At 43.0% G+C, this 535,665-nt stretch overlaps 28 protein-coding genes, 2 long non-coding RNA genes and 4 other non-coding genes across 78 annotated transcripts; 13 read left to right on the plus strand and 21 right to left on the minus strand.

Annotated features, from left to right (window-relative positions):
- Window positions 1-1,575: 1,575 nt before the first annotated feature.
- On the plus strand, window positions 1,576-25,428 carry capn10 (calpain 10). 9 transcript variants are annotated; one of them, XM_086042924.1, is made up of 15 exons: window positions 1,576-1,799; window positions 6,082-6,165; window positions 13,329-16,937; window positions 17,262-17,467; window positions 17,706-17,837; window positions 17,928-18,124; window positions 18,853-19,085; window positions 19,159-19,300; window positions 19,652-19,818; window positions 20,555-20,796; window positions 20,866-21,068; window positions 21,738-21,990; window positions 22,065-22,255; window positions 22,701-22,746; window positions 25,062-25,428. In XM_086042924.1, the coding sequence occupies exons 4-15, from the start codon at window positions 17,321-17,323 to the stop codon at window positions 25,320-25,322; spliced, it is 2,214 nt and encodes a 737-aa protein (XP_085899050.1). In that variant the 5' UTR covers window positions 1,576-1,799; window positions 6,082-6,165; window positions 13,329-16,937; window positions 17,262-17,320; the 3' UTR covers window positions 25,323-25,428. The 9 variants fall into 9 exon arrangements, with proteins under 9 accessions (XP_085899050.1, XP_085899054.1, XP_085899055.1 ...); XM_086042929.1 differs by having other exon boundaries at window positions 1,578-1,799; window positions 23,741-25,213; XM_086042931.1 differs by having other exon boundaries at window positions 1,580-1,799; window positions 25,079-25,251.
- Window positions 25,429-26,071: 643 nt separating this feature from the next.
- On the plus strand, window positions 26,072-33,062 carry eif4e2 (eukaryotic translation initiation factor 4E family member 2). Of its 2 annotated transcripts, none has more exons than XM_086043990.1 (8): window positions 26,072-26,226; window positions 27,753-27,864; window positions 28,190-28,324; window positions 29,533-29,637; window positions 29,714-29,866; window positions 30,035-30,171; window positions 31,920-31,996; window positions 32,113-33,062. In XM_086043990.1, exons 1-7 carry the CDS (start codon window positions 26,207-26,209, stop codon window positions 31,966-31,968), a joined length of 711 nt encoding a protein of 236 aa, XP_085900116.1. In that variant the 5' UTR covers window positions 26,072-26,206; the 3' UTR covers window positions 31,969-31,996; window positions 32,113-33,062. The 2 variants fall into 2 exon arrangements, with proteins under 2 accessions (XP_085900116.1, XP_085900115.1); XM_086043989.1 differs by having other exon boundaries at window positions 26,091-26,226; window positions 30,035-30,175.
- On the minus strand, window positions 29,423-39,543 carry LOC147141197 (phospholipid scramblase family member 5). Its single transcript, XM_086043988.1, has 9 exons — window positions 39,409-39,543; window positions 37,912-38,190; window positions 37,763-37,840; window positions 36,604-36,796; window positions 33,862-33,973; window positions 33,687-33,786; window positions 33,480-33,538; window positions 33,259-33,302; window positions 29,423-32,276 (listed from the first exon to the last, which is right to left on the minus strand). Exons 1-8 carry the CDS (start codon window positions 39,440-39,442, stop codon window positions 33,276-33,278), a joined length of 882 nt encoding a protein of 293 aa, XP_085900114.1. The 5' UTR covers window positions 39,443-39,543; the 3' UTR covers window positions 29,423-32,276; window positions 33,259-33,275.
- vwa5b2 (von Willebrand factor A domain containing 5B2) lies at window positions 36,504-76,253 on the plus strand. Of its 5 annotated transcripts, none has more exons than XM_086043972.1 (25): window positions 36,504-36,884; window positions 45,733-45,806; window positions 55,139-55,385; window positions 58,800-58,948; window positions 61,548-61,716; window positions 62,577-62,777; window positions 63,562-63,784; window positions 64,140-64,300; window positions 64,965-65,096; window positions 65,174-65,298; window positions 65,371-65,547; window positions 66,452-66,562; window positions 67,011-67,213; window positions 68,479-68,593; window positions 68,724-68,909; window positions 69,669-69,873; window positions 70,291-70,616; window positions 71,179-71,410; window positions 72,003-72,341; window positions 72,608-72,745; window positions 72,929-73,057; window positions 73,120-73,170; window positions 74,167-74,269; window positions 74,462-74,585; window positions 74,731-76,253. In XM_086043972.1, the coding sequence occupies exons 5-25, from the start codon at window positions 61,578-61,580 to the stop codon at window positions 75,481-75,483; spliced, it is 4,173 nt and encodes a 1,390-aa protein (XP_085900098.1). In that variant the 5' UTR covers window positions 36,504-36,884; window positions 45,733-45,806; window positions 55,139-55,385; window positions 58,800-58,948; window positions 61,548-61,577; the 3' UTR covers window positions 75,484-76,253. The 5 variants fall into 5 exon arrangements, with proteins under 5 accessions (XP_085900098.1, XP_085900102.1, XP_085900101.1 ...); XM_086043976.1 differs by having other exon boundaries at window positions 65,467-65,547; XM_086043975.1 differs by lacking the exon at window positions 58,800-58,948.
- On the minus strand, window positions 40,084-46,806 carry chrng (cholinergic receptor, nicotinic, gamma). The gene is made up of 12 exons (XM_086043187.1): window positions 46,779-46,806; window positions 45,514-45,650; window positions 45,389-45,433; window positions 44,877-45,001; window positions 44,643-44,798; window positions 43,523-43,620; window positions 42,428-42,628; window positions 42,173-42,287; window positions 41,988-42,102; window positions 40,733-40,997; window positions 40,514-40,650; window positions 40,084-40,329 (listed from the first exon to the last, which is right to left on the minus strand). The coding sequence occupies exons 1-12, from the start codon at window positions 46,804-46,806 to the stop codon at window positions 40,108-40,110; spliced, it is 1,644 nt and encodes a 547-aa protein (XP_085899313.1). The 3' UTR covers window positions 40,084-40,107.
- On the minus strand, window positions 47,939-55,670 carry prss56 (serine protease 56). Of its 3 annotated transcripts, none has more exons than XM_086043985.1 (14): window positions 55,160-55,274; window positions 53,362-53,520; window positions 53,038-53,292; window positions 52,736-52,925; window positions 52,342-52,450; window positions 51,454-51,610; window positions 51,224-51,366; window positions 50,918-51,077; window positions 50,594-50,782; window positions 50,296-50,487; window positions 49,962-50,164; window positions 48,779-49,298; window positions 48,598-48,704; window positions 47,939-48,494 (listed from the first exon to the last, which is right to left on the minus strand). In XM_086043985.1, exons 1-14 carry the CDS (start codon window positions 55,257-55,259, stop codon window positions 48,321-48,323), a joined length of 2,658 nt encoding a protein of 885 aa, XP_085900111.1. In that variant the 5' UTR covers window positions 55,260-55,274; the 3' UTR covers window positions 47,939-48,320. The 3 variants fall into 3 exon arrangements, with proteins under 3 accessions (XP_085900111.1, XP_085900112.1, XP_085900113.1); XM_086043986.1 differs by having other exon boundaries at window positions 47,943-48,494; window positions 49,962-50,182; window positions 55,160-55,670; XM_086043987.1 differs by having other exon boundaries at window positions 47,943-48,494; window positions 49,962-50,182; window positions 53,362-53,566; window positions 55,160-55,235.
- On the minus strand, window positions 71,882-75,832 carry LOC147141201 (uncharacterized). Of its 2 annotated transcripts, XR_015088496.1 has the most exons (5): window positions 75,599-75,832; window positions 74,139-75,428; window positions 73,513-73,605; window positions 72,874-73,022; window positions 71,882-72,185 (listed from the first exon to the last, which is right to left on the minus strand). It is a non-coding gene; the product is annotated as an uncharacterized LOC147141201 (long non-coding RNA). The 2 variants fall into 2 exon arrangements; XR_015088495.1 differs by lacking the exons at window positions 72,874-73,022; window positions 73,513-73,605 and having other exon boundaries at window positions 71,882-72,216; window positions 75,599-75,829.
- Window positions 76,254-77,340: 1,087 nt separating the features above from the next.
- On the minus strand, window positions 77,341-96,047 carry zfyve9a (zinc finger, FYVE domain containing 9a). Of its 7 annotated transcripts, none has more exons than XM_086043978.1 (19): window positions 95,847-96,047; window positions 91,024-91,121; window positions 90,838-90,943; window positions 87,831-88,927; window positions 87,610-87,709; window positions 86,680-86,862; window positions 85,924-86,075; window positions 85,190-85,349; window positions 83,806-83,928; window positions 82,769-82,924; window positions 81,294-81,518; window positions 81,134-81,216; window positions 80,949-81,053; window positions 79,864-80,014; window positions 79,701-79,781; window positions 79,355-79,517; window positions 78,828-78,933; window positions 78,542-78,718; window positions 77,341-78,044 (listed from the first exon to the last, which is right to left on the minus strand). In XM_086043978.1, exons 3-19 carry the CDS (start codon window positions 90,905-90,907, stop codon window positions 77,883-77,885), a joined length of 3,294 nt encoding a protein of 1,097 aa, XP_085900104.1. In that variant the 5' UTR covers window positions 90,908-90,943; window positions 91,024-91,121; window positions 95,847-96,047; the 3' UTR covers window positions 77,341-77,882. The 7 variants fall into 7 exon arrangements, with proteins under 7 accessions (XP_085900104.1, XP_085900106.1, XP_085900109.1 ...); XM_086043980.1 differs by having other exon boundaries at window positions 90,838-90,957; XM_086043983.1 differs by having other exon boundaries at window positions 85,211-85,319; window positions 95,844-96,047.
- A 1,615-nt stretch (window positions 96,048-97,662) lies between these two features.
- LOC147141203 (transcription factor BTF3 homolog 4-like) lies at window positions 97,663-102,025 on the minus strand. 4 transcript variants are annotated; one of them, XM_086042799.1, is made up of 6 exons: window positions 101,982-102,025; window positions 101,203-101,265; window positions 99,598-99,711; window positions 99,230-99,431; window positions 98,081-98,140; window positions 97,663-97,982 (listed from the first exon to the last, which is right to left on the minus strand). In XM_086042799.1, exons 2-6 carry the CDS (start codon window positions 101,254-101,256, stop codon window positions 97,936-97,938), a joined length of 477 nt encoding a protein of 158 aa, XP_085898925.1. In that variant the 5' UTR covers window positions 101,257-101,265; window positions 101,982-102,025; the 3' UTR covers window positions 97,663-97,935. The 4 variants fall into 4 exon arrangements, with proteins under 4 accessions (XP_085898925.1, XP_085898924.1, XP_085898923.1 ...); XM_086042798.1 differs by having other exon boundaries at window positions 101,933-102,023; XM_086042797.1 differs by lacking the exon at window positions 101,982-102,025 and adding an exon at window positions 101,651-101,926.
- Window positions 102,026-102,220: 195 nt separating this feature from the next.
- Window positions 102,221-105,187, plus strand: txndc12 (thioredoxin domain containing 12 (endoplasmic reticulum)). Its single transcript, XM_086042795.1, has 7 exons — window positions 102,221-102,395; window positions 103,110-103,170; window positions 103,461-103,513; window positions 103,589-103,662; window positions 103,741-103,810; window positions 103,890-103,973; window positions 104,611-105,187. The coding sequence occupies exons 1-7, from the start codon at window positions 102,296-102,298 to the stop codon at window positions 104,688-104,690; spliced, it is 522 nt and encodes a 173-aa protein (XP_085898921.1). The 5' UTR covers window positions 102,221-102,295; the 3' UTR covers window positions 104,691-105,187.
- Window positions 105,188-105,234: 47 nt separating this feature from the next.
- Window positions 105,235-117,356, minus strand: gipc2 (GIPC PDZ domain containing family, member 2). The gene is made up of 6 exons (XM_086042794.1): window positions 116,747-117,356; window positions 110,636-110,821; window positions 108,475-108,655; window positions 107,811-107,923; window positions 107,639-107,720; window positions 105,235-106,820 (listed from the first exon to the last, which is right to left on the minus strand). The coding sequence occupies exons 1-6, from the start codon at window positions 117,044-117,046 to the stop codon at window positions 106,669-106,671; spliced, it is 1,014 nt and encodes a 337-aa protein (XP_085898920.1). The 5' UTR covers window positions 117,047-117,356; the 3' UTR covers window positions 105,235-106,668.
- Window positions 117,357-119,495: 2,139 nt separating this feature from the next.
- Window positions 119,496-124,331, minus strand: dnajb4 (DnaJ heat shock protein family (Hsp40) member B4). Its single transcript, XM_086043603.1, has 3 exons — window positions 123,826-124,331; window positions 122,038-122,627; window positions 119,496-119,993 (listed from the first exon to the last, which is right to left on the minus strand). The coding sequence occupies exons 1-3, from the start codon at window positions 124,034-124,036 to the stop codon at window positions 119,763-119,765; spliced, it is 1,032 nt and encodes a 343-aa protein (XP_085899729.1). The 5' UTR covers window positions 124,037-124,331; the 3' UTR covers window positions 119,496-119,762.
- A 612-nt stretch (window positions 124,332-124,943) lies between these two features.
- slc25a24l (solute carrier family 25 member 24, like) lies at window positions 124,944-131,261 on the plus strand. 2 transcript variants are annotated; one of them, XM_086043602.1, is made up of 10 exons: window positions 124,944-125,310; window positions 125,397-125,523; window positions 126,846-126,933; window positions 127,556-127,667; window positions 128,731-128,889; window positions 129,206-129,343; window positions 129,421-129,531; window positions 129,750-129,917; window positions 130,004-130,142; window positions 130,276-130,764. In XM_086043602.1, exons 1-10 carry the CDS (start codon window positions 125,188-125,190, stop codon window positions 130,290-130,292), a joined length of 1,182 nt encoding a protein of 393 aa, XP_085899728.1. In that variant the 5' UTR covers window positions 124,944-125,187; the 3' UTR covers window positions 130,293-130,764. The 2 variants fall into 2 exon arrangements, with proteins under 2 accessions (XP_085899728.1, XP_085899727.1); XM_086043601.1 differs by having other exon boundaries at window positions 124,946-125,310; window positions 130,628-131,261.
- A 304-nt stretch (window positions 131,262-131,565) lies between these two features.
- Window positions 131,566-142,368, plus strand: fubp1 (far upstream element (FUSE) binding protein 1). Of its 3 annotated transcripts, none has more exons than XM_086043958.1 (20): window positions 131,566-131,734; window positions 132,165-132,288; window positions 133,289-133,324; window positions 133,396-133,432; window positions 133,502-133,548; window positions 133,621-133,692; window positions 133,766-133,823; window positions 133,910-134,072; window positions 134,147-134,245; window positions 135,283-135,396; window positions 135,470-135,572; window positions 135,774-136,016; window positions 136,094-136,254; window positions 136,919-137,070; window positions 137,147-137,223; window positions 137,307-137,432; window positions 137,681-137,755; window positions 138,197-138,259; window positions 138,897-139,066; window positions 140,785-142,368. In XM_086043958.1, exons 1-20 carry the CDS (start codon window positions 131,648-131,650, stop codon window positions 140,818-140,820), a joined length of 2,043 nt encoding a protein of 680 aa, XP_085900084.1. In that variant the 5' UTR covers window positions 131,566-131,647; the 3' UTR covers window positions 140,821-142,368. The 3 variants fall into 3 exon arrangements, with proteins under 3 accessions (XP_085900084.1, XP_085900085.1, XP_085900086.1); XM_086043959.1 differs by having other exon boundaries at window positions 132,165-132,255; XM_086043960.1 differs by lacking the exon at window positions 137,681-137,755 and having other exon boundaries at window positions 132,165-132,255.
- A 17-nt stretch (window positions 142,369-142,385) lies between these two features.
- On the minus strand, window positions 142,386-151,931 carry miga1 (mitoguardin 1). 2 transcript variants are annotated; one of them, XM_086043963.1, is made up of 14 exons: window positions 151,745-151,931; window positions 150,782-150,910; window positions 149,943-150,111; window positions 149,417-149,626; window positions 149,218-149,348; window positions 148,986-149,112; window positions 148,818-148,906; window positions 147,622-147,731; window positions 147,475-147,547; window positions 147,291-147,377; window positions 146,492-146,725; window positions 146,356-146,409; window positions 145,543-145,659; window positions 142,386-144,713 (listed from the first exon to the last, which is right to left on the minus strand). In XM_086043963.1, the coding sequence occupies exons 2-14, from the start codon at window positions 150,866-150,868 to the stop codon at window positions 144,498-144,500; spliced, it is 1,704 nt and encodes a 567-aa protein (XP_085900089.1). In that variant the 5' UTR covers window positions 150,869-150,910; window positions 151,745-151,931; the 3' UTR covers window positions 142,386-144,497. The 2 variants fall into 2 exon arrangements, with proteins under 2 accessions (XP_085900089.1, XP_085900087.1); XM_086043961.1 differs by having other exon boundaries at window positions 150,776-150,910.
- A 549-nt stretch (window positions 151,932-152,480) lies between these two features.
- On the plus strand, window positions 152,481-173,504 carry usp33 (ubiquitin specific peptidase 33). 4 transcript variants are annotated; one of them, XM_086043957.1, is made up of 24 exons: window positions 152,486-152,803; window positions 154,678-154,778; window positions 154,862-154,915; window positions 155,012-155,074; window positions 157,818-157,958; window positions 158,101-158,212; window positions 158,622-158,691; window positions 159,479-159,592; window positions 159,679-159,757; window positions 160,972-161,404; window positions 161,669-161,803; window positions 165,165-165,280; window positions 165,370-165,542; window positions 165,615-165,685; window positions 166,187-166,220; window positions 166,311-166,356; window positions 166,431-166,611; window positions 166,705-166,831; window positions 167,657-167,826; window positions 167,908-167,989; window positions 168,067-168,175; window positions 169,132-169,234; window positions 170,634-170,702; window positions 171,749-173,504. In XM_086043957.1, the coding sequence occupies exons 2-24, from the start codon at window positions 154,695-154,697 to the stop codon at window positions 171,913-171,915; spliced, it is 2,733 nt and encodes a 910-aa protein (XP_085900083.1). In that variant the 5' UTR covers window positions 152,486-152,803; window positions 154,678-154,694; the 3' UTR covers window positions 171,916-173,504. The 4 variants fall into 4 exon arrangements, with proteins under 4 accessions (XP_085900081.1, XP_085900080.1, XP_085900083.1 ...); XM_086043955.1 differs by having other exon boundaries at window positions 152,481-152,803; window positions 154,681-154,778; window positions 165,370-165,685; XM_086043954.1 differs by having other exon boundaries at window positions 152,482-152,803; window positions 165,370-165,685.
- Window positions 173,505-174,464: 960 nt separating this feature from the next.
- On the plus strand, window positions 174,465-190,422 carry zzz3 (zinc finger, ZZ-type containing 3). Of its 2 annotated transcripts, none has more exons than XM_086042883.1 (12): window positions 174,465-174,772; window positions 180,285-181,962; window positions 183,983-184,121; window positions 184,819-184,966; window positions 185,038-185,150; window positions 185,381-185,452; window positions 185,538-185,639; window positions 186,412-186,507; window positions 186,591-186,749; window positions 188,336-188,470; window positions 188,602-188,702; window positions 189,399-190,422. In XM_086042883.1, the coding sequence occupies exons 2-12, from the start codon at window positions 180,350-180,352 to the stop codon at window positions 189,541-189,543; spliced, it is 2,823 nt and encodes a 940-aa protein (XP_085899009.1). In that variant the 5' UTR covers window positions 174,465-174,772; window positions 180,285-180,349; the 3' UTR covers window positions 189,544-190,422. The 2 variants fall into 2 exon arrangements, with proteins under 2 accessions (XP_085899009.1, XP_085899010.1); XM_086042884.1 differs by lacking the exon at window positions 174,465-174,772 and adding an exon at window positions 174,798-175,080.
- A 549-nt stretch (window positions 190,423-190,971) lies between these two features.
- ak5 (adenylate kinase 5) lies at window positions 190,972-218,163 on the minus strand. The gene is made up of 14 exons (XM_086042885.1): window positions 217,857-218,163; window positions 216,143-216,329; window positions 213,415-213,582; window positions 210,645-210,817; window positions 206,372-206,485; window positions 204,051-204,242; window positions 202,707-202,797; window positions 199,343-199,413; window positions 197,548-197,593; window positions 195,873-195,917; window positions 193,499-193,662; window positions 192,558-192,677; window positions 192,287-192,487; window positions 190,972-191,396 (listed from the first exon to the last, which is right to left on the minus strand). Exons 1-14 carry the CDS (start codon window positions 217,914-217,916, stop codon window positions 191,322-191,324), a joined length of 1,707 nt encoding a protein of 568 aa, XP_085899011.1. The 5' UTR covers window positions 217,917-218,163; the 3' UTR covers window positions 190,972-191,321.
- A 1,528-nt stretch (window positions 218,164-219,691) lies between these two features.
- pigk (phosphatidylinositol glycan anchor biosynthesis, class K) lies at window positions 219,692-285,567 on the plus strand. Of its 3 annotated transcripts, none has more exons than XM_086043918.1 (11): window positions 219,692-219,855; window positions 220,076-220,129; window positions 220,208-220,299; window positions 221,438-221,573; window positions 221,689-221,800; window positions 221,989-222,085; window positions 222,928-223,045; window positions 223,155-223,265; window positions 224,331-224,503; window positions 232,710-232,785; window positions 279,835-285,567. In XM_086043918.1, the coding sequence occupies exons 1-11, from the start codon at window positions 219,790-219,792 to the stop codon at window positions 279,877-279,879; spliced, it is 1,080 nt and encodes a 359-aa protein (XP_085900044.1). In that variant the 5' UTR covers window positions 219,692-219,789; the 3' UTR covers window positions 279,880-285,567. The 3 variants fall into 3 exon arrangements, with proteins under 3 accessions (XP_085900044.1, XP_085900043.1, XP_085900045.1); XM_086043917.1 differs by lacking the exon at window positions 279,835-285,567 and adding an exon at window positions 239,906-242,449; XM_086043919.1 differs by lacking the exon at window positions 279,835-285,567 and adding an exon at window positions 237,450-239,053.
- On the minus strand, window positions 243,311-272,846 carry st6galnac5a (ST6 (alpha-N-acetyl-neuraminyl-2,3-beta-galactosyl-1,3)-N-acetylgalactosaminide alpha-2,6-sialyltransferase 5a). 2 transcript variants are annotated; one of them, XM_086043921.1, is made up of 5 exons: window positions 272,717-272,846; window positions 270,187-270,408; window positions 252,592-253,004; window positions 248,280-248,387; window positions 243,311-247,044 (listed from the first exon to the last, which is right to left on the minus strand). In XM_086043921.1, the coding sequence occupies exons 1-5, from the start codon at window positions 272,729-272,731 to the stop codon at window positions 246,795-246,797; spliced, it is 1,008 nt and encodes a 335-aa protein (XP_085900047.1). In that variant the 5' UTR covers window positions 272,732-272,846; the 3' UTR covers window positions 243,311-246,794. The 2 variants fall into 2 exon arrangements, with proteins under 2 accessions (XP_085900047.1, XP_085900046.1); XM_086043920.1 differs by having other exon boundaries at window positions 272,711-272,845.
- st6galnac3 (ST6 (alpha-N-acetyl-neuraminyl-2,3-beta-galactosyl-1,3)-N-acetylgalactosaminide alpha-2,6-sialyltransferase 3) lies at window positions 283,920-302,435 on the minus strand. 2 transcript variants are annotated; one of them, XM_086043922.1, is made up of 5 exons: window positions 302,249-302,435; window positions 297,882-298,076; window positions 292,666-293,075; window positions 287,910-288,017; window positions 283,920-287,140 (listed from the first exon to the last, which is right to left on the minus strand). In XM_086043922.1, the coding sequence occupies exons 1-5, from the start codon at window positions 302,264-302,266 to the stop codon at window positions 286,951-286,953; spliced, it is 921 nt and encodes a 306-aa protein (XP_085900048.1). In that variant the 5' UTR covers window positions 302,267-302,435; the 3' UTR covers window positions 283,920-286,950. The 2 variants fall into 2 exon arrangements, with proteins under 2 accessions (XP_085900048.1, XP_085900049.1); XM_086043923.1 differs by lacking the exons at window positions 283,920-287,140; window positions 287,910-288,017 and adding an exon at window positions 289,683-290,338.
- A 1,908-nt stretch (window positions 302,436-304,343) lies between these two features.
- On the minus strand, window positions 304,344-310,170 carry rabggtb (Rab geranylgeranyltransferase subunit beta). Of its 4 annotated transcripts, none has more exons than XM_086043126.1 (10): window positions 310,015-310,168; window positions 309,143-309,400; window positions 308,932-309,039; window positions 307,795-307,992; window positions 307,603-307,708; window positions 306,551-306,603; window positions 306,358-306,468; window positions 306,132-306,257; window positions 304,839-304,988; window positions 304,344-304,768 (listed from the first exon to the last, which is right to left on the minus strand). In XM_086043126.1, the coding sequence occupies exons 2-10, from the start codon at window positions 309,155-309,157 to the stop codon at window positions 304,628-304,630; spliced, it is 1,008 nt and encodes a 335-aa protein (XP_085899252.1). In that variant the 5' UTR covers window positions 309,158-309,400; window positions 310,015-310,168; the 3' UTR covers window positions 304,344-304,627. The 4 variants fall into 4 exon arrangements, with proteins under 4 accessions (XP_085899252.1, XP_085899253.1, XP_085899254.1 ...); XM_086043127.1 differs by having other exon boundaries at window positions 309,291-309,400; window positions 310,015-310,166; XM_086043128.1 differs by having other exon boundaries at window positions 309,155-309,400; window positions 310,015-310,166.
- LOC147141217 (uncharacterized) lies at window positions 309,976-312,769 on the plus strand. The gene is made up of 3 exons (XM_086043125.1): window positions 309,976-310,455; window positions 310,746-310,862; window positions 311,274-312,769. The coding sequence occupies exons 1-3, from the start codon at window positions 310,278-310,280 to the stop codon at window positions 312,011-312,013; spliced, it is 1,035 nt and encodes a 344-aa protein (XP_085899251.1). The 5' UTR covers window positions 309,976-310,277; the 3' UTR covers window positions 312,014-312,769.
- acadm (acyl-CoA dehydrogenase medium chain) lies at window positions 312,522-317,850 on the minus strand. The gene is made up of 12 exons (XM_086043123.1): window positions 317,686-317,850; window positions 317,282-317,396; window positions 315,697-315,794; window positions 315,553-315,622; window positions 315,385-315,485; window positions 315,194-315,274; window positions 314,926-315,056; window positions 314,722-314,830; window positions 313,586-313,726; window positions 313,413-313,508; window positions 313,042-313,290; window positions 312,522-312,891 (listed from the first exon to the last, which is right to left on the minus strand). Exons 1-12 carry the CDS (start codon window positions 317,698-317,700, stop codon window positions 312,820-312,822), a joined length of 1,278 nt encoding a protein of 425 aa, XP_085899249.1. The 5' UTR covers window positions 317,701-317,850; the 3' UTR covers window positions 312,522-312,819.
- An 885-nt stretch (window positions 317,851-318,735) lies between these two features.
- rps8a (ribosomal protein S8a) lies at window positions 318,736-321,238 on the minus strand. Its single transcript, XM_086043937.1, has 6 exons — window positions 321,144-321,238; window positions 320,322-320,428; window positions 320,011-320,110; window positions 319,658-319,833; window positions 319,336-319,465; window positions 318,736-318,878 (listed from the first exon to the last, which is right to left on the minus strand). The coding sequence occupies exons 1-6, from the start codon at window positions 321,145-321,147 to the stop codon at window positions 318,769-318,771; spliced, it is 627 nt and encodes a 208-aa protein (XP_085900063.1). The 5' UTR covers window positions 321,148-321,238; the 3' UTR covers window positions 318,736-318,768.
- On the minus strand, window positions 319,552-319,618 carry LOC147141220 (small nucleolar RNA SNORD38). Its single transcript, XR_015088538.1, has one exon. It is a non-coding gene; the product is annotated as a small nucleolar RNA SNORD38 (small nucleolar RNA).
- On the minus strand, window positions 319,903-319,969 carry LOC147141221 (small nucleolar RNA SNORD38). Its single transcript, XR_015088539.1, has one exon. It is a non-coding gene; the product is annotated as a small nucleolar RNA SNORD38 (small nucleolar RNA).
- LOC147141222 (small nucleolar RNA SNORD46) lies at window positions 320,178-320,286 on the minus strand. The gene has a single exon (XR_015088534.1). It is a non-coding gene; the product is annotated as a small nucleolar RNA SNORD46 (small nucleolar RNA).
- Window positions 320,510-320,588, minus strand: LOC147141223 (small nucleolar RNA SNORD55/SNORD39). Its single transcript, XR_015088537.1, has one exon. It is a non-coding gene; the product is annotated as a small nucleolar RNA SNORD55/SNORD39 (small nucleolar RNA).
- Window positions 321,239-322,429: 1,191 nt separating the features above from the next.
- Window positions 322,430-331,367, minus strand: hectd3 (HECT domain containing 3). 3 transcript variants are annotated; one of them, XM_086043951.1, is made up of 19 exons: window positions 331,222-331,367; window positions 330,474-330,902; window positions 329,343-329,596; window positions 328,994-329,129; window positions 327,962-328,083; window positions 327,768-327,881; window positions 327,570-327,652; window positions 326,564-326,729; window positions 326,393-326,474; window positions 325,788-325,970; window positions 325,239-325,460; window positions 324,695-324,808; window positions 324,510-324,599; window positions 323,881-324,087; window positions 323,676-323,805; window positions 323,044-323,118; window positions 322,883-322,958; window positions 322,725-322,793; window positions 322,430-322,631 (listed from the first exon to the last, which is right to left on the minus strand). In XM_086043951.1, exons 2-19 carry the CDS (start codon window positions 330,822-330,824, stop codon window positions 322,547-322,549), a joined length of 2,559 nt encoding a protein of 852 aa, XP_085900077.1. In that variant the 5' UTR covers window positions 330,825-330,902; window positions 331,222-331,367; the 3' UTR covers window positions 322,430-322,546. The 3 variants fall into 3 exon arrangements, with proteins under 3 accessions (XP_085900077.1, XP_085900075.1, XP_085900076.1); XM_086043949.1 differs by having other exon boundaries at window positions 322,871-322,958; XM_086043950.1 differs by lacking the exon at window positions 331,222-331,367 and adding an exon at window positions 330,989-331,169 and having other exon boundaries at window positions 322,871-322,958.
- Window positions 331,368-331,662: 295 nt separating this feature from the next.
- Window positions 331,663-333,895, plus strand: LOC147141225 (uncharacterized). Of its 2 annotated transcripts, none has more exons than XR_015088382.1 (6): window positions 331,663-331,735; window positions 332,013-332,095; window positions 332,583-332,641; window positions 332,976-333,144; window positions 333,262-333,301; window positions 333,686-333,895. It is a non-coding gene; the product is annotated as an uncharacterized LOC147141225 (long non-coding RNA). The 2 variants fall into 2 exon arrangements; XR_015088383.1 differs by having other exon boundaries at window positions 332,976-333,037.
- Window positions 333,896-333,917: 22 nt separating this feature from the next.
- On the minus strand, window positions 333,918-338,664 carry best4 (bestrophin 4). Its single transcript, XM_086043103.1, has 9 exons — window positions 338,511-338,664; window positions 338,281-338,434; window positions 337,283-337,383; window positions 336,437-336,670; window positions 336,195-336,349; window positions 335,492-335,569; window positions 335,196-335,429; window positions 334,973-335,127; window positions 333,918-334,510 (listed from the first exon to the last, which is right to left on the minus strand). The coding sequence occupies exons 2-9, from the start codon at window positions 338,430-338,432 to the stop codon at window positions 334,306-334,308; spliced, it is 1,314 nt and encodes a 437-aa protein (XP_085899229.1). The 5' UTR covers window positions 338,433-338,434; window positions 338,511-338,664; the 3' UTR covers window positions 333,918-334,305.
- Window positions 338,665-386,625: 47,961 nt separating this feature from the next.
- On the plus strand, window positions 386,626-514,696 carry tnr (tenascin R (restrictin, janusin)). Of its 2 annotated transcripts, XM_086043503.1 has the most exons (32): window positions 386,626-386,689; window positions 387,557-388,185; window positions 432,590-432,635; window positions 444,627-444,682; window positions 455,312-455,439; window positions 456,626-456,839; window positions 457,741-457,841; window positions 457,999-458,161; window positions 460,323-460,799; window positions 467,098-467,217; window positions 467,344-467,487; window positions 468,259-468,374; window positions 473,114-473,264; window positions 475,497-475,675; window positions 475,902-475,992; window positions 476,288-476,370; window positions 477,726-477,828; window positions 478,122-478,211; window positions 480,349-480,482; window positions 480,592-480,721; window positions 482,788-483,054; window positions 485,087-485,206; window positions 485,401-485,544; window positions 490,733-490,852; window positions 492,530-492,673; window positions 499,730-499,860; window positions 503,181-503,313; window positions 503,674-503,825; window positions 504,404-504,500; window positions 507,944-508,105; window positions 508,224-508,387; window positions 510,828-514,696. In XM_086043503.1, the coding sequence occupies exons 5-32, from the start codon at window positions 455,356-455,358 to the stop codon at window positions 510,969-510,971; spliced, it is 4,158 nt and encodes a 1,385-aa protein (XP_085899629.1). In that variant the 5' UTR covers window positions 386,626-386,689; window positions 387,557-388,185; window positions 432,590-432,635; window positions 444,627-444,682; window positions 455,312-455,355; the 3' UTR covers window positions 510,972-514,696. The 2 variants fall into 2 exon arrangements, with proteins under 2 accessions (XP_085899629.1, XP_085899630.1); XM_086043504.1 differs by lacking the exon at window positions 482,788-483,054 and having other exon boundaries at window positions 476,270-476,370.
- An 8,526-nt stretch (window positions 514,697-523,222) lies between these two features.
- Window positions 523,223-532,196, plus strand: kiaa0040 (KIAA0040 ortholog). The gene is made up of 3 exons (XM_086044104.1): window positions 523,223-523,505; window positions 523,685-523,760; window positions 528,557-532,196. The coding sequence occupies exon 3, from the start codon at window positions 528,842-528,844 to the stop codon at window positions 529,172-529,174; it is 333 nt and encodes a 110-aa protein (XP_085900230.1). The 5' UTR covers window positions 523,223-523,505; window positions 523,685-523,760; window positions 528,557-528,841; the 3' UTR covers window positions 529,175-532,196.
- Window positions 532,197-535,665: the final 3,469 nt, after the last annotated feature.

Raw genomic sequence — 535,665 nt, forward strand, 5'->3', positions numbered from 1 at the left:
TCTTGAGCAGCTGGAAAAGCAGGGAGGACGGATGACTCTTTGATGACATGTAGGCTGCGGCTGGCTGTTCCTCCAACTCTATGGTTAGATGTGCTCGAAGCCATTCCCACACCATCGGCGTACTTTGAGTGTTTCTTCTTCTTCTCTTCTTACCTTCTTTATCTTGCAGTTCTTTTAGCACACAGGTGACAAACTCTCGTCCTCGAGGGCAGGATCGTTACCAGGCTCCTGCAGAGCTTGCTGATGAGCTGATTATTTGAATTAGGTGTGTTGGAGGAGCGAACCATATAAAACTCGCACGATACCGGCCCTCGAGGACCGGAGTTTGACTCCTGTATTTTAGCAGAAGTGTCACAAAAGGACGAGGACAAAAAATGAAACATACATGCGGAGTTAGTCCTTTGATATTGTTTGAAATCAGTGTGCCGACGTCACACATTGTGACAGGATGCAACCTGTAAATTGAAGGACAACACGAACGTGACCAAATGTGGAATTTGTACACAATGTGATTTTTTTTTTTTTTTTTTTGAGACTGTGTCTAAATTAAGAAGAGCGAGAGAAAAGGATCTTGAAAGGCTTTTCCTCTCTTTTGGATGTTTGAAAATAGACTGCTGTGGGAAAAAAAATCTAGTTGCTGTAGATCTGAGCGCATCATTCCCACCCGTTATGCAAATTTTCTGTCAAACTCACACAATCCTCAAATGATGCGCCCTTTTTTGTTGAGACACTTTAGCAACCTTTTTAGCATCTCCTCCCCCCAAAAAGGCCTCATTGCAGTCCTTGGGGTCAGCTTCCACGTGCTTCCTTGCCCCACAGGTGATGTTTGGATAGATGGGTTCCATCACCATGGATACGCGTCAGAAAAGATGGGACGTCTCCTCACACTTACCCGCTTTGTGCTGCTTCATGAGGCCTGAAGGTTAAAGGTGACAGAACTGTAATCACCCCTCAACAGTGGGTAGATTGAGCTTTTAATTCACGGCATTGCAAATGGGGGAAAAATTCCTTAAATGGGCTGGCCTGGGACTGCATCCACACATACAGCTTCAGCACCGATGTGCGAAGAGGAACATGAAAAAAAGGAGAAAAAAAAAAAAGCTCAGAGCTTTTCTCTCACTAGAGGATCTGAAGAGAGAATTATCCATGCACCATTTCCTCCCTTACTCCTGTGCGGACAATTCTGCACTTCAAGCGTCATAACAGCCACACACACTTTATGTTTGAATGCTTTTAATGCGGCTATTTGATTTATTTATAGACATGTGGAAAGGGGTTAGTCCACCACATTTTTAAAGGGCATTTTGATTTGAAAATGTCCTTTTGTTTTTGTAGTTTTTATGTCTTATATTTGCAGAAAGAAAAACTGAATATTGGATTTACACATTAAATAACAACTATACACATGCTGTGTGTGTGATGCTTCTATTTGTGTAAATGTGTATGAGGCAGGCTATTGTCTGCAGACATACATGGGCACGCTAACCGAGTGTCCTCCTTCTCTCCCCACCCGCTTTTCCCCTGAATAATACAGGAGTTGACCCCGCCCCCCTTGCGCCCGGACATCCAATGGGAATCGCGCGTCTTGTCAAGCTATGTCCCCGCCAGCCTATCGCGTTGCTCCTGGTGATCCGTGCGAACCGGATGCCCTCCCCTTTTTCTTGAGCCACCGAAGTAGACGTCATGCGTGGATTTCGGGCACCAGCGCTCATTCGGTGTGGAGTTGCTCCCGGACGGAGAAGGCTGAGAATCGTCACTCGTGGAACGTGGAGGACATTGTGCTCGTTTGGACGATCGGCGTGAGTATGTGCACATGACTCTAGTGGGATATGGAAAATTAGGTTGTGGTCAAATTGTTGTGGAATGTGGCGCATAAGTGTGGGATTTTTAAAAAAATATTATTATTATTACTTTAGAAAAAACAGCAGAAAAAAAATATCTAAATCTATATCGTTTAATAAGCGCGAACGCGCGACTGTGTGGAAAATATCAGACATTTAATAAGCCACGCTGCAACTTCTCCGATGCTTCCGGAGAAGCGTCCACGCGTGGTGCATGTTGAAGAAGAGATGCATGCGTGTAAAGTTTTTCCGAAGAGTGTTAACTTTGATTAATTTTCACTCCCGTGCTTCCCTTCGAGTGTCCAAGTGCGCGAACGGCTGATAAATGGAGGCTATTATTTTTCATCTTGAACAATGCGCGCCGGCTTTGTGCGGACCATCTGTCATTGTATCGACATTATAGCAGCACCCCACTCTGCTAAGAGGGGGAAAATCTCTCTCTCTCTTTCTCTGTCTCTCTCTCGTTCTCTCTTTTTCTCTCTTGCTCTCTCTCTCTCACACACACACACACACACACACAAACACACACACGTAGAGAGAGAGAGGGAGAGAGACGCACACACACACACACACACACACACCTGAACAGCAGACAGCGATCACTGAGAGCCACCACCCGTCTATGACCACGCCATGACGCATGGTGTGTCTCGCTATAACCGTGCAAGAATACTACTGCTGTGTTAAATGTTCTCAAATATTAACCACGGAATGAATTGTATCCTGCAATAATGCAGCAACGTCTGAGGACAAAAATGGAGCTGAACAAAGTGTCTTTGCGCATCCGAAAACACTGAAAAGGCTCGACTGCCATTTTTTTTTAACAGGGCGTCCACTTTGCAATCATCAGCAACACAGCTTCCTTTTTTTTTAAATGGCCTTGTCTCTCAGCACTAATATGCCTTACAGTTAATGAGGCAGTGTCCATAAATTCTTCTGCCATCTGGAATATAGTAGGTCTAGACACTTAGTGCGGCATTGCATTAGACAGTGCATTGAACACAGCGTGATTTAATGAAACGACACTATGTTGGCGTTGAGTGAGAATAAAACCCTTCCTTTTAAGTTAGCGTGCCGAACGGCACAAGGAAAAAAAAACACAACTGGGTTAATTGCAGTGGAAAGTCCAATGCGCTGGTTGACTTCCATGTTGTTCTCAACATTTTTGTTCACATAGGAAATAATGTAAAGTGAATTATTATATTCTGTCCTCATAAACTTGTATTGACTCCTAACTGTCATAACTCAGCCAAAAGAGAAGTTACCAACTGTGTAATACAACTGAAGTAAAGTACAACGACTCACCCAGTTGAAGACGCATAATGGAAAGAGGAATTTTCTGATTTTATCACCTAGTGGCGTTTTGTAGGTACTGCAGAATTGATAAGGGTAATATAAAAGTACATTTACAGTAGCAATTACTTGGTAAAATTAATTTTATGTTTTACTATGTAGTTTATATGAATTACATTGCTCTTGTATGGAGAAGCTAGATCTATGTTGAAGTTAAATTTCCGATTTGATGGTTGTCATCGCACTTTTCCTCCTCTGGACATTATTGCTACACTCGTTCCAATCATCCAATTTCATTTAATTGGTCCGAAAAATTATTAGCTATTTACTACAAATAATTCATATTTGTTTATCTATCTATGCCAGCAACGTATAGTGACAGGCCGAACAATAAAATGTTCTTCCACTAGATGGCATACAATGAACTTGTATGTACATATATCATGATTTAATCATATACAGTTGTACTGTATATAATTAGTGGCATTTTAGTCATGTGCTGATCCTAATGTAAAATAAACCATGTGCCTTGCCTCAACAAAGGTAGGGAAACACTTCTTGAGATGCCCACCGAGCATGATCATGGTTTGAACGTTAGGAAAATTTGGATGAACAATTTCTTGGCGTTCAATGTTGGAGGTTCCGCTGTAGATAGACATGGCAAAGACCCCTGCTGGAGCACAGCGGATGTTCTAGCGCACATCTGTTTTAATACAGTTTGGGGTCACGGGTGGATGCTGGCGTATCCTGTCCCCACCCGCTGCAGCAATGATGCTAACTCCAATGTAGCCCATTATCACGTGCGAGGAGTTTCATCCAGCTGAGAGGCTCTGAAGCGCAGGCCGCCGCAGTTGTTTCCGCAAACCTTCCTGCCGCTCCGGCTCGTGAAAATCTAATGTTGTTTGCATCAGGGAGTCTCATCGCATGAGTCCCAGCAGATCCACTTCCTGCTGCAATCAACTATTGAACACATGCATGAGAAGGAAGAAAAACATCGTTTCCCCAGCCCCTTCCCTCAGACTTTTCAGGCACTAAAGCTTAAATGAATTATTTCAGAGTCAACTGGACGAGGTGTACTGTGAAACCGCCTTTATTGCGGGGGATATGTTCTAGCCCCACCTACAATAGGTGAAAACCTGCAATAAAGAGGGCATTTTTTTCTTTTTAGTTTTACCCTTTGAAAATTTGAACAGACTGTAAACATACGGTATGTGAGCACGAAATTGCAAGCCCAAGAAAATGATAGAAAATACAATACTAAAGGTTCTTAAAGTGGAAGTCAACCCAACCTTTTTTTTTTTCAAGAATATGTTCTATGCAGTTATTTTGTCAATTCTGTCGACTGAAAATGACATCACAGTTGCTCAGGGCTCAGCTAAGGACCAAGCAACTGTGATGTCATTTTCAGTCGACAGAAGTGACAAAATGGCCGGCCCCTGAGATGGCAAAAAACGGATGGCTTTTGCTGCTTAACTCCTTTTCCACAAACGCAATATTAATCAGAATGCCTTGTTTCAACTAGTTGGCCTGCATAGGACATATTCTTGAAAACAAATGATTGGGTTGACTTCCACTTTAGACTTTCGAGATGCGTGTGGAGCCGGCTCAACCGATCCACGGTGATAACAAAAACAAGACAAGCAAGACAAGGCACTTTAACTCCCGTCAAATGCAAGTTAAAATTCTTTTTTGCGGTTGTTGATAAAAACGTACTAGCAAGAAATGCGCGAGGCAATCGTGTCAGTCAGATATACTCTGTTATGTTTTGGTCTCAGCCATTTGTACCCCTAGTAGTGCCTCCAGCATTTCCACCAAATATTGTGCGATAATGCTATGTAATGCCATTCAATACGCCCAGCGGCGGCGCAAATGCCGTTATTTCACGCTACAATCCAGAGTGCAACCAGCGCGAGAAACAAACACAGTGTGAGGGAGGTCGATCAAAAGTACAGAGCTTACGTTTAACGTAAAATGTCATCTATTGTCTAAAGTGAAAATGGTGAGGAACAGTCCCATGCCAGGGAGGGCATGTGTGGCCCCAGAGACACTTTTTTTTGGTTTTTTGCCGTACTAGAATAACGTGTAATTACACACCCACTCCAGTAGGTGGCGGTCTCATTGTCAGAGTGTGCACAAGGGAGTATTAACTCTAAGGTGTCGGGTTTTCTGGCACCGACCATGTGTACATTAGCACAGAGCAGGCGCTATGAAGCGCAGCCAACACACCCTTAAGCGACACCATGGATAATATTAAACAGGGATGAAAGGAAAGGCAGAGAGAGACTACAAAACAATGTTAGTACAGTTATTATTTGTTTTAAGTTGATCCCGGTTTTGATAGTGGATGGATATATTTCTTTCTTTTTTCTTTTCTTTAATCTCAATAAGGGTACAGTCAATGTAATGCAGAGGCGTACTTTTAACAATTTCAAAGGCAAATCATACTATCTATAGGTAACAGAAAATAATTGAGAAGAACTGGTCTAAAGTAAAACGAAAGGGACTGTTCCAGTTGGGGGCTCTAAAAAAATGATCTGCCCTGAAGATATTTGATTTATTGTTTGCACTTTTATACATAGTATCAGTGTATTATGTGCCTTTAAGAGGTGCGGCATGGTGCAGTAGCATGTGACATCCGCGCGCGAGTGTCGGGGTGTGAGCTGAGATCGACAGCAGCTCCCGCGTGAGTGTGTTTGTGTTCTCATGACGTTCAATAAATGGCTGACAAAAGCACAGACGTCTATGGCTCTCCTTTCCTACATGTGAGGACATTACAGTAAGTAAGCATCCTGTAAAAGCGCAGAAATGATATCGAAGGCACGCAAGCGATGACCCGCAATATAGCAACAGAACACTGCAAAGCAAAGACGCCCGGTGGGATGCATGAACCAAAAGGGGAAATAGACCTCAAACTTGAGTTTTTCTTTTTCTATTTTTCCCATGCCAGACTTCATCCAGGGACCCCAAAAGGCAGGCATGCGTGGGGCGGCCACTAACAAAGACCACTTGGATGGCGCGAGGGCCCTCACAGGTAAATTATGTCAGACGGTCAACGAGTTCACAGGAATCCGTGTCCATATGTGTGTTTAGTGCTTCCCTGTGTAAATGGAAAAGTTAGGTAATGGAGACCTCCCCCCTCCCCCGCGTGCCCCGCCTTAGGCGTCGTGGCATACTGCCCATGTAGATGAGTGGCTGACCTCCGACCTTATGTCTAGCCACAGGCTCAAGTCTGCCAGGGTCAAGCCAGGTGGCTTTCAAGGGCCTAACAGAGTTTGACATTTGAACCGGCGCTCCTTTAGCTTAATTAAGAAACTCTTACGCCGTGGGTTGTGTGATTTCCCCGCGACTCAGGGGCCCGTCGGTCGGGAGGTGAGCGAAAGCCGTTAAACTTGGAACATCTGCTCTCGGTTTTCGGTCCGCGTCCGTGCCCAATAAAAGTCGCCCGACATTCTCAGGTTGTTACGAGACGCCGCGGCAGCTTTAATCACGGCGCGGCGTAGCTCTGTCCGCGCGCAGGCGGGCGCTCTCGGGCCCTGTCGCAACACGCTCGCTATTATGCGGTCACGCAAGAAACTCCCCGTGGAAATTTGGGAATCTTTCACATTGTTCCTCAAGGAAAGGGGGGCTTTCATATGGAAGTGGGGAACGCCAGGAAATGACAGGCATTCTTTGTGGACTGTTTGAAAATAAACGGATGGCTCCTCGTTCTCCTCTTGACAATTAGACACAGACTTGAAATGAGGATACAATTAAAGCCTTAACGCAGGAATTTTTTCATCTTTCTGTGTGCAACGTGGAAGCTTGAACATCTTGTTATTTTCTTCCTTTTTTGTCCATTTTTTTTTTTTTTTGCCTTATCTGCCCCCTGCACCAACAGCCCCTCGGCCAAACTCACGCCCGCCCCCCCTCTGCCCCCCGGGTTCAAACAAGCCTGCTGCTTGAGCTCTGCTTTATGAGGTGTGACAGAGAGGTCTGTCTGCCCACACTGCCTGTGCAGACTGGAAACGTTAAGCTTTACATCGGGGCTCGCTGCGGTCGCTTTGGGGAGGACTTCAACTCACTTCACCCCTGTACGGTCCCTCATGTACAGGAAGTGGCGCTGTACTGCTGAGTTGGCATGAGAGTGTGTGGCGGGTTGGGGAAGGGGGGGGGATGCAGGATCCTAATTACCCGCACGGTTTCTACTTTTCTCAAATAACAGACAAAACTTTAAAAAAAAAAGCAGATGTTGGTGGTGATATATTTTTTTGGGGGGGGGCAAAATCTAAACATGTTGGTTGTAATAGTTGTTTGGTTGCAGGTGCTCTTCGTTCCTCCTTCCTATTGGAGATGTAATAACAGCTTGTATCCCTTTTCGCCGTCCAGTCTCGCACAAACTCGCACCTTACACCCCACCCCCTTCCACGTCTCTTACGGTCCCGCTTCCTCCTCCTCCTACTTGTCCTTTTTTCCCCACTGGGCCGATGGTAGTTCCCAGGTATTTGACCAGTGTGGCATAACGGAGAGCTGGCTTGTTCAGTCCTCCGGGAGACAAAGGCAGCGTGCCTCCAGCAGAGGGATGAAAGGAAAAGGGGGTGTGCAGCCACTCCTTTTTACAATGGGAGCCCTCCTTAGCGAGGCTGGAGAGCAAATAACCACCTTTCTCTTTTTTCTCTCTCTCTTTTTTTTTTTTTTTTTTTTTTTTAGAAACTTCTCTGAGTAGAAAGCGCGCCGGTGTGTATATGAGTTAGTGTGTCCTCGCAGTGGGGTAATTGACATCACTTACAGAGCATTTTCATATAGCCTTTTTCCTTAAACCTGGAGCAAGATTGAGTTGTTGCTATCTTAATGAGACAAAAGCAAATGAATACAAGCGGTAATTGTTGATAGTAATTGTTTCTTTTTAAAGTAATTTAACACAGGGTCTTCGACAAGTCACTTTGCACTTATTTTTTATTGACAGATGTGTTTCAATATAAAATACAGGAGGTACATCTTGTTAGCCTAATAGCAAAATTGCCCATGTCATTTTTGAACTTTTGGGGAAAAAAAGAAAAACATAACAAGAAGAGTCCGAAGCCTCAGTTCAAAGTTTGCCGATTTCCATGACGCAGATGACTGAGAATCTACACAGACAGGAAAAAAACACAATATTTAGCAAGGACATTGTTTTTTTTTTTGTTTTGTTTTTTGTTTTTTTACTGATATTGTGACGGTAAGTTAAGTTAAAAATGGCGCCCGTATAAGGATGATTTAATAAAATGGTCCTTTCATGCAAGTATGTTAATATTGATTACGTGTGAAATTGGCCATTAAAATCTGAGAATTTCAGAAAATATGCTGTATTCCGTCGTATGTTTTGAATAGTAATGCTAGTAAATGGGATGTAAAAAAATATGTTTAAAAGATGAAAGCTTACGTTTTCACCTGCACGATGCAACGACGCAGTCAACTGAATTTGGCAAGAAAATTGTGGGAAATTTGGAGCACGTTCGGTTTGGATCTGAATACGGGCGCAGATCCCAGATTTGTGTGCTTTGAAGGTTTTGCTTTTTGTGTCTCATTGGATAAAGCCTAAAACTTAATTACAGGAATCAGGTGTGGGCATCTATGAAAGCGAAGGCGAAGGATTGCACTACAGACTGTAACTGTAGTTTATTCTGTGATAGATGATAGAAGATTTGAGTGTTAAGAATCCCTATCAATCCTTGCCCTACATTATCACATGCTCCCTGTTGAATTATGCACTCTGCACTGAGCTACTGGCGCTCCGGCGGACTGTTATCATCTCATGTGGTCATCGGGGGGGGGGAGCGGAAACCGCAGGAGTCTTTTTATGGCTCCAGCTCCAGAGACAACCTGTTCTCCGGCACCTCTCTACTGCCACTTTTTTATGACATCATAAATTCTTCCATTTCCTCTGACCAGCCCTAGATGGGTAGACATACCTGGTCGGTAATTGTCTGTCTGCCTCTGTCGTCTGTCAGCCTCCTCTCTCGCACCACTGACTTCCTCTGGCAACACATCACGGCGCCTGAAGGTTTCTCAGCACTTTCATCTGCATTCTGGGTTCCCTTTAAAAAGAAAAAAAAAAAAAAAAAAAAAAAGGTCAGTGACCTTTCTGCATGCATGTGCACACGAAACGCACAACAACAGCCCACTCTCAGACTTGTTGATAACTTTTGTTAGTGCAAATCTGGGGGTGAAGAGCAGAAAAGGAAGGATTACGGCAAAAGAAAGAGATGCTTTTTTTATGGGGCGTTCAAGAAGAAGAAGACGAAGAAGCTCTCAGGAACGGTCTATGTTCACATCCATCTGATGCATGGCCGAGTCTCCTCGGGGAGGCAGGAACAATACGCGCACCAGCACGACAGCATTCCTCACGGGTTAAAAAGGTCGGGGGTCACCCGGTGACCCCACCCTGCCAATCAGTCCCAAGGCACCAGCCTTTGTCGTCGCACTTGTTGAGCACACTCCGCACCTTGTGTTACAATGTGTCTCGCAACGTTCATTTGTCCCCTTTAGCGGGATAAATATTTTTAACACTGTGACAGATTTTTTTTTTTATATAGTGAGAAACTTCACACAGGATGAGAAAAATAGATAAGTGTGTACTTGCTGCTCTTATAGTTTGCGCTGCACTTGAGATAACCAACACTGCATACAATGTCAATCGTAGTACCAAGACTGCCCTTTGAGAGGCAGCGTGGTGATTCGTGAAAAGAGTAATACAAGTAGTAGAAGAAATGGAAGGATTTAAGCTAACCGCTATCTTATCTAAAGTAGCCTAACAACTGTGTAGGCAAAACTTTTCTTTGAGCTTTCTTGTCCCAAGACTGGCCTGTGAGGGACAGCAAAAAGAAGAAATAGAAGAAGCTAGGCTAACTGTTAGCTTGTCTGGTAATTCATACTGTTCATAATGTTACAGTGGTTAACAATATCAAATATTGATATTGTAAATTTTACAAACATAACCTCTGCCTTTTGCCTCTTGTTTTTTTAATGGTAAATTGTACTTAAATCTTTTTTTAGGTGGCACTTGGTGTAAAAAGTACCACTGTTTTAGAGACATCCGACAATCTGACCTTTTCTAACTGATCCGAAGAGAAGAAAAGAAAGTGACGAAACCGGGTCTGATTATTGGTATGTTCGTACCCCACTTCAGCATTTAGGCTTTGTGTTTTTGTACTTTTATCATTTTACAATTTGACTGATGTTCCTTTTTTTCCTGGTCGTTTTTGTACTATGGGTCAGGCTAGGCTAAGTCTTTGTGCAGTTTTGCCTTAGGGTGTGCAGCCAGAGCTACATATGGATGAAAGGAACCGCAGACTGTAATTACTTCACATACTTAGAATATTTAGGTCGTCTTTTATGAAAACTGTGGCTTATGTTCTATTTTCACTGGGAGCAGCAGCTCAGGCGCATTTAGACAACGTCCCGCCTTTAAAATGAAGCATATGCTTGTGTAGGCATTTTGTGAGGGAGGGTGAGGGGGCCGTATGAGGCCCCCTGAGGCAATCTGCAGGTCTGGTAGTCATTAAGTGCAAATGTACAGTATATACTGGACATGGCGCTACATTGAAAACCTCGCCCTCTTCTGCATCAGACCACCCCAGAGACAAACAACGCGCACCCCGGTCCTTCCCACCCCCTTGGCCATGGCCGCACCCTTTGAGGAAGTACATTTTTGGATTTCCGAAAGTCACTCCAGATATTTATCACCTTGACATTGCTTGAAATGAAAATCATTCATTTAAGTAATGCGGTGGAACCTCTGAAGTCAAATGCACCAAAGTGGGACAACGAGCTCAAGCAAAATGATCCGGGGGAAAAGTCGAACAAAAACTTGGAACATTGGTCATCAGAGTTTTAAGAGACTTCAGGATTACTACTTACAGTTACCTGAAACTAAAATAAATAGGAAATTAGGACAAATTGGAAGTAAAGCAGTGCCGCGGTACAGATTGTTTTCCACTCTATGAAGAAGGATTTGCCTACTTGCACACGGTCTCATTCCACTCCCACAGTGCTACAAACGGTTTCTTTTTTGCTAATTCCCACTTGTGTCCCCGTTTCTCGCTGGAAGATGATTCTAATCCCCCTGAATGTTATCATCCACATTAAATCTCCTCCCGGTTGAGGAAAGGAGTAGTTGCGAATGAAAGCCTATCTGGCTGCAGCTGCGGAAGCGCTCCAAAGATCGCTTATTGTTGGGAACAAAAAGAACCTTTTTTATTTTGTCTAGCAGCTGACGCCTCTTCCCGCCCACTTCTTCCCAAACCGCTTTTGTCGCTCGCCTGGAGTGGCTTGCCCGGGGAAGAGAGAAAAGTTTGCTGGTGCCGCACTTGATAGACGAGTATAGCACCGGCAAGCTGCATGGTGGTTTGTCAGTGATGGGCTGTGGCAGGAGTGGCCCGCCTGCTCGCCATATGGTGCAATTATCTGCTATTTCAAAAGATTATCTCCCTCCATCAATATAGCATTTAAGTGTGTGTGTGTGTGTGTACATGTGCGGTCTGTGTGAGTGTGCGATACGAGCTCTGGATTGTAAGGCTGCAGCCCCACAGTTTGGCCTCCCCCATTTATGCTGGGCTAGCTATGATCCCCGCCCTCGAAACACTGTAACCGCTGTCCGTACATACATTCATACATACGTTTATAAAAGCTAAGGTACCGCAGATGAAGCCGCAACAGCGACTTTCAACAAAGTAAGGCGAAGGCGTGATTGTTCATTTACTCTATGCTGGACTGGGACGCAAAAATTGCTCTGCCACCTCTCAACATTGGAATGGAAAAATTGCAGTCAAGTTTTGACACGACACTGCTAATTTTTTGCAGCAATTAACTAACGATGGAAAACAATGCCACTCTCCTTTCTGCCTCCGTGCTCGGCGGAGGTAATGAAAACCTTCTTTCATCCGGCAGGCAGTTAGTGTTTTACACTAATATTTTATTTACCATAAATGCAGCTTCCTATAGGCTAATGTACTTCTCTGTCGTATTAACAGAGGGAGAGTGTGCGCCCAAGCAGTAACTCAAAGAGCCAATTGTCTCTCCTTTATGGCTTTCTGAATTATGGCAGCAATAACGCGATGCATTTCTCATCCGTGGGGCGGAGAGCATGTTGGCGCTGTGGGTTGACATTTGCCTCCCGCCCCAGCAGAGTAATGGATTCACCCCCGCCCCCCTCCCCCCTCTCCCATTGGCATCAGCCACCGAAGCCGATAAAAAGAGGGGTAACAAATGCTCAGAGACGCGCGTTGCATGCACCCTGACGTCAGCGGGGCGGGGTGGGTGACACTGCTGATAGTTGTTGTTCCCCTCGGAGCGAAAGCCCGCTTGTGACAATAGGAGCTCTCACCGGATGAAAAGGCCAGGCTGCGCGGCAGGACATGGCAGCATTGTTCCTGGCTTCATCCGTCCATAAGAACCATGACGCTCTCTAAATATGATTCTGACCGACGTCGCGCCTGATGGTGTTTATTAGGACAGAACATGTATTGGGCGGAGATTTCCGAAGACTCTCCAGTGAAAAGGACATTTATGTTGATTTTGATCATTTCCCGTCTCCAGTCACACAACAAACATTGACTAGTTTCAATTGGTCATACTGTATTATTATTACTTTGCCAAAAGTCGGTATGGAGTTTTAACGTTGTCAATAGAATGTGAGAATTTCTTACTTTCTCTCTGAACGTTCTGGTCGGAATGTTGTTCCGTAGCCTCTCATGGATGTTGACTCACTTCCCAAGACGGTTTTGCTTCAAGACGTTATTAATCACAAAATACAAATTCTTATACAGCAATTCATCGATTGCTATGCCAATCCCAAGTGTGAAGCAATAACAGCATTGCAGCATTAAAACTTTTACACTTACAAGGGATAATTAATTCATGAATATTAAAATGGCAAAAAAAACCGATACATTGGTAATCTATGAGGTAGTTCACAGTAGCTCATTCACTCTTTTCCTTAGCTAATTACCATAAAGTACCACAAATATTTCAGTTATTCAACATTACCAGCGAGTCAAAGTTGGAGTACATCAGTTTCATCATCAAATGATCTGTAAGCATTTTATTTTGATAGGCGGTGCTTTAAAATTGCTTTGAAATGATGTTCACCTGTTTAGGGGTTGTAGTTTATGCTCTCAATTTAACAATTGCTGTAACAATTCATGGTGAAAACAATCTTCTTTGTTGTGTGTTTTTCAGATGTCGACCGGTTTTGCTCCGAAGATGAAATTGAAGACTTCACAGATCTCTGATCCTGGCGGTAACGTGGTGGTAATGCAATACAGTGAAGCCCCGTTTATCACGAGGGATGCGTTCCATACCCACCCGAAATTTGGTGAAAAATCCGCGAGACCCCAGAATTGTTTTCGATGGATCCCTTCCGCATGCGTTCAACACATTTCAACTTACTAAAACACACTTTTTAAAGTAGACCTTTTTTTAAAGCACATTCTCACTCTCCCGCTCACTCGGTTCTCCAAATAAGGTGCCAAGCGTGCTTGCTTCAAGCGGTTTATAACTTGCAGTTGAAATTTATTCTCAAACTGACACATAATACAAAAGCGGATTAAACATTTAATATTTAAACACCAAAATGTTCAACCAAACCCTATCATTTCATCTCACAAAATTCCACTGTACAGTATATTGTAAACCCCCGCCAAAAACGACTGGTTAAAAATCTTCAATATAGCAGGGGAGCACTGTAATGCAATAAAGTGTCTTAGTTTGTATTCCTGTTTAAGCGCGCATGAGTCATAACCCGCTCCTCCTCTGTGGTTTGAGCCACATCCTGTTCAGCGCCGCCGTCCCGCTTGCCTCGGAGAACATTCAACGCTGTCGGTGAGTTTGGTATGGATCGCATAGAAACCATCGACCGTTGACTGTGCCCCGAGGTTTGCCCCGACAACGTCAGCAAAGAGCCAAGAATGCCCCGCGGCCATGACGGGCGGGCGAGTGGGCGCATGCAAATCCTGATGGCACGCACCCCCCCCCCCCCCACCCCCTGCAACACACACACGCACACACAAGAGTCACACTGTGGTTCCGACCCAAAAGGTCACAATCAACATTCATTGCTGTCGCTGGGTTGGACTGTGTAGAAAAGCTCACTGAACAATGAGTGCAACTGTGGCCCAGATCCGTCCAACCGGATGTAAAAGGCTGTGATTTCTTCCTTTATTTCCTTCTTGTTTTTCACTTCTATGTTCTTCGACCGGGAGTCTCGGGGAGCAGGAGAGATAGCGACACAAATAGACTTCTGGCTGCTCCTCATCCACCTCTCGTCTAATTGGCGGTTGTGTGTGCAGCAAGGGGGAAGGAAGCAGAGTGAATGTGTAATCATTTGGAGCCTCTTCTCCTTCAGATGTTGCATCCCTCTCTTTTTTTGTGTGCTAATTACACAGTGCGCTCGCTCAACTCCATGCTAACAGCCTGTCTTACGTTGGCAGTAATGGACCAGAGGAACAAATTAAACGCTAGAATTAGTCGGGTTTGTAACATAGGCTTTCCGGTGTAGCTTTTAACAGGGTCATTTTGGACTTCGCGATTGAGGACGTCCCATTGTGTGTGCTTGACTTCCGTGACATGGTTTCCTGTGTGTGTGCGCGCGTAAACTAGGGTTTCTCAAACTTGTTCAGCTCATTCTCTTAACATGATACATCCTTACCATTAGTTTATGTGGCGCACAATATATGTTAGTGTTATGGTATGACATGGCATACAATACACTACTATTGAAATGTTGGTGGTCAATCATAAAAATGCATATTTTCCATCAAAACAAACCTATTATTATTATTGTTATGTATTCACTATTGTTCAAAGGTTTTTTTTGGGGGGGGGTCTCCTTAATTTTGAAAGAAAAGCACTACTGAATAATATTTATATATTGCAAAGGGCCTTTATACAAAGTTTGAGAAACCCTCCTCCCCCGTCTTCATTTAAACAAGTTATTTTATGTCGTGTCCCTGTTTTGAAATAAAGTCACACCTCCAACACTCCGTTGTGAGTATTTGTATTTGTACATGACTTCTCTAATGGTACGTGCCCTCATCCCGCTGTCATCAAGCGAGCCAAGCCATAACGTCCACCGTCCTCTCTCGCCATGCAGTCGCTCTGTATTATTCATCAAAAAGCACTCTGCGCGCTGGTGCAGAAGAATGGAGGTGATGTAACCGTGGCTATGAGCGTGCCTCCTGAGTCCTGGCTGTCATTTGGGGATGGGTTCATGCGACAGGCGAAAAAACGTTTGTTCAGTTTTGATGGCGGTGCCAGCAGCAAAGTATGGAAGTATGGGGAGGATTTGACATATTTATAACATCACATTCAAAACATCATTAAACATTTCCAGGTTCTCACACCTGTTCGTGGATCGTGAAAGGAAAATGCAGCCAAGTCATACAAAAAAGAATTCACACGCACGTTTTCACAAATGCCAGTAGAAAGATGTCTCTTGTGTGTCTCCACCGCCACCTAGTGTTCACTTTCTTTCTCGAGTGCAAGGACAATCATGAGGTCGGGTCAAATTCAGATTTGTCATGGTACTGTCTCCCATCTTTTATTGAGTCAGTACACAGATTTTATGCTGGAAAAATCTCGCAGCACATCACCGAACATAAATGTCATGAGCAGTATATACACTGAAGTAATTATAATCTCGTCTCAATTTACTTTGTGTCAAAGCTGGGTCTGTTTAGTTGAACTCAGTGCTACGACTGTGCTGTATGAATGGCAAAACAGGTTGATTGTACTTTCTGCCATCTAGTGGAAGAGCATTTAATTGTTCTGCTTGTCATGAAATGTCACTGGCCTCGACAGATGGAGGCTACAGGTAGAAAATCAAATTCAGTGCTGACATTTCCATTTACACAAACTACTGCCAAACATGCATGCATGTATCATAGTAGAATGCCATATAATGTTTAATTTTTTGGGGAGAATTACAGTATACAGTATTATTATTATATGATGTCAACCACACAGAAGCCCATTCATAACACTGTTCACCCTCGAGTTGTTTAATATGAAAGAACGTAACAGACGTGAAGAAGCAAGATATTTCCCATGCATGTCCTTAATAAGGAGTCGGCTGCAAGTATTATGTAGTGATGAATATGTTGTGCCCTGTGCCAGCCTAAAAACCACCGGCTTCGGAAAAAAAGGTGTAAGGTGTATTTTTTTTCAATCATCATCGATTTCCGCATTATTTGTCTTCCCGCGAGAAATATGTAGTAAGGAATGACGGAAATTATTTTTATTAAATACTAACATATTTTTTTATTGTATTTTTTTTTGTATGCAGAGAAGTTGTTTTTCTTTATTCAAAACGAGTATTGCATAATTTCACAATAAAGAAAATAATGAAAAGTTTTTGCTTTTAAAAAAATCAAGTATATATACTGGATACTCAATAGGAATTGTAAAGGACTTTACTTTTACTTCAACTAGACTTAAAACGTAAAACGTCCCTTTCCTTTCGATGCCTTTTGGGGGAAATGTACATGTCATACACCACACCAACAGTAAGTGGCAGCAGTGTTGAACAGCACAGGAAGGATGCACCTTTTGAATGAACTGTCCGACCGGAAGTGATTTTATGTTCATGTATTTTGTTCACACTTAGCGATGTCACACTGTACTCTTTGAGACACATTCACACTACAGTGTACAAATTCCGTGAATGACAACAACTCCTAAATCCTAACAAGATGATTTTGTGCGGACATGGTGTATCATCTCGAGCGTACACGCTAACGCAAGTTAGCCGCTATGATGATATGGCGACGAGGGAGAAGATGCTCGAAGCAGGTGAGAGTGAAAACGCCACGGTTTTCGCGCTTCTTGGGGCAAATATGTTTCACGAGTCGCAAGCTAGTGTGCACACCAGCCTGAATAACATACCAGTACAAACTGACGTGACATCACTCATAGTGTGCGTGTTATCGCTTTACACAAATGGTAAGTCATTCAACGCATAATTTGGCATTTACACACAATAATAAATGTTTGGAAATAATACAAGCAAATGGTGACTTTTAGAAGCTGCAATTGGAGAGAACATAGACACGTTGTAATGACTATATTTGAAAGGCACGAATTGTAATTTGTTGTTTATTTGTTCAATTTTGCAAGTGGAATGGTCTTGAAGGAGGTGATGGTTGAGAGGACTCGCCATACAGCAGGTTGGAGCCATGAAGGCAGGCAAAAGGACAGTGTGTGGTGATAGCGGTGGTCTCTTCGAGGACGTGGACTTCCCCTCTGATGACTCGTCCCTGTTTTGTGACAGCTCCACGCCCATCTCCAGACTGCAGGGCAACATCACTTGGCTGCGTCCACAGGTCAGACCCAGTCCAGGGGTGCAACGCGACTGGGATTTTCCCCTCATTGTCGGTGTTGGTGACATTTTTCAAATTATACTGTTGCATGTGCTGGTACATCTTGATGAATTAGAATATTGTACAAAGGTTTTACAATGAGAAAGAACCCTCGTACTGGTAGTGGTACAGTACCACATTTTGAGAATCACCGCATTATCATTGCAGTTATTATTATTATTTTTCCTTTACCTCTTCTCAGGAGATCTGCCGGTCACCAGTTGTCTTCCCTGACAACATCCACCTGAGCCATGCCAAGCAAGGCTTGCTGGGAGACTGTTGGTTTCTGTGCGCATGCTCTGTGCTGCTCAAGAACAAACATCTTCTGGACAAGGTACAGGAAACAATCTACAATTGTGAGAACAATAAGCCTTTCTGTGTTAGATTCTTATTTAAATGTCTTACTGCGACTTTTTTTTTGTAGGTCTTTCCTCCTCACCAGCCCTTGTGGAGTGACAGCAAGTACAGAGGATCTTTTCACTTTCACTTTTGGGAGAAGGGACACTGGACAAACGTGACCATCGATGACCGCCTGCCTTGTGTTGATTCAGTTCCCTGCTTCTCACACTGCCACGCCGCCTCTGCCTTCTGGGTGGCTCTGCTGGAGAAGGCGTATGCCAAGTAAGTAGCCAGATAATGGCATTATTAAAAAAAAAAAGCATGTCCAGAAATGGTTTGGCCAAATATGGTCAGTTCTTTTTATTACAAAGCAGCCCATCCTGGATTGATCAGTCAGAGCAATGTTTTTTTTGGTCTCAAATATTTGTATAAGCCCATGTTTTGCTCAAATTTCAACTTTGCAAAAAAACCTTGAAAATGAATACTTTTCATTAACTACATTTTTGTCTTATCCGTGTTTTGTTAGCGCCGGAACTAAACATGAAAATAAATAAATGTACAACAGATTTGACTGTTATCATTACAAATCCTTTTGTGATCAAAAATTTGACTTTGGACATCTGCATTTATGTTAGTACAAACCAGATGTTGCAAATCGATTCTTAATTTTTTTTTTTACATCGATGCATATATTAAGCAGTTCAAATCTATTTTAAATCAATTTTCAATGAACCTTTACATCCCAAGTTCTTACAAATAGCTGTGTACAGTATGTCTTGATTAAGGTTGGTCGTAATAGCTTTACTGTATTTAGTAAATTGATGCACGAAGTCGGTTGATTGTGTGGAATTGAGTGTTGATTACCGGTAATTGCATCAGGATGTGTTTGAGGCAAAATGGAGTGCACAAAATGGTGCCATTGATTCCATCATTCGCTTGCTCATCCCTGGCAACAAATGGCTACGACATCAAATTGTACAGCTAGCCCATTTCTACTCTTTGCTTTTCAGACACCACGGCTCCTATGAGCAGCTGTGGGCCGGCCAGGTGTCTGAGGCCTTAGTGGACCTGACCGGGGGTCTTGCAGAGAGCTGGAGCTTGTCTCACTTTGGTTCAGAGGAGGCGGAGCACACACAAGAGGAGAACTGCAATCGGGCCACGCGGAAAAGGCTGAAACTGGACGTCATATATCCAGTGAGAGCCAGTTGTGCGCTCAGTTGCTCCACTCAAAGCATCCCAGGAGGTGTGTGTTGTTTTCTGCACCTTGAACACATGTTCATGGCACCATCTTAATCGGCCGCGTAACCCGCTGTTAGGAGACAGCGAGCTGGGCCAGCACCATGCCATGGCCGTGATGGAGTGGCTGGATGTGAAGACGGCGGCAGGAAGCCCAGTGCGACTGTTCAGGATCAGAAACCCCTGGGGGAGGTGCTGCTGGGGTGGTGCCTGGACAGAGGGGTGAGCCTTTTTATTTTGGCACAAACACCACCGGTACAGCAACAGGGCTAAATGATCATTTGAATTATTTAAGGTGAAAAAAAAAAAAGAGTTGTGCTCTCTATTTGACCTCAATTGCCTCAAGACTCTCAACAGAATTTGGAATTGCCAATGAATCAGCCCGCCCTCACCCTTGCATAATCTGTTTGTTAAATATATGCAGCACTTGTATTGGCTCTCATTAGATGATGCAGTGAGCACACGAAAGATTATCAGTTAATGTTTGTGTCCGACAATCCGATATGTTCAACGGTTTTATACATGGTTTGTTTTAGGTCAGCTCATTTGCTCAGTCTTCCTCTTTCTATGTAGTGGTGCGGGATGGCGTTCGCTGGATTCAGTCGATGCTTTGGACATTCAAGCCAGGGCGGCCCAGGGGGACTTCTGGTTGGATGAGACAGAATTCCTGTCCCAGTTTGATGATGTCACAGTAGGCTATCCCATCAGTGAGGAGGGACATCTGCAAAGTATCTACACTGGTAATTCTCTTGTTCACTACAATGGTCCCTATTTGTACTTTACAGTGATACATTGACGTATAAGTTCCTGAGTTTATAGAGTTATAAGCTGCTGCTTGTTTTTTTTTTTTGTTGTTTTTGGGGGGGGGTTTTTATGTCGCAAGCAAACATTTGAGGTACGAGCAAGCTTCAGCTCAGGTACATCGCTGTTTGAGTGAAGTGACAAACAATTGCGCAGTCAACATACTGTAACGACCATCGAGGCTCACCTGTTTTTTTTTGGGCTTGGTCATGTGACGTTTGCAAGTTGACCCCTGAGCCAATGTGATGTCATTTTCGGTCGACAGCAAGTGACAAAATGGCCGCCCCCTGAGATGGATACAAATGGGTGAAACGCAATATTAATCAGAATGCCGTGTTTAGACTTGTGGGGCCGCATAGAACATATTATTGGAAGCTCACTTGGCCACACCCCTTAAAGGCACACATCCAACAAACAGCTAGTACAGCATCTACTATAATTACACAGATGTTACTCATTATTTTCTGGGGTTTTTTTTGCAATACAATGCTGTTTTGCTTTATAAAAAAAACTTTTTTGGGTGGGCGTTTATAATCCTTTCAATGTGGAAAATGTATTTGCTATTATAATTTCTATAGTAAATTGAGTAAAGAACTTGGTCACGCAACATAATTCAAGAAATAAATCAAGGTACCACAATATTTCACTTGACCTTCCCAATCATTTCTCAAACAGGAAACCCGCTGCCTCACCGCCATCACCTGCCCGGCCGCTGGCGAAAGGGCCTCTCCTCCGGCGGAAGTCGAAACAGCAGCAGCTACGGCACTAACCCAAAGTTCTGGCTCCAGATGTGCGCCAACGGCGAGGTTCTCGTGTGTCTGCTGCAGCACAGGAAGCCAAGACAATTTGCAGACACTGCCCTCGAGGATGACGCGAGGCGCCAGCGCTACCAGGCCATCGCCTTACACATGTGGAAGGTTTGTGCCATCACATGTTTGAAAGTCGCGCGTGTGTGGCTTGGCGTCAACGTTTTGTTCTCCCGCCAGGTGGAGAAGAAACGTTTTAATCTGAGCCGTACTTTGGACCAACCGCCATGTGCTTCTAGTCACTGCCACGCACACCAGAGGGAGGTGGTGCTCCACGGGCTACTGGAGCCCGGACACTACCTTGTGATCCCCAGCACCTACCAGCCAGGAGCAGAGGCCCGCTTCCTCATCAGGGTCTTCTCTTCCTCTACCTCATCCGTCAGGTGATGCCAAGATACATGCGCTGCCGTTCATAAGTTTGAGGTCTACTTTTCAATGTCCTTTTGATTTTTTCCAGAAAAGCACTTTTTGGGGGGGTTACCTCATTAAAGAGGGGGCAACCCCCCAAAAATATTTGTAATGATATGTTCTATGCGCCTTCACTAGTCTAAACATGGCATTTTGATGACTGTTGCGTTTGAGGAATATGAGTTAAGCAGCAAAATCCAGCTGTTTTCAGCCATCTCAGGGGGCGGCCATTTTGCCACTTCTGTCGACTGATCATGACATCACAACTGCTCGGGGCTAAGGTAACGACCAATCGCGGCTCACCTGTTTTCTGAAGCTTAGCCACGATTAGTTGTTACCTGAGCCCTGAGCACCTGTGATTTCACGTTCAGTCGAGAGCAGGTGACAAAATGGCCGCCCCTGAGATGGCTAAAAGCGGGTGGATTTTGCATCTTAATTCATATTCCACAAATGCAATATTAATCAGAATGCCAGGGTTTGACTAGTGGGCCTGCATAGAACATGTATTCTTGTAAAGAATATTTTTGGGTTGACTTCCTTTTAACAATATCTCGAGTTAGTAGGTGGCCTCATTATGGTGAAAATGAGAGATTGTATTGTACTAATAGGAATTTGTTTATGGTCATGAAACCTGCCCTCCTTAGTGCCCTGAAGAGCCCAGCACCTCTGCTGCCGTTAACTACACACGGAGAGTGGGAGAGCAATCACTTCCGGGGCTCGTGGGTGGTAGGAAAATCTGCCGGAGGAAGCAGGAACTTCTCATCCCACGTGCAGAACCCTTGCTTCCCATTTACGGTTTGTGACGAGCCAATTTTGCCGGGCCTCAACGTCAAGGTGAACCTGCGCCAGGATCGTGCCGACGCTGATCTGCTCCCCATCGGCTTCCATATTTATAAGGTGACTGAACACCCGTTCGCTCGTCTCACACTGACATTTCAGTCTGACGTGGATGACTCCCCTGCTTTATGCAGATAGCAGCCGTGGAGCAAAGTCATTCCGTCCCCAGTGAGGACCCCGTCGCCAGTTGCGTTCCCCACTGCTTCACTCAGGATGTCAGCTTGTCCTGCACTCTTCCGCTCGGAGCGTACCTCGTCGTACCGTCCACATACCAGCCGAACTGCGCCGCGGACTTCACCGTCAGCCTCGCTCGGAGAATACACAGGTTAGCTTTGAAACCGTATTTGGCGTTTGTGATCCTGAGTGACCCGCTGTACGAGTCTTTCACGATATGGATGATATTTTGGTCAGAATCGATAGCAACAGATGCGCACGACAGTCGACCGAAATGTGTTTTTTTTTCCAGAATATGTTCTACGCAGGCCCGCTAGTTGGAATACGGCATTTTGATTAATATTGAGCTTGTGGAATATAAATTAAATAGCAAAATGCACCCTCTTTTAGCCATCTCAAGGGGCGGCCATTTTGTCACTTGCTGTCGACTGAAAATGACATCACAGGGCATTCTGGCTGTTTCATTCTTTTCAATATTGAAAGGTGATTTGAGAAATGTGTTTTGAGTTCGGAGCGTGGTCATGGACTAAATTAAACTCACAAGTCAAGGCATCCCTGTATTAATAAGAATGAACCTGTGTGTGCGTCTCCTTCAGGAGAGTTGTGAAAAGCCAAGAGAAGCTGGGAAGAGCCATTCAGGAGGTTAGTAAATGAGAACATCTTTGAAAGGCAAAGCAGGGTATATGCTTACCAATTTTTTACTTAAATACGAAGTCAACCCCAAAATTTTCTTGACAAGAATATGTTCTATGCAGGCCCACCAGTTGAAACACGGCATTCTGATTAATAATGTCTTTCTGGAATATGAGTGAAGGAGTAAAATCCACCCGTTTTTGTCTATTTTATGGCCATTTTGTCACATGCTGTCGCTCAGATAACAACCAATCATGGCTCAGCTTCAGAAAACAGGTGAGCCGTGATTGGTCGTCTCCTGAACCCCGAGCAACTGTGATGTCATTTTACAGTTGCCAGCAAGTGAGAAAATGGCCATAAAATAGACAAAAACGGGTGGATTTTACTCCTTCACTCATATTCCACAAACACATTATTAATCAGAATGCCGTGTTTAGACGAGTGGAGGAGCATAAAACATTATTGTAACAAAAATTTGGGGGTTGACTTCCATTTTAAGATTTGTCAAATCTGAGAAACCTTGAGGAAAAAAAATCACAATGTGAAGCTCACTACTCATATAGTGCGTGCTGTACTCAAGATGACCAACACAGCACACCACACACATAATGTCATCTCCTATGACAATCACAAGCCAGGACAGGGATATAAATGTTTTTTGTTTTTTTTTCAAGCAATAATTTAATAGTACTTCTTGATGAAAGTGAGACTAAATGAAAGTTACGTTTTGAAAAAAGTTTCTAGAAAAAATACTTTTATCCACATGGTCAGCAGATGGCAGCAGTGAGTAACGCACGTGTCCTCGTTGTTGTCCTCGGTGTGCGTGTGTGGGCGGCAGGTGTCTCACATCTCTGTGATGCAAAGCTAGCCGTCTTTGCCGCTTCGCGGACGTGGTCCATATGATGAAAGGACTCCGCCTCCAAGCCTCCCCACCCACCGCTTGTGTGTGTGTGTGTGTGTGTGTGCGCACATGGACGGCTACGCAATGTGCACTGTGCCTTAGTGGGAACGCGTGAGCCGAGGGGGGAGAGCACCCCTCCATTCCCAAATGCTGGGCGATGGGCAGCAAGGCACTCATTGGCCATTAGGACATCAGAGGTTGTCGGTGGGCTGGGCTGCTAATGAACTATGACGGGACTGGCCGGTGTAAACAAACAGCCGCCATTGAAGAAAGCCGCCACCGCTGTTGCTCATTCAGTCACTGATGCGGCCGCCGGACCGGAACAAAGGCTCCTCTCATGAAGGTCCTCACAGAAGCGCTGCGGGCAAGGGGTGAGGGCTTGGTCTGCGAGCGCTGAGCCAACCGAACTGCAGCGCCACACAACCGTGCCACGCCGAGCCGCGGTTGACTACCAATCCCCGGTTGCCGCACACACTCCAAATTCAGCGTCCACTGTGTGTACGTGTGCGGCCGTGCTCACAAATCACTCCCGCGCCGCCAAACCGTGACTTTGTCGTGCTGTCGGAATGTGTTGTGAGCTACGGGTTATCGCCTAAATTGTGCCCTTGATGTGTCCCGTCACATGAAAAGCAATGTATCCCATGATGCATTGCGCCGATACAAAAAAAAAGCAACACCTCATGACTTGGATGGACGTAAACTGCTTTGTTTGTATTCATGTTGCAAATCACACTCAGTTTAGTTTGGATTTATTTTGTTTGTTCGGTATTTGAACCCCGGCTGACGTTGATCCACTACGATGTCATGATGTGCCGCACGATGACGTAATTCACTGTGCGTCATTGGCGTGTCTTATCATGTGGATGACGAGTGAACTTTATAGGTTTGGTTTTATGAAAACGCGCGGCAATCATTTAATAGAATGTTAAACAGTTTATGAGTCGTGATATTTCAGTCGGCATTGTCTTGCTCATTCTCGTCTTTGAGCCTTGTCCACCAGGGAAAGTGTGATTCGTGTAGATAGTCAACCAGGAGAAAGAGTAGACTCTTTCTTTCACCAGAAAAGAAAGTATGTTTCTACTTTTTCCATTATTTATCGATCAGCTTGGAACAAGGTTGGGTTTCACCAAAAACACCGTTTTCTGACCAAAAGGTGGAGAAAACGAGCATTTTGCGAAAAAGAAACACTTCAAGAGAGCGGTGACCTTTGATGCTAATAGCTTTGATGATTTCGAAGCCAAGGTCGTCACCTGAGCAACTGCGATGTCGTTTTTCAGTCGACAGAAGTGACAAAATGGCCGCCCAACGAGGTGGCTGAACACCGGTGGATTTTTTCAGTTTAACTTTATTCATCACAATAGCATTGCAAAGAATGTTTGTGGGGTCGACTTCCCTTAAAGATGTTTTTATACGATTACCGAAGCCATCCACGGCCTCCAGCTCCCTTTTCAGTCCCCCCTCGGACCACCGCTCTGACCCAAACAGAGCCTCCGAAGTGGCGACGAGAGCAGATGACGAGCAGCAGGATGCGAGGGATGAAACAAGGGATGCGGCACATCAGAGGAGGTCGGCCCATGTGAAGAGGGCGCCAATTGGTTTTGTGTTGAGGCTGTGCGCGTTTGGCAGCCGCTTTGCCTCCTGCTCATCCACCATATCTGTCAGTGAAAGGCCTTCTGATGATTGACTCACTGGGAGACAGTGCCAAGCTAAAGGATAAAAGAAGAGTTGTGTTGTGCTGTTTTTTTTATTTATGTTTGAGAGCCACATGAAAAATAAAAAGTTTATGAGAAGTTGTGTGTGATTCTGGTGTTGACTGCACACCTACCTCATGCGGACAGAATTTGATTTGAATTCTGCTTAATTGTCAGAGAAAAAATTGAAAGTTGTGTGGCAGTATAAAGAATTACAAGGACACAAAAGTATACAGTATATGAGTGACAGCACTGTTAAAACTGCAAGGTTAAAAGTCACTGGCGATGCAGCATTAAGGAACCATTACGCCTTCGCATTTGGGCGAGGAGGAGAGCAACAGTTGCTGATGCATTATAAGCCATTTACTGGACACAAAATGAGAACACTCAAGTAGCGACTCAGACTTGCTCTTCCAGTCACTCGCCACGCCCCTTAAAGGCACACATCCAATACATGAATACTACAGTATGTCGAGTAATTACACTTTATAAGTATATAGTATTGATAGTACATGTATTTACATTCTGTTTTTAATGCTATTTTACCTGATCAAAAACGAAAAAAATATGGCTGTTTTGGTGGTGGTGGTGGGGGTGAATCCACTTCAACAGGACATTTCATTTCACGGTCCACGGAAGAAATTAAACTGGGACCGAAAATGACGTACTTCAAAACACTGTAACAATGCAGTAGTCTAAAATGGTAAATATTCAATTTATATGGCATTTAAATCCAACATTGCTCCATCACAACCGGCAAAGCCGGCGACCACACGCCGTGCGTGTCCACGTCCACGCGCCGTGCGCGCCACCCTTCCTGCGGAATTCACTACAGGAGGCTGAGGTCGACCAACGAGAAACTCCCACTAGGAAAATAATGAACAACAAATTTGATGCGTGAGTACATGAACATTTCAGTGTATCGTCTGCGGCCGTGGAGGTTCCCACTCGGGGGTAGGAAGTAACTTTGATAGTGTTGCGTGTTAAAATGAGAGGCGTGTCTGTCGGAAAAGCATGCTTTTGCGTGCATTGGTAACCAATAAAACCACGCGAGTGCGAGGTATAGTTTCACACTACGGTTCGGAAGAATATCGGGACACCGAATGCAAGTATATGTCATATGATCCCGGCGCACTTTATATGTTGTTAGCTTTCGCTTAGCCCAGGAGGAAGCCGTAGGCCGCAAATCCACGGCGTGGTAGTTGTTGAATGGCCGAGGAAAGCGCGCGGAGGCTCGGTTTCATCTGACGCCCACTGCGGCCTGAAACAACGATCGGAACGTTTGCAAAATGACGTGTGCCAAATGGGCGGCTGCACATATGATATTTTCCCTTATGCACCCATAGTCGTAGTCATTTACTGCATAAAAACTACTGTTTTGTGTCATGTAGTTGAAGAGATGGGAGGGGGTATTATTTTTTTCATTCATTCTACAAATGCAGAAGTGGGAAGATGCATTTTAATCTTCCAATGAAAGCCATTATTTACTATCTTAGACCTTTTTAAGTTGGGGGGGGGAACATTTACCACAGTCATTCTAAACATGTGGTATGTGAACGAATTACAACAAAAGTTCAGTTTAGTTGTATTTAACTTTTTTAAGGCCTTTACATTTGCATTTAGCTTTAACAACAAATTCTTTTTTTAAACTTTTATTTAGGTGCTTTCTTTTAATACATTTTTTATTCAATGCATTTTAATTGAATACTTATATACCTAATTTCTTCCCCCATCTATTTTGAACCCTTCTATGGTGTTCCTTTGGTTTTTTTTTTTTTTTAAATGACCCAAGGCATATCAGAAACCTTCTCGTCATTGTGATAAAACACTGTTATGGGATTTTCTTTTTCTTTATTATTAAAAAAAGGAATAGCACATGAGTTCATAAATGTGATCTAACAACGGTAAAGTATTAACAATGTTTGCTGTTCATATGACTTGCAATTGGGATGTAGTAAACATCTGTTGAGTATTTTGACAGAAAATTATTTGATTGTGTTGATGCTGGTCATGGTGGTAATACTTGGACTGCTAAGGAGGTTTTAGGTGATATTAGGTGGTTTAAGAACCACTGGTTTACCGTACTGCTCTCAGCTTGATCATGTAAAATGATGACTGCTTCCTCCTATGCAAAATCAGTCATTTAAATACACCTTCGAGCTGACTATACAAATTCGGGCCTGTAGAACCAGTGAGAAGACTTCTTAAAGAGGTCTGACTTTAGGATCTTTACACAGCACTGTCTGGTGGGTACAAATATTTGAGTGTGCTTAATGTGAGCTGCGTTCAACTGCCACCTGCATGCAAGAAGGTAGACTTCACTGTGTCAAGTTTGGCATGTAGACCTTGAATTCGTTAAGCAAGATAAAGTGACATCAACCTACAAATGAAACAAGTCAAATGTGCGTTTCCTTCAACTCCAGTCTGAAAGATGACGACAGCGGCGACCACGACCAGGACCAAGGCTCACCGAAAGACGGTGAGAAGGAAAAAATTGAAGATGATGACAAGGAGCAGAACGCTACAAGGAAAAAGGTAACCTTGCCGTGTCAGACTGTTGCCTCTCATCTGAAAATAAAAAAAAAAAAATGCTGCATTGGAGCACTAACAGAGGATTTATGAGATCTTACCCAGCTATTGTCACGACGCTAAGCACTTTCACAAAGCGACTCAGCATCCTGCAGCCAGATCATTAAATGTGTGATAATGTCAGCGCTAGCATCTGGTGTGATGTATGAAATACGTTCAGCACAACAGGGCACGGGAACTGATTATCAGCCGTTAAAATTGAACTACGGAATTCCCTTTGGTGCTCGAGTAACATAAGAATACTCCTCCTCTTTTCTTTTTTTTTTTATAGATGGTGATTCCAGGGGCGGGTGAGCACCCTCTTCAGTACAACTACACGTTTTGGTACTCCAGAAGGAACCCAGGGAGGCCGGCCAGCACTCAGAGCTACGAGCAGAACATCAAACAGATCGGCAGCTTCGCTTCGGTACGTCACTTCCTCTGTCTGATGCTTCATGTGTACGGAGCATATTCAAAATGGACTTTCCCCAAATAGATGCCTTTCCTTAAAACGGAAGTCAAAAGCAAACAATTTTTTTTCAAGATTATGTTCTATGCAAGCCCACTAGTTGAAAGAAGGCATTGTGATTAATATTGCGTTTGTGGAATAAGTGTTAATCCGCTCGGTTTTAGCCATTTCTGGGGGCAGCCATTTTGTCTTCTGTCGACTGAAAATGACATCACAACTGCTAACAACGACCAATCACGGCTCAGATTCAGAAAACGGGTCAGCCGCGATTGGTCGTTGTGAGCAGTTGTGATGTCATTTTGAGTCGACAGAAGACAAAATGGCCGAAAACGAGTGTATTTTGCTGCTTAATTTATATTCCACAAATGCAAAATGTATCAGAATGCCGTGTTTCAGCTAGTGGGCCTGCTGGGAATATATTCTTGAAAAAAATATGTTTGGGTTGACTTCCGCTTTAACATTACACAGGAAACTTCTATAGGATGGTTTTAAAAAAACATTTTTTAAAAATCAGATTCATCAATTAATCGAAAAAAATAATTGACAAATTCTTCAAATAATCCTTAGTGAGCAGCTGTAAATTGAAATGTGCAGGTAATCATTGTTATCAGAATAAATATAGGCCGATGCCACTCTTTTCATCAGAATCGGCAGCATAAAATCCTGATCGGAACACCTCTACTAGAAATCAAAAAAATATTAGGAAAAGCCTTGTAGGAGATTTGAACATAACCTGGTTTTAATCAGAGCCATTTACAATGGTGGCAGTTGTGTGCTCGATGCCATTAAATATGAGTTTGAATGTGATTGGTTACTTCTGAACACAGCCACACCCCCTATTATGAGAGCGCGCACACTTGGGCAACCACTTCATCTCGCTGGTTTATTTTGACTTGACCTTTTCGAGGAAAAACAAAACATTTTTTTTTCAAATGTTTTGTACAATTTATAGTCACAATAATGGTGGGAAAAAAGTTTTGAAATGATTTCAATTAGTCTCACTTTAATATAACAGAAAAGTGGCATTCGAACATGGCTGTGTAAACTTTTTATTAAACACTGAAATTGGACGGATAATTTTGGATGATGTAAAAACGGCTTTGACTTTTCTGCCCATTGTCCACCCTTTATTTCCATTGTCTGCCCGTGTCCTGATTTTGCCCAAGGTGGAGCAGTTCTGGCGTTTCTACAGTCACATGATTCGACCGGGCGACCTAACGGGCCACAGCGACTTCCATCTCTTCAAGGAAGGCATCAAACCCATGTGGGAGGTGAGAGCGTCTTTGGCGTTTAAACGCGCGGCCGGACTTGGAACCAATCGAATCGCTCCGCTTGTGTGCGGGGAAGGACGATGCCAACAAGATGGGCGGCAAGTGGATCATCCGTTTGCGGAAAGGCCTGGCGTCCCGCTGCTGGGAGAACCTGATCCTGGCCATGCTGGGCGAGCAGTTCATGGTCGGCGAGGAGATCTGCGGCGCCGTCGTGTCGGTCCGCTTTCAGGTATTCGCACGTTCAAACACGTACATGGCTGAAGGAGTTTGGAAATGTACCGTTACTCCCTGATCACTTAGACTTCATGTAGTTTAAGCACACCATAAAATGATACGGGTTAAAAAAAACAAAAACATTTTTGAGCCGGATGCCTTGTTTGGTCTTATCGCCATCCAGGAGGACATCATCTCCATCTGGAACAAAACAGCCAGCGACCAAGCCACCACGGCCCGCATCAGAGATACACTCCGTCGAGTCCTCAACCTGCCCCCCAACACCATCATGGAGTACAAGACGCACACAGACAGCATTAAGTATGTATGTCTCCCTTCATTTTTTTATTACCTCTATCACACGTACGCTTGCATGTGCACATGGTTGAACTTTTACTGCAGCAGGAATATTACATTTTTAGTCACTGGCTACGTCGATGAAATGTCTTTAATCCGATCAGTGTTTGGATTGAAATTCTGATCGGATGCGTTGTTGCGATGGACACTCAAAATATTGATCCGATTTAAACTTGCATGTTCATGCATCACACTTTGGAATCGGAAACAAATTATTTTGACATAACGTAAATATACCGGGAATAGTAGTAGTAGAAGAAGAAGCCGCAGCGAATTGTTTCGAAATTTCAGATTAAGTGTTTTCATGCGCACCGATCGGATCAATTCGACATAAACCAACCCTCTCGTTCGGAATAAAATCTTGATCGGGTCAGAATATTCTGAATGTGGTGTGTACGTGAAGCTTTTTTTTTTTTTATTCCGATCAGGCTTTTAATCCAAATAAATGTGTCCATGTAAACGTCATTTATCAAACAGCCCACCAATATTGTCAACAACATCAAAGTTCAGTCTTATAGGAGACATGCATGTATACTGTTCTCCCCCACGACTTTACACTTTCCAAGTTACAGGATAATTTAATTGAACCCCCTTTTGACTGTTAACGTCAAAAGTCAGAACAGCTCACTTGCAGGTACATTTTCAGAAATTAAAAAATAACAAAAGATTCAACTTGGTTGTTTAATTTCACCCTTGAGGGGTGTGCAGGCACTCCAGACGCACAAACATTTGTACACAAACAATTCAAAAGATCACATTGCCATGCGATCCCCCCCCACAACATTTACCGGTAAATAAAACATTAAAGAAGGGGAACTGATCTCTTGGGGGAATGTGAGAGGTTGCTGTTTATTGCTAATGATTTGTTTGTTGCTAAAATTGATGACTGATGACTATTTTGACTTAACGTTTATTCAACTTAAAATCTAAAATGTGACTTATACATATTAGAAATGAATCTTGACTGATAATCCTTGGGAAACAAGAAAAAAATTATGTTTATCCCTACTACAAAATTAATTAAAATTTCCATGTTATTCATTCACAATTTCTTGGATTTTTTTTGTTTTTTTTGCTCTTATTGTATTTATATATTTTCCCAGTCATGTTTTGTAGCATGTAGATAGTTGTGTGTTGCGTATATCAGGGTTTCCCAACCGTAGGGAACGGCACATATTTTACATTAAAAAAAGTGTCAGACCACCAAACAAAAATGCTAAAAATGATATAGTAGTACCTTGACTTGCGAGTGCCCCATCCTGTGATTTTTTTTTTTTTCCCTCCTCCTTCTTTTCTTCCAGCCTTTGTGTTGCAAGCCTAAATTTCAGTTGCAAGCTAGTTTCAGATATGCCGCCACTTAAGTGAACTAGGATTTAAAATTAAAAAAAAAATAAAAAAATGCCCCAATTATGCTACTGTAATGCCCGGGCATGTGGGCAAGGAGAGCCTGTTTGATCATGCAAAATCAATTGTTCTCACTTGATAATTTGATTGGATAACCAGTAGAATAATTGATTCTAAAAATATTGGATAGCTGTAGCTCTCAAGTCAAGGTACCACAGAATTTTCACGTTCAAATTTTGAAGAATTTCTCTGACTTAATTTCCCAATTGACACACTGGTTTGAAGAAAGCTGTCAGTGCATTTGTAGTCCGCGGGCGTCTGTTTGTGTTGAGGTCGGGAATCTGGAATGATCTGTTGCTGGTTTGCAGAGCCTGGGAAGACTTCCATGGTCTGGTGAATGCTAGCGGCGGACGTTAGCCCTTCTGCCGCCACAGACCTCTGCAAGGTTAGAAAGTGTTTTGTTTTTTTCCCCCCACCCCGCTCTGCTCTCACCCGCTCATGCGTTTTTTTTTTTTTTTTAATCCAGCATTGTACGCACGCTTGTGGCCTCCTTGTTTGCAGGTGTGTTTTTATATGACGTTGCTGTGGCGGATGGAGCGGGCCTATAACGTGTCCGGGTGGGGAGGAGGATACCCGCTGCGTGGATTGACCGAGCGAAGGCCGGAAACAGGAGACGGGAAAAGAGCATTCCTTCTTTGGGTCCGCTTGGGAGCGACCGGAAAGCCCTTTGAGCAGAAGAGAGAAATTCGCATTATTTTTAGCCAACCACAGAGGATGGAAGTCTCTTATTTTTTTTTATTTTTTATTCTTACTTTTGTAGCAAGTCACGCGATTGAACTCAAGCGGACTGGTGTTCAGCTATTTGGTCAGCAAAAGCTGTTGACAAAATGTCTTCTTGACTAAATTGGTCAACCCTTTTTCCAATTTCAGTGCGCGTTCACGTCACATGACTCGCTCGCCTGCTCTCGGGACTCAAACGGGGTTTGCGGTAGAAGCGATTTTAATACTGTGCTGTATTTTAACGACAGTTCCTCTGTTCGTTTCCACCTCGACTTTCTACTGTTACTGTATAGCTGTAAAGACAGAGATCATTTAAGATGAAATCAGCCACAATTCTCCTTCTCTAACCTGGAAGTGGAATCCCAAAGGGGAAGGAGGGGGTGGATCTGCCCGCCCGGGGCAGATTCACACTCACTCGGCATCTTACGAATGGACTGCTACGCTGTCCAAGGAATGGGCTGTGCTTTTATGTCGTCAACGATTTGCAAAATGGACCTTCTCTGCTTTTACCGTTTTGTAATCCATGAAATGAAGCTGAGAGTGGAAGTCCACTGAAAGTTTTTTTTTTTTTTTTTTTTTTAATTCCTCCATTGGAAAAGTGTACCGCCACCTTTGCTTGGTGGTGCGGTGACGGGCGCGGTTGTGTAACGTTTGGGGAAGGTGAGGTCGGATGTATGCTTGACGGATAAAAAAAAAAAAAAAAAAGCAATAAATGAAAAATATGCAGCTGCTGCTAGGAAGTGTCTGTCTTTAATAATGAAATGCTGGGTTGGGGCTGAGTAGCCTTTTTAAAGTCCCTGTAAAGTGAAAATGAAAGTGTGTGCTAGTACATATTTTTTTTTTTGTCGTTATGAATAAATGTATATGGCCAGGCGCGCGCTAACCTAATCACAAAAAACGGAATTGTTGCGAATTTTGACATTTTACCCATAAATTGTCATCCTTCAGCTCATCTCGAAGAACATGTAATTCTGCAAAAAGGGAAAGATAACGGGAGTGTCAGTCATCCAGTGTGAGACTTGGATAGCATTTTAGCTAGTAGTCTTTTCTTGTAAAACTAGGAATGGTTATAAAAATCAAATTGAGCCAAATGTTTGTCTTCGACATTTCACTTTTTTTTTTTTTTTTAACTCGGAAAGCATCCTTACCAGTAAGAATGTGGCTGCGAGTAGCAACAGTTTGGTTTGTGAATCCATGTCGAGTGGCACTGAAACATTTCAAGAGATGCAAAGGCATATTTATGTCTTTTCACAGTCCTGCCATTCAATCCCAGGATTTTTATTTTTTTTTCAAAAATTTGGGTAAAAGAGTGTCTGAAAATATCTGGTTTCCGAATGAGTTATCTAGAAACTCACCTTCCATCCCAAAATATTCATGGTCCATGTTATGGTCTTGGTGAAACCCAGGCCATTTCTTCCATATGGTACCCGTGTTCTCACCAATGTTGGAGACAATCTATTAAAAAAAAAAAAAAAAACAAGGACAAAAATTGTGTCTCTTCTGCATAAATTTGCAATACGTGAGTGATACCTGGAATTGCTGATTTGACAAGCAGCGAAATGGGCAGCATGGGCCCTGAATTTGGACTGCAGATGTTCCCTGGGAGTTTTTGACATCAAAGAGAGGCGTGAACATGCTCCACCTGGCAACACAAATGCACACACACACACACACGGACAATCAAATCTGATTGGACAAAAAACAAACATCCATGGAAACTGGAAGCAGAGCAGCCAAGAGAAATGCTATAAAACGGAGAGTAAATGAATACATTATCATGAAAGAGATTTTAGAATTTTCGGTTGTAAATGTAGGTCGGCGCTTCTGATAGTGTTAGGCCAGCTGAGGAGGCCTTTCTGGCCCTGACCTCTCACCACTGGAACATAGACCATCTCCTGCAGTGAGCAACCTGGCAACCGCGGAGCCAGCCTTGATGCTTGGTTGCTCCCATTTTCAGCTGTCATGATTCCGCAGCACCAAAAGCGTTTGCTCAGTTCAAACTGGGACAGGCTTTATTGTGGCACAACGGAGGGAATATTTATACCAAGTAGATCATCCAAACCTCCGCCAGCTTAATTAGACATCCGGCGTTGCTTCTGGAAAACTCTAAAACTGACATCCAAAGGCTGAGCGGCCCAGAGCTAGCCAATATCATGCGCCAACTAAGCACCTGCTTAGGGCTCCGTGACCAGTAGGGGGCTCCCAAGAGCAATTGACACTCAACAGAGACTGGAGTATTGAGTAAGAACAGAGTAAAAACAAATGTTGGGAATAGTGTACTTTTTTGTGGGTTTTTTTTTTTTTTTTTGGTTAAAGCTTTTGCACATTTTAACATTGTTCAATTTTTGTACTTGTTTTCCAGCCATTGTTGTCACCTTGTTTCCGGTTCCCCTACTTATTTACATCCTTATTACGTCCTAGCTGTAGCTGTTGTGAAAAAATGCGCTAATTGTATTGTATTGTATTGCAGTTTTATTGGTTAATTTATTTAAAAAGCAACCAAAATAAAATTATTTGCAATAATGTTATATGTGCCTTCAATCTAAACATGGCATTCTGATTAATATTGAGGCTAAAAATCCACCCGTTTTTAGCCATCTGAGGGGGCGGCCATTTTGGCACTTCAATTTACATAAGGGTTGCTCAGGGCTCAGGTAACGACCAATCACGGCTCACCTGTTTTCTGAAGCTCAGCCATGAATGCTCTGTTTAATGAAACAATGTTTAATCATTCTAAAAATAAAAAAAAAATCCAGGAGATCCAGGGATTGCAACCAACGTCTTTGATTTGCTTTTAATCTTTAATAATCGTTTCTTTTTAAACATTTATTTACACGGATCAGTGGACAAAATGAAATATGATAGGTCTAAAATAGAGGGCCCCCAAGTCACAATTTCCTTCGGGCCTCATGGAGGCCCGGAACACAAGTCTGATTTAGGCTCGATGAATTATTTTGGTGTTGCCATCTTCCCATTCGTGAACCTTCCCATTAGAAGGACACCACATTCCTTCCCCCTCATGATGGTTCAGTGTTGTCAATTGTGACTTCAAGCAAACAGCTGCTTAGTGCTTGTTTAGACCTCTGCGGAGCTGTGCGGCTCTCGGTGCTATTTCCTGCTCTGGGAGTGACACGGAAAAAGGCTCACATGACACGTGCAGTCTGGGCAAGTTGAGATAAGTGTCTCAGAATTAGCATAAAAGGCTCAAAATCTTCATGCATATGATAAACGACATCATGAAAGAGTAAGACCACAGGTGTCGGCGTGACAAAAATCCAATTACAGTAGCTGTTCTTAATTAAACATATGCGGTAAGTGAATTTACTCAACACCCATTGCAATGAACAGACGCGCTATGAATCTGTTCCATCCCCCCAAAACACCACCGTTTTTTTGTTGTTGCATCTTTTTAGTAAAGAAAAGTAGCACTAAAATGTGATTTCTCAAGTGTTTACAGCTAACAACGGATGTAACACTGTTGACTGTGATGATTCAAATATTAATATGGAATATTTAATATGTGTCTGTAATGGCCAGGTCCTAAAATGTAGGTGTAACACATGGGTTTTCTGAATAAAGGGCATGGATCGTTTATATATTTTGTTATTTATATCAATTTTACTAAATGTATAAATAGTGGAAATCACTGGAGATGGACCAACAGTGCAGCCTTTCCCTGTGACCAATGTTTCCGACGCTCTCTGCTTTCTCAGACCTTTATCTTTGGGAAGGCTACATATTATGAGAAAGGTTTGCGGCGCAGCTAACAACAATTGCAGAATTTAGTTAAACAAGAAATAATAGCAATATCAATTCTTACAGGCATATATATTCTTCATCCTCTGCCACAAATCAATACTATCACTACAGTTTATTGAGTTTAGAGGAGACCATCTTCTTCATGCATTATGTAAGTATTATTTATACTGCCCACTGGTGGCCACTACGCACACACACGCACAGACCAGCTCAATGTCAATGGGCACTGAAGCATGAAATCATGACGCAAAACCTAATTATTTATTGATAGAATAATTGTTTAAGTATTCTGGTAATTCTATTTAATCACGTTACTAGTGCTGTTTGTTTTTATTAAAATACTTAAATTTTAGAGTACTTTTTAAGTTGTAGTGGTTTTTTTTTTTTTTTTTTTTTTTTTTGGAGGGCAGGAATATTAATTGCATCGCCATTCAATTCAATATTGCGAAAGATGATTTGAGATACAAGTGTTTTTCGTAACTAATTAATCAAGGCAATACCGTTGTGGCCTACCTTTGGTAAACGGTGCCGATGAGCTGCTTCTGGCCCGTGTAGGCGCTCATTTCCATGAGGCAGCAGCCGAGGCAGCAGGCGTCCGTCCTAAGAGGTCTGTCGAAGTAGAAAACTTGGCGGCCTTGTTGGTCGAAGCCCTGCAAGGAGCAAGACCGCGCTGGACCACAACACTGAAGGCACACGCAGGAACTCTCTGACAGCAAAGAGGGAAAGGGGAAAGGGATGCGCTTAGCTGAAAAGCACTTGGACACACAGCCATGAAAAGTTTGGACAATTACAAGGTGAGTTGAATACCGTTTGTGTAAAGTGACGCTGCGCCTATTTGTTTGCTCATGGGTGACGTCACATCAGTTTGTGCTCGCATGTCACAGTGTTTAGGCTAGTCTGCTAGCTAATGCTACTGATGCGCCTCATGTGAAGGTGGTTTGTTTGTATCGAGTAATTTAACTACTACTTATTTGACTTTATGATAGATGCATAGAGTTAGTGCTATTTGATTCTTGGTGGTTGAATGAGAGAAGTCAACCCAAACATTTTTTTTTTTTCCAAGAATATCTTCTATGCAGGCTCACTAGTTGAAACAAGGCATTCTGATTAATATTGTGTTTATGGGATAGGCATATAAGAAATCCACTCGTTTTTAGCTAACTCAGGTGGCGGCCATTTTGTCACTTCTGTCGACTGAAGATGACATCCAAGTTGCTCAAGGCTCAGATAACGACCAATCATGGCTCAGCTTCAGAAAACAGGTGTGCTTATGTTTACACCACACCTGTGTGGCAGACTTATGTTGTCATGGTGAACGCTTACCAAACGGCACATCAAAATATTTAGGAACTATATGACTCTAATTGTAGTAGATAAACTGTCTTTCATATTAATTAATGCTTCATCTGCCTTTCCCTTATTATTATTCTATAATGCAGAACAGATCTGATATTGTTTGTTGTAATAAAGAGTAATTGTTGAAAAATACATTAGAAAGTACCTTGAAAAAAAAAAAAATTGCACCTCATATCGCAATCGCAATTATTTGGAAAAAAAAAATCGCATTTAGATTATTTTCCATAATCGTTTTGCCCTAATATCTATACGCAAGGACATTAATAAGTGACCCCAAACTTTTACACGATAGTGTACTTCAGATGCGTGATGGTACCTTCCACCGCCACAAACAATTGCGACCTGCTGGCGCCTGTGGCAACGCTGTAGATCCTCTGGGGAACGCATTGTGGACCTACAATCAGAAGGCCTTCACTTGAAACCTCATTTGCAAATATACGCCTGCACAACAGAGACGCCACTCACCCTGAAGTTGTGGTCTTGCAGTGATATGAAACTGACTGACTTCATCCAGCACACTCAAAGAGTTGGACGAGCCCGCCGCATCGTCTTCACATCCCAGCAGACCCGGGACGGGCTTGCCGGACGTTTGGAGGGATTTGCATCCGGGTGGGTGAGGGTGGCACTCACACGCAGGACTGCATTTGTTCTGGAAGGCTCGGAATATCATGCGAATGTGATTCTCTCGCTCCAGTCGGCCGTAGGGGAGAGGTTGATTGGTCACGGCGGACATGGTGGCGATACCTACACGCATTAGAACATAGCTTTACATCGCCTACTGAATTAATATTAGTCAAATATGGGTCTTATATTACACAAAGCCTCTAAGTCTGTATGAATGTCAACAGGTGAATTGTACCTGGATCTAGGTTAAAAGCATTTAATCGCGCTGCCTGTCACAATTAATTGCTGGCGTAGATAGATGAGCAAATGTATATTATTCGTAGTAAAAAAAAAAAAACGTTTAGTATCAATTGAGTGAAACAGGATGTCCAGCGGCACAATAGTTGGAAATCACTGAATAAGAATAATTGGAATTGTAGAATTTCAACACAAGAAAATTATTTGTGAGCAATGCATGGCCACTTTGTCAAATTGTTGAGATCATATTGTTATTATTATTATTATTATTATTATTATAAGATGTAATAAGACAAAAAAAAAAAATCAAACATAAAGTCATCATTTTGCATGAAATGTATATAAAGCACTATAGCATTTGTTCCCATAAACTACATTTTTTCATAACTTTCTGATTTTCTAATATTTTTTGTACATTTCACCACCAACTAATAGCACTTCTAGGATCAGAAAGTCAGGTTGAATCACAATGAGTGACTGAAGACATGCTGTAGAAGAAAAATAATCTCACCGTTGACCCGAGGTAAAATGTTGCTTGTATTGTTAATTTATTCATCAATTAAAAAAAATGCTACTACTTTTTACTGGTAATATGAAATTTTCTCATAAAATGACATCTTCATCATCGTAGTATGACACGTTTTTATTACTTGACAGTTTTCTTGTATAATGACTCGCGACATTACATCTTTATCGTCATAACTTTGTCATGTTTTTTTTGTATTTTTCAATAACGTGACACATTTGTCCACAAATCAAAGATAATTTCTTGGAAATGTGCATATTTATTTATGATTTCCAAGAAATGTTCCGATCTTTCATTTCAAATCATTTCAAATCATTTCCTTGCTGTCTGTGGCCGAATTTGCTTGTAAGTGCTGACCGACATCCTTGAGTCGAAAGAATCACAAAAACCCATCAAGCTAATCTCCCGTCATTGTTTTGCTAAGGCCCTAGATCAGTTTGTTGACATTACAACACTCGTTAATAATGTTTATGGCATTGTAAATTCTAGATCCAGACATTGAGCCTCTACATGATCATTAAAACTGAAGTGATGTAGTAAAAAGAGAAAAGAGTTTTTCGAAGTTCCTTACTTACCTTCAACGGTCAGCCCCCATCCTTGTCCAGACATTGAATGTAAGCGCGAGCTGAACCAAACTAACTGCGTGTGGCCATAATGTCAAGAGCAGCTTGGGTTTGTTCAACACCAACCTCCTTGTCCCTCTGTGTGTGACTATTCGCATAGTAATGTTTGGCTTAGTGACTGCGTGTCTCGAGATCTCCTCTCTCGCCTCTGTTGCCATCCCAACCAGCCGGATCTGCCTTTTGTCGGGCCCAAAAGGCACCACTCGGCCGTGTAATTGAATTCCTGCTTTCCGAGGTTGGGGGCACTAAGTCTGTGTTTGTTGACCGTTGGGGCAGTGCCTCACTAGTTGCTAGAACCTGACTTGGGCTGCCAAGGTGGCAGCTTGAAGACCAAGAATGAAGTTGCCGTCTGTTTGCGCCACTGAGGTCCCCTTGAGCGCGCCGCAGATCAGGCTAGCAAGCGTATGCTAGCATGACAAATGATTATTCTTCAAACAACAGCAACAAAGCGAAGACAGTTGGTTCCAAACTCCAAATTGTCACAAACGTAAATCATTTATTAAAACTGTCCAGGCAAAGGAACATTTTATCATATTAGCTAACTTATTATTTATTTGCAGCCAGTGACGTGTCAGTCATCTTTGTTTTTTTGTCAACCAAATCTGCTGCATGGCTTTCCACCTTGAAAGAATGGACGTGAAGTGATCCGCTTCAACCCAGAAGGTCTTCTCCGAGCCTGGTCCCGGGTAGCTCCGTGAGATTTTCCATCACGGGGAGGTACTTCTTGGGATCCCCCAGGAAGGGAGAAGAGGGCGGCTGGTTGAAGTGGCCCAACAGGAAGATGGCGACGGTGCCGACGAAAAAGATCAGAGCCATGACAATGAAGCAAACCCGGTCGATGACCCGGGCGACCCGGATCCACTCTTCATTCTCCTGAGTGGAACAACGACATTATCACTTGCCTCTTTCCCACAAATGCCAAACGGCACGTTGGCTCTTGAACTCGTCACACTGGTAGGAGTCAATGCTCTGCTTCCAACTTTCTGTCCCCGGTGCACAAGGCAAGAAATACAAAGGCACGCTTGCATGGGACAAACTGGGTGAAAAGACGACTTACTTTTTGATAGTTATTCTGCTGCCTTTTCGTCGCGGCGATGTGTTTACACGAAGCGACGCATTGCTTGAGTTCCGGGGCAGCTTTCGCCAAACTTAGACTAAGTCGCTCGGCTGTTCCTCCTTCTTCCAGGCCTTTGTCTAGGTGCAAAGCAAACCTGAAATCAACGGCTACTTGTTTATCCGCCGATGTAAGCAGGAACCAACTCCTCAACATACTTACTCAATGTCTCAAACACAGACTTCATCAGTCCATTTCTGTCTTTGAGTCGGGCAAACATGAGTTCAGTCTGAGCCGTTTTCAGTACATATTCCTCCGCCTTGTTGATTAGCGTCATCGAGCTGCGGCGCCGACACGGGACCAGATGTATTCGGTTCCCGTCGTCCACACCGGCGTCACCTTCATCGGGTTCAGCCCAGGCGTCACGAGCGGGTGTCCAGGGTTGCATTTGCATCCTCAACAGCCGGGGCAGAACGTTCAGAAAGATCTGAAGGGGACGGACATACATCCGTGAATGACTCCATCCTTTATTCGTGACTTACTTCAAGGCGTCCATTTGCCTGCTCAGGGACAGAGGACTGGGCTAGAGTCTGCCTTCGCCGACCTTGGGCACAGGGCAAAGGTGAATGAAGTGGCTATCAAAATGGCTGAGCCCACTACCCTACTGATACTCTACTTACTAATCATGTTGACATACAGTATGTACGGTAATATTGTTGTGTTGACGGAGCAGCTAGGAGGCCGAAGCGCCAAGACCACACATAAACTGAACAGCTGGATGGGGAATGTTAACTATTTATATTTTGGGAGGATTTTGGAAATGATCTGAAATGTGATTCAACGCACAGTGCATTCAGGGGCGTGTGGCCTTGTGGGTCGAGTGCATGGGGCAGACGGATGCAATCAATAGCATTTGCGTTAAATAGGCCTGTTTGAACGAAGCTTTCATCGCTAGATTGATTATGCAGTTGAGCAAATTTCTTCCTGTGAATTGTCCCGTGCCTATGAAATTCTGATCGTCCTATAGTGGCGGCCATTTTGTCACTTCTGTCGACTGAAAATGACATCACGCACACCGTCAGGGCTCAGATAACGACCAATCGTGGCTCAACGTTAGAAAACACGCCAGCCCCGATTGGTCGTTACCTGAGCCCTGGCTAGTTGTGATGTCATTTTCAGTTGACAGAAGACAAAATGGCCGCCCCCTGAGATGGCTAAAAACGGGTGGATTTTGCTGCTTAACTTATATTCCACAAACGCAAAATTAAACAGAATGCCGTGTTTCAACTAATGGGCCTGCTGGTAACATATTCTTGAAAAAAAAGATGTTTGAGTTGATTTCATCTCCAAGGGCAGGGATGGGGCTAAAGGGGGCTACAGCCCCGTTAGAAATCAGTTAAGCATTTTATTTATTTATTTTTTACCCCCCAAAAAAAATCCTGTGGTGAAATCTGAACCCAGTGACGCACTGCCCCACCTTTCTGACTTGGTCTGACATGACGTGAGTGCTTGGTGTTCTCAGCGAAACGTTGAGAACGATCACGCAGTTCATCACTACAATGGTGGTCACGGACATCACAAACATCAGATACCTGCAGCGGAAGATGAACGTCATCATGAAGCAGACGGAAAATCTCTCAACCGAATTGTGTTCAAACTTACTTTCCAATGAGAGGAACCGCCTTGGACGTTTCCGGAACCTTTCTGGCAATGAGGAAGAGGAACACTGTCTGGCCCAGAAGAGTGGCAATGGACATGGTGCACTTCTGACCACCAGCTGCAAAAGACACAATCCCAAACTTGTGTGTGTGTGTGTGTCAACTGCACGATGATCTGAATAGAATCTCCATTTTATACTTTGTGTTTCAACAAACTTCCTGCACATTCTCGTTTTGAAATGAGGAGACAACGAAAGACCTTTGGCGGGCAGGTAGTAAACAAGCAGGCAGAGAGTGGAAAAGAGCACGCAGGGAGCGATGATATTGATGATGTAAAAGAGGGGCTTTCTCTGGATGATGAGGAAAAAGACCATCTCCTGGTATTCCAGGTCATCTTTGGTAAACTGGCTGTTGATCACCTTCTTCGCTGGCCTGTGTTTGATGGCCCATTCTCCATTTTCTAGTCAAGGCAAAAAATAAATAAAAAATAGAACAGCGCAATGGTTGAAATGAAATGGCCCAAATATGATTTGGAGGGTAACTTTAAAAAAAAAAATGTTATAATTAACGCCACAGATGTGTTGCTTTTTCTTGGCTAAGTGCAGTAATTCAATATCAAAAGATTTGATTGATTCCATCGAAATCACTCTAGGCAACAGTATTGCTTTGTAAACATTTTCCCTTTCACCTTCCTTTGAGTGTGTCAAGCGTCCTCAAAAGTTGAGTCTTTTTTTGCTGTATTTTAAGATTTTATTCTATTTTTTAAGTGATTCTACACTGAATACTTTCATCTTCTGTAGCAGTTAGCAATGCGAACATGTTGCTTTAAACACTGACTGTATATGTTGCCACTTTTAACGACACTTGACCAGGACTGAATTAATTCGCTTTATATGACTTCCTATAGAAAATGTTGCTTTGGAATTAGAACAACAATGAGGTGTGTCAGAAAAGTTCCGCCAATGGCGTCACAAAAAGAACTATTTCAAAAGCCAAACTACAAACGACAACTTTTCCGGACGATCAACAGGCAGTGCGTGATTTAAAAAAAAAAAAAAAAAAATCCCCCGTCTTTCTCAAGCTCAAATTGAAGACGTGGATGACATCAAGACGGCCGCGACGCAGAGCTGCGGAGGATCCCAGATTTGAAATATATCTTTTATCTTTTTTTTTTTTTTTCGTCTTTACAGATTGGTTGATTACCATTCATTGAAAGTAACACTGAGCACCCACCAAGATGTGCTTTGCTGGCTGCGTTGCCATGGCAATGACAACTAAATGTGGAATGAAAACTTGAAAATAAGCAAAAACGAAAAATGCGCAAGTGTGGCTCGCACACAGCCGTGCGTTGTACCTGTGAAAGCCTCGGGGTCAATATCAACCCACTCCAGAGTTTGGTTGTCCTCCTTTTTCAGCACAAGTTCAATCTCATTGGCACTGTAGGTCTGGGAGCTGCACACAAAGACAAGAGAGATGGTCTGCCAGCACAATGAAAAACAAACATTTATTTCCTTTCACAAGACAGCAACGTGAAAAGCGACCTTGAATGGTACTTTTGTCTCTGCTTTGGACACGGCAAGGTCTTTTTTCAGCACAAAGACAAGCTGACGTGGGAACATGCAGCCTGGAGCCAGCATTCTAGAAAGACTGGGGTCATAAGTCTCGAAGAGGTTTTTTTTTTTTTTTTTCAGGAGGAACCTAACACTTTTATATTTGACTAACCTCCACAAAGGTCCTTCTTTGTGCTTGGTTTCTTTCTCAGAAGCAGACAAAAATGTCAACGAAATGCCTTGTAAGTGTTCAAAATGGAAAATGTGCGTATTTATCGTGACTGGTGCTTCATCCCGCACTCCAATAACATCAAGTTAGGTTGACTGAAAACACCAAATTGTTCATAGGTGTGAATGAAACACCCTCAGGGCTCAGATAGCGACCAATCATAGCTCAGTTTCAGAAAACAGGTGAGCCATGATTGGTCGTTACCTGAGCAACTGTGATGTCATTTTCAGTTGACAGAAGTGACAAAATGGCCGCCCCCTGAGAGGGCTAAAAACAGGTGGATTAACTCTTATTCCACAAACGCAATATTTATCCGAATGCTTTGTTTCAACTAGCGGGCCTGCATAGAATATATTCTTGGAAAATAAAATGTTTGGGTTGACTTTAAGTCAGTTTTTTCCCCCTTTTTCTTATTTTTACATCACATTTTCGATTCTACGTTACAGACGTCGCATTAATGTGAAAATGACAAAAAATTACAATATTGGACGTACATGTTTTTCACAGGACAGCGACGATGTGTACATTCCTTCCCGTAGATCAATTTGAGTTACCATTATGGTCGGCAAAATATCCTGGCACCACTTCAAAAACTTTTCCCGCCATGAATTTCGCCTCTAAACTGTACACCTCCGTTTGAGAGAGGAACCCAAAATCAATGCCAGTAATCAAACGTCATTCAGATGTCCACTCACCGGAACACCATGGTGCAGTTCTGCCAGTCGAAGGGGAAATAGTTGACAGTGACGGCGCAGGCGCTGCGGTAGATGGCAGGAGGCAACCAGTACACGCAGCCGTCAGGAGACACCAGCGCGTTGCAGTACAGCGCCACTTCAAACTGGCCGTCCACACTGCACGCACGTCAGGAACAATTTTAGCATGGACACCAAACGTGCTTGATTTGCATCATTTGCTGGAATGACTCAGACTTGTTCTCCAGGATGACGTCGGGCAGCCAGATTTTTTGGGAGGGCACGCGTAGCTTTGAGGTGATGTTCTTGTACGCGGTGGAGCGAGGTGGTTGGTCCCATCTCAGCCTGTAGTCGCACCATTGCTACGAGCGCAAACAGCGGGAGTTTCGTAGCGATACCACGGTGCCTTGAGATAGTGCTGCAGTTCAATTCGCCGTGCTGCTCCTTCTGGTGCGCCCGCCTCGGCCACCGGGGGTCAGTATAGTACATGCAGATACGAACGAAGAGTAGTTTTCCCAGCTATTGCGCTGTGACTTACTAAGCTGATGTTATATTTGTCGTTTCTCGCGGAGGATAAATAATATATGCCTGTGAGTATTGTCATATTGTCTGTTTATGCTCAAATATCCGTCGCTTGGCAACACCGGGATTACTGATACGATGAGTTTGAAAAAAAAAAAAACTCGCAAGTCGTATCTCAAGGCACCCAGTGTACAGTTTTAGAAGCCATCAACGTGTCCGTAGATTACCATTTCGATCCAAACACTAGTCATCAGGGCCTCCTCCTTTTCACTCTGCGAAGAGAAGTTCCTCATGATTCCCGGGTCACGTGTAAGTGTGCCCCACCAAGATTGTTGTTGAAAAGCTTTCTCACCAGCGAGATGAGGTTGGTCAGGGTCATCTTGAGTGTCACCCGGGTGACATCCCCGCTGTTCTCCACGGGCCGCACCTTCTTGTTGTAGCCTTTCATCAAGTCCTTGAAAAGTTCCCCTTCGAGATTGAGGGCGCATGCTGCACACAAACGCGCACGCACACACACAGCACGGACCGAGAAAACACGAGACGTGAAGCTGACACGTGATGTCTTTGGCAGGATGACGGAGGAGTTAGGGGTGCTCCAAAGCCTTCCGGAGATTGTGTCACGCGCCATCCTCGCCCGAATGTACAGTAAGTGTAAATCAAAGTACATTTTAATAGTGCCATTGATTTGACAGTACCTTAAAAGTACTTTTATTTCGGTTGCTCTCAAGGATTGTGGTTTGTACTTCATGGTAAATAAGCAAAAAAGTGTTTGTAAGTCTCAATGGAAAAATGTGAACCCTTCAGTGGACAAGAGACAGGACAAGCACTTTATGAGATCATTTGAGATGCAATTTGATAAGAAACTGTGATTTGAGATCTGAGCGTGGTCATGGAACGAATTAAACGTGTATCTCAAGGCACCACTATACGCCTATGGAGTGGGGCATTTATTTGATGATCAGAAACGGGGAATTATTTCATTGAGATTAAAACGGGGAAGACAGTGGACGGTTTGAAGATCTTTTGAAAATATATGTAGTCCAGTAAGACTTGTGTGCTACAATGCAAAAATACAAGCAAAGTGTTTAAATCTATTCTGGTAAACCTCATTCGCCAAAACCAATCAGATTTCTTGCATGGTCGAAATATGCACAGTTGCTAGAAATCATTGAAAATTTGAGCGTGGGGATTAAAGCAGGACTAGTTTTTGTTCCAAAGCTGGACAAGGCCTTTGATAAAAATAAGTTTGGATTTCATTTGTAAAAGTCTGATTTTTTTTTTTTTGTTTTCCTTCTTGGAGACTGCCTAATAAATTGGGGGACAACAATATATAATAAAAGGAATTGTAGAATCATTGATAATGTCCATATTTCAAAGACGACGCCCACACTCAAGTGTTGAACCCATACTTTGCTGGCGTCCGGACAAAGCCTTGTCCCTCCCAAACGGTAACTTTTAAGGAGACCCCAAAAAATCAAGACATTTTCAACACTTTACGCTCTTCAATCATGTGGAAAAGTAGCACCCGTGCGTGGGGACCGACCAATAGTATAGATTTTTGAAAAACAAAAATATGCAATTCACCAAAATGTGTCTTATGAGGACCAGTTGACTTACTAGGCGTTGTTATCCCAGAAAGACCCATGTTCAGTTATGAATAAAAAATAAATCAATAAAAAGTGAGAAAACAGTATCTTTACAGAAAGGAAAATCCCCGACACGTTATGGGTCAATTGCTATTGTTCATTCTTTCCCACAATTGATCTCTTTGAATGTCGCGCCACAACGGCCTCTGCGTTGGAAAGAAACCAAACAAACCTGCTCTTACCTGAGGCAGAAATCATAAATATCTTCAAGAGGAATGACGCGGAGAGAAGAAAATCCATCAGCGTGTGTGTGTGTGTGTGTGTGTGCTGCTCCGTTTGACGAAACTATATCATCACATGCACGCGACCTAATGGACCTGCTGGCATTCTGCCTTTGTGTTTATGCGTGTCTGTGTGTGATTCCCGGCACAAGTTCAACTGTGATTCCAGCGCTGCGTTCTCAGCTGTCACAGCAGTACACACGCTAAACACACACAAACGTGCGCACACACACACACAGACAGACATTGCCAGTCAGGCATCTGTCTTAAGCGAATAAAATAGGTAACGGACAAAATTAGCACAGAAAGCCACCGCAGAGCCTTTAGTGACCAATAAAAAAAGAAAAAGAAACGAGCGGCAGAAGAACGATAGCAACCGTAAAAGCAAAGAACAAAACGCTCCAGTTGACTGATAAGGTGATAAGTCTGGCTCATTTGCAGGCACTGTCAAAGAAGGCTGACCTGGCTCTGTGGAGATTGGGTTATTGTGCGCAACAAACATATTTGCTTGGCACACTTCCCGGACATCTCCAAACCGGAGGCGGGAACGTTTTGGTGGGTGTTGGCAGTGTTGCGTGTGTTTACGCAGCTGTCGTACAACCTCGACATAACCTTTTTCGAGATCTTGAGCTGGGTCAGTTTGATGAGCGGGAAGCCCTCTTGGCCACATATTGCTTCGGTCGATTCGTCAAGTAGCAACAAGGATCCTTTGAAATCGCGGTTTTAGAATTTGCCAGCTCATGAGCGACAATGAGTTGGCATCTTTGTCCGATTCCTCACGCTGGAAGAAGGAGGGAAGAAGCAGCCCTGGCAACTCATTTGAACATCTCCCGTCAAACATTTGCTCTGGGAGGAAAAGCTCTGAGCGCCATGATGTTAATCAAAGTTTTATACACACGTCATTCGTATATGTTTTGCTTTTACAAAAATACAAATGATTTTCTCTATAAAAATAAATACGATTTGGACATTATAGACAGTCTGTGTCCTTCACAAGAGGTTCAACCTTTGCAAAAGACTTTGTGCCAATAAGAAGAATAGAATAACTTATTGTTTGTACAGATTCATAAGTTAGATAAGGTTGTCGTGAAGGCTGGTTGATAGCTGGATGGATACATTCATAGTTTTTCGGTAGAGCCGCAAACCCGGCTCTCAAAACGCTGACTGAATCCTACTGGAGGTTACTCTCTGCGGTAGGAAAACGGCAGTTTGCGTTTGAGTCCCACGACGAGGCACCCAAGGTCCTCTGGCGCTTCAGTCTTTCGATATTTCTTCTTGCGGCTCCGTTGACGTTAAGTCTTCAGGGCCTCCAGCGCCAAGGAGATGACCCTTGGCACGCTGCGGTAGAACGAGTCATTTTCCAGGCCTACAAGACTGTAGAAAGTCAGAGGCCGTCCTCCTACCACAGCTCTGACCCTTGCTTGATAAAGCCCTCGATCGTTCTTGGAGCTCAGATCAACTAAGACCTGAAACAAGAGAGAAGCGCAACAAAACAAGGAGATAATCATCCATCGAGAAGCGCCACTACTTCAACGCCTCTCAACCTTATCATTGTCAGGAAGGAAATACCTCTTGGAAGCTCATACGGAGATTCTTGTTCGGGATACCTAGCACCCAGTGGTAAGAGTCTCTCACTTGACTAACTTGCTGTGAAGTCTCTCGAACGCCAGGACAAACTACGAGGACAAGCCGAACATTTTAGAGGGTCGACTGCCACCATAAGACGACGAGCTCTCCGGAGCAGGCTTACCTTTCCCACCGGGCCCAGGCGTCTGCCTCTTTTGAAGAAGGCTTCTTTGTCTCCTGCGGAGACTTGAAGGATTGCTAGCGCGCAGATCGTTCGGCCGCGATGTCGTCTTTGCGACGTCTCCCTTATCTACCGGGGGAACTGTCGTTGATACCGAAGCTGGTAATTCTCCAAGATCAACCACTTTGTCCCACGTGCCATCAAGTGTCGGGACAAAAGCTTCACTTTGTGCCTCATCACTGGTCAGCGTTTCACTTGGTGTCCTCAATTTGTCAATTTCGGTCATTAGGGCAGTGAGAAGTGACCAAGGCTTCTGGGACTTTGGGGAAGAGGAAGGACCGCTGTCGATTTGCAGCCCTGTGGAAGATGTTGCTGGAAGAGGACGCGTGGAAGAGCCTTCCTGGAGATAGGATGGATCCAAGTGGAGGGTGGGCGGAGCAGCTTTGGAGCCAAGTTTGGAGCGTAACGCTGAGATGATATTTCGGTATTCCTTCTCGAGCTGGAGAACCGAGTCGTCCCCTGCCTGGAAGCGGCAAGTATGAATATGGATTACATGCAAGGTGAGCTCCACATGAATGCTCGACAGTGATCGCGCGTCATTTTTACAGGATCACCCTACGGGTTGACTTATATTGTTTATTGTTCATTTTGGACACGTATTTGCCACAACAGACGACAAAAACGCTCAGCAATTAAGTGCCGGCAAAGCTAGCAAAATGTGCCCGAGTGCCTGCATCAGAATTTGAAAACCACAAATCATCACTTGTAAGCATTTTCTGCTTCCCTTTGCACATCTTGCCTCGTTTAAGGAGTACCGCAGAACAACCGCGGCTGATAAGGGACACATTTTTACTTCATATAAGATGTCCAATGTTTTTAAAGTGTTCTGGCAAGGAAACACAACTGTGATGTGATGTGATGTGAATGTGTGCCAGAATCATGGTTCTCCGTATATCTTTGTCAAGGAACGAAAATGGATGCTTATACTCGATGTTCCTTTCATGTCGCTCTTCTGAAGTCTGGTATTCAGTATCAACATTTAACGTTATATTTTGGAAGAAAAAAAATAAAGTGAAGGATCCCATCATCATTTTTTAAATTTGATCCTTCATCATTGCTCTCCAATGGTTAATATCGTGACTTTTTAATGAAGGCCGAACACACGGTATTAAAGGATTGTTGGTACCTGTAAGAAAAGTTTTTCTTCCCGCCTGGACGATCCAAAGGAGTTATCCGTGGACGTGTCGTCGGGCTGCGTCCGCATGTCCTCAGCGATGGTGACCAGGTACTTTTCCCAGTCTTCTACCGTGGGGCCCAACTCCTGGAACAAAGCCGGAGGAACGGAAGAGGAACCTTGCTCCGTCGGTGTCACAGCGCCGCCTCGCTGCTCTGCGATGAATAACACACCTGTTGCAACAGCAGCCATTCTATTTTTGTAGCGACTGTTACACGTGGAAACAATGGCTGCGCGTTTTTGGGAGCAACGGAAGCACTTTCCGAGGCGCTTGGACTGGGTGTACCTTTAATCTGCGCAAGACCGCGATTCCCACCCACGTCCCTCTTGTCTCTGCTGTGAAGGAAAGCAGTGTTGTAGATGTGCTCCACCAGTTGAGGGAGCGTCTGAGTGAAGAAGGTCAAGTCCACTTTGTCCCTGATGTAGTCTTCAGCGCTCTGGAGCAGGTCCAGCAGAGTCTGCAGGAAGGAACGCAGCTCTGCATGCAAAAGTAACGAGGGAAGAAACATCGCAAATGAACTACAAACTTTTGCATCATCAAAGGCGATGCAGCGTTAGCTCTTTTATTGAAGAATGCTACGTACGACATTTCTTGAATCGGGTGAGGCATTTGTCCTCGGCCGTTCGGCCGCAAGCGCCGCTCGACTGGCCCGGGGGGCAGGTGAGGGTGTAGAAGCGACACAGGGTGCTGAACTCTGACCTTTGCTCCTCCTCTGTCATTTCTGTCGTTTTTAGAAGCTCCAGACATGTCGGTTCCCTGCTTCCAAATGACTCTGAGAAGTAGTCGCAAACAGACATTTTTTAACGATTGTGCACATTTTGCCAAGACAGTGTTTCTTAATTATAAGTCAGTGTCAGTTTGCAAGTATGACCTTTTTGTTGTTGTTTGATTGTTGCCCAAAACTTACTCTGTATTTCGACCTGGATCCAGTCAGAAAAAGCAGACACGCGGGTATAAACTCCAGGCTTGCCCTTCTCCCCGCATCCGTCTCCCCAGGATGTAATCCCATGGAGCTGGAAGCGACCGGAAATTCTGTCCTGGTAGATCAGCGGGCCTCCGGAGTCACCCTACGCAGCAGTCGCGACGACAGAATTGCAACGAATGAGAAACGGAAACATTTGCTAGCTAGCTAGCTTAAGAGAGCACAGATACTCAAGTGCTAAGGTGAATTCACTCAATTCAAATGAGTTTTTGTCCCGGTTGCGGTACCCACCTGACAGGAGTCGACCCCTCCTGAGAGGTAGCCGGCACACAGCATGGTGTTGGTGACCAGCTCTTTGCCCAGTGCGTTCTTACACGTGTTCTGAGGCAGTAGGGGCACTTTGGCCTCCATCACAACGTCAGCCGATGGGCCGTCTGCACACATGACACGCATGATTGCTCTCTGGACGACGCGCGGAAGTCATGACCTGAGCATAAATGCAATCTTCCGCCCGTACTCGCCTTCATAGAGGGAACCCCAGCCTGCCACCAGACAAGGGCTGCCGGTAAGGGGCTCCATCCCGGAGGGCAGACACACAGGGGCCACGCGGTCGGACAGAACCACTGGAGATGTCAACTCCACCAGGGCTATGTCGTTGTTAAACGTCTTTGGGTTGAACTGTAAAGACATTTTAGCGTTGACCGAGGGATGCTTGTGGATATTCTCATTCATCCAGCTCATCTCGCTCTCGAGGCACTGAACAATCGCAATTGGACTCTTCGGCTTGGCTTGGAAGATGCTTCGCCTCGGATCTGAGTTGGCTTCGTCAGATCACGCAAGAAGGCTTGGTTAGCTAATGGATCGGGAATGGGTTGTCACTTAAAGTCAACCCAAACGTTTTTTTTTTTTTTTTTAAAGAATATATTCTATGCAGGCCCACTAGTTGAAACACAGCATTCTGATTAATATTGCATTTGTGGAATATGAGACAAAATCCACCGGTTTTTAAGCCATCTTTGGGGACGGCCATTTTGTCATTTCCGTCCGCTGAAAATGACATCGGAGTTGCTCAGAGCTCTGATAACGACCAATCGTAGCTCAGCTTCAGGAAACAGGTGAGCCGTGATCGGTCGAGCCCCGAGGGTGTGCGATGTCATTGTCAGCCGACAGAAGTGACAAAATGGCCGCCCCCCCCACCCCCCCCCCCCCCCCCCCGAGATGGTGAAAAACGAGTGCATTTCGCTGCTTAACTCATATTTCATATTCCTCATATAGTGGGCCTGCATAGAGCATATTCTTGAAAAAAATATGTTTGGGTTGACTTCCCCCTTTAAGTTCATACTGTACTTGAGTCACGGCAAGTGAGCGAATACTTTTGGCAATATATGGCCCTATGTATGCAAGGCTACCTTAGGATGAGGGATGATGCGGTTGACTTTGAGGACCTGCTCATCGGGGTCAGTCTTGGTGATGTCAAACTCGCCCACCACGGCTGTCCAGTAGCTTTCACTGCGGCTCCTGTTTGCACAAAGAATCGTGGCCGTTATTTCTCATGGCGCTCGATTCTGACCCGCCGCACACGCCGATGACATCTAATGCAAAAAGTGCATCTATCATTATGAACGATTATTCCATGAGATCAGTGATTGCAACAATTGTGCCACGCCGTATTAGTATACTGAAGTAACAGCTGTGAGTTGGGTCAGTAAAGGTTGGGAAACACCTCATGAAATGATGCATTCATGCTAACGCTAGGAGCGTCAGGTGAATGTTTTGTACGTTTTGAGTCCCACGTTGGCTTACCCAGCAAAACAGTGTGCTGCAGTGACCACCCAGGAGCTGTCCACCAGGACTCCTCCGCACATCAGGCCACCATCCAGCTGCAGATTGACTAACCAGGGCCAGCTGCCGGGCGGCGCCGGGGACCCGCCCACGATCCTGGAGCGAGGCTGGGTTACGTTGTGCGCCCGGGATGACCTCTGACCGCACACGGCTGCGCGCGTAGACGCAGACGATAATCGTCAAGAGCGGCGAATTCAAACGTGCCGTCGTCGTTGAGCAAAAACGAGATTTGTTTGAATTAACTCGGAGGTGTGTTCGCTCACCCTGCACGTGCGTCTGAGTGGCGGGTTCCAGGTTCTGCATTGTGTGAAGCAAGCTGCACTGGAGGACTCGGGCGCTGCAGCTCTCGCCCATGATTCTGACGCAACTCTCTTTGTCCAAGTTGCCCGCCTGACAGCGGTGTTGGTAGAAAGCGCAGGCCTGGCTCAGGGCCCAACTCCGCTCGCCTTCGTCCGGAAGCTTCTGGGCCTTGCTGATGACGTCGCAGCTGGGTTGCGCCAAGGCGTCGGCGGGTGAAGCTGTTTGGGCGGAGATCGGGGCGTCAGCGTGAAACGCGTGGCCGCAGGCGGGATGAAGGCGGAGCTTACAGCAGGATCCAGAGGGCTGCCCGCAGTCCTGAAACAGGCAGGGAGCACAGCCGCCGCAGCCCGCCTCCGCCCGGCTCCTCTCGGATGATGCTCGGTCCACAGCGGACAGGGCGCTGGTCAGGGCCGCCTCCAGAACCACCGTGCCGCGATCGGACAGGGCTGCGGTGGACATAAAGACCAAAACGGAACATTAGGAAGACCAATTCTGCAGACAGAGAGAGAGAGAGAGAGACAGAAAGTCTTCATGACTTCACTGCATTCTTAAAGTAGAATTTGTCGATCAAATTTTGTTGCCTCATTTTTTTTTCCCCAACTCAGCAATATTTATCTTTGTCATGCAAAACCTTAGGAAAGGTAATTCTCGACAGAAAATGTTTGTCTGTTTCTTGTTTGAGATTTTCTGAAGAGAATAATGAATTCACTCTTTTGTCATATACACATACATATATATATATATATATATATATATATATATATATATATATATTTAATCATCATAATGTTAGCTCACCCTCAAGTTTTGATGTTTGTTAGTGCACATTTTCAAGGGGAAGTCAATCCGGAAATGTCCTTTGCAATAATGCGCATCCACTAGTCTAAACATGAATTTACATTTGTGGAATATGAGTTAGGTAGTAAAATCCATCCGTTTTTAGCCGACTGAAAATGACGTCACGGTTGCTCAGGTAACGACCAATCACGGCTCAGCTTCAGAAAACAGGTGAGCTCTGAGCAACTGTGATGTCATTTTCAATCGTCATCAACTGACAAAATGGCCGCCCCCTGAGATGGCTAAAAACGGGTGAATTTTACTACCTTGTACAATATCAGTCAGATTGCCGTGTTTAAACTAGTGTTTAAACTGCATAGAACAAAATGTTTGTGTCGACTTTTGTCTGCTGAAATCTTACCAGCCTCTGACAAGCTTGAGTCTAAACTAAAGCAGAGTTGTGAGTGTGCTAGCTAGCCCCCTTTTTTTTTTTTCCTTTCTCATGCTGCTCTTTGAGCTGGTTGGCAGCGTGTCGGGGAGGCTCGCTCACGCTCAGTGCGCCGCGCTCGCTTTCTACAGACACACTTCAATCGGGCCGCCGACCCTGCTGCTCCCCCTCCCCTCTGCAGCCGACAACATCACAGGAAGGACACTAACAACAGACATGTTGATTGAAGTACTTAATTAGAGGGCCGGCGCTGAGCGGGCAGAGGCTGGCAGCCATGGATGGACGGACCCAGGGGGGGCGCGGACAGGCGGCCGCAGGGAGGCTCGGACCTCGCTCGCGGTTTTAGTTTGAAACTTCAAAGATTTTGCTCATCGCTTTGACCAGAGCGCGAGGGCGAAGTGCTGCTTGTATTTTGCTGCAAATGTTGCAAATCACTTTCACTTAATTGGTCAGACTTGAGTTCAAATAATGAATCTTTGTATGCCAGCGATGTATAGTGACAGGCAGAACAATGAAATGTTCTACCGCTAGATGGCAGAATGTACAATTAACCTGTGTATCCACCTGTTGCCATTCATACAACAGAGCAATAGCTTTTTTGTTCAACTAAACAGGCGCAGATTTCACACTGCCTATTTGTGAGTACATTGAGACGAGATCGTCATTATTTCAGTTCTTCTTACATTCCCTATTGTGAAACATGCAAACTTTTGGGTAAAAATGTAACATTTCCCTCACCCCGATCCAGAAAGTCTTTCTATACTTTGCATCACACACGTCGACACGAACAATATCATCAGTGTTTGATAGCGCTGCTCTGTGCTCGTTTGTGTTTGCAGTGCTCAGGGCTGAGTGTTTACCTTTGAGTGCACTTTGGGGCATCCTGTAGACTTCTCTGCCTGCCGGGGCTGCCAGTAAGCAGCCCAAGCCTGTGAACAGCAGCGATACGAGTACGCGCATGGTGTCAGAACATCAGGCGTCCGGCGACGGCGGCCGGGCGACACTTGGCGATACCGCAGGGAATGCCGAGATTGCGGCGCCACGCCACAAGATGATGCTGGCCTGCCGTGGCCTGACCGTGTCCAGGTTGGTGTCTCTGCAAAAGGCTTTCTCCCTCCTCCTGATGGTCTGTGACGCAGGGCATCTGTCTGTAAATTTGGGTGCGGGAATAATAAGTGCCTCCTGATTGCTCCACGGGTATATATAGCGTCTCCCGGGGAACACCAGAATGGGGGAGGCGAGGACAGGGGCAAGGGAGGGCAGGGGAGGGAGAGATGCTCCCATGTAGGGCCAATACACAAACAGACGAATTCATTAAGACTCTGACAGCAAATCGGGCGCAACTTGCCAAGGCCGGGCATCACAAAAGAGGTTTGGTTCTGTGAAAGGAGACGCACGGGGAGGGAAGGGCTTGGCCAAATTAAGGCGGGCCCACCGGCCGGGCGGCAGGCGAGGGGGGTGTTGTTTGAATGAATTAATGGGAGAGGAAGAGGGAGAAAGTTAGAGCGATAAGGATATGGGCTGATGTGAAAATGGAGGGGAGGAAGGGAGCACAAAGTGACGGGACGCGGCGTGAGCTCGGCTATCGGAAGGGAGGGAGGGAGAGAGGGTGCGGGGGCGGGCGGAGGGGGGGGGGGGGGAGGCCGGGCGGTGAGACAGCCAGAGAGGGAAGTGTCTGCCATTCTCCGTGCCTCTCAAAGAGGGCATTGTACCCCGGCGTCCCTCTGAGGACGCCCGCATCAAAGGCGTCACTTGGCCGCCGCCTCCATTGATCACTTACACTCTTTTATCCCGCCCATTAAAATATTGTCAGTTCACATCACTTTTGTCTTTCTCTGCTGAACTCTGCTTTTGTTACGTAAAGATACACGACGCGAGTGCTCAAGAACACCAAGTCGGAGGCGTTCGTTTCCCGTTTGCTCCCGTCGCATGCAACCAACGGCACATTTTGGGAGCTGCAGCGGCGCCTCGACTTGTTTCGCCAGTTTTTCAACAGACGGGCGCGCGGCCACTCCGATTTTTTGTTTGTTTGTTTTCTTGCCTAGACTAGTAAAAGTAAAAGTTCGAAATACAAGCGCTATAGATGGTTGCAGTGAACGCAAGTCAACTCACTTTATAATAAGCAGCAGTTTGGCAGATAGTCAACGACTCTTCACTAAAGACACTTCAAGCTGTTTGTGCTTTTTTGATGTGTACTCTCAAACTAAACATCAAACAAAATGAATTACACGTTGAGCGCTTAAAAGCAGCATGTACATTTGCCTTGGAAAAGTCCACAGAATGCAAAATGCCATAGATATGCTAACAAATAGCATTGGTGTCGTGGGTCGAACTCTTTAAGCATCAAAAACTTGATTTTTTTTTGTCTCTATTTTGGATATTTCTCCATATCCTAAAAGAGAGAAATGTACCAAAAGTGGGAAAGGGGATGTTCCCAACACTATTCTTGTACAGTTTAACATGCAAAATCTTTGTCTTGAGCTCTCAATTTAAAACATTGGCACAAATAATTTCTCATCTTTTTTTATTTTTATTTTGACAAACATTCCAAAGCGCTCTCAGCACAACGCATCCTGACTAATAAAGACGTGCTTGTCGGTGCAATCGAACGTTCGGCAGTCTGCAGCAGCGCGGCTTGCTCAGATCCACCACTGGCTCGCCGGCCGAGGACTGTTTTTGCCACAAAGAGAGAAGAAACAACACAATGCGGCACACTGAGGACCCGGACAACAATCGTGTTGAATAACACCCCGATATTGTCTTTGCTTATGAAACCATTTCCTGCCATTGTCTGAGACGGAAAACAATTGAAATGTAGGTCAGTGGGCTAGGCAAGGGAGAAGACGTGGTTGGCGACATCATGTGAGCGCAGACAGAATTAAGCCACACTTGAAGCGCCCGACAATAGTCAAGCAGCTCGTCTGCACAGGCCTCCGTTGGCTCATTGTTAGCCGTGTTGTTCATCGGATCGATGCTGACCTCAAATTTGACATCGGCTGTCTTAAAAGTCTGCACTAATAATCGCCGGTTAATGGTGAAATGCTTATGCTACCAAAACCGAATCATGATAAATGGATGGACGGATGTTTACAACGTTCTTTGATCATATAACCAAGAAATGTTTTCCTATCCTATCAGACGCGTGTCTTAGTTTTGTAGGATTAGGCTGACTGCTCACCTGACAATAATGCGATTCCATTAGCAGCCAAATATGCAATGTCACGTGATGTGGTATACTTTGCTTGATTAGCAAGAATAATAATGTATGTCAAGATTCATGTGTTAGATTTTTCATGATTAGGCGTGTTAGCTTTATTAGCTTGTGGGTTTAGCTTTAGCTTTTTTCCTCAGTTTTACCTGACAAAAAAAAAGGGGAAAAAAAAAAAGATTCCTGATTTTTCTTGCAGTCTAATCTGGCTCTCCTGCTCCTTTGTGATTGTTTAATAATTGCATGTTTTATTTGCATTAACTGAATTGGCGTCACAATGGTGCATATTTTGTACCCCACAAGCCTCAAAGTGAGAGAAAAAAAAAAAGAAGACTGCAGTTCTGCCAGTGGTGCAGCTGATAAGAGAAGGCTGACATCTAGTGGCACAATATTGGAATGCGTCTTGGCAATGCTATCGTGAGCATATAGAAGGAATTTCCTGTCTTTGTTTTTTTAATACTTTTATATAATAATATTTTAGATGTGTCTATCCTACCAAGCTGGGGTCACAGCTTGCTTTTGATTCACTCTCACCTATACTCCCACACCTGCAGGCTCTCTTCTAAACAATGAAGCTATTCAGGAAACTAACAGGAAGTGTGCTCTGGCTTTACATGACATGACTTTGGAGCTAGCTGATCAACGCAAAATGACTCCATTTCTGGTCAAAATAAATATTTACACCTATATATATATATATTATTTAAATATATGTGTTTGAGACACATATACAAAGTAGATACACCTGCACAGTCATATGAGATCCAGCTGCATCGCACGTATACTATACGTGGCGATGTTACCATTTTGTCTTTGTTTTTACGTTATGAATTTATTGTTGCAACTGTCTTTTTTTTTTTTTTTTTTTTACATGTCTAATGTTCACTTTATATACAGCACTTTGTATGCCGCTGGGGTCGTTTTTAAAGTGCTCTTGACATCAAGCTCAACTTGAGCTGAGCTGTACCCCAACAGGTAACCTCACAAAAATAGAGGCAAGAACTATTTTCCCTTCAAATGTCCCTCTAAAATTCTACCACGGCGACAAGTTGACATTTGACGTTTTCTCAACTTGCCGAGAGACGGGAATACAGTTCAAGCCAGTAGTGTCTTACTTGACTGTTTGTTACGCAGCCTCTTTGCTCACCTGCAGTCGCCTGCGGCGTCTTTCTGCCTGAGTCGTTCTCCAGCTCTCTCTCTCTCTCTCTCTCTCTCTCTCTCTCTCTCTCTCTCTCTCTCTCTCTCTCTCTCTCTCTGTCTCTCTCGCTCGCTCTCTCTCTCTCTCTGTCCAGGCCAGGCCATTAGCTGTGAATGATGCTGCTGCTACCATCACAGCCAATTGCCTGGATGAGAAGCAGGCTGCGCCTCACTTCGCGTTGTCGCGCGTTCGCCTCTGGCCAAGTGCAGCCGCTGATCATCTCTCCAGTGTTGATCGCGGCAGGTAAGCGGAAGGAAATGTCATGCTGTGGGCTGCTCAGTTGTCGTGACATTTTGCTCACATGTCTCAAAGTTTCATGTGCTGCATGCATGTCAGTGTGTTTATTAAAAAAAAAAAAAAAAGTATCTATTTTATACTGTTTTTGTCAAGTTGCATACGCTTGCTTCTATGAGAAAGCTGTAAGCAGATGAATGTCAGGATGAACAGTGGCTGGACACGCTAGCATATTGTCATAGTCAACATTGAACAGCACAGTGAGTATCTCTGGATTATTTATTTGACTTACATACTTTATTTGTTGAATTTATTGTAGCATTGAAACGTGTTTCAACTTTCCCTCCTGTTTGTAGTTGTTTGTGTTACTGTTTGTGTTACTTTTTTTTTCCAGGGAGCAGTAGGAGTGGGGTCAGGTGTCATCATTGAATGTGTTTTTTTTTTTTTTTAATTGCCAACAGCCTTTACAACTATGAAAAATATGTAAATGTGCCTAACTTTATTGTGACCCATATTATAACACAACGTGCATCAACACGTGGACAGACATTATAACAATACTCAAATGCACATATTCTTTATCCTCTGCAAACAATGACTAATATTCTAGCAGATTACTGAATCACTAACAGTACTTGAGTGAAACTGCACAAAACTTTCATGTTTGTCTCTATGACTGCATAATACCTGGTGGCCAAATTGCACGAACCACAAGGAGATTAAATAAATGACTCATGACGCGCAGATTGTTTAATTCTTTACATTCCATTTAATTACACTGGTCAACAGCAAATTTCTCACTTATGTGTCCCTAGACGCATTTTTGATGCTGATTAAAAAAAAAAAAATGTCCTACCTTATTTTTCTACCACATCAGCTTTTGGACATTTTGATTTGTTTTTAAGTTTGACCTATAAAACCTGGTGCTGAACCTAACACTTCATTTGTAAACATCGCTAAATATTATTATGATTATTATTATCGAAAAAACAGGGCAGATTCGGAATCAGTGCAACATAAATCAGATAGAGAAGTTTAATAGTATTATTGATTACAGAACATAAAATGAATTTAGCTCAAACTTTGTTGACCAGTGTTATGCTATTATTAGTCAATGTTTTTATACAGTAACATACTTAAGATTTCCACTTTGTATTTTTCTTATGAAATAGACGGATTCAGATTCATTTCTTACTAAAAAAAACACATGCAAAAATGTTTTTTTGGGGCAGGCTGGAACAGATGAATGGCATTCCCGTTCATTTCGATAGGGGGATGATGATTTTAAATGTCTGTTTTGAGTTGCACAGTGAATGAAACTTGTATTTCAAGGCACCACTGTATTGTTCTTGTTTTTTTTGTCAAGAAGCCATTTGGTGAAAACAAAAAAAGAATTGCAATATCTGTTTGAAGTGAAGAAAAATGGTCATTTTCTGCAAATGAAAAGGAAAAAAAAAAACCTTTAGCAAGACACAAGAAGTCAACACGTTAGCGGATCGCAGAAAGTGATTTGACGCGCGTGCGTGCGCGTCAGTTGGCCTCACTTTAGCAAAGCGGGCATTTATTTGCTTGTTATGAGGTGAGAGAACAGTAGCCAGATGGAGGCTGTTGATCTTGTTTGAAAGCTACATGTGAAAAGGCCATTACTTGGACCACAGCAAACACACACTCGCACCCTAATGTGCACACACCCACACACGCATTCGCCTGAAATTGTGTCGTCGGAACACCCGCTATACCCGATGTACTGTGCTAAAAGTCGGTCGGAAATGATTGCAAGCACTTTCAGGTCGTATGTCGACATGCTTCTGTCGTCATCCAGACGTGCGGGATGAGTGCGTCGGCGGCTGCGCATGTGCACGCGGCTTAGTTACACGCGAGATGCATGGATGCGTAGATTAGCGTTAGTTAGTGTTGACCTGCGGTGTTAATGATTGACAGAGCCTCTCACACAGAACCACTGGTTGCTAAGCGCCTGAGGAAAAGGAGTTGCACGTCCCAAGAGCTGCTATGGACACATAAAGACGTATTTAAGATGCATTTTGGCATTCAATGTCAAAGGCATTGCGGCAAAAAAAAAAATCCAATGTTGGCTCTATTTTCTCTTAAAGTAAAAGTCAACCCAAACATATTTTTCTTCTTTTTTCTTTTGTTCTATGCAGACTAATATTACGTTTGTGGAGTATGAGAAATCCACCCGTTTTGAGCCATCTGCGGGGGCGGCCATTTTGTCACTTCTGTCGACTGAAAATGACATCACAAATGCTCAGGGGCTGTGATAACGACCAATCACGGCTCAGCTTCAGAAAACAGGTGAGCTGTGATTGGTTACCCGAGCCCTGAGCATTTGTGATGTCATTTTCAGTCGACAGAAGTGACAAAATGGCCGCCCCAACCGGGAGAGCTAAAAAGGGGTGGATTAACTGTCCACAAATGCAATATTAATCAGAATGCCGTGTTTCAACTAGTGGGCCTGCATTGAACATATTCTTAAAAAGAATATGTTTGGGTTGACTTCCGCTTTAAGTGTGCTTCACTCACATTGTAACCCGCTGAATGGAAAAAGAGCCACTTGAGGTGAGCTCACACGCCCGTGTGTGCTTTTCAGAGTCGTCGTTGGTTCCCCTGAGCCGAGAAGATGGTGGGACTGAGGAAGCGTTCCACGTGGGACCCTCTGCTGCTCAAGTCGTCTTGCATCAAATCCTGTGCCATCGGCTGCTCCTTGGGCATCACCGCACACCTCACCTATGCCAATGCCGACAAAGAGCCCGTTGAAGGTGAGTGGCTTATTCCACAAACACAATATGAATCAGAATATCTTGTTTCAACTAGTGGGCCCGCCTAGAACATATTCTGGAAAAAAATATGTTTGGGTTGATTTCCCGTCTGCGAAAAAAAACGAATTTTGCTGCAACTTACAGTAGTGGTGAAGCTCTTCTTCGTTTGTCTCTGCATGACTGTCTTATACTGCCCCTGGTGGCCAATTTACACACATCAGGAGGAGCTGCAATGGACTCCTCATGATGCAACTGTTTCATTTTTTTTTTTACCTTCTATTCAATTCTATTGTTACAATATGTTTTTATGAAGTACAATATCATACAGTGCTACTTTTCTTACCACATTACTCAATTTTTTGTTGTTGTGTTTTTGGGGGGGTCTGGAACAAATTACCAGCATTTCAATTTATTTCATTCATGGGGAAAGATGATTTAAGATTCGAAGTGCTTGCAGTTACAAGTCATTATCTATAAAGACTAGAAGGGTAGCAGTGATGATTCTGGTTAGCAGAACCATAACGAAAAAAAAAAAAAATGTGCCGCTTCATTCATCAGGACAACAATATATAATCTAAAATGCTTAAGAAAGCCAGTTAAGATGCAAATTGAGAATCGAACCACTAAAACCGAACATTTATCTGCTGCTTATCGGCGGCGGCGCCCGGTAGCGATCGACGTTACTGTTATCATTGGACGATGACTGTTGTTAATACAGCTGTTGTTGTGCCCGTTGTTCACTGGTTGCTCAACCCCGCTATCCGGTTGTCTCTCGCTCAAACTACCGCCATCTGTCCTGCTGCTGTGTCCAGATAAAGAAAGCGAACTTGACTTGACCGATGTCTTGTATCCTTACGCAGGTGTGTTTGTGTACCCTCTCGGCGAAAAGGAGGTTGTGGTTGGCTTTGAGGCGGCCATCGCGGGCCGTCTGATGGGAGTCCAGATCCAGAACCGAGGCAAGCTGAAGGGCTGCTGCATGGACTGCTGCCCTGGCGCCGCCGCTGAAGGCCGGGAATGGAACTGCTGCGGGAGCTCCAGCTTGGACATGCAATGCGCCAACGGTGAGCGCGCGGCGGCTAAGGCGCACCGAGCAAAAAAAAAAAAAGAGTTTCCGCTGCACACTCGGCGATTGACCCTCACACACATATTCACCTCGTTGCGACAGAAAAACTGCGACCGTGTCCTTATCAGGAAACAATGTGGTGAGGTGTCATACGCTTGAAACTGCTGGGTCAAAAGTTCACCCTAGGGCTGTTCGATTTTGCCTAACAAGAAAATCCCGATTATCTTCTCTCAAACCCGATTTTACGATTACGATTTTTTTTGTAAATTAAAAAATTAATAAAAAAAGTATTTTGAATGTCTTTTATTTAAACTTAATTTTTGATTGAGCCAGTACTGGGTAATTTATACAGACCGTATTGGGTTGAGGATTTCACCCAGCAAACAGTAAACAACCAGGATAGCTCTGCTTGAAAATAACACTAATGTTAGTAGTACCAAGAACTTTTTTTTAAGAAGAAGAAGCAACTTATCCCCGTCAATCCCCTGGATCAATATAATGAACACAACCTTGGGTAAAAGTAACCCATTTTGCTCAAGTCCACAGCTACCCAGCAAATGGGTTAAGAAAACGACCCAGCAATTTTTGTCATCATAAAAACTGAGCCACAGAGGTGACTAATGTTGTAATATTCTGCTCTTAATTGAATACAAACTAGTTTCCAAAAATTGTGGCTGCTGACCAGAAGTGTGTGCCGTTATTTTTCGATTGCAGCATGCCAAATTGAATAGTGGAATGGCTTTTGTTCTGTTAAGTTGTGAATTCCTATTTTTCTTTGCCAGGGCATCTCATACTGGATGAAGACCTGGAAAGAAACACCTTCATCGTAGCCACGGGGGTCATAGGACCCATGGATATCGTGTCCATTATTATGAAAACTTCATTGGAACTGCCGACACTCGAAAATGGAGCCATCCACATCGTCTACCCGACATTACTGACACCCATCGTCACGCACATGATTGCAAGCAAGAGTGAAAACGGAGGCAAATCAGAAGAGACCGGGTAACCCAAAATTGCATTTATTGGAAGGGGGGGAGGGGCGCGGGCGGGGCTCTGACTTTAACATTTGTAGTAATATTAAATATGCATTGCTTTCCATGTGAATCAATTTTAGCTTTAGATTTAGTCATTTATTTCATATAATTGAATTGAAGGTTAAAAAAAAAAAAAAAAAAAAATTCCCGATGTTGTTGCTCCCCCTGGAGGCCACGGCGCCCTTCGCGTTCGCCGATATTATTTGAAGAGCCAGCCGGCTCTGCCAAATTGGATCTCACATTAAATTGTGCAAGTGGAGCTAGCATGAAGTGTCTGATGAGTGTTTATTTGTTTTCTCAAATCGTCCAATCTCCCTCTTCAGACCAACCAGCTGCTTTAGTGCCACCTCAGGAAAACAAGAGCGGGTTCTTGATTCTGAGCAGCAGCACTGTGCGCACGCCATCTTCAACAGTCCAGCTGCCAGTTTGGCCCCTTATGAACTCAACTTCCAACTGCTGGTTCGCGGGGCTTGTCTGCTCGCCGGTGTGTTCCCATATTTTGCTCAAATGATGTACTTTGAGACACGAGGGACTCGACATTTGAGGTTTTTTGTCATATACGAGTCATCGCCCGACCGATTCTTTTGCGGTGACTTCAGAGCGCAGACTTGAGATACTGGCGCAGTATTTTGTTAGTCCACTCACCTCAACAAGCTTTACGATTAGCATCAGGTTGGCAAATGAACAGTTCCCAAAAAAAACCTAGGAAGGCGGCAAGCTGTTTGTTGCCACGTCCAGGTCATGTTTACTGTCAAACAAAACAAAAAAACAAGTGAATTACACCTTGCGTGTTTAGAAAACCTACATTTTTAGGCTTTCAGTCCACTGGCTCGATGCTAATTAACATCTATGTTGCGGTGCTTTGACCTTTTAAGCGACAAAGTGAACAAACTTTCAGTCGTGTATTCTTTATCCTCCGCGTAGGCTAAATATATAGTCTACGCAGAGGATAAAGAATATATACACACATATATATTTATATATAAATATGAAAAGATGATCTGAGAAGCGATTTGACTTACAAGCATGACCACGGAACTGAAACTTTTATCTCAAGTCACCGCTGTAATGTATTCGTCATTACGTTTTCCCCCGGGGTGTTTTTTTCAGCAACTGTTTTTTGTTTTTCACTCCTAAACTTACCTCAGGACTGGAGAGCCCCACTCATGCCCTGAGAGCCGATGCCGACCCCAGCGCCCAAAGTGCCTCCGCCACCTACATCACCCTAGCCCAGGAGCATCCTTACGACAGACACATAGAAATCATCCTGCACCTCAGCGGTGAGTATGTCGACGCTTCATTCATCCACCCGCCCAGTCGCCGTCTTTTGCCAACGCCGAAGATGAATCTGTGACAGAGCCCCACAGCCCGCTGGTTATAATAGAGCAAGGAAGGCTCTCCTTCAGTCAGTACGAACAGCACATCCTCTCTCGACGCGACTTCATCCGCTGCGCCCGCCAAGATCCTGAACCTGAGAGGAAGGTTAGCAGACTCCCGCGTGACGTTTTCTCCATTTCCGTCGCGCGACCCGCTTTTGAATGAACCCACGCGCAGGTGGAGTTTGTGCGGAAGCGCTACCACAAGGACATCCTAAGCAACCCGGTGTTGATGCTCAATTTCTGTCCCGACTTCTTGGGGGAACCTCTGGAGCTGAACAAAGCCACCAGAGAAATAGTGTTCCTCGTTGACTGGAGTGGCGGCATGAGTGGGACCGACGTCCGTCGTGTCAAAGTGAGCTCTGGCCAGTTAGTCAAACCAGTCGGTGTCACTCTAAAAATTGTTGGGTTGAAAATGACACAATTTTGGGTCAAAAATGGACCGATCCAGTGGGTCGAATTGACCCAATTGTCTGGGTTGTCTTCTGCAAAAACAACCCCAAAAATGGCTACTTTTGTACAAAACAACCACAAAAAAAATGGGCTGTTTTGTACAAAACAATACAAGAAGGTGGGTCAAATTGACCCAATTAGTAGATCGGTCCATTTTTGACCCAAAATTGTGTTATTTTTAAACCCAACTGTTTTTAGAGTCTATATATATTAGGGCTGTCAAAGTTCAAGTGTTAACTTTGGGGATTAATTCACATTTTATAAAGCGTTAAAAAAGATTTTGTTTTATTTCCTTCCTGGGGCAGCTGCTCATTTTGCAGCCAAACTTCGAGGCGAGTCACTGGCGCCAAGACAGACAGAGACGGACTTTTCTGTCGTTTTATTTGAAAAAATTGCTCGACAGCTCATTGGAAAAACCCAGAATAATTTGTGCACGTAGCAAAGCCAAATTCAATTAGCATATTTGCCGTACGCCTTTCAACAGTGGTATTTTACGCGGAAAGAATCGCATTGAAGGATCAGAGGAAGCTATTGGAACGGTGTTTGAATCGAAACACTTTCATTTTTTTGAACTACAAGATTTGACTCAAATATCTGTTTCAAGCTTGAGGGAAAATTGTAGTTGAAAAATGCAGTCAATTATGGAAAATGTTTAATTTTCAATTTTCATGTAATCGCTTGACAGCACTAATACATATATATATATATATATATATATATAATTTATGTATTATTAATAGTATGGTCATTCTGATCATATTCTTGCTTTATTGCTTGATTTACTCATGATGCGGTCAATCACACAGGAAGCTTTGGTGGTGGCATTGAAGAGTCTCCCTTCGGGCACCCTGCTCAACGTTGTCGGCTTCAGCGGCCCCCTGAAACCTCTGTTCACAGCCAGCAAACTCTGCACCGACGTTAGTTTGAATTATTGAAAAAGAAGGCAATTGAATTGGTATCGAGTTTCCTTAAGGCAGATGTTTTCCAGCCGTGCAGGAGGCCCCGCTTTGTCAGGCAATAGGTCAATTCTTTGGGTTGCCTCAGCAGCAGCGGATCATGTTCAGTGGAGAAGAGCACAAACAGCTTTTTCACAGTCACCGGAGCATATGGTGACCTTTCATGCATTTTCGGCTTGGCACTAAAGGTGTCCTTTCAAAAGCTCTCATCAAGCCTGTTTGTCCCCATTTTAAGGCTGCTGCCGCCACCGTGTGCGCCTTTGCTTTCACTTGATTACACAAAGTCGGATTCAATTACTTTTTGAGCCTCGCTGTGTAATTGGGGACATCTGATATCAAACATAGTCAGTTCATCTCGGAGATGATGTTTGCCTTGCTTTCGCTTGCTTATATAGCACGTGTGCTCCAGGTGACCCTGATGCAGGCCCAAGAGTACGTGCAGAGGATGAGAGCAAACATGCGAGGCATCAACCTACTGGGGGCGCTGTCTTGGGTGTACCAGCAGCCAATGCAGCGCACCTTCCCTCGCCAGATCTTCATCATCACCGACGGCTCCAAAAACAACGTGGGCAAAGTTTTGGAGCTGGTCCGCAGGAACACATGCGCTGGCAGGTATTCGTTACGATTGCTAGTAACAGAAAACCTAATACAACGCGGTGGAATCGGGGTTATCTCAGAGTATTCTCATATTCCAAAAATAATAATAATAATAATTTGTCAGAAGACAAATTAAACGACAGTCGGGTTTTTTATACGAGCACATCATATTACCACCGCCAGGTTAGCACTTGAGCTAACTTCCTTGCTAAGTGCTAAGTTAGCATGGCTCGTGCAGAGGGAAGACGTCACAAACAAGACAACAAAAAAGGCTAAAAAAGACTACAATAAAAAATATGACAGAAGACTACAAAAGATTAAAAAGACTACAAAAACAAGATTAGAAAAGACAAAAAAAGTACTACAAGATTATTTAAAGAAAAAATGCCAATACAAGACTATAAAAAGACTAAAAGACTACAACAAGACTCCAAAGCCTACGAAAGGCTAAAAATAATACAATAAGCCTTTGGAAGACAACAAAATGACTGAACAAAAAAACTATGAAAGGACTACAAGGACTAATACATGACTAGCCTGTGAATATGACTATGAATGGGTGTTGATTGATTAGATTGTCATTTGCAATGCTGACCCGGCTGCATTGCTGACATGCGCTTCAATCAATCCTGTTTGCACATACTGTCGCACCTTTCATACTGAGCGCAAAGTGCTTCTCACAACAAGTAACGAAAAGCAATCATGGAATCCATGGAAACGCAGCGCAAAATGTGTGCCGGATGAGACGAATACGCCACGAAGGGGAGGAAAGGCAAAGGCAGGAGTCGGTTTCAGCCCCGCCCATTAATCCCGTTAAGTGCTATGCAATAAAAGTCAACCCACCCCCCCCCCATCTCCCTCAGCGATGTACAATAACATTTAACCCTCATTAGTATTCTGCGCTTATACCGACTACCCTCGCAGAATCTGTAGGTATAGCCTCTTTGAAATGGATATACATGACATCATATCTTTGATTTTCAATTCGTGCAGTTCATTACTGTGAGACAAACACAGAATGTTGGTCTCACGTATGAATCGGAAGAACGGGTTGTTCGGGTGCAGCAGGAACAAGCGAAACGTTTTCACGATTTTGTCCCCACATCTGAACATCTAAATGCATCCACCTTTGCAAGCTGCAAACCCAAATTAGGAAGAAAATGTTCAAACAGTTCCTCGCTGGCTGTGCCATTCAAAACTGTGCTTTTTCATACCGTGTACACAAAGCAGATGAAGTGTCCATGAAATATTGCCAAGCATTTTGCGCCCCATCCCTGCAGATGCTTTGGCTTGGGCCTCGGCTCCCGGGCATGCAAGCGACTCCTGCAGGGCGTCGCCAAACTGACGGGAGGAACGACAGACTTTCTGCAAGATGACGAAAGGCTGCAGCCCAAGGTCTGCGCCACTGCCACCTGGTGGCCAAATGTGTTAATTGTTTTTATTTGTATTTTTTATCGGACACGCTGCATTTCTTTGGACTAGCAACGATGACTTGTGGTATTTGAAAACATCAACCCTTCATTAGCTCATCAAGTGTGTGAAGAAAGCCCTGGAGCCTGTGCTGACCGATGTGCGGATCGACTGGTACCTGCCTGAAAACATGGAGGCCCTCCTTTCACCCAATGAAATCCCTGCGCTCTACCCAGGCAATCGCCTGATTGGATATTGCACGCTCTATGACATGACAACTTTTAAAGCCAAAAAGACAGAGGTAAGCTCAAGTCCTAAACGCTTTGTCTTGGCTACGACCGTGTGAAAGCTGAGGCTAAAGTGAAACTCTGCAACGTAATTCCTTGGCCTATGTCACAGGATACAGAAAGCCCCTCAATTGACTTCAACATGGCTCCTTGGTGCCAAGATGTTATAAGTATTGCCACAAATGACCTATTTTGTCTAAAAAAAAAAAGCTCCACAACTCACCTTAACATAACAGTAGTTCCTTGGCACCAAGATGGCTGCAAAGCACTACTTTTGCTTAAATAACACGCAACTCACTTCAACGTAGTTCTTTGAGACAAGATGGCAGCAAGGCAGTACTTTTGTCTAAATGAAGCTCCTCAACTCATTTCATCATCGTTCCTTGGCACCAAGGAGCCAAACCATGGCTGGAAAGCATCCGTGACTTTTATGTAAATGAAGCTCTGCAACCCACTTCAACATAGTTCTTTATATGTCATAAGATGGCCGCCTGAAACAGCGAATAGGTGAATTTAGCTACAAAAAAGGAAAAACTCACCTATTCTCACTTTTTTTTAATGGTCTATATAATAATTCCTGTTTGAGGCGATGTTGTAAAATGAGTTTGAAATTATATACAAGTGTTTTTGGATCATAATTGGTGGCGGTTTGAACTATTAACCTTTGAACCTCTGAATGTTTTCAGTTATAAATGTGACGTGACACACGGGGCTCAATTTTTTTTAATGTTTATTTCTGGCGCCTTTCTAAAATGCTTCCATCTATCTTTCAGTGTGGCTACAAAGGTTTACGCAACACCTCCATGGCTTCTGTTTTTTGCCCGTCAAATGACGACATCTCGCCTGCTGCCTCCGAGCTCATGCCTGCGGTGATTTGTCCGGAAGGTCACGACCTGGAGGAGGCACTCAGGGAAATTTCCAGAGAAATCTCCTCGGAGTTCTCCTGTGCCAAAGACGTGGACCCTGACCCCTGCGCAGGTCCGCCATGATAAATAAATAGCGCTGCTTTGCTTCTAGTCTTCCGAAGCGCTGGACATTTTATGGTTCATTTCTAGGAGGAGATTTGGAATTTGGGAAATATTTCCAAATTTCCACGGCAGTTATGGAAATGACTCGCAATTGACGGGGTTTAAAGGAAAAGACTGAACATATTTGGACATAAGCAGTCGTCCGTGCAAAAGAGAAACCATCATTTAAGAATCATTTTTATAATACGTGCGTCAGGGTAGCACTTTTTTAGCATGAAATCTGGCTGCTTATTTAACATTTAAGTTCCCGCTTAGAAGTTACCCTTCAATTTGTTAAATTTCCTCCCATACAATTCCGATGGAAAGTTTCCATTGAATTATACAACCCTCATCGCGTGTTAACACTCGCCTTGTATGCGCTCCTTAGGTGGGGAGCTGGACTGGTCAAGCGACGTGAGGACGAGGATCCAGGAGAGCTCCTACATCCGGGAGCAGTACGTCCTCACCCGCTGCTCCCTCAGTAGCGAGCAGAGTCTCCCCTCGCGCGTACAAGCCTCGTCAAGTTCCGACGCCGCCAGCCGGGCGCGTCTGCCCGACCCCGTGGCCGCCGCTCCCCTCCTGGACACAGGATCTTTACCTCAAGGCCTTGAGAAGATACCTGGCCCAGAACAGCGGCCGTCTTTGTCCCGATGGGCCGACTCGGCATGGCAGCGGAACCTTTCAGCCGACACTGATGAAAGCGGCAGGAAAAAGGTGAATATTTTCACACTTATAAATGGGATGTGACGTGACACACGGGGTTCTATTTTCTTAGACGGAAGCGTGTGCGCTCAGCGTAAAAACTTGCACATTTGTTGTGCCGGGGCGAGTCTAGTTTAGCGAGTTTGGGAATTTGTCAGACCGCGCGCCTGACAATTTGGTGACAGAAATTAAAGCGCACCTAAGATCAGATAAAAGCTTGTCTAAGTTGCGGCGCAGGTGGCGAACGCGATTCTGGTGGATTTGATTTGACAGATTCTGAGCTCTGCTGATAAGACCGTGGCGGCCATCAGGGATTCTCTGAGGGCGAAATTGGTCGGCAAATATGTTTTGGCACATGTTGGCCACCGTCAGATCCCCCACACCCTGCCCCAAATTATTAGTCTCATCTTGAATATATTTTTAAAAGCAGAGAGAGAGAGAGACCATAAAAGTAGAAGTACATGAATGTATCTTGTATAAAACATTTGATATCATCAAAGTTGCCCCTGGTTTAGGACATCCATACTTCTGCTTTTTTTTTTTAAAACACATGAATTTCCCTTCTTTTGACCAGAATGCACACTTGGGTTGTGGTGACGAATCACATTGGAGACAAAAATCGCTGGCCCGTTCGACCATGGCAGCAAGAAGCTTCTCCTCGCCGCAGGGTGAGTTGGAGATGCATCGCCTCAGGAGAGCTCTGGAAAGGGTCTCCTTTGACCAAACTCTGGGAGGAAGGCTGGATGAAAGTGACGTAGAGACAAAGCCACCCGAGACGCTGTCCCACAGAAGCCTTAATGACTCCAGTGAGTTGACAACAATTCTCTCGTCTTCTTTTTGGCCCTCTCGCCCATTTCGAGCTTCACACGCTCCGCCACTAGATGGCGGCAGCAAATTTCACGACATCCATCCACTGTCAGTTCACGTAGATACTTCGCAGTTAGTCTGTTGCTTTGTATTCACATATTACGTCTTTTTGTGCAGCTCTAATGAGAAATCTTTTTTTTTTTCTACTTATGAATGCTAAGAACGTGAGTGCTGAGAAGAAGAAACCAATGATGATGTCCATTAAGTTCAGGCTTGAAATTATAAGAAAACAAATAGTCAAAGTCCGCAAATGACGGTCATCCCCGCCAACAGGGATTTTGTAATTACACGGAAATGCCACAAGATGGCGGGCAAAGCACTTCAAAGGGAGACGATCATAACGCAGCTGACAACTTGGCTAAATGTCACGTTAGCGCAAACTGACAAGACATCACACATGGACAAACAAATATGCGCACAAGCGCTTTATACAAGTGGAATTAATAATTAAACTCGCCTTTTAGCATTTCCACACAATAAAAGTGACAGAACCAATTCATCTCGTAAGTCACAATTCCTTTCGCCCCACAGGTGGACTCCTTTTCCCCGCCTCTCCTCTGGACTGGGACAACTTCACAGACCCCGAAGACCTATTCTCCGCAGTTCCCGTGGAGGATCCTCAACCGGGCCAATGCCGCTCCCTCATTCACGGCCTTCTGGGCGGCAGACCTGTGTCCTGGGAGGTCACCGTGAACCTGGCCCACCTCTTGATCCCTGAGGACCAGAAGGCAACAGTGGGGGAAGGCTGCACAAGTAAAGGAGGGGGAAGAGAAAGGGAATCTTGGGAGGAGATCATTCACCAGCTGACGGCTCGTTCGGTCATAAGAGACTTTGAGAAAATGGCCGAGAGGGACAACCAAACAGGACATGGTGAAGTTTCAACATTTATTTTTTTGAATACTACGATAACATCCATCGCATGCGCATTAGGTTCATTAAAGACTCGACATTCATGTGACTGGTTGGTTGTCTACCTGTGCCCGACAATTGGCTGGTGAACCAGTCCAGGGTGTATTCGGGCAGCTAGCATAGGCTGTAGCTCACCGGCAAGCCGAATGAGGACAACAACCTCTATGGAAAATCAATGGATAGATACTGTTTAGTTGCTACTCGATACTGACAATGTGTGTCTCTAGGTTCGGCTAAGCGGTACCGTGTGAAGGCCATCCAGACCAGTAAGCATTGTAACATCGTCTGCATGTACACGGCCTTCACCATAATTGACAGCAACCCAAACAAAGGCTTACAGGATGATGTGGAGGTCCAAAATACAGGTGTGCCAACTATAATCTCACAAGTACACCTGCACAATAAAACAATTTCCAATTGAGGATGTGTCAAAAGGGTTATAGAAAAATACTTTCGGACAGTAAACCACCACAAATACCGGTACTATACCTACAGAAATTAGAACTCGCTTCACGAATATGCATATTTCTTCTTTGCTGTGTGTTTAGGGATACTTTTGGGAAGCAGTCGTAGCTCCCACTCAGGCAGTCGCAAGCAGAAAAGCTGTTCTGCGGGTCTGGGCCGAAGACCCGTCAGCGGAGACTGTGAAGAGGGCGAGGACATGTGGAACTCGACAGGTAGACGAAATAAATTCCCACGATGACTTTGTCAAGACATCAACCATGTTTTTGTCTCTCAGACAGGGAAGACACTCCTAACTCACCGTGTAGCCTTACATCCTGGGAATCGAGTAAGTGCTGTCTACTTGCCCCAAAACAGGTCTTCATTTACAAATAACTGTCAAAATTATCTTTCTTCAAGCAGTGGTAAAAATGATGGAAGCCCATTCGCGCCAGTAAAAAGAAAAAAAGGTTGTTACTTTGGAAGAGGCCAATGTTTTTTTATTTTAATGTTTATTTTGTTGTTGTTTTTTTTTTTTTTTTTACTGGCGGGAATGGGCTTCCATAAAATATAGCTTCATTGGTAACTCGACTTGTAATTTTTTTTTTCCCGTTTTTTCCGAGCCGTTGGACGGCATATTTTGGAGTACCGGTAATGCTCGCTAGCTATGGTAGCAACAAACTCAACTCACTTCACGACAAGCAGAGCAGACAGTGGCGGACCGTGAACCATTCTTCAATAAGTAGAGGCTTCATGACACTTCTAGATGAAGTTCACTGTCAAACTGAACGTAAAATTAAGAGAATCACACATGATTGTGTGTTTAACCAAAGCACTTTGTCTCATGAAAGTTTGCGCAGCTAAATGCTAACACACGACGCAAAACACCTTAGAATATGAAAAAAATGCTCATGAAACTAGCATCAATGTAGCGATGATTATAAACCTTTAAACAGCTTAGATTTTAACAAGTGGAAGCAGCGCATGCAGACAGAACATACAAACATATTGACAGCCATCTATTTTTTTATCCACTGCAAAACACGAGTGATATTATTGCATCTTACTTGAGACAGTCTTTTCATGTAGTATTGTGTGACTTTCTCTGTAGTAATGTGCCCCCTGGTGGTCAAGGCACGCACAACACTGAAGGAGCGCAATTGAATTACCGTGATGCACAAAACGTTTCATTTATTGAATCACTTAATTATGTCATTATTGTGTTATTTTGCGGTTACGGAATAAATGAAACGTGTTAAGGCACAACCATACTGTGGTATGTGTCCGTTTGGCTAAAGCACACCTGTCGTATTTCACCTTGTTTTATTCAAATCTGCTGTCTCAGTCTCCGTCAGTGCTGCCGCCTCAGTCACAACGGGCCCGTCGTCGTCCACTCGTTCTCAGCGATCTATAGAGAGCAAGTCAATGGAGAGCTTCTTTGGCACCAGGTAAACTCGCAAAAACCAATGATGGAATAGAAAAGTCATCCCTGCAGTGTGTGCCATATTGACTCCATGTCATTAAAGCGTGTTGGTGGATCTGACGTGACCAATGAGTCCGTACGATGATTTTTGCTGCTTTGACAGCTGGACGTAGTTTAGTCGAGGTACATTCACCTCAACTCATTGCACCTCCTCTAGGTTTCCCCTTGGCAGGCTCAGGTCCTCGATTTCGTCAGGACGACAAGTTCCTCTCAAGTCCCACTGTTTATCTGCAGAGACTGACAAACAACCTGGGAGCGAAGCCCCAGACTACCTGCCACTGGTGAGACTCGAAAAAGACACAAATAAATCTGGAGCGCCAAAGTCTACCAAAAATTCCTAAACATGAACTATCTCTTCCTCTGGTTTGTCTTCAATGAAAATTTCCCCACTGTGGGATCAATAAAGGCATTCTTATCTTATCTTAGGTTCGCCTTCAGATGGCCTCGGGAGCTTTCCTGCTCACTGAGATGTACGCCGACTGTGTTCAGATCCCCTTGGAGCGCCTGAAGAGGGCTTCCCCGTACAGCCTGCATCGCCGCAGCCTCAGCCCGCCTTTCCGCTGCGCCTCTCCCAGCGCTCCATCGTTATCCTCCTCCGCCAAAGCTCCCTGTCATCACCACGTCACCTTTTCCCCCTCCTCCTGCTCCCTGGTCAAAACAAGCGCGCCGCCCTTCCACCACACGCCAGACGACACCCCCTTGATGCTGGAACCCAGGCTCCGCCCAAGACACCTGTCGGACCGAGACCCCGTCACCTTATGCCCAGATCTCCCCAGTTCTGAGGAAGGCTCCCTGGAGCTACCGGGCGGCAACTCTCCAGGCCAGAGTCACGGGCAGGAAGACAGCGGTCGCGGGTCAGAGACAGACGTATGCGAGGGCTCTTCACTGGAGCCCCCCTACCTCCCGGTGAGAAGCCAGTCGGCTCAAGACGACCCGGAGGGCTCGAGCTGGGCAACGGCGGTGGCTCTGGCCTGGCTGGAGCATCGCTGCGCCGGGTATTTCATGGAGTGGGAGCTGGTGGCGGCAAAAGCGGATTTTTGGCTGCGCAGCCAGCAGCTGCCCGAGGGGGTGGACCTGGCCGGGTTGAGGGGCGCCGCCAGGCAGCTCTTCCTGCTCCTGCGCCACTGGGATGAGAACATCAAATTCAACATGCTGTGTTATAACCCCAACAATATGTGAGGCGATCGCCTCCTGATTGAATAAAGGTCAAACTGTCTCTTATTTGTCATTGAAGTCGTTGGTTTGTTTGTCTCGGACAGGGTTTTTTTTTTTTTTTTTTTAGGTTATCATTTACCTGACATGTTTCGGTGGAAGTCTTTCGCCTTCTTCAGAGTGTCACATGATGGTGTGTGTGACTGGTCTTTATCCAAAATGGTAACCTTAAAAAAAAAACAACCTGTCTGAGATAAAAGAACCAACGATTTCAATCTCCGGAGGTGGACTGCCGGAGGCACTAGAGGCGACTCGAGTTACCTGTTGGATGACTCGGCAAACACAAAGATTTGAGATTCGACTTAGTCAGACTTGTTTGTTGTTAAGCAACTGGTATTTGAACGCAGATGGTGGAACAGATTAATGGTTCCTGTTTTTAGTTACGAGCGTGGGTAAAAGAAAGAATTAAACTCAAGGCACCGCTGTAAATATACAGAATAGGCACCTCATAACATTGTCCAGGGTTTTACCTGCATATCAAATTTGGAGGCTGAAACCTCCACATTGAGTCATTTCGAGTGACCTGTTTCAAAAAAACTCATGAAAACTATTATCTGATCAGCACTGTACTAGTTGGGTGTTCATTTGTAACTGCAGTCTCCGTATTCGGCGGTGCTGTACCAGAAACAGTTGGAATTCCACCCTATAACTGGCTAAGAAGAGCTGTATTTTGGTATATGATTTAGGAAAATCAAAACATTAAAGAACAATAAAATACCAGCATCAGAATCATCTCTTTGGGCAATTTGTAAAAAACACACAAGGATTTGTCTCTGAGCCAAAATAGAACTGCAATAACAAGCAAATAAAATATATATATTAGACAGTGAACCCCGGGAAACCTTGAACACACACACACACTTGGTACAAGCCAAAAAAACAAAAAGTAAAAAAAAAAAAAAAGCAGTTTCACAGGGGGGTGATTTTCATCAATTTTGTAAGACATACAGCTTTGTTTTTTCATAAACCACCTGATTTGGACGGACATTTATGTAGTCCATCCAACCACCTCACCAGCGCCTTAAAACTTAAGATGTCAACCATGATGTTTGTACTTCACTGAATCTAACAGCAATTTTTGTAGTCCATCCAACGGCCATTTTTGTAGTCTTTCCTTCCAATTTTTTAAAAGTACCAGTAAGTGATTTTCGGTTCCGATAAGATGGATGGATGGATTTTTTCAATTAGGGTTTTCTTCAACAAGTGTGACACATAACATGAAATATTTTATATGCAGTCATGGTAAAAAAAAAAAAAAAGTTATAAAAAGGACGTTTAAAAAAACCATTTTGAACTAGTTTTACATTTATTTGACAAACTACTCATTTAGGTAGTAGGTAATATATATATATATATATATATATATATATATATATATATATATATATATTTCTTTATATTGTGAAAGGCAGGGAATACAAGAATACTTTTCGAAGATTATGCCAACCTTTTTTTTCCCCTTTATGGTTTCAGTCTGTGTGGGCATGCAAAGAAATAGACAAATTAATGTTACATGCTAATGCTAATTCATGATGATTTGAGTGGACATACTATATGCGAGTTAGTTTGCAACAGCAGACGTGAGTAAACACCTGACTGTATTGGAGGGTGAAGATTCTGTCGACAATTTGGCTTGAATAAAACCCCTCACAGGGACAACTAGCAAGATGGAGACTGTACAAAGAAACATAAAAAAGGGAAGGGATACATTCTCAGGGCGTTTCAACCAGGTCCATGTCGCAGGGCAGACAAACTTGTTGTGAGCTCCTGTACATTCAAGCTTCACCTTAGATCTTCACAAACACTCCCAGAGATGGCTTAGAATCCAGTGCACTGTTTCTGCATTTTATTTCATTTTTATATATAGATATATATATATATATATATGTATAGAATTTTGTAATTTTACATCTTTGTGATTTAACAACACAGAAACAGTGTTTGTCTCGCTTTTTCCCTCCAAACAGCTGATGAGTAATAAAGTTTCGGAAACTGTAGTCTAATCATCAGCATTGTTCTTACTGTTTTTTTTTTGCGTGTGTGTGTGTGTGTAATCTCAGGAGGCTACAAGCTGCTTCTTCTCCCAACACACACACACATAAATGTACATCGAGTGAATGCATGTGGTGATTGAGGAGTAAAGCTTTAGCGATGAAATCAATCCCAAAAAAAAACAAAAAAAAGCAGGCACTGAGCACCAGGTGCAGGAGAGGAAAAAAAAAAAAAGACTTATAAAAAAGGGCATCTTGTGCATCTTTTGCAGTCCATGAGGTCCAAGCGCTTGGCTGTAAGTCTTTGGAGCTACATGACGCCACCTGGTGGCCAAAAGGGACTCAACTCATGTTTGGAAAAGCCACCTTGAGTTTTTAGGAGATGATCTCCAGGATGTAGAAGACCAGCTCCATGACCACAGGGCCCTCGCTGAGCTGGCAGGCGCCGCCGTGGATGACGGGAATAAGCGCGCTGTCCAGGTCGCTCAGGTACGCAGGAGGAAGAGGCTGCCCGTTGCTCCCTGCCAGGTAGCCCACCTGCAATGTGGGTGGTCGAAGGTACAAAGCCCATCGTTGATATACGTTTGTGTATGCTATCAATACAGTATCATGATAAAATGACGCCATATCAATATTTTGTTTTAAACTCATCATTTAATGTGCAACTGCACTGCCTTGAGATAACTCCACCGCTGAAAAAGTTGGAACACCGATGCCGTTCGTTAGCCCGTCGCTAATTTTTGGCATGGTCTGTTAGCATTAAGCTAAACTGCCTTTCTATGTGGTTGTTTTAAATATATACGCAATTCTTTGTTTCATGTTTCGTTTGAACATAAACATCAAGAAGGAGTGACAATAAACAGCGAGAAGCCTTTTTTTTTTTCTTTTCACAGTTGTTCACTATGTGCCAAGCTGCTAATTGTTATGGAGTGAGATGAGTGGAGTTGACTGCCACGTTACAGCTTTTCGGCTCCATTCACCCGCTACCCTAAGGAGGAGAAGCACGATAGGAAACAGACGGATTTCTGTAATACCTGGTCCGAGTCGAGTGTGACGCGCAGGCCCAGCTTGGCCATGCCGTCCTCCTTGAGCAGCTTGAGGTGCGGGCACAGCGCCATGCAGAAGGCCCGCGCCACGTTCTCTGTCAGGCGGCTGTGGTCGGCCGGATCGCTGAGGCCGTTGGGCTGGTCGTCGCTTTGGAGGAAAAACACCTAGCACAGAGGAGTAAGGGTTTGTTTTTGTATTTTTTAGGGGGGGTGTGGGAATACATGTTTTCATTGGCTGCCTTCTGTCATCCATGCAAGAGTGCGTTTGCTCTACCTCCGTCCAGCGGATCACTTTGCCGTTGGCCTTGAACTCAGAGCCGTGGAAGATCTTCACGCTGGCGATGGACTCCATCGACTTGCCGTCGATCGCACTGATAACACTGAAACGCAGCCGTGTTATTGTTTTTGTTATGAAGTCATTTTATGAGGGTATACTCTAGAGGTGCAGTGATTAAATGATAAAATTAATCGATGATGACTTTGATAATCGAGTAATCATTTCGAGACCTTGTTTAATTAAAAATTGTCCGAATCGTCTGAATTTCAGGCTCAACAGTAAATATTGTCAGTTTGTAGTCTTGCATCAAAGCAGACTGCTTATCTTTGTGTCGAATTAAAATAAAATATCAGTTGTTGATTTAAAAAAAAAAAAAAAATCTACATTTCTGCCTATTTTCTGGCATATTAAGGCCCAGACCAGAAACTGAATCATTATGTAATTTGTCAGTCTGAACTCGTCGAGACAAAGAGAAAAAAAAAGAAAAATCAGGTAGTTGTCTTTGACAAGGCCCAAGGTCTGACCCCTTGTTGAAGTCCTGGTCGTCATCCGTCCACTGGACATGCACCAGCTCCTGGTTGTCCTCCTGCTCGGCTTTACCGCACGTGATGGTGAAATCCTTCATGTCCTTCAGCGCTTGCCGTAGAGCGTCCATGGTCTCTGCTGTGATCTGGATCATCACGCCATCTAAGATGGACGCAATGACATCGTCGCGTGAATTGCCGAGGTACAACTTGCACACAGAAAACATTTTAAATCGATTTTCGATAAATGGTTACATCGCTCGTAGTATACACAGCACGTATCGGCCCGAAAAGGGTCTTATGCCTCATTTGCCACATTGCAGCTCCGCAAACAACACCGATGTACCTTCTACAATGCTGGTTTTGGCCAAGAAGCCAGACGAGGCCTTCAAGGCGCCACTGAACACGAAGAAACAAGCGCCCGTCACTGAAAAGCAAGCAGAAGGGATGACGTGAGCGCGCGCGTACGTGTAAAAGTCGGGACGAGGAGGCGTGTGCGTTCAGGGCACCTTTGCGCGGCTGATGATGGATGCTGATGGCCTGCGTCTGGTAGTTGCCGTCGTCGTTCTGCACGCACACCAAATGCGAGTCGGCGCGCTCGTTGAAGCAGGCGCCCATTGCCAGCACGTGCTCGTTGGACTTGTTCATGGCCTTCATCAACTGCAAATGACACGCGCACTCGGACTAATAACTGCGGTGCAAACATCAAAAGGCGTCAAGGCGGCGGATGTCGGCAGCCCAACGCTCGCTCGTTTATCAATCCCGCCGGATTAGCGGAATCCTCGCAGAGCAGACCAAAGGGTGGAAACGTGGAGGGTTTAAGCGTGTCACGTGACTCAAGATGAAAGCCACGCTCTGCAAAATGCTAATGGCACAATCCCCCCGCCCCCGTGAAATAAAAAGAACCCTGCCAAAAAGCTATACGGATACAAAGTGCTTTTTTTTTTTGCTTTTTTTTTTTAAATCTGTGCGAATCTGAATGTGCTGACCTGTCCCTGTCTTCTCTGAAACTCAAAAACAAACAAATGGAAAATAAGTAAATAAATACATAAAATACTATTTTATTAAAATAACTCATAATGAGTCGTAGAGGAAAAATAGATGTAGAAATACTACAAATGTTATATGTTAGAATGAATAAAAAGAAAAACATTTTTTAAAAGGAATCAACATACTAACTGAGCACTAACTATTTGAATTAATGGAAGAAATAGAAAAAAAATAAAGAATTCATGAAAAGCACAAAAATAGTAATGAAAACAGTTCAATAGTGGGGCAAGGGCAATAAATTAATTCTTAAAAATAAAAATGCATGGCAAAATATTTGATTGATAAGGCAAGCAGCAATCAGTTATTGTTTTTGTTCATTTTCATTTTTAAAGCGATACAACAGAAGTGTTCCGACGTTAATTGTCAAACACTTTTTTGGGTCGGTTAGTTTTTTGTACGCAGAGCAAAAAAAAAAAAAGGTTTTTTCTCGCAGTCCTTGACAACCCCTATGGGGTTTGTTTTAATTGCATGATTCAAAAGACTGCATTTTCCAAATTGTGTTCAATTGATTCATTATTTATTATTTGCACGGAATCAGGCTGACCTCGTTGTAGCGGTTGCTGGGGATCTTGATGTTGGTCTTCTTGAGCGCCATGTCCACCACCAAGCCCTTCACCATCGGCAGCGCGTACTGGTAGTTGCGGAAGTCCTGCGGGGCACAAGGCGCCATGCGGTGACGACAAGCGGCATGGCGGCCGTGGCGCTCGACAAACGGACAGAAGGTCCTACCGCCAGCAGATTCATGATGGTGTGACCGGTCTCGCCAAAGAGCGGCTTCCGGAAGCGCACGCTGAAGAGCGGGCACGGGTAAACTGCAAACAAGTTCCGCTGTCGTCACACACGCAGAGACAAAGCGGCGACGGAGCCGACCGATCCAAAGGGCACTCACATCGGTACTCGGCGCCCAGCCGCAGCATGAGGCGAATGGGGAAGACCTTGGCCCAGGGCGTCTCCCACTTCTGGATGAGGACGCCGAAGAGGAAGGGCGGGTTGGGCAGCAGCAGGTCCTGCAGGGACTGGAAGGAGGGGCTGACGTAGAGGAAGCCGCCGTGCTCCCTGCTGCCCAGGAAGCTCTGCGTGAAGAACGAGTGGCTCAGGTGGCCCAGCACGTTGCCTGGAGGAGCAAGTCCACATTGCACACAAAGCCAAAAAATGTCAAATAAACACCACGTTTTTGCAGGTTATTGTCACTCAATCTGGGTCTAGTGCACACACATACAGACACACAAAAAATATTCATGAGGGACTGGGACCTGAGCCCTGCTGCAAATAGCAAAAGCCCAACAAGTAGTTGGCAAAAAATACCAATCACGAATATTTGGGTAAAAATTGAAATCGCGATTATTCACGCCATCAATTACTTTTTTGGTACCAAACGAGAAATTGCTCAACGGTAAAAAATAAAAAGACAATTTCTTTGAACACTATAATTCTGTAAGTTCCTTTTGGACCAAACAAATTGTATCAAATAAATTAAGTTATTATAAAATACATTTTAAATGTAGAAATGTACAAATTCAAGTATGATTTTCTCGTGTAAACAAATGGAAATAAATGACTATTCATAAACGTTTTTACGATTATGTCGATTATGTAATCGTGGAGTGTAGTCATCGTAATTCAAATTGAATTTCAATTCATTGCACAGCCTTAGGCGCCACTCCTCAAAAGGGATTGTAATTGTCTATAGATGCCACAAGAAGGCGGTAAAGGACTACTTTTTTCTCAATGAAGCTCCTCAACGCACTTCAAATAGTTTCCTTGGCACTACGATGCCAACCATACGGCACAAAGCAACTCAAAGACATGGCATTTTGACCTAAGCACAAAATCAGCAAGGCGAAGCAGTTTTTTTTTTAAGCAAATAACAGCAGACAGGTTCCCCAAAAATGTGCAAATGCTGATTGGCGAATACGCAGGCGCTTCCTGCAAAATCTAGCCTGTCTTTGAGGACCCCTTGGAAATGAGAGTTCTTGAGGTTTTTTTTTTTTTTAAATATTTGTCGCTCTACTCAATTTTAGACGTAGCTATTAAATTCCATCTTGCTAAGGGAATCTAGCTGAAGGACCCTTGGAAATCGCAAAATTGACTCTAAAATGGCTGCTCGAATCCAAAATAGCAGATTTCCTCTGCCTTTTCAAGAATTGCTTCTTGAGACTCTTGAGGGTCTACTCATGATACACAGTTTTTAAATTCCTCGCTTGGGGGAAGAGTAAAAAGCGACATTTCTCACAATTTGGTGAAAATTAGACAACATTTCTAGGACGAGTCCACCTTTAAAGACGCCCGGCCAACAAGATCATACAATGGCAGCCTTGAAACAAAAGGGCGTACTTCCTCGGCCTCTTTTATTGTCAGTCTTACCGCCGAGTGCCTCCTGGTAGAGCTGCACAAAATGTTTGAAGATGTCCTTTGGGATGGTCTTCTCGTCGGGTAGACACTGGAGCAGAACCACAACTTCGGCCTGGCCGACGGCATGCATGCCCTTCGTCGTCATGTACCAGCACTTCCTGTTGACATCTGACCCGAGAAGAAAAGCAAGAAGGAACTCAGCAAATTGCAACTGTCCTCAGGGAAAAATCTAATTGTACATGTTGTTAAAGTGATTCTTAAAGATTTTGTGTTATCACAGGCATGTTTTAAGTAATAAGGAAGTATTAATGCTTTGAAGCCGATTCCCGCAGCAAAACCTTCTACTAAAACCTTCACAGATATTTGGAGGAAGAGATAAAAGGGAGCTACATGTCATCATCAAGCTAACTGCTCTGTCCATGGGTAGACAGACCTATGCTAACCGCTCTTCTATTTTGCATTTTTGTTTTAATGTGTGTTATCACTCACACCCTGTTCCCAGAGCTGGGCAGTCGGTCCGTCCTCCGGTAAAAAAAAAGTGTCAAGTGCCCAGTTATGCCTGTTACTCATATTATTATAAAAATATGTACTGAGATCCAAGTTTTTCTTTTCTTCTATAGAGACAGTTTTCCCGTGACGTCACGAACCGCCAGAGGTTGAGGTATTGTTTTGTTCCAGTGCTTTTTTTCCCCCCCTTATTGAGTATTGAAATGGAAAATCCTCGCGGACACACACCGATCACGTGATCGGAAACCATCCCAGTTTTCCTTTGATCAGTTAGCATAGCAACTAATGCAGTTAACTAGCATGTACGCCGACGCAACAATTCTAACATTAGCATGGTTACTTGCAACCCAATCACTGTCATGAGCGTGACGGCAAATAAAATGCAACCTTATTTCATGAATTGAAAAGGACTTTTTCAACCATATTTCCAGTATGGACAGTATCTCTAACAGAATTAGGCCAGTGGACATTTATTCCAAATTGGTGGCGACTAAATTGTTCCGAACCTCCGGAATGACCTATGATGCAAAGCGCCGACTCACAGTTGACGAGCTTGACCATGGCCAGAAGGTTAGCGTTGAGGACAAAGACCAGCGGTTCGGGGCCTCCCTCCTCCAGCTGCTGCATGAGGACCATCGCCGACGGACGCTCCTCCACTGCATAGTCTGCATGCGGTAAAAACAGGCGGACGGGACTCAATGTAAACGTGTGCACTTGTGATGTGTCAAGAGTTCAGGCGGACAAAAGTATAGGGACATACTCCATTTATGGCAGACGTGGGCACATGTACAAGAAGGTCAAAATCCAGCATATCGCCTTCTGCCTTTTCCCACACAAGCCGGCAAAGCAGCAGTGACCCAATTTATGAGTTTTGCGAAGTCCGAGCAGTCCTTCGGCAGATGCCGTGTTAAACTGCACACGATAGCGGCAATATCTAGCCTCGGCTAGGTTCCCTGTGAAAGGCCGAGGCGAACAAATTGCCTGGTCTACTGTTCCATCTTTGATGCATGGATTTTGATGGCCCTTCAAAAAAATTGCTTGGTTGACTCAATGTCCCCAATTTTGATTCACATTACGTTGGATAACGGTGGGAAAATGACGGCTTTCGCAAAGGAGTGAAGGGCTGTAACTAACTCGATTATTTCAATAATCAATTAATCTGTCGATTGTTTTTTACCCCCCCCAAGTAATCGGTGAATCAGATAAAAAAAAAAGGTTTTTAAATTTCTATCCCTTTATTTAAAAAAAAAAAAAAAAAAACAACAAAAAACAAACAGGAAATTATTTCACATTGAACGGGAGGAGAAGTGCACATCCCAGAGGCCTTGAATAATTTATGATTTATAATTTTCTTTTTTTAACTACAACCTTTAAGGCTATGGACCACCACACAAAAAAAAAGAAAACATTCAAACGTATGCCATGCTAAATATGTGTCAAAGAGGTTATAAATAGTGCAATAGAAATATAAGTAAATAGTTGTTTTTAAAATCAAGTAATCGATTAAGTAATAACGCTACTTTTAAAATCAAGTAATCAGTTAAGGAATTAAGTTACTTTTTCCAAGGAAATTGTGGCAACACTGGTAGTGACTTGCTCCATTGTTGGGCTACTGCGCCTCATGGCGTCAGACAAAGCACAACTCACATGCTAAAAGCGCGTAATAATCGTGCGACACAACAAATCGATAAGGAAATTTGTTGCCAACACTTTTTCATATACATTTTTAGGGATATTATTGATTTTTTGCTGCAGCCCTAAAGGAGCCTGCAAGGAACTCTGTCCAAATACATTTGTCCATCCAGTGAGTGAACCCGACATTGTTGACCGCATGGCAACATGAAAGCAAATGGAGGACACGTGCGTCACTGAGGAGACAGCGTGCGGGCGGGCGGGCGGTGGGACGGTGAGGATGAGGGCAAGCACCTGTGATGTGGCCTCCCGTACCTCCTTTGACTCCGGTGGAGATGAGGATGGGAGGGAGCCCGTCCTCCGGGATCAAGCTGAGGGCGCTGCCCACTGGGCTGCCCAGCGCACCCACGGGGGCGGGGACGGCCTGACGAGAGAGAGACAGCGAGAGGGGGGGCTATGCGGCGTGAAGGTTAAAAAAAAAGAAAAAAAACAACAACACTGTGAAGAAGAATCTTTGAAATGGCTCCCATGCTGAGTGAAGGAATGAAGAATACAACATTTCTGCAAATAGAGGCCATATTTACATAAAGACACACAAATCACAAATACACACACTCGTTCGCTTGCTAGGTGGGATTTTAATTGTGAGCTTAACTTCATCCACCGCAGTTTTTACCTCGCTTCTTGCAGGAAAACGCTGATGAACGCAGCCTATAATGAGCAGTTTGGTATTTATTCTACATTTTAAAATCAAGTGGTCAGAAGAGTGGGAACCACGTGGAGTGGTTTGTAATGCCTTAAAAGGGGCATGAATCCCTAAATAAATAAAATCATTTTAAAAAGTCAACCTCTACTTTGTAGAAATTCACCTATTGCAAGGGGGGCTTGGAATGCATCACCAGCGAAAAGTGACACACACACACACACACAGTAGTGTATATATCATTATATATATAAACACACAACTTTTTTGTAGCCCCAGCACCCCCTCCCCCCCTTTAAATCTAAGAGCGTGCGTGTGAGCGTACCTCTCCAGCGTCCGATTCGGAGGTTTTGCTAGCATGCGTCGAGACGACGGTGCGTTGCGAGGGCACAGCAGCTTTGGGGGACTCTGCCTGGTCGCCATTTGGTAGGACGCCGTCCGCAAAGCACACCCTTCTCTGCTCCCGTGTGACAGAACCTGAATCAGACAGTCCTTGACTGCGGGTACATACGGCACCGCATGTACACACGAAAGGCCTCTTTACACTCCCGCGTATGCGCAGGCGACAACGCCGGCCTTGAGTCATGTGACCGATGCTCTGCGCCGCTTCATCTCTGTGATTGGTCCTTTTAGTCACTTGCTGTGATGACGTACTAACGTCATACTACATTTTTTATATTATATATATACATGGTTTTTTTTTCATCAATATGCAAATCTGAAAAATTGTTCAATAAACATAGACTTAAAAACGTTTCAAGAATGTTAAGAGTTAGTCGTAAGAGTAGTCTTCTACTGAAAATTAATATCGGCTACAAATATCGGTTATCAGCATTCTTGACTACTAATAAATCGGTATCGTCTCTGAAAAAATTAACGGTCTAACGTGAATCCATGAGAAGTGAAAATGCAACGGAACAAATTAATCACTCCAATACTTTCCAATTTAGGGCTTTGGCGCCATCTTGTGGCATTTTAGAGCAGTCTGGTGCACCAGGAACATGCTGTGATGACCGTATACATCCCTGCTACGATTGGTGGCATTTAAAAAATTTTAAATAAAAATTTAAAAAGGCCTCACCCTCGTTGGCAGGCGGCTTGAGGACGCCCACCGGCACCATGACGGTGGGCGGGGGCGAGCCGAGCAAGCCCGAGGCCTGGGCCTGCTGCAGGGGGGGGATGGTGGAGCAGTACTCGGCTGGGTTGTTGGGGTTGGGACTCTGGTTGTTGCCGGCCGTGAGCTCAGAATCCAACGACGGCGGCGCTGAGGTTTGCGGGGGGCAAGCACCGCGCGTTATGACTTCAGTGGACAACAATGGACCTCATTCACCATTCACAATCACACATATGTTGCTAAATCCTGCCTTTAAGACGATTAAGGCATTCATGCAGGCTTTCTGACACAGAAGCACTCATTTTCGGTTCAGGCTAAGAGTCGCTTTATCTTTGGCTTTTTACGTGATGCCAGCACAGAAGGGTAGCAGATTTCTATTGAACGGGAAATGGAAATGGTGACTGCTGTGCTGCAAACACTTTCCTACATCCTCTCAATCACTTCTGTCGAGCATCTTCAAAGTCTGAGTAGTTTTTATTGGTTTCTGCAACATTGTTATATTTTACAATTTAAGAGAAAACTTTTGTTTATAGTAATTTGTTAAAACTCTCAGTATAAACCTGACAGTGGTACATTAGTAAATCATCAGCCACCTCTGGCTCCAAGAAACCACCGGGCCAGAGGAAAAACAACCAATCGGGGGAAAAAAACAGATCGTGACAGAGGCGGTGATGATTATTTGCTGTAAAAAGTGACTTCAAACATGGCCTGTAGAAATAAGAAAGGTTTTAGATGTGTACCACTTTCTACATTTTCAATGACAAGAACTTTGAAGTTGACCAGTGTTGCAGAATTGATGCTGTTCTGATTAGCTTGCCTCACATGTTGTTTGAGTGAATTAGGCCCATTGTGTCATAGACTTCGGATTTGAGCCGCAAAAGAACATTGGACACTCACCGCTAGTTAGGGCCGAATGACAGGTGACGCAGACGCGAGCCTCCTTGCCGTCCATGCACGGCAGTTTGCGTCTCAGGCTGCAGCACGTGGCACAGAACACCTGCCGCGACAGAAAGCACAAGCTGGAGAAGCGCTGCGCGACCGCTCAAATGTGTCGAGAGCTTCGCGGGGCCCTGCACAAGACTGTCCTGTCCTGTCCTGTCCTGTCCTGTCGCCTTTACCTTGCCACAGGCCCTGCAGTGGTGCCTCCTCTTGGTGAAAGTGAACTTGGCGTCACAGCGCATGCAGACGGGGGCCTGCGAGTCGGGCACCCACACGGGGGCCACCTCGCCCAGCGAGCTCGGCGACTTGCCGCCGAGGGAGCCGTGCTGTCCCGCCTGAAGGTCGTTGTCCGGACTCTCCGAGGACCACGTGAGGGGAGAAGCGGGGGGGACCGCGCCTCCTCCGTTCACCGCCTCGGTCCCGCCGAGCGTGGTTTCGGGCGGCGTCCCCCTGCGGCTGTCCAGGTTCTTGTTCTTGCCACTCAGCTGGTTCTGCACCTGACCGGCTGGGGGCTGCGGGATTTGGAGTTTGAGGCTGACAGGCTGCTTGGGTCGCGCCCCGCCGTACGGGACGCTGACCGGCTGGAGGCGGCCGTTGTTCAGTTTGGTTCCGCCGCCGGCCGCCGCCGCCGCCGCCCCGTCGCCGCTCTCCTGCTTGCTCTCCTCCATCTCCTTCTCTTCCGTCACAGAGTCTTCCTTGGAGGGCACGGGTGAGGGAGAGAACCTCCCCTCCTCTTCCTCCTCACGGACATTTAGCCGGCTACCATTCTCAGGTTGCAAACCGTTGAGAAGGTGCTGCCCAGACACGGAGTCACTACCCGCTCCTCCATTCACAAGACTTTCTACCTGCTCGCCACTTTGTCTTTCTTGCTCAGAGTCCGGCGACCCGCTTTGTCCATTCAAAGTGTCGCGCTCGGCGTGCGGTTGACCCTTCTGACGGGGAGCCCCTTCTTGCTCTAGTCCCACCTCGAAGGTGAAGCGGGACGGGGCGGAGGCGTCCCCTTGCTGCTCCTCGCAGGCCGTGACGGGCGGCGGCAACCGGCTGTCCGTCCCCACCAGTTTGCCGATGTTGGGCTGCGGCAGGGGCGGGCTGTGGACATCGGCCGGCTCGCCGCCCGGAGGTCGTTTGGGATCGGGGAGGGTCTTCAGCGGCTGCGGACTCTCCTGGGGGCTGAGGTCTGCGTGGGCCAGGGCGGGGTTCAGGGAGAGCAGGTGGGCAGGTGGTGCTAGAATTTGGCTCCACTTGGCATCCGTGAGGAGAGGGGAGTCGGTCTCATCTGGCACAGGAGGAGAATGACATGGTTAGCGTTCAGGGACCATATTACCCCCTCCCCCCAAAACGTTTTTTGTTTGTTTGTTTGTTTGTTTTTAATCACGGTTCTGAACCTAACTTGGACATGGTTGAGTTGGTTACAGTAGGGGAACAAAATGCAAAAACAAAAGAAAACCATCTAATGACATAAATTCAAACTGCTAGCAATACATTTTCCGATTAAATAATAATAATAATACTATTTAAAATTTAAAAATGCCAGCTTAAATCTTTTCTTAAAAAGTGCAGCGCTGAACTTTTCTTTTTAGGAATGTGTACCGTCAAACTACTGACAGGAAATTGCAAATACAAGAAAGATTTTCAAATAAACAAAACAATGCGCAATTGCTAATACTGTATAACACCTTATACTTTTCGTATAAAGAAAACGCAACACCAATAGTTTGTCTTCTTTTTAGGAAATGAAAATTGCTGGAAGTAAATTTGCACGGCACCACTTATTTTTGTCCGTGTTGCACTGCTATTGAAGTTGACGTTTCGAAACAAATTTAAAAAGTGAAAAAGAAAAAAAAAAAAGAGTATGTTGTTACCTCAATTCATCGACGCCGTCCTTCAACACGGACAAAGAGTTAACTGCTGGGCCCGTTTGAACTCGATCACTAACCAAAACAGCAGCGCCTATCGAAGTACGTAAATGTACGTAATGCTTTCAAAGTTGTTATGGAGTTTATTGGAGGCAACGCTCAGTCCAGTCAGCGTGACTGCTGCTCTCCTCACTGAACTGGAATGTGAGCTCGGCTGCTTTTGTTGTTGCTGCGGCAACGCACGCGCGCGCACAGACACAAACGCACCGTCGTATTACAAAATATTGCAGACGTATGAATCAGCAGCTTTCCTGTGACAATTAGCAGAATGAAACTCAGATGTGACTTCCTGATGTGAAAGTGTGTCTATACTCATGAGAAACGCTTAATTAGTTCTTTGTCCCGATTGCCTGACCTCCATCTTGTCAGCCAAGAAGACAGCCATGAAGTTGTTTCATGACATGGACGTTATACTACTCGTATGTTGGTTTAATTGGCCAGGGCCAAAATCAAAGATTTTTTTTTTCCCCAAGAAACGAGACTGTCTAAATGTGAACTGCTTTTTCCATGCCAGCATAATAAAATTTAGTTGTTGTTTTTTTTTTTATTGTATATTTCAAGTGTATTTCTTTAATAATATTCCCGCATTTTACATCTGTTTTTTATTTGTAATATTTTTTTTTCCCTAACATTTGTTTTTTTTCTAGCCTAATATTTTTCCCTAATAGTTTTCCATTTTTTATCTAATACTAGTATTGCCGTTAAGACATTTTTTGTGATCATTCTTCATTTTTGTCCAATTAGTGTATGTTTTGTCTAATATATAATATTTTCCAATATTGTTTTGGGGTTTTCATTTTGAATTTTTATCTATTTATTTTTTTTTAGTACAGTTTAGCAGTATTGTTTTGGCTTGTGTTAAACCAGACATGTCCAAAGTCCGGCCCGGGGGCCAAATGAAGTGAACATTTAACTGCCAGTGATATGTCATGTTTAAAATAGACCAAAATACATGTTTAAGAATCTTGAAATTTAAATAAAAAAGTTAAATATGAAAGGCAGACTGGTTTGCTAAAATGTGCTTGGATTTATTGGCGTTCCAAGTAAAAAAGGGTTGGCCTCCCCGCATTTTCACCCCACCAAAAATGGCCCTCTTTGCAAAAAGTTTGGACACGCCTGTGTTAAGACTGTGCAAGTGTACTTAATCTTTTGACTTGTGACACTCCCATGTGCCAACAAACAAAGACACGCACACGTACAAAAAAACACACAAACAAAGCTGCACTCAACTCCTGTTTCAAGACGCGATGAATTAATTGACTGTGTTCACCTTCGTTCTGCTCAAACTCGTCCAGCACCTTGTCCAGGTTGAAGGCCTCGGCCTGGAAATAATTCTCCATGGATCAGGAAGCTCCTCCTTTGCGGCCAGCGTGAACCTTCAGGAACCCTCCTTCACATCATTGACTGCGATTAAGCATGTGTGTGTGTGTGCGTGCGTGCGTGCGTGTTAACTGACCTGCACAGAGGTCCTCCTCAACAGTCGCAGGCCGTCTTTGATCTGAGCACGTTTCCCCTCTCAGTGAACACTTGAGCCGCTATGGCAGGCTTCCATGCCTTTGTGTGGAGAGAAGAAAAAAAAAAAAAAAAAAAACTGATCAAACAAAGTGTCTACATACATGCTTTTCTCTAATATTGTGGTATTGTTTGTCTACTATGTTATTTGTGTACTTTTTGTCTTAATATTTTGAATTATTGGGGGATATTTGACATTTTTTGTCACGTTTATCCACGATATCTTTTTACTTTAACGTCTATTTTTTCCCCATAAATATTTATGTATTTCTTGTCAAATATTTTGTGTTTTTTGGGTGATTAATTCAGTTTTTTCAGAGATATATTTTTTGTATTATGCGCATAACTGCTTTGGGTCCCTCCTTTAATTGTACAAATTGACCTTAATGTTTTGACTTCCGCTACTCCCATTAACCAATCCCTGACGCAAATTATCCTTTAACAACATCGCCACAATATTGACAAGCAGGGATCATCTATGAATTTAGCTTTTCATCTCACATGAGGCTCTGGGCCTATGCTGGAACATCAACTTTCCAAGAACATTTCTAAGCAGTTCATTTCATCTGTGAGTGGCGTGTGCGACTCAACCGAGCGCACATGCGACATGAGTTTGAGCGGGATTAGCCAGCAAAATGAGCAGAGTCGGCTCCATTTTCCGCTCAGTTAAAGATGCCGTGTAACACTTGTTATCACGCACGCTGCGGCACAAACATGCACACGCGGCTGAATGTCATACATCAAACACAAAGACGCACACATTTGGGTACCGGCGAGGGCACAGCTAACCAAGGAAAAGGAACTACAACTGTGACGATGCTAATTTACAGTAGCATAGCATGTAGTGGAAAGCATAATGGCAAAATAGGATTATATATTATTGTTATACAGTGACTAACTTTTCATTATATTTGTATGACGTAGGCATGTTAGAAAAAAAAGGATCAATTCTAACTGTGCTGTAGCTTAACAAGAGTTTTTGGGACACACACACTGGCAGTCTCTCCCTCTTTCTCTCTCTGGCTATACAAACGCCACACACCACGCGCACATGCAACACACACATATTAAGATTTAATTTGCCCGGAGAGGTGCTGAATAATGCACACTTTTATTTTTAGACGATAAAGCACATATGACATATGCATGTTGTTGACATTCAGGAGTAGCAGCAGCAGCCCCTCTAAAATGACAAGATAGAGTGCACTACTTCACTCTCAGCTACCGGTAGTTTGCTCTCCAAAAAAAAAAAAAAAAAAAGACCAACACGACAAGCATACATCCACACTATGTATGACACAAGTCCGCCAGACAGCATGACTACTCGGCTCACTAAAACACTGACATGAAATCGCTTCACCAGACTCAGAGCCATAAATGAAGACCATGTCACAACTGTGTGTGATGATAATTCAGTGACTTTACTGACAGTATATGTACAAGTATCCCTACTGCTTATCGGATATTAAAGCACTTTGGGAGGATTGATGACAGAAACGGTCATTTATATTTCTTTTAGTATTGACGACTGAACAAAAAAATAAAAAAAACACCCTTTATTTTCCATCCAGCGCAAAAAGGCACCACCATGTGGCTATTTGTGCATGTGCTTGGTGGATAACTTTTTTTTTTTTTTTTTAACACTTGCATGACATCATCATGGCAGTGAAGGAACTCACAAGTTAGAGGATTCGATAGGCCGACAGCTCCAAAACATCTTCCTGACTTTTTCTGGGAGAGTGCGGTCTATTTTTGATTTCTGCTTGGTCAATTATTTACCAGTGCAGCTCTGCATATTGTTGAGTCATGACAACAAAACTTCCTTATGTTGACTTTAGAGAAACGCTTCCGTTTTTTTTTGTTTTTTTCTTTGCTCCAGGAATGCGCAGTGCTGTTGTGTCCACCCCGCGCCGCAAGCCAAATGCTTCGCACATCCTGGCAAAAGTTGAGCGAGCGCTTCCGGTCTCGGAGAATGGACTGACATCACTTTCTAAACGCGCCAGCGCCGCCCGACTGAGTGACACACTATGACGTCATTGTTTTCTCCGCCTTGACTGCAATTATTAATCGTGCATGTGCGACATCCAGACCAACCGTCAAAACAAAAATCAGACGAAAGTACTTCAAATATTTCCCAACCTTCATTTTCAGATTCACCGCACTTGACGAGAAGCGTTGCTGGAAACTACAGATGGGCTTTATGAACTGATGAAAGGCAAAGAGAGGAATCGCTTCGATACAGTATAGTAGAATGTCATCCGCACAGTGACGAGGGTTGAGTTTCATGGCTGCTGAGGCACGAACAGTCACACTGACATTTCTGAGCTAAACAAAGCAGCATATTTTCCATGTGATGAGCAACCTGAAACCATGCAGCACTTGGTTTCATGTACAAAGACTTGCGGTGCTTTCATACTAAAATACGGCCAAATTCCCAAAACATCACACACAAAAAAAAAATCCAGATGGATGAATCTGGGCGTACGCATGAATCCAAGCACATTCCTTTCGTACATCTCAATCAATGTGGAAATGTTGGATTACTGGACACCTTCTCCATGCCCCTATGTAAATATGAACATTTGTTTAAACAGGGTCTGCCGGTGGGAATGATCACTCTGCATGATCAGATCATCACATTATCAAGACTTGAGCCACCAATGAAAAAAGGGTAACTTCACACAATGTGAGCTGGAGATTGTGGTAAATGAAGACGAATCCCGAAAAACTGTTAAAGCCGCATAGGTGATTGCGGGGGGCTTGAACTTGTTAAACAGGAGCGGGAGCAGCAGCCCGGGTTATTAGCTCAGCCGTCAGCCCTCTCAAACCGGAGACGTGGTAGCGGTGTGGGTTTGATTCCGAGTTGGGTGGATACCGCAAGAGTAAACCACACCCATCAAAAACAAAAAAAATTATAAAAAATTTCGAGGCCATCAAAACTGTCCGTTCGCCCCGGGTGGTGCCGGTTCGAGTGTCATCAGGTTGTATGATGTTGCTTAAGTTTTGAAGTATGTGACTTTTTTTTTCCCATATAAAATAACCGCAGTGATTTTAGTACAAACTAAGCTTGCATTGAAGATCTAAAAGCAATGCTTGTTTTTTTAATCCTTTGACAGACTTGCAGAGGTTGAAAAGTTAAATCCTTCAGGATTGGAGGAGGATGAGGATGACAGTTAAGTGCTGTGCTTCACCAGCTATTAGTAGTGTGACTTCCTCCTTGTGTTTAAGCACCGGGAGACAAAAGGAGGTCTCAGCGCACATGACAGGCAACACTTCGGATCAAACAACAGGATGACGATTACCCTGTAAATAAAGTAAAGACACTTTCAATCCAATGCTGCTGCTGGCAATTGGGAATTTTTTTATAGCTACTGTTAATTTAAGTAATTAGCACATCTGCCTCACACTTAAGTCGCCAGGTTTGAATCTCGGCCTTTCTATGTGGTTTGTGTGAATGTGAGTGTGAATTCCTGTTTATCTAAGCACGTCATGCAATTGGCAGGTGACCAGTCCAGGGTACTACGCCTTATCCGAGGAACGCCCTGGTCTGGTCACTAAAGTCAAGTAAGTCAGCTAAGAAAAGGTGTTAGGTCACCTGCCAACCTAATGATGAAAAGTGCTGTAGAAAATGACTAGTCACTCCAGAATGTACAATTTTAGCATCTTCAATGAACCTAACATGAACATTTCTGGAATGTGGGAGGAAGCTTGAGTACTCAGAGGAAATCCATGCAAGTGCATGCAAAAATAAGCCTAGAATTGAACCACTAGCACACCATACTTTCCATTTCATTATACGGTGGTACCTTGAGATACAAGTTCAACTCAAAACACTTGTATGACATCATCTTTCCCGGTTGAAATGAATGGAAATGCTATTAATCCGTTCCATCTTCCCAAAAAACAAATAAAAAATTGTAGCGTATTTTCTAATGAGGAAAAATAGCACTATGTATAACATTACGCTTTGTAAAAATATACAGTAATTACATAATTTAATACATTTAACAAGAATTAAAGGCAGTGTAAAAAGGGGCTTACGGTAAAAACAGACCTCTACTTAACTTGGATTACACCAGCAAAAGCACCTGGGGGCTAAACACAGGTGGTAAACACTACGAATGGTCTAACACTAGTAGGAGTGTGTTTTTAAAACTAAGTCTGACATGTTGAAACCAGTTTTGGAGGCTTTCTTTCTTAATCTTAACTCGTTGAATTAGCTTGAGGTGCTAGCCGCATTTGGACGACCATCCACGACTCAACTTGTCCATGCAGTGCTCCTGTTTTGTTTTGTGCCAAAACATGGCGAAAGACTATCCTCTCGCGGGCTTAGTAGGCAGGCTGCATCAAAAAAGAGGGGAAATTAAACGCTATTTTTAGCCTCTGAGGCTCCAGCGAGCAGCGGAGCCGAGAACGCCGAGTGACCGCGTCGACCCGCGGCTCGGACAGACGGCCACCAAGTCGGTGCGCGTCACCCGGAGCGAACCTAAGAAATTGGTCCAACCATGTATTTTAAACAAAAAAATACCCCCAACTCATGGTATCCCATGTCATTCATAGTGTATATTCGGTGTATATTCTGAGGAGGCTTGGTCGTATGTTGCGTAAATGCTAATAAGCTAGCTAAAACACCGCGACACCGAGACCCGCTCGGACTTCCGCGCCCGTCGGCGCCGCTGCAATGGCGGGGCAAGGTCGGAGCAACGTAGCGTAAAAAAAACCCCACACACACTTCACGAAAACAAATGTAGGGGGCTCACTCACCACCGCCGCCGCCGCCGCCACCACCACCACCACCACCAACACCACGGGAATCCTCATCTCTACATGCAGCCCCGCAGCGGAGGAGGAGAAACGCGAGGAGGAGGTGACCCCTCGTCGTTGTCCGTCATAACTAATCGCCTTCCCGGGCTACTTTTACGCTGATGGTGTCCTCCTCCTCCTCGCGTCAGACTGCAGCGGCTACCGGGCGGTGGGGGTGGGGGTGGGGGTGGGGGTGGGGGTGTGTACCAGAAGGGGATGAAGCTAGTGTGCCCACTGGGAACCCAGCTGGGGTGAGCATCCACAAGCCACAGTCGGCAGGCAGAGTCCCCAACACCACTACCATGATGTTCCACTAAATGTGACATGTTAAGTCACGTTTAAATGGGCGTTTCTAGACCCTGTGCCCATTAAAAAACACAGCTACAATGGATAAGCAAATATATATTTTCTTAAAGTGGTACCTCAACTCACGAGGGACACGGATTTCGTGTTTTTCCAACATACGAGCTCAGACGGGTTGGTTTTTGTCTTGAGTTGCGAGCAAAAATTGAGTTCCGGGATAGACGTGGCAGTGAACTTCACAACGCTAGTCATGTTTTTTGTCAAGCTGTTAATTGCCAATCCCAGTTTTGTTTACTGTAAAACAAAACAACAAAACTGAGAATTTCGCGAAGCGTGTATTTCGAAGCAACCACATAACTTTTCATTACGAAATTCCTCTTGCTCAGGGATCACCAACGAGACGGAATTTTGTTGTTTATTACAGATTAATTTCATTTCCATTCAATTCAATGGGGAACAACAATTTAACATGCAACTGTTTTGAGTTATGAGCAGGGCATGGAACAAATACAAAAACGCATAACACTGTACATTTATTGAACTAAAGTTGCCTGCTCGTAGGGGCCCCATTGGGGAGATTCCCCCAATCCTGGCATGTCATTGCAACAGCTACTGTACAAGGTTACCAGTCGTGTCTGTGAAATGGACAAATATCAGATTATTTTAAAATATAAACAATAAAATGCCACTTTATTCAGGATTTGGTTCATTTAATCAATTTGTCAAATGTGAGAAATCTCGTGAGACTCTAAAGAAATGAACACCTCTAAACAAATGTATTACTTTTTTTAATCGCTTCATCCTCATTACACGTCTGTTTGGAGCCACAAGTGGGGTTTTTTTTGCAGTATTTTACAATGTTACTTATGTTTAAGTGTGCATGACAATTAAGTGTTAACATAATATCGGTACAGCTAAGAGCTTTTATGTGGGTTTACTGTATTTCTTTTCTTATACCGTGGTTAACTTAATGAGGAAGTCATCCCCCAAATTTGTTCTATATGTGTTCTATGCAAGTTCACTAGTCGAAACACGGCATTCAGATTAATATTGCATTTGTGGAATATGAGTTAAGCAGTAATATCCAGACGTTTTTAGCCATCTCAGGGGGTGGCCATTTTGTCACTTCTGTCAACTGAAAATGACATCACAGTTGCTCATGGCTCAGGTAACGACCAATCACAGCAACCCGTTTTCTGACGCTGAGACATGATTTGTCACTGAGCCCTCTAAAATATGACAGTGAATGCTGAATTGTAATTGAAAATATTGTCTGTAATTAAAGTTCTGCTGGTAGTTTTATTCTACAGGGGTAAACCTATTTTCACACTTGGAAGAGTAGAGATCAATAAAACATGAGTTGGAGGAAGTAGTCTACTGATTTCGTTTGCTGCTTCACCCTGGGAAATAAAAAGCAGAAAACAGGAATATTCCAAAAAAAAAAAAAAGTTTTATTAAATCATTTCCAGCCACTATATGTAAAATGAATTCTTTATTGTCATCCTTTCATAAAGCATCTCTTAAATATGAGCCACGTAGAAAGCGCTGATTTAAAGCCGTTTGAGTCCTTTGGGTGCTGACTGGGGCGTCCACAATCAAAGGGTGTTATGTAAAGATCTTTTTTTTTTTTTTTAAATGATGAGGATGCACTGCACCTTGAACAACCGCCTCCCCGCATGAGGAAAGCCTCTGCGCGAGCGAGCGACAGATTAAAAAAAGAAAACGGTTGGCGGCGGCGGCGAGCGAGGGATCAGTTGGCTTCGTTCTTTGAGGCTTCATCAAAGTTCTCCACGAGATCTGCCAAACAAAACAAAACAAAAAAAAAAAGCAAAAAGCGTTCTTGCTCAGAAGCGATTCAAAGACACGCTCAAGAGTCTCCGGGGACGGAAGCTTACCCGGCACGGCGTCGTCGTCGTCCTCTGCGATTTCCTCCTTCACGGCTTTCATGTCCATCGCTGCAACACAGACCAGACGTCACACATCATCATCGATTGGATTTCTTCAAATAAATAGTGGCTCCTCTTTTTGTCTGACCAATCAGGAATACAAAGCAGGGCTGGGCGATTGGATTAAATCCAGATTTTTATTTAGAGAAAAATCGAATTATTGATTTAATCATTTTTTATCGACTTTGATTGACTGATTGAAAAAGAAACTGCTATTTACTACGGTTGCAAAGGGTCCTAAAATTTCAAAGGGAAGTTAAGATTGGATTTTGCAAATATTGTATTCCAAAGTGGAACTGCTCCACTGGAATCTTGGCAATTGAGGCTAATTAAATGCAAAAGACATTCTATCCAAGCATGAATGAACATTTTGTTGTGGCACAAGCAGACCATGCCAATAGCTCTCCTTGCCCACATGCGAGGGCATTACAATTCCATAATTGCCCAATTTTTCCCAATTTCACTCAAGCAGCGTTTTAGCCGAAGCTCACGTGCAACTCTCGCCATTTTGGCTCACAACTCAAAGAATTCATCACGTGGAGTCGACAAACCAGCAAATTTTAACCAGGCATACCCTTATCAGTCCCTCAACGTATTTTTGACACCGCTTTCAGAAATGTTTTCGCTTTTTTTCCCCTGCGAAACATCAAGTCTTCATGATATTTTGGGGGTTTTAAGTTTGACCGATAAAAGCTTGCGCAATACAAATTTTACCAAGTGTTGTAATGTAGCGCTACGGTGTTTCAGAAAAAAAAAATCCACCTGTTGCTGACCCTAACCCTTAATACATAAATATTACATATGTGATTATTTGAAATCCTGATACACTAGAGAAAAAAACTAGGGCAGATTCAGAGTCAGCACAAAAAAAAAAAAAAAAATCTGAGAAAAGCTGACTTGCATTCCTGATTAAATAAATAGTAGTAAAAAAATATTGACCAGTGTTACGTCTATTTTCATTCATTCCTGTGGGAAGAAAATGGAGGAATGTATTCTGGGATGTTTTATGTCAGTTGTGGCTCATATTTCATCCAGAATATTTCTGGCATGACTGTTTGTGTGTAGCTGCATCATGTGCGTGCGCTTGTTTCTACACACTTTGCCGCGGGAACTGCTCGGCCAGCTTGCGCAGGCTGCTGAGGCTGTCGGCGCCCAGCTGGCTGAGGATGCCGGGCAGCATCTCGGTCAGCTGCTTGGTCTCGGCGTGGCCCGTGATGGCGAAGGTGTTGGCCGACAGCGACGCCTGGACCTTGGGGTTGTTGAAGTGGATCACCGTGCCGTCGTCTTTGATCATGTTCACCTGTGGGACACAAGCACGTTTGCACAATTCGATACCTTCGCAAATGGATAACAATCGTTGGCCCCCGAGAGGACCCGAATGCCACCGCGGTGATGCCGGTGTCAAGGATGCCGGTGTCAAGGATGCCGTCGCGTAAAAGATCAAATGTTTCAGATGCCGAATTCACCTCCTCGATGCCGGCAATGTTGTTAACGGAGAGCTTCTTTAGAGAGCCTTGGAGCTTTTTGTCATCGGCCGTGGCCGTTTTGTGGACCACCTTTTTCTTCCTGCGAGCCGTTCCCTGAGGAAAGAACAGAACTTTAATGAGTTACGCACATACATCGGGACAAAGTTGAGCATTTGTCCTCCCTTCAGACAAAAGTCTGCAAAGGCTCCTTTGTTGGCCGTCTCAAGATTATCCTGAACTCTGATCCCATGGTGGATTTTTTTTTTTTTTTTCAACCATAATCTGCTCTGGAAAAGGTGGGGCTGAGATCGTATATGTGACATTTGTTCAATACTAACAACGGCAAATCCTTGTGCATGAGACAAAGACTCTTTCATTGAAAACCCAGACTAAACTAAGATGCTCCTTGACATACAAAGACCATAGCCACTCAGTCAAGAAGTCACTTCAACAATACTTGACAGCAATTAATAACTTAATAGACAGGCTTTGGCACCATCTAGTGGCATCTCGGGGCATTACAAAAAGAGCACACAAATAGTCAGGGCCGCCATGTGCCTAATCTTTAGTCGGAGACGCAGCTAGCGGCGGCAATGGCCAGGACCGGCCCGGAAATAAATTCCCAATGGCCACCCCGTCCCTGGTTGTGACATTCAAGAACATATGGCTTTGAGTATTGTTATTTTGTCTACTTGTGTTGCTGGACTTCCATAAATTCCCAACATTAGCTGGGAATGGCATTTGAGAGCTTGAGGGATGCACTCTTTTTGAAGAATTGTTCACAATCTGCTTGACTGCAGCTTTTAACTAATTTTTTTGCTCGTAACTCAAGACAAAACAAAACCTGAAAAAATGGTCAAGTGACAACTCAGTTCTGTCACTCGCGAGGCACCACACTAGGCAATTAAAATCATTTTGGGAATGGGGGTGTGGTGTGATATTATTCACAACCGGACTTTGTACCAAACCTCCTCCTACAGGCCTCTCTGTACCCCGCTTTAGACACTGTGTCACCATATCTCAATGTATTAGTGTATTAGTTACACAGTGCTACTTCACAAGATCTGGCTTTAAATTTCACATCACAAAGACCACGAAAGTACAAGTCCGCAACATTTTCCATAAATTCAAATCAGCACAACGGGAAAACTCCAGTTACAACTGCCATGCTAACTTGATGGTGTTGTAAGTGTTATTTGATTGTGTTCAACTTCAAAACATGCGTTTATCAGAGCGTAAAGCAAATAGTCAAGGGGTTGCATCGAGGCCAACAGCTGGAGGCCCGGAACTCAATCTCTCTCTCCCCATCCAGCCATAAAGGGAACGCTGATGTCAGGAGGTTCACAACCAGCGGTAGGAAACCTATGTCTCGTGGGCCACACATAGAGCATTTAATGCAGGCCCACATGTGAATCTAAAATAAAACGTCAAAGAAACTGATATTAAAAAGCCTAAGAGACATACAACCCACATTACAGTACTATTAAGCAAGATTTTGTGTAAAATGGCCACCCCGATTCCAAAACAACAGTTCCAAGTTGCGTTTCATCAAACCTGACGTCTAAACTATACGACAAACACAAAATTAGTAACAATTGAGCATACCTTTCCACCTATCCGCACTTGTGCCTGGAGTTTGGCGAGCTTCTCTTGATTCATAGTAATTTTCTGTGTGGGAAGGAAAAAATGAGTAACATTAACCACCTTCCCGAGAACACAAAATGGACATGGACTCATTAATAAGCCAACGTGTTGTTTAAGAATACCCTCCAAACACAAAAACAACAATGCGCCGCGCCGTCGATCGTTTTAAAACAATGGCATTTTAATTAACTTTACACTTTGTTCGGCGAGGTTGTAATTGTGACATTATTAAGCAGGTGCTACATATTTGTTGTACACATTGTTCGAAGGCTACAGGGGCTAATAATAGCCTAGCGCGCGGCTACCTACGAGACATGACAAGCTCGCCATAAAACGACGCGATTTTGGTCATTTGAACTCCACAACGACGTGAGGTCGAATTGAAAACTATACAATTTGACGGTGTTACCTTTGAAAAAAGACGAATCACTTGGTGTTAAGATGCTACCGCCGCTGTTGCTACTCGTGAGGCTAGCAGAAAGCAACGCTGTTCGTTGACGCCAAGGAATAGCACCACACTTCCGCTTGTGCTTTCGAAATAAGCGTCGGCAATGTTTTTAACCGTCGTTTATGACTTGAAAATGCACATACAAAACAACAACCAAGTTTAACACTGTCTCTTAATCGGACCGAAAGTGTGAAAACCCGCAACTGGCTCGTTTTTATTGATTCGCGCGTCGTAAAAATAGACCTTATGTTCACTTCTTGTGTAGCGCCGGCATTTCGTTGTGTAACTTTACCACGTGGAGCAGCGCACCGGAACACGCGGTCGAGTAAAAGTCACGTGACCGCAGCCTGAGCAAATAAAAGTTACCTAAAAAAAGATTTTTGCCTTAGTTGTCTTTATAATGTTCACATATTAAACATTTAATAATTATGTCGGATTTGGATATTACATATATATTTATTCAAAGGTTAATTAAATCACAATGAGCGACGGAAATCCGGTTCATGCTTTTACAGTGAAACTAAAGGGTTGGACATCCTGGTTTACGCACGCCGCCACAGTAGTTACTTGCTTGTCGATCAAGGCCAGTCCGGGAGAAAAAACGAGATGCCGTCTTTTTTATTTCACAGCATTTTGTTTACAGCTTTGTACGCTTTGGTGTCTTTGTCATGTTTTCAACATGTCGTCGAAGCATCGAGCGGCAAAGGTGAGTGTTTAAGTTGACGTTGAGCCTGTTCATTAGCCTGTCCGCCACTTGTACGTTATCTTCCTCCATCCCCTTTCTCGACATATTCTTAAAATTACAATGTGAAAATATCGAACTTCTTCAAGATATCCTGGCGACTGATTCTTTTTTTTTTACATTACAGAAATTTCACATTACCATCAAAATGAATGGAGTATTTTGCAAATTTAACGCGAATCATTTCCGTGTTTACTTTGTGGCGTGTTTGTGTATGACAGAGATCGAACTTTATGATATATGGTATCTGTCTAAATATTTCACGTTCCATAATACAGGTTTTACATGTTTCCCAAAGGACACATCACATAACCATCCATTTTATTTCTGGACTTGTCATAACAAGCGAATGCAAACCATATGTTGTCATATTTGTGAACAGAATTCATAAACGCTATAATGAAACTGGGAACAATGCTCTCAGTTACTTGTGATGTCAAATTGAAGTCACACTCTTCTGTTTGCTTGTCTTTTGTATATTGTTGTTATTATGACTTTCGGCTTGTCCCGCAGGGGTCGCCAGACTCGCCACAGCGAGTCACTTATGATTTGTTTGTCACAGTTTTACGAATGCCCTTGCCGAGCCCCCCATTTTTAACCTGTGCTGGATAATGGTACACCGACCCGGAGTCGAATTGCGTGAAAGCGACCGCCTTTAAATGACTCTCACGTTTGTAGGTTTTGGGGACAACATCCACTGGAGGACGCTTGAAGATGGCAAGAACGAGGCGGCAGCCAGGCGAGTTGGCTTGGCTTTATCTTTTTTGTCAACAATAAAAGCACTCTGTTTAGCGTCAAAATCTACAAAGGGTTAATCACAACAGCCATGTCACATTGCACACAGCCATGCACATAGGATTTACTTGGTTGTTTAATTTCACGATTGATGGCCAGGCAGGCACAGCGCTTTTCCCCCTTACAGTTGCACGTCACATAGATACATTTAAAATGTGTTTAAAAACAGTTTCATGTCCATTATTCTCTATGGGCGACCGAGTTTGATATTGTGGTGCATTTATGTGTTTCCAGCGGTCTGCCCCTCATGGTCATCATCCACAAGACTTGGTGTGGAGCCTGCAAAGGTAAACAGTAAAAGACAGATGCAGCACACGGGCGATGCTACGATAGGCTAACCGTTTCATTTTGGCTCATTCCAGCATTTAAGCCTAAATTTGCAGGATCCAAGGAGATCTCAGAACTCGCCCACAACTTTGTGATGGTCAACCTGGAGGTAAGGAACCCATCAGTAAATATTCCACGGGTGTGAACCTGTCATCGATCTCAAGCTGGTGTCTTTTGTTGCCCAAAGGATGACGAGGAGCCGAAGGACACGGCCTTCAGTCCCGATGGAGGCTACATACCCCGCATCCTTTTCCTCGGTACTCCAATGCCGCCCATAATGTTCCTGCTGTGTTCATTGGCAATTGATCAGTAAATAAGGATTCAATATTCTTGCAGATCCCAGTGGCAAAGTCCACCCAGAAATCACCAACAAAATCGGGAATCGAAACTACAAGTACTTTTACAGCACCGCAGAACAAGGTATTGATAGAAGTTAATTTGGCCGATGCCCAAGCTTCGATTTACAGCATACTGCGGTGTTTCCCACCCTTTGAGGCACATGTTTTACAGTAGAAGGATGTCATGGCACACCACCATACAAAGTGTCACAAGCACTGAAATAACAATCTTGTCCAAATTTCTTCACAACTTACTTGGTGTCAAGTCTGGGACCGTTTACTCAAGTTGGCAGTGTTCCACAAGGATCTTTACTCGGTCCACAGATTTGTAATGCTTACTCTTCATGTCACATTTACTTGTTACTGTAGAGAACTGGTAGCGCTCTTCAAGGCTCGCACCTCAGTCACAGATTTTCATGGCTTTTGGAGAAAAATTTACTTTGTGACTTATTGCATGAGCGTAGGACTGCGATGCCTTCTGACCAACATACAATTTGGGTTGCTGTTGCCGCGGTGATTGCTAGGTGTCCATCATATTGGATAACTCAATGCAGCTCTGCTTACCTGTTGCCTTTGACATGATAGCGGGGGCGTTGCACCCATTTCTGCATGATAGTGTTTCACACAGTGTCGTCCGGCCACCAGACTGTCTCTCGAGGGGAGTTACTCTGTAAATGAGCCTCACTGTTACCTAATAATTTCTCATTTTGTGTTCGAAGTGGTGTCGGGGATGAAGGAGGCACAGGAGAAGCTGACGGGCGACGCCTTCATGAGCAGCCACAGCGGAGATGAGCTGTGAGGAGGCGCGCCTCCGGGCGGCAAGGGCTACGTCGCCTCATACCGACGCCCAAATTGTAATCAACACTACTTGTCACATAAATGTATCCTGTACTGTCATGGATGTGAAGTCAATCAAGTGCCAAATTGATGCACAACTTTCCAGGGGTTCCCACACTGAGGCCCGAAAACGGGTCGGCGGTCAATTTTTCTTAGGTCGCCAATTTTACTAATGTAAGCTTTTTTTAAAACTTTCATGAAGTCGGCACATAATCACATTTGTTGCTGTGAATTTAATCTTTAGCATGAATGCACAGTATATGTTGGGTAAATATATTTTAGAAGACATGCAAAAACCCTAAATGCCACGACTACTTGTACTCGCTAACTTTGAAAACACCTCATGCTTCCAAAGACGGTTCTCGCCAACATGTGAATTTAGTTTGCACATTTTTTTCTCTTGTTATCCCCCTCTCATTTTATACCCAGTATACAAATAAAAGGTTTGTTGTAAGGGAACGTTCTGTGTGTGCTAATTGTGTCGTGAGTCAAATATACAGCCGAAATTTTGAAAATACAATTTTATTGTCCAACAGTGGTGATTCCCTTCGTGTTGTGACGGCAGAAAAAATACATTTTCTATGATGCAGCTCTTGTGATTCATAAATTTTGAGTTAGTTGTATGATCGTTTGTTGGAAGTGACGTACAGTATATAAAATATTTGCTGGTTTCGTTGTTTTTCTTTTAATAAAAAAAAAAAAAAGTTACATGTTCCAAATGAGTCCATCCGTTAGCCTCTCTCTCTCTCTTTGTATTGGATTAAACTGCTCCAGCGAAAAGACAAGTTTAGAAATAAATATCATATGTCTGCATTTATTTAAATGGCCGTCAGAAAATGCAAAACATCCTCTGAATTTCATTTGGTGACGATTACAATGCTGGATCAGTCTTTTCCCACTGTGTCATGTCCAGTAAAAAAATTAAATAAAGCCCATAAAAACAATTTACTTTAGCTCAAAACGTGTCCAGGTAAAGAAATATTTGGGGCTAAACTACACGTACATGACAGGAGGCTTTTGATCGCTCATCACAGGCGCCTTTCATTTCTGTGTCAAAACAAATTGACCACACAAGACGTTGTTGGACATTGTCACATATTTAAAATGAGACACATTAATCATTTTTTTTCCCAATTTCACAATCTAAAACATTTCTGTGCTAATAAAAGGTTTTGTCAAAAAGATGGAAAAAATAACCGCACACTTTTCACCTGGATGAAATCAGCCTGTTTTTGAGGGGATTGTCCTGTGCTTACCCTGCTCCCACGTTGTTACCATGATAACGGGGCTTGTCTTTGTGGAAAAGTGGAAAAAAAAAGTGAGTAGTCATTAAAGACAGGAACGTCTGGTTTGTATCTTCAGTAGCAGAGGCAGCACTGGCGGCCGAATGACCTCTTTTGGCTAATCTGTGCTTCCAAAAACACTCCAGCAATTGGCTTTGACATTATCGCTTAAAAATGGCAGAGTTTCACGCAGTCTAGCCACAGAGTCATGGGCATAGAGTCAGTCAAAGGGCAGGGTTGCATAAATTACGGAAACTGAATTGAATCAATTTGGAAACCAGAAAGCTGACAAAATATTTACTAGGTTGCTTGAGTTCACGCTTGATCACCCAGCTGTTTGTTTGCAGGCGATTCAAAAGTCCACAAAACGTAATATGTCCCCTTGAAACCAACCAAACGGAAATAAACGGTTGCTAAAATTACAGTTGACAAATCAGCATGATCACACTATATGTATATATTTAAAAAAAAAAAAAAAAACTAAAAAAAAAAAGTGGTATTAAAAATGACGCGGCTATCACGTTAAGCGTTCAGGCAGGAGAAGTGTCCCGGTGCACTTCGCCAAAGCATCACCAAGTGACCACAAGACTTGCTTGTGCTTGTGCGTGTGCGTGTGCGTGCGCGTTTCCGGAGGGTGGCTGCAGGGCGGGAGTCAACCTAGAACCTTCCCTGCTTGGCATCCCCGATGGCCCCCCACACGTCGAAGACAAACTCGTCCGGGAAGGCGAAATCGCCGAGGGTCTCGTCCAGCGCCATGGCGAACTCGTCGGGGTTCTTCTTGTCGCGGCCCACCTCCACCATGGTGGCCGCTGGATGGACATTCATTCACATTGAAAATCTTCAGCTCGATTTCACTTTGAAGTACAATCTTTTAGAACTATTTTTTTGATTATTCAATGATTTATGAATCTCATTTTTTTATTGAACCTATGTGCAATACATTTTAATTAAATGATTATTTTAGTCTTCTTTTTCCTCTCTATTTTACCACAGTATCATGTTCAAGCTGTGCCTTTATTGTGACAGTGTCTTACTATGAGCTTACACTGAAAATGAAAGTTTCCGATCAACGTTTGGGCCATCGATGCTACTTTATTTTAATGTTGGTCACAGTGTTGTTTGGAGAGAGTATTTGGTGTAAAAAGTTTGAGAACCACTGCTATAGAACATATAGTGACAATGTATTGTACGTTGATAAATATTAGGGATACCCCGATGACATTTTCATGCACCAGAGTCCAGTTCATGTGGCTTTTTGGACGATGCCATTCGGCCTTCCCCCTCCCTCTCTGACTGTCGGCCGTGTATCAAAATCTGTACAAATTGTTTCTGCATCTCAGCCTGTGCCTCATTTTTCTTAACTTGCGTGAAAGCTTCTTTCTTTGTCTCACTGAAAAACACGTTTTGGGGACAAAGGCGCCAACCACTGATCGCTGAACTGCAGCGTGCAGACGCACAGACTGCATGTGGCTCTGTAAGTCTGGTACTAAAAAAAAAAAACATATTTACCTTGTGTACTGCAAAACTAAGCTATTGCTGTTCCGTTTGGCAGAGTGAATTCCATTGAATGTGATCAGGTGTAGCCAACGTTGTGTCTTGTCGTGTGAGGTGGATGGTGAACACTCACCTAGTTCTGTGTCTCTGATGCCCATGTAGCTCTCCAGCAGGTCATCCACCTTCTTCACCGCTTTCTCTTCGAACTCTGTCGGCTGGACAATGCAAACACAACTCGAGTGTTTAATATGTTCTTTATCAATCTTTTTTTTTTTTTTTTAATATCGATTAGCTCAAGCACTTGCCTCGTCCTCTACTGTCGCCGGGCCCTTGGAGCGAAGTCGAAGCGTTCCCTTGCCGTTGCCGATTTTGTTGTCACTGCTGGGCTTGGCGCCCTTGGACCTCGGCTCCAACATTTCTGCCGGTGAACAAAGAAATGAGATTTTATCTCATCGAGTATTGCCATGGGGGTGAATATGATTAAATTAGGTCCGGACGCAGTGGGGTGAACATCTCTCAGAGTCTCCACAAGTTTCCTACATCACCAAAAAAAACATCACTCGATTTGTTGCTGCTCGCTGTTGAGGAAGTTGCTAAGAAGGAAACACAGAGTTTCATATACGATACGGCTCAACGACTTTGACAAATAATCTAATTGTGTTTTTTTTTTCCCCACAATATTGCGATTTAAAAGGCGATTATTTTTTTTAATGTATTTTCTTTCATCAAACACAAGCAATACATTAATCTGTATTAAAATAACATCTGATTTATTTATAACATCCAAAGCTTGGGCATTTCACACATAAAAGAAGCTAAAGTGCAATGTGCCCATTGCAAAGCACAACTGGCTCGAGTTACACACCTGCACATCTACGCTGAAATAAAAATAGCTAGCCAATTTAAGACAGATCTGTTGTGCCCCCTCGGGTCCCCTTTATTGCATGTGTGCGTGCGCGTGTCACTCACCAAAGGCCTTCATTGGCTCCACCAGCTTGAGGGTGAAGGTCTCGTTCCTCGGCAGCTCCTTGAGCATGCGGGCCACCTCGTAGTGGCGCGTGCCCACGATGTTGCGGCCGTTGATGCGCTCGATGTGGTCGCCCACGCAGATCACCTTCACCTTGTCCACCACGCTGCCCTCTTTGATGCGCTGCCACCGACACACGCATGAAAAGCGCTCATGAGTACAGCACTAATGCAATTAGAGGGAATGTTGGTGCATCAAGATTTAATGCATTCATCGTGTAGCAGCAAACACTGTTCGAGAGCGTAGGCTATTAACACAACTAAACGACTCAGTAAGCTGCGCGGATCGTGTCATGGCTTGCCGCAATCAATGCTAGTTTCGTTAGCCCGTCTATTGCGTTTTACATGTGTTAGCATTAGCACGTTTGTCGAAGTTGCTTGAAAATAGAAAGCATAGTGCGCTGTTAGTTTGACAGTAAATTTCAACAGAGAGTGGCAATAAAAACAGCGGAAGCACGAAGCAGTTGGCCTCTTCTGATGAATTTCTGCCGATCGGCTAAAATGCCGCTTGATGTTGAGAAATTCGCTACTCGCACGGTGCAGTACAGAAGGGTAGTGTAAAATCTGGTCGGTTTGACATGTTTTGGTTGTGAAGGTATTGCTTTCTAATCGAGGCAGAGCCAGTTCTAGTGCGAACCTGGACCACGAGTGGCCATCCCCAACCTAAAGGCGGGTCCGGGTCCCACAATCCTTTTATCGCTCTTTAAGCCCTCATCGGGAAAAGACTGGACTCCCCTGGTATGTGTGGAATGGTCAGGTGTCCCAATATTTTTGTCCATAACGCTCCTGCTAAATATCGCCTGACCTACTTTGTCATCGTTAAATCCATCTAATTCCCTCTTTACTATCAAGTGCTCAGCCATCTGTCTCGAATACTTTCCCTGCTTTAAAAAAAAAAGTACAAAGTAAATACCGTAGTCGCTTTTTCAGGACCGTATTAGCTTGCATTGTGGGCATGCAGTACTGCTTCAGTATCACACGGTGGCAAATGTGAGCAAATGTGCGTGTTCGTGTGCATGCGTGTGGGAGTGCGTGTGCGTGTTAGCGTGTTGGTGTGTGTGTGTGTGTGTGTGTGTGTGTCTGAGACACTGAGACCATGTAAGCTCATTACACAGTGGCAACATAAAACTACACCGGACCTCGGCCAAGGCCAAACCATGCCAATTTGGACCGGCACCAAATTGTAAACAAAATTCCCCACAACCACCCTCGAGAGAGCAAATGTAATAGTTAATCCTTCTCCTTGGCAGAGTGCTAACAAAAGAGCTGCTGTGGTGTCAAAGCAACAGGATCGCAAAGAATCATATCGATTAGGTGAATGTACGAACGTAGGTACACGTCTTACTGCTTAAGTAACATTTGCAAAATGCTGAAATACATTAACCACTGTATACTTTTTAAATCAATTTGATTAATTGCATTTAATTGTCAATTTATTTGAAAGTTTATTTGTTTAATTTAACTTCATTTATATATTATCATTTCAACTTCATGTTATTCGCAGTGTAATTGAAATGTTCATTATTGCATTAAATTAGAGCTCTCCTGCACAATAAAAAGTTCAAGAGTACATATGAAACACCGCATATTCACCATTCGGAACTCACCTATTTGCTGATTTTATTATTTTCTTAAATGTATTATCCATTATGCACTGGAAAAACGCCCTGCGATTGGCTGGCAACCAGTTCAGGGTGTCCCCCGCCTACTGCCCAAAGACAGCTGGGATAGGCTCCAGCACGCCCCGCGACCCTTGTGAGGAGAAGCGGTACAGATAATGGATGGATGGATGCACTGGAAAAACTCACCTATATTATTTGCAGGGGATTATGACTGGGCTGAACCGCAAAAAGTATCATTGATGCTCACTGAAATGTATTCGTGTTCAGTCATCGTTTATCGGGCAATTCATACGGTCCTTCGGTGCTACCTGGTGCCAGCCGGCACAACATTGGTGACCCCTGATTTAGACCATTTCCTATCTCTACTCTTTGTATTTTTGGCAGTCTGGATGCACTGCGGTACCGTGCTGCCTCTCACAGGCCAGTGCTGGTACTACAACAGACCTCCGGACCGGGGCGGAGACTCGCAAGCGCAGGTTTACCTTGATGAAAGCGAAGCCCGCGCCGTTGTCAGTGATGGTGAGGCCCAACGCGTCCTCCGACTTCAACACCTCCACTTCCTTCTTGATGCCCCGCACGTGGGCGAAGATGAAGTCCTCCAGGCCGATCTGGCCGCCCAGCAACTTGTCCATGTCGATCTTGTGTGTGTTGAGGGTGCAGAAGAGGATCTGTGTGATAAAAAACAAAACAAAAAAACAAAACAATAATTAGACAATCCAGTCAGTTTGGATCATCCAGAAGGCATGTTAATCACTGACAGCCCTGAGTGTCATCAGTGTGTGTAGAAAATAAAAAAAGGCAGATGACCTTCACACTTTACAGGGCTCATCAGTGTGATCAGCAGAAGCACTAAGCTGATTTCGCAGCACTTTAAACAGATTGACACCCAGCTAGTGGTCCAATTGCCGCCGTTAGTCGGTTGCACTCCCGTACACACTACACTAATTTGAGCTGTTTTTTATCTCCACTCAGAGGACACAACAACATTACGTCCAACTTTTAGGTACGCCTCTGCGAGCCAATACCAAAGCTTCATGGAGGGGATCTCAATCTCATGAGACGTCAGCTCAGTGAGCATATCAAGGTTCGGTTTGGTTTTTGTTTGCACTAATTAGCAACAGCGAGTACTAACTTTTAATTCTGACTTGAAATTGGCACAAAAAAGGTTTTCCTTTTTCATATTTGTTGTATCATTATTCATTTGATCAATTTAGCTTCTTGAATGGACTTTATAATTAACCTATGCACACATGATTTATCAAATTATTACTAAATTAAAATTATTTTTGTCACCTCAATTTTATATCATTGTACCATTATCGCGAAGAGATGCAATTCATACCATGCTAAGAATTTTGGTCCATAATGCGCAGCCCGATGTCAAGTGAAAGCATGAACTGAGTCCTCGAGTAATTCGAGTACCTCAATTCAAAAAAATGTTCGAAGAATTTTTTTCCTGCCTCGGTTACTGGTCCGTGGGCCACTTTGGACCGGGCCGCACAGATGAAATGTTTGATTAACTCATTCTATCGCAATGACGTATTCATACGTCATTACACAATGACAAATGAAAATGAAAAAGTCTGGTACTGAATGAGTTGAATGATCAATTGCGTGGAATTGAATGTTGATTAATCAAAAGCAAAAAACAGAATGCTTAGCTTGTGCAAGAAGGGAGTGAATCATGTTTATTGACTGTGCGCCTATCAGGCCTTGTTTTCGCTGTGTACCAACGTGCACCGCGCACACACCCATACACACGCGCGCATTAACCAACATGCGTTGCCATGGGCAACAGACCATAATAGAAGAGGGCGATAATGGATAAAGGGGGCCGCAAGAGGAGAAGAGCGAGGCCGAATGTAAGGGTCTACTTTGTTTCGCCATAACCCCAGAGCACCGTCACCCATCCCCCCCTTTCTCAGGCCTCCACCAGGAGGTACACAAGTGCCCGCCTCCAGCCCGTTACCAAGGCTGCTAGCAGCTTTAAGCAGCTTCTCCGCGCCCCAGGCGGCTCTCAGCGCCGCTCCCCTCCCCGCTGTTGGCTGGCGCGAGCGAGCTTCCACCTCCCCATTCCGACTCCTCACACCTCCCACGGCCTCCAGAACCGCATGGATGGAGGGACTCAATGTACGTGTTTTAACTACAGCCGACATGCACAAGGGTGAAAGCCATGCACGTGTGCAGCGGAACCACGATTTTGACATTATCTGCTGTCATAACGTTAGCATAATTGCGATACTATTACACCACAAACAATACAACACCCATGAAGCGTTATAAAACATAAAAAGAGGTCACATGAACAACCACAAGTCACATTGTTTGGCCGTTAGCAGCTAGCATGACAAGCTAACGTCGCAATCTACTGTACAAACAAACGCATTATGCCATTTACAGGAGTTCTAAATCCTTCCAATCCTTTGTTCACAAAAAGTTGGGAGCAAGGGAGCAGAAGTAGAAAGCTACCAAAATAATAGCACTAACAACCCGAGCAAAAACAGGAAGTCGAAACCCACCAAAATAAAATCCGTAAGAGAACAGAAACATCACTGGTTCTCAGTCCTCCACGTGACTGATTGGCTCCATTTTTGCTTCAAAATGAATAAAAAGGCATCCAGGAATAAAGTGTGATTCAACACGAACATGCCGTCTCACACACAAAAAAACAGCCTCCGCCTACAGGCGCTGGCTGCAGTGTGTTTGAAGAGCAGCTACATAAACGCGCCGCACTTGAACGTCTCTCTGGGCCGACACCCTGCACTCGAACCTGACACAAAAGAGCATGGAACCGGCGGCATTTTCCAGCCTCTTCAGCAAGTGTTTTAAATGGGGAAAAAAACAGGATCATGTTCATTAATAAGCATGTCGTACTTGCTCAAATAGTCGCCGTTCCCCAATTAGTTGCCTGGTGAATCATCCACTTTATCAAAATAGAAGTAAATGCCTCCTCCAAATATTCTATTGTTCACTAACTAACATTAATAATTACCTGTTGAGCTCGATCCATTTGAACTATGTTGCTAACAAAAACAGCAGTACCCATCAAAGACGCTGTGACAAATAAACCGCTCTTTATGTACTGTATATGCACCAACTTTCACACAGTGACATTAAATTGTTAACTGTTTCAACTACAAACTCCTTTACGAACATAAACATCCATTGAAGACACTGTGACAAATACATGCCCGACTCACACCCAAATCAACTTTTTGGGGGGGCAAAATCTGTCAGGTTAAACACTGCACTGCATGTGAATTTGGCTTTCTGTCCTCTGATTGGACTAGCAGTGCACTTGACAGTCACTCTGCCACCGCGGGGAATACAAGCGTCTCGTGGAGTTGGAACAGTAGCGTTTGCCAACATCTTTGTATCAGTTTTCAGGTTAGCAATTGATTAGCATAGCATTTGGTTAGTTTGTTTAGCATAGCGTGTCATAGTCTAGAAATTATTTAGGTCGTGGTTTGTCACTGCTGCTGCCAATCACAGCCAGGCCACGCCCAATTCCCCTCCCCCTTCGCAAGCCCATTGGTCCTCCAGGCAATGCCACTTTTTCAAATATTAGTGAGGGGTGGGGCAAGAGTCTGGTTGGGGGGTGAGTACCCTTTAAGTAACTAGTAGTACGTATACAACTGCGTTATTGACTATTTATGTATGTAAGTATGCATGTATGTATGTATACATTTAAGCGCAAATACGGGGTTAAGTTCGTCTCATGTTCCTTCGCCAGCTGCTTTTACAGGCGAACATAGCGTGCCGGGGTCAGCGGTTTCTGCTTCTAAAAAGGAAATCACAGTCATCAGCATCAAGGCGGTGCAATCATTAACCTCGTGAATGCGTGATGTTCCACAGTGATAGCAGAGTGGCATCACATCGGAGCCCGACGAACGCATCGTTAAACCTCATCATAGCACGACACCCCATTAATAACCTGCGCACATAAGTACACTAACAGCGAGCTTTCTCGCCAACCAAAACAAACAACCCCAATCAAGAGGCCGTGACAAATAAATGCCTTGCTCAAACACACACCACCCTATTTCCCCCAACAAAGGCTTCCCCTCTAATAAGATGCCTCTTAATTAAACTTTGTGATTGTGTGATGTTCCACAGCATTGACAGAGCGGCGTCACATCGGCGCACAATGAACCCATCTTTTCAGTGTCCAGCAAAACACAACACGACGGTCTTAAACAGTAAACCTAAAAGTAAAAGGACATTTCTGAGGGCGACTCTACCTCGCTTGGCTTAGCATGACACCCTGAAAAAAACAGCCTGTACAAATAAATACGGTAAATTACACACACAGGCCTTGAGCAAATGAGATAGCGGCACTTAATCTGTTGGATTAGAAAGTCCATCACTGTAAACACGGCTGTGCAAGCCACACATTGTAATGGCAGGCAAACGGCGGCCACACCTCAAACTCCACAGCCGCCCGCATAAACGCAGACTTTGACCCCGAGGAGGACGCGGCTTCTGCCCACATCAGCTAGACTGCGGACCCAGATGGTGTCATAGGTCATGGCTGCCATTTTAGTTGCCCGTTTTATAGATTCATTCGTAAGAATAAACAGTAACATTTGAATTCTCTCTCTGCTCCGTGAACAGCGATGCTCACCGGCTACACAGGCGCGATCCAATGAGAACCAGTGTGATCAAGGGGGCGCATGTTTACGCAGGGAGGAGGCCCAAAGAAGAGCTGCTTCCCTGGGGAGCAGTGTGACGCCTATGACCCGGCACAGGTTATCTGCTCAAATTTGAGGCAGTGCCCGCACAACCGGACGTCGGGGACTTCCTGCCATGGCCAACGCCAACACATGACTGCAATATTCAGTGACCATCACTTAATGTATCAAGAGTGGATGCACAACCTTTGTAAGCGTCTCCAATTTTAGCAGATAATTTGATGTTATTGGATTTTTGTGAACAACATTTTTTTTTTTTTTTTTATAGGTCAAATCGCTCAGCATGGCCAACACCTATCTAGCATAGTTAGTGACGACTATAAGACTATAAGATCAGTCTCTTTTACATTATTGAAGTCGCAAATGATCGTTGAAGCACATGACTTCGTCCTTAGTGTAGCATTCCCGGTCCACAGGCGGTTAAAACTTTAAAGCGGAAGTCAACCCCAACATATTTTTTTTAAGAATATGTTCTATGCAAGCCCACTAGTTGAAACAAGGCATTCTGATAAATATTGCCTTTGTGGAATAAGAGTTAATCCACCTATTTTTAGCCATCTCTGGGTTAACTCATATTCTACAATGGCAATAATAATCAGAATATTTCAACTAGTGGGCCTGCTGGGAACAGTTTGAAATGCAAGCTACATACACAAACACACCCACCCACACACACCATATGTAATACGCACAGTTTCGACTATTCACTTATGTCTCATTTCTTTGCGTTACCAGGTCACAAATGACTGGTGATGCACATGACTTTGTTCTTAGCACTGCGCTTATGAGCATATAGAGTCAGCAATTTGTTTTTGTTTTTTTACAGTTCACAATGTGAAAAGCACACTGCCAACACCTACAGGACTTGCTGTATTTTGATTTATCTGCCTGCATGGCAATATCAGAGTCTATCGCAAGAACATTTTCAACAGGCCAAGGCTAACCACCAAAGTATAAACTGGAGCAAGCCGAGACAAAGATGGGAACATCCTCGTGAGTGTTACAGACAGACGTGATGGCACTCATGGGCTAAAACCTGACTTGTCTGGCTCCATTTGCAAGGCGCCAGACAGATTTTTGCCAAGTTTTTTTTTTTAGGCTTCGCATCTCACCAGCCAGTGTGCAGAGACGCACAAAACCCGCCTGTGAATTTACACTTTGAAAAGACGAGACTATAAAGGGGGGGGGGGGGGGTCTGGACAGAGGGCCAGCTTTTGTTTTGGACGCCATAGCTGTCACATCTCGCTACATACTGTAGTGGAAGACTGAAAGTTACACACCCAAACTCTGACCAGACGAAGCTATGAAACTCATTTTTACACCGATACAAAAAGAGTTGTACAACTGCAACTATCATTACTAACCAGTAGCACGTCAATGGTGTGTTCCATTTATGTTAGCATTAAGTTAGCTAGGTCGGTTCATAAGGTAGTGTATATGTTAAAAATAAGCAAAGCACAATTTCTGTTTAGTTTGACAGTAAACCTCAGCAGGAAGTTGCATTAAACAGCTTGAAACTTCATTTTTCATTAAATGTTCATCTGCCAAACTGCTGCTTATTGTGAAGTGAGTTTAGTTGAATTTACTGCCACCATTCAGTGTTCGTACCTCCACCTTGTGAGTCTAGTCAAAGCACATACTTTAAATGAATGAATGTCAATACTTCATCTTGGTCTCATTTTTAATGGGTTTTTTTCCCAACGGGGATTTGTACACTTTCTGTATCTACTGCAATTAAAGAGTGAATACTTTTGCCACCTCTGACTTTTGATTAACTAACGCAACAGACCCAATTTGACTTGAGTGAACAAAATGGAGCCATTTGGGGCACACGACCCTCAGTTTGTGAAGCCCCTGATTGAAGAGTTGTGAGTGAGTGAGTGAGTGAGTGAGTGTTCTTACTTCGGGTGGGCTGATATTAAAGGCGTCAGCAATCTTGGCGTACAGCTCCTTGACGTTGGAGAAGCCTTCGATCCTGCCGGTGGGGCTGCCGTGGGCCAATTGCGTGTGGAAGACCAGCTTGGGCCGCAGGTTGGCAGGAGGCGGCGGCAGCCCTCCGGCGCCGTTCGCCGCCGACTTGTTGCCACTGCCGGCGAGTAGCGAGCCAGCCGCGCCTGCGTGGTGGCCGCCGCCGACCTCCTCGTTGTCCACCAGGTGCTCCTTGGTCGACCTGTTTTTCTTCCTCCACGGGCCCAGCGGCATTTTTGTGCGTCTCGGTTAGCTCGTCAAACCGCTAAAACATTTGAACTTGCTGAAATCTCGTTTTTACTTCCTTGTTTTCGCCTCGCTCAACTTAGTTTATTTCCCCTTGCTCCGAGGATACTTTGCCGTCGCTCACCTGGCCACGACTCGCTCCGAAACGGCGACTTTTGCGGAGGAAGGACGGCGGCAACCGAGCAACAGGTAGCCGGGGATCAAGTGTGTAACAGAGGCAACCTGCGCGTTCCCCGCCTGGCTAACAATAGCCGCTCTGTGCGGTCCCCGACTGGGCGCAGGCGCACTGGGAGCTGCGGCGACAGCGCCGGTACACCTGTGCACCCAAGCGGTCATTACATTAGGTACACCTGCCAGCTGCCACCACCGGAAACAACACATTTTCCTCAATGCATTTCTGTGCATTTGCACAACTGTAGCAAACAAACAGTCAGATAGATAATACGATTTCAAGAAAAAATGATTTCATAAAAACAATTTTCATCAACATTTTCCGTGGGACTAAAATTGCCCCTAATAAAAACCAAAGTTCCCCACCCCTGCTTTACATAATATGAAAACCATTTGCAAATGCTATTTACAATTATATAGACAGATAATTTGACACCTACCTGCAGTATATTTACACATTTATTGCAAATACATTATCAGAAACTGCACCGTATTTTAAGTACTCCTTTGTGTATCGGAACATTATATCTATAATTGTTTTTTGAATATGCTTTGGTTTAAAGACGAAGTCAGCTCAAAAAACTTTCTTTACAATAACGTGTTCTATGCGTCTCCACTAATGTAAACACGATATTCTGATTCATACTGCGTTTTTACAATATGAATTAAGCAGCAAAATCCATCCGATTTTATCCATCACAGCAGGCGGCCATTTTGCCATTTGCTGTCGACTGAAAATGACATCACTGTTGCTCACTTAACGACCAATCACGGCTAAACTCTGTTTTCTAAGTTTGGTCTTGTGACAATCGCAAGCTGAGCTGTGATTGGGCATTACCTGAGCCCTGAGCAACTGCGAAGTCATTTTCAATCAACAGCTAATGGCAAAATGGCTATCCCCAGAGATGGATAAAAACGGGTGGGTTTTGCTGCTTAATTCGTATTTCACAAACACAATATTAATCAGAACGGCATGTAAAGAATTGTTTTGAGTTGCATTTACTGCATTTTCAATTATTCTTATTAATTTAACACTGCACCGCGTTCATTATTTAGTGTGGTTGTAGTTTGCAGTGACATACTGTGACTGTGATGCATCATACTAGTGCGAGCAGGCAAATCCTCAAAATGACGATGACACTTTGATGCCATACACCACCCACATTAGACGGCGTAGGCAAAAAAGCGTTGCCATTTAAGATTGACTCATTTGTCTCGTCTACATGCTTTGGATTGTGGCTCATTTGGGTGGATTGCGAAATACGACGTGTCAACCCAGTTTAATGTCGATTAGTGAAACTGGTGTTCATTTAGCCACACCAATTATCCTTAGTAAAATGCAACCTTACTACGTTACCTCAATGTATAAGAAAGAGTTTAAATATTGTAAGTAGTATGTTGATGGAAAATGGAGTTGCTGGAGCTAAAAACAAATGAGGCCCCTCAGTCTCATGAACTCAGCCCTTTCAAGACCCACTCCCAAATTACTGTCGCGATGAGTGATGTAGCGTCCCCTGGTGGGCCCAAATGTCATGTAATGTAAAGTGTTGGCAGCTTAAAAGCAGCAGCTGAGAACTGCAAGCTGGCTAGCTCAATTCATTGCCTGAGTTAAACAAAGTCAGCCATTGTGGGACACTGTACCTCCATTTAGGCAATGCTGATACGATATGCCAATAATATGGTGTTAAATTTACATAGGAGCACCAAAGATTGGGACCTGAACCTCAGTTTGAGCCACCCAATTATGGTATATGCTAAAAAAAATAAATAAAGAAAAATTGAGTTAAATTCAAGAAGGTGTGACAAAAACAAGACATTTTGTACCCCAGAACCTCAGTTTTGGCAACCCTAACACATAGACTTTATAAACACAATATTAAATACATGCAGGAGCCCCATAACATTTACCCACAAACCATTTTGTGCGACTGAAATTCAGTTTGCGTAACGTACAGTCTACGCTAATAATACAGTGTCAAATTCACAGAGAAGCCCCAAAAATTATACGTGAGACATTTTGTGCAAACCTGCGTTATATTCACGGCAGAGCACCCAAAAATGTACCCATGAACCATTTTGGGCCCCTCTTAGGTATGGGCAACATTGTTACAGTGTACGCTATTAATACATTGTTAAATTCACAGAGCAGTCCCTAAAAATATTCTGGCAAACTATTTTGGGCCCCCAAACCTCAGTTTGGGCAACACCGATGCCGTATATTCTATTAATGCAGTGTTTAATTCACATAGGACCATTGGCTAAAGGCTTCAGTTAATATGGAAATATTTATTTGAAAATACAAGCACAATGATGTCTAATCTTTTGCCACATGTTAATGAAATGGGGAGATTGTCATTTGGCACATAGCGCGGGCTAAAGCGTGTGATAGCAGGGAAGGAGGTCCATGTACATAAAAGGTCCAGTCTTCCATCCACTTGGCAGCATGCGTGGTATTTACAGAAAAAAAAAACTGCAAAAAGGTCAAAAATAGAGATTGCACATTCATCCGGGCATGTGTGAGCCGTGGGTCATCCTAAGTGGGTAGGTGGCGCTTCAGGACATCTTTGGCGTTGCTTGGCAACGTTTCCGGAAAGTTCACGTCAAACTCCACCACCAGGTCTCCTCTCTGCTCGGGGTTTTTGGGGAAAGGCAGACCCTGGCCCGCCACCGTTTTCCTCATGCCCGGCTTCACCACGTCGGTGATCTTCATGTTGCACGTGTTGCCATCGATGGTGGACACGGTCACCGAGCATCCGCACAACGACTGCAGGGAGACGAAGAGAAACAGTCAGTTGACAAGACACAGAGGCAGGGGAGTGCCTGTGTGTAAGCGTAAAAGTTGGGACACACAAGGCCTTTTCACACTGCCCCTCAAAACCGACTTGGACTCCAAATGGTCCGGATGATCTTTTGCAGTGTATGCCGCTTAAGCTTGTTTCCAACCCCTTCTGAATGAGGATAGTACCGCTGCACTTACTATTCGCAATGTGCCTCATCAGCAGTGACAAATCTCACCTGCACCTGCCCACCTGTGAGCACGATCCCGCCATGAATTTTTACCATTCCTCCTACCCGCTGTACAGATATGAAGCTCTCTGCCACTCTCTCTCTCTCTCTGACTGTGATTCATTCAGAGGAGTCGAAACAAATATTTAAACACCATTTAATCACACTCTGTTTCCCATAGTGATATTTTCCCGCACATGCAGCTATTATTAACTCTGCCGCCCCTCGCTTATGTCAAGTGACAAATATCCACAAGTGCCTTTTACACAGAAGCCAGCAAAGGCGGGATGGTGTTGTAACTGTATGCATTTTCACAGGCATGCCGGCAATTGCGGAATAGCCTTACACATATTCGGCTCTGATAGTGGCGTCAGAGTTGAAAAAATTTGAAGCAAACGTTAAGAATAATGCTGAGGGTAGGAAGTTAGCATTAGCAAACGATACATTATGTACTTGTGGGTAAAGTACAGGGAGGAAAAAAATGTGATCACGATATGTAATATATTGTCAAACTGATCTTTATTATATTGTATATAAAATATTTGATATTAGGATGTGACGTTATTTGACCCTTTTATTTTTTTTTATTATAAATACTGTCCCGTGAGAGAAAATGATACATCCATCCATTATCCAAACCGCTTTATCCTCACAAGGGTCGCAGGCGCGCTGGAGTTTATCCCAGCTGTCTGTGAGCAGTAGGGCGGGGTAGACCAAGAACTTCTTGCCAGCCAATCGCAGGGCACGCAAAGATAAACAACCATTCACACTCACAATCATACCAAGGGACAACTTAAGAGTGTCCAATTAACGTAGAAAATGATACAATAATCAATATTTTTTCGCACACCTAATTAATATTGAGCTGACACACTGCAAAACAAAGATACATTGCGCTCGTCAAATATCAGTCAAGTTGAAGTGACATTTGACGTCAGATATTTGATACTTTGATATTTGACATGTAAATAGATACTATGAAAGAAAATGATACAATGAAGAATGATATCGTTATTATTAGGCTTTACACAAACAGGGTTTTGGAATTAAAAAAAAAAACTATCACCAATCCGATCTGATGGACCAATCTATTTATTTGTTTATTTTATTACAGTCGACTCGTGTTATTCGCAGGGTATTGAAAAATTTGAAATTGAAGGTAAGATTTCAAGCCCAAATTGTTAAAAAAACATTCAGGAAAAATTGAAAAAAAATATCCAACTGTATATGCTGAGAAACCTCATACTATTCACGATGGCAGCACATAACGTCCCTGGAGTGAACAAGACTGTGTTTGCTGTACTGTCTTATTTTGCAGATCCGATCTATGACGTCATTGATCGTGCTGCAAATTACGACATTGCAACCTATCACCGATGTTGCATAAAGAGCAAAACATCTACCCATCCAATCCAGCCGATCAGATCTGTTTAAGGTCTAGTTATTTTGTCCCACTCTTAGTTGCAATCCATGGACAGCTGATGCTGTGTATCGATATTGTACCATGAGAAAAAGGAGATAAGTCATGAGATCAATATTTTCATCGATGTATCGATACTGTATCGTTGGCGAAAATGATTCAGTATGTCACAATATTGCTATTTTGTCCCACACCTAGTTAAAACTGTTTGATAGTTGAGCCTTGTGTATCGATAGTGTACCGTGAAGAGAAATCGCTACAATTCACTTGATGACTACCAGTCCATATCGCGGATGTTTTCCTCCAAAATATCCAGTGTTGATGTATGGTGAGCGATATCACGGACGGCGAGGCATCAGTCTCGGCCAGGTTGGCACCTCACCTGTCGTAAGCTGACCCGGACGGGATACACGATGTTGGAACCCTCCCGCCTGAAGTGTGGATGCGGCTTGTCCTTGATGACAAACACAATGTCCGCCGGTATGGTGTTGGGCGACTCGTCTCCTTCGCGCGGGAACGTGATCTTGGTCCCTTCCTTCCAGCCTCGTTTGATCTCGATGGTGAGGATCTTGTCCTCCGTGCGCATGGTCCTGCTGTCCGGATTCAGCCGCTTGCGAGAGATCTTCATCCGCTTGGTGCAGCCGTGGAAGACCTCCTCCAGGGAGACCCTGAGCTCGTGGACGATGGCCGGGTCCTGCTTGCGCCTCTGCTGCTGCTGCCCGCCTGGGCCGGAGTGCACGTCCCGAGGGAATCCGTTCAGGTTGAAACTGCTAAAAGAGCCGAAGGGGTCGTTTCCGTCCACTTCCATGTCCTCGTCGTCACGCCCGTTTCCCGCCTTGCGTCCGAAGAACATCTCGAAGGGGTTGGAGCCGCCAAAGAAGGTGGCGAAGGTGGCGTGGGGGTCTCCGTGGAAGGTGTATGTAAAGGTGTTGCCTTGGCTGTCTCCGGGGGGGCCGCTTCCTCCCTTGAGACCTTAAGGACACACAAAATAAGACAAACTAGCATTCAATTCTAGTTGTTTTTCCTCCTGGGAACTTTGGGTTTAGTAATGCGAAATGGTAAATTGAAAAAAAAAAAAAATGTTGCATTTTCATTTCTATTCAGTGTATATCTTTAGAGAAAACAATATAATATGACATTGATATTTTGTCTCACTCATACTGTACTGTGACAAAAAAGTAATACAACACATCACACATTGATATTCCGCTTTAGTGACTTTTACCCCAATGTATCGATACTATATTGGTCAAGAAAACGATACGATTACAACAGGACATGTTAAAACCGATTGACATTTGACGTTTGTGTATCAATAGTACAATATGTCAAGATGTCAATATTTTGTACCACCTTAGTTAAAACCTATTGATACATCACTATATTTTGGGGATGGATGGATTTTGCATCTGTGTATTTTGAGCAAGCCAATACGGGATCGTTCTCGGAAACGATACTGTTCTTCACAGTTTCAGTATGTTGCCCCATCCAGAGTTAAAACTGATTGATATTTGTTACTAGTGTATCCAAACAATACACCAGAATGTAGATATTTATAGAATGTATAATATTCTGTTCCACGCCTTGTTAAAACTGATGCATATTAGACGCTTGTGTATCAAAACTATACACCAGAATGTATGTTTATTTCCACATCTTGTTAAAACTGATCCATATTAGACTCTTTGTGTATCAAAACGGTCCCGTGACAGAACAAATATGATACATCACTACAAAATTTTGTTCTTGTATTTTGTCACAGGGTTTTCTTACAGAATATCGCGAGAGAAATTATAAAAATCAAAATATTGATAATTTGCTTCATCCCAAATTAGACCTGATAGTTGACATTTGTGTTTTGTATCACTATTAGCCTAATGCACCATGAAAAAGGACATGATAGATCACATGTCATGTCAGGTAACTGATATTTGACATCATACTTTTGTTTTTTTAAGATACAGATAGATACGTTGCACTATGAGAGAACAATAATTCAGTACATTACGACGCGTCGATATCATTTGTCCCACAGTTAAACCTGATCGATTGCTCGTTATCTACTGAACTGTGAGGGGGGAAGCTATATCGTGATATGACATTTTGACTATCGATACATTATGGCACAATACTGAACGTGACAGGTGATTGAGAGTTTAAATGACGTTACCTTCTTCGCCATGCTGGTCATAGATGTCCCTTTTTTTGGGGTCGCTGAGGACCTCGTAAGCCTCAGCGATCTCCTTGAATTTCTCCTCGGCCGCCGCGGACTTGTTCTTGTCCGGGTGCCATTTCAATGCCTGCTTTTTGTATGCTTTCTTAATATCCTCTTCCGTGGCTCCTTTACTGATGCCGAGCGTTTTGTAGTAATCTTTTCCCATTTTTTGTTCGTTCGTCCGTAGCCCTAGCGGTGATTTTTTAAAAAAAGGAGAAGACGGGGGGAAGGGGGAGAAAAAGATGGTTCTGTTCGCCGGGAGGTCGGTTCGAATTTACTCCGGACTAGCGTTCACCGAGCCGGTGAATCATCTCCCGTGAAAACTGTGTAATTGCTGTTATTCGTATTCCTCTGTGGTTGGTGCCGGGTGACCCTTTAAATAGACTCGCATCTCCCTCCCTCTGCGGCGGCGTCCATGGTGCGTCAAACTCGACGCTTGATAGTCGGCTACTTCCACTTCCGAGTTCTGGAAAATACACCAGTTTTTTGTTACGTGTTTTAATTTTTTTCACCGCTTTTTATTCAATGTATACAAAACACTTTACATGTTTTCATTTTTTTAAATACACCGCTTTTTATGTAAAAACAAATAATTAAAGGGAATGTCAAGAAATAAAGTTTATAAACTACGTTCTCTGATTTCCTGTACAGAACTTCTCTCTGGGGGCTGAGCACCCCCTATTTGTGCAGATCAATTTTGGTAAGAATAAACCCAAATTTACTAAATTAAACGCGTGTGAATTTATACTGAACCTTTTTCCGATACTTCCCGGCCAACGTAAATTTGAACTAAGATGGTCGTTCGAGCATCAACAACTGAAATTGTGTTATTTTGAAACAGCATTTCCTGTTTTATTAAGTCCAGTCTGTTTAATATGACACCAATCTCAGTCAGCCGCTGTTTTAAGCACATCGTTTAATCATTCCTCTGCGCGTTGTCAGTCACTATCCTGGTGCTCCAGTTGGCACGTCATCCAAGTGAGCGGTAATAACAGCTATGGATGTGACGTCATGACAAGTTTCAGCATCTGGCACCCTTCTTTCTTGATAGGAGCGTCATCACCTTATAGTTACTAAATTCAGATGTAAGTTCCATATTATTATAACAATTATATTTGTTCATGTTATTCGTCTTTAGATTATTTAGACGATGACATTCCGAACCTACTGGGCCAATTGGCCTGCATCAGCTGCAACCATACAGCGCCACCTACTGTACCAAGAAGACAGTGTGGTGCATTGGCTTGGTGATCTACTGTCTGTCAGTGAGTCAGCACGTGAGCGAGGGTGCAGCGCAGCGCGGATCATCATCACCAAATGGATCAGTTCCGAGGATTATTTCTCAAATTGGACCGGAACCAGGATGGTTTCATCTCGTTGTCGGAGCTGCACAGTGAAATGAGCACGCACGGCATCTCGGTGGCAGATGCTAAGGTGCAGGTAAATCATATGGCTTGCATGATGCTGACTTCGTTTTCCTCAGCTCAGTGAACATGTGCTTCTCTCACACACACACATACACTTAGAATGTCATTAACTCCTATGATAATGACAACAATGGCCAATTGGATTACGACGAGTTTCTCAGCTACATGATGGACCGAGAAAGGAAATGGAAGATTTGCTTTGACCACCTGGACAAGAACAAGAGTGGTGAGTAACTAAGTGTAAATGAATGAATGAATGAATGAATGAATATGAGGATTATTTTGAAACAAGTTCAACCAAAAATATGATTAATATATCCATTATTTAGAAAATAGAATACAGTCACGGGACACACTATTAGGTACACCTGCACCATCTAATGCAGCGGTCGTCAATTAAAAGACCGTAAATCCCAGAAAATTTGCGCACGTTAAAATAAGATTGTATATTCCCAAAAGATGCTCTGTTAAAATAAGGGGCAGCATGGTTCAGTGCTAGAGTGGTCGTCTCGCAAAGAGGTTGTGGGTTCAATCACCGGCCATTGTGATCATGCCGAAGTATCCTTGAGCAAGATACTGAAGCGCAGTTGCTCCTGATGCTGCGTTATCATCAGTAGGTAAATGAGGCACAGTGAATGTGAAGCGCTTTCAGTACCAAAACGCGCTATACAAGTGACAGCCCTTGTCCAGGTTAGAATAAAACTACAGCAATTCTCTCTGATAAATTGCACTGGTTACAAATAAAACTGTGATGGTTGCAGGTTAAATTTAGACGCTAGTAAATCAATCGCGCAAATTAAAATAAGGTTACCGTAAATCTCCCAAAGTTGTGCAGGCTAAAATAAGACAGCAGGGAATCCCTCAGTATAATTGTACTGCCACGTTTAGCAATCATGAACCCCACAAAATTGCACAGACTACTGTAAATAAAATAAAGGTAGCACAGTTAAAATAAGACTCAACTCACCTCAACATAAAGCACATTAAAAAAAAATGAGTGCCAGTAGCCTACATGATAAGTGGTATTTTGCAAACAAGCTCAGAGTTTCCTTCTTGTATCACAGTCTAAAATGACATTTGGAGATTGTAATCCGACACATTCACAGAGTGCATGACATAACGTTTGTTGGAAAATTAACAAACTTGTATAGTATAGAATTAAATTACCGTAATTCCCCCTAACGTTGTGCATGCTAAACATTTTACACCAGTAAATCGCTCTACCCTAAATCTCATAAAGGTTGTGCAGGGTAAAATTAAACTACCATGAAACCTCCAAAAGTTGAAAACCAAATTAATGTGTAGACCATAATTGTTGTGTGCGCTGCTTACAGTAAGACTACCATAAAACCAAACAGGTGTGCAGGTTAAAACAGGACTACCTTAATTCCTAGGAATGGAAATAAGAATACCATAAATCCCGTAAGAGTTGCAGCCCCGATCCACTGTGCAAGTGTATCTACGTTTGCTGTCAGCACACATGAACCAACAAATATTCATTGTGCTATGTTGCATACCATAATTGCTGTGTGTCTTTTTTCTGATCAGGGCTGATTGACCAGGAGGAGATCATATGTTTGTTTAAGGAGTTAGGAGTGGTCATTTCAACGGCCCACGCCAGTAAAGTCATACAAATGTAAGACTCCTTTTGCCCACTACACAACACTGAACAACAGCAGAACCTCCAAACACAATTGCAGTGGTTTATCAATTCAAACTTAGCTGGACTATCGTAGTCCTATATTTATTGCATAGGTGGAGTTTTAAGTAACATTTGAACATTCTTAACTGTTATAGCACCAATAATACAACTAAAAGTAAAGCTACTCACTATTTGAAGAATGTAACCGAAAGGGAATAGGAAACGGTTGGCAAGCTTCTCGATTTTTATCCTTTTGATACTTATGTTACAGATTCGATTAGTTTGCGTGTGTGATTGATGTTCATTGAATTGCATTGTCTACTGAGCAGCCAGAACCTTTCTCGTGTTGTGGTATTTCCTGCTTCCTGAAATTTTTGGTTACGCTCTGTATGGTACCATTTTCGAGGGGTTGACTTTGGAGGTTCCACGGTAAAGGATAATATTCATTCACAAATTAGTTACTAACCCGGAATTCCTTCAAGAATGTCACAATAACTACTGTTACTAATAACTTCGGGCAGACTAACCAGCACATAGCTTGTATGGCTACAAAGTGCTACTCACACCACGATTATTACTTTGTGCACTTACAAATGTTGTGACATTTATACGACAGGATGGACACGGACGGCTCCATGACAGTGGACTGGGATGAGTTCTTGCAGCACGTCATCCTCAAACCGGTGGACGACATTGGTGAGCTGGTGTCGTCTTGGAAACACAGTCTGGTGAGATTCCAAATATCCATTCATCCATTTTCGATAGCATTTGTCCTCATTAGGGTCACAGGTAAGTCGAACCTTATCTTGCTGACTTTGGCCGGGACAGCCAATTACAGGGTAGACGACATACATACATACAAACACTCGTTTACATCTATGGACAGTTTTGAGTCTTCAATTAGTCTAACAGGGCTGTGTTTGGATTGTGGGTAGAAGCCCGAGTACCTGAAAAAAAGCACAGGGAGATCAAGCAAACTCCAAATAGGAAGGCCCAGATTTGAACCCAGAGCCTCTCAACTGTGAGGAACGCTATGCTAAATTAGCATAGCTGTTACCCTCAAAACAGCTGCTCCTTCATGTGGAAGTCAACCCAAACATATTTTTTTCAAGAATATGCAAGCCCACTAGTTGAAACATTGCATTCTGATTAATTGTGCGTTTGTGTAATATAAGTTAAGCAGCAAAATGCACTTGTTTTTAGCCATCTCTGGGGGCGGCCATTTTGTCTTCTGTCGACTGAAAATGACATCACAACTGCTCACAACGACCAATCACGGCTGACCTGTTTTCTGAATCTGAGCCGTGATTGTGTTATGTTTATGAATATGTTTGGATTGACTTCTGCTTTAAACACACACAGAGCAGCAGCAACACATACAAACAAGGGATACAACAATATTCACAGGAATATGTTCTCTGGGCTCTGTTGGAAAGATTAATATTAAAATGTGGTACTGAAGGGGCGTCCTCTTCTTGCTCTGAATTACAGTATGTTGAATCTCACAGTAGACCTCACCGCTGTTTGGAATGTTGCAGCACAACATGGTACCACACGGCAACTCTAAGTTCTGATTTGCCTGTATACTTTAAACACCGTTTAAAAACAGGCACTTAAAAATCTGCAATCAAACAGGGTTACAAATGATGAACCGTGATGCAGATTGACTTTTCAATAAATGTTGGTTGAGAAAAGGAATATGACTCCTCCCCGAAATGAAAAGGACAATTTGATAGTGTTCCAATTGATGCTCGGTTCTCAGTGTTTTCGCCTGTGCTCGTCATCGGGCAGGTATTCGACGTGGGCGAGAGCCGAGCGCTGGCCATTGAGTTTCCCGAAGAGAGTTCCGGCATTGGCGCGTGGAGGAGGTTTGTTCTCGGTGCCGGTTTGGCTGATGCTGTATCTCGGACGGCAACGGCCCCCATTGACCGCCTCAAGACCCAGCTGCAGGTCAGCACCATTGTGGATTCGTTTAACTTGGCTTCACGCCCTTCACATACTTTGTTACGGCCCCTAAAGGCTCACACAATTAGCTTCTTTCACAAGCGTATCTTGCACAGATGCCCTTTCATACCGCCTGTAAAAGCCACCATTTTCCTGGCTAAATGTGGGTTGAAACACGTCAACCTATTTAGTACCAAGAAAATTCTGTGTGAAACCATGCATGGTATGCTTTAGTGGCTTATGTATAGTTGGCAAAGATGGAGAAATTGTGTGTCTTCAATTAGAGCTCTTCACTGAGTTCATCATTTTGTTGTCTTTGCAGTTTTATGGCTCCAAGGCCTTCTCTCGGGGCTTCCAGGAACTTCGCGTTGGTGGCCTTCGTTCTATGTGGCAGGGCAATGCTGTCAATGTCCTGAAAGGGACGCCGCAGTCCACACTCCAGTGTCTCATCTACGCACAGGTGGGTATGCACCTCAACCCTCAAATTCCATGAAACATCTCCTTGTTTCTGATGAACGTTCCTTTGTCTGGGTTCAGATGAAGGTGTCCATGCAGGGAAGAAGTCAGGCGACTCTGAGCGTGCAGCAGCGCTTTGGCTTGGGTTGCGTGTCCGGTGCTGTGGCTCACGCTGTCTTCTACCCTCTGGAGGTATCACACATTGACAAATTGTTAAAAATGATGCAATGACGAGGCACCAATCAAATGGCGTTGCCAATCAGATAGGCTCTGTTGTCATTGCCTATGACACTAAGGGGTAGCGTTGTAGTCAAGGCCACACCAACCGAGACCAAGACAAGACCGGTCCGTCAGTCTGACGGAATACCCACCTCTGCAGGTGGTGTCCCTCCTCTGTTATATCCCAACAGGTGTTGAAGGTGCGACTCAACCTGCAGCGAATGGGCGCCTACCACGGCGTAGTGGCTTGCGCCCGGTCCATCTACCGGAACGAGTCTTTGTCCTCGTTTTACAGAGGATTTAAGCCCAGCATCCTTTGCATGATCCCATATGCTGGAGTGGAATGTGCGGTCCACCAGGTAATTGGGTACTGTGCCAAATATGACTCGGGGTCCCAGTCTGGGAACCGCTACGCTAACAGAATCTTCATTTGTGACATCACTAGTCTATCATGACCTGGGCCCAGAGCGATCCAGCCTACAGCAGCGACTCCAGACTCTTCTTTTTCAGTTTTGTGGCCTTCGCTTGCGGACAAATGAGCAGCTACCCTCTGGCGGTGATAAGAACGCAGCAGCAGGCGCAAGGTAGAGGCCTCTAACAACAGTGCATATACTCCACCATACCAATTGACTTGGTTAGTTTTCTAAGTCAAATTTGTTCTGTTGAACGCTGCCCACATAAGAAGATTTGGAGTGTTTTTATTTTATCCTAGCGCAGATGAGGATAGCGGGTAAAATCACTACTTCAGCCAAGCGGAGACTATGGAGGCTATATTTTTGAGTTTCACACTGAAGCTCCGATGCTGAATCACCAGTGTGAGTTTGTGCTAGCCATGTTAAGATAACATTAGCATGTTGCCTATTTTAGCCATATCTTAGTGTGTACCCTGAAATGTTACCAAATTGTCTCAACCAGTAAGTGACCAGCACTTGTTTACATCACCCACATGCTGTTGTTTGGTACACTTGGACCAGGTCCTTTGTTTTGCCAATAAGGTACTGTAGAGTGGAAAAAGGGGTTGTTGATGATCATTTATGACAATTTCATCACCTGCTTTCTTGTTTCCCAGCTGTCTGCTCCGACTCACGTGCCGCGTCGTCAGGCGTCCTGCAAGGACTCATCGGGATATATGAAAGACATGGACTGCGGGGGTACTACAACGGAATGGGGGCCAGCTTCATCCGGGCCATTCCATGCGCCCTCATGAACTTCACCTTATGCAGAATGTTTGAAAACCTGTTCTCCTCCACAGGCACATGAAGTTTGGCAGAGGTATTGAGTTGTGTCACACAAAATCAGCAGAAACAAATATGCAAACTTTGCCTCACGTTTGTCAGTGTTCCAAGCAATAAAAAAATAAAACTGTCATTCTTGCTCAGATCCGCCACATTGGATGGTCTGACTCATGCACAACTGAAACACATTTTGTTTTGCTCACAAGCAAATGATTGTTGTTGTTAAATGTGTACAAAGTATATGTAATGTAATGTAAACCAATGTCTCGATGAACAGTCCTCCACTGTGTGGAGCCATTATTTTCATGTCATCACCTCGACTCCATAAATGTACTAATATACCTTCTATTCAGCGATTGACCGACACCCCCTTCTTGGGCTACTGGTCGATCACGAACGACGCAACGGGCGCCCTTGGTTGAACACATCTGGATGTAAATACAAATAAAAGCTGGAATCGAAACTTCAGTCTCATGTTCATCTTTTGATCTGAAACTCAAATGTCTTCAGTATACAACAAAATCAAAAGAACTGATTCCAATGCTTTGGAAAGGGACAGTAGCTCCCTCTCTGCTGAGTGATTCTATCTATCTATCTATCTATCTATCTATCTATCTATCTATCTATCTATCTATCTATCTATCTATCTATCTATCTATCTATCTATCTATCTATCTATCTATCTATCTATCTATCTATCTATCTATCTATCTATCTATCTATCATCGAGTAGCGCGCGCACCAACTATCGCGAGACTAACCCGTTTTCTCGGGAGCTGTTCCGTCATCCTCCCGCGTACGTAACCCGCCATCTTGTCGCGTCGAAGAGAAGAGAGACACAGCTTGCCGAAGATATGGCGGACTACAGCAGCGTGGCTCCCCCGTCCAGCGGCGGCGGAATGAATGACGCTTTTAAAGACGCTCTCCAGCGAGCACGACAGGTGAGCAAAGTCCCGGCGTTCTTTTGAGTCTACCACGGTGTCGTTTTCGGCTCGGGAATGTCAGATTTCGGGTTTTTTTTTATTTCCCCTCCCCCTCCACCGCTCTCCTTCTGGCCTCTCCTCGAGGTATGCTAACATGACGCCACAACGGCGGTTACCGAAAATTTCTGCCACACGACTGGACATGTTGTCATTATGTGGCCGCGCAAATATATAGACAAGATGGATATGCTAAAATATGCGCGCAGAAGTAAGTCTGAACGTGCTACCATATGCGTAAGAAGCATTCCTTTTGTTGGTCCAGACTTCCGAAGGCGAGTGTTGCACAAGGCCGCGTGTGCTTGGACAGACATAACCGCTACTTCAAAGAATGCATGTGACCACAATGTTGTAGTTATTTGTTTGTTTTGATCGACATAATGTGTTTCAGATCGCAGCAAAAATTGGCAGCGATGGCGTTGCGGCACCCCCGACAACCGAGTTTGGCTACGGAGGCCAAAAAAGGCCTCTGGAGGACGCTGGTGGGTATTTTCCCATGCCTAACCTGAATATCGGTCAGTGGCTCAAATCGATTCCATGCCAGTTCAGTGATTCAATGCTTGCCTGCTGTATGTTGTAGTTTATTAACTGTATTAACCAAGCAGATGTGTTTTAACTCATTTCCTTTCACGGATTAATCACAATGCACGTTTTGCTCTGAAAAGGCATGATTAATGTAACTAACACTGCGTTCTAACTCAAGATTTGATGCAATAGCTTTCATAACAATGTTTTTTTTTGGTCTATAAATCAAACGTATGCAATAGGATATGCCAAATGTAACTCAAAGCAAGTTATACAAGCAATGTTTTAATATCTATACCCATTTTCAAAAGTGAGACTACATAGTGTCCTACAGTGTACTCCAGATGACCAACATAAATGGCTTATCACAGCTATAGCGTACCCTTCAACAGCCCGTCTCCTCCCCCAAACCAGATGTCTGTCGTAGTACCTAGACTCCCCTGTGAGAAGTAGCAAGGTGGCACAGGACATCCAGAATACTGGAAAATACAAAGGAGAATAATTGTTCAATTTAGGATCGTCTGCTTCAACTGCTTAAGAGTATATCGGGGAGGAGAAATACCTTTTAACACTCCACCCCACAGGATAACCTTTGAGAACTCTGATAATCGAGCCTTGATTAGAAGAGATGGACATTTTAAAAATGGACTGATTAGCAGTTTGTGTGTATCCTTGGTAATGTCACTTGATAGAAGCCAGCACCACCTGGTTTTAATAGACAATGTAATGCTGAATATCCCTGCAAAAGAGTGAATTGTTGACGGGCTGTAGTATTTTTAAATGTTTCCATATTCATGGTGAATTCTCAGATGCACTTACTGTTATTTGAACTCAAGTTCAGTGAATATTTTCAAGCTGTACTTGGTGTGGTTGTCCCACTTGCCTTAAAACTGCCATCTGGTCAATGCTGACCAATGATTTCCAGTAAGTGAGGGTAAAAGACGGTGTTAGGACAATTGTAATGATGGTTGTTTTATCACATCATCACAGACCAACCAGAGACAAAGAAAGTGGCGACCAATGACGGTGAGTCATCTGCACATTCAAGTGGATTGTTTGTAATGTGGTTGTATTAAATAATTTTGTTTATTTTTTAGCTTTTTCTGCTATGGGAGGAATGGGCGGCCCCCCTAGGTGAGCTCAATAGAATTTCCTTAAACATTGCCTTGTGCTAAATCTGTTTTTCCCCCCTCCCACCTTCAGATCAATATCAGAGGAATTCAAGGTTCCTGACGGCATGGTTGGATTCAGTAAGTTCACTTGCTTGCGACTATCTGTTGTTTCTGCTGTCAAATGCACTGACACTTTGTCCTTTTGTCTAGTTATCGGACGAGGCGGTGAACAAATATCGCGTCTGCAGCAGGAATCGGGATGCAAAATACAGATCGCCCCTGGTGAGTTTAGTGTTGAGTCAGAGGAATTCATATTTTTGCTTGCAATGTTTTAAATACGCTTTCTGTGCTGTAGACAGTGGAGGGATGCCCGATAGGTCAGTGACATTGACGGGAGGACCTGACGCCATTCAGTGAGTGCTTTTTAATTCACAAGAGTCATGTTTTTTGATAATCACGCTGCAATGGTGTGTGACCTTGGTTGTCGTCTTCCCAACAGGACAGCAAAGAGGCTGCTCACGGAGATCGTCGAGAAGGGACGACCGTCCCCAGCGTTCCACCACAACGATGGTCCGGGCATGACGGTTCAGGAGATTATGGTCCCTGCCTCTAAAGCCGGCCTCGTCATTGGCAAGGGAGGTGAGACCATCAAGAGTCTTCAGGTGAGCGTTTTGACTGTCTCATAAGTAAAAATTCATGTGAAGTGTATCTTAACTTGTTGACTGTTACATTGCAGGAAAGAGCTGGAGTGAAGATGGTCATGATTCAAGATGGCCCCCAAAACACAGGCGCGGACAAACCCCTCCGTATTTCGGGAGAACCCTTTAAAGTTCAGGTGGGTTATAATCCTTTTTTTCTTGAGGTGTCAAAATAAATCAATTGGTCAATGATCACATTTATCGACAACTATTTTAATTATGTGATTTTAAATGTTCAAATTCAGTTCAGCCTCACAACTGTAATTCTCTGATTTCTGCATAAGTTTTTGTTTTACCCATTTAGGCCAGGAGTGCATAACCCCGTTTGTACCACTAGAGAGCGCCGGTGTGTCTTTCTACATTTAGAGCCGGGAGAGCGGATTATTTATTTATTTTTTTAACCAATTCTCGGTATCTTAGCCAATTAAATGCATCAGAATATACACATGACGGTGTCGTGAGCCCTCGGAGGATGTCCCAGAATTTTTTCGAACAGTAATGGCGTCCATTGCGGGAGCTCTGAAATAAGTGACGATAGTGATATAGACGACACACTTGTGGACTTTGAACCTATCGAACGTGATGTATGGTTAAGATATGTTTGTAGGCAATGACGAAATCGACGGCTTTGTAACAGAATAGGGGATAGTAATTACCTCTGGATTTAAAAAAAAAAATTAAAAATAGTGCTTCTCTTGCACTGACGCTTTATTTTTACATTTTTGATTGAAGCAGTAAATAATAAACTCAGGCCTGTGTGAAAGCCACATGTCTAAACTCAAATCCTTTTGGAATTATGTTTCTATCTGCTACGGAGATATCAATAAGTTTGTAGGTATTGAATTTCTGTGACAACTTCAGGTTTTCGAGGGTGATTCTAAAGTCGCCCATAAATTTTTGAGAGATGTTTCGCCAGGCGTTTTAGGCCTTGATGGGTCAATCAAAATACTACATTTATAAACATCTGCTTTTACTCGGGAAAACAATGCAAACCAGTAACGAAATAAGTTTCAAAAAGGTTGAGTAGCAGATATTGCTTGATTGTTGTTTCGTATTTTTTTATACACTAAACAATATCAAATTAACAACAAAATGGGTGAATGAACTGGAATCAAGGAAAAAATGTTGTGCAATACACCTGTGACTGGTTTCACATAAAATGAACTTTGTACAGCAAGCCAAAGACATGGTGATGGAGCTGATCAGAGACCAGGGATTCAGAGAGCAGAGGGGCGAGTACGGCTCCAGAATCGGAGGCGGCGGCGGTGGTGGTGGCGAGACATTAGATGTGAGTCAAGTGCCTTTCTGAAAGGACGGGCCTTTTCGAGCTTGACTTCACCATGCGTGTTTTCCTCCTCAAGGTTCCCGTTCCTCGGTTTGCAGTCGGCATTGTCATCGGCAGAAGCGGAGAGATGATCAAAAAGATCCAGAGCGACACGGGGGTCAGAATCCAGTTTAAACCAGGTCAGTTATCATCACCACCACCACCACCACTATGAATGCCTTTTTAGGAATGTTGGTCAATGATTAAAACTCATGCACCACGCTGACACGCTGATGGATCACCTAACCCTATTTTTCTGAGACCAACGCCTAATAAACATGTCAAGAGGAAATATGTGAAAGATAAGAAACGTTTCTAATCTCCTTGTTCTTATCTTCTAGATGACGGCAGCGCACCAGACAGGATAGCACAGATCATGGGTCCTCCTGACCAGGCTCAGCATGCAGCTGAAATCATCTCAGACCTGCTGAGGAGCGTCCAGGCTGGCGGGCCTCCGGGCCACGGCGGTGGCGGCAGAGGCCGAGGGCGTGGGCAGGGCAATTGGAACATGGGGCCCCCTGGTGGCCTCCAAGAGTTCTCCTTCACCGTCCCCACCATGAAGACTGGCCTAATCATCGGAAAAGGCAATCTTGCCCCCTAGTGCTCACCTTTTGGCGGACCACTCTGATTGGATACAAATCATGTATGAATTGCCCTCCAGGCGGTGAGACCATCAAAGGAATCAGCCAGCAGTCGGGGGCCAGGATTGAGCTGCAGAGGAATCCTCCTCCCAACTCTGACCCCAACGTCAAGATGTTCACCGTCAGAGGCTCGCCCCAGCAGATCGACTATGCCAGGCAGCTGGTAGAGGAGAAGATTGGGGTGAGTCAAGGGTGTCAAACTACAGCAGGGTTGGCGAGTTTAGGGTTCCCTCCACAGACTTATGACCAATCCCCACTGCAGGAGTTGCCCCCGAACCTTTGGTGAACCAAATTGTACGGAATGGGACGATTGACGAGATGACTTTTCTGATGATTTATAAGTGCCAAGGAATACACAGCTTGAGGGCAGCACAAATAGTCGTAGATAGTACCAACTGGGCGTGGTGGTGCCCGGAACCTTAGTGACTAGTGGTTTGCAGTGCTGGTCATATCTGGTTGGATAACTACTAGGGTTGGGCATCATTTGAATTCGGACCATTTCCAGTTCCTCGATTCGATTCTGGTTTCTATCTTAATTTGTGCTGCTGCTGCGCGGCTAAGTAGGAATTGAAATGGAGCACCAACATTTTAAAATCTGAACCAGTCTGGGAGAACTGGAACGTTATTCCCGGTTCCTCTATCGGTACCTAAACCTAATAACTACTCGCTGCCATTTTGGAAAGCCTACAGTTGTTTGCATACTCAATATTTTGAGGTCATAATTGCCAATAACTAAAAGTCACTGGAACTTTTGATGAAAATGGACGGAATCACTGGCATGATTTCTGACTGTATCCCTCATTTGAATGGTTTTTTTTCTTTTCTTTGTATTTCTGTCCTTTCAGGGACCCGTCACTCCAATGGGTGGCCCACATGGGCCGCCTGGTCCACATGGAGGTCCGGGCCCACACGGTCCTCCAGGCCCTCCAGGACCACCTGGTGCTCCGATGGGTCCATACAACCCTGGGCCTTACAACCAGGGACCCCCAGGACCACAGTAAGTTACTACTTGTTTTCATGTAAACTTTGAAGTGTAACAATTTTGTTAAATTCACCTGTTGTCCTTTGATTAGTGGTCCCCCGGCACCTTACCAACCTCAGGGGTGGGGCAATGGCTACCCGCACTGGCAGCAAGGACAGCCTGATCCAAGTAAGGATCTGACATCTCTCACATGAGCGTTAATGATGATAATTTTGTCTAAAAGTTTTTGTTCTTCTTCACTATGGGTTCAGACAAAGCAGCAGCTGACGCTAACGCCGCCGCGTGGGCGGCCTACTATGCCCAGTATGGCCAGCAGCCTCAGGCTCCCATGACGCCGTCCAGCGGCGCGCCGGGCACCACTCAATCCAACGGTCAAGGTAATGCTCATCCCTGCGGTGCCAGCGTGAACGCGTAGTGTAGCTAACGAGTAAGTTCACAGGTCATTAGGTTTTAGCTGGTTTTGGTTGACAGGAGACAAGTTTTCCCTTCCCCCCTCTTTTTTTTTTTTATATATATAAATGTTAGGGACAGCTAGAGTCCTCCGCCATCTTTAGGTTGAGCCCCGTGGAGGAGGAAGGCCTGCTCGGAATGATTGACGAATTACAAGTACCGTTTTTTTTAACAGGTGACCCACAGGCTGCAGGTCAGAGTGGACAGGCAGATTACACCAAGGCCTGGGAGGATTATTACAAGAAAATGGGTATATGAACGTAGTCTCAGTGTACACCTATTTTAACATGCGTCAGTCTAAACAGCAACTAGGCTGTCAATACGCTTTTTTTTTTTTTTTTATCAGCAGGTCTGGATAGTCAGTATTTCAGGCCCTCAGTGGAGTGTAATATTTTTTTTTTAGTGCACCTCCACTCAGTTAGACCTTGAGCAGCCTGTGCTGTTTAGACTGCACCACTCTCAATGTCTCCTGGACTGAACCACCTTTTCATGCGCTTAGGAGTAGTCTTTTGTTTCCAAGATGTATTTGTTCTTATGGATTGGACGTGCTATGATTGTCTCATTGCTATACCGACTGTGTTTACTCATTGTTACGTGTGGGATGTTGCCTGAATGCTGCTGCTGCTGCTACTCCTGCCGCCGCCGGACTACTGCGCCACACACTGACAAACCACATGTGTTCTTTGTGCAGGTCAACAAAATCAACAACCGCAGGACTACACTAAAGCCTGGGAGGAGTATTATAAGAAACAAGGTGAGTTGTTTTACATCAAGTTGTAAAAGTTGGGTGGCTGCGCCCCTCATGCAGCACTCTGTAGTAGAGATGTTGCTTCCGCAGCTTCCCTAGACAAAAGGCAAAAGGTTTCTGACCCCCGCTCAGAGACATGGGTGGCGGGTTCGTTCCCCTTCTTACAAATAGAACGCATCCGTATAGACATTCAAACACTTAGTCGTTTAAAGCAAAGACCAAGTATCATATCAGTTTCAAGGTTTTCTTACAATCAGCATGTATTATAAGTTGATTAATTTCTTAGGGACTTTTAGTTTCCAGTTAGACCTGCTTTTCATTCTCTTGTAAGCCACACCCAAGTTGGAACCAGGCACTATTACTATACTATACTAAAAGTAGTTCATCAGGGCATGGAAGTATTACATTTCTTTAAAACATTTTTTTATTCTTCAGCCTTAGACGCTTCATTTTATAGGCGGTTTTCATATTGAAACCTTTTGTATTCAAATGTAGATGTGAAATTATACCTGTCCGCCTCTTTCAATTTTATGCATGTTAGTTTGGGAAACAGAGTTTTAATTATTATTGTAAACATAGCATAGTGCCATTTTATTTTGTTGTGCCTTGCCATCAAGTCTCCCGTCCTGTCCCCTCCTCCTAGGTCAAGCGGCCCCTCAGGCGGCAGCACCAGCGGCCGCTGCGGCCCCCACCACCCAACCCGGCGGACAGCCGGACTACAGCGCCGCCTGGGCTGAATATTACCGGCAGCAGGCAGCGTACTACGGCACAGGCAACCCACAGACCATGGGAGCGGCACCACAAGCCCCTCAGGTACGCACCCCCTTCTCCTTATAGTGAATAACCATCTGCACGGAATAGTCCAATATAGCTTCCTAACCCCCCCTCGCTCCTGCAGGCTTTACAGGGTTCCGGTGTGAGCAGCAGCCAGCAGCGTTCTAACAAAAACTTTCCTCCCTGCACAGGATGTCCGCTGGTTTTTTTCCCGCTGTTAACATGCATTGTATCTTCTATGTATTTCTCCTGCACAGGGCCAGTAATGCGAAGTGGACATAACGTAAATGCTTCATTGTCGAACACAAATCCTTTGTTAAATGTTTGGATGCAGACGCCTCGGTGAAGATCTTAAAATTTCCTTGGTTTGAAAGTGTTTCATTCACATAGATGGCAAATTACCCGGCGAGCATGTCCTCTCCCCTCCATTTAAATATTTTTGTTTTTCTTGTAAATGTTTTGTTTTTAGTGAGACAACTCAACTCATATGGTCATTCCAGCCCTGTATCTACATTAAATGTGGTTAGAAGTCATGTTTGATTGAACTGTAGACATTACCATGTAAATCATCTCAGTTTTAAAAGGAAAAAACAATGCTTATTGCCTGTTGTGTTTTTTGCAATAAAACAAACTGAAACCTTCTGTGTTGGTAAGTTGGGGCTCACCTTAGTGAGAAGAAGAGGGCGGGATGTTATGTTAGCAACTAGCGGGCCACTTGTGGGTTGACACAAGGCGATGCTCTCCTGTTTCTCTCCAACTGTCTACAAGACGCTTGTTGATTGACGCTTGCTGTTTGCTGCCATGCTTTCTCTCTTGATGACTTGAACCAGACGACTCGTGTGCGTTGTTGTTGTTGTTGTTTAAAGTTGTCGAGCTAGTATGCACATGTCATTGTTTTTGCCTTGACGTGTAGACACTTCCTCCTCCACAGGCGAGTGTAGAAAAGTGGTAAGCAAGAATTTTTTTTTTTTTTTTTAATCCCCTCTTGGAAAGTGATTGCAAAGAAATGTTGCCTATTTTCATTAGCGTTACCTTACTTTTCTTCCAGGACAGTCAGGTAAATTGTATGATGCATTTTTTTTTGTCCTGCCCAATGTACTTTTAACATGCACACATTTTTTTAAAATGATAAAAACATGCAAAAAAGTCTATTTTTTGCTGTGCCACTGCTGTTAGTGTCATATCCATTACGAGCATTGAGCTCTGTTGGCTTGGGCAGGGGGCAGCTAACGCAGTCCACGTCCAAGTTCAGCCCTCCTGTCCTGTAAGTACCCCAACTGACCACTGAGCCTAATGTTGCTTGCAAAGTATCGATTATATTTTTTGCCATTTCCCCTCCCTTTTGTCTTTGGGTAAGTATGCGCTGTTGTGAAACCAGGCGTAGACTCGTGACTGTTGCGCTTGCGTCAGACACAATCTTAGTGCCGTTGATTGAATGTCGGTTACGCTCGTTCGGTTGTTGTTGCTGACTGTTCTTTAAATGCCCCACCCTCCCCCTTCTCTCATTTTACAAAATGGCCGCTGATCAAGATGATGTACAGCGTAGCATGCTTATTTAGCCCTCGTCTTACCAATGTTATTTGAGCATGTCATACTGAGTTGTGGACTCGTCACATGAATATTGATTGATTTTTGATTTGAATGAGCACTGTTGTTTATTAAGGCAATTTGATTTGAAATGACCAGATCAGAAATTAGAAATCATATTGACTGCAAATATATATCTATATAGTGCAATATATATCTGATCTTTGCAGTGTTCCCCCCCAACCCCCCCAGACCTTGCACCTTAGGTTCTGCTGCAGTAACCCAGGTAAGCAAAGCCTAAGGAACCAATATTGAAATACAGTGGAACCTCCAAAGATGAAAAAAAAAATCATTATTTTATGGACAAATATGCACTGGCTTGATAATTGTCAAACCATAGAAATGAATTGTCCAGTGAAAGAGTATAAATGTCTCAACTATGCTTTTGCGGGGGAGGGGGAGATGGAAGTGTACTAGTGATACCATGTTTGCACAATGTTCTATCATGATATGTTTCAGTTGTTCCCACATATTGAGTCCCTTCATTTTATGGTATACAAACGATGCCTTTATTTACACTTACATAGCAATTGGAGGACCATACCTAGCTCCAGCTCCTTTTTTTCTTTTTTCTATAAAAATATGCCAGGTCAAAATTACCCCATTTGACCTCTGGAAGAAATACGATAGAAAAGTTATGTAGTGTTTTTTTTTTTCCCGGGTCTGCAAATGATTAGTAATGAACTGAGCAGGATCGTAGTTTTGTTTTTGACACTTGTGGCTACGTGACAGATCCAGGTCAAACTGACAGGAACACGATCCCTGAGAGGACGGTTGCAACTGTCTTGTCATTTTGATGCTGGTGCCTAGTAAATTGCCAAATGTGTCCTGGTTGTTTGGTGAACAACTTCTAAGTGAACCCACAACAATTTGTTCCGCTTTGGAGGTTCCACTGTCGTTGGTCGATTTGGCCAGTTTTCCAAAGAAATGCTCACCCTGTCAATGAATTCATGCTGAATTGAAAAGTGACACCTATGACTTGTACGACTTTGTGGACTTGACTCAAAAGTATAAACTGGTTGGTTTTGAGGAAATATTGCGTTAAGCATAATATGACAGGCCTTTCATGATTTTTAAAAAAAATTTTTATCGTGCATGTCATGTACAGCTGCTGCAGGTATCCATAGGTAGGGCCATTTTCTGAAGAAAAAAGTGATGTTGACCAATGTTTTTCTGGTGGTGTGTATTCTGTTAAAAGCGCAGTGCTGACGTACTCATTGATACGCCTTCACTTCTCGCTCACAGTGTTGGAGGACGCTGCAAGCTTAGGCGCTAGAATCAGAGCCTGTGGTAGTTTCTGCCGAGCGTAGGCCGGGCAAGAGCTCCAGTGCTTAAGGTAAAAAAAAAAAACAAAAAAAACAGACCCAATTAAAAAGTCATGTAATTTTTGTGACTGCAAAAAGTGCAAGCGAGGCATGTTTTCTGATCGGGTTGACTGTTTTAATGCTGCCATGGTGATTTTAAAGTCGTCTGATGGTTGTCATTTATATTAAGTCGTCTGATGGTTGTTGCAATGACTGCTTTAGAAAGTTGGATGAGGACAGGAACTGAACTTTGAACATGTTGTGTTGTGTCATTGAAATGTCCCACTAAGGCTCTGCCTTTTATAAGAGGGTGGGTGGGGGGCGGATATTTAGCCGGGTGGGGGGGGTAGTATTTAGCCAGGACGAAGCCTTCTAGAGGTAAAAGTGTTGTATTATATGCTCACTCCCACTGTAATGTGCATTCATAATAATAAAGGTGTCACAAACGAATCTGATGACTAACTGGCTCATGAGATCAAATGATAGACTGATCAGCATTTATTTGTTTGTAACATGGAAACACAGAATACTTTGAACGTGGATCAAAACATCCAAGATCCAAAACATTTAGCTACAAATCACGAGCGTCACTTGTTCAGGACCTTTTATTTAACTTGGAGAGCATGATGTAACATACTTGTGCAGCAGTGAAGACAACAGGCCCAAAATGGACTCTTGTGGACATTTTGTGACCATTAAAATTTCCCCTTTGCGGTCAACCTATTGCACCACACATCAAAATGCCCTTTAAACAGTTATATCCTGGATGTACAGTACAACAAATATATCTAGTTGTATACAATAAATTCTGGCCACAAATGAAAGACTGTAAAAATATCCTATACATAGTATGTGTACTAAAATAAATATTCTACTTAACGTGCATTTCATAAATGATTTTTTTCAACTTGAACTCAGTTTTAAGTAGGGATAAAATGATTTCAATTAGGCAAAAAGCACCTCATTTAGTATCCAGTGTGTTTGAACTTTAATTGATGATTGGATACCTCCTGGTTGACAAGCATTTTTGTCTTCCTAAAATGTGTAACTGGAGCTCTGGTTTTAAAAAAAAAACAACTTGGTGGATATGGCACAATTTGGAGTTCAAACAAAATGTGACAAAAGACATATTTTTCAGCGCTTTTTCGGATGCAACCACATTGGTACAAGTGATGGCAAAGATGTAGTGCAAGAAATGACTTTTGAAGACATTAAAATCTCAACGACAGTACCCTAGGTGACAGTATCGCTCCGCCTGTGCCTGTCAAGTGTCTTCAAATGGTGAGTAGTTTGACTTTGTAATTGTATAGTGCAGTGTTACACTTTTTAAACAAGTATGGCAGTTAAAGTGTTGCTTAAAACATCATATTGCCTTCACAGTTCAAGTGATTCACATTTCTTATAATAGAAATTGTTTGGAAACAACTTAGAAGTCAGTGTCACAGAACCGTATTCCACTTTGGATGTTTCACTATGTATATGATAAATACACAGGGTTTATTTTTGCATGATAGATATAATTGCAGTGTCACGGCCATATACAATATTCATTTAATAACAATATGGAATCTGGACCTGGGGGTAAAGATTGGAGCGACGTGCAGCGTCATCTTGAACTGGGAGTCCTGCCCCGCTACTTCACTCATTTCTATTGAGACTTGAAACATGAGCACACTTATTTATTTATTTTTTTTTAGCAATAACAACAAATGGTGGTTGTTAATACCATATTGTCTCTTTGATATGCTCCCGGCGCAGAAACATACCTTAAATGACATTATCTCACAATACAACAGGTGATATATTCAAAGGGGAAGTCAACCTCCAAAAAATACTTTACAAAAACATCTATGAACCTCCACAAGTCAAAACACGGCATTCTGATTAATATTGCGTTTGTGGAAAATGAGTTAAACAGCAAAATCAGTTGCTCGGGTGATGACCAATCACGGTCCACCTGTTTTCTGAAGCTGAGCCGTGATTGGTCTTCACCTAAGCAACTGTGATGTCATTTTCAGTTGACAGTAAGTGGCAAAATGGTCAACCCCCCCGAGATGGAACAAAAATGGGTGCATTTTACTGCTTAACTCATTCCATAAACGCAATATTAATCAGAAAGCCGTGTGGAGGCGCCTAGAACATATTGTAAAGAAAATTATGGGGTTGACTTCCAATTTAAGGTGTGTCGATGTCTAACAGTAAGCGACACATACAATATTATGACTTCCTACCTCAGAGGCACTTAAGTAATGTGAAAGCCTCAATTACACAATGTGCCTTGTATCATAACTTCATGTCTGTTTTTAAGCAATCTGTCAAAATCAATAATTTTAATATATAATATTTAATATTACGATTATTGGCGCCAACCAGAATTATCTCTCAATACAAGTGAATGTAAAGAAAAGAGCAGGGACTCCTGGTTCAAGATGGTGGCTTGGTCTGGACTTCCTCAATGAGCAGAGACTCCCTCTAGTGGTTATTTAGGATACAAAAGCTGCACCAATAACCACGTGGAGCATGAATAAAGCCTCAGACAGATGGCATGATGGGAAATACTGTACGCTCTTAACAACGACTCACTGCATGCGGGCCTCCATGAGGGCGGCCGGCAGGAGGTTGAGCATGGCCGCGTTGCAGCCGGTGGGCCGCAGGGAGTCTGCGCCCAGGTAGGCCAGCAGGAGTTCGGAGCGGCGGTGCAGCAGGTGCAACATGTCCTCAGCCAGGCTGTCCACGGACGAGTAGCGAACCTTCTCTAGGTCAAATACGTCCTTGAGGAAGAGCACCACCTGATCCTAGAAAACCACAATGCGTTAAGTCACCAAGCGGGATGGTGGGTCACAAAAGGTGAACAAAAAGAAAAAGTACTGATGAGACACAGCATGGCAAAAAATGTGACACTGCTCAGTGATACCATACACTACATAAAATAGCTTTTAATTTTTTTTTTTTTTTTAAATTTACAATAAACTAATGAAAGAAGAAAAATACATTTTTGTAACCCATTGTAGCAGGGGTCTGCAGGACAAGTAGTTACCGTATTTTTAACCAAGAAAAATCAAAATATTTGGATACTTAATTATTAAATATGATGAGATACATGAGAATATACATCAGCCTCGTATTTAAAAATACTGGTCAACGGCAAATTTTAATCGGATGGCTTCGTGTCCCTTAATGTATTTTTGATGCTGATTTAAAAAGAAAAAAGAAAGTAGTTTATAGCACATGAGGTTTTTGAGATCTTTTCATTTTTGTTTTAAAGTTTGACCTATTGCAAAATATGAATTTTACCATGCGTTGTAATTTATAGCTATGATGTTTTGAGGGGGGAAAAAAATCCACTTGTTGCTGAATCTAACACTTAATTCATAAATATGACATTATTTTTACTATTATGAAAGCCAGATGTGCCGGAGGAAAAAAATGCATATTCCGAATCAGCACAATATATCTAGAAAGGTATACTTGCATCTGATAAAAAAAATAAATGACTGACCAGTGTAACGTTTCTTTGCCATTTAAGTGATAGAAAGTTTGGGTGACGCTTGGCAACGTCTTCCTGGCCAAACGATAATTTTTCATCTTTTCAACAAACACTACGTCATCCATGTTGAGACTGACCTTGAAGAAGCAGCAGAAGTCGTGCAGGGGGCTCTTGGGCCCCAAGAAGCCCCACGCCAAAACAGGACTGATCTGCTCGCACAATGTGTAGAAGCGGGCGATGAAGCCATCTGGAACCTGTTTTAACAAAAGAGTCAGTAAACATGGCTTGATGAGAAGCTCAAGTCATATGTACATTTCTCCATGTAAATGGCAGCATATGCTTGCCCTTTTTCATGATTTGTAAACCAGGGGTTCTCAAACTTGGGTCCAGGGATAAGACAAACATCTAACGCCAATTGAGCATAACTACCAGGTGAACCTCTAAATGCCACAGTAACTACAAAACAATCTTGTCTATTTTTGAGAACAAAGTTGAAAAGTTATGATAAACATTTGTTTTGAGGAAAAAAGTTGTAATGTTATGAGCGTCATATTTTTTCCTGTTGAAAACTAACAAAAAAACTCAATTAAAAAAAAAAAACCCCAAAAAAACCCCAGAAGTTACAGATTAAATTCTACAACATAACACAAAATTAAATTAACAAAAAAATACAATGAATAAAAGTATTTTGAAATAGGGGAGTTGGTTTTGGTCCACGATTTTGTTTTTGGGATAAAAAGTCATAATCGTACAAGAATAAAATGGTATTTGCCCAATGTAGTCATTATGTTCAATTGAAGTGAATTTTATAAGGGAAGAAAGATTTTTAAATCAGTAAATTAAGAAAAAACAAGGTCTCTCTGGATTAGGATTATTCTGTAAAAGTGGGGGGGATACTGGACAGACAAAACGCCGGAGCTCCAGTGATAAAACCAAGAGAATGCGCAAACCTTCATGTGCTGCCTCTTCTGCTTCAGCACCGACCAGCAGCTCGATGCCACTGCCTAACAACGACACAAAACAGAAAAGTCAAGCGGTCAGAATTTCAGGCGGTCTTAGGCGTCTCTGCCATTTTGCTGCCCGCACCGTCTCCTTGAAGGAGCTGTTGAGCCAGCGGTTGTTGACAACGTTCTGGATGGAGACAGGCGGGTTCTCCAGGTCCTCGAAGGAGTCCATCAGGATGAAGTCCAGCACAATGTCGTAAAAGTTGAGGTGCTTAACGCCACGCGTGGCCAACTCCACCGCCGTGTTCTCCCAGTGCTCCGCTTGCTCCAGGAAGCACATCATCTCCTCAAACACCTCCTCGAACCTCTTTGGGCTCTGAAATCCACAGTCCAGGCCGAGTAAACCACTGCTGGTTGCTAATCAGAACAGTCTTTTGTCACATGTAGGAGATAGCGCTAGAAATGCTAACCATATAGCACTCCATTTCGTTGCTCTCACCAGTCTCTTGTCTGATCCTTACTGGTGCCAAATACAGAAGGATCCTGGTTATTTTCCATTATCTGTTAGCGGTACTATTCTGAAGTGGAAAACAAATGCAAGTATAACCGGATGTGCTGATTTTGGGGACCTACTGTACAAAAACCGTCCCTGTCTGGGCTTTCATTACCACAGTTCACATGCAGTCTTCCGCTGCTGTGTGACCTGATCTGTGAGTCCCCAACTTCTTGCGTTGTGCTACGGTACTTTCGCTGGCTATCTTCGGAGTACCCTTTGGGACCCACAGAACACATTCTTCTTTGTGGTTTCATTATTGCAGTTCGCATGCATTTTTTCCCCCCAACATTTCTGTTTAACGTATGTGCTGTGACAACACTTTGACAAACCACACAGCTATCGCGTTATTTCTTGTATAAATGCTCAATTACTACTTCCATTGTACCTTCTGCGCTTTGACAATGATGGAAGACAAAATCTTCTTCCCCGTGTCAGCCAGAAACAACCTGGTGGTTCTTTCACGCAGGATGAGCTGCAGACAAAAAAAAAAAAAAAAACACAACAGAACTTCAATCTTCACCCTTGTGGCTATGCGACAAATGCTCACGGGGAGCATCGGCGCAACCTACCTGACATGCCTGCCGCACGCAATGCAACTTGGCGAGGAAATCCACGTCGCCAAGGCACTCCAACATCTCAGTCCTGACCAATGTGGAGCCAAACTGGTTTCAGTATCTTGACCGACATCTCGTCCTATGTCACACATGTTAATTTACCGCAGCACCCTGCATGAGATCTTGCCCTCCTCCGCCATTTGCAAGGCCTCCTCGTAGAAGGGATGATAAGTCAGCGTGTAGATGCTCCTCAGCTCCCTGTGCTCTGACAACTAGCAGAAACATTCATATTAATACAGACGACCGCTGCCAAAGAAGACAAACGGTTTATAAACATGATGAAAAAAATATGAGAAAAGGCTCGGGATAAAACAGAGGCAGGAATGTTATCTGAGTGTGAGGGAATTTCGCAATGCCGGGACAGAAATGCGATGAAAAATACCAAATTCCCCTGCCCTTTTGTGTTAAGTGCAGTTGCTGCTGAAATGAAATTGCTCATTTCATCAACTTATTGCAGGATAGCACAATTTTTGCAATGTTCCGTGTTTCTGGGCTGTGTATAAAGTGCACATGTAGATAAAAGTGGATCTTCTATTACTGTAAATTTGCGACATCTGTGCGAAAGGCTGATAAATGCTGGATGCAAAATTGGCAGGATCTCTCTATGGTGACGTTTGCACTGCAGGGCGTGATGCCCATTGCTCAATTTGGATTTTTGGTGAAATCCTATCTTTGTATATACGCGTTCACATTACAAAAAAAAAAAAGTGACTTTTAATGTGAACGCTTCGTGTCCATAATGTGACATGCACGCGCACAAAGCACAATGTTGAATGATGTGCAAAAAAAAAAAAAAGTTTTTAAATGACATTACGCTGCAGTGTTTACGGATGTAAATTGGGCTCATCTTTTTATCATCTAATATTGACAGAGTAGTGAGGCGGGAGGAGGTAGAAATATTTTGGGGAAATGAGGCCACGCTCCTCGATCTTCTCATTTTATGAAGACGTCTACTAAAGATTTGTGTGGCTGAATTACTACTAACAAATGTCCACTTTTATGCTTCATGTTTCAAGTGGGATTAAATTCAAGTGATAATATTAAGACAACACTGTTACTCAAAACCACTTTGTAGATTCACAGATGAGTGTCAGTAGTCTCCCGAGCACTCTCGCCCACCCGCATGGAGTGCATTTTGGGCTTTTGAGGTAGGGCAAAAAAAAAAAAAAAAAAAGGGAATTGAGCTGCAGTGTGAACATAGTCTATGTGAATTTGGCAAAATGGCTACCACCCAAAACACCACATGACTGAGTGCCTCCCTGCATGAAATGTTAAAGAGGTGCGCTGAATTTTCTCACCTCGGCTGCAGACACAAAGGAGTCAGTGGAGGCGATGCTGATGCTGTCTCTCAGGCAGGCGTCCTCCTGCTCCTCTTGAGACAAAATGTCTGACAGGCAAAAGACAACACGTCACATCTGCATCCGCAATCGAGTCGTTTTGTCACGTAGGCGGTGGAAGCGACCTACCGTGGCCGCTGGCGTTGGACCAAGGCTCCGATGTGCCTCCCAATACGCCCTCGAACTCGCCCTGCAGGCGGTAAGCCCTCTGCAGCAGCGATTTCAACCTGAGGATAAACTCTGCACTGATAACATCCTGCAGCCAGAAAAAAAAAAAAAAAAAAGAGGAAATACTCAACATTGTTGCAGAACTATTGAAAGTGGAATGACGGAAGACAAATGTAGATGCAGAAGCTCGTACTTCCATATTCTCCTCGGCGACGGCATCCGCGGCTCCCGTCTTCGCAGGGATCAAGTCGCCATCTGCCTCCTTGCTCCTGAACGTCAACGCCTCTTCCCACCGCCTTAGCGCCTCTTCAAACAAATCCATGCCTGCCAGGACATACTTCAAGTCACCGACCGCAAGGCAGTCGGATGAGATGGCATCCAAAAGCGTTTACCCATGAGGTAGAGATTCTCAGGAGTGGCGACCACGCTGCAGATGTCGGCATCGCCCAGTCGGTCCCAGCAGCTGGACTCGAAGGCGCAGGTGCCGCTGCTGGACGTGTCGGCGCTAGACGCTAGACTCTCGGAACGCTCCCTCGGTGCTCCTGCCGAGAATCCCGACTTGGGGTTGAGGGTGACCTTCATGTTCTGATGACTGCCCTTGTCTGCACAGAAGAGTGGGAAGATTTTTTTTTAATACAACAAAATGCTCTAAAAGTTCAACAGTGTGGAAATCAACCAAATGCTGTTGTATCCGTGTGTTGGATGCGGTCCTTTAAGGGGCGTGGCATAGTGAATGAGATCAAGGATTGCCGTATTTGTTCAGTTTGTATTTGTGTGTTTTGACTGTTTGTCCCATTCAGTAAGTGGCTGAAAGTGCATCTGTAACTGTGGCTCTCCTTGCCTACATGCCAAGGCATTACAGTACCATAAATGCTACTTTAACCCACCACCTCTTGTGACAGGTCTATATTGCCTCACCATCCTCCAGTGCTGCCGAGCAGAAGAACAACTGAACAGCGGCTTGATCCCATTGCGGCGATGCGGCCTTCTTGCGACCTCGCCTCCTCTGGAAGTGGCGAGCCAGGAAGAGCAGCGAGACAGCGGCGAAGGCTGCGGCGGCAACCAGCTTCTTGGTGCCCGCGCTCACCTGACAAAATACATTCACACACACACAAGCTAGTGTTAGCACCCAGCACTCACAATCTAAGGAAGGGGGACATATTTAAAATTGACTTTTTAAAGGCTTGTAAATAGTTGGGCCTCTGCACACCCAGGTGAAATGCTTATTACTGAGAATGTGGAGTTTTGAGAAATGCATCACCACAATTCAGCTAATTTACACAATACCACTCCCACACAGGAGTTTCTCCAGCCATGACTCAGTAGCTGGGCTGGGTGAAGATCTGCCATTTTCAAGTGACGCTCAGAGTCGGGCCACCAGACTACACTACAATTCAAAAGTTTGGGGTCACTTATATTCTTCCTTTTTTTTTTTATTTAAAAAAAAAACCGCTGCTTTTACATGTCTGTGAGGGCCTCTTTCAAGAGTGTGTAGTTTTATTAATAATCCAGTAATGTTATTATGCATTTGCCAGGGCCTCTTCGGAGATAGATTAAAATTTGTAGAAGGAAAGTGACACACCAGAAACAAACATAAACCTTCTGGCAGCCATAAATGGACTGACCAAGGTATAACTCTAATCCTACCCTGAACTCTAGCAACTTCCGCTAACAAACATCCAGACTCTGCGGTGACATCACAGCACCGAGATGCTATGGAGAAAAAAAAGTAAATTAACCTCCTGATGTACCTGTACCTGTGCCACGGAGCCGCACACGGCCAGTGGCAGGTGGATGACGCGCAGGGCAGCGGCCTTGGCCGACAGCTGGGAGTAGTGCGTCATTGTGCCACTCTAGCCATGACGCTGCACGGCCGGCCGCCGGAACTGCACAGCGGGACATAACACTTTATTACATAACAGCCATTAGTACTGTATACAAGTTGCTATAAGGTCATTAGTGGACTGTATAACATGTCAGACAAACTGTCAACACATTTGTCATGTGTTGATCAAGAGTCATTTATAAATCCAGATTGATTTATAAACGTTTATTTTCCCTCGTTTTCTGTACTGTTCACCTTCACTAGACTCGCAGGTGAGCTGGAGCATAACCCAGCTGACTTTGGCAAGAGGTGGAAAAGGTTGTCTGTCAGTCATGATTATGAGAATATGTACAATTTTAAGAAAAAAAGAAAACTTTTTAAAAACATTTTACGATAATGAAGTCTATGTTACGAGTTATGTTGTCTATTGTTATGAGCAAATTGAGGGGAAAAGTTGAAATTTGGAGGGGAAAAAACAGGCAAATTAAGAATATATTTTTCTACTGTTTAAACTGAATACAAATCAACATTTAAAATAAAAGTAAAATACCAGTCAATTACTAGTCAATAACCTATATGAACACAATACTTCCTATACAATTTCAAAATAAGGTGCCACAACTAAGAGCCCGCAGAACCTCAAGTTATGAATATCCACTTAAATACGTTCCATGGAGCACATCGCAGTGGAAGTCTGTTTGTGTTTCAAACCATTTTCGTGTGTTTTGGGAAAATTAACGGCCAAAACGAAAATAGCTCTGTCGTCACACCTACATGCTAAGTTGCTAACGTTTAGCCAGCTAATCAGTCCAGCAGTCACATCGTTCGCCCCTCAGAAGACGGGTTTGTCGGTCTGCATTGTGGACGTGACAAAATGAGCGTTAAAAATGATTACCGGTGCATGTGAAGTCTTCTTCTCCGCCTTCGGAGCCAGGCAGACAGGTGGGCAAAAAGAATCCGCCCGGTCGACCGGCTGACCTCTGCAAGTGAAGCCGAGTGAAAAAGTCTGCGGCGTCCGTAACGTCTAGCGCCACTTTCTGTTGTGCTTTACGCGGAGTTTAAGCGCCTCCGCTCGACTAAATTTGGTATTACAAGTCAAAGTGAAGGTCGTTTTAACATGAGGCGCAGCTATTACGTAATTCCAACCATTGTTAGCCTACTTGCCGTAGATTTTAGTACAAAGGTGCTTATCTTTTATTACCTGATTAGAACAGTGACATGTACAGACAGAATAAATATTACTATACTATTTTTACTTGGCTTTTGCCACCCGAAAGTACGCATCACGTCACTGTGAAAACATGCACTACTAAGAATCGTCTGCGTTTTTGGAATTATTTTACTTTATTTGGGAAATTCTTCATACATAAGCAAAAAAATGGTGGTTTCCAATATAAACCATTCCCCACTTTTTGGTTGAATTCATTTCACTTTATACTTTAAATCTCTAGCCTTTAAACAAAAAAGAATAGCAGATCATTATATATGTGTTATATATATTTATTTTCTGGTTAAATAAAGGCTTTGATTTATTGATTGATTGATTGATTGATTGATTGATTGATTGATAAAACAGTAAGTAAAGTACGCTTACATAAAACCCCAGACGGCGGAGTTTATGACGACTCAAGCTGACTACTCTTTAGGTAAAAACAAGGCGAAGCTGCGCCAAGAGAATCGTTTTCTTGTGGCCACCACTTGTTCTTTGGCTGATTAGCTGTGGGCCGAGTCTTTGCGAACGGGCACGGTGAAGCACCACCTAAGACTATTTCTCTCTTGTACCCTGTCCGTGCTCTTTGATTCGCAAGGCTGTAACGTTAGCAACCACGCAGAACGGCCAACGACCGTTTAAATGTTCAAAACGAAAACGTTAACAGTACACCCAACGCGAATAATTCGTCTTTCGAGTGAAATATAACCTACGTTGGCAGCACCATCGACATTTATCGTAAAGGTAAGTGCCGACTCAAGTCGTCACCGGGTGGGGTTTTTAGTTTAGTAGCCTCGGAGGGGGATTGTCGGCTTTCGCTTGGTTCCGCAACACTATCAGGCTAACGTTAGCTCCATGCTAACAGGTAGCTGGTATGCATCATCTCACGTCAATGTCGTTAAGTAAATCCACCACTTTCTTTATTTGTGTGTGTTTTTTAATTACACGTGTGTGTGTGTGCGCGCGTGTGTGTGCGTGTTACCGCTTATTCTCTGTAAAATAGTCAAATGTGTCGGATCGATGCTAAAGCTAAGTGCTAAATGCGCTGTCAAAAAAGCCTCGCCTGATTTTGACAGCTCACCCCCGTCGGCCGACATAACGTACATTTACATTAGATGTGCCATCACTTATATAGATCAAACATGATTTGCTAACATCTTTTGTGTCAACGTGATGGAAGTTAATGCGTACAGGCGGCAGTTGACGTTAACATTTTTACAGCATCTGCTCCATAAACTATCACTTGGGGTCTAAGTGTGATGTACTGTAAACCAATGTGTACGTAAACACACCATCGACGCAACGATTTGATGAATGGAAGCAATAATCATGTGCTGGCGGTTGATTCTTGTGTGCACTACGGGTTTCTTTATCGGGCAGAGTGCCCCGCCCTGGTTTAGCATCTCAGTACTGCTGTATGCCCATTTTGCACACTTTTAGTAGTTTTCAGATTAAATACATAGGTCCCAAAAATACAAATCGGTTTACTGATTTTTACATAAGACAAAAGGCGCCGTAATTAAAATCATAATGACAGTAAATATATGAAAAACAGTAAAAGGATCAGTCAAATGAAAAAACAAAGTACAGTGGTAACTGAACAAAGGTTGGTAGAGTAGCAAAAAATAGTACCGGTGCTCAAGTAAAATTGCTGTTAATTTAAAATAATATGACTCAAGTGGGAAAAAAGGAGTCCTCCTAATAATGACTTGAATATGTATTCAGTTAATAAAATAAATTCAGGCAAATGGTTGTTCCTGCCTGTCTGCCATGCTTAACATTGAATGAGTCACTTTGAAAACTTTGCTTCTCTGTGGGTCCAACGTGAGTGTGTGGTCATGTGACTGCCTGGCTGCATTCAATCGGTGAAACAGTCATCTGACGTACCGGTAAGTGTCTTTGAAAAACCTAAACAAATAGCTTGTGCAAATAAAAATACAGATAGATAAAAATAAAAGTCGTGAGTGGAATGTAGCTCAATGTAAGAGTAAGAGTAGTGTTTATCTCAACAAAAATACTCTGTAAAAGTGAAAGTTCACATGTTGCATTAAAACTGCTCTGTAAAATGTTAAGTGCATTTCATGGGGTAATTGTACTGCAAAGAGCTGGAATAGTTCAAATACAAAACAATTATCTGCCTCGAAGGTTCGCTGAGGTAATTTTTGATGTAATTTTATGAGAATAGAGTCGGAATCACATGACTGATGTTGTAATGTTGCAAGAATGAAATCGGGAAATTTCAAGTAAAAACATGTCATTTTACAAATAAAGTCTTAACGTTTTGAGAGGACAGTCATAGTTACAAGAAGAAAGTTATGATTTCACAAGAAAAAAAAAACCTTATTATAAGAAAAAAAATTAAATCATGACCAATAAATCGTACTTTTACACATGTAAATGTAATCCTACAACTATGACTTGGTCATCTAATCGTTACATGTTTCATGCAACACTGCAGCTTTATTCTTGTAACATTACTAATTTATTCTTGTAACATGATTACTTTATTCTCATAATTAAAAAAAAAAAATCCTTGAAAATTTGACAGTGTTCCCTGTCAAGATTGTTTTATTTGAAAGAGGAACTGACTTTCTATTTCCCCTTTCTATCCCCTTTAGCAGCTGTCGGGTGAGCAATGCCGCCGGCCCCCAGCTGCGACTGCCCCCACCTGGACTGCGTGGGGGAGATCACCAAGGAGGAACTCATCCACAAATCACATGTGAGTGCCTGAACTGTACTGGTTGAAACACAACAGTTAGCGCTGCGCCATACACACTAACATGAGTGTCATCATATCTCCAGGGCCAGTGTCAAGACTGTAAAGTTGGAGGACCAAATTTGTGGGCCTGTTTGGAGGTATAACAAAAAAGGGGGAAAAACAGCAACAACAACAACAAAAGGTGTTGCCTTACATGAAAAATGAAAAAAAAAATTGTATTTGTGTGTTACAAGAATGGCTGTGCATACGTCGGCTGCGGAGAATCCCATGCGGACCACAGCACAGGACACTCGCAGGTGAGACGTCTCTCCTAGAAAGTCAAACTTAACGTGGGTGTACACCAGACTTAAAATGACGCCGGCGCAGCTGTCCGTGTTTAAAAAAAAAAAAAAAAGAGACCAAGAGGGTTTTCTTGACATTTTTGTCATCATGTATTACAGCACAAGCCATGGTCTGCGTGCAGCTTCCACAGCATTGGAGAGATCTTCTTGGTCTTAGATATCAGTTAGAAGTTTTGAGGTGTTAAATAGGCCATGAAAAAGAGTGAGGGCAGTCATCAGCAAGTAGAGAAAATATGGCGCAACAGTGACACTATCAAGGATTGACATTCTTCCAGAATTTCTGAAAAGATGAGAAGACAGCGATAGTAAAAGAGCTGCTGGAATTTATGGTATTGTTGTTGTTTTTTAAAAAAAATTGTATTATTATTATTTTTTTTATGTTACTGGCTGTTTAGTGCAGGTGACCACAGTCTCCCATGTTCTTCACATGTCTGGGTTGGGTACCATTATTGAAGCTTGGTCTTACAATGAATTAAAGCCACACTTGAAGTATCCCAAACACATGTGGGAAAATGTGTTGTAGTTCGAGGAAACCAAGGCAGAAGTTTTTGGCACTTGAAATGGTGATAACTGTGTGCTGGCTGCCATTTAACAGCAGTTTGAATTTCATTGATTCTGAATTTAGCCGCATCCCAGTTAGAAGAGCATGCGCACACTTGTGTTACCACATTATCTTGGTTGTTTATTTTCACTTCCCATCTTGAGAAGATAATCCTGTTTTTTTTCCCCGATTGAGTTGTACTGGTTTTAGGTCACATTAATAGAGGGAAAAGTTTTGAGCTGATTTTTCAAGGCCTTATTTTTTTTTATACTACAAAATCCTGGCATTTCAACCGACACGTACGTGTCCACTGTTTACATCCACTCGTTTTTAAATTGGAATTGACCACTTGGACCCGCAGCGTAAATCCAGCCGAGCCGTCTCCACACCCAGTGCAATTTCACGAGTGGCTCATCTATTATTAATCGCGATTCCTCAGGGAAGTGTGGGGGAGACGAAGCACCACTGCCACGCGCAAGTTTACAGTATCCATTGTTGGCCTGGCCGGTTTTCTTCTTTGGATACATCATTGCTAAAACGATAGGAATGCAAAGTCATCAGTTGCTGTGCCTCCAGAGAGATGCTGCTTGATGAAAGATAGAGTGGATTGTACGCGTGTGTATGTGTGTGTGCTTGCGAAGATGGTTAATGGTGGCGGATTGATTTAAAAGCGCAGTGATGTCCTTCCACCCACCATCCATTGATGGATTAAATAGCAGTTCTTTCCGTACTTTAGTTATAAGGTCACACTTTGGTCCAGTAAGGGAAGGAAATGCTGAACATAAAGTGACTTTCTTTTGTGTAAACAGGAACGAACGTCATAATGTTTGAAATGAACCATAAAAATGCTAGCAGTAAATCGTCCAATAGATGAAATAATCTCAAATAAAGAAAATAGCGTTTGCAATAAAATACACAATTTTGAATAATACATAGCAACTTCAATAATTTCTTGTCAAGAAACTGAAACATCAAACTGCCAGGTGTAATTTGTACTATAAATGAAAGAATACCAAATAAATAAAATGTGTACAATAACAATGGCAGTTTAAACCGGTTCTTTTTATGAAAGGGCAACATGAATAGTTTGTCAGACTGTCACCATAAATAAAATCTTTAATTGCATAGCCTTTAAAAAACGGTTACATTTCAACATTCTATTAAAGGTCATACAAGTGTGAAAACAAATAACCCTGTGCCTTTAAAGTTGTTGTTTTGGTACTTGTATGAAACATTCTGAGTTCATTAGTAAATCACGACTGCACTAGTATGCAGTAAATGTCTTGTAGCCTTCTATTCTTGCCACTATATCAAGTATCGAGTATTAAACTGCCCTATAACACGTCGCACTGACTGATGCAAAGCCCAATAAATCCACATATCAAAGCGCTTCATAATGTTAGCTATATTTCCTCTCATGAATCATTTAGACGGAGTCCTTCTTTGTTGCCTGGGTCTCTTTCCCTGCTGCTGTGTGACCGCTAATGCAGCCTCCATCAATAATGCACACGGGTGGTCGACCCCCCCCCCTTTCACACCCATCTCCGGAATAAGAATGAATGTGGTTTAAAAGAGACATATTCACCCAGCCGTGAATCATAAGCTAATGCTGTTAACTACAAATTTTCACTTTTAACAAAACTTAATACGGCTTTGATATATAGTGCACAGTACATAACAGTTATTTTGTTTTGGAACCTATCATTTGTTATTCACTAAGAACTTGTATCCGTTTTTGTCCTCTGGTCAAAGCCGTGTCTAGTATAGAAGTATATCTTAGTTACATTTTCATGCTAAGGAACAATGATAAATCATGGGAGGAACTTCGTCAGGCCATAGCCCTGTCTAATAGAAAAGTCATACTTTGCTGCCATCTTGTGTCATTTATAGGCAATGCATTTTTTGGGGGGTGGGGGGCTCAATTACAATTATTAGTATATTATGTAACAGTTGTTACTGTTGTCACTGTTACATACCTTCAAAAATGCTTTTTCATGAAGTTTCAGATAACACAAGATTTACTTTTTTTTTTTTTTTTAAATTTCACACTTGAAACAAAAAAAGAACTTACTATGTTTTTCAGCGAAACATAGTAATTAAAAAAAAAAAAAAAAAAACTTTTCATAGGCTTGATTCATTTGTTGTTGTTGGACGCAGGAGACCGGCCACAACCTGACGGTGAACCTGACCACGCTGCGAGTATGGTGTTACGCCTGTGGCAAGGAGGTCTTCCTGGACCGCAAACTCGTCCCTCAGCCCCCGCAGTCCAACAGCAAGCCTCTTGCCTCCTCTCAGCAGGTACATGCCACCATCCGTTCTCTTATCATTTAGAATATGACTCTTGCGTAGTTTCTTGGTAACACAACTCTTGTCTTTGAGCTGTGCCTTTGTCCAGATAACATCTGTGTTTTTTTGCCCGTGCGCATGTACGACACTGAAGGATAACAACAGAGCCTCTCCCGTGAGCCCCACCTCCCTCCGCGTGACCCCCAATGGCATTTGCGAAGACCTGGATATGGAGACAGAGGAAGAGGATGACATGCGTGCTCGAGGTCAGCAGCACTGTAGTTTCACGTGTGCGCATGAGACGCATACACTGGCCGTAAAAGCCAACATTGTGGCCGTAAAAGCCGACATTGTTTTGTGTCAGTGCCGCTGAGGCAGGCAAGGAATGTGTGCTTTTGGACTTTCCTTTACATTTTTGGTAGAAAAGACACAGAACAAGACCTTTGAGAATGTGACAGCTACATTTTTTTTTTCCTAATGTGTTTCCTTGTTCTGCAAAGGGCAGCAGTTGGTTTGACATTTGAACTTCTGACATATTGACAAACAGTTTATTTGAACGTGATGAGATTTGACAGACCTTTTTTTTTTTTTTTTTTTCCCTCACCGCCCACAGTGACTTAGGGCCACTTCTGTTTCTGATTGGTTGCTTAACTGCACTCTCTCCTCCCTTCCCAGGCTTGACCGGACTGAAGAACATCGGCAACACTTGCTACATGAACGCCGCTCTACAGGCCCTGTCCAACTGGTATAATTTTACTTGACGTTTGTTTTGTTTTCCCAACACGCACACGCTCTCGCACACCAGGACGAAGATGCTGCAGTGCGACGCTTATAAAAGAAGCCCTATTGTTGCGCCCCGCGGGCTCCTATTTGTTATTGCTCCCACCATTTGCGATTGGCCACTAAAAGCAACAAAGTTGTGTGGCAAACCGCAATCCTTCTCAGTAGCACTGCTTGGCCGCAGGCTGGTCAAATTTAGCGCGCAATGGGAAAGCCGGGTGTAAATTTCCACAAGGGAGTGGGAATAATACTCTGCACCTTCAACTTCGTCTAGTTTGTCTTTTACTCATAAGTTGCTGAAGCAAGGTACAGACATATTTTTTTCCTACATCTTAGCTATTTTTTTTTAAATTATTATTATTGTGAAAGACCCCATAGATTTGATGAATGTAGCGTTTAAATGGAGGAAGCACAGAATGACTTGCTCACAGACATATGTTTAGAATTACTGTAGGCAAATAGCAAAAGATGTATGTTGTTGTTTCTTTTCATACTTGATGTGTGATCAGTAAATTTGCTTTTTTTTTTTTTTGTATCTTGAATATTTTTTGTTGCTGACAAATTTCTGCTCAGCCCATTTATGAGTAACGTAGTGAAACTGAGTGGATGTGAATATTTACTTCAAAAATCAATTTACAGTGTGTGGGGCCTCTATGCTCCTTAAAAAAATAGTCTTGATCCCTGCTTTTTACTGTTGAACTATCAGGTTTTCCCATAGTGCTCAACAGTAGTAACAGTTCCTTTTGTCACAGCCCGCCCTTGACACAGTTCTTCCTCGAGTGCGGCGGCCTGGTGAGGACGGACAAGAAGCCAGCGCTCTGCAAGAGCTACCAGAAACTTGTGTCTGACCTGTGGCACAAGAACAGGTTGGCAACGCTTTCCTCTTGTTAAAAATCACCCCTGATTGGTTACCCTTTCTTCACATCTGTCGCACTGGTCTGTCACATTGCAGACCCTCCTACGTGGTCCCGACTAATCTGTTCCAGGGAATCAAAGCCATAAACCCAATGTTCAGAGGATACTCGCAGCAGGTATGTGATGCTGCTTTCTTTCATTGGTGCATCATCGGCATAAAAATAGAGTCAGTGTTTGCTTACCTGTGCCTTTGCGTCGATGTGAAAGGGAATAGTGGAAAGCTGGAATCCGAATTCACGGCTCGGCTTCAACCCCTCCCATGCTACATCATTACCTTTTATGCAGGACATTGAGCCAGGGAAAAGCCTTGAAAATCCCGTCTTTGTGAAAGGGACAACCGTTTTGTCGTGACTTGCCAGTAACGTTTTTCAAACTTTCCGTCAAAGCTGTTTTTATTTTTTTTTTTCCCCTGGGACACTGTTCTGTGTGAAAGGTTCTAAAATAGACTAGGGTTTCAAAGTTGATTGGCAAATTTCTTGCTTTCTGAGGTTGTGTATTTTGAAATCAGGAGTCATGAAAAATGGCAGAAAGCAATTAGGGCTGCACGATATTGGAAAAACATGCCATATGGATGTTTACTATAGCGATGTCGATATTATTGCGATATTTAACATGTACACAAAGAAATGACATTTTTATTATCTAATGAAAGAAGTAAAAAAAAATTCATGCAGCAGAATAAGAAAGCGCATTGTGTTCTTAGCAAATTCATTGTAATTCCCATAGGTAATGTCCAACTATATATTGTATGCCACTGGTCAAATTCAGATAAAAGCCATTAGCGCGATATCTATATTTCTTCGATATATTGTGCAGCCCTAGCAAGCATATACCAGTACTTTAATACAATGCGATGCAAATTGTAATTCTCTGCCAAAGTGGAAAAACACTAAATACATTTCGCAAGAAACATTAAGAAGACACACACATAAAATAATGTGGCGGCCTAAATCTGGCCTTGACTTCAACACCTGTGGTTGAAAGTGGAAAAGCCCGGACTGGGCGTGAAGTTTAACACTCAATTCTCCTGCCCTGTTGCATTGAAAGCAATGTATATGTGACACTATTTGACATAATTGATCTAATTTCAGGGTAAAGAGTCACTGCGTGAATGCACAAACATATACGGTATTGTCCCACTTTGCTGGGTGCTGTGATCAATTAGGAATTAGCTGAGGTTTGTTACGCCACTTTGGGTTGTGTTTCAGAATGAGTACTGCTATTGAACATTCTCAGACGTTTTGTTGATTCATTCACACAAGTGTGGTTTTGGTTAGTTAGTGCATCACTTCAGATTTTTGCGCTGTTCCACCCTACTTTTGCCCCGCAGGACTCGCAGGAGTTTCTGCGCTGCTTGATGGACCAGCTGCACGAAGAGCTTAAGGAGACGCTGCCCGAGCCGTACGAGCCGTCCGGTAGCGTCGGGGTGGAAGACAGGCCGCCCAAGGAGGATAACCACAACCAGTCAGACAACGACTTTCAGTCGTGTGAGTCGTGCGGGTGCAGCGATCGGGCCGACAGCGAAGCATTGCACGCCGGCGTGCCCACTGTCGTCGTCGACAACGAGGCGGAGATGCTGATCCCCGAGCAGGACGACGTTCAGGCCAACAGGGAGTGGCAGAAGGAGAAGAACATGATCAATGACATCTATCGCGCCGGGGATAACGCAGCGGCGGACATGGACAAAGATGTAGACACCACCACCGAGACCACGCCCATTATCAGCAGTCAGGGACACATTAAGACGCAAAGCAGGACATCGGGTAAGAAGGAAATACTCTATAGAAGTGGAGGTCCTTGCAAACTTTCATGGATCAAAAACCTGTCTTGAATCTTGCCATTTGGCCCCTTGTTAGAGAACAGCAAGTTGTGCAAAAAGCACTGGAACACTGAGCAGTTGGGCATGTGCATTCAAACGATTCAGGTCACCTGTCAAAGCCTGATATCAATACGTTTTTGTAAATAATCTATGTGGCTCACTGTGATTGGCTGTCATCGGTGTTTGACTTGGTCTCCCCCTCCTCCAGAGTCCTTTCCAGATATTCAGATGTCCAACATCACAAGACCACAAAGTCCGGTCCCTATGGAGGGCCACAAAATGTCCAGCAGTCCGCCCAAAGCTTCCTCTGTGTGGCCCAGCCTCAACCCTGCACACAAGAAAGGTATATATATATATCCATCCATCCATCCATTATCTCCCGCTTATCCGAAGTCGGGTCGCGGAGGCAGCAGCTTCAGCAGGGAAGCCCAGACTTCCCTCTCCCCAGCAACATCCTCCAGCTCTTCCGGAAGGATCCCAAGGCGTTCCCAGGCAAGCCGGGAGACATAGTCTCTCCAGCGTGTTCTGGGTCGTCCTCGGGGTCTCCTGCCGGTGGGACATGCCCGGAACACCTCACCAGGGAGGCGTCCAGGAGGCATCCTAATCAGATGCCCGAGCCACCTCAACTGGCTCCTCTCGACGCGGAGGAGCAGCGGCTCGACTCTGAGTCCCTCCCGGATGGCCGAACTTCTCACCCTATCTCTAAGGGAGAGCCCGGACACCCTGCGAAGGAAACCCATTTCGGCCGCTTGTATCCGAGATCTTGTTCTTTCGGTCATGACCCACAGCTCATGACCATAGGTGAGAGTAGGAACGTAGATCGACCGGTAAATTGAGAGCCTCGCCTTTCGGCTAAGCTCCTTCTTCACCACGACAGACCGATACAGGGTCCGCATCACAGCAGACGCTGCACCGATCCGCCTGTCGATCTCCCGTTCCATCTTACCCTCACTCGTGAACAAGACCCCAAGATACTTGAACTCCTCCACTTGGGGCAGAATCTCATCCCCGACCTGGAGAGGGCACGCCACCCTTTTCCGACTGAGGACCATGGTCTCAGATTTGGAGGTGCTGATCTTCATTCCGACCGTTTCACACTCGGCTGCGAACCGCTCCAGCGAGAGTTGGAGATCGCGGCTTGAAGAAGCCAACAGTACTACATCATCTGCAAAAAGCAGAGATGCAATACTGAGGCCACCAAACCGGACCCCCTCGACACCTCGGCTGCGCCTAGAAATTCTGTCCATAAAGGTTATGAACAGAATCGGTGACAAAGGGCAGCCTTGGCGGAGTCCAACGCCCACAGGAAACGAATCCGACTTACTGCCGGCAATTCGGACCAAACTCTGGCATCGGTGGTACAGGGACCGGACAGCCCTTATCAGGGGGCTCGGTACCCCGTACTCCCGAAGCACCCCCCACAGAACTCCCCGAGGGACACGGTCGAACGCCTTCTCCAAGTCCACAAAACACATGTAGACCGGTTGGGCAAACTCCCATGCACCCTCGAGGACCCTGCTGAGGGTGTAGAGCTGGTCCACTGTTCCACGGCCAGGACGAAAACCACATTGCTCCTCCTGAATCCGGGATTCGACCTTCCGACGGACCCTCCTCTCCAGCACCCCTGAATAGACCTTGCCGGGGAGGCTGAGGAGTGTGATCCCTCTGTAATTGGAGCACACCCTCCGGTCCCCCTTCTTAAAAAGGGGGACCACCACCCCGGTCTGCCAATCCAGAGGCACTGTCCCCGATGTCCACGCGATGTTGAAGAGACGTGTCAACCATGACAGCCCCTCAACATCCAGAGCCTTTATGAACTCCGGGCGGATCTCATCCACCCCCGGGGCTTTGCCACCGAGGAGCTTTTTGACTACCTCGGTGACTTCAACCCCAGAGATAGGAGAGCCCACCTCAGAGTCTCCAGGCTCTGCTTCCTCAGTGGAAGGCGTGTCGGTGGAATTGAGGAGGTCTTCGAAGTACTCTCCCCACCGACCCACAACGTCCCGAGTTGAGGTCAGCAGCACCCCATCTCCACTATAAACAGTGTTAATGGTGCACTGCTTCCCCCTCCTGAGACGCCGGATGGTGGACCAGAATTTCCTCGAAGCCGTCCGGAAGTCATTTTCCATGGCCTCCCCGAACTCCTCCCACACCCGGGTTTTTGCCTCAGCAACCGCCAGAGCCGCATTCCGCTTGGCCTGCCGGTACCCGTCAGCTGCCTCCGGGGTCCCGCAGGCCAAAAAGGCCCGATAGGACTCCTTCTTCAGCTGGACAGCATCCCTTACCGCTGGTGTCCACCAGCGGGTTCGGGGATTGCCGCCGCGACAGGCACCGACCACCTTGCGGCCGCAGCTCCGATCGGCCGCCTCAACAATGGAGGCACGAAACATGGTCCACTCGGACTCGATGTCCCCCGCCTCCCCCGGGACGTGGGAAAAGTTCTGCCGGAGGTGGGAGTTGAAACTCCTTCTGACAGGGGATTCTGCCAGACGTTCCCAGCAAACCCTCACAATACGTTTGGGTCTGCCAGGTCGGACCGGCATCTTCCCCCACCATCGGAGCCAACTCACCACCAGATGGTGATCAGTTGACAGCTCCGCCCCTCTCTTCACCCGAGTGTCCAAAACATGCGGCCGCAAGTCCGATGATACGACTACAAAGTCGATCATCGAACTGCGGCCTAGGGTATCCTGGTGCCAAGTGCACATATGGACACCCTTATGCTTGAACATGGTGTTCGTTATGGACAATCCGTGATGAGCACAGAAGTCCAGTAACCGAACACCGCTCGGGTTCAGATCGGGGGGGCCGTTCCTCCCAATCACACCTCTCCAGGTCTCACTGTCATTGCCCACGTGAGCATTGAAGTCCCCCAGCAGAACGATGGAGTCCCCAGGTGGAGCGCCCTCCAGCACACCCTCCAAGGACTCCAAAAAGGGTGGGTACTCTGCGCTGCCGTTTGGTGCATAAGCACAAACAACAGTCAGGACCCGTCCCCCCACCCTCAGGCGGAGGGAGGCTACCCTCTCGTCCACCGGGGTAAACCCCAATGTACAGGCGCCAAGCCGGGGGGCAATAAGTATGCCCACACCTGCTCGGCGCCTCTCACCCTGGGCAACTCCAGAGTGGAAGAGTGTCCAACCCCTCTCGAGAGGACTGGGACCAGAACCCAAGCTGTGCGTGGAGGTGAGCCCGACTATATCTAATCGGAACCTCTCAGCCTCACACACCAGCTCAGGCTCCTTCCCTGCCAGAGAGGTGACATTCCATGTCCCAAGAGCTAGTTTTTGCTGCCGGGGATCGGACCGCCAAGGTCCCCGTCTTCCGCCGCCGCCCAGCTCACACGGCACCCGACCCCTTTGGCCCCTCCCACCAGTGGTGAGCCCATGGGAAGGGGGACCCACGTATCCTTTTCGGGCTGAGCCCGGCCGGGCCCCATGGGTGCAGGCCCGGCCACCAGGCGCTCGCCGTCGAGCCCCACCTCCAGGGTATATATATATATATATATATATATTTCTAACCCTTTTTTTTTTTTTTTTTTTTTTTTTTTTTCTAAACCTGTTGTCCATGTCGTGGACATCAGTTCTCGTTCTCCTTTGTCATCGGTTGTTAGTGTGCTGCTCGTTTTTCCCCATTTTCCATATTTTCAATTGGTGGACGGGGCTTATTCTTATCGAGTATGTCCTCTTGCTGTCTCTCGACAGCGATGAGCACATTCTCCCCAGCCAAGAGCAAGTATCAGAGGAGGTACCACAGCGTCATCTCGGACGTGTTCGACGGGACTATTGTGAGCTCCGTGCAGTGCCTCACCTGTGATCGGGTAAGTGTGGGGTGGGAGGGGGGGGGGTCACGGTCGTTGTCACCCGAGCGTACATAAACACGCTCAACAGCAACACTGTGTGTTTTCAGGTGTCGGTCACGCTGGAGAACTTCCAGGACATCTCCTTACCCATCCCGGGTAAAGAAGACCTGGCCAAACTGCACTCCGCTACCCACCAGACATCACTGGTGAAAGCCGGCTCCTGCGGGGAAGCGTACGCGCCGCAGGGCTGGATCGCGTTCGTCATGGAATACATCAAGAGGTACAGGACGTACACATTGAAGGCATTGGCAAAAGAGCAGGTGTCATCCATCTTGTCGGCTTCTATTTTCAGCTGGTTCTGGGGTCCGGTGGTCACGCTACAAGATTGTCTCGCGGCCTTCTTTGCCAGGGACGAGCTGAAAGGTGAGCAAGGTGATATTTATTTTAGGGATGGGCGTAGTAATCAATGAATCCATTGTGTCAAATGCCGAACAGAGATGCTGTTGAATTAATCTCCTCTAGTTTGCTGGATAAAGAGAACCAATAGCTACAGCTATTATGAGTTCGGCTGTATCCTGTCAGTTGTCTCCTATGGTATCAAAATCGGGTCATGTTTATGGATATATTTTTGAAACAAGCGCAATTTACGGACACGTCGTGTTATTTAGAGGAAGTTCTGTATAATTAATTGGAAGTATTGCGTGTTTTAGCTGAGTTTTTTTTCCCCCGTTTTAGCTGAAGTTTTGTGCTTCATACTCTTGTGAGGTTTCATGGAGGTCTTGCAAGATTTTATCTCAGTCTATTATGATCCTGCGGCAATCTAATGTGATTCATCCGAAGAATTTCCGAGATTTGACTTGATTTTAGATTTTTGACTTTTTCTTTCTTTTTTTTTTCATTTCAATGTGTGATGTGATTTTCTAGGCGACAACATGTACAGCTGTGAAAAATGCAAGAAGTAAGTATCTTTAAAAAAAATATATAGATATATTTTTGGGGAACGTTCAAGGCATTTTAAATTATGTTTATCATCCTTTTCCCTCTCAAGGTTACGAAATGGAGTCAAGTTTTGCAAAATGCAAAGTTTGCCAGAGGTATAAACTTGACATCACAAAAACTAAGCCTTGGCCTCAGTCGCCTGATTTTAAATGAACGTCTTTTGGTTTAGATTCTGTGTATCCACCTGAAACGCTTCAGGCACGAGTTGATGTTCTCCACCAAGATTGGCACCCACGTCTCCTTCCCTTTGGAGGGCCTGGACCTGCAACCCTTCTTAGCCAAGGACAGCTCAACACAGACTGCCAACTACGACCTGCTGTCAGTCATCTGCCACCATGGCACCGCCAGCAGTGAGTGGCCACCGATAGAAATGCCGCACGGTCTTGTTATGGTCCCCAAATTCTGGTGTTATAACTCGCCGCCTCTTCCCTTGGTTTTCGCAGGTGGCCACTACATTGCTTACTGTAGGAATGACCTAAACAATCTTTGGTATGAGTTTGATGACCAAAGCGTGACCGAGGTGTCAGAATCTTGCGTCCAGAACGCTGAGGCTTATGTGCTCTTCTACAAGTAAGCCACCATGCTAGTAATTGCACACAAAAAAGTCACTGCAGTGGCACCTAGTAGTGTCACCACGATCCCTAACAATATCCCCTAAATCGGATCATCGAAGGCCTGAAACACTCATAAGGACTTTTCAAATATTAAGATATTCTTTTATCTGTGACAGACTCCACACATAAAGTTTGAAATTTTGAAATTTAACAACTTTAGTCGCATGGTGTGTGTGATCTGCTTTGATTGTCTCGCCACAGAGCACCACACAGATAAAGATTCTGTCCCACCATCAGTAACGAAATAACGTCCTCCGAGTCAGTGTGTTTAGTTTCAATTTGTGATATAGCAGGAATCTCACAAGATTTAGAAGTCTCTCTTTATCAGAAGCCTTGCATGATTTAGCGGAGGTCTTGTGATTTTGTGCAAGTCTTCAGAGATTTAGTGGAAGTATTGTGAGAGTTAGTATTTGCATTTTGCACAAATCCCAAGAGATGTAGCCGAAACCTAGCGTGATTCTGCATTAGTCTCACAAGATTTTATTGCAGAATTTTGTGCAAGTTGCTTAGGATTTTGGGGAAATTTTTACCAGATTTTCTCACATGATTTTGGGGAAAGTCTTTGGTGATTTTCTTGCGTTACATCACATGATGAGCCCCCGAGGCATATTTTTCCCCAGAATGTGGCTCAAATTTAGTAATCCATTTGTAATGCATTTGGCTTTTGAAACTTGACGATACCACTGTATTTGTGAATATTTAAAACTTCCATTAGTTGCTTTTCACTTTGCCTAAGTTTCACACCAGATAACGCCACGTTGTGTCTACTCCCACCGCGCAGGAAGAGCAACGAGGACACGCTGAAGGAGCGCAATAGGGTGTCGGGCTTGCTCAACATGATGGAGCCCAGCCTGCTGCAGTTCTACATTTCCCGCCAGTGGCTCAACAAGTTCAAGACCTTCGCTGAGCCGGGGCCCATCTCCAATGACGATTTCCTGTGCTCGCACGGAGGTACTGTGACACATAGATGGATTGACTTTTGCGTATGATATCTGTGGCCATTGGCTTGAATGTCCTTTTTTGTCATGTCAGGAGTTCCACCCAACAAAGCAGCCTACATCGAAGAGCTGGCCATAGTGGTACCGCAGAACGTGTGGGACCACCTGTACAGCAGGTATGTTGACTCACCCCGGCTGCTCTTGTAATCACGCTTGTCACCCGGCAACTTAACGGGTCTGGTTGTCGACTAAGGTATGCGGGAGGACCAGCCGTCAATCACCTGTACGTCTGCAACACGTGCCAGATTGAGGTCGAGAAGCTGGAGAAGCGGCGCAAGTCGGAGCTGGACATGTTTGTCCGGGTAAGTTGCCCCCCCCCCATCTACCGCATTGTAAATCAACTGGATCATTATCTGAGATATTATTGGTGCCATTAACATTGTATTGGTGTTAATGTGCAATTTTTGGGCTACGTTTTGTGCTCATCACCCCAGAGGGAGATGAGAGGTATAAAGGTGATGAAATCCTCATTATTAATGCATCGAGACAGATGCAGCTGCCTTAGCGTCCGTGAGATGGGCCCACACCCGTCCCTCTAACCGGCATTTGACCGCCTTCAGAGATTGTGTCAGAGCCGGAACAGAAGTGGGTACCGGTGTAAGGCTATTATTCTGCGGTGTCGGGACTGAATGTGAATGTGAATGTGAAGGTTAACACGCAACATTCATTCTTCTGTGCTAAAAGCAGTTATCAACACTTACATTGTTGTGTGAAAGTGCGCCATCAATGCAATATATTGTTTTTTAATTAAGAAAATAGCACTCTGTTATAATGTAATTTATAAAAACATACAGTAATAAATAGAATAAAAAGAATCAAACAGTTTGTGCATCGTGACTAATTTATTTTAGCTTCTTCTGCTGCGTGCGACTCGTGATTTGTCCTGAAAACGTTCAACATCTCAGTGAGAAAGAGGCACGAATGCGTATAAAAGGCATAGGTGGATGAATTCGTATCTATTGATGTTTGAGATATCGTTATAAAATACCGCGTGCGCGTATCAAGAACAGCAAGTGTTTCAATTCCCAGAAAGACAACACAGGCACAGTGTGTTCAGAATGTCATGTAATTACAGCGAAGGACCAGAGAGAATTGATTTAGTTTTCCATCTCCTCACACAGTCCTTTCATCCTCACTTCATTTATTCTTGGCAAAATCCTCCCCCGCTTGCCTCCCCCGCCACCTTCTCTTCTTCCCTCTCGCCACTCTCCTCCAGCGACACTCACTCCTCCTACCTCCTTATTTGCTCTCTCTGCAGCTGAACAAGGCCTTCCAGGATGAGGAGTCTCCAGTGGTCATATACTGCATCAGCATGCAGTGGTTCCGCGAGTGGGAAGGTTTTGTCAAAGGGAAAGACAACGGTAAGTGGAAGTACACACACGTCGAATTAGAATGTGAAATAAATGTGTCATCACCTCTCAAAGAAGATGTGAAGTTGCCCCTCCTTGTCCCAATTAGTCGCTGGATGTGCCAGCCGAAAAAAAGAAGTAAACACCTCCCTCAAATATACACTGCCCTTTTGACAGCAATATAATGGTGGCAAAAAAGGGATACCGTTACTTCATAATTATGCAATTATTGCGCAAATAAGATAAGAATGCCTTTATTGATCCCACAGTGGGGAAATTTTCAAATGTTAACCATCCCTCCATCCCTCACCATGCGTGACTTAGCCGGGGGTGAGAAAAACGTAAAAGAGAAAAATGCCGATGATCTTTATCACTGGCGTAGGGCGGAATCCCCGTATGTCAAAAATCATTTTTCTCGAGACCCCAAAAAACAGCACGTTCGTTCAACCATTAATATTGCATCAAAGATGAACTACACTTTAGATTGGTCAATCATTTGTAAAAATAATACCCACATCTGTGGATGGACAAATAGTGTAAATTTGTGAAAAAAAAAAAAAAAAAAGAATTCACCAAATTTTGAAATGGAACGTTTCAGCCCGATGTCAACGATATACTATTGTTCACACAGGGGCATTAAATAGTTAACAGTTGAACCCATAATAACTAGATTGCTAACCAAAATAGCAGTACTTATCTAAGACACCGTGACAAATAAACGCCACCCTCAAACAGATGTAAGGCAGTACCGGTATATATCTTTGCAGCACCTATCGAACATGCAGTTAAAAACTTAACATCTCTGTCAAATAGAGAGAGATGCTACATATACTGTGTGTTATTATTCACACACGAACATGAAAAAGCTATCCATTGAGCCCATTCGAACTATGTTGGTAACTTGATTGCTAACCAAAACAGCAGCACCTATCAAAGACGCTGTGACAAATACACGCCTGCCTTAACTAAATGTCTCCCTTTTACATTTGGTCAGTGTTCTCAGTTCATAGCTCGTGGAAATAAGGCAAATGTTTTTTTGTTTTTTTTTTTGCACAGGGTTCAAATACTCTTGCATCCCCCAAAAAAAGCATGAAATGGATTCTTCTTTTAAGTTATCGTCAAGGTTCTTCAAATCCCCTGAGTCATCAAAAATGATATTTCACATTTCCACAGCTTACTCTCGTTTGACTTTCTCCAGCACCTCTCCCTTTTGTACTGCCACATCTATGTATAATAGCTGACAGTCCCCCCCGCCCCCCACCACCATTTCCGATGCTGTATGCACTGTTGCTACAAAAAAATTCCCGTGCATGTCAACATTTGACACTGAAATTAATAAGCAAGATATCAAAGAAAGATTGTGTGTATGTATGTAAGAGAATAACTAATTGAGATATTTCTCTTTTTCAAGATCCACCAGGACCCATTGATAATTCCAAGATAGCAGTGAACAAGATTGGCCATTTAACGCTCAAACAAGGTACAAGAAGTCATTTTGAAATGTTTTTAGAATGCATCATCTCTTCACTCCTGAAAATTTAGTGGAAGCTGGTTGACTTGCAAGTTGTTCTCATTTCATTTTCAATTCTCTATCGCCATAAAATATTGAACTTATCAGGCAATGTTTTAAGTCACATTTGAACATTCTTAACCGTTATACAAGTCTAAAAATGTAGTTGCTGTTAAATCAAATAATAATAATAATAATAATGATAACTCTGTTAAAATTAGAATACAGTTAACATTGTAAAATTAGCCTTTTTTAAACCTTGTATTAGTTGTATTCTTAAAAGTAAAAGTGTTAAAATAAGGTAACCCCGTGCTAAATAATTAAAACGCGGAAAGTCAAACCGTGAAAAATGTCTGGCTGAGAGCCAGAAGGTGCTCTAAAGAGGAAACCAACCCAAAGATTTTCTTTACAAGAATATGATCTATGAAGGCCCTTTAGTTGAAACACGACATTTGGATTAATATTGCGTTTGTCGAATATGAATTAAGCAGTAAAATTCGCCCGTTTTTAGCCATCTCAGGGGGCGGCCATTTTGTCACTTCTGTCGACTGAAATTGACATCACAGTTGCTCAGGGCTCTGCTGACGACCAATCATGGCTCAGCTTGAGAAAACAGGTGAGCTGTGATTGGTACCTGAGCCCTGAGCACTTGTGATGTCATTTTCAGTCGACAGCAAGTGGACACCTATAGCGATCCACCCGACAAAAACTGGTGGATTTTGCTGCTTCATTCATCTTCCACAAAAGCAATATTAATCCGAATGCTGCGTTTAGACTAGTGGGGGCAACATAGAACTTATGGTAAAGAACATTTTTGGCTTGACTTCCACTTTAATCACCAGGCCTATCTGTCCATTTTAAAAATAAAATGTGGCCCATGAGCACATCAGTTTGCCAACTCCAGCTTTTGAAGTTCACTTAGCTGAAGTCTCGCGTGAAAGCATGACGATGCTTTCAACTCACGAATCTTGTTGACCTTCGAGGTGGTAAACGTTGCCTCCCCCCCGTCTCTGCAGGCGCCGACTCGGGCCAGATCTCCGAGGAGACGTGGAACTTCCTGCATGCCATCTACGGCGGCGGACCGCTGGTGACTGTGCGGCCCAGCGTGGTCGCCGGCCACCAGGACGCGGACTCCTCACACCAGTCGGAGGAAAAGATCGAGGTGGAGACGCGCTCGCTTTAAAAACAAACGACTAAAACAAAAGCAAACAAAGAACGAGCGAACAGGCCTTTTTAATTTTTTGCACTTTGGTTTGAAATGCATTCACGCAAAAAAAAAAAAAAGAAGAAAGGCAACATATAACTGCTTACGCGACAGCTCGCTCCGAAAAGGGAATCAAAACTTTGTCGTGTTGTACAAATGTGCATATGTTTCTATTAGCACTGCAGTTGTCTTGTGTCACTATTTTAAATGTGTGCAGCTAGATAACAACCACAACAACAACTATCCATGGAATGCCATTTTATTTTGACCAAATGAGCACATGTACCACGTGTTTTGTCATGACACTTAGCACTTCCACCGACGGACATCTTAAGGCTATGAAGAAGGGACTAATTTCCGACGAGTCTCAGGAATCCATTGTGTACTGTCGTGTAGAGCAGCACTTCTCAACTGGTCTGGTAACCCTTTTCGCACAACAAATCCTTTTTATAAAACTTTGATGGCACTTGTTGCCTCATTTTGCTCCACTCACATTAGATGAGGTAGACAAAAGAGCTCCGTCCATCTGTCTTGGATACTTGCTTCTGATTTGGGTGAATTGCCTCATGAGGTTTTGGCAAGTGCTGGCCCCGGAATTCACCCAAAATGGCAAGAGTTGCTGTTCAACACCAGCCAGGTATGTGTCCTTATGACTTTTTCTTGAGTCCGAATTATATCAACATGTCCACCCAGTTTCCAAGTGAAACTAGCTTCGAGGCTGAATTTTCTAATCATTCACCTCCTTTTTCATGGCATCTGTTAAGTATACCAGTTTCCTGGTGGAACTCAATTTGGTCAATTCCCTAGTAGGAGTTAAAGTACTTCAGAGCTATGGAATCTGCCTATAATGGCTGCGTCAAACCAAAATGGTTGACTTCCTATTCAATTCCAGGCATGTGTCTTACGAGACTTTCACCTGCGCATCAGATGGCAGAGCCTCAAAAAAACCTTTGCTATTTGGTGTTACCCATTTGTTTATGATACCTACCGTACTTCAGATTTGGGCAAATTTCCGAATAGAGGTTCGTTCAAGTACTTGAGAGCCCTAGCATCTAGTCAAAATGGCTGCACATCCATTTTGGCATCTCGGCTCTTATTGTAAACAAGTTGCATGGCTTTTTGTCGACTTTTGGGTCCACCGGTTGAGAATCGCTGCTGTTTCGACACACAAACGGGCATGCAGATATTTGAATGTAACAATGGTGTATGTTGGTTAAGATTCAGCACTTGCTTATTTATCACAGACAGGGAGTTTAAAAAAAGGATGTGAATAGTTGACTGTTTTTTTTTTGTTTTGTACATATATCCAAAAGTACCTGAAATAGGAATGCATGCTTTTAACATTGCAAATCTCATAACTCCTAACTGTGCACGACCAAGCCTAGCTAGACACTACACCGCAGTATAGTAAGTAGTAATCGGCAACATTGTCAGTCTTAATTGAGGGTATTATTTTGCATATTGGATGCCGTATGTGTTAGCCTATGGACCATTAGTCAGTAACAGCTATCCCGATATTTTTTTTTGGATGCCTTGCACAATAAAAGAAAAACAAACATGGAGCAAAACCTGATAAACGTGTGCTCATCTTGATTGACCCACAACATAAATGAATCTTGATCACAAGTGAGGAGTGGCTACACCATTCGAGAAGCTAACGTAGCATCTTCACTCTCTGTGCTCCTTGTCAAACAGCACAGACTCAAAAGCACAACACCAGATCCAAATCAAAGTGCTCTGTTTGCAAAAAGGTGGCCAAAACCATCTCTGGCTGAGAATCCTATCAAGGGAACAGAAACGTGAATTAGAAACAGAGCAAAAAAAAAAAAAATGCTGGAGCAGCACAAATACATTGATTCAAATGCTGAAAACCAGTCGCAGCAGATCCATATCCAAATCCTTTTTGTTTTTGAAAAGTTGGCCAGGCTGAGTCCAAATCAGTGTTTGCAAAAACCTGGTCAAAATCAAGGGAACATAACAGGAAGTAAAGTAAAAGCACAAACAGATATACTCAAATGTACTACGACAGCTTTGGAAGCTCCAAATCAAATTCCTTTGTTTGCAAAAGCTTAGAATGTTACCAAGTGAAAACGAAGTAGAAACATACCAAAATAAAATCAGTAACCTGACGAATAACCAGAGTCAAACATAGTCACAGAAGATCCAAATCAAAATGTAAAGTCCTAACAAGGGAATAGAAACAGGAAGGAGAAACCTACCAAAATAAATTCAGTATCCGCACAAACAAATGGACTCAAACACACTAACAGAGTGACTCAAATGAGCACCACCAATTAAAAAAAAAGATCTAAATTAATAAACAGGAAGTAAATATCTGCCAAAATAAAAGCTGTAACAGCACAAACTGATACTCAAATGCACTTGACCAAGCACAGAAGATCAAATCCAAATTGCTGACAAAAAAGTCAGGCTCTAGCTCAAGGGAACTACAATGGGAAGTAGAAACCTATCAAAATAAAAGCAAGGGCTCATGCACAGTGCCTGAAGATCCAAATCAAAGTCCTTTGTTCACAAAAAGTTGCTCAAAACCAGCTCCTGCTGAGAGTCACACCAAAGGAAAGCAAACAGTCAGAATATGAATGTCTTTTCCTCCAAATTAATCCACTAATCACCACAAAGTCAACATAACGCTCGTGGTCCACATTTTCTGTGGATTCGAAGGCATTTCCAGGCCATGAGAAGACAAACATGTCGCCGAGTGCGGCACACGAATGTCGCCCTCGCCTCAATGTGCTCGCACACCCGACCCGGAGCACTCGGCTGCACTGTGAAAACATGGCTGCGAGCGAGCGTGCAGCGACCGTACGGAAGTGAGGTACGTGCTACATTCTTTTGGGGGCTCCGCAAACGCTTAGCCGGGCCATGGAGCGTTTCGATTGTCTGGCGCTGGAGGGGAAACGACACAATTGCCGGGACTGTTTGTGGAGGACCGGCACCGTTTGCGAATTAAACGGCAAAGTTTGAGAGCGGAACAATCGGCTAAGCTAGACTGGCTAACGCTTAGCTACAGGCAGACTGCCACGATTCTCCCTACCGGTTTTATCAACTCGACTAGCCTAGCGGAGACGCCTCTCGAGCCGAATGGATTAACGTGGAACCCCCGCCACACCGGAGTCTCCCTAGGTAGCTTCTCTACTTATTTCGGCCGTTTATGGCTCGCTAACGCACCGTGTTTAGCCACAAGTCTAACGGGGAGTTTGCCCGATTAAAGGGCTAACCAAGCGGCGTTTTGCAGTCAAGTTGCCGCTAACGTTTAGCTCGCCTACCGTCCCCGGTTGGGTTGTTAATATAAAACCACACCTGTGTGTATTACATGTACATATTTTATTTAACTCGAGGAACTGCGTCCCCGTCTTGAACTGTTGCTGTTAAGTCGAGTAGCAACCGGTCCTGCGCGGCACATGCCAAGCGAGGATGCGGGCATCCGAGCCCCTCTATACGGGACGCACGCCACGCTACCCCGTGGATGTCACCTTGCCTTTAGGCCTCGGTGGAAGTGTGCCCACTACAACGTGGATACGAAAGTGGTCACAAAAGTAACAAGTACACTAGGCTTTAAATTTAGGACAAAAATCCTCTAAAATTGCTAGCTAGTTGTCCTTAGCCAACGCTCTTGGCTCGCTTGGCAGGTGTATATGTATGCTCATGTATAATTGTGCACATTGTCGCCTTTAAAACTGCCCTAAATGACATGTTTTTATATTTTTTGGACGATTGTGAATGCTAGCACGTTACTGCCACTTCCAAGCCTGGCGAGTGTGCTTTTAGAGAGGATATAATGGAAGTATGGAGCCTCTTATCTCTTCAATTGCGCCAAATTCCTAAATAATCACTGACCCCCCCCACCCCCCCAAGTTAGTTTTGCTCTATTTCATGAGGCGCTAACATACTCTGTTTAGACTTTGTCAACATTTATTTGTATATACAATGGTAGAAATTATATGCAAGAACCAGCAAGCTCAATGCAGCTCAATTCAGAGTTTGCTGAGATTTAACAATTAAAAAAAAAGAAAGACGTCAAAAGTCTTAAAATCGTTGGTGTGTGACAGGATTAGCTCTGCGCTTTGCTTTTTCTGTGGCTTTTGCATCAAACAGCTGACAAATTGGTGGCTAAGGTTGCGATTCCAGACAGCTCTCAAGTCAGACGTTTCCGTTTCCTTGGGCTTTTAAGAAAGACAAACGTAAACAAGCACAATTGCTGCTGATGTCAAATTATGTTATCGTTATTTTCCTATGGATGCGATGTAAACCAAATTCTTGTGGAAGTTGGAATGTGCCATACAGTATTGCAACAGTAAAGTCAAAATTACAGTGAATAGTGTTCCCTCACCATACCACAGTCCATTTATTGCAAGTTCAGTGCATCCTGGAATTTTCAAAATTTTAGACAACAGTACAGTTACTCAACAGATCGCCTCTGGTAAAGTAAACATTGTTAGATAATTGAATCTAGCCTACCACCACTAGTTAGAATGAAGTGTAATCCGCAACAATTGGTATCGATAGAAACAGCCGCTGGTGCTCCTTCAATTTCCTCAAAATTAAACAAACACCAAACAAAATACAGTCATCAAATCCACATCCTCAGGACACCTGGCGGTAGCCTCGTTTATCACCATCAACTTCAATGGTAAATGGACTGCACTAATTGCATTTAGCGCTTTATTTATAACATATGGTGCTCAAAGCACTTTACAAAGCCTCACATTCACCCACTCTCTCACACGCACACACACACACGCACGCGCACCCCCACACACATGCACACACACACACACACATTCATCCACCAGTGGGGGCAAATAACACCCTCATCCGTTCATTTCCACCCTTGTGGAACATCGCAGGTATCTTACATGAAGGAGGTCCTCTGTTTACATTGGAGTTCTGTTCCGATGTCGGCCACGTTACCCATATTTGTACAAAAGTTATAGAGTGTCACAATGCAGCAGTAAAGTCATAACTATTTAAGTATGGAAAAAAGACTTTATTCCAAGAGGAATGTCAATAAATCGGCACCACCCCTAAAAGCTGGCATTTGTCTTGCTTTTGTCACTGTCTGTCACTAATTTGAATAAACGGCACCATCACGGAATTTGGGTGAAGTTGCCCTTGCAACTTTCCGCCCTCCAAAGTAGCCTAGAAGCTCTGAGAAGCAGTACGGTACCTGTGTGTAAGAGTGTTCTGCAATGACAGGCCTTTGAGTATTTTTCTCGGCCTTTTGTGTTGAAAGCAATTGTCGATGTCCGCTAAGTATTTTATCCATCGCGCAATTAAGTAGGGATGGGCGAGTACCTGTATTGGGCTGATGCCATCCTTATTTCGAAGTAATGGCTACTTCTGAAGGATGCCGATACCAACCACCAATACTTAAGGCAAAAAAAAAAAAAAAATCAAGTTCTTCTCGCCAGAAGTTGGTGCCACATTGTGGCCGTTTGACACATTGATAAATCATTATATGCATGACAAAGATGTTTTAATGCAAATTTGATGTATCATAAGTAAAAGTGTTTTCAGTACTTGGTATCGGTATCAGTGAATACTCGTACTGGTATTGGCCTAAAAAAAAGTTATGTTGAACGTCCTTACAGTTAAATATGGGCGAGGTTAGCGTGACGGCAACACTTGCATTCAACACGGACTCGTAGAATGAGTCGTTTGTGATCAGGTGTTAAACTTCAAACTTTTTGAAATGGAATTAATCGAGTTATTCAATTAATCGTTTCAGCCCTAATGAGATTCTGTGGCGCCAATGTCAGGTCATTTCTGGGTATGCCAGGTCGCTGTATGCCAGGTTGCTTGATCTCTGTGTGGAAGAGGCTGATGATAATAAACTGAGGACAACGTTGTGACTTGAGGCAACCTCCTTTCTGCCCTTATTGCACTTGGATGTCCTGTACAGCTTTTATGAAGCTGACAATTTAACCCTCAAACAGGTTACTGCCATGGTTTCTCTGTGTGAGTAATTTAATCTCAGGACGTTGCTCTTTACTTCCACGGTAGCCAGTGTGTGTGTATTGTATGGACAGTGTGTGTGGAAGGATGCTAGTTCACAATCATGCTCAGCTTCCATGTCATCTAATTGGGTTACGGTTTAGCGTGAAATATGTCAAAACTAAATATCGGCGTAACTACTGCGTCTTGTACCACACTCCACTCCTTGCACATCTTCAGCACGACGTTATTTAGACTGTGCACCTGAAGACAGCGTTTGTTAGCCTTTTAGCTAATTACCCTTGCTGCTATGAGCTAAGCTGTAACGATATGTTAGCAGTTGTTCAACCGAGCTGATGGGTGTTGTTGTTGTTTTTTTTTTTTTTCCGCTTTATTCCTCCAGAGAGGAGCTAACGAGCGCGCCTCATTAATTTGTTGTGTTGCGTTGAATGCAGAGCGCTCGCTCCAGTCCTTTCGCCTTCTTCCTGCTTTATGCATGGATGCGTCAAGTTAGCCGTCTCAGCAGCCGGCGTCAGCCGAGTGAGAGTAATGCGTGCACGTTAAATCTTTATTGACTCTGCAGGTTGTGTTTTTATCGACACTAACGTTCTGAACTGTCATGTTACAAAACAAGTCTAATGTTAATATGTTAGGAACACTCATAAACAACTTTTGTGTTGAGGGTTAATAAATGTCTCGAAAGGTTAATGTGTGCGCACAAAAAGAACACAACACTTTGATTACAAGTAGCTCGCAAACCCAAGATTACGTAGCAGTCTACATTTCTCCCCAGAAGTTATGAAGCGCAAGCAAATGCACACTACCGGTCACAGACTGTTCGCAAAAAGTTGGCGAACAGAAACAAGTAGAAGAAACGTACCAAAATAAAAGCTGAATCGGCACAAACAGCAGTACTCAAATGCACAAAACCAGTTACCAAAGATCCGAGTCAGTGTGCTTTACTTACAGAAAGTTGTTCAAAAACGGTAAGTAGGAAGCTACCAAAAATAAAAGTACTAACACTTGGGCTCTAATGCAAGCCACCAGTTGCAAAAGCCCCAAATCAAAATATTTTGTTCACAAAAAAATTGTGAAAATCGGCTGAAAGTCCTATTAAGGGAAGTAGAAAAAAACCCTATCAGAAAAAAACAGGAGCACCACAGACTGACTTAAATGCTTGACACTGGCTGCAGAAAGACCCAAACCAAAATGTTTTTTTTTTTTTTTTTTCTGCCACAAATTTAGTCAACATCGACTTCAACAGAGTCTTATTAAGGGGAACAAAAACAGGAAGTAAAAACTACAAGATAATCTACAGCTATCATGACTGACTGACACAGTCACTTAACGCTGTACAAAAGCAATGGAACAGTGGTTTTGTCTTCTCGGCTTGAATGTGTCCGCCTACTTCTTCACGGTCATTTCAGCACGTTTTGACCGGCCGCTGCACATTTAAAGGACCTTTCTGTCTCCGCGGTGCTAATTGATGCGCTCCTTTTAAACTCCTTTTACGACCGCAGTGGACACCACTTTAGTGTCCGAATGTGACTTTAGAATGACCTGCACCCTTTTATTTTTTTATTGCGCTCTTTAGATTCATTAGCAGCATTAGCATGACACCCCCTTCTCACACCGTTTTTGTTGAAGGCAGTCAGCGCTGTGCGTCAACTTTTGTTAGAAGCTAAACCGGACGTCCTCGAAATATCTGATTGTGGGAAGGCTGAACGCGTTAACATCATTGCTTGATCTGATTCCGGCTGAAAGACGCGCGCTGCCTTCCTGGTAAGTGGGCGCAAATTGGTCTGCTGCGTTTTTCAGATGGTACTCGCGGAATTTCTCATTCACGCGGCCACTGTGGATTTTGCCATTGTGATAACGATAAGCCAATTACACACTGCGGTCATTGGCGCGTCACCAGTGTAGCAGTGATTACGTTTACATGCAGTTAATAGCCCTTTCAAAGCCTGAGTATTGGCAGTGTTCGGGTTTAGAAAGGCCATGTAAACGTGCAAATACATGCTTATATTCAGGTTTTTCAAAACACAAAAGGGACATGAACAGTGAGTCTTGGGTGTTCAACTTTACACCGCGGCAGGAAAATATCGGCTTCGATTGCCAGTGAAAGAAGCTACATTCAAATGTACGCGGGCTCCGTTGTTATGCCTCCGAACTAACCTTTGAAGCTCCAATTTTGCGGGAAACTGCACGAAAGGTCAATTGACCTGTAAAGGTTTAAGTGCATGCCAGCTGAATCCTGAAATTTTACCCGACAGCCGAATATCCCTTTTTCTGAGTAGCGTGTGTTTCTGCGTGAAAGGCACTGGCGGATACAATGGCATCCTACCCTATGTGTACAATTCTACATTCACTGGAGTGTTGTGTTTTCTTCGCAGGTGCCCACGTTCCGCCACAGTGGAGAGCGCACCAGGATGAGGAGATTGTAGGCACCCGCCGTAGTATGGCCGCGTCCCGGTCCTCGCGCGTCACAAGGTCATCGGTGGGGCTCAATGGATTGGACGAGAACTTTTGTGGCCGCACCCTCAGGAACCGCAGCATCGCTCAGCCGGAGGAGACGGCTGTGTCTCCGCTGCCTAGGGCCCGCTCGCCCAAGAAGAGGCAGGAGTCCCGGCAGGACTCCAGGCAGGTGTCCAAACAGGACGTCAAGCAGGGGTCCAAGAAGGAGGACAAGCAGGAGTCCAAACCGGACCCCAAGCCGGACCCTAAGAAGGAAAAGACCAAGCAGGAAACTAAAGGGGAAGCTGACGTCCAGTCGCTCCAGGACTCTGAGCGGCAGATCTTGTTGCAGGGACGCTTAAATGACTCAAAGGACTGTAATAGTTCTCCGGCAGCCGAGCAGGAGCTGCTGGCGGGCCCACGTAAGCGGAGCGGCTCGTGTCTGGGAAAAGACAATAGCCCTGAGAAGTCTGAACGTTGCGATAAAGGGAACGGGGTGCCGGATGCTCCTCCTTTAATCAAAAGGGCCAAGCGGTGTTCCCGAGTTGGGGAATCTCAGGAATGCGAGGAGGACACGGGGAGCCCCGAGAGTCCTGTCTCTGTTCCTGAACCTTGCGAGGGCAACACTTGTGTAGACATTCCTGCTCGGAACTCGAACTTAGCTCCCGACTCGCCTGTCCTCGAGGAAGAGGAAGGAGAGCTGGCCAAAGATGGCCGGGTGGAGTGTGAAGGGGCGCCGCAGCCCCCCGCCGCTCATAAGGCCTCAAACGGGCTCCGGGACGACGCAGTGGAGAACCACGGCGCCCTCGCTGAAGAGTCTTCGAGTCCTGCCTCGGCCACCAGCTGCCCGCCGCTGCTCAACGGCGGCCAGGCCGGGGCGCCCCCCTCGCCCCAGCCCACGGTGCCTTGTACGAACTCTAGCCCGGCGCGCGCGGAGGTTGCCGCCTCAGGGCAGCCGCCTACGCCGTCCTCCCCAGCCCCTCCGGAGGACCCGCTCCCTGAGCTGGTGGTGGCCAGGGAGCAGGAAGTGGAGGACGTGGAGGTGGACGTGGTGGGCGACCCCCTTTGTCTGGCCGGCGAGGAGCAGGTGATGGACAGCGAGTGCGACGGCGACGGTCGCCCGCTCACGCCGGTGCCGGACGCCGCCTCCTCGCCTTCCCCCGCCGCCTGCAACAGCAACTCAGGAGAAACAACGCCCCAGCTGGCGGCGACCCCTCCGCCCACCGAGAGCGGGCGCACGCCGCCGTCTTTTGCCGAGCTCTACGAACACAGGTACACCCTGCGAACTTCGCCCCGCAAGGCGTCCTCCGCCAAGGCCTGCTCTCCGCCTCGAGACAACGGCCCGCTGAAGGAGGACGGGGAGGCGGCGGAGGGCACGGAAGAGGACTTTGCCGCTCCTTCGGACTCTTTGTGTTCCCCTGACGACAACGAGATCACCTGCGCAGAGCCCGGCGATGAGACGGGCTGCAACGACGGCGGCCCCGTGGCGGCCGGGGATGTCGACGGCGTCAAGGAAGCGGTGTGCAGCCACACCACGGAGGAGGAGGAAGAGGAAGAAGAGGAGCCGGACGTGTACTACTTTGAATCCGACCACCTGGCTCTGAAACATAACAAAGAGTATGTGCTAGGAGCTTTGGCGGGATTTTATTGCCCCACCAACCTCGCTTTGCCGCCTTACTCGTGTAGCTCAGCCTAATCTTTTCACTGTTGCCTTTATGCTCGTCTGTGCTGTCAAATAATCCCGCTACGCTCTTGATTTTAATGGGATTTTGTAGCTGGTAAAAATTGAAATAAGGCGTCGTACCGCCGTGGAACCTCTAAAGTGGAATGCAGTCTGCTTTGTGACAATTTCCCCCCCCCACCCCATGTGAAAATCTGTTTCAGGCTACGTTTAACTGACACTATTTTAAAGCAGTGGTCCCCACCAACTGGTGGGGCCATTTGCTACCAGGCTGCAGAGAGATAAAGAATCATATGCACCTTATGTGTCAGCAAACCCTCAAATATTTGTTTGTAGTTGTACCAAATATCCCAAAGGTGTTTTGGAAACGAAAAGTCTTGAAATGTGTTGACTTTTATTCACGTAGGAACAATAGCACAGCGTTAATGTCAGCTTAGGGTTTAGTTATCCAGAGTAGTACTGTCCCTTTTATAGCTATTGCTGTACTTGATTCATGTTGCTTTATTGTAAACTAACACTAGTTGCCTTAAAGTACTCACAACTTGCCTTTTCACTAGTTGCCTTAAAGTACTCACAACTTGCCTTTTGTAGAGAGCAATGGAGAGGGAACAGGTTTTAAGAGCCTTTACTGACAGTGAGTGGCGTTTTACAGCGATTCTATTCTCTTCTGGAGTGTTAAGATATATCTTAAAAGTTAAACTTCTTGTCCTATGAGAAGGCCAGACGGCAACAGAGGGGGAATGCGTTTGTAGAGGGATACTGTCACCTTGAGGCGTTTAATATAATTATTCCTGGAGTAAATGGCTAAAAAGCGAAATTCCACCTTGAGCAACCAAGTTTTGTTTGACTGTTTTAGTTCAGTTTTACGTCATGGGGGACATATGTGGCGCACCTTTAAAGCGGATTCCCGATGCGTCCTCACCACAGCAGGAGGAAGCGCAGACTACTGAAACGCGATCGCCCCGACGACTTGCTGTGGTATCGGTGAATGTTTCAAATTCAGCGTTGGCGCACGCGGCAAAGTAATTGGATCGAGTTTCCGCGACTAGGTTCAATCGAGCCCACAGAGATGGATCGATACAAGCCAGAAGTCATTTAATGGAAGCATGACTCTGCGTTTTTTTTGGGCTTTTGACACTGGAAACGCTTGTACGTGCCAGTTGTGTTTAGGTTGTTTTTGTTTAACATTAGTTCTGTTCCTGCGGTGGCAATGAAACATGATAAGTCATAATTACATTGCCAGTAAGTATTTGCTTGAATAACTGTTGCGCAAGTTACTATATTACAAATATAAATATTCCTGTCTCTGACTTCTAATTTGTGAGACAAACAATATTCGTGGGTTCCTCGTTTTATGATGGTCCCACCATGCCAGATTTTCAGGTTTTGGTGAACTTTAGAATACGTGGTCACATGGCACAATAAGGAGCGCCGTTTCCGCTCTACTTTCTGGTTTTTCATTTGATTGTTTCTATTCATGACCTAAAAGTGTTTTCCATGACATATTTACCAATTATGACTTTATTACTGCCTGGTAATAGACAACATTGCCTTCTGACCTGTGACAAAGTCAATGTCTATGTTGATCTGAATGTTCAATGTCATAATGCTTTTGTCTTTTCGGCATTTTCATGTAGTTTAATGTAGTTGACCCTGTAAGCTAATAGCTAGCCTCGCTGCCGCTGTTTGGTGTGTTCTGCGGCACTGCACCGCCTCTCACCGGCCAGTGCGGGTAATATGTGGAGACCCTGCCATGTCCTGTTAAAGGAGATGGATGCGTAGTCATGCTGATGGGCCTCTGAGTCACTCCCGCGCAGTTCGCCTTTCTCTCCCCCACAAAATGTCAAAAGTCTCTACGCCGCCGCGGGCCGTTGTGTTTGACATGCCACGGTTCTGATAACTTGAGACACATTAGCAGGAATTGAGTCATTCAAATGATGGCTTCCCCCGTGTCAGTTACCAGAGGTTGCTGCAGACCATTGGCGTTCTCGAGGCCCAGCGCACGCAGGCCATCCTGGACTTGGAGACGTTGGCGCGGCACCAAAGAGAGGCCCTGGCTGACCCCATCAGATTTGTGGAGCAGCTGCAGAAGAGGGTAACCGAAATATACGGCTTGATGTTATTATTATACTGGCTCGCCAATACAGTTTAGAATAGGGCAATTAAGTCGTTTTGATTTGTTTTCAGCTTTGGGTGGCCTTAATTAAAAAAAAATAATAATAAAATGTAAGCGGCTTTCTATTGTTCAAAGCACGCCCCTGCTCAAGTGCGCTTACGATATGGCTGTGAACACAGAGGTGGTTTACAAAAGCACAGTCACTGTTGCCAAGTTACTTTTCCCACCCATGTCGTGACTATTTTGGTCTTTACGTTGTTACTCTTTGACGACAGACATGGACCAGCCAAGCCGCGCAAGGAGCACGTGCGAAGCATTTGCTCTCTTTATAAAATGGCATTTTGTCCAAGAGCAATCACTTGGAGTATTATCTTTTTTTTTTTTTTTTTAATCCTGCATCTGTGTTTCTGTAGAAATTAATGCAAATCAATGCATGGAACAAAAATATGCCGAAAACCAGTTTCAAGGCTTGTTTGGTAACAGGAGAAATCAAGCCAATCCCAGAAGGGGACAACAAAACTTTTTTTGTTTTGAATAATGTAATATTCATTAGCTTTTTCCTAAAACCAAATGGGCTCAAAATTTGAGGAATATAATTGGTGATAGCCTCAAAATAAGGCAGTGTCGCACAGCCTTCCTTTGAATGCTAATATTTCTTTTCGGTGGCCTTCGTCAGGTGAATCTGGGCCTGCCGTGCCCCCAGCGTGTCGTTCAGCTTCCGGACCTGGCGTGGGAGCAGTACACCTCCGGCCTCGGGGATTTCCAGAGGGAGTTCTGCGACAAGAAACGTAAAACCAGGCGGCTCAAGCTCATCTTTGACAAAGGTGCGGCGGCGGGTCCAAAATGGCAGCTGTTTCACCTGCTTTAAATTATTTCTCCGCCTCGCCCTATTTAGGTTTGCCTGTCCGACCAAAAAGTCCTGTAGATCCCAAGAGGGAGTGCGAAACCTCTACCTTGTACTCCTCACTGCCCACTAGTGACGCCCCAGAGAATGGCAGGCAGACGCAGGTACGCCTGAACTTGCATCACACCGCAGGGTTTAATATCCTGCCTGCTTGTGATATGTGCCTACTTTCTCAACATTACGGTTACTGGTTATGTTCCCGCCATTTTAGCATCCTGGTTGCCGCTACTAGTTTGCGGTTGAACATCTTAGTTAGTAGTGCCACTTATCTGCCTTCATTGGCGCTATGTGTGCGACCTTTAACATCCCGGTAACTGTTGCTATGCATCTCCAGATGATCCGGGGTAGGCTTTGTCACTCCAGCAAGCCCGACACGTTTAACCAGCTGTGGACGGCAGAGGAGCAGGTACTAAAAAGCACGTCTGAATGGACAGTATGAACACAGTGGTGTGTCAGACATGTTGTGTGTGTGTTGCGTTTGGACCCGTTAGAAGAAACTGGAACAGCTCCTTCTCAAGTTCCCCCCAGAGGAAGTGGAGTCCAAAAGGTGGCAGAAGATCGCAGACGAGTTGGGCAACCGGACGGCCAAACAGGTCATATAAATATTAAGAAACGATTTTACGTGTTCATGGCATCGGGCGGAATCCTCCATTTTCAAGCCGTTTTTAGTACGACAATTCATTTCGGTGATTCATTAAAAAGGAATATATTTCTAAACCGTATACGTTTAACATTTGAAAAGATTTAACGCCATCTTCTTTGTGGTTTCTGAAACATATTTTGACTGAACGTACATTTGATTGATTAACGTTAAATTTTAACTAATAAAAATAATAGCATATTTGATGAATCAAATGTACAAAATCCATGTGTACCTGATTACGAAACTAATCTAAATACTTTTATGAATTTTATGAATATAACATAAGCATTTTTGTATGGCTTGCGATGCATATTTTGACCATAACATGGTTAACCGATGAATGAAAACGGAATTATAACAGATAATAATAATTGTTATAATAAAATATTATTAAAGAATTTTACATATTACATTCGCCTTTAAAAATGTAAGACTTTGTGGATGTTTTTATAGCCTGAAAATGTGGTTCATTCATGAATTGAAATTTGATTAGCTATAAATAATTTTTATTGGTTTTATATAAATATGCAGTACATTATGCAAGTTTAACAAAGGAAGAAGATTTCGCAGTGAGTTTTGTGCTGCCACTGATCCACGTTAAGACTGAAAATGCGTCTTTGGCGCGTCATCTCCCCTGCCGAAGACGTTTTTTGCTGCACGCGGCTCCCCGCGTGTTTCCCGGGTGTGACCTCTGTTGTCTTTTCCCTGTGAAATGGTTGCAGGTTGCCAGCAGGGTGCAGAAGTACTTCATCAAACTGACAAAAGCTGGAATCCCCGTGCCTGGAAGAACCCCCAACCTGTACATGTACACTAAGAAGGTACACAAACCCCTTGGCCACACCCGCTGTTCAAAGAAACCGCAAAATAATGCCTGCTTGTTTTTTTTTTTTTTGTTTATCAGGCGACCGGCAAGCGGCAGCATCACCTCAACAAGCACCTCTCCCGGCCCTCCACCTTCCTCACCTCCTACGAGCCTCCCGTCTTCATGGACGACGACGATGACGACGACGAGCGGGTGGCGTTCTACGGCGCCATGCACGAGCCCGCCGACGACGATTCGGTCCGTGCGCGCTCTTTCTCCTTTTTCTTCTTCCTATTGGGTGCGCATGTGCATGTGTCCCAGTTCCCACAAAGGCCACGGATTCAGTTATTTAATGCACAGTCAAAGCTGTGCCGGCTATCAGCAGTTAATGCTGTTCGGGATAATCTGTGCATCCAACACGACAGCATTAGGCTTTGACCCGACACTGCTTCAGGCTGAATGTCATTTCTTTGTACCCACTTTGCTCCTCTGGTTACATGTTAGCTCCTCCCACCAGAGAGCCTGTTGAGGAGCGATGACGGAATGAGGGACAAATGTTTGGAGAAGTTAGACTCCGGTTTCTCGAGGTCATCATTTTTGGAGAGGTCGATAAAAGCTGATGTCACATCATTGTTGACGTGTGTGGCACAAATCAGTCGCCTCCGTGGCTGAATTTTTGAATTATTATTCACACACACACACGCCCCCTCAGATGGCCAAAAAACGGGTGGATTTTAGCACTTAACTCATATTCCACAAACACAATATCAATCGGAATGCCGTGTTTAGACTAGTGGAGGCGCATAGAGCATATTCTTGTCAAGAACTCTTTATGGTGGCATAAAAAGCGTTGAGGCGCAGGGAGCTAGAAAGTCAAAATGAGATCCACGCTTTGAGTAGTTTGGAAAAATAGCACGGCTGACCTTTACCCACTCAGCTGTGAAGTCAAGGAAGAGAAACTCAATGTGGGGGTTGTGAAGCCATACCAAGGAAAACAAACCGAGTTAAGTGCTTTCTGATACTTCACACAATGACCAATATTAACATGCAGCAGCGTAGTAGCTAATGTTCATCAAAAACGAGGCAGGTTTTATTCCTAAAAAGCATATTTAATATTATTGTAAGCCACTGAAACTTAATGCGCAGTTTTGATATTAATATTGGGCTTAGATATTGGAAAATGTACTTAAATAATGATTCAATTCAAATGTATTGGACAAAAACCTAATAATTAGAGCAAAAAGTGTGCAAATGACCTTAAAGACTATGATTACAAAATGCAAAGGAACGACATTTAAAAGTTAAATGGAAACAACGTAGAGGTGAGAAATGTTCTCTACTGCATTTAAAAAAAAAAATAAAAAAAAAGAGTGAAGAACATTACACACAGTTTGAACATGTCATTTAGTGATTCTTTGGCGTACCACTAAGAGGGAGCCCACATACATACGCTAGTGGTACTAGAAACCAGCATTTGAGAATCGCTGACTCATAATTGAACGTTTTTGGAGAACAGCGAAAAATTCCACTAGAAAAATCCAGTTTCCTCGATACAACAATTTTGGACTACCGTGACCTGCATGACTGAGAATCTGCACGGACCGCAAGAAAAAAAACAAAAAACACTATTTTTAGCAAGCACTTTTGTGTTACTTTGATGTGAGCCAAACATTCATGTATAACAAATAAATGATGAAATCGCAATTAGATTATTTTTCAAATTGGTTCAGCCCTACTAGAAACCCAATCCGCATTTAACGCGTGTTTGCCAGTGCGCATCGTTGGTCTTGCTTCCTTTCAAGCATCTCTTTTTATTCGTGGTTTGTTCGTGTGTGTGTTCCCAGGACGACGACAACGTCCCCGTGGAGCTGCGTAACCTTCCCGAGTACAAAGAGCTGGTGGAGCTCAAGCGTCTGAAGAAACAAAAGCTTCAGGAGCTCCGCCAGGACAAAGCCGGCGCGCAACACCTGGGATACAAGGTGATGCACGTTAACACCATTAGCCGCATTCCACCGGAAAAGTGTGTCGCAGACATTCTATATTTAAATATTTATATATATATATATATATATATATATATATACATATATATATATATATGTGTGTGTAGTGCGACGTGTGTGGCATGGAACCCATCCAGGGCGTGCGCTGGCACTGTCAAGATTGTCCGCAGGACAGCGCCGTGGATTTCTGCACCAACTGCGCAGACTGGTCAGTCACGAGACACGATTAGACGTACACACACACACACAGCAGATGCGCCTGGTTAGGTCTTACGCTGACACTTCCAAGTACGTACCTTTGACTATTTTTGTACTGTAGAGCACTTTCCACAGAGAGGATTCAGAAAGGTCTTGACGTCGTTAAAATCCAGTCATATGTAAAATCTGAACATGTTAGAATTTTTTTTTTTCCCCCTTTCTTTAAATCAGTCGTTCTGATTAATGTTGCGTTTTGTGGAATATAAGTTAAGGAGAAAAATCTCGCCATCTCAGGGGGGCGGCCGTTTTGTCACTTCTGCCGACTGAAAATGACATCACAGTTGCTCTGGGCTCGGATAACGACCGATCATGGCTGAGCTTCAGAAAATAGCTGTGATTGGTCCGTTACCAGAGCCCTGAGCTGTGATGGCATTTTCATTCGACTGAAGTGACAAAATGGCCGCCCCCTCAGCTAGCTAATAACGAGTGGATTTCTTATAGTCCATAAACGCAAAATAATAATCAGAATGCCTTAATAGTTTCAACTATTGGGCCTGCACAGAACATATTATTGAAAAAATATGTTTGGATTGACTTCCTTTTTAAGGCAATTTCTTTGATTATGCCACTAATCGTCTGCAATTTAGAACGCAAGATGAGCGCTCACTTGTCCCTCTTTCTTTTCTTTGACTTTTCCCCGGTGCAGCTTGTTCAAGACGGAGACCCACAAGGCCAACCACCACTTGGACCCCGTGTACCAGCCCGAGACTTTACTAGACCGCGATTACCGCCTACCACAGAGCACCAGCTACAACTACCTGGACCCCAACTACTTCCCGGCCAACAGATGACAGACGAGCGGCAGGCGCCCGTAGCTCCACCACACGCACTCGTTCTCTCTTCCTTTGTCCTTCCCTCCCTTCTCTCCAGTGTGCATGGCTCCATCGCCCGGCCGTTATCCCGCCGCTGTGTCGGAACGCCGGCAGGCGGGCGGTGGGGCGAGCAGCGCCGCCGCTGCTGCTGGGGGCGGACAAGTCGCTGGGCCACCACCTAAAGCAAGGTTAATCCACGGCTCTTTTAAAGAAAAACAAAGACAAGTGAAGGCAACATTCCCACGCGTTGAGTGGCGGTCTGTCGCGCCGCCGCATTTCATATGCAGACACGGCGATGGTTTTTTTTTTTTTTTCGTTTTTTTTGTTGTTTTTTTTCTCCCCTCCCATTCTCTCACCCATCAGTGTTTGCCGCCATGGATCACGTGAAGTGTTTATGGTGACCAGTAGTTGGCGCTAGTTGTTGTGTGTGTGTGTGTGTGTGAGCCATTTAAAACAATACAAAACAAAAAAAACATTGTTTTGTCGGTCATCTTTCGGTTGAAGTCCATGGAAAAAGATTGTATTTTTATTAATCTATTTAAAAAAACAAAACAAAAAACTTAAAAAAAAAACTTAAAAAAAAAGATTTGAGGTGGTGCTCGGTGCCTCCACACTTTTATACACACAGACACACACACAAAAATACACAGACACACACGCCCATAGATCTCGTTTGTGCAGACTAGACACCATTCTCACCTCCCCCCCACCCCTCCGGAAACCCTCCCTCCCCTCCTGCTTCCAATATCTGTGTATGACAAGTCTGTTATGTGAAAGAAAAAATGAAATAAATAAAAATAATAATGTACAAAAAATGCTAGCGGAGAAGTGTGGAAATAAAAAGTATGTGAAAATAAATTTTCCATTCATTGTTCTTAATGACAGATGACTTTATTTTGATAAGTAGATACTGCGGAACCGCCGTAGTCCGGTGAATCTCAGGAGTTGTCTGCAATGGGTGAGTACAGTAGTTTTACTTTGTTTTAGTTTTATGAAACTGGTGTTAAACTTGTAGGATGCTTCTGAATTTCTAAACGTGTCTGCAAATGTTGCAATGAGCTTAGCCATTAAATAAATTTGTCGTGAAATAGTAGTTGAAGTCTTTTAGTTGATGTCACAACTCAAATCGGTGTAATTGCAATAATTGTAACATTTACATTTCGTTCAAAAATGGATTTAAATATATTTAATTTGAGCACAATTTAATAATGTACACCTTGAATACATGTAACGAAATTAAACATTTGCAATTGTATGCATACAATTGCCCTAAAATATATTACATTTTTGGTACCAAAAAAAAATAATTAAGTGCTCGTTTGTACAGGGAATCATTTCTTTGACGTTGTCATTGCGCTTTTTGGTCGGCAGAGGGCGCTGTTAAATCACTCTTAAAAAGTCCAGCCGTCAAAATGCACAACTTTATTGAAATGTAAATAGCAGACTCACATAAGCAAGCTTGCAAACGTACAAATTTTTTTTTTGGTCCTCAAATGATCCTCATGCTTGACAGTGAATGCATGCTTCTTGTTAGCCATACAAAACATGAGGATGGGATGTGCGTGCGTGACGGGACCAGTCTTGATGCTCTGCTGCAGTGGCGCCCTTGTATCGGCTGTCACTCACAACGCCATATAGTCAAACCCCGCCCACAAACCCACTGACGGTTAATGGGGAGAATCAAAGAATGCACGTGACAACCAGGTGAACAGCAGGTGGGTGGGTGTGTACACATGTGTGCCCACGTATGCGTTAAGTCAGATAGCGGGAGAGGACTCCATCACCTGGCAGATTTGAGCGAACACTTGGTCAGGTGACCTCTCGGCATCAATCTGAAAAAAAAAAAAAAGTCAAGATCAAGAGTACTCTAACATCTGGTGCATTAATTTGGCATTTTTTCCCTCTGAATATTGGTTCATTAAAATTGTTAGATATATTTTTAAAATTTATTTTCTTTATCGCAATAAATAATTTAATTGATTTTTTTTTTTTTTAAACAGTAAAATTATAACGGGATATAATTTGACTTTATTAAATGATTGGTTGATACATTGAATTAATCCCCCAAAATATATTTAAAGAGGATATTTTTGCATCTAGCCAGCCTCCCTTCTAAAATTGATTGGTTAAAATATTTTCATTATTAATGTATCATTCAAAATTAGTTGTTCCAAATATAAAAGAATATCAGTAAAGTATTTTACATAGATTTAATTTTAAAAGTTTATTTGGTCCTTTGTTAATTAGTAATAAGTTAATAATAAATACAATAAAATGAGCCTGAATTATTTTATTAAAATGAATCTGCATATAGCAGTCTTTTCCCTAAAACTGTTTAGTGTAAATAAACTTATCTCATTCTTGTAAATAATAAAATGAAAGAATAGTAGTAAAATAAAATAAGGAATTTGCATGAATTATTTAATTTCATTAGTTCAGAATTAACCAATCACATTCAAAGTCCTTTTGAAATGGTGGTCAGCCACCATTTCACATGTACCTCTGACCAACCCCCCTCCCATTGCTTATACAGGTCATAGGTCACATTAATGGTGGCAAAATTATTTGTAATTACCATGGTCTCATTTTCTGAATCCCACAAAAACCGGCCATTTTAAAACAGGGTGTGTAGACTTTTCATCCCAACCGTACATATTTGCCCACCCCCTCCCCCCTTTATGTCTGTCGCTCTGGTGTTGGCTTTCCTCGACGTACTACTGACCGTGCGCAGTAACCTCTTTCCGTCATAGTGTGCCACCACCGGCTCGGCGTCGGCCCAGAAGCTGTCGGCCCTCCAGCAGGGAGCGCCGTCTTTGTCCGGACCCGACACCATGGCCGAAGCGGAACTCCGGCGGCTCTGTCGACGACCGGCGAGGGTTTGGGCCGAGCAGCTGAGCAGGAGCACTGCGGTGGGCTCACCCATCTGACACACACTTAAGTTAACTTCCTGTTTGTCCTCCAACCGCAGAAGAAGACAGGTGTCCCGTCCCCACCTTGGCCTCGTACAGCTGCGCCTGCCTCAGGTCTACGGGGAAGCCGCAGACCACCACGCCCTTGGCCTGACGTCGAGTTGCCGCCGCCACCGCCTCGCACAGCACTTCCATGGTAACCTCCTTTGTGACACACGCATGTCAGCCAATCGCATTCTTGTTTGGTCAGGCCACGAGCTGATTGGTGAACGGAAAGTAGCAGGCTTGACAAGAAGCTGATTGGTTGGCGTCCCCGCCCTGTTGATGTCCACCACTCAACTTACTTTCTCGCCTGCCACGTTTTTGTTGACGTATGAGCTTCTCGTCCAATCTCCAACCAAACAACTTTTAGTCTTGCATTAGGCACACTCCTTTTACGAGCCAATCTCCTTCGACCAATCAGCTTCTTGTGTAGCCTGCTCCTTTTTTTGTTGACCAATCAACTTGTCTTCTGTAGCCAGCGCTTCAACCAATCAGCTTCTTGATTTGCCTGCTTCTTCTGTCAACAAATCAGCTTAACTAATCTTTGACCCCCCCCCCCCCCCCCAAGTTTTCTAAATAGAGGTGATGATGCTCCTATGGCTGTTATGATGGCTTCTCTGTGACATTTCACTTCAAACACACGATTTGAGGCTTTTGAACGTGTGTGTTTGTGCGTGTGGATGTGTGTGTGTGTGGTGGGGTTCAGTCAAAGTAGACCAAAGAGAGGTCACTGCTGTCATTAAAGTGCACAATCACAAACTGCTGAGCTTTGAAATGAAGTGACCCTTATATAGTCAGTGGCGGGTACATTTGGTACCCGGCCTTAACTAGTCCCGGAATTTTCCCTAAATGGCTATTTTCAACCAAAATGGCCGACTTCCTATTCCATTTACGAATGGGTGGCTGAAACTATTCTGCGCGGAATGTGTTTGGCGTTGGCGGTGAAACTGGCGCCGACGGTGGCTTTTGTTGCGTTCACTAACCTCCGGCAGGGGCTCTCCTCTCTGAAGGATGTCCCGCAGGTGGCGCCCCCTGTCGCCGGGAGTCTGCATCTCGCTGCACAGTAGGTCGGCCAAGGAGATGCGACGCAGGCCCAGTTTGTCCTCCATGCGCTCGCACTGTGAGCGCTTGCCCGAGCCGGCGGCGCCTGCAGCCATGCGCAAACACGCTAGAATGTGATTCATTTAAAAATTGACTTTTGTTTATGACCAATTAATTACACCGGTCAACAAATGTTTACTACATTTTTTAAATCAGAAATGCAAGTAAACCTTTCGCGATTTTTTAATTTTTTTATTTGTGCTGGTTCTGAATCTGCCCTCGTTTTTTTCACGATTATGTTTTCATAATAATAATGTAATACCGGTAATGTAATATCCGCTTCAGCCTGTGTGAGTGGAGAAGCGATCGCCACGGTATTTTTGATTTTGTGGAGGTGATCCATGATGAGATCGCGTTTCATGTCGATAAATCCAAACTATTGTGCAGAACACTTTTATACTTTCACGGGTTGAAGTGGACAAGCGTAGTAATGTCCATTTGCATTTTGGTGGCGATCGTTCGCCGTTTTAGACGACAGAACCGACAAAGCGAGCAATCTTACCACGCTCGGCTCCCTCCCGTGACGTAGACAGCTGAAAACATAACACAAGCCACGCCCCAAAAAGGGGCGGGACAATTTGTCGTAAGCCCTTAAATCACGACAAGAGTCTTTTGAGGTGGGCATTTTAGTACTGATGTCATTTTTACATGCAAACCTTTTATACAAGTGCCAATGTCATCCAAGTGTCCCTTTAATGACTTGGATCGATAAAGTAGAAATCGTTCTTAGTGATGCCTATTTTTTTTTTTTTCGGAATGCGTAAAATAAAATCAATATAGAACTTAATTTCAAAACACCGCAGCTTGTTGTGAAAAATAGTTTGTTTTTGAATAACATTTTTCAAATTTGTGAAGCTAGTCTTTTGGCTCACACATGCAGCTAAGGCCTGATTACGAAATAACAAGGGCATGAGATTGTGCAGGTGATCTAATGTGACCCGCGTGTATGCCAATTCATTTCCTTTGCGTGTCAGCATGGAGTTATGGTCTGATCATTATCACGATGCTGCTGATGATGTGAGCTGTTAGTAGTGGCAGATAAACACTGAAGTCATTATAGCCACACTGCTTCCACTGTGTTCAATAAGCCATACACAGGCGGATTGGCTTTTTTTTTTTTTTTTTTTTTTTTTTTTTTTTTTTTTTTTTTTTTTGCCCCCTCTTTCTGTCTCCTAACGAATCACCGGAGAAGGCCGATTCCGTGTGGATGTGATGGGTTGCCATGACGACAACAGTGCTGGCAGACTGGAGCAAAGTCACAGCTTAAAACCTTCTCGCATTCTTCTCATTTGGTGTGCACGCGATGTTTACTTCCAAACTGCAAGTTGGCCGCAAACAAAACATTTGATCATGATTTTTCCAATACGACTCAAATGCTGAGAAGTCCCTCTCTTTTGTCCTGTTTAACTTTGTTTGTATATTTTTGGAGATTCTGTATTTTTGAAATTTTAATGTTACTATTAGCACTTGTTTATTCGGGGGTGTTTATTTAATTATTATTTCAAATGGCAATTTCATTTTTATGTCATTTTTATTTATTTATTTATTATTCAAATTCAAATTTCATTTGAATTTAAATGTGTATTTATGACGATTAATTTACTGCTTCAAAAATTCAAAAATGTAATTGCAATTCATAGATTTCTTCATTTATTTATAGTTTTTTCAAAATTATAATTTCTAAATTGAAATTTCTATTATTATTTGTGTTAAAGCATGCAATGTCGCATGATTTATTTGTTCATTGTATTATGCATGTACTTTTAGTTGTCATTTTCTTTGAACTGTAAAGCCTATTTATTCTTAGTAATGATCTACTCAATCTTGTATTGCCATTCCTAATTACTGAACGTATTTCATTTCATTATAATTGAGTCAAAAATATTTGTATCATAAATGAATTTAATTTTTAAACTGTACTTACCAGTGGATGATTTGCCGTGACAGTATTTTGAATTGTAATTGTATTTTATTCTTTTCCTTTTCATGGACGGTGTTTTGTTTGGAGTTTTAAATGTTTATTCAGGTATTTTCCCTTTTACGTTACTCAAGGTTTGGCTAGTGGGCTGCCTTTGGTGTATTGGATTCGTCTTAACAGTGATCCCTGTCGCACTCGGCACCCTGCCCGTCAATCGTGTAGGCCGAAATATATTTGGACTAACGCAAGCAGCCTTGACTGCCGTCTCCCGTTTGAATTCAGCTCATACTAACGAGCTCCGCTACAGGTGTTGTGTGCATGTGTGTGCGTGCGCGTACCCATCAAAAAGATGACCTTCGGCGTTTTGGGCAGTGTGCAAAAACCTGTCAGAGGAAATGAGAGCAAGGTTCACTTCAGCATGGACACACGTGCATGTGCACACACACACACACACACGCACACACACACACGCGCGCACATGTATATGCAGATGCGGTGTTATTGTGGAAACAGACAGACATCTTTAGAAATTGTCTTTGATGTTTACGTTGACAACCAGAGATGGGTATCGCCTAACGAAGTTCCCGTCTGCATATTTAAACGACCCACGTGGTCACCGTTGGTCCGAGTCGGCCAAACGGCGTCGAGAACGGACTTAACCGGTACCACGTCACACGCAGGCGCCGCACACATGACACTCAGCCAAATAAAGATAAAAAAAGAAAACTGTGTTGTATACCTTGCGGTGCCCCATATTGTTTTTATTTCACTGAGTGTGTCAGTTGTTTTTATCCGATATTTTTTTCCTTTATTTGGCGGCGTGTACGCTTGTGCGGAGCCCGCGTGTGACATGTACATTAAGTTCTCGATGCCGATTGGCTGTTGTTGCCCACGAGGGACGGACTGGGATCCACGTGGGCGGGCTAAATATGCAGACGAGAACCTTGTGACGGTTAGGCGATGCCCAGCTCTGCTGACAACAAAATCAAAAATTCTTTTACCTAAGTTGATTTGGTTTGCGAAAACGAACACTGAATTTGCTGAAGATTCTAAATTGCCCTCAATGTTCACAAAAACATACGTTTCAAGTTTGTAAATCATCTTTGTTGTTGACAAAAATATAGACTAGGTTTGCTGAAAACTAGTGTTTGATGTTTGTATAAATTGTCTTTGATGATTACGTTGTGCCGGATGTTGATAGTGCACATTCACTTTTAATTTAATTGAGGATTCATTTTTAAAAATTTTTATTTTAATTTTAATTTAATTTATTTGATTTTTTAACGGTTACGTTCATTGAAGACTAGATTTTTTCATGTCTATACAAAACATGCTGGATCATTGAAGACTACATTTTTCATGATTTTACAAAAACATTATTCTCATTGAAGTCTAAATTCAAAAACATGCTTGATTTATTGAAGATTCAAAACCATCTGTCATTTTTACCGAATTATGCACATGAGGTCCATCGAAAACTCAAAATGGTCTTTGATGTTTACAAAAACATTGAGGTTTTGTTAATAAAAACATGCACCTTAAGTCAATCAAACGTTCAACGTTTTTGAGTTTGACATTCACTGAAGATTAAAAACGTGTCGGGATCATTAGACTGCATCGTTTTTGATCTTTACGTCAACTGTCCTTAAAGACTAAAACATTGTCCTCATGTGGTCGATTGTGTCTTGTTTACAAAAGATATGACGTCTTCGACGTTTACACAACTAGGGTGCGATGTTTAGCAAAATGTACCCAGTAGGTTCATTCTAAATAAAACGATTCAGAAACATGTGCGCAACGTCGTCGACGTCCTGCGGCGTCGCGTTAGCGATGCGACGGCGAGCTGGAGACAAATATCATCAAGGACTAATTGGCCAGCCCTCCCCAGACAATTACACAACCGATGTTGATAAGCGCCCCCAACGCGCGCACACACGCAGACTGAGCGCACAATGTCGAGACATGAAGTATCTGAAGGCGGTGAATATTGTAACATCGTCATCATCGACTCACTCTCTTCACTTCCTTCGGCGTACCCGAGCTCTTCTTCCTCTTCTTCCTAAAGTCGCACACAAGTAAATAGACTTCTAGACAGAGATGCATTTTTTTTTTTAAAAAGTTTTATTTAATACATCTTTATTTATATTTTTAATTCAATATATTTTGGCAGAATGCAAACTGAAGAGCATTTAAAGCCTGTAATAATATTTCAAGTGTGTTTTATTCCTTGTTTTGCTTCTCTTCGGTCTTTTAGACAAGCGCGCGTGCATGATATCATCTCACCTCCCACGACCAATGAAGAAAAATATTGAGTGAACGTGTGAAAAGTGAGCACCAAAACGTTTCAGCTAATTGATTATTATTTTTATTTTTTTTAGTTTTTCCCCCTAATGTTGATTTAATTGTTTATTTAACAGATACTGTAAGTTGCCTCCGACTGCACACTGGAGACAAGACTGGATAAAGCTTCACGTGAAGAGTTACAGAAACATGTACGTAAGGTTCATTGAAGATTTGCAATTGTCTTTGACTACATTGTCAAATTGGACGCGAGGTCGATGGAAGACGTAAGTGTCTTTGATGCTGAAGTTTTGGATTGTAATCGTCGATGTTGTTTATCAACACAAACACTAATACGCACAGTTCATTGAAGACCAGATTGTCTCTGATGTTACGTTACGGATGATTCTGAATTTTTCTTTGATGTTGACAAAACGCATTAGTCAACTCGAGACTGAACCGTTTTTGATTGACGTTTTCTCGGTTCGGCATTAGACTCTGAGCTGTTTGATATTTACGATACAGATGCTAGGTTCACTAAAGACGAAATTATCTGGTTCACTGAGTACTCCCAATGGTTTTGTGTAAAGAAACATGTAGAGCAGGTTCACTGATGACTCAAAACAATCTTTGATGTTTACCAAAGCTTACGTTAGGTTCACTGAAGGCTAAATTGGCTTTGACTAGACGAAAAATTGTTTTTGATGTTGCAAAAACACTTGCTTCATCTAAACTCAAATGTCTTTGTTTATGAAAACGTATGTGAGATTTATCCAAGACTCGAAATTGTCTATGTTGGTTATAAAACATATGTTAGGTTCATTGAAAACGAAATTGTCTTTCATGAAAACGTCTTACTCTTTGAAATCAGGTACGCTAGGTCCATCAAGAACTCGTAACATGCATGTTGAGTTCCTTTAAGTATTCAAATCTTTTTTTGGGCATCAAAAAACATCTGCATCTTGTTGATTTTGTTGTCTTTGATGTACAAACTTGTCATTGATGTTTCCCAAAAGCCCCCATTTTCTTAAAGCGGAAGTCAATGCAAACATCATTTTTTTCAAGAATATGTTTTATGCAAGTCCACTAGTTAAAACGGGGCATACTGATAAATATTGCATTTGTGGAATAAGAGTTAATCCATTCGTTTTTAGCCATCTCCGGGGGCGGCCATTTTGTCTTCTGTTGACTGAAAATGACATCACAACTGCTCACAACAACCAATCATAGCTCAGATTCAGAAAACAGGTCAGCCGCGATTTGTCGTCGTGAGCAGTTGTGATGTCATATTTGGTCGACAGAAGACAAAATGGCCGCCCCCAGACATGGCTAAAAACGAGTGCATTTTGCTTAACTTGTATTCCACAAACGCAAAATTAATGTTTCAACTAGTGGGGCCTGCTGGGAACATATTCTTGAAAAAAATATCTTTGGGTTGACTTCCGCTTTAATACACATTCTCAGCCCATTGAAAACTAAGTTGCCTTTTTTTTTTTTTTTTTTTTTTTTGCGAATGAAAACATCTTACCTCATCGTTCTTTCCAGCAAAGTCGCCCATGTTGCATTCGGGCAGCAGACCGAGATCCAGCTCACTCAGGGCTGTGGGGGACAAAGTATAACTTGTATAAAAGTCGCCCTCATCAAGACAAAAAGTTCACAGTCCGCATCAAAGCACCAGGGCAACATTACCGCATGATACACATGTGCAGTGAGGATAAAGTTTCAGTATCGAACGCGGTGGGAACGGGCTGGAAGTAACACTTCCCTTTGGCATTCTTCATCCCCTCATTAAAAAAGTGGGTTCGACTGGAGGGAGGCAGCAGCTTGCATCTCTTAGCGTGTCTTTGCCATGAATGCATTATGCATGTAGCGATGCTTTCCGAAAGCAACGCGTTCTGAGCGGGAAAGAAAGGAAAACACAAGCGCTCTGCTCATCGTGGACGCAAACCAAATGTCCGAAGAAGAACAAAAAAATAAACCGCTTGATACTAAAAAAATGATCATTCATGTTGTTTTTCTAATCGTGACGTATGTTTACAGCCATTGAAGACGCAATGTCTTTGATGTTTACATATTCAAAGTGTTTTTTTTAAGGACTACGCTCAACAAATTCTCGAAATAGTCTGAGGTATATGAAAACATGCACGTTTGGTTCATTGGAGAAACTCGATGTGGACGTTGACGTTCAGTGACGACTTCAATTGTGTCTTTGATGTTTATGAACACCTCCGTTCAGGTTTGATGAAGATTGTACACGGTATTAGATGCGAAATGGACTGTGATGTTTTCATTGAAGACTAAACTGTCTTTGGTGTTTAGAAAACGTAAAAGTACACGATTGAAGATTCTCAATGTTCTTTGACGTCAATATTAATCAAAGACTCAAAATTATAGCGTCGCTTGCATGTGAAAGACACTTATGTCAATTTTTCTTCATTTTTCTTATTTTTACATGAATGGTGTTTCCGCGTTGCAGACATCGCATTGTAAAAATTTAAAACGTTTCCAAAATTGGAGATACGTGTTTTTCACAGGACGATGTGTATCTTAGGTTCACTAATAATTGGGGTGTGTGTGGGGGGGGTGCTAGTCAAGATTTAGTGAAGTCGGAATCACCAATGGACGCCCGTTTAAAATTAGAGGCGGACGGCCTATAGTACATACATATTTCCCCCGGAAAAAAAGGCCAATGACGGACGACGCTGCAGACGGATGACGAATAACCGATTAATAAACGATAATCAATTTGTAATAAAATGCTCTGCACTGAAAATTGTCTCGGATGTTTGTATCAAAAGAAGAATTTTGTCGTTGAGGTTTACAATGCTATGCCGTCATAGCTGTCCCCATGTGTCCAAATGTGCCTCCTATCAGTGCTACGGGGACACTACGCAGGCACGGAATCGGAATCCGTTGACAACTTGTCTGCTAGGACCTGCTGACATTTGCCGTTCCCCACGTCACTACACCCAACATCCAACCCCGTCATCGCCGCTTGGATGATACATCTCCTCCCCCTCATCCTCTTCGCCATCATCGGCACCCAGCTGCTAGTCCAGATCTGATTTGTGGCGGTATTGGAGAATATCGAGGGCAATATTTGGAACACGCGGAGCCAGATTCACAAAGGATAAACTGCAGCGGCTGATAGCGCCTTCAATTGCACCTCAATTTGCGGTTTGAGTCAAGCAAATACAGCAGCTCGTGCGGCTATTAGCGCCGGCGTTAGTGGTGTTGTTTATCAATGAGGCTCATTTGCATACAGGGGGGGCAACTTTTCCAACAAATATACGCATTACACATTCTGCTCGGCCGTTTGCTCCTTTTTTACCGGGTAGCGCCTTGCTAACGCCACAAAATCCTTGAGTGAATTCGGCCCTCAGTCCTTACTTCTCTGTTCATGCAGAGGTTGCAGAGTAAGACTGGTACAAAGAAATTTTGGGAGGGATAATACAAAACAAAGATAGCTCTATATTGGAATTTCTATCCAGTTAAAGTGGAATTTTTAAACAACTAAATAGTGATGATATGGATGGATATACTTTTGTCAACCCAAACATGTTTTTTTCAAGAATATGTTCCGTGCAAGCCCACTAGTTGAAACAAGGCATTCTGATAAATATTGCCTTTGTGGAGTACGAGTTAATCCACTTGTTTTTTAGCCATCCCCGGGGGCGGCCATTTTGTCACTTCTGTCGACTGAAAATGACATCACAACTGCTCAGGTAACGACCAATCGCGGCTGACCTGTTTTCTGAAGTGATTAGTCATAACCTGAGCAGTTGTGATGTCCTTTTCAGTCGACAGAAATGACAAAATGGCCGCCCCCTGAGAAAAAAAACGAATGGATTTTGCTGCTTGATTCAAATTGCACAAACGCCGATGTATCGATTTGATCGAGGCCTTCCTTTCCCTTTTTCCATCACTATTTGCGGGATACATTTGGAGGCAAACATGGCACCCTTCAACGAGAGCACGTGAAACGCGTTCGCCTTACGCAACCAATGGCAAGTTGCCGCCGTCTGACCTTAATGATTGTGCGCTTCTCACAAAGATTAGCTAGCCCCGCAAGGCCGGTTGCTATGCCAACAAGCGCCGTAACCAGAGAGCGCGGGGGAGATTATTTTTCTTCTTACTATTATCTCACCTTGCTTCCTGATAAACTCACAACTCTACAGACGTAAAAAAGAGATAATACAGTCGGTCGATCGATGGATACTTTCTTCATCTCACAAGGGAAATCCACCGTTCCAGTGAGAACGCAACACTAGCCAAAGCAGGCGTGCTGAGTTACTAATACTATGAAAGATGTGAAGACTGTTCAACATATCTAAACAAGTTATTATTATTATTTTTTTTTTTAAAGTCACAATCTAGGGAGCGTGTGCCCTGTACCCCGTGCCCACGTCACAGCCTGCCTTCCCCCGTCACTTTTCTTGACCCCGCCCCCTGTAGCGCACGACTGTTGTGTACTTGTGAGCGCGTAAAAGCGCACGAGGTGTCAGGTGCACGTTGGTCGTCCGATCCAGCCTTTCATCTTCCACTTTGCCAGTGGTCTTGGGAAACCACGGTCACGTTGTCGTGTGACAAATTTCCTTAATTAGTGTCTTGCGCTCCTTCTTTCCACTCCTGCGACAACCCATAATCAGTGTCTTCATCAAACGTCTGCATGTGGCGGACGCGTGGACTTCCGCGACTATCTTGAAGGTGCTGAAGAAGTCAGAAAATGTCAACCTTTTTTGGGATTCCCCAATCTGTGGTCCCATCTCAAGGTTTTTCATTTCTCCCAATATGTTTTTTTGTTGTTGTTTTTTTTCCTAGTTTTTCCTTGCCCTCCCGGGGCTTAAGATCAGGTGATGTCGTTAATAATATGTTGTCAGCTATGGGCTTACCAGCGGCGGACTCTTGCGAGGGGGACAGCTTGTTGTCCAGAGTTGCGCTGATGTCACAGAACACCTCGTCTTCATCACGATCGGCATCCAGCTAAGAGGAGAGAGACTTTTTGTGACTGAAAATCTATGCGCCCAGAAACTATTTGATGCCTCGGTGAACTCTGCTGCTAACCAAAACAGACGATGCGGAGATGGCGTCTTTAACGACGATTAGCGGGGGGGGGGGGGGGGGGCGTGGTGGCCATCGGGAATTTTGCGAGTTTCCAAGAACGGCCGGTCCATTTCAGGACCGGTTGCACCCCTCCCTGTCAACTAATAGGTTTCGCAATAGGGCCGTCAACGAAGAGGAACCGGCGCAAGCCGGCCGTTGACCATTGACAAATCAGAATCGGCGCATATTGGCTGCCGTCTAACCAAATAGGCAGGGAACAAAAGATTTACTTGCTTGTGTTGGGTGTGTCACCGTAGAGCATACATGTCGAAAGTGCGGCCCGGGGGCCAAATGCGGCCCGCGCTCAAATTTAAGGCCCCGTTGCCGCGCGTATAAAATCCACACTAAATGCAATTTCGCATTTACACACAAGAGGGCAGCAGCGCTCTGCCCAACTCCGTAACCCTGTGCGACCCTTTCCAGACAGTTTCTAAAATGGCGACAAAGAATAAAATAGGGAAAGCGAGGGCCGACAATTTAAGGAAAGGTGGAAATTGGACTATTTTTCACTGAAATCCAAAGCAACAACTGTGTCTGCCTCATCTGCAAGGACACTGTTACTTATTTCACAGTTTTTAAATCTAAACTTTTACTCAACATTTATTTTAAAAAATATAAGCAGCACAAGCTAATGAGAGACCATGCAAAAAAAAAAAAAAAGTCTTTACAAAGATCATTTCTCACTGTGGGATATTCGATTAAAGGGGGAGTCAACCCAAACATTTTTTTAAGAATATGTTCCATGCAGGCCCACTAGTTGACAAACGGCATTCTGATGAATATTGCGTTTGTGGAATATAAATTAAGCGGCAAAATGTAGCCACCTCAGGGGGCTAGATTTCGTCGCTTGTCGTGGACTGAAAATGACATCACCTGTTTTCTGAAGCTGAGCCGTGATTGGTCGTTACCTGAGTCCCGAGCAACCGTGATGTCATTTTCAGTTGACAGAAGTGACAAAATGGCCGCCCCCTAAAAACAGCTGGAATTTGCTGCTTGACGCATATTCTATAGGAATCAGAATGTAACTAGTTGGCCTGCATAGAACATATTCTTGTAAATAAAAATTTGGGTTGACTTCCCCTTTAATGATAGTGATTGTCGTAACTGTACGTACGTGTAGTGTGCGTTGTTACCGTGACGATGAGGCCCCGCTCCTGGAAGTACTTGACCAAGGGGATGGTGTTTTGCTTAAAGTTGGTCAGACGCCGGTCGATGGCTTTGGGGTTGTCGTCGGGGCGACCCTGCTGCTCGGCCCGCCGCTGCAGGCGCTCCTTCAAGCGGTGCGTGGTGCACGCCAGGAACACCACCACGTCGGGAGTGCAGATCTGGCGTATATTTAAAAGTGGGATGATTCGATTGGCTTCAGTTCGATGTGGATGATAATCAGTTAGTATCCCTTTTGAACGATAACTTTGTTTGAGACAAGTGTGTGAATTCAGGGACATGGAAAGATATGTCGACACGGGAGGTAGAGGTAGAACGCTTCTCGATGGGGATCTTAAAAGGATCTCTACAGGGAGTTATTGTGGTGGTCCCAATTTAGCGGGGTGGGGGTGGGGGTGTAATGCTCCAAAAGGCCACCGCTGATGCTACAAAGCGCATAGGAGCAGCATGCGCCCAACCAACCAACCGTCTGTCTCGCAATCTCACAAATGCACTTCCTCGGTGTGACATCTGGAAACTGGAATTTGTTTAGTCGAGCACAAAGCTATTATTCTGTTTGATGGACGACAACACAAGACACACAGGTTACTTTAATTGTTCTGCCTGTCACTATATGTCGCTGGCATAGATAGGGGGACAAATGTCCATTATTAGTTGTGCACAAACAGTTGCATTCTCGCCGGGCCGCGTATCAGGAAAGGGACATGGGAGAGTATTGACATTAGAGCGAGATGATTGGACGCAGCGACGGAGCGGCACGCTTGAATAAACGGCGGAGTCCATTGTCACAAAGCAGGTGTCACACTAGCACGTCTCCTAGCAACTGTTTACTTCAGCTGGGAGGCTCCGAAAAAAGTGACACCGATCTCAGAACTCATGCATGCAGAATTGAATGATTTCATGATGCTTTCAGTGCTAACTTACTAACTAACTAACTAACTAACTAACTAAGAACACTTGTGTTCTTGGAGGAGGTAACTAAACTAGCTACACTAACTAATATTGATGCAAATCATACCTTTTGGCCTCAAAGTTTATCAATTGGTGGAGCTAGCTAGCTAGCTAGCTAACTAACTAAATGACAGACCGACTAACTAATCCCACAAGTATGCACTTGGAGGAGATGACTAAATAACAAACTACCTCGTCTCACACTTTTGCTCTTGGAGGAGGTAACTACCGGTAACTAATCAACTGACTGACTGTCAAGTAAAAAATGAAGCAAATAACTTGGATTTGTGGTTTGTAAGCAGCTAATCATTTACTCGTAAAAGTGAGCCACACAAGTCATCCTCTCCTTCACGCCCATAAGCAAATACTGTGACCACATTGTGTGATTATGAAATATGAATATGAATTGTGAAACGTGTCTGTGTCACAGTTACGGTGTGTCCACTGGTCCGGTAGAAATGGAGCTGGCCTGCGGGTCAACGACATCTCATTTAGCCACCCCTAAACGTTAAGAGCCTTTGATTGCAATAAAGCGTCGCTAAAAGCCATGCGAGGCTGTGTCGCACTTATTGTAATCGTTCAGCTGCCAAGTACACACTTCTGCTTCAGTGCTTAGTCTTGCGCCAAAACAATAGCCTCCTCACATTAATGCAGTGTTTCATTAGTGAGCATGAAGAGCTCACCATTAGCTTGTTAGCAGCTAGCATTGTTGCTCTTGTGTACAGAATTACACAATTAAACACATGTAACTGCATTATATTTTAATCTTTGTGTAATATTCATTACTTAGTCTGAAGGCTGTTAGAGATTTAGTACAGTACAAAATGATTGTAAATATATAAAAGCTTGAAACTGTTTGAAAAGTTTATCCATAATTACTTGACCGGTGCTTGGGGGCAGCTGTTTGTGTTCATGAGCCACGAGGTTAGCGTGCTTCCTTTGTTCACATCTATTCCTATTAGACACAGATAAGGCCTTGAACAGTCTACTGTACCGAAAATAGCATGTTTAAGAGCCGTGTAAACGTGCTACATGATGAGAGTTTGCTCTATTAAACAGCAGCCATAGATATGAACCGTTAAGTACGACACGCTCCTTTTGAGCTGTGTGCCTATGGTGATGCTAAGCGAATGTTCATGCTTATCATTTCTTGCTTTTGATGGGAACATCGCCACATCCAACATGGCCGCCACATATGTCCATATCTGTATTTTGTTCCATCCGTGATGAAATCTAAGTAGCATTTAATGATTGTATATTGATTCTGAACCCTGCGGGGGAAAAAAATACGGTACGCCACGATGATCGATATATTTGGCGTGTGATATTTGACACTCACCTGGTCCTCAAAGGACAAGGCCTGTCCGACGTCTCTCGGGAAGCCGTCGATGACGATGCCATTGGCGTCTGGGATTTTCATGATCTTCTGCTTGATCTCGGTGATAGTGGTCTCCTGCAAAACACAAATGGTCACTCCCAGGTGCGCTATTGTCTGTCCACGGTTAGCATGTTAGCTTGCGTAAATGCTACAAGACCTTGTCAGCTCTTGATTTGCGCAATACTTAAGAGTTTGAACCATTGCGCACCGTGTCACAAGAGGCCTCAATTTAGCAAGCGTCATTCTAATATTGTATGTTCATTTTGCGTTTACGTGCTAATTACTACAAAGGAGGAGCAATTGCAACAAGAGACAAAAAAAAGACCAACTCTTTTGCTTCGAACAGCCATTTTTTTTTTTTTTTTAATCAAATTTTTGCTTGCTTGCTTGTTGGCTAGGATAAATCATACGATTCTAATGCATCACAGAAAGTCCGCTTCAGTTACCCCTTCCTGACCGAGTTAAAAGCACATAAATATTAATAATGACCAGCCTTGACTTGAGAGAAACGATGACAGCGGCACACTGCCGGCCGATTTCTTTCTGTCTTTTTAGAGTGCAGCAGCGTGACTGCGGCTGAGCTCACTCGAGGCCACTGAGTGCCAGCATCGTTTAGCGTCACTTACTTCTTCCTGACTGCAGGAGGAGGTCAACAAAAGCAGATACATGAGCAGTGCGCCGCTCTCAAAATAACAACACACACCCGCGACTTCCATCTTATCAAGATTCCATCAGGCGGATGAATGTCGGCGCTTTCCGAGCCTTTACGATGTCCACCGGACTCCATCCAACATAGCATGCAAACAATGCAGGTAACCTTTTGGATGCGACTGACATTTGACCAAATAAATGGAAAACTAAAGCAGACGACCCCGTGTGTATCTGTACAGCGGAGTATTTCCAACATTACATTACCTGCAATCCAATCGAAAGCAAGAGCGGATGCAAAATTCTGTTGATTGATACTCTTGCGCTCCAACAGTTCCATAGATTAGTTTTTCTCACCCATAGTGTGCCAAGGCACATTTTATGCACCTTCTGTCGTCTAGCGGAAGAACACTATGTGGTTGGCATAAATAAATTAACTATTTTTTGTTTTTTAATTACAAATATATTTTCTTTGTCAAAATAATTGACATTGGATAATTTACCGCGCCACACTTGATGATCTCTCACGGCGCACTGGATGACAGTAAAATCCTCATTAAAAACTGGCAAGTATACTTTGATTATAATCAAAACACTGAAATGGCAACATTTAACTTTGTGCATCCGTACCGTATCGTGACAGAAAATGATGAATCAAGATTTGGATGTTTTGTGCCATTCCAAGTTAAAATAGATTGATATTTGACGTGTTGATACCGTACGCTGAGACAGAAAATGATACATCACAATATTGGCGTTTTATCCTACCCCAGTTGTTAAAAACTGATCAATTTCTGACGCCTGTGGTTCAATACTCTACTGTGAGAGGAAAACGATTTGGTGCGTCATGATATCAGTTGTTTTCTTCCATCTCTGGTTAAAAGTTCAATTTGTGATGCTTTTTTATTTACATTGCAGAGTGAGGTAAAAGGATACATCACAATATCAATATTTTGACCCACCTCCAGTTTAAATTCATCCATTGGATGCTTGTGTTTCGATACTGTACTGTGAGAGAAAACGATACATATCGATATTTTGTCCCACGCCTACATAAAAAGGATCAATATTTGACACTTATGGGTCAATAATGTACTGCGAGAGAAAATGATGCAATGCATCATGACACCGATATTGATGTTGGGCCAATAGCTGAAACCGATTGATATTTGATGCTTGCGTACTGATACTGTAATGCAAGAGAAAGCAATACTAGACACCATGATATCGACATCAAGAATTGACACTCGTGTATCGATACTGTATTGAGGGAGAAAACTAAATGATACAGAAATGTGCTCAAAGTTTGAATGTGCTCAGTAGCAAATGTAACGCCCGATGGCCATGAGTGACTTGATCACATCTAATAAGCTGCGAGCTTGACCCACTTTGCTGTTTGTTTGACGGCTTCACGTCAGGCCATCTGGCGAGCGGCCTGAGAGGAAGGGAGCGATGCAAACGCTGCAGTTACGGAGGACGATTCGTGAGAGCGCGCGGCACCGTCAGTCGCGACGTGGGCGGTAGCGCCTCGTGTCGGCATCGCACTTTGCCACATCACTGGTTCATCTGTGTGGACAGCAGCTGCCCCTCCCCCCCCCAACCAACCTCACACAGCAAAAAGATGATTTTTAGCGCTATACCTCACATTCAGGGTCATTATAAAATTATAGTATATATAAATAATAGCGCTTGATGAAGGCGTGTGTGTGTGTGTGGGGGTGGGGGGGTCACTGGTGTTCGGGCGGGTGTGACTGTCTGTGTGCGGGACTGTGAGAGGCAGGGGTATGCTGTCAATCAAACAGCCTGGCGCACATGCAGGCAATAGTTGTTTTTAGAGACACGCCTACCAAAAACAAACAAAAAAACGCATTTTAGCGACCCGTTCCAGAACTTTGTGATGAATTAATGAAAATGGAGGACTCTAAGGAGCGTAAGAAAACTGCAAAGAAAATGAAATGCAGTTACAACAAGGTCTGGGAACTCATTGTCCGTGGGTGAAGCCAGATAAAGTCAGATAAAGCTTTCTGTGAACTTTGTGGCTGCTGTTGCTGTTATGGAGAAAACTGAAAGACTTGAGTTGTGATGGACGTAACCGAAAGTGTTTCATCAGTGCTTTCCTTGCTTCTGGAAGTGCATAGTGCTGCTATGGTGGACACGTTTGTTTACAAGTGAATTGATTGTAGTTACAATATTGTTATCTCATGACTATTTTTCATATACCTCTTGTTTTATTTTCGCTTCATGCTGTGGCTGTGTAATTTGAAAATAATTTGAATTGCAGTAGTTGTAGTAGCCTGTCTTTGTTTGCATTGTCTTTGTTACTGTAGTAAATTGTTACTGCACTTCCTGCTCTACATGTTGACTTGAGATTTGACAAGGTTCTATTGTGTGAGTGTGACTATTGTTATCTTTACCTCAAGATATGAGGTATTTTTGTGAGCCTTAATTGTGAGCTCGATTGCTAGGGCGAAGCTATGGGTGGGCCCAGATGTGCACAGGCCCACCCAGATTGACAGACTGCCCACCCAGTGAGATTCATGAAAAAAATATATACTTTTAAATTTTTTTGTAAATTATTATGAAATTATTATTTTTTTTCATTGTATTGAATCTTAAGAATGGCATCATTGCGGTTGTCTAAGGAGGATCTGAACTTCATATTATTCAGTTTGTCATTTTATTTTGAATATATGATGTGTCTGAACAGGGGGATTGAGCTCAGTGAGAGAAATATTCAGGCCCACCCTGATTTTTCCAGGCCCACCCATTAGCCACCTTCTGGCTCCGCCCCTGTCCGATTGATATTAATGTCTCAGAGATTGACCTTTTCACTAGCTGTTTGTGTTGTATTCTTGTAACTGCAGATAATTTCAACTGCAATTCTGTGTTTTTAATTGTAGATCCATAATTGTTATTTTGTTACAGTTTATTATATTATATGTTACTTAATACCTGTCAAGCTGTGCCATATGCATTTTTGGTGTCCGTCAGCTGCATCCCAAATTGTCCCCCACAAGCATGCACCCTGTCCCACATCTGCTGAGTTTGGATCTGGTCACTCTACTCTCACCGAGCGGGTATACAGTTCGGGGCGTGTTTGTATGAATGTTTTTGACGCAATATTGGATTGCGATCATTCTCTTGTTGGCAGTCGATGAATAAGGACGCGTTTACAGTCAGTCGTTTACGCTCCTTATTACTGCCACAATGTGAGAGAAAACGATACACCGCGATAAGGTCAAACGTTTTCAACAACCTCCGTTTAACTTTTGCAAATTACCACGACGTGGATGACTCTGACTCTACATCGGTTGTGAACTCCTGTTTCATTGTCAGTGTCCTGTTGAGCAAAATAATACTACCCAGGGGGTATACCTATTGAAGCGGCCTGTCGTGTTTGAATAATATTAGACAATTACAGTTAAGTACATAAACCGAGAGCCGTTTCCCTAGCCAGTCTGACTCATTATCTTGACGCTAATGAGACGCGTCCGGCTCCCCGCCCGGTGACACAAACACGGCTAATCAATGTCTCGTTATGTGCGACTGGACGGACGGTGCTCTTCCTGTGCCTTTCTTTGACTACCTGCGGCGCCAGCTCGCCGTTGGTGATGATCTTGGCGATCAGGCTCCACTTCCTGTTGCTAGTGGCGTTGTGGATCATCTTCTTCCGCAGAAGCTCGCCCACCGACACGTACTGGAAGCCGTAACGCTCGGCGATCTTCAGGCATTGTGTTCCCTTGCCGCTGCCAGGACCACCTACAGTCGCGGGGGGGGGGGGGGGGGAGAAATTACAACACCTTCGAGCTTCGCGTACTTGTTCATTTTAAACGACTGGTACAACTAATAATACATTTGTTTGAACAAATATAACGATCCTACGAAAATAGGTAATAAATGTTTAATGTAACCCAAATCAAGTTCTCACTTTTTAGGCATTGCGTGTTTTCTTTTCTGTTAGTCACACGATGCTCGTTAGTGGTACCAGACCAGTCATTAAAATGAACAAGAAATTGAAGAAAACAAGATGGTCTTATAATTTTTTTTTACATGACTGTATATACACACAGGGAATGTTGATGCTCTGCTTTGTGTGTGTGTGTGAGAGAGAGAGAGAGTGAGTGAGTGAGTGAGTGAGTGTGAAACATGGCGTGCGTGGGTGTATTGCAGCCAGACACTGTTTTGTGAGAAGCCTGTTGTGTGTTTTTTGTGGGTATGAGGCTGCTGGTAATTTTTTTTTACTGAGTGTGTGTGTGTCTCTCTCTGTGTGTGTGCGAGCGTGGGGGCTGATGGAACAGGTATGTGTGAACTTGCTACATCTTATGTAAAGCATCTATTTTGACGGCAAAAACAAGCGAGGAGGAAGCTCAAAATTATAGCGCCCCAAAGTCTGATTGATATTTGATGCTTCTCCTTGTAGCTGTGAATATTTTGTCTCACCCCTAGTTGAAGCTGATTGATAGTTGACACTTGTGTGTTGATACTGTACCATAAGAGAAATCGATACACAGCATCATGTCGATATTTTGTCCCTCCGCTAGATAAAACGGATCGATATTTGACCCTGGTGTGTCGATACTGTACCTCGCGATATCCGTAAGACAAAACGATATTTTGCCTGGCGATATCAATATTTTGTGCTAGTTAAAACGGATTGATATTCGACCCTTGTGTGCTGTTAGTGTCTGTACCAATATGACACATCATGATATCGATACGTGATGCTTGTGCGTTGATACTGTTGATTTTGAAATGACAATTGACACTGCAGTGGAGTTACGACCAGATATCCTGGTTTGCATCTTTTTCTTTTCTAGTGGTGTGGCTGCTCTATGACACAAGTCCGTTTTGGGGATTTGTAGGTGGGAAACACAGGCGATCATATTAATAACAACCTCAAATGTCTTTTTGACTCAGCCTAAACGCGTCACCCTCCCCTCAGCGTACAGCTGACCGTCTTCATTTGCGAGATTAATGACAGGTTCATGTGGGAGATCTGATTAGGCCAAACGCAGTGAGTGACATGCAGCCAGGCAGAGCTAAGTAGAAGAAAACCGCGAGGGAAAAACATGCCGCAAGAAGCTATTTTTAGCTTCTACGCGAAGTAAATAAATATTCATTTAGATTCATTTCGATGCCTGGAAGAGCTCTGAAGTAATAAGAAGCAGCTCGTACCGGAAAGAAAACATCAGCTTTCTGCATGCTGAGAAACAAGAATTCACAACAATGGGGTATCTTTAAATACACGTCTTCCAATTCTGCCTTTATTATTGCGATATTGATTATTATTATTAGGGATGTTCGATACCACTTTTTTTCAGATCGATACCGGTACGAGTATCCACTTTTGAGTACTCACCGATACTGATACTAAGGGCCGATACTACTAGGACTTTAACTTCTGAAACATAAAACTTCAATTAACACAACTACAGATAATTGTGAACAAAGACCTTTTCTGTCTTTCTGACGCACATGATGATTCATCGATCTATCAGCAGTGTAGCACCAACTACTGGCAAGGAAGACATATTCGATGTCATATATTTTTTTGCCTTAAAGTGGAAAGCAACCCAAACATATTTTTTTCAAGAATATGTTCTATACAAGCCAACTAGTTGAAACAAGGCATTCTGATAAATTTTGTGGGATAATAATTAATCCACTGGTTTTTAGCCACCTCTGGGGGAGGCCATTTTTTCACTTCTGTCGACTTAAAATGACAATCACAACGACCCAGGGCTCAGGTAACGACCAATCACGGCTCAGCTTTAGCTGTGATTGGTCATTACCTGAGCCCTGGGTAGCTGTGATGTCATTTTCAGTCAACAGAAGTGACAAAGTGACAGAGACGGCTAAAAACGAGTAGATTAACTCTTATTCCAAAACCCAATATTTATCAGAATGCCCTGTTTCAACTAGTGGGCTTGCATAGAACATATTCTTGAAAAAAATATGTTTGGGGTTGATTTCCTCTTTAAGTATTGGTGGCTGGTATCACCATCCTTCATAACTTCACAAGTACGCGATACCCTCAAATAAGGCCGATATCGGCCCGATACCGATACCTGGTATCGGCACTCGCCCATCGCTAAAATTATTATTATCATTATCATCACCATTAAGTCCCGGGAACGAGCATTCACACCAAATCTTTGTGGTTGCAAATATAACTCTCTGTTGTCCTAATGCTGAGAGAAAAGCATCCGCGTTGACGCGGTCCAGTTATAATTACTGACCACATTTTAGGCGCCATTCGCCAATCTGTCATTTTGTCAAGCCGAACCAACCTGCAACCGTCAGTTGGTCAGTCTGTCAGTTCGTCCGTCAGAAGTCAGTGGGTGTTTGTTGTTTACCGATGACGAGGATGACTTTGGGCCGTGGCCTGGATGGATCAAACACTTCGTACTCCTCGATGAGCTCGGCCGTCTCCGACAGGTCCGAGTCGCTCTCGATGGAGAACTGGCTGATGGGAGGGAGGCGCTCGTAGCGTCTGTAGGGGAAATTGGGACTGTCGGGCATCACTGTCGCACGCGCGCGCGCACACACACACACGCACACACACATCCACACATTTGCATAAGTGCGTGTGGGAAAATATCATCATCATGCATGACTCTGCTGTCCGTCAAGCGTCATCGACTGTAGCCCGTGGTGTCGACCTCACAAAAAAAGCAACACGACTGTGCTAATGATCACGTCTGGGAAGACATTATTATCGCGATGAACAGATTTAAAGAGCAAAGGTCTGATTTGATATTGATTTGGAGGGCAGTAGCTCAGTCGGTAACAGGCATCTTTTTTTTTTTTTCGCTATTCCTAATTAATGCCAAGCATAGCATTGGGACTAATCAGTCAGAAACACGCGTTTGTCGTCTTCTGGATATGATCAATTAGTGAATGCTGAGAGATGAGCATTCAAAGCAAGCACGGACATACAAACCTTTATTGAAATTGTTTAATTTCTTCTCTTTATTAGCACCAGTCAACAGTGCGCCTCACGGTACGCGACGCCCAAAAACTAAATACGGATTGAAGCTGCTGAAATAAACAGGTTGTCGGCAGTTTTGGTTCAAAGGTGACTTTTTTAGGGATTTTGGCTCGTTCCAAAATTGACCTGGGCACTGTTAGTTTGTTTTTCGAATCGCATGGCGAGTTGGAGCCAACACCTAGTCACAAAGAAAGGCATGTGAGCGTCATCAAACAAAGGAAAAAAGGGGATTACAGCCACGGCGACAACTGTGTTTGATTTTCAAATTCCGACCACGTTTTTGCATGGGAGCCACCGCTGGAATAAGCAGACTGACGAACGAGGCGTCACTTTTTGTTAATAATTCAACCGTGAGCCAAATGCCTGGTCTTCGCCAGAACTGGCTGACTTATGACGTGAAACCCATTTACGCTCCACCACAACGAAATACAACACAAAATGCTGATCATATAGAAAAAAAAAATGCACGGTTGCATTGGTCCTCGGTGGAGTCGACCGTCAGGACTTGAGTGTGTTGCCGTTTTCCCGTTGCGATTCATGGCCTGGGGGGGGGATAAAGCGCAGCACAGATGGGTCCGGGCCGGAACTCAATAAAATTTGCTTTGGCTCTCTAATCTCAACAAACGTAACACAAATCTTGCGATGCATCCTAAAAAGGGATTTCCAGAAGGAACAGATCAAATATCAACAATGGGAGATGCTCTCGGCATCCTGAGAAAGGACGAGTCAAAAAACAAAAAACACGAGGTGTCGAGTTTTGCATTTTTTTTTTTTGCATCGTCGCCGAGTCTACCAAAAAGATTTGTCTTCTTGTCCTGGTGAATGCTCATCTCTCAGCATTCACACAAACACTTGAAAATGTCTTCTTCCTTAGGCTGGCTTATAAACTGTTCTTCCTATTTAGTGAATGCTGAGACAAGAATCCACACGTCTGATGTTGTCGTGTCCAAAGATTGATTTGTCCTCTGCTAGTTAAGTGACCGCTGAGAGACAAGCATTGACTCTGATGTGTTTTGTGCTTAGAAACGATTCTTCCTGTTTTGCGAATGCTGAGAGTCAAGCATTCAGACTGATGCGTCGAAAATAGATTTGGCTCAGTGATACTGCCTTTGTGTTTAAAATGTTTTCGTTGTCTTCAGTGAAGACTGAGAGACAAGCATTCACAGTGATGTCGCTGCGCCTAAAAAATAATTTGTCTTGTTTGGCCTGGTTGTTATCATGAAGTCAGTGTTGAGAGACCATCCTGCACACTAACGTTTGTTTGCTTAAAATGTCGTCTTCCTCCTTTGTGAATGCTGAGAGACAAGCATTCATGTTGTTTCTCAGAAAAAAAGATTCATCTTGCACTATAAAAACAGTTGGGTTCAAAATAACAATAAACAATTTTGGGTCAAAAATGGAGCGATACACAAATTGGGTCAATTTGACCGACTTTCTTACAGTTTTGTACAAAACAGCCCATTTTTTGGGTTGTTTTGTACAAAACTACTTGGGCTTGTTTTTTGCAAAAGCAACCAAGAAAGTTGGGTCAAATTAAACCAAGTTGTGGATCGGTCAATTTTTGACCCAAAATTGTGTTATTTGTAACTCAAAATTGTGTTATTTTTAACCCAACTGTATTAAAAAAATGAATGCTGAGAAATGGCAAATGAGCGCTCAGGTGCATAATTGCTTGCTGTCTGTAGTTTGTTACGGTATGCTGTGATGTGTTAAAGCGTTGTTGCCCTCATTTCATTACTTTACCTTTATTCCAGCATCTTTTGTTATCGAGACACGTTTGTTGAATCAATTGCAGGATTGACTTTGCAAGTTTGGAACTCGATGCGCCAAGTACTTCCTGCTGTACCACCATTTTAACCAACATGAATATATGATCAAAACTTGAGTAAAAACTATACCGAAACAAAAGTTTGAGTGAAGATTAAATGCACATGCACTAAAAAGTTCAATACGACTGATTGGTACTCTGGCAGTGATTCTTTCACATACCACAAGAGGGAGCCTGTGGTAATAGTAGCACACTGCAAATGACTGATGGCGTGACTCCATAAGTCTTTGTAATTTCATCAGAATGATTGCATGGCAGGCCTCACCGTTTCTGAAGAGCGAGCGGCGCGACTGGCCACCGTTGATGGGCGGCAGCGGCTTCTTCTCCTGGCCCACGAACGTGTCCCACCGCACCTTGTCCGCCCCGCCCAGCTCCCGCACTTTTTTCAGGCAGCCCTCCAGGTAGTCCACGGGGTCATCGGGCCGGTGGTACATCAGACCCGTCAGCAGGCTCTAAAGGTAAATATGGAGGAGTCAGGCTCTGGAAGCACGACTGACTTCCTCCAATTAAAGAAAACATCTATTTTGCGGCGTCGTTATCGGCGCTCTTCAATAACCGTCGGCAGTACGCAATGAAATGCGCGTGATTGCTTGCTTGTAGTAGACGATTGTTCATAAGTGAGGCCTAATTAAGAGCAATGGGCCCATTCACTGCACGCCTACAGATGTATGAATGGAGTTCATTCTTATCATTATGATGGCTTTACAGTACTTCCTCCTTTTGCTTTTCTGCTCAAAACATCCCAAGAAGTGTTAGAACCGCACTGGGAATTCAAATCATCTTGGTTTGTTTTGAGAGTTAAGTCGTACGTCCATGAGAAAAAGTATTTTCATGAGCAGAAATGTGTAAAAATCATGGTTTAGTTTCTCGGAGAAAGAAAAGTGTAAAATTATTACTTTCGTCTAATAATTGTATGATTTTTAAACGATTTTTTTCAAACAATGACTTTGTCACAAAGTGTGGAGGAGGACCCAAAAGCAGGAGGCGAAAATCGAGTGCAGTCTAAAGTATTTCATTTAAAGAAAAACAAAAAGGCCAACAATAATTGAAAAACAACAAGGATTAAAAAGAAACTAAACAAACACTAGGGCGGGACTTGAGTCAACTTGGACCTATGACAGACATTCCCCCTATAAATAAAATGGTAAATATAAAGCCACACAAAAAATAAAAATACAAGTAAGGAAGACAGTTACAAGTCTAAAATGGAAAAATATGTATTTTTACCAATAATAAAAAAAAAACATTTGGATTTTATATGAGGCAATTTTAACATTGTTAGTCGTTATGTGAAAAAGATCTAATTTTACAAAATAGTTGAATAAACGTACAGTGTATATATATATATATATATATATATATATATATATATATATATATATATATATATATATATATATATATATATATATATATATATATATATATATATATATATATATATATTGTGATTTTTTTTTTACAATCAAAATGTTATGAGAGAAAAATGACGTCTGAATTACCTAAGACGAGATCAATTTTACAAGCAAAGCAAGCGTAACTGCCTGATTTTGCAGAACATTATTATTATTGTTATTGGCATTAGTAGTCGTACTGTTATTATTTTAGAATATTCCATGCCAGATAGAATATTACATGCAATTAGCTACATTTATATGCTAAACTAATACATTCTGGTCTAGGTTAATGCAAGGTTCCATTACATAACATGAAACAAAAAATAAATAAAATAATGAATTGTACTGTACTTTTAGTGAGGAACACTTTGTCCAACATGCATCTCACTTAATAGTATTGTCAATTAAACAATTATGGCAACATGCAGGACGACGTCTTGAAGGATGCGTTTGACCTGAAGCATTCCATAAATCATCTCTCCTCTCATTCCATTTTTTTTTTTTTGGGAAACGCAATATATCGCATCGAGAAACGTGCATGTCGTCTCCTGGCATGCATGCATGCATGCCTTCGTGCCTCACCTCAAATAGTTGAGGTATCTCCCGCCGTGCCAGGTACTCCTTGGCATCGTTGGTGTTCATCACCTCTGAGAGTTGCAACGTGTTTGCCTTCGAATCGTCTCGTTTGGGTTTAGTTGAGTTTTTTGTTGTTGTTCTTGTTGTTCTTGTTGTTTTGCTCCTCGGCGACTCTCGACAAGTCACACCGCCTCGAGCTCAGCTCAGCGCATCGCGGCCGTGTGCGTGCGCTCTACTCCAGGATTCCTGCAGGCGAAGCCACAGCGACGCGACACCCTCCTCCTTCTGCTCACTCACTCTCTCTTCTCTCTCTCTCTCTCTCTCTCTCTCGCTCGCTCTCTCTCTCTCTCGCTCTCTCTCTCTCTCTCTCTCTCCCTCTCCCTCCCTCCTCCCTCATCTTCCTTTTTGATGCAAATGCATCAGTCCTCAGCCCCATCCCCTTGACGCTGGCCAACATAAAATATTTTAAAAAATTGCAAGAATACAGTTGCGATTGATTTTGCAAGAAAAGATGCAATTTTACTAGAATAAAATTGGGATTGATAATAAATAACACTGTTGTATTTTTTTCAAGTCGTAATATTACATTTAAAACGATTTCTACCGTAATCCACCGTTTATGACAGGGATTACGTTCCAGACCATCTTCAAGACAGACGAAATACACAAAGTAGCAACCATATATTTATTTTATTTTGTGAGGTGCAAGTATTATTTTTGGCCACTTGGGGTCGCCATTCTCACACTCTACAGTACTGTATCTGTGACTGAATGTGTGATTTTAAAAGGCTTCCTGGTAGAACCTGATCAACGAGTTTCATGGCATCATCACTTTTGAACTGTTAACCTATAGGCAATACTGTTAAAAGCAGAGCTGGGCATTCCGTCCCGGTCTATCCTGGATGGACGTCCATTTTGTGGACGGACGGACGGACGGAGAACGAGAAATCTTTTCAAAAGGACGGATTAAGTTGGATGGAAGTGGGTTTTCGTCCGTCCCTCTATTCGTCCCTAACCGGGTCAAGTACCGACCGAACGTGTTGGGTTGGATTCTTTTAAAACGCAAGACTACTACATATTGTCTTCCACAGAGACGCCTTAATTAATTGCCTACACAACGCTTTTCATGTGCTTCCCAGTAGTCACATTGCACATGCATATTCGCCCTCTAGTGGTTCAACGCATGTAACACCATGGATAATGCCACAGGAGTCAGGACGCCATTTTACTGACTGACAGAAAACACCCCCAGCCTGTCTTGTGTGTGTAATATGGGATAGCAATTTTGTTTTGTTAGAAATATATTTCTATACATTTTCCCAGAACCCGAAACTAGAGGGAAATTAAGATAAAAGATAAATACACTTTCTTGATCGGTTACAGAATGTACATCTACATAATCTTGAGACATAAAAATGATTTGGATATATGCTCTGCAATATCTTCAGCATTTCAATGCATCTTCTTACTTTTATTTGTTACAAACAAACAAACAAACACACAAACAAACAAACAAACAAATAAATACATAAATAAGGAACAAGGCACGTTTGTAGCCAATCTATCTTTATGAAATGAAGAATTAATTCATTGATAGTACTGGTATCTTTTTGGTCAAACGTAGGAAGTAAAAGTATAAAGTCGTGAGAAAAATAAATACTCGAAATTATACTTTTTTACACTCCACAACGACTTAATTTCTTCGACCTTTTTCTCACAAAACATTCACTTTTACAGATATTATGTGGCAGGGAAGCACGGTCGTCATAAAGAAGTAAAAAGGATTTGCTTTACTACATAAATGATATGATAGTCACTCCTGCCTAAACATAGCTCTTATTTTGACACGTACCAACCGGACGTACTCATTTGAACGAGTGGAACGAGCTGGTGTGCTGTTCGCTTCGTCTTTCTGGTTTCTCAGTTTCACGGACACATCATGAAAATTCCTACTCTAGCAGTCTTATTGAGCACCTTTTTCTCAACGGACGGCATTAATGTCGCGGTAAGCGTCAACCCTCGCTGCTAAACCGCGATTGTTTGACACTTGAAGTCGTTTGGGCGACACATTTCACCGGTTAGCCTTCTGTGCCATCATGCTCCCTGTTCATGTTTTGATCTTTCTTCATGTTAGCTTGCCATGCTGTCATCTTCTGTTCATTGCTTTTAATTGACATCTATTTAAAACGCATTTATTTCTTTATTCTTTCTTTATTTTTAACTAGGACTCCGCCGGGCAGTTCTTCAGCAGCGGTCACACCAACAACTGGGCGGTTCTGGTCAGTGCACACAGTGTGATGGAGCGTCGCTGCTCGTCATTCTTTACTCGCATCTCTCTAAATGTGTACTTTCAACAGGCGTGCACGTCCAGATTCTGGTTCAACTACCGTCATGTGACTAACACCCTCTCCGTGTACCGTAGTGTGAAACGTCTTGGCATCCCTGACAGGTGAATACTATCCTGTTGAATACTACAACATTTCAGGTTTCAAGATTTGTCATCAATAGGCGTCCAGGAGCAGATAAGTCAGGCCCGTATACCACTTGACACGTCTAATTATTATGGTCTGCAACAACAGACAAAGAATAACCTAGCAACGTCATCCAATGCATATCCATTTGTTAACAATATGCCTAAACATTACAATTCACTGTATTAAGAAATTAATCAGCCAAACAATACATACAATACACATTCACACGTTTCATCACTAGAATAGTTAGCATATGAGCCAAAATAACTAACTAGTGTTCATCAACGTGACATCATTCACAAGAACATATCTAGGCTATTATGTGCAGCAGTTACCTGACACAAACTTAAATGATTAAACTCACCTTTTAACATTTACACACAACAGCAAACGTGGTGAAACACGGGCAATCTGCAACTACTGAGTTTGCTGGCACGAACAAACTACGAGCTGTGTCGAAGGAGGAAAGAGAAAAAAAAAAAGTCAACACTTGGCGCTCGAATAGCGTTCAATGCCTGCTCACAGTGTGGGACATCCCAGCACTACGTCGAAACTCAATGAATTTATCAAATACCAACAATTACTAATAATAAAATGTGAGATTTCTAACATGAAGTATTTCTAATAAAGTGTGTTTTACTCCAAACAACTTCACCACAATCCGATTCTGAAAGCCACGAAAAGTGACGTGAAGTCTTCAGTCAGCATGAAGAACAGCCAAGGAGTGCCAACTTGCCAAGTTGTTTTGTTTCCGAGGTTAATGAATGCATCGCGCGGCTCGCTGGATGGGAGGGCATGCGAGCAAGAGCAGCGGAGGACGAACTGGAGAGCCGTTGCTCTTTTTTGACTGAACGGTTGTCGTACTGTATTGACGTCGGCTGCGGCCCTTATTTCTTTACTTCAGAAAGTCCTTTTCGACTGGCGCTTTACACAAACTAAAGAGATACAGAATAAGGCTAATGTCATCATTTAAGCCCTTTGCCCTGTTTGCTCACTCGCTCTGCGATTCCAATTCACACATTGTAGATTTTCCCGCGAGCTCAGCTCTTTAGCACGCAGTTTCCAAAGAAACCGCATTTTGTCATTTATTTGACCTTTTGCCTGGTCTACCAGCCAGATTGTGCTGATGCTGGCAGACGACATGGCTTGCAACCACAGGAACCCGAAGCCGGCCACCGTGTTCAGCCACAAGAACATGGAGCTCAATGTGTATGGTGACGATGTGGAGGTGGACTACCGAGGTTACGAGGTGCGTTTGGCAAGACCCGAGTCCAAGCCACCTTTCCACCTCAAGCTCCCGTAACCTTTACATCCAGCTATTCATATGATGGAGCCCCTGTAATGTTGCCATGTCCATGTTCTAGGTGAGCGTAGAGAATTTTCTGCGGGTTCTGACCGGGAGGCTTCCGCCCAGCACGCCGCGCTCCAAACGTCTCCTGTCAGATGATCGGAGCAACATCCTCATTTACTTGACAGGTACAAATACAATAACTTGAAATGTCAAACTGATGAAAAAGCTTTATTCAACATTCTCAACAGTCATACAAGTGTCAAAACGAGGTAACTCCAGTAAAATTAAACAATATAATCGAATCACTGTGTTATGTGTCATTATGTATTGTTATGTATCATTAATAGATGGTTTCCGTGTGTGTGTTGTAAAGGACATGGTGGCAATGGCTTCCTGAAGTTCCAAGACTTCGAGGAGATCAGCAATGTAGAGATGGGGGATGCCTTTGAACAAATGTGGCAAAAAAGAAGGTAAATGATGTCCTTTACTTGTAAATAGCTCACGCAATGTGAAATATTGTGCACACAATGCGTCATACTGGAACACTAATTGTCTCTACATAATGAATCATTTTGACTGCTACGCAGTCAACACATTCACAACGTGCACACGGAGACTGTATGCATCGGTAGGTGCTGCTGTTTTGTATAGCAAATGCAATTAAATTCCAAGAAAGATTCTAATGTTCAACTGCTGTTTACTAGACGTACCTTTTTCCATGATGAAAGAAAAGGGTCAAAGCTTTCTTTTGGTAGGTACCATGTTTATATAGTTAGAGAACTCAATTTTATGTAGGCCTTCAAAAATGAGTCAAAACGGTCAAAAATGGCTGGCATAGAAAAACATGCGGGTATTAAAATTTTAGTAACGGTAAGTTATTACTGTAAAAAGTGTTATTTGCCTGAAACTTGCGCCAAGATAAATTTTGTGTTTTTGAACAATATTTGATTGAAAGGAAATGCATAGAATGACATTATCAAGTATTGGGATTCAGAATCTACAAGTGCTCAAATGTAAATATGTGTACTTGGTCTAAAAAAAAATAAATAAAAAATTGGTATTGGTGGACCTTTACTTATCGCCTACAACCACAATTCTGAGACTTAGTACATTGGATGACGGATGTGGACTGTTAGCTTTGTTGACACTTTTTGAGAAGATGTTATTTATGAAGCGAGACAAGAAGGGGGGGGGGAAACGGAGCCAGACGACTTAGTTTCCATAGCAACAGCTCGATGAAAGATGGTTTTAAGGCTGTGTGCGTGCGTTCTCTCCAACTAGAGCCTTTGACTGAGTTCATGTGTGTTGGCAGGTACAACGAGCTGCTTTTCATCATCGACACCTGTCAGGGAGCCTCCATGTACGAGAAGTTGTACTCGCCAAACATCATGGCTCTGGCCAGCAGTCAAGTCGGAGAGGACTCCTTGTCGGTCCGTTTGCTGCTTGCATGAATATGAGCATATTAAACGCTCACATCATCATCCGCTTTATCATGAAAGTTGGAAGATTGACCATGGTTGAATTTGTCCTGTATTGCAGCACCAACCCGATTTGGCCATCGGCGTCCATCTGATGGATCGTTACACTTTCTACATGCTGGAGTTCCTTGAAGACATCCACCCTGCCAGCAAAACTAATATGAATGATCTGGTGAGCTCATTTCCTTTTCCTCTTGCACGTTGTCACGGTAGTTGCGAAACGCAAAATAGGTGTCTCAATGACTGAATCATACTGCCCCCTGATGGCCAAGTCATGTACACCACAAGGGGCTACATTGTGTTCTTGAAGCACAAACTGTTTAATTCTTTACCTTCTATTTGATTTTTTTCGTGTGTATGTAACATCACAGACGGCTATTTTTCCATATTCCAAAGTAGTATTATTTTTATTTATTTATTTTCTGTTGGGGGGGCACTAGAATGGAGTAATGGCATTTCCATTCATTTCAGTGGAGGAATATGATTTAAAACATGAGTGTTTTGACTTGCAAGCGTGTTCATGGAGCGAATAAAACATGTATCTCAAGGCACCACTGTTAATAGACGCGTGACGCGCTTTGCCAGCATCTGGGACAGTAACAATTGATAACGGGGAGAAGTGCATGACGTTAAAACGTCGACATCCTCATAAAGTGGACCCGTGGATGTGCTTTGGAGGAGTGTCCGCGTGCGCCGAAGCCATGGATCTGCAACACTCAGTGACAAGTGTAATTAGATGGCTTGGTGATGAAATGCTGCATCCAATAGTGAAAACAATCTGTTTTCATCATCTTTGTGGCGCACTGACTTTTTGTCTCAGTCTGGTTTCCCTCCCTTGTAAAAGCTGCTAGCCTCATTGCAACGCACGAGCGCCACCCTTGGTCGTCGTGGTAATCAAAACCATGCTCGATATGAATCTTTAATGAGAAGTGACTTGGCACTTAGAAACCAACACCGAAACAGAATTTTCAAATTTGAGTCAGAACAGGTCACGCCAAAACAATGCTAACCAGTACGTAGCTTACAGAGTCATGATTCACCCGCCCTTCAACGTTGTTGCTCTTGTTACCTTCACAGCCCCCCCAGAGCATAGGAAACCACAGAATTTGTGAAAGTTGCCGCAATATGTATGCGTGAAGCACACGCGTCTTATGCGAACGTGCGCTGCAGTATGACAGAGAACTGACTAACTTGTGATGGAGAGCCAGGCTAACTTGTGTAACGTGTGTCCCCGCAGTTCAAAGTATGCCCCAAGAGCCAGTGCGTGTCCACTCCGGGCCGCCGCACCGACCTGTTCCTGCGGGAACCGAAAAGCGTCCTCATCACCGATTTCTTTGGGAGCGTCCGCAAGGTGGAGCTCACAATGGAAACCCTCAACTTGACCGAGCCCATAACTTTGGTGGAAGACAAGTAAGCCAAACACGCTTTGTGGTTCACACGACAAATGAATGCCTCCCTAAAATGGATATGGATATTGCAGGGGGCCGTTATTGCGACGAGCAAATTTTTTGCGATATATTGCGCAGCCCCAACATGGACATTTTAAGGCGTTTAATTGCCAAGTCCATTTGAACTCTGTTGCTAAATAGAACAGCAGCGCCGAAGTACATAAACAGTCTGCAAAAATGTGAAAGCTTGCCGCATGTGTTTAATGGCGAGGGGCCAGCCGCTTTTTTTTTTCCCCCCGCCCTTCTCTTTCCCGGATGAGCAGAGAGGGGAGGGGTGAACAGTTACACGCCCTACACAGACCGAGGGAGTGAGAGAGATTAGGCCACTGTGCTAACTCCCATCATGCCTTTTCCGTGTTGTTTAATGTGCACTGTCCTAAAATAAATAAATAACATGGTGCCAGCGGGTACTAGTTAGCCCCCAAGGACAACATGAGTAGAACATGGGTCCATTCTTAAAAATAGCTCACAAGTGATGGGACACTGTGACTTGCTACGAATTAAAAGAGAAAAAGATTCACATTTTATATGAACAGGGTACACATTTCTTAAAGTAAGGATAATGGTACAGATACATTTTTGCTCTTGGTTATTATTCCGTCAGAATCTAATTTGTTAATTAACTCTAATCTTTTTGGAGCACCGTTCAGATGAGACTGACTAAATAGAATAAAGTTATCGAGCACATCTGTCCATCCACATAGACTCAACAAAGTTTTAATTCATTTAGTTTTTTTTTAGATTAATTTAAAATGGATTAGGTGTCCACAAATCTATATACACTTCAAAGGGTAATTCAATTTTACGTGTCCTTACACAGTGCTGAGACTCTGCAATAGTGATTTTATTTTTAATTAAAAAGGGTGCAAACTGGGTTTCAACTTTAATGAGAGGCTGTTATCGTTGGCTTTTAATGGAAGGGCAACGGGCCAAATTTGATTTAATTTCTCTCATTAGCGCTTCTTCACTGAGTGTGTAGTCTGTGGCACAATGTTCAGCATACTATTATGTAAGTGACAGTCAGGGTTGCCTTCAGCGTACGCTTACATTTGTAGCAGATATAAACGGCCACACACGATGATCTTTGCACTTTACTGCATTTCTTGCATTTATTTTTGCCACTGGTTATTTAATTTGATATCATTTTCATTTTGTGTGTATGGGGTATATCAATGTTTGTCAACCTTTATTGAGTGAAAGCACATACGTATTTCACATCGGAAAAAACATTCACGGCACACGACTTAGCAAAATGATTCACAAAAAGTGGCTATGCAGGTAAATGATGTACCTTTACAGCATTTAATTGTTTTGTCTGTTGCTTGGCATACATATATAACTTAACAAAAATTGACATTGGCTAATTTTCCACGGCACACTGGATGATATCTCACGGCACAGCGGTTGAGTGTCCCTGGGATATATATTGTGATCGGGATACAAAATTACCTGTATTGTGATACATTTTTGTCCATATCACACATCTCTTAATTCCAGTTTTAAGAGTGTGTGCGCACAAGTTTTGAAATTATTCATCTTTGTCATACTTTTTTTATATCACAAAAAAACTCATTTCTACAGTGGTATGTCAACCTTTTCGATCCACTCTCGTTCTTTACACAGAGCTCTGGATTCACTTTCTAGCCCTATACTGAATAATGCGCACAGAAAGTTGCACCAAAATTTCAGGGTGTAATAAGCCACTAGCCACTAGATGGCCGTAGAGACTCTTCAACATCCAGTTCACAGTTCTGTGAAGGGAGGATTTTTAACATCTAGCACATTTTATATTGAGTGACACCACGCTTGACGAGGAAAAAAAAGAATCGCCGTGTGTTCTTCCTTCTCTCATCTTGCGTGGTCTACTCCGATAACCAACACAGCGCACGGACGGACAGACAGACTACCAACGGCTGGCAATCCGTCAATCGAACTTTATTATAGAGCACTTTTCATACATGACTAAAAGACTAGAGGCTGATCTGAGTCTTCTCGCCCAAACCAGATGTATATTGCAGTACCAAAACGGACCTGTGGGTGGCAGCATGCTGCCATACAATACAAAGAAGGCGGAGTAGTAATTTTCAAAGAAATAAAAGTAGCTAAACTCTTCTCCCTGGTGTTTTCATGATGGCGGATGGCGAGTGAGACATTTTAAGAAATAGAAATGGCGATTGTTCCACTTCACAATCATAACGGAGTCTATGGCTTGACCATACTCGGTATTGACCACACACGCAGGCATTTACAAGCTGAAATTGTGAACTATTTTAACATTTACAATTGTCGTTTGTTTTCCGAGCAGCTGCGGGAGGACAAATCACACTTTTAACAAAACCAACACACAATAATCACACAGAATAATCTGGCATCACATCAGTCTCTCGACAATCTAGCCTTTTGCCGACTGGTGAGGGAGGGAAAATACTCATTTGTTCCGATTGTTAATTACTATTCGGCTTTACACAATTAGGGTTTTTGGTGCCATTCACAGAGTTAAACAAAACCGGTAACCCGATCAGCGATCTGATCACAAGATGACGCAATATGTCTATTTAAAATAACTTGTTTATTTACCGTCTGTTTTTAACAGTTTTCATCTCTTTGTCTGAAATATATTCCCTGCGATAAAAGGTCGTTCATACATGTTCAAGATTGACTCAGCGACACCGATATTGGACTCGATAGACGTCCTGAAGCTAGTAATGATGTTTAGTGTCGCTAATTAGTCATTAGATGCACTTGCCATTCCCATCTTAGTCACGGGCTGTTTTGGTTTCCCAGGCGACACACAACTTCCCATATTACTTTATTATTGATTAGCAGCGAGCAGATCAATAATGCAGACCAGAAACACTCCACCAGCTTTACCGAGTTGCCCCAATTCGATCCTAGAGAGAGATGTTGCAATTCTTGTACTGGCACCAAGTTTTATTCGCAGTTCAACCTAGCAGGCGGTTTATATTTTACGTTCCATTTCTTTCTAGCAGACCCTCTTGATTGCCTACTTGCGTTTGTTGTTGGGCAAAGCAAAGCAGCCAGAAGTGCAAAGTTGAGATGCTAAAAAAAAATTCGGAAAAAAAATAAATAAATAAAAAATGATTAGAATGAATAAAACTGCTTTAATTTAAGGGAAGTCACAAAAAATAAAAGTGGTGCTGCGCACGAATATGAATAGGCCCACAGATGCACAAACAGTTGCTCTGGTTGCAAATGCTTTCTAGCACTAAATTACTTCAATAGTCTTTTAATTAAAAACCCAAACAATAGACGCTAATTAGTTTAGTCACTATTTTTGATTACGCCCCAGTACTCATCACGCAATGCACCTTTTTTTTTTTTTTTTTTTTTCAATTTAAGCTGTGAGTTGTTGGTGTATTTTTAGAAGTAGCACTAATGAGGAACTAATCTGCATTTTAAAGTAATAATGAAAGCCATGTTGGCAGCGAGGCACACTCTCTTAATGAAAGCCACATTCCCTTGGGAACTAGATTTATTTTTTTGTTGGGGGGGGGACAAAAAAAGTTAAATAGGTTCATTCACTCACTACCACCTCTTCACCAGAACATCTTCTCTTTTGTAAAAAAAAAAAAATAATAAGCTATTCTTTCACTGGCGGAGCTAACACAAATGAAAATGCACAAGGCACACACAACCTGTTTAGCATTAGTCCAGTGTTAACGTGTTTTTTTTTTTTAGTTTTTTTTAACATTTAATATTTTTATTTTAATGGGTGCACCTTTTGGAGGATGCAATACCTGATTTAAACCAATGGGTGTTGGGGTGAATCAATCTAGGCCAATTAAATGTTATTGTGCGCCTCAATTTACGAATCCCTGTGTTAAACCAATGGGTTGAAAAGTCAGCCTGGCCAATTAAATGGAATGCAGAGTTAAACACTGTATTCGTATTGTGCCCCCTCTGAAGGCTGCGCCACAGTTTTGAAATACACTATGTGATTCAAACCAGTGGGCGACTTTAAACAATTATCACGCGCATGCTTGGGGTGGCGCACGATAATTTGAGATTTAGGAGTCAGTTCAATAAATCTGTTTCGCTGTCTGGCTGAATCCTCACCTCTCTAAAATGGCTACTTTGCAGGAAAAGGAAAAAAAAAAAAGTGACGAGTGAAGAGTCGAAGTTTTACAGCACTTAGCAGACAGTTTGTCTCTTGAATGCTTGACTAATTTGTTCTACAGCTAATTTCAACACGAGAAACAATGTGGGAACAGAGCAATAGTATTGATTTGTGGAAAAAAAAAAAAAAGAAAGTGGCCACATTTCAACATAAATGGCTTATGCCTGACAGCGATGAGATGCCCAGTATATTTTCATTTTTTTCTTGCGCACCCCTTGGAGATTTGAATCAATGAAACATTTAAAGAGTATTCCAGGTTCCATATTTTGAATTTGATCTCCCTGACCCCCTTGAGGATGCACCGTAATTTGGAATGACTTGATTTAAATCAGTGGGTGTGGGGGTAATTCTGTCCAGCTCATTTAAATGGTGTGCAAGGTGTAATATTTGATCTCGCGCAACCCCCAGGTGGGCGCACCACAGTCGGGGACTCCCCGCTGTCGAGCACAACGAGTCGTGTCAACAGGCTATTATTCGATATTGTACTGAATTAATTGACGCTTTTGGCCACTCCCTTTCACTCCACCTCTCTGATTGCAGCCCTCTCTAAGCGGTCATTTTGACTCGCCGCATGCTGCTCGTCCATTAAGTCAATTACACTTAATTGAGAGGACATTGTGAAGGAGCGTTCAGGTCCCCTCTTCATTATACGTGCGGCCTACCTGTGTGCGCCGTTAGCCAACTCCTGTTGACCAAAACGCGAGCGAGCGAGCATTTCGCCATAATGACCGCCGAGTTCATTTTCCATGTGAATCGCCGATTGATTTATTTGATTCGTGACCCAGTCAGCCAAAGTCTCGCAGTGGAGTTTATATTAAAGGAGAATTAGTTTGACCTGAAGATGGCAGCTGCAGACAGCAAGGCTACGCCCATTTGAGATATATACGCAATAAAGTGGAAAGTGCTCTCAATTGAATTGCCTCAAAGCGTAGTGGCCCCGGGGCAATTTATTTCTGTCTATCTTTTTCAGAGTCATCCTTGTTTGTCACAGACCAAATTGGACTTCCGCGTTTGACTCATCACAATCGCGGACAGAGCAAAAACACACTTAGTGGCGCACACTGGAGCACGGGCATATTTAAGCGCCAGGCGAGCCGTTTGGCGCAATGGTGTCTTGCTCAAGGACACTACAGCTGTGTCCGCAGAGGATGTTGACGATGGATGGTCTTCAAGTGTGGCCCCCCCCATAGTAGCCAACGATGATATTAACAGGGGAAGTCAACCCCAATTTTTTTTCCAGAATGTTCTATGCAGGCCCACTAGTTGAAACATGGCATGCTGATTAATATTGCGTTTGTGGAATATGACTTAAGCAGCAAAATACACCCGTTTTTGTCCATCTCAAGGGGCGGCCATTTTGTCACCTTTGTCGACTGAAAATGACATCAAAGATGTTCAGGGCTCAGGTAACGACCAATCACAGCTCACCTGTTTTCTGAAGCTGAGCCATGATTGGTCGTTATCTGAGCCCTGAGCGACTCTGATGTCATTTTCAGTCGACAGAAGTGACAAAATGGCCGCCCCCAGAGATGGACAAAAACGGGCGGATTAACTCTCATTCCACAAATGCAATATTAATCAGAATGCCATGTTTATACTAGTGAGGACGCATAGAACAAATTATTGCAAATATTGTTTTTAGGTTTTCTTTTCTTTAAGATTTTGGGGGGTTTTAGTGAAAGTGAAGCTTATAAAAACCCAGAAGCGTGCACTTTAGTCTGGGGAAACATTGGATTTTCTGCCGTCATCCCTTAAATTCAGCCTTGCTCAAAGAATATTTGAAGTTGAAAAGACCAAAAACATGTCAGAAAAGCTGAAGAATCTAATACTGGAGACAAACTCTTAGACGCTGTTGAGTTGTACGTGGCCTAATTAGTGCTTCATGCTGATGGGATGTGGCCATGATGGCTGCGACATTGATTCACTTATCTGAGGCTATTTCCATTGTTTGAGCTTGTAAATTGTCACTGGATTTCTTTTTAATCTGCTTTGTCCATCAAAGAACCTCACATTGAAGTTGTCAACCAATAGTATGCAATCATTCTGCTTTTTCAAAACGTAATTGGTATTGTTGTAAAAAATTGATCGCAATTACATTTGAAGGGCAAACTGGGAGGAAAAAACAAGATTAAACCTGATTGTTCAGAAAAGGGCTTCCATTGTAACGCATTGAATGGATGCTTGCTAGCCCCGTACGCGTAAATCGCCATTGCCTGCTTTTGCCTTTTACACCGGACCCGGCGAGGACCGGATATTGCAGACTGCGGTTTCACACTGAGACACAGTGTCACCATTTGTTATGACTCATACGTTTTTGTAGTTTTGGTCGAAGGAAGTGCTGGGTGTCAAACATCACAATCGTAGTTGCCGGGACACGGACAATGGCTTTCAACACAACACTGTGGGAGAAATGAGGGTAAAACATCCCAAACCTCTCCCACCGTTGCGAAATGAAGCAACGAAATTGACGGGCCGACTTTGTACCATTCCATATCGGTATCTTTTTCCGCATTAAAAGGATTGACGGCTTTTACAGGTGACGTTTTTGCCTGCCACGGCTCTGATACTAGCTCAGGAGGCAGATAACTGCCAGGGCATGCCCCTCTGTTTCCGTGCCATTGAACAGACACGGAAATAAATTGGGGAAAAATGACAGCTTTTACAAGCTGTGTGAAAGGGGAGATTTCATACAACTTTGAAAGAATGACCTAAGGCAATGTCCCTATGGAAAGAAAGCCGATCTATTTTTTAAAAAATTTCTTGTAAATACAACAAATTGTTTATAACGTGTGTGTGCCCGCATAAAAATGCAGAATTGCTGCCTTAGGAATCACCCAAAGCAGAGAATAAAATGTGACGCAAGGGCGCTCGCGACAATGGCGAACAACTCAAAATGGTCGACAGGTGCGCTTGTAGTTGTTATCTGTGTTGGATTTAAGAAGGTTTTTTTTCTGTCTGGCGGAATCTTCGCTTCTCATATCACTGGCTTTTTAGGAAATTGGGAAAACCGCACCTCCGTTGCTTGCTTCTGTTTATACAGCACGTTTTATTGCTATCATATACCGTTCCGCACCAACACACCACCACCCCAAAATCATCATGCTCAATTGCCAATTTTTTAACGTAAAATGATAGGACACGTCGCCAGTGCCAGCAGAACCCCTCGGACCAGAAAAAAAAAAGCCTTCAGTACTTCGCAAAGTAAGCAAACGATTGTGGTTACATCATCTTCTCCTAAACTCTTTTCCAAAGGTCTTAGAGCCATGAGTAATGCAATAAACGAAATAATGAAATAATAAAATCGAAACGGCACGCACCCGTCCGTCCGTCTTTGTGGGCCGACCGCTTCCTTCTGCGCCCAAGCGTTACAACAATCCATTTCTAACAAAGCAGGCTGGCTGAATTGTATAACGTAATTATTTTCACTCGTTACTGTCCAAAAAAACTTCAATCTACTCCCGCAGAGCGAGCGCAGTTTCTCAAACGCTTCTCAAGCGTTAAAGAGAGTTAATAGCTTTCTAACTCGAGATATTTTCAGCGCTTTGTATTTGTTAATAATGTGTAAAAATAACATGACGTGGGGAACAAGAGTACGGATTTGTGGGAAAAAAAATAAGAAACGGACCAAATCTGGACAATGGGCTCCGCCTGACAATGATTATATTATTACTACACTTGTTGACGGCGGTTGTGGAGGAGCGGGAAGATTTTGCTGTCGAAGCAACATTTCTCCAACTTGAACCTGACGTGGCATTTCGCCATTGTTTTTGTTGTTGCACAAAAACTGAGACCACCGTGTCATCCTATCAGGAAAATTGCACGTGTTGTAAACACAAAAACGCGAGGGCAAGGTCTCCAGATAACTGATATTCAAAAAAATAAGTTGTGCTCCCAAAATGCTGGTTTCATGTGTATGAAACTGAGAAAACGTTGAGAAAATGTTGACATGCTCTCAAAATCCTTTGTAAAACTTACAAGACCAAGAAGAATATTTTTTAATTGTTTTTTTTTTTTTTTTTTTTGCGTACAGTACCGAAAGCGGAGAGCTGCAAACGGAGTCGCGCTCGTATGTGGATCAGCTGCCGGTGTCTGAGATCATTCATCAGGTGAGAGACGCAGACACACTCACTGTACAGCACGCGCACACGCATAAGCGCCCCGATCATGTCGGCCTCATCTTGATGTCACTTGGTGTACGTCCGCGCATCATTTGGAGATTGCTCAGAAAGTTGCGTAGGACAAGCATCGACAGAGCTCTTTGTGCCGTTTCCATGGCTACGGCGGCAACTGTGAAACGTGAGTCCCCGTCTTCGTCGGAGTGAAGGGGCAACCGTGAAATCCGGCACAATAGACATATATGCGCGCGCATACAGAGTGTTTTTTTTTTGCCTGCTCTGCATTCAAGCAGCCAAACTGTTTTTATGTATTAATTTGCATTACAGACACAAGTGCATGCAGCACATTTGGGCACTGCACATAACACATATCAAAAGTTGTTTGCTCAGTAAAACAATTGGCGAGGAATCCGTGTTATCTTTGACTCACTCGTTTGAGTTGATTGGTCGTAACCTGAGCAACTGTGATGTCATTTTAACTTGACAACAAGTGTCAAAATGGCTGCCCCCTGGGATGGATGAAAACAGGTGGATTTTGTTGCTTAACTTTATATCCCACAAACCATGCTACTGTGTTTAGACTCACGGAGCCGCACAGGACAGATTATTGTAGAGAACGTTTCTTTTTTTTTTTTTTTTTTACTTCCCCTCTAAGCACTTTCTTCATCAGCGCTTTGAGTGCCTATGGAGAAAATCCCAAACGTTGGAACGGTGGTTATAATATTTGCAGCAGTTGAAGTGGGCATAAATAGAGCAGTCCACATACTTTGTGAAAATTGATAGCAGTTTTCTGACATCGGGTGACATTAAGCTTCTAACTGGAGACTGTTTTTCAACTACATTGCCATGGCGCACTGATTTTTTTTTTTTTCTTTTTTTGCCGTAGTCAATATCCAGGTGTTTGAATGCTTGAAAGGTTCGTGGAAAGATCTGCACACTGCTGTTCACAAATTCTCTCCATCTTTGCAAGGAAGAATGGGCAAAAAATGTCAGTCTCTGGATGTGCAAAACTGATGAGAGACAAACCGCAAAAGACTTTTCAGCTGTCATTGCAGCAAAAGGTGGTTCTGCAAAGTATTACCTTAGCGTCGACAGAATAATTTTGCATGCCCCACTTTTCAGTTTTTCAGCCCCCCAAAAAAGTTCAAAATATCGTATGAATTTCGTTCCACTTGACGATTGTGCGCCGCTTGTTACATGTTAATCCCTCACCAAAACTTCCGATTTTATCTCTTTGTGTTTGGAGCCTGAAATGTGGCAAAAGGTCACAGAGTTCAAACGGGCTGAATACTTTCGCAAGCCACTATACCTTTGTACACTGCCCTTTTTTTTTCCAATCTATCTTTCAGTATCATAGTATCTGTTTAACTTCCATCCAGAATTGATTATGTAAAATGCTACTGTCTAGCATAAGTACATCCCCGTTGAATGGTGTCCATTTGCAAAAGTCGGGAATTCCAGGTCCCAGTTTTCCTCAGTGCAGCAAGTGGAATGTGACTGTATTTGCTCGTGAGCTGAGCATTTTACAGGCCCTTTGATTTATTTTCCAATCTTTCTCATTTCTGTAAATGCGTACATATTATGCAACAGTGCTCGGTTACAGCGCTAGCTGTTATGAAAAGCGCAATATGAATTGTATTGTATTGCGGCACCCCAGTGACCCTCGTCATCGCCCCAGGTCCTCCTATTCTGCACTAAAGCTCAGATGACCAGCGTCCCCTGAAGCTTATTGACAGCTCCCCCTCCCCTTCGCTTAGATTTGCCGCCGTGCTGCGAGAATCCCTCGTCGAGACATCTTTGTACTTGAAATTCAGACGCACTCGAGCGCCGAAGTGAGATGTGAGCCAGCAGGGCACCGATTTGATGTCTTGAATATGCCCAAGAGGGTCTGCCGCCCGTGGCGGCAAACGCAAATCCAATCATTGATTGTCTTCTCGGCGCTCAGCAAAGCATTTTCCTATTTGCCACGAGAGCATGCGCCGACTTGTAAATAGGGAAGTCATCTCAATGACTGACAGCCAATATGCATTGATGTGCTTTAAAAAAAAAAAATGTGTGTGTGTGTGAAGATTTGATTAATGTACTGTCACTGGTGGTAGGATGACACCCCCTCCCTTCGCAAGCCCACTCATCCCTTCCTATTCATTACATTTTACCATCGCGGGGAAGAACTCTCCCTCACATCTCTCTTGTGTGTTGTACTTTTTTTTTTCTTTTTTTTCTTCTTCTTCATTATTTGGCATGCCGCTTGTCGGCTTCAGAATTGTTATTTATGCTTACGCCGGCTTGACATTACACCCCCCGAGAATTGAGGGTGTCGAAAATGCGAAGGGTGAAAATGAATTCCTTGCCGCCTTCATCGGCCGCGCTGGGCACGCTGTGACACTCTTTTCAAAGTGGACGTGGGATGGCGCGGCTCAGAGTCCGTTGCCAGCCGCTCTTATTAGATTAGCGCTGACAATGTGCCTCTGCTCAGCAATGACAAATGACGGGAGTTTAGAGCAACAAATAAATGCATCTTGTACGAGGAAAAATGCATTCTCAAATTGGCCGTGTACCCTGGTCATTGTTCGGTTCACATTCGGCACAGTAAAGGAACATAATGCAAAGCATGGAAGTGCTCTGTAAACAGGAACAGATTTCATGAATGAGTGCAGTGCTATAGCAGTACATTATTAAAGAAGTGAAGTGATGGACAATGTCCTGTTGCCTCTGGTATGCGCCATGGCCACCCGGGAGCAGTTTAAAACGGACATTGGGATAGACAGGGCGACATGGAGGCGGCCGCTCCTCAGTAAGCTGCAGTAATATTACTCATTCTTTGCAGGCGATAAAGAATATAAGCCTGTGACTGTTATGTTGTATTGTCTTTTGACATGTGTGCATCGCCGTTTAACATCTGCTGCTGACAGGGTTGTATAACACAGCTACACTGATGCTATTTACTAGCCCGTCTATGGCATTTTGTATTGTTTGTTAGCATTGAGCTAAATGCGAGTTGCGTTACTCGCAACTCGTATCTCCAAAATCCAAATACTCACGCCGTTGCACACCTATCGCTGATTGATGCAACGCAATGCAAATGCACTGTAACGCTCTCCTAGCCGCTTTCGACCTTGGGAGCGTTGGCGTATGTCAAGGTGTTTCGGACGGCCGTCAGCATCTCATGTTAATTATCTCCAATCAATCTGAAGGCGTCGTCTTTAATTGATTTTGCCGGCGGATTGAATATGCAACCCAAAGCCCGTGTAATGGAGGTAGGCTGCTTCAATGAAAGGTTCAATCAGTGAAGGTCACCGAACGCGAAGCCTTCCTCTCCCCTTCAATCGTTTTATCATCTATGCGCTGAATACGTTTTTGAATGTCTGTATTTCACTCACATCTTTCTGAAAATTCTTGTGTTCCTCTTGGAAGAGTGAATGTTTTCATTGAACAACGTAGCCTTGGTTTCGTTGACTTGATCTTTTTTATTAATGGACTTTTCTCGTTGAATAATATATCATGCAGCACCATGCAATATGCGTGTGTATTAAAAAAAAAAAAAGTGTGTTTGTATTAGGGCTGTCAAAGTGAAAGCATTAACTATGGAGATTAATTTAAATTTTATAATGCATTAAAAAAGTGAACTCAACTAACTCAGTTTGGCAGCTGACCTCTGCTTACTTTGCAGCCAAACTTAGAGGAAAGACACTGTCGCAAAGACGAACTTTTACGTAGTTTTACTTTAAAAAGTTGCTCGATGGCTCATTGGGGAAATCCAAAATGATTTGCGCACTTTGCAAGGCCAAATTCAAATGTTCAACAGTTTTATTTTACGGGAAAAGAATCATATTCAAGGATCAAAGAAAGCTATTGAAACAGTCTTTGAGGCAAAATATACTTTTATTTTTTTTCCAGATGAATTCCAAGATTTTACTCGGTAAATATCGGTTACGAGCTTTGTAAAAAAAATTGTAGTTGAAAAATACGATTAATCGCAATCAATTATGGGAAATTTTGCGATTTATATACTTTAATATTAATTTACAAAATATACTTTTATTTTTTTTCCCGATGAATTCCAAGATTTTACTCAAGTAAATATCGGTTCCGAGCTTTGTAAAAAAATATAGTTGAAAAATACGATTAATTGCAATCAAATTTTGCGATTAACGTACTTTAATGTTAATATACAAAATATACTTTGATTTTTTTTCCAGATGAATTCCAAGATTTTACTCAAGTAAATATTGGTTCCGAGCTTTGTAAAAAAATTGTAGTTGAAAAATACGATTAATCGCAATCAATTATGGGAAATTTTGTGATTAATTAGATACATTTTTTAATCGCTTGACAGCACTAGTTTATATATATATATATATATATATATATATATATATATATATATATATATATATATATATCGATAGCACGATATTGGCCCATGCGATATGCATATCGCAAAAACGTACAATGAGTTTCTATCTGAATTAGACCCGTCAGAAGCAAACAATGAACATCATCTAGGTTATAATTACAATGAATTATCTAAGAATACATTGAGCAGCCTGAAAAAACAAGTGAGAATGTGTCTTGTTGTTTTCACATCGTGCTAACTACTTGCTCATTTGGCTCAGCTGAGGCCATCCATATGTTCCTCTCTTTCGTGCTCGCAGCGCTGCTGATGTGGCTTTGGGTCGCTGGCGTGCCGTCTCCCATGTACTCGTCGTCCTCCCCCACTGGAGGCGCACAGGTCAACCGCTCCTGATGGTCACACGCTCCCAGTCGGGTCTCGTCAACATCGACGGGTTTGTTTTTCGTGCAGACTTCAGCTTACCAAAGCTTGCCTGTAGTGGAGTGAGGACATGTGTACCGAGTTCTCACACAGTACATTCTTGTCATCAGGGATTCTCGGCCTCTTAGCCAGTAAAATGCATCAGAATAGACACGTGACAGTGTCGTGAGCCCTCGTAGGATGTCCCGTGACTTTTTTTTTTTTCCTAGCAGTAATTGTGGACGCAGACGATCGTGGGAGCTCTGAAATAAGCGATGGTAGCGATAGTGACGCTAGCGATATCGATGACACGCTTGTGGTTTTTGAACCAGTCGAACTTGATACGTGGTTAACTCATTCACTGCCATTGATGAATTGACCTGTCTTTTCACCAGGAACTTATTTAAATTCTTTTTTTTTTTTTTCAAACGTTAGAGTAAAAAAGGGTCTGAAAATGTCTAACAGTGAATGAGTTAACCCATTAAAGCCTAAAGCGCCTGGCTCAACAGCTCCCCAAAACCAAAGGTCGTCTTTGGAATTACCCTTGAAAACCTGAAGTTTTCCCATGAAATTCAACACCTACAAAATAATTCATCTCAGCCCCTGTAGCAGACAGAAACATAATTCCAAAATTTGAGGTGAAATCCCTCTTTATACCCATCCAAGATGTTGACAAAAGTTTTGCGATATATTCCGAGTGTTATCTCGAAACATCATCTATACACCATCCTTGGATATTGATACTATCGCTGTTTGGCATCAAAACTTTTTGAAGTTGAGCACTCCCTGATGAATGTGACAGTTGTGTATGATGCGACTTGGAGTATTCTACATGTACCCGTCAAACAACAGTGGCAGAGTAAGCCAGCGGTGTTCCTCAGGTATACGTCCTCTGCCCGCTGTACTTGGACAGCGCAGTGATTGGTTTGCGTACCGCTAAAGGGGGCCCGTGTACCACGAGCGGTATTCGCGCCATAGTTTGAGAATTTCATTTAGTCTTTAAATCAATACAGAACCTCCTCAGAAATTATGAACTGACTACTACTTTTCCTTTCAGCTTGTCCCATTAGGAGTCACCACAGTGCATCTGCTGTGTAAATTGGAACTTGTTTTTTCTTTTTTTTCTTTCTGACCTTAAAACTGCCAACCTGACGCTCAACCGTGCCCTGAGCTCCCGTCTCACGCGGCCTTACCACCTAGAAGTCATTTGCATTCAGTGCATGGAGAAAAGCCCCATTGATTCTTCTTGATTGAGCAATTAAATATATTTGCAGTCCAATACTGGTGAGATTTACTGATGGCGTGTGTCTTTTGACAGCGGTAATTGGTAGCATTGTCACGTAACTTGCTGCGAAGACAAGGTTATTGCATACGTATGAAGTCAAATTGAGATTTTTCTTTCCTTGACCAATAATTCCTCCCCCACTTAATTGTCGTATGGTGTCCAGGACCGCAATTTTGCTTTCTTCCGTCATGTTGCGAATCACAATTTTCACAGCAGTCCCCCCCCCCCCCCCCCCCCCCCCCAATAGCTTCCCAGGGAGATGTCAAGGTCAAGCTGACCAAATTTGTTTACGATGACTGGTACGACTGTTATCTTAAGGCGGAATCAAGAATTATTTGTGCTAAAAATAACTACCTTCCGGGACGGGTGACAGGATGCGTTTGGAATCTTGTCTGATAGTCAAAGGCCTAAAAATAGACCCATTTAGTCATCTGTCTTTCGCGCAGAAACAAAAGACGCGAGACTTTGCTTATTTATCAGCCTTAGAAAGAGTTGCCCAAATCGACGTCATGGGTGCGATGAAACGCGAAATGTCGGTGAACTTTTAAGATGTCGTGCTTTACTGGGATCCACCACCTTCTGACTGGATAATGTCAGCTTGTGTGGAGAGGAATAACAGAAATCTCTTAAAGCGCTTGCTTGCTGTGTATGTACAGCGATGCCCACCCCCCCCACGCCCCGCCCCCGCCCCCTCTTTCAATTCCCACCCTTTTTTTTTCAAGAGGTTAACTCATTGGGGTACGGAATATTGCCGTGGCATTAGCATATAAATGTACTCCTTGTGATGCGCGTTTTAATACGAAGCGGAGATTTAAAAGTATAATCATACACAAAACGACGATGTGTCACCGAACGGGACAAACACGAGGCAAGGGAGGTGTACTGATGCGTTGGTGCGCGCGCCCTTGTGTGTGTTCCCGCTTTTGCCAAGCCCCGCCTTTGTGACTGACAGCGCAATCAGCGGTAGCCCCAACGGGAGAAATATGCTCACATATCGCTAAACCGCATTCTCCCTTCTCCTCCTCCTCCATCCCCGAATCACCTCGCATTTTTCATCGCCGCCGCCCCTGCAGAAGCCCAAACAGAAAGACTGGCACCCTCCCGACGGCTTCATCCTTGGCCTCTGGACCCTCATCCTGCTTGTGTTTTTCAAGACGTACGGCATGAAGCACCTCAAACACATCTTCTGAGACGCCCGCATGGAGCCGATATCGAAAGCCGCATTGAAAGGGAACCTTGAACAAATGTACGGCAACGCGACTGCGAGAGCACACGGTTGCCCGTTTTTTGTTTGTGCACGGAGACTTTTGTCAGCGTTGTATGGTTTTTTTTTTTTTTCTATTTAAACTGGATGTATTTAAGTGATAAAGAGGACGCTTTGCATATGCAAGAGCGCCGCTTTGCACAATTTAGGATGGATTTATATTGCTGGTCTGGCGGTCAATTTCCTATTACCGGCTATCTATATGCATTTATTTTCTTACGCGCAGTAATCCCCTGCATGGGGGGGGTGACTTGAGCCCTGCCATGAAAAGCGCTAAAATGCGGGTCATTGACCACCCTCCCGAAAATGTTTAGAATTGCCTCGATTAATAGTTGAATCTGTAACTGAACCGCAATCTATGATCCAAAAACGATATAATTTCAAACTCAGTTTCCAACAGCAGCCTTACAAATGTAAAATAACTTAAACATTGATATACTTATGTGCGGCGATGACTCTCTGTAACTACCTCTAACAACCCAGGCTAAACTTCACGACTGATTTATAAAATGTATTTCAGTCGAGATGTACCACATTGACATAGCGTCGTGAATTGAATGAATCTTAATTGGAACATGTTTTTTTTTTTTTATAAAAAGACAATGAGAAATGTATAAATCACTGTTCACAAAGAAGTAACGAGACGCCGAAGCTTAACGTGCCCTACCCCTATGTGTCAAAATATGCTTATAGCTGAGGGTAGGTTTCACAGGGAAAATTATCAAAAGTTTGAGCAAACCTCTTATCTGGAATTTCAAAGACTAATTTGTCCTCGAGACTTACTCCAATTCATCCCAAATTAGAAACCGCGTACACTAGACATACGGACGGCGCTTGATTGTGAAATCATTTGGTTTCCCTGCTCAGCGGGTCGGCCAAGTGTGACGGTGAAATTTGAAGATGTGAAAGTTAAAACACTCGGGAGCAAAAAATGGGAATTGTGTGACTCGGACCATGTAGTGTAACTCCAGCCTAAGTGCGCACGGAAGTGAGTCCTTGAATGAGAATGTTAATCGTTTATAGCGGATGTTCTGCTCAGCACATTTTGTCTATTTTTGTGTCCAAACGGGCGAGCCAGAGAGGGGGGAAAAAGGCGGGACGGGAGCCGTCGGATTGGTGGCGACTGATGCTGCCGGGAGATGACTTGCGTTACATCTCTGCTGTCAGCGCGCATTACACCCACTGACCGTCATGTGGTGGAGAACAATCCCACATCATGGCGTCTCCCAACTTTGCTATTCACCAAATTGCCCTCCCTGTGGAAACATCCGTTAGCTTCCCGGCTGTGTAGCGCTCTGACTGACGGCTGTTCCTCTGGCCGTTCGCAGTCCGCCGATAAGTGAGTGATGAGCCACTAAGCCTCGCTGGCCGTCCCGAATGGATCCTTTGTGATATAATGGGCTTTCTTTTCATTTCTCCTTTCCCCCTTTCATTCCTGGCGTGACACTGCATCACCGCCTCATTGCCGGGAGGACTGATTGATGTTTTTAAGCACGCCGGCACCTCCCCTCGCCCAAAACCAGACAGCTGCTGCATCAGCCACCCGGATGCCTTTCTTCTTATACATTATTAATTTCCGCGCTTTTCTTTTCCGTCCCTTATTTCCTGCCATCCAATTACCGCAGCTTCCTTCCCCTTTTTTGGGGGAGCTAAATATGTTTTACTTCCTCATTTTGGCAAGACGCCGGTGCCCTGATTATGGATGAATCGCCGAATCAAAAGAGCAGATTTGTCTCCCAACTGCTCGTAACCGACAATATTGAGCTTCCCTAATTAGTAGGAGATCCTCCTTTTTACTGCTGCAATTGCCTCCCCGGAAGGTGATAAGATGACGTACGCTTTTTGGCCATCTCGGCTCGCCGGAACTTTTGTTTGAACTGCTAACTTGTGCTACTTTTGGGGTGTGCGACTGCATCCGAGCGGCGGCGTGTGTTGCGGGGCTGCTGTCGAAACGCCGCAGATCTAATTGGAGATGTGTCGATCGATCATCCGGCTTACATTTAAAGAAAAACGCGTTCGTTTTCAAATATCTTCTTTTTGACTGCGTATGGCATCCTGCGTGACCGCGAAGCTCCCGTGTGGCGGAATGAAACTAAGCTTCTTATTGCTGTCCAAGGAAAATCCCGTCATTTGCAATAGAAAAATTAATTTGATGGCTAGAATCCATTATAAAAAGTCCCAACATTTGGAGATACCAGCTTGTCATCAATTAAAGAAAAAGTCCCACTTGGAGTTTTGAGGCAATACCTGCTTGTTTCCATTCATGCAAAAATGTCTGAACATGTTTTTATCAACACTAAAAATTCACATCTGGAGGTACTTGTTTTTAATAAATACTAAAAAGTGACCACAATTGGAAATGTCATTTCCATTGGACAGCAACATTTGATCATTTTGGTCTGATCTCTCTGCACCAAAGACTTGACTGCTGATTTTTGTGTGTTTTGTATGTCAATGAAGGATCTTAATAAAAAAAAAAATCATTAAAAAAAAAAAAAAGAATTGTTGTCTGTAACTTGGTCGGTTGACTGAAAGCAAATCCCATCAACACGTTACATTTCATTTTGACAGTTGCAACAACAAGCTTGTTGTGAAATGTCACCACTGAGTCCTGTCGAATTAAGTTTTATCTAACTGCCACATAATTTAATATCTTATTGATTTGGGGGGGGGTGAAGGGGGCTTGGAGGCACTCAGCAATGGTGATTAGATTTTGGCAAAGTCAACTCCTGTATAATGGAATTTTTCTTATGCCAAGAATGACTTATTGATTGATTGACTTCAAAATAAATCGGCAAAAAATAATCTGGCAAAGATTTTCAGTAGTTGAAATATCAGTCTGGATTTTTATTTCTGCGTTTGTGGTTACACAAGAAGTCTCCCGTCTTAGGTCTTATCCAATATACAGTATTTATAATGACAGCCTGTCAATCAACAGGACCTTTGCTGGTTGCAGGTAAGACATGCACTCCAATTTGACACATTTATTTAAAGCCCAGTCAAGTGCTAGTTCCATGAATAGAACACGTGGCCACTCAAAAGCAAAAAGCAGTGGTTTCTTTAAAATCTCCAAATTTTTCGACGGTATGTTGGACTGTTTGAGAAACTAAACAGTTGGACTATTTGCTCACGCAGTTCAGAGTAGTGAACCTCGACAAGTGCCCCATGACAACAAATAAGTTTCCATGATTTATAGCAAACAAATACGCACAAACAGAATTAAAATGGATTTTTATTGATGAAAAAGCAGGGCGTCAGACAAATTTTTGCTATGTTTTTTCCTCATTATGTGGGGAAAAAAGGAATGTCAATTGAAGAAAACACTTTTTGTGAAAATCCCAAATGTCATAGTTTGAATGAAAAGAAAAAAAAATTGGCAGTTTAAAAACACGGTGGTCATATATGCAGCATAGAACATAAGTCTCTCACTCCGTTGAATTCACGGAAATGGTTTACCTTTTTTCTTATATTTTAATCTGTATATGTGTATATTTTAATATATATCTGTGCTGTGAAAAACACGTCAAAATTGTAATTTTTAACCTTCACGTTAACGGAAATACCCTATTCACGTAAAAAAAAAATGTAATGGATGTGTCTTTCACAGGACAGTGATGATATAATAAAATTAATTTATATAATACATAAAATATATATATATATATATATATATATAATTTATATTTATTGATTGACAGTTCTTTTTGTCCATGTAGCGTAGGTAGTGGCGAAGCAAGTGGTACAGGACAGGAGGTAGGAGATTTGGTTTTGTTTACTATATTTTGATTGATTCATTTCTAACAGACAATAGTGATTATCGGTCGTTTGATTACATGACATGTTTCGGCGTGTTACTTCCGCCTTCAATCAATCAATCGGAATATAGATAACAAAGAAGACTAAATGAACTTAATACAACTACTACGCGAAGCTTTTGTTTACTGCATCTGTACTGCGTGGGCATCCGCAAAGGGCGAGTATGGTGGCCCTGAAGGGGCAAAACGCATGCAACGCGTCCAGTGATGAAAATGAAACGGTGCCACTGGGTGCATGGTTAGGTTTGTAGGGCACATGCAGGGCAAAAAGACTTTTTAATTACTTGTGTTTAAATAGTTGGGTCCCTGGAGTGTCTGCTCACCCATCATGGATTACATTACACAACCCAGCAAAGTGGGTACCTTGATTTACAAGTTGTAATTCTTTTCATGATTTTGTCATCTGTAACTCCAGTTTGGGATATCTGCAAAGTTATGTTGACTAGAGAGTGACATTATTTGTGCCGGGTGAAATGCCTTACGTGCAGGTATCTGAAATGACAATTGTTGATCATAAGAATGTGCTGTTGTTAAGGACATCTGAAATTTTATTATTGATGAGGCCAAACTGAGTTACTGATATCTGCAACACATATCCAGTCTGTCTGGAAATGCTTGCCATATACGTAACTTTCAAATTAGCACGTACTCTTTGCACGCACAAAACCGTAGTATCTCAAACCCTAAATCTTTCATTTCCCCAAATATTTCTGAACGAGCTCTTGGCAATTTTTCCGGATTGTTACGTGAATTTTTCCCCGCTCCTGTCGCCATGCTAACGAAAAACCGCACTTGCCATCGGCCCGGCAGTAGAAGGGTTTTGGTTTATGCGGTGGCTCATTTGCATGAGACTGGCTCGCCCCCGCACAACACCCCTGAGTTTGAGTTTGTGTTGAAACCTTTTCATCCATTTCGCTGACATTGAATCTTCCCAGAATAAATACAGAGGAAAAAAAAAATAAAATAAAAAACCCTAACCCATTCCCAGTTGAACGTTAATTGGCACATACCTAGAATATTCCAAGTGTGTGATAAATACGCTGCTAGTCAAGCAGCCACCCCATATGAGCAACTGGCGCTTTTCATACAAGAGTACAAAGGACTCCCCCGGCTGCGTCCTCGTCTGAGACCGTGACTCCTCTCATGAGTCACCGCACAAAGACAAGGCCCAAATCAATGGGGACTCAACACAAGGATGTATCGCTACAAAACCTCGTCTCGCTGTTTTCACCCACACTGACACCTGATTCTTTGGCGAAGTGGCGGTGAAAGAGCGCAACAAAGCATCTCAAGCACGCCAGAGGGCCAGTTCTATATGCGGCGCGATCAAAGCGCACCGAGCCATCGCCATGTCACATGGTTCCTCGTCCGAGGAAAGTCTGCGCCGGCGAATGCGGCGGCCGCTCCGTCTTCATCGTCCTCTTGTCTGCTGTGACACGGCGGTGTTTGCATGACTTGTAGCAGCATCAATCACACTATTAGCAGGAGACAGTGCTCATTCGTAGGCAGCTGAGGTATGAAGACGTGCCGCCGTAAAAACATAACGGTAAAATTACGAGGAAGCCAACCTCCTTTGAATGTCAAAATTCCCACACAAACGTTTCGCACTGAAAGCTGCTGGCAGCCATGAAGGGGTCCTCCTACATCCTTCCTCATGGGAAATTCTCAGAATGATTCAGGACGTTAAATGGCGTAGGCAAAAGAGAAAAAAGATTCGCAATGTAGCATTGCCAGCCGTGTCTTGGATAGCATGTTCCAATTGGGGCTCATTTCAAGACCCTAAAGTGAATTCACAGATTTAGTTCTAAAACACATTGCATGTTTGAAGATAATTGCTATAGGCGTGCAAAGACTGAAATATGTGGTGCTCAGATGTAGTGTGTATTCAGCGAATTGTGAAGTGCAGATAGCTAGCTAGCTAGCTAGCTAGCTATGCTGTCTGCTGATATGGCAGCTTCACAGAGCCTTACTGTCAGCCATGAGCGCACGCATGTGGCATGTGGAGGGATTCTGACTTGACGGCCAGCATCTAGACCAGGGCTTCGGGCTAGTGTGGCCGCTTTAGAGCGCCTCATTGTTGGCCATGAGTGAGCGCACCTCACGACAAGATGGAAGAGTTGGGGGAGGGCACGGGGGAAGTCCTTGACATGACGACAAGGAATTCACGCTTTTGTGGCCGCTTTTAGAGCGCCTCGTTGTCATGGTGTGGAAAAGCCACGAGACAACCCGGTGGCGGATATGTTTTCACATCGCAAACTTAAACTTATGTGTAAGCATAAGTAAGATATGAGACAAAGTAGTATCCATTTTTCAGTTCATAGTACTGCACATTCAGCAAACAAATTGGGATGGGCTCCAGCACGCCCCGCGACCCTCGTGAGGATAAGCGGTATCGATAATGGATGGATGGATGGATGGATGGCTTCTGAATTTGTTAAAGTCCGAGCCCTAGTATGCGGTGAAACCAGTGAAGTGATCATTGTCAGGAGGTAATTAGGTCCAACTTTCCACAGGGCACTACTGAGTGTGTTTTGGGGCATCTTGTTGGGACATAACACCTGGTCTCTGGGCCTTTACAATTGGAGTCTGATAGTGAAGTAGAACTACTGCAAATTTACGTGTATGCTAATATTACTACTTTATTCTTGTAAAAAAAAAAAAAAAAGTTTTCTAAATTATTTCTCGTAAAATCCGAGCGAGCATGAGGTGACGATGCTCGATCCTCGTATAACTTCACCTTCGCAGCGCGAAAAAAAAAAAAAAAAAAAAAGAACGCGGGCTTGTGACTTTGAACGCCTTCCGTGCGCTTTTCCCCAACGAGTGTCAGTCCGGATCAACGTCGTCTCGCGTCGAAGTCTAGCCGCGTTCGGGTTCGTCATCCAATCACGTTTGGCATCCCTTGGCGACTTCTCCGTCCACGGTGCGGTTAGCCGTCAGAGGGGCGGGGCTCCAGTCGGGCTGGTAGAAGTGGATGTCAAACGTCCGTGCCCAGTCGGCGAAAACCCGCTTCTCGGTGATGAAGCGGTGGTGGCTTCCCCTGCGGCCGCGCTCGTGCGATATGTACATGGCGCACTCGTCGGGGCCCCGCGGCTCGTAGTAGTGGTAGGGCACCGATGGGTGCTCGGGATCCCTGCTGTGGAGACACGTCAAAGGATGCCTGAGGCACAAAGTCTGACAGACTTAGAATTGCGCAACGTGGCGGTTCATTGTTCCCTGCCATGTTGTATTGTGTCACTTTAAAGCAACCTTTGTTTTGTTTGTTTTTTTGCAGTATACTTGATGTAATCGTGACGTGCAAACTGTTACATTCTTTACATTCTATTTAATTACGTTATTATATTATTGAGAGCTATTTTCTCTCATTGAAATACACAAACGGGCAGAGCTGGGCATTCCGTCTCCGTGAAGGACCGGTCCTTCTATCCGTCGCTGACGGACGTCCGTTTTGCCGACGGTTGACAAATGACGGGAAAAAAATTCAAATAGACGGATTAAGCATAGACGGCAACCCCTTTATTTAGTCCGTCATACGTCTGCGGTCCGTCACTAGTCTATTTTTCGCGGCGAGTGCGGGGAGGAAAATAGTGAGTTGTTGCTTGGGGGACAGATTTGAGTGAGGGACAATCCTGTGAACAGGCTTCCAAAACGCGGTGAGTCACTATATCTGTTCAAATATCATCCAGCAGGGCGAGTGCTTGTGAAGGTTTAGCCGGTCTCGCCGACGGACGGGTGTTTAAAATTAGAGGCAGACCGGCCGATAGACGGACACTATTTTTTTTCACCCCGAAAAAAAAGGCGATTAATGGGACGACGGAAGGGTACGAATGTCAAAGTTGATGTTGACGAATAACGGATGCTCAATTTTGAGTCAAATGCCCCGCTCTGCAAACGGGAGTAAACTTGAACGGAGTAACATCATTATCATTCATTTCAAAGGGGAAAGATGATTTCAAATACCGTATTGACGCCACACATCGCGCACATTGCTGCCATTTCCACGATAGACAAGTAGAGACGCTCCACAAATAAGGTCTGCGATGTTACGGAGCCTCGGTGGATGAATATAGTGGCGGAACGCTGTATTTGAGAGTGCACATACTGTGCTTTGGTCTTTGAAATGCTAGAGGGTGACATGTCGCGGGTTTTCTTTCCCTCTCATGGCCAATTTTATGGTAAGACTAGACCATCTTTATTTTTTGGGCCTTAATCCTTACTCCTTCATTTTACAAGAGCTAATCCTTTTTAAAGATACCCCCGTTCACACTCATCTGTCACTAATACCTCAACTATTGCTGAAATATTAATGATGCTCCTTGAGTAGGAACACCGATCTCAACGTAACATCATGCATCTCGACCACTCTCTCACCTGCAGAAGTCGGGCGAGACCATGCCGTACACATTGATCCTATCGCACAGCTCCAAGGCGATGGTCATCGTGAACCAGCCGGTGCTCAGCCACGAGTTGGATACCTTCCTGCGAGAAAGGAAGCGGGGGACGGTTAGATGGATGTGTAACATGTTTGGTTTTGGCGCGTGATGGAATGAAGACTCGTCTCAATCCGGCTCTCGATCGCTCACGCCGTGGCGCGGCGCCATTAAAATACGCAGCCGTGCCGTCGCGTATCGAGCGATACAAATGAAGCCCGTCAAATGGTCGAAGCCTTCATCGCAAGGACAAAGTGTCCAATGACGGATGACCAGACAGACAATTTTGCGCTACCGTCAAAATGGGCTGCAATTCTCTTGAGGAAAGAAAAAAAAAAAAAAAAAAGGAATCTCTTTACATGTGAAGTTCTTCAGAGCCTCAAGGGTGCTGCCAGATGATAAGATGTCAGATTTGCTGTGGATTTTTCAGGGTTTAGCAGTCAGTAACACCACACTGAAATCCCCCCCCCCCCACCCAAAAAAAGAAAAATTTGCATCGCTAAACGTGCTACATAAAACAGAACAGTTCCGCTCAATATTAAAGTCTGAATATAAAAAGGAGAAATGTATCATTGAAGACTCAAAAATTCATTTTTTGTCCCAAAATGTTGGTGGTTAAACGAAGAACAAAGTGTCTTTGATGTCTATGAAAACAGCTGTCACATTAGGCTGATTGACAATGCTACAAAAAAAAAATGAAAACACTACCGAACCGTTCAGTTTGTTGAAATTTGTCTAAATGTTTACAAAAACAAGGTCCATTGTTGACGCGTCCTTGATGTTTACAAAACACATATGTAAGGTTCATTGAAGTCAATTGTCAGAAGTTTACAAAAACATATGTTTGTTTACGACTGAATTGTGCTGGATGGTTAGGAACACACCATGTTAGGTTTATTTTAGACACAAAACTCTCTTTGGCATTTACAAATTTAGGTTAGGTTTATTGTACATTGAATTGCATTTGTCGTTCAAAAGTATTCGTAAAAGCATTTGTCCACACGATCTTTGATGTTGACAAAAACATTTACGTTAGGTTCACTCAAGACTTTAGTCTTTGTGAAAACATCTTCATGTACTAAATTGTCCGAAAACATGCGTAAGGTTAATTGAAGACTAAATTGTCTTTGTCTACAAAAGCACTGAAGACTGTGTATGAAAAAAAAAAACAAATGTTACATTTATTTGAAGAGTAAATTGTCTTTGCTGTTTATAAAGACATTTGCCATGTTGGTTATGTGAAGATGCTAGCTTGTTTTCACTGTTTTCAAAACATACAGTACATGAGGTTCATTGAAGACTAAAATGTCTTTGATGGTTCATTGAAGACACTAATGTCTCCGAAGTTTTTAAAAACACATATTGGTTTTTGATGTTTTATGACAACACCTACCCTGTTAGATTCATTGAATAAATTATCTTCCGTGTTTACAAACAGAAAGCTGTCACTGTCAGCGAGTGTCAGCATGAGCCGCAGTGCCGACGCATTCATGTGTTTTTTTTTCTTCTTTTTTTCCTTTTGTTTTTTTTTCTTCTCGTCTTTCATCTTCTCGAGGCGACGTCCTCACGAGGAACCCGCGTGTCCTCGTCGTTCCTGTCGTGTTTTCACGGTCGTGTCGAAGAATAACACCGAGGCAAATGTCGCCAAGCCGCGAGTGGGCAAACATCAATATTTATCCCTCTAGCCGATCGTGTTTACTCGCTACTTTTCCCCCGCTGGAATCCAACAATTTAACGAGCTCTTTGATTAGGTGTTGATTTTGCGGCACGTGTTTGAACTTTGAACAAGCTTTCCATGCAGGCTTTTATGGGCAAATTTACATAAAAACGTGATGAACGGGTCCCCCTTTGAGTTGGAAATCAAAACAGAAACCTTTTGACAACCTGCTCAGCCTCCCATAGCTTCACGTTATTGAATAATAATAATAAAAAAAAAAAATTAAAAAAAGGGTGAAGCTCCAGAAGCGCCAAATACTGATCCATTTTAACTAGGAGTGGGACAAAATATTGATATTGCGGGGTCGATCTGTTCATGTATAATACCAATCATCCGTTTTAACTAGTGGTGGTGCAGTATAGGCAGCGATAACTGAGACGGTAACACCAAGTATAAAAGTTCCACTGTTCCACAACAAAGGGTTTGAAGCAAACAACAAAATAACCACATACTGTGATTTTTTTTTTTTTTTCCTAGTGCAAAGGGCTTCTTGCATATCATTCAAGTACGACACAAAACTGCTGAACAGCAAACCAACATTAAGTGCAAGAATTCATTTTATGCATGTTTTTTCCAAATTAGATTTACGGTTTTATCACTATTGTAATAATAATAATTAGAATAATATATATATATATATATATATATATATATTTTTTTTTTAAGACATTTTTATTAATTACTCAACTAACTCCTCAGACCTGCGGGTCACCAGTTGCCCATCCCTGGCTTAATTAATGACTGAGCAACAAAAAAAAAAAGTATAATTTTTTTTTTTTTTAAAAAGCCCCCCTAATCAGTCTCTTGAACTCACGCTGAGAGACATCTGCTAGCTCCTCTGCTGCTGTTATTAAAATTGGATGGATGGCGAAACACTCATCACGCTGTGTTAATTACCCTGACTCCAACAGCAGGGGTAAAACTAAAATCATTATAATAAACACATACATGCAGGGCAGACGTGCCGGGTTTTTGATTGCGTCGTAGGTTGCCCATAGAGGCTCCCTGCGGTTACCCAATGGGAGTATTTTTAAAGTGACACTGCATGCGTAACAACAAGTTAAACACCCCCGCTCTTCACAATCATTAATTCCCAATGTCGCAGCGGCGGTAAAACGGGAAATGAGAACAGCAGCCGCTTAATCACGGCAATTGTTTGCCGTGATTCAAGCCGCCAGGGTGGGATAAATGTCCGAGCTGTTCACCTCGACACACACACACGCACACACACACACACACACACACACACAAGGCAATTTCCCTGCCGACGTCCATCTTAGCCGAAGTGGCGTTCAATCTCCTCGGACACACCGAACAAAAGCTCAGGCGCGGAGGCCGAAACCAATTGAGCTCCCTTGTATTCACTGTTAACCCTCAGCTTGCATTCTAGTTGAAGAAACTTCTTTCTGGAAGCTCGCAGACAGAAGATTGTCTCCTTGAACGGGTAAAACAGTGAAGTGCATTACAACAACAAGGGCACTGAGTCGAATAAATAGCTTCGCCAAGGTTTAAATGGAACTTGGCCAAATTGTAATGGCTTAAAATCAGAACCTTCACGAGCACAACAGCATCCAGAGGATTGTGAACCTTGAATTTTGTTTTATTTTTTTCTTATGTTTACAAAAACAGCTACAGTACATACCCAGTACCCGGGAATTGGACATTAGAATGTGTTGGGTTCGTCGAAGAATTAATTGTCATTGAGTTTCCTCATGCTTGTACATTAGGTTCATTTAAGACACAGAATCGTCTTTGATGTTTAAAAAACACTTTGGTTGGCTTTCCTGAAGATCAAAAGGAGCCTTATCGTTTAGTTTGATTGACGACTAAAATGTCCAAAGGGTCAGTGAAGACTGAATTAGCTTTGCTGTTAATGACAACACAAACCCATTAGGTTAAATGGTTAAATTAGGCAAAATCATTGAAGACTTTTGTCTTTGATGTTTCCCAAAACTTGTACATTAGGTTCATTGAAGACTTTGAACCGTCTTTGAAAACACACGTTGACTTTATTGAACACGAAATTGTCCAGTTACTCATTAAAAACCAAATTGTCTCTGAGGTTTATGAAAACACATACCGCTATTTTTTGTAACTCGTCTTTGATGTTTCCAAAAACACTGAAGGTAAAATGTCGCGTAGACGTTCGAATCGACTTATAGCGTCCTTATAGCGAAAGGAGGTAGTGAGTATGCCGTAAAGCAATTCAGGATGTTTGTATTTCTTTTTGTGTGCCAGGGTTGCGCTCATGAAAATACAGACCCCCCAGGGCATGACTTAAGTCCCATTCAACTACTTATAAGTCAATGTTCCATCAAAAGAGTTGTGAATAAAATTTATGAAGGTCGAATTCTTGCCCAGTGCTGCTTTAAGTGTACAAAACCATGTCAAATTCAATGAAGACTCGTTATATCGCAAAACATGCAGGTTGCATTCACCGAAGACGATAAAGTGTCTCCGATGCTGACCGACAAAATTCTGGTTCATCAAAATTGTCCTGTCATCAAAATTGTCGGCGGTGTCTCTTGGGTGTTACCTGTCCTTGCCCGTTTCCCTCTTGAAGAGGTCGTCAAACTGCAACATCTTCTGCCAGGAGATGATATAGACTTTGAGTGCGGGCAGCACCTGGCTCATGAGCCGCAGGTTGTTGTAGACCAGGCCCTTTCCGTCACGCCGCATGTAGCTGCTGGGCCCCCAGAAGATGAAAACGGCGTCCTGGCTGGCGTTGAGCAGTTGGTTGCGACTCCTCAGCACGCGCTGCATGCTGGAGTGAGCGATGACACGCAGGGACGTGCGGCGGCCCACGTCGGAGGCGTAGCCCCCCGCGGCGGGCGCGTCGTTCATGCGGATGACGCACTCGGCCCGGTCGATCTCTTCGCCCCGGCCGCCCCCGATCAGGTGGCCCGAGCTGGTCACCAGGGCGCACGTCTGGCAGTGCATCTTGAGAGGCTGAGGGAAAGGAATACTCGTGAAGATATCATAGCCAGGCTGGGAGGCAGTATAGTACTTCTACTACTACTACTCAGTAAGATACTGTAATATTAGTTGTTTTTCATAGAGGATAAAGAATACATGCCTGTGAGTATTGTTATATTATCTGTCTACAAGTGTTGTGCTACCATTTGTGTTCAGATATCCGTTGCTCCTCAAACGACCACTATCGACGCTAGCAGTTAGCTTGACAATGGCGTTTTGCATTGTTTGTTAGCATTAAGTTAAGCGGTCTTTCCAAAGGCATAGCTGTGTGGTTGAGTTAAATACGCAATCACTACGTTTATGCGCCGTCCATTTTGGGGTTCATGTGAAAATTCCGGTTTCTCAGACATTCGGAATAACCTGTTTTCATGTGTATACGTGGTAATTGTGACGCGTTGGACTATCGCCCATCTAACCGCGGCGCGCGGACAACAATGTGGCGCAAATCAGCGTCATTTCCGTTTCTGATTTTCTGCCATCAATACAAGACATTGTCTTCAAAAGACCAAGATTCCTTGCAAATAGAGTACGCGCAGAACACAAATGAATGTTCCTGTCAATATGTGTTTATATGACTATGTATTTTGGCTAGAAAAGGAGTAACCCAGGGATCTTATTTGAGTTTTTAATAAGGGAATTTGACCACATTCAGGGTTTTGGGGGTGTTTCCATGGTCTTGCGCAACTGGAATATTGCTAACGTTCCGGTTTTGAAAGCGTTATTAAATTGTCTTAAACGTTTTTAAAAAAACTGCATGGTAGACTCATACAGGTTTTTAAATTTTTTTATTTAATTAAATTTTCAATTTTTTATTTTATATTGACGCAAAAGAGGCATCGTTGGTTCTTTGAAACCCCCAAACTGTCTTCATTTCAGATAAATTGCACATGGGGTTCGTTTAAGACTCTTAATTCCTCTTCACAGTGTGCAAATGTCATTAGATTGAATAAAAGTCCAAACTGTCTTCTTTTCAGTTTCTCAGAAAACGTGTACATTTGGTCAATCCATCAACTCAGGAGTAAAATTGGCTTTCATGTATACAAAACCCGACCCACCGACCCTTCTAAAGTTTGCATCTCGTGGTTGGTTTGTTCGGATGAACGCAAAAGAGGCAGGGATGCTGCACACACCTGGGGCAACTTTGAAAGAAAGAAAGCTTCACGACGCGTTTGAGGTTTTAAAAGTCTTTGTTGACAAATGGGGAGCGACGGCACCTTCTGGGTGTGTGCAGCTTGGCATTGCGTGCTTTGCCATCCTTTCGCAAAGGACGTGAGGAAAGGATAAAGACTCTTACGCCCACACTCATAGGATAGACAGTTAGCAGCAAAAATGAAATGTTGTCAGATACGCACTGGTGATAATTACTTAGCTTGCGCGACTAGCTAGCCTGTATTTTGTTGGAAATAATACCGATGACTAAATTGTCTGAGAGTTCGCAAAACAGGCATCGTTGGTTCTTTGAAACCCCCAAACCGTCTTCATTTCAGATAACTTGTACACGGGGTTCGTTTAAGACTCTTAATCCCTCTTCACAATGTACAAATGTCATCAGATTGAATTAGTCCAAACTGTCTTCTTTTCAGTTTCTCAGAAAACGTGTACATTTGGTCAATCCATCCACCCGTTTTCTGGACCGCCTACATTTGGTCTAATGAAGACTAAATTGTCTTTTACCTTTACAACAACTCAGCCCCTAGCTTAACTGTTGGCTAAATTGTCTTGCGGATGTTAACCGAGCATACACATGCTCCTTTGAAAACGTGGCATTTTCTTCAGTTTATGAAAACGCGTACATTCGGTGTAAAGAAGACTAAATTGTCTGGCTGTTTTTGTCAGTTTTTGAAATCTTCAGGTTCATTGAACGCTAAGTCGTCTTTGATCACGCTAACTTGAACGTTAGCTTTGCTGTAGACTCCAATTTGTCTTTGATGTTTATAAGGCATATTGTATGTTAAGTTAATCGCAGACTCCAAGTTGTCTAATTTTGACAAGCATCTACATTACGTTCATAGAAGACTCTAAATTGTCTCCAATGTTTATAAAACATTCACGTTAGGTTCTTTCTGACAACTTGTACGTCATTATTAGAAAACTCATTTCACCCCGCTTCTCCTTTTTTTTTTTTTTTTTTTTTTTTTTTTTGCATCCTGTTAAACGCTTTCGAAAACATCCATCCACTGTCAATACAAAATCTGGAAAAATGGGTGTCATTTTTTTACAGCGGCGCCACAGCTTAAAAGTAGCACAGAATTGGGGTAATACTTTACAAATCAGTGACTGCAATATTTCAGTGTCACAAAAGAACCGATAATGTGAAATATATGACACAATAGCAAACAGGAATCCCGACATCTCTTGAGTCTAACTACGCCACAAGCTTTATGTATTTTTCTGTGTTTAACAGCGCCGCAAGGCACCGATGTGCAACCCGGAACACTCCTAATGATGCTGTGAAATGTGGCCCCGACACGAGTGGCGTTTATTTACATGCTGCGTAAGCCATTACAAACGCGGGCCGGAATGATCATAGCTGCGCGGTGAATGCTGATCATCTGATTCCTGATCGGAGGACAGCGAAGAGAAGAAGTCGGGGGATGCAAGAAAGTAAAAGGAGATATATGGAAGCAGCGGGAGCCATTTGGTGCTTGATGAAACACGGCGCTAATGAGGTCCTGGCGGTCTTGGCCACCTTAAGGCGGCCCCCTCCCACCTGGCTGCACTCTGACAGCAAATCTTTGCAGCAGCCGAGCTAGGTTGGAAGTTGTATTTGTACCCGGGGGCCCCTAAATGCCTCGCCGAGCTCCTCTGTCTCCAGAAGCGTCGCCTCGCTGGCCACCGATGGCTCTCTTCGGGGAGGTTATTACTGAGAAACAAGGCTCTCCATCTCACCCGGAGTCATTTGACTTATTCCAGGCGGACCGTCCTGACAACTGGATTTATATGACTGATTGCAGATGGCTCGTTCTAAATCCTGCAGTTTTATGACTTATTCCAGGTGGCGCGTCTTTAAAGCTGGAGTCATGTGACTTCAAGCGGCGCATACATCCAAACATCCGGGGTGATTTGAAGCAAGAGCATCTTAAAAAAACAACAACAAAAAAATAGTCACTGGATTCGTCCTAACAACTGGAGTTATTTGACCTATTCCAAAACGGACGCTCCCAATATGACTTATTGTGGCTGGAGAGTTCAAAAACCAGGATCCATTTGACTACTTCATCTAGATGGTGCTTCCTAACAACTGAGGTTGTGAAGTATTCCAAGTGCAGATTCTTAACATCAGGATTCATTTAATGTTTTTTTTCATTTTTTTAAACTTATTCCAAGCAAAGCTTCCTAATGACTAAAGTCATGTGACTCACTCCAGGTGGCGAGTTCTAGCAACAGATTTCATTTGACCCAGTCAAGGCGGCACATCCTAACTACTGGATTCATTGACTTATCCTAAGCAGAGGGTCCTCACAACGAGAGTCCTCTGACTAATTCCAGTTGGAGAGTCCTAACATCTGGATTCGTTTGACTTATTCCAGGCGGAGAGTCCTAACAAGTGGATTCATTTGACTTCATCAAGTTGGCGCATCCTAACCTGACACAATTGAATTCATGAGTTATTCCAGTGGGAGGGTCTGACCATCTGGATTCATTTGACTTATTCCATGCGGCGCATCCTAACAACTGGACCATGTGTCCAGGTGGACCGTCCTAACATCTGAAGCCATCTGAGTTATTCCAGCATACTACCACTTGATCGGCTGACTTTTTCCCAGAGCGAATCGCCTAACAGCTGCAGTCATGAGCTTCATTCCAAGTCTGGAGTCCTGACACCTGGATTCCTTTGATTTATTCCAGGCGGAGCATCCTAATAAGTGGAATCTCATGACTTATTCCGAGTGAGAAACCTAAAAACTGACGTCATGTGACTTATTCCAGGTGGGGAGTCCTGACAACTGGATTTATTCAACTAGTACTAGGCGTCGAGTCCTAACAACAGAAGTCATGTGAATTACTCCACGTTGCGCCTCCTAACAGCCGCAGTTTCTTATCCGCGGCAAATCATCCTATGTGTGGCTGATGCTGAACAAACATTCGCTCTTGCTAATAAATCAGCAGCGGTTCGCATTGTTCACGTCTTCAGCTCGCATGAATCATTGATGCGCTTGAAATTGCTCGTTTTGTACTTCCCGAGTGCTGCGAGCACAACAACCTTCACTGTCTCGTTGATTAGGCAGACGTGGTTATGATCGCCGTCGGGCTATTTTGTCTCATTGGAGAAATGCATCGAGAGAGGCATGAAAACAAGACATGGCGGCCAATGAAACGGTTGCTCAGTAAATGCTTGCAAAAACATTTCATTCCATTGTTTTTTTTTTTTTGTTTGTTTTTTTTGATTGCATCGAACAGCTGCGCCACTTTTGCTTTGTCTCATTTGCCGTGTTTGCTAAGTCTCACATGCAACTGCTATTCTGTCAAATCCTATTTCACCTCAATTGTAGTGAATCGTATCGCACCGGAGAAGCATATATTGTAATTGGAGTGACTCGGAACATTTTGTATCATATGACCGTGTAATTGGAATTTATCGTATCGTATGTAGCGAACTGTACCATGTATATCGAATTCCATTGTAATTTGATCGTATCATTACGGAGTGAGCTTTATATGTATCGCTATTAGAGTGAAATGCATTGTGTCATACAATTCGTACTGCAACTGGAGTCAGTCGGAGGAGCTTTATACGTGGAGAATTGACTTTCGGCTTCACAAGTCACAATTGTCAGATTTGAACATATTACATCATATCATAATTGGATTTTATTGCATTGTGAATCGAGTAAAGCGTGTTGCATAATAATTATAGTAACTCGGATCCAGATTGGAGTCAATCGTATTTAAATTTCACTTAATCGTGTCGCATCATACTTGGAGTCAGTTGTTTCGCTTTCACATGGTGATTCCAGGAACGCCAATCATATATGACATCATATCGTATTTTAATTGGATTCATAAAAAAAACAAGTATTGATTAAAAAAAAATATGCGAAAAGGTGAATCTGTGGGTGCAGAGGCGCAAGTGTGCGGGGGTCCTCTGTACAGTAAAAAATATTTCTTTGGCCCCATTTCGGTGCCCACGAACTATGTTGAAGTGAGTCTAGGAGCCTCATTTAGACAAAAACAGTGCCTTGCTGCCATCTCGTGCAGATGCCAAGAATCTACATTGAAGTGAATGGAAGAGCCTCATTTAGACAAAAGTCGTGCTTTGCCGCCAACCTGTGTCATCTCTATTGTTTTCAACCTTTTCAGGAGGCGTCAATTCCTCGCGTATTTTGGCGGCAGGCTTCGGCATCACGAATGACGGAACGTCGCAAATGTCGACGCGAGTGCGAGACAGGCAGGCGCCGCGCTCCGTCGCTTGTACGGTAGGCGTCTAATAATATCGAGTCGGTAATTAAACAGAGGAAGAAAAGGCCTGGGAGTGTAGCGGACATGATCGCCGGGTTGTTTTTATCCCGATTGGCTTCACGCTCGGCGCTCACATGGCCGTAGCCGCTCACGCGTAACACGGCCGATAATTGCTCCTTTCCCGACGTCCGGATCGGTCCCTGGAGGACTGCGAGGGGGCCATTACGCCTGATGGATGCCATGCCCCCTCAAAGCAGAGAAATAGCATTCCGGTGTTGTTATTGATTATTTGGTGGGGCGGCGAGAAGCGAGATGGGAGGGGAGGGGTGGGGGGGGGCCGGGGTTGGGGGGGAGAGAGCGAAGGCCAGCCAGCGAGCACGGCGGGTGGTGAAGAATTGGCCAATGCTCCAAGATGGCAATCATACCGAGCAGCAGGGCGTCGTCGTCTGCTGCTTCACAAGTGCAATTTTTGCTGCTTCGAGGCGTCAATGTGAGGCAGGCAAACAGAAAGTCTCAGAAAGCTAAACTTGACAACTTTTCTGTGCTATGGTACGTACGCCGCCTTGAAAATTATTCACACCCCTTTGAACTTTTTCACATTTTGCCACCTGACAACCACAAACGTCAGTAGGTTTTTTTTTTGTTTTTTTTCTTTTTTCAATACGATTGTCCAACACAAAGTAGCACATAACTGTTCAAGGAGAAGTCAAGCCCCCGAAATTCTTTGCGATAATATTTTGCAGGCGCCTTCACTAGTCCAAACATGACATTCTGATGAATATTGCGTTTGTGGAATAGGAGTTAAGCAGCAAAATCCACCCGTTTTCAGCCATCTCAGGGGGCGGCCATTTTGTCACTTCTGTCCACTGAAAATGACATCACAACTACTCAGGGCTCAGGTAACGACCAATCGTGTCTCAGCTTCAGAAAACAGGTGAGCTGTGATTGGTCCTTACCTGAGCACTGAGCAACATTTTCAGTCAACAAAAGTGGCAAAATGGCCGCCCCCTGAGCTGGACAAAAACGGGTGTATTTTGCTGCTTGAGTCATATTCCAATCATATGTCGTGATTGGCACTCTGAATAACCAAATGGCACATTTGAACAACGCTCTTGAGTTTCTGAACAGTCCGAGTGATGCTCGGAGCGTATTTCCGAACGCCCACAACACTGCGCATGCGCAAATCACGGAAATTAGACTCGTCAAACAACACCGTTTTATGAACCCATGCAAAATTAATAAATGTTAGGGCATGAATTAATAAATGTTTAAAGCTCACAAATTATACGGCTAAACTTATTTCCTTCAATAATAAATGCCTGTGGCTATTTCATACCACAGGAATTAATATGGCCGTCCCTTAGCGGTCGTGCGGTTTAACAACACCCAGAGAATGGTCACTTTTGCAGGACATTTCAGTGGTTTCCACTCTCAAGAGTAAGCAAAAGTGTCAAAATAAATTGGGAAGGGTTCCAAGATAGCTCGTACGAAGCTGCGAGTGCGAGCCAAAAGGCAACAAGGAGAAGGAGAAGAAGCTGCGGCAGCACCAATTACAGTCGACTCAAACGTCAGCCTCTCAAGAGCGGCATCAAACGATGCGTTCATCGTGCTGCGGGGCCAGCTCGCCGCCGGGACGGACGGACGGACGGACGGACGGCGCCGAGCGAGCTCATTTGGAGCTGCCCGCGGACGTTCGGGGCAGTCGTTAGCGGGAGGCGGGAACTGACTGGGCCGACGGTTAATGAAGGAGAGGTGCGAAGGCAGGAGGGAGGAAATGCAAAGAGCGGCGTGCTTGCCATCTGGTTCGGAAGACGTCCGGCGTTTTCCTTCATGAAGTGGAGGGATACAAGATGAGCTCCTCGCTGAGAGTTCAATGAGGCCTCTTTGTGTGCAGCGCGTCATCAAAAGAAGTCCGAAAAAGAGATTCAATTGCCGTCTGTTTGTGCGGCGCTGTAATCGGTCGCTATTGGCGAGAGCCGCAGGCGCTTATGTCGCAACAGTCTGAAGGCGAGCACGCACACACCAAAAAGCAGGAACGTGGATGAACATCGTCACGCCTTCAAAACGCTTCATCGCAAATGAAAGCGTCACGCCGAGAAGGCTGACGAGTGGAAATCCAAACCTCCTGCTTTTCTTTTGAAATTGTACTCCCATACGCAATGCAACCGCAAGTAGGGACTCAACCATTTACTAATCGATCAACCGTAATAACAATTCAGATGTTCGGTATTGTAGTTTAAAGTTTCAGTTTATTTTCGTACCCATCTTAAAAGTACAAGGTACATTCCGATGAAATGAAACGTGCCCTTGCACTCTCTCAACTCAATGTCTTGACGAAAAAAAAAAAAAAAAGTACAATGCAAATGACCCTAAAACACAATGCGCAGTATATCAAGTTAAAAACTTTGGCCTGCTATTTAACATCCGAACTGCCTGAAGATAAAAACTCTCTCTAAAACGAGAGGTCCGGGCCCGAATACTTTCTAAGCGCCTGCCTGATGGTAAGTACCTCAAGAGATTATGAGCAGGATGGCTGAAATCCTGTAAAATCTTAAGACCTTTCCTCCTGCAACGAGTGTTATAAATGTCCTGAATCTTAGGGAGTGTAGACCCAGTGATATATTTTTTTTCTTCTTTTTTTCAGCTGACCTCACTAAGACGCTTATGATCCTGTGCTATGATGTTCCCAAACCAAACTAGTATCGACCCAGTCAGAATGCTTTCCATCGTTGACCTGCAGAACTTAATTAAGGTCACATTGGACATGCCATATCTCATTGAGACATCTAACGCAATAAAAGCCTCTGCTGTGCTTTTTGGGACGATCTACTCGAGACCAGGGAAGAGAGTCGGAAATGTGATTGCCACAAAATGTAAAACTGGATACAATTTCAACTGGTTGATTTAAAATTGTTTTTTTTCTTGAAGTCAATTATTAGCTCTTTCCATCCGGACAAGTCATTCGCCTCATCCCTGGACGCATCCTCATTGTCCGTAACGGGTGCGATGACAGTCGCGTCATCGGCAAATTCGATCATACTATTGCTATGATGCTTTGCCACGCAATCACGTGTCGACAGAGCATAAAGTAGTGGGCTAAGACAGCAACCTTGTGGGACACCAGTATCCAAAACTGTGGTAGACGAGTAAATATTCCCCAACTCTTGGAGTCTGCTGTCTTCTCGTCAGAAAGTCTCACGGCCAACAAACAGATCAAGGTCCTTCAATTTAGACACAAGTCCGGACGGAGCAGCGAACTTCCTCCTTGTCTCACAGCCTACGCTCCCCCCACCCCCACCCCCCCCCCCCCCGGCCCGTGACTTTCAATTAGTGTACCTTGTTTGGATTCTGGCACAGAGAAAGTGAGCAGACAATGGAGTTGCACCGCGTTGCAACATGCTGTGTGTGTTTTTTTTTTTTTTTTCTCCCCCCCCTCCCTCGCTATAATTGGCTCCCTTTCAGGCCGACGGCCTTCGGTGCACAGCGTAACCTCCCTGCAGCCGGGGAGAAGAGACAAGCTTCTGCCACGCGCACGGGCAATGCAGCAGCAGTTGCTTGGAATACAAAAGACAGGGTGCCATTCAGCAGGGGGTTCAAAATATCTTTCTCTGCTTTCAAACCTACTTTTCGGGTGTTGTTGTTGTTCTTGAGGAATAGATGGGTAGTGACCAGGAAGTGGGGGTGCACGACAGACTGAAGGAGAGGCGGGCAGGGAAATGAAATGCAAGCAGAGGGCTGAAAAGAAGAATAAGAAGAAGGAGGAAGAAACACATTTCTTGCTTTGTATTTTTGGTCCCTCCAAAAGGAAGAAAAAGTAGTGTGTGTCAGAGAAAGAAGCGCTTGGAAAAAAGTAGGACAAGGGCAGCTCGGGGGGATTGGGCAGGGTCCTTTGATGACAGGACCTTACTTTCCTATCATCTACCACCTCTCATATACAAACTGTAAGCTCTCAACTAACAGCCACCCCCAATCGTCTAAAATGAGCAGCTATCATCTGCCAACTATTACGCATCATCGATCACCTGCCATTTACTTCGTCTGCCGTTCCGTGTAGCGACTTTAGAAAAAGGCAATTAAGCATCATCTCAAAATGGCTTGTGCCAAATTAATACAGTCATTGCTGAAAACATGAGAAAAGACAGAACTATGTCCTACTGAATTGTGGAGATAAAGCATGAAATTGCTTTTCCATTTGAGTTTTTCAGATTTTGGGGGGGGGAAAGCACGGCTAGAACGGCACCACGCGACACACTTTTGGTCCCCTCTCGTAACCGTGCATGTTTGTTCACGTCAGGCATTATCCGACGCAAATGCGACGTGCCGTTAGCTAGCTAGCTAGCTATGGCTACACCCTAATCTTCCCTGGATGGCACAATTTACAGAACAGCTCGTGTTGTTATTCAAGTTCCCAAGTGTTATAATTGTGTTATTTAAGCTACAGCAGTGCTTTTCAAATAGTGGGGCGGGCCTCCTGGGGGGGGGGGGGGGGGGGGGGTTGGGGCACGGTGCGATGCTGACCCTGGGGGAAATGCTATTTTTTGCCACCGTACTACAATAAGTGTAGTGTAATTGCACATCCACTCCAGTAGTTGGTAAGTTGAACTATATCTCTTTCTTTTTTTTCCCTTTACGTTAACAAGGATACGATGTTATGCAGAGGTGTACCTATAACTATTTTATAGACAAATGCTATTATTTATAGTGGCGGTGGAGAGTGGGTGGTGGGGCGGGGGCGCGAATTGTTTTCCTTCTTGCTTGGGGGGGGGAGTAACAGAAAATAATTGAGAAGCACCGAGTCTAGTAATATTTTGGAATGTAAAGCATTGTGGTTATGTAACTAGCGGGAAGTATGTGTGCAAATGTCTGTCATGTAGTGTGAGCCACGGGCTAAATAAATGACGTGTGCCGTCGTGTTTAATGACCCGTTAACTTGAAGTGTCTCAGGACCTACACAGCACCAAGCGAGGCGGTGAAGTTGTTGACTAGCCAGCTTTCCTTTCGGTCCTTGGGCTACCGATGAGCACCGGATATGTGTGGGGATGTATTAGCATAAGGAAGATGCTAGCTGTATTGGGATTTGATTGAAAGTGAACAGTTGAACAATGTGGAGAGCGGAAAGAACAGGTTTATTTTTCATAGTTTTGAAGTGTCATTTTGTGTACTTGGGGTTTTTTTTTTTGTAATCATTCAAATCTGGCAGGGTTGTTATCAGCACTCTTATTTACAAGTAATTTACAGTATTTTCATTTTATCGGGACTTTCACGTCTTGTTTGTTGCACAGTGGCTATATTGTGAAAACAGGCTGTGGCTGAGCACGTTTTTAATAGACTGTCCATAAGGCATGTCTTGTTTTGGCCGGCTTGTTTGTTTGTTTGCGGGCATCAAAACGGACTGGTGACGTGCGAGGCAGACGGTCATGAAGTTCACACGTTCGTGTTGATTCGTGTCTGCCACTTCAGGTGAAGCTGTGCCAGCGTCCCGGCCAGCGGCCGTGTATTATTGATGCTAGCCCGTCACGTGTGTTGTTATCGTTGTTGCCTAGCAAGAAGCACTAATTGCCCCCGCGGGACATCAATCCATTGCGTACGCGGCGCTCGTCTCCAGCAGTCTTGCGCCTGAATAAGAACGGCCTGCCTGCCCTCGCCGACGAGACATTTTGCCGGCTGCCGGGCGCCCGCCCGCCGCTGTCACCAGATGCACGCACACAAGTATGATGCGGCGCATTCTATCTTTTGAGACACATTTGTGTCTCGTTGACCGTGCGGGAGCGGATGTGATGTAAAGTGTGGAAGCGCAGAACAACGAGGAAAATTGGCTAATGAGCTATCATCAATCAACTATCACCCAACAATGATCAATTATCATCTACCGGCTCTCATCTGCTACCAACTGTCATTTATCATCTAAGAATTCACAGCAGTCAACTGCCACATATCAGCGATCAGCTATCAACTACCTTCTGTCAATTATTACCGACGATGATCTATGAACAATAGCTGACCAACTTCGTCATCAGTTTTAAAGCGGAAGTCAACCCAAACATATTTTTCTCAAGAATATGTTCCCAGCAGGCCCACTAGTTGAAACATGGCATTCTTAATAATTTTGAGATTTTGGAATATAAATTAAGCAGCAAAATCCACTCGTTTTTAGCCATCTCTGGGGGCGGCCATTTTGTCTTTTGTCGACTGAAAATGACATCACGACTGCTCACAACGACCGATCACGGCTCAGATTCAGAAAATAGGTCAGCCGCGATTGGTCGTTGTGAGCAGTCGTGATGTCATTTTCAGTCGACAAAAGACAAAATGGCCGCCCCCAGGGATAGCTAAAAATGAGTGCATTTTGCTGCTTAATTTATATTCCACAAACGCAAAATTAATCAGAATGCCGTGTTTCAACTAGTGGGCCTGCTGCGAACATATCCTTGGAAAAAATATGTTTGGGTTGACTTCCGCTTTACGCTATCAGCTACCAGCTATTAAACTATCAGCTACCAGTTAACGACAATCAACTGTCAGCTGCCAACTACCGTCAATTTGCTATTTACTAACTGCCACTAGCCGCAAACGTTGATCTTCACAATAAAATATCGACTACCTGCTAGTAAAAATGTCTCTTTTGGAGGTGCAGGTGAGGAGGCTCTCAAACATTATTTTGCTTATCATAAATTTGTGCGGCAAATGCGCTAACAACAATAATCATTTAGTTGAGCAACCATTTTTTTTCGTGTGTTGACGATGACGATGCCATAATAGCGTAGCATGTAGCTGAAACTACAACGGCTAATGAGGAGCGGGCTCCATGCGTCCCGTTGTCTTCAAAGGGTGAGTAGTTTTACTTAAGCTTATTTTCATTTAACCGTGCTTAACGTCTTTTGTACATGGCGATGAATTTGAAAAACTTTTGCCCGTCGACTTAATAACGTTTTTATGATAGTCACAGTTTAGGGCCCGGAATGGATCATATCACTTTGCATGATTAAAACGGACTCTTTTAATCACGTCACAGTGCATAAATGTCAAAATAGGACAGGTTTGCAGCATTATTCATAAAATGCTTGTGGGAGGCGACAAGTTGAATCCCTGCTGGCAAACATTGGAGAAGATGCAGCGGAAGCGCTCTTCCAAGTTTTAAAGTCATTTCATTTTTTTCATTGGACTTGCTTTTTATTTTGTTTGCCTGCCAAATAATGCATTATATTTATTCAATCCCCCACCCACCCTAAAAAAAACCCCCAAAAAACAGTAACCTGCCAAGCGACTGTATTGTCTTTGCATGTGACACAATGAAGACTAAAAAGCAAATAAACCAGAGTGTATGTTGCCTGCAAAGGTATTTTGTGTTTTCTGATTTGTCAGCATATGACACTGATTGGGCGGCACGGTGTGCTAGCGGGTTAGCACGTCTCACAGTTCTGAGTTCGAATCTCAGCTACGGCAAGTTTTCCCTGTGCTTCCTTGTCTTTTTTTTTTTCGGGTACTTTGGGCTCCCTCCCTCCCCTCTCACATGTAGGTTCATGTGAATGGTTGTTTGTCTATATGCGCCCTGTGAGTGGCTGGTGACCAGTCCAGGGTGTACCCCCCCCCACACACCCAAAAGGATAAGCGCTTAAAAAAAATAACACATTTTAAAAAAAGGATGTATTTAAAACCATGCAATATCAGTATTGCATCGGTATCGTTAGATCTCACGGTACACTATTGATACTGATACATACATCTTTGGATAATTGGCATTCTGAAGTTACCTTCGACATTTAAAACCATTAAACAAACGTACGCATGTTATCATTCCAAACTGCGATTCTCAGTCTGATTATTTTTCTATAATCTCACAAGTGCTATCGAACTGAAATGTCTCTGTCCACAAAAATGACGCAGGTGGCGAACTCTTCCACCGACCCATTTATCGTAATCGGCGTCATCGGGTGTACGGCGGACGTCGAAGTGCGGGGCGGCGACGTCAAACACTACGCGCGTTGGACGACGCCACCGTTCCGACGTCGTCGCTAGCAACCTGTCAGTTATGCGGCCCAGTGTGAACAGGGCCAGATCCCATTTGGACAAAAAAGAGCGTGGACGGTCATCCCTCCGAAATCGGATCGGAGGAGGAATTTGATTGGAATCAGGTACGCCTGCAGTCCGAACGCTGCCTTTGACACACAAGAGGCCTGGAATTGCCATTCTGCTCACTCCCTGGCGTTATGGTAAAAATCTATGACTTCACCCGTGATTCCGTAACCGCGGGGTGTGATATTACTCCCGTCATGGGAACGCTTATCGAGATGCTCCTGCCATCTTCCTCCGTAATTGCTTCCCGTAGGCCCTGACGCCGGGGGGTGGGGGGCGGGGGGGGGGGGGGGGGGTTCGGGGGAATGCGTCGCCTTCAACTTCCAAGCAGATCCGCTGCAAGTGAAACATTTTCACTCCTTTAATGAGTTCTCGGTGCTAAAGACGGTCCGTCGCTTTGAGTTTGATGTTTTCTAAATGGCAGACGGACAACCGTGCGTCTGTAATTGGGGAGATTTTCCCCGCCTCGCTCTCCAGCTGGCGGATGGCGCGACCGTGTCCTCAAAAATACGGGAGAAGAATGGCTTAGTGAAATATTAAACATCTCGTGCAGCTGCCACCCGAGCGGTGGTGAGAGCGACTCCTCGTCGGGTCTGGCGGCACAGATGGCGTCGTTCTTCCCTTGGAGCGACAGCGTATCAGCGACCAGTAAATTTGCCCGAAATGTCAGCTGTCGCCATTTATTTTCTCCGAGCAAGAACGTTGCCTAATTAGTGACAGTTGCCGATTACCTCCCTAGCAGTAAGAACAAATGACTAATACCTACTCCAAAATGCATCACATAAAACGAGGGGGCTCCGAATTAGGGCCGCCCGTCCGTTTTTTTTTTTTTTAGTACGCACAGTGGTGCCTTGAGATACAACTTAAATTCATTCTGTGACCACACTCGTAACGCAAATCACTTCTACCTCAAATCATCTTGCCTCATTTATCCTTACAGCAACATCAATGGTCATTTCCGTTAGCCCGCCTATGGCGTTTTGCATCGTATGTTAGCATTAAGCTAGCCGACTTTCATTAATATTCGTTAGGTTGACCATTTTGGCGTTTAAAAAAAAAATACTGTACGATGTTTAATGATTTGGTTTTACACGTCGTGTGACAAATAAACAACTTGAAGCAAGCACGCCGTACCTCTTTTTTGGAGAACTGTGCGAGTATTTTTATTTCCTCAAACTGAGCCTATAGGACAGCAAGAGAGTGAGAGCAGGTACTAAGGAATAGCCCAATTAAAAAAATGTGTTTAGGTGTGTTTTTATATTAATTTATATATATATATTTTTAAACATTTCATGGTCACTCTTTATTGCGGTTTTCACCTATTTTTGGTTTGGAACATATGCTCCGAGAAAAATGAGGGTTCACTGTACATCCTATTTGCCATTTGGAGCCTCCACTTTTTGTCTGCCCTCATCGCATGTTGAAATGAACATGAATGTCATTTGCCTTCATTGTATGATTTTCTTTCGGCGCTGGGTGGCAAAGGCGGGAGAAGAGAAGAATAGCGATTGGTTGCTCCACTTTCTGTTCCGTGTCAAGGTCAGTTCAGTATAGATTGCTCTCTTTTGCTCCTTAACGCATTCACTGCCAGACTTTTCCAGACCGTCTTCTACCCTAATGTTTGAAAAAATGTGAAAAAAATATATAAATACGTTCCTGGGATTGAATGGCTGGACTGTGAAAAGACAAATAAATGTGTCAATGCCAGTGACGCTTCTCATAACAGGGGCTCATTTCTTATAATGGGATACTGGGCTGCTCGCCACCCCAAAATCTGAACAAAAAAAAAAAATTTTTTTTTTTTTAATTTTTTATTATTATTATTTTTTTTATAAGGAATATGTGCCCGCATAACCTTACACACCAACCTGCCTTTTTTTTTTTTTTTTTTTTTTTTTTATACAGTGAAATACCCTGAAATTTCTCCATCAAGGCTCTAACTGAAGACGGAAATTTTATCCAATTTGGCCTTTTCCACAGATCCCAGCAAAGGTGCAACTGTGCGCCCTTTGGCACAGTTCTTTCACTCCTTCCAGCGTCTCCACATGGTGCCAATCATGTCCATGCCAATCAAGCTCATAGCACCTCCGCCAAGCCCCCACCGCCCCCCCCCCCCCCCACCTGTGCATCATTGCGGAATATCAGTCTGGCAGATTCCAGTGTCGAGACAAGCAGCGAAGTACTTCCTGTGAAATTTAACGCGCCATCTTCAGCTCGTCTGCCCTTTTGCAGTCCTTTGCCATGTCCCACTCGTCCCTACCTTTATTTTCCCCCCGTCTGCCTTTACCGGGTTATTTTCTTTTTTTTTTTCCTTCTTTCTCATCCCCAACTTTAATTTTCTTTGCCTTATCAGAGACAAGCGCCGCAGCACAGCCGGCGCCGAATAAATTATACCTCCTGACCTCAATCACATTTGTTGCATTAAAAGAAAAAAGTGCTTGTGAAAAATTGATGATTTACAGAAGATGCACAAATACAATATATATGGAAAACATGTTGCAGGTGTTTGGCCGTTCCGTTTCGCATATACAAAAGACTGGCCTGCTTATTTTTGAGGGATGCAACTGCGTATGTAGAGAAACACTAAAAACAGCCTAGCATGATTTCCCATTCACAGTTTAATTACTCGAGTTTTTCTGTAGATCGTAACTAACAACATACAAATAACATAATAAGTTTAGCGCCAAAAGACCAATTCTGTAATTAAACTGGCCAAACTACATTATATGGTTTTAGTCTTCAGTTTTAGCGGGGTTGTAAACTTCTCAACATGATGTAGAGAGAGGTCCGGATTTCTATTCATGACATTTTTAATGCAGTTTCTTGATATACAACTTTTGGTTTGCTCCTTGACCACGCTCATAACACAAACACATTTGTTCCTCAAATCATCTTTCCGCATTGAAATGAATAGAAATGCCATATATCCATTCCAACCGCCCCCAGAAACACCATAAAAACTTTTGTGATGTGTTTCCTTATGGGCAAACTAGCACTCTATAAAAACATGCAGTAATGACATAATTCAATACAAGTGAAAAGACTCGAACAGTTTTTCTGGAGGCTTCTCAGTACGGCATTAATATCATTCATTCTTCGCAGAGGGTAAACAATGAATATTCGTGGTTCTAATGTGGTCTGTCTACATGTGTTGCAGCACCGATTGTGTTCAGATGTCCGTTGCTGAAAGGGCAGTAACACGGCCATGTATTTTGTTTGTATGCTACTTTTCATTAAAAACACGTCACAAAACATTTGGTTTTTAGGGCATTTCAATTCATTCTAAAAAAATCCATAATAATGTAGGCAGTTAGTTAGTCAAAAATGAGCAGGTGTCTAGTGTGCCTGTTGATTTTTTGAGGTTGATTTAGATTGCAGTGATTACGCGGACGATCGCATCCAGTTATCCGCAGCCTGCATTTACGTGGGTTCCAAACGTTGCCCTTCAGCCTCTCAGGATACCGCACGTCACTATCATTTAACGGCTCACATTGATTTTCTTGCTCCTGGCTAGAGTCAAGATGGCGGCGCGAGTGGCGTCGGCTTTCAATTAGAGTGCGCGGGATGTAATTGTAGCCTCGCTAGTAATGAGCAATGACAGGCGGGAGGAGAATTGTGATAAATGACTCTCTTAAGAGCCACGCCGAGATGGATAGTTTGCGGCGCCTCGGCGGGCACTTACCTTGTGGTCCGCGATGCTGCTGTAGCCCTGCAGGGCCGAGGGGTGAGGCCGGGCCGGGCCGAAGGAGGCGCCGGTGGGCGGCGGCGGCGACGGCGGCTCTTGCTTTCGCCGCCGCGTTCGCGTGTCGTTGGCGTCCCGAGCCGAGCTGTAGAAGCTGCCGTTGTAGACCAGGAAGAGGCTGGCGCACAGGAGCAGCACGAGAAGCACGGCGACGCCATGGCGCTGGGAAAAGACATCTTAGCTTTTAGTAGGTTGTCGCTCTGCGGTGGAAAACATGTACGCTGTATTGCAAAATGTTGCCGGCAGACTGGGTTGGGTCTGAATGTGTAGCATGAAAAAAGGGGTTCCATCTTGACAAAAATCAGTTTACGCAACCCATCTAGTTGATGAAATACGCAGATCTGCTCAAAAGTCTCTTGATGGCAAACACCTGTTTATCATACCCATCTAGTTGATTTAAAAACGGGTGGAGTTTGCCGCTTCATTCATGTTGCACAGATGGAATATGAATCAAAATGCCGTGTTCAGACGTGAGGGTGCATAGAACTTATTGTAAAGAAAATGTTTGACTTGAATTCCACTTTATGGTCATCACGCCGTGCAAAAATCTTGCCATACCCATCTAGTTCATAAAAATGTATCAAAGTCTATCAAATCAAAAACTGTTTTGATGACAAAAATCAATTTATCGTGGCCCGCTTGCTGATGAAAATGCTGGATTTCTACATGATCAAACAAATGATTTATTGACAAAAATCGATCAATCAATTTATCATACCCTTAGCGTTAACAAAAAACGATTGGATTTGACTAATACTACATGATCAAAATACATTGTATTCATCATACCTATCTGTTTGATTTAAAGAAAAAAAAAGTCTGGGCTTGTCAAATTCAACATATTAAAATACATCTTAATGACGATAAAAAATCAATTTAGTACACCCATCTAGCTGATAAATTACCTGGGCTTTATCAAAATCAACATGATATACGTCTCAATGATTTATCCAATTCTGCTGAAGCAAAAAGCGTCTTTATGACAAAAAAGAATTGTATCATACCCATCCAGTTCGTAAAAACACTAGATGGGGGCGGACGGAGGAACAATGCTGCCGATTGAAAAATGGATACGTGCAGGCATCTGACACTGGAAGACATTCTTTTCAGAGTTAAAAGCTACAAAGAGTTTGCCATCAGATGATCAAAACAACAATGACTCTTGAGAGCATGCTTCTATCTACTTCTTTTCTCCTGTGGCTCTCTGACACGTCGGGGTAGGGGGGCGTCACCGTCGATCCAAAGGATTAGACGATTCTTTGAGGAGTATTTCCCCCTTTGGATTGACTGGGCCAAACCAGAGGGAAGGGCTTTTTGACACTGACTTTTAGCACTGGGATTGTGCAAAAACAACTCGAACCGCGCACACGCACGCACACACATGATGTTCACAATGTTCATACATTTTTTGCAAATTGTAAAAAGATACTTGAGCATACATTGTTTTTTGCCATCAGTTGCTTTTTTTGAATTGTTTTTTTTTTTTTTATAAGAAAAGTACTGTTTATATATCTGAGGTGTCATAAAACCAACAAATGTTGTTGTCAAAGTTGAAGTTTTACTTGAAATAAGTCTTTTCACAAAACCCTTGATTTCTCTTTTTTTTTTTTTCCCAGAAACTGGATTTTCAGTGAAACTTGCCTATGTTCTACTGTAGATTACCCAAGAATGGCAAATGCCAGAAATAAACTTTTTTTTCTGATGAAAGAAGAGAGTCTAATCTTTCTTTTGGTAAGTCCCATATCTACATAATCATAAAACAGAATATTCTGTGGGCCTTCAAAGATGGGTCAAAAAGTGCCTGGCACTCAGGGGCTTAGCTGCGCTGCGAATGGCCGGCATTTCATGAGTTAATTAATAAATGCAGTGCCAAAATTAGTCAGTCCGTTATCTCTTTAAGTAAACAACTACCTCAAATAGATGCCTACTTTTTACCCTTCAGCATAAAAACAACAGGTCTAGGTGATATTAGTTTATGCACTCTGAGAGTTAACTACCGTTTTTGTATTCCATTGCTAACTGAAACAGCAGCAACACTCACGGTGTGTTCAGGAATTATTCTGAAGGTAGGAATCCTGATGATTTAAAGTTATTTTTCTAGTCTGTAAACGAAAAAGTACTCCTATGTGATATATGTGTATAGTTGACTTTTATTTTTGCCCGCTTAAGGCACCCTCTCTTCTCGCGCGTAAAATAACCAACCCAAGACACTCGGGGTGGAGTGTGGGGAGTTGGGGGGCTGGGGGGGGGGGGGGGGGTGTAATCAAAGCTTAGTTGCAGGGCACATCTGTTGGCTGCATTGTTGCGAACCTAATCTTTTGATCCGACAGTCAGTGAGCACAGAGACATTATGCTGGTTTTTGGAGCGCACTTCGCCCAACACAGCTGAGATTTGAGCGTGCACGACATGCCTTTAAAATGAATTTCAATGAAAAAAAAAAAAAAAAAGATCATGCAAAACAACCTTTACCAGCGGTGTCTTCATCTTGCGGCGCTCTCGGGAGTCAAGCGGGCTCCGTGCGCCCGCAACCGGCGCCTCTCATGCTCCGCACGCGTCTGTGGTCTAGCTCTGCCCTGGTCGGTCTGGGGAAGCGCTCCGGTTCGGCTCGGGCTCCCTCCACGCAGCCCAGGCGACAGATGTGCACAGTCGGACCTCCGCCGGGTCCTAAAGCCCGCCGCTCCTCTTAGACTACGCATGAGTGGCAAAAGTATCTATCTATCTATCTATCTATCTATCTATCTATCTATCTATCTATCTATCCATCTATCCATCTATCCATCTATCCATCTGTCTATCTATCTATCTATCTATCTATCTATCTATCTATCTATCTATCTATCTATCTATCTATCTATCTATCTATCTATCTATCTATCTATCCATCCATCCATCCATCCATCCATCCATCCATCCATCCATCCATCCATCCATCCATCCATCCATCTAACCTATCCATCTATTAAGCTTCCCATATTCATCTATATATCTGTACGTATTTTGTCTGTATTTAAAATAGCATTTTTGCCATATATCTGTTTAGGAAGTGCGTGGTCCAATGTGGCCCATACCAGTAGCACTGATGAAAAATTCCTGGCCCCCTGCAGCATTAAAGTTGCCCATCCCTAACTTCAGTAGACGTATGTTCAAATATATGCATTCATTTATAAATAAAAACATAACATTAAAAAAGAAGACTATGGTAAAAGTACAAGTACTCTTTCAACTCCTTTATTTGAGTAAAAAAAAGTACAGATTCCAAAATGTACTTAAGTTCAACAGTAAATGTTAAGAATGAAAATGTAAAGTCAATTATACCCGTTTTGTTAACTTTGCTCAACGGGGGGAAACTTCGTTTTTGTTTTTTTTTTTTTTTTTTTATTAAACATGCTTCGTGCTTGTACAGAGAAGGAAAACAATCACAAAAAACAACGTGTTTGCTAATGTTTTGAACAAACGAACAAAAAAACCTCAACATTGCACACTAAGCACATATGACAATGTACTTGTACTCGGTTACTTGCCACCACTGCGACTATAGAAGGTGCACTTCATTAGCAAAAGAGCACCTGCAGCAGGAAGGTAAGGCCTAATGGTGGTTCCCTCACTTGATGGAGATCTTATGTGGGAGAACTACAGCGCCTCGCGGTGCCAAATTATAAGGGTTTGCATGCGTTTTCAACATTAGTATTAAACCCTCCTGCGATTGATTCCTAATGCAAGTAGCGTTTTATGTCTTATTGATGCGTTTTTCGCCGCGCTTCTGCTGCTGCTGAGATGCTTCGATTTCCCTCGTGCAGGATCAATAAAGCTCATCTTGTACCATGCTGGCTTTTCGCAACTAGATTCATACAAACGGAAAATCTTTTCTTTTTAGGATTGTTTGCATTATTTCATTGCAGTGCCTTTTAGCAGTGGTGTGTGATACAGATTTGACACCATTTAAATACACGGAGCATATTTGCAGAGATCAATTCTATGAATCCGCGATCTCTATATATTCTATGTATAATCTATTGTATGAATGCATTTTCGTGATTTTGAAGTGTTTTTCGGATCCGGTACCAATTAGACAGGGACCGCATCGCCGGTGCTGACACTTTTTGATAGTGAAAGTCGATTTATCAAGTTACTGAATCTGCAAACTTTTTTTTGCAGATTTAGTAACTTGATAAATCTTGATCTTTTCGTGATCTTTTTAACTATTTCATTGATCCAATACAAAGTGAATATGACAGTATTGCAGGTACCGACTTTTACCGAGCCTGTTAGGCCAATGTAAATAACATTTGAGAAATAAGAATGAATGGCTATGACCTTTAAGTGGATAACGAAAGAATCAGTATCAAATCCTTTTTTTTTGTTTGTTTTAATACTGGTGGATTTGTCATCAATTGGCTAAATCTGAATACAGTTTTTGTGAGTAAATATGTAAATATATAGTAAATATAAATATAAGTAAATATGGACTAGTAAAGCCAATATATTTTTTTAAATAATGGTGGATGTGTCATCAAAATGCTAAATCTGGATGAAATTTCATGACCTTGGCATGTTTTTATGATCCGAACATGACCAATAGCCACAGACTCACCAACAGTTTTGCAGATAACAATCTTTTTAAAAATAAAGGCGGATGTGTCATCAAATTGCTGACTCTAAATGAAATTTCATGACCTCCAAAGGGGGAATTTGCAGTATGAAACAAATTTGAACGTAGCCAAATGCATCCATCACATGTGCACCTACCTGCACAAATCATACAAGCATCTGCCGTCACTTTTTTGACAAGTGAGGGAAGCTTTCAACAATCACGTCCTCTCCTCTGGTCTTTCAAATAGCAAACTGTCCGTTCATCTCGATGTTAATACCCAACCACCCAACCGTCCGCCTTATGAATTCCTCAAACAATAAAATTCACCCAAAATACTCTTTTACATTGCTAAATAGCACAGATGTCTATAAAGCTCCGGTTATGGCTTGAAGCCGGTGCAGATAAGCTTGATCCATATCTCCTTAAACTCAGTGCTTATCTAATCACTCCTCATCTTACTCACACTCCTTAATGTATCTTTTTAACTGGCATCTTTCCAGCCCCATGGAAAACCACGACTGCGACCCTCCTATATACGCAAAACCGACTACTTCTCTGACTTGAACAATTACCGTCTCATTTCTGAACTTCCTTTTCTAGTAAAGGCCCCGGAATCATTGTTCAATTCTCAACGGTGCTTTTTTATTGACTCCTCAAACATCCTACAGCCACAGCAGTCCGTTTTTTTTTTTTTTTTTTTTTTTGGGGGGGCATAGTTTCACTGTTTGATGAAAACAGTTCTGTGCTGCCCCTCTTCATTAACCTCACTAAAGCATTCGATATGGTCAACCATAAAATTCTACTCCATAAATTAGACCTGTTAGGATTTGACAAAACTTCACTCAAATGGTTTTACCCTCGGACTGTTGTTGCTGATGGTATTCAGTCAAGTCACGGATGCGCATAAATCCTGGACTGCTAATGCCGCCTACTCGCCGTAGCGAGAAGTGAAGCCACCGGTGGCCACTCGCTAAGCTTGCCTAACTTGACTGCATTGATTTCTCGGCGGAGTTTTCATGCTATTTTCTGTTTCTGCGGCAAAAATGTCACAGTAAGTGGAGTACAGTTATAGCGGTGAGTCTGAGAGAAGCTCTGCTCGCACATTTCATCGGCAAGAATGCGATTATCATTTTTCGTGGGGCATAAGGTATGTAGCTCAGCATGCTACTCAAAGATTCATCTGCATCATGTTGTCAGAACCATGAACAATGAAATGAAAGTAAAGCCCATAAGCCCATCATGAAAAAATTCACTGTCAATTGCAGAAGATAATATATTCTGAATGGTCGATGCAAACAGTGAAGTTTGTTTTTTGCGAGGCTCTCATAACTTCGTAGAGGGATCCTGGAATAAATCACGCACCGATAGTAATGTTTTCAGCGAAAACCACACAGACGTTGTCAGTAACAGTGACGACACAAGATGGCTGACCTCTGGCTTCAGCCACAAGAGGCCACTAGCAGTCCAGGGTATTATATACGTCCGTGAGTCAAGTCCACTTACGATCATAAAAACGGGGTGCCGCAGGGATCTATCCTTGGACCGTTGCTATTTTCCCTATACCTAAACAATATTATTATGCCCTCTCTGCAGTCCAGAAGAAATATTCACCTGATGTTATTTATCTACAAGACACTTCTAAATAAACTTCTCGCCTTACCTCTCTACTCTCCAAAATGTAGCAACTGCAGAACATGGTCTAGTAACTATCTAACATTAGACATCCCACCTACTGTTTTTGCCTCAACAATGGTAGATCCAACTTTAGTTAGTATGCTCTGTTGAAATCAAACACTTACAATTCCAGTCTGCCCTCAAATTTGATACAAAAGTTGATACAGGAACAGAATCGCCAATACAGCCAAAGAAATGCTGACCTATGCGTACGGGGCAGAAACCAGAACCTAATGAGGAAATCAACCCAAATATATTTTTTTCAAGAATATGTTCTATGAAGGCCCACTGGTTGAAAGTTGGCATTCGGATTAATAGCGTTAAGCAGCAAAATCCACCCTTTTTTAGCCATCTCAGGGGGCGACCATTTTGTCACTTCTGTCGACTGAAAATGACATCACAACTGCGCATGACTCACGTAACGACCAATCACGGCTCAGCTTGAGAAAACAGGTCAGCCGGGATTGGTTGATACCCGAGCCCTGAGCAGTTGTGATGTCATTTTCAGTCGACAGAAGTGACAAAATGGCCGCCCCCAAAGATGGCTAAAACGAGTGGATTAACTCTTATTCCAAAAACGCAATATTTATCAGAATGCTTTGTTTCAACCAGTGGGCTTGCATAGAACATATTCTTGAGAAAAATATGTTTGAGTTGACTTCCACTTTATTAATTATTGCTGCAATGGTGTCAATGAATACTAATACCAACGTTAGTAAAATACTTTTTTTTTTTTTTAAAAAAAAGATTCACCTACTACTACCACTTCATTTGATCCTATTTGTTTGGGTTGTAGTGATTGTGTCACTTCAGTACTGATTCACTGTCTGTGTTTACACAATACGTAACACACCGGCCTACATTAAATTCGAAGCGTTCATATAAAAAACATCTCATGGCTGAGCTGATACGGCAAATAGACGCTGGCCCAAAGCTTTTAGAGGAACTCTCTCCCCATTGGCGGCCTGCAAATGATTCACTGTGTGTTTGGACTTTAGCATAAATATTAATAGAGATTTCATCATTTTTCTCCAAACAAAGTTCAAAGGCCTTCAAGCAGAGTGCTGCAGCGAGGCCAAAACTGCCAACAGTGGGGCGGGCTGATGGTCAACGTAGTGCTTTTTAGGCTGGTCATCAGTACAGCACGGCTTGCATCAGTAGGCAAAGCAAACACACAGTACAATAAATAAGACAGTCACTTTTGCTGATTTGTTTAGTACATTTGTCCTCATATCGGTTCGGAAATCAAATGGGTCACAGGGTCTAAAACGTCGCAAAACATAATTTCACTGCTGTCAGCGATTTAAGTACAGTGTAACCTCTGGAGTGGAACATGATGGTTGACTTCCATGTTGTTCTCTCTTCAAGGCTGCTAGCGTAATGCTACACATCATGGGAAAAGGCCATAATTGTCTAAGGAATGACAACAGTGTTGCGGAGTTACAGGTTAGCCCTTCAAACGATGGATATAATTATTATTTTATTGTTTATCCTCTGTGAAGATTACTGAGGAGATGAGTTGCTGTATGTCTGTGTTACACTGCTCCTAGGTGGCCAAGGCGCGCACACCAGAAGGAGCAGCATATTGTCCATTGACAGTTGAAACAATTTGACAAAACATTTCTTTAAATTCAAATGAATTATATCCTCATTGTATGTTTTGTAAAGTACAAAAACATAAAGCGCTATTTTGTGTTTTAAAAACCCACATTACAAACATTTTTTTTGGTAATGCTCCTGTGGTCATGTTCATGCTAGTCATCATTAGCTGTTGCGCTTTTCACCACATGCTGTGCTACGTTAGCATCTGCGTTGTAAAACGAATGTGTATGTATGGTAATTGCTGTTCAACTAATTGTATCGCTCATGTCGTACTGAGCAGCCAGACTTTTTCCTACGTCACCGTATGTCCCATTCCTTGTTCCATGGTTATCACCCTTTGCCTCATTACTAGCTTCAAACAGCAGCACGCTCACTGTGGAACTGCTTTATATGTCACCCCCTCTAGTGATGTGTATAATCTACTTATGGAATTAAAAGAAGAAAAAAAGACACACGCACACAAGAGAGACCCCCCGGAGGTAATAATTCGCATCAGAGTCACTGGGGACGGCGTGAAATAACATGGTGGGTGGTTAGAGGCAAACAATGAGAACATAGAAAGGCGACCATGTGGGGCACTGGCTCAGTCTAAAATAATGACAGCTTCATTTAATGCTATGCTAACGCCTGTGTTACGGTTTCAAACTGTAGTTGTGGTTTTAAATCAGGTTGTGAGACAGTGTTACAACCTTGTGTCATGGTTTCAAACTATGGTTCAATTTAGCTTTTAAAGCCTGGTTTAGTGTTTCAAATTAGGGTTTCAAGCCAGGGTTAAGTTTTCCAAGTAGGGTTTGAAGTTAGGGTTTCAAACCTAGGTTAAGGTTTCAAACGAGGGTTTTAAAATAGGGCTGGGCTTTCAAATGTGTGTTATATAATGTGTGTTCAATGTTGCCCACTCGGCATCCATTGCAGCCTGATCAGCTTGGAAGGGGGATTCCCCCATCTGTGGTCCCTTCTCAAGGTTTCTCACTTTTCCCCAGATGTTTTTTTTTTTTAGTTTTTCCTTGCCCTCCTGGGGGTTAAGATCAGGGGATGTCGTGTATATGATCTGGTGCATATGTGAAGCCCTTTGAGACTTTCTTGTGATTAAAGCCTATATAAATACATTTGACTTGACTTGATTTGATTTCAAATCAGGGTATCATCCCAGGGTTAGGGTTTCAAACTAGTGTTTCGATTCAAGATTAGGGTTTCAAACCTGGGTTAGTTCCGAGAGGCTCTACCCCGAGAGGTATTGTAGGTACGGGCATTGATTTATATGCAGTAACGCTTTATATGTATTAAAAATACTTCCCTGAAAGGGTTTCAATCCAACGTGAGGGTTTCAAATTTGAATTTAAAGCCAAGGTTAGGGTTTCAAATTAAGTTTATAGCCTGGGTTAGGATTTCAAACTTGTGTTTAGGTTAACAAATGAGGGTTTCAAGCCGGGGTTGTGGTTTCAAAGTAGGGCTTCTAGCCAAGGTTGGGATTGCAACGTAGGATTTCACATTAGGGTTTACAAAGTAGGGCTTGAAACCATAGTTGGATTTTTAATTGTGGTTAGGGTTTCAAGCTAGAGTTGGGGTATGGATATACAGTAATCCTATCTAGGCTTGACTGCTGATTTATTGGACTTTTTGCAGCTAGAGGAAAGACCTTGACAAGAACGTTGTGTGTGTGTGTGTGCGCGTGTGCGTGTGTGTGTGCATGTGCATGAGTGTGTGTCCTTTCCATAATTAGAGCGTACGTCCTGTTCACCCTGCTGATTACCTCCGGGCACCATGACAAATGACGAGGACGCCCCATTTCATCTTAGCCTTCCCGCTCGGATGGACTAAACAGCAAGGCTGGACCACGTCAGGCGGGAGACGAGACATGCAAGCAAGTCCAGTCACGTTGTCTATCCACTTATTGCGTTCACCTTTTTCGGCGCAACTTCATTTTTTTTTTTATAACCTATGTTGTAGCAATACATTTTAGGTTACTGTTACAAACACAGGTAAGAAAAACAAAATGGAACAAGTACACCATAAGGAATAATTTCACAAACAAAACCTGGGTTGGGGTTTGAAGTTAAGGTTTCAAGTCAGGGTAAGTATTAAAAAGTGGAGCTTGAAGTTAGGGTTTCAAGCCAAGATTAGGGCTTCGTGCCTGCGTTAGGGTTTTAAATGGAAGAGTTTAGTTTCAAGGTAGGCTTTTAAGTTAAGGTTTTAAACCTGGGTTAGGGTTTCAATTTAAAAGCCATTAAAGCCAAGGTTAGGGTTTCAAAGTAGGGTTACAAATTAGGGTGCCATGCCTGGGTTAGGGTTTCCAAATAGGGTTCCAAGTTAGGACTAGGGTTTCAAATTGAGGATTCACGACAGTGTAAGTGTTTAAAAGCAGGGTTTCAGATTAGGGTTTCAAGACAAGGTTGGGGTTTCAAAGTAGGGTTGTAGCCTTATTTAGGGTTTCAAATTAAGGTTTCAAGCCAGAGTTAGTGTTTCAAAGTAGGGTTTCAAGTTAGGGTTTCAACATTGGGTCAGTGTTTCTGAATGGGGTTTCATTCTTAGGTCGCGGTTTCAAAATAGGGTTTCAAGCCAGGGTTAGCTTCAAGTTTGAATTTCAAGCCCGGGTTAAGGTTTCAAGCCAGACAAAAGAGAATTGTGAGCAGCCTGTTGTGGTAGAGTTCCATCAGAGTCAGTCAAAATTGTAAAAATGCAAGCATGTTGAGCTCGTCCCAGGTGGTCTCATTTAAACAAGGCAAGGTTTTCAATGTGATCGACGTGACCTTTAAAAACGTCATAAAAAGTCTTCAATTTGCCTTTGGATTTTGAAAGGCACGTCATGTTCTTTTCTTCACATGAGAAGAAAAAGAAAATGAAGACAATAGCATTACCCACAATGCTTCACTCCACTCGTCACTGTTGCATCCAGCGACTCCTTCTTCTGTGTGCACCTGCCAACATGTTCTTACTTATGACTCACAGTGGAGTCATCTCAATTGCAACACAACACCAGCAGGCTGGCAGACCAATCGGAAGAAGTGTCATCGGATCAATTAGAAAACCCTTTTTTTTTTTTTTTTTTCAAACACGTCAACAATTACAGTATTGAATTTCATGACAGCACACAGTGATTTGCTTCTTATATTTGTTGACGGGTTTCTACAAGGCTTTTTTCGAGGCTGCCTTTAATTAAATGCCTCCCCCGGGGCGTGATGGAAGCGGGCACGGCTGCAGCGGCAGAAGCAACAAGATACGACCGTTGCCAATGTCGTTTTTTTTTTGTTTTTTTTTTTTTTTTCCGGGAGCCAAACAAGCAGGCCACGCTCTCTTCCGCTCCCGACGCCATTATCGTGACGGGCGGCGAATTGCAGGCGTGAAGTTCTAGCAGCAAAATATGAGCCCCTAGCTTCCCCCGTCACCCAGGAAAATATCTGTATCTATAGGGAGGGAACAAAACAGCCATTTTACCGACAAAAGTTGAAACTAGCTTAGCAATCACTGAAAACGTGTTTTATACTGCCATGTTTTTTGGACAGGAAGTCAAGTCAAACATTTTCTTTACAATAACATGTTCGGCGTGCTCCCACTTGTGTAAACACGCATTCAGATTAATATTGCGCTTGTGGAATCTGAATTAAACAGTAAAATCAACTTTTTTAATCCATCTCAGGGGCGGCCATTTTGTCACTTGCTGTTGATCGGAAATGACATCACAGGGCGTAACAAGCACTCACGGACGTACAAACGGACGATCAATAGGCTCCTTACAGCTGAAGCCAGGTGGGCAGCCATCTTACGTTGCCACTTTTACTGACAATTTCTTTTCGTTGAAATCACTGTTATCAGTGCGCAGTTTATGCCTGGATTATGAGAACGAAATTCACAGTTTGCATCGACCATTCAAAGTATATTATCTCAGTATTGTAAGTTGCGACTTACAGAGGGTAGGTTTACATTTCGTGGCAATTTTTTTCCCCTCGATGGGCTTTATCGCCGTTACGCGCTAGAAATGTCCTTTAAAAATACCAACTTCTTCAAACCGCCAGATTATTTTAAAGTGTTCAAAGTAGTGAAACTAGCAATGCAAACATGTTAAACGACTGTTTTGCAGCAAGTCTCTCCACTCCCACATTTATCTTTCTCATCTCCACCTGTGACCATTCTTTTAATTTAAATGATAGCAACCCCAAGAGATGCACGTAAGCCACTTAATGTAGTCTGTCATGTTCAATCCTCCACAGCGCTGTGCCTTTTCTGTTGAGCCTTTTTCAATGCATCTGGCTTCATTTTTCTACTTTAGCACCATTGCGAGGCGCGCTAACTTTTATAGGCCATTTGAGCTGCGGCACAAAATGACTTTTAAGCCTCCTGAAAATGTAAAAAGCTGCATTATTCCTCTTGTGCGCCATCCAATCCCCGTGTAAACCTCCCCAAACGTTGACGTCCTCCATTCCACCTAATGGGAATTCACATTTGGCGTGCCTAAGTGCTGCCTTTAAAAGCGCGGCTCTAATGCGGCCGCCGCCACTCGCGGGCCCCTTCCTTCCATTTATTTTCTTCACAGGCACGCTGATGTGCAGAAAATTCCCCTTGGATGCTTATGTGTGTGCAGGGAGATTTACATTTTGTGTCCAAAGTCATTTCAGTGTTGAGTGATTTCCCCTAATGATGCCGTAACTCGTCCTTTGCGTCACTACGTGCGGGCCTGCGGGCTTTTTCCTCCCGCTTCGGCGGCACAAGTTACAGCTGATTAAATCCTTAAATGTGATTGTTTATCTGACTTTATGATCTAACTGTTTGGCTGCATTTTTTATGGACTTCTCTCAGTCGGTGTCGAATTCAAGCACCTAATAATTCAAGTATGCTAGAGTCACATTTGAATGAGTCTGCTGACCCATGCAGGGAGAGAGGACAGGGAGGAGCTGATACACGCTGACAAAAGTTTATAAGGATAATTTGTCAGGATGAGGAAGTTTACATTGATTAATAACATGGTTGGACCACTGCTCTGTCTTAGATATAAAACATGCATTGAGATGGAACAACAATATGGATGGGAATTATATGTGGGGGTGAGAGGATTTTTTTTTGTTTTACTTTGTTGCCAGGTAGGATTCATATGGCACCATCACTTTCCCCTCATGGTAAAATTTGCAATTTGCATAATATTCTTACTATAATGAAATCCAGCAAAAAAACTGTGAAGTGCGATATCGTTCACCGTTGTTGCAAGGCAGAATTCAATGATAGTCAATTTCCCCCAAAGCAAAATTGTTAATGCCATTTTCATATTCTAACTATGCCGTTCCTTCAGCAAATGTGTCTGTGATGTCATTTTCAGTCGACAGTAATGACAAAATGGCCGGCCCCTGAGATGGCTAAATACGGGTGGATTTTTGCTGCTTAATTCATATTTTATATCAATCATATTGCCTTGTTTCAACTAGTGGGCCTGCATAGAACATATAGTCTTGAAAAAAAAAAAACGTTTTGGTTGACTTCCACTTTAAGGACTTCAGCAATGACCACGACTCATGGGAGACCCTTCCCTAGGATTGCGCAACATGCGGAGGGGTTAATCAGGACGCCACAGTGCCAAGTTTAAGCGCATAGCAATAGCAAGTCTCCGGTCATTGACAAGTCCCGATCACGAGCTGCCACTGCGCGATCCTGCCCCCACTGTCTCAGAACTCTCAGGGCACAGATTGGCTTGATCAGCCGTTTCCACAACCCCACCCCACGGATAATGGATCAAGACGGTCCTCTTCTCCTTGTAAGGATGAACAACAATAACATGACATGCATTTAGAGCAAATAAACACCCACACTGCATTCATGAAATCAAGTGCTTTTAGGTTGTTTTAATGCCAAAAAAACGGCTAATTACATTCATGTTAAAAAAAACACACAAAAAAACCAATCACGATATGCCACTGACAGTTACAAAGCAAATGACAGATAATTGAAGTGGAGCTTTTTTTGCAACAGTAAAAATTCAGTATGTTAATATTTCAGTGATGTGTTACATTCAATATCACACGCACAAACACGCAAAGACGTGTGAACAAGGACACTTGACCTGAAACAAAAAAAGGGTAAAAGTAACAAAAATTGGAGTTATGTTTTTTCCCCCTCAAAAAAATTGACACTCTCAGTCTGTTGCGGTGCAAAACCCACAATATTAATACGAATACTGTTCAATGATTTGCATTTTTGTCAAGGCAGAATTTGTAGCATTGGATTTCATTCCAATGTTGCACAACTGGAGCGGCCTGTCATCAATGAGGCGCAGACAACAGAAAACAAGAAAAGGGTAGCAGCGACATCGCTTAAAATGAAGTCAATCGCATGTAAACTGAGCTGAGAGCTGCCGGTTGACTGCACAATCACAGTGCGTGCGTGTCCCCACCTTTGAGGTAAACATGCATGATGACATCGTCAAATTCCTCCTGTCTCTACTAGAATTGAAAAAAAAAATAGTTAATTAAAAATTAATGGAGTGCAGCCTGTCGGCGTTCACAGGCATTGGCAGGAGAAATGTGTGAGAAAAAAAAAAAAACATGACTCCTGCCAATGTTGCTACTACAGCAATATCTGTGTGAAAGATAAACGCTGATAAGCGCCAGGTCCTTTATGAAATTTCTGCTTGAAAGAATGTTGCTACATGCTAAGAACACGCATGAAGGGTGAAAAGGAGGTTTGGATCTCCTGGACAGATCCACTAGCATGTTCCGGAGCTACAGAATGAACATGGTTATTATACTAGATAGCAGGCTAGCTAGCTAGCTAAACAGCTGCCTGCTACATTTGTTCCTGCTAAATGAGCAAATTAGGACTATTATGGGGGACCCACACAAAATTGTGGAGCAGCCCCATGTTAGAGTCTACTTGAACGCTAAAAAGACGCAAGATCACACTGTATATTACCGGAAAGGGAAAGACCGGGTGGAACAAATAAGTGGCCTCGCAACATAAATTTTGCCGCACACGACATCGTGGCGTGGCCGCAAAATCCGTCAACGCCTGGAACGCTAATTGTCACTAAAGTAGCATCAACTAAAAAATTTTTTAATACTGCAACACATTCATCTGAGAGACGGGTTATGTGCTGCTGTTTTGGTTAGCAACAGAGTTCAAACAGGCTGAGCATTTAACTGCGTGTTTTTATTTGAGGAAGGCGTTTATTCATCTGAAGCGGATGATGCGCCCAGCGACTGAGGGAGACCGCTGTTTGAGGAAACAAAAATACTTGCTATAGAAACAAAAGCATCGGGAGGATGTGATAATGTGCTACGGTAAAGCCGATTGAGGACATGCCTGAAGGACAACGAAGGTGGAGCTTCATGAGTCACCGTCCTCAACACAAGCTGCTGGGGGCACTGGCATGACAACATGGTGGGTGACACGGAGCAAGACTTGAGAAAGAAAAAGAAGAGGCACAACTTTATGAAGGAGTGTGAACACATTGAAGTCCACTAGGCGGATATTTGCTGAATAATTTAAGTAAACACATGGAGCTAACTTGCACTGCGAAAAAAAATAAAAACAGTTGACAGCCTCGAAGGCGTTGTGAAGGGTTTACACAGCAAACATCGGCACATTTGCCTTCGGTTGCAGGTTAAGTCGCAGCAGATATTCAACTGTCACTCCTGCTTTGACTCGTCTTTGTTTAAATTGGCTGTAACGTCTGGAAAAAATGTTAGCTAACTGTCTTAAGGGACAGTTCCTGCCTTCAGTTTTGACTTCAGTGAAAAGAGGCGGCCTTTCAAAAAAACATCGGACAGTTTGACTATAAAATAACATCCTTGAAGGCTTTGTGAGGGTTTACACCTGGTGTGCTACCCAAAACTTCCACATTTGCCTTCAGTTGTGGCTCATTCAGAGCAGACTTGATTCTGTGGCCCCCCAGCACCTTCCTTGATTAGAACTGTACTTGGCTACTGTTGTTGCTCTTTGCCATGGCATCAGCTTATTGTAACCCATCGCCAGCTAATGGGCAATTTTTTTTCCAGACAAAACTTAATTTTGTCTTATTGAAAAAAAAAAAAATCTGTCTTACATCGGAAGATGACAGCATCTGCCTTCGGGGTTGCGTCTCAGTCGTATTAAATACTTAGTTCTGCGCGCCTACGATGACCAGGATTTGCCACGTTTTAAAAAAATTGAAGGCCATAGCCTTTTCTGGACTGTTGCATGACTTGCACTGCAAAATTAAAAACTTCAAAATAAAATAGTATGACCTGCCTTCAAAGGCTTTGTGAGGTTTTACACATGCAATGCGGTGCTAAAGTCTTCTATGCCTGCATTTGGTTGGGACCAGGATTCGGTTAAATTTGCAGTAACATCTGCAAAAGAAGCTAACTGGCTAGTGGACAGTTTCGTCCTTCAGTTAAGTCCTTCTATTAAAACAATGGAAGTGGACTACTGCATGACTTGCACTGCTTAAAAAAAACTAAAAAAACAAGAAAACAACTGCTAACACCCACAAAGGCTTAGTGTGGGTTTGGAGTGGAAACATCTTCTGCCTTTGCCTTGATTTGTGGCTCATCCAGAGTGGACACTCGATTCCGAAGCTGCCAGACCGTACCTACATAAGTGACGTCCACAAAAGTTTGCTAATGGACTTTCTTCAGTTTTGTCCTTGTATTAAAACAATTGAAGTCTTTGCTGGATCGCTGCATGACTTGCACCGCAAAATAAGAAACTGCTAACATCTTTGAACGCGTCGTGAGGGTTTGTAGTGCCGATGTCTTTGCCTTCGGTTGTGGCCCAGTAGGAGCGGACGCTCAATTCTGAGGCCACCAGAACGCCGAAAACTCGCCAAACAAGCAAAAACCCAATGGATGAGGTGTGGAATAAGCGTTTTCGAGCGTCACGACAGCTGCCAGGGTGGGTTGAAGAACTTGATGGCGTGGTTTTTGGCCCACTTGGCAAACACAGTCTTCTCCGTGACGAAGCGGTGCCCTCCGTAGGGGGCGCTCTCGTGCAGCAGGTATTCGGAGCACTCGTCACGGCTCCCGGCCTCGTAGTAGTGGTAGGGGACCTTGCGATAACCTTCGGCCCTGCGGAAGGAAGAAAGAAGCTTACAGTAGGGCTGAACGATATATCATTTTGGAATCGAAATCGCAGACAATGCCATTTCATGATCGTCACGCTACTGTGGAGAGGTCGCACTACCAGAGCCGACCGAGCTGGTTAAAAAAAAAAAAAAAAAAAAAAAGCATCGCGTCTACGTCACGCTGTCGCTCATACTCCCAAAGGTCCTTTCTTTCGCAGCTCCTTGAGAATGCTAGATACTAAGCTAGCTCAGTCCAGAGGCGGAGCCAGAACGTGGCTCATGGGTGGGCCTGGAAAAATCGGGGTGGGCCTAAATATTTGTCTCATACATTCAAATAAAATGACAAACTGAATATGAAGTTCAGACCTTCCTAATACAACCACAATTATGCCATTCTAAATATTCAATAAAAAAAAAACAACATAAAGTTAAAAGATAATTTAATAATAATTGAAAATAATAATAAAAATCATGAATCTCACTAGGTGGGCAGTCTGTCAATCTGGCTCCGCCCCTGGCTCAGTCACTCAAGGCTGACGAGGGATCGCAAAGCACGGAACACGCCGAGCAAGGAGAGAGAACATGAGAAGAAGGAGAAGCTAATGCCAATCACTCATGTGAAATGCAGTCGGGAAAGACCAAAATACTTGAAGTGCTTTGGTGTCCATGTACAGCACGCTTTTTACAGAAGCTAGAACGGCGTAGACCTGTGTAGTTAGCGTAGCGTGGAAAGAGGGTAATCGTTCTGTTGACCCACACAGGTGGAGTCTTACTTGCAGTAGGTGTCGTTGATCATGCCGTAGACGTGGATCTCTTTGCACATGTCCATGGCGAGGATGAGCGTGAACCAGCCCGTGCTGAGGTACGACCCAGACTGGATCCTGTAAACACAAACACGTACACACAAATCCTAAGCGGAGCTGTAGGCTAGCAACGTTTATTTGTTTTTTTATTTTTATTGGAGCCCCTACAAGGACGACACAGCACTGCTTTTCATTTTTAATGATGCGAATGAGCAATGCCGCCGCGTCAGCTCGCTCAAGCGTTTAGACATTCTACCGGAGGGCAATAAGAAGCCATTGTAGACCATGCGAATGCTGCTGTATTTTTACTGCTTCCTTTACAAAGGCCACTAACGAGCTCCTTATAAGAAGGATGGAGAATTTAAAATTGGGGCCTGCAACAGGGGAGAATTTCTTTCAAAACAATTTTTAAAAATGTTTTTCGATTAATATATATATGTATCATATATTTTTCAAATTCATTCAGTCATCAGAATTTTATTCCACCCAAATATGGGAGTCGACGTCGGCTTCAAAAGATCCGTAGCAGTCGTGTGCTAAATACGACGTCACGTGACAAAATAATTACTGCTGTTATCAGGATCTTGAATTTGAAGTATGACTAATTGTGTTTTGTCACACGATGATTGTGGTCTTCGTTACTGGAGAACTCACAAGTGTAGAATTGCGGAGATTGGTGACGTTTTCGTTCATTACGTGATCATATATTGACAAAATAATCACATATCTAAACGCGTACATCGTGACCTTTAGTTTGAGGTATGAAACAGTGTGATTTGTTCCACAATGTTTTTTTGTTTTACCAATACCTGTGGGTATTGGTGACATTTTATGTTTGGGGTTATTGTGGAATCATACAAGGTTATGTTGTCACAACAATTACCTGTCTGAAAGGTAATCACTCAATGCAGTTTGTTCCAAAATGATTTTTTTTTTTTTTTCAAACTTGTGACCTTTAACCATGGGTGATTTCCTTAAGGTCAAGGTGTTTCACCACCAAAAGCAAACCAAGCATTTGTGGGAAATATCAAGAGTTTGGGTGCTCATTTGTGCAGTGTGAAAAAAATCCAAACTGCTCAGAAACACAGCACCGTATACAGCACACGATGTAACGCATAACGCAGCAGCCCACGCGCGCAAAATGTCACCTCCGACGCAGGCTGTCAGCAGCCACTTTTCCCATCACATTGCGATGCAATTTCGTTGACAAACCAGAACAGAACATTCCCACTGTTGTTATACCGCAAAGGTCTGGATGTTCTTTTCCTGAAGGACAAAAAGACGCTCCAAAAGTTTCAAAATGGAGGTCTCATCACAAGGCGGCAGATGCTAATGTGCCGGCTAATGTGCCCAATATCCTTTTCATCTCGCTTTATTAACGTTGATGTCACGCCTGTGTAATCGGGCTTCATAACCGGCTGCGAGCATCCTGTCGGCGCTCGCTCGCTCGCATGGAAATTTGGCCTTTGAAATGAAAAAAAAAAGAGAATCCATTTAAAGGGGCCACTAGTTGAAACATGCATTCTGATGAATATTGCGTTTGTGGAATAAGAGTTAATCCACCCCTTTTTAGCCATCTCTGGGCTCGGCCATTTTGTCACTTCTTTCGACTGAAAATGACATCACAACTGCTCAGGGCTCAGGTAACAACCAATCACGGCTCAGCTTCAGAAAACAGGTCAGCCGTGATTGGTCGTTACCTGAGCCCTGAGCAGTTGTGAGACAAAATGGCCGCCCCCGGAGATGGCTAAAAACTGGTAGATTAACTCTTATTCCACAAACGCAATATTCACCAGAATACCTTGTTTCAACTACTGAGCTTTCATAGAACATATTCTTGAAAAAAAAATATGTTGGGGTTGACTTCAACTTTAACGGCTCAGCTGTGTTGCACTTCGAGATGACATTCATAGTAATTGTATACACTATCAAAATACAAAAGACATGTTCAACGCTCTTCACTCGATTGCTACTGTCTGCCGGGACCGGTGCTGCTACAATTTTTTAAAAAGCGTTTTTTAAATGATATATCTACACGCACACGTCTGATATAATAGTAGTGCTTTGGCGCCATCTTGGTGCCATGGAGCTATGTTGCCATGAAGACAGATCAAAGCCCTGTCTAAAATATAAGTAGAGCTTTGGCATCATCTTGTGGCATCTGGTTGCGTGTGTGTGTGTGTGTGTGTGTGTGTCCTGCCCCACCTCCCCTCTCTTGTGCTCACCTGCTCCTGATTATGCCTCCTCACCTGTGCCTTGTTATCACTGACTTCCTCACGAGACTCTTCAATGGACATAACCTGCCTGCTCTTGGGCTGTCGGACGAACGGGGAGAAAACCCCCGCGAGGAACGTGCAAACTCCACACAGGGAAGGTGGCGCCACCCACGAGCCTCGGAACTGAGAAGCAGATGTTTGAACCACTTGCCCCACCGTGCTGTCATCCAACTAAGCAAAGTCCTAATGATTGTGTTGTGAAACTGGCGACTAGGGAACGCCGGCTAACATGGCGAATGCGCCGCCGCGTATCCATAGATGGCGCCTAATGAACACTCTGGCAGAAAAACGTGCGTGACAGCGTGATTTAAGCGAGGTCGCTTATCTACCGCCGTTGAGCGATAGCATCCGACAGGAGGCCACTGCTCAGCTCGGCGGGTGGCGCCGATAAACCTCGGGCGTGTGGCTCGCAGATTATGGCTAACGGCGACACGTTTTGCTACATGGAAAGTGGAACAGGAGGTCTCCTCAACCAGCAGAGGGCGCCTTTATTTAACCGCCTCGACTCTTTAACAGACAACTGAAATATGAAATGCATATATTGGTACAGGTGCTTTGCCATGCCGCAACAACATTGGCGCTCAAAAGCGGCCACGCCAGCCCAAGGCCTGGTCCACCTGCTGGCTATCAAAGTGGGACTTTTTAAAAAAGAAAAAAAATCTGCCCTGCTCACTCGTATGTCTTTCTCTGTGTGACGTGCGCCCAATCACAGCCGACAATGAGGCGCTCTAAAGCGAGCTTCCCGGCGTAGCTAGCTAGCTAGCTATCTCAACATCGGATAACCACTGATGCCAATGAAGGCGTTGAAGTTGTCATATAAGAGGGCGAAGGGCACATAATCTCTGTGTCCTGTTTTAGTACGTCAGGAAAACAAACGATGAAAAACAGTTTAACGCAATTTTCAGTTGCTTTCAAAACAACACGGCAGGAGATATAAAGTGTTGAGTGTTCCACTTCCCAAGCAGGATCACAGAAGTTGTTTACATACGGGCACCGTCCCGCCTCTGTTGCGCTCCGATACAACCTCACAGGCCGGCATATTGACAGTCGACTTTTCGCCTGCGCCCGCTGACCATCTTACGAGGCACCTCGTAAACGCCTCTCTTTCGGAAATGGCCTCCAGCGCACTGTAAATTACTTTGATGAGGCCCCATGAGGCCACTTGAAAAATCCCCCGCCGTTCCGCCCACTCAGTCGGCACAGCACGTATTATCCTCTCGCAGTATTTTCTAGATTACGCTAATAGTAAGCGCAGGAAAAAAAAAAAACAGTTTTCCTGTTATTTAGTACTTCCAAGAGGAGAAATTGCATAAGCAGATGTGAGAAATGCCGCTTAATACTCAACATTGAGCTGCTTCATGATCACAAACATACAATTATGTTTCAAAGTGGTTTGATTGCGCAATGATTTTTTTTTTTTTTTACCTTGTTATTGGTGAGCTTTTAATAAATAATGACATATATGGAAAGCTCTCACTTGGAGTTTTAATTTGAGGTACGACTCGATGTGCTTTGTTGCACAATGATTTCTGACTTTGTTGCTGGTTAATTTCTTGCAAAGACGTGGATCATCAAGTTGGTCATTACATCATCCTAGAAGAACATATTTACCTAACAATTAAACAAATGAAAAGGTCTTATCAGGACCTTTGATTTGAGGCACAACTTGACGCTTTTTGTGCACAATGATTTCTGATGTTACTAGTGAATTTTTGGGGGGTGAAAAATATAAATATTGGCACTTTTTAGGTTATTATATCATCATATGGGGTCATACTGACCTAATAACTGCATATCTGAAAAGCGCCCATCACCACCTTTAATTTGAGATATGACTCGATACAGTTTGCAGTAGGCTGTACAATTAATCGATATTCAATTACAATCACGATTATTGCACTCCACAATTACAAAATTGGCATAATTGTAAAAAACGATTATTAATCTGCATTTCTATCTAACTCACTAAGTTTGTTTCCACATTGAAATCTACATTTGCACCTTTTCTTATTTTATATAACTAATTTTATCATTTTTGCGGGTCCAAAAGGAACTTACATAATTATAGTGTAAGAAATGTATTTTTGTCTTTATATGTTTTACCTTTAAACATTTTTGTACCCTAAAAATAAATGATCATTTGAATAATCGTGATTTCAATTATTACCAAAATAATCGTGATTCATATTTTTATTTTTTTTTATAATCGAGCAGCCCTAGTTTGCGCGCATTGATTTCTGACCTTGTTACTAGTGAACTTGAATATCGAAACGTGGATCACGGTGACCTTGTCATGCACTTTTTTTTTTTTTTAAATTATTATATCATCTTTAAGGGTCACACTGACCTAATAACTGCATATCCGAAAAGCTCTCAGCACCGCCTTTAATTTGAGATGTGACTCCATGCGGTTTGCGCGCAATGATTTCCCGCCTCCATATTTGACTCACCGGTCCTTGCCCGTCTCCTTCTTGAAGACCATGTCGCAGTAGTTCATCCTGTCGTCAGTGGTGGCGTAGATGCGCGAATGCGGGTAGCTGTCCGCCGCCTGCCGCAACATGTTGTACACCTCTCCCTTGCCGTCGGTGCGCATGTTGCGCAGCGGGCCCCACACCACGTACACCGTGTCGTTGTTTTGGCCAAAGAATTGCTGCGGCCTCTGCAGCAGCAGCGGCACGCTGGTGTGCGACACCACCCGCAGCGTGGTGCGCCCGCCCACGTCGCGCTCAAAGCCCCGCGTGGGCGCGTTGTTCATGCGCCAGATGCACTGCGAGCGGTCGATGAGCGACCCCGCCGCCTGGCCCAGCATCTGGCCCGAGCTGGACACCACGCTGCACAGCTCGCACTTCAGCTTCAGGGGCTGCCGTGGCAAACGAGACGGGAAACAGGACAGGGTTAGCGGCACGCACTTTTTTTTTTCATTGGCTTTTTGTTTTGGTTGGTTTTTAACCGCTTTAGGAGTTCACTTAATACGACACGGCACCGGAGTGACCAACATTTTGTGAACGAAGGACTTTGATTTGGATGTTCTGTGACTAGTGTCAAGTTTGAGTCCAGCAATGTGTGGTCTTGCTGGTTTTGTTTTGTTTCAACTTTCTGTTTGTGGTCACTGTCATCCAGAGTCAATTTTGAACCACTTTTTTTGTGAACGTCAGCATTGATTTGGATCTTGACTGCAATCATGTATGTGTGACCAACACATTGTGCTGCTACCATTTTTGTATTGGTAAGTTGCTGCTTCCTGTTTTTTGTTCCCAACTTACCAACCAACTTTTTGCGAACAAAATACTTTGCTTTCGATTTGGACTGGCATCGTGTGTTTTAGTTCATCCGTTTGCGTTGTTGTGCTTCCTGTGTTTTTAGGACTGTCAGCTGGCTTCGACCAACTTTTTGCACTGTTACCACTTATGTGTTGGTACACTGTAAAAAAAAAAAAAACTTCAATACAATTTTAAGGCGGCGGCAATTCAACAAAATACTTTAGGTTTTGCTAATATGAAAATTTACTTTCCCTGAGAGTTTACACCTTGTATTGCCCCCCCCCCCCCAATTAATAAAAACAACTCAGCAAATTGTTTTGGAGCAAACAACTTGCTGTGTTGTGCTAATTAACATTGTTGCCATAAATGTCAATAATTTATAGTTTACAGCTGTTCCAACTTAAATGCCATTTTTACAAGCTGTTTTTTTATTACGATGTCGGCATCTTCTTCCTGTATTGTTCCTTTGAGAGGAAAACCAGTCAGATTTGGTCATACCAATTTTTTGTAAACAAAGCACTTTGATTCCGATCTTCAGTGACTGATATCTGTGGGCGCGCTAACATGCTATGTTAGCTTTCTCAATATGGCATATGCCTTGTCTAGGTTTTAACATTTTTTTAATAGCTGTGTAAAATTTAAAAAAAAAACGGTGAACTTCCTGTTTCTTCCTGGGTCTTTAAATAGAGAGTAGTTTCATTTTAGTTTTATTATACAGTGGTTTGCATCTTTGTAAATTAGTATGAGAGTAAAGAACGTTCAAATGCGACATTGTCCGTACCACTTTTGGGGTATTTAGCATAATCATACCGACATGACACTTTTACTTTCTTTAATACGAGTGCAATGACAATATTATAGGGATGTTTTTGGCAAAGGAGGCTTATGAAGGAGCCCATCAAATATATGGATGCGATCATAACCTATATAGGTTTTAAGAGCGGTGTATAATATCCCCGTCAGCGAGTACGTTAATTGAATGGGCCCGGGGAGGTTACGATGCAGAACCGAAATGTGCGGAAGCGTCGTCGTTAAGTGGCTGTAGAACATCATACAGTAGCGATGAATCGGTTGCCTACACTTTCCGATGCCTACGAGGAGCCCTCCGGCCGGGGAACTTTACACTTTACAGTCCCGAAATAAAAACGGCGCTCACTGTTCATCGCTTAACCATCAGGGATTAAACATCTGGAGCGTTGACATTACAATTACTTAGACACTTCTTCCGAAATTGCTTGATTAGAATGTAGTCATTCATTTTTAGTCATGTTTTATTTATTTAGATCATTAAATAATTACACGATATGTGAGTAATGAAAAACATGTAAGTATAAACAATTTTACAAATTAATGTAACTTTTTTAATAAATAGGTAGTTAAATATAATTCAATGAATTATAAATAATTACCAAATTATGTCATTTTATTTATTTCAGTGAATAACTGCTGCACTGATTTATTGTAAATAATAAAATAAGAATACAGTGGAGCCATGAGACACGAGTGCCTTGACTTTTTTGAGAGACAAGCTGTTGCTTGGCCCAATTTTTTTGTGTGTCTTGAGATATGAGCAAAATATCAGATACAAGTACACTTCAGACGCCCACACAACATCCGGCCAACATCGCTTCACATTTTTCATCACATCAGTTTCAGTACCAATTGGTGGCAGCAATGCGCCAGTAAACCCCAAAGAAAAAGGAAGGTACACCCACGTTTTGCGCTCACATTTTCTGTGTTTGCAGGTGATGTGGCGAGCAAATGTTTTTAACTTGGATTTTCATTCCTTTTAATGGGGAAAGATGATTGGAGATACAAGTGTGGCCACGGAACAAATGAAACTCACATCTCAAGACACCATTCTCTCAGTATTTTATTTTTTACACATTTTACACACACTTTAATTCTAGATACATTTTTTTTAACTTCGTCTGCCGATGACCGTCCGTTTCGCAAATAAAATGTGGCCCTCGAGCACAAAAGCTTGCTCACCCGTGTTCTACCGGTAAATAAATCAAACATTGGCATCTACTGCAGGCATCTTTTGTAATCCCAATAATCCTGCCACAGCCTTTAAAAAGCGGAGAGTGGGCATTTGGGAAAATGCAGCGTTCATTTCGCTCGATAGCCTTTGTGCTGTGAACTTAACATCGCCGTTGATTAAAATGCACAAGGCGACGTTCATTAATAGGCCGTGATTATTACATTAGTGCAATCGTTCCCGGCGGACGCCTCCGCCTACGCTGAGTCATTCTCCTTGAAAGACGCGCTGTGCTTGTCTCTCGACGGGTGAGCGACGTCCTCTAAATTACAAATAATTCATTGATGCTCATGCATATCTGTCTTACTGCCAATAATTTGCTCTGAATGAGAGCCCTAGTAGAAACCTACCAAAATAATAACAAATAAGTAACAGCACAAACACTTGGGACTCCCATACGTCTCGCCAGTCAGAGTGCTTTGTTCACAAAAGGTTGCTCAATACTAGATGTGCATGCGAGTCCTATCAAGTTAACAGAAACCCGAAATAGAAACCTAGCACATTAAAACTGGTAACACCAAAAAATAAATGGAGTCAAATGCGTGATTCCAGTCTGTCTCCAAATCAACATCCCTTGTTCACAAAAAAGCGGGTCACAACAGATTTGTGTCCTAACAAGGGAACAAAAAAAGAAAGTAGAAGTCTACCAAAGTCAAACTGGTAAGAGCACAGCTAAATGTACTGCAATGTTTTTCTAACATGCCAGTCACAGAAGATCCAAATCAAAGTGCTTTGTTCACAAAAAGTTGGTCAGAACTGGCTGAGAGTCCTATCTAGGAAACAAAAACAGGAAGGAGAAAGCAACAACCAAAATACATAAATGCAGAAAGAGCGCAAGAGATTGACTGAAATGCAAGACTCCTGCCACAAAGATCCAAATCAGTCTTTTGTTTACAAAAACAGAAAAAAAACCAGGATGTAGAAACCTACCACAATAAAAGCCGTAACAACACAAACAGATTGACCAAAATTCATGAAATCAGTCACAGAAAAGTTGGCCACAAACAAATCCAAGGCAACAAAAGCTGGAAGTAGAATCCTACCAAAATAAAAGCAGCAACACCACAAACCGATGATGAGTCGAAAAAAGCCCTGAGGCCACATTGTCGCCGTGATTGGCAGCAACCGGATTCAATTGAGAAAAGCAGCGATTTAAGCAGCACTTTGCAGACAGGTAGGCAGGACGATGATATTTCACACCTGGAAGAATCGGTGAAAAGAGGGACCCTGTCATGCATTAAACATGCGGGGCGGGGGGAAGTTTATAACCCCTCTGGTGACACTGCGCTACGGATGGCGGGAGATTACCATCCGGGTGAAATATGAGCGCCTGTTAAAGTGTCGCTGACGGGGGCTTAAGGGAGGCTAACAGTCAACCCATGGCCCCCAACAGCGAACTATGGTGGCGTTTTAACGCCTGGATGGTCTGGTCGATGTGAAAGGAAGGAAAGAGAAAGGAAGTTCAGAGCAAGAGATTCCAAAGCTTGACATTTATTTGCCTTTTTCCCGCAGCAGCCTCGCTGTTTTTCCCGGCTGCCTCCTCCTCGCCTTGTAATGTCTGGGAATTAAGGCGCTTTGATATTTCAATTTCCATAAATTGCGCGGGGAGTATCCAGCAGCGAGCCTTTTGAAGGCGGTAGAATGGCATCACGGAGCATGGCACAAAAGCGACAAGCAAACATCAAACATGACATTTCCCCCATCCAGCCACTTAATGAATTGAGTCAATACTCGATGAGACAGACCCTTTTTTTTTTTATGGATTCGATGTCATTCAGGCCCATTTTTCAGGGTCCCACATTAAGCCTATTTGGGTGCTGGTCCTTGTCAGAATACACTCAACAAAAATATAAATGCAACACTCTTGTTTTTGCTCCCATTTTTGATGTGATGAACTTTCCACGTACACAATATCACCATTTCTCTCAAATATTGTTGACAAACGAGTCTAAATCCGTCATAGTGAGCACTTCTCCTTTGCCGAGATAATCCATCCCACCTCACAGGTGTGCCAATATCAAGATGCTGATTCGACACCATGATTAGTGCACAGGTGTGCCTTAGACTACCCACAATAAAAGAGCAAAAACAAAAGTGTTTTTTTTTGCTGAGTATATATATATATATATATATATATATATCAATCATATAAACAATCCGTTTCAGGGATAAAACAAAATTCCCCTTCGTGGGCATTTTCAGAAGCTGTGACTTGTACTGGCCCAATAAGGCCAGCGTCTGAAGGCGGGTAGTGGCCTGACACAACAGTGTACTGACTAAGGGCCTTTGGGATAATGTCGAATCGTGTTTACATAAAAAAAAAATAAAAAAAAAAATAAAAAAAAAACACACAAAAAACACTCACTTCCTGTTGGGGGATGCTGACGTAGCCCGGGTGAGGTTTGAAAGCCTGGTAGGGCTGCTTGGACGCCGCCCAGTGGTCGACGAACGCCTCGCCGACCGCGGGCTGCCACGAGAAGAATTGCTTCTCAGCCAGGTTGACGGCCACCAGGATGAGCGACACGGCCGCTACCAGTACGGTGGCGATCACCGACTTCCTCTGTGGGAGAGAGAAGAACATAGACGTTTGACGGCGCAGGCATGGCACGTAGCAACAACGGCAAACAAGAAAACAAGCGTGTTGTCTCTTTGCCAGAGTGAGAGCAAGGACGTAACCAAAAGCTTAGAGGAAGTGACAGCAAACCAAAGAAAATCAAGGCGGAAAGAGAGGGAGGCGGTAGGAAGCAAAAATAATTTATAAAAGGTGAAAGAGGAAGCAAGAAGCGGGCCAGAGAGGAGGTGAAAAGAAGTAGGAGTAAGCGAGAGAGGATTGAGAGGAAGCAGTTGCGGGGAAGCCAGAGGGAGCATGAATTTAGAGGAGGCCAGACTGAGAAAACATTATTTTCTGACATACTGTACATGGGACGGACAATTCCTGAACAATTAACAGTCAGCCTTGTGCTCGGAGTGAAAATGAGCATGTTTACTAGCACATGATTGGTTGAAATGGGCGTCCAAGCCGCACTCCAGCTCCGTAAACAAGCGCTTCACTGGGAGCAGCTAACTGCGTTGGGACTTAGAATATATTTTTAACAGCTTATCTGGAGGCTGTTTTGCACTATTTGGTCCCTCACGTGGGAGATACGCCCTCCAAACAGCCCAGGAAAGAAAAACACAGAGAAAGCTGTTTGTAGCCAACTTCCTGTCAGCAGTTTTTGGTTCTGTTCTGGGGCTGCTTTGCTACATACGCCGTCAAAGCAAGACCCCCAAATCCAAAGAAAAAAAAACATTTAGCCACGGTTTGATTGATGCTCGTCCTTCCCTCCAAGCCCAAAAGAGGGCGCAATAGCCTCGCGCTGTGGTACCTTCTGTAGAAAAAAAAAAATATACATATATTTTTTTTATGACATGAGAGCAAAAATCCTTCAATCCAGGTCAAACGAGCGCTAATCTGCTAGCGTCGCTAAGGGAGCTTAATGTGCCCTGAAAAACAAAGGTGACCAGCCCTGTGTGTGTTCGTGTGCGCATGTGTGTGTGTGTGACCTTGATGTGAGCTCAGTGAGAAGCCATTAGGCTAATGCATTCCTCACATCTAATGGAACATAATCCCCCAGAGGATGAAGCGCTAATATTTGCCCCTTCTACTCTAGAAAACACACACACACACATGTTCACCTTAGTATTTATAATAACAATGTAGAAGTGTGTCCAAACACAACAACCTGCCTTTACAACAAAGACAACATAGCAATTTTCTACCATCAAAGTTTATTCGGCAATGCTGCAATGAGACATTTTTCTGCTTGCCTTTTGTGTTGAACGCAGTTGTCGCGGTCCAACAAGTATTTGATGTCACGCCAGACAATGTCATCTAATTGCAGCAATATCCCCGTTTTGCATAAAAGCCGAAGGCAGATAAATGCGACGCATCACCTTCGCAAAATGTCACGGATGTGCGAAGGAAGTTGGGACTTCAGAAAAGGAGATTTTTCTAGTTGAGCTCGCGGTTTTCTGCCTTCAAAGGTGGCACCAGATGAAAAGTGCAACAAGATACGGGACGGTGTCTGTGGGTGAGGGTATTCCACACTTTTCGCCTTCGGAGCCACAACATTCGGGTTTCAGATCAAAAGATGAGACCAAAGTTCAGAATTCCAGCTTTTATTTTATGGTATTTACTTCTAGATGTGTTAACCAACTCAAGAGAGAGCACCTTTTGTTTGACGCCTCCCCACTTTTCAAGTGAGCAAAAGTATTGGAACATGTGACTGGTTGCCGTTTAGATTGATTGCTTCAACATTGGAACATGGAAGGTCTTAAACATGACCTTTGTATCATGTTTAGTTGGACAGTTAACTTCAACTGGTTTGGATTAAACATCTTGAAGCTTCTTTGTCAAATTATATAGTGCCAATTTTCTGCTTTTAGCGAAGTGAGTTAAAGTGGAAGTCAACCCCAAAATTGTCTTTACAATAAATATGCTCTATGCGCCTCCACTAGTCTAAACACGGCATTCTGATTAATATCGCATTTGTGGAATATAGCAAAATCCCCACGTTTTTGTCCATCTCAGGGGGCGGCCATTTTGTCACTTGCTGTGAACTGATAATGACATCGCAGTTGCTCAGGGCTGAGTTAACGACCAATCATGGCTCAACTTCAGAAAAAGGGGTGAGCTGTGATGCCAGCAAGTGACAAAATGGCCGCCCCCTGAGATGAACAAAATGGGTGGATTTTGCTGCCTAACTCATATTCCACAAAGACAATATTAATCACAATACCGCATTTAGACTTGTGGGGCCGCATAGAACATATTCTTGTCAAGATTCATCAATTTGGGGGTTGACTTCCACTTTAAGTTGAGTTTACTGCCAACATACATCACTCACATTTTTGCTCGCAAGTCAAAGCGAAAAAATAGTCTGGAAACTTATATTTCACATAACTTGTGAGTTGGGTCACTTGTATCTCAAGGCACCGCTGTAAATATATTTTTGGGGTTGTCTATGACTCTTTTTTAGCCATTTGCTGCAGGGGTTAGTCCTTATCCCACAAGAATAGCCAAGATTCACTGTAGCGCTTGTTTTAATTTTCCTGATGGGGGAAAAAGGAAGCTGTTAATTGACTCAAGTATCTCTTAAGTTTAACATGTTCACGTAATGCAAACAGTCGCGGCGACGCTAAAGCAGATAAGGGGATTTTCTGCTGGCTCAGAGGTCTGCTTCAAGGGCGTGGAGAGCTCGCCGTGAGCTGCTGCACAAAGTAAGTCGGGGGAAAGGCGGAAAAAGCCAGTGAGAAAGTACAGGAAGGATTACGGCGTTTTGGCGCCGACGAGGTGGCGATCCCGCACTTTGACGTGATGGGATCAAGCTGGCTCGGACGCTTAGCCTCGTAGTGAATCACTTGCTGCAAGCAGTCTGCGCAGAGCCGTTCACACAAGGTCGCCTGTTGATTGGTCGGTTCCGAGGCTTTGGGGGCGCCTGCGTGTCACGAATGTAAATCAGATTTCACACACTCTGACACGACACAGCGTCGTTCATCTGGCTAGTGTAACATCTTGAAGATGAGTCCGTCTTTGAAGGACCACTGTAAATGACCCCAAAATGTCTGTTTCTCACTAAAATGGCAAACTTCCTATCTTTTTTTTTTTCTCAGTCATGGCTACTTGAGACTTTTTTGTGGGTCAACTCACGTCAGACATTGTCATTTAATTTTATGTGGCTAAAAGCAACTGGCTTCAAAGAACCATTTCAAGGATCACATTTCTTTCACCTGAGAAGTTCTCGTTTGACATACTGAGTCAGTGACCAGTTCTGTCCTCTTTTTCTTTGACATTTCCACTTTTAGGGGTCTACAGAATAATTATGTCTAGCTGGGATTTTGAATCATCTGAAGTTTCATCCACGTAATGCATTGTTGATACCTCAAATCCCATATTTCAAGTATACATGTTACCATGTTTGTTGTACTCTGAATTCTGTCTGTCAAAAAGGCAAAATGGCAGACTAGTTATTAGCTTATTAGCGCTCTGATACTTCACCGACTTCTGCGGCCTTTAAGGGATTAGACATTTGACCAGAGTTAAACTTTTTCCAGACAAAATCCATATTTTGGAATATGAGATTTAAAAAAAAAAAAAAATCATCTGACATTTCATCAGAACTAGCACTTCTGATGCGACAAGTCTCACAATGCACTGCAAAGGCACACTTAAAGTGACCCGCCCCCCAAATATTATAGTAACTCTTTTTCTGGGGTTTTAAAAAGAAAAATAAACAGAACTAGCTAATTAGTATGTAAGCATACCGTTGATATTCCAGGCCCCAGAATACGCCCCGAAATGTTCACATCCGAGGGCCGCCCCTGCAGGCCGTGAACTTAGCTCACGCTAACACATTTTCATATGGCTCATATAACCATGACGGTACTTTTGCTAATGATGACACGCGCGCGCCACGTGATATACAGAAACACCTGCATGCACACGGACATGTCTGCCCGACAGCATGACAACAGGCCCACTTTCACACTAAATTAAACAGACCTCCCAAAAAAGTGGGGTCGCGCCAAACGGACGCTCGCCAAATGAGAACAACCATTGCCCGCGTTATGCATCACCTTCATCGGCGTGCACGATGTCATTTTCACGCGTTGTTTTCATTCCTAGCAAGCAGGAAATATACGACCCCCCCCGTACACCCTTGCTGGTCCGTCTCCCTCCGTTCTCTCGCTCACCTTCCACATCCAGGCCATCTTTATTTCCACGATGCTCGTTGGACGCTCATCAGCAGCACCGCGACGCCATGAAAGGTCTCCCGGGACATTCGGTGAGGGAGAAAAAAGGCCGAACCCCAGCTAAAGGGTTGGTACCGTTATTCGTCTCCTCTGCGGCCCTTTTTTCCCCTCTTCCCTCCCTCCACCTCCAATGTGGGGCAGCTGCGAGCAGACAAGCAGAGGCTACGCTGCGATCTTATTGGTCCGCACGGGGAAAAGGACCCGCCCACTCACCCTCCCGCTCTCCTCTTGCCTGAGCGCAAGTCACGTGGCCGTGGTGTCCGCTTCCAGACAGAGTTGACAACAGAACTGGGGGCTTCAACACGAATTTAAAACCGAATTTAATTGTGACTTGAATTTGTTTGGCTCTCCATAAACCCCGTTTTGAAACCTTTATTTCAAATCATAATTTTGTCCTGGAACTCTAAAGTTGGCTTTTTGCCTTAGTTTGAAACCCTATCGTTTTAAAATGCTTACTTGAAATGTTAACCCCATCTTGAAACCGTCATTTTGAAACCCTAACCCTTGTTTTAAACCCTTTAAAGTCCCAATTTGAAAGCCTAATTCGAAACCCTAATCCTGGCTTCACAAATGGTGGTTTGAAACCGTGAAACTCACGTGAGCATCGGGATTTAGGGTTTCTTTGTTCTTTATTTGGTCACAAATAGTGTTTTCTGTATACAGCAAAAGGTTGAATGTTAAAATGACTGAATTTTAAACCCAAGTCATGACTTGAAACCTTACATTATAACTAAAACCATGACTTCAATCCCAAATTTGAAACCCCGACGCAAACTCGAAACCCTCATTTGCAACCCTAACCTTAGCTTCATATCCTCATTTGAAACTCTCGCATTGGTTTTAAACCCTAGCACTAACTTGAAACCCCAATTTGACGCCTTACCCCACTTGTTGGCCACTTTTCAAGTTGCTTACTCGGATGCAACCAAACAAAACTTGCCACTACTTTGTTGCACTAAGTTTGAGTACAGGCTGGCTGTTCTATTGTAACGTATTTATTTGAATTGCTGCCCTGTAGCAGAGACAAGAAGAGGGATGGCTAAGTGTAATTGCTGGTGTTTGTCCATCGCAAGAAAGCGGAAGAGGACATCCATCCTCCCCTCCTTCCGTATCCTGCCTCCTCCATTACTCACGCGCCTCTCTATACCGTCCTCTTCTTCCTCACTCACTAATGAGAGCCGCTGGGCTTTGGCGGCCGCTCACAGCAAACACAAACACGCACACGCACGTATTCCAGCACAGAAATTCGTAGCAACAAACAGCATGAAGTCAGTGGTGCATAGACATCGTTGTTGGAGCCTGATGCTGTAATTAGTGCGCGGACGGAGGTAATGAATGACATGTTATGTGATCAGTTGTGTCTTAATGACAATTAAGGACAACAATAGCAGGGAATTTAGAAGCCATTAATTGGCCAGGCTCCAGTGACTCCGTTCTCTTGTGCTCTTCTTCGTGTCTGCAACACAAAAATACCAAGCAATCAAACATTACGATCATGACGACCAGGACCATGACTGTCTACACGAGAATGTGTCACTGTGGGGCCATTAGTAACATGACTATGCCAATCATTTGATCTTAACTATCATCACCATGACGACCATTATTACCATGACTACTGTATATCCTTCATTACTACAATTACTTGTAGTAGTGGCACGATCACTCTTTGACCAATACAACCAGGACTGTTTGTTTCTACGATTTTTGTCAAGTGTTACCCTAACTGTCTATTACTAGTCCATTAGTGAAACCACAATTTTGTCCATTACTATCGTGATTACATCCAATAATACTACCAATGGTGTCCAGACTAGTATCATTCTTAACTGTGGTTTGCTGCCATTACTATGTACAGTAAACCGATTTGACTACTGTATTACTAGTACTACCGTGACTATGTTCATCACTATCGCTACTGCCCTTTGCTATGTCCTTACTAGTATAGATTTAGTATGAGTGTGTGTGTGTGTGTGGCGTATTCAAGTTAACAGTGCCCTCTGCTGGCGCATGACACAACAAAAGCAACACTCCCTGTGGAGCACATCTAAACATTTATTGCCTGAACCAAGCAAATAAGTTACATATTCACACTAAAGATTTTTTTGGACAGAAGACAAAATAAAATGGGGTGCTCAGGTCACATGTCATCATTAAAGAAACCAATTAATCCACGTACTGTAAGTTAGCCATTTTAGGAAATTCATGGAAACGAGAGTCCTTACGTGACAAAGGATTTCAATTTTGTTTTGATAAGTTTTGCATACAGGAATGTTCAGTGATGACAACTTAAGTGTGTCAGACGCGAGCACATGAGGGTTAGCCGAGGAGCTCCGGCTTCAGGCCGAGCCTCTGCAGCACGTCCTCGGGCATGCACAGCACGGGATTCACCGCCTTGATCTTCTCGTCCCCCAGCAGGGAGAGGCCGGCGATACCGAACAGAGTGTGAAACGGGTCCACCTGCGCAGAGGAACGACTTGGTCATGACGACGCATAGGAAGGGAGGATTGAGATTTTTCCGTTGGCTCACCATATCTCCCGGCCGGTCGGCGAAGCCTCCCGTCTCCTCGTCCTGGCAGGCCAAGATGAAGGAGCGCAGTTTGTCCTTGTCGATCCAGTGGATCTTTCCGATGATCCGAAGGGACGCCAGAACCCACCAGGAGTAGCACACATCCGGAAGCTGAAACAGGCCCAGATAGTGAAACTTCCCACAATGCTTTGCTGCATTCCACAACATGTCTTTTATTGCCCCAAAAAAAAGTAAAAAGGGAAGCACATATGTTTTTAGTTTCAAATCAGTTTAAGATTTTTTTTTTTTTAATATTACTTTTTAATTGCAATGATAAACCATTATTACATTACTAAGTTACTTTAAATTATCTTTATATTAAAAATAAAATATTTTTAGAAAGAGTAACTATATATATATATATTTTTTTTTTAATTGATATTTTAAAATTTCATCTAAAAATACAGTTGAATTTCACAATAATTCATTACTAATGTTATTCTAAGGTCTGTTTTAATTTATCTTGTCTCAAATGAATCAGAAGGGTTAATTTTCTTAATTCATTAAAGATACAGTAAATATACCGTTTTTAAAACTCGTTTGAAGACACATTTCTATTCTTTGGCTTTTGACCTGACGTGAAGACTGACACTTTTCTGCTGTTTTCCGGTGTCTGTGTTGTTGTATTATTGCTACTTTGTTAATGTAAAGTGATTTGTTACAGCTGTAGCTGTTATGAAATGAGCTATATAAATAAAGTTGTATTGTAAATTAGAACATTTCATTAAAGTTACTTTAATTTTTTTTACTTTTTATTATATTACTATAAACATTTTACTATTTTGGATTACATTGACAAATACAAATCAACCGCTTTTCAGAAAGTTACTCTAATAATTCTTTTTTTTTTTTTTTTACTATTTTCCAAACATTTTTACATTTTTCAAGTTAATTTTTTTTTAAATAATATTATCACTAAAATACATTAAATGTTTCTTACATTATTTTAAATCGTTTTCAAACGTTTCATGTGTTAAATTTAAATTGTGAATTAAAAAAATGTACACCACCATAATTTTGGGGGGTTGGACTTTCCGAACATTGAGCATCCACCGTTATGTTTCTTATGACTGAGAACAGTTTCTAATATTTTAACTCCTCCATATAGCTAAACTAAAATTTGCAAAATATCAGCAACGAGTCACGAGCGCGTGCATGTGTAGCAAATCAAGAGTCTGTTGGCGGACATTTCAAAACGAGATCATGAAAGCTGATGATGAGGCAAGAGTGAGGCGTTGAGGGAACGGCGGGCACCTTCTCGGGGCGCCCGTTGAGGCCGCCTGACGGCAGCTGCCTCTCGCAGAGCCACCAGCCCAGCAGGTCGGCGTTGAGCTGGTGCAGCTGGCCCGTCAGTGACAGGAACCCCGTACAGCAGTAAATCTGGCAAAACGGGACGCTCCGGTTACAAATGTTGGCAAACAACAGCTGAAAGAGGATTGCCTAGTGCTTGAACTGAAAACAACGACGACGAGGCGCTTACCTGACCGGCGTGAGACTCGGACCCGGGCCTGCAGCCGAAGCCGCCGTCAAAGTTCATACAGGACAAGACGAACGCCACCGCTTTGTCCACGTCAATGGCGTCCATCTTGCCCTTTTGGGAGGAGAGAGACGGCGGCCATTTTATGGATGAAGACTTGCGCTGGCTAAACAAGTGTGGGAATGGAAATACGCACCAGTAATGAAAGGGTGGCCACTGCGCAGAAGGAAAATCTTGTGTCTATTTCTCCTGAGGAGGCAAAAGAAATGAAAATGTCAGACGTCAGCCGAGACGAGAACAAGCTCCAGCGAAAGGTCATGACATCGACTCAACTTCAGTGTTACATATTTTGATCCCACATGCGCATTTGAGTGTGCCACACTCAAAACTCAACAAGTTTGAACCTCTAAACCTGTTGTGAAACCCTGACTTCAAACCCTAACCTTTTCTTGAAAGCCCAATTTGAACCCCTCATTTGAAAACCTAAACTTGGCTTGAAACCCTAATTTGAAACCTGAATTCTCTCTTGAAATCTTAACCTTTTCTTGAAACCCTAACACTGTGAAACCCTAATCCTGATTTGCAATCCATATTTGAAACTCTAACCGTTTCTTGAAACCCTAACCTTGTCTTGAAAGCCTAATTCGAACCCTTTATTATGTCAAGAACCTCAATCTGAAAATAAAGATTGTCTTTAAACCCTAACATTGTGTCTTGAAACCCTTATCCTGATTTGCAACCTACATTTGAAGCCTTAATCCTGTCTTGAAACCCCATCCTTTTCTTGAAACCCTAATTTAAAAACATAACACTGTCCGGAAACCCTGTCCTCATCTTGAACCCCTCACTCAAAACCCTAACCCTGCCCTGAAACCCTCATTTAAAACTATAACTCCGTCCTGAAACCCCGACCTTTTCTTCAAACCCGAATTTGAAAGTAATTTAAAACTCCAACCCTGTATTGAATCTCTAACCCAGACTTGCAACCCCTAACCTTGTCTAGAAATGTTTTTTCTACTTTGACACCCCAATCTTGTCATGAAACCATATTATGAAAAAATAAACACGGCTGCAAACCCTAATTTAAAACCCAACTGTGTTTTGAATGCACATTTCAAACTATAATCCTGTCTTGAACCGCTACCTTGAAATCCTAATGGTGCTAATCATATCGTTCCAATGTTCAAGTGAGTGGTGCCGATTAGTTTGACGTGTGCTGATGTTGTTTATATTATTTCGGCACTGTACCCCATTTATCTCCTGCGAATGATCCATCGGCCTGCTGCAGCCCTTTGACGTACTCCACAATTTTGTCCACATCCAGTGCGTCCACGCTGTCATACAAGCACAGAATCTGCCGAGGAGGAGGACAAAATAAAGTGTTGAGGACCATGTGCCAGTGGGAACCAAGAGCGCGAACGCGTGCTTGTGTGGCACCACCTGCACGGCGCTGAGCGTGTAGAGCAGGTGTGGGTCGTGGCCGATGCTGGCGCCAACGCCGCCGCAGTCATGCTGACACGCCGTGATGAAGTCCACGATCTCCTGGCGGTTCATGCGGGGCAGCTGGGACATCAGGTCCATCACCGTCAGACCCCAGTAGATTCCGCTCATGCGCAGGTACTCGGACAGCGTGTACTCCTGTGCGCGCGCACATGCACACAACGGCTCCTCAAATAGAAGCCTCGACTCTTAAGGATCGCCCGTTGTCAATCACTCATTTAAGACAAATAATGTCAATGTAAGTCCTGGTATATCAGACAGGCAGCACAACTCCTCTTTGCAAAATGTCCTCCAAGGAACAGGAAGATGTTATGGTAGGCACTGTTTATTTAAAAAATGCAAAACTGAATTATAGATAGAAAAGTATTTGATAAATAACGGGCAATAGACTGTAACCTAACATGTACGTATGCACTCTCGTGTCTAGGAACACCAACAAAATGGAAAAATGTTCCAATACAGAAAGCCTAATTTGAAACCATAAACCTAACCAGAAGCCATAAATTGACACCCCAACCCTGTCTTGAAATCCTAATTTGAAACTAGGGGTTCAAAGCAACATGGTGCTCAGGGTACTTCCGCAACGTCTCAAAACTGCATACACCGCACCGTTTGGCACACTGAACATTTTTCTACGATTATAATGTTTTTAAGATCGTGAGAAGCCAAAATTGATTCGATTAATTGTCCAGCTCTACTGGAAACCATAATCCTGGTTTGAAACCCTAATCTGAAAACTCCAATCCTGATTGGAAACCCTGGTTTTAAACCAAAACAAAATTTAAACCACAAGCTCATTATTGAAATTCCATACATGGCGTTCAACCCTAATTGTGTTTTGAAACACAGGTCTAATATAAACTGCTAACCCTGGATTGAAACCCCAATTTAAAACCCTAAACCTTGACTGAAACTTCAAGAATGACAACTAATTGGAAGCAATTACCATGTGTTGAAATACTAATTCGAATCCCTAACCGTGGCTCAAGACCCTAATTTCATTGAACAGGTTGGTTTGAAACAATATATATGTTTTGTGACCCACCTATTATGACATAAATAGCATATAACACTCACATAGTCATCCTTTTTGGAGCCATAAGCAGCGATGTAGTCTGCATGTTTGTCCAGCAGGAGAGTGTGAGGGGCGTCCGGGCTAATGAAGACGTCTTTCACTGGAGTAGCCTGACAGTAAAAAAAAAAAAAAAAAAGTCTTAACAAGTTGTGTACCGCAGATGTATGAACATCTCTAGCTCGAGATGTCAATGTAAAAGTGCTACATGCTAACCCAAATGCTAACCATTTTTAGCTGCCGTGTCAATCTCTCGACGAGGACCGAGTTGTACTCAACGGAGCAATACCGACACGTTCATTCACTTTAGGTGCATGTTATCATTAAAACTTTACAGGCAGATAGACAAATACATGCTGTTTACCATGCCGAAATTTGACGCATGATCATACTTCAGAGTCCTGCTCTTCTTCGGTGGTTGTCAACAACAGTGACAGACGGAAAGGCAGCAAACGTTTTGCTGCCGCCAACAGCCTGGAGGGCGAAGTGCAATTGTAATACAGTACAATATAGTACCTGTAATTGTATTTGACGCTAAGATACCACACAAAGAATGATCGACTGTACTTCCCACACTCACCCTGGCTTGAAAACCCAATGCTGACTTGAAACCCTAACCCTGTATCAGTTGGTGGCCGTGGTGGTAAAATATATTGATGAATATTTTCTCAGTCCCCCTATGTATCGGTCAAGCATCCCTTTAGAGAAAATATCCTGGAGCCATCCCTGCGTATAATTATTGCATTTTTGTTTTTTTTGAGTTTACACTGTATCTTCTTTTGAATTTAATATTAATTTATTTTATTTGGCTTTGACATACTTTGTAGCCTACCTGGCGAGTTTTGTGAATTTATTGTTGTATAAAATTATTTATTTATCGTATTTGTTTACTGTTCAAATTGTTTACATGTTCTGTGTTTCGTTTAAATAAAGTTTATACAGAAGTTCAAGGCAAAATGGCCGCCCCCTGAGATGGATCAAAACAGGTATATTTTTCTGGTTGATTCATGTTCCGCAAATACAGTGTTAAGACTACAGTAGTTGGGGAAGAACACAATTTGTTGCTAAGTGTAAAGAACATAACTTGCCAAGACTCTTTGCACACTTCTGCACAGTAGGCGGCGGTATTCTCCAAAGAGATGTAATCAGCGAGTATAAGAAGAAGCACACCAGGCTGCTGAAGATGTCAATGTAATCATGAGAAAGAGCGTCCCACGTGTCTTCTTCTGTGTCCTCCTTCAAGCCAAATAATGATAATAGCGGAAGTGACGTAAAGGCTGCCTTGACCGCCGCCACTGCCGCAGATCCGCTTGGTCTTACTGGTAATCGTTGAAGTGTTACCGACGTGAAAATGTTGAAAGAGTTGGTGAGGGAGCGGCTTATTGAGGCCGCCGACGAAATTTTCGGACTGTTTGAAAGAACGATAGCGTCTTACGAGAAGCAGCTTTGCCAAGCGAGAGAGGAGACGGAACGACAAAGACAACAACTAGAGGCTGTTTGCAAGGCTCAAATTGTGCTCCGCGTCGAAGGTCTGTTCTCTAAAAAGTTGCTCTTAATTATTTGCTTCGTTATAAATGTGCCTATGACGTCTTTGGAGATGGAAGAACAAATGGTCAATGCGACTGTAGAGCATCCACATATGAGGAAGTTACAGTACTTTAATTCTTTTGTTGTACATCATATCACTACTTTTAATTGTCCAAAAGATAATGTAAGTAATGTGGGATAATTGGTAATCCATATAGTTATACATTTTTTTTCTAACGATGCCACATTTAATATGGATGGATCTAAACTTTGTGTTGATTGTGTCCCGCAGATGTCCAAGTGCTGATTGGTCGCCATGAACATTTTCCCCCTCAGCTGCAACAGAGTAGCTCCACCTTGGAGGAGCATCAACAGAGCCACCTTGTTAAAGAGGAAGATCCACAACCCCGTAAATACAACATTCTCCTTTTATGATGAAAAATAGTTTTACTCTACTACGACTATTTCTCCTTGTGTGTTGAAAAAAAAAAATGGTACTGTAGCAATGGTAGGATGCCACGCTCCCAGCATGCTAGTAGTTGCATAAATTAAAAGTTGCTCTTAATTACTTGCTTTTTGTCTTTAGAGATGGAAGAACAAATGGTCAATGCGACTGTCGAGCATCCACATATGAGGAAGTTACAGTATTTTAATTATTCTTTTGTTGTACATCATATCAGTGCTTTTAATTGGCCGAAAGAGAATGTCAGTAAGAAATGTGGGATAATTGGTAATCCATGTAGCGATAAAAAATTGTTCTAATGATACCGCATTTAATATGGATGGATGATCTAACCTTTGTGTTGCTTGTGCCCCGTAGAAGTCCAGGTGCTGACTGGTCATCATGAAGATATTCCCCTTCAGATGCAGCAGAGTAGCTCCAGCTTGGAGGAGCATCAACAGAACCCCCTTGTTAAAGAGGAAGATCCACAACCCCGTTATGTTCAGAAAGAAGGGAAGCATCCACAGTCCCACCACGTTAAGAAAGATGATGAGGCGGGTGATGTCAAAAACTTGCCACAGACTAGATTCCTTGCACAGAGTGAAGACAATGACGAACCTTCTCCTGGCTTGCCAAAGCTTCACCCTCACAGTGGAGACCACTCCGGAGGACCACCACCTGGTGACCTCTTCGGTCCAGTGCTAGACATCGATGAGACTAAAGAACTTTGTAGAAACAAAGTAAACTTGGCAGGTCACGGGAAGAGAACTTTGCAAAACCCAAAACGTTTCACCTGCTCAATTTGCGGAAAAACTTACTCTCTAAAGGCACGTTTTGCCGCACACAGGAGAACACACAAGGAAGAAAGACGCTTGAGGTGCTCAATGTGCGATAAAACATTCATTCAAAAGGGAAGCTTGGTGTCACACATGAGAAGGCACACAGGAGAAAAGCCCTTTAGTTGCTCAGTTTGCAGTAAAACATTCACTCGAAAAGACTGCATGGAAATTCACAAGAGAATACACACGGGAGAAAAACCTTTCACTTGCTCATTTTGTGGTAAGGCATTCACTAGTAAGCAAAACATGTTAAGGCACATGACAATGCACACAGGATGAAAAAAAAATACTTTAGTTGCGCAACTTGTGCAACAACTTGAAGTCCAACCTAGACGCTACACAAGTGAAAGCCCGTTTACCATTTATAGTTGCTCACTGCGTAGCGAAAGCTATCCTTGTAGGTGGGGTTTGAAAGTGCACGTTGACACAAAACACAAGAGTCTGATGTCTCAGCACCCAAAAAATCTCTCCGACCTCTACATGAACAAGGCTGTTATCATTCCTACTTGCAATGACTGCTCTCCATATGCCCTTGTGAAGAGCAGATGTCTGCAGAGCCTGAGCCACAAATGTATGCAAATCAATTTTCCTCATTGAAATGCTAATTATGTTCCAGTAAATAAGCACTGCATTGTTTAAAAACAAGGTAAAGAAATGAAAGGTTTCATGAAGTAATGCATGTACTGCAGTATGTGTGCCTTTAAAAGCACATAGCCGAGTGGGCAAAATCAGGGAATTAGTTTGTGTGGCAGTGTTGGGGTAATTACATTTAACTCCACCACCTCAAAATTTTTTCAGAAAGCTTTAATTAGAACAGGTGACAGATAGCAATGACAGACGCTGATATCGTTTGTAGCAAAACAATGACATGATTTTTCTCAGTATGGCATTTGTACATAGGACTAACATAACTGAACTCACAATCTGGTGTCATTTGTTTGAAGGGTTACAAAGAGATGGACCCTCCCCCAATCTGGACTCAACTCAGCAAGGCAGTCAGGTGACAGAGGCAAATTAAATGTAAAGAAAAATGAATTACTTGAGCAGCGTTTGTCTTTCACACATGTACACACACAAAAAAAGGTTTATTTCTTGGCCCTTGACAAGTGTTCGCGAGCAACAATGAGCCTCTGGATCTGAGCAGTCCCTTCGTAGATCTAAAAAAAATAAAATAAATTTAAAAATGCAGCAAATGTTACAACACATTAGGTGACCATCAAAGTACATACTTTGACAACAAAGCATTTGCACCTTGCTTGCCACCCTTGCAAAACATCGCATTGTGGCATGACCACAGCCGCACTCACCTGGTAGATCTTGGCGTCGCGCATCAGCTTCTCCACCGGGTATTCGCTGTTGAAGCCGTTGCCGCCAAACACCTGCACGGCGTCGGAGGCCACCTGGTTGGCGATGTCGCCGGCGAAGGCCTTGGCGATGGAGGCGTAATAGGTGTTGCGCCGACCGCGGTCCACCTCCCATGCGGCGCGCTGGTAGGCCATGCGCGCCAGCTCCACCTTCATCGCCATCTCGGCCAGCAGGAAGGAGACGGCCTGGTGCTGCCAGAGAAGATAAAGGTAAAATGGCGGGTCTTAAGGCAATTATGATGCACGCATGTGAGAAAGAGGCTTGGAGATCCCACAATTAAGTATATGCAATAAATAGATATTTGCATTCAAACCTCAGCGATCACTTTGCCAAATGTTTTCCTCTCCAAAGCGTAAGCGGTGGCTTCGTCGAGGGCCCTCTGAGCCAGCCCGGTGGCTCCAGCTGCCACCTGTGTAGCATGTTAGCAAATCTACTCAGCTCAACGTCGTGTACACAACAACACCATTTGGCTGTCACGCAACTTACGGGCGGCCGAGTCTTATCAAAGGCGCCCATGGCGATTTTGAACCCAGCACCCTCGGTGAGCAGGACGTTCTCCTTCGGAATCCTCACATCCTCAAAAGTGATGCCTCGTGTGTCTGAACATCTCTGGCCCATGTTCATTTCCTGCAGTGTCCAGCAGAGGGCGGCAACACAATTATAAATTGCATATTTTGTCAAATAGTGACCACCTCTTTAATGCAGTGTTTTACCATCTTTGAGCCAAGGCACATATCTTTCACAGCACACCATTGAATAACACGTGTCACAAAAATTATGTCTAATGAAATAATAGATAATTCTGCTGTATGAAGAGAAAATGTAGAGTGACAAGTCAAGTGTGATATTTTTAACCTTGGTGTATTTTGATGGAACAATTTTAGTGTGACCTGGGAACTTTCTGTGAAAGAAATAGCATAATACATCTCTTTTAAAGCATAAGTCAACCCAAACATATTTTTTTCAAGAATATGTTCCCAGCAGGCCCACTAGCTGACTTGCACTTGTTTTTAGCCATCCCTGGGGGTGGCCATTTTGTCTTCTGTCCACTGAAAATGACATCACAACTGCTCACAACGACCAATCACGGCTCTGCTTCACTTATATTCCACAAACGCAAAATTAATCAGAATGCCGTGTTTCAACTGGTGGGCCTGCTGGGAACATATTCTTGAAAAAAAAATACGTTTGGGTTGACTTCCGCTTTAAACCTCGTTTACATGACTTGAATTTTAGCCAAAGTTAAACACATGTAAACTGTTTAAATAGTATTCATTGTGGGGGGAGCACACAAATTAAGTTGAATAAATCTATTAGCAGAGTACATCCACCTTACTCCTATGGGCAGAGTCAAGACAGTTTTTGGTGCCTGTGCACCAAAATTTGAAAAGACCACCTAAACCTACTGCGGTACTAGGGAGTGGGATCGTAATGTTTTCTCTTAAACTGTGACAACCTGCTTTCCGCTCATTGTTCAAGACAGTACCTGCCACAGAAAGTGGACTCTCCAAGTAACTATGTAAACAAAACGCCCGCTTGATTCAGACAAAGGCTCATGGGGCTTAGCGATAAGGTGGGTGGAAGTAGGAAAAACAGGATAAAATGGTATGCTAACTTCTTACCTTTCTTCCTATTTGAATCCCGGGCGTGTCCGCATCCAGAATGAAGCCAGTGAAAGCCTTGTTGGTGGGACATTTAGGATCAGGGTTAGTGCGGGCCAGCAGGAAGTACCTGGGAACATAAGAATCAAGTCACAATGAAACAGAACAAATCAAAGATAATGTAGAGAAGAAGGATCAATGCTTCTTTGCTCAAGTGCGCACTACCAGTTGGCTTTGCCGCCGTTTGTGATCCACATCTTCTGGCCGTTGACCACGTACTCGTCGCCAGTCTTCACTGCCCGGGTCTTGATGCCCGCCACGTCCGAGCCTGCCCCCGGCTCAGTGACACAGTATGCCTGAAGGTCATCAACCCCCACCACCCAAAAAAAGTACCATTGTAAATTCGGACGTCAAGACTTCAGAGCAGTGATCATGTAAAAAAGTAAAAAAAAATAAATAAAGGGGTTTCAGTAGGAAATAAAAGTGTACGTACACACATGATAGGCTCCTCAGTCATCCTCCCCAGATATTTCTTCTTCTGTGCTTCATTACCAGCAATGATAACAGGCATTTGCTATAGGGCACGGAGAGACTTAATCACCCTCTTTAAAATTCAAACGACACATTTGAACGTGTTTGAAGTGTTTGCCGGGGGAATGAGCAGAAATGATTAGGAGCTCTTACTCCGAGAGAATTTGCCTCGATGGCGGTTTGGACTCCCGTGCAGCCGTAGGCCAGCTCTTCCGTGATGAGGCAGTTGTCGAAGATGGACAAGCCCATTCCACCTTAATGTTTATTTGAAACAATTAAATGACAATGAAGAAGAAAAAAAAATGCACCATGCAAACTTACCGTACTCCTCTCCGATGTGACCGTTCATCAGACCCAGCTCCCATGCTTTCTTGATGATAGGTACTGGGTACTGCAAAACAAAATAAACTCAAGTCAAATTATCAAATTCGTCGCACACACCGCATCATCCAGGAAGAGACTCACCTCCCCGGTTTTGTCGTACTGTGCCGCGTGCGGGACAATTTCCTCTCGTGCGAACTTGCGAGCCAGCTGTTGGAACTCTCGCTGTTGATCCGTGAACTCTGCGGGACAGACAGCAAAAGGACTGTTGAACGTGTAAAACCAGCACAGCCTCAACGAGCAACTTCTCCTTCCAATGGACGGACTATATTTTCTACCGCGCAAATTTCTCAGATTTTTTGGAGACAATTGTTTATGTAAATAAAAGCAAACACACTTCCATTGCCAGTCTTTGCATTTTAAAATATAAATGGATTGCCATGACATTGGGGCTTGACAGGAAACTCTTGATTCTGCTGAAAACGTATAAATATTAATTATACAACAGTCAGTTCCAACCATGCAATTTGATTATACAAGAGTCTTTTCATGAGTGATGATAACAAATAAAACAGCACCGGGACTTTTAACTTTACAGAATAACTCCACCTCACAGATGTTGCACCCCGTTAATTTGGCCAACAATCAATCAATTATTATGTAACAGTGCTGTGCATTGTTAAAATACACAGCGTCACAAAGACGGATGCATTACCAGGAATAATTCAATTTAAAGTATGAATGTGGTCAACAGATGCGGATGAAAATACAGAGAGAAGCCCAGAGATGTCACCGCAAAGCCTCCAGGTGTGATTAAATGACAGTAATTACACAAACAGGAGTTGACACTCAACCAACATTATAAAGTGGCTAACGAGTCCACAGTCATCGCTTCAGTTGCAGACTAATTTATGGAACTTTTGTCTTCCAAAACAAGCTTCATATGTTTCTTTGGTGTCAATGTTGACATTGATTGTATGGCTCATTAGCACGTGATGCTCATGTCAATGCTGTTTTATATGTTTATTTTTAAATATATTTATATTTCTCCATTTTCATGTTCCTCCATTACTTCAGGAGCAGAAGAGTAACAATTTGCAATAAAGCTAATCATGACTTGTGTATCGTTTTGTTTTGCAATGAACCCTCACCCGTTCATGGAGTTATCTACTCACGAAACTGTTCACAGAAAAACCTACCGTAATTGAAAGTGTTGCAACTATAACCCCATATTTTTTGTGTTCTTTCTCTAATGCCCTAAGAGCCACTCAAACAACATGCTCTTGAGGCAACGTAGTGGGGGACCACGAACACACAATGCTCATCTCAAATGTTTGCTCGCAAGTCAAAGTAAAAGTTAAGTCAAATAAAGGCTCGTACCTGGTAGAGAAAAGAGTCAGATCAGTTGTACCCCAAGGTACCAATTTCTTTAGGGTAAACACATTGTTATTAAAAAGGTACTTCAACATTTTAAGGACCCAATACTTCTAGATTTGCACTATTTGCATCACGGCCTCTGTATTTTTGTTTTATATTTTTTTTAAATTGACAATTTATTTTCCGTAAATCAGTTTCTTCAGGCTTGCTTGGCTACTCGATTTTCGAGTTGAGTTTTGCCAGCTATGGTTGGACAAATGTGTTTCTTAATTAACCAGTCAATCAATCCATCAATCAAATCTAATAACAAAGTCGACAAAAAGTCTTAAGTGAAGATCTTGAGACTACCTACCAAACGAGAAGCCGTTAGCCGCTGCGGTGTTCTCGCCGGAGATTTTGGCTTCAGCGGCGGTGGCACTGGAGCTCTGGAGTCGAACGACACCGCAGCGCACCCCGGCTCTGAGTATCTGGTAGTAGTGGTGTAGTAATTACAATTCAGTTCCATCATAAGCTATTAACATCATTACCCAATTTGACTGGGATATTTATTAATACACTCAAGACGAGCTTGAGCATTGCATACAGTTCAAATAAACGTTAAAAACAAGCTATATGTTAGCAAGAAACGTACGGTAGCTAGCATGTGTACATTGACGCGTCATTTCAAATTGAAAACAAGCACATGGTGGCTTGACTCACAATGTCGGTTATAATCTATATAAAAAGGCACCGTTTGAAAAAGGGATAAACACTCACCTTATTCAAGAGCATAGTTGCGACTAATCAACTCAGACGTGGTCACAACACTCAGACAGCTCGGCCCCACTTGAATGTCAGCCCGCTCGTCCAATCACGGCGGCGTGTTCAGTCACGTGACCCACGTTGGGCTTTCGAAGAGTGAACTTTGCCCGAGTGAGTTACCTAACCTTTTAACACCCTTCAAATGTCTTTTTGAACATTTTACTTGCAGCCGAACCATGCGGTTACATTAAGGCCACGTACGTTGGGCATTTTGTGATAAATGATAAGTTTAAAGTTAGTAATATTATCTAACACACGTATTTGAATAGAGCACAGGGATAGAAATTAGCCATGGGATGTCATACGATTTTCTACTTCACCTATTAATGGTATTTTTACATTTAGGATAGTTGTAGTCAAATGACCAAAATGTGTTAAAAAAAAAAAAAAAATCTAGTATAAGCATTTTTGGGGGGAGGGGCAAATTAATGCAAGTCTAGCACCCTTGATAATGTAAGAACGGAGTGGGCCAGTTATACTGTATTACAAATTTGCGACGGGATATGATTTCGGGCTGGCATTTTGTTGACAGCAACTACATAATGGCACAAAAACCGAAGACAGCCGTGAAATGTCAAGACAAGGATAGCTGTTCCGCCACCACACGGGCCAATTTCAAAATAAAAGCCTACTACAGCTTTCGCATTGGCGTCAATGTATAATTTAGTAATCTTTATTTTGAAGTCATTTGCGTTGGCGGCGTGTTACGTTGGTATGTTTGCAGCTTTTGTGACATGTCCAAAAGACGGCGCACACGCCAAATAAACTGTTACCAGAGGCAGAAAAAAGTCATGGTACTGGAATTACTGAAGGATACGTACCATAAAATGCAAAAGAGAAATAGAATGAGAGAGGGTACTGCGGGCTCATGTTAAGTCCCGGTAAATCGTCCTGGGAAATGCTGGTACTCCGTAACGGTCAATTTAAAGCACTGCGCCTACTACTAAAATATAATTTGCATGAAGACTGGCACTCTACAGGGAGTAAAAACCAGGACAATTTACATTTGTTTTTTTTTTTTATTGGCAAGTGAAACATTTATTTGCCTTTCTTGGCCTTGATCTTCCTCAGGTAGAACTCCAGTTCTTTGCCCTCCAGAATGTATCCGTCTGCTCGGCCACACTGGCCCGGTCTGGAGGCGATGCAAGCTGCAAATGGACAATGCAAAATTAACATTCACCTTAGTTTTCCCTTTCAGCCCACTCAAGTACATCACTTAATTTGGACATAACTGCAATATGATATTCACTCTTAATGGACTGTTTTTATTAACTAAAAGAAAAAACAAAAAACATACTCAACTGTATCAAACTCAATACGATTGGCGTACATTTCTTCCACTGCAGCTACACTTATCTTTTGACATCAGCTATAACAGATGCCACTCTGGGCAGGCGGTGTGGTACATATAGTAAATCAAAGCTGCTCAGGATGCTGCAGTAAAAAGTAATTATCACTTTTATCGTGTTTGTTTGAAGTGCAGCGTTTATTTGTACAAGTTTGAAGACTAGAGAGAAATGCTTATAACCGAAAAAATACCATCTGGAAGCACCACTTCTAACTTGAAAATGAGGCTTTGAGACACTAAAGCCCAGAATGGCTCACCAAGCAGTTTTCCCTGTAGGAACTGCTCCTCCAAGAGCGTGCTGATCTTAGCCATCTTTTTTCGCTCGTCATACTTCTTCTGGGTCTTCTTGGACCTCTTCTTGTTCAGGACCTCTTCCTCCTCAGGAGTCTGCACAGCAAGGGTTGGTGACATTTTAGCTCCAAAGCATCACATTATGACAGCTCTAAAGAGCTATCAAGTTGAGATGACTGGTCTTTCTCAGAGTCTTCATTAGCATCACTTTCATTCAGTAGCAGAACTGGACAGTTATCTTCACAGAAAGACGAGAGACTTATTTGGCCGTCAAATTTGGTCACTCACCAGCTTGGCTCCCTTCTTGCGTCCCAGAGGAGTGGTGTAGTGACCCTCATACCACTGCCTGTAAGGGAGGCTGTCAACCAGCACGATGCAGTTCTTCACCAGGGTCTTGGTTCGGACCAGCTCGTTGTTGGAGGCGTTGTAGACCACGTCGATGATCCTGGTCTTGCGTGTGCAGCCTGAGTGAGATGAAATGCTGATTTTCTCCCCCCACCTGATTTACGACTAGCAGTTGCTATAATAGATTGGTTCTCAGAGTCTAAACTATCAGCACTTGCATTCAGTAGCAGAACTGGACAGTTATCTTCACTGAAGATCTCAGGAAGCTTTTGCATCACCTCATATTGGAGACTTACACTCAGACCCCCATGAGAAGTTGCCGACGTCCAGTCTCAGGGCGCGATACTTCTTGTTCCCACCACGGACCCTCACGGTGTGAATACGGCGAGGGCCAATCTGAAGAAATTATTATTATTATTATTAAATACTATCGACAAAATCCAGTCAAATATCTTATTTCTTAAACGTGTCAGTGTAACTATGACGAGTCCTAGCATGGGTAGGCCCCAAGCTTTGCACCATAACGATGCAAATAAGACCTACCTAAGGGTCCAGTTTTCATCACTCACGTGGCATTCAGAGATAAACCACAACATTTGCCATGTACCTTTGTGTTTGCGGGAGGCCGTCCGAGCTCGTACTTCCTCTTCTTGTGGTACGGCTTACGCTTGCCGCCGGTTTTGCGGCGTTTGTGCCAGTTGTCCCTTGAGATACCTGGGAACAGATTATGTATTGTTTTTTATAGGAGTGGCAGGCATATGAGCAAATGCACGCGAAGCAATGTCAGACTATGCTTGAGCAATCAGTTCTCCAAGGTAGGTTGTCCACATTATGCATTTGGATTCCGCATTAGAAGCTTTCATCATGTCACTCAAGCATAGTCAGAAAATCTTCAGTTCATGTAGGAACAGAACTACACTAGTTTAAAAACCTAGAGTATTTATAGCAGCAGCCAACAGCGGGCACAAACAGCGAGTATAATTGACTGAGAAAAGACGTTTAAAAATTGTAAAATAGCACGTTGTAGCTTTAAGAAGCTAACAGACTAGCCAGCAACGCTCACATCGACTGTCCAGTTAACCTGCTTAAATGTAGCATGTACGTGATAAGCAAAGCTTTAACGTCATGAACACACGATATGATATGATTAAATACCTTGTCCCCAAGAAAACAATCACGCGTGCCATGCCGTAATTCGGCATCATAAGATCGAGACGCAGCTAGCGAGGAGCCATCTTGGAGAATTTCACACGTCCACAGAAAACGACTTTCTTAAAACATTATAAGCGGCCCGCGCACACTCAATTTGATTACGCCTCGACTTCATTATGTTTAGCCTTAATAAATTTGTAAGCAATTTCGAAATTCCTGGGATAAAACGACAGATGGACAAGGATTCTCCCCCCGACCCGAGTATTAAAACACGTACCCATTCTCAGGCGCCGGCTAGAAAGAGGAACCGTAAGGGATCATGGGAAGGTTTGAAGTCATGTCGTCTCGCGAGAATTGTCATATAACAACGAGTTAGTTAATTAGCCGTTTAATACTTTATAATTTATAATAATAGAAAAAAATATATAAAGCTATAAAAATACAAAAAATATTTTCTACGCATCCCTAATGTAGTATATAGTTTTTAAGAGTTTTAATGTTTTGTCATAATATAATTCGTGTTATGTTACTGTATATCAACCCGCGTACGTACATTTTAAATAATTTCTCAATCACTAATCACAGAATTGCCTTTATTACGACTACAAGTCAAAACAAGATCCAAATAACATTTTTTTTAATTTGACTGGTCTGCAGCAAATTTTAATGAGCTACGGCTTTGTATCACTCAACGCTGATTTAAAAACATCTATTTTCTTTTTTTTCTTGCACGTCAGGTTTTTGAGATATCTTCATTTTTTTGTTTTTAAGTTTGACCAATAAAAGCTTGCAAAACATTACCATGCGCTGTATTTTTTTTTTTTTTTTTTAGCATGACGTTTCAGAAAAAAATCTATCAGTTGCTAAACCTGACCCTCAATGAATATTACTAAACTACTCTATATGGACAGATTCGGAGTCAGCGAAAAAAATCGTAGAAAAGTTTACTTGCATTTGTGATTAAAAAAACTTGTTGACCAGTGTTACTGATAAAAAATATAAAAGAAACTACAGGTATATGTTCAGAACTGTGATACTGAGAGCTGTGGCTAATTTTGAATTGTATTTTACTTACAATTTTACATAAAGCTATGAGAAAACATTTTTTCATTTACCCGGTATTAGAATAGGCTTCGTAATCGTGAAATAATCAGGCCTTTGTTGGGGCGTTTGGCAGGCAGACTAGGTGGGCTCGTCCAGTATCACCTTTTCATTTGGGAATTTGAGTGACATCGAGGTGTTCTGCAAATTGTGGCATCCAAGGAGATGCATTTGCAACTTTTTTTCATGTTTCCGTACTCCGTTCTCCCCGGGGGATCCTTAGTGGTTGCAGGGAATGCACCATTTTCAATAGCGCTTGTCCTCTAATTACAGTTCCGCTGATCTGAAGCCTATCCCATTTGACTTTGGTGAGAGGTTGGGTTTACATATACTGTCTGGTCGTGTGCCAATCACAGGTATATTACACGTCATAGTTAAAATAGTGTAATAACTATCATATCTTCTTGAGATTGACACACAAACAACAATGCAAATAGGTCACAAAACCCCCAAAAAGTCAAGTTTCCATATACAGTATATTCCTTTATTATTTTCTCTTTCTCTATTATTTACAGCTGTGATGACTTGGCAGTTCTTCCTTTTCAAAGTGATGCATGTGCAGCGAAACTCCTCGAGGGGTCACTCTTCCCAAGGGCTTACATCCGTGTCGATGGCCACGCAGTTGTAGGCGGCGTAGCGCAGCTTCTCCTCGCAAACTTTGGCGCTGCGGTGACAAAATCCACACATGCGGCGTTCAGCGGGCTCATAAATATACAAATGCAGTCAGGATACGTGTTTTAGATGGCTGACTGCTGACCTCGGGTAGTTGGGTAAATAGAGTGTGCTGGAGCACGTGGAAGACTGTGGAAGCGCGTCGCTCTCAGAGCTACAGCAGGAAGTAAAAAGCAGTTCAAAGGATAAAACGTCCATTCGCAAGTCTTGTAAAGTGATCATTATACTTGCCAAAATACTTGCTTGTCAGAAAAGACGTAGATGGGGGCGGGAAGACGACTCCGACCCGTCACAAACCTTAGAAATCTGCTACGGTCCTCTGAAAGGATGGGGGTGGGGGAAAAAATCCATCAAGTTTGATGTTGGATTCGTACGTTGAGGATGAAGAAAGTGCGTCGACTCACCGTTGGTGAAGTTGGTGAGCGCCTCCCACAAATACTGCACACGAATGTCATTTTGTTCCAGGTCCTCATAGCAAGCTGGCAAACATTAGAAACAAATTAGCCTCTTTCCACAGATATCCAGCATCACGCCTGCTTTTGCTCTTTTTTTTTTTTTTTTAACACAACAGAGCTTTCACACGGCGACGCGGCATCCTGCAATCAGACAATTAGCTGACGTCAGTGCAGGACTCTGTGGCTTTCACCACAAAAGGGCAGGGGAAGTGAGCGTGTTATATTCCCCTCCCCTGTCTTTCTGTTATTACCTTACTCACAGGTCTCTGTGACGGCTCCACCTTTTTCAAACATGTTTATTTTTAACAAAGAGACCCTGCAAAATTACCACACAAGAGCCAATTACACGCATGAGTGCACTAGTTTTGCTGCAGTTGCTGGTGAACAGGGTCGCAGCGCCGTAGATGTAACAGCCACTTAAAAATGCACATAAGCTTTCATTAAAAAAAGAGTTCCTGGGTTCTAAGTGTAAGCATTCTATTTATACAGATGAGCAACACGGGGGGAAAAAAGACATAATAATGCCGGTTTTCACAGTCATTAGCACACAATGACAAATATTATATGTGCAGTCAACTCACTGAGTCTTTTGAGGGCTTCTACGCTGATCTCCGGGTCCCCGCAAACTTTCTTCTCCACTTCCTGCCAGGTGAGCAGATCCAGAACCGCTTGCGGGACCACCTTGAGCAGCCCGGCTTGTAACGCCGCGATCTGCGATGCCGCAAACGGACGGATGACGCGTACGGTGCGAAAGGCGAGCGTCGGGACAAAAACGTGGATACGCACCTGCTGCTTGCTTTCCTCCAGCCGAGCCTTCTGCACCAGGCGGATGAACTCGCGGCGCTCCTCGTAGCGGACGGCCACGTTGCCGCCGCCTGGGATCAGCTCCACCATCTGGCCGTCGCTTAGCAGCGTGGTATACACTAGCTCCTCGCCGAAACGGAACTCGAACGTCTCGCGGTCCATGTTGTCCATGGCGTCCAGCAGGTTGACCTGACAATGCAGCCAACACAATGAGTGAGCTTTTCTATGTGCAATTTAGCTTTTAGCATAAGCTGGTGCCAGATCCGGGTGAAACTGGATTTAACGTTAAAGCTTTTAAACATGCATACTGTACATCATAATTTAGTTTAAAATACATCCAACTGGACATGTCCTAATATAAGGCTTGGGGAGTGGTGTTTATTGATTCCAATTCAAATGACTTTTAAAGCATTGTGTTTTATTGCCATTGTGTTATTTAAATGTTCTTTTATTTTATTTTAGGAACTTAATGTAGGTTTATTTTTCTTATGAATGTTTTAATGTCTAAGATAAATAATAAGATTTTTGCCTAGGCTACTATTTGAGGAAATTGGCAAATACGGTATATGAATATGACGTGAAAAAAAAAAATAGTACACAAATATCCTCACCAGCACTGAGTCAACAGCATGAAAGTCTTTGCTCCAGCTGACTGCCTCCCCGGTCAGCTGCTTCCACACCAGGCCGGGCAGAGCCAGAACCTGTCAGATGGGAAAGAACAAAAACAACAACATGAAATATCAAGTAGGGCTGCTGCAAACGAGACAAAAGAATCAAGAAGACAAGAATCACTAACGAGGAAATCTTTCCCTCTAAGTGCTGCACCCATGAGCTGCCCAATCCACTCATACTTGTGGAATTCTTTGCAGGACGGGTTGGGAACGTAATAGTCTCTGGCCTCCAAGGCACCCTGGAGAGAAACAGAGCCCAAAATCATTAGAAACAGAGGAGGCGGGAAAGTCATAAACCAAACATTTGGGGAAAAATACATTTTATTGATTTTTTTGCACATGGGACTATTATAATATGTGATTTTACCATGTCATGAGAGCACTTTGACCTGTTACTGCTTTTATTTTGATAGGTTTCTACTGAGGTAGGACTCTCAACCAGAGCTAGTGACCAACTTTTAGGAAGAAAAGGCTTTGATCCTTTAAGTCCATCTTTTTTCAACTAGCACTGCTCTTATTTTGGTAGTCCACTACTTCCTGTTTTGTTCCTATTCCCATTTGTTTGACAGAAGCCACATTCTCATTGTCCTGACACTTAATGGTGCAAGAATATGACTTAAAGTCTTGCCTGTACAATTAATAAAGAGGTCTCTTGAGGTTCCGTCATACCTGGTTGGACGTTCGTGTGAAGAAGGGCAGCGGCATTGGACATTCGGCCGAGCTGGGACAAAGCTCTTCGGACATGTCAGCCAAGCTGTCCCGGAAGCCGCCGCCCTGGTCGATGATGCCCTCTGCAATGAACTTGCATTCCCACCACTGGTCGTAACGAGCAGGCCACCTGTAATCCAAAGTCTTCTCCATTTTATCGGATGGCTTTAGGCCTTCGTAAACCTGCGGGGTTACAAGTACAAAGGTGACAGGAATATATCGGTGACGTGCAGTGGTAAGAGTAATGAAGTACACATTTTGTTACTATACTATCCGTAGCTACATTTTTCGGGTAAACTTTGCTTGGGTGTTTTTACTCGTGACAACTTTTCTTCTTTCATTCTCCCTACATTTGAAAACAGATATCTGTACTTTCTACTTATTTGTCAAAATAGGATTGCAATATTTTACATCCTCCATGGGATACATTTCAGAGTCTGTGTTTTCCTTTTTTTTTTTTTACTTTCACTTGGAAAATGGAGTTGAATCGTAAAATCAAGCAGAGCTGACCTGACTGAACACGGCATTCTTGCAGCTGGCGTCCAGCGAGGGGTTGTCCCTGTGCTCCATGGCCAGCCGCCTGTTGATGTAGAGGCACGGCAGGAAGTTGGGCTTGCTGGTCTCTGAGTCCTTCAGGCACTGCGTGACCAGCGCAGAGCGACGTTTGGACTGCAGCAGGAACTGCTTAATGCTCTGGAAGGTGACGAAAAGAAGCAAAGCCCCCAAAAACAAAATCATAGACTGTATCGGAAATCTTTCACACGGAGACAGCAGATCCTGTCTGTATTGTACTTTCATTTAGAACACTTCTAAGTAGGATACTGCGTGGGCTTTCTCACATAAGCATGGTATCAGCAGGGGTCAGCTGCTATTGGAAGTAAATAAAACTGCGTTAATTGTTTTTAGTGCGTTATAAAATTGAAATGAATCTCCATAGTTAATGTTTTAACTTTGACAGCCCTGATATTTTTTAGAATATTTAAGTATCGCAATACGTATCGGCTCGCAACCCAAGTGTCGGGATCCGTATCGGATAGGGACAAAAGTGTATCGTCCCAGCTCTATTAAACATACAGTAATGGATGGATGGATGGACATAACACCAATAAACTGACTTTGATGTGGTTGAAGGTGCCCAGGCTGTAGTCCCAGGCAGGCACAAAGTGCGGGAGAACGCTGTCTAGTAAAGAAATGAACCTGGGAGAAAAAACATCAAGGGACGATTTTAACAGTTGGCCCATATGAGCATTTTTCATTTGGCTTGCTTGCCTATAAACATTTACTACCTCTGGATGATCAGCGCTCGGCGGTAAAGGACATCAGCCGGCGTCCCCTGCAGACGCGGGTAGCGCACCAAGTAGGAGGACTGAAAGACGTCGGCGTTCAGTCCCAGGTCTCGCTCGCATGAAGACTTGATCTTCAAGCCTCGGATGCGCACGTCTATACCCTCATCTTTCCCAGAGAAAGCGCCACATATGCACACAACAAAGATATCTTGTGTAAAAAAAAAAAAAAGAATGCCGCATGTTACTGCAGACTCAAGTAGCAGTAAGCGCAGGCCAGGAAGCAAGAGTGTAGAAAAGACAAAGTTTGGAATCGTTTCACACTGTCAAAAGAAAATTAAGTAAAATGTGTCTGTTGCAAAGATGAACTAACTGGCTTACGCAAGTGCACGTCAACCGTACGATAAAGTAAACATTAACTCATTCAATATAGCCTACCATGACTAGCTAGAATGACTTGCAATCCCTCCACAGGTGTTCAAGGATGGACACACGCTAGGGCTGCTCGATTATGAAAAAAGTATTTATCACGATTGTTTTGATAATAATTAAAATCACGATTATTCAAACGATCATTTATTTTTGGGGTACAAAACAAGAAAATGTTTAAAGGTAAAAAATATAAAGACAAATACATTTCTTTGAAACACTATAAACGTGCTGGGCACTTTCGTAATTTAATTTCGATTAATTGCACAGCAGTAACACAAGGTAACAAAATAAACACATAACAAGCACCTTCATATACCAGCTGCACAGCCACAACTGATAACCAGAAGCAATCAATACGCAGACTGGGTAACGGTTAGCCAGTTAACAGATAGCCGCTATTATAGTAAACAACGGCCAACTGGTCTGTAGCCCTGTAAATAATAAAATTAATATATAAAGTAGTGGCGACTTCAAAGGTGTTCATATGTCGCTGTGGGTTCTGGGAACCCCTGCGATATTTGCACAAATGATTGCCCCTCATTCCAACTAATACCTCATCCTGAAAATGAAAACTCACCCCGACATTCTTCAATTCGGACCTCAATGACTGGCAGGTGAGATGACATGTCTTCCAGCACGCAGATCTCCCCAATCAGATTGCTGTGGACAAAGTGAGGCAGGGGCGGTTAAAAGTTATATTGCTTCACGGAAGCTAAGTTTTATTGGAGGGATTCAGAGTCTGTGGATTCAAGTGGCGCATTTTTAAGAGGCTCACTCATCAATGGTGACGTCACTCAGCTTCTTCAGGGTGTCTCCCTCGCCTCCGTACACGGTCACCCTCTTTGGCATGTAGTTGTCGTCTGTGGAGTCCACCGTCAAAATCAGCTTACTACGACACAACGGGCAAATATTTGCGTTTGGACCACAACGGGAATGCAACACTGGTTTTGCGTTTTGGTTGCTTCTCACTTGACAACAGTCCCCCTTTTCATGTGAAGGCGTATCCAGTGCTGTCCCTGCATTCCGTCGCTCTCCCAGTATGTTTTGGTGTCGCCATCTGTTAAACTGTTCACGCCGCCGCTGGGATCCTCCTAGCAGTGAGTGGTGTGATCAGTATAATCTGTGAGACTTCAGTTCAATGAGCATCAAAAGCAGGGATTCTTAAGGTGTGGTACGTGGGCTCCCTCTAGTGGTACATCAAAGAATAACTGAATTAAATGTTCTAACTGCATGATTTGGAGAACCAAGCATTTTTGAGGTGGCACTTTGGTGTAAAAAGCTTGAGTACCGCTGATGGAAAGGATTAACTCCACTAATGTTTTTGTAATGCCACCAAGAAGCGTACTGGTGATGACAAAGAGGACTTTTTTGAAAGCCTTAAAATCTTGGCAGTCTTGGTTGGTCTCATAAGACGCGACTTGCGCTTCATAGATTTCACTTTTTCTTAGGCTCTACATGGCTTCGTACTGGCCGTCTTTAGCTGAGATCAAGGTCCGTATTACGACGATTATCGCCACGGTGCTCGCTTAGCGTTTCACTCTGAAAAGATCCCATACTTTCGACATTTTCTTTTATTTTTTCTCTCTCGCATTTTTCTTCAGTATTCGTTATCACCATCTTCGTGCTCTGTCAACCAAATAGCGGTGCGTAGGTCAGGGCTCAGGTAAGGACTAATCATGGCTCATCCGGTTTTTGGATTTGGTCATAACATTCGCAAGCTGAGCCCTTCTATACTATTAAGTCATTTTCACTTGACAGCAAGTGCCAAAATGGTCACCCCCCCGAGATGGAATAAAATGGGTGGATTTTGCTGCTTAATTCATATTCCACAAAAGCACTGTACAGATTGCAAATACAATTTTAGACTTGACTTCCCCTTTAATTCAAGCCTTGAATTTAGCCGATTGTAAGATGAGATGCCCCAAAAAACAAAAACAAAACATGATTTGCAGTTATTGAACTTTAAGCTGAAAACGCCGATGAGTAGTTTTTGCACCTCACCGAACATGAGGAAACATCAATACTGGTCACGCTCTGCTTCAGGCTGCCCAGGTTCTCATCCTCTTTGCCGATGTGGTCATAGAAGTAGTGCACCAGGTCCTCATCGCATTCATACGTCCACGTCGGGGGTACGTGCCTAACAGTTATGAGACAACGTTTTATTTGAACGTATTTGAGCACAAAAGACTTTGGTTGGAACCTTCGACTTTGAAAATGAGGGCAGTTTCGACATCAGCGCAAAAAAATCCATCTAGAAAACTTTATTTGCATCTCTGATTGAAAAAAATATCTTGACCAGTGTAATCATCATTCCCAGTAAAATTATCCCTCTTTTAAAAAACAGACTAACCTCAGCTTCTCTACCGCGGCGGTGTCCGGCTCCGCTATTTTGGGTTTGGATCCGAGGAACATGGCATTCTCCACGTCTACCACGTGCTCCCACCTGTTGCACGCCTTGTGGTCGTAGCCCAAAAGCTGCTGCTGCCTGCTCACTGTCTCGGGCGACTCCACCGGCACCAGCCTGTCGCCGCCCTCTGTGTGCTTGCACACCAGGATCCAACCCTCCTCCAGCTCCTGCCCAAGACGGTGCTCCTCCAGCTGCTCCTGGACACACCCACATTTATATTACATTTAAAAGGTGATAGATGAAAGATCCTTTCTTCAGATCCATAACCTCTCACTTCATCATTTATTAGCAAAATCCTTGAAATCCATTTCAATTTCCCATGCAAAGGACAATGATTTACATTTTATGATGCCAAAAGAAAATGAATTTGTGTGTGTGTGTGTGTATATATAAGTTTTATTTTTTTAAGGGCCCTGTGCAGCCAAATATATCTGATATACACAAATTGCCACGGTAGAGAGAGGTTTGCAAAAATGCCTATAGGCAGGGTAGACACTTCTAAAGGGACGGATTATGGACGAAACTTCTTCTATCGAATTTGTGGAACACATTTTCTCACAGGTATGTGTAAAATATTTGGTGGGTTGTCGTTGAGTAATTTAGTAAAACATTATGGCTGGCCTGCTGGTATATTTTGACACACTATTTCAGGATCAAGTGCATGTCAGTGCCATTTATCCGAGCAACAGAAAAGTCAATTAATAGGCCAGTCCCTTAATGTTAAAGTTAACTTTGTCTAAGTTTCCACCAAGTCTATTTTGGAATCAACTTGGACTGTGAAATGCAATTACGTCTAGCGTTTTGCCTCAATTACAATTTACATCACATAACATTTTTTCAGAATTTACACATTCAACCTATAACGGTAATGAAGATTGCCAAAATCACCATTGCAGCCAATTACCCCGTTTTGTCAATTGTGCCGCCTTGGTGAAATGAAATTTTCGTTTACCAGTGGTGCAATTCAACATTTTTTAGCTTTTGCCACCCGGAAATTTGGTGTCATCGTGGACAGAAGAATGTAATTGTATCAGGAGGTAACTGTATCAGGAGCTAGAACACACTGCTTCTTACCTTATTTATCTTGACCCACAGACCTTGGCTGTTACAGTACTCCTCCCCTGTAGTCCGGATACACGTCCCTTTCTTTAGTTCAATGATGTATTTGCATAGTTTCTTGTTAATCGGACTCTGGTGCGGGCTGTCAAAGACGGATACCACAGTCTTGCCGGAGCTCCCCGTGGATGCCCCGGAGGCAGCGGCGCAGGAGCTGGAGGACGAATCCTTGCAGATTTTATAGCACACCTCTCTGGGCACATAACACAGACTGTCGGGTAGGGGCTCGCTTTTCCGGAAACAATCAATACAACGGTTCAGAAAGCGAATGCGGCCGAGCAGCAGGTGAGGACTGTCCCCCAGAGACATGATGATGGTGGCGATGGATGCAGGTGGCAGTCAGATGACATGACCCCACGGTCCTCCCTGTTTTCGCTGCCACCCTACCTGTCAAACAAGACAAAAACGAAAATTCTGAACGTCAAACTACACAAAAGCAGCAGTCACGCAGGGCGTTGCTTTCAAGCTCTCACATAGTGAGTCCAAAGGTGAATCTATGAGCAAAGTTCCTACTAACGTGGTAGTAAGACAATCCAGTCCTCGAGGAAGCTAACACAGCAAGCTAGCAATTTGATGTAAATGGAGGAGCCCACGAGTCGTCAAAGCTTATTTACGAAAAATATAGTGTATAGAAATATTTAACCAAATATACAGTCAAAAAGCCCAATATTCTTCTACGTGCCGTTAATGATCACCGGCGCCTTACTTTGTTGAATCTTTAATCGGTGTTGATTCTGTGGGGACGTGACTGTACACTACGGAAGTGCTTTAGAGTACTTTGACCTGCTCGGGGTTCCGTACTTAAAATTACATGTGATTCGTGATTTATTTATGTATTTTTGGGGTGGTAGCTTACTCGTTCTTTTTGTGTCAAAAGACTAAACCGAAACTATAAACATAATTCAAATATTAAGTGTGTGTCGTTGATATTTAAAAAATATATATTTTAGATACAATGTTACTAAGAGAGCCACGCGATAAAGTATAACACATACAAAGTGACATTAACATAAATATGCGAGTGTAAAAGCAGGAAAAGATTGATGATAAACATGTAAAACATATTTGTACAAATATTTTTGTCATTCAACGATGTTTAGAACGTCGTACTTTTCCCACAATGCACAGCGATAGACAGTATATTAGGGGGCATGTGATTTCCGCTCTGTCCTTCTCGCTTGATCCTTTGAGGCTTGGTGCACGTGTTCTCGAGCTGCTGGGTTGGTAGGAGTTTAATGCATTAGTTTGAATCGTCTTTTTCATAAAAATGTTTCTTTTTGTAAATATGCCGTTTAAATCGGGTGGATGTTTAATTTTGACGACAATCGTCGCACGAGGTCTCCACGATGCACGCTAAAGCTCATTGTGCTAATTACAGCATTACACGTATACAAATGCTGTTTACGCCTAATCTTCAGTGTCTTAGACATTGGGGTGCTTCTGCTGACTAGTGGTTGATCATCAGACCTGCTTTGATTTCAAACTTGTTTGTTTCAGAGATGAAGGCCTCCCAGTGGAAAGAAAGCAGAGCGATAGACGTTGGATGAAACGAACAAGTCACTTCGTGTCCCTACAACGCGGTAAATTAAAAGGACATTGTCATGTAGACTACAGTAAACAGTTTAAATTGGTTTTGTGATACCAGTTCAAGAGGTGATGGTGGGAATCATTGTATTTTGTAATATCAACCAGCACTCAGTCAGCTGCCCAGGTGATGTGTCTGGCTCAGTGTTACTGTGCTGGAAAAGTAAGTCTCTGCACGTCCTCGGCTCCACAGGTCCTGTTTTAGAACTTGTTGACGCTGAAAGGCCGCAGAGCGATGCCCGACGAGAGTGGCCCGTCCCGGTCCTTCGCCGGAACGGGCCTAGTGCTGGGCCGTACACGTGCCGCATACACACTGCCAATTTGGACTGAAATTGTCTCAAATGTACACTCCAATAAGATGCCTTTGAATATTGTCACATGGTTTTAGCAATGCCAATTAAACACCACTATCGCTCTCCAAACATGTTCTTGGTCTGTCTAAAAGTGCAAGTGGTTTCAATTATTGATGCATTTGTCTTGCAGTATTTTGCAACGAATGACCATGTTGTGATATCAGCAGTGACTCTCCATGGTAACTCAAAGTGAGTTGTACTTTGCATTTATGTACCCGCAATTAGGCATGGGACAGTTAGCGGTTTAAAGTTTGTTGGGCCCTACAACTTTAACCTTGTTGAATTTTATATGGAACATTATGCAACTAATTTAAACATGTATTTCTTAGAGCTCAGTTACTGTGTGGTCAGAATGTGATACTGGCCCATGCCTACTAGTCGTGTGTGTGCGCTGATGTCTTTCTAACACATCATGCAGACTAAACGCAATGGTGAATTTTCAAACCCTGAGCACACAAATAAGCAGTTACAAGCGAACATTTATGCGGACATGCTTTATAACTCGCTACTCCTTTGTCTCCAGTGATCCATGCAGCAGTTGATTGGCTGTGGGCAAGGGGTGCCATGTGTCAAGACTGACTTAAGGTGTTTTTTTAATATATATAAATCCCCAATCATATACTGCCATGCCGGAGATCACCCTCTCTGCTGTGGAATCTTTGTATTGGGAGAAAAAACAAGGACTGGCATAGGTTTGTGTAAAATCCAATTCATCAGAACCTGGCTGAAGCCCTGGAACACTGCTAATGTCTAAATATGAATGTGAGCTATGCTTCACTCTTGACTTAATTTGTTTTTCTTCCGTCTAGTGATTTGGGCTCCCGATCATGACTGGGGACTCACTTTCAGGTTTGTTATGCTTGTGTATATATATTTTTTTTAATTCAAATGTCAATCCCCAATTGTGTGCTGCCATGCCAGAGACCACCATCTCTGCTGTGGCTTTTTTCTATTGGGGGAAAAAAACTATCAGGACTGGCACAGGTTCGTGTGAAATCCAGTTTACCAAAACCTGACTAAAGCCCTGAAACATTGCCAGCGTTGTCTTTAACTCATTCAGTACCTGACATTTTCAGACCCTCTTTTACCCTAACGTTTGGGGGAAAAAAATATAAATGAATTCCTGAGATTGAATGGCTGCACTGAAAAGATGGATGTCTTTGGGATTGAATGAGTTTTGAATGTAAATGTGAGCCACACTTAACTCTGCCTTTAAATATTTTTTCTTTCTAGTGATTTGGCCCACCGATGACTGAAGACTTTCCGTCCTCTGGATGCGACTAGGATTGTGCAGTGGAGTCGCAAATTGTCGGTCATTTTTCCGTGATGACATGCCTGTGAAGTTGGCGATAAATGCATATGATGCTAGAATGTTCAAAGAGAAGAATATGACATTGCTGTGATAAATTAGGAAGCAATAATAAAGGAGTGACGTACAAAGGCTGTTAATTCTGCAGGCCTTTATTTTTGCACACATGACATGCATCAGAATTTTTTTTCATGTTCAATGTGACAATACAGTTCTGAAAACTGATGTGACTTACTATTTGTAGCGTAAACCTAATTTTTTTTTTCCCCCTGCACTTTATCATGAACACCCCCATTTTTATTTTTTAAACAGGTTGAAAGTTGTATCTTGGGGGGGAAAAAGTAGCTTAAGTTTTGGAGTGAGAAGTGTGACAACCATATTACAGGATGCAACAGTGAAAGGCATCTGCTTGTGCTATGAGCAATACAAGAAAAAAAGAATTGAAACACCTTGTTGAACATTGCCTTTTTGGGTATTTTGAGGAAATGTGGGTTAATTGACTTGGGTTAATTTTTTTTAAGGAGGGGGAAATTGGTTTTGTGTCCTAGTTTGATTCTACTTTGGTTTCTTCTGTAAGAGGGATCTCATCATTCTCATTGACTTCCTCCATAAAGCGATGTGTTGACACATTCACTAGCGATGGAAGGCTGCAACCCTGCAGGAGGCCCTCTTTGTGATCCTCCATTGAGGAGACCCGCAGAGGGAAAGTATCAGCAGGCTGCTCCAGCTCTAGATCCTCCAGGCTCATCCTGCAAATATGACAAATCCATTCTAAATACCCAAGGATGTCACTTAATATTTGGACAGTTATATTAACATATTGTCGCTGTCATGTGACACATATCTCAATTTTTTTGTCATTTTCGTATTTTTACATGAATGGTGTTTCCGCGTTACAGATACCGCATTGGGAAAATTTTTTAAAAATTCCAAAATTGGAGATAAGTGTCTTTCACAGCACATCGACAATATGATATATTTGTCTAGTGATACCAATATGGTACAAAGTAAACATTTGGCCATGATGATATCATACTGTATTTGTCCAAGGATACTGATATCTTAATATTTTGCCAACAATCAAGTTATCGCAATACAGTATTGTCATATATGGCACGCAATTTGTCTTACGATACAGACAGTATCAAGATATGATAATGTCATGATACGCGGCCGATGATACCGATAACACGGTACAGGGCATGACAGACCTCATATCAAAGGCGGATCCTTTGAAAGCTGGTCTGAGGCGTTCTGCTGCTGTAGACACTGTGTAAGGAATGGAGAAATGTCTTTGGGCCCAGTGCTTGTCTTTCTCCAGGGGTGCCAGGTTCTGGTACATGTCATCCACAGCCAGCATGGACACCTTGAGGACACATTGTCAGCACCGTTAGATCTCCAAAAACACAAGATGCCGGGATAAAATGGAAGCACCTGAATGTTTCTGTCAATCAGCTGATTGGTCTCGAAGTCATCGTCGTCCTCGCCGAACGGGTTAATGATCAGCTCTCCCACCTTGAGCCATCCGGCATAGAAGAAGAACTGTAGCAGTGTGAAAACCGGCACGTACAGGTCAACCTTGTGGTCCTTATAGCCTTTGTCCGGGTTCAGGAACTGGCGGCCGACGACGCACATGGCAAAGAAGGCGTAGACCGCTAACGTCACCACCTGCGTAATGAGACAGTGGAGCCAACCGAAGGCGATGGAAGGAGCAGATGTGATCGTCTCACCTGAGTGTAGACCAGGGGGATGCTGATCCAATCATAGTGAAACAAGAGACTGCATTTGGCCCTGTAGTTATTCAGCTCCTGCAATGACATCCATACATGACTTCTCAAGGGAACTTTGCATTATCAGCGCATAGCTGCTGGGATGCAAATATAAACTACCCATCCATTCATTTTCTTTACCACTTGTCCTTGGCGAGCTCGAGCTGACTTTGCGCAAAATGATAGCAATCCCAATAACATCACAACGGCGTTATTATGGTATTTGGCCAGGTATACAAATATTATCATAATATGCTATTATCATGATCGTGTATTGACAATGCGATAATTGATAATGCATTCGTTATTGTATTTTGCCAGCTGTACCAATTATGTCACAAAACGATCATTTGTCAAGGGTAGAGATAATATCAAATCTCAACATGATTCATGATATTTCAACAAGGATACCGATATTCTTATTTTTCAAATGACACTGATAATATCACAATGCTCGGTCAGGATAATATAGCCAACGATAACAACAACACCGTATGATATGATGGTACTCGGCTGATGATACCAACAATAGCACAATATGGGAATACTGTACGCTGATTGTAAAAAACTTTTCTTGCTCAGGTGATGCACCCATTCAATAGAACAGGAAGACATGAGATGTTTCATAGTTGTTTCATGTGAATGTGAAAACAAAATTAGTCACATCCATGAGGAGTCTCAAAGCGATGTCGTCTCTCACGCGGGCCTCCTCTCTCGCTCTGGATGCCAGGTTGGCGAACCAAGTAAGTGGCATCCAGTATTTGTTGAAGTCCGAGTGCAGCGACTTCAAAATCTTCAGCTCGTGTGATGTCATGAAGCCTGGAGAAAAAAATGGATCAAGTTATATATTTTTTATTTATAGAGGTAGGAGGTTGGATGTCAAACTGATGTTTTGGTGGCACCTACCAGCCTCCACCACGCGCCCCAGCGTGGGGAAGCGCTTGTGCACTCTGGTGCTGATGGAGCGCAGGATCAGCACTGATGACAGGTTGGCGTATCGCATGAGAGTGCGCCGCAACAGGCGACCCCTCTCGTCGGCTCCGTGGACGTTCCCAGAGACCACCATCATCAGGTTGTCGGGCAGCGGGAAGCTGGTGTATTGGCCCCACCAACGATTAAACGCCAACGTTACATAAAAGCCTGGAAATACCAAAGTTAATGGATAAATTGATGCTAATATTTCGATACTGTACTTTGAGCAAAAACGATACATCCCGATGCTACTTTTTCCCAACCCGAGTTAAAAAATGGATTGATTTGACTGTTGTGTATCGATGCTGTTCCAATATGATATGATCACATCAATAAGTTGTGGGTTCAGTCCTGAGCCCCCGTGACCATGTCAAAGTGCCCTTGAGCAAGATACCCCAGTTGCTCCTGATGTCTTGTCGTCAGTCAGTGATTGAGTGAGTGAGTGCGAAAGCACTTTGAGTACCATGAAGGTAGAAAAATGTTATCCAAGTGAAAGCCCACAATATTGATATTTGGTCCCATGCCCAGTAAAAGCGTTTGATATTTGTGCTTGTATGAAGATCCGGTACCTTAAAAAAGAAAATCATATACCATATTATCAACACTTTATCTGACCCTAAGTTAAAATATTGTGCTATTTGATAATTGACAATGCCACATCACAATATAGAAAGTTTTTTGTCCCACTCTAGTTAAACCTGATTGATGATTTACACTGTATCAACATGATACGTTAAAATATCAACATAAAACCACACCCTTTGTACATACTATACCTACCAAGCACAAAGAGAACAGGGATGAAGCTGGTATTGGTAAACTGGTCACAGTAAAGGGCGATTCGCTCAAACACATCCTGCTGCTTAGGTGTCAGCATCAACCTATGTGTTACAAACAACAAAACAAGCCAGAGTCGGATATCAATAGATGATGAATTGATATACATAACAATGAAACAATAATATAATATCATATCATATTATGATAATAATAATATATAATATAAATATCATATATTGTCACTGTCCTGTGGAAAACATTTATCTCCAATTTCGGAAACTTTTTAAATTTTCACTTTAATGCGATGTCTGTAACATGGAAACATGATTCATGTAAATATAAGAAAATGAAAAAAAATGGAGATAAGTGTTTTTCACATGACAGCGACTATATTCAAGAAGCTGATGATAACAAAAAGATCTCAATACATTTATTCATATGTTCATTTTCCCAACCCTTTAGCCAGTATTAGGATATTAAGGTGTTGCAAATGTTAGCTGACGTTAACAATACAATCACGATATGGTTTTATGATATTTGGGCAGTGACACCAACAATAACACAATATGGTGTTATCCAACAAAACCACTTCCCACAAAACCACATCACAATACAGTATCACGATACTGTATTATTTCGATGATAATAAATTCATGATACAGTATTATGATAGTTGTACAAATACTATTTTGTTTTGAAATAAGACCAATCATCACAAAACTGTATTATTTTATTTGGCTGACCATAACAATCAGATCCCAATATGGTGTTATTGGAATACCAATAATATCACAATACAATCTCATCATATTTTGCCAATGATACCAATGGTGTCACTACATTTTATTATCATATTCTCATTAAAAAAAAAAAAAACACAATAATACCATGCTACAGTGTTATTGCAATATTTGACCGACTATGACTGATACCGATACTGAGCAAAGGATACTAATGTTATGTTCTCACGTTACCAATAATATGAGGATACGACCCACCTGTAGAGCGCACTGAAAAAGACGTAGACACCACAGAAGAGGAGAAACTCCTTGTAGAGCAGCTTGTAGATGCTGCCCTTCCACCTGAACAAGAGCTTGGAAAAGCCTCCAAACCTCACGTTTGCCACCTCAAGAGTGTAGGACACAGTCATGCCTGTAAGAGCAGGGTGGGCCCAATAATCAAATATTGAGGACCACTGCATTTAACAACACAACCCGTGGAGGCTCACCTGCGAAAGAGACGGAGCTGAAGAGAAGAGGCTCTTTGCTCCTCTGGCTCCCAATTTAAAGTGTGTCCTCTTGTCACAACACACCTTTATTTTGAATTGATGAGCTGGGAACATCGTGCCAAAGACAACTTCCACACAAATCAACCTTATCGCCGCTCCCTCCATGACACCAAGTTCATAAAAAGGGATGTTTGCTGCCACTATAGCAAGGCAACGTAAACTAAATAATGATGAATCAGCGCTAGGGTTAGGGTTTCCAGCTAGGGTTTCAAACTAGGGTTAGGGTTTCCAGCTAGGGTTTTCAGTTAGGGTTTCAAACTAGGGTTAGGGTTTCCAGCTAGGGTTTCAAACTAGGGTTAGGGTTTCCAGCTAGGGTTTCAAACTAGGGTTAGGGTTTCCAGCTAGGGTTTTCAGTTAGGGTTTCAAACTAGGGTTAGGGTTTCCAGCTAGGGTTTCAAACTAGGGTTAGGGTTTCCAGCTAGGGTTTTCAGTTAGGGTTTCAAACTAGGGTTAGGGTTTCCAGCTAGGGTTTCAAACTAGGGTTAGGGTTTCCAGCTAGGGTTTCAAACTAGGGTTAGGGTTTCCAGCTAGGGTTTTCAGTTAGGGTTTCAAACTAGGGTTAGGGTTTCCAGCTAGGGTTTCAAACTAGGGTTAGGGTTTCCAGCTAGGGTTTTCAGTTAGGGTTTCAAACTAGGGTTAGGGTTTCCAGCTAGGGTTTCAAACTAGGGTTAGGGTTTCCAGCTAGTGTTTTCAGTTAGGGTTTCAAACTAGGGTTAGGGTTTCCAGCTAGGGTTTCAAACTAGGGTTAGGGTTTCCAGCTAGGGTTTCAAACTAGGGTTAGGGTTTCCAGCTAGGGTTTCAAACTAGGGTTAGGGTTTCCAGCTAGGGTTTTCAGTTAGGGTTTCAAACTAGGGTTAGGGTTTCCAGCTAGGGTTTCAAACTAGGGTTAGGGTTTCCAGCTAGGGTTTCAAACTAGGGTTAGGGTTTCCAGCTAGGGTTTTCAGTTAGGGTTTCAAACTAGGGTTAGGGTTTCCAGCTAGGGTTTCAAACTAGGGTTAGGGTTTCCAGCTAGGGTTTCAAACTAGGGTTAGGGTTTCCAGCTAGGGTTTCCAGCTAGGGTTTCAAACTAGGGTTAGGGTTTCCAGCTAGGGTTTCAAACTAGGGTTAGGGTTTCCAGCTAGGGTTTTCAGTTAGGGTTTCAAACTAGGGTTAGGGTTTCCAGCTAGGGTTTCAAACTAGGGTTAGGGTTTCCAGCTAGGGTTTCAAACTAGGGTTAGGGTTTCCAGCTAGGGTTTTCAGTTAGGGTTTCAAACTAGGGTTAGGGTTTCCAGCTAGGGTTTCAAACTAGGGTTAGGGTTTCCAGCTAGGGTTTTCAGTTAGGGTTTCAAACTAGGGTTAGGGTTTCCAGCTAGGGTTTCAAACTAGGGTTAGGGTTTCCAGCTAGGGTTTCAAACTAGGGTTAGGGTTTCCAGCTAGGGTTTTCAGTTAGGGTTTCAAACTAGGGTTAGGGTTTCCAGCTAGGGTTTCAAACTAGGGTTAGGGTTTCCAGCTAGGGTTTTCAGTTAGGGTTTCAAACTAGGGTTAGGGTTTCCAGCTAGGGTTTCAAACTAGGGTTAGGGTTTCCAGCTAGGGTTTCAAACTAGGGTTAGGGTTTCCAGCTAGGGTTTTCAGTTAGGGTTTCAAACTAGGGTTAGGGTTTCCAGCTAGGGTTTCAAACTAGGGTTAGGGTTTCCAGCTAGGGTTTTCAGTTAGGGTTTCAAACTAGGGTTAGGGTTTCCAGCTAGGGTTTCAAACTAGGGTTAGGGTTTCCAGCTAGTGTTTTCAGTTAGGGTTTCAAACTAGGGTTAGGGTTTCCAGCTAGGGTTTCAAACTAGGGTTAGGGTTTCCAGCTAGGGTTTCAAACTAGGGTTAGGGTTTCCAGCTAGGGTTTCAAACTAGGGTTAGGGTTTCCAGCTAGGGTTTTCAGTTAGGGTTTCAAACTAGGGTTAGGGTTTCCAGCTAGGGTTTCAAACTAGGGTTAGGGTTTCCAGCTAGGGTTTCAAACTAGGGTTAGGGTTTCCAGCTAGGGTTTTCAGTTAGGGTTTCAAACTAGGGTTAGGGTTTCCAGCTAGAGTTTCAAACTAGGGTTAGGGTTTCCAGCTAGGGTTTCAAACTAGGGTTAGGGTTTCCAGCTAGGGTTTCAAACTAGGGTTAGGGTTTCCAGCTAGGGTTTCAAACTAGGGTTAGGGTTTCCAGCTAGGGTTTTCAGTTAGGGTTTCAAACTAGGGTTAGGGTTTCCAGCTAGGGTTTCAAACTAGGGTTAGGGTTTCCAGCTAGGGTTTCAAACTAGGGTTAGGGTTTCCAGCTAGGGTTTTCAGTTAGGGTTTCAAACTAGGGTTAGGGTTTCCAGCTAGGGTTTCAAACTAGGGTTAGGGTTTCCAGCTAGGGTTTTCAGTTAGGGTTTCAAACTAGGGTTAGGGTTTCCAGCTAGGGTTTCAAACTAGGGTTAGGGTTTCCAGCTAGTGTTTTCAGTTAGGGTTTCAAACTAGGGTTAGGGTTTCCAGCTAGGGTTTCAAACTAGGGTTAGGGTTTCCAGCTAGGGTTTCAAACTAGGGTTAGGGTTTCCAGCTAGGGTTTTCAGTTAGGGTTTCAAACTAGGGTTAGGGTTTCCAGCTAGGGTTTCAAACTAGGGTTAGGGTTTCCAGCTAGGGTTTCAAACTAGGGTTAGGGTTTCCAGCTAGGGTTTCCAGCTAGGGTTTCAAACTAGGGTTAGGGTTTCCAGCTAGGGTTTCAAACTAGGGTTAGGGTTTCCAGCTAGGGTTTTCAGTTAGGGTTTCAAACTAGGGTTAGGGTTTCCAGCTAGGGTTTCAAACTAGGGTTAGGGTTTCCAGCTAGGGTTTCAAACTAGGGTTAGGGTTTCCAGCTAGGGTTTTCAGTTAGGGTTTCAAACTAGGGTTAGGGTTTCCAGCTAGGGTTTCAAACTAGGGTTAGGGTTTCCAGCTAGGGTTTTCAGTTAGGGTTTCAAACTAGGGTTAGGGTTTCCAGCTAGGGTTTCAAACTAGGGTTAGGGTTTCCAGCTAGGGTTTCAAACTAGGGTTAGGGTTTCCAGCTAGGGTTTTCAGTTAGGGTTTCAAACTAGGGTTAGGGTTTCCAGCTAGGGTTTCAAACTAGGGTTAGGGTTTCCAGCTAGGGTTTTCAGTTAGGGTTTCAAACTAGGGTTAGGGTTTCCAGCTAGGGTTTCAAACTAGGGTTAGGGTTTCCAGCTAGGGTTTCAAACTAGGGTTAGGGTTTCCAGCTAGGGTTTTCAGTTAGGGTTTCAAACTAGGGTTAGGGTTTCCAGCTAGGGTTTCAAACTAGGGTTAGGGTTTCCAGCTAGGGTTTTCAGTTAGGGTTTCAAACTAGGGTTAGGGTTTCCAGCTAGGGTTTCAAACTAGGGTTAGGGTTTCCAGCTAGTGTTTTCAGTTAGGGTTTCAAACTAGGGTTAGGGTTTCCAGCTAGGGTTTCAAACTAGGGTTAGGGTTTCCAGCTAGGGTTTCAAACTAGGGTTAGGGTTTCCAGCTAGGGTTTCAAACTAGGGTTAGGGTTTCCAGCTAGGGTTTTCAGTTAGGGTTTCAAACTAGGGTTAGGGTTTCCAGCTAGGGTTTCAAACTAGGGTTAGGGTTTCCAGCTAGGGTTTCAAACTAGGGTTAGGGTTTCCAGCTAGGGTTTTCAGTTAGGGTTTCAAACTAGGGTTAGGGTTTCCAGCTAGAGTTTCAAACTAGGGTTAGGGTTTCCAGCTAGGGTTTCAAACTAGGGTTAGGGTTTCCAGCTAGGGTTTCCAGCTAGGGTTTCAAACTAGGGTTAGGGTTTCCAGCTAGGGTTTCAAACTAGGGTTAGGGTTTCCAGCTAGGGTTTTCAGTTAGGGTTTCAAACTAGGGTTAGGGTTTCCAGCTAGGGTTTCAAACTAGGGTTAGGGTTTCCAGCTAGGGTTTCAAACTAGGGTTAGGGTTTCCAGCTAGGGTTTTCAGTTAGGGTTTCAAACTAGGGTTAGGGTTTCCAGCTAGGGTTTCAAACTAGGGTTAGGGTTTCCAGCTAGGGTTTTCAGTTAGGGTTTCAAACTAGGGTTAGGGTTTCCAGCTAGGGTTTCAAACTAGGGTTAGGGTTTCCAGCTAGTGTTTTCAGTTAGGGTTTCAAACTAGGGTTAGGGTTTCCAGCTAGGGTTTCAAACTAGGGTTAGGGTTTCCAGCTAGGGTTTCAAACTAGGGTTAGGGTTTCCAGCTAGGGTTTCAAACTAGGGTTAGGGTTTCCAGCTAGGGTTTTCAGTTAGGGTTTCAAACTAGGGTTAGGGTTTCCAGCTAGGGTTTCAAACTAGGGTTAGGGTTTCCAGCTAGGGTTTCAAACTAGGGTTAGGGTTTCCAGCTAGGGTTTTCAGTTAGGGTTTCAAACTAGGGTTAGGGTTTCCAGCTAGGGTTTCAAACTAGGGTTAGGGTTTCCAGCTAGGGTTTCAAACTAGGGTTAGGGTTTCCAGCTAGGGTTTCCAGCTAGGGTTTCAAACTAGGGTTAGGGTTTCCAGCTAGGGTTTCAAACTAGGGTTAGGGTTTCCAGCTAGGGTTTTCAGTTAGGGTTTCAAACTAGGGTTAGGGTTTCCAGCTAGGGTTTCAAACTAGGGTTAGGGTTTCCAGCTAGGGTTTCAAACTAGGGTTAGGGTTTCCAGCTAGGGTTTTCAGTTAGGGTTTCAAACTAGGGTTAGGGTTTCCAGCTAGGGTTTCAAACTAGGGTTAGGGTTTCCAGCTAGGGTTTTCAGTTAGGGTTTCAAACTAGGGTTAGGGTTTCCAGCTAGGGTTTCAAACTAGGGTTAGGGTTTCCAGCTAGGGTTTCAAACTAGGGTTAGGGTTTCCAGCTAGGGTTTCAAACTAGGGTTAGGGTTTCCAGCTAGGGTTTCAAACTAGGGTTAGGGTTTCCAGCTAGGGTTTTCAGTTAGGGTTTCAAACTAGGGTTAGGGTTTCCAGCTAGGGTTTCAAACTAGGGTTAGGGTTTCCAGCTAGGGTTTTCAGTTAGGGTTTCAAACTAGGGTTAGGGTTTCAAGCTAGGGTTTCAAACTAGGGTTAGGGTTTCCAGCTAGGGTTTCAAACTAGGGTTAGGGTTTCCAGCTAGGGTTTCAAACTAGGGTTAGGGTTTCCAGCTAGGGTTTCAAACTAGGGTTAGGGTTTCCAGCTAGGGTTTTCAGTTAGGGTTTCAAACTAGGGTTAGGGTTTCCAGCTAGGGTTTCAAACTAGGGTTAGGGTTTCCAGCTAGGGTTTTCAGTTAGGGTTTCAAACTAGGGTTAGGGTTTCCAGCTAGGGTTTCAAACTAGGGTTAGGGTTTCCAGCTAGGGTTTCAAACTAGGGTTAGGGTTTCCAGCTAGGGTTTCAAACTAGGGTTAGGGTTTCCAGCTAGGGTTTCAAACTAGGGTTAGGGTTTCCAGCTAGGGTTTTCAGTTAGGGTTTCAAACTAGGGTTAGGGTTTCCAGCTAGGGTTTCAAACTAGGGTTAGGGTTTCCAGCTAGGGTTTTCAGTTAGGGTTTCAAACTAGGGTTAGGGTTTCAAGCTAGGGTTTCAAACTAGGGTTAGGGTTTCCAGCTAGGGTTTCAAACTAGGGTTAGGGTTTCCAGCTAGGGTTTTCAGTTAGGGTTTCAAACTAGGGTTAGGGTTTCCAGCTAGGGTTTCAAACTAGGGTTAGGGTTTCCAGCTAGGGTTTTCAGTTAGGGTTTCAAACTAGGGTTAGGGTTTCCAGCTAGGGTTTCAAACTAGGGTTAGGGTTTCCAGCTAGGGTTTCAAACTAGGGTTAGGGTTTCCAGCTAGGGTTTCAAACTAGGGTTAGGGTTTCCAGCTAGGGTTTTCAGTTAGGGTTTCAAACTAGGGTTAGGGTTTCCAGCTAGGGTTTCAAACTAGGGTTAGGGTTTCCAGCTAGGGTTTCAAACTAGGGTTAGGGTTTCCAGCTAGGGTTTAAAACTAGGGTTAGGGTTTCCAGCTAGGGTTTCAAACTAGGGTTAGGGTTTCCAGCTAGGGTTTTCAGTTAGGGTTTCAAACTAGGGTTAGGGTTTCCAGCTAGGGTTTTCAGTTAGGGTTTCAAACTAGGGTTAGGGTTTCCAGCTAGGGTTTCAAACTAGGGTTAGGGTTTCCAGCTAGGGTTTCAAACTAGGGTTAGGGTTTCCAGCTAGGGTTTCAAACTAGGGTTAGGGTTTCCAGCTAGGGTTTTCAGTTAGGGTTTCAAACTAGGGTTAGGGTTTCCAGCTAGGGTTTTCAGTTAGGGTTTCAAACTAGGGTTAGGGTTTCCAGCTAGGGTTTCAAACTAGGGTTAGGGTTTCCAGCTAGGGTTTCAAACTAGGGTTAGGGTTTCCAGCTAGGGTTTTCAGTTAGGGTTTCAAACTAGGGTTAGGGTTTCCAGCTAGGGTTTTCAGTTAGGGTTTCAAACTAGGGTTAGGGTTTCCAGCTAGGGTTTCAAACTAGGGTTAGGGTTTCCAGCTAGGGTTTCAAACTAGGGTTAGGGTTTCCAGCTAGGGTTTTCAGTTAGGGTTTCAAACTAGGGTTAGGGTTTCCAGCTAGGGTTTCAAACTAGGGTTAGGGTTTCCAGCTAGGGTTTCAAACTAGGGTTAGGGTTTCCAGCTAGGGTTTCAAACTAGGGTTAGGGTTTCCAGCTAGTGTTTTCAGTTAGGGTTTCAAACTAGGGTTAGGGTTTCCAGCTAGGGTTTCAAACTAGGGTTAGGGTTTCCAGCTAGGGTTTTCAGTTAGGGTTTCAAACTAGGGTTAGGGTTTCCAGCTAGGGTTTTCAGTTAGGGTTTCAAACTAGGGTTAGGGTTTCCAGCTAGGGTTTCAAACTAGGGTTAGGGTTTCCAGCTAGGGTTTTCAGTTAGGGTTTCAAACTAGGGTTAGGGTTTCCAGCTAGGGTTTCAAACTAGGGTTAGGGTTTCCAGCTAGGGTTTCAAACTAGGGTTAGGGTTTCCAGCTAGGGTTTCAAACTAGGGTTAGGGTTTCCAGCTAGGGTTTCAAACTAGGGTTAGGGTTTCCAGCTAGGGTTTCAAACTAGGGTTAGGGTTTCCAGCTAGGGTTTTCAGTTAGGGTTTCAAACTAGGGTTAGGGTTTCCAGCTAGGGTTTTCAGTTAGGGTTTCAAACTAGGGTTAGGGTTTCCAGCTAGGGTTTCAAACTAGGGTTAGGGTTTCCAGCTAGGGTTTTCAGTTAGGGTTTCAAACTAGGGTTAGGGTTTCCAGCTAGGGTTTCAAACTAGGGTTAGGGTTTCCAGCTAGGGTTTCAAACTAGGGTTAGGGTTTCCAGCTAGGGTTTCAAACTAGGGTTAGGGTTTCCAGCTAGTGTTTTCAGTTAGGGTTTCAAACTAGGGTTAGGGTTTCCAGCTAGGGTTTCAAACTAGGGTTAGGGTTTCCAGCTAGGGTTTCAAACTAGGGTTAGGGTTTCCAGCTAGGGTTTCAAACTAGGGTTAGGGTTTCCAGCTAGGGTTTCAAACTAGGGTTAGGGTTTCCAGCTAGGGTTTTCAGTTAGGGTTTCAAACTAGGGTTAGGGTTTCCAGCTAGGGTTTTCAGTTAGGGTTTCAAACTAGGGTTAGGGTTTCCAGCTAGGGTTTCAAACTAGGGTTAGGGTTTCCAGCTAGGGTTTCAAACTAGGGTTAGGGTTTCCAGCTAGGGTTTCAAACTAGGGTTATGGTTTCCAGCTAGGGTTTCAAACTAGGGTTAGGGTTTCCAGCTAGGGTTTTCAGTTAGGGTTTCAAACTAGGGTTAGGGTTTCCAGCTAGGGTTTCAAACTAGGGTTAGGGTTTCCAGCTAGGGTTTTCAGTTAGGGTTTCAAACTAGGGTTAGGGTTTCAAGCTAGGGTTTCAAACTAGGGTTAGGGTTTCCAGCTAGGGTTTCAAACTAGGGTTAGGGTTTCCAGCTAGGGTTTCAAACTAGGGTTAGGGTTTCCAGCTAGGGTTTCAAACTAGGGTTAGGGTTTCCAGCTAGGGTTTTCAGTTAGGGTTTCAAACTAGGGTTAGGGTTTCCAGCTAGGGTTTCAAACTAGGGTTAGGGTTTCCAGCTAGGGTTTCAAACTAGGGTTAGGGTTTCCAGCTAGGGTTTCAAACTAGGGTAAGGGTTTCCAGCTAGGGTTTTCAGTTAGGGTTTCAAACTAGGGTTAGGGTTTCCAGCTAGGGTTTCAAACTAGGGTTAGGGTTTCCAGCTAGGGTTTCAAACTAGGGTTAGGGTTTCCAGCTAGGGTTTCAAACTAGGGTTAGGGTTTCCAGCTAGGGTTTCAAACTAGGGTTAGGGTTTCCAGCTAGGGCTTTCAGTTAGGGTTTCAAACTAGGGTTAGGGTTTCCAGCTAGGGTTTTCAGTTAGGGTTTCAAACTAGGGTTAGGGTTTCCAGCTAGGGTTTCAAACTAGGGTTAGGGTTTCCAGCTAGGGTTTCAAACTAGGGTTAGGGTTTCCAGCTAGGGTTTTCAGTTAGGGTTTCAAACTAGGGTTAGGGTTTCCAGCTAGGGTTTTCAGTTAGGGTTTCAAACTAGGGTTAGGGTTTCCAGCTAGGGTTTCAAACTAGGGTTAGGGTTTCCAGCTAGGGTTTCAAACTAGGGTTAGGGTTTCCAGCTAGGGTTTTCAGTTAGGGTTTCAAACTAGGGTTAGGGTTTCCAGCTAGGGTTTTCAGTTAGGGTTTCAAACTAGGGTTAGGGTTTCCAGCTAGGGTTTCAAACTAGGGTTAGGGTTTCCAGCTAGGGTTTCAAACTAGGGTTAGGGTTTCCAGCTAGGGTTTTCAGTTAGGGTTTCAAACTAGGGTTAGGGTTTCCAGCTAGGGTTTCAAACTAGGGTTAGGGTTTCCAGCTAGGGTTTGAAACTAGGGTTAGGGTTTCCAGCTAGGGTTTCAAACTAGGGTTAGGGTTTCCAGCTAGGGTTTTCAGTTAGGGTTTCAAACTAGGGTTAGGGTTTCCAGCTAGGGTTTCAAACTAGGGTTAGGGTTTCCAGCTAGGGTTTTCAGTTAGGGTTTCAAACTAGGGTTAGGGTTTCCAGCTAGGGTTTGAAACTAGGGTTAGGGTTTCCAGCTAGGGTTTCAAACTAGGGTTAGGGTTTCCAGCTAGGGTTTTCAGTTAGGGTTTCAAACTAGGGTTAGGGTTTCCAGCTAGGGTTTTCAGTTAGGGTTTCAAACTAGGGTTAGGGTTTCCAGCTAGGGTTTCAAACTAGGGTTAGGGTTTCCAGCTAGGGTTTCAAACTAGGGTTAGGGTTTCCAGCTAGGGTTTTCAGTTAGGGTTTCAAACTAGGGTTAGGGTTTCCAGCTAGGGTTTTCAGTTAGGGTTTCAAACTAGGGTTAGGGTTTCCAGCTAGGGTTTTCAGTTAGGGTTTCAAACTAGGGTTAGGGTTTCCAGCTAGGGTTTCAAACTAGGGTTAGGGTTTCCAGCTAGGGTTTTCAGTTAGTGTTTCAAACTAGGGTTAGGGTTTCCAGCTAGGGTTTCAAACTAGGGTTAGGGTTTCCAGCTAGGGTTTCAAACTAGGGTTAGGGTTTCCAGCTAGGGTTTTCAGCTAGGGTTTCAAACTAGGGTTAGGGTTTCCAGCTAGGGTTTCAAACTAGGGTTAGGGTTTCCAGCTAGGGTTTCAAACTAGGGTTAGGGTTTCCAGCTAGGGTTTTCAGTTAGGGTTTCAAACTAGGGTTAGGGTTTCCAGCTAGGGTTTCAAACTAGGGTTAGGGTTTCCAGCTAGGGTTTTCAGTTAGGGTTTCAAACTAGGGTTAGGGTTTCCAGCTAGGGTTTCAAACTAGGGTTAGGGTTTCCAGCTAGGGTTTCAAACTAGGGTTAGGGTTTCCAGCTAGGGTTTTCAGTTAGGGTTTCAAACTAGGGTTAGGGTTTCCAGCTAGGGTTTCAAACTAGGGTTAGGGTTTCCAGCTAGGGTTTCAAACTAGGGTTAGGGTTTCCAGCTAGGGTTTCAAACTAGGGTTAGGGTTTCCAGCTAGGGTTTCAAACTAGGGTTAGGGTTTCCAGCTAGGGTTTTCAGTTAGGGTTTCAAACTAGGGTTAGGGTTTCCAGCTAGGGTTTTCAGTTAGGGTTTCAAACTAGGGTTAGGGTTTCCAGCTAGGGTTTCAAACTAGGGTTAGGGTTTCCAGCTAGGGTTTCAAACTAGGGTTAGGGTTTCCAGCTAGGGTTTTCAGTTAGGGTTTCAAACTAGGGTTAGGGTTTCCAGCTAGGGTTTTCAGTTAGGGTTTCAAACTAGGGTTAGGGTTTCCAGCTAGGGTTTCAAACTAGGGTTAGGGTTTCCAGCTAGGGTTTCAAACTAGGGTTAGGGTTTCCAGCTAGGGTTTTCAGTTAGGGTTTCAAACTAGGGTTAGGGTTTCCAGCTAGGGTTTTCAGTTAGGGTTTCAAACTAGGGTTAGGGTTTCCAGCTAGGGTTTCAAACTAGGGTTAGGGTTTCCAGCTAGGGTTTCAAACTAGGGTTAGGGTTTCCAGCTAGGGTTTTCAGTTAGGGTTTCAAACTAGGGTTAGGGTTTCCAGCTAGGGTTTCAAACTAGGGTTAGGGTTTCCAGCTAGGGTTTGAAACTAGGGTTAGGGTTTCCAGCTAGGGTTTCAAACTAGGGTTAGGGTTTCCAGCTAGGGTTTTCAGTTAGGGTTTCAAACTAGGGTTAGGGTTTCCAGCTAGGGTTTCAAACTAGGTTTAGGGTTTCCAGCTAGGGTTTTCAGTTAGGGTTTCAAACTAGGGTTAGGGTTTCCAGCTAGGGTTTGAAACTAGGGTTAGGGTTTCCAGCTAGGGTTTCAAACTAGGGTTAGGGTTTCCAGCTAGGGTTTTCAGTTAGGGTTTCAAACTAGGGTTAGGGTTTCCAGCTAGGGTTTTCAGTTAGGGTTTCAAACTAGGGTTAGGGTTTCCAGCTAGGGTTTCAAACTAGGGTTAGGGTTTCCAGCTAGGGTTTCAAACTAGGGTTAGGGTTTCCAGCTAGGGTTTTCAGTTAGGGTTTCAAACTAGGGTTAGGGTTTCCAGCTAGGGTTTTCAGTTAGGGTTTCAAACTAGGGTTAGGGTTTCCAGCTAGGGTTTTCAGTTAGGGTTTCAAACTAGGGTTAGGGTTTCCAGCTAGGGTTTTCAGTTAGGGTTTCAAACTAGGGTTAGGGTTTCCAGCTAGGGTTTCAAACTAGGGTTAGGGTTTCCAGCTAGGGTTTTCAGTTAGGGTTTCAAACTAGGGTTAGGGTTTCCAGCTAGGGTTTCAAACTAGGGTTAGGGTTTCCAGCTAGGGTTTCAAACTAGGGTTAGGGTTTCCAGCTAGGGTTTCAAACTAGGGTTAGGGTTTCCAGCTAGGGTTTTCAGTTAGGGTTTCAAACTAGGGTTAGGGTTTCCAGCTAGGGTTTCAAACTAGGGTTAGGGTTTCCAGCTAGGGTTTCAAACTAGGGTTAGGGTTTCCAGCTAGGGTTTCAAACTAGGGTTAGGGTTTCCAGCTAGGGTTTCAAACTAGGGTTAGGGTTTCCAGCTAGGGTTTTCAGTTAGGGTTTCAAACTAGGGTTAGGGTTTCCAGCTAGGGTTTTCAGTTAGGGTTTCAAACTAGGGTTAGGGTTTCCAGCTAGGGTTTCAAACTAGGGTTAGGGTTTCCAGCTAGGGTTTCAAACTAGGGTTAGGGTTTCCAGCTAGGGTTTTCAGTTAGGGTTTCAAACTAGGGTTAGGGTTTCCAGCTAGGGTTTTCAGTTAGGGTTTCAAACTAGGGTTAGGGTTTCCAGCTAGGGTTTCAAACTAGGGTTAGGGTTTCCAGCTAGGGTTTCAAACTAGGGTTAGGGTTTCCAGCTAGGGTTTTCAGTTAGGGTTTCAAACTAGGGTTAGGGTTTCCAGCTAGGGTTTTCAGTTAGGGTTTCAAACTAGGGTTAGGGTTTCCAGCTAGGGTTTCAAACTAGGGTTAGGGTTTCCAGCTAGGGTTTCAAACTAGGGTTAGGGTTTCCAGCTAGGGTTTTCAGTTAGGGTTTCAAACTAGGGTTAGGGTTTCCAGCTAGGGTTTCAAACTAGGGTTAGGGTTTCCAGCTAGGGTTTTCAGTTAGGGTTTCAAACTAGGGTTAGGGTTTCCAGCTAGGGTTTGAAACTAGGGTTAGGGTTTCCAGCTAGGGTTTCAAACTAGGGTTAGGGTTTCCAGCTAGGGTTTTCAGTTAGGGTTTCAAACTAGGGTTAGGGTTTCCAGCTAGGGTTTTCAGTTAGGGTTTCAAACTAGGGTTAGGGTTTCCAGCTAGGGTTTCAAACTAGGGTTAGGGTTTCCAGCTAGGGTTTCAAACTAGGGTTAGGGTTTCCAGCTAGGGTTTTCAGTTAGGGTTTCAAACTAGGGTTAGGGTTTCCAGCTAGGGTTTTCAGTTAGGGTTTCAAACTAGGGTTAGGGTTTCCAGCTAGGGTTTTCAGTTAGGGTTTCAAACTAGGGTTAGGGTTTCCAGCTAGGGTTTCAAACTAGGGTTAGGGTTTCCAGCTAGGGTTTTCAGTTAGTGTTTCAAACTAGGGTTAGGGTTTCCAGCTAGGGTTTCAAACTAGGGTTAGGGTTTCCAGCTAGGGTTTCAAACTAGGGTTAGGGTTTCCAGCTAGGGTTTTCAGCTAGGGTTTCAAACTAGGGTTAGGGTTTCCAGCTAGGGTTTCAAACTAGGGTTAGGGTTTCCAGCTAGGGTTTCAAACTAGGGTTAGGGTTTCCAGCTAGGGTTTTCAGTTAGGGTTTCAAACTAGGGTTAGGGTTTCCAGCTAGGGTTTCAAACTAGGGTTAGGGTTTCCAGCTAGGGTTTTCAGTTAGGGTTTCAAACTAGGGTTAGGGTTTCCAGCTAGGGTTTCAAACTAGGGTTAGGGTTTCCAGCTAGGGTTTCAAACTAGGGTTAGGGTTTCCAGCTAGGGTTTTCAGTTAGGGTTTCAAACTAGGGTTAGGGTTTCCAGCTAGGGTTTCAAACTAGGGTTAGGGTTTCCAGCTAGGGTTTCAAACTAGGGTTAGGGTTTCCAGCTAGGGTTTCAAACTAGGGTTAGGGTTTCCAGCTAGGGTTTCAAACTAGGGTTAGGGTTTCCAGCTAGGGTTTTCAGTTAGGGTTTCAAACTAGGGTTAGGGTTTCCAGCTAGGGTTTTCAGTTAGGGTTTCAAACTAGGGTTAGGGTTTCCAGCTAGGGTTTCAAACTAGGGTTAGGGTTTCCAGCTAGGGTTTCAAACTAGGGTTAGGGTTTCCAGCTAGGGTTTTCAGTTAGGGTTTCAAACTAGGGTTAGGGTTTCCAGCTAGGGTTTTCAGTTAGGGTTTCAAACTAGGGTTAGGGTTTCCAGCTAGGGTTTCAAACTAGGGTTAGGGTTTCCAGCTAGGGTTTCAAACTAGGGTTAGGGTTTCCAGCTAGGGTTTTCAGTTAGGGTTTCAAACTAGGGTTAGGGTTTCCAGCTAGGGTTTTCAGTTAGGGTTTCAAACTAGGGTTAGGGTTTCCAGCTAGGGTTTCAAACTAGGGTTAGGGTTTCCAGCTAGGGTTTCAAACTAGGGTTAGGGTTTCCAGCTAGGGTTTTCAGTTAGGGTTTCAAACTAGGGTTAGGGTTTCCAGCTAGGGTTTCAAACTAGGGTTAGGGTTTCCAGCTAGGGTTTGAAACTAGGGTTAGGGTTTCCAGCTAGGGTTTCAAACTAGGGTTAGGGTTTCCAGCTAGGGTTTTCAGTTAGGGTTTCAAACTAGGGTTAGGGTTTCCAGCTAGGGTTTCAAACTAGGGTTAGGGTTTCCAGCTAGGGTTTTCAGTTAGGGTTTCAAACTAGGGTTAGGGTTTCCAGCTAGGGTTTGAAACTAGGGTTAGGGTTTCCAGCTAGGGTTTCAAACTAGGGTTAGGGTTTCCAGCTAGGGTTTTCAGTTAGGGTTTCAAACTAGGGTTAGGGTTTCCAGCTAGGGTTTTCAGTTAGGGTTTCAAACTAGGGTTAGGGTTTCCAGCTAGGGTTTCAAACTAGGGTTAGGGTTTCCAGCTAGGGTTTCAAACTAGGGTTAGGGTTTCCAGCTAGGGTTTTCAGTTAGGGTTTCAAACTAGGGTTAGGGTTTCCAGCTAGGGTTTTCAGTTAGGGTTTCAAACTAGGGTTAGGGTTTCCAGCTAGGGTTTTCAGTTAGGGTTTCAAACTAGGGTTAGGGTTTCCAGCTAGGGTTTTCAGTTAGGGTTTCAAACTAGGGTTAGGGTTTCCAGCTAGGGTTTCAAACTAGGGTTAGGGTTTCCAGCTAGGGTTTTCAGTTAGGGTTTCAAACTAGGGTTAGGGTTTCCAGCTAGGGTTTCAAACTAGGGTTAGGGTTTCCAGCTAGGGTTTCAAACTAGGGTTAGGGTTTCCAGCTAGGGTTTCAAACTAGGGTTAGGGTTTCCAGCTAGGGTTTTCAGTTAGGGTTTCAAACTAGGGTTAGGGTTTCCAGCTAGGGTTTCAAACTAGGGTTAGGGTTTCCAGCTAGGGTTTCAAACTAGGGTTAGGGTTTCCAGCTAGGGTTTCAAACTAGGGTTAGGGTTTCCAGCTAGGGTTTCAAACTAGGGTTAGGGTTTCCAGCTAGGGTTTTCAGTTAGGGTTTCAAACTAGGGTTAGGGTTTCCAGCTAGGGTTTTCAGTTAGGGTTTCAAACTAGGGTTAGGGTTTCCAGCTAGGGTTTCAAACTAGGGTTAGGGTTTCCAGCTAGGGTTTCAAACTAGGGTTAGGGTTTCCAGCTAGGGTTTTCAGTTAGGGTTTCAAACTAGGGTTAGGGTTTCCAGCTAGGGTTTTCAGTTAGGGTTTCAAACTAGGGTTAGGGTTTCCAGCTAGGGTTTCAAACTAGGGTTAGGGTTTCCAGCTAGGGTTTCAAACTAGGGTTAGGGTTTCCAGCTAGGGTTTTCAGTTAGGGTTTCAAACTAGGGTTAGGGTTTCCAGCTAGGGTTTTCAGTTAGGGTTTCAAACTAGGGTTAGGGTTTCCAGCTAGGGTTTCAAAATAGGGTTAGGGTTTCCAGCTAGGGTTTCAAACTAGGGTTAGGGTTTCCAGCTAGGGTTTTCAGTTAGGGTTTCAAACTAGGGTTAGGGTTTCCAGCTAGGGTTTCAAACTAGGGTTAGGGTTTCCAGCTAGGGTTTGAAACTAGGGTTAGGGTTTCCAGCTAGGGTTTCAAACTAGGGTTAGGGTTTCCAGCTAGGGTTTTCAGTTAGGGTTTCAAACTAGGGTTAGGGTTTCCAGCTAGGGTTTCAAACTAGGGTTAGGGTTTCCAGCTAGGGTTTTCAGTTAGGGTTTCAAACTAGGGTTAGGGTTTCCAGCTAGGGTTTGAAACTAGGGTTAGGGTTTCCAGCTAGGGTTTCAAACTAGGGTTAGGGTTTCCAGCTAGGGTTTTCAGTTAGGGTTTCAAACTAGGGTTAGGGTTTCCAGCTAGGGTTTTCAGTTAGGGTTTCAAACTAGGGTTAGGGTTTCCAGCTAGGGTTTCAAACTAGGGTTAGGGTTTCCAGCTAGGGTTTCAAACTAGGGTTAGGGTTTCCAGCTAGGGTTTTCAGTTAGGGTTTCAAACTAGGGTTAGGGTTTCCAGCTAGGGTTTTCAGTTAGGGTTTCAAACTAGGGTTAGGGTTTCCAGCTAGGGTTTTCAGTTAGGGTTTCAAACTAGGGTTAGGGTTTCCAGCTAGGGTTTCAAACTAGGGTTAGGGTTTCCAGCTAGGGTTTTCAGTTAGTGTTTCAAACTAGGGTTAGGGTTTCCAGCTAGGGTTTCAAACTAGGGTTAGGGTTTCCAGCTAGGGTTTCAAACTAGGGTTAGGGTTTCCAGCTAGGGTTTTCAGCTAGGGTTTCAAACTAGGGTTAGGGTTTCCAGCTAGGGTTTCAAACTAGGGTTAGGGTTTCCAGCTAGGGTTTCAAACTAGGGTTAGGGTTTCCAGCTAGGGTTTTCAGTTAGGGTTTCAAACTAGGGTTAGGGTTTCCAGCTAGGGTTTTCAGTTAGGGTTTCAAACTAGGGTTAGGGTTTCCAGCTAGGGTTTTCAGTTAGGGTTTCAAACTAGGGTTAGGGTTTCCAGCTAGGGTTTCAAACTAGGGTTAGGGTTTCCAGCTAGGGTTTTCAGTTAGGGTTTCAAACTAGGGTTAGGGTTTCCAGCTAGGGTTTCAAACTAGGGTTAGGGTTTCCAGCTAGGGTTTTCAGTTAGGGTTTCAAACTAGGGTTAGGGTTTCCAGCTAGGGTTTTCAGTTAGGGTTTCAAACTAGGGATAGGGTTTCCAGCTAGGGTTTCAAACTAGGGTTAGGGTTTCCAGCTAGGGTTTTCAGTTAGGGTTTCAAACTAGGGTTAGGGTTTCCAGCTAGGGTTTCAAACTAGGGTTAGGGTTTCCAGCTAGGGTTTCAAACTAGGGTTAGGGTTTCCAGCTAGGGTTTCAAACTAGGGTTAGGGTTTCCAGCTAGGGTTTTCAGTTAGGGTTTCAAACTAGGGTTAGGGTTTCCAGCTAGGGTTTTCAGTTAGGGTTTCAAACTAGGGTTAGGGTTTCCAGCTAGGGTTTCAAACTAGGGTTAGGGTTTCCAGCTAGGGTTTCAAACTAGGGTTAGGGTTTCCAGCTAGGGTTTCAAACTAGGGTTAGGGTTTCCAGCTAGGGTTTTCAGTTAGGGTTTCAAACTAGGGTTAGGGTTTCCAGCTAGGGTTTCAAACTAGGGTTAGGGTTTCCAGCTAGGGTTTCAAACTAGGGTTAGGGTTTCCAGCTAGGGTTTTCAGTTAGGGTTTCAAACTAGGGTTAGGGTTTCCAGCTAGGGTTTCAAACTAGGGTTAGGGTTTCCAGCTAGGGTTTTTAGTTAGGGTTTCAAACTAGGGTTAGGGTTTCCAGCTAGGGTTTCAAACTAGGGTTAGGGTTTCCAGCTAGGGTTTCAAACTAGGGTTAGGGTTTCCAGCTAGGGTTTCAAACTAGGGTTAGGGTTTCCAGCTAGGGTTTTCAGCTAGGGTTTCAAACTAGGGTTAGGGTTTCCAGCTAGGGTTTCAAACTAGGGTTAGGGTTTCCAGCTAGGGTTTCAAACTAGGGTTAGGGTTTCCAGCTAGGGTTTTCAGTTAGGGTTTCAAACTAGGGTTAGGGTTTCCAGCTAGGGTTTTCAGTTAGGGTTTCAAACTAGGGTTAGGGTTTCCAGCTAGGGTTTTCAGTTAGGGTTTCAAACTAGGGTTAGGGTTTCCAGCTAGGGTTTCAAACTAGGGTTAGGGTTTCCAGCTAGGGTTTTCAGTTAGGGTTTCAAACTAGGGTTAGGGTTTCCAGCTAGGGTTTCAAACTAGGGTTAGGGTTTCCAGCTAGGGTTTTCAGTTAGGGTTTCAAACTAGGGTTAGGGTTTCCAGCTAGGGTTTTCAGTTAGGGTTTCAAACTAGGGATAGGGTTTCCAGCTAGGGTTTCAAACTAGGGTTAGGGTTTCCAGCTAGGGTTTTCAGTTAGGGTTTCAAACTAGGGTTAGGGTTTCCAGCTAGGGTTTCAAACTAGGGTTAGGGTTTCCAGCTAGGGTTTCAAACTAGGGTTAGGGTTTCCAGCTAGGGTTTTCAGTTAGGGTTTCAAACTAGGGTTAGGGTTTCCAGCTAGGGTTTCAAACTAGGGTTAGGGTTTCCAGCTAGGGTTTTCAGTTAGGGTTTCAAACTAGGGTTAGGGTTTCCAGCTAGGGTTTCAAACTAGGGTTAGGGTTTCCAGCTAGGGTTTCAAACTAGGGTTAGGGTTTCCAGCTAGGGTTTCAAACTAGGGTTAGGGTTTCCAGCTAGGGTTTTCAGTTAGGGTTTCAAACTAGGGTTAGGGTTTCCAGCTAGGGTTTCAAACTAGGGTTAGGGTTTCCAGCTAGGGTTTCAAACTAGGGTTAGGGTTTCCAGCTAGGGTTTCAAACTAGGGTTAGGGTTTCCAGCTAGGGTTTCAAACTAGGGTTAGGGTTTCCAGCTAGGGTTTTCAGTTAGGGTTTCAAACTAGGGTTAGGGTTTCCAGCTAGGGTTTCAAACTAGGGTTAGGGTTTCCAGCTAGGGTTTCAAACTAGGGTTAGGGTTTCCAGCTAGGGTTTGAAACTAGGGTTAGGGTTTCCAGCTAGGGTTTCAAACTAGGGTTAGGGTTTCCAGCTAGGGTTTTCAGTTAGGGTTTCAAACTAGGGTTAGGGTTTCCAGCTAGGGTTTCAAACTAGGGTTAGGGTTTCCAGCTAGGGTTTTCAGTTAGGGTTTCAAACTAGGGTTAGGGTTTCCAGCTAGGGTTTCAAACTAGGGTTAGGGTTTCCAGCTAGGGTTTCAAACTAGGGTTAGGGTTTCCAGCTAGGGTTTTCAGTTAGGGTTTCAAACTAGGGTTAGGGTTTCCAGCTAGGGTTTTCAGTTAGGGTTTCAAACTAGGGTTAGGGTTTCCAGCTAGGGTTTCAAACTAGGGTTAGGGTTTCCAGCTAGGGTTTCAAACTAGGGTTAGGGTTTCCAGCTAGGGTTTTCAGTTAGGGTTTCAAACTAGGGTTAGGGTTTCCAGCTAGGGTTTTCAGTTAGGGTTTCAAACTAGGGTTAGGGTTTCCAGCTAGGGTTTTCAGTTAGGGTTTCAAACTAGGGTTAGGGTTTCCAGCTAGGGTTTCAAACTAGGGTTAGGGTTTCCAGCTAGGGTTTTCAGTTAGGGTTTCAAACTAGGGTTAGGGTTTCCAGCTAGGGTTTCAAACTAGGGTTAGGGTTTCCAGCTAGGGTTTTCAGTTAGGGTTTCAAACTAGGGTTAGGGTTTCCAGCTAGGGTTTCAAACTAGGGTTAGGGTTTCCAGCTAGGGTTTTCAGTTAGGGTTTCAAACTAGGGTTAGGGATTCCAGCTAGGGTTTCAAACTAGGGTTAGGGTTTCCAGCTAGGGTTTTCAGTTAGGGTTTCAAACTAGGGTTAGGGTTTCCAGCTAGGGTTTCAAACTAGGGTTAGGGTTTCCAGCTAGGGTTTCAAACTAGGGTTAGGTTTTCCAGCTAGGGTTTTCAGTTAGGGTTTCAAACTAGGGTTAGGGTTTCCAGCTAGGGTTTCAAACTAGGGTTAGGGTTTCCAGCTAGGGTTTTCAGTTAGGGTTTCAAACTAGGGTTAGGGTTTCCAGCTAGGGTTTCAAACTAGGGTTAGGGTTTCCAGCTAGGGTTTCAAACTAGGGTTAGGGTTTCCAGCTAGGGTTTTCAGTTATGGTTTCAAACTAGGGTTAGGGTTTCCAGCTAGGGTTTTCAGTTAGGGTTTCAAACTAGGGTTAGGGTTTCCAGCTAGGGTTTCAAACTAGGGTTAGGGTTTCCAGCTAGGGTTTCAAACTAGGGTTAGGGTTTCCAGCTAGGGTTTCAAACTAGGGTTAGGGTTTCCAGCTAGGGTTTCAAACTAGGGTTAGGGTTTCCAGCTAGTGTTTTCAGTTAGGGTTTCAAACTAGGGTTAGGGTTTCCAGCTAGGGTTTCAAACTAGGGTTAGGGTTTCCAGCTAGGGTTTCAAACTAGGGTTAGGGTTTCCAGCTAGGGTTTCAAACTAGGGTTAGGGTTTCCAGCTAGGGTTTCAAACTAGGGTTAGGGTTTCCAGCTAGGGTTTCAAACTAGGGTTAGGGTTTCCAGCTAGGGTTTCAAACTAGGGTTAGGGTTTCCAGCTAGGGTTTTCAGCTAGGGTTTCAAACTAGGGTTAGGGTTTCCAGCTAGGGTTTCAAACTAGGGTTAGGGTTTCCAGCTAGGGTTTCAAACTAGGGTTAGGGTTTCCAGCTAGGGTTTTCAGTTAGGGTTTCAAACTAGGGTTAGGGTTTCCAGCTAGGGTTTTCAGTTAGGGTTTCAAACTAGGGTTAGGGTTTCCAGCTAGGGTTTTCAGTTAGGGTTTCAAACTAGGGTTAGGGTTTCCAGCTAGGGTTTCAAACTAGGGTTAGGGTTTCCAGCTAGGGTTTTCAGTTAGGGTTTCAAACTAGGGTTAGGGTTTCCAGCTAGGGTTTCAAACTAGGGTTAGGGTTTCCAGCTAGGGTTTCAAACTAGGGTTAGGGTTTCCAGCTAGGGTTTTCAGTTAGGGTTTCAAACTAGGGTTAGGGTTTCCAGCTAGGGTTTCAAACTAGGGTTAGGGTTTCCAGCTAATGTTTTCAGTTAGGGTTTCAAACTAGGGTTAGGGTTTCCAGCTAGGGTTTCAAACTAGGGTTAGGGTTTCCAGCTAGGGTTTCAAACTAGGGTTAGGGTTTCCAGCTAGGGTTTTCAGTTAGGGTTTCAAACTAGGGTTAGGGTTTCCAGCTAGGGTTTCAAACTAGGGTTAGGGTTTCCAGCTAGGGTTTTCAGTTAGGGTTTCAAACTAGGGTTAGGGTTTCCAGCTAGGGTTTCAAACTAGGGTTAGGGTTTCCAGCTAGGGTTTTCAGTTAGGGTTTCAAACTAGGGTTAGGGTTTCCAGCTAGGGTTTTCAGTTAGGGTTTCAAACTAGGGTTAGGGTTTCAAACTAGGGTTAGGGTTTCCAGCTAGGGTTTTCAGTTAGGGTTTCAAACTAGGGTTAGGGTTTCCAGCTAGGGTTTCAAACTAGGGTTAGGGTTTCCAGCTAGGGTTTTCAGTTAGGGTTTCAAACTAGGGTTAGGGTTTCCAGCTAGGGTTTCAAACTAGGGTTAGGGTTTCCAGCTAGGGTTTTCAGTTAGGGTTTCAAACTAGGGTTAGGGTTTCCAGCTAGGGTTTTCAGTTAGGGTTTCAAACTAGGGTTAGGGTTTCCAGCTAGGGTTTCAAACTAGGGTTAGGGTTAGGGTTTCCTCCGGCGCCGCGCGAGTGGCAGCCCGCTACAGTAGCTCCGGCTAATCGGTGAGCCTTTTCGTGTGTTTTTGTTCTTTAATATTACTCTACCTCATACCTTTTTCGTATAATTGATAGTCGTAACTTGCGTAGCAATGGACACCCAAACTGCGGTATTCTTGCTGCTGCTGATTGCTATTTTTTGCGCGATCGTGTCCGGCGACTTGGCTCGGAGCCGAGCCCCCATTGTTTACAGCCGGAATCAGCTGTTAGCACTCCGTGCTAACCATGCGCCGGCTCCCGGGGCGAGACCCGATATCCCCCGTGAGCTGAGGAGGAAGAGACGGGGATCTCGTGCGGGGGTTAAACGCCGGGAAAGGAGGAGACGATACCATCCCGTCCTCCCGTCTGTTATCATGGGGAATGTTAGATCGCTCCCCAACAAGATGGACGAGCTAGCGGCGCTTACCCGGCACGAGAGGTACTTCCGGGAGGCTAGCCTGATGCTATTCACGGAGTCGTGGCTAACAACGCTAACGCCGAACGCGGTCGTAGAATTGGACGGCTTCCAAATCATACGCGCGGACAGGACGCTGGAGAGTGGAAAGAGGAAAGGAGGAGGGCTGGCTGTGTTTGTGAACGATAGATGGTGTAATCCTGGGCACATCACGATTAAGGAGCAGTTTTGCAGCAGGGATATTGAGCTGCTAGCTGTTGGCATGAGGCCATTCTACATCCCGCGAGAGTTTAGTCACGTGATCGCGGTGACCGTCTACGTCCCACCAGCTGCCAGCAGCGACACAGCCTGTGATGTCTTGACTGCAGCAGTGAGCAGGCTACAAACACAGCACCCAAATGCCCTGGTACTCATCTCTGGTGACTTCAATCATGCCTCCCCTTCCTCCTCTCTGCCTTCATTCACACAGTATGTCACCTGCCACACCAGAGACAATAAAACACTGGACCTTTTCTATGCCAACACCAAGGAGGCATACACATCACTGCCCCTCCCCCCGCTGGGCAAAGCTGATCACAACCTGGTGGCTCTCCAGTCTGTGTACAAACCTCTGGTCCGCAGGCAGCCAGCTGTGACCCGCACGGTTCAGAGATGGTCTGGAGAGGCCGAGGAGGCCTTAAAGGACTGCTTCAGCACAACTGTGTGGGAAGTATTCAGCGATGCTCACGGGGAAGACATTAGTAGTCTAACGGACACTGTTACAGACTATATAAATTTCTGCATGGAGAACACCATACCCACCCGGACAGTAAGGTGTTTCTCCAACAACAAACCCTGGATCACACCAGACATAAAAGCTCTCCTGAAGGAGAAGAGGAGGGCTTTTGCGTCAGGCAACATAGAGGAGCGGAGGACTGTGCAGCGCCAGCTGAGGAGGAGGATCAGAGAGGGGAAAAGGTCCTACAGGAAGAGGATGGAGGAGCAGCTGCTGCAGAATAACGCCAGGGGAGTCTGGAGGGGCCTGAAGACCATCTCAGGCCACGGACAACCCAAGACCCGGACTGGGGGGGACCTGCAGTGGGCAAATGAGCTGAATCTCTTTTTCAATAGGTTCGATCAGATGCCTGCCTCCACTCAGTCTCTCCTGCTGCAGTCTCCACCTACTCCTCCTGCTGGGCGTGTCACCCCCTCCCCTCTTTTCTCCACAGACTCCAGCTCCCAGCTACACCAGATAGCCACCACTCCTTCCTGTCCAGCCTTGGCCTTCACAACATCTCAGGTGAGGAACCAGCTGAAGAAGATGAAGGCGAGGAAGGCAGCGGGTCCAGATGGCATCAGCCCCCAGCTCCTCAAATCCTGCGCAGACCAGCTGTGTGGAATTGTCCAGCACATGTTCAACCTGAGCCTGAAGCTGGGCAGGGTCCCCCAGCTATGGAAAACATCCTGCCTGGTCCCGGTGCCAAAGACCCCCCACCCGAAGGAGCTCAACAGCTTCAGACCGGTGGCGCTGACGTCTCACCTGATGAAGACCCTGGAGAGACTGGTCCTTGTCCACCTGCGCCCCCTGGTGAGCTCCTCAATGGACCCACTCCAGTTCGCATACCAGCCTGGCATCAGTGTGGATGATGCCATCATCTACCTCCTCCACACTTCACTCTCCCACCTGGAGAAGGCGGGGAGCACTGTGAGGATCATGTTCTTTGATTACCCATTGATACCCTTTTAAATTGCATTTTAGATATCAAGTCATGGATGGCAGATAATTTCCTACAGCTCAATGAGGACAAGACTGAGGTCTTAGTTATCGGTCCCGAAGGTCAGAGAGAGAAGCTTTTACCAAAACTACACATTTTTAATCCCTCACACTGTGTGAAGAACCTTGGCGTCATTTTTGACTCTGAGCTCAGTTTTATTCCTCATATTAAAAATGTAACCAAGATTGGTTTTTATCACCTTAAGAATATCGCCAGAGTCCGCCCGTTTCTCTCTCAGGCTAACACGGAAGTGCTGATGCATGCCTTTATTTCCTGTCGTTTAGATTACTGTAATGCCCTGCTCTCTGGCCTCCCGAAAAAGAGCATTTCACCACTGCAACTACTGCAGAATTCAGCCGCTCGGGTGCTGACGAGAACCAGAGGGCGGGAGCACATTACGCCAGTTTTGAAATTGCTGCATTGGCTCCCTGTGTGTTTCAGGATCGATTTTAAAGTACTTTTATTAGTTTATAAATGTGTTAATGGTCTTGGGCCATCTTATTTATCTGATTTGCTTTTATCATACCAGCCCTCGCGGATCCTGAGGTCCTCTGGCGCCGGCCTTTTATTTATTCCAAGGGTGAGGACCAAAATGCATGGCGAGGCTGCATTCAGCCATTTTGGTCCTCACCTTTGGAATAGCCTGCCAGAGGATGTCAGGTCTGCAGAGACTGTTGATATTTTTAAGAGGAAGCTCAAGACACACCTTTTTAGTTTGGCTTTCAACAACTTTTAAATAATTTATCTTTTCTTTTGATTGAAGATAATTCTATGTTTTGCTTTGAATGTTTTAAAGCACTTTGAGTTGCATTTTTATGTATGAAAAGTGCTATATAAATAAAATGTGATTGATTGATTGATTGATTTGATTTCTCCAGTGCTTTCAACACCATCCAGCCCACCCTACTGGGAGACAAGCTGGAGCGGGCGGGGGTGGCGCACCACCTCACCACATGGATCCAGGACTACCTCACAAACCGGCCACAGTATGTGAGGACACAGGACTGTGTGTCTGACGTGCTCCTCTGCAGCACGGGGGCCCCACAGGGAACTGTCTTGGCTCCCTTCCTGTTCACCCTCTACACCTCGGACTTCAACTACAACACCCCTACCTGTCACCTGCAGAAGTTCTCTGACGACTCTGCGATTGTCGGCCTCATCACGGGCGGAGATGATCGGGAGTACAGAGAACTTACTCAGGGTTTTGTGGACTGGTGCCAGCAGAACCGCCTCCTGATCAATGCGGGGAAATCCAAAGAAATGGTGGTGGATTTCGGTAGGCGCCAGCACTCTTCACCTGCACCAGTGAACATCCGGGGAACAGATGTTGAGAGAGTCTCAACTTACAAGTACCTGGGTGTTCATCTGAACAATAAACTGGACTGGTGCGACAACACACACGCCCTCTATAGGAAGAGTCAGAGCAGACTCTTCCTACTCAGGAGACTGAGGTCTTTTGGGGTTCAGGGGACACTCCTCAGGAACTTTTATGACTCGGTGGTTGCATCGGTCATCTTCCAGGGAGTGGTCACCTGGGCAGGCGGCGTCTCGGCCCGGGACAAGAAGCGGCTGGACAAACTGGTCAAGAGGGCCGGCTCTGTCCTGGGCTGCTCCCTGGACTCTGTGGACTCGGTGGGGGACAGGAGGATGTTGGCCAAGCTGTCATCAATGCTGGGCAACCCGGACCACCCCCTCCAGGGCACCCTAACAGCACTCCACAGCACCTTCAGTGACAGACTGTTACACCCTCGCTGTGCAAAGGAGAGATTCCGCCGTTCCTTCTTGCCTGCTGCTGTCAGACTCTTTAACAAGAACATTGTGTAGTCTCTACAAACTGGCGGTTGTGCAGTCCTGCACCTGAGCTCGTATCGTGCAATACCCAATATTCCCCACTACTGTAATACCGTGCAATACTCAACATTCCCCACTACTGTTAGTCTAGTTTTATTTTTATCCAATGCTGTTCCTTACATTTCACTACAGCACTGCAGCACTGTCACTTAGAGTATTTTTTCCTCTGTACTATGTACAGGCCGAAATGAGTGTTCCTCATATTTTTTATGTAGATGTAGGTTGGTGTGTATACACATGTGTATATACACATGTTACTGCGTATATCTACATAGGTTTGATTCTAAATGTTTGCCGTCAATGTTATACATTAATGGCCACATTATGCCGCCGCCCCTGTGTGACCTATATCTTTGCTACTGTAACAACGAAAATTTCCCCACTGTGGGATCAATAAAGGCATTCTTATCTTATCTTATCTTAATGGTTACATGTATGGATGATGACATTACGATCAATTTATACATTGACAATCCCATTGCACTGATATGGATGTGTTTCGGAATGATATCCATCAGTGAGATAAGAGCAGGGCAAACAAGAGCGCTTGGTCTTATGTCCATTCCGCTCTCGTCTTGGTCATTTGTTATCGGTCGCTGTTCTCTGCTCATTTGTTTGTTTTTCACATGGCTACATTCACTTCTGCCGTAAATCATACGCGCTTTTCTTTTATGAAGACATTCACGCTCCTCACTTCTCTTTCTCACTATTCCAGGCTAAGTATTGTAAAATGAAATGAAGTGAAGCAAAGGTATCCGCCCTTTGAGTTAGAGTTAGACATTTTGGCAGAACACCGGTCCTACTGGATCAAAAAATACATTTTTTTTTGGTTTTTTTTAGCAACTTGAGAAACATGCGATTTTCCGACAGACAGATGAAACCAAAAATCTAGTCTCATGAAAATGTTTAAAAAGTTTTTGACCAACTTGAAAACTTGATAAGCACAACCTGACAAATGTCCTAAAAGGGCTCCCAGGTGTGTGTGTGTGTGTGTTTTTACGCTTATTTAACTGAAGACATTTTGGCTACAACTCTGCTTTGTCTGCATTCCAGTTTTGAAGGGCACAAGTAGTGTTGAAAATAAAGTTTTGTGAGAAAGTCTCTCCACTTTTCCTCCAAATTTCATTTGTACCTCAAAGTCCCCATTTTGACAAACCCCGCTCAAAGGGATCCCTCCCTCTTCCACTTTTATCCTCTCTTTCGCTAAAGCTTGCTTCAAGTCATTTTGGAGTATCTTAGTCAAATGTATTCTCCGGGAAAGAGTTAGCGTGTTGCTGGCTGCGTGGGGAGCCCGAGGCTGACGTACGTTTGGATTAGAGCTGATCATAGTTCAAAGATGCGTGCGTGTCTCAGATGACTTGACTTATAATGAGTTACACACACTATGCATGACTTGAAATATATACATTTTTAATGCATCTTAAAAAGAATGCGTGTGGAACATGTGGACTGCATGTCATTTTTGTATTTTCCATAGGTGTGAATGGCTGTTGCCCCGCCTTCCACCCAAAATCAGCATTGTGTGACCACCTTGCACCTAATACGGACAAGCACATTAGAAACAGATGGATGAATTGATAGTGCAGATGTTTGCAAAGTTTTTCCTGTGGCGTTTTGGATGCAACCATGTTCACCACTAGGTGTCACTCGTGTGCTACAAATGCTTTAATAACAGCGACGGGCGATCCCAGTAGCAATTTTTCGATTGGGTTTGGAAAAAATTATATATTCTGGGTTCCTGTAGGATTTCTCTGCATCCTTACTTTTTGGTCATTTGTCATACCAATCGCTTCCTTTAGGAGTTTGACTTCATCAAATTGGACTTGGCGTGGATATAATCTACACACTTCTGTTCAAATGCATTTTTTTGTGATTTAAAAAAAATGTGACCAAGATGAGTCATTAAAAAACAAATCCACCATTAATGTGACCTATAACTTGTACAACACAAACGATTGTTTCAACATTTTCATTTGGGGAAAAATGAACTGCAATCACGGGGCAGCATAAGTGTACACACCCTATTATATATAATGTGGCGTGGCTGTGGCCCAGGAATGACTAATCACATTCTAACTCATGTTAAATGTCAGCACACACTTGCTACAATTGATTAACTCCAAATAAATCTCAGTTGTTCTAGTGGGCTTTTACTAACATTTTATGCATTCTATCAGAAGCCTGAAGGTTTTTTACTGACATTGACTGCTAATTTGAACTATTCATAATTCCCTTTACCTTGCCTAAAGCTCTAGCCTTATCCATCTGGAGAAAAACAGCCCCGGAGTAGCAATGCCCATGCTTCACTGTAGCCATGTTGTTCTTTTGACGATCAGCAGTGTAGTGTTTGTCTATGATGGTCCAATGAAATCAAGGTTGAACATTCAGGCTTCTGCTTGAAAAAAATGTGGTCCTTTATTTGGGGATAATCGGAGGCATTTTAAATGGTGGCAATTGTGTGCTGACTTCCATTCAACATAAGTTTGGATGTGATCGTCACATTAATAGTGGAAAAAGTTTTGAAATGATTTATCTTTGTCTCATTCTCTTTTCTATCACAAACAACTGGCATCTGAACAGGTGTGTGTGGATATCCACTGAGACTGCTTTGTCTGAATACGTCCCTCATAGCTCCACTATTTTATATTTGTCTTCTTTGCTTGTGTGGATAAGATTTATCAGCAGTGCACCAGCGTACATTTCAGCACTGTGTACATGCTTCATATTCATGTTCAAACTCGACAATTAAGAATATTTGGAGAATAATGAGATGGTGTTTAAATGTGGATGTGGAAGATCGGTATGTACAAGGCCAGCGAAAGCGCCAGAGCATTTCTGCTTTGCTTTCTGCATTTGCTGAAGGCGACGTTATTCCCATACAGTGACTCAAATGTCACAAGCCAAGCAGATAGGAATCCACCTGGGCCGAATGACATTTGCTTGCTTACCATTATTTGTTTGTTTACCGAAATGCTCACGGCCTCTGCTCTGTTCTCCCGTTCTTCTGCAATCTCTGAATAATATCCACAGCCTGAGTTGTTGGTGGTGTCGTTGTTTTCCAATTCGTGTTTTATGTGTTAAGCAACTCAGGACAGATCACCTTTTGTTTGAAGCCACACACTTTTCAAGTGAGCAAAAGTATTGGAACAGACATGACCTAAAATGTGCCTAAAATTGAATGAGGTTGTGACTTTTATGTGTGATGATATGTTATGGTATGTTTTCATAAAGTACAATATAAAAGGGTGATATTTCCTTATTTAAAATAACAAACAAAAAAATGATTAATGGCATTTCCATTGTGGTCACAGAACGAATTCAACTTGTTTCTCAAGGCACTGCTGTAATTTGTAAATATGTCAGATTTCCTCTCAATGCTGGGCTTTCACTGTAAAAAAAAAAATACTGGCGATATTATTGATAACATTTCATGTCTACATTGCCGCATAATACGTCTCTACTGTCGTTTTCTCTGGTTTGAAGAAGTTGGGAGTAATGTGAAGATGACTGGATATATTTTACTTTTAAATAACCCCTGCCCAAGGTTTATTGGTACTTTCTATGCAATGAACCTCCAGTGATGTCACGGTGATGACCTTACAGCAAGAATGAGGAGAGAGAGAGAGAGAGAGAGCGAGACAGAAAGAGCGAGGGGGGGGGGTGGGGCTTCAGCTGTGATCCATGGGACGCATTATTGCATATGTGACTGCAAGTCTATCAAGTTACAATGCCATTAAAGCAAGGGCAGAGTGGACATCCTCTGCAATGCAGTCCATTCACAGTTCATAGAAAAGCAGTGATAGTGTCTGCAACGTGTTTGAGAAGCACTTTGATTATCAATGACATGATCCGGCCTTGTCACAGCAGCATAAAATGCTGTCTCTATCTACTTGCCCGCCGACACACTTTCTCACACTATTAAATTTAAAAAACGGTGTGCTACAATACAAACATTTCGTTTCATCCCTCCATCCATCCTTCCCTACCTCATTTGCCTACAAGTCTACCAATCCAGTTCAACCCAAACACCCACAACCCAATCAAATTAAATCCATTCCCACCAACCAACCGACCGACCAACCAACTCAATTTACCAACCAATTGATTGACCGATCAGCCCCTATCAAACGGAATCCGTTCTAATATAAAGCAACACCTATACAACAAACCAACCAACTCACTTTACTAACAAAGCGACCACAGCCCACTCAAATGAAATCCAGTCTAATCCAACCAACTGAGCAACACGACCAACCCCACCCCACCCAACTGACCGACCAACCAACCGACCGACCGATTGAGCAAGCTCAATCCCAACCCAATATAACCAATTGACCTACCCAATTACCAACCCACTTTATACACAACCTGCCTTGCTAACCTCACTATGAGAGTAACTTTGTGAAGCGGGAGGGGGGAAAGAATAAGAGCAAAATTGAAATGATAATTTAATTCTCCCTGCATGTTGTTATCCCAGTTGCCTGGAGCTTGGTATTGCTCATCTTTGTTACTCTCTCTCTGGTTCTTCTTATTCTAAGGCTCTCATGATAAATCCTGAAGGTAAATCCCCGTGTGTAAATACATGCTAATGATATCTCTCCCGGCATTGTGTGCGTGAAGAGGGTGAGGTTTGTAATATTTTCCCCAGGAGATCAATTCAGGGGAGACGTTTTGGGCTAAACACCCATCCTTTAATGTGAGATTATGAAGTAGATTTGTGGCATTAGCAACCTAAAGGAAAACAATTTTGTGGATTAAGCGCTTGCTATCTACGATGGGGAGAGCCGGCAGGCAAAATTAACACTAATCAAAAACCAGCATGAGAAACGCTTTAATTTGTAATCCCTGTTTGTAGCCATATCATACACGGGGGTCTTTGGTTTACCAAAAAAAAAAGAAAAAAAAAGTTATGTTTGTACGGTGGCGACAGAACTATACATACAATAAATTGGAATGCACCATAGTTTACCACTATTAAGTAATTGTGCGTTAGTAGTTGTACTACTAGTAGTAAGTAGTGATTGAAAAGACTTCCTATGAGAAAAAGTGCGTCAAAACCCCCAACAACTGAAAGTTGAACGATGTATGGATTGTGTTTTTTTTCATTTTCGTTGGACGGTGACAGCTTATTTAGCAGCGTATTCTTTAAATTAGATTTTTTTTTAAATGTTATTACTGTATGTTTTTGTAAAGTACAATATTACAGAGTGCTATTTTTCTCATTAAAAACACATCACAATTTGGGGGATGAGGGCTACAGTAGAATGGATTAATAGCATTTTCATTCAGTGTAATCCATTCCTTTCAATTTATTAAATTTTTGTACCGCATTAAAACAATTTGGTTACATGCTGTCAATGACATCAAATTGACCAGCATCTCTCCAGCAGCCAATTGTAATTTTTGTTTTTGAAAATCTTGGACCCTCTTGTCTCAAACTCAAATCCTTACTAATGGAACTGATCACCCAGTCCAAAGATGATCCCACCTAAATTGTGGTATAAACACAGAAGCAGCAAAATAGAATCATCACATTTACTCCCCTAATAGCCACTCCTCAGGACAAACATCAATGGTGACAGCACAGCATACTCAATGGCTCGTCTGAAGTGGCAGCGGAACATGAAGGTTGATGGCGTCTTCTCTAAATTCTTGTGAGATGCTATAGGACGACGTTTGGCGCACATAAATCCTCGCACATGCCCGCTAAGCACTTCACAATGCTATTACCTTTACGGCTATGAAGAGACAACTAAAGCGCGGTAGTTGCCCAGTTTAGGAGAAGGTCAGCACTTATGGTGTTCTCTCACGATGCTTTGACTTGCCCTCCATTGTGTAATGAAGCCCACCAGCATTTTAGAGCAGCCATGTAAAGTGTTTGGCACGTTGCACTTGACGTAAAGTTGACACTGATAGGCGACATTATACTCATACGGTCAGGATGAATGACTTTGCCTTTTATAGCCGATAGATTGCGGCTGTGATGTATCACAGCCAAAACGAATCTACACCCAGTTGCCCTTTTTCCACGTGGCTCCTCGATACAGCTAAATACAAAAGCGGTGACATCAACAGTCAAAGAAATCTCCCTGTTCTGTTTTTTTCGGCTTTCACACAATAAATTGTAGTGAATGCATTTGCAATTCCAGCCGTTGTAGCTGGGAGTTCACTTAGAAAGCTTTTTAATACTCTGGATATTTGTTTGGATGGTAACAAAAGACCCCCCCCCCCTGTTATTTGCATTTACCTATCTGGCAGACTGATTATCAAAGGAGACTTCCAAGTGAGGTGGACACCCTGGAGTAATCACTTTGTACTATTCAATAAGACAAAGTGCATGCTTTCCATTTTGGGGGTGTTGCGGGAAAAGATGCTTTCAGAGACCAAAGACACTTGAACACATGAAGGGAAATGTTGCGGGCGTGATTCTTTCATTTCAGACAGACTGAAATCATTTTGGTTTGGCATCAAAAGACCAATATGAAACAAGAAAATCAACATTTCTGATTTTCTTTCCTGGCATTGACGTATATTTATGCTAGATCGGCAAGTTTTTTTGTTTGAACCTACCCGTATTTCATTTACGTTTTTGGAACATGTGGCTAGGGATGCGAACTGATAAGAGTTTAGAGATTCTAATGTCATTATTGATACTGCTTATCAATCAGAGGGAATTAAATCCGTTTTGAGCAGATTCGACCTTCTTCCGCATCTGTCAGAAAAGGGTTCCACAGCTGTGTCTGGATCTTTCTGGCATCCATTAACTAGTTCACCTGAGAATATACTGTCATCTGGTAGTTACTGTTAGTACAATCTTGCTAGCACTAAAGATAAAAAGGACCGATAGAACTTTTCAATTGGTGCTGTAACCCGGATCCGGATCAAACAAGCCTAATCTAACATATCTTTGGGGCAATCGAATAAAAATAAGTTTATTTACTTACTTAACGTATGTCAAGAAACCAAAACGCTTTATGCGGTCTCCCTTACAAGATATCATATTGCTTTAGGAAATTGTCTAGTTCCACTCTTACTCGTCCAGAGAAAATGAAATGTTTTAAGATCAGCTGATACAACAACTTGAAACACTGACTGAGATTTGTCAGGTTTGGAGCCTCTCCAGCAGAAAGAGGTACACGTCAGAGTATCCTTGGTGTTGGTTGCAAAAACATGCTCTTTGTGCAAAGAAATAGGCCAACCAGAGCAGTGACTTTGATGCTAATCATTTTCTCTTTTGTGACACCTCAAACTATAAAACAACAAAAACGAGACTAAAAAAGGCTTTTTGATGGGAAAATAATTTATTTCAAGGTATACAACTATGAGACACGCCGTGAGCGATGCCAGCACACCGCATGGCTAGAGTTGAACATCAGTGGCTTTTTTACATGAACTGCGTCATCTTCCTCACGATCGCGACATGCGCTTTCTCCGAGCTACTACGACACATTCAGTTTATCCCCACACATACAGTACACACTGTGTTCGAGTGCAAGGTGTCTAAACCTTTCCAATATGTTGACACTTCTCTCTTTCATAATCGATAGGACAAACCGAGATTCCCCCTAATCTGTGTCTTCCACTGAAAAACTGTGCTGATCTTGGATCCAAAACGATGCTACGGTGCCATCTACTGGGATCTGTTAATCACTACAGTGGTTTACAAACTGGACGTTCATAGATAGGCGAGACCCACTTGCGTATATACCGGTTGAAAAATGCGCATAGTAGCAGTAAACGGTTGGATTCCAGTTGACAAATAATGTCTATCGCAATGAAACTTTCACTAACAACCCAGGCTAAACTAGCTCCCCGACATACAATGGTCTTAGAACAATTGAGCTCACTTCAGCATATTTCATTGACACCATTTACAACTTTCCTCCTAGCAAACGCGTTGTGGCATTTTAGAACGTTAATTAGATGATTGGGCCGCCAAACTCGAGAATCAACTATTTGAATACAAACAAGCAAAAAAGTAAGTTTCCCATAGCTTATGTCCCATTTAAAGCTTCCAGAAGCATCCAGCAATTGAATAGCGGCGCTAGAAAAATCTGTTTCATTGTGGTTGCAAATGTTCCTTAAAAGCTCTTAACAGATTGCGGAGATGAGAAATGGCTTGGAAGTGGTCAGAGAACAGGTGTTTGAATGTTCTTTACTGTGATTGTCAGCAAATTGGCAAAAAAGGAGAACGGCGACCGCATTGGATAACCTTCAGATGGCATTTACGCAGCAATCACTGGATGTGCATTTGGAGGTTTTATCCATAGCCAAATGAGCGTAAAAGAGGAAATATCGTACTTCAACTCTGCGTCTGTCTCGTGACAACGGGGGATCATTCCGCAATATGTTCCTGGGTTATTTTTCCTCATAAATGATTCGTGAAGAAAAGTCCTTGTCAGATTCAGAGAGTTTGCAAAGTGCAGAATTACTCGCCCCTGTGGTTGGAAATCCATTATACTGTAAATTGCCGACACATGCCAGCTGGTCCTAATTAGCATTGGCAAACACCCCCCAATCCCTATAGAAGAACATGAGAATGCATGCTGGGTCGTGTGCTAAAACACACACACTCCGAGGAGCTGTTGTTGAGACTAATTAAATTGTCTAAATGGAAACTGGAGTACTGCTGCATGAAGTCAACGTAAGTATTTTTTATGATTAGTGACAGTAGTCCATGCCAGCGTTTCTCATGCCGGGATTCTGGGACTCCCTAGGTTCCACAAGTTGTAACTTGGTTGGAATAATGGCGTATTGCTGAATCTTGGACCCCAAGGCGGATGCAAAACTAAATGCTATAAACCTGATTTTAATGAACAAAGTTGGCGTGTAACACATCAAACTCTCCTGGAAACCAATATTCTATAGACACAATGAGACTGTACTGTCTGTTTTTTGAGGGGTTAGGGTTAGGGTTAGTGTTGTAGTTGTATTCACTTTGCATTGATGTTCTGGTTGCGTGCGTGCTGTACGCACACATGCACATATATATCTATCTCTTTCTCTCTCTCTCTCTCTCTTAAAATCCAACTATTCATTAATTTTTTTGCAACCCATGTATCGAAAACCATATCAAATTGTCTTTTGTGGAGAGATCCACACCCCAATACATTGTGTTACAGCAGGGAGGGATGGAAAATCTGCAGGATATATATATATATATATATATATATATATATATATATATATATATACTGTATATATGGTCGATATGGTTTTCGATATACTGTATATATATATATATATATATTCGATATAGAAACCAGTCGACCACCGTGCCGCCCTACAGAAATAATAATAATAAAAAAATGCGTTATAAAATCATAATCTTTACCATTGCTTATAAACTAAGTTAAGTCACAAGTCACGGTGCTGAGATGACAAATTCAAGAAAAGCACAGCAGTAAGACGCGAAAGCACGAGTCCAATAAGAGTGTGAAAGCTTCGTTCAGTCATGACCTTGTTCAGCCGACGTTCTGCCGGACTTCCCATCTCGTCTTCCGCGGAGCGCTTCAAATGAAGACACACTACATTTAAAGTGCAAAGTTCAGCGCTTTCGCCCGCTCTTCACAAACAAAAGAAAGCGAAGTTTTTCTTTGAAACTCATCAACACTCAAGGTGCTGGAAGATTTTACTGCCGGCCGGCCGTGACATCCTCTGGAGCACAGTACACTTGCACAATATAATGAGATCCAGTACACAAACAGAAGCTACAACTCTGCCTACGCAATGATAATGTGAATGGTGACTTTATTACTTTCTTCAAGGCAAACTGAGGTAAATTTCTTGGATCCGCACCATAGGTTTCTATAATAAAGTTAAACGTTTCGTTTTCCTCTCCACAAAAAGGTTTTACTGTGGTGACTACACGTCATCAAAGTGAGGGCCCTTTCAAGTATTTTGTTAAGGGCTTTCGTTGTATTCATCACATAAATATGGGAAGGTTTATACTGTACATTATACAGTCTTTTAAATATTGGAAGTTGTTTTAGCTTCAAGAAAGACAGAACATGTGCTTTTGTAATACAGTATGTGAAACTGATGGAGGAAGCCAGGGGCAGTCCTACGCGGAGGCCACTCCCACACCCAGGGGAAAAGTTTGATATGGAATTTTGCTACCATTGTCACTTGGATTCAGTATTCTTAGACCCCTTGATACTCTCCACACATTATTTATATTAACTGCATGTTTAAAGAATAGATATATAATTGTTCTGAATGTAAATTCTAAAAGACTCTGTCTTAAAGTGGAAATCAACCCAAACATATTTTTTTCAAGAATATGTTCCCAGCAGGCCCATTAGTTGAAACACAGCATTCTGATTAATAGTGCGTTTTTGCAATATGAGTTAGGCAGCAAAATCCATCCGTTTTTAGCCATCTCAGGGGGCGGCCATTTTGTCATTTCTGTCGACTAAAAATGACATCACAACTACCCAGGGCTCAGGGAACGATCAATCACAGCTCACCTGTTTTCTAAAGCTAAATTGTCTGTGAAGGTGACTGTGAATGCTTGGTGAACCACAAGCGCCTTGTGATTGGCTGACAACTGGTCCAGTGTGTACCACCTCTTGGCCAATGTCAGCTGTGATAGGTTCCAGCTCACCGCTGACTTTAATGAGGACTAGCGCTATTGATGGAAAAATAGATGGGTGGATGCAAAGTGATAGGTGAGGTGACATCCAGAGCAAAGTGCCTAATAAACCATCAATTAATCAGCCAAATATTGAAACTAACTAAGTCTTTAATCAAGAACATTTATCAAATCTCTGCATGAACTCTAATGTTGAACGAAACCTTACACAAATTAGTGAAGGTCATATAACTTGTGTAAAAACCACAAACAAAAATGTTCCTAATTAGAAAAATAATTCGGTTTTGTCCATCCATGTAATCAGTTTAGCAATGATCGCGCACTGTGTGAGTCAAACCTGCTTCATCCAAATCATCTTCGATTGGCAGTTGATGTGTGTTGGTGTGTGTGTGTGTCAGCTATTTTACAATATGTGTCCTGCTCTGACGGTCATGCAAATTGCAAGGTCAAGGGCAACACAGAGTGGGGATGTTGATCATCAGTGAAAAAAAACAGCCTTTGCGCACGCACCCGTGCACGCACGCACACAAATACAACCCCCCACACACACACCCACACCCACACGCACGCTCACACACACACAAATTACTGCTAATGTCACCCAGTAGCCAAGTGTCCAAATTAATTAGAACCATCCCATGTGAGAACAGAATGCCTGGCACAGGCTTTGACTCCTCCCACTCCTCAACTCATTTTTGTCCCTCTCCTTATAACACTTCCACAGTGAGACATCATTACTTCTCCTCTGCCCCCCCCAAAAGACAGAATTCATAAAGATGATGGAGTATTTTATTTCACAAGATAATTTTTCTGTGTATGTATCCCGTGTCTCAAATAATGTACGAGTAGTAAAACACATTGTAACCACATTGAGCTAACAAATAAGAAGACAAATCCGACCCGACTTTCAAATTTTTTGTATGATGGCAGTCAACTCAGCTCACTTCATAACAAGCATCAGTTTTCTTTCAATTCTGAAAAAAGGAGGCTTCAAGGCATTTATTGCTGCTCACAGTTGACGTTTGCTACCAAACTAAACGTAAAACAAAGAGAATTACACACCCATGTGTTTAAAACAACCACAAAGCTTTCCCTTGGTATGTAAAACGCGTAAAACTAATGAGTGGCATTGCCGTCGTAGTGTTATCACCCCTGCAATGGATATTTGAACACAAATGGTGGAGCAACTCATGTAGAAAAAGTAATAACTACACTCACAGACATATATTCTTTGTTCTTTGTGCAAATAGGCTACAATTACAGCACCTTACGGAATCAGCTGTGAAACTCCTCATCATGTGTGTCTGCACGTCTGTATTAGACTGTCCCCAAGTGCCCAAGGTGCACACACCACAAGTAGCAGCACAAGCTCCACTGAATTAAAGCAAAAAAAAAAAAAAAAGAGGCGGAAACGGTTTATTTCTTTATGTTGTGTTCAATTATATCATTATGCTATAATTTTGTTTATAAGTTTGAGTCTGATTAGATGCTTTCTCTGAGTCAGACTTTCTGTAAATTTACCAATTGGGTGGATTAACTCTTATTCCACAAACGCAATATTCATCAGAATACCTGAAAAAAATATTTTTGGGTTGACTTCACCTCCAAGACCTGAGATTTACTCACGGCAACTTGCACAAATGTGACTTAATGCTGCATCAGTGCAGTTGTAACAATAATTCTAAAACCGTAGGAGGGATAGATACAGGCAAAATGTTATCAAATATAAGAAAGCAGCTTCTCGGCCCACTAGCTGCTCTTTCATAATCCTCCTCATGTCACACTTGTCTTCTCCCGTTGCTCATTCTTGGCTGCCCACATCCTCCATTTTCTCAAAATGGATCAATCAGGCCTCTATGGGCCTGACTTGCCCCAGGAATGGCCTCAAAGCTCATTTTTAGCAGGGGTGCAATTTTGGACCATTTCAACAGGTCGGCAGCTGTCAAATGTTGTTTCCCAGCCAAATGGGTACAATTTTTTTTTGTGCTGCAAAAACTCAGAAAAGAATGAATCAAGATTTGACTTCACCACTTGAACATAGATGGAAACGCATGTAATAGCCTTTTACCAGTTGAACAACATATCCAGGCTGAAGAACTAAAAAAAGCATCAAACAGCTGCAGCTCATTCAGAATGCTGCCACTCTGGTCCTGGGCAGTATTTAAAGCGTAAAGTCAACCCAAACATATTTTTTTCAAGAATATGTTTCAAGAATATTTATTTTGCGTTTGTGGAATATAAGTTAAGCAGCAAAATGCACTCGTTTTTAGCCATCTCTGGGGGCGGCCATTTTGTCTTCTGTCGACTGAAAACGACATCAGAACTGCTCACAGCGGCCAATCACGGTTGACCTGTTTTCTGAATCGGAGCCGTGATTGGTCGTTGTGAGCAGTTGTGATGTCATTTTCACGAGTGCATTTTGCTGCTTAACTTATATTCCACAAAGGCAAAATGAATCAGAATGCCGTGTTTCAACTTGTGGGCCTGCTGGGAACATATTCTTGAAAACAATACGTTTTGGTTGACTTTCACTTTAAATGTCTTCAAATCTTTTGTTTGTAAATGCATTTAAATGTTGTCAAAGTATGCTCTCGAAGTAACATTAATAAACTACTTTTATTTTTGCCTTTCCTTTTGAATGACTTCAGCTGTTCTGTTTGTAAACGCTTTCAGGTGCTGTGAAGCACATTGAGTTGCCTTGTATATGAAATGTGCTGTATAAATACATTTGCCTTGCCCTTGACGTAGTGCAGTAGTGGCAACAGTTCCTGACATCTGGAAATCTTATTTTGTCATTTCCATGGGCAACCGGCTTCCTTCCAATCTGCAAAAAACATGCGTGTTGAGGATCACTGATGACTATAAATGGTCTGAAAAAACTGAAGCGTGAACGGGTGCTTGCCTGTATGTGCCCTGTAACTGGCTTGCAACCAGTACAAGGTGTACCCCGTTTCCTCGTCCAAAGTCTGTTGCGATAGGCTCCCAGAACAAAATGTTTCACCCACTTCATCCTATTAATACACTGCGGATTCCTTGTGCAATATTTGCCAAAACCGGCACTAAGAAAACAGTAAGCAGGAGCCAGAAAGAAACTCTTCGTGGAAGGAGTTAATACGGAGTCTTGTGCTGTTTTGGCCCATATTAATTCGTCACTGAAGTCATCACCCTCTTTTTTACATTCATTGATACACATAGCGGGTAGTTTGGATTTGTTAGACAAGGCACAGTGGGTCCCCTGATGAGTCTTCACCGCCTACAGTAACCATAAATAAAATTCATCTTCTACACCTGCGGCTTCTACCTTCCCACAATCACCATATTCATCACATTTGCCTCGAAAATGTTTGTATCCACTACAGGGGTGATTCGTTCCGGCAAATGTTTGGAAGTCTGAAGATCGAATTACTGTGCGCTATCAGGAGACATCAGCACTGGTGTCATCATCGCCGTGTGTCAGAGATCCAGACAGACGCTTCTCCTACACTCTTCATTTTGCAAAATGATATGCTAATCGTTTCGGAGCCAAAGCGCATGCTTGCACTCGACTATACGTCTATGAGTTGTACGTCTGCTTGCGTCTGTGTGTGTTTGTGTGACAGCGCATGCAAGCTTGCCGTTAATGAGATTGTGTGATTTGGTGGGTGCTCGTCAGAGAGGAGCAGAGTTACTTTGCATGCGAGATTGAGAACTGAACCCCCCCGGTGTGTGATGACTGCGAGGAGCTAATTGCCTGATAATGCCGAAGCAATATTTTAAAAAGTAACTTCGGAATGCACTTTTCCCTCTTATTTTCTGCATGAATACATTTCCAGAATGGTTTCGCTCGCTTTGCGATGGAGGAAAAAAGAGGAAAGACACACTGTTTTTGTGTGGAAGTTAATCGAAGTGTTTCAGTGGTGGTTTAATTGAGAGGCTCGTGTGTTGTCTCAGGCTTATCTTCCATTTCTGGTTATAGGAGATGATGAGGCATTGCGAAGCATGATTTTTGATGATATCACTTAATGAATCAAGCAAACTTTATTGACAGCCATCAATGTCAGAATCACCCTCTGTAGCATTTGAGAGAGAGCCAGTCAAAAAGAAGCTTCGACTTGGTCACACCTCAACAACTGCTTTTAAAGCCATTATATGATAGCCAAATGTGGTGTGTTTTTAATATCAGTTGTAAATCATTTTGCGCCTTATATATCAGACAGTGGAGTTTGACAGTCTGCAAACTGGACAATGGTCAACAGCGTAGTATCTCCTTCTAAGATCAGAACTGCTTTAGGACGACCTCTGACCCCGTGTGGAAGGGTTGGTGCCTTTGACAAGCTATTCATAGCCTTGCATTTTCTGGTCACTTTGTGACCTATAGCCTACAACACAGGTGTCAAACTCAAGGCCGGGGGGGCCAGATCCGGCCCGCGATATCATTTTATGTGGGCTGCGAAGGCAAATGTGTTGACTTGACATGTTTCTTTGTCTTCATTGACAACACAACATATCGTCGCTGTCCTGTGAAAATCACTTATGTCCAATTTTGGAACATTTTAAAATGTTCACGTTATTGCGATGTCTGTAACGCGGAAACACCATTTATGTAAAAATAAGAAAAATGAAAAAAATTGAGATAAGTGTTTTTCACATGACAGCGACGAGCAAGCATTTATTACGAATCCCTCCCTTAAAATACATTGAAAAATAATTGAACAAAGTATTTAGTGGCTTCTGATTTCAAAACTAGTTATCCATCAATTTGTTGTGTACATGTGATAAGGCGATCATATATTTATATGGGTTCACCGTCGCAACGGCCCTCTGAGGGACACCATAACTAAAATGTGGCCCGCGACAAAAATGAGTTTGACACCCCTGGCCTACAATATCGGAAAATGAAGAAAAACAATCTTTTTGCCCCGATCCGATCAGGTGAAAATCATTTAATCGGGCCCGATTTTTGATCTTGTGTTCAGATTGAGCAATCCCTCGTTACTATGGATCGAGCTAATACAACATGATATGCTGTGCAAAAGCCAGAACAGATTGGCAGAACAATTTGCAATATGTGATTATGTCATATTGTTTTACTATAAAGAAGTGCATAGCTACGGTGAATATGGGGGGCCGACAGGCCACTAAAACAAGTACACTGAACCAACTGCTGCTCTCTACATTAGCTTTATGATGCCACTATCCAGAACTCCAGCATCTGTTGCCAGAAGTCAGGAATACAGACCTCTCAGTGGAAAACACAAGACATTGATGTTAAGAAATACAAATATCTTTGCTGGGAATCTCAACAGCAACTTGGTGACATTAGAAGTATTTGTTTACAGAGATGTGCTTGTTGACGACTGACTTATTGTTTGGATAGCGCTTCTCTGCTTGGGAATTAGACACAACTCTGTCCTGTCACCTGTATAGTGACACAATGCTGCCAAGTGATGATAAGTAACAGAGTGGAACTGATGCAATGTCACCTGAAAATGAAGATATCCATTGATAGGAGTGTGCAAGCGCAACCAACATCAGGATCAGTGAGAATCTTTAAAGCTATTTCTCTCTTGCTTGTATAAAATAAATAAATTGTGCCTGTGTTTATTTTTATGCTATGGGTCTCCTGGCAATAGCAAATGTATCTGTCAACACGAAACAAGTTAAAGACAAAGTGTGGTAATCTCCTGTGGGATTAACGCAAACTTTAATCATTTGTAGATTAATAGAGTGTAAAAAAAGGTGTGTGCAGTGTAAAAATATGTGTCCCTGGATGACTTTCTGCCCTATAACTCTCACTAGCTATATTTCCCAAGTTGGGCATTAGAGAATAGTCTCATTGCATGAGTGGGATATATTCGTGCTTCCATTTATTGTTATTGGGTCTTAACATTAAACTGTGCGTAATGGCAACATTACTTACATAATTGCTTTGTAGATATTTGACAGCACTGCAGTAAGAAAGAGGAAAATGCAGCTCAGATGATAATGATGAACATAATGAATGATATATCAAGCCTGGATAGATTTGTCAAGAATGAGCAGAAGCAGGGGCCTGGTGGCCATCGGGAATTTCGAGAGATTCTCGAAGGGCCGGTCCATTTCAAGGTCGGTCATTGGAGGGAAAAATCATATTTGCTAAAAAGACCCAGAAATTGGAAAAATGGAATTCAGTTCTGTAATGCCAGCCAGAACAAGTACAAAATATATTCATGTAGCATAGCATCAGTAATGCTATTTGTTATTTGATTTTTGAGGACAGCAAAGTAAATTTTCTCAAAATTGATTACGGTAGATCTTTTTTTTTTTTTTAATTAATTAAACTTTGCAAAATGATCATACAACCCATTCATCAATACTAAGTTTAATCTGAAATGTAGATTTGTGTTTGAAATTGCCCCAGTGAAAATCTTTCTATAAAAATAAGCACAGTTGATTATATTAAAAAAAAAGTTCATTCTTTATTTTGTAGTATGTTTATTGTGTAATAAAACCCTTGCTTGAGGACACCGGGTTTAAAAAAATGCCCCTCAAAATTAAAAAGTAGCTCCTCAAATGAATTCATTGATTGGCAAAACTGCTCCGCAAAGATGGAAAAACAAAAAAACCATTTCAGGTCTTGGCATAAGACATGTCAAGAAGACTTTTTATCACTTACTGTAGCTTCTAATAAACACCAGCATGGTAAGCATGCACTTTGATCATCTGACAGACCACACAGTCACTAACATTTTCATCCAGTCTCCTCAACGAAAACTTGTGCACGTCTCATCAGGTTTTTGTCAACAAAGAGCCACGTTGGATCGTCGCATCGCGGAAATCATTTTGTCATCCTTGATGAAAACAGCACTCCAGTGAAGGTAGCATGAAGGAAGACTTTTCGACTCCTCGAAGAACCCTCTGCGTGCACTTTGTGCATATTGGAGTGATTTACGTATGAAACCTGTATGAGGAGCTCAATGCAGAAGGCAATCATCACTTCTCCTCCCTGCGCAAATTTTAAAATCCAATTATTGTTGCCGCAAGATCGGACTCGCCTGGCTTAAAACGAAGCTCCTCTGAAAAGCTTTAGCGCTCCTCTGGTGTCGTTTTTCTCTTCAACTTGGCCCTCCGGATAGTCTCGCCATAAATACGGGTGTATTATGGGATGTGTCCAACAGGCATGCTTGTTCAGTTCGCCTGAGGAATGAATCACTCGTAACCAAGGACAAACCTGCGAGATGGATGATGACGAGACATCCAGCAAAGGTCACGCCGCTGCCTTTTTCCTGCCCTAAAATAAACTGATGGTTAATTTGGACTCGTTTGCTCTGAACCCGCTTTTTCCTGTTTTTTTTCATGTTCTCTTTTTCCTTTATGTTCTCTTTCTCCTATATGCTCTTCCTTCATCCTCATTTGACCACCTTTTCGCTTTGAATCCTCCTCTCATGCACGTCGCCTTGGTTGTGCTCCCAGACCTACCTTGACCTGTCTGACTGATTGTGGAAGAAACGCAGACAAGAAATGACTGCACATTTCCCTTCTGTCTTTTTCTTGTTATTCTGCTGAGCTCAGGAGGCGCAAGAAAATGTCAGCAGGGCACAAAGCTCACAGCGCACACCTTCCATGTCTGAAAATTGCAAAGGTATCGATCAGGACCGATTCTACCGGGAATGCGTTGTTTATACGGCCTCAGCGGTGGTTAAAGGCTTACTCGTATATGCTGCGGCATTAAAGGGAGCCTGGGAGTCACTTCTATTCTTTTAGATATTTAAAGGGTAAGACAATCCAAATGTGTTTTTTTTTCAAGAATATGTTCTATGCAGGCCCACTAGTTGAAACACGACATTCTGATAAATATTGCGTTTGTGGAATAAGAATTAACCTACCCGTTTTTAACCATCTCAGGAGGCGGCCATTTTGTCACTTCTGGTGACTGAAAATGACATCACAACTACTCAGGGCTCGGGTAACGACCAATCACGGCTCAGCTTCAGAAACCAGGTGACCCCTGATTGGTCGTTACCTGAGCTCTGAGCAGTTGTGATGTCATTTTCAGTCGACAGAAGTGACAAAATGGCCGCCCCCTGAGATGGCTAAAAACGGGTAGATTTTGCTGCTTAACTCATATTTCACAAACGCAACATTAATCCAAATGCCATGTTTCAACTAGTGGGCCTGCAAAGAACATATTCTTGAAAAAAAATATGTTTGGGTTGACTTCTTGAAGGAAATATTACGCAGAAGACATGATGAACACATTTGTGTCAAAAACTAAAGCGAATAAAACCTGAACTAAGCCAAAGTGTTTTAGAAAAATAAAAGTGAATACAACCTAACAAACCCGCTCTAAAAACGAATTAAAACTGAAATTAAATCAAAAGTACCTAGAATGAAAAATCCAAGATTTTATATTTTTTATTTAGACAACAGAAGGGTTGCTAATTTCACACTTGATGGGTGGCCAGGCACTCCAGAGACTATTTTAAGCAGTTCAAATTTCCAATTTACCATCCTATGTCTAATAGATTCTAAACCCTGACTACGGTGACAGTGGTTCGAAACTATATAAACCAGCTGCTTTCTTTTCACAGTATTAGAAACTGTCAGTGTTTTCTTGTTCAGCTGTTTAGCAGTTCGAATCCAACCGGGATATCATTAGCTTTTTTGCAGTAATTTATGTCTGAATATACGTAGCTACACATCAGAGCTCCTGTTATTGCTGTCATGATTTTCTGCGTCTAGGTCACAGATCAATGATTTAATCTCTTTCCCCTGCCGAGTCGCCTGCTTAACCGTCTGCACTGCTGCCTTCTCGGCGTCCACCACAACACAATCGAGTGTGGCCTCAGACTCAGGCTGATGATAGGGAGGAGGAGACAAGATCACTTCAATTTCTAGGCGATTCCCACACTCTCTGATGTTATCGTCGCACCTTTTTCCTTTGCTGTGCCTCTGTACCTCCTGTAAAATGCAACCTGGAAATTGTACTATATGTAACTACTGTACCTCTTTGCGTATGAACACATATACTGTGGAGCTCCTGAAGTCCAATTCCAAAGCTTATACTACTGAATTTGATTAAAGTGGAAGTCAACCCCCAAACATGTTATTTCCCACAATATGTTCTATGCAGCCCCACTAGTCTAAACACAGCATTATGATTAATATTGTGTTTGTGGAATATGAGTTAAGCAGTAAAATCCACCCGTTTTTGTCCATCTCAGGGGGCGGCCATTTTGTCATCTCTGTCGACCGAAAATGACATCACAGTTGCTCAGGGCTCAGGTCACAACCTATCATGACTCAGTTTCAGAAAACAACCGTGTCCCAATATTTTTGTCGATTTGACCAGAGGTGGGTAGAGTAGCCAAAAATTGTACTCAAGTAAGAATGTTGTGAGTATCGTAAAAATAAAAAGTAGTCCTCTAAATAATTACTTGAGAAAGCATCAATGAGTAATCGGTGAAAAAACATACTCATCAAGTAATGAGTGACTGGTGAGTAACTTCTGATTTAGTTTTTTTTTTGAAAGCGCATAAACATCAAATAGATACAAAAATAATATGGGAATGTGCAATTTCAAATATTTGCCAACAATATCACTTAAACAATTGAAAACCTCAATAAATGGTCTGAAATTGACTTTCTTTGTTTACACAGGGAGTTGATTTATTGCTATTCGTCCATGATATGATACGACTATATTGAACTTGGATTCACCCACATATAGCAACACTGCTGACATCTCTTTCATTACTCATGAACAATGTGAGTCCAGCCAATTTACATTTTTATCTTCAGTGCGGCGCATACACTGCAGATCTCTTTTCCTCCCAGTCCGTTTTGAAAGCGCAAAACGAAACAGCGCCATGTATGTATGTGTTTCTCAAGTTTGGTTCTTGTAGGCTGAATTGACAATCTTTTATCCAATGTTTTTTTGTTTTTATGGTGGTTGACTTCTTCTAACACTAGTGTGACAGTTGCTAAATTGTTGTCATAAAACTTTACCTGCAGAGTTAATGCAGGCTTCCCGCCGGCGACAGATTGACCCCGAGACACGTTATTTGTTCCGGGACAAACTGTTTCCGAGTTTGCTTGGGTTCCATTGTTGTTATTTTTTTCCAGAGAAATCTTATTGTGAGTCTGCTGCTATGTGCGTACCGTGGCAGGGTCGTAAAATGTGCCAACGGAACAAAAACGACAACTTCAAATGCATCTCCAGGCAAAGTCAACAGCGCTTGTGTGCGAGAACCCCTCTGCCGTCAACATTTGTCGATTTCAAGGGGAACGCAGCGGGGGCGCCGAGAGGAAGCGGGCTCGCTCACTCCTCCCGAATGGAAGCAGGAACACTGCTCATGCATGCAAACAAACAAACCTATAATTACACTCACTCAACTTGCACTGGTGTCACTCTAGCGGAGCGGATGGATTTCTATCTTTACTTATTTTTCAAAGGCTTCACACTCAAGCATTGTAGTTGATTCATTGAGTGAAAACACCCCCTAAGAATTTTCAGCCTCTACTGTGTCCAGAGCGCATCCCACCTCTCGCTCAAAGTCAACTGGTTCAAGCTCACTCGCGACCCTGGAAAATATAAAAAATAGGAAATGGGTGGACACCTTTATTCAGACACTCGACAAAATTTCATGATTTCTTCCACGTCATCCAGGTTTGCTGTACTACGATGCACTATCAAATGACTGCTGTGAAAAGGATCATTAAAACAACCACCCAGGAGTGGCCTGCACTTCTGCACAATAGTGTACTCGTCTGGCAAATAAACAACACGACAATAGCAGACGGCACTAAAAGCAAAAAAGAATTGCAAGTATGAAAGAACAAAAAGTGCAAAGAATCTGTTGGACAAATGTGCTGATTTAGCAACTTGAGCTCCTCGGGCAGATGTTGTCTTGCTGTGCTTCCAGTCAGCAACTTGCAGGCGTCCGCAGGACTCCATCACTCAAATGCTACTCGTCCGCATGTTCATGCTGGAGGAGGACAACCAGAATGGCAGGTTTCCACAGCTGCATACAATGTAGAAAAGTATATGAGTGCAGTGTCAACACCATTCATCCATCCATTTTCTGGAGCGCTTCTCCTCATCTGAGCTATTCATTCTGATTTTTCCAAAGTGTAACACACTTTTCCGCTGTTATAAATGAGGTTATATATTTTACACCCTCTGTGTGTGGTACAAATGATTATTCTTCTGCTAACTTTGCCTCTCCGGTTTGAGTCAATTCCTCGGTTTTCTCATTGTGACAGAGTTGTAGAGTGAAGGGAAAAGCCGTATTGATTGTAGCGCGGGAGGCTTTATCCCCTGTCAGCATCCGTGATCCTTTGGAGACACACGCACATACATACACTTACAGGCTCTCGTCACGTGAGCGGCAATCCTCAAAAACATTTTTTTTTTTTTTTGCCCTTGCGTGCACATGATGAACCCAGGTTTCCGTCTAATCCCGTCGTACTTCTTTTCCCGGGAAGAATGTCTTGATGTTGGAGCCCTATTGTGTCGCTGCAATGGAATTAGCTTCCCAGACTGAACAGTTGCATTATTATTCAGTCACCGTATTGCTGTATGCTACCTTTTCCCCCCTCTTCAATAGCCATTTTGCAGCAGCAAAGAAAAGGCAGGCACACCGAGCCCAAGATAGGCAAGTCTTTGATAAGAACCCCTATTTCGGGCCTTATTTAGTCCGGTATCACATCTTAGTAAATATAAACATTGTTGGCGGTAAACACAACAGGCCTGTTAAGCCTTGTTTGACAATGCAGCAAAAAGACAATTGGGAGCAGTTAAGGCCACGGCGATAAGAGACGGTTGTGATTGAAATCATTGCTAAGCGTCACATTTTCATGAAATGCTCCACTTCACCATAATGGGCAACACCACAATGAATGGTCACACATTATGGGAAATTGAAAATGCATTACTTTCCCAATGACTGGTTGTTCGGAGTGGTAAAAAGAACACTAAGTGTGTAGTGGTCTTATATCTTACGGTTGTGTGTTTGTTGAAAAAACAGGCAAAGGAAATGGACCTTAAAGTGGAAAGGCAACTCGAAAATTTTCTTCACCATAATATGTTCTATGCGTTCCCACTACCCATTTTTGTCCATCTCAGGGGGCGGCCATTTTGTCGCTTGCTGTCAACTGAAAATGACATCACAGATGTTCAGGGCTCAGGTAACAACAAATCACGGCTCAACTTCATAAAACAGGTGGACTGTAATTGGACGTTACCTGAGCAGTTGGTGGGTGGGTGACGACCCATATATCAGACTATTTCTATACAAGCCATTAAAAAATACAGTGAATATACCATAGTATGCCTTCCCTTCTTTCTAGCACACAGTGATTATTCCTGCTGGAGCCAGCTCCTCAGCTGTGAACACTAGCATCAGGTTCCCTGTCTAATTCTGTCTAATGGCACCCCCTGCATCTCTATCTATCCAGGCCAGCTCCTCAGCGGTCTGCCCACACGTTAGTCTTTATTATCTATCGTGTTTGCTGGAAAGGCAGCGGTCTTTTCTGTACTCCTCCGGTGACCTGAATAGACTTTGACTCCTTGTCTTGTTGCGATCATTAGAAGCAGAAGTTGAGGAGTGTGACTCGCTGAGGCTTCATCTCGCCTCTCCCTTTTTTCTATACCAAAGCAACTTTAGATTTGGATGATGGGGATAATTATTACCATTCAACATTTTGAAATTGCAGTGCTCTTTGGATGTTCAAGGACTAAAACTTTGAAATCACATGTACCTGATTAAGAAGATTACACTAAAATGCAGACATTCAAGTGCTATTTTCCACTTTGTGTAAGTATGGCCGCTGGAGTGTCATAAAAGATCTTGTGTTCAATTTTGGGTTGGATTAGACATTTAATAATTATTGTAGATAAAGCGTTATGTAAGTGCACACCATTTACCATTTAAATGTAGTTGTTGTAATTCTCAATCTAGTCACAGGGGGCAGCACGATGCGCACCAACTTGGATGTTACTTCCTGCTTACGTTAATTTAATTGACTTGAATCCACCTGCTCGTTATGGCAACAAAGAGGTTTGTTTCTTACTACCGACATTAAATTGACTTGCTTTCCTCGCATGAAGCCTCCGCGTCACCAGAGTGAAGTTTAATTGTTTTTTTGGACGTTTGTTACTCTTATTTGTGTACTAATGAAGTGTGTTAAATGTGCACTATGCAATAACATGAGCGATTCCAATTCTACGTGATGGGTACTTTAAGTGTCACGAATGGTCAACTGTAGCCCAATTAATTAAAATTCAATTCTAAATCCAAGCATTGTCTCAATCTGAATAAATGCATATATGATACTGCCCCCAAGTGGCTAAGGTGTGCACACAAGAAGGAGCCGCATAATGTATTAAAGCATGAAATCATGACAGAACGTTTAATTCCTTACATTCTATTTAATTATTGCTTACAATTATTACTTACTGTAGAATGCTATTCTTCTTTTTCAAAACGTGTTACATTTTTTTGTTGGCATTTTATGCGGGTTGGAACGGATTAATGGCATTCCATTCTTTTCAATAGGGATAGATGATTTGAGAAATTCATATTTTGATTTGTGAGAAGGTTTATATGCATACCTTTTGTGACATTTTTGTTTGGTGGTGTGCTCTGACATGTTTCTGATGGAAAGTAGGTGTCATGGCTCAATAAAGGTTTGAGAATGTAAGTCCACTGGGTGCACGACTGCTCGATTAATTTTAGATACAAGATAACAGTTAAAAAATATATTTGGACATTTTAGATAAGTTGCGTCCATTAATCAGAAGCATCATACTAATAATCTATTATCTTAAGTAATATATATATACATATTTTACCTATTTGGCATAATCAAAATCACATATACATATATATTTAACGGTTGTTTTCTATTTTGTTTTTTTCTGCTAGTGTTGGTGCAGATCCAGGTTCGGGGACCGAACCCCAGCACTCCTGAGGCACAATTTTAGACGCTGAGAAGCATGGAGAGACGGCTGCCACTAGAGGCTGCACTCTCTGTGACACCGGTGCGCACGTTGATGGAGAGAGATGGAGAAAGTACCTGAGAATTCAATGGAGAACGGGAGAAAATAAGATGGTGAGCTAGCATCCATCAGTCGGCCTCAGCGGGAGGGAGTGACAGAGTGAAGAGGTTAAGTCGGAGTGAGCATCTGACAGCCCGAGAGAGAGCGAGAGAGCGAGCGAGCGAGCGAGAGAAAGAGAAAGGTGGGGGGTGGCGTCTCAGCTTCCCAGCAAGAGAGCAAGTGGAGCAGCTCGCTCGGCTCATCCTCACATTCTCCACTGCAGCTGAGCGGATGAGATGAGAGGGCACATCTGAGCCCAGTGCAACCAGCCAGGACCACCAGCACCACTAGCGCCAGCGCCACAAACCAGAGGCGGCTGACACCTCGATGCCCCGAGCTCCGTGTAAAACGACAAGTGGCTCAGGACTTGTGTGAAGCCGCCGCCGTTTGACAGAGAGCGAGGACGGGGGGGGCTTGCCTGAATTGGGAAGCCTTCGTCAAGTCGCATCAGAGCAGGTGAGTGAAGTTGACTGAAGTTGCGTCGTCCCCGCCTGTCTGTTCATTTGTGCTACCTCGCGAGCGATGCGAGGCAAGCGACTGAGGAGAAACGACAGCTTTCTGGATGCTGCGGTTATGTTCAAGTTCTTAATGAGATATTTTCACGAAAAAGCTTGCCTTTGAACACAGGTAGGGGGCATTTCAGTCCTTTGATGGCCACGATTAACTCACGACGTAATGACCACTTGACATATTATTTGCGTTTGTGGGTTTAATGGTTGGGCTTTTATTTTATTGCAGTTCCTGTGAGGATTTACTTGGTTTTGGAATTGCTTGGCGGTCTAAGGAGTCATCACCGGTTTTGAATTTACCATCTTATTTCCATTCAGGACACAATAGAGCCAAAGCAAGAACTGTGTATAAGATTTTAATCCACAGTTCACTTTTAGGTATTATTTTATGCATCTATGTTTTTTGCTGTGCTGCGGAAAGTTACATTATCTTACATTGACTGAAAGGTGTTTCTCATATTTTGACCATCAAAATAGGCCGTTCATTAACCAAAATACTCCTATGGAGAGCACTCTCAGTAAAGATGCAGGATCATGCAAACGACAGCCACAATAATAAACTCTCTTAAGTTAACCAGTAATACCTCATGGACCTTGTCAACCGAAAGTAAGCATTATGGTCTTTATATAATCTTTAATTTGTTAATGCAACTCTCAGGAAAGAAGGTGCGAAGACGTATATTGTGTACTTTCTGTGTATATCTCAAGTCTACGGCATGACAAGCGCATCATGAAACAAGACCGTGCGGTTGTAAGTGATTAACAGTCACGTACAGGAAAAAAAAAAGCAATACCGTATAAGAGTTCAAACAATCCAATGAAGCATTTCTTCGGAGTAAAGCAAAGGCCACAATAATAAACAAAACTCACCTTAATACTCCCAAACTTTGAAATGTGGCTTTATTAACTCAAAAAGTAATGTTTTTGTCTTTCGCAATTTCGCGAAAAACAATTTATGCGTCACCCTGAGCACCTTTTAGCATGATTGTTATAAGATGAAATGCTTAGCGAGAGGAGTCCGACGAAGGGCCTCTCCAGCAGAGTCACAAATGTTCAAACTCCTCAGGAAAAACACTTTTAATGTCGCTTTACGTGCGCGCCATTTCTCCCGCTAATCACTGAATGAACATCCCACGTCGCTGTCCAATTTGTAAATGCCCCGCCGCGCCTGATCTTTCTCGCCATCCATCTGCACATCTATCCCGTCTCTTTGCGGTCCCCCCTCCCTCAGCCCAAAGATGTCCAGCTGCCGTCTCCCCCCGCCTCCCTGTTTCCCTTCCGCAGCGTCCTGTGAAGGTTATTGCCATCTATCGAGTTGCTTTAATTTGTCAAAGAAAAGCGAGACACATTGTCCGTGGTCACAGCAGGCGGACGGGCTTAGGGATGCGGCTGGAAGTGGTGCTGATGTGGAAACCTGTGCAGAAAATGAGTAATAGCAAAATTGTACAAGCTGTGAAAATGAGAAAGTCTAGCGCCACACACAAAAAAACCCCGACCAGTTCAGTTTCTTTTGTAAAGAACACACAGTAGTGAATCTCAATCTCTGTCACTATTCCTTTCTTACCTATTTGCTGTTGTGTTCGGATGCGCCATACTGTGTCTGGCAGAGTTTTATGTCCGCCCTGCTGTGTGACGGTGGCGTCATCGAGCCGAGCCGCAGAATCGGAGCTATTTTCTCGCTTTTCTGTTTCTTTGGAGTACTGATCTCAAGAGACTCTGGCATTTCACTCTCAAATCCTAACAAGTTTTATGTGGAGTCCACCCATACTGATTTTTAACATCTGAAGCCATCTTTGAAATGTGAAAGACCCCGCACGAGACAAGGAAAAAAAAAAAGGTCTCATCGTGTGTTGTCTACTCAAGATGACCAACACAGCACGCCACAAACACAATATCTCCACCGACAGCCACCGAAGTCTCTTACCCTAACCCAGATATCACTTGTAGTACCAAGAATAACCTGTTAGAGGCAGCGCCGTACCGCAGTGCATCCCAAAAAGCTAGAAAATACAACAAAGAAGAGCGCTAGCTAGGCTAGCTGTTACGTCATCTAGTGACTACGTCACCGTTGCAAATGAATTTCATTGTGTCAAATGAGTCTTCCGGCATATTATCAAACATTTAACACAACCAACTGATCTTCTAGGAAATCGGACTACAGAGCGAACTTCAGGTCACTTCCTAATTGGCGGTTTCACATCACAATCGTGGAGTCCTTGGCTCGGCCTAACTCGGTTTTGACCACACACAAGGATTTGTCATTAGAAATGTTGAACAGGTTTAATGTTTACGATTGTTGACCATGACCGTTTTCTAAACAGAGCCAAGTGAAAAAAACAAAAAAAAAAAAACAGTCTCCCCACACTGAGCTTGGGTTTGGTGTTTCTTACTGGGCATTTTTTATTTTATTTTATTATTATTTTTCAAAGTCTTTAATCAGCCTGTGAAAGCTTCAACGGAGTGCTAAAATCGCAAATGCAAAGTATTGCTATAAATTGCAGATGACACATGTGGCATTTGTTAACCTTTGCAACACAGCGTTGCTGCCTGTGCATTAACGCCACTTCTTTCACTGCTTTCAACTCATTCACATCCATTTGTCAGCCTGTGGGGAACTGAACAAGACTGCCATGGTCTACGTGGTCATTAGTATTTGACATAATTCCCGGAAAATTGTTACGTTTTCCCTTCCTTAAGTGTTAATTGCACTAACTACTCCGCCGTCATTACTTGCCATTAGTTAGACCGTTAAATGTGGACCTTGCTGGCTTACATGAGCGTCTGCATCATCCATCAGATACCGTGAAGATTTATTCAGAAGAAGCTGCGATAAGATGGCGGAAAACATCGGTCATGCTCTCTGATGTTACTGAAACAATACATTCAGTTTCCCGCAGTGCTTATTAAAAAAAAAAAAAGAAAAAAAAAAAGAAAAAGTGTAGCTGGTTCACGCGCTGGCTAATTGAATTTTGAATGTCTCAGCAATTCATATAGTGTGTGTTCATCCATTGTTAATTTAAATGTGAACTCTAAAATATTTAGTGGAGTATTTGGAAATATAGCGATCAACTTTTTTCCATCACAATGGTATTTCCTGGCCTTTATTAAGCCACTGGACGCATTTTTACATAAGAGAAATCTCAAGGCACACCACCAAAGAAAAATACTGAAATAATGATGAACTCGTCTCAGTTTACTCACCAATTGATTTGCGTGAAATTTGAGCCACTTTAATTGAACACAAAGCTGATATGCTCGCTGGTTAATGTTATTGAGTGAATACACAAGTTTGTTGTGCCTTATGACATCTAATGGAAGAGCATTTCATTGTTATGCCTTTCACTGTATGACGCTGGCATAGACAGGTGACCAAAGATCGATTTTTAATCAATGAATAATAATCTTTGGGCCAAATTTGTTTTAATTTCAATCCTTTTATTAAGAAACACGACATTATTTCAAATTGACAGTGCAGGAAATGAACAAACATACTGTAAATTGATTGATTTGCTGGTTAGTTTGGTCCGTAACGTATAGCAGAAAAAAGGCACGAAATTGGATCATTGTTTTCCAAAGAAAAGTTTGCAAATGTCTCATTTGGATTAAGCACAAAGATTATCGGCCTGCTTTCATTTCATGGAGGACCAGAGAAATCTGAGAATGTTTATTGTAGAGAGGCTCAAATTCTGACGATTTGGACAATTTCAAATGAAACAAGGTCTCTAAATGATGATGAAAGTAGTTCTCAATTAATTTGATAATTGATTAGTTGTTGATGACTCAATTAATCGTTGAACCTCTTAGTCGAATGTTTTCAGGGCCTGCTACATTGCTGTATTTGACTGCAGTAATTGGATTTTCCAAACATGAAAATATTATTTCTGGGCCATGTGACATCACCTTTGCTACAACTTTCAACAACCTGACAAAAAACCCCCCAAAAAACAAACAAAACATAGACAATTTCCTAGAAATCCGTCCGAGAGGAGTGGAAGCTTTTATACTCGTAAAGAAGGACAAATTCCCATTTCTTTGTAGTTTTATTTCATGTACCCAGCTGTAGGGGCCTAAAGTTTAAATACTTTAGTCCAGGGGTCCCCAACCACTGGGCCGCGGGCCGCGGCAAAACCCCGCCCCCGGAAGCCAAGGTGTCTCCGTCACTTAACGCTAATATTAAATGCACAAGCTAGCATCTCCGTCACGTAACGCTAATATTAAAGTAAATGCACAAGCTAGCAAACGAGTAAAACAAATAGACGTATTGGGCGCCACCATGTGTGGATTTGTTTCTTTTCGATGCTGTTTTCTAGAGAGCCGTTCCCTCAACAACACAGCTCTTGGCCGTTGCCCTCTTGACCACATCGCGCTTTATTAGCGGAACAAGGATGAATGTACCGATTATGCTCGTCTCATCACAGCACTTGCCTGGGGTCTCGCGCACTCGCGTCGACGGTATGTGTGTGCTTCTCTTTTTGCCCACTCATACAATAAAGAGCAAAAACCAATTTACATGCTGACAAAAGAATTGAAAGGAACAGCGGCTTTGCAGTATGCACAGGCCAGGGATTGTCTTGTTTGGCTGAATGCTGTACATTTGACAAATGCAGACTGTACATCAGCACTGAATCGCAGAAGCGGGACGGCCGTGTGGGCTGCTGTTGGAAGCTTGGCTTCGCTGTGTGCGAACATTGAGTGAAGAGAGAAAAGCCGTAGAGGATCTTAAAATGTGAACTACCCGTTTGAAAACAAAAGAAATATGTGCAGGCGAGCAGAGTTTGACAGTCGAGATTTTTCTCTCCCTTCTGTTCCTTTGAGGCCAATGGCCCATGTTGGACGTGATCGAAAACTCTTATTCGAGTCGTTCCGAGGCGCTCTGTGCAGATAAATCAAACGTTGTCTTTAAAAGCCCAAGTCAAGTCAACACATGTTTTTGCAATATGTTATATGTGCCCCCACAGGTCTAAACGCTATTCTTATAAATATTGTGCTTGTGGAATTAAGGTTAATCCAACTGTTTCCCGCCATGCGAGGAGGCTGACATTTTATGCGGCAACTTCCCCTGCTGTCGACTGAAATTGATGTCAAAGAAAAAAAAAAATCTTTCGTAGTGCAAGTGGCTCTGTATGTAATATTCTGCCCTCTGGTGGCCAAGAGACACAATGCCCATTGAATGAATGCCTAAACCAGGGGTGTCAGACTCATTTTTGTCACGGGCCACATCGTACTTATGGTTTCCCTCGGAGGGCCGTTATGATTGTGTACCCATATAAATGTATGATCGCCTAATATCATCACATATACACAACAAATTGATGGATAACTACTTTTTGAAATCAATGATTAGTAAAAAAAAAAAAAAAAAAAAAAATTTTTTTTTAAATGTATTTAAACGGGAGGATTGGTAACAAAAATCTTGCGATATCTCATATCTCAGTTTCGTTAAAAATGAAGACAATTTGAAAGAAACATGAAGTCGACACATGATTTGCCTTTGCGGGCCACGCAAAAAGATGTGGCGGGCCAGATGTGGCCCCCGGGCCTTGAGTTTGACACCTGTAGCCTAAACTCATGATGCATAAAATGTTTAATTCTTTACATTCGGTTTAATTATGTAATTGCGGGTTGTTTTTAAATTAAAGCAAAGGCAAGGCAACTTTATTTCTAGAGCACATTTCATACACAAGGCAACTTGATGTGCTTCACACAAGTCAAAGCATACCTAAAAGTGTTTATGTACAAGCGGATGAGCTGAAGACATTCAAAGGCCAACAAAGAGAACAAAAGTAGCTTAAAATTATTAAAATAACTAACATTGACAGCATTTAAACACATTTACAAATAAAAAATAAGACATTTCAAAGCAAAGGAAAGGAAAAAAATGTATCTTATGAAATGACTGAAAGACCCAAAAGTGAAGTTGATTTTAAAATGTTAAAGCAGAAGTCAACCCCAAAATTTTCTTTAAAATAATATGTTGTATGAGCCCCCACTAGTCTAAACATGACATTTTGATTACATCTCAGGGGGCGGCCATTTTGTCATTTCTATCGACCGAAAATGACATCACAGTTGCTCAGGTAACAACCAATCACGGCTCACCTGTTTTCTGAAGCTGATCATGATTTGTCCACAAAAACGGGTGGATTTTACTGCTTAACTCATATTCCACATGCGCGATATTAATCACAACGCCGTGTTCCAACTAGTGGGGCTGCATAGAACATTCTTGTCAAGAAAATTTGGGGGTGACTTCCCCTTAAAAAAAAAAGTAATCAAAGGAATGTGGCAAAAATATGCCACAGTGCTGTTTTTCTGAATAAAAAAACACATTCCAAATATTTTTGTTGGTATTATTTGGGGGCTGGAATGGATTAATGGCATTTCCATTCATTTCAATGGGGAAAGATCATTGGAAGGGATTAAACTCTCAAATCAAGGCACCATTGTAGTCCCAATTAATTCTAATTTCCAGGCTCCACCGGGATGTACATTGCTTTCTGATACCGGCCTGTGCAATATCCCTTTTTTTTTTTTTTTTTTTAGTACAAGCACCCGCCTCATGAATCCAGGTTTTGCTTGAGGTGTTTTATTTTTAGCCGCCATCTTCCAGTCCTCCCCAGCGTTTAGGGAATCTGGGCAAGCTGCGTTAATGGTCCTCATTAAGGCAAGTCGCTCGAATCCAAACTGGAGCTCTTCCACTTTAAGTGCCGCATAACATTTCTGTTGTTCCTTTCGCCCTGCTGGCATTCGCCCGCCGACTCTCGACACATCCCTCAACAGTTAATGTCTCTCACCATCCTGCTTTCTATTTTGCTCTTGCACCTGAGCAACTGGGCTGAGAAATAGTCTGTAAAGGTCTTCCCTATCTTTCAAGCGCTCCTTCAGATGTGTGCTTTTTCACAATGTTTACTGTGCAACATAAATCCCCCGGTGCTACTGTGTGTTTGTAGTTGAAATGTGTGTGCGCGTGTACATGCAATGAGGAAGGCGTTTCAAATGACCTCGAACTCTGTGCTTTTCCTTCTCCTGCTGTGAAGTAGAGAGCAGAAAGTTCAGGTGGTGAAACCCCCTCCAGGTCAGCTGTGAAGGATGTTCACACACACAAACACGCGGCCTCAAGTGACGCCTTTAGCTGGCGGGTAAATATGCTTTGGTTCTGTTTATACAATAACTGCACTGCGGTGCGCCGCGGACGCTGTTTGATACTCGACTGGCTAGGGATTATGTGAGTCTTTTCGGTCCGAGCTGCCGTCGCCACATCATTTGGATTCTTATCTAAACGTTCTCTCTTTATGTCACCTTTATAAGCAGGTAAGTCAACCTTCACACAGGAAAACAGCACAGGTGGGCATTCGGTCTAGACTGACGGACCCGTTTTGCCCCAAATCGCCAAGCGACGGGACACTTGCTTTTAAAATGACGGACTAAGCAGTGATGGAAGTGGGTTTTCGTACGTCAGCGTAATCGTCACTAACCGCATTCATCACAGACAAACGTCTGTTTTGCTGACGTTTTGGGGTGGGGGGGTCTTCGCTGACTGACGGACCAACGGACTTCTGACGGACTGACTGACTGACTAACAAACTAACCAACAGACAATTACAATTCGTCTCGTCACGAAAAATGACGGACTGACGAATGACGGATGGGTACCTTGGCCGATGACGAATGACGGACCACCCAAATTTTGTAAAATGCCTACCTTCGGAAAACAGCAATATATATATATATATATATATATATATATATATTTGCTTTTATAGAATGAGTGAAAAGTTGAAATATATATATATCATATTTACTTTCAAATGAAAAGGCTCAGTGCAGGCTACCTCCTCTTTGACTAATTAACCTCTCAAACTGTCAACCAAAAAAACCTCTCAGAAGGCTAATAAACTGTCAAGTCGGTGTTTGTGTGTGCGTGTGAGTGTGCGAGTGCTGAGTGGACACAAGTGTGTACCTCCCAAAGGCCTTTTCTTAGCTTGTATACTAGGCAGAGTAATTCAGAGGTTGCGTTTTACACTGGCATTGGCCTACTCACTACATATTTTGTAATTGCAGATTGTATTGCTCTAATTTATGTATGATTGTCCTCAAGCTTGGTCTTAGCCGCGATCATATTCAAAACAAAATAAATAATCTGGAAAGAGTTGGCTCAAAGTGTTTCATCTGATTTTTTTTTTTTTCCCCGCTTTTTATTCTGAACAAAGGCCAATCGGGACAGTGGAACCACACAGGTTAAACACAGTATGCTAGTTAACATTGCTTTTGTTCATACAGCATATCAAACATTTTTTTCCTCCCGATAGGATATGAGGGAATTTTTTTCGGGGGGGGGGGGGGGGTCTGGTCACAGTCCTTATCACACTCATCAAAACACCTAATGAGGGAGCACCTTTTGCAAAACGGGTGTTCATTATTCTCGATAGAAGCGCTTGTTAAAGAGGGAGTCAACGCAAACATTTTTTTTTTCAAGAATATGTTCTATGCAAGCCCAATAGTTGAAACAGGGCATTCTGATAAATATTGCGTTTGCACAATAAGTGTTAATGCACTCGTTTTTAGCTGTCGCTGGGGGCGGCCATTTTGTCTTCTGTCGACTGAAAATGATATCACGACTGCTCCCAACGACCAATTCAGATTCAGATTCAGAAAACAGGTCAGCCGTGATTGGTCGTTGTGAGCAGTTGCGATGTCATTTTCAGTCGTCAGAAGACAAAATGGCCGCCCCCAGAGATGGTTAAAAACAAGTGCATTTTGCTGCTTAACTTATATTACACAAACGCAAAATTAATCAGAATGCCGTGTTTCAACTAGTGGGCCTGCTGGGAACATATTCTTGAAAAAAATATGTTTGGGTTGACTTCCGCTTTAAGGTTGTTGCCACAGAGCCCGTTGAAGGTCCAATTGCTTGCTTCTTGTTTCCTTGCGATTCTCGTAAGCGCTCTACCCCACCATTGGATGAAGGCTCATTCGACATAACGCTTCTGAATCCACAGACCAACCAAATCAGCACCTTTACACACGCGAGTTGATTGCACCTGCCATTTGACTGCGTGGTCCTTCCATCTGCCGTCCAATTACCACCAATGGCGTCATTAACTTGACATGTCTGTCGCCCACACGTGGTGACTATATTTGATTCTGAGCACACCTGCAGCAATTTTAACTGCTCCAATTGTCGCATTTGCATACTTTCATGAAAAATTCCCTTTCTGATGAGCTTTTTCACTTAATATGCAAAACAGACAGTTGTCGGCCGGTTTGCAAGATATACCCAATAATTGGCTCCACTGAATTTAATGACATTCCTCATGGATGCGACATATGAGTTATTATTGCCGAACAATACAATGAAACAATCTGACCTCAATTCATTTCCTCTTGCCACACGCCACCTCTATCCTGTCATTAGTCAACACGCTCCACCCCCTTGGGGGGGGGGGGGTCAACATTGTCCACATCCTCGATGACCTTGATATTGACTAACTTGCATGCATAACTCTTTTTAACCCAGATGGTTTGAAAGACAAGTGAGTGAGGAGCGATGCTGAGCTTTAGAAATCTTCTCTCAACAGAGGAGGCGACCTATGACATCACCTGTTTCCCCACATACAATGTTGTCCTTCCACCCCTTCCAAAGAGACTGAATAATTTAGCCCCCAACAAATAACAAACAACATCTCCACTTTTGGCCCGCAGGTGCCTCTACCACCATTGTTACAACTGAATGTAATATTCAAGAGGGTGATTCCTCCCAAACGACAGGCACCTCCTCTTCATTGCATCGTAAAGGATTGTGGCTTTGCATGCCCAGATATCAGAATGATACTATTCCTGGCTGGGCCGTGTCTCTAACTTAAGGATAAATAGTTGGGTGTCCACTAGGGGTCAAACGACTCAGTTATATTGGATGCTTGTGACATCTTGGTCAGAAATCCATTGGGCGTACGGACAGTCAGTTTTTACTTCAGTTTTAATAGAGGCGTTTGTCAACATGGCCGGTTTCCATCTTCTACAGCACCTAGTTGCAGTGACCTTCACTTGCAGACTTTGGCAAAAAAGACAAAATGTCAACCTGTTTATTATTCTGTCGTTGGTGGGAAATGTTAGCTATTGTTAAACATCCAACAGTGGCTCACATCGGGTAGTTCTAAGCTTCTGTTCATAATCCCAGTCCTTGTGTCCTTTTTTCACCCTTGCTTTCTAAAATAGTGACTCAAATCAACCTTTGGATCCCCAGCCTGTCTTTCCTCTGTGCCACAATAGAATCAGTTGAGCGCTTTGTAAATGAAATGCGCGAAAGAGGCGACTGTAGTCTGGGGAAACGTTATATCCTGTGAAGCTACATGAGTTGCTGCCTACAGTTTATTCATGATCGATGAGTTTAGCTTAATTGCCGATACCCGGGCTAATATTGTTGTTTTGTTGACATATTTATCAATGCTGTCTACCAATATCAGCGGTAAACCGAAAAGTGGTAGAAATCTTTATTTAAGGGGAAATCAACCCAAACTTTTTTTTTTCGAGAATATGTTCAATGCAGGCCCACTAGTTGAAACACGGCCTTCTGATTAATAATATGAGTTAAGCAGCAAAATCCACCCCTTTTTAGCCATCTAACGGGAGCGGCCATTTTGTCACTCCTGCCGACTTAAAATGACATCACAATTGCCCAGCGCTCAGGTAACGACCAATCACGGCTGACCGGTTTTCTGAAGCTGCGCCGTGATTGGTCGTCACCTGAACCCTGAGCAGTTGCGATGTCACTTTCAGTCGACAGAAGTGACAAAATGGCCGCCCCCAGAGATGGCTGAAAACAGGTGGATTAACTCATATTCCACAAACGCAATATTTATCAGAATGCCTTGTGGTCTAGTGGTCTTGCATGGAGCATATTCTTGAAAAAAAAAAAAAAACGTTTGGGTTGATTTCCACTTTAATGATATGCATCCAGACGCTATTATTATTAATACGCGCTTTTCCAGTTTCCTCCCCATAGCTTTGAACAATCATAGAGTTCTACTCTTGATTATGGTGGCAGCACAATCGCACTACCTATGGAAGGCCAGTGGCTTCCTGACAGCTACTAGGTCACACGGCAGTAAGTACTGCTGTTGCTGATTAAATTCACCCAATAATTAAGCAGACATCATTGATTCCCCGCAGAGAAATGGGGAAATGGGGTGCGTGTATGTGCCTGCGTGTATGTGTTGTGTGGAAATGAACTGCCACTCTTCCTGTTGCCCCTGCAGCGGTTGGCCAGTCAGATACGGGTAATTTGGGAAATGAGCAGAAGTCGATTCCACTTAAATCGCCAGTGGTGGTTGAACTCATTGATGTTCCATGCGTCGTTGACTGGCGTCATTTTCTTCCTCTGCACAGTTGACAGCATGACGGAAGCATGTGAGCTCATCATTACTTTTAAGCGCGTAATGTAAAATTCCTGGCGAATGACTTGCTTACTCATGTTAAGAATGTGCGGTTACTTTTTGGTGTGCGGTCATCTTTAATTCTGAATTACATCTTGTAGTAGCAAGTGCTTGAATATTTTATCAACAGTGAACATTGGAGGTTTTTATATGATTGAAAATGAAGTGCATTGAGTAGAAATAGTAGTAAACTTAGACTCGAGTGGTAAAGCTGTCAAACAAAATGGGGTGATTCTAGAGAATATCATAAACACTGGAACAGTCTTTGTGAATTTGGAACACTTCGAAGCGGTTGTATTTGTTTCTTACAAATGGCTGATCATTAAATATCAAAGATTGTTTACATGGCAAACAAAGTCAGACAGCTGACAGTAAGCCGATAATGATATTTACAATAATCGGGAATGCAATCGGTCTGCTTTTAAAGGTTGTATAACAGACTCGAATTGCGTTTAGGTTATGGTCTAGATCCCAGTAGGCGATCATGGATTTGAATAAATCCTGCCTCACTTTCCAGCAGAAGGATTAAAAAAACCTTTCTGTCCTTGCGCAGTCCTTATAATCAACAGTCTCCTTTTCTGAAGGCTGCTCGTCAGTGGTTAAAGGATTTTCGAGGCACTCTTTCAGCACCTTATGATTTTTTTCAAACTCTTTCAATTGAGTCTGACATTGTTCGTATTTGTAATCACGAAGAGTGGTAACATTTTGCCACCTCGCGATTTTCATCACTAGACAGAGGGCCAGGATTCGATTTGATTACCAATCAATGCATCGCAAAAAAATTAATTGATGTCTGTTTTTTTTTCCGAGTGTGTGACTATTGATACCTTTAAAACAGTATTTGGTAATGACCGATATTTCAGTGATTACATTCTGTCCCTCGCAACCATTGCCACAGACAATAACTTCAATATGTTTTCATCTATCTATCTATCTATCTATCTATCTATCTATCTATCTATCTATCTATCTATCTATCTATCTATCTATCTATCTATCTATCTATCCATCCATCCATCCATCCATCCATCCATCCATCCATCCATCCATCCATCCATCCATCCATCCATCCATCCATCCATCCATCCATCCATCCATCCATCCATCCATCCATCCATCCATCCATCCATCCATCCATCCATCCATCCATCCATCCATCCATCCATCCATCCATCCATCCATCCATCCATCCATCCATCCATCCATATATTCCATCCATTATCTGAACCGCATATCCTCACGAGGTTTTAAAATACAAACATAAACAAGGATACGCCCACTGCAGTGACTCACACTATTCTCTAAAGTTGAGACATTTGTTGTCTCCGCAAGCACCACACTTCTTCACTGTTTTCAAAGCAGCTGTAGTTAGTTGTAAAAAAAAAAACCAAAAAGATGTCCTGTGTTCCGCTAGATAAGCCCGAGAACCGCTAACTCCAACACTGCTATTTTCCTCTTTTCAGCCTCATTGTACAACGTTTGAGGCGGCCCCTTTGAATGTTTGCAATTGTTTGATTTGCAATGGACTGTAGAATGCCCAGCTTGAACAAAACTGCCTTTGTACAATAAGTCGACAACAAAAGGTTGGCAAGCTGAGAGCCTGAAATAGTCCATTTTAAAACAATGAGGCAAGCTAGTTACTTAGTCTGCACAACTCACCTCTAATTAGTGGCATAGCATTGCAGAGAAAAAAAAACCCCACAATGAGGAAGGTCGTTGTTGCTACTTGAATAACCCAAGCGTGTTTTACGTGGAGAATATTAACGGCGAAACAGTTCCAAAAAGGTTGATGTTCGATGTTCCAGCTGATAAAGGTAATACTTTACGCTGGCCGTCTCGCAAATGTCCTTACGAAGTGGATTCAATTGAATACATATATTTTAAGCCTGGTTTTATTTCCCCTCCATTCTAACGACTTGCAGCGTGCATGTGATGAGAATGGGATGGGAGCAGAATGGCATTAAACAATTTGGATAAATGTTATATCTGGCGGAACGTTTCGAATGGAATATGCATGGCTCGTATAGACAATACTTGCAACCATGCCTGAAATGGGCTAAAGTCGCACATTAGCTCACACATGGAAGAGTCTACTTTCACACTTTCCCTCCCCATTGATGAATTTGTCCTCCCATGCAGGTTTCGGCATGAAAAAAAACAAAAACATCTTGTGGGTTTGGAACATTCATAACACCGGTGATGTTTACACTGTGCTGTGCTGCATTTGATCTTGCGTGAATGCATTTGTCTCCTTTTAGTTTTTTGTTGCAGTTATGTAATTCTTGGCTACTGATTAATGCGACGGGCTACCAGTTTGAATCACACTTCTGAAATAATACATTTGTTCAAGAAATAACGGTATTATTAGGGGCATTTTTGGCAGATTTTTAAAGGTAAACAAATACTTCAGGACAAAGTGTTGTAAAACAGTCAAATGTTCTGCTTGTAATTCACATTTTTATTGTTGTTAAGGGAGCAAAAATAAGTTTCATAAAATTTTAATGGACCAATGAATTGGTTATCAGAATATTATTCTACCAAACATTGGAATCAACGTCAGACAAAAAAAAAGGTATTTTTCTGTTACAATTAGTAATTAATAGTGATGTAACGATTAATCAAAAATTGATTTAAATCGACCGCTATATGCAGTGAGCATGGAATACAACAAATGAGGTCTTGAAACGTTTTTTTCATTCCATCCATTTCGAATGTGTAGATGAAATTATGCTTTTGCGCCAAACATCATTGCGTTTGTGGATGGCTGCACAACCACACTAGTGCACAGAGGCAAGCACGGTAGCAATTTAAAAAAAAAAAATCAAATCAAATAGAAAATCGGGACATGAAAATCAAATCCAATCCCTGGTAATTAATGATATGTATTCATGCCTCATGCCTGGTGCTTCAAGTCAGCTGACCAGCAGCTCCTCAAGGTACCTAAGTCAAAGCAGAAGCTCAGAGGGGCTAACACTTGTGTTGCTGGTTCCAAACTAAATGGAATGACCTCTCGGTGCCTGTTCGACAAGCACCGTCACTATTCACTTTTAAAAGCCACCTTGAACCCATTTCAACACAACATGAAACTCTGCCCTTGTTTTAGTCTCTTTTTTGTTTGTGTTGTTTTTCAATTGTTCCATCGATTAGTGTTTTGCGTTTGATTTTGATTTGTATACGGCACTTTTTCAGCTGTTTTTTTTTTTTTTAACGCGCTCTACAAATCATATTATGTTGAGTTTTTCAAGTGCATTTCTACATGATATTCAAACAAGCTGTTAATATTGCTTAGTGGGGACACCGATTGTGTGTTCTTCTGTAGTGTTATTGTGTTGGCTCGTAGCGACAAACCCGTGTTAATCACAAAGGGCAGCACCTGCCTTCATTCGTTCTCTCAAACTCCTTACGTCTCCTCGTTCTCGCCCCCTCCACTTTCCCGGCGCCTTCTTTCACGCCGTTTGTTCTCTGCCCAGACAGGCGACGGGCAAGCCAACCAAACCGCCAGATCGCTCACCCGGACTACTGAATCTTTTTGGGTTCCTCTTTGGCCGAACGGGATTGCTTCATTTGCTGATATTTTATGGTCTTTTCCTGCTTTTACCAGCGGGGACCCCGGGGCACAAATTGTAAGGTTCACAAGGTTCACTCCTTTGGGCCTGAATGTTTGCTTGTTGCCATGTTCCATTCTCACTTTCTCTTGTTCTCCTCTCAGACAGCCATGCTGTCCTCTCTGCCAGGGACTCGTCTGGACGCAAACTGTCTGGTGCCAGACAAAATTCCCCCCCCCCCCCCCCCCCCAAAAAAAAGAAAAGAAAAAAAGACAAGAACTCCTTGTTCATGGCTCCATATCGGTCAATTAATGTGTCTGTGTGTGTGTGTGGGTGTACTGGCGATTCTCTTTCAATGTGTGTGTAAGTGTGCCAGAATGAGGGACAGTGATGCTGTCAGCAATGTCTGCATTAACTAACAAATCATCAATGTCCTAATTTTGCCTTGCTTAGAGGCTAGTTTCCAGTCTATTGATCGATGTGACAGTGATCAATAATCTCGTGTGCGTTCTGTTCTTGCATGCACCCGATTGTGCGTGTGTGTGTGTGTGTTAGTCTTTGGATCATTAAGGTCCTCAGGGAATGGCAGTGTTCTGCTTTCATTGGACAGACATCAGGCGGCGGGGCAGTGGTGTCACCACAACAACTCAGTCTTCACACCGCTAGACCATCAAAATGCAGCGGGGAGCAGGCGGGATGGCAGGACATTGCACTTTGCTTATCTGACTCTGAAGTCTGAGGCCGACAGGCTTCTTAGCCGTTCCGGCGAGAGTCTGACGATGCGTAATGCATCACTAATTATTCACAGCTCTTTTGTGAAGAGATTTAGTCGAGCTCTTATAATGTGTCCTCACATTTTACGCTTTGGTGTTTACGTCTTCATGTCGTTTGAAGTTAGTTTTCAGCTGTCGATTAGAGTTACACCTCCTTAGAATAAAGTCATTCAAGCCATCCTTTGGATTTTTTCAAGCATATGTCAACATGTGACACCATAAACCGCAGGTGCATAAAGTCCGTGAAGTGTGTATATTTCGGGTTTCACTATTTACTGTTTCGTTTGTAATTTGGTCCATTTGGCCAATTTGGAGAGCAAAGACAGGGGTCCTTAATTATGTCCATTGGCCAATACTGTAGAAGTCTATTTTGCAACCATTGTGTCCGGTGCTTTAAGTGGAAAGCAATAAGTGGCGGTACTCCCCTTATTCGACTGCTGCCAGGTAAATTCAGCGGTGGGTAACATAAATAAATTATATATCATGAATGAATAAAAACATTCAACTCAAAATGTCAAATATGGCTGTTTAGGTTTTAACACAACCTTCTTATTCTACACAAGGACCATGAATGGGAAAATACCTTAAACTGCGATTTTAAGTAAGAAGAGTGAATTACCCCAAAATGAAAATGTCCACATTTTTGAAAAAGAAGAAAAGAAAGCAACGCAGCAGCCGCAAGATGCTGTTGCCAGCTCAGGGACTCGCTGCTAGCAGTTAGCTAGCCGCTAACGCCGCAGACTCACGCAATGGCGGCGGAATTAACACATAGTTCCTTAAAAAAACACACATGGCAAATTTTCGTTGTTGTTTTTTTGTGAAGCTGGAACGACTCAATGGCGTTTCTATTCATTTCAATAGGGAAAGCTGATTTGACATACAGAACATTACAAATGTTTTGAGTTACCAGCGTGGGAAAAATTTAACTCGCATCTCAAGTCACTACTTTATCACGTATAATAGCGCAGTATTCCTCAAGAACTGATGGTACTCTTTTTGTGAATTATTTCTGACCAAGTGCAGTCCATATAGCACTCGGGGCTTTTGTCTTTCCAAGCCAAAGCTCGTGAGAGAATAGTAGGTAAACCGCTTTGTATAAGTCAATATTAAGTGGGCAGATGTGGCCAATTGAATATTTGTCAATAGACAATTACAAATAAAGCATGGCAATTATGTGGAGCGATTTCACAGTATAATCTAACTTGTTGTGACATTTAAAAATAATTATAGCTTTCTATGATTAGTGCCAAAAGCTGTTTTACCGTTGTTTTATCTGAGATATGAGACCCAAGAGATATTAATTTCTATTGTTCACGTTGATTTAAAAAAAAAAAAAAGATCAGTGCAGGAAATTGCAGCCTGCGATATGATGTAATATACAGTACATCATAGCAGAATGACAAACAGTGATTATGCTCTAATTGGTCTATTGTATAAGAGAGGTGAGTTTTCTAGCACATCAAGCGGATACAATAACAACAGAAACATTTGAAGAAATCATTTTTCTCTCATACTATCATAAAAAACGGTTTAAAATCAATAAATGTTTTCTTCCCATTTCTTATAAAAACCCAACATGCATGAACGGCCGTACATTCACAGTCACAGCTCGTACGCTTTACGTTTTAACATTTTTAATTGGCGCCTCCTATTTGAAGGATGGTTATCAATAGATGGCAAAGTAAGATCACATGTTCACAAAGACCACGATGTTTTGACGCCATGACCTTTATTGACATACAAATCAACACGTAGTGTTATTGTAAATTTCCGTTTGTTGTCGCCATCTCCACACATTACGTTCATTACCCAAGGTTGGCAAAAGGCACTTTGTTTATTAAAGTAACCGCTCTAAGCTCTCGTCTCCACGGTGCTGTGACTTTATACCCGCCGTCCAAACAAAATGAACCGAGCGACGAGTCATACAAACATGATAAATATGACTTTTTTTTTTTTTTTTTTGCTTGTTTATATATGCAGTGACCATAGAGTAGAACAATCAATATCCGGCGCTGGTGTGTTCATAATCTACCATGAGAGATAACAAAGCAAAGTATTGCAATGTTGATACTAAGTGCTTTGAGTCAATGGGGGAATAAAAACCCTTTGTTTGGAGGTCTGCTTCCTATTAGTCACGCATTTTAGGACTAAAATCAGGTTGAGCAGAGTGCAATTGAGATTCGGAAAGAGCCTCATCATTGGGGCTTTGACCTGGCAACCCTTGCCCAGGTGGAGTCGCGCGGCCAGGTGGCTCTCTGACCGCAATTAGCATTCTCCCCAGCAAAGTGTGTGACTCGATCAATCCTGCAGAACGCCGCCGGGAGTGGGATTAAACCGGGTTATCTGAGGCCAGAACATCCAATTCCTTGTTGAGAAAAAGTGACAGTCTAATTGACACATCCATAACCATCTCCAGATTTATGCTGCACACTTTTTGTGCATGTGATGCACTTGGCTGGCCCATCCCGCGTGTCACTGGCAGATGAGGATTGATTTACTGCTGTTGTGAAAACTGGCGTCACTCCATCTCCCCCCACCCCCCAGTTTTTTTCCATGAAAAGAAACTTAATTGAACCTCACAACTACTGCGACTCCTCATCAATTCGTGGCGGACATTCATTTAGTAAATGGAATACATGTTTAGCGTAATTGTGGGTAAGCAGCCAAGTCCTGCCTCAGTCCTTATTTTAATTAAGGCACTGTAGCTTAGGAGCCATGCATTGTCCAATAAGCAAAAGTTCATTGCGCAGCTGCATTTATTACTTAATTACTGTATGCCCAGTTCTTAATTCACCAACTCTTTACAATTAGTTCCAGTTGAATAAACCCAACATGCTTTCTTTTAATTTCGTACTCGCGTCTTAATCAGCTTTTTCTTTTTAATCGTCTGGCTATGCACGAAGGCGATTACGGAACGTGGCAATTTCATTCATGGTAATTGGGTGAGTTGAAAGCACATTTGCGGAAGATGGACTCAATTTTGACTTTCAGTTTTCTTTCTTGCCGAATTTGCTAAAAATCCCTTCAGCTCTGTCTGCATGCATCTCGTTTCTAACAGTCAGCGGAGCTTAGATAGTCCGGACGTGCGTACTTGAGACAGAACTGATCAGACACAACGCAACAAGAATCAGAGCAGGACGAATCAACAGAGTGAGAAAATGTACAAGCTGAAGAAAATGTTCCGGGATGACCAGGTACACGTTGAGGCGGCGTAAATGTCAAGACCCGAGCAAAGAAGAGAGGAAGGCGGGGAAGAAAGACACTTGCTGACCCCAAGTGGTCCCCTGTTGATAGTGTTACCATGGAAACAGGTGTCAGAGCCCAAATGAAGGGCACTGTAGGTTGAAAACGGCGAATCTTGCATGAGAAGAGAACGAAAGCCTCTGGAAAGGCCACCAAGCAGGTCGCTAGTCATTAGTCACCGTGCCACTGAGCAGTGGCGATAAAGTTGAGGCGGTGGATTTTTTTTTTTCTTTTTCTTTTTTCCCAGCACCCTTTTGCACTAGTTTGCTGGAAATATTTCACAGGGCAAATGTTCATCCATTTTCTATAACCATTTATCCTGTTTCAGGTTGTGGGGAGCTAAATCCTATTTCTCTTGACTTCAGGCAAAAGGCTGGCAACACCCTGCACTGATAAAGATAGATAAGACTGACAGACAGACACCCACCCATACCACCACCGAGTGGGAACTGAACCAATGAATGAATGCATGAAAGCATGAACGTTCGGCAAATGATCCACGACACCGAGTCTCAGGTGCTAATGGTTGTGCACTGACTTCCTGATGCTCAGAGAAGAGACTTCTAAACAGCTGTACATCTGAACCTTCTTAAGCTCTAATAACCTCTGGGAGTGGTCTCCTGCAGGTGCCCAGAGTCGGGACTAAAACACACTGAGGTTTCAGTTTTACGCCGCCAAAATCTGGAGCGGTCCTCCAGAAGATGTGAGACAGACGTCAACTCTGACAGCGTTCAGAACCAGGCTGAAAACGCTTCTTTTCAGCTCTTCACAATCGACCAAATGATTAACTCATTCACTGCCAGGGATGTTTATTTGTCTTTTCACATTCCAGCCATTCAATCCCAGGAACGTATTTATATATTTTTCAATATTTTTCAAATGTTAGGGTAAAAGAGGGTCTGAAAATGTCTGGCACTGAATGAGTTCGCAATCAACTCATCCGTTATTTGCCCCGTCCTCAGTCAAGATGTTTTTTAAATCTACACCACAGTGCACAGTTTGTAGGAATTCAAAATGCAAAATGCTTACCTGCTTTTAATCGTTACAACCCCAAAGCTACATTTTAAGGCTTGTTGGAGGTCTCCCATCTCCGGTTGCTCTTGCTTGTACGTTATGTTGTTGGAAGTGAAGCGAAGGGAAGAGATGAAAAAAAATCCCCCTGCGTCCGAGACAAAAATGGTGATTGAGGATACCATCGCTGACGTACCCTCCATTGCAACACTTTCAAATCTGCACAGTTTAAACGTCTTCTCTTTACACACATTTGCCGGTGGCAGATTTGAACTGTAATTGTCTGGGCTCATCCCCACCATCTGCGAACTGAGTAACAACTACTTCTGAATTGGGCGCGGAGAATAGAACAGGACCTAAATCACATGAATGTAAATGAGGATCTGTTGCCATCATGGCGGCCAAAATCATTGAACATATCAGATGCTGCCAAGTTAGCCTGGCAGTCCAACTGGCGCTGTTCTGAAGCGAAGCTCGGCACCACCGACAGCTTTCCCGGAGCCGGCTCGCTCCCGTCCGGTCTGTTTGCAGGTGTCGATTGCAGATGCGAAAGGCCCCCGACGATTACTGGTGCCGTTAACGCAAGATCGGAGACCCAATTTAGGCAGCCCAGCGGTCGTGAAGCAAGCGCACGAGAGGTCTAATGGAGACGGTTCAGACCAGTGACAGAGAGAAAATTTGCTGCAGTACAAAAGCTGCACTTTGACTTTTGGATGATAGATGCTCAATGTTTTCTGCTGAGCATTTCTCAGCGGTCACAGCACCAGGTGAGGAAACAACCGCCCAGTCGTTGCCGTTAGCATTGAAAGATGCATTCAAGTTCCTGAAATTTACAATGTGGCATGCACGTCATTCTTTTGTGTTGGGGCTCAGCCAGCAATACTCATATTTATGTCAGACGTTTTATTAGAAAAAACACAGCAGTGTAGCGCTGGATGCAGTGGTAGGAAAATGAGCTACACTCGCTATCTGCCTTGTCTGGCTGACGTATTTGGAGATGGTGTCACCTCCGTGTGAAAAACAGTGGCTCTCAAAGCGCTTTCCTCCTGTTCGACAGGCTAAATCATTTCACCTGAGCAGCACCGTTTTGTCAGCTCGCCTCGGGCTGTTGGGTGCCAGAAAGCGAGCTAGCAAAGTCTGCGTGTGTGTGTGCGCGCGCTACAACTCCGCAATAGTCATGCAAATATTTTAGCCCGGAGCTGAGTTCATAGGAGGTCTGTTGGAAATGTGAACGCCCCTGGCCACTTCAAGGGTACACCTGGCAGAGTTTATAGCGGAGTTATATTGGATCATATCAGATGGTCCAAGTGGCAGGTAGACACGACCTTTGGAAAGACCATCTAAATCACTCTTAAGGTGGAAATAATATTTAACAAGCGCCACCAATTTAATGGCTGTTACGTCTATTAAACGAGCGATCCAACCTGGACATTTATTTAGTTTTTCGCTGATGTGGCTGAATGTTCATCCACCTTTTATGAATGCCACATCCTCGAATAGATCACCCACTGAAGAAGTGCAGACACAAGTCTTGCTGTGATAAATGAGAAGAGTCTCATAATCCCCCCGCTGTCGCGAACAGCAGGGATGTTGATAGTTTGTTTTTTTTTATTTGAGAGTTCCGTATGATGGTGCGTCCACAGCCACCAGCACACATCTCGACCAGATTTAATGTCCATGTGAAGGGTTGGATACATCAATACGACGTCGGAGGCCGGGAAGCGTCGTGGCGTCTGATTGCGCCGTCTGATTGGTGTAGTGACCACCCTCGTAGCGTCGGACCTCGTCCGGAAGCGTCTGGTGGGCGTTTCTGCATGTGAAATCGGCGTCGTGAGTCGTGACATTTGGTCACTCCGATTGGCTGTCAGCTAGCAATTCAGCGATCGGAGCACGGACAAGTCTTTGCTGCCTTAATCTTCTTACAAGAGCGAGGGTTGACAACGTAAGTATTTCACGATATGTCAAGAATGTGAGGGTTTATTTTACGTAGGAGTTCATCGCGAGCGAAAAATATAGCTTAATGCATTGTTTACGTTTTTATAATCCGTCCTCGGGCAATAGCTTTCCGGTTGGATTTTTCTAACCATGAGAAATAGTGACCGGTGTGGTAGTTTGTTGAATTTGGTGGTCGGAAGCCCGTTTAAAATGATACTTACTATTTGGTCCGGCCGGACAAAAAGACGTATAAACGGACGGCGGAAGGATACCCTGGCTGTAGGCGATATGCGGACCAGGAATCTTTCGTAAAATGCCCAGCTCTGATCATTATATAAATTTATGGAATGATCATTTAAATGTGTATTATTGTGTCCATGATAGGTCCTGTGGGCTGGTTGTTGTTGTGTGCCTGGATAAACAACAAATGAAAAAAAGAGCCAGTGAAATTCAATGAGATCACTGAAGGGATTTAAAACAACTTCCAAATGCCGGAGTTGGCTTTTGAAATGCTGCACACGCTGTTCCCCTCTGTCAGTACGAGCAGCCATTCAAGCAAAAAGTAAGAGAGGCGGCTTAAGTTCTAAACGCAGTCCAGTTGACTTGAGAAAATGAAGACAGCATATAGTTGTCATTGTCAAGCACTCGTCCCACAATTTCTCCTAATGAAATGATGAATGTGTAACATGCATGTACCAGATTGCCAGATTGCACACAATTGAAGGTTTTGCCTTTAAAAATAATATGGAGGAACATAAACGGGACGGGCAGAATAAATGCTACACATTTATAGTCCACCCTCCAATGGATTTACGAACCTCGCTAGTAAAACTGCTTGTAATTTCTGCGGACTTGCATATGCAATGCAGATGACAATGTGCAACTGGGCAGAAAATGAGCTCATTCACCCAACTGGAGTTGGGATTTTGCTCCGCTACAATTCCTTTCTTTCGGTGCCGGCCAGCGTCTTTGATGCTGCCAAGTGGCTGAATGTTCAGGACTGTCGTAGGCAGAATGGCTCTGCCTCAGCGACGGGAAATGACTCTTTTCAACGGCAGCCAAAAGCTACCGTTGTCAGAAAGTTAGGCCTTGATCATCGTCGCTCTGATCCATGAAGCGCACAGAACAAGGATAACGGCAAGTACACAGACGGACAAACGAGCCCATTTGTGCGAACATATCTGATTCACCCCACCGTCATATTTTCCCATTTCACTTCCACTAATGCCTCCCGCCTTGCCCGCTACCGGAATCCCAAGTCTGACTCTCTGGACTATCAATAACCGAAGGAGCTTTTCAGTATCTTCCTCGCGACGACCATTCAGACCCTCAGTGTTTCGCTCAAACACACGTTGAAAGCTCACACCTCTAACTGCTTTCGTCGTCTGGCGCATTTGAGGACCAGATGCTCCTGGTAAACAACTCTGGATGATGGTTTGGCTGGCCTTTTGTACTGGCAGTTTCTTTGACTCTGCCAGTACACAAGAATGGCAACATGTATTAGAATCATTCTGGTGGAAAAAAAAGTGCTTTTTTTGTAGACAGCTGGATCAAAAGTCACTTGGAAAGTTTCTACATCGTACAAAGGTAGAAGCTCAGTCTCGAAGGCCTTGGCTGTGGGAACTTGGCTTAGGGACCCGCGGCTCCACTGGGGGAGCTGGCACTTGTTTATATTTTGTCGCCGTTGGGCGTAATACTTGCATCTTCAAAATCGCTACTTTTCCGGTAACCCCCCCCACAAATCTCCATCTTGCTTGATTTACCATACAACGTAATTCAATTTGGTATGATGGCCCCAAAATCATGTTCAATCCCAAATACAATATACTAAAAAATAAAGCACTAGTAGCTTGAGCTTAGTCCTTTGCAGTAATGCGTTTCAGTGTAAAGAGAATCAGCAGATGACATTTGATGTCTCATCCTGGGATAAGAAGTCAAATTTGCAAACAGTGCGCTGTCAAATCCCTGTGCTGAATTATATACTAAAGCTCCCACAGTTCCCCATCGATCAATGGCCAGTGTTGCACAGCTGATTATAAATTCCTGTAATGCATCAGATTGTGCTTTAATGCATTTCCCACGTTTGAATTATGACTCTGCCATAAAGTGGTGCCGTATTTTACTTTTTGTGGCACGGAAATAAATCTTGAGCATTGCGAAAATAAATCTATAACACTCACTGAATAATGGGTGCCATCACTTAAGGGCAGCGATAAGACTAGCAAGCATAAAAAGTCCGATTTGATATAGCTCATATATATTAGTTTTCCGTTTCTTTTTTTTTTTTTTTTGCTATAAGAGGCGTCATTATTCTGGAGGTCACAGTAAGCCATCTCATTAATTTGTGTAGCTGCAACAGTAAATCAGAATTGCAGATATGCAAATGTTGTACTGCAATGTTTTTATGTTGAATCTTGTTAATTTAGAGATGGGAATATGCAAAAGAAACCCTTTGGATTTGGGTCGAGAGTGTTCAGCTCTTCAGCATTTATGCATGAATATTCAGACCCACAGGTTACTCAGACATAACATCTATGCTTTTGGAGTTTATAAGTCTAATTGGGAGTGAGAGTTGTTCTAATATTTAATGACTGTTTAGTAGACAGTAAATCCTCCTCCATTGCGGGCGTTAAGTTCCAGCACACCCTCGCAGTAAGTGAAATCCGCGATATAGAAATACACTTTTCGCACGTTATTATAGCATAATACTGTATATGGCATTTATTTTTTTTTTAAAGTCTTTGAGCACACTTTTAAAATGAAACAAACGCATTTAAACATGAATGTATAGTCTATTAAAACGGAAGTCAACCCAAATATATTTTTTTCAAGAATATGTTCCCAGCAGGCCCACTAGTTGAAACGCAGCATTCTGATTCATTTTGCGTTTGTGGAATATAAGTTAAGGTTGGCCATTTTGTCTTCTGTCGACTGAAAATGACATCACAACTGCTCACAACGACCAATCACAGCTGAGCTATTTTCTGAATCTGAGCCGTGATTGGTTCCATTTTCTTTTAGTGTATTTTAAAACCGGGTACCAAAAACCAATTTTAAACAAAAATTACAGGTAATAGTCATCCTTAGAAAATATTGTTCTCTTATACAGTTATAACTGTCACATTTGAATCCAAAATCAGGTGTTCTGAAAGAACATGTAATGCCAGATAGCTTGTAAATTAGCACCATGATGGCCATACGCGGTAACGCTTGTCCATGATGTCCTTGTATCTGCCTCAGAGTGAAAATACCTTCAAGCATGTCAGGCCACGGCGCCGCAGGCACCGTTTGGAGAGAAAATAATTCAACGGCTCCACAGTGGGCACACGCGACCTGTCGGACAACCAGAAATGAAGTGCTCTATAAGTAAAGTTGACTTGAGTACGTTCAGTCAGCCACGAGGAGTAGTCTGCAAGGTCGAAAGTACATCAATATAAAGTAAAGCAGCGATATTGCTTGTTTCCACCATTTTTCACCATGTAGAGCTCATTTTTAATTTTTGGGATCCGCACAACAAAGGTTCTCAGTTACATGATATCCATTCAGAAATGATTCTTTTATGATTTTTACAACCAATTTGTACTGTGATATGAATTTGAGGCTTTATTGTCCAGCCCTAAATGAGCATGTGCTATTTCCTCATCAAACATTTTGAGACAACTATGGTCTATGCAAGTATTTTTTCTTTTTGGTTTTCCTCTGCAATCTTGACTTTTGGGGCTTAAATCCTCCACCCTCTTTCCTGACTAGACATTTTTTCCAACATCCCTACCCCAGTCTGATTAATTACAAGGTCACCATAAACAAAAAGGGGCAGTTGTTGACACGCTCTGCTATATCATTGGCCGCGGCGGTATTCATAGTGGAGCCGTTCATTTATCACCGCTCCACCCCAACGCGGTTGCGGCCATTGCCTGCTATGGCAAGGGCAATTCCAATTAACATAATGGACTTGCGGGATGATGTTTTTCTTAGCGCTCTCAATAACCCAGTCATTTGTATTCACATTTGCTGTTCTTCAGCATCGCAGTCAGCGGGTTCCCGAGGTTGCCTCCGCAGGTCGTAATTCACCAAGGACTTGTTTTGTTCCAAATCAAGACAACATGCACCGTATGGTTTTGACATTGAGGAGTCATTGATCAGTACTGGTGCGGGCTTGCGGATAATAAGCTCGGCAGAATTATGAGTCAAATCCCACTATTTATGATTGGGTCAATATTTTGCAGTCTGTGGCTCTTTATAGAAATTGATCGTTTATATCTCATATTCAGAAAGTAGTCACAGTGAGGCGTCACATTACTGCGGCCGCACGTCCCCAGTCAGAGCTAATCTGCAAGAGATGATTGAAAGGCAAACAAAAGTGCCATTGACAAAGTGTATTCAGGGTCTAAAGGTTGGTGTGTAACTTTCAGCTTTGCAATTAGCGAGTTGATGGCGTTTGACTGGGTTGACACTAGCGACTTTGGCAGCTTTATAAGCGCTTGAAGAGCACGTGCGTCCGTCGTAAGGCTTTCGATTTGCTGAAAAAAAAAGGTCCTCTCACCTTACTTCAACTACCCGGCGTATGGTGCTATAACCGCCAAGGCACTTAGGCTCTCAATGGCCTGGTTTGTCCCTATGTTGATTTTTATGTCAATCATGGCTACTGTTCCTGAAATACAGCATAGACCTGAATCGTTTCTACCAGAGTCATATTGTATTTGAATTTTTAACGATAATTGTAAAAAAAGAAAAAGAAAAGAAAAATGTGTACGCAGGGTCAGATGCTCTGTTTTATTTGGATGTGATCGAGATGAAGCATTTGGCAGCTATACAAATTTATGATGGAATATCGCATGAACTTGTTGAGATGCTTTTTCGCTGCCATACGTTTTTATCTCAATTTGTTTTGTTTCTTATCACACTTTCTTTGGATGCAATTTCGACCTTTTAACCATCAGCAACTTGGATTGTAATTACTCACTGGTTTCATGGATGTCAAAAGTTTAGGGCTTGCTATCGATGTGCACTCTCATAAGGCGCCTTTATTTATTTTTCCCAGTGGGAGATTTTATAGAAAATCTGTTGCGGGCTAAAGGTTGAGCGACTAACAATTTTTGGTAGTTGGCTATCATGTGTTGAAAGTTGAGTCGACGACGGTTAATCAGTGCAGTCATTGATATTTTCTCAGCGCAGTGCAGCGGTTCCCAGCCCCTGTTTTGCGTGACGGACCGGTTTCACATAAAGATATATTTATTCTGGAAGGAGTGGAAACAAAGAAGAACAAATGATTAAAAATACAACTCACACTAATTATAGTTGTTGGAATTATAGCAAGTCCTGCGTCCTCTTTTCGACAAAACGACCAAGCTCATCTTGTGTTCCACAGTGAAGCATATTGCATTTCTCCGATTGTTTCCATTTCACTTCTACGATGAATAAAATTCTTGTTAGCACACGGTTGTCGTCTGCATCATTCGACATAATAGTTTGGCACCGAAGATGGAGCTTCACTTCACACCGATTTCCTCGTCCCTTGCCGCCAGTCCTGACGTACCACCGGCATGAATTTGCCGTCCGACGATGGCAGCAGACAAGCGAGTCGAAAGTCTTCCGTGAATTGGACGATTGAGAGACGATATGCTCAAAAACATGTTTCGCGATTAGTCGACTTCAAAGGTTAAAATGCTGATGACTAGTCGACTTCTTGGTGCAAGTCCTACCGTGGGCTAAGACAACCAAGGTTACAAATGCCCTAAGATTGTTTGTGCTTGTGTAGTCAGACAGAGTGAGAGAGGGCCAGACAGAGAGACAGAGCGTTGCCCAGACATTTCCAGGTATGGGGACTAGGCAAGGTCTCTATCGACCTGCCACTGCAAAGAGCCGTTGTTGTTGATCATTAGAGCGCTGACCTTTCACTGGAGCTTGAAAATTTATCTGCTCCATCAGCTCAATGTACACTTCTTTGTGTGTCGTTGCAAGTGTGAGCAATGAATGGACATTAGTGGTCACTTTTATCGACATATAAATCTGATGAATTCACAGCTCGTAGCCTCTGCCATTGTTTCATTTTCATGGCCATTTGTCGGCCATTTTGAACCTTGTATTCAAAGTGAAGCGGTCTAGCTAGCTACTGGCGTGGTCTGACTTTTTATCCGTCTTTCAGTTTGACGTGTTAATAGCGTTTGCGGCTCAACTTAGACGACTCCATTTTGCTTTTGTCGTTAATCATCGACTACTGTCGTCTGAAAAGCTGAAAAACTCTCATTTAAGTGTTTGTGCTTCTGAAGAAATCTAAAAAAAAAAAAATTGATTAATTTACCAAAATAGTGCATAAAGCCTTCCTCGTCTTCCTGATAACAAAGTCCTCCATATTTTTTGTCCTTGTATTGCGCGCGTGACATTTAATAGTGACAGAGAGCGAGGAAGAAAATATGGACTGAAAGACGTGAATGTAGATAGCACACAACTGAAAGTGACACGCAATTTCATGACAGCACAAACGGTATTTGGCCGCCTGACGAAGACAACACACAAGAAGGCCCATCACTTTCGAGGCCATTTCTGCGGTGTGTCAGTAAAGACAAAGACATCTGGGAAGTTGGACCTTTTATAATAGCTCAATAAAAATACACTAATCAAGGTTTACAGCTTTGTAATAAATCACTCAGTAAAAGGCAGACGTTCCAATTACGTGCAGTACGTTCACCCAATCACAGATGCCACAAGCAGCCGCGTCCACGCCAAAGAAAGTAAAGAGAAAGCGCTCGCTGCTGTTGAGTCAGGCAATCATAAAAATGATAAAAAAAAGACCAAAAGAAATGTGTAGCGAATTGATTTTTATTTTCAATGTGTCATGTCCCACTGTTTGTTTTTTTCCCCTGGATTGGTATGCTAAAATCAACCAAGAAATGAGAAAAGAAACAGACATTTCAAAAAAAAAAAAAACCCTCTTGAATGAGAACTTCCCCATGTTATTATGGAAGAAGACTCTTTTTCAGTGGAGGAGGTGTAGTTCTGTAGGTTCTGTTCTGTTCTTTTACTCCCTGGGTAAAGTTGTGTGTAATAGTGTGTCTATATTGCATTATATTTATTTTGAACCATGCATCGGTAAAGAAAAAAAGGATAACTTCGTTTTGGGGACGGATTAATTGCATTTCCATTCATTGAAATGGGAAACATGACCTCGATTTATGAACGTTTCAGGTTACAAATAGGCTCATGGAACCAATTGAGTTTGTAACGTGAAGTTCCACTGTATTTATGTATTGTTTTTTCTAACAATTTGTAAGGCGGGATCTTATTTGTAGTTTTCCAATCTACAGTCAACTGACATTCACACAAATTCAATTCAATTTTTTTTTTTTTCTGTGATCCTGAATGACGGACTCAAATTTGTCCTTCCTCACAGTGGTTTAAAAATAAAGTATGCTTCGTTACAAATAAAGTTGAACCACGGTGCCTTTGCTGTAAAACTTTTTACTGCAGTTTTGCATATTTAAACCCACTTAGTGATGCTCAGCAGCATGTTTTAATCCAAGTAGATGAATCCAATTCAGTTTTCTTAAAGCTATTTATTTTTGCACAGATCCTCCAGACTTGGATAATGTTGATAGGATTAAAACAAAGGACAGTAAACATATGCATTCTGGAGAATATCTTTAAAGGGTAAGTGATTCCTTGTGATGTAGAGCATCCTACAGCTCTTGCCACTTCTTACCCAAATTGACTCCTTTGGCCGATTTAAGGGACCCGAACAAAAACAAAGCAAATGAGATGACTAGGAGGGGCGACTTTATCATGAATGTCTGTTTACTCGTCTCTTAAACCTATGAATCATGCACAGGTATTCCCTGTGGATTCCCAGGATGTGATCATTAAATGAGCTTCCAGGGCATGGAGATGGATCAAAATCGAATCCAAACCCCACCTTGCGTCCGTTTCATGTTCTTTTCCAAGAGCTTTCCTGTGCAACCTTGACATTTTCTTGTACGGCGACTCGGCGAGGAAGTTGCAGTGAGCGCGTTTGCCTAATTTATTTGCCTCGAATCAATTCCGTCTGGATTGGACGAGACCATAGAATAAATGAAATATATATACAGTATGAAACGGGGATGGACGTATACATGGGAGATGTTCATCTTAAAGCCTGCAGTTTCAGGCAAGCACATATTGAGGAAGATTAACAGGACCAAGGCTTTCCGATCAATTAGGGGGCTCTTGAGCCACAGAAAAAGTGGTAAGCAAACTCCGCAGGCAATATATGTGCAGACGCTGGCCCTTAGCTTCTCCCTCAGTAATTCTACTTTTCCTTTTCTCATCTTTTTTTTTTCTTTTTTTTTACCTGCCATTAAACTGCCTTGTTTTTTTTTCCCCTTCCTCCAAACATGCCACTTTCCTCTGAATCACCTTTCCATCCCTTTTCCTCTCACATCGTCTTCCTCCTTTCTCCCTAATTGTACCCTCACTGCAGTGTGCACTTTCTTTGCCATTTCGTCTTTTACGTAATGCAACTTTGGCGCAGGCTTTTTTTGAGGTTCATCTTACATGCCATCCCTTCGAGCTCACTTGCGCCTCTCGCACTCTCCTTTCGTCACCTCACACAAAGAAAAATCGTTATTGGTGGTCTTGATCTCAAGGGGCGTGTGTAAAAAATGGACAAGTTGGCTCCCGATTTTTACAACATTGGCATCTGCCAATGTCCGCCAGTATTGTATTTCCTCTAGTTGTGGTCAGTGGGTTGTTTATTTACTCAACTGGTCGGAGTACACGTGCTGCAGTGCTACTTTTTCCATTTGGTCATATATGAAAGGAAAAATCTGCCATAAGGAGACAAGTGGAAAGTTGTCTTTTTATTACAATACAATGCTGTTGTGTATTTTGTTGTTTTATTATAATTATTGTTTTACCAGTTGTTCTTTTTTTTAAAGTTCTGTCCTAATGCACCATTTCCCACCAAAATGTAAGCCATGCACCCCTCCTCCAGCCACAGGCACTGTTAAAAAAAATATTAAGCCTCTTTGTTCTTGTCAGTTTCTTGGGGGTGATGATGAAATTCAACTTCGAAAATCAAGTTGTTCTTTCACTCACGAATGCTGACGCGCCTGTCAACTGTTCAGCAAATGCTAGTTCTGACAAACGAATCATTTAGCGCCTTCGCCTTCCTTATGCGCACACGCAACTACTGTACATGTTTGATCTGAAAATATATCAGGTGGATGGAATTGCGATATGATAACCGTGGGCAAAAATTTCGGACTTTTCTTTTTTTTTAATGTTCCCTTACGCGTTTCTCTCCCTGATGTGCGGACACTCGCAGCAGACAACGAGGCGCAGTAAAGCGGTCGTGCCTGCGGATTATCAGGAAGGAAGATGTATTTTCTTGGTGTCATTTTAGCCATGTGCAAAAAAAAAAAAAAAAAAAATCTGGAAAATTGAAATCATGAAAAATTGTTTAATCTCCATAATTGAGTTGTACACAATTCTCAAATCTTCAAGCTTGTATTTTAAAAAAAACATTTTTTTTTAGAAACAAATATCCCAGGGTCTTATTTTACAGGGTCTTAAGAATGAAATAATAATAAGAATCTAACATGTTTATCTTGTGAAAGAATCACGCTAGGATTCTTTTTTTTTTTAATACCAGACCACTGTTAAACTTTTAATCATCACACTTTGAAATCCTTCCAATTATCATCCCTCATTACAGCCTTCACATGGAACCTTTTAGATCACTTAAATCATTCACCCGCCCACACTCCTCTCACTTCACTTCACATGCTGATCAGCATCGGTCGTCTCTGTCTCTGGGGGGCATGTGGCAAGGTGACTGGATGTGCTCCCCGTCATTAAAATCTCATCATCTGACACCGTCTATTCTATCGATATTGACTTTTCCCTCTTTCCCCCGTTCCCGGGGGTTTCTCTCGCAATCTCCAATCGGCATGACTACTCAACTGTAATTTTGTTAAATGTGATTTTCGCACTTGTATAGAATTGTCAATTTGGTTGTAGTCCGGATAAGAAGTCCATTTATAAATATTACCGGTGATACCAAATAGTTTCGGGTTTCTTGACAGACATGCAGGATGGAACGGGAAAGGCAAAAGTGGGGAGGCGCGTGGAGCCGTTTTGCTCCCCAGCATTGCCCAAAGGTCAGGTCAATAATTCTTTCTTTCTCCAGATGGCCATTAATCATTGGGTCGTACATCTGTCATCATAGGGAGCTAATGAGATATACATAGATCATTTCTTGAAGGACAACCTGTTGAGGGGGGGGGGGGGGGGGGGCGAAAAAACACCCTCATTGATCTTGTGTTGCTCTCAGAGGATCCACAGGGGCCCTGGTTTGTGTTGCTCGACTAAAATATGTCCTCTGGTCACTTGATTTATACCAAATGGTGTCCTGATGAATGACTTGGAAGAAAAACTTTGCACATGAAGTTCTGAAGTTCTGAACAATAACACCTACACACACAAAAAAAAAACAAAAAAAAAACAGCAGGATAATGTATCGGAGTACTTGAGTAGCAAATAAAGCGCCGAAATTGCTCTTCAAGCATAAACTGAAGATTGCTTGTTTAAGATCTTAAGCAGAAAATATTCCTGCGCCGCCAGTGAATTTGACCTTGTGTCTGGGAGCTGTAGCAGTCAAACGCTGTTTTCTGATAAAGATCCATTTAGGTGTAGGGTTATAAATCACATGACACAAAGGCGAGTCTTTGCCGCCTTTTACAGAGGCCGTTGGAGACATCACTGAAAATGGTTTGTTACATGGCCGTGTTTTTGGAGGCAACATGTGGTCAAAAAGAGCTGGGAGATGAAGCTTTTTTCTTACATGCACTAAGGAAAGAAAAAAAAAAAAACCAAAATTGTCTCTGAAATAAGTGACAAAAGTCACAAGATATGACTTTTGGCCCTGCTCTTACTTTGTAATAACAAGACGCAAACGTGGACAGGGTGGGAATTAAGATCACATCTTGTTACACAGTCAATCTTTTCAGTCAAACCATTTCTGTAGCTTTGAGGCTTTTGCACCTGTTGACTGGTATTTCGGGAGCTCCTCCTGTGAGCAAACTGCTCCACCTGTTCCTGCTTTGAAGACGTCTCCAGATTGCCTTCGCTCAATTCCCTTTTTTAACCTTGACGCGCGGCTTTTGTGTAATCTAATCATATTCGGCGTGCCGTATACCGAACCAAACGGTAGCGCTTGCTCGGCGCAAAGGCGGCTGGTAAAGGAGAAAAGTTCCACGCGGCTGTGAATGTTCTCATTCATTCGGGTCATTGCATCCTCAGGGCATTGAATCAATCACAACAGGACTGTTGATATTCCAATTAGTTGAAGCTATGGTCGCGGAGGCACCTGAAGGCTGTTTGTGTGCTCGCGTTACCAATTATCTACCTTGTGAAGAAGAGTAAGACCGCTCGGTCAGCTTGCCTGCCGCCGTTATACACGGCAGCATTTTTTAATTTTTTTTTTAATGACCGCAAATGCGTCTCGATTTTACGAACAATTCAGTTTACGAAGAGCCTCTCGTTACCAATTGTGTTCGTATCTTTGTGGACCTCCTGTACTATCGACGTACTATAGATCGTGCTAGTAAGGCTATTTAAGAATTAAAGACATTTTGTTCAAAGGAAAAAAAAGTGATTTCCCCCCAATCATTGCAACGCAATCGATTTTGGAGGTTTCATTTCAATAGCGTGATACCGTGAAATATTTGCCCACGGTTATCATATCGTCAGAATCTGATGCCGGCCCACATCTTGTACAGAATGAATGATTAACTGGCCTTTGAAGATGCAAAAAATATCGCGTGGCATGTCTAAAATAGTCCCCGGCTATTGCTGTGCCTCAACTTTAAAACAAGCGTGCTTATCAATCATAGTGTCAATCAATAAATCAACATTGCAGATCAATGGAAGTGGAGTTAGACAATGCCAAAAAGGCCATTCATCAAGCTGTCGTGAATGCAAATGGCGCATACGCCTTGGACTTTTTCGAAGCGGGGTGCAGGTCGGCGTCGACTCGGCCCTCGATGAGGGGAGCATCAAACTCTCGAAAGTGATTGCCTGACACCAAGTAAAAGTGACAAATTGCCTGCTTGCTTGCGCAAATATGAACACCATTAAATACTATCTCAACTGTCGCAGAAAGCACGGTGATTGATGTACGCGTCTGCAAAAATATTCAAATTGTGTGGACTTTTTAGTCAACAGGGGTGGCTTGAATTGTAATAATAAATGTCTGCAGCCATCAACTGTTAATAGCCAGTTGCTGTCATCTGTTTGGATTTTGGACATTAAATGCCACCGATATTTGTGTTAGACCGAGTAATAGTAATAATTAAAGTTGACATGATATCTACTTGCTGTCACTAATAAAGCAACTGTTTAAGCAACCGGGTTGCTTGTGCTCGGCTTTGATCAATATGTAACTTGTCATGCGTTTGAATGAACTCCAGTACCCCGTGGCTCTCAGTGTGATTGCCAAACTGTCACACATACGATAAGTGCAATGTGGACAAAAGTGTCATCTCGATGCGCCAGAATCATTCGAATGATACCGCTCTTCCTTGTTGTATTTACCCATTCATATTCAGTGCCGCGTGTCTTGTAATCATGTATTATACATCAACGCGTTTGAAAAACCCTGCGTAATTACTGAAGATGAAGCGTCGCCATTTGCAAAAAAAAAAAAAAAAAAAGCCTTTCTGATATTCCGTGCTCGCCGCCCCCCTCTGTTCTTTTTCCCTCTTTGTTGTCATTGCCTAGGCTTCTGTTTTGTGAGAATCAATCTAATTACATGAGACATAAGAGCTCCTCCTTTGTGCACCACATGAATCAAACGGTTTGAAGTCCGGCTTCAGTGAAGTCAGTGTTTAGACTGCACCCTCTCCATGCTGCAATAAGGACACACCGTGGACACTGGGAGAATTCTGAAGTAAAATCATCTCAAGTACAGGTTTTTTTTTTTTTTTCAACAGTCATGGAAATGTCCTCGATACGGCCCCCCCCCAAAAAAAAAAAAAATGGGAAAAAAAAATCTGCCTATTTTTCCTCATTGTTATAAAGTTAAACAAATCCTAAAGGTCAAAGTATTGTAAAACTGTTCTGCCTGTAATTCATATATTTATTGTTGTAAGGGACAAAAAAAAAAGATTAAAAAAAAATTCAGATTAAAATTGCATTTGTGGACTATGACTTCAGCAGCAAAATCGACCAATCACGGCTCACCTGTTATCTGAAGCTGAGCCATGATTGGCCTTCACCTGAGCCCTGAGCATTTGTGATGTCATTTTCAGTCAACGGCAAGTGACAAAATGGCTGCATCGAACATTTTCTTCTAAAGAAATATTTAGGGTCGCCTTCCCCTTTAACTGCAATTCATATCCAAATTGTACCACTTTTGCGTTTGAATTTGGACGCGCAGGCCACACATGCAGTATGTTCTTCTGTCTATTAAAGGAATGTTATGCACTTTTATCTGCAAAGCATTTTTTCAGTGTATGTAAGAATGCTCATTTGGACTACCGCATTGTAAACTCTCAAAAGAAAGATGCATGTTTTTCAATGCCAACATTTCTTGCTGTGACTAAAAGGAAGCTCAAAGAGACGGGAATATACAGTATTATAGTTGTAGGCTACATTTCGTCTCTAAAAGCAGGCCTTACTGGTGTGCACAAAGGACTTGGAAAAGTACAACAGAGTCTTTTGGAGGCTACAAACAGTAATGGACACAGACATCTATTTATAGTGGAAAGAGCAAAAGAGAGTGAATAGAGAGCTGGACAAAATGGAGAGAGAGGAAGAGGGAGCGAAGAGAGCAAGGCCACCAGCAGTGTTTGTCTAGTGCTTTCCTGCAGCTATGAAGAGCTAACTTGATGAAAGGCACATTTGTTGTTCGGGCGCGCATTTGAACGTCTATGCTTCACTTGCACATTTTGAAAGTCACTCAAGAAATTCTCTCAGGGATGTTGAAATGTCCTGTGTCGGCCTCTGGGTTGACAAATGACTTTTAAGAATGGAAGGTACTGACTTGAGATGTGGTGGAGCTAACAGTTGCCCCACAAAGTTGAAGTTGGACCAACGTGTGTGTGTAAAACGTTGGACACCAATGTCACAAAGCGTCACTATGCACAAAGTCAACTTAATAGTCGATCGGCCTCGCTTAGTGGATTGTGTTTGAAGTGCGGTCCACTGTATTAGTGTTTTGTTTCAGTGCGGTAATGGCCATGCATGCACGAATGCATGAATTTGTTACATTTGGGAGGAGCGATGCCAAGCGTGTTTTGGAAATTCCTCTTCCTCAGCTCTCTGGGCAATGTCATAAAGCCGCCACATGATTTATGGCTTTTTCTTTTGACATATCCGAGAATTATGCTCCATTTGAAGAAATCCCTGAAGGTACTAATTCATATTCGCTATATGATTGGGCCATCAATACCGAGGGTAAGTGAAGGTCGCTGCGACAGCTTTATGCTTTAGTGGCTTTCGCCTGCCTTAGTGTCACCGCTTCACAATGCACCGCGATGCTCTTTTTCCACAGCTTTGCTGATTTTGTCCCCTGGGGACCAACGGACAGCTCACTCGGTGGTGGGAAATACAATCAAGGTGCAGTCAATACTTTCATTATATGTACCTGATAATATGATAAAGCACAGCTCCAAAAAAGAAACCAGATTTAATATATATATATACACATGTCTGTGTGTGCCCTGCGATTGGCTGGCAACCAATTCAGGGTGTCCCCCGCCTACTGAGGATAAGCAGTATAGATAATGAATGAATGAATATTATATTCAATTATATTAATATATATATTATATCTATAATGTATCTGTATTTTTAATGAAGTCCGTTTTTAGTGCTATATTATGCTCTTCATGACAACCAGTGCTTTTAAAACACATTTAAGTGTGTTTCCTCCGCTGCTGAAGAACACATTAGCGCAGCGAGAGTCTCATGCCTGTAATGGCGTTGGCGGTATGTTCCCTGAGATGATTTCTGTTTTGTATCTTTTACTGATCCACCATGACCCTCAAAATGCCCTCAAAGCTAAAAATCAAGTGCCACTCCACCGGATTCCAACGACCAATCAAAGCATGTGGAAACTGTTGATGTAACATTAGCGCACGGGGCTACCATAATGTGATGGAGGCCTCGTTTGAAAAAAGCTCCTAAGCTACTTTCTGACATGAACCATCAACACAAAAATGGTCCAACAATTCGTGCACTCCCCGACTCCCAGCATTTTGCATCTTAGGATTCATCCATTATTCCAATAATGTTTTATTTGTTTTGCCAATTAACCTCTTGATGAGTTCAGCCAACGCAGACAAATGTTTTCCAAACAATTGCAATCATTTAGGGTACATGCTGTGAATGTTTTTTGTAAAAAAAAAAAAAAAAAAGAATAATTGGCTCAAAGCAACAATCTTTTAACTGGATTGCAAATGCAAATTCAGTGCCATCAGTACTGACTTGTATTAACTTGTTTGAACTTTGTTTTTTTATTGCGATTGTTGGACCTGTTGCAGTTCACGGACCACTGGGCCGTCTCTGTGGCTCTTCCTCAAGTGCAGCCGCTGGCATCAAAATGCATCGTCTTAAGAGAAGGGGATTCGTATCTGCTGTTGAAAACAATTTGCATACAAGGCACCAAAGCTTTCCAACAGGTTCGCTTTTACGAGCCATTTTGGCAAAACATCCTCTCGCTGGTTCATGACCCGCAAAACAAAACAGTCAATGTGCGCTTCGTGCATTGTGAGGTAATAGATGAATATTTCATAACATATCTCACCTGTGTTTGATTTGAATGAACTCCCCGCGTATGCCTACGCTGCTCGCTTGCTAAGCTGACATATCTGCCCACCCACCTGTGATGAATATTTATAAAACATATGTGGACCAAAGGCTAAAGACGGCACATTTTAATTTTTGGCGCGCAGCTAGCTTGTGTTCCTTGACACGTGCTCCTCCAGCGGTGTGATGCTGTCCATGGTGCTGAATTAGGCAAACCCTCAAAGCTGCAGCGAAACACAAGGAATACGGGCCATCGGTTTTCTACGAAACCCAAAATATCAAAATTGTGAGGCACTCATGTTGACCACGATGGCATTGCGCTGTCCAAATGACATTCCTTCAACCAGCGATGGCACTGAAAGTCTTCCAAGCGACAAACGTCTTTGTCCACAATGCAGCTCCGCTGGCTTCACGGCATCGTTAAAATGCAGCTAATTTAGCTCAGCGGTTGTTTACGGGCATAAGTCACGTCTCTGTCGGTCACATTTCAAGGCTGTCGGACTTGATAACATAAACCCAATTAACAGAAAGTGTAAAATATGCTAAATATGCATGCGTTCAAATTAAAAAATGATTGGCTGCTGAAAGCTGGAAACACATTTTTTTTTATTTTGCTCATTTGCTATTCTGTTTATTTCAGTTTTTTATTCTGCTGTTCATTTATTCCAGCCATTCCTTCATCATTTGGATCCCTCCAACTTATGTTTGCCTCATGTTGTTGTTTTTTTTGTTGTTTTTTGTTTTTTTTGGGACAGCCACTTCATTAATCCCCTTCACGGTTTACTATTCATCAATTATTATTAGCATATTTTTCTGTGGAATCTCTAGCTATTCACTGATAAAAAATGCTTATTTGTCATCATAACAATGTCTCAATAGGAAAGTAGTACAACTTGTCGAGGAAGCGATTCAGCGCGACTGAGAGACAGGTTTTGGAAACCAATGTTGTATGTAATGTTCAATGTAATGTTGAATTTGTCATGACATGGTTAGACATGATTTGTTTGTATATAGTCACGGAAAGTATTCATCTAGGCACTTACAAGAGTGTTTTGGGAGGCTTCAATTACTCGTATCTTTTGCTATTTGCGGCAGGTCTTGCTCCCTGAATAAACATTTATTATTTTATCATTAATTAGTGCGTTCAACAAAGCGTGCAACCCCTCACCCTTACCACGCACAGAAATAATAACGCCGGCCTTATTAACCTTCACCTGTTTAAGAGAGGTTGTAATGTGTAGTAAAATGCAAATCCACTTCTGCAATTACATCCACCGTATTCACATTTTGAAATGACCTTTCCCTCTCTTTCTTTTTCACTCTATCATCAGAAACACTGCGCACGGCAACAGTTTGAGCCTGACCGCCGTATAACAGAGGCGCGCGAGTGTAAGTCGGTCATGAAAGCAGGGGTCTGTTTGGCGGCTGGCTGTATTTCCTCTGCCCTTAAACACGTCCAGGTGGGAGCCATAAAGGGTGTTTATGAGGCTGACAAGTTGACAATGCAGCCTTGTCATGCTCTGATAATAAGGCCCGGGCCGGGCCAAAGCCTTGTTTCAGCTGGTCGGGGAACAGGCAACCTCTCTTCTGGGTGCTGAAAGGAAAGGAGAGGAAGAGGCGAAAGCCTTTTATTGAGGCTGTGAACGCGATGCCTCAGTGCAGTCATCACTGTATAGAGATGGAGGGGCCATCGTGAGTTTCGGTTGATTTGCCGGCAGCACGACGTGGTTTTTCGAAATGATGACTCGAAACCTGAACATTTAAAAAGGGTGAAGTCAACCCAAACATTGTCTTTACAAGAATATGTTCTATGCAGGCCCACTAGTCGAAACATGGCGTTCTGATTAATTTTGCGTTAGTGGAGTAATAGTTAATCCACCCGTTTTAAGCCATTTTGTCATTTCTGTCGACTGAAAATGACATCAGAACTGCTCACGGCTCAGGTAATGAGCAATCATGGCTCAGTTTTAGAAAACAGCTGAGCCGTGATTGGTCGTCACGTGATCCCTGAGCTACTGTGATGTCATCTTCAGTCGACAGCAAGTGAGAAAATGGCCGCCGCCTGAGATGGCTGAAAATTGGTGGATTTGCTACTTTACTCATATTGCCCAAACGCAATATTAAACAGAATGCCATGTTTCGACTAGTGAAAGTGCAGAGAACATATTATTGTAAATACATTTTTGGGTGTTGATTTCCACTTTAAAATCACATGATTTGGAAACTTTCCAAGAAACAACGTTGCACAAAACCTCGATGTGGCCGAAAGCGACTGAAGTGGATGATTGCAAAATAATTATACTAGAGAACTCCCACTGCTCAGCAAGTGATTGAGCATCGACCGACGCGCTGTGACAGAAAGCCTGTGTCGGGTTTTGAGCCTCCGTGTAGAATATACTGTGCTGTATTAGTTTTTTTATTGAACCATAAAAACATGGCATGATTGTCAAGGGATCAGTGGATGGCTAAAATCATGAGGAAATGGGTGAGAATAAGCCGGGAATCAAGTCAGCTGTGTTCACACCCACAACAGCGCAAACGCCCATTTCTCACTGTGCCCTTCTACGAAAATAACAACGAAAGCAAACTCCACACGTGCACAGCTCGACTGCACTGTGCTGGGCACAAAACTAGGGCCCGATGTCACCGGCATAGAGAGATGAACAAAGATGCATTATTTGCAGTCAACAAATAATTTTCTCACCACTTCACTGAAATTGGCCAACTGATATTCTCTCCAGCCACACAAATTTCGAATTAATTTATCCTTTTTAAAAAACAAAAAAAAATAAGGACATTTCTAAGTCCGCCCAAACTTTTGAATGGGAGTGTATGTTAATGTCTTTTTACTCTTTTATGTAGTTTCAACATCGATGTTTAAATGTCAACATTGCTTGATAACGTTTTTATTACGCAGATAGTTTGACTCCTGAATAGTTTATTTCCATTAATCTATCCAGTTCCTGTAGCACTTTTCCCCCATTTAGGTCACCGGTGAACTGATCCCATCAGGTATACCCCTGACTGTTCGCTAGCCAAACTCAAGACACTTAAAGCAAAACAACCGTTCACACTCATATTCACACATACGGAACATTGGGAGTCTACACTGAAGCATGCTTGCATGTTTTTGGAATGTGGGAGGAAACCGGAATAGCCGGCCAGATAAAATCCACACCAGCATGGTCGGAACATGCAAATACCACACTGGAAGGCAAAATTCGAACCCTTAACCTCAGAACTTTGAGGCGTACATGTTAACCGCTAATTTACTATGCTGCCCGGATTATTTGCTTTTGCTCTCGCTGGTAATTTCTGAGAAAAATGTGAATAGCTGAATAAACTGAAATTGAAGAAACAAAATGGCTTAGAGCAGCACTATTCCTTTTTGTATGATTTTTGTGGTTCTTTTTGTTCTTTTCCAAATAAATTGCTTTCAAAGTGCATGCATTAGAAACTCATACATCTTGCCACATTCTATTTTCCTTTCGGTCTCCGTCGTTTTCTTCCCATCCCTTCCCTTCATTGTCCTTTAACGAGCAGCTGGAGATTCTATGTGAGCCAACGACAGACGTGAGTTATAAATCAGCTAATCAATAGCACCAAAGTCAAAGTCCCCGAACTGTATTGCAGGAAAACGCTGTGAATGAGCCTCATTGATCCAGCTGCACAAACTGTTAATTTCTCCAAGAGGCTTTGAGTGTGACAGGCAAGGGCATAGTTTGTCAATGCGCGGTCTAACATATTCCAATGTAAAAGTTCTGTAAGCAGCCAAAAAAGAAAAGACACCCTTTCTTTCTTTGTTTTAAAAAAAAAAAAATTATTGTTGTCCTTTTAGATTAATATGCTGCCGAGTCATCGAATTTATATCTGTGACCTCCATAATTGTCGTTTTACTCTGGATATCAAATAAAAGGGAGATAGATACAAACATAGGATGAATTTGGCTCACTGTTTGGCAAGTCATCATAAAGTATGCCTCCATTTGTCCAAGGGTCAGTTCCTTTGTGTCACAAGGTTTCCAGCGACTGTATTTTGTCAGGGACAAGTGGACAGAAGGCATGGAAGCACTACAAAAGAAGCTGTTTTAATTAAATCTGGCAGATTTACTCGCCTGGCTGGCTTTAAAGCATGGATGGCTCAAGGCGACTGGGGCCGAAAGTGGCCGCTGTAAAAATGACTCATGGAAGTCCGGGGTGGAAAAGAGCCCCCCCGAGGGTCGGGCGGGAGAATTACGGCGGTCGGTTGGAGGCTCCTCTGTAACGAGGACGAATAGATGTGAGGTTTGTCACCTGGTAGAAGGTCAGGGAGCTTCATGGCAGTGCTGTCAACACCTGTGACGTGTAGGTCGTCATCTTCGGGGCGGGAGAGCTGGATGAAAAAGTAAATGCAACCAGAGTACTGGAAACAACTAAACAGTTGAGCTGCTTTTTACAGAATGCAGTATTTAGAGACATGTGGAAGGCAAACTGGGGGAAAAGAAAACTTTTCAAAATGTACTGCAGACGCTGATAGTTTGACCATGATTCTCAACCACATTAGCGTGTCATGAAAGATCATCAAGTGTGCTGCAGGAAATGATCAAAGTTAACTTAAAAGGAGAATCAACCAACCATATTTTTTTTCAAGAATATGTTCTACGCAAGCCTACTAGTTGAAACAAGGCATTCTGATAAATATCGCGTTTGTGGAACAAGAGTTAATCCACTCGTTTTTAGTCATCTCAGGGGGCGGCCATTTTGTCACTTCTGACAGGAGATAATCATTATTTTAGTATACGGCGAAGATCTGACACAAATAGCTAAAATGAGCAAATAATTGATGCCCCCCCAGAAAGGGTTTGTAATTGCTCCTAGATGCCACAAATTAGCAGCAAAGCACTTAATACAGTGAGGACCATAAAGCATCAACGCCATACTTCTAACATGTACACAATCATGAACCCATGTTACATAAATGACTAGTAGTTAGATTACACCGGTCAACAGCAATTTTCAGCAATGTGCCCTGAAATGTATTTTTGGCACTGGTTACAACCCGCTACTAATTAATTAAACCTAATAACACCAAACTTTAGTGGTGTGGTGTGCTGTGATTTTTTTTTTTTTTTGTTAAATATGTGCCTTGGCTCCCAAAAAGTTTAGACCATTACATATGATGTAAATAATCTATACTGGGGGTGTGTGTATCACTAAACAAGCCAAATAAATGCAGATCGTGGTCAGTGGAGTAATGTGGAGGTTAACGTCATTTAAATTAATGAGGAGAAGAGTCAGTCCAGGCCAACTTAAACACAGTATAACTATTATTGATTACTGACCCGGTGTTGGCGCTTGTGGACTTACTTGCCCGCTGTTTGGGTCTCTGCACATGCAAATTGTTTCGAGTGTTCTGTCAGTGGAAACTCAGTCATATATCTGAAATGTAAACAAACAAACAAAAAGAAAATTCGAAGTCTTAATACGAGTAAAAGGCATACACATCCCATTCCAATCATGTAAAGCCTTTATAAGAGTTTTATTGGAACCAGTAGGAGTCCAATTTATTGATTAAATGTACAATTAGTTCTCCAGCTGTAGCTCATGTTACCTCACCACACACCCAAATTACAGTAATTCACTATGTACAGTATGGAGCACTTTTATTTGCTACCAAGTCAATTATCATTGCGTTATAATTAATTAGCCAATGAATTAACCTTTAAGCATTCTGTCAGTAGTGTGCTGTTAATTGTTGATTAATAGTGTCTTGAAGCAGCTGAGGCAAAGCAAAGTGCACCAGATGAATGCACCTACAACAATTTCTTACATATAACCTATTATGCTTGCTACACCAGTTATTCATCTTGAGATAAATATTTGACCTTTATTTCTGCAATCGAAAATTAATTGAGAAAGTAATACCAACGGATTGTTGAAGTACCCCATAATAAATCACGAAATGTCAACTAGACATCCCTGTTTGTGGTATATACAATACAATACAACTTTATTTATATAGCGCATTTCATAACAGCTACAGCTGTAACAAAGCTCTTTACAAAATAGCAATACTGTAATACGATAGTGAAAGCAATTCATTAAAACCAAAAATTATGATACACAGTAGACAGCGGAAAACAGCAGAAAAGTGCCAGTCTCACGTCAGGTCAAACGCAGTGAACAAAATATCCATTTATTTTCAGTGTACTAACCTTGCAGTGTTTATTGTGGTCTGTTTTCAATAAATGTGTCTTATCTAAACAGATGCTGCGATTTTATTTTCTCTGTCTGTGGTATGGGGAGCAACGGCGGGTCATCTTTACCCGGGATTTTGTGCATCCTTTCTTAGGAAAGAGATGATGCAATTTGCTCGAAATACTGTAATGTCCATGCTGTTTTATTCCACACCCTTTATCTGTTTTAATGCGCACAAATGCTTTAATGTGTTTACAAGCTGTGTGTTTCCAAAGTGGACTGTGAGGGAGGAAAAACATTTAAGATAAAAGCGCATTCAATGTGTTTTTGGGTGGATGATATGCTTGAAATGAGCCTTTTCCTTTTTTGCTCTCTTGTGGTTTGAGCGAAGACTCATCCCAAAAATAATCTTGACATGTTTGAATCATGGAGTGTTCTTTGTTCTCTTGACAGGCGAAACCTGGTAAGCCAATACCTCAAGAACAAGTCTGTGCTCAAGGTGAGTTTCAATTTCAGATAAACATCACTTATGACCAGAAAAGCTCTCATTTTAAATGTATTTTTGTCCACATTAATTCAGAATACAAACCACATCTGATATCACTTTTTGCAATAGCTTGCAGCAGCTTGAACTTTTAGCTGCAGGTTGTGTCGCAATGCTGATTTTTTTTTTTTTAAAAAACCTACTCCTTGAGATAGTGCTACATCTAAGGCAAAGAAAAAAAAAAAAAAGAAAAAAAGTCCAAGGCCCCTGAGGCCTAAAAAAAAAAATAAGGGGGGTTGGTGCTTTTTGGGAAAGGGCACTCTCAGACAGTTGGCAATCTTTACACTTAATCCTGCACTCCTACATTTCATATGAAAGAGAACAGTGTTCGCTCTTGTAGGAGTGATACTCCAAGTCATTCTTTGAATATCTATCTATCTATCTATCTATCTATCTATCTATCTATCTATCTATCTATCTATCTATCTATCTATCTATCTATCTATCTATCTATCTATCTATCTATCTATCCATCTATCTGTCCACCTATCGCTCTTTATCTAGCTAGCTAGCTACTGTATCTACCTACTTAGCTAGCTAGTTAGCAATAAAACACATTTACAATGTTTTATTAAAATGAATTAAGGAGTGTTTAAACGGATTCTTTCTCCAAGTTTTGAATAATGTACTGGTCATTTCCTCCCGTTTTTATTGAAAGGCAAAACATTTATTTCATTACGATTGTTTTTTTGGGGGTGAAAAAAATGCGGGATTTTACCGCAACGCTCTGTCACCCCGTCTTAATGTCACTTCTTCAATTAGCATTCACAATGTCACACAGTTAAAGTACAAAGTAGTTATACTTCTGCGCTGTCTCAAATTGCCCTTTCCGTCTTTATTATTTTGTAGGGATGTGGTTTGGGTGAATCCAAGGATAATGTTTGACATTCTGCTATCCTCCGCCTCAAACAGCCGTTTCATATACGGTATCGTCGTTAGCTGCAGAGATTGCCCAGGGCAGACAAGTTGCCTGCTCGCAGTTGTCAAGAATTAGCAAACCAAGAACAAAGCAAAGATTGCACTCTGATCACCTTGCCTTGTAGCATCTTTTGCTATTCATCCGTTTCCCGTGCGCTTCTCTCGTTTTTTTTTTTTGTTTTTTTTTGTACTGTGGCGTAACAAAGGTGCAAGATACTGAAGGCAGACCTATTTTAGGATGTGAGTTACATTCTGTAATTTGAGGGTCAAACCTTCTCATTTCCAGTATGACTTTCAGTTTTTCAATCTCGTTCTTCTTTGGCTGCTTTGTATCAGTCTAGCTTCTTTCATCTTCATGTTGACTTGGTCTGGATTACTCCATCAATCACGTGGCTCGCTTCTGTATCTTGATGACCACTGCGGCATCTGGTTGACTAGCTAGCACTTCGGTCTGTGTGTCCCATAAATCTCCAGTATTGCTCCCTCTCAAGATGCTCTTGCCTGTTTGATTCAGCAAGATCTTTAAGGCCGCGCAGGTCACACTTGCCAAGATTGGTTCGCTTAAAATGAAGTTGAGTGCAGTTTGTTTGATCAAGTTTGAGCGCTGCTATCTGAACTGAGGTAGTCCAAGGTAGTCTTGGTCCACTCAAGTGATGTTCATGACTAATGGGTGAAAAATAATGTAGGAACAAAACACAAAAATGCAAGCCGTTACCAACAACGCTTTTATAGAGTACGTACAACACAAACAAGTGTAAATTAGTCAAAGCGGAACAAGTACATTTTCGTCTGCTTGTACTGTATATTGGCTATCTGACTGCTCTCCCAGCGCCGCCGTTGATGTTTGCTGGTCTGTATTACCACCGTCGCTTGTGGCTTAGCTGGGATGTGTTGTCAGCAAGCTGCGCATGCTGCTCAGCCCTTCAGGGAATTGTGTGCTGATCCTTGTTGGAGCCTCCACATCTCCACTTGTCCTTGTTATCTGGCATCTGAGGATGACCTTGTGTGGCACTTGTCATGTGACACGGTCACATATGAAGCATTTAGCTTGTGTAAGGTCAAACTCTTTCCTACTGGGTCGGCCATCTTACCAGTGAATTGCTGTGTGTTAAAAAAAAAAGAAGGAAACAACCGTTTACAGTAAGTACTGACAAAGTACTTCAATTTTGTGGGCCAAAATAGAAATCCCATTATATTAACTTTTTGAAACATCAGATTTCATATTTTATGTCTTGACGGATTATGCAATGGCTCTCAGAGTGTTGATATCCATCAAGGCCAGGGGCGTACTGGCCAATCGGGAATTTCGGGAACATGTGTTGATGATTGCATGACGGCCGCCGTTCTGTCTCCCCCACGACGCCGTACGCCCAATACCCCCCCTCATCGCTGTACAAAAAATGACAAACATTTGCAGTATATCAAATTGTTTGCCCACTTAAGCTCTTTTTGACCATAGTGTGAAAAGCTTTTAGTTGAGCCCACCCAGCGTCAGTCAAAGAGGAGGAGGAGTGCGGCGCTGCCTGTTTGCCTTTCTAATTACTTCTCATAGGAACCCGGGTATTGATTGTTGCAAATGCCGATTGATTTTCAGCTCGGCTTCATACTATTTGACGTTTGCCCCAAATCCCGCGGAAGCAGTGACGTCTGTCTGACGCTGGAGTCTGTCACATTCGCACATATTTTTTTTTATTTTGGGATCGGGCTTGAGTGTTGTTTTGTGTTCAAAGCTCTGTTGTTGTTCAAATAAGTGTGTAATTGGAGAAGCCGCGGCATTCCGTTCGGTCCAGGCAGCCCAATCAAAAGACATTGATCCGGCCGGGCGAATTGGAGAGATAACCCGAGGCTTGTTCGCATTGGGCCAAATCACACTTAACTTAACTCCCAGTGGTGATCACTATGTCAGAAGGTCACAAGGTGTTCCACCGAAAATCAGCCTAGCTCCCTCAATGTGTGTGGTTCCAACATGCTTGTTTACAGTGCAAAACCCTGTAATTATTTTGGAAGACTTAACGAGGAAAGCAACCGAAACATATTTTTTTCAAGAATATGTTCTATGCAGGCCCAATTGTTGAAACAAGGCAATATGATTAATATGAAATATGAGTTAAGCAGCAAAATCCACCCCTTTTCAGCCATCTCAGGGGGCGGCCATTTTGCCACTTCTGTCGACTGAAAATGACATCACACACCCTCAGGGCTCGGATAACGAACGGGTTCTCCTGTTTTCTCAAGCTGAGCCATGATTGGTCGTTATCTGAGCCCTGAGGGTGTGTGGCGTCATTTTCCGTCAATTTCCGCTTGTCACGTCGAATATGAGGTCGAGAATTGCCAACACGTTCGAAGTCAGACAAACTTAGGCGCCTCACTTTCGAACAGCGTATGCATTATGTATTGTATGAACGGAATATGTGTCCTGGTAACGTATGCGTTGTGATTGTGAGAAATTCTGACAATGTTTACACAGTGTGTCCGTCAGATTTCTTCAAAAGGCGTGTGGTTTACCGTAAGTCATTTTGTTTATTTTACAGGAGTCAGCTTCTCTTTACAGTTAAAATGAGACTTAAAACATTTGTGTAACCCTAACCCTTAATGTCATCATGTCATCATGATTCACATTAATTTGAGCCCACTTTATCAGTTTTGCAGGTAATAGTGTAAGGAAATATGCTTCCAAGTGGGTACCTCAGACCTCTTTAATTCTTTAGAATCCCAAATAATGTTGTCATGCCACTTCCTTTCAGCCTTTCCTGTTTTTTTTGTGTGTTTTTTAAATTTTTTTATTTTTTTTTGCTTTGTCGTCTCAGCAAACCCTCTTTAATCAGAATTTGCCGGCCATAATTTGCAACTCTTGTTCCCGTGAGGAGTTTGAATAATGCAATGCCGTGTCCTTAGCTTCCACTTGAATTTGTCTGCTCAGCAGAGAAAGTGACAAAGACGGGGCTCAGTCGGGGAGGGACGGAAGGAAAGACGGGAGGCCCGCAAAAATGAAAAAAGGAAGTTGGTGCGAAGGCGGACAAAGAGATGGAGAGAAACCGCTCCTGACACACCGTAGAAAAAGATAAATAGAACGACTGATTGCAGCAGAAAGAGCCACACGGTTCAGCATTTCTATGAGCTTTCCAAAGGAAATGTAATGTGATTTGCTTGGGTAATGAGACAAGAAGTCATTTGTACTTTTCAGTGTGGGGTCACTGCTTGTCTTGCCTTTGTTTTTTCTGGCGCATTGTACCTACAGTGCAACGTCATCCTGATTACTGGAAGGTTGAAGACATTTATTTTTAGCAGCGTGGAACATGGCATAGACAGCACATGATGAATGGCAATGGTCTTACATCGTGGCAGCGGCAACCGTAACAAGAGCGTGTCGGGCTGTGACAGTAATTTTCTCACTGCACCATGCGCCTTGTGTCTTCAAAAAATGACAATGGATGAACTTTTGTGAAAATTGTGTATGTGATCATTTTTTTCAAGCAGGAAAGACACACCTTATAGTGCGGTTAGTCGGACCAAGATACTGCAGGGATGCTGTTTTGACTTTGATTTGATTGCGGGGATTCCCCATAGATTAGATTGGCAGTGCGAAGCATGCTTGCAGAACCTACCTTGAAGTCATCAGGATCTGCGCTGGGCCTTGTTTGCTCTTTAACACTCTTTCATTTTTACATAAATTGTCATTCTGTAGGGCCGTGCTGATGACATTTAATGACAGGATATTGCATAGTACCTCAGTGGATTCCTATTTAGCTCGAATGACCTTAACGCGCTGAGCTGCTGTGATTTTTGTAATTAGTTCAGTGCTCCCGCCCTCAGGCACTTGATCAATTTGTAACTCTTATTGACATCCCAGATTATTTGGGCGAGTGAAAAGGTCTCATGTCTTTTGCGCTGTAATGGTAATAATCCAATACTGTACCGCTAATTGTAAAGGTCCCTCTCCGGGCGTTCTGAGTTCCCAATGGGTCTAGGTCAGTGTGTTTGTGAATTTGGTAGACGTGCACCAGCGCATGTGGTTATAAAAAAGTAGACTTGATTGTAGACTCGGAAAAAGCAGGTCTAACTCGTGGCGCAAGTGGCGTGATTGCGATTTTGGTGTAATTGATCGAGGCGCTCCGCTTCCGTGTATGGTGGAAGTCATGGTATTATATTCATAAATTTGACACGAGTGTGGGACAATCCATTTGAATCATTTTGGAAATCAATGAATTGAAAGAATTATAATCTTTATCTAAAAATATTTTAATGGTACCCATGTCACTATTGGGGTCAGGGGTGGTCACACAGGGACGTGCAAGCTGGTCTCCAATTATCCACGTCACGTGCACGGCTGACTACAACATCCGGAAGGGGAGATCTTGCAGTTTTACCCGACAAGTCTATTTCACTTTCCACAATGTCAAGCACGGGGTGTACTCTCCTTTCGATAAAACTCACTTTATCAATAAATAATCTCGTTTTAATCAATGACTCTTGCCTGACTTAAAGAGCAACACTAAGACTTGTTTGAAATATGCCAGTTTGATATCACCTTCCCTCACTGCAGTATTCCTCCTTCTTCAAACCCCTGTGGTAAACCTTTCAATCTACTGCCGTTTTTTGCTTACCTAAGGCCCAGGAATGGCTGCTATACTCACTGTTCGTAATGAGAAGGATTGATTAATAATGTTTAGTACAGGTAAGGAACATTTTTCGTACTTTAGGTCTTTCCCTTTTAACTGTAATTCACCTGCAAGCCTCTGTCGTCAACCACAATCTATTTCGTGTCACTCCTCAGCTTTGAATTTTTATCCTCGCTTTCAGACAAGCATCCAAACACGCATCAAACATAATGCAGCTTTTTGAAAAAATATTTCCTTCAGCCATGCAGTCCAGCTCCAACCCTGGACCTGTCACTGTGAACATCAAGTGACCCTACCCAGAAAACAGGCGAACTATGATGTTTGTAATGTAAGCTCGAGGGCACATTGACGTCAATTTCAGTCGACAGCAGGCGGCGATGTTGCATAAAATGTCGACCTCCAAATATGGCTGCAAACGGGTGGATTAATCGTTTTAAATTTTTTTCCGAGAAGGCAATATCAATCAGCGGGCCACAAAGGACATCTTCTTTTAACGAATGTTTTTGAGTTCCCCTTAAAAACAATTCTGCAAGGAAGACATTTCAGCCAAGAGATTTGAACGACTCATTGGCGGTTTTTCAATCATTGAAATGAAAGCATTTTGGCTACTTGGGTTATCTTTGTGTGACCTCAACATTTGTTTGATGATCGTAATCATTCAAAAGTACGAATTTGAGAGGAGCAAATGCGTCTTCACAGCACTCCCTGTGACGCCCTCGCAAGTGTTGCTCAGATGTTTACTGGAGAGTTTAATTGCTATCCGGGTGATAAGGATTTGTTCATTTTATCACATGAACCCAAAATCTGCAACCATGAAAAAGCAATTACCTGCTTTACTGCTTAAATGTTTGCAGGATCTGGATATAAACTTTCAGTCCTCCACTATTTAGATTCCCACCGTCTAATATGTTTAATTTGTAATTCAATAGGTGATTGTTTCTGTTCAACTTACAGCAAAAAGAACATAAGTAAAAACGTTTTTTTTTTCTCCCGTAATTCCCACTGAAGGTTGCTGAGGGCACCGCAGTCCCCAGCTGGCTCCACTTAAGTGGAGGTAACCAAAGTGAGTTAGGCGGCAGGCGGCCATTTGTCCTGGTTGATGCTTTCAGTATGTAGCCACCCGACATGGAAAAGAGCCCCGGGTGAAAATCGCTTTCCATTACATGTGACCCCATCTATAAATGATGCGCCCTGCTGATACAATAATTTGTTGCCTCACGTATCAACCCGAGCATTTTTTTTTTTTTTTTTGGTATGTGAGAGACATGTGGTGCTTATAGAAATGGCTGCCTAAAAATAGAATATTTTTCCGTTTCCTTCACACGGTGTTTGGATGACGGATGATCCTCGGGAGAGTCCAAAACTTTGCATAGAAAACAATGCAATTTCATGTTTTGTCGTGCGTTTCGTACAAAGTATTTCCCTTAGCGCCCCGCCTCTGTATAATAGCGGCGCATTTCTGCACGGTCAGCTTCTCGCTATTGATGATATTATTAAAGCGCAATGAATGAGGCAACGCCATGCCGAGTCGAGAGCTGCCGGGATGCTCCTGGAAGAGATTTGTCTCATTGCGTAACTCGGCAATCAATAGGACCAAAATAACAAATGATCATGGATCAGGTTTGCCGTTGGTCGCTATCCGTCAGCGCGCGTTGCCGTGCGAACGTACGCGCGCGCGTTTGAGGGTGGCCTATTGATGAAGCGGTTCCGCATGAAATAGCGGCATAGCAAAGCAAACTCATCAGCGCACTCTTGACCTCGCTTTTCTCCGTAGCAAATATTAGTGGGAAAAGATGACAGGCAAGGAGACAAACACGCGCGCAAGAGATTGCTTGTTAGGAGGAGACAGTTGCGTGTTTTAGTTAATTGCTCCATTATTAAACCAATTTGGCTGCCATGGTTACTCGTTCTGTTTAATGAGGTAAGGAGCAACATTAGCCGCACAACTATCCGTCTTCTTTGGAAAATGTCTGATTATGGGAATTCTTTCAGTTCACACCTTCGAATATGTTTTTGTAAATAAATCATATAAATACAAAACACAGTGGTGCCCGGAGGTAAGTGATTGTTAGATAGATTGGAAAAAATACTTTACCAATCTTTATTTAAAGCGGTCAACCCTAACATATTTTCTTCAAGAATATGTTCCCAGCAGGCCCACTAGTTGAAACACGGCATTCTTATTAATTTTACGTTTGTGGAATATAAGTTAAGCAACAAAATGCACTCGTTTTAGCCATCTCTGGGGGCGGCCATTTTGTATTCTGTCGACTGAAAATGACATCACAACTGCTCCCAACGACCAATCACGGCTGACCTGTTTCTGAATCTGAGCCGCGATTGGTCATTGTGAGCAGTTGTGATGTCATTTTCAGTCGACGGATAGATATCAGTCGATAGATATTTTTTTTCAACAGGTAATTTTAGTAATATTAGAGCCTCTATGCATTAAAAAAAAACATCTTTCTGTCTAAAGTGAGTGATTGTAATCACGTCTGTTAGTAACTATCAAATATGTCCACCTGCGTGAGATTCATTCAACAATCTTTATCAAGCTGATCAGCCGCCACCATATTCTAAAAAAGAGCCTGGGTGACAGCCGAAGGCAATCGCTGTGCAAAATCCATCAAGGCAGACCAGTGAATGTGTGAGGTCGCGTACAAACTATACGGACGGTGTGATGATGGAAAGTTCGGGCCTAACAACACGACGTGCGTTTTCTGTGGCATTTGTGGCTGAGAGTTTGTGTCACCGAGATTGTGTTTTATCACAGTGCCAGTGCAGCTCAGAAGAGATTAGAGAGAAACTCTCTTTGGGTTTCTCTGCAAACAGGCGGATCAGTGTGGGCGGAATGCAAACAAAATGCTATTTAATATTCATGATACTAGTGGGATACTTCCCGCGGAGTCTTCAGGCCACACTGAAAACAAGAACGTACGGCGGGACCCATTTAATAGAATTACAAGACCACCCTTATCTTTAAGCGTATTTGTCCATTGAAATGAATGGAAATGACATGACAAATGACACTTTGTGCTTCTTGGTGTGTGTGCGCGCCTTGGCCACTAGAAGGTCAACTGGGAGTGGCAATAAACAGCTTAAAGAATCTTTTTTGGAATGTTTTTTAACTATTTGCCTGCTTATTGCCAAGTGAGTTGAGTTCACCGCACTTGTATCTCAAGTTGACGCTCGCAAGCCAAAGCCCCAAAATTGCCCGAACAAGTCCTATAACAAAGTCAGAATATTATGCGAATAAAGTAGGAGAAAAATATTTTATAGTAGAATAAAGTAGTAATATTCTGGGAGTAAACTTCCAAGAATATAATCTGAATATTATTAGAGAAAAGTAACTGTTTTAGGAGAATACAATTGTAGAGTCCCCCCCCCCTCAAAAAACAAAACAAAACACTCAACAAAACAAGAAACTACTGTGAATATAATCTGAATATTATTTGAATAAAGTCACAATATTTGGGGGTGGGGGAGTTAAAGTGATAATACTACAAGAAAAAAAACTTTAAATCTTGGGAGAATACAACCATTATTTACAAAAATAATCTCATTATTATGACAAGAAATTCAATTATTCAGCTGATGAATTTGTTAGCAATTATGTCAGCTTTGCATCCAGTGACAACTTAACCCGCGGCACCTGGAATGACATTTTCTTCCAACAGTGTCTTCCGCTAGCAATTGAAATAGTGAAATATGTATTACCCCAAAATGCCAAGTGAGAGGAATTGTCTTTCCCAACTTCTCTCCAACCCTCACAAACAATAAATAAACAGGAGACAGTCAAGTCAATAGCTGCTGCAGTTGTCTACCAGTAAATACCAAACCTTAAATCTTCATCCTACCAAACATTTCCCTAATATTTTTGTCCATGAAATACGATGACTTGGTTTTTGTGGCACATTATATTCTCACAAACGTGTGGCTGGCGGCGTTTGTTTCTTGACATCATCCACATGGGTGCACCCACACTCACGCTAATGAACAATTTAGTCTTCATGTATTTAAGATGTGGGCGGAAGCTGGACAAAAAGAAGAAAAAGTCCACGCAAGCATAAGGGCAACACGGAAACGCCACACAAAAAGACCCGAGCTGACATTCCAAGCTGACCCTCGGAACTGCGATGCAGAAGCTGCTCACCACTTAAGCGCCGTGCTGAAACTGGAGTTTCAAAATCAACATAGACACGAACACACAATTCACGCTCGTCTCATCTAATACTAAACAAGCAACGACTTTTTAGCTTTCGACGTGCAGTCCATTCATCCGAGAAGCTTTTGAACCGCGTTCCTGCTGCTGTTTTGGTTAGCGATTGTGTTTACATGGTCTCAGCAGTTCACTTTTTAGTGGCAGTGTGGTAGCAACTTTTATTTTCCGATGGTAAACGGGAGGTGTTTATTTTACCTTACGTCGACGCCGCAACTTATTTATAGTGTACCTTTTGTGTTCTTATTTCATTCAATTTTTAAAGTAAAGGTGAGAGTTAACTGGAAATTGTGGGGATCTTAATGGAAATGTGTCATGATCAAGCATAAATATAAATATTGTGTTTTTTTAACATCCATGCACAATTTTCACATTCCCAATTTTGGCTCGCAACACAACACTCGTAACACGAAAAACTGATCATTTGGGCACTTGTAAAACAACGTAGCATTTTACTAGCATGGAAACTAGTCATTGTACGGGTAATCAGGTACCAGTGTGTATTTAAGTTCCATAATTAGAGCCAACCTTCAATTTAGTAAATTCCTGCTCTATTCCCATGGAAACTTTCTAGCTGTGAACATAATTTTGCAACCCAAAATCATGTTAGTTACAAAAGCAATCAATTAAGCAACAGTACTGAACATGGGCTTATGGATTCCCAGTCTCAATTGCCGCTCTGTAGAGTCAACAAACATCTCGTTTTATTCTCATTCCAGCAACGGCGCTTAGCGTCATTATTTTCATTGCCTCATTTCCAAAGTCATTGGTGACATTTGAAAGGCATGTAGGAAAATGAAATACTACCAGCCAACGCAAGTAAACAAATATTGCGGCTGCTCGACCCGCCTCATTTTCGGGATGGGTCACAAATCTTATTTTTCTAAGTTGGAAGCAAATATCAAGCAACTGCAATGCAATCGTTCCTTGACAATTACAGTAAAGCCGAGGTAAAGGACCGCATTTTTTTTGTCGATCGGTGTGAAAAATACTTTCTATTTGTCTTTCCCAAGCAATCCACATACACACCCTGAATTCACAATTCACCAGTGGCTATATGCCAACCCGACTAAATACCAACAATCTATCATCCCGGATATTTCATACTCCTCCAATTCAATAAGTCAGTGTGATATATGTTCTGTGTCGGGTGGCTTTGTGACAGAAAAATGGGCGTCGAGGTTACCGAGTGTCGGCTTTTAAGATTGCTCGTATTGTTTTTGCCTTATTTTTAGGCCACAATACAACATCTCAACCTTTTGGTAATGATACGGGTAGCATTACATTAAAAAAATAAAAAATAAAAAATAAACTAAAAAAAACAAAACAAAAAAACATGGGAGGTATGTTGAAGCATAAACTGAGTGGATTTGAGTTCTTCAGTTCGAGGCAAGGTCATCGTGAGATCATGTCCACGACGTGATATGTGATTTTATTACTTCAGGCGCAAACATTCGGCGATAGCAAGGGGGATAAGATACTGGCAGGGAAGGCGGTGAATATCCCTGTAAACCGGGGTTATTGGATTTTTCATTCTAGTTCCTTTTTAGTGTTAGCTTTTATTTCGTTTCATTTTTATTTCAAATTCAGTTCATTTGAATTCGATTTTACAACAGTTTATGAGATTAGATGTTTATATTTCTTGGATTCTAAAAATTAAAATAGTCACGAGAAATCATCAAACCTGCCACCCACATCGTCACTTGAAGGTGGCCGATTGGGGATCTTCACCCAGCCTAGCTGGTCGGTCGTGAGCAGGGAAAGTCTGCGTGCTCAAAGAAATAGACAGATAAGCGGCTATCTGAACACAAACGGTGCACCAACACATGTTGACAGATAATATAACAATGCTCAGACATATATTCTCCATCCTCTGTGAAGAGCAATCACTATTGCGGCCGCACTGATGAACCGAAAGAGGAGCTGAGTCTCCTGCACAGTATACTGTATCTTACGTTTTTTTTTTTTTTATACTATCCGACCATCTGGGTCTTCGCTGATCATAACAAAGGAGGTCAAACTCAGTCCAGGGCTGTTTTTTTTTTATGTAAAATACCCCTGCTGTTCCATAATTTAATAAATCAATTTGCCATTATGCCGCCTTTAAATCTAAACAATTAAACAATCTACCACTGCAGCTACATATACAAGCGATGAAACCTTCTGAAATGAATCTTTCTCCTCTCCTAGACAAGTGCACAGCAAAAGACTGGCAACAGGATCTGGACAAAATACTTGGACTAAAGGTATTCACACACACGCACACACACGTTTTTGCACATTTCCATTTGACAATATCTGTAATGTGCAATTTAATGGTCTAAAGCATTTAATGTGTGCTTTATGTGCTCCGGCTTGTTGTGCATTTATCAAGCCGGAGCACATCTAATCAGACAATTAGCGCTCATCTTGGGCTAATTTCCTCGTGCGGATTCATCACCATCAGTGACTTTTTAATTGGGACAGAATCAATTGTCACCTCACTATGACTTGGTAAACACTCTCTCGCTCTCTCTCTCTTGCGCATGCACGCACATACACACATTTGATTTGTATAGACACACCGTATTTTCTGGACTATAATTTGCACCCTTATATAAGCCGCACTCACTCTATTTGAACTCTTTCACTCACTGAGTTCTGCGTATTGCCAGGCAATTTTGAGCATTTTGGACGTAACTTCCGAGACCCACAGACTGAGAATGGCCTTTTGATGACCGTAGTAGAGATTAAAGTACACAACTATGAAACGCCATTAATGACACTAACTCGCCACTTAGTTTGTGTCGAATGTTTGTCGCTCACTCCATGAACCGTTTCACCTTTTCTCACAATCGCGACACACTTTCTACTCCTACCAAAACACATATCGTCGCTGTCCTGTGAAAAACACTTATGTCCATTTTTTTTTTAATTTTCTTAATTTTTACGTGAATGGTGTTTCCGCGTTTCAGAAATTGCATTAACATGAACATTTTAAATGTTTCCCAAATTGGACATAGGTGTTTTTCACAGGACAGCGACGATATGCTCTTTGTAGCACACATATCCATACTCCACTTAAGTGTGTGGTACCTAAACCGCCGACACGTTCCGTCTTCCAACGTGTTGGCATTTCGCTCCCTCATAATCGACGGGGCAAGCAGAGATTCACCGCCTTATCTTTATCTTCTACTCAAAAGCTGTGCTGGTCTCATATCAAACAAATGCGTTAAACTGCAGATTTCAGACGGACACAAAAAAAAACCAATCTGCCACACGGCACAGGCGCAAACGATGAACAGCGGTATAGCATGGGAAGCAAGTAAGACCAATTTGGAATTAAAGAGGAAATCAATCCAATCATAATTTTTTTTTCCGAATATGTTCTATGCGGTCCGTTTTTAGCTAGCTCAGGGGGCAGCCATTTTGTCACTTCTATCAACTGAAGATGACATCGAAGTTGCTCGGAGCTCAGATAACGACCAATCACGGCTCAGCTTCAGAAAACAGGTCAGCCCTGATTGGTCGTTATCCGAGCCCTGAGCAACTTCGATGTCATTTTCAGTCGACAGAAGTGACAAAATGGCCGCCCCCTGAGGTGGCTAAAAGTGGGTGCATTTTGCTGCTTAAGTTATATCCCACAAACGCGTTATTAATCAGAATGCCGTGTTTCAACTAGTGGGTCTGCATCGAGCATATTCTGGAAAAAAAATGGGTTTGGGTTGACTTCCTCTAACGATTACATGGCAGCCCTGTGGAGTCTGGAGAGACTCGGCATGTAACATGACAACGTTGGCTTCCATCGTGCACTGTGCACTTGTCTTCCTATTCTAGCGCTGGCATTTCCCATGGACGCAATTCCTCTCTGCAACTCCCTCCGCTGCCAGCTTAGCGTCAAAACAACAATGGTCCCTTTCGCTGCGTTTGAGCACTTTGTACCGAGGAGAACAACATTCCCACCTTGAACTGCCGGAGCGAAGAGTGACAGCAGCGGAAGCCGTTGATGTCAGCTTTCTAATCACCGAGGATTATAGTGCGCGCGCGCCTGTGTCACTCTTGATTACGGCACCGGCACTATGAGACAATGCAGCAAGGAGGAAGACTTCTCTTTGCAGACACTCCATAAAATGAAACAGAAATTCAAGCATATCTTTTTTTTTTTCTTGTTTTTTTGCACAGTGGATTCCCCAAATATTTATAGGCAACTCCTTCAAGGGAAACCATAGGTTTTCAAACTCGTTTGCCTTTCATGTAATGTCACGTTATTGGCATTCAAAATGTTAAGATCGTTTTGGGAAAAGTGGACTGCTATGGCATTTTTTTCCCGGCCGTGGAAAATGGAATTGAAAGCTTCTCAAAATGATGAATCAAAGTTTAAAGTAACAAGCTGTCTACTGGCTGCTGCAGTGACTGACCAAACGGCACGGCCAAATTTGACTGAACTGTCATTGCAGTGTGCGTGGTCTGCAAGTGGTTCTCATAGGTTTAAAAATAAGTTTCTTTTTTTTCTCCAGACGGATGCTTTTTTTTTTTTCAAGTAAAGAGAAAAAAAAAAATCTCTTGTCTTGCTGACGGTTTCGGCTGTCACTTTTGCGATGGTCCAATTCAGTGTTTATTGGCCGTTGGGTGTGCGGTGTGCTTGAAACTGTAGAAGCCGCGCTGCTCTTCATTTAACTTCGCTGTGGCTTCATCTCATCTCTGATCTTTATCATTGTCAAACTCCTTTTATTTTTCAAATATACAAATGCTACATTGATTTTTATTATGCCTTCTTCTCGCCTGAAGTTGACTGCGAATGACGCCAGCTCACCTGTGACCTTAATGAGGAAAATTAAGAAATCATTTTTCCCCCCACAATGCCCGGATAAGATATTGTACTTGCGTGTGTTCGCTGACTTAGGATCCGCCTGCTGAAATAGTCGCTGCAGTATGTCATCATGACGGCCTCTCTCCTAATGAACTGGACCTTTTGTCTATCTCCTCCTCACCAACCTATTGCTAAAATTGATAGCGCATCACAAGCATGGCTCGCCACCGAGATAACACATTTCAATCTGGGCTCGACGGCCTCTGCTCCCTTTAGGCCAATACAAAGCCGGCTTCTATCTTGGCTCAGTACTGAAGGTCTGAACATTCCGACTCATGACTTTTATTTGAAGGAGGCATTTTAAAACCGTTCCCGGGTTTCTTCGTAAGGTTGGATACTAGGGATGTAACGATGAATCAAAAACCGATTTAAAATGGATTCGACCGATTAATCGAAAATCATCTAGCAAATGGTGTCTTGAAACGTTTTTTTCATTCCAGAAGCATAGCACATTTTGAATGTGTAGATCAAATGATGCTTTTGCGCCAAACATCATTGCGTATTGCGTTTGTGGATGGCTGCAGAACCACACCAGTGCACACAGACAAGCATGGTAGCAATTTTGAAAAAATCGAATCAAATCGGAAATTGGGAACTGAAAATCGAATCGAATCGGGGCTTGGGTGAATCATCACATCCCTATTGGATGCATTATACAAATTTAACTCAAATGCAACAAACCTAAAACCATATAGTAAATTTGACAGATAAAAAGGACCGGACAAGTGGACTTGTAAACTCTTAAAAGTGGAAGTCAACCGATTCCCAAATTCTCTACAATAATATGCAGCCCCACTAGTGTAAGCCCGGCATTCTGATTGCTATTGTGTTTGTGGAATACGAAAGCAACCCCAATGATGATCAATCACCCAATCACTCTTCTATATTTAGAAAGGAAACTCATGTGGCAAGAATATATGATGATAGTCATCATAATAATGGTGGTGATCAAAAGGCAGTCCTTCAAGAAGGTTCTTTGCAAGCAACACAATATAGCAAATGCGCTGTTTGAGCCTCAGCAGTTGCTTTATGGTTACCAGCCAGCTTTGGATTGTTGCAGTGCGTGCCATCCTGCCCACCTTTAAACCCTGCTCGAGTGATAGTGCAGGTGGGAGAGGATGGTTTCATCCTGGCACCTTTTTACTCGTCATTAAAGCTTCGGGAACAACGTGTTGTCATTGTGCCCCGCAAGATACAGCCGGCTTTGAAACGGGAACATTAAAGGGAGAGAGACAGACGGCGCATCTGAAAGCGAGGGACGAGAGCAAAGCACAACGGCGGGCTGATGTGTCTCCGGCTCGCGTTGTTTGAAGTACTTTTATGTTTTCTTTTTTTGTTGTGGGTCGTGGCAGCGTAAAAACGTAGGGGGGAGAGAGATTCAACTCAAAAGGAGGCAGAACATTTTCTGTCTAGGCCAAGCCACGCCACTGGTCAACTTAAGTACGCTGAGCAGGGGCGGAGCCAGAATGTGGTCAATGGGTGGGCCTGAATATTTCTCCCACTTTGCACAATCCTCCTGTCCTGACACATTGTATATTCAAATAAAATGACACACCAAATAATATGAAGTTCAGATCTTCCTTAGACAACCACAATTATGCCATTCTCAATATTCGTTTTTTAAAAAACACAAATCATTTTATAATTGACTAAAAATGTCATTTTTTTTCATGAATCTCACTGGGTGGGCAATCTGTCAATCTGGGCGGGCCTGTGCACACCCAGGCCCGCCCATGGCTCCGCCCCTGACGCCGAGTAAACGTTTCAGTCATTAATTTGAAATTGGGGACGGGCACTTCCTGAAAATGCAAAACGCCGTTAATTAGACGTCGTTCAGAAAACGTTTTCTAATGAGACCACATTTGTGGGTGTGATGTGATGTATGTGACTAGATTACATCAGCGGTCACCGATATTGTGCCCGCGGGCCCCGGATACCTCCTACGACCACAGGAGGCGCTGCGGGCCTGTTCTACAAATAGCCCATCGATAACGGGACATTGTGCTTTCCGAGGAATATAAGTGATCATTAGAAAATATAAACACTTACTCAGATTTTTATAAAGAACGTGTTTCATATTCATAGCTATCCATTTCCTACCTTGTTAAATCATCGTTGACAATTATTATCAGGACTCATAACATAATCAGCGTCTCCACATGGATGAATATCTTCACTTATTAATGATAACCCAAAATGAAAAGTAATTTGAGCTCATTGGTTCTTTCAGAAGTGTGTATCAAACTGGTATCCCTTTGCGTGAATCGGTACCCAAGGTTTGTAGGCACTGCATTATTATTTTTGTTATTATTCTATAAAAATGGATTTCCTTTCCGTAAAGTGGCTACACAAAGGTGTCTCATATTGCGGCTTCAGCATCCTCAACAAGTGTGGTTCCATTACAGCGTTTGGCTGTAAATCCTTTGCTTTAAAGGCTCCCACAGCCCGAGTTATTTTCTTCCCTTGTCTGATTTCGGATGGATTGTTGACAGACTCATGTCGTTTCTTGGCCGCCCCGGCGGCTGTGCCTCTTATCACAGAGGGGATTCTTTTCGATTCTTTAAAGGAGAAGTAAACCCAAACATGTTTTTTTTTTTTTTCCCCCAGAATATGCTCTATGCAGGCCCACAAGTTGAAACAAGGCAATATGATTTATATGAAATATAAGATAAGCAGTAAAATAAACCCGTTTTTAGCCATCTCGGGGATCGGCGATATTGTCACTTCTGTCGACTGAAAATGAAAATCGAAGTTGCTCGGGGCTCAGATAACGACCAATCACGACTCACCTGTTTTCTGAAGCTGAGCTATGATTGGTCGTTATCTGAGCCCTGAGGTTGTGTGATGTCATTTTCAGTTAACAGAAGGGACAAAATGATGGAGATGGCTAAAAACGGGCGGATTTTGGTTGCTTGATGCTTATTTTAAGCATTCAAGCATGTACAATTTTCTTGAATAATATTTCATTCGATTTTCAAATGTTATGTCTTACCCTTACGTTTACTATACTTGGACAATATTTAAATATACATTTATGCAGTATTATTCTGTTTTTAATGGGGTTTTTTTTCTATTTTGAAAGGACCACTGTTCGGCTCTAAAATGGAAAATGAGTTGGCCGTAGGTTACCTATTCTTACAAAATAGAAAGAGCCAGTAGGTATTCAGCTGCAGCAGACAGTTCAAGAAAGGAAGAAAAAAAAAATCAATTCTCTCCAACTTGTAGCCGCTTAACCTTAGAGGACTAGCATGGTACCTTTGGCCTTTTCTCGTCCTCTCCTTTAAAACACGACAGTCTTCTCACACAGCTCCAACTGCTCCACATGTTGACTCTCAGTCTATTTACGCTTTTTATTCTTGATGTCTTATATTGTCTCTCTAATCAACTCTTTTAATCGACTGACACATTTTTAATTCGGCGTTGTTTTTTTTTTTTTATACCTTTCTACTAGCCGTATGAGTTTATGACCCGTAAGAATAGTCTGTCTGCTTTCTTGGTTGTGTGCTCCACATTCTTCATGGAAAACATTTCAACGTGATGTCCTTGATATGTTTGTGACGGAACTGGTTGGATCCGTCCCTTTGTGTTGTGGCCACTCTTCAGGTTTTTCAAAGCCGGGATGAGGGTTCTCCTCAGAGTTAGGAAACTTCTATCACGGGCAGCGGATGATTAGTCCCGGAGTCGGCCACAGCGCGTCCGATTGATAGAAGGACCCTTGGGATAGGTGACCCTCGTGCTGGAGATGGGGGGTGAGGCACTGGGACGACTATAATGGAGCACCTGTTTGGGACACGGGCAAGCACGCAGGAGAGGGTGGATGCTTCGCTGTGAGATCAGCTGGAAGGAACCCTGACATCATGAACTCTGGCTGAAATCCCTGTTGGGACTACTCTCACTTAGAGATCTGTAAAAGTGTGGAAAAAAAAAAAAATCTGTTTGGGAAAGATCAGTTGGAAACTTTGATAAAGGGCAGGCGAGAACATTGAAATTCGGAAGGGGAGTGAAATCAGATCGATAGGCAGGAAAGTAAACTGTTAAGCACTTGCCTGACAAGCAGCTCGAGTCAGGAAGCGCATGTGCCTCTTTTAATGAAGACGTCTTTTCTCGTTGGGGGTGCAGCTGGTGCGAGGGCAACGTCCTTGCTACTCCAGCATGCGGGCGTCAAAGCGCCGGGGAGTTAAAACGCGTCCAAATAACGGCAGCGATAAACACATTTCGAGCAATAAGGATCGTCGATAAGAACGTCCTAGTCTTTAGTTTCGTGCCAGTTTGCGGAAGGTTCTACGGCGAAATGGACCACTTCAAAATGTAATTGAGTGCTTTTCCAAATCTCAATAGCGCCCGGTAATCAATGGCTTCTGGCACCATTTTGGAGCTGCGTGCACAATGCTCTCTTTCGAGCAGCTCAGCGACAATACCAGTCGAATACTCGTCACCGTGGTTTGCTGAAAACTTTTCGCATCTTCCTTTACAGCACGTCGCAGATTGCTCGTATTATTTGCCTCGCGGCAGAATCCTTCGTTCCTCGGCGCGACCTTTGCCCCGGCTTGAGAAAGACGTCTCCGGTTGCAGCAGCACTTGATGAACAGAGCGCACCGGCCTTGAAAGACGAGGCAATTTGCTCAGAGTGACGGTAATAATGGCAAAGGCACGGTGACGTTGCCGGAGAGAAAGAAAGGCAAGCGAGGGCTCAACAGAGAGGGCCGGGGATGCATGGAGACTGAACACAGGGAGGGGTGGGGCCGAGTGATCACCGACGCAGCAAGACCCGGTATTGGTTTGGTGGTTATGTCGGGGCGGCTGCAGGTTAATGTGAAGCCAAATGGAGGTTACGGCTCGCCGTGCGTCGGGTCGGCAAGGGAGGGCTAACAGGGCTGCTGTCAGAAACCCTGCAAAAAACAATGAATAAAACAAATGGAAAATTCACTCTCCTCCTCTTCTTTGAACCCGAGTATCAAAGTGAGTGGAAATAAAAAGACTTTCACGGATAACGAAAATCCTCTCAGTAAGAGAGAAATGAAAAGCCATCAGAGGAATGAAGGCAGCTGATGAGTATGACGCCTGCAGATAATGAAAAATGAAAGTGGCAAATGAAAGAGCGAAGGGGGGGGGGGCGGGGGGTAGGGGGTACCACTGGGGAACAGAGGTGATTTGAGAAGAGGAAATTTGACAAAATGGTCAATTGAAGAGCTTCTCTTGCACTTCGCCCCTCTTTGTGACGTCAGTGGGCCGGTTAAGGTCGGCGCGCGGATGCGGTTGTGGTTGTAGACCCGCCTCCGGTGCGGAAAGGACACTTGATGTCTCATCGTCCCCCTGTTGCTCCGACAAACGGCGTCCCTCAGGGTCTGGCAGCTGCAGAAGCGACAGAGATGACCAGGACAGATGGATTATAGGAGACGGATGCGTCGTAAATGTCCTCCCTTTGACTTGAGGCATTGTAAACTGATCTCGGCGTTGAGCTCATCTATTTCTGCGAAATCACCAAATTGCAATGCCTCGTCTTGAATTCGGATCGTTTTTGTTTATTTTTTTAACATGTCCCGTTCGGCTGCTTACTCATGCAGTATGCTGGATCTGTACGCCTTTTCATGCCGGAACAGTTGTCTGTGCAATCGGGGCGTTTGATATACTCCCTCTGTTGTTATTCGTAGTGTATTTCGATATAGTCTTTATTGGAAATGCAGTGGGGCAGAACAAGGTGTAAGAAGGGACAGTGAAAAGAGAGAACAGAATACAAGGAACAACATGGAAATAATAGCAGAAAATCTTCACTGTCGGGATGAAACTCCAGATGTTAATTTCAGATTTTTTTTCAGGAATTCCTACTATTGGTCACTCTAAGAACTTTGAGAAAGAGTTTAGGAAGATGATGTAACCACAGTTGTTCGCTTTTGTTAAGTATCAAAGGCTTTTTTTGTAATCGCATTCTACTGGTTTAATCAAGGACAGCATAATGAATTACCTTTTTTTTTTAAACATATTAAATAAGCGATTTTGTGGGTGGTGAATCTTTGCCATAAGTGGCCATAAGAATTATAGGATGACCATATAGAGTTCCTCTCGTAATATTTTATATTACCAAGCTTTTTTTTTTTTTTTGATCATGCAGCTCTCAAACAAGCCACTCAAAGGAGAGACCTTAGTACCTTTTTCTTAGTGCCCATTTTCTCATTTTGTTCACATTTGCAAACTGAGCCGTGATGGGTCCTTACCTGAGATGTCATTTTCAGTTGCCAGCAAGAGGCAAAATGGCCGCCCGCTGAGATGGCTAAAAACAGGTGGATTTTGCTGCTGCCTTCCTATTCCACAAGCACACTATCAATCTGTGTTTGGACGCATTGACCCTGTTATTTTTGGGCACATTTTTGCCTTGAAAGTCTGACCATGCAGCATGTTCAGTGAGGAAACTCAATACAAGGGCGGTAACCTCAGTGTAATCACATGCTGCTTTTTTTTTTTTTTTTTTACAATTCACACCCACTCGGAGCATGTGCAGGATGAAGCTATTGTCTTGTTTCCCTCGGAAAAATCAAGCTGGTCTAGAAGAAAACAAAGGCCACATAGCAAATACATCGCTCATTTTGTAATTTTAGAATTGTGAGCTGTGTGGCTTTTATAATTAAATGTGGGTATTAAAGTCGTTTTCATTATGCATGTATGTATTTCGATTTGTTTTCCCCAAATGAATTTCCCAAGTTGCTCAAAATCAGTCGGCCGCATATAGCCTGACTCTTTAGAGCCATCAAATCCCACGTTTCATTTCCCACACGCGGGGGTTTATGTTTCAGCCTACACATTTTAGCTGTGCAAGCGCGATTGAGAGGCTGCATGCTGACATTTCTAATTACCATCAAGGCCGGCAGCATGATTATTACGACGACAAGAGAGAAACACTTGATACGTGACACTGCTTGCGAGTGCGCGCGCATTTGAAGCAGCGGCACTCTGGGGTTTGTGTCGGCCGCACGCGTTCATCTAAATGCACGTGTCCTCGAGAATAAATACATTCCCGAGGATGTGGAGGACCTCTTGCCTTTCAATGAGCGAATCCATCCTTAATTGAGCCTCTTTGGATCTCGCGCGTACATTGGAAAATGCTTCTGGCCGTCAGGCTTTGCACTTTGACCCTTGGACTCAATCCAACCTGGCGACGTTGAACGTATGTCCATGGAAGTGTAAATAAAAGTGCACACTAGAAGGCCGCACTGATAGATTGTTCTATTTATAGATAGCATGGACTTGGACTGCGCCTCAGGGCAAAACTCTATTCCTGACATATTTGTCTTTGCCTGTAAGTGTATTGGTCATGACAATTCAATACTCGTGTCCGTAAAGAGAATATTGGAATTGGCTGATAGTAAAAACACACCAAAAAAGCAGCCCATAATAAAACTTCATCTCCGTGCATTGTCTTGTCTGGGCGGACTCCTCTCATTGTGGTGTACACTGGAAGGAGGAACTTGTGTATCTTTTATTCCGGCATGTTCTCACTTCCTCGCTCCGCGGAGAGAGGATTACAGCGGCATCACTCAAAAAGCACGTCTCTCCTGAAATCCTTCTATCAGTTCTTTCCCCTCAGCCGCACTTCTGCGTTCGGAGATCAAATGTCCGTTATTGCGCAGGGAAATACGTTCGGCGGTTCTTAGCCGGCGCTTCAATCCTCCAAAGTTGATTCATTCCCCCCCCACCCCCCACCCCCCTTCCCGTCCAAGCCAATTATTCCACATCTGATCAAAGGTATTTATTTTCCATTGGCTGAAGAGAACGCTGGGAGTCCCTTCCACACAGACACACACGCACGCACAAATGCAGCAAAGCTACTGAGGCCAAAGTTAGTGGCGTTAAACAAGGGACGTATACCTGGAATAATCGGTCTTTCAAGACTGCACTCATTCTTAATGATTGAAATCCAGTTAATTCTTGTCAAGTTGAACTTTTCCTTACCTTGAATTGTGCTCTTGTTGATATTCCACTGCACGATTTCTCTCTTTCCGATTCGCCATGTGTCCCATTCATTCCTCCCCAGGTGCGAGCGGAGCGGAGTGGACTCGAGAGGTTTTTTTTCCCAGCATGCCACCAGCCCTGAAGCGCCACGCGGCCACGGTGCCACCACCGGGCCGCATCCTGGCTTTTGTTCTCTTTCTGGCTCTGCAGGTAACTGCTCTTTTCGCCCAAATCTCTGTTATACTTTATTCTCATGTGATTGTATCCACACCGTATTTTGTTTTCACATCACACTACATTTGAAAGAGGAGTTTTCAAATAAAATCACTTTTTTGTCACATTTGTTAAAGCGGTCATTATGACCTGACAGTAGTGCACGATAAATATGATCTGTGAGAAAATTAAGCCATTTCTGGCCTCGACTCGTGCTTCTAATTTGTTAGAGAAGAAACCGCCGCGCCCGAGGAAAAACAATCAATCAGAGACCGAAGTTGTTACTTATGAGGTGTCAATTGCACGATATTGGAAAAACATGCGACATGGATGTTGACGATAGCGGTATCGATATTGTTGTGATATTTAACATGTAGTTTACGAAATGACATTTGTATGATCTAATGAAAGAAGTTTTTTTTTTTCATGCCGCAAAATAAGCAAGCTCAGTGCGTTCTTAGCTTATAAATTGTAATCATATGTTCTATGCAAGCCCACTAGTAGAAACAGGGCATTTCAATAAATATTACGGTTGTGGAATAAGAGTTCATCCACCTGTTTTTAGCCATCTCTGAAGGCGGCCATTTTGTCACTTCTGTCGACTGAATATGACACAACTGCTCACAACGACCTCAGGTAACGACCAATCACAGCTGGCCTGTTTTCTGAACCTGAGCCGTAATTGGTCGTTACCTGAGTCCTGAGCAGTTGTGATGTCATTTTCAGCCGACAGAAATGACAAAATGGCCGCCCTCTGAGATGGCTAAAAAGGGGTGGATTTTGCTGCTTAACTCATATGCCACAAAAGCAATATTAATCAGAATGCCGTGTTTCCTGCTGGGAACATATTCTTGAAAAAAATATGTTAGGGTTAATTTCGTCTTTAAGTCTGCATCTGACAGTTCAAATTCAGATAAAAACATTCAACTCAATAAGAAGATTATCGCATGTCTTTGCAATATGCCTGTGGCGTGGGCCAATATCGCAACATTGATATTTTTTCAATATTGTGCAGCCCTAGTGTCAAACCTTTGTTACACAATTGCAGGGACACACGGGAACAAGATGGCGCCAGCGACTGATTCATTATTTTTTTTCAGCCTTTTTTACCACTGTCTAATCGTAAGTGTTTTAACAAATATGACAAAAAGTATTTTCTTTTTTTTTCTTTTTTCCTGAATAGGGTGCTACTTATGCTGCTCCCTCCGCAGACAACAAGCTGGTTCGGACCACTCGAATAAGGCGACAGATCCCAGACGGGGAAGCGTCCTCGGCTTCCTCAGCCAACCAGACGATGCAGCAGCAACCTTTAGTCTTCAACCACGTCTACAACATCAACGTACCCCTGCAATCTCTTTGCTCGGTCGACCTTGACACCGAGGCACCACCAGAGGATGGTGAGGCTTTCTTATTCATTTTTCCGGCGAGGGTATTCAAGTTCAAGGCCTGTTTTTCAATTGTTCTTCACCAACCGGGCAGACAGGTCATTTGTCCGCTAACTCAATGGGTCAAGGTTCACTTTCCAAGAGTATCTAATTCTTGGTGGAATTTGTGGCTTAAGTGCCCTTGAAAAAGGCACAGTATGCCTCCGGCTCCTATTTGGAAGGCCGAATATGGGTCAGCTTTTGCTTGTGTGGATCATGCATTTGCTAACTTTTTTGATCCAGGAGAATTTTTTCCGAGGATCCCCTCATAAACCAAAATCATCTTAACACCCTTACACTAAATGGTATAAGACTTGGAAAGTTGCTTATTTTCAAAAAAGTTAGAGGGAATGATAGCAAATTGATATTTTTTTTAAGGGGGGGAAGAAGTTTTACTGTCATGCTATAAAAATAGTCATTTTCCCAAATCCATTTGCAACATTTTCGCAAAATCAGGTAAAACACCATTAGCAAACACATTGTTATTTTATTGGTTTGTTAACAAAAAGCTAGAGATGACTTTGGCAGTAATGTTTACAAGATATTTAAAGGGAAAAAAAGCCTTTTCTTTTCCTTAAGAAAAAAAATAGCACATAATTCCTGTAACAATACGCCTTTTGTTCAAAAACCACTTAACTCATGCTGGAATGTCAGCTTTATGTGACATGAACCATCACAATCACTTTTGAACTTTGAATTGGGCCAAAGCTAAGGAGTCATTGATTTTATTACATATGGTCTGCATATACACATGTAGGAATGCACTTTTTCAAAAAATGATACAATCATTTATTGCAATCATTTTGCAGGCCCACTGGTGTAGATTACAATCCCCCTCCCCAAAAATATTTTTGAAAGTATTTCTCTCTTCTAGGCCCGCGTGCTGAGCTTGGGTCAAGAGCTTCTGTGGAGGGACCACTGGACCCAGTTGGACCTACAGAATACACCGAACAGACGCTGGATGCAGACAGCCAGGTAGCTGCTTTTTCGACCTTATTGTCTAAAAATCACTGCAATTAAAAAAAAAAAAATATATATATATATATATATATATATATATATATATATATTATATGTATTATATATGTATATACACACATACCTAAAAAAAAACTGACATGCCCTTCTTCAGGTGACGTTCACTCACCGTATCAACATCCCAAAAGCGGCGTGTGGATGTCCGGCAACTGTGACGATCCAGCAGCTCGCCACCAGGTTGGAGATGCTGGAGAGAGAGCTTTCCGTGCTCCGAGCTCAATGTGGATCCGGTTGCTGTCGGGAGAACCCCGCCAATGGTGAGGAAGTTTGGAGAACCTCCCTCTCCTCCCTTGGGGTGGTTGGTTGGTTCCTCAGTCCTTCCCGTCTTGCTACAGTGGGACCTCAAATTACGAGTGGCCCGACACTTGTGCCAGATGCGAGGCGTCGCTCTGCCAATTTTTTTTGGGTGTGTGTCTTGAGTTGCCAGCAAATATTAGACTTATGAGCGTGGTAGCGGATAGCTTCACAATAAACAGTAGATAGTAGACTAGTCGATATATCGTGCTTGCTTTAGCATAAAGTAGACATACGTGTATGTAATCAGAGCGCATTAACTAAGTCTCCTAGCTAAAGACACAATGCAAAACGCCACAGATGTGCTAACAAAACTAGCGTTGCTCTTGCGATAGTTTTAAACTTTTAAGCGACGGATATTTAAACACAAAAGTTGCAGCAGCACATGTCGACAGACAGAAGATAGCAATAATCAAAGGCATATATTCTTTGTCCATTGAAAAACGTCTAATTTTACTGCATCTTGCCAAGTCAGTTGTGACACTCTTCTTTGTCACATCTGTGTTACACTGCTCCCTCGTGGCCAAACACCAGAACCTAGAAATCACAATGCAGAGTTTAATCCTTTACATTCTTTATTTTTATAAAATACAAATTGATAGCGTGCTATTTTTCCTACGTACGCAAACACCTTCCAAACATTTTTGTTGGTGTTTTTGTCGGGCGGGCACGGATGAATGGCATCGCCATTCTTTTCAGTGTGGAGAGATGATTTGAGATACGATTATTTTGAGTTATGCACATTTAATTCTCAGAACTCACTAAACTGGTAACTCAATGCATCACTGTGTTTTGAAGCGGAAAGGAGTCATTGATGCATCAAGTTGTCATTGGAAACTGGATTAAGTAACACGCCTGGTCAAATCTTGACTAGCATGTCCAGGGGGGAAGCTTAAAACAAGAGTCGCATCCTCAGTGTAATTACTCGCTGCGTTTGTTAAAATGAATTTCTCATTTCACCCTGACTTTGAGCATGCGCAGGATGAAAGCGAAAGCTGTTGTCTCAGGATTTGAGCCCCCAGGAAAATCGAGCTCACCTTAGGATAAAAGGGTGATCTAACAAAGGATAAAAATCAGGGATAAAATCAAATGCATTTTTCATCTTGTCCTTTTAGTATTCTGTGCCGGGTGGCTTTTAATATTTGCTTTAGTGTTGCTCATTCAACAAGTACATTTAGTGTATGTATTGGTTTTCTTTCCATTCATAATGGCAATGAATGAGGATGAGCAGCACATATAAGATCACTCATAAGAGTTAAACTGGATTCTTCGTAATTCTCCCATTTTAGCAAGTCTGTGCGATGAGCTTCCAGTTCACCTCGATTATTCTCAGAATCTGTACATGTAAGGGCCATTAAATGAACCAATGTATTTTTGTCCTTATAATGTACTTCTCTCACAGTAAACCGAGCCAGTTACTTAAGCGCTTCATCCCACTAGAGCCGTGTTGATAACGCTCAATTAATAACATGAGCCCATGTGAAATATTACTTCAGTTTGCGTATGACTCGGATTTCGACTTACCAGGTATCGTATTGCGCCGACAGCGACCTTATTTCAGGGTACCCGGACATGTTAAGCATGCTGATACCAGCAACTGATACTTAAGGCAAAAAAATAAAAAATAAATAAAAATGTCCTTGCTAGTAGACGGTGCTAAACTGCTGCTGTTTGACGCATTGGTGAATCATCATGTGCATTAGAAAGACACAAAGGTCTTTTTTGACGATTTTCTGTCATTTTCTTAATTGGAATTTTATGGATCATAATTACTAATGGTATCTGTACTTGGTATCAGTATCAGTGAACATTCAAGCATGTGTACCCGTACTGGTATCGGTCTGAAAAAAAGTGATACCTCAAAATGCCCCAAGATAGTTCCAAAGCAAAATTTTTATACTGGACATAGCTTTGGCCTGAGCACAAAAACTTCAGTATTTAATAACGCAAATCAAATCAAATACCTGAAGATAGGCTCCTCGCTAAAAAAAATTCTAAACCTTCACTGTATTTGAACCTTTTGTATTAGTGGTGCAATTCAGCTAAAAATGTGTTGGCTCTGTATATGACCGTACTGATTTTGAAAGCAAGGTAGCATGACCTCATGCATAAATGTTTCCCCAGGCCGCTTCGACTATTTCCCAGGATGCAATGGCCACGGCAGCTTCAGCCTGGAGCTATGCGGCTGCATATGTGACGAAGGCTGGACCGGCAAAAACTGCTCGGAGCCCCGTTGCCCCGACGACTGCTCCGGCCAGGGCGTGTGCATCGAAGGGGAGTGCGTGTGCGACCGCGACTTCGCCGGGGAGAACTGCTCCGAGCCCCGGTGCCCGGCCGACTGCTCGGGCCGCGGCTTGTGCATCGACGGAGAGTGCGTGTGCGAGGACTCCTTCACCGGGGAGGACTGCATGGTCGGGAGGTGCGTGAACGATTGCTCGGACCAGGGACTGTGCGTCAACGGGACGTGCCAGTGCCGGCCCGGCTACGTGGGGGAAGACTGCTCGCTGGTGTACTGCGCCAACAACTGCAGCAAGAAGGGAATCTGCAAGGACGGATTCTGCGTCTGCCAGGACGGCTTTGCTGGAGATGACTGCAACTCCGGTAAGTCAAGTTGTAAAGTTGATCCTTAAAGCGGAAGTCAGCCCAAACATATTTTTGATATTCTGATGAATATTGCGTTTGTGGAATATGAGTTTTTAAATCATGTCAGGGGGCGGCCATTTTGTCACTTTTGACGACTGAAAATGACATCACAGATGCTCTGGGCTGAGATAATGACCAGTCGAGGATCAGCTTCAGAAAACAGGTGAGCTGTGATTGGTCGTTAGCCCCGAGCAACTGTGATGTCATTTTCAGTCACCAGAAGTGACAAAATGGCCGCCCCCGGAGATGGCTAAAAACAGGTGGATGAACTCATATTCCACAAACGTAATATTGCTCAGATTGCCTTGTTTCAACCAGTGGGCTTGCATAGAACATATTCTTGAAAAAAATATGTTTGGGGTGACTTCCTCTTTACGGTCCGCAATGAGCTGACAAATGTCTGAAATTGAGTTTGACTTTTTGAGTCACATTTCTCCCGAAAACCTCTCAATTGCACTACTTTTGAGGTGTTTGACTTTGGAAGTTCAATTGCAGGTCAGCAGGTATGGACATATGTGCACGATATGTATGCAGATCAACTGATTTAATCGGAAGAAATTAATTCAACCACCTGGCGTGGTATTAAATGCGACTCTTGGCGTCCTATCCCAGGCCCGCAAATCCCAGTGGTGCATTTGCTTTATGGATTATGTAGCGGTAATTACAGAAAGCAAGCGCTCGCTGCCATCATTTTTTTTATTTGGGGTGCCCGCCTCATCCGAATGCAGGTGGCGGCGTGTGCGACTAGCCGGACAGCAGAAGGTGTAGAAGCATTCATTTGTCAAACGTCACATTCATCCGAGGAGAGAGGCGTCACATTAGCCGCCGCTGAGTCGGCCTTGGGAGTCTCACGCGTCTTTGTTCGATGCACCTCCACGCCAAATATCAGATCCTCCTCTGCCATTTGGGAGCCGACCGTCAACGGGGTGATTGATGAGAGCAGATATGGGAGCGGATGATAGATAGGCAGTATTCTCTGGTTGATCCCTCCTCGCCGCCCTATTTTTATCCAAATCAGGTGGTCCGAATTGCAGATGCCTCAGCAATTATATGTGGAAATAGGTGGTGCTTTTTTTTCCTGAATACCAAACAAAGCAGTCCGATTGCCAGGGAACTGCAAGTTGACAGGCTCAAGTGTTCCAAAGTATGAAAAGAGCAGGAAAGCGGAATATGCTTCTGGTGGCCTCTAGCCTCCCATTAAGGGGAATAATGACGGCTGTTGACTTAAAGTGGGTTGCTTCGGGCGTGAGATAAGAGGAAGTGCATCTTTACATACACATCTATCCACCCACAAAGCAGCGATCAACTGAGTCGTGCTATTTCATCTTGACAGCAAAGCTATTTCACTATCATTCCAATAAGCTCTCAAATTACAGTCAGATAGATCAAAGTTGACTTTTTAAGCGTAGGCGCACACAGTAGAAAGTGAGAAAATGTTTGAAAATGATTCTTTGTACATCAAACATGTCAGCCAAGCACTTTTGTCATAGTCTGTCTAAGACGCTTGAACATGTGTAAGGGTTAGGTTAGGTTGGATACCACCTTTTTTCAGACCGTCCTAACATTTAAGTACAGATAGTTGAACATGCCTTCGCATCTTGCAACTGTGATGAAAATGTAACAGAAGGTCCATCAAAACGTCCGTTTTGATGGGGAATGACGGGAAACTTAAAACAAGTCACAGGCTAAGCATTCATGGAAGTGGGTTTTTGTCCATCGCCGGAATTGTTACTCACCGGGTCACTACTGACCGACCGTCTCAATCACTCACCGACGGGCTCCCGTTTCGCTGACGACTGATGGAAACACGCACCAAAACCTTGAAATCGCAACTCAAGTGGACCGAGAGCCAACGCAAATCGGCTAGTATAGGGGTAATATCATCAAACTTTCTCGTCCTTATCAGGAGTCTAGCTGAAGCATTTTGTACCAGCTGCACTTTTCCAGAGAGGAATACGTTACCATTGTCAAGGCGAGCTGTAACAAATGCACAAATCATGATTTCTGCTTCACTAGCAAATAGAATGGGACGATCATCGTTCCCTGCGGGACTCCAAATATCACACTACAAAACTCAGAAGTCATTGTCATGGATTACACGGTGTGACCTCTACGAGAGGTAAGAACTAAACCAAGAAAGTGCGGAGCTTTAAATACATGTCCAACGGTGTTGGAAGCAGCGTTAAGATCGAGCAAGAATAGTATTGATGAGGTGTCGGAGTCCATAGCTAGGAGAAGTTCAAGTCACTTTAGCTTACTCTTGGTAGAGTGGTCGGCCATAAGTCCTCACTGAAGAAGTTCAAAATGTATTGCAGTACTGCACATCCCAAAATAAAATAAAATATATGAATAAAATAAGATTAAAAAAAAAAAAAAACACACCCACCTTAGCCAACATTAGATATACCTGAACAGCCTATTGCCTCCAACACATCTGTTAATGCGTCAATCCAAACAACGAGCAAATGCCTGATAAAGGTAGTTGTGCGGGCTTTACGGCGACCGTGCGTATATAAATATGTCTTTAGTGACGAGGACGGCTTTCCAGTGATCCCCGAAGGTGAGTCCTAACGATATACTGACCTTTGTTGTCAGCAAGAGATTTAACCATCAAGGTTTTAGTTGCGTAGAATCTGTTCTTGTTGCCATTGACAGAATGCTGATTACATCTAATGAGGCTTAAGACTCACCTTCAGGTGGCTGCAGCAAGTCTTTAGAAGGATACTTGCCAAAATAACACTTAATACAATTTTACAAACGCATTAGCTGTATTATCACTATATTTTTTATTCAATTTCACATTAAAGTTGGGGGCGGTATTTCAAATTTCAATGAACACGACTGCGTTTTGTCTTGGTAAAGAGCCAAGTGAGTTTCATCCAAACATAATCTGTTGGGAAAGCAACAACGTTGTAACTTACTGATCAAGTGCTGATGCAGCATCACAAGCAGTGGCTTGTAAACTTTTTCTCGATTTGCACAGCCAAAGTGCCCAATACTGTTTTGTGCCTTCTGTGTAACAAAATGTTTAAATTTGTTTCTTTGCATGCGTTTTCATTGTCTTTCGCATGTGCGCACAAGGGTTTGAACGACAAAAGATTTGTTATAGTCGACTACTATGTGATAAATGTCGAGTCAAAGTCGATTAATCGAAGATGTCATTCATTTTTTGTTGGGCATTCCCCAAACTTTTGCGCACCACAGAACAGTTTCATAGAATAGAAAGAAATAAACGCTTTACAAGTCAATATGGAGTGGTAAAGTCGACTAGTGGACTAATCGGTTGACGCCCCTGCTATGCTTTGCTGTTGCTGCAGTTTTCATTTGCGATGCGTGTCGACCATCCATCCATCACTGTATTCCAATGACATCAGGCTGACATCTGATCAGGCCATTTACATTTACATTCGCAGATATCTGACATCAGATTTCTATTCTCTTATTTTTGAGTCCATATTCCAAGCTGAAGATATTCTGTGTCTTGCCTTTTTTTTTTTACACTGAGAACCATATCTGAATTGTGCCACTCAATCAATGTAAACCGGCATGTCAAACATAGGCCCAGTGTGATGATAAATGAAGTTTTTATCAAAGTGAGCTACTTCTTGATTACCTCTTGTAGAAGTAAAAGTATTTTTGATTGAGTAGAGAGTTGCATCGCTTGTGCATATCTGAACTTGAAGTCATCGTATGTGGTCTCTTCTTGGAATCATAATGTGCTGTCTGACATCCTTGAATTCTTTTTTTTTTTTTTCGTCTGTCCATTTTACTGAATTTTTATTGCCTTCTTTGAAGGGGTGAAATATATAAACGTCTCCAATTCAGTGACTCGGGAATTTCCCCTCCCCTCTCGTGCAGATTGACTGCTACAAAGTGAGCAATATGCTAAACAGCCCGTGGCCATCTGTCAAGGGGTAGCTGAAAAGGCCACTAAAGTATCCGAAGGCTCCCAGTGGAGGATTCAGCACTGTGTTGTAAAGTCCAATATCACAGGAGGCAGCGATGATGAGGAGGAAATGCCGTTTGCTACTTCGCCGCGGCTCTCCAAACTCTCCTTTATTCTCTTCATCTTATGTCCCTCATTTCAGAGTGCCGCCTCCTCCGCTCTTATCTCCTGTCCGAGCGTGCATCCGTCTCCTTATTTTGACTTACTCGCACCAATAGCGTCATGTGTTTTAGTCTTCTCCACCGTGCCTTTCACTTGTCTCCCTTACTTCACTTGTCGGTGTTTTTGGCCGAATGAACTGTAAACATTCTTGTTTATGCGGGCGCATTAAAATTCAACACCACCTCTCGGAGTATGACTTGACTCGACAATTGCCACTTCAACCTGGATGGACCGTGCTCCGCATTTCGTGTTAATACTCGGTTGCTTGTGGCTGTTCATTTACTCTTCAGAGGCTAGAAGAAACAAAGCTTATAAAAAAAAAAATCTGCAGAAAAAAGTAAAAAAGTACAAAAAGATCGTTGTAGAAAAAAAAAAAAAGTTCTCAGTTTGTTTCGGATCCAGTTACACATTACAGGGGAGATTTTTTTTTTTTTTTTTTTACCAAGAATCCCCTGACAATCCAAATGCCAAATAAACAGAGCTACCATTCCCCCGCAAAAGTCATAGGACTTAAAAACTTGCCCATTTCAAGATAAAAGTCATTGCAACAATACATTTTTATTTTATTTTAAAGACCCTAGAAAGCAAATTCAGAGGTTTGTTTCTAAATACATTATGCATGTTTGCAGATGTGGGCATTCCGTCAGACCGACGGACCAGTTTGTCTGTCAGTCACTGACGAATGACGGGACATCTTTTAAAATAGTCGGGCTGACAGAAGTGTTTTTTCAAAGTGGGTTTTCATCCATCAGTGTTATCATCACTAACCGCGTCCGTCAGTCCGTCACTGCCTAATGCCTGTTTTTGTGACGTTTTTCTGGGGGACCGACTGACGGACCAACGGACTTCTGACGACAATCAAATTGACGGACTTAAGTGACGGACGGACTGACGGACGGATTGACGGACTGACGATTACAATTCAGTTTGTCAAGAAACATGCCGAAGTGCCAAATGACGGACGGGTACCCTGGCCACTGACGGATGACGATTGACTGACTAGCTAAATGTAGTAAAATGCCCACCTCTATGTGTTTGAAGATAATAGCTGAAAACTCAAAAGACTCAGAAGATTGTTGTACTCAATTGTGGGGATAGAGCATTAAAATGTTGTTCAGCATTATAGTATCCTGATGTTTTTTTTCACTATATAAGAATGTGATCACCTTTGTTTGCATCAGCGGTTATCCGGCACAATTAAGACGTGCAGGTAGTTAGCTAGCTTGCTTGTTGCAAGCAACTGGAAAGCGAGGTACTTGGTCATGGTCACTGTCTCAACCTCCCAAAAATGAATGCATCAGCTCATGACAACTACGGTAAAACATGGGTAATCTCGATACTGCTGATTTGATATTCTGATGTTGTTAATGATGCTAATGGTCAAGATTCTATATGCAGCGTGTGCGCAAATGCATTGAATTATAAAACAAGGTTTATTTCAGGGTCTAACACACACATTCATTACCTTGATCTATCTTGCTTCTGGCTACAGAAACACTTGTGAAATATTTAATCATAATATATACATGTGCAGCTCATTACATTAGGATTAGAATACTTAATGTATTTTGATAGTTCAATTCAAATAGTCAAATATGTAGATTCAATACACAGTAAACCATTTTATGGTATTATTTCTTATAGCTTGCAGCTAACGAAAATCCAAATTTCACCACGTATTCCTGAGAACGAGACGCTCGCCGGCCTGTCAAATTAGAGTTTTTCATTTATTGCCCTTTCACTCGTCGGCCTTCTCTCTCACGCGCACACTCGTGGCGGACGCCGTGGCGCTCTAAAGCAGCCAGGCCAGCCTGATGCCCTGGTCAACACGCTAGCTGTCGCATCAGATTTTTTATTTTTTATTTTTTTACCCCCTCACTCTTCAGACTATATTCTTTCCCCCTTGCTCTTCGGCCTTCTCTCTTTGAAGTGCATGCACTCGTGGCTGATAACGTGGCGCTCTAAAACGGCCATACCAGCCCAAAGTCCTGGTCTACATTGGCTGTTAGCAACAGAAACGCAATTATTAATAAGTGGCTGTCGCATGTGGAAGCATTGCAATACTCACAATACCTTTTTTTGCCAATCGCACTACATTGTAGTTCGTCCTTTCTCTCAAGACCGAATTCACTTGTTCTCCCTCAACAGTGGCGCCTGCCATGAACCTGAAAGTCCGAGATGTAACAGATAGAGATATCGAACTGGAGTGGGAAGGTTCGGTGGTCCTGACGGATTTTCTCGTGACCTACACACCAAGCAGCCCGGGAGGTGAGTCCGGAGATGGGCTTGAATGTCAAAGCGCACTGGGCGCCGCCCCCCCCCAAAAAATCAGTTGACAATAAGCTTCTAAATAATGAAAACGATCCACCCCCGTGTGTATCTTCCATCTCTCAGGTGTCCAACTTGAAATCCGGCTCCCGGGGAATACCACATCCTGCACTATCTCAGACCTGGATGCAGGCATGGAGTACAACATCAATGTGTTTGCTGTCATTAATAACAGCATCAGTGTTCCTGCCAGCATTGCTGTCGCAACATGTAAGTGTGCCACCATGTTTTATTCATTTTCATATTGAATGCATAAAGAAAACAAATAGGCTACGCTCCTGAGCATGGACAGAGTGAGAATGTCATCTGCTCCACCGTGCCACCTGCTTCCCATTTCCTCCCACCCAAACACACCGTCCCAAATACAGAGAGATGCACGCACACACCTACACACGCACGCGCACACTTGTGTTTGAAGGTGTTTTGCATCCACACTTACAAATACAGGAAGCTACCCATTTTATAAATAAGTAATGGAAAAGCACAAAATGTAAGCAATATTTATTATTTCCAAATCAATAAAATATGATCATTATTCATGTATTTATTTGTGGTGCTACCTGCGGTTTTATATATTTTCAACTGCCCAAATTCAGAAAGGATAGGCTCCAGCTCCCCCGTGATCCGAATGTGGACAAGCGCCGTAGAAAATGCATATTCCATATCCTCGTAAAGTGTCTCAGTACTTGGTCTTCATATTCCAAGCGTAAATGACTTCAAGCATAGCAGCGATTAAAAGAATAATTACTCCACCAGCGATTAGAAAGTATTTTTCGGAAAGGTTTACCAAACTATGAAGTGAATTGTCATTTGGAAATGAGAGGCAAGAAACGGTTTGAGACACAAGAGCAACAAAGTGACAAATAAATAAATGCATGAGGGAAAAGTTCAACATTGGACACTTTCAGCGTGCGATGGATGTGATTTATGTGCCATGCGGGTCACAGAAGGAAAATAATCTGTCTCTGACTTCCACACCAGACCTCTCCAATCCAGATGGTTTAGTCTTCAAATCCATCACCGAGACGTCAGTTGAGGTCCAGTGGCAACCTTCCTACTATTCCTTCGATGGCTGGGAGATCAGCTTCATCCCCAAGGTACTCTACCACTACTACCAGTCTGTTAAAGAGAGAGTTTGTTAAAATTGCTACCAACACTTGTATGTAGCCTCACTTCACTCGCCCCCCCGAGTCTCTGACGAAAGCCACGCCCCTCTCTGTGAGCGTTATTGACATGGCCATTCTTAATGGCATGCGATTATAAAAGTCGTTTCATGCGCAGTATAAGTCTACCACAAGGTGTGATCTAACGGTGTGCATGGGAGCAGTTTTATTTATTTTGGTATTTTCGTAGACACACGCCGTTAGAAACAGGCATTTGCGCCGTCGTGGGCGTGAACACAGCCAACTTGCTTCCCGGGCCGATGGAGGTGGCTCCTCTCATTCACGTTGAATTCAGGCCAAGAGAGGTGTGCGGTCTAGATGGCGGAAGCATAACGGACTCGCTGGAGTCCGTGCAGGAGATCAGCGTGCGCAAAGTAAGTTGATAAGGGCCTGCAAGAAGATCTCCACTTGCGGACGATATAAAGTTAGCGGCTGCCAAGTGGGCACATGGAGACCGCCTTCAACTGTGCGTGACAAGACCCACACATCAGTTGTGCCACGGTGAGGGGGGTGCTTTTATATGAGATGACGATGATAATAATAATAATAATAATAATAATAACGCGTTCAATTAACCCATTAAGGCCTAAAGCGCCTTTCTCAACAGCTTCCGAAAACCGTCGGTCGCCTTTGGAATTACCCTTGAAAACCGGTTCTCCCAGAAATTCAACACTTATAAAATGATTAATAGCTCAGCTCCTCTAGCAGGGAGCTTAAAGAGCTTAGACATGTGGCTTTCACACAGGCAGAATTTATTATTATTTACTGTTTCAATCGAAGATATAAAAATAACTTGTCAGTGCAAGAGAAGCACTACTTTAATTTAAAAAAAAATCGAGTGGTAATTACCATCCTCTATTCTGTTACAAAGACGTCAATATCGTAATTGTCCACAAATCATATCATATCACGTTCGACTGGTTCCGTCGTCTATATATCACTGCCGTTACTCACTTTAATCAGCGCTCCCGGCGATCGACGGCATCCGCCATTAGCCTACCTACGGCTCGAAAAAATTCCACGACATCCTCTCGTGACACCATCACGTGTATATTCTGATGCATTAAGTTGGCTAAGAGACGGAGAATTGGATTAAAAAAAGACGGAGACGTATCCGCTCCCCCGGTTTGAAAGGTAGAAAGACGCAACAGGCTCTAGTGGTAGAAACGCAGTTGGCTTAATGGGTTAAGTGATTTCTACAATGGTTCAGAGGGTTCGGTGTATGCTGATATTATAGTTATGAATGCAATCAGATGACATCTACCACACACTTCAGCGGCTCAGGATCTGTCCGCCTCAACATTGGTGAAAACCACCAAAATTGCGTTACACCACCTGCGCCACAACTTAGACCTACTTTTTTTTGTTCTTTTCCCAGAGGTGGATATTCCGCCTTAATTTCATTTAATAAAATCACCTGAAGCCCAAGTAGGCTGCGGGGATGTGCCTGCTATTATGTTATGAGTGTGCCTGTGAGTGTTTGAAATATGTCTGACACCTGTCAGTCACGCCTACTGTCTCTGATTGGTTGCTTTTCTTCCGGCGCTGTGTTTCTTAAAAATCAAATTAGAGGTACATGATGGAGCCAGAGAGGGGTCTTTTTTTTTTCACATTTTCCTCATTTACCATTGACAGGTCACTACTGGCAATTTTAACACATGTTAATCTTTGTTTTTTTATGTTTGTTGTCCTTGTGATGGAAAGAAAGATGAGGATCATCATGAGGAACTTTGGCGAGATTTAGGGAAAATAAGACAAAATGGATTCACTGGCATTCCAATGAGTTTTGCATCCATGTGGTATTTGAGAACAAAATATGGCAATGCATTGGTTTTGCCCAATTCAAAGTCTGTTTTGAATTAGACTGCCGGATTTTGTGAAGCTTATTAGCTATTAAAAGGATGATCCGGTAAACCCCTTTGAGAGCATAACCCTTTGTGAAAACCAGAGTCAGACTGGGCCCAAAGCCAGTAATCAAAAACCTTTCTCCTTCTCAATCTGGCGGTAAACTCAGGTACTCTGGGCACTTTAATCTCAGCCCTCTCACAGTAATTGGTTTTCTCCTTTAAGGTCTCCTAAGGGGGAAATGTGCTTTGGTCTGACCGGTTTCCAAGCTTTAAATCTGACGATAGGATCCCTTTTTGGGAATTTTTTGTTCAAGCCATTTTAAATGTTGAATTTTTCCAAGTTAAAAAAAAACAAAAAAAACAGTCCCTCCTAATTTGATTTGATTGCTTTTAGCGCTCGCTTCTACTTTCTCGCCATCCAGTCTGTCATGGTGCTAGCGTTTTTCTCTCGCTTCCCAGTAGCATCCAACTACCCACTCATCCCTCCATCCCATTTTTACTCTCCATTTCCACCTCCTCGCCGTGATCTCCAAACCGCCGCCTAGACCCAAAGGTAACTTTCATCCTCTTTCACCCTGTCTGCTTTCCTCTTTTCCTCACTCCCGCAGCCGCCAGGGAAATCACATTAAGAGTTTGAAGTCCTGCCCACCCCTGTGAATTTAATCCAGCAATGGGGGGATTGTGAATTTTGACAATCTCCTAATGGAAATGGGCGTTCGAGCCTTTGCCTATGCAAACACTTGTCTAATTTGTTGCCTTTTAAGGAGGGGTGAACGTCACATTTTGCAACGACAGCAGAAGTGACATTTTCCAGCGGGTGTGTACGTCGCTCTGGCTTGTGTTTCTTCACCTTTCCAGCACATTCATAAATCATTAGTGGGCATTCTTGAAAGTAATTTGCTGATCCAATTTGCAAAAATTGTTTGGTTGTGAAGTTTTGTGGCAAACATGGGAACAAAATAGTTTCTTGGCAACTTCCTCCTATCGTGAAACCTGCCCAGAAAATGCACATCAGCACCGGGACATCACAGTTTTTCAGTATTTGAGGTGCTTTTCAAAACGTTTCAAAGATCATGATGCATAATTGAAGTCTTTGCATTATGTAACGTCTCTGGGACCATGAAGTTGTGTTAAATGATGCTCATTTGCATGTTGTGATTCATCGCGTCACCCTTGAAAGAGAGAAAATAGCAGGCACCAGATACTTTGCAGCATCTTGTTGCCTGTACATCCCAACAGCTTGTGATACATATGCATCATGGGAAGGCCGGCGGAGGGATGTAAAACTTGAAAAGTTCAGAGGTTTTTTTTATCATCAAGTGGTCTTAGAAATTTCGTGGTTTTGTTGCCTCAACTCTTGGGAAACATTGAAATTCATATTTTTTTTTTGTAACTCCTTCGAATGTACAAGTGTTGAGCGTTTGCCAAAATGTTTCTTAAACCTCTGTGCAAAAGTGGTTATCGTCATAAAAACAATGATAACATATTGCTGTAGGGATATTCCGATTCTTTTCTTTTATTTATTTTTTTTGCAAAAGTCCGTGAACTTAATGCAATGCAAAACGCCATAGACGAGGCCATCGTGTCAACGTGAATATCAGTGCACCTTCAAAAAAACAAATAAATAAATTCGGAACAAATGCAAAATCAGCACACAAACAAATAAGCCACTCAAAAGCGAAAACAGTTTCCATATTAGTGTTTTAATAGCATCAAATTTGAGACTGTCATTAAATCTCTTTCTGATTACATAATAGAAAATCATTTTTGGGAGATTTGTTCCCTTGCTGTACCAAATGTGGACTGAACCATGACCAAGGTACGTATCAAATTGTGATTTTTGGCATACTGTTACACCCCCTAGCAAAAAAACATTTGTGGTTTCAGCTCCCTGAGACCAACGGCAACTATAATGTGGCCCTTCATGAAAACACGTTGCTTAGTCTAGCCTCTCTTAATATAAGAATCCAAAGCCGACCTATCTCTTCTATTAGATGAACCAAACATGCTGCTCCAAGTGTTATCATAGGAGGAAATTCGGACTAAACAAGAAGGAAAATACAACATAACACTGGACTGTCATAGTAATGCGTAATCGTTTTGTATCCTGTAGGCTTGGTCGTCTGAATCTGAACACGTGTTCTTATTGAAGCATCGCGGTTGTTGTTGTCGCTGCCCATTCTGACAATGGAGCTTCTGGTGATTAATGTAACTTGATTGCATCTCTAATTACACTTCTTACATCCCGCGACACGAGCCTTCATCTTGCCGGCTTTTGGGGAAGAGATGCAGGTGTAACATCTGTTTTTCAAAAGGCAGCGCATCTGCAACATTCTAGCTGGGAGTGTGGAAATACTGTAATGATTTTGGTTATAACAAGGATTCCCAGCAAACTGTCGCTGCACATATGCCGTGGGAAACGGTCACATATATATATATATATATATATATATATATATATATATATATATATATTTTTTTTTTATTTATTTTTTTGTGTGTCCACGCATTTACCCTCCATTTGTTTGTGGAATATGCATATTGAATGATTATCAGTATTTTTTTTCAAAGATTTTTTTTGTTTAAAAATGCATTTTACTGGTCGTCACACACGCAGATTTTTGCTATTCGCATGCCAGCTGAGTCCCTATCCCCCTCCTATTTCGTCGACTGTAATTTTGGTGAGTTGGTGAATGGCAAACCGCTAACATGTGGGGGTCACTGCACTTGCGACAGACTTGCTTCAGACCTTCAGACACGTTCGCTTTGTATGCCAAACAATCCGATTTTGGCATCCTATAACCATTTCCCCCTCCCCCCTCCCAGGACAATGATGGTGGGATGACTGCCCAGCTGCCCAGCACCATCACATCTTTTGTACAAACTGGTCTGAGACCGGGTGAGGAGTACACAGTGAACCTGGTGGCGCTCAGAGACCAGGGTCGCAGTCAGCCCTTTGCCGCAACCGTCACGACACGTACGTACTGAATCTGCCGCAGACGGCCTGCTTTACGACTTAATTACACCCAGTTGATTGCTTCAACCCATGTTAACATTTCTGCAATCTATTTCAGGAACATAAGTGCAACATCAGCTGTTCAAAGTATGCAATATAAATGTCAGTGACGTTCTGCAAAACAATGTAATACACTTTCGAAATGTCGACAGTATATTAATAATAATATGACATATACAATTTAATATGCATATGATAAGAAAAATGCAGCTCAGCGCATGAGAGAGCTGTTCTTTTTCATGATCAGTAAGGTAAACGGATGTGAAGCCAGGGGTGTTGCCTCTTCTGACTGTGAGTCGCACGCTGTCACTTTCGTGTCATGTTGAATTGCTGAACCAGAGTCATGTGAAGCAGGTCTTGTCTTGAGACAAACCAAAATGGATTTCGCAAGCAAATATCTGGAGATAACAGTACGAGTAGAGAGTGCACCGCAGCTCAGTGCAGCATAGTGAAAGTTGTATTTCTTCTTGTTTACTTGGATCTGACTGCAGCGTTCGATATGGTGGACCACAGTATTCTGTTGGCTCGTTTGCAGCACCAGCTGGGCATTAGCGGTGGCGCTCTAGGGTGGTTTCGTTCCTATTTGGCGGACAGAACTTTATTGCGTTTGCCTCGGTTGCTCTGAGTCCTGCTCCGCCCCACTGTCGCATGGTGTTCCACAGGGTTCAATTTGAGGGGCCCTGCTATTTTAATTGTATTTGCTACACCTGGGTTCCATCTTAAGAGAGCATGGTATTTCCTTTTACTGAAATTCGGATGACAGTCAGATCCATGTCCTGCAGAGCAAGAAGGATGGCGACCTCAGCCAATCGTTTACTTTTTATAGACCTACAATAACCAAACAGCCTACCTTTAAAACGGTTGAGGAAAAAGTCACGAATCACATTCAATGCCAGCAAAGTTAGTATCAATATTAACTCCTTCACTGCCATTGACATATTTATTTGTCTTTTCACAGTCCAGCCATTCGATCCCAGGCACTGATTTATATATATTTTTTTCAAACGTCAGGGTTAGATAAAAGAGGGTCTAGAAATATTTGGCAGTGAATGAGTTCAATACCATACACGCACAGTACATACCGATGAGCTGCCTCTGTCTCGATGATGCATCACCTTTACTCCTCATCCAGCTGGCTTCATGAACGCGTCTCTAATAGATTCAATTCAAAAGTTGTTCATCAAATTTCAGACTCTCATCTCCGTCGTCCAAACACCATCAATTTCCTGTCAAGACTTTGTTCAACGTACGAGCTGTTATTAAGTACAGTTTAATAATTCATGCCGCTTGCTCATTAATTTCATTTCATGGCAGCCCAGGAGAAGACACCTGATTGGTTAACGTAAGAGAGACCAATTTGAAGGCACTTGGTTATTTATGAGAAAGATATATTCTTCCTTGGAGACGGGGAAGTATGATGAGGTGTCCGAGGGAAAAACCAGAGGGAGATGCTTCTTGGCTGTTGTCTTCCTGAGGCTCTTTTTCCAGGACGAGGCCCAAGGGCCCAATTGTGACTACATCAAGGAAGAAGGTGCACTACAATGTGTCAAATTTGAGTCTGGGACTTTTTGCCGCCCAGAAGGCTTCAAGAAATACTTTTGAGGAGAGCGTGCTTCCCTTTTTGCACATTGTGGCAAACATGCCATTCACTTGAGTTCCCCCCGCGGGTCAACACGCAGGAATAAAAATGCCACCGCAGCACGGAATGTTGCTCTCAAATTGACACCTTGGAAAAAATGTGCTCCATTTCCCAAATCGGTCTTTGTAAAGCAAAGGCGCATCTCGGTACGTTTGAATACGTTGGACCTTCTACTTCAGTAATAAATACAAAAAGTGAAACTCACATTACATAGATTTTCTACACACAAAATGAAATATTTCATTGAACAATCACAGAATGTGGATTTGCTTGAAACAAAATTAGAATAGAATTCATATGAGTATCAAATCGTAGCAGTTGTGTTTTTTAATTGAATTAAACACATAAATGGAGTTTTCTAGCTAAATCTATTTACTTGAGATGCGACTATTCATGATTTTGACTCCTTATGTCAAAGTAAACTGCACTTCAAGACTTTTTCACTAATCAACCCAATTACCGCTCATCATGTACTAAATCGTTGGTAGAAATGTCACCAAATGCCAGCTGTGGTCAATTAGTGCTCAATTGCCGACAATGTCTTTGCTCTGCAGTGATCGACGGCCCCACTCAGCTGGTTGTGCGCGATGTGTCCGACACGGTGGCGTTCCTCGAGTGGACCCCGCCCAAAGCCAAGGTTGATCAAATTGTCTTGCGTTACGGCCTCGCGGGAGGCGAGGGCCCGCGCACGACCTTCCGCCTCCAGCCCACACTCAGCCAGTACACCCTGCAGGTGAGTGCAGTGAGGGATGCTTTTTATAGATCTGCTGTCTCACTAGTGTGAATTTAAAATAGTGATGGGTCAAGTATTTTTTTTTTTTATCTTATCTAGGAATGACCACGCCCAGCTATCTGTTTTTTTTTTTTTTTTTTTTTTTTAAATGCAACGTGGCCCTTGACTACAAATGCTCGCCCGCTTTTCATTTCAAGTAACCAACTCTGCCTCCTTTGTTGTGAAGGTCCTACGCCCCGGTTCCCGTTATGAGGTGTCTGTGAGCGGCGTGAGGAACGGCAACGCGAGCGGATCCATTTCCATTGAATTTACAACCGGTGAGGGCTGACAGCAAGCAGATGTGGTAATCACGCCGCATGCTACCCTGAGCCCGCCTCCGGGAATGGAAGTGTTGATGACATACGGCCTGATGTTCCGCGCGGTTCAAGGTCATTTGGCAGAGTCCAATCAAGTTCTGCGCACCCAAATATTATGCTGCGTTCGACCGGTTAATGCATGCGCCCAGCAACGGTTGTGGCGACGGCGATTACGCCGCTGATGTCTGCTTGTTCACCTTCCCCTGAGAAACGGTCTCAGTGTCCCCAACATTGTCAGCTTTGTCGTTCTTCTCAGAGATCGACGCCCCCAAGAACCTGCGCCTCCTCTCCAAGACCTCCACCAGCTTGGAGTTGGAATGGGACAACAGTGAGGCGCAGGTAAGATCACCGATCGCTCCGCTGGCTGTCATGGCAACTTGGCTTTAACCAGTTATTTGGTCGACCTCTGTTGATGATGTTCGGAGGCTGCGAGTGACGCGCGGCATAAGAAATGCTCAGTTACCACTGTGGTTAGTTATTGTTGATGTAAAAAATAAGTCTAAGCACCCCCTCAAATACTATTTTTTTTTTTTTTTAATCTAAAATATGAGCCCAAAATAAATCATTTCAATTTTTCCACCATTAACGTCACCATGGTGTTCTTTTGGTGATGAGCAGTGGTGTGTCATTTTTTAGTCCACTGTACCTGCTTTTCATTTGATTGTTTTACATCAACAACAAGTGGGTTTTTCTTCAAAGAATTCCTGTAATTAAGACATGGATTAGCACCAAGCAGGGCTCAAATCCAAAGCAAAGCATAACACATTATTGACTCACATTTTTTTGTCACTATTAAAAGAATCGGTTGTTCTCACAGCTGATGATCCAGATTGTTTGATGCTAATCTTTCAAAGGTCTTCCAGCTCCTCTGTCGCAACGGGTGCAGAGGGGAGCGTGAGAGATAAACGCAGTCTCAATGATAGTTTCCATCACTAACCGTCTCGTTTCTGCAGAGTGCAAACGAAACAAAAAAAATCAAAACAAAAAACGTATGGCAGCGCAATGAAAGATCTACGCAACCCATCGGAAACAAATTTCCCGGAGGAAATAACGCCCGTAAAACGGATTGCCGCCATTAAACCGTTATCACCTGTTTTAAGTAATTTGAGTAATATTTGATCATTCTTAGCTCCCATATGTGTAAAAAAAAATGTTAATCAGACAAGTATAAAAATCAATCTTAACCTTATTAACAAATGTCTAAACTGGCATGCTAAAGTGATTTGTGACGCCACAAAAACACTTTTTCATTTGGGCCTTTCGAGACTTATATTATAAAATATTGGCCGAATGTCATTTTTTTCAACAAGGTCTTGGGCTGTTTTTTTTTTTTTTTCACAAATGCACAACTGCCAGCTTTAGACCGACAGTTTTAACAAATATGACACAAAAAGTGATTTTTAAGAGGCACATTTTAAGAAACTGGGATACATAATATTTACTCGGTTGTTTGATTTAACGCTCGATGGGCGGACACTCCAGATACCCGACTATTTCTACACACAGAAATAAAGAGTCCACTTTTCATAATATGTCTCCTTTAAAATGTTCCGCTGCATTTGCTACCATACAATACAATCACTTTTGTGTGTGTGTGTGTGTTGCTCGTTGGATCTGAGTCTTCCATTTCAAGCCGAAAACAAACATTGAGAGTGATCAATAGTTTTAATATACCTAATCATGTGCATGTGTAGGTGGAGGCCTACCAGGTGGTGTACAGCACGCTGGCAGGTGATCAATACGAAAAAGTCATCGTTCCGAGAAATGAGGGCGCAACCACAAAGACAACGCTCACCGGTAAGCGGAGAGGAATTGTCCTCAACAAACCCGAGGGTTCCTTTGCGCTACGATTTCGCTGTAGCTCGTTCGTTACCTCAGCTCATCTATTGTGCACTGAGGGAAACGTTCTCCATGCCAGGGTGGCCTCGGCTGCTTGGCTGGCCACTGCTGATTGTATTTGTCCAGGTGCTCGTTGTCCTGAGGGCACACTGGAAGCAACTAACCACTAACAACTTTTCACTTTTTACATTTCCCTTGTGTTTGCTTCTGCATGTCTGTGGCTGATGTTTAATTCGTTGATTGTGTTTCAGACCTGCTGCCCGGTACAGAGTACGGTATCGGCATCTCTGCCATGAGAGGCAACAACCAGAGCACGTCGGCCACGATGAACGCCAGGACGGGTGGGTGACTTCATCTCGTCAGTGTGGAAAAGCGCTCGTATCCAAAATTGTAATTTCACACAAAACCAGTAGACTGCATGAGATTTGATGTCAGTTTGGGAACCTGGTCGCACTCGAGACACTGAAAATGTACAGCGAACCAATTTATCACATGCCAGACGAAACTGCTAAGGGAGAAAATCTGCAATACATCCATTATGTGGAATTGATGAATCATGTCTTCCAGCAAATTTTGATTTCAAACATTTTGTTCAATCTGAGCAGCGATCAAACGGCCCTTGCGCCCCCTTTTTATTCACGATAATCCCTCAAAATGACAAAGTTTGACGTACACATGAAATACCGTAGTAATAAAACCTTCACAATTTGAAACCAAGGAGTTAGCGGAAGTACAAGGCCAGGAATTCACCTGAAATGTCTGCTTCAAGCCAAAATGTCCGACGTTTTGTTCAATTTCAGGCATGGGTTCTGGTGTCGCGGGTCTGTTTTTGGATCACCCAATAACTAAAGAATTGGTTCAACAATTGATTCCCCCCATAGTTTTGATTTACTGCAGCCTCGAGTACACATTACAGGAGTAGAGTTTCTGTATTGATGCAGATGTATTAAAATGCGTTTTCAACACAAAGTGTATCATCCAGCATCTTCTCCTGTCGAGAAAAGAATTATCGATCTGGAATGTTGACTCACACAACCGCGGCCGCGGCTCCTTTTCATCACATTTGTGCTCCCGTGGATTGGAAAGACGTCACGGTCGCAATGCTTTATGCTCTTTGAAGGAGGTAGAGGCTCTCTTCAGTAAATTCTGAAGACAGGCTATAGTTGCATTTATGCAATTTCAGGATAAACAGTCGTTTTTCTCACTGGAAATCAACTTAGTTTTTTTGTTTTTTTGTGGAAAAAAAGACCTGCACTAAAAGCCAAAATTTCGATGAAGTCCTAATGGCTCACCGTTGAATGTTAAAAACAACTCAAACTTGGGTATTACATCATCGGTGATGGGTGACTTAAATGCTTGAGCGGTGCATCATTTTTCATCTGTGCGACTGGGGGGGGCCACATAGGACCACGCATTTCCTAACCAGATGTAGGACACAATTGCCATATTGTACAAAATACATGCATCGTTGTAAGATACCTTCATCATACAATAATTTATAATACATTTCTCAGTGCATGTATAAAATATCCACTATCTTAACCCAACAACAAAGGGTTTGGAGGAAACAACAAAATAATAACATTTTGTATTTTTTTTCAGTGCTCTCTTGCATAAAAGTCACCGTTCAAGGACGGCGCAAAACTGCTGAACAAGAAACCATCATTAAGCGCAAGAAATCATTTTGTGCATTTTTTTTCCACAAAAATCAACTCACTCAAAATGTTAATATTATGTTTGTCCTTCGTAACATTTCAAATCCGCCCAAAAAAATTTACGTTGTCGTATAGGGGAGTGCAAAACCTGGTGTAAGTACAACTAAGACATGACTGTCATCTAGTGGTGATTGATAATATTACAACTTAAAACTACAGTCAAATTCCGCATACTCATTGTTTGGATTTGGAATTTTTTTGCGCACATTTTTTTTCCTTTTTTTTCCCCCCCAATATACATTAATATTTTATTTTTTTCCATTCCTTTCCCCATTCTTCATGGAAAACATTTATTTAATGTTTATCAAGTTGAGTTATGAAAAACGTTTTTTTTATTAATCGAGGGGCCACTCAGTGCAGCCACCAGTTGCTCATCCCTGGTACAGACAAACAACCATTGACACTCACATTCAAATTCATCAAAATGGTGTTAGCTCCTTTGATTCTGTTAAACTGATTTATTGCCAGGTGTGCTAACGTCTTCATTTATGAAGTTTTTGTACGATTTTAGGCGCCTATTTTCCCGCTGAACATCTTTTGAAATTCCAAACTCTACATGTTTCCCTTTTCACCAGATTTGGACCCATCGGACTTCTTTTTGTCTGCCAGACTGAAACATGAGCTGTGCGTGTGTGGTCAACATTTCGATAACTGATGAAAATGTGATGGATTTGGGAGCCCCCCACCCCCCCTGGAATATTTGCACATTGACATTTCCATCATCAGTTTTCAAAAGTATGTCTTTGCTTCTTCATTGTGCCAGGTCTGGACGTGCCTCTGGATCTGACTGTGACGGCATCTACAGACAACACCATCACCCTGGTGTGGGCCATGGTCCAGGGCCCCATTGACCTCTACAAAGTCACCTTTACGTCCTCCTCGGGCGTGACTACTGAGGTGAACGACGGCTTAACGCTTCTCAGATATGAATGAAGGACACGCCCCTGAATGAACATGCAGTCGTAAGAGCTTTTGTCGTTCGACTCAAGTTTTCTTTGCGTTCCAGCTGACTGTACCGAGAGATGAAACCACTACCACTTTGACTGACTTGGAGCCCGGGACTGAGTACACCATCACAGTGGCAGCCAAGAGGGGGAGGCAGCAGAGCAACGTGGCTTCCATCGATGCATTCACAGGTACAAGCCAAGCCCGGTCTGGAGCGCGTTGCCAGTATCGGTCCACGTACCAATTTTTCAAATATGAAGGAGTTATTACGGTTTTTATTGTCCCGTGCAAGAAGTGTATTGAAGTTGGGTATTTGTCCAACATGGCTTCAAGGCAGAGGCGCCTTGGCCCATGGCTGCATTTCACACAAAAAGATGATACTGGGGCTAGCTCGCGACACTTGCAAACCTTTAAATTCGTCATCAACATAGAATGATATCGACATAAATGATGTCATATGTCACGTGTAGAATCGGGAAGAGAATCGATAAGGGATCAGATTGATTATTGAAAGACAGCACAGAGCAGAGGAAAAGTATACAGTCAAAAATGGCAACCAAGCCCTGCTGTGAATAGCAAACATCCACAAGCTCACCCAAAATTGGTTTGTAATGGCTTGTATGTGCCACAAGATGGTGACAAAGCACTTCTTTGTTTTAAACAAAGCTAGGTCCCTACTAAGTGAAGCTCCCCTGCTTACGTCAACACTCTTCCTTGGCCCCAAAATGGCAAATTCGCGAATGCCAAAGTGAAAATTTGCAAAAAGTAGAAATTTCTTATCTAGTATCTACATGGCACTAAACAAGTCTTCTCTATGTCATTTTTATTGCAGCGAATGACTCGTGAGACACATAATGAAAGTCAGTGTTAACCACACACACGTAAGGATGAGCCGTTGGAAATATTAATTAGGTTTAACATTTATGATTTTTGGACCCCACCGGAAAAAATATTCTGAACCTACCGCATACCACAGGATAATTGCTAAGAATCATCGTTTTGGGGACCTTTCGACAATCGTGCCTTTGATATTTGAAAAGGGTTTTGACGCTTATATTCACCCTGATTATGTTTGTGTGTGTGCGCCCCTATTAAGTTTGTTTCTTCTAAACAGGCAGTTGGGATTCTTTAAAAAAAAAAAAAAGAATATATGTGGGAATGAAAAGATCCCGCAGAGTCCAGTGGTGAATTTAATGACCAGAAGGTGAGTCATACTTAAAAATAAAAGCAGGTCCGTTACGAGAGATTATTAGTAGATCTAAAAGATGGCAGCCCGCTAATGAGCTGGATTCACATTTCCAATGAGTCTTTTCATCTTCTGCCTGTTTTTTGTTTTTTTTCCTGGGAATTCATTCGCCCTGCCCATCATAATCCTTCTTTTCGCTGGATTTTTTTGTCCATCTACACCAGCAGTGATCTTTTTTTTTTTTTAAAGTCCTAAAAGCGCCTTGATTTGACTTTTTCGGCATCAAAATGATGCCCTCGCCTTTTCGTCTCATCATCCTCATCTTGATCTGGTCATTCTTCATAATGCCATGCCGCCGTCGTCGTCATCACCGCGACGTGTGACTTCCTCATTTCGTCTCGTCCGCGGCCGACCCCGCTCTAAGCGCCGGCCATCGGCGGAGATGGCACAATGATGAGATGGACGATCGGGAGGATGAAAAGAAGTGAATTGGATGTCCTCTTTTCATGCACTTCACTTGTAACGTCTCATTATCGATGCCCAAGGGAACTCATCCTCCAGGAAAACGTGGGATTTTTCTCTTGAACCGCACCTTCAAAAGCTTGATTTGTTTTAATTTTGATCAAGCGTGCTGGCTGCATGATGATGTAACCTTCAATTTGACTGCACCGTAAATATAATATGCACTTACTGGAAGCAGCAATGCGTTTTGCTTTTTGCTTCACGTTCATTCACTTCATCATTAGCTGTCCAAGTCATACGTTTTGACAGCAACATCTGCTCCCATCATCGCTTTTTTCCATTTTTCTTTTCGTGATCAATCCTATCACAACTTCATCTTTATGGCACGTAATCCAATTAGCCTCTCGTCTTCATGAGCGATTAAATCATCAGGTCCGCACGACTCTGCGCTCTGCCTGATCAAGATCGCACCCGAGGCTAATTTCCGCCGGCCACTTCCATCCATCCATTCCATCCATCACCGCCGTGGCTTCTCCATTTCCATCCGTGACGACGCCTTATTTCTTGCCACGCTTTTCCCTCCGTGACATTTAATCCATATTCCTCCAGGGATCAGGCCCGTTTCCCACCTCTACTTGTCCGAGGTGACTTCCGACTCCGCGCTAGTGGCGTGGAGCTCGCCGGCACCGCCCGCTGACGTCTTCATCCTCAGCTACAGTTCAGCTGACGGCACCGACACCTCCAAGGTGACCTTGGAAGGCTCCAAGACCAGGTCGCTGGTGCAAGGGCTGCTCCCCTCCACTCGGTATACCGTCAGCCTAATCACAATACAGGGCGACGTCACCTCTGAGCCCGTTACAGCGTCCCTCGCCACAGGTGAGCCGCCCGATTGGATGGAAAAGTCTCGGGCGGAGGGACAAGGCTCACTCTCGTGCATAGAAATGAAACATAAATGAAGGTGTTGATTTGCGATGCCGTTTTGACTCGTAAGCAGGGTGGGAAGGATGAATCGAATAACTTGATTCGATTCCGAAAAGTGTCGAAGCAAAATCTAAAAAGGTTTGCAGGTCGCATATAAGTACATTGGCGGAACTAGAGGGTGGGCCGCAAGGGCACGGTGCCCCCCCGCCCCGAAATAATATTGGACCCCCCAGGTGCCAGACCACATGATTGATTTTTGGGTATTTTCTGATTTTTTTTTTTTTTTCCCTGGGAATTCTTTTCCACACACCCCTGTCCACCATAGGGAACATAGAATGAATTTTTTTATTTGTAAAAAAAATAAATACATTTTTTGTTGTGCGGACCGATTGAGATATTCTTGCCCCCTCCCCTTGCCCCCCAAAATGAAATCCTACCTCCACCAGTGTATCTGTAAGATCCAGAAAGATGTTTTCAGGTAAGGAGTTGCATACAGCAGAAACATTACAGCATATACATGGATTCTGTTTTCCTATGATTACTAATTTCGTATGTAAAGGCAGCTGTGTCTAAAAAGCGAAGCGTGATGAGTCTTTGTTCCCAAAAGTGCAATTAATTATTATCGCTACTTATTTCCCGCCTGCATTATGACAGCGGCCATTTTATACTGGACCAAGCGCTCAACTTTTTGTCGCCGTTACATCCTCTGACTTTGAACTTGAGTTAGTTGCGGTGGTCTCCGAGGAAGACTCCTTCCTATAAACGCAGAAGCACCCACAGAGGCATTTCATTCATTATCATGGCCGGGTCTCACACACAGCAAATGAAATGTGAATCAGTGCAGACATTTCCGTCAGAGCTTCTTTGTATTCTGCACCTTCCCCGTCTGGAAGGGAAGCGTCATTAAATAATAAACAACACGCGCCGTCATGCAAGTTTCATCTTTACCAAAGCAAACCCAATTAGTAAGATAACCATACCCGAATGGGAGCAACTTTTATGAAGAAGCTGCTGTTTTCCAGCCAAGTGGAAATGAAATGATTTCAAGGAGTTATAAACGACCCCCTCTTCTCATGAATACGAGTCATTATTCTTTTAATTTGAAGGCCTTACTGTGCTGCTGCTTTCCGCCGGCGAGAGATGGAAGTGCTTTAAACTCCTCCTCATTACCCCCCATCGCCTATACTTTTTTTTTGTTGATACCGTTAATGGCTAAGGAACTGCCATCAGATGTCTTGTTTGCTCACATTGTCTCCGCTGTAAGCTTTTCCGCAGTCGCTCGATATCTACCTCTGGAGACGCGGCTAAACAAATTGTCAGCGGGGGGGGGGTGAAATTTCGTCTGGGTGAGCAGCGTTCCCTCTTTGTGTTTCTTTTGGCATGAGCATGGATCGGTCCTTGGATATCTTCTCAGGCAGTTGACACTTGTTCATGCGGTATTTACAAACACTTTTACACTTACAAATACTCAAAAGTAGAGGCGCAATGATGAATTGACCACGAATACATCATCAGATTAATCTGTCATTAACTGAAACAATGAATTGGTTTGTACCTTTTCTGCGCTGTCAATTTGAAATAATGTTCTGTTTTTGAATCGTATCGATGGAAACTTTTTTTCAAATCTGATTCATCCATTAATCGACTAAACAATCAACGGATTCATCTGTGATTAAATACACGGTTAGTAGCTGTATTTCCTTCAGTATTTTTAAAATGGCAAAAATGTGGCACTGTTTGACGCTGAAGGTACGTCTTCCTCTTCTTGCTGTTAATATACTGTACACCCCATCAAAACAGGATGTCTTAAAAATCTGCAATGTAGCCTGGAGTTCAATAAATTCCCGTACTTGAACGCCATCTGGAGCCGTAATGTCCACCAACAAACGTGACTGACCAATACAACATGTTGCACCGTAGCATGATTTGTCCAGTGTCACCGGCGTTGTTAGCCGTGTTTGTGACCAAACTCTGAATTATTCCGTAGGTATGGACCCGCCCAAGCAGATGACCGTGTCCGCCGTGGCTGAGGACATAGTGACCATTTCGTGGATCAAACCGCTGGCCCCTTTTGAATATTATAAGCTTTCCTACCAGTCAGCCAGAGGTATTTCACTTCCCATATTCTAATATGATTTGCTCAAACTCCAATAGCATCATCTTTTGCCAATGAATCTTAATTATAGTCTTAGATTATAGCGCTAAATATTTGACTCCTCCTTCACCATGACTGAACAATAGATGCATTTGAAATTGTGCACGACAAGCTGGAAAACGAAGACAAAGCTGCGTTTCCCGCAGGTCGAGTGGACAGCGTTGTGATTGACAGCGATGTGACCAACTACACCTTGTCCAGTCTGTTCCCTGCTACCGAGTATGAGATCAGTCTGAACGCTGTCAGGGGGAGCCAGGAGAGCAAAATGGTCAGCGCCTCCGTTTTCACAGGTACGGGGGAAAAAAAAAAAAACATGATGTGGACTGAAAGCCGCGGAAACCAGTCGCTGATGTCATTATTGACGCAGGGGTGGAACAATGCACAATTGTCATTTCATATTTTGTACTTTCGAAGAAAGTATGCGTAGGCTCGTTTCCATCTTGTGATGTTGGACACAAATATTGTTGTCAGAAAAAAAAAGCGAGGTAGCCTTGTAAGTTTGTTTTTATTTTTTATTTTTCCCCCAATGCTTCATTTTGGTTTGGTGTTAGTTTTAGTTTTTTAAATATGGAATAATTGTCGAGTGCATGAGAATAAAAAGGTCCCAAAGTATTTTGTAATTAATTAACTATAATCGTCAAACTGACTTTGCTTCTTTTATATCGACGGATCTACAGCTATGCAAAAATAGATATATTTAAAATTCAACCCGAAAGCTCACGTACAATAGAAACTGTCAAAAAAGAGATACATTTTCGCTATAATTAAAATTAGTTTTTTTTTTTTTTTAAACATAAGATATAGTTTCAGATTGCCTTCGTTTTTTTCAAAAGCATTTCGATTTTTAGTTGATCTCGTTAATGCAAGTTTTTTTTTTTTTTTTAAATTGCAGTCTTACTTTTCGTTAACTGTAATAACTTTGGTCTTATCGCCAATAGTTAAGGTAAAAATCCAATTTCACTGTAATAACCTTTAACTGTGCGTTGTAAGAAATGCGGGAACACACACACGTTCCTGGAATTTGTACGTCCACAAGATTTGAGTACACGCCTCCAAGAACCTCTTACACACACACACAAACATCAGAGAAAATGAAAGGGTACAGCCGGCATCTGGCATTGTGGCGAGAGATGAAAATGTCGACCCCCTGACTCAGTAATTGGTAACCTATTCCGCAGTCCATCTCGCATCACTCTCTTTATCCTTTCGCCTCACGTCTAGCTTCTTGAATCTTTGCACCTGCTTGCACACTTTCCCGCTCTTTCGCTCCATCGCTTCTTTCTAAAAACGAAAAAAATCCCCCCGCCCCCATTTCTCTCTGATTATTTTTCCAATAGGAATCAAGCGGAACGACGCGCTTTCACATGAATGCACAGAAATATGGAACACGCTTCTTCTCATTCAAAGAATTGCCGTCGCATAAAATTAACACACTCCCCGTGGTGTATGCAAAATGTGCGTGTGTGTGTGTGCGTGTTCGTGTGCGCGTGCGTCTGGGTGTGTGTGTGTGTGAGGGGTTTGAGAGCTGAAGGGAGCTCAGGAGAGTAGAGCAGAAGGTGTGTTTGCATGTCAATGAGACGTGATTCGCAAAGAGAAGCCAGGTTCAAGAATTCATTGAAGCAGGTGAAAAAAAAAAAAAAAAAAAAAAAAAAACTAAGAGACTTCTTTCTTTAGCTTTTTCTTGCTTTTGCCCATTTTGTCATCTTTGTCTTGTTTTGCACCCACACTTCTCTATTATAGGGCCCGAACAATCCAAGTGTGCTTGTGAAGCGTTGCCACCAGAATTGTAATCGGCTGAAAAGAACATATTCAAGCTAGTTAGAATTGGTAAATACCATTCTCAACACAATACCCAACCAGGGAGCCTTTAATGTCATTTCTTAAAGTGAAAGTCAACCAAAACATATATATTTTTTCCAGAATATGTTCTACGCAGTAGTCTAAACATGCCATTCTGATTAATTATTGTGTGTGTGGAATATAAGTTAAGCGGCAAAATGCATCCACTTTTAGCCAGCTCACAGGGCGGCCATTTTGTCACTTGTGTCAACTGGAGATGACACCAAAGTTGCTCAGGGCCCAGATAACGACCAATCACGGCTCACCTGTTTTCTGAAGCTGAGCCATGATTGGTCGTTATCTGAGCCCTGAGCAACTTCGATGTCATCATCAGTCGACAGAAGTGACAAAATGGCCGCCCCCTGAGCTAGCTAAAAACGGGCGGATTTCTCATATTCCACAAATGCAATACTAATCAGAATATTTAGACGTGGGGGCATGCATAGAATATATTCCGGAAAGAAAATATGTTTGGGTTGACTTCCCCTATAACACGAGTGCACTTGGGATTTACAATAGTGATCCAACATTGCACGGGAAAAATATGCAATGACTGTTAATGTTAAATCATCAGAGCAGAGAAGAAAAGCAAGCCGCCATATTTCATTTTGCCGCCAAACACTTAATGTAGTGACATTTGAGAAAAACTGTTTGGTTTGAGAGTAAATGGGCTCTGTGATGAGATGTTTAACTACTAACAATGGGCTCATACGCAAAATGTCAGGACCTTTAATAAATGATCTCGCCTCCCAACTCTGGAGTTGGAAGAAAGGCCGTTAAAGTCTGCCTAATTTATCAGCTTCGCTAAGAACACATAGCTCCGTCCGTGATGGCTATCATTTTCAAATATGCGGTATTTTGAGTCCCGTAGCTTCCTGATAGAAAAAAATAAAATATTTTGGATTGAATTTTGTTATTGTTGTTCAAATACATGCAAGTGCATCCGTTGAATTTGAAAACATTGTTCAGAAAGTTGCAGTGATGTCAATGGATAACAAATGTTAGAGTAGTATATTTTACAATATCATTATATAATTTTAGAGGGGTAAACAAACAATGAAATTAAACACTATAAAAGATAGGAGGTTATAAATAAATGTTTAGGTCTGGAGTACGACTAATATGGATACGTTGATCTTTATTGAGACATTTGTGAACTACAATTTTTTTAATTGTTGTTTTTGTGCATGTGGGGCTTTCTTAATTCGATTGTTTGTTTTGTGCATCGTGGTTGTTTTTTGTTTAGTTTTTGAGTTTTGATTGTGGGAGTGTTGTTCATGTTTTTTTTTCTGGTGTGTTAATGTCGTTTTAAAAAAAAAGAATATTTGAGTCCACTTTTTTGTCTTCATGTGTTGCGGCACCCTTTGCGTTCAAATAGCTGTTGCTACACCGCCACATCGATGCTATTCATTAGCCAGTCTATGGTGTTTCCCAGCATTACCATCAAGCTAATTTAGTTTAATAGTAAACTTCAGCTAGTAGTGGTATTAACCAGCTTGAAGCCTTCTTTTTTCCTGCCCAATTGTTGGTTGTTATGAAATGAATTGAGATGAGTTGGCCGCCACCGTGCCGTGCTCGTACCTCCAGGCATCACAGTAACTTTATGTAATTAAAATAAGATGAATTAACAACAAATTCTTTCATTAGTTAGTGTTTTACGCCACTGTTATTAGATATCTTACTGTTATCATTTTGGAGAGTCTCACTTGCATGAAAAGGTTGTGTACAATCATGCCAAACACAACATAGGGCTGCAGATTTTTTTTTTTTTTAATTCACACCACAGCAATAATCACGATATGCCATCTTCATACCATTTTATCTGATGTTGTCGGTGAAGCGCGGTGATTTTAATGCTAATGACAGGTCACAGCCAGGAAGGACTGTTGTGTCCTCTCTATCCGGCGTACATAATGGCCACGGGCACTGCACAAATTAGAATGACCTCACGGTCAAGCCGGACAAGCTGGTGTGTTCCTGGACTGCCGTGCCCAGCCAAAGACTTACCAAAGATTTTCCTCAAGAATAATGGATGTATTCAGGAGCACAACAAAAGACACTGCTATTAAAATACGATCATGTCAATAAGAGATAACAAAGGTTCATCTTAAAAAAACCAAACAAACACCAACACCACCAATTAACTGATTAGAAAGAAAAACAATCTGTTACCATGAACCGCAAAATAGCGGGGATTACTATGTCTGCATTCAAGTTAAGTTATTTGTTTTGAATTTTTTTCCAGTTAAGCCACTAAAAATTTTAAAACAATGACTCAAGACTCGGTACAAGTCCGTTCTGTTGTCGTTACTGACTTCGTGGCGCAGCTTGGATCAGATCCTGTAAATCCTGCTCATGGCTGCATATGGACCGTGACACAAATTGAAAAAAGAATTGAATAATAATTGACTAAAAATGTAAAAATATATATTTTGTCATGAATCTCACTGGGTGGGCCTGTGCACACCCAGGCCCACCCTTGGCTCCGCCCCTGCTGTAATACAGAGCTGGGCATGTTACTAAAACTTTGCGGTCCGTTTGTCGCCTTCTGACTGCAGCCGGGGTACCCTCCCACCTATAGGCCGGTCCGCCTATCATTTTTAAACGGGCTCCCGTTTGCATTTCCACCTACCAACTTTGATGAGTTGGTCTAGTCATCCCTCTCGATCCGTGTTTCGCTGTCAAAGAATAACCCATTTCCAAAGTGTTTTTTTTTTTTTTTTCTTTTCGTTTCTAAAAATACCTCTTGAATTGTACTAATAGCTGGCCGACATGCGTTCATCTTGAACTACTGTGACTTATCTTGTTGTTGCGTCCACTTTTCAAACACACAGTAGCTCCGTTCAGTGATTCACAAATGCAATCAGAAGATGGGGCGCGGTGATTGGATTATCAAGGACCTTGATAAAAGAGAGTGCCCGTTTTTGGGGTTTTTTTTTTTTTTTTGCTCCTGGTCTCGCTCTATGTATTCCCCATTGGCAATCTAATTGACTGAATAAGCCTCTGCAATTTGCTTGAACCTTTTGGCAATTAAAGTAATGACTTGGTTCAGGTTTACTCATCTAGCCTCGTGATAAGGACTCACAGTCACCACAGTATCTTGCCGAGAGAGACTTTTTTTTTTTTTTTTTTAATTGTGTAGAGGATTGGACAATATTAATTATTTTCTCCAAGCAGGACTGCGGAGCACTCTGTGTTGTGTGTTTGTCTGCCATGTTCCATGCTGTGCCAAAGTAACATGCCTGAGAGGGAAATTGGGGTCGAAACATTGGGGTTAAAGGTTTAATCAAATTTAAATCCAGTGCTGGCATGTCCGGCCGTATGAGAATGAAATTAGAAAGAGGTTGAGCAACAGCAGGCGGAGGTGAATGTCTGCAGCATAGCTTTGCACTCAATGTCTCCTGATTATTAACCAGTGTTAATGTAACATGCCCAAGAGGCAATAATTACCACTCAGATGTGGATGGAAGAGTATAATAACAGGACCATATTTAATCTCTGCACTCTAATTGGGAGGACATTCGTTGCTGCCTGAAGAGATTATGAAATGCCCTCATGATTCTTGTGGCTTATTTTGAAGTGCAAATGCTGAAATGAAAATTGGACAAATAAGATACGTGTACATTGTTACGTTTCCAGCCATGGACATGCCATCAGAGTTGACCGCGCTCAACATCACTCCACAAGGAGCCCTGCTGAGGTGGAACCCGCCGATGTCCAACGTCGACAATTACGTGTTGACTCTCACACACAACCAGGGTGAGTTATTCGGACGTATTTGTTTGGAATTGACCGACAAATCACCCGGAAGCTACCTCGTGCTTAAGCACGTCTGCTTGGCCTTCCTCTGCGGGGGACCTCCCCCCGCATTCCAGAAACATCCACGTTAGGTTAATTGAAGACGGCTCTTTGTTGCATGTTTATCCAGACACGCCCATGTTTCACACTGAGTAAGTATCAATATCAAACATTATAAAATACTTTTTTTCTTTGTGTTTATTTAATTCCTAGTCAGGACGTTTTTTTTCTAAAGCTGAGCAGTGATTGGTCATTACCTGAGCCCTGGGTAGTTGCGATGTCATTGTCAGTCGACAGAAGTGACAAAATGGCCAGAGATGGCTAAAAACGCGTGGATTAACTGTTATTACACAAACGCAATATTTATCAGAATGCTTTGTTTCAACTAGTGGGCTTGCAAAAAAAACATGTTTGGTTTGACTTCCACTTTAAAGGGAACCACACGCTCCACCCAGGCAGTGAAAATCTTGCAATCAGAGAAGCATATTGCTGACTCAGTACACTTCCCCTGCAAATGGGGGCGCTGTAGGACGTGATTTTAAGGTTTTCTCTTTGTTTACTCATGTAGACTCCGAGGACATATGAGATAGAATAGGCAAACACCAATATTTTCTCCGTGAAAAGTGTGACACGTCCTCCCAGGCGGTATTTGCCCTCACCGTCCTTCATCATGCTCGCTTGAACCCTTAAGGCCGGGTGAAAACATTGTAGTTAGCTTGCAGCGGATTTTTTTTTTTTTTTTTTTTTTTTTTTTTGCCATGCCGCCTGTGTCATCACCTTCCGACAGCCTTGTCCAGATAGGTGAAAGATAGCCATATTGCTTGGCCTCTCAGGGTCCCCCTTTATCATTTGCTCCATGAAGCATCGGAGCAAAGCCGCCTTCAAACTACTTGACATGCATCATGTTGTCTCTTCAGCCACTGTCGGCTGTCATTAACCTTTAGCATTTCCTATAATCAGGTTACTCTGTCTTCTTAGTCGGCCGTAATTGGCGATTTTAATGACTCGTCATCTGAAAAGTGTCATCTGCGGGTCTTAATAAAAGCACAAGTTAAATTTGGGTGTCTTGAGTAAATTATCCGTAACACGAGCTGTTGTGATAGGGATAACGTTTGTGGTCGGATTGTCAAGAATGTATAGCAGAAGCACGCCGTGTGCTATGCAATAAAGGAGACCTGACAGAGCTGCCAAAATGTGAAAAGTCCCCTGTGCTCAACCATCATTCACTTGCTGATTGTTATGAGCTGGCAGAAAACAAATGTCAAGGGTTGCTTAGTTTTCATGATTTCTCCTTCCAGCCTTTCCAGATAAAACTCCCGCTCAGCTCTCAGTCAATTTTCGAACGAAACCCCTCTGAATTCAGCGTTAGACAAATGTTCAACAACTTCTCCTTATATTGGCTAAAGATGAGTAAACCTCGCTATTTCAAGGGATTCACGCTGCACTGCCGGCAACAATCTTAGTTTGCACTCGCAAAGAATTTGCCATTAAATGAAAGTTGCCAAGACAATCAGGCCAAGTCCGCCTTCCAAAGAAATGAAATGTAAGCTGCAATAAATGCATGCATGAATTTGACATTTTGATGAGTTTTCATGACGTGTTCACTTTTTTTTTTTTTTTTTTTTTTTTTTTGGGTAGTGACGGCAGATACGTTTCTCGTGGAGGGCAACAAGCAGGAGCACCAGCTGTCCAAGCTGAAGCCCAGCACGTCCTACTCAGTCGCCCTCTATGCCACCAAAGGGCCCCTCACCAGCGGTACTGTCATCGCCAACCTCCAGACGCGTAAGCCTCTTCCTTCTTCATTCTGTTCATTGATGACGCTCTGATCATCTGAATTCAAGCAATCGTGTGGTCGGATGGATAAATAGAGGTCCGAGAATAAAATCAACTGCGGTGCCCTCGCGCGTCGCAAATGAGATCGAGAGTCGCCCATGACGACGACGCATGTAAGCACACTCTTGCAAACCGGCTGATGTCACATGCCACTCCACCAGACCCTGCCTCTTAAAGGCACATATCTAACAGTACCACGCAGACACCACGATCCCTTCTTATTTTCGACATGGTGGCATTTTGCCTCTAAAACGTTCAGGCAGTGCAACTGCAATTTTCATCCACTTGAATAATTCTCATTCTTGAATATTTTTTGTTGCTGACAATTTTCTGCCACACACTTCAGCCCATTTATCATTAAATATTGTGAAAATGAGTGGGGTGAATATTTACTTTGTATACTTATTTGCAGTGTGTGCCCCTAAGTCTTCTATTTTCAGGTTAGGGGTCACTGTGCTCCTAATGAAAAAGTTAGCCTGGGGCCCTCAATGTATAATTTAATTCCTAAAAGTATGTTAAGCAGTACATGTAGTATTTTTATCCACATTTGGAAGAGGCCCAAGTCCATCTGAAGATATCAGACTATTTATGCTGCCATGACGCAGGTGCCAATTGTGCCCGCTGAGAGAAAAAGTTTGGAATCGTCTCCCGGTGTAAATCCATCTTAAATTGAACATGGTGAGACTGCCATATCGACTACACCTTTCATTATATTCACCTTTCCAGGGAGGACTAACACATGTATAAACAATTGTTCCAGTTCAGCAAAGCTGCAACTTTGTCAACTTTTTGGGGAGTTTGGAAAAAAGTAAGCAAGCAGAGGATTTCGTATTCCCAGAGGAACATCCATTTTTCCCGCAGCAGAGATGAGACATGCCAAAGCAGTGCTGCAGAGACCTGAAAACACAAATGAGGCTGAGACACATAACGTACAACCATATCGGTGCTTTACTCTCACAGGATTAAGCAAAAGTCCAAGTTGCATATATCGTCACTGTCCAGTGGAAAAAAAAAAAAACAGCATGATCAATTTGGGATTTTATTTCCACGTTCATGCGATGTCTGCGGCGCGGAAACCCCATTCATGTAAAAATAAGAAAAATGAAGAAAAAAAAATGGACATAAGTGTTTATCACAGGACAGCGACGGTATTCTTCTATTTTGGCGCACACAAGGCAACACAAGAACCGGTTTTCTCGATGATGACATGAACCACTAGGGGGAGCCTCACTTAAGCGCATCTAGTTGATTTGTTGGCATGATTGGAGGTAAATGAGCATTTCAGTCTGCCCTACTGCTTCGTGTTGAGGAGGAAGAGGCTGCTGATGAGACAAAAGAAATCCATTTTCACATTTACAAGGAATGACGGCGCACTGCTATGTAATTATGGCGAGCGCCGCCTCTTTGTTAGACAGCACGGCTCACCAAATGCCGACATTGCAAGTTAGATGGCTGGAATCTAAGAAAGTAACGTAATGCACCGCGCGTTTTTTTTACAGACGCCTGAAGGCTGCACACGTACGACAATTTACCGCCCCCGCCCGCCCCTCTTTGGGCCCACATGCTGAAAAGTGATGGTTGTGTTTTTGAAGCAAGAGAGCCCCATCCTGGGGCTGCGTCGCTGAGCTCAAGAGTCGCTACTGCTCAGCCTGCTGCTCTTGCAAAAATATTGTATTACTTTGCCAAGTGGTTCAGACATGACTGCCAGACGTACTTGGAGAGCCAGTAGCCCCGTAACGGACTGTTTAAATGCTACTTCTAATTGAATCTGTTGGGAACAGCTTTTAACAGCTTATGGCAACATGTTTCAAAGTTTGCACGTATGTGAAGACTGATTCTGAGCTAACTACAAGATGTAGTTGCTGCATATTAATGCGCCTTTCTCGCAAACGGCCCTGCTTGGGTCAGAAATGTCAGAAGCAGGGGGAATCCAATAGTTTACTGCCACAAGACGGATTTTTTTGGGACGGGTAGGTGTGGAAGAGGGTCTCATCCAGTTTGTAAAAAGTAAGCTTCGGCCTAACTGTAATGACAAACAGACGGCAGTAGGTGGCAGCGTCGCATCGCTTTGGGTTTGTAATCAGCATTGCTTTTGAGTTCAAGATTAAGATTAGGGGGTGAATCTCTGCTGCTTTCGTCGATTATTAATATTAATGAGAGCCAGACAGGAGTGTTTCCTGGTAGAAATCTGAGGAAGGAGTCTGAAAAACGTCTGCCGCTTTGAAGGTTCCGTTGAGCACAATGGCCAAAGTTCCAAACCTGCAGGACTCTCCCTCCTTGCTCATATAAACTCAACAATCAGGGGAGAAGGGATTAAGTCAGGGATCTGACCAAGAACCGGATGGTCACTCTGTCAGAGCTCCAGTGGTCCTCTGTGGAGAAAGGAGAACCGTCCAGAAGCACAACCGCGTCTGCAGCACTCCACCAATCAGGCTTGCATGGTGCAGTGGCCAGACGGAAGCCACTCCTTAGTAAACAACTCATGGCAGCCCACCTGGAGTTTGCCAAAAGGCACCTGAAAGACCTTCAGATCATGCAGATCATGAGAAAGCAAATTCTCGGGTCTGACGAGACAAAGATTGAACTCTTTGGCGTCCTATTTGGAGGAAATCAGGCATCGCTCCTCACCTGATCAGTGCATCCCTACAGTGAAGCTTGGTGGCGGCAAATCTTTCAATCTTGAAAGTGGCTCTGGATCTTCACCCAGCCTAGTTACTAAGATGTAAGTGTAGAAACTCTGTGTTATTATGTGCATTTGTCCACTGTTACATTGCAAGCGGGCAGAAATGCAAGAGGACCTTTTCTGACCTTCCAAAATAGGCAGATAAAAGGTTTATTTTGTTGTTAAATTTCGCACTTGGTGGTTGGGCAGGCACCCCCGAGAGCCAACCATTTGCAGACAAGCAATGAAAGAGTTGATTTTTTATAAAATGCCCTCTTTAAATGGAAATGATCTGCCCTAACATTTGTTGCACCAAAACGTCAACATGTTATTTCTTCCCAATTCATGTCTAACAAAAGGACGTGCTCAGCTTGCGGCCATGTTTTGTCACTTTACATGAGGAAATAGAAAATACTTATGGAAAATGTCAACAATATCTCACTTGTTACATTTTCTTTCATTACTACGCTTTTGCATATTCCTTCAGATGAATTAACCATTCAATTCCTTCCAATTCATTCTGTTATTCAGTGCAATTTCATCTTTTATCGCTATAAAACATGCAGCGCGCCCTCAGCCTATGAGGTAATACCCGCTTTCGATAGCATGAACGGATGATCCCATCTGCTGCCTCTGTGTCCGTTTATTGCACAAAGCATTGTTTATACCCTCTGTTAATGCTCTGCTCAATCCTGTTCGGAGCCTAAGCGGGCCGAACATCTGCTCACCTGCTTCAGCGCTCTCGGTTTCAAAAATCGAAATGGAGAAATAACACCTCATGCTCAATTTATATTAATTGAAAAGAAATATTGCTCGCTCAACTCTCGCCTGTCATCTCGGCACTAAGCTTCATCGAGACAAACCGAAAGATAAACCCGGTTCATTCTCTACCACATGCAGCCTGTAAGGGGACTTCAGATAAGCGGGGTTGGGGGTGGGGGCGGGCTGGAAGAGGAAGCAAATGGAGAAGATAAAGAGTGCAATGGAGAGGCAAAGCTCAGAGTGATACGGGAATAGGTGGTGAGGAGGGAAAGGCAAAAATGAGCTGCAAGGGGGATCAAATACAGATTTGCACACATCACTGAGGACTTTTTTTTTTTTTTTTTTAAATCTTCAAGTGCAACATTGAGTCTTTCTCTTAGTTTTCAATTTACTTTGTAAATGTAAAGTTTCCCAATATGGAACTGACTATCAGAGCAGGGAGCTTAATGATTGAGCTGTCCCTGATCACACACAAATAATAGCCGCTGCGTTGATGTCAGTCAGTGTGGGCATCGAGAGACAATCGGAAGCCTTTTCCACAGGGGTGCCTTGATATGAGTTTAAGTCATTCCGAGGCCACAGGGGGCAGTATAGTGCAGATACAAGCGAAGAAGACTTTTAGAGGTACGGCAATTGGCTCAGGAAACGGTAGTAACATTCTCTCCAGAGGATAAAGGAAATATGCCTGAGCATTGCTAGATTATTTTTGTTGATGCAATGTTTGTGTTCAAATATCCGTTGCTTGAAGAGTTATAACGCCGCAACTATCAATGCTATTCGTTAGCCCGTCTATGGTGTTTGATAGCATTGAGATGAATGGATTTATGGAAAGCAAAGCTATGAGTCATTTTCTTTGTTTTATGTTGGTTGACAGTAAACTTCAACTAGGCGTGTCATTTAACGGCTTGAAGCCTCTTTTTTGAAGGAATTGTTCACTACCTGCCAAAACTGTAAATGTAAAGTTTGTGTGGCTTGTTGTGAAGTGAGTTGAGTTCATTGCCCAAATCGCAGTAGCACTTGTATCTCCAAATTTTGTTTCATGAGTCAAAGCAAAAAATCAGCCAAACAGTGGCTTGTATCATTAAAAAACCTTAATTTGTTCTCGTTTTCTGATGACTCGAGCATACCGGAACATTTCGAGGTTCCACATGACTTAAGAATATGTTGGCACAAGAAGGGACGAGAGGTGTGCATCCCTCCAATAAAAGACGATTCGATACATGTTTCGCTACATGGGGTACGGTACGATTCAAGAACAGCACAAGTGGAACGATTCGATTCGGTTCGATTTTGATTCGATATGGACCGGCTCTCGCTTTTCTCATGTTCATTAATAGGGAACATGTGAAATCTCTCCGATGCCCAAACGATTCCAGTTAATTACAATTAAAGAAACAACACCTCACCAGCGATATCAAACCAATTTATACCTGGTGCGCATCTTTCATAAAAACGATTCAATCTGCATCTTGATACAGGGGGCGAGATACAAGTCAAGGACGAGACATTTCAAAATTCAATTCCATTCGGTAAGTCATCCTCTTTCTATCACGTACCAAAATGAGGTTATAGCCGGTCAACCACCATTTGCCGGCGGTCACCGTATGAACCCCAAAACACAGGTGATGTAAGGTGTTGAAAGTGCGGCGATGTGGCTCAAATTGTGGCACTGTCACAGCGCCTTATGTAAAGCAGTGGAGGGGGGGGTCAGAACATACTGCCGTGCGGTGTGATGTAATGTGCGGTAAAACTTGAGTGGGCTTGACAATCACCAGTTTGCTTTGGAGGATGTGATGCGGTTTGGGCTAATGTGGAAAGTGGGCTTTCCGCTCCACTCGCTGTAATCCTGCGGGGTGTCCCTAATAAGGCCGCAAATTGCTTGGGAGCCTTGTATTCCTTTGTTTACGTCGGGAAATAAACTCACCCTCCAGGCAAATATTGTTGTTGATTTGTTATTTCTGTCCTCCATTTTTCATGACAATCATCTGCAGCAGTGGTTCACAAAAGTTTTTTTTTTACGCCAAGTACTTTACCACCCCAAAGCGTTTAGCTCTCCAGATAAATAAAAATAGAAAAATTGAAGAAAAAAAAATTGCATTCAAATCATGGTTCATTTAGAATGTATTGCGCATAAAGGTTCGTTCGAATTTGTTGTAGATTTAAAATAGATAAAATTATTTTCAAAGTTAAGTGCAACTGAACTGTAACTGAAAAAAAAAAAAAAGACTTGATTTACGGTGTTAAAGTTATACAGAACATATCATTTGTTGAAAATACCGGAAAATGACATAGGGTTACCGCATTTTAATCATGTTCAGATTAAGTAAATCCTAGGGATTTTATTTTTTTTCCAGTGCACTACTTCAGTTCCACTAGCGGCAACCATACCACATTCCGAGAATCACTGTTCTAACAACCAAATTCTGCCTCTCACAAAGATGCGAATGCTCACTTCTGTCATCAGAAACCACCAACATTTTCTTACATTAACTGTATTCCACTTTGACATTTTTGGAGGCAGATTTAAAATATTTGCCAGGACGCACTGAAAAAAGTTTTTGTTTGAATTTGCTCCATTTTATTTCGTCAAGTGTTTGCACAAAATAAAATCATCTGGATCCAGATAAAAAAAATTAAATGTTTCATCTACTTAAAACAAAATAAATCTGGATCCACATTTTATTTTGCGCAACCACTTGACAAAATAAAATTGAGTACTGTAAATTGTATTTACCATATTCTTTAGCGTGGGCAGCCACTCCAGAGACCAACAGGCCATTAAAAAGTCACGTGTCCATAAAATGTACCCCCTTAGGTTCATTTTTCAAGATTGTTGACACTTTTCCTCCTCATCAGCAAGTTCAACAGTGAGTGCTGAAAAGAGAAGCGGGAATGCTTTGGCTGCTTTGATTTGAAGAGTGAAAGTAGAAGCAAAATATCCTATTAGATTAACCAAGCCAAAGTTTTGAGGAGCACAACTAGCACATGTGATTTGTTTGGCGTGGCCTCATCCTTCTTATTTAGTTTCAGACTTACACTTGCCGATGAAAAGTCCTAAAAAAAAAAAAAAGAAAAAAACACTTTCGGATGGCCCCCTCGGCATTCCTGCAGTATGTCTTGTATATTTAACAGAAGCGGCTTTAGTTAAGCTAGACATGGGTCAGTGCTGCTTTTCTACATCACAGCTGTTTGAGCAAAGAACCCTCCCCGAAAAAGTCCTCGGGTGACCTGGAAAACCTCCTCGAAGCCTTTTTTTTGTAAGCAATTATCCGTCAATGACACACCGACGGGCCAGTCAAATGTTGCCCGCTGCGTGTCATTTCCAGGGTGTTAATTTACAGCCCGTGAGGCGACATTTGCTCGCTGCAGCTGCTCCGACTGTTTTACTGCCACTGACCGCTTCGCCTGGTGCATCTGGCCTCATCGTGAATGACTCGCGCACGTTTTCTGATTAACAAGGCGGGGGGATCCGATGGACAACTGACCTTGAGCTCTGGAAATTCCTATCAAGTTATGCATTTATTGTCTTTTGCCTTGAAGAGCAAGATAATCATCCCCGTCTATTCTTGTGTTTTGCACAGCTATGGACGCCCCTCTGAACCTGACCGCCAGCGAAGTGAATCACCGCAGCGCTCTCATCTCCTGGCAACCGCCCATCTCGGAAATCGACAACTACATGCTCACCTACAAGTCGGCCGACGGCAACCGTAAAGTAAGCGTCACTCATGCCGTGGTTACATTTCGAAAAATGTTTTGCCGTAATCGTCTAATTCCCATGGTAACAATGCAAACATTTATTTATTTTTTTTCTAAAAAAATTGTTATTTTTTTTTATAATCATTCATGCAGCTTTCTTTGAATTCAACTGATGTGATGAGAATCTAAAAACTGGACCAAAATTTTTTTTTTTTTATTTGCCTCAAAGATTTAAAATGGTCATAATGCTTGATTTTAAAAAATGTTATTAAATAAAAACTAATGTCCCTATTTTTTAAAAGAAAAGTTTTTTTGTTACCACATTAACTCATTCACTGCCATCGACGAATTTACTTGTCTTTTTACAGTCCGGCCATTCAATCCCAGGAATCGAGTTATATTTTTGTCAAATTATTTCAAACGTTAGGGTTAAAGAGAGTCTGGAAATGTCTGGCAGTGAATGAGTTAAGAGTGGCTAGATTACATTTCGGATTACTTCAATGTTATCTTCAATGGGAAAAAAAATGCATTTCCTAAAAAAAAAAAAAAAAAAGAAAATAGTCATTTCTAAGTGACACCAACTTTTGCCTAGTAGGGTACGTGTGCATGATATGACATTTATAGCTGACTTGCAGTAACATTTAAAAAACGTAGCGATTGTAATACACTTTTGGGTCATAAGGAGAATAGCCTCTGTTGTTGCCGAAGTGATGACAGATCACGTCCTTCAGTCTTCCATCAGAATCATGTGCAGTGCTTGTGCCGCACTCCAAGACATATTTCGAGACATTCCGGCTATTGGCTCTTCAAAAGACATACATTATTAATGAACGAAGCAGCAGTTGGCAGTATTAAAGGTTAGCTTTCATCTCTAGGGAGTCTTTACATAGGCCGCAAAATACTTGGGAGTTATTACAACCGCTCCTCGGGGACAGTTTCAACGCAGCGAGCACGCCACTGCAAACCGTTCGAGGAGGCATATAGGATGCATTTCACCCCCCACAATTTAAAACAATTCCCGCATGTTTTAATACAGTGGTCCCCTTTTTTCTGCCACGGATCGGTTCATACAGGTCCATACTCTTCGCGGCCTTAAATATTTTTCAGCCTTGGATAATAGATAAACCGGAAGCACTGTACGTTTTTTTTTTCTTTCGTCAATGCGTCCCGGTCCAAAGTGGCCCAGTGGTTGGAGACCTCTGTTTTAACATATGTGGTAGGCTTTTATCACATTTTTGTCCAAATACCCCACGATCAAGCTTTTTTTCAGCTCAGCTGAGGCAACAAAAATGCTCCGAAGCTCCCAGCTGTCCATGTTTCATCCGTATAAATCTTTGACAGAACGTGAGGAGCAAAACGTAGTGCGAGACTTCATGACTCGGCAGCCCCGTCCATCCACGGCCTGTCGAGTACAGACGGTGAGAAAACGTAGCAAGACTAGTATACGGAAGGAAAAAAAATAACCCAAATCCCATGGAGGAAAAGTCAAATTTGTTCAAGAAGGCTTGACCAAAGAAGAAGGCCGAAGGCTGCATTGTTTTGACGGAATCGGAAGCATGTCGGCAGTTGCGCCTCCCGGGCAGTCTGGGAAATTGCGAGCGTTGGCATTTCAGAGCTTGTCAATTAATGTTTACCGCATTTAATCGACACTGGCCTAACACTAAAAGATACTTCACACCTGCAGGAAATCTAATGTGGTATCGTGGCGCTTACGTGTGGAAATAGAAACAGAACGAAAGAACATTTAGCACAAGATGGAGTGGCGTTTAAACAGCGGCAACATCGTTTCCTTGTAATCTGCTCGAATATTCACCCAGTAGGAATTTTATACGGTTCAACAAGAGGAGCCACTCACATTTTGAACAAAAAGCGATCTCCTCAGCCACAATTTGAAGTGGCTTTTTCCTCAAGGCTTTCCGAGCATTTTAAATGTGTTTTGGCTACGAATGGTCTGATACCGCGGCTTCTTTGCCTCAGAGATTTGAAACTATTGTAATTAGACACAGTAGCATATACGATTTACATATCCAGCGCATAATAGATTGTAATGACCCTGCGTTTTTATGCGCTGCCCCGGCAAGATAACGCCTCACCTTTGGTTCACAAGGACAAGAACGCGTCCGCCGGGCATTTGACCGAGTGCGAAGTAAACCACGCCTACAAAATCACCACGTTGCGTGCGAAGCTGTATATCACCCTGGATTTCGCCTGCAGTAAACGTCTAGTCTTGACCCTAAAAAAGCGACGGTGTCCTTGGAGATGGAAGAGAGACACCATTTACCAGCTGCTCCCCCTGCATAATTCACATGGACACATTGCCGGGAAATGTGTGATATTTATTGGGTTTCAAAACCTGTTAAATGTTTGATTTGGGCTTCTTCAAATTTGATTTGTATCCAAGAAAAAACTGGATTGCTGGAATGACATGCTTCAAGTCACACAAGTCCAATTTTTGTTTCTCTCTCTCTCTCAAGTGGCTTGATTGGGATATGCGTTGTGACAGCTTGATTAGGAAAAATACCAATATCGTCATATTTGGATCAGGCCCCTTCCAAATGTGGGTAAACATCCGATAGGCCTACATATCGCAAATAAACACAATAAAAAGCACACCGTGTGAATCTAAGATACAGCAAACGTATAGACGTCTAAATATCCTACATTTCAGGCGTGGAAGTGATTCTCATTTAGATTTGTACCACGTTTGAAGATAATTGCTGAAACAGTACAAAAAATGAGAATTGTGTAGTGCTCAACTGTGGAGATAAAGCATTACCTGTAAATCCTGCTTTACCATTTCAGTTTTTAGATGTTTTTCTTTTTTTTTTTGTGGGGTGGATGCGTGCCTAAAACGGCGGCCAATGACGTACTTTGACATGATTCCCCCCACTTTTTAAAAACTTGAGCGCCTTCATTTGCAATTTTTACAGTCACCAGTTTACTGAAAAGCTCGATGCTATTTAAATACTGTCCGGCCGCTGGCCAAAAGGAGTGCCTCGGAGCCTCTTAGCTCACAAGCTAGCTAGCGGCTAGGTCATCTCTTGTCGCGATGTCGTAAGCCCCGCAAAAAGAGTGCAAAAGTGTACTTTTTTTCCACATTACTTTTCTGCTGTACTGTCTCAGAATTTCTTTGGCAAAAAAAAAAAAAAATTTGCAAGTGCTGCTACTGAACAGAAAATAACTGGAAGGCTTCTTTGCGCTGCTCCAATTTTGGTGTTTTTAGTGTTTTGGCACTGAGTGATGGAGATGTTTACGTAACCTACTTTTGCCTCAATGTCTATTGTAGTCGAACTCGCACGCGTGAAAAAAAAATGTCCACGTGTTCTCATACGCTAGGAGTTGATTCTCGACGCAGAGGACACGTGGATTCGCCTGGAGGGGCTGCCCGAGACCACCGAGTTCACCGTCAAGCTGCAGGCGGCAAGGGGTCTCGACACCAGCGCTGTCGTCTCCACGACCTTCACCACGGGTGCGCTCAAGACACGCTCGCTTACACGCACGAAGCATGATTCAAGATTAAGGGATTTTTGTGGGTCCTCCTCGGGCACAAAAAAAAAGAAAGTATTACTGTATGTATTGTGTAGGCAAATGAAATTAATTCCTGGCTCAAGCGCACCATCATAAAGAGGGTCATTGATACTTCACGTCACATTAGATTTGATCCAGTTTTAGTGCAAAGCATCTTAAATGCAGATTTTAGGGAGGGAAGAGTTTAAAATCCTTTTCCCCCCCTAAGCCGACGCTTATTTCCAGGTGCCATGCATGTATGCAGCAAAAGCTCCAATCCTCTCAAGTATGACATTGCGCCTCCTCCTCTGCTCCTCTGCAGGGAGTCGGCTGTTTGCGACGCCTCAGAATTGCGCCCAGCACCTGCTCAACGGCGAGTCGCTGAGCGGCGTCTACACCATTTACATCAACAGGGACCCCAGCCAGGGCGTGCAGGTTTACTGTGACATGACCACGGACGAAGGAGGCTGGATTGTAAGATGTTGCCCGGATCAGTTCCATAACACAGTTGCTGACATTGAACATCTACACATGTATACATAGATAGATAGATAGATAGATAGATAGATAGATAGATAGATAGATAGATAGATAGATAGATAGATAGATAATGTGTGTATATGTATTAGAAATGTCACAATATCGCGATATTAAAATTGCCACGATATATCGTCGTCGTCATGTCACGATATTAATAGCAGCAAATCTGTTTAAAAGCCCAAGTTGTTTTCCATATGTGCAGTTGCAGCACCCTCTGATGGTCAGTTTATTAGTGCAGTTCAATTTGATGCATGACTGGCCAAGCCTATTTCTTTGTGAATGCCGTTATTATGTACGAAAACAGAATATTGTGATGTGTTTTTTTTAAATATGAGCACGTTTTTTTCAATACCGTGAGCTTTTATACAGTATCATGAGCTTTTCATATATCGCCAACCTCTCCACAATATCATGATAATTATCATACCGTGAGGTTCATATATATATGTGTGTGTGTGTGTATCTGTATATGTATGTATATACACACAATGTGTTGTCACTGCTTTGTTCAGGTGTTTCAACGACGTCAGAACGGCCTGACTGATTTTTCCAGAAAGTGGAGTGACTATCGGGTTGGCTTTGGAAACCTGGAGGATGAATTCTGGTTAGGTAAGACCTGCAGGCCGTATCACAAATGGTCAAAAAGAATTCATTCATCCGCTACAGTCAACCCCTTCTCTTTAAATGAAAAACTGGCTCCCCCCCTAAAAATGTGTCATATTGCCTATATCAATGTACCACCACGAAAAATACTCTGCGTTCTTAATACCACCATAATGACTAACATTTAAATACAGTAGTCTAGTAGGCTCAAGTGTTCATCACGACTGAGGAAGAAACCAAAACCAGGGGGTTAATTATTGTCCTACTTTAGACCGAGCTTTGGCTGCATCTTGAATCGATGCATTTCTGTCATCTTTTATGCTCTGTTTTTTATTAGTTGTCACTTTCCCCTTGAAAGGAAAACTATTTTTATCTGGAAAAGGAGTTACTTTTGGAAGATTAATAATAACAACATTATAGTGATTGATGCTGATAGAAAAGGAACATTCCGTTTTTTGTGCAACTTTATTCTTGAAGCAGTGGCAGCTGCTAAGTAAATATTTCAATCGATTGATATTTTATGAGGAGGAACCATGTTGCCAATATGTTGCACTAAGGGAGAACCCTCAACAAAACATCCTCACTGTTTTGATGCCCCCACCCCCCCACTCATTATGAAACAATAATCATATTCATGACTAAATGTGCAAATGAGTTACCTTTCTCGAAATGCCACATTTTGTGTGTTGTTGTTGTTGTTTTGCTGCAGATGATTAAAGGAGATTATTACATGAATATTTCATTAAGAACTTCAGAGGAAGGAAAAATGTTGTTGTTTTTTTTTTTTTTAGCTTCTTGATTAGAGAAATTAAATCCAACCACAGGGAGTTTTATGTGTTTATAATATCACTCCATTAAAATGCTCACTTCTCCCTTTTTTGGATCATGATACAAAAGGGTTTAGGCAGGCGTCTATTTGTGAGAAGCACACAGCCATGTGTCATTTTTACATCTGTGCCCAATTTAGAGCAATCTGCGATAGCTTTTAAAAGAAGGTCTTAACATTCTATCTCAAACTGATAGCCCAATATCACTCTGCTGCTATCAATCAATCATTTATTTGCAGGTTATCCAGCAAATGGAGCGATTACCTGCCGTGGTGTGCTGATGTCGTATAAAAAAAAAAAAACGATGCACAAGGAGAAAAAAACCAAAATGAAGCTGTCTTCTTATTATCTAATCGAAAATCACATTTCTTTCTCAGCTGGTGACATTTTTGTCTGTTTTGAATTTGGACTTTAAGTGTGTCTGCATTGTAACCTAAAGGCCTGTCTCTTCCTGCGAGTGCATTCCAGGACCGAAGACCATTTGGAGTCACATATAAGACACGGTTTCCCTGTTTTCAGCCTTGTGGCACTTCTTTCTTTGAAAAGCAGCCTAATGTCACCTCAGGTTGTAGAGCGGCTCTTTGCTCCATTCTAAGCAACCTTCCATCAATCCGGTTCAGTCGCCAGGAAAATAGCACTCTATCATATTGCACTTTATCAAAACATTCCATAATGAGATAATTAAATAGAATGTAAAGAATTCTCCTCGGTAAACTGCAGTAATGTCGTTTTTCACAAAAGCATAATACATGCCTGTGAAAATCATTATATTGTTTGTCAACCGTTCTTGTTCAAATATTTGTTGCTTAAAGATTAAATCAACCCAAACACATTTTTTTCAAGAATATGTTTCCAGCAAGCCCACTAGTTGAAACACGGCATTCTGATTAATATTGCGTTTGTGGAATATGAGTTGAGCAGCAAAACCCGCCCCTTTTCAGCCATCTCAGGGTGTGGCCATTTTGTCATTTCTGTCGACTGAAATTGACATCACAACTACTCAGGGCTCAGGTAACGACCAATCGCAGCTCAGCTTCAGAAAACAGGTCAGCCGTGATTGGTCGTTACCTGAGCCCTGAGTAGTTGTGATGTCGATTTCAGTCGACAGAAATGACAAAATGGCCGCCCCCTGAGATGGCTAAAAACGAGTGGATTAACTCTTATTCCTCAAACGCAATATTTATCAGAATGCCTTGTTTCAACTAGTGGGCTTGCATAGAACATATTCTTGAAAAAAAAAAAATGTTTGCGTTGATTTCCCTTTTAAATCGACACAAGGACCCTTAACAAAGCCACTGTGTTTGTTTTGTATCTCCATGGCTAGCGTTCTACAGTCTTTACGTCGTACTTCACAATAACTAGAAATTAATTTAGCTGTTGTCATGTTAAACAGCCCGTCATTTTCAGACAAAACAGACAGAAATGCAACGTCCCTGTTCTTTGCACGGATCGCCGTGGACGCTCATTTGCTGTGCACTAATCACGTCCACCACAAGCAGAGCAGTGTTATATTGAACAGTGTAGAACTGTAGTCACTGAAACGAACACTTAATTGGTTCAAAGTAAAGAATGTGCAGATTAACTTTCATTGTTGTGCATTGCATTTTGCAAAATGGCCACCAATAAGGCCGGTCCAGTGCCATTCCTCTTCCTTTGTGTCATATTCACGATGTAATAACGCAGAGGAGCCACGCTTCTTATAATTACATCCTACCTCCATTGTTTTCTCTTTAGATGCCCTCACCCCTTTTTCCTGTATGTGCGCAATGACCATAATAAAAGGCGACAAGGTGATTTTACTGCTAATGTTATAGGAAGAGGACTCATTCACGTGTCAAAAATGCATTTTTAAACGACGGAGCGCACCGGGAATATAGAGCACAGACTCTTGCCGTGAAACTATTCGTGGGAGAAATGTTTATAGGCTGATAATGCAGTGATGTTATGCAATGCAAATTTAAAACGACCGAACGTTAGATTCAGCTTTATGACTACAACTGCGTTGTTTTTTTTTCCATCCCATCTCGCTGTCACCTTAAGTGCCTTGGACTTGTACCGTAGATTAGATTTGCTTCCCACTGACGTATTACAGCAGAATTGCACGTCCTTATCAGCCGGGGGTGTAAGATTATATCTGGGGAAAAATCCTGCTTGTAGATGGCGACATCTTAGCTTTTTGGACTTGAATAGCGGTGGCAATCTGATCCCTCAGGTCAACGCGGCGCCTTATCAAGTGTCACAGCAAAATCCTGTCTGGAGAAACCCAAGTGATACAACATATTTTCAAAAGCTATGCAGTGTCTCGCATTTGGGTTTCCTTGCCAGTGTAACTCACCCATAAACACACCGCCCAAGTTAGCAGCTGAAAAAGATACCGTGACACATTACTGTGCGATATCACAATTTATCGTTTGGGGACACAACTACGATGTGGCCCCCGACTAAAATTAGTTTGACACCTCTGGTTTAAAGCATGCGGAAAGGGTAAAACTGTACTTTTTTTTTTTTTTTTATATATATATATATATGGTCTCTTTATATGTTAGGTGTGGAACGTATCCCCCGCAATACACGTGGGTTCACCGTACTTTGGACTCACGATGTTCCGTTCTTGTCGCGCAGGTTTGGACAACATCCAGCGGCTCTCCGCTCAGGGCCGCTACGAGCTGAGGATCGACATGAAGGACGGGCAGGAGTCGGTCTACGCCAATTATGATAAATTCTCCCTCGGAGATGCCAGGAACCTATACAAGCTCAGGATAGGAGAGTACAACGGCACGGCCGGTAAGTGCTCGGATATTTCCACTGACATTGCGCGGCCGTACGCCGCATCGTGTTGTCGTTCCCTGGCAACTCACATGTCCCTATCTCTCGCTCTGGCTTTTTTTCCCCGTGAGCGTAGGTGACTCTCTGAGCTACCACCAGGGGCGGCCCTTCTCCACCAAAGACCGAGACAACGACATCGCTGTCACTAACTGTGCCTTGTCCTACAAAGGAGCCTGGTGGTACAAGAACTGCCATCGGGCCAACCTCAACGGGAAATACGGCGAGTCCAGGCACAGTCAGGTCAGTCCAAAAGAGAACTTGATAAATAGTGCTGTTCATTCGGGAAAGGAAAAAAAAACAAACAAAAAAACGTAGTAACTGTAATTATTGAGTTGAGACAGCATTGTTGACAAACAATTTACTGCAGTCGCTCAGATGAAGTGTGATGAAGATGTGTCGCCGTTCATCTGGTCGCAGCTTTCTGTATGTTGATACCTGAAAACAGGATTTCAAATGCTTCATCAAGCCTTTTATTCTCCTTTCTTCATTCGCGTCTTTTGTTCATGTGAACGGTTACAAGTTATAAGAGCAGTCACAGAAAATGTTAGCACCCTTTAAGACGCGCAGTGCGTAAGAATTTACGAAGCATTTTGGTTGTACGTAATCCAATGAAATACGGCCAGCGTTGTAACGTGTTCGTTGAATTGCAGAGAAAAATCCAAATCCTACACTGCCGTTAGCGTTGATAACCTGAAGTTATGCAATCGAAATGTCCTTTCTTCTTGATGATAGCACGAGAAAATGTGACCATGTCGTTTAGAAGGTTAGTGGTCATTAACGGGAAACTTGGCGCCCAATTGGCTCGGCTATGGAAGGGGGAAAGATTCGGTCCCTCCGGACTAGGCACCCTCGACCGAAGTGCCCTTGAGCAAGTCACCGGGCGTGTGTGTATGCGCGCGTGTGTTTTGTCCACTTAAAGAGACGGGTCAAATGCACTCCGAATGTGCCCTCGGGGGCTAATTAGGTAAGTGAATCAGATTGAATCTCCACACTGGCTGCGCTGATTGGCCTGCTGTTGGAGCTCTTAATGAAAAGGTCACACTTCCCAAGGACCGTAACTGCACCAGCGGTTGTCCGCCCATTATGAGATGTGATATTTATTGATCCAAACTGTCTGCCGCGGTCCCCCGGGGCATTGCACGCTCGGAAATGATTGAATTCATCCTGGAGCAGGCAGGTGAATTATGTGGAGGGAAAAGGGCCACAGTTTATCACAGCGGCTGTTTGTGCGCGTGTGTGTGTGTGTGTGTGTGTGTGTGTGTGTGTGTGCGCGCGCGCGCGTGTGTGCGGGGCTGGTGCTCGCGACAAGCTACTGAAGTCTTTGATCCCGGTGCCGAGGCCGCGTCATGCCAAGTGGCAAAGCTTCTAGAGCGTTATAGCCCGCCTTGTTAGCTTGCCTTTTGAGAAGCGAAGGAGACACAAAAGACACTTTGGAGCTGCAGGATGGAGATTATTAAACGAAAAGAAATGCAGGCTAACTCCAGCTACCTTTGTATTTGCAAGATGTGTATTTTGTACTCACGACGGTGGAGGCTCACCTGCTTTCTGGGTTTGGTCACGTGGCGTTCACAAGCTGAGCCCTTCGGCGCTGTGATGTCATTTTCAGTCGACAGCAAGTGGCAGGACAAGGCAAAATGGCCGCCCCCTGAGATGGATCAAAACAGGTGGATTTTTCTGATGAATCCATTTCCTGCCAATGGTGATTTTTTTTTTTTTTTTTTTGTCTAAAAGGGGAAGTCAACCCCAAAATGTTCTTGTTCTATGTGCCCCCACTACCACGGCATTCTGATTACAATTGCGTTTGTGGAAGATGAGTTCAAGTGGAAGTCAAGCTAAGCCCACTAGTTGAAACACGGCATTCTGATAAATATAGCGTTTGTGGGATAAAAGTTAACCCACCCGTTTTTAGCCATGTCAGGGGGCGGCCATTTTGTCACTTCCTGTCGACTGAAAATGACATCACAACTGCTCTGGGCTCAAGTAACGACCAATCACGGCTCAGCTTCAGGAAACAGGCTAGCTGTGATTGGTCGTTCCCTGAGCCCTGGGTGGTTGTGATGTCATTTTCAGTCGACAGAAATGACAAAATGGCCGCCCCTTGAGATGGCTAAAAACGGGTGGATTCTTCTGCTTAACTCATATTCCAACTTTTCAACGTTTCAACTAGTGGGCCTGCTGAGAACATATTCTTGAAAAAATGTTTCGATTGATTCCCTCTTTAGGAAGCAAAATGCACCCCTTTTTATCCATATCAGGGGGCGGCCATTTTGTCACTTAATGTCGACTGAAAATGACATCATTGTTCATTGACATGGTTGTTCAGGCAACAGATAATGACCAATCAAGGCCCACCGGTTTTCTGAAGCTCAGCCATGATTGGTTGTTACCTGAGCCCTGATCAACTGTGATGTCATTTTCAGTCGACAGCAAGTCACAAAATGGCCGCCCCCTGACACGGATAAAAACAGGTGCTTTATTTGTGTTCTACAAACGCAATTGTAATCCGAATGCCGTGTTTCGACTTGCTCTTGACTTGCTCTTTAAGGTTGGAGGAAGAACATGATTGAGATACAATGCAAGTGTAGATGTCTGAAATTAAACATGACTTCCCCTCCGCCGTCCTTCAATCGCGTTCGTTGTGGGAGCGCCTTACTAAAATCACTCGTGCTTGCTCTTGCAGGGAATTAACTGGTACCACTGGAAGGGACACGAGTTCTCCATTCCTTTTGTGGAGATGAAGATGAGGCCCTTCAACTTCCGCAGCATCAGCAGCAAGAGGAGGCGGTCGGCGCCCGTACGGGTGCCGTTAGAAGCGCCCGTATAAGCGCCCTCCCAATTGGCAGGCAGAGACGGGTTGAGGTTGGACGACTGTTTTGATGATGCTTCTCACTGGAAAAGGACGAGAATCTACGAATCGTTTGTTCTTTCCATTTTCGATTGGCAGTGAAAAAGGGGAGTTTCAATTCAACACAACACACGTATATGCTTCGCGATTCAATTTGAAGCTCAAATGGAAATGTGAAAAATCTGCTGTTGTTGTTTTTTATAACAACAAAAGCAAGAAAGGAGTCAACGTTTCATTTTGGGGTTTTTGTTTGCCGATTGCGTTCGGAAAGAACGAATGATACATGGATTGTTGAGACCGCTGTGACGATAAGGCACTTTTGTTTAGCGACTTTTTGGGTGTGAAATTTAAAGCAACAAGTGGTTGGCAATGTGATTAATGGCAGCGAGCATCACAGGAAAACCTCGTCTGAGCTCTTGTTGTCTCCGCCTCGCGTCCACGTAGAGCCGTCCGTCTTTCCCTGCTGTCCTTCCTCCCAGGAGATAAAGACACTGTCTGTAATTTATTCAACTCTTTCAATGACAAATCTTCTGTTTTCTGTAAAAAACAAAACCCAACAAAAAGTATAACAAGGATGCGCTATTTTAACCGTTGACAATAACACTTTTAACAGCAAATCTTAAAGGCCGTTACTGTAAGATATATAAATATATTTTTATAACTGATATTGTGGCAAAGGTCCATCGTATTTGATTTGATGCCTTCTCATTGTTCGATTCAAGTTAGCCGGACAACCCGGGCCTCTTTGACACAGATTGTTTCCAGATTGGTTGCCGTACAAGCAAACAAAATGGCGGGTCAAATTGTGGCAGCATCATTCCACCTTTTCAGGTGGGATCAGAACCAGGATGAGATCTGTACAAACGGTGAATGAAAGATACATTACTTATAGTCGGTGAAAATTTACTGTTGTGAAGTTGGATCATTTCCAGCGGCACACCTTTTAGTTGTCCTGCATTCTGTGCCAAATGTCAAATTCCGGCTCTGATGTGGCTGCGATGGGGCATCTCTGTGTAAAAGAGGCTACGCAAAAACATTCAAGTTGGACTTTCAGCTTCACAAAGCAGTGCCGCTTCATTACGAGCTGTTTTATTCATGTGGGACTCATCCACTACAATAGATCGTATTTTGTGCTCATTATCAATGCATTGATCTTTTTTTTCCCCCCACGTGTTCATTGAACTTACTTAACTTTCTGTAGTTGTTGCTTTTTAGTTTAGCTTCAAGCAGTGTGTGTTGTATCTTGTCGTACTGATGGTTTGAATACCAAAGATGCGAACCATATTAAGAGATGTGAAAAGATAGAAGCCAGTCAGTCAAAAAAAAAAAAAAAACGCAAGCATCAAACAATGGAAGTCCTACGTTTTTGGGGTCCAAAGGTCTGCATGGCCACTAATTGCACAAATTGTTCATGTAAACCATTTAAAAGGGGCTTATTATGTATTTTATTCACAATTTTAAAAGTAAGCTTTTGTTTTAATACCATTTGGTCTTTACGCATTCATCAAAATACCCCAATGGGATGGCCATGAGACAACGTGGGGGGACGGCACGGGCAAACATGACACGCCGTGATTGCCATGGATGCCCGGACAGAGAGAGAATGTGAGCGTGCAGTGTGTATGTGAATAACAAACCGTTTTGGATGTTTTGGAGACGAGATGGCTAAGTGAATTATTTGTTGACAGAAAATCAATATTATTGTACAGTATGTACGCCGACTCTGGAGCCGGGAATATAGATGAAAAAATGTGCAACAACACATGTAGTATCTGTAACAAGTCCTTCGATACACTGGTCACGGTTTGGTGCACACTGTATTGTAAAATACGCCCCCCCCCCACTTTTTTTTTTTAACTCAGTGGCTCTGCAGCAGGCCCAGCCTTTTTCCACAGATCCAGCCCATTAACTCGTGACACCCGTATGACTGAATGCCCCAAACATTTAAAAAAGGAGAAAATTGTAGTAGCTCAGAATCAGCTGTTAGCGCTCTTTGCTAACAGTTGCGTGACTGAACATTGCCCCGTGAGCTGCGGATGAAAAGATGTCATGTCGTGCCGGGACAGAGCTTTGAGCAATGAGGAAATTATGTCAAACCGTCCTGTGTCATTCATAATAGGGGACGTAAAGGTATCTAAATTAAAAATGTACTACATTTAAAAAAAAAAAAAAAGGAGTGAAAATTTTGCAATTTAAAAAAAAAAAATAATAATAATAATCGAAAAAATATCGAACCGTGAGACGTTGCACCCCTACTGACAGTGCAGACGGGAGATACATTTTCACAACAAGGCAGCTCCCCAAATATTTACTTGGCGGTAGTTTTTTAATTTCACACTTGATGGGTTATAACTATTTTTACCCAAGCAATTAAACAGTCACTGTTGCATAATATGCCTCATTAAAGCTGCAACCTGACCTCATACTGTCAACGCGAGCGCATCTTGTTTTGGCCTGAAAAGCAAATCCTCTAATTTTGATGTCACCATCGCTGCCAGCACAGACTGAGCGCAACCTATTCATCTCATATACTCGTGTTGACATGACGCTAACTCGTCTTTTGATACTCTCCTCTTTTAGAAGCAGACTAATGCCCCAAAAAGCCAGATTCCCTCGCTTACTGACAGCACCGCATGCCCTCTAAACTACGGTTGCACTTGTCTTCATTAGGACACGTTTGACAATCTGGGTTCAAGTGGCTTGTTTAAATAGTTGCTAGTGACGTTTCCCGGGGTTGTGTTAGGCGTGCGCCATCTTCCATAGAGTAGGTCATCGGGTTTGTTCTTATTGCATTAACCACTTAGACGGAGTTTGTCTCTGGGCGTCTTAAGGAACAAAGTGAACGTTGAATGTTTTTGGAAATATGGGGGATGTACGTCAAGTCAGACTTTGTACCTTTCAAATTTCTTGGCATTTAGCAAAAATAAAAAGTCAAAACTATTTGATTGAGATAAACATTGTTTTCGAGGGTGTTTTTATTTTACTCATTGAAATGTTTGGTAACATTTCCGGGTGGAAAATGAGAACGCTTATGTTAACATTACTATGGAGGTTGCCGACAATCTGTTTCTAATGACCGCAATTTGAATTTGTTTTGTAATTGATTGATGAGGAACGTGTAATCTACCGATTTTCCACCAGGTAGAGTAACTCCTCGCCGATTGCATGCACACAAACATGTACATCAATCTAAAACATTTGATGTGGCATATAAACAGATATTAACGTAACAAGTAAGTATTCCTGTCGACTTCCTTTGAAGGTTCTCGCCGCTAAAACAAGGCGGTTGAAACGCAACACTTTTTTTTTTTTGTTTTATGTTTTTTGTTTTTTTTTGCAGTGACAGGAGAACCACTGAACTTCAATTTCATGCAGGTGACTGTAAAAGTGGTTCAAAAGAAAATGTCCTCATCTCTATATCAACATTCACGGTTTACTTTTGCAGGTGAACTTTTGTACTAAGTGTGACACTGTACCTTTCGCGGTTTTGAAATGTCGCCATGTAAATGTCAAAGTTTGGCAAAATGTACTGTTGCCTGTCCAAAAAAAAAAAAGATGTGTTACATGCTGAAAACTTGGGATTTGTTGTTGGATACCCTTGGATATTGCTGTCCAAATTTAGCTCTAGTTTGACATAAACGTGTACTATATAGTTCCTTTTTTAATACATTTTCTACATATTAATAAAATATTCAAATAGCCAATTTCATGTTTGGTTTTTACTGCTAAAATAACCAAGTGCAACAATGTTTTCTACAATGTCAGCATTTTTTTTTTTGTTTCTTTCTAAAAATAACCAACATGGATTTACAGCGTCATTTACATTAAGTAGCATTCAAATATTTTTTTCAAATCTTTTTGAGAAGGAAAGTACACATATATATATATATATATATATATATATATATATATATATATATATATATATATATATATATATATATATATATATATATATATAAAATAGATAAGTGCACATGAAAGACACCCATTCATGCAGCGGCTAAGTGTTTCATTATTATGAAATAGCACCAAAGCTCTGGATTCAGCACTTTGAGACATTCACTCTTTAATCACCACGTGTATTCAAATGAATCGCTAATTATGCATGCAAGTGTCAGGTCAGCAGAAACAAGCTGGTGACTAATCGGCTGGCGTGCCGTTTAAAGTGAACACGCTTCTAGAAAAGGTCAGAGGCAGTGAAGCCAAAGCAGAAGTGAAGGATTCATACACACTCATACTGTGACTGCTTCCCTTATCATTCCTCCTAAAAACACGATTCATCATTTCCTCTTCATTGAACATCCATCCCAAATATACTTTTCGCCCTCTTTTTTTTTTTTTTTTGGTTTTATGACTGCTGCCGCATTTTTCTTTAGGTCCCACCTTCTTGATCAGTGCCCAAATGTGGAGAATCCATACTGTCTGTCATTGGCCGGTGTCACTTTTATAACTTCTTCTTTCGCAGACAGCAACCCTACTGCTACGTTTGTTGTACCGACATGGTCTCCCTCTACTGGCACACAAAAGAATCACTGAATTAAATGTTCAAACTGCGTAATATTAGAATGGCTTAGACATTAACCTTTTTTTTTTAATGCAATACGGTACATCTGATCAGTCAAGTCCATTTGTGTTTAGCTAGCTACCTAGCTCGCTAGCTATTGGCGGACTAGTAGTGTGTGTTTTAAGAAAACTATGAATCCGTTTTTATTTGTTGCATAATGGTAAGTCCACCCCTGTGCGTGACTCGAGTCCCCGGGTAAGTCATTTGTTTTCTTGTGTTTTTCAACGGTGAATCCAAGAAATAAACTGGATGAAAAATGATGCGTTACAACTAAAGTATAATCTACAATCGGCCTCTCTATGGAACCCTTGGCAGCAAAGAGTGGAGTAAAAATGTGTTTTTACGCAGATAGCACCAGTGCTGTTTGAATATTTGACAGATGTATGTGGAGAGCAGGGCTTTTGTGTCAACTGCCTGCGCTTCCTGACGCTCAGGACGAGCACATTGATGTTTATAAGATGACGTTGATGGAGTGGCAAAGGTCGAGTGGAGGTGATGGCGAGCCAGCATCGCATTTCAGATGAGGTAAAAACGTACAGTAGCTCCATGTGATGTTTGCGCTCTTCTTTTGAAGCATCTCGTCATGAATTGATGTTGGAGCACTTTCAAGTGCGCACATGCGCTAAACGCCGTTTATTCATTCATGCCGCATGACACATCTTAAGACATTGACACTGCACTACTTCACTCTTCATTGGAGCTAATGTCATGATGCAAAAACTTTTTCTGCCATCTGGCAAGTATTCTGCAGCAAAATATCAGCGCAACTATATTTGGTCTGATTAACTCATTCACTGCCATTGATGTATTTATTTGTCTTTTCACAGTCCAGCCATTCAATCCCGGGAATTTATTTGTGTTTTTTTTCAAATTTTTTCAAACGTTGGGGTAAAAGACGGTCTGAAAATGACTGGCAGTGAATAAGGTAAATAAGCTCTTCAGCATGTTTCTTAGGAGAAGAAAAATATGCAGTCTAACAACTAGGGAGCAACTAGTATTTGTTTAGGGTTTTCACGGTATCGCCGCTACCGTTCCCCAAATACGTGTGACCCAACTAATGAATTTTTTGAGATACGAGCCATCATTCGTACGATTTTTTTTTTTCTTTTGCTTTGACTTTTTAAGTAAAAGTTTGAGAATTGCGCGCTATATGGTAGCAGTGAACTCAACTGAATTCATTTGGCAGATTGAGAACAATACTTTAAAAAAGGGCCTCCAAGTTATTCAAAATGCCACTCCGAGGTCAATTTGATGGTCAAGCTAAACAGAAATCAAAGAGAATTACGCAGCTTTTGAAACAACCAAATAGCGTTACCTTAGGTACGTCAGTTTAGCCTAATGCTGACAAACAATGCAAAACACCACAAACGAGCAGGCTAACGGATAGCATCCGTGTCCCGGTGTTTTAATCCTACAAGCAACAGATATTTGAACGAAATAGGTGGACAATATAACAATACTCAAAGGCAGATATTCGTTATAAGTAATCGTGTTAGTCTCCTTTATATGTACAGCATTCGTATATCTGTGTTATATATAAAGCGTGGTCAGATGAGACCAAAATGGAAGTTTTGGGGCTGAATGTGTTGAATGTGTGTTGGAACACAAACAGTGCACATGACCGTGAACACGCCATTCACGTCGACAGGCGCATCATGCTGCAGGGATGCTTTTGTTCTTCAGTGTGCTTTGGATGTCTGTTATTAGTGAGAGTGCAGCTGAGGCCCGCGGAGCAGTTTCCATCACAAGCATGCCGCTTCCAAACAATGACTGGAAACAACAACACAATGTTACCAACAGGCCTACAATGGGAGTCTATTTTGGTCCCCCGAGGTGCTTTACAAGCTACAGTAATGCAGCCCATAGGACCAATTATTGGACTCCGGTGCGATTGTGTACCTTGTCTTCCGCTTTAAGTGTCAAGGGTACAAAAGCAGGAGAACAACCCCAGTACGTGATGCAAAGATATCCAGTATATGCTTTTTTTTTCCCCCGACACTGACACATCACAAATAGTTTATTTTACACAGATCTTTCATTGAGATCCCCGAATTTGAAAATTAATGCTTGGAAGCTTGTGCGTTTTCAAGTACAGTACCGTATCTCCGTTATGACTTTGTCTCATAATACTTTTAATGAAACGATCAAAGATCTTCAATAAATCCCCCCAAGTTTTTTTTTAATTATTACAGATGGCTCAAAAATATTGTACACGTCCCACCGCCCACGCATGGGCAACTTCACCGAACAAAGTAAGTGTCGCTTATCAGAAGCTAACGCTAATCTGCGCATCCAACAAAGCTCAGCCCAGCTCTGCTTATCTTTTGGCTTTGATGTGGTGTGCCCATTCTGCAAAGGAATGGCGCTTTATTTTTCCTTCTCAAATAGTCAGATGACAAAAGATATATTTTGTTGTTTATTTTTGGCACTGAACTCACTCATTCATTTTCTTCAACGGGAATCCAACTGTTTACTGCCACTGACGTGTACATATACCGAACATGATTTAGGTTTTTCAATCGGTAGGTGTGGAAATAGGGTCTCACTCAACTTGTCTGTTTTTTAATGCACTGTAATGACCAAAGATCCCTGTAGATGGCGACGTGTCACTGTTGTATACACTATATGTGAATATTTTGCTATCAAAACCCCTTTCTGAGTATATTAGTATAGTATATATATCATATAGTTTGAGGTGTCACAAAAGCACAAAAAAACAAAGTTGCTTTATATATCTTCACAAAAGATACACACTTTTTGGTCAGAAACGGATGTTTTCTGTGAAACCAAATCCTCTTGTACTAGTCTGCAAAAGTTAGAAACAAACGTTTTTTGTTTTTTTTTCGGGAGGTAGAAGAAAGTCTACTCTTTCTTTTGGTAGCCTATTCGTTGGGTCTTGAAAGATCCGTCAAGGTTTTCAAACGGCTGGCAACTCTGCTTCGATAGCTGCGAGCAGTGAATGAGTTAACGAATGGACAGGCACTCCAGAGCCCCGACTATCTGTGTACAAATGATAAAAAGGCCATTTTCCATACTATGTCCCCTTTAAATTGAACCCGTAAGTAGGATTTGAAGAAAACAAGAATAAACATAAAACAAAGATGAAGTGTATACAAGCTCATTGAAAGCCAATGGTAAAGCTTCCTCTAATTGACGGTTGTGCAGAAAGAAATGTTTGTTTTGAAAGCCTGGAAGGATTGTGGTGTCGTCGTCATTGAGCCTCCTTGGGGACTTCCTCTTTGTGGAACCACTCTAATGATGTGCCAGCCTACACGGAGTGATGCGCTCCGTGCTACTAAAACCACAACAAAATACTGCCCCAACAAACCAACGATTCAAATCTTAAGCCTCTGAGGAACTTTTGTCACTGGCGATGGCTGTTCCCTTCTTCTATTACTGTTGACTAACAGAAAGACACACACGGACATCTGGAGAGCGTTGTGCATGTTCATGACCGCACACATGGTCATGTCGCTGCCTGTGGTTTGTCTTCTGAAGATGTTTTCGAGATGCAGGAAACACCAAGCAAATGGTGTTTCTGACAGATAATGACAAAACCACTCGCATTTCCTGTTTTTACTCATCTCTCTCACGTTAATGTTCCTTTTGAGATTTAGATCTTTAAGGTAATGCTGCAACTTAAATTTATATTATATATATGTATATATATATATATATATATATATATATATATATATATATATATATATATATTTTTATATATATATATATATATATATATATATATATATATATATATATATATATTATTATTATTATTTTATTTTTTTTCCTTTTAATTTCTTTTTTCTCCATATATTTGTTTTTCCAGAATTTGTGGGAGTTTTTGTCAGAATTTGCTTTATTCCAAACTCGGAGTTGGCCCAGTCATTGCACTGATGAATCAGGAAAAGTGCTGAGAGAAATAATGGACTGCCCCTATCTGTCAAAGTTGGAATCAAACCTTGATTTCGATTCGCATTCCATCTGAAAAAGAAATAGATTCTCTATTAATTCCTGCACTAAACTTACATTCATCCCCCTATACAGTATAAGAAATGTTTGGGAGATAAGACTAATTTACATGCTAAAGCAGGGAACTGAACTGAACTCTGAACAGTAATGTTAGCATTGATGCTAGTGCTAACACAAGGGGATGCTGTGTCCTGGCTGAATGGAGTTAGAGCCCCTGGAAAGACCGCATGCCCCCGTGGAGTCAGCATTTCGCACCATGTCGTTCACTGACCGATCAAGTATGCGCCGCTAATCAGAAGCTAATGCTAACCTGTGTGTTCATCGAAACCCAGTGCAGCTGTGTTTACCTTTTGGCTATTCTGGCCATGACTTAGAAGTGGCTGTGGATCTTCGCCAAGCCTAACTCGGTGTGGAGGAATTATGCAAATTAGAAATTGGAAAAGGCTCACTCGCGGCCACATTTTCGCAAAAGGGCAGATCAGAAAAGATTTAGTTGGTTGTTTAATTTCACACTTGACAGGGGGGCAGGCACTCAGGAGTCCATGACTATTTGTATACAAGCAATTAAAAAAAGTCCATGTTCTATAATGTGTTCCCTTTAATAAGACTAGCAAACAATGTGCTGCTAATAATTCTGTGCATTCATGCTTCAAATAGTGTCTGATAGTGAGTTGCACAGCGGTCCAAGAGTGATTTAGTGCTTTAAAAGTTTACCTCAGTTAACGAGCGAATGAGAATGCAGCATAGCTCATGCAAATGTTGTCACAAAAATGACATTGTGTGCAGCTTTTGACTCTTACATGCTCGATCGCTAACGGCCGGCGAGCTTTCTTGACATGCGATTCCTGACATGCGTGTCATGTTACCGCCACGTTTCCTGTCATGTTCTCAGCAACCATCTTAAAGTTCGGAGTCAAGACCATGTTGGGTTTCGGATTGTGTTTCCAAAAAGTGTCAGCCGTTACATTCAGACAAGCACCCTAAAGCGTGATGATTATGTGTGGTTAGCTGGACGTAAAAAAAAAAAATGACGTTGAATGTGCGCGGATTGAGGTCGTCACGCAGCGCGAGGTGTATGTACACAGGGAATGAGATGTGACACGTTCATATCCGCGCTCGGCGTGTGCGCTTGGGCGCCATTAGTGGTTCGAGCGTGTCCAGATGCGCCCTTAATGAATTGAGTGTGTCTCCATTATCACTTGACAGCCTCCTAACGGATGGAAAGTGGGTGTATCAGGTACAGAGGGGGCTGTGACACAACATTACATGCATACTTAATGTCCTCCGTGAGTGCATTGGGGCTGTGGTTCTCAAATTGCCATCTGCAGGCTGTTGGGGCGGGGGGGGGGGGGGGGGGGGGTCCTCAAAATAATTACTTATTTTTTGTCAGTAAAAAATGTACACCATCGACAGCAGAAGTCAACCCAAGTGTATTCTTTTCAAGAATATTTTCATTGCAGGCCCACTAGCTGAAACACGGCATTCTGATTAACATTGCGTTTGTGGAATATGAGTTAAGTAGCAAAGTCCACCCCGGGGACGGCCATTTTGTCATTTCTGTTGACTGAAAACGACATCACAAATGTTCAGGTAACCAATCACAGCTCACCTGTTCTCTGAAGCTGAGCTGTGATTGGTTGTTACCTGAGCCATTCGAGGGAGTGTGATGTCATTTTCAGTTGACAGAAGTGACAAAATGGCCGCCCCCTGAGATGGCTAAAAACGGTTGGATTTCTCATATTCCACAAACGTAACATTAGTCAGAATGCCTTGTTTCAATTAGTGGGCCTGCATACAACATATTTTAAAGAAAAAACATTCTAAACCAAAGCCTTGAGGCAATTAAAAGCTTTGATATGATTTTGTTATAGACAAGGCGACATGGACTATTTGTAGCTTGGAAGCGCCTAGCTCAGTGATTGCCTTGCACCTGGCTCCTTTTTTGCCATACTCAAACCAATGTGAAAATGATTTTGCCCATTTTGCCGCTTGCTTTGCAAGTGAGTGAAACTGTATTAGCAATGGGACTGTCTCCTGAACCAAATTTCAAATTCGTGCTCACGGGGCCACCCTGATGATGTCTGCAATCTTCTGTCCTCAGATTGGTTGGTCAAAGCAAGCCAATTTTGACATCTGTACTGATCTGCACACATGATCGCATTTAATAATTAGCATCTCAGATGAGTGTGATGTATTGTTTTTGTGTGTGTGTTTTTGTCATGTTATTTATATTACGCGGTGGATTAAAGGGGGTTAGTCCCCACTGAAGGTCCAGGTATGAAATGGCTGACCACCACCGATAAAAATACATTTACCCACCTGTCTGACACTGCGTGTGCTTGTTCGTGTCCCGCAGGTGACGCGGCTTCATGAAAATGGATGAGACGGGCCTCATCATGTCTGCGGGAGTGTTGCAGCTATCTTGGCCAAATAACACGCACGGGCATAGTCAAACGCACCGAGTGCACGCGGTGGCGTCTGCGCTCGTCACCGTCCGGTCACCGCCAGCAAACGCTGACGAGTGAGACGGCGCCATGATGGAAAATGCTTATTTACTGTCATTTATATGAAAATCACCATTCATTTTGCAGCTTGTGATTGTATATTCAGCTGCAGGGGCTTTTTTTTTTTTTTAATTATATACAGTAGGTATAGAGCGAGAATGTTCCTGACAGCTTGCCTGGTTGATACACGCCGAAACATGAGGCAATCATAACTGGGATTCTTCCGTTTCGACAAGGTGGCACGGTGGGCTTGTTGTTAACATGTTTGGCTCACAGTTCTGAGCTTCAGCGTTCGTTTCTTGGCTTGGTTGAAGTTTGCATATTCTCCCCTTATTTTATTTTATTTTTGGGGGGCGATTGTTTGAACCATTCAAATTTGGCAGAGTTTTGAACAAAACCCTCCACTGTGGTGTGACAAAATCATAAGACATTACTTTTCACTTTGGAAGGACTTAAGTGTGTGCAGATCGCTACAGATGCATTTTGCTAGTCGAACTTGGCTGTAATGTAAACATGTTTTGCTCTGACCAAGCCAGGATGGAAAAATGCTGATTACGACTGATTCTGAAGGCCCTGGGCAACACATCAGACGCTGAAATGTTATTGGACCACAAAAAAAACGATATAACATTCACACACACATACTGGAAGTAGTGCGTGCAGCACACAAAAATTCCACGAAATGAAGAGAATTAATGACAAAATGGCCGCCCCCTGAGATGGCTAAAAACAGGGGGATTTTTTTGCTTAACTCATATTCCACAAACACAATATTACTCAGAATGCTGTTTCAACTAGTGGGCCTGCATAGAACATATTCTTAAAAAAAGCATGTTTGGGTTGACTTCTTTAAGCTTGTAATGTGTTGACAGGTCCCAATGCGGCCACTTGGAAAAGGTTGATTTCTGTTCTTGTGCTAGTGCTTTCGCACTGTAGAAGTTAGCGCACACGCACCCTTTGGTCCTCTTTTTCGAAAAGCTCTGCCCCGCTTACCAGCACGCTTTCTCTTTCTCTTCTTTTCAAAAACGTTGAATGAAAAAGCCTCTTTTGCTCGACTGAGCCAGAAAGAGAATTAACCACAATGCCACAGGCAGGCCACTGTAAGCGCGTGCGTGTGCGTGCGCGTGCGCGTGCGCGGAACGGCGCACTGTGCATCTTTCACCTGCTCGGGCACCCGCATACCTCCGCAGCTGTCACTTCCCGTGTTTGTTCTCCTTTTAGACGCGGGGTGGAGATGCGTTTGTCAACACTCACTTATTGCGCCGAAGTGAGCGACTCGAACGAGCCTTTTTTTTTGCGCGTGTTCCTTTCCGTTTGCACTTATTGGCTTGTCCGCGACTCTGTGCGACGTCACCCGGGGCTCGTGTGCGAGTACAGTAAAAGCCGCCGCGAGAATCCATGCAGGAAACAAGCAAGCACAGACAGAGGGCCCATTCTTACAAAAAGTGGGCAGGGTGCAGTGACGTTGTGAGTAGAACACACACACGCACACACACACACACACACACGCATATAAACACACAGACTTGGAGCCAGGAGGAGGAGGAGGATATTGTTGGAGGTTGGGGGGGGGGGGCTAGACGAGCAAACAGGAACAGAAAGTGACGCCTTGTCATGATGTGTGTGTTTGGGTGTGTGTGTGTGAGGGTCACAAAAAGAAGCACACAAGCCGATGCCAACATGTTTGAAAAGCTGACAGGAGGAGGATCGACCTGACTGAAGGTAACGTCACTTTGAACGAGATGCTGGGGATGTTCTGTGTGCTGAAAGTTTGAGAGTGGGACTGGACTGTGGTCGCTTGTATTTGGAGGCTTGCCTCATTTCTTTTTAGCCTTGTCTGACAATTGGGAATGTTTAAAAAGTGATTTGAAATTGTCTTGGTTCAGTTGCAACTGAGTGGCTGACGTTGGGAATGGGAATGGGATTGGTTGCCTGTCTCGACTTGTGCCTGCGATTGACGGGCGACCAATCCAGTAGTCTGCCTTTCGCCCGATACTTTCGCCCGATACTTTCGCCCGATGTCTACTCAGACAGACTGCAGCTCGCCTGCGACCTGCCTGCTGCGTGACGTTGATTTGACTGCTTGAAAATGGCTCTGGATCTTCACCCAGCCTTGCCGCCAAGTCATGGGCTGAGGAACTCTATATGGGGGTGGCTATTATGCGCTGTATGTGACGACATCTTCTGCCTTTGATTAATATTTGCATCAGAAGCGAGATGTTGTTTTCTTTTAAAGTATATATATTGGAACTGATATTTGGTCCAATGAATAAACAATCGCAGACTGTACAGCATAAATTTGCTCGCTAACGGTCAATCAGAGTGATCCCCATTTAGCATTTTGCGATTTTTTTTTGGGCCCATTCATTCAAATCATATCTAAAAAGCACAGCAACTCTAAGTTCCAATTTCTTCACAATTCTAAATGCTGCGTTTTGCTTTGGTTTGTTCTGGCTTGTACATTTGAATGTGTTTTGCGTTTTATTTCTTCAAACTATGATGCCTGACTACCTCTGACAAGTAAGAAATTCTGCTTGTGCTTCAGTTAACAATCTCAATTTTAAATGGTTTAACGGGCTGCTTTCTTTCGTCTTTCTTTTTTTTTTTTTTTTATGGTCCCGTTATTGTAACCATTGCTGGACTAAGTAACTGTAATAATACCACAATAATACTTACTATGTCACCGCTTAAACATAATCTATTACTGTGACGCATTACTCACATCCACGCCACTGGAGAGTTTTCACTGAATGTATGAGCTCACTAAAATCTGTCTAGACAAAAAAAAAAAAATCATCTGAGCTGTTCTCAATTGCTGCCTTTGATTTTAACCGATAACTCACGTGTGCTAACTGCTCTTGTGTGGGCAGCACAGTAAGCTAGTAGTTAGCATGTCTGCTTCACACTTCTGAAGTTGAACCCTCAGTGCAGATGTTTGTGTGTGGATCGTGTTTTTTTTTTTTTTTTTTTTTTTTTTGGGAGGGGCTTCCACCCATTTCCCCAAAAATGCATGTAAGGTTACCAGGGGTCACCAACCGTTCCTCAGTAGCTCTCAGTTCCAAAAAAGGTTGGTGACCCCCGTTCTAAACCGTGCATACTTGTGAACAAGAGCGGGGACGGTTGTGTGTGTAAATGCGTCCTTGACACACACGTATGAGCTTTTGTCTCTCTCGCTCAAATCCCGAAACAACAACAACAAAAAATTGGAAAGCGGTATCAGTCGCAGAGTGCGCGCTGTGCTCGAGGCCAGTCATGAAAGATTCCTGTCATGCCGTCTGTCGCCACTTCTGCTCTTTTAGGTCAAGCGTGCGCCTTAAAAAGCAGCCCCCGGTGCAATCGGAACATTTTTTTTCAGCCCCTTCCTGCTTTTGTGAGCCGAATCGATTGGTCCAAAGAATCCGCCACCAAAGCACAATGTCATGAGAAAGTCAAGTGGACTCTCGGATATGTCATCATAGACTTTGGGATATTCTCTCTCTACAGTATATTTTGCCCCTGAGCTCCCCTTAGTTTATGCAGTGTAATTTACTCTTAAACAGGACATGTGACCCCGCCCCCAATTTCTAACAATTCTGGTTATTTGAATAGGGTGTCGCTGACAAACTACCCCAAGGATCACAAATGATAGCACACTTCACACATTCTTTTTCTTGGCTTGCTGAAAATAGCCCCCCCCCCCCCCCCCCCGTCTCATGCAAGTGAGAAATTGGACACCCTGCCCCACGTAATGCTGGGCCAATGCTAGGCTTTCGTGACCATGACAACTGCGGGGTGGAGCTATGGGATTGAACATACTGCATGTGGCTTTGCCTCCCGGGAGAAAAGTGAAAAAAAAAAAAAACAAGCAATCATTTTTACTAGGGTATTAACTGGTTGAATTCAACGCCATCTTAAATGCATTTGTGTGACGACAGTGTAAAACTCGTCTACTTCCTTATATGGGCACACTGTGTGTTGCGCAATGACGTCACTGTTCCTGTCTCACTTCTGTAACGATCACATCTCCCAGAAAAGCAAACGAAATGCGTTCCTATGTTTTTCAGTGTTGACTGTGATGCTGCTTAGCTGCAAGAGCTTCATCATTTCCTTTTTGAGAAATGGACAAGGGTGGGGTGTGAAGGCAGAGCGGGTTGTTAGCGTGTCTGCGCGCAAAACAATTTGGCCCGATGCATTTGCTGTCTCTTCCTTCGCTCTCTGCCAGCTAATGTGAAAGAAAGATGCAACACAGAGCAAATGTCTTGACAAACTCTTTGATGTTGGCGCTCGTACATAAGAAAAGCAAAGGAGTATTTCCAGTACCTTATGGAGGCGACAAAGGGAGTATTTCAGTAGTTTTAAGCGTATTTCAGTAAGTTTTGGGCAGTATTTCAGCTGATTTAAAATAATTTAGCTAACTTTTAAGGAATATTTCAGTAAATGTACAATTATTTACGTAACTTTTAGGGTGTACTTCAAAACCTTAAGGGAAAGTAACTTTTAATATTTTGTAGATTTTAAGAGTATTTTGGTAACTTTTAGGATGTACTTTAAAAATTTAAATAAAAAGGACCTTTTAGGGATATTTTGTAGATTTTAAGGGTATTTTGGTAAGCTTTAGGGTGTACTTCAAAGGTTTAAGGGAAAGTAACTTTTAGAGATATTTTGTAGATTTTAAGAGTATTTTGGTAACTTTTAGGGTGTGATTCATAAATTTAAGAGTAGATAACTTTTAGGGATATTTCGTAGATGTTAAGTGTATGTTGGTAACTTTTAGGGTGTATTTCAGTTGATTTAAAATAATTTTAGGTACATTTTAGGGAATAATTTACGGTAACAGATTTGAGAGTATTTGGGATTTTTTACGGAGTATTTTGTACATTTTAAGAGTATTACATTAACCTTTTAGAGGCTATTTAAGTAGATTTAAGAGTGTTATGGTAACTTTTAAGGAGTATTTAAGTAGCTCTAAAAGTATTTGGATTACTTATTAATTTCATAGATTTAAGAGTATTTAGGTACGTTTTAGGGAGTATTTCACTAGATTAAAAAAAAATTGGTAACTTTTAGGGAGTATTTCATTAGATTTAAGATTATTTTGGTAGCTTTTAGGGAGTATTTCAGTAGATTAAAAAAAATTAGGTAACTTTTAGGGAGTATTTAATTAGATTTAAGATTATTTTGGTAGCTTTTAGGGAGTATTTCATATATTATAGAGTATTTTGGTAACCTTTAGGGATATTTCGTCGATTTTAAAAGTATTTAATTACTTTTACTTTTAAGGAGTACTTCAGTAGATACAAGCATGATCAGGTCACTTTTTGACAGTATTTCAGTCGATATAAGAGTATTTAGGTAACTTTTAGTAGGAAGTATTTGAGTACATCCGCGAGTGTTTGAGTCACATTGTAAATGAACACGTCGGCCTAGTATGCAACTGTCTTTTAATGTTGGTCATCATGAGTGGTACTTGGAAAGCCACTCGAGGCGGTTCTCGGTGTAAACAAACGCTGATGTTGACTGGCCCAGTCGATCGTATGAGACTCTCAACGTGGGGTCGGCGTTTGTTATGCAACGGTGAGGTGAGAAGTGCAGAAAGGCTCGCTTACAAATACAGAAACGGGCAAATAAAAGATGTACTTGGTTGTTTAATTTCACACTTGATGGGTGGTCAGGCACTCCACAGAACCAAACTAATTGCGTACAAGCAATTAAAAAAAAGGCGAATTTCCGTAATATGGCTCCTTTAAGGGCTAAATGATTCTCCATCTGGCATCATTTGGACTAAAGCGAGCTCTTCTCTGGGATGATGTTAGTTGAAAAAAAAAAAAAAAAAAAAAAGGACATGAAATAAATCCAAATCGCTACAGCAGCCAGATGCCATGTCACTGCTCCAACGGGAGCCACTCGCGTGCGTTGGCATCGTGTCTCTGGCGTCCGCTCCCAACTGGTTCCTCCTCTCTTGTCACACTCTCACTCTCAGTGGGATTGCCACCCAGACTGCTTCACTAAATCTCTCGCCCGGATGCCATCGCCCCTACGCCACTCCCGCCCAATCTGTCTTTCTTCCGGGCCTCCGCTCGTCCTCTGACCGAGATCTGCTCGGAATCCTCGATGAGTCATTTGCAGTATTTATGAGAGCAACGCTGGAAATCGGAAAAAGTCCGACATGAGCCCAGGTTTATTACGATGGATATGTTGTGGATTCACTCACAATAGGTTTTACACTTTAAACACACTTGATTAAATACACTTTTTGAATACCTTGCGAAGTTATTCGAACACAAAGTGTGAGCATAAATTATGATTGTACCTGTTGTGTGCCTGTGCACAGTATAGTCATGTGTCTTTAAGAGGCGGGGCCTCAAAGGCATGTGACAGTCCTGAGGCTGTGTGTGAGCGTTTGTGTTAGAGCTGAAAGAGGGGTGGGGAAGGTACCAAGGAAATAGCAAGGGAACGCTTTACACAGGATAGCAGACAGAAGACAGAAATTTCTCCTAATGCTCATTTTGGTGGTTTTTTTTTGTTTTTTTTTCTTTCAGGATTCAAGTCGGGAAGTCGAATAACATATGGCTGCAACTTCTGCAAGATTTCACTCATCACAGTTTTACCTCAAATTGTATTTCGGGTGTCTTTGGGCTCCGGTCTGATCCATCCATTTGAAGGAAGCAGAATTTGGAAATGAAACTCCAAAGAAGTGTCAAATCTGCTGCATTGGCCTCTCAACGAAGAAAAAACATGTAAGAAGAAGTGAAGTCATGTCAGTTTAGCCTCCTCAAAGCCACCGAAAGTATTGCGTAAGCTCCCGAACTTTGCTTCCCGAAGCTATGGAGGGGACAACCTACAACGCCCGCGACTTCTTCAACCATCTTTGGAGCTTCGTGATGGACAAACACCAGCAAGGCGTCTACAACACCGTGTGCCTCGTAGTCCTCCTCACTCTGCCCCTGGTAGTCCTCGTCACCACGTTGGCCGTGTGTTGCCACTGCTGCTGCTATCGCCATGACAACGGTTGCTGCTGCTGCTGCTGCTCTGGAGGAGGAGCCGCCAAGTTGGAATCAAAGAAGAAGAAGAAAAACTCAGCCAATAATGACGACTTGTGGATTTCCGTCAAGGCAGGGCAAATGATGCCCGACCTGGTCGCCCTGCCGATGGAGTAGGAAGTTTATTGTTTGGAAGCCTTTCAACAAAACAAGGCAGAAAAAATTCATGAAATGCAACAGCAGTGTTGAAAATCGTGGGATTTTCTACTAGCCATGTAGTATGTGGAGCTCTCTGTTTACAGTGTTTGCGGTACACACATTCATAAGCCCGACAGATGATGACGGATCGCTCCACCTAGACATCGCAAATTTGGACGATTTTCTTTTTTCCACCCTTTCCTGCTATTTGTTGAAAAACTTTTTTTGTGCTCAGGCCTTAGCAACACTTTTGTCGCTTTGCTCTCGGTGCCACGGAACAACTTTGAAGCGAGTCGAAGAGCTTCGTGTCTTTTTGCTGCCCTCTTGTGGCATCTGCGGGCAAAGCGTTTTTCGGTTCCATGTAAATAACTCCAAAACGAAATGTTTTTTTTTATTCACAGCAGTGTTCCAGCCCTATCCCTCATGAATAGCAGAGCGTTACTGTTCACTGTACCTAGCTGCAAATTTGTGTGTGTACGCGAGTGTGTGTGCGAGTTCCTGGAGCTCCCGTGTGAAATGCGTTGTCTGTATTCAGTTGGGCAGTGCAGTTTTCAAGGCCGGTTGTTACCCTGCCTACTTGTCGCAAGCTATCTACGATGGCTCACTTTTAAAGTAAAAAAAAAAAAAAAAAAAAAAAATACCTCTTGCTCTTGATTTTTATCTCATAAATTCAAGGCATGCTTTTGCTACTGTCGGTGCGAGTTTGTGTCTCGGCGGCTTTGCTGCTCAGGTACGTCCCATCGGGCATTTGCAGCAATTCTCGTCAAGTTCTCCTCCCTTTCAAAGTGTCACAGTTCACTGAAATGAGCCCATTTTACTCCACCTCATGCGAGTTGTAGCCACTGTATACCGCGCCCCGTATTGTGCCAATGGCAAGTCCGGCTTATGTTACCATGACACCCGACGATGGAGCCTGAGTATTGCGCCTCGAGTTAAACCCAGAGAATAAAAAAAAAAAAAAAAAAAAAAAAGAGAGACCCATAAAGACACAAATACCTCCATTTTATTGACAAATTCACTGAGCAATCAAATACTGTATGGGAGACGAATCTGCGTATCCAATGAAACTCAATGCAGCTCTGCTTACCGTTTGGCTTTGACATGATGGCAGGTGCAGGTGTTGCGTGATATTGACTCTGCATAGTTTTTCAAACAGTCTTGTATGGCTATGACTTGAAAGTGGCTCTTAATCTTCACCGAGCCGAGCTGATCAATGCATGGATGGAGAAACTCGTTGTGGGCCCACCTTTTAAAGGGGAAATCAACCCCAACATATTTTTTTCAAGAACGTTCCCAGAAGGCCCACTAGTTGAAACACGGCATTCTGATTGATAGTGCGTTTGTGGAATATGAGTTAAGAAGAAAAATCCACCCGTTTTTAGCCTTCTCGGGGGGCGGCCTTTTTGTCATGTCTGTCGACTGAAAATGACATCACAACTATCCACGGCTCAGGTAACAACCAATCATGGCTCAGATTCGGAAAACAGATGATCTGTGATTGGTCGTTACCTGAGCCCTGAGCAGTTGTGATGTCATTTTCAGTCGACATAAGTGACAAAATGGCCGCCCCCAGAGATGGCTAGAAACGAGTGGATTAACTCTTATTCCACAAACGCAATATTTATCAGAATGCCTTGTTTCAACTAGTGGGCTTGCAAAGAACATATTCTTGAAAAAAATATGTTTGGGTTGACTTCATCTTTAAAGGCACACATCACTAATACGACTGTGCAAAATATGATGATGGCAACCAAAGTGAACAAAAATAATATCCCGCACCTCACATGCATATATTTTGGTATTATATACATGAAGCTTTACAGGATATATAAAAAAATAAATATTTGATCACTATGTTTTGAATTTCCTCGATTGGTGGGTGGTCTGCGACGTAACCCCCACAAAAAGGCGGTATTACTGAAAAAAAACCCAAAAAACATTTAGCATAGCCCTAAAATGATTGAGACCATTCAAAGCAATGTAATGTTGTCTTCGTAATGTTAAATTCGACAGTAGCTGTGTGCTTAATGAGCTTGTATGTTAACTAAAGTATTTTATGTGAGTCCAAGTCAAATGAACACAAATCTGCCTTCTATTCACTGTTGAAGAATAAGTCCCGTGATTGTGTCACGGAGGTCTTAAATGGCTACTTTCGATGAGAGGCCCCCCGCAGTAAAAAGAAAATCAGCACGCTGTTGTGTCTTGCGCGTTAAAAAAAACAACAACAAAAAACGTAAACCGAGGCAAATGATTTTGCCTTGAATTGAGCTCTGCCACAGGGCTCGTATTTGTGACGTCTCGGCGCGCAATTAGGCGCGGGCATCTCTGCAGTATTACGCATTAGCATGCGCTGCCGTCGGGCTCACAAGAGCTGCTGGGATAAACAAAGAAAGAGGCCCTTTCATGACACCGACATAATGGAGACGCTTTCGTTGGTGCTGTGGGAACGATGGCGCTCGTCTTGTGTGGGCTTAACGGGACGATTTTGTTTTGCTTTTTTAAAAATTATTATTATTATTATTGTTATTATTATTATTTAAAGGATTTCTCAGGTGTCTCGATACAAGGCCCCTGACATTATTACACCAAAATACATAAAAGACAAAGAATTCCAATACACTTATCGCACTCTGGTTGAAATTTTTGGTGATTTAAAAAAAAAAACATTTTTTATCTGATCTGCTTGGAAAAAGTTGTAAATGTTGTTAGCAAATAAGCTAAGAATTAACCTAGCTGCTACTTCTTCTACTATTGCTACTCTTCCTTGTATGTTGTTTATGTGACTCGGTCGATTGAATGGCCAATTGTGCTGCCATTTCTGGGGTGCGATTTCATGTTCAGTGAGATGTCGCAACGCCTCTCAGCTCATCAGTGCGGCATTAATAATAGCCATTCTTCACAGAGGATAAAGAATACCGTACATGACTGCGTACTGTTATATTGTTGTATACTGAAAGGCTACGCTATGTGGTTGCTTTGACATTAAACTTCAAGTGAACAACTGAAGCCTTTTTTTTCAACGAGTGCTTGCTGCACCCCATGCCAGGTCTGCCCGTTCAGTCGGTGCTTCACCAGTGAAAACAAAGTCTCCCTTATTAGAGCTGTCATGGAAAAAATAGCTCAGGCTGAGCCCACGCGTATGTGTCAACTTGACACTCACTGGCCACATTAGCACACGTGCGTGTGTGCGCGTGCGTCGGCTTGGGTTGGGTCTTTATTTTAAGAAGTCAGACTTTTCTTCTTTCTCCCCTTTGTGTTTACTCTGGCTCCAAAGTAAGCCGAGCAATGGCGGGATCCAATCTCGTCGAGTCATCTGGAAGTGACTGTGTGGGTGGAAAGACATTTGAGTTTCAAGACGTGCTCTCTTGGAAATAAATGTCAGCTGCGAGTCTGACGTTGATGACTTTCCAAAGAAACTTTTGTCATCAAAGTGGAGCATTTTCAGTGATGCTCTAATTTCAAAACGACTGTTGAAAGACAATGTCAAAAATGTCATCATCATCATCATCATCATCATCATCATCCTCATGTATCAGCATCAGCGGCAAAAATGTGCCGAATAGTGTGGCCGTTATTGATGATGAAAATCGTTTTGTTGACGTGTTTTTTATTCGTGTGTGGCTTGCATGCTGGCCCGGCTTTTCTTGGGGTACTCCGTCCTCCTCCCGCGATCCAAAATCACTGAAGACTCTCAAGTGTTGATTTGTGTGAACGCGAGTGTGAATGCTTGTTTATTCTGAAATTGAGCGGCGACTGGTCCAGGGTGCACCACGCCGATCACCCCAAGTCAGCTGCTCGACTGTACTCGCCATTCGAAAAAAAGATACTTCCTGTCTGCAGTTCCCAGTGATGTCTAAATTGCTGAAACGTTTTTGGCTTGAAATGGTGCCGTGACCCCGTTATAAAAATAGCTCCGGTCCAGACAGTGCCTGAGTTATTTTCAAATTCTTTGGAAACTATTTTGAAAGAAGCAGAACGTGAGAAGTTCCTGTAAGTTGCTCAACTTTGTTATGAGGAAACTTGCTGGAGTCTCTTCTTGTTGTGGTGCTTTTTGTCATCAGTCCTTTTTTCCCTCTTGTGTGTTGTAGTAGTAGTGTTAGCTGCAGTAGTAGTAGTAGTAGTAGTTGTTGTAGAATCTGCAGTAGTGATAATAGTAGTTGTGGTAATGCTATTAGTAGTGGGAGCAGTACCGGAATGATAGAATTGCCAGTATTTTTTGTAGTGTTAGAGTTGGTGAAGCTAGTTGTTTTTGTACTAGTAGGAGTAGTAGTTGCATGTATTAGTGGGCTGTAGTTGTAAGAATTTTAGTAGTACCTGCAGTAGTAAAACTGTGAATAGTTCTAAAAGTAGTAGTAGAGTAGTACACACGGTGAAAGCGTAACCCTGAGTTATAACACGCATTTGAAACCCTAACCCTAGTTTAAAACCCTTCTTAGGGTTTCAATGTAGGGATTTACATTAGAGTTAGGGTTTCAACGTAGGGTTTTAATTTGGAGATACTAGGGTTTCAAATTGGGGTTTTAGAAGGGTTTTAAATTAGGGTTAGGGTTTCAGGGTAGGGTTTTAAACTAGGGCTAGGGTTTCAAAGTAGGGTTTCAAACTAGGGTTAGGGTTTCCAACTAGAGTTTCAAACTAGGGTTAGGGTTTCAAATTAGGGTTTCAAACTAGGGTTAGGGTTTCAAATTAGGGTTTCCAACTAGGGTTGGGGTTTCCAACTAGAGATAGGGTTTCAAATTAGGGTTTCAAACTAGGGTTAGGGTTACGAGCTAGGGTTTCAAAATAGGGTTAGGGTTTTAAATTAGGGTTTCAAACTAGGGTTAGGGTTTCAAACTAGGGTTAGGGTTTCCAACTAGGTTTTCAAACTAGGATTAGGGTTTCAAATTAGGGTTTCAAGCTAGGGTTAGGGTTTCCAACTAGGGTTTCAAACTAGGGTTAGGGTTTCAAAGTAGGGTTTCAAACTAGGGTTAGGGTTTCCAACTAGGGTTAGGGTTTCAAATTAGTGTTTCAAACTAGGGTTAGGGTTACCAACTAGGGTTTCAAACTAGGGTTAGGGTTTCGAAGTAGGGTTTCAAACTAGGGTTAGGGTTTCAAATTAGGGTTTCAAACTAGGGTTAGGGTTTCCAACTAGGGTTTTAAACAAGGGTTAGGGTTTCCAACTAGGGTTTCAAACTAGGGTTAGGGTTTCAAATTAGGGTTTCAAACTAGGGTTAGGGTTTCAAATTAGGGTTTCCAACTAGGGTTAGGGTTTCCAACTAGGGTTTCAAACTAGGGTTAGGGTTTCTAATTAGGGTTTTTAAACTAGGGTTAGGGTTGCCAACTAGGGTTTCAAACTAGGATTAGGGTTTCAAATTAGGGTTTCAAACTAGGGTTAGGGTTTCAAAGAAGGGTTTCAAACTAGGGTTAGGGTTTCCAACTAGGGTTTCAAATTTGGGTTTCAAACTAGGGTTAGGGTTTCAAATTAGGGTTTCCAACTAGGGTTAGGGTTTCAAAGTAGGGTTTCAAACTAGGGTTAGGGTTTCCAACTAGAGTTTCAAACTAGGGTTAGGGTTTCAAATTAGGGTTTCAAACTAGGGTTAGGGTTTCAAATTAGGGTTTCCAACTAGGGTTAGGGTTTCCAACTAGGGATAGGGTTTCAAACAAGGGTTTCAAACTAGGGTTAGGGTTACGAACTAGGGTTTCAAAAGAGGGTTAGGGTTTTAAATTAGGGTTTCAAACTAGGGTTAGGGTTTCAAAGTAGGGTTTCAAACTAGGGTTAGGGTTTCCAAATAGGTTTTCAAACTAGGATTAGGGTTTCAAATTAGGGTTTCAAGCTAGGGTTAGGGTTTCCAACTAGGGTTTCAAACTAGGGTTAGGGTTTCAAAGTAGGGTTTCAAACTAGGGTTAGGGTTTCCAACTAGGGTTAGGGTTTCAAATTAGGGTTTCAAACTAGGGTTAGGGTTTCAAATTAGGGTTTCCAACTAGGGTTAGGGTTTCAAACTAGGGTTAGGGTTTCCAACTAGGGTTTCAAACTAGGGTTAGGGTTTCAAATTAGGGTTTCAAACTAGGGTTAGGGTTTCCAACTAGGGTTAGGGTTTCAAATTAGTGTTTCAAACTAGGGTTAGGGTTACCAACTAGGGTTTCAAACTAGGGTTAGGGTTTCGAAGTAGGGTTTCAAACTAGGGTTAGGGTTTCAAAGTAGGGTTTCAAACTAGGGTTAGGGTTTCCAACTAGGGTTTTAAACAAGGGTTAGGGTTTCCAACTAGGGTTTTAAACAAGGGTTAGGGTTTCCAACTAGGGTTTCAAACTAGGGTTAGGGTTTCAAAGTAGGGTTTCAAACCAGGGTTAGGGTTTCCAACTAGGGTTAGGGTTTCAAATTAGGATTTCAAACTAGATTTAGGGTTTCAAACTAGGGTTAGGGTTACCAACTAGGGTTTCAAAATAGGATTAGGGTTTCAAATTAGGGTTTCCAACTAGGGTTAGGGTTTCAAATT

Source organism: Filicampus tigris, chromosome 10 (assembly GCF_054856515.1).
Source record: "Filicampus tigris isolate MCC_2025a chromosome 10, RoL_Ftig_1.0, whole genome shotgun sequence".
In the NCBI taxonomy this organism is placed as follows: domain Eukaryota; kingdom Metazoa; phylum Chordata; class Actinopteri; order Syngnathiformes; family Syngnathidae; genus Filicampus; species Filicampus tigris.

What these genes read in the sequence shown, in the direction of transcription:
- capn10 (XM_086042924.1), top strand. Translation starts at nt 17,321, where the DNA reads ATGAAGGCAGGCAAAAGGACAGTGTGTGGTGATAGCGGTGGTCTCTTC. An exon ending in ACAAACATCTTCTGGACAAG is followed by an intron (nt 17,838 to 17,927) that starts GTACAGGAAACA and finishes TTTTTTTTGTAG; the next exon opens with GTCTTTCCTCCTCACCAGCC. An exon ending in TCGCCTTACACATGTGGAAG is followed by an intron (nt 20,797 to 20,865) that starts GTTTGTGCCATC and finishes TTCTCCCGCCAG; the next exon opens with GTGGAGAAGAAACGTTTTAA.
- eif4e2 (XM_086043990.1), top strand. Translation starts at nt 26,207, where the DNA reads ATGAACAACAAATTTGATGC. An exon ending in AGAACGCTACAAGGAAAAAG is followed by an intron (nt 27,865 to 28,189) that starts GTAACCTTGCCG and finishes TTTTTTTTATAG; the next exon opens with ATGGTGATTCCAGGGGCGGG. An exon ending in TCGTGTCGGTCCGCTTTCAG is followed by an intron (nt 29,867 to 30,034) that starts GTATTCGCACGT and finishes ATCGCCATCCAG; the next exon opens with GAGGACATCATCTCCATCTG.
- LOC147141197 (XM_086043988.1), bottom strand. Translation starts at nt 39,442, where the DNA reads ATGTCTGGACAAGGATGGGGGCTGACCGTTGAAG. An exon ending in ATGGGGGCTGACCGTTGAAG is followed by an intron (nt 38,191 to 39,408) that starts GTAAGTAAGGAA and finishes TAATGCGTGTAG; the next exon opens with GTATCGCCACCATGTCCGCC. An exon ending in TGTCAAATCAGCAATTCCAG is followed by an intron (nt 33,787 to 33,861) that starts GTATCACTCACG and finishes TTTTTTTAATAG; the next exon opens with ATTGTCTCCAACATTGGTGA.
- chrng (XM_086043187.1), bottom strand. Translation starts at nt 46,806, where the DNA reads ATGGGTCTTTCTGGGATAACAACGCCTA. An exon ending in AACTGCACCATGGTGTTCCG is followed by an intron (nt 43,621 to 44,642) that starts GTGAGTGGACAT and finishes CTTTGTGTGCAG; the next exon opens with CTCCCAGACCTACAGTGCCA. An exon ending in TTACTACCTGCCCGCCAAAG is followed by an intron (nt 42,288 to 42,427) that starts GTCTTTCGTTGT and finishes TGTCTTTTGCAG; the next exon opens with CTGGTGGTCAGAAGTGCACC.
- prss56 (XM_086043986.1), bottom strand. Translation starts at nt 55,259, where the DNA reads ATGCGCGTACTCGTATCGCTGCTGTTCACAGGCTTGGGCTGCTTACTG. An exon ending in GCCCCAAAGTGCACTCAAAG is followed by an intron (nt 53,521 to 55,159) that starts GTAAACACTCAG and finishes TGTCCACCGCAG; the next exon opens with CCCTGTCCGATCGCGGCACG. An exon ending in CACTCAGACGCACGTGCAGG is followed by an intron (nt 52,926 to 53,037) that starts GTGAGCGAACAC and finishes CTACGCGCGCAG; the next exon opens with CCGTGTGCGGTCAGAGGTCA.
- vwa5b2 (XM_086043972.1), top strand. Translation starts at nt 61,578, where the DNA reads ATGGTGGGACTGAGGAAGCGTTCCACGTGGGACCCTCTGCTGCTCAAG. An exon ending in ACGAAAGGCTGCAGCCCAAG is followed by an intron (nt 68,594 to 68,723) that starts GTCTGCGCCACT and finishes ACCCTTCATTAG; the next exon opens with CTCATCAAGTGTGTGAAGAA. An exon ending in TTAAAGCCAAAAAGACAGAG is followed by an intron (nt 68,910 to 69,668) that starts GTAAGCTCAAGT and finishes TCTATCTTTCAG; the next exon opens with TGTGGCTACAAAGGTTTACG.
- zfyve9a (XM_086043978.1), bottom strand. Translation starts at nt 90,907, where the DNA reads ATGGAGAATTATTTCCAGGCCGAGGCCTTCAACCTGGACAAGGTGCTG. An exon ending in TACGGGAGGCCACATCACAG is followed by an intron (nt 83,929 to 85,189) that starts GTGCTTGCCCTC and finishes TACCGCATGCAG; the next exon opens with ACTATGCAGTGGAGGAGCGT. An exon ending in GACCAGGACTTCAACAAGGG is followed by an intron (nt 78,934 to 79,354) that starts GTCAGACCTTGG and finishes GCTGCGTTTCAG; the next exon opens with TGTTATCAGTGCGATCGACG.
- LOC147141203 (XM_086042796.1), bottom strand. Translation starts at nt 101,571, where the DNA reads ATGGCGAGCTTGTCATGTCTC. An exon ending in AAGTGCGGATAGGTGGAAAG is followed by an intron (nt 99,712 to 101,202) that starts GTATGCTCAATT and finishes TTCTTTCCTCAG; the next exon opens with GGAACGGCTCGCAGGAAGAA. An exon ending in CGACGACGACGCCGTGCCGG is followed by an intron (nt 97,983 to 98,080) that starts GTAAGCTTCCGT and finishes TTTGTTTGGCAG; the next exon opens with ATCTCGTGGAGAACTTTGAT.
- txndc12 (XM_086042795.1), top strand. Translation starts at nt 102,296, where the DNA reads ATGCCGTCTTTTTTATTTCACAGCATTTTGTTTACAGCTTTGTACGCT. An exon ending in CGAAGCATCGAGCGGCAAAG is followed by an intron (nt 102,396 to 103,109) that starts GTGAGTGTTTAA and finishes TCACGTTTGTAG; the next exon opens with GTTTTGGGGACAACATCCAC. An exon ending in ACCCCGCATCCTTTTCCTCG is followed by an intron (nt 103,811 to 103,889) that starts GTACTCCAATGC and finishes ATATTCTTGCAG; the next exon opens with ATCCCAGTGGCAAAGTCCAC.
- gipc2 (XM_086042794.1), bottom strand. Translation starts at nt 117,046, where the DNA reads ATGCCGCTGGGCCCGTGGAGGAAGAAAAACAGGTCGACCAAGGAGCAC. An exon ending in CGGGCTTCGCTTTCATCAAG is followed by an intron (nt 108,656 to 110,635) that starts GTAAACCTGCGC and finishes TGTCGGTGGCAG; the next exon opens with CGCATCAAAGAGGGCAGCGT. An exon ending in GGAGCCAATGAAGGCCTTTG is followed by an intron (nt 107,924 to 108,474) that starts GTGAGTGACACG and finishes GTTCACCGGCAG; the next exon opens with AAATGTTGGAGCCGAGGTCC.
- dnajb4 (XM_086043603.1), bottom strand. Translation starts at nt 124,036, where the DNA reads ATGGGAAAAGATTACTACAAAACGCTCGGCATCAGTAAAGGAGCCACG. An exon ending in TGACCAGCATGGCGAAGAAG is followed by an intron (nt 122,628 to 123,825) that starts GTAACGTCATTT and finishes TGTGTCCTTAAG; the next exon opens with GTCTCAAGGGAGGAAGCGGC. An exon ending in TCCGGGTCAGCTTACGACAG is followed by an intron (nt 119,994 to 122,037) that starts GTGAGGTGCCAA and finishes GTCTCCCTGCAG; the next exon opens with TCGTTGTGCGGATGCTCGGT.
- slc25a24l (XM_086043601.1), top strand. Translation starts at nt 125,188, where the DNA reads ATGGATCAGTTCCGAGGATTATTTCTCAAATTGGACCGGAACCAGGAT. An exon ending in TGGCAGATGCTAAGGTGCAG is followed by an intron (nt 125,311 to 125,396) that starts GTAAATCATATG and finishes ACATACACTTAG; the next exon opens with AATGTCATTAACTCCTATGA. An exon ending in GCCAGTAAAGTCATACAAAT is followed by an intron (nt 126,934 to 127,555) that starts GTAAGACTCCTT and finishes TTTATACGACAG; the next exon opens with GATGGACACGGACGGCTCCA.
- fubp1 (XM_086043958.1), top strand. Translation starts at nt 131,648, where the DNA reads ATGGCGGACTACAGCAGCGTGGCTCCCCCGTCCAGCGGCGGCGGAATG. An exon ending in GAAAGTGGCGACCAATGACG is followed by an intron (nt 133,325 to 133,395) that starts GTGAGTCATCTG and finishes TTTATTTTTTAG; the next exon opens with CTTTTTCTGCTATGGGAGGA. An exon ending in CAGAATCCAGTTTAAACCAG is followed by an intron (nt 135,573 to 135,773) that starts GTCAGTTATCAT and finishes CTTATCTTCTAG; the next exon opens with ATGACGGCAGCGCACCAGAC.
- miga1 (XM_086043961.1), bottom strand. Translation starts at nt 150,868, where the DNA reads ATGACGCACTACTCCCAGCTGTCGGCCAAGGCCGCTGCCCTGCGCGTC. An exon ending in CCTTTGTGTCTGCAGCCGAG is followed by an intron (nt 147,732 to 148,817) that starts GTGAGAAAATTC and finishes TGTTTCTGCTAG; the next exon opens with TTGTCAGAGCACAGGGAGCT. An exon ending in ACTTCTGCTGCTTCTTCAAG is followed by an intron (nt 144,714 to 145,542) that starts GTCAGTCTCAAC and finishes GTGGTTTTCTAG; the next exon opens with GATCAGGTGGTGCTCTTCCT.
- usp33 (XM_086043955.1), top strand. Translation starts at nt 154,695, where the DNA reads ATGCCGCCGGCCCCCAGCTGCGACTGCCCCCACCTGGACTGCGTGGGG. An exon ending in CTACAGGCCCTGTCCAACTG is followed by an intron (nt 158,692 to 159,478) that starts GTATAATTTTAC and finishes CTTTTGTCACAG; the next exon opens with CCCGCCCTTGACACAGTTCT. An exon ending in AGCTGGACATGTTTGTCCGG is followed by an intron (nt 168,176 to 169,131) that starts GTAAGTTGCCCC and finishes CTCTCTCTGCAG; the next exon opens with CTGAACAAGGCCTTCCAGGA.
- zzz3 (XM_086042883.1), top strand. Translation starts at nt 180,350, where the DNA reads ATGGCCGCGTCCCGGTCCTCGCGCGTCACAAGGTCATCGGTGGGGCTC. An exon ending in TGGAGCAGCTGCAGAAGAGG is followed by an intron (nt 184,122 to 184,818) that starts GTAACCGAAATA and finishes GGCCTTCGTCAG; the next exon opens with GTGAATCTGGGCCTGCCGTG. An exon ending in GCAACCGGACGGCCAAACAG is followed by an intron (nt 185,640 to 186,411) that starts GTCATATAAATA and finishes AAATGGTTGCAG; the next exon opens with GTTGCCAGCAGGGTGCAGAA.
- ak5 (XM_086042885.1), bottom strand. Translation starts at nt 217,916, where the DNA reads ATGAACACCAACGATGCCAAGGAGTACCTGGCACGGCGGGAGATACCT. An exon ending in CCGCTCGCTCTTCAGAAACG is followed by an intron (nt 213,583 to 216,142) that starts GTGAGGCCTGCC and finishes CGCGTGCGACAG; the next exon opens with TGATGCCCGACAGTCCCAAT. An exon ending in CGCAGCTGTACGAGGCCAAG is followed by an intron (nt 192,488 to 192,557) that starts GTGGGGACGGGA and finishes AGTGTGTGTCAG; the next exon opens with ATGGGTGAGCCCACCGCAGT.
- pigk (XM_086043917.1), top strand. Translation starts at nt 219,790, where the DNA reads ATGAAAATTCCTACTCTAGCAGTCTTATTGAGCACCTTTTTCTCAACG. An exon ending in CAAATGTGGCAAAAAAGAAG is followed by an intron (nt 222,086 to 222,927) that starts GTAAATGATGTC and finishes GTGTGTTGGCAG; the next exon opens with GTACAACGAGCTGCTTTTCA. An exon ending in AAACTAATATGAATGATCTG is followed by an intron (nt 223,266 to 224,330) that starts GTGAGCTCATTT and finishes GTGTCCCCGCAG; the next exon opens with TTCAAAGTATGCCCCAAGAG.
- st6galnac5a (XM_086043920.1), bottom strand. Translation starts at nt 272,731, where the DNA reads ATGAAGACACCGCTGGTAAAG. An exon ending in TGAAGACACCGCTGGTAAAG is followed by an intron (nt 270,409 to 272,710) that starts GTTGTTTTGCAT and finishes GTCTTTTCCCAG; the next exon opens with CGCCATGGCGTCGCCGTGCT. An exon ending in AGGGAAACGGGCAAGGACAG is followed by an intron (nt 248,388 to 252,591) that starts GTAACACCCAAG and finishes CCTTTCTCGCAG; the next exon opens with GAAGGTATCCAACTCGTGGC.
- st6galnac3 (XM_086043922.1), bottom strand. An exon ending in TCAGCATCCCCCAACAGGAA is followed by an intron (nt 293,076 to 297,881) that starts GTGAGTGTTTTT and finishes TTGCCACGGCAG; the next exon opens with CCCCTGAAGCTGAAGTGCGA. An exon ending in AAGGAGACGGGCAAGGACCG is followed by an intron (nt 288,018 to 292,665) that starts GTGAGTCAAATA and finishes TTGTGTTTACAG; the next exon opens with GATCCAGTCTGGGTCGTACC.
- rabggtb (XM_086043126.1), bottom strand. An exon ending in ATTCGCAGGAGATAAATGGG is followed by an intron (nt 306,604 to 307,602) that starts GTACAGTGCCGA and finishes TTGCCTCCTCAG; the next exon opens with GAGAAATAGACACAAGATTT. An exon ending in CCGACCGGCCGGGAGATATG is followed by an intron (nt 304,769 to 304,838) that starts GTGAGCCAACGG and finishes TCCTCTGCGCAG; the next exon opens with GTGGACCCGTTTCACACTCT.
- LOC147141217 (XM_086043125.1), top strand. Translation starts at nt 310,278, where the DNA reads ATGTTGAAAGAGTTGGTGAGGGAGCGGCTTATTGAGGCCGCCGACGAA. An exon ending in AATTGTGCTCCGCGTCGAAG is followed by an intron (nt 310,456 to 310,745) that starts GTCTGTTCTCTA and finishes TGTGTCCCGCAG; the next exon opens with ATGTCCAAGTGCTGATTGGT. An exon ending in AGAGGAAGATCCACAACCCC is followed by an intron (nt 310,863 to 311,273) that starts GTAAATACAACA and finishes TGTGCCCCGTAG; the next exon opens with AAGTCCAGGTGCTGACTGGT.
- acadm (XM_086043123.1), bottom strand. An exon ending in AACGGCGGCAAAGCCAACTG is followed by an intron (nt 314,831 to 314,925) that starts GTAGTGCGCACT and finishes TTATGTTCCCAG; the next exon opens with GTACTTCCTGCTGGCCCGCA. An exon ending in GGATTCAAATAGGAAGAAAG is followed by an intron (nt 313,727 to 314,721) that starts GTAAGAAGTTAG and finishes TGGACACTGCAG; the next exon opens with GAAATGAACATGGGCCAGAG.
- rps8a (XM_086043937.1), bottom strand. An exon ending in GGCCTCCCGCAAACACAAAG is followed by an intron (nt 320,111 to 320,321) that starts GTACATGGCAAA and finishes TAATTTCTTCAG; the next exon opens with ATTGGCCCTCGCCGTATTCA. An exon ending in CTTCTCATGGGGGTCTGAGT is followed by an intron (nt 319,834 to 320,010) that starts GTAAGTCTCCAA and finishes CATCTCACTCAG; the next exon opens with GCTGCACACGCAAGACCAGG.
- hectd3 (XM_086043949.1), bottom strand. Translation starts at nt 330,824, where the DNA reads ATGTCTCTGGGGGACAGTCCTCACCTGCTGCTCGGCCGCATTCGCTTT. An exon ending in TTGATGTTTCCTCATGTTCG is followed by an intron (nt 328,084 to 328,993) that starts GTGAGGTGCAAA and finishes ACTCACTGCTAG; the next exon opens with GAGGATCCCAGCGGCGGCGT. An exon ending in CCGAATTGAAGAATGTCGGG is followed by an intron (nt 326,730 to 327,569) that starts GTGAGTTTTCAT and finishes TCTCTGGGAAAG; the next exon opens with ATGAGGGTATAGACGTGCGC.
- best4 (XM_086043103.1), bottom strand. Translation starts at nt 338,432, where the DNA reads ATGACTGTGTCCTACACTCTTGAGGTGGCAAACGTGAGGTTTGGAGGC. An exon ending in CTTTGAGACTCCTCATGGAT is followed by an intron (nt 335,570 to 336,194) that starts GTGACTAATTTT and finishes ATGTCATTGCAG; the next exon opens with GAGCTGAATAACTACAGGGC. An exon ending in TGATTGACAGAAACATTCAG is followed by an intron (nt 335,128 to 335,195) that starts GTGCTTCCATTT and finishes TGTGTCCTCAAG; the next exon opens with GTGTCCATGCTGGCTGTGGA.
- tnr (XM_086043503.1), top strand. Translation starts at nt 455,356, where the DNA reads ATGCCACCAGCCCTGAAGCGCCACGCGGCCACGGTGCCACCACCGGGC. An exon ending in CACACCAAGCAGCCCGGGAG is followed by an intron (nt 467,218 to 467,343) that starts GTGAGTCCGGAG and finishes TCCATCTCTCAG; the next exon opens with GTGTCCAACTTGAAATCCGG. An exon ending in CAGCATTGCTGTCGCAACAT is followed by an intron (nt 467,488 to 468,258) that starts GTAAGTGTGCCA and finishes CTTCCACACCAG; the next exon opens with ACCTCTCCAATCCAGATGGT.
- kiaa0040 (XM_086044104.1), top strand. Translation starts at nt 528,842, where the DNA reads ATGGAGGGGACAACCTACAACGCCCGCGACTTCTTCAACCATCTTTGG.